Source organism: Notechis scutatus, chromosome 2 (assembly GCF_049901735.1).
Source record: "Notechis scutatus isolate UNSWTSFEM ecotype Mainland chromosome 2, rNotScu1.2, whole genome shotgun sequence".
Classification (NCBI taxonomy): domain Eukaryota; kingdom Metazoa; phylum Chordata; class Lepidosauria; order Squamata; family Elapidae; genus Notechis; species Notechis scutatus.
Window position 1 is genome coordinate 245,252,167 of NC_142010.1, and position 517,755 is coordinate 245,769,921.

Sequence of the window (517,755 nt, forward strand, 5' to 3'; positions counted from 1 at the left end):
CGGGGGATGATGTTCTAGAGCACAGGTGTCAAACTAGTGGTGCCATGTTGCCATCAGGTGATGTATCGTGACATTTTTTTTCCTTCATGGAGCTGGGGTGGGCATGGCCTGTGCGTGATATATCCGACCCACGGGCTGCCAGTTTCACACTCCTGTTCTAGAAGGTGACAGAGAAGGCAGGCTTCCTGGGCCCCATACAAAGGCAGTACTTAATAAACTGGAACTGAAGTGTCCTCTCTCTATCCAAATAAAGCAGGCAAGCAGAAACGAGTGGAGAAAGGCACTCAGATAACTAGGCCCTAAGCCATGTTGCACGCACACGCACTTTTGCAATTGATCACAGACGTGTGGTTGTTCTCATCTTTGAGCTATCATACATATGTGTTAAAAGATAGCCACTTAACTCTTTTTAAAAGTCCTCAATTCCTATCCACACATCTCCCCTTGCCACTGATTCCATGTTTCCATGACACTCTGTCCCAAATTAATCTTCTGCCACCACCATTAAAGGTACACAGGATGAAAAGAGCTTCCAAATAAAAATTGCTATCACGGTCTATTAATTCCTGGGAGATATTAAGACTGGGTAGGGATACAGTCCCAAAGGGCCAATTCTAAGGTGAGGAGAACTTTGTCTTCTATCTCTTCTTTGCTTCCCTCTTCTTCCCCAACTGCATTCACTCTGTAAGTCCTATGGCCATGGGGATGCCTCACTTCCCTGGTAGGAGGGAGAGCAGGTGAGCAAAGCAGAGAAATTCCTTGTTTTCAACACATGTTCACTTTATGTGCAAAGCATCTTGTCTCCCTCCCCTCCCCTTCCTCTGAGCAACTATACTGATTCCCATCCTCAGTGCTCCATTCCTGCTTTTCTCCTAGCACCTGCTTCGGTTTGTTGGATGCATCCCCCCAATTGTTCCCCTTAAGATCAAGAATAGAAGCGAGATCACCTATTGTCTGATTTTCCACCACTAATTTGCTTCTGTTATATAGTTATGTTGCCATAAAAGGGTTAAGGCTGAAGAAACCGAAGGTGACTCTCTTTGGAACACTCTGTGCTTATTGTTTCCAGAGGCTTTCGAAAGTTCTGTCTCCTTTTGATATAAATAATACGAATTGTTGCTTATTTTTCTGTCTATAGTTCCCTACTTTTGTCTGCCTTGTAAAGAATTTTACCAGGTCACTTCTATTTTAGGACTGAGAATGAGTAAACATAAGGCTGTATTTTTTGCTAGCCGTATTGAACGGTGTTTGCACTTGTTCTGATCTGTATATAGACTGGGAGTATGTTGGGTATAAACAACACTGGAAATTAGAGAGAGCTCAGAGCAATTATAGAATAAATTAGTCTATGCTGCTGCTTAAATAAAGGTTGCCAGGCTGTGCTGACTTTTTCAGTGGCAAATGGCAGAGATATTTAGGCCAAGAACAAAAAAATGTACTCTATTAAAAACAGAGCCAGTTTGGTCTAGTGGTTAAGTCACTCAGGCTAAAAAGGAGGAGAACATGAGTTCTAGTCTCACCTTAGCCATGAAAGCCACTGGCTAACCTTGGGCGAGTCACTCTCTCTCTCAGCCTAACCCACTTCACAGGCTTGTCATTGTAGGGAAAATAGGAAGAAGGTGTGTTGGGCATGCCAGCATGAGTTAGAACAATTAATTTTAAAAACTGATTGATTGATTGATAACAGTTAGAATAATTAACCAGTGGAATGACTTGCCTCTAGAAGTTGTGGGTGCCCAATTATTGCAGGTCTTCCAGAAGAGACTGGACAGCCATTTGTCTGAAATGGTGTAAGGTGGGATAACTAGAAGACCTCCAAGGTCCCTTGCAGCTCTATTCTGATTGATTAAGCTATTTGTAAAAATAATAAAGGAAGGATACAAATAAATAAATCTCAAACTGAATTCATATACCACAGCCTAAGATGACACCTTACACATAATTCATTCTAATGCAATTCATTAGTAAAAGGCTTGGAAAATATTCAGTGCCACTGAATATTCCATGTTTCCTTTATTCGCTGTATGTAACAAAAGTAAAACTGTAGCACACAAGCTAAACCAGTTGCATTTTACAAAAGCATTATAATGCAATGACCATCATAATCTTCCTCTTTAATCATATATCTCTTTCTCAACACAGGCTGAACAGCCTTTTGGAATTTCATAAGCCACGAGAAAAGTATTATTTTCCTCCTGAATCCAAGATTATCTCACCACCACTTCAGATCTATAATATTTTGCCATTATTATATTTGGGGTGTAGTTAGAGTTGATATGACCCAAGGTGGGTTTGAGCATCTGGGGAGATTGAGATTATACTCCCTCTCTCTGATCATTAGAGGGAGGAAGAGATCATCATCATCAGTTCCAGCACAGCCATTTCTCTTGCAGTATTTGACCCCTTCCATCTATGTTTTGTTTCCTGAATTCCTCTCCTATCAATCATCTCCTCCCCTGGCTATTTTTTTTTAAAAATTTCCACAGCCTTTTAAGGCAGATAAGGAGGGGAAAGCAGACTTTCACTGTTTTATTTGATGGGAGACGGTTTATTTTTTAAAGTCAGCATTTCTAAATTTCTAAAATGGTAACAATGGGAAAAAAATTCTTTTTGTTGAGGCTGGCAGATACCTTTTCCTCGCTGCAAGGGCCTAAAAAGAATGAGAGACTTAATACTTGGAGTTATTATCTGTCAATCACACCCTCTTCCTTACTCATGATTAGCTTCTGAATTTCCCCAGTGGCTAGAGCTTTAGTTTTTATCACTGTACAGCCAGCCCTAGCAGAGATATGATCATGATCAGGTCTGTCTCCTTTCTCTCTCGAGTCGATTCTGCCTTGATGTGTCTTTTTGTCTTTGTCCACATTACAATCTTTCAAATATTGCTTAATTATGAAAACAGTTTTGTAGAGGCATATTTATGCGATTGGAAACCATTTTCCCATATGTTTATTTTCCACCATTTTGAATTAGTGGGATGATTAGATGGGATGTGTGAAGTGACACAGGGGGAAAAATATTCTTGAGAAGTTCAAGAAAAGTTCAAAAACTGTACAATTATATAATAATACAAGTCCCATCCCATTCATACTGCAGGGACCCTCCTATTTAATGCATCTCCACTGATGTGTGTGACATGCTGGAAGAGGGACTGCTGCAAAGCCCACACAAAGAGCCAATCATCTTGCTTATAACGAGTTGCACCAGTAATTCCTGATGACTGTCTGGACAACTCCCTGCAATTTCCCTGGCAAACTAGAAGTGTTTTCCCGTTGCCTGCTTCCTAGGGCTGAAAGTTTGTGACTGGGCAAAGATCCCCAGCTGGTTTCATGCCTAAGGCAAGACTATTGCTAACAGTCTTCTTGTTTCTAGCCTGGTGCTTTAACCACTACATCATCTTAGGTCTAATTCAGGGGTTTCGATTTCATCGAAGACCTCAGTAGGGACAGGAGGGCATGGCCAGGGTGGGCGTGGCTAGCTTGATGTCCGTTTTCAGTTAAAATGGCCTCCTGCAGCCCTCTGCCATCAAAAAAAAGCTGGGGGGCCCACGCGTGGCCCTCCCAAGCTCTGTTTTCTCTGGCAGAGGCACCACGGGCCAGGCCTTTGCTGTTTGCAGGGCGGCCCTGCAGGCCAGATCTAAGCACTCTGCGGGCTGGATCTAGGCCATGGGCCTTAAGTTTGACAGCCTGCTCTAATTGGATATTGTGGAAATTCAAATCCAACAAATGAGGTTGGGGAATATTTATTTAGTCCAACTTTCTGACTTCAAAAGTAGCTAGGAATGTGTTTTGTGAATATCAGCTGAGCCAAGGAGTTCAAAGCTCTTTCAGAAAAAAAGGGCATAAGAGTGTCTGATTTGCAAAACTTAAAACAACATGTCAGAAATTCTACTGAAAAAGATTTGCCCCATGAAACAGCTTTCACTATGCTAAACTGCTGCAGTCAGGCCAAACAAACAAGCAGAAATAAAACAAACACTGAAATTTTAATCAAAGATATTTAGGAAATAAGTTTATTTCCTGGTAACTACACAGCTTGTCAATGAGCCTGTGTGATGCATGCAATCTGTTGAGATGTTACATTGGCTACCTCTGGGGCAGCTTTTCTTCTATAATAAGAGATTTAGTTTAAAAAATGGAGACAGATCACTATGTAGTTCTCTGAAGGAATTAGTGATGATCAAATGATAAGTTGAGAAGATGAGATAAATTTATTATCAAGGTTTACTTTATTTAGATTCAAAAATATAATGCAAAGATCCAGTACACCTCAAATCTAAGGCAAGATGCAAATACTGATTTAAGGTAGCAGATATAAAACTAAAATCTACATCTATACAAGTAAACTACTGTACACTCTTCCAGCAACTTCATGAAATTTGGCAACTTTATGAAAAACTGCAGAATTGCAATCAAACAAAGGAAAAGCTAAATAAAATTCAACTATTCTATCAAGCATTTGAAATATGATGTGCATTATATAAATGGTGGAGGAAATATTTACAATAGTGTAAGGGCAATGCAAATACATGTGCCACACAAACACACGCAGTTCTATTTCACCAATTTTATTTAGACAAAGGTGCTGCCGGAGGGGGGTGTTACAGAATCTTCCTTTCAACAAAGCTAAAACATATTGAAACTATTCGTTCATAGAAACTCACAGAGATAAGAAACAGAAACAGATCTTATCTCAAACATCCATCCCATCCTAAGGCATGGGTCGTTAAGGGACTGGAGCAATGATGGGATTGAAAAGTTTTTACTACCAGTCCTGAGGGCGTGGCTTGGTGGGCGTGGCAGGGGAAGGATACTGTAAAATCTCCTATCAGAAGTGGTATTTGCTGGTTCTCCAAACTACTCAAAACTTCCACTACTGGTTCTCCAGAACAGGTCAGAACCTGCTGAATACCACCTCTGGACTGGAGGCTAAAACATACGAAGAACGGTTACAGGAACTGGGCATGGCTAGTCTAGGGTTAGGGTTCTGTCAGAAATGGTGTAGGGTCTCATGTGGGGTTGGACTAGATGACCTACAAGGTCAATTCCAACCCTGTTATTCTAAGTAAGATTTCTAAGTAACTCTAGTTTACAGGAACTGGTTGTTAAACCGACTAGCTGAAACAAAGCTGACTGACTCCTCTGGAGAAACAGGGACTTGCCTGTCTGCTCACAGAGTGACTCTTGATGACAGTTTACCGCAGGTGGCATCAGCCTTTGTACCAAGCTCGCTCCTCTGGACCTTTCAGCACTGGCCTCTCTGGATCAGCCATATACTGGGTGAGAGAGAGAGAGCTCAGGTTGCTGTTCAGTTGGCTTGTGTCCTGAGCAGCTACAGACACAAATAGTACTTGGAAGTGGGAGCTGTGCTCCCAATGGCCTATGTGGCCTGCAGAGATGCAGTAGGCCACTCTGGGCCCAATGTTTTGTCCCAGAGATATCAAGAAGAGAATGAAAATTTGGTCAGCACGCTTTTCCGGGCAGAATAAAAGCTATTCTATACAATTATGGGTTCAAACCATAATAGGTGGATCCAGACTCTTTTTTTTTTGTTAGATACTACTTTTATCTACATCTGAGAAGATGGCCTGTAAGAACATCAACTGAACCATTTCAGCCAATCCATAATCTTTATAAATGAGTGTCTGAGTCCTGCAAATAGCTGAACCACTACTTGGTTTCATCAGTGGTGGTATTCAATTTTTTTAACTACTGGTTCTGTGGCCGTGGCTTGGTGGGTGTAGCAGGGGTAGGATACTTTAAAATCTTCATTCCCTCCCGACTCCAGGGAGAAAGATACTGCAAAATCCCATTCTCTCCCCACCCTGCTAACCTGCTTTCCAGCTCTGTTCTCCTGTGCAGGGCACCAAAAGAAGACCCAGCCGATCAGCTGGGACTTGGAAGGCAGAGAATAGATGGGGGGCAGGGCCAGAGGTGCTATTCGACCGGTTTGCACCTATTCGGGCGAACCGGTAGCGGTTATTTGGCATGGGTCGCCAAACCGGTGGCAATCCCTGGCTGGTCATGCCCTCAACCCGGTCGCCCGGTTGCTCACTTGGGATCGCACTCCTTGCTTTCCGTTCCCCACGTCCTCTTCTCCCCAGGGAAAAGGAAGAAAGGCATGGACGCGGCAAGTATCACTTTCCCCGTGTGAGTAAAGTGCCTGGAGTGAGAAAGAGTGCGGTCTGAAAGAGGGGGTGGGGGTGAATCGAGCATTGGAGCACTTTTGCAAGTAAAAGAATCCACTCAAGCCTTGGAGAAATTTAAAGGGGCTGCTTCCAAAATGCTTGTCTGTTAAATGCGCTGTGTGTGTGTGTGTGTGTGTGTGTGTGTGTGTGTGTGTATGAGAGAAAGAAAGAAAGAAAGAAAGAAAGAAAGAAAGAAAGAAAGAAAGAAAGAAAGAAAGAAAGAAAGAAAGAAAGAAAGAAAGAAAGAAAGAGGAAGGTAGAGAAAGAAAGAAAAAAAATAGGAAGAGGGAGAGAGATAAAACTCTGTGCTATTATTTTTAATTGTTCCATTATTTATCATGTGTTAATATTTTACAGTCCAATATTTTACACCTAGAGTGATTTTTCTGCCTTTCTTTTGCCCAGGGCTACCACATATTTTTCAGGGTCCAGAGCATAAAATACACATATGTTTAACAAGAGTTGAAAGGGATCTTGGAGGTCTTCTAGTCCAACCCCCAGCTCAGGCAAGAAAACTGAGGATGCCAAACTCTGAGTAGAAATCCTGGGAAAGGTGTCAGAATAATACTTAGAAGGGACCTTGGGGTGAACCCTATACCATTTCAGAGAAATGGCTGTCCAGTCTTTTCTTAAAAACTTCCAGTGATTGAGCACCCAGAACTTCTGGAGACAGGCAGTTCCACTGGTTAATTGTTCTCACTGTCAGGAAGTGTCTCCTTAGTTTTAGGTTGCTTCTCTCTGTTCAGTTTCCATCCATTGCTTCTTCTTTGCATTCTGCTTCTTTGGAAAATACATTGTCCCCCTTTTTTTGTGGCAGCCTCTTAAAAGCCTGTTGCCTATCACCCTCTTGGGCAAAGCATGTGAGCCATTTCCTCCTTTCAGTGGTCCATGAAAGTACATCTATAGTAAGCAGATAATAAAGTCAAAACAAAGGTGAACAACATTTTTACAGAACTATAGATAAGTTGAGGCTGGGTGACAAGGAATGGCTGGGAGGGGAGGGGCCAGGTGAGGCACGCCTATCCAGTCACATGACCACCAACCCATGCCCACCCAGTTACATGACCACCAAGCACGCCCACCCAGTCACATGACCACAAGCCACACCCACCAAATAAACCACATCCACAGAACCGGTAGTAAAAAAATTTGAATTCCACCACTGGGTGGGGCCTGTCAGAGGTGGTATTTGCCAGTTCTCCAAACTACTCAAAATTTCTGCTACCGGTTCTCCAGAACTGGTCAGAACCTGCTGAATACCACCCCTGGGTTTCATGTACCTTAACTGAAGATTGGATATAACTGTGAAACTGTAGGAATATCTAAACAAGAACTGCAAAACAGCTCTGGATTTCTCAGGCGGTTTAGGAAGGTGAAATCTGTGATAGATCAAGAATTTTCATACCCCCAATCTCTCTTTATTAAGATGACCTGTTCAAGCTGAGGATAGAAATATAAATGATTCAAATAACAAATATACATATGATAGTATATTGACATCACATAAAACAGTATTGTGTGCATCTATGTGACACACAAATGAGCATGCAATAATGAGATATATCTAATATCTCTCATTCACACAACAGAACAGCAATCTGGGGTGAGGCAAAACGGCAGGAACATTCCAGCATCTCACCAATATTGTCAGCAACCCACATCTATTTCATGCAAAAGACATGCAGCTTTGAGAATACAAAAAAGATTTTCACAGACATTTGTGTTATGTATAACACACATAGAGAGAGACACAGTAGGAAACAAGCACAGTACATGAAATAATTAAAACAGGCCATAATTTCTTAAGTACAGGAACCCTATCAAGTTTTGCCAGTCCACTCCATTGCTCATACAATACAGTCCTATTTTGAAGCACATAGTGCATCAGGCAGGTTGTATAGATTTCCCAATGCGTAATTAATTCTCAGTTGACTAATTATCATAACAAGATAGTCTCTTTAAATAAAGTAAAGGCACACAAAACATCTTCTGCAAAAAATAAAGTAGCTCTGTCTAAAACAAGTAATCCTGTACTGTAATCCACTTAACTGAGAGCAAGTGCTACCTCAGTGAACTTTCAGCTTGAGATGGGGAGGCAATTAAGGAGATCTTACTGCAAAGAGTACACAGTGACTAAAAGAAGAAAACAATAAAGATGTACAGTGCAATTTTATACATTTGCCTTTCTCATCCTGATCCCTCCAAATGTGATTGGATTAGAACTTTGATCTGGAATTAGTTGAGTTGCAATCTAGCCTGTTTGGAGACTACCATATTGAAGAGGAAATCTATACTTTTTTAAAAAAAGAAAGGGGAAATTAAAGTCTTCTTCAAATCAAATTTGACCCTTGGTGACTTTGTGGACTTGTCCAGATGTTGTTTGTGACAAGAGTATGGAAGTAGCTTGCCATTGTATTTTTTCAGCTTCCCAGACCAGCCCATGGGAAGACCGGAAATTTTCTCTGGTCTCCTACTCAAGTAGTAATCAAGTCCAACCCTGTAAGTTTTTGGAGATCAGCCAACCAGATTTACTGAGAAATACCTATTACACTATTCATAGTACTCACACCCAAATGAATGTGGGGTTGCAATCTTATCTGTCCCCATGCCAAGCTGTTGTTGTACTTGCAATGTTGCATCTCTCCTCTTAGTCACCCAGTATACATATGAAAAATCTTGTAAAAATATTTTACTTAAAATAAAATAAAATGGAAAATTCTAGCTCATTCTGGCCAGTCAGAATATCTCTACTGTAAATTCACTCCAGCTACTGAAAAATATGATGAGAAGACACTGTTCGTTGTTGACTTGTTTAGGAACATTCGACAGCCACCTATAATGGAGGAATGGTTGATGAAGATGATGGAACTTATTGCAATGGCTAAATTGACTTTTTTGATCAGATAAAAGATGTTCTATGTTTATTACTGCCTGGAGACCCCTGATGGACTTTTTGCATAAAACAGGAAAAAAATGATCCCATGAAGACGAGAGGTATGTTGTAACCATAAATGTATAGATTTATGGTAAATTTATAATTGCACTGTAACTAGTGTAAAGACATTTGGAAGCTTTGTATCTTTGTTATTTTCTATTTTTCTTCACTTTTCCCCCCTTTCTTGCACTTTCAGCTTGCACTTCAGCACATTATCTCTGATTTCTTTTCTTTTGTTTATATTAGATTCTGTTATCTTCATTTTAAAAATATTTAGTCAGAAATACACACAGAGTACATATCTACATATCTGTCTGTCTACCTCTCTCTCCCTCCTTCTCTTTCCTCCTCTTTCTTACCAGGGTTTTTACCAGTTGGTGAACTATAAAAGTAAATGGACAACCTGTGCCTTGCCTTCTCTCCTGCAAAGTTGGGAAGTTTTATTCTTACTAAAGGACAAATATTATTAAAAAGTTTGTGTAACTCACTGTTTTCAAGATTGCTTTTCTAGTCACCCCAAGAAAGTTCTCCTGGTCATTTTTAAAAAAAAAAACCAACCATAACTTAGTGAGAAAGCACAAAGCCAGTGTGATTTCTTGCTGATTTTCAAATGGGAACAAACAAAACTTGGTATGCTAAGTAGCAGTGAGCAAAGCCTGGAGAGACAGAAGCCACAACTTACATCGTATCATCCAAAGGTCATCTGGTGAATTGGCTATCTGGTGAATTGAAGGTATTATAGCCTCACTTACTATGGCCCTCAGCTATATACAGTACATATATTAGAAATGTGATTGATAGCTGCCAAAATATTGCCCACCCATCCTAAAACAGACAATAAAACATTAGTTCAACAATACACTGATAAACCAAATCAGAGGGCATTTGGTTACTGGTTCAACTCTTTAAAATAAATTAAGTTTATCCTGGAATCAGGGTATTTAGGATAAAAGCCAAAGTGTTCAACTTATAGTTATAATATATCTGGCTTCATTGTCTAAGAACTCTTTCCCTGTGGAATTGTAGATCAATTAGAATTGGATTTCATCATAGTATCTGCAAATAAATTGCATGCAACTTTTTGACGCAAGTACCATTTCCTAGAAAAAACAACTCTTCTGTAATGAATTGAGTCAACTTTGAGCAAGTCAGTTTATGTAAATATTTATCAAGGTTGTTTTTTTTTAAAAAAAAAGCCCTTATTTTCTTTTTCCCATTCTTGGCCATGCCAAATAGATTATATTCAGAGTTACTTTGTTAATCTTTTTGCCTTGCAAACCTTTTGGAATATCATGTCAGCCAAACGAGTAAATTGACATTTGCATCTCTGTCTACATAACAATATCATGCTAATGGGATTATGCCAGGTACTAAGTATTTATTATTAGGAACTCCTTGACTAAACTCTATGCTAACCAATAGAATTATAATTCCCAAGGAGTTATTCCTGGAAGAAGGAATAACTGTTTGTATTACTGATTTATAGTCTGTCTTTTCTCCAAGAGTTTAAGGTACCTTATCCAGGAAATTCACTTCATTGTATACACCCAATAAATCTGATGTAAATTGATCTTTAAAAAAAGAAACTAGCCCAAAGTTATCCAGGGAGTTTCTATGGCTAATCAGAGACTTGAATCTGGGTCTCCTAGTTCTAATCCAACCCCTTGACTGCTATATCTCAGACTCTTAAAATCTTTGAAGTCTATAGCATGTACTGTATATGCCAGCTGAACTTTATGGTACTGTATCTCAATCTCATCTAAAAAAAGGGGGGGGAGCTTCTGTTATGGTGAGTAGCTGAGGATGCTTTAATGAAATATTTAATGTGCTTTATGTGCAACTAAGTTCTTAACACTTTGCAATGTCTCTTATAAAGCTTTTATTATGCTTTTGACCTGTCTCATTTGCAGAATTTTACTGGAGGTCTACATATTATTGCCTTTATTTTCTTATCCTTTCATATGTGGGACCATTTGGAGTTAGATTTTAGGGGTGACATTGAAATATAATTTTATATTTTATTTATCCATATATTAAATTATTGTATTTTATTCCAATTTCATTTTAAATTGTATTTTATTCCAATTTCATTTTAAATTGTTTTTATTGGATTTTAATAATAATTTGTGTTTGGAACTCTGCACTTGGCTAATCAATAAAGTAAACTAACTACTAAATTTATATTTAGAAGTAATTATTTGTGTGCCTGCCTAAAACATGTATCATTTCAAATATTTATGTAAGCTTAAAAACAGGATATAAATGAAATAATAAAAGAATAAAATAAATTAAAATAATTGAATAATGCAAATTATTACTTTCCACAAAGCTAAGAAGCTGGACATTTAATATTTTCAAAACATCAAAACATATTCAAGCATATATTCTTGTCAACAAACTGCTTCCAAAAGCAGACAAACCTGCTGTGGATAAGTCTAACAAAGAGGACTGCAAGTCAATAGCCTTTTTATTGGAAGTAATTAAGATGCACTAAGAGTTTCCACATGGTCACAATAGCCTCATTCCATACAGCACCAATTGTCTTTTAAACTGAAGGTGTGAGGAAGTGAATCGAGAATCTTTTGAATCCAATGAGTTATTTTTAAAAGAAATTTCCCCAATGTGACATTATTTAGTCATTAATACCAACAGCATAATTTCCAATCAGTATGTTTGCTCCATCTTTCTGTCAGGTTTAACAGCTGCTACTAATGTCCAACTAAAGGAAGCTAACTTTTTAAAACAACAATCACCAGAACTTTTACTTATGCTCATACTGATTCCCCCTCCCAATGAAAGCTTCAATCTCCTTGGAGAAGCAACACGGTGCTTCTTGGGCTCAGATAAGAAGAGCGCCTTCCTCCCGTTGCTAAGCAACCGTCTCCTCTTTCTCACCAGAGGACCTACAGCCTCACAACCCTCACCCTGCAGTCAGCAGTGGACTCCTATTGGGCGCTGGGTTCTGACGTCGCGCACTCCTTTACCGGCCTGGGCCTCAGAGAAGCGCCCATTGGCCACACATTCTCTGGCCACGCGGCGTCACTTTCTCACACCACCCCCGCCCTTTTTTTTTTCATTTCGCTTCGCTCATTGGCGGCAAAAGATAAGAGGGCGAGGCTTCGAAGCACCGGCTTCTGACAGGGCAAAGGGAGCTGCCATTCACCGGTTTCGAGCAGCAGCCGAGGCGGCGGGGCTGGTTTAAAGGCGCATCTTCAGAACCGTTGCCTTCCAGAGCTACCGATTCGGCGATTGAGGTTGAAGGCGAGCTATTGCTGCACACAGGTGGGTTGGATCTGGAGGGAGAGGAGGCGTTATTAATATTTGTATTATTGTGGTTGTTGTTATTAAGTGTGCTAGTCGTATGGTCCAACAAAGCAAAGTAGTCTGCTCCACCACTCTGTAAATTCCCCAGTGGAATTCACTTTCAGAAAACCTTGAATGCACAGAATGAAAAGCAAGAAAAGAAAAGAAAGAGTTGGATAGGTAGGTAGGGGATTGCCCTTGGAGAGAGGGTTCTTCCGAGATCATTTATGGAGTTATAGAATTAGATGGGATCCTCTTCTAAACCTTTGATTTGTTTGCTTGGTTAAGATTAGGTGGGGTTTTTTGTTTGTTTTTGCTTTCTTTGGTTTTCTTGAAGGACAGTGTAAAAATGTGTGAGTAGGTGGATTTATTTTAAAAGATCATCAGAGATCCCAGACAGGATGAATCCCAGATACAGGAAGGGGATTTGCTATTCACCAGGCTAGTTTGAGATGAAGGGGAGGTGGGGTTGGTTTTTTTTTTGCAGTAGGTCTCTGGGGCATGCTCACCTTCCCTGCTTCCTCCTGGGAATCCTGTCACTATGATTGGGAATCTGCTGAAGAACCAAAAGATCACTGTCAGAGGGAATAGCAAGTGGTGGGTGTGAAGAGTCAGCCATAATCTAATAGTGCATAACTGAGGTTTTAATTCTGCTTTTAATAAAAGGTATTTGGCTGGAGATGGTGGAGCAGAACATGTTCCCAAAGTGTGATATTATTTGCTCAACCACTTGCCTTGCACCCTGGTTTTACTGCAAAGCTCAGTCATTCACCCCATTCAGGGGCGTGGGTTGTCTTGAGAGAGCTTCCTGCATCTCTTGCTTGATTTCTTTTTTCAGGCAGCATAGCAACAAGAAAATTGGCTTGTTTTGAGTGGGCAGAGGCAGCAATTGGAACTGCTTTTTTATGACAGTTGCATTAGGTCTATTCTTTCCTACTGAGACTGAGGAAAGGCAAGTAGGTCACAGGAGTGGGCATTCTTTTGTCACTGACTAGTCTGCCTTCCCTCTGGGTGCCCTGCCCAAAATAAAATCCAGAAGCGGTTGCTCCTTGAAAATATTAGGCACTTGCCTGTTTGGGCAATTAAATAAATTGTGCTTCCCCCTTTCTTCTCATGAAATTCTCTCAAGTAACCAATGAATAAGATAATGATTAGGACAGTTTTCAACCTTGGCATTTTTTAAGAGGTGTAGACCAGCTGCCAGAATTCCCCAGCCAGTAAAGGAATTGCACTCCCTCAAATTCAAAATCCATGGTTCCCTCCCCCACCCCCCAGCTTTTGACAATGTTAAAGGGGGGGGGGGAAAGAGGTGTTTTAGTTGAATGCATTAAAGTTGTTCAAGACACAACAATTAACATTTTAAAAATTACAAAATATTAACAAAAAATAATTCTTACAAATTGTACTAGATTGAAACAAATATAAGGATATTTGGCCAGTTTCAATATAATACTGGAGTCAGATCAGAGGTTGTCTAAAACAGCCAAAGCATTAAGAATTGGCAGTTTAAATAATAATTAAAACTGTTAATTTGAAACAATCCATCTGGATTCATAGTATGATGAAATTTAGGTATGATATATCCTTGCTTGACTCATTTTTACAATAATTATATCCAGAGTATTTTTAGTTTGGTGACCCAACTTTCACTGATTGGGTTCATATAATACATTAAACTTTGTATACTTGTATGGTTCTTAATACATTATGTGAACCCAGCACAAACCTGTATAATTGGATTGTCATTTGGAACAGCTGTCTTAGTTGAAGGGTAAAATTATGGACAGATGGTTAAATGAGGAGGATGAAGATTAGCTCCCCAGTATATCTGTGAAACTAGTGAATGTTCCGTATTTTTCACCCAATATATAATAGTCAAACTACCAAGCTTTAGGATGCCTCTGACTGAAATAGTCCCTCCAGTTCTACTTAGGGAATTTAGCCTTTCACCCTAATACAACTTGTAATTTTTCTTGGCAGCTTTAAAGAAACAGTCTGAGGTTGCCTTCTATCAGTAAATTTGTTTTTCTTCACAGCGTGTGATGGGGAAACAATTCAATATATTTTTCTCAGATGGATTAAGTGTTTCAGAAGGCTACTAGGCATCTGTGGTTTCTTTTATATAAAGTAGCAGGAAGGGGTGCTAGATGGCCAAGAATGTTATGGTTCCAAAGTGAATGTACAATTTTCCTAAATTTCAAAGAAGCTGAACAGAACATTATGTCGGGGATTGGAATGGTAATTAGCCATTAGATTAACCACACTTCCTCATTGCTTAATGAAATGTACCAAAATCAGGACTTAATCCCCATAGGATAAAATTGAAAGCCAGAAACTTTTATTATGATTATTTTAGTAGAAATCCCTGCTAGTTCTAAGGATATCCGTCCCCATCTACAGATCTGATATTTCGGGCATAACTTTGTTCATCTCTTTGTAAGGATTACACTAGCAAAAAAAAGAAGTATGTGAACCAGCAGTACTGAGATCAATGAGGCAAATTAACTGTACATCTGGTACTTTCTAAGAAATTCAGAACTGTATTATCTGTTGGGATTTACTTGTAAATAAATCTGCTACAAGTTGCACTATTGCAATTTATTTCCTTGACTTTGGCAGAGCTTAGTAACAATAATTCTGTGTCCAAAAATGTCCCAAGATCTCACTATACATTGTTAAATTTTTAGGGTAGTTGAATTTTAAGGTCTGTTCCTTTCTGGCTAATGTTTTGGAAAATTTTAAATTTAACCAAGCAGATTAACACAAGTTGTTCAGACTCAATTAAAAATTAACGGGTCTTTCTAGTTACACCTAAGTTCTTCTAAAATAAATAGTGTTGATGTCACTTTGAGATGTCTGCATATATTTAAGTCCTTCCAATTGAAAACAGACTTAGAAAAAAGTATCTTCAATGTGTGCTTTATTTTTTATAGTTCACTAATCCTTCCTTGTTAGTCAAATAGTTAAATAAGCAACAATGTAAAGGTTCTATGATGTTTTCATTTAGCAAATTTTCTATTCCCTTCCACTGCTCTAATTGTTCCCTATAATATGCATTTTATTTTTAGAAAAGCACAAAGGGAATAATTTTAAATATAGGAAAAGCTCCACAATCTACAACAAGGCAATAATTTGACTCAAGGTGATAAAAAAGTGTGCAGGCTTTTTGGCCAAAATTGTAAATATGTTCATTATAAAAGGCTGATGGGAGGGAGAAAATTTGCATTCATCGTTTAGTATTTTTAAAATTGTTTTGGTTTGAAAGAGAAACATTAGTTTGTCAATTATTTAGGAACTTTTCCAGAGGGGATAATTGTAAGAATGTGTGAAAAGAAGAAAAAATAGAATTTTGTGGGCTCCTAAATGATTAATAAATTGTGATACAAGACTTTGCTACCCCATATAGGGTGGGCAACTATGGCCCTTTATGAATTATGGACTTCAACTCCCAGAATTCCTGAGCAACCCATGCTAGCTCAGGAATTTTGGGAGTTGAAGTCGACAAGTCATAAAGGGGCCATAGTTGCCCACCTCTGCCATAGAGTATTGTATCAGGCCCCCACAAAACTGTATTTTTGTGAATGTCATCTTGAGTTTCTTACATAATGAATGTAGCCAAATGTCATACGTACTTGCATACCTGACAGTTTGGAGAAAAAGCTTTTCCCCCCTCAAAATTTAATCTTAATTTGACTGACTTGATTCATGCCTCATTCTATTATACAACTTCTTTAGTTGAGGTATGTCATGTTTTATAAAAATTTGAACTTAACTTTCACAAACCATGGTTAAACGAGCAAGGTCAAAAAGCAGAAGTTGAATTCTACTTTCCTTTTTCTGAAAAAGAAAGGAGATGCTACATAGGATTTAATTATCCAGTATATCTTAGAGAGAAATGTTAAAAATTAGGTCCTATTGGCAGACTTGAAACAGTGACACCTTGTGGTTTTCTATAGTGATAAAAATAGTTAAAATACTGGAGGGTTAATTCTTATTAATAGTATTAAGTATGGATTACTGGTAATTCAGAAGGAGAGTGCTATAATTATTGTCAAGCATGAATGAATGAAAGAAATATATATATACCTGGAGATCCCCAAATCTGCTTCTTTACAGTTTACTTCCTGTGCTTACCATATGAATAGACAGTCAACTATGTTGTGCATATCAGTTCCAAACTGAATACCTAATTTGTACTTTCAGACATGCACAAAATTAGATTTGGTTTCATAACCACAACCTTCTACAGTTTTAACTAATTATTTTATTGGCAGCTGACCCAATACCTACTGCATTGCTGCATTTGTGGGGCCTGCAAAAACAAACAAACAAAAAATCCAGAGCATGACTATAAGGGGACAAGATCAAATTTGTGTGGGCTTTCCCCTATGCCTAGTACATGCACAAAATGGACCTATCTCTTCACCCAGGCCTTTGGTGAGCATGACAGAAGCCCATTGCTCTTCTTTTTGTCCCAGGGCACTGTTATCTCTGCCATCTTTGTTCTTTTTGTTTATTTTGTGCTGTTTTCTTGTTTTAACATTTTTAACAATTTGTACACCGCCAAAAGTTGTAGGGAGTCAAAAGGCCTATACATTTCATAAATGTTTCTTATTCAAATAAGACTATTATAATTATCACTGCTGGGATAATGGATGTGCAAAATAGTGAAGAAGTAATTTTAAAGCAGAAGATTCATACTTTTAACAAGCAAAATGGGCTCCAAAAGCAGATTGGAAGTTTCTCATTCAAATGCAGACTTAAAGATGGGGCTATGCTTCATTTGAACTGGAAAGAAAAGACTGCCTTTCTGCTATTCCAAGACACTCCGTTCCACTCTATGTCTGACATTTTTTACAAGTTGTGGTGAGTTATGGTTTGCTGCCTTGTGACTTTATCAGCTACAGTGACTAATCATGAGAACTACCCTGTTTTGGTGAGGGGAGCAGGAGTTAGAAAATAGTATTTTCCCCTCATGGCTCCAACATTTTTGAACAGCCTTCCTCCAGAAGCTAGGTTTTCCTCTTCAGTGAATAAACACCAAAAGTATTGTGTTTCATTTACTGCTGTTTATTTTGATTGGCTGATATTACTTTATGCTGTTGTCCTAAGCTGCTCTGACGCTAATACAATTCAGCAGCATGTAAGTTCAATAAACAAATAAAGCAATGACAAATTAATACAGCATGCTAAGCCACAATTTGGTTTGTATGGTTTTGACTTAAGTTCAGAAGTTCCCGAATATTCTCAGTTCACAGGGTTCTTAGCATCTCCCAGACTGTATGCTTGGTGCCCCAGGGACAATTAGGACAGTTCTATTTATGAGGTAGTAAAATATCCTATACCATGGCAGGGCATTGTGGCTCACAGTTTTGGAATCACTTAGCTTGTTTAGTCAATTCAGACTGTGTAGAATTGCTTCATGCATATCTTTTATTTTTATATGGAGTTCAATGGTATCTAGCCATAGCAAGATTAAGACTTATAGACTTCAACTCCTAGAATTCTCCAGCCAGCATGGCTGGGGAATTCTTGGAATTAAAGTCCACAGGTTTTAAACTTGCCAAGGTTGGATATCCCTGATGGAGTTCTAAGTCGCTAGGAGATTAAATTCAGGTTGCATAGGGGAGCAGTACAATTATCTTGTAAAGTCAAATTCCACTCTCAAGTATTTTATGAACACATTCTTTTAGGGGTTTTGCAATAGTACAGAAGTGCTTTGCAATATTTTTTTCCAGGATTTTTTTCCCTTCCCTGTCATGTCAGAGAAATACACTGCCCTAGAAAACTACCTAGATGTGTCTTTGCTGATTTGAAGGTATCATTTGGTTAGCTATTGATGAGACTAGGGGCTAAATTAGAATTGTCTATAGCAGGGGTCCTTAACCCCCAGGCCACAGACCGGTAGCAGGCCATGGCCTGTTAGGAACTGGGTCGCACAACTGGAGGTGAGCAGCAGGCAAGCAAGCAAAACCAAAACCATTCCCCCCCCATCACCCCCACCTGTCCATGGAAAAATTGTCTTCCACAAAGCTGGTCCCTGGTGTCAAAAAGGTTGGAGACTGACTATAGTAGACAATAAATTATGACCTATTATGCTACATAAAACTGTCTACCTGTCCAACAAGAGTCAAGCATGAACTTATAATTTCTCATTGGTTATTTCTATATTAATTCACGCACATTTCCTTTTATATGTTGACAATGCTATTTTATCCCTTGTCAATCTAAATGTCAGTAACGTGTAGACTTTAGTTTTATGACAGAATTATGCAAAATATAAATTGTAGTCTTTCCCAAGAGACACAACAGATGTGATTAATTGAAAGATAATTGGTACCACTATTGTGCAATTAATGGATTTTTATTATATTTTAATGTTCTTTAATATACAAGAAACAAATAAAAGACATTAATGTATAGAATACTTCCAAAACAATAGTTTTATTTGCCAGCTGCAAAAGAAATAATTTATTTACAAATTTATAATTTATAGCATGTGAATATAGATTTCCAATATAATGTTATCTGCATAATAAGTGTAGTAGAAGAAATCCAGATTAAAGTTATCCGAGTGTAATTTCTCTAGCATTTAGAAATATCTGTTCTTTGTACAGAGTTATACCATATGTGATATCACGCTGGCCCAAAGTAAATTGTGTGGAAGACTCTACATACTTAATTATTATGAAGTTCACGTTCTCTCAGAAGAAAAACACAAATGCAAATTTAAATTACTGTGATGTTTGCTTTATTGAGGCTACAACAGAAAGTCATTGGAGATAAAACAGCATGCACAATTCCATTAAGGAATCAAAGATAATCTCTGCAAAAGACAATTTATACTAGACACTTACTTCACTAATATTTTGTTTCTTCCACTTCGAATAACTTTTTTACAGGGAAGAGTTAATGCTATATCAACTGAATCTGGAGGAAAAATACAAAGTATTTCTGCAAGATTATTTCTGCCTTATAGAAGCAGTTTTACAGAAACAGACTAGTTAGCAGGCCAGAGAAGGAAAATGTTAGCAAACTTTTAAGAATTATTTGCTTCCCAATTTCACCCCAAGAAATGATTGAAGTTGTACACTAGCTCAGTCATGTGGTGAATGAATAAGGAGCTTTCCTCCCTGATAGACATTTAAAAATGAATCTTAACATTTGTTAACCTTTGGCCTCAAATTCCTAGGATAGTAAAAGATAGTGAGATTCACAAATCATTAGCAGTATTTATAAATAATAAGTGAAAGCAGGGAAGTACTGTACAGTGTGTCATAGGCCTTCTGTATGCAACTCTCTAGTTCTCCTTGGAATATAAATTGTGCTAAAGGCTGGTTCTCAATCATTGGAGATTAAGCCACTGGGAAAAGGTTAATTCTATTTCTTCTAGCTAGAAGCTAGGGTTTTAAACCCTCTTTGTATTCCAGGGAACTGTCCCTCAGTATTATGCTCTATTTTTCAGGCAAAAGAGATTTTGACTCTACTCTCAAAATTTAAAAGCCAGTGGGAAGGCAAGCAGATCAGAGCCCTGATAAAAAGCAGGTGCCCAGAGGACCTTGTAAGCCCACCCCTACAGCTACTGCTCAATTTACAATCACAATTAGGACCAGAATGTCTGTTGACAAACTATATGGTTAAGTGAGTCACACCCAGTTTTATGACATTTTTTGCCATGGCTGTTAACTTAATTCCAGTTTCCCCTATTGAGTTTATTGATAGCTGCCTGGGAATCTTGTAAATGGCAATCACATGACCCCAGGATGCTGCAACCATAGTAGATACATGCTGGTTGCCAAGAGCCCAAATTTTGATCACGTGACCACTGCAACAGTCTTAAGTGTGAGGACCAGTTTTAAATTATTCCTTTTAGAACTGTCCTAATTTCAAATGATTGTTAAATGAATGGTCATTGGTCAAGAACATTTAGTTACTTTTTCACTTTTGAATCTGGATTGTTGCACAGCCATACCATTTTAAACTATTAGAATTTTTAAAGTTCTGATCTGTTTCTGGTACAAATTATTGAGAATGCATATTTGCCCCAGCTGGCAAATACATTGGCTTCAACAGCATCTTGTCCACTTAGCATGTCTGCTGGCTGTGGATGGAACTATAGGAAACAGGTTTTGAGATATCACCCACATATGACACATTCAGAACCCTATTTTATTAGACTTCCTTTCTTTCTTTATAAACTAAGAAGTTCTACTTACACCAGTATTTCTCAAACTTGGCAACTTTAAGACGTGTGGACTTCAACACCAAAAATTCCCCAGCCAACCAGCTTCAACTTGCCAAACACTGTACAGTACTACAATACTACACTCAACCAGACCTTAAGACCTAAATATTAGGGACGAGGGGCTTTGGGAGAGCACTTTTTCAAACTGAGGACAAAATATTGTTTTTCTGACACATGCTTTGTGGTCTGTTGTCTTCCTGTCTTAATCTGATCTCAGGGTGACCCTGTCCAGTAGACTCTGTTTGTATTAGAAATTCAAAATACAAAGCATGCCTAGAACATTTAGTACATGCCTCAAATTGCTTGTAATCAGAATATGCCCCCCATTTAATGATTTCCAGGAAACAGCATACAGTACAACTATATGAATATTTGTTTTGATTTCTCAAATGATGCAAAACTCTGAAATTGAGTAATAAGCATTGTTTGCACACAGCCCTCTGTTACTGCAATATCAGCACATTTAGCACTACCAAAGGTTGAGTAAAGGTGAACAAACGAGTATACAAATTCTAGTCTCTTTTGCAACCATTTTAATGAAGTCCAATCATTTTTTTAACATGGCTATTGAGGTATGCATTCAATCGCAACTTTAATTAATCATCTGCTGGTCTAGGAGAGCTAGAAGCTTGCACTCGATTTTGTAAACATCCCAGTGGCTTAATTTTTTTAAAAAAGAGTGGGAGTCCTTTTGTGGATCAAAGAAACATGCAGCGAGTTAATAAAGATAGACCTACTTTCAGAAAGCTCAGAGATAAAATCACAAGTCCTATACACACTGGAGGGCTCGGAATGGGGCAATTGCCGTTTGTAAAGTAGCCAGTTTGCCCTAGTGGTTAAGATGCTGGCCTAAGAGCCAGGAGATCATGAGTTCTATAGACATGAAAGCCAGCTGGGTGATTTTGGGACAGTCACTCTCAGCTCACCTCTTAAGAGTCGTTATGGGGAAAACAGAAGAATGAAAGAATATTAGGTATGCTCGCCGCCTTATTTATAAAAATAATGGCAGGATAAAATAAATAAAAAGTTTAAAAAATAATCCAGCACTAAGTAATGAAACTACCCTTCACCAATTATATATTTGTAGATGTATATTGGGGACATCCTAGAGTTGGATTACAACTCCTATCGGGCAGTAATGGAGCTTATATTGGCATATCTGGAGCGCACCAGGACTCCCCAAACTTGGCAACTTTAAGACTTGTGGACTTCAACTCCCAGAATTCCTCAGCCAGAAAAGCTGGCTGAGGAATTCTGGGAGTTGAAGTCCACAAATCTTAAAGTTGCTAAGTTTGGAAACCTCTTCGCTAACCTAATATAAAACGCAAGTATGCACGCCTAAAAAAAAAACCAATTATCAACATATCTTAATAATGATAGGGACGCTCTGTCGCTAATTATCCAAGACAAAACCGCGGAAGATGGAGAAATCCGAAACCCGCCCTGACTTATCGGGAGTCTTCGAGTTCGTTCGTCCCTCTTTTCAAGCGAAGACAATCCGTAGCTCCCAGCTAAGCCTTCGCTCGCTTCCTGCTTGGCTTCATGGCATCCCGAAAAAGGCGCGTGCGCGCTGCGGGAGGAGCTGCCCTTGGGGCGAAAGGGAGGGGCAACCGCGCGAGCCGTGAAACGGCGTCTGCCCGTGGGCAGCGTCCGAGGTCTCCCGATTTCTGTGGGGAGGGGGGGAAGGGGACGTGGCGTGTCGCACAGAAGCTGTGGGGGAGGGACGCGTCAGAATGAAGCGGGGCGTGGCTCGGAGGAGGGGGAGCGGAGGGTGGTGGCGGGGAAAGGAGGTGCGCTCGCGCTCGCTAGCTTTTAAGAGGACAGGGCCGGTCTTGACGGGAGGAAAAGGCATGACATGTACGCATGCGCGGTCAGGGGCTCGCGGTGTCTGCCGGAGCCGGCGACGGGATTCCCCTGCGGGTGAGTGGCCGGGCGGGGGGAGGCCTTCGCGGGCGGGATTCGAGGGCTTCCCCGGGAGGCTGTGAGGGAGCCGAGGGAGAGGCGGAAGGTTCACAGTCCTGCCTTGGCGGCTTTTCTGTTCTGGACGGGACGAAGGGAAGCAGGACTGGCATCTCCTTTCTCCCCTCCGGATCCCCTGAGCGCCTTCAAGGAGGCGGCTGCGGCCAAGGGCATCGGGTGGATAGTGGCGGAGAAGCGCCTTCTCTCCCTCCCTCGCCTTGCCCGACTGTCTTCGGGGGAATCGCGAGCGTTGCTTTAGGCGCACCCGTAAGCCGCCGGTCTCCCCTCGCCACCTCCGGACTCCAGCTCCCATGGGTCTCTACCTTGGAGTTTGGGATTATAGGAGCCGAAGCCCGGCACGTCTGGTCCGCCTGGGACCCTTTGGAAGAAGCGGGCAAGCCCCTTCCCGGAATGTGTGGGCTGCTTTCAAAGCAGTTAATCGAGAAGAATCCGTTTCTGTTTCTAAAATAGAAACAAACCTGTCACTGGATGTTGAACTCCAAATCCTAACTTCTAGTTTCATTTTGTGCGTGTGTATAGAGGTATAGAGTTATAGAAAATAGAGATATAAATATACATATATAGATATGTGTATGTGTGTATGTAGATAGAGAGATTATAGACATAGATACATACACAAACACACACACACTGTGTGTCTCTGTGTGTAACAGATGCCTGGCAATGTAAACAGTAATTTTATTCAGTGTTTCCTTTTGCATTGTCTTTTATGAGTGTTAGGCATAGTAGTTAAAGTATTTAAGACTTTAATGGTGAAAAAAAATCTTCATTTTAACCATCTGAAGATACTTTCTCCTTGCAAAACATGTGCCTTATTACCCAGTTTGCAGCTACCCAGCCAACCTCTGCCCCATCATTCCTCAATATCTACCAAGTAGGCATGCAGTATTTCCTTAGAAGCTGTTAAAGTTGAGCTAATTTCTAGACTTGTGTCCATGGTGGTCGCAGTCTGTCACTATTCGGCCTTTTTTATATGTGTATAATGTTTGTTGTTTGTAAATTTCTTCAGATGTGTAGAAAAATGCACCATACGTATTTTTCAGTCTTTCTGCTGAAGACAGGTGTTCAAGTAACATACTTGGTTGCTTTATTTTTATAACTTTCCAGTTTTATTTTTGTATTTTTAAAAATTGCTTTATACTGCGAGTCAAAAAAGTCAGCTGTCAATCTGATCCAGTTTCTCTTGAGGCAAAAAAACAAATGCTGTAAAAATGTTGGTGTGCAGAAAGTGTGTGTATGGTGAAGTATGTTTGTGTAAGAATACATGAGTCTATAAGAATGTGATTCCTTGACATAGGAATGTTTTATATAGAATTGTTTATTGCTGATTATATTGCTGTTTTAATCCTGCTTGCCTATAGTAGGATTATAAACTACTCTTTCCTGTAGTAGGATTATAAATACACTGAGTCAATTGGCAGATAAGCCTAGTAAAATAAATAAAAAATAGTAAATATGTCTTGAAAGGAAAAAAAATTCAATACTATATTTCCCTGGGGAAATCCCTAATATAAAAACCCATGAATACATATATAGATATATGTATATGTATAACTCAGACAGTTGTCTTTTGACACTGACAACCATACTATGTTAATTTCTGCTTTGGTAGCTGCCAATGTTGCGTCTTATTCCTAAGGGCCATAACTATTAAAATGTTGTTTGTTGTCATTCATTAATTAGTTAATCAGAATATAAATTTATTTTTTAAGAATAAGCAGGGCAAAGGCCAATGGTTGTCTGATTCTGTGGTTTGAAAGCAAAGCAGTGCAAAAAGGAATGGGAGTGGCAGGAAGAAAGAAATCAAGCTGATATAGGAAAAGTATTTAAAAAATTAATAAAACTAAATAGGTTACTATTGTGAATTTGAAATATTCTTCAAATTCACCACTCTTCAATCAAGAGTGGTGTTCAGGTAATGTAATGTTAGTAGCAAAGAGCCATTCAGTAGACCTGCCAGTAGGGCATGAGTATTGGAACAGAATTGAGGCTTCTGTACCATATTTTTTAAAAATTTATTTAAAGTTTCGTTCCAACTACAGTAAGTAGAAATAGAAACTAGGAGTTAACAGGCATATAGCTTCCATGTCTGGATACTGTATTACAGGGGTGGGATTCAACTGGTGTTACCACTGGTTCGGTGACTACGTTTTGCATGCACGTATAAAAACCTTAAGCTGTGCTGCCTGGACAGCTGAAAAGTGCTGCGCGCAGGTGCGCAGCATTTGAAAAGCTACTTTTTTTCCTGCTTTTTCAATCTCAGCTATGCCGCGCAGAGCAGCTGAGGTTGAAAAAGGAGGAAATAAAGGACAGATAAGAGCCCGGGCAGGCAGGTGGGCCAAACAGCAGCAAACACAGAACCGGTTCTGTGTCTGCTGCTTTTCAGAGCTACCGGTTCTATAGAGCCGGGCAGAACCGGTAGCATCCCACTCCTACTGTATTATATATTTCTGAATTTCTTTAACATTCTTGGCATTTCTTTCCTGCATGTTTGTTTCTTCCCATTCTGTTTCATAATTTTAAAAGAAAAATGATATTCCTGCAGATATAGTGATTTTTTTTAAAATGCTGTTCAATAGTATTTACAGTATATATACTGGATATTGTATTGTGTATTTCTGAATTCCAGTATGTATATGGTATCTTTATGAACAGGAACAGCATTAACATCATTTTGTTACTGTGGTTTTTGTTTTTGCTCTTTATTGTTTAGGGGAAGAATGCAAAATTATAGTTTCCATTCTGACAGAATATTTCTGCTTTTTTTTTCATATTGGGCATTATTAATAGGTGTGAAGCAAAACAAGTTAGATGTTCATCTATAGCAAGGGTGTCAAACTTGCATCACAGCGGCGTCATGTGGTGTAGCACAACTTTTTCCACCTTCGCTAAACTGGGCATAGGCATGGCCGGTGCTTGACAAATCCAAGCTTGCGGGCCGGGAGTTTGACAGCCCTAAATAGGGAGAACACATCCTTCTTCAGTGCAAGAAATTTGATGGTATATCCTTTTAAAAGATAAAGCAAAATGAGTATTTGTTTTTTTTAAAAATCAGATTATTATTAAAATAATGAAATTCCACACAATTGTATGGATGCATGACTGACTGGAGAATTCTGACAGTTGAAATCCACATGCCCTAAAATTGATAAGATTGAGAACACTGTAATAGACCAGAATTAGAAAGTGGCTAACATACATAGCATCAACTGAAGCAGAAGAGTACATTTCTATATGAAGTATTCTTTCTGTTTACTCATAGCTGTTTCTGGAATAGCTTAAAATTGTCTAACAGATAATATTTGTTCTTGACAATTACTGTGTCAAATATTGGATTATTGATATTTTTAAAAACTAAATTTCAGTATTGTACATTGGTATAAAACCATGACCTTTTTTTTTTTAGATACACCAATATGCCTGGATCCCTACCTGTGAATGCTGAAGCCTGTTGGCCAAAAGATGTGGGAATTGTAGCTTTGGAGATCTATTTTCCTTCCCAGTATGTTGACCAGGTAGAGTTAGAGAAATTTGATGGAGTGGATGCAGGCAAATACACCATTGGCTTAGGACAATCCAAGATGGGCTTCTGCTCTGACAGAGAGGATATCAATTCACTCTGCCTCACTGCAGTTCAGAAGCTGATGGAGCGGAGCAGTCTTTCCTATGATTGCATTGGAAGACTTGAAGTTGGGACGGAGACGATCATTGACAAATCCAAATCTGTAAAGACAGTCCTGATGCAGCTCTTTGAAGAATCTGGTAACACAGATGTGGAGGGCATTGACACAACAAATGCATGTTATGGAGGCACAGCTGCACTCTTCAATGCCATTAACTGGGTGGAATCTAGTTCCTGGGATGGTAAGTTTGATCATCTGGGGCAACCCAAATCCTTGAATAAATTGAAAAAGGAGTGAACAAAGGTACAGTTTTGAAAACCCTCCATAAAAGTACCTTGGTACTTAATACCTATTCAAATCAAGATTTTCTAGATATGTATTTCAATTAGCCACAACTTGTTAGAAATGTTATAGAAATCCAGAGAGGTAATGCATTGCCAAATCCTCTGTTGTTGTTTACATTGCAGAAGACTTTTAAAAAGATTTTAATTATTACAGTATCAGCGTGAATCTATGGGAGGAACTAATGATGAATGCTTTTCAGCTTCTAATAAGTATAAAGTATCTAGTTGAAATAGTTGCTGATTACAACACTATACGAAGTAGGATGGTGCAATGTTGATATGGGGAGATATCAGAAATTATCTGGGTGAGGATAGTGGTTTGCATCTTGATATGTGAGGCATGAAAAACACATAACAATGATGCTAGTCATTGTTCTATCTGTAAAATAGGATAAATTCTGATTGTCAAATCACACTTATTTGAGTAGGTTTTATAAGCAGTTCTTGCTGCACTAGAAATTTTTTCAAGACAAAACTCTTGATAAATGTCATTGAATGTAGCAACTAACAGGCTTATAATGGTATTGGTCAGCTAAAGTTGAAATATAAGAATATTCTGTGAGATAATATTTTTATAATTTATCAGGCTTTCATAAAAAATCCAGCATCATCTTAAGCTATTACCCTATGAACATTTTCTGCTTATCCTACAAGTTCTATGGCACCTAACCTAGACATACCTTCTTCTATGCTACTTCCTTGTTATTGACACAAATACCACTTAGAAATGCTCACACTTGTCCTCATATACAAAATGCAAATTTATATAATAGGATATGTGTCAACACAATATAATCAAAAATTTGTAATGGGATTTTAATGCTAAATGTAGACATGAATGGTTGCAGTTGATTAAAATAGTTGCAGGTTGAATAACTGGATGGGGTTGTTTCTTTTTGCATTAGGTTGTCTCAACTGACATTTCTCCTAATGTTGATGCAGTCCATTCATAGCTTGTATCTGTATTTTTTCAGGGCGTTACGCACTTGTTGTAGCTGGAGACATAGCTGTATATGCCAGTGGGAATGCCAGACCAACTGGAGGAGCTGGTGCTGTTGCTATGCTTGTGGGTCCAAATGCACCCCTCATTTTTGAACGAGGTTAGTGCTCTGTTACCACGTATTCTAAAAGAAATACTGTTTATAGAGCTAGTGTTCACATTAATGGCCAAGTTCACATGACATACTTAGCCAACTCAGTTACAGTTCTACACTCACATATCTGGTTAGTTTAACTTTCAACGTATGCAAATATGTATACCTCAGGGTTTAATTGTGAGTCCTTGGTGCTCTCCAAGTTTAATGGTTTGCTTGTAGACATTTCATTACTCAACTAGGTAATGTCATGCCAGTAATGAGGTCACTTAGTTGGGCAATAAACCAAGCTCAGAGTACCAAGGACTCCATGGTTTAACTTTGATCGGAGTTTTTTGGCTAGCTTAACCTGATGCGCAAGTCCAGGGCATTTGTTTGAGGTTCTTTCACATGGCTGAGATAAAGTTCTTAAAGTCCTTGAACCAGCATATCCTATGCTAGCGTTTACGGTAGCATATTCTAACTTTTGTTGACCCACTGGTAATCCTTATCTTGCCACATACAGGTCAGCAAATGGTATTACGTAGGGCATGCTAAGATGGAGATTACTAGATTCATCAAGATATATTTTTCTCCCCTCCCAACAAGTGTCAGCCTGCTCTTTCAGTGGGGTTCTACAGGAATGAAAGAATAGGGATTTTTTGAGATGGTTAGACTGGCTGGTTTAGCCGTCTGCCCAGACTTAGTACAAATCTTTTTGCCCAGGTGTGTCAAAGAAAACTCGACCATCAGCCAGTTGTTATTAACCTTTCGGAATGAGCTTATGGCTACTCTGAAATTTCCAATAAAAATCTGAAAGCACCTGCTCAAAGCACTTCTGCCAAATCAGAATTGATCAGCAGGTTATTCCAGAAAATCAGTAAATGTCTCTTTAAAAACAGCTCTTATCCACTAGCATCGCCATTCAGCCATTATAGGTAGTCCTAGACTTACAACCATCTGTTTAGTCACTGTTCTAAGTTACAACAGCACTGAAACAAGAGACTTATTAGCATTTGGCATGCTTACGACCATTGCAACATCCCCATGGTCACATGATCAAAATTCAGATGCTTGGCAGCAGTTTCCTATTTATGATGATTGCAGTGTCTCCGGGTCAAATATTTTTTCCAACCTTCTGACAAGCAAAATCAATGGGGAAGCCAGATTCACTTAACTGTTACTAGCATAGTATCTGTTGTGATTCATTAACAACTGTGGCAAAAGGGTTGTAAAATGGGGAAAAATTCACTTCAGAGTTGTCTCACTTAGAAACAGAAATTTTGGACTCACTTGTGGTTTTAAGTCTAGGATTACCTGTATTCAGGCTGATCCAAGCGTTCAAGACAGGATTTAACTGGGAAACTTAAATGTGGGTGGGAGAAAGATAAGATTGAAAGGTCTGGTCTTCCTCACTGCAGAGTGGCTTTAGAAAACAGTGTCCAGGGGACGAGAAGGGGTTTGACATCTGTGTTGCAGCTTAAAGTAGCTAAGTGATGCTTGCTGATCCTACCTCTAAGGTGAGATCAGCTGACTAATGGTTGCTGAAGAGTATCAGATTGTAGCTACAGTTTGTTTCTCACTAAAGGGGAACAACACTGGAACAACTAAGGCTAACTTTAAACAATCTCGGGTAGGTTAAGGATGAAATAAAGGCAATCACACATGAGAACAAGGCAGGAAAGGCAGAGGTTGCTGGAATATATTTGTGCCCTGATTAAGTACAAAGGCTCTTGCTTATGGCTCATTGTATTGTGCAACCCCAGAACAAAGGTTAAGTTAGTCACCACGTCAAATGAATTCTGTAAACAATATCCATTGACAGTTTACTTGCTTTGCTTACTTTGGACTTTTGCACTTTTAAAACATCAAGCTAACAAACCTGGAGTAATTGCCTCTTTTCTACCTGTTAAAGAGTATAGTCATAAACAATTTTCCAAGTATGGTAGCCAAGATTAAGTTAAACATATTCATTTTTTCCGTTGGGAATGCAATTGGATTATTTACATGAACATCTATACAAATGGATTGGCTCAAAGATCAAGAGAACTGAATACAATAATTCTACAAAAATCCTCTTTTTGGATGTTAAATACTGCAGTTTCCATTTTCTCAGAGAAATGAAAAATGGAAAGTACTGTCTCACTTCTTCAACACTTCCCATTAACTGTAGCTCTGCATAGTGCATCTCTGTATTGGAAAAAAAGCTTGTGAATATATAACGCTTTCATATGTGAATTTTTCCCTATAGGATTGCGTGGGACCCATATGCAGCATGCATATGACTTTTATAAACCTGATATGGTATCTGAATATCCTGTGGTAGATGGAAAGCTATCCATACAATGCTACCTCAATGCACTGGATCGCTGCTACAATGTCTATCGCAAGAAAATTTGTGCCCAGTGGCAGAAAGGTACATCTTGCTAGAAAATGTAATTGTAGACTCGGATTCCCCTTTTTTCTCTTTGGGGTGTTATTATTTTCTATAACATTTTGAAAGGTACTACAGACTTAAAATATTTCCCATCCACACTTGAAAATGGCACACAAATCTTTTACTGGTTTAGGAACACAGAAGATCTTGAAACTAAATGTTTACTGCAAGGACATTGTAGCACTTTATTAATATAGTTTTGGCTCAGGAAGAGCTTTGTTTGAAGTAATAATAGTTCTTGAGAGGTGTGTTTTATTGATGCACAGGACCTATACGTTTTTAAGAGAAAGCCTACTTGATAATTTTTAGGAAGTGTGGAAATACTGGACGGGGGGAAATAGGTATTTGAAAAGTGGGGATACTATTCCACTCATGAAATAATAAGAATGTGAGACGCAGGTACTGTAAATAAATGAATTGTGCTACATTGAAAGAACAGGTAAGGAAGGTAGAGGTATGTAAGAGTAAGGAACAGCTAGAGCACATCAATAAATAAATACTTAGCCCTATGTATATTGAGGCTTTAATCAAACCAGGATGGTTTGTGTTTGTTGCTACTCTGAATCTTTTGAGAGATGGTGTCAAATTTTATTAAATGACAGGTGTAAGATTTGTAAATTGTAAACACTCTTTTTCAAGAGCCTTAATCTTAGAATAACTAATATATTTACATTCCAGTACCATGTTTGCTTACATGGAAATAAGCTCTGTTTTTCAATGGCATACATGGGGTTTGCAATTTTAGACGTATCATTTCTAGAATGTAATTGTTTTTATTATTTTTCTTTTTAATTTTTTCAGAGGGAATTGACAAGGACTTCGCCTTGAATGATTTTGGCTTCATAATCTTCCATTCTCCATATTGCAAACTTGTTCAGAAATCTGTAGCCCGCCTGCTGCTGAATGACTTTCTTAATGAGCCAACACTCTCGAAAGAAAATGACATTTACAATGGCTTGGAAGCATTTAGGTAAACTATCCAAATACAAGAGTTACCTCAAAAGCAAGATTTGGAAAATATTTTTAACATGGTACTTAATGGCAATATATAATTGAGGCCTACAGTCATGTGTCATCCAAATATTTTATTCTTCATTGATAAATTGTACGAAGCCTACTCGCAGATAGCTGAAACAATGGGTTGTGCCCAACAATGTTTACCTACTAAAGGAAGAGCATGGGCTGAAAAGTTGATGTTTTATGGTCTTGCTTATGGGATATGGGATGAAGGGATCCCTGTTTAACTTTATAGAAGGCAAAGAGTGATTACGTTTGTTTACACTTGTTTTGTTAAAGGTTGGAAGTTACTTCCTTATCTGTTTCCTTTTTATTATATTTCTTCTTTCTCTTTTCATCCACTTTTTATTCTTTGCATTTTCTTTTCTTTACATTCAGCTTGTGTTAGTTTTTAATATTGTAAATAAAATGCTTAATAAAATTCTATATAAGAAAGGGAAGGGGGTATGCCAACAGAAAGGATTGTCCTTTCTTTATATGCCATCCTAACAGTGCCCGAGATCTGCTGTTGAGTGCCCAGTGATCAGCAATGACACACTAGGAGCATATAAAGAAAATGTAGAGAAGAAAAATGTGAGAGAAAGCTTCTTTGCACAAGTCAAGGTGATAGCTGAATTGTTGCATAAAAGTAAATAGTTTTTTTCAGAAATATTTTCTAAAGAATTCAGTGGAATTTATATCTTAGTGAATTTAGATTGTGAAGCTTTAGGATTCTTCCTCATATATCAGCGTAATCCAATATATGTAAATCCTTTGCCTGTAGATAAGATGTCTTCCAAATCATCACTAATCTCAAATTACCCAGCAGGTTGAAAAAAGGATTCTGTGTGTATTTATTCTACATATTTATCTTATTTTCAGAGATCTAAAACTGGAAGACACCTACTTTGACAGAGATGTGGAAAAAGCTTTTATGAAAGCTAGCTCTGAAATCTTCAGCCAAAAAACAAAGGCTTCTTTGCTTGTCTCCAATCAAAACGGAAATATGTATACACCATCTGTTTATGGCTGTCTTGCTTCTCTGTTAGCCCAGTATGTATGATGGTACTATGGGAATGTGTTTGAGATGGATTGAAATTATTTTACTGATTCAGATAGCGTATTCCTAAAGCCCAGGTTTCATTTGTCAAGAAACAAAGATAAATCCCCAAGATGTTAATGGTATTTTTATTGTAAGTTCCCCAAATATTTTTTTTTCTAGAAACAGTATAGGAATTTCTGAAATCGAAAATTTTGGTAATTTACACAGCATTAATGTACTGTTTCAAGAATCCATACATTTCTTTAAAAAGTGTTTTCTGATGCATTTTGTGGGTAGAAAACAATTGTGAATACTTGAGAAGTAGGAAAGAAGAAAAATGCATGTACCTTTAAAACAACAAGGCTGCCTGTTTTCTTTTTATCCAGATGTAATATTTGCTTTTACATTGACATCCAGTGACGCTCTTTTATAAATGTATGTAATATTGTACATGAAATAGAACAAAAGACAATAAGAAGGGACAAGAGGAATTAGGAAAATGAGAAAAAAGAGACAATGTTAAGTTTCCTAAATTTCATTTATTTAATAGGAAATATTGGCTGGAACAAGCCAATTAGATTTTCTAGATAAATAACCACGAGATGCTTTCCTTCGCCTTCTTTAAATTTTTTGCTAACTACTTGACTCCTATGACATGCAGGTATTCTCCACAGCAACTGGCAGGACAAAGGATTGGAGTTTTCTCATACGGTTCTGGTTTTGCTGCTACTCTCTACTCCATTAAGGTTAGCCAAGATGCAACCCCAGGTGAGGAAAGCTATCAGTTTTGTGTGTGTGTGTGTGTACCCAGGCACACACATTAAGATGTGACCAATTTTGAATTCCTATTGGGAGTAAATACTAGTAGTTGTTTATAGTTCTTTGACTCTGTGCAAGCATACCATTCAACATGTTTAGAATCTTGAGTTTAAATTTTTTAAAAGGGTATATAGCACATGTGATTGTTGAGATATGAATATGTATGTATGCTGTTGCTTCCTGAGGAATTTTTGAAAGCCAAAAGTTGCTGATCATAGAGAGGTGAATTCAAGTTAGGGAAATGCCAATCCTTAGCAGCTATTACTGGTTATATTAACTCCATATGTTGTGATTAGATCATATTCTTGTCCCTAAGTCCACTACAAATCTTCTCTACAACAGTCTTTCCCTCTACTTTGTGTTATTCAGGTATCTTCACCTCAAATCATTCTTAATATTATAGGAATTTAACAATTCTGGAGGGCAATAGATTGGGAAGAGACTCCCATGTATAATGAAAATATATTTTGTACAAATCATTAAAACTAAAAAAGCTACTTCTCTGGTCTACTATAACTTCCTCTGAAGCAAATTGTTCAGAAGGCCTGGGCAGTGTTTCAGGTTAGATTCCAAAGAGATACTTTGGCTTGTACCAGAGTATGAATGTAGTATTACTTGTGGCACTTTAAAACAACTATATTGATTCAGTTGCTTTAAGGAGTTGCTGACAGATCTTGCATTTCTGCCCTCAGATGCTCAAGTATTTTTTGGATACAGATCTGTAGCATTATCCAGCCCTATTGCATAGATTTAAAATTTATCAGAATGTAGCTGTGATGATAAGTCCTGTTATAATGTGGGATACAATTGTTTATGCTAGCATGAATGTTAAGAAAGTTTAAGATATGTGTTTCTGCATTACTAGTGTCTTTGAGTTAATGCCATTAAAAAGGGCCACAAGAATCCCCTTCTGGAGTATCTATAGGAAATCAAAGGGTTGTTTTACTAGCTTTATTCTTGTATGTCCAAGTCTGTAGCTGTTTGTGTATTATAATACTCTTTCCAACAAAGTTTAACTTACTCCTTTATACTGCAGGCTCTTCTCTGGATAAAATAATAGCAAGCCTGACTGATTTGAAAGCAAGGCTTGATTCAAGGAAATGTATCTCACCAGAAGTATTTGCAGAAAACATGATGCTGAGAGAAAAAACTCACCACTTAGGTGAGTGATAGAGAATCTATGATATATCTGATCTTGATTTAGTCATAGTTGGTGTATGCCCATGGAAATGAATAGGACCTGTATCAGAAAATTTGCCAAATTTGGTGAGTTTGTTGCTTTCTATCAAATCCATCTTTCCTAAGATGACATTAAGGATGATGTACTGTACATTAAAACTACAGATACCTAAAATATTAATGGTTATTTTTCTAAAAACAATAATGAAATGAATCTTTTCCAATTATTAGGAAACTTTCCATCCATGAATTAGAGATATGTGGATAGGTTAGGCCATATTTAGGATATAAAACCATCCCATTTGTGATTAATAAGGATTTGCACCTTACGCCCTGCTTCCATCCCCTGAATTATATAAGTAACATATTTTGTACTCAGATAATAAACGTTGATGCATAAAATATATTACAGTTCCCACTGAGGGAGATTTGCTAATCATTGGGAAAGTTATTAACAGATTAGGATCAATAGGTTTTTAAAAATTATATTAGTTGCACTAACATGCTATGTAGCCCTACTGCGTTCCTAGGCACCATAACGCTTGTAACAAGGCTTGTTACTACCAACTTATCTCTAAAAATATGCAAATTTGTAGGAAACAAAAATGTCTCATAACTTTGGGGTTTCTGTGTTCATGTGTAAGATTGCTTTAGGTTTTAGGTATTTTTATTTTTTTAAGAAATAGAATTTCAAGAAAAGAATATAGTTAAACTTTAAATCACTTTTTACTTTTATTTTGGGACCCTTAACTTTATTCAGAGTAATGAGTCATCTGAAAAGGTGCTGATCACTACAATATGCTAATACCTGGGATAAAATGCCTATTTAGACATTCTGCCTCCCCACCCTCCTCTATTTTTTTACAGCAAACTATATCCCCCAGTGTTCAGTGGACGACCTTTTTGAGGGAACATGGTACTTGGTACGAGTAGATGAAAAGCACAGAAGGACATATGCCCGTCGTCCCATGCTGAGTGACAGACCTCTGGAAGCAGGAGTGGAAGTTCATCTGAACCTGGCCGGCGAGGTAACTGGGCAGTCATATAACCTCTGTCCCCCCCCTCATATTTAAGGGCAAGTGCATATATTGACTGGGTTTAAGACTGCATAATTGCAAACCTTAATTACGGTTTAAAACTGCATAATTGCACAACAATGACTTTGCTGAAGTTAGAGTCTTGGCCGAATAGAAATTCTGTTTAAATGCAAAGCTGCGCGCCCTAAATACTATCAGTGTTGGTGCTAGTCGATCGGTGTGACTCAAAGGAAGAGTATTCTTTTGGACGAAGCACAGGAATCTGCTTGGTTTCTCTCAACCACATTTCCTTGCTATTTTGCATGTTGGTTGACTGTTAACTTTCTCTTTGGTATTTCTTTTTCTTGCAAAATAAATAGCTGTGCAACAAGCACATGTAGCAAATTACATCTGTACTTGCTATTCTGGCAAATCATTCTTAAATCCTATTAAATCATGTCTATTCTCACTTTCTTGACCTAACGTAAAAGAGAATCTTCTCTTACATATACAGTTTCTCCTATGTACCACATTTAGTTTTTGTGGCTTGTATATATTGTCCAAAAATTATAAATTGGGCTTTTGTTAAATTTGGAACATGATACTCAAAATTATTCGTTTTCATTCTCCAGATTTTAAAGCATGCTCAGTTATTTCATGCTACTGCTATTCAAACTTATCCAACTCTTACCTAATTATAATTTATTGTCACCAATGTCCTTTAAATCTGTGGCATGGTTTTCTTTGGGATTTTTGGCATTCATTGTTCAATTATTCAGATGAAAACAAATAGCCACCCCAATATGTGGTGGGCCCTGACGTATCTCTTGCCAAGCACTTCCGTCAGGAGAAGAGAAACTGCTGCTTGGTTATGCATTATAGAGAATTGTCTATACTAACATTTTTCAACTTTGGCAACTTGAAACTGCATGGACTTCAACTCCCAGCCTGAACAGTATTTAGTACTATATAGCTCAAGTATTTATTATGCTACTGTTCCCTTGAGTGTCATTAGATTTTCTCATTACATTTTGAAACACACATTTAAAATAGCTTTGTCAGATTTGTTTTTTGATGGGTTCTAATCTATGGCTTCTTTCCCCCTTTCTAGCATATTCCCAGCCCTGCCAAGAAAGTACCACGAATTCCTGCAAAAATGGACACTGAAGCAGTTGCTGTTACCCTTTCCAATGGGGAGCATTAAGATGCCTCTGTGAGGTGGAAGCCGATTAGATATGGGGAACACGGGGGCATACATGGGATTAACCTGTTATAACCCACATTCAGCTGTACAGTACTGCTTAACGGGGGCATGAGAAATGTTAAGCTTGACGCTCTGTTGTCTGATGCGGTTTGTTGATGTATGTAGTTTAATAACACTAAAGTTCTTGTGCTTCTTGGAACTAAAATTACCAAGGGCTCTTTGTGAAAACATAGTTTTTATTAAAAAAAATAGTCATGATTCAGGAATAGGTTATTTAACTTCAGTTGTCCTCCTCCTCCTTCCCTTTTTTGACTAAGATCTATATAACATTTTCTAAAACTAGTTTCCAGAGAAGAAGCCAGATTTGTTATAAGAGTCATTATTGCAATCAGTTATTGTGATTTAAAGCCTTTCATATCTCTATTTGATCTCAGTGTTAGGGTCCTATGTGCCTTAACAATAAAAATGCCCTAAATCATAAATATGACTCTGATTTCACTTTTCAGAATTCCCCACATTTTTGAGGTCAGTCCAACTCAAGCTCAACTTCAAGGTGCTAATAATTGGATATTTTTTTTCAGTTGTTCTTTCTACCCTATCCAGGCATGTAACTATTGATAACTTGGCTTCCAGCTGTATGTGTGTGTTTACACTTTCGTAAACACCATTGCTTCCCTTCTCCCAGATATAATGTTTCTGTTCTGAGCAGATTTTCTTCGTTGAAAGTACTGTCCGAATAATGGGCATTTAATTCAAAAATGGTTGGAAAATAAATTTCTTGGAAACTCTCCCTTGTAATCTTTTATAAAGGTTACTCAAGAATAGGGTTTATACCATTGGTTTCAGGTGATAAAGATCTAATCAGATGTTCAATCCAAGATTCAATGATCATTTTGTGCTGTTTTAGGGATGAGTTGAAAAGTTGTTCTGCAAGAATATCTGTGGCTTTGCACATGTGTAAGTTGTTTGATATTTCAAGCTTATTTAACATTGTGTCACCTCTGAAGGCATACACAAAAACTGTAGTCTCCAAGCACTTAACAGCAGATATGCCTCTTTCAAAGACAACTCACCAGATATGCATCTAGCTTGCTAGATATTGCTCCTATGTTGATTGCCAATCTTAAACAGCAAAAAACCTAGAGCATTAGTCAAGGGAAATGCATTGTTTGTAGGCTGCTTTTTGGCCTGTGAGTTCTCCTTAAGTCTAATCAAATGATTTCTGTAGATCTCCATCACACTAAGCGTTTGAACCTTTGCAAATATAGGCTTCACTGAGAGAATCCATTTGCCTTTTGGATGAACTAGAACTTAAGACATAAAAAGCTTCCTGGCTTGCAGAATATAATGCATTTACATTAAAGTTTCTGTTTTGGTTCCTTTTCCTTTAAAATAATTCCAAAAGATTGTCTAATAAAACTTGAAGAACTAATGCAGATTGTGCAAACATCACAAGAAGCATGGTTTTGGTGTTATAAAGCTTTTCTTTTTTTAAGTGACAAAAGGTTTGGCAATCTCTATATATGTATATCCTTTGACTTAACATTAACTGATTAAACTGGTAGCCTAAGAGCTGTGGGGTTCATTTTTATATCAGAAATGTATCCAGTCCATTGCAGGCAATGGATGGGCTGAGAACTGTAGCACAAATTTAACCTTGATAAACCTCACAAACCAATGAGGCAAATGCCTTGTAAAAATAAATGTTAAAACTCTTTGAATCTTCTGTGTCAATGAAGTTATGCTTTGTATCCTATGAACCTGTCAACAAGGAATTAGTAGCAGGCATTTCAAAAGACAGATCTACGTAATTAAGCAGATAAGTCATCCATGGTTGCACTGGGTGCTGTGGTGCTTTAAAGATTGACCTAGTTCTGTGTATATGTTTTCTTGGATCATGGTCCAGATGCATGTAACATAAGCCATGTAAAAATAAAATTATCTTTGAAGTGCTGCAAAATTATGGGTTTTGCTGCAAAAGACTTAACATGGCTATTGCCTTCAGGCTGTTGTGGTACATTCAGATTATACATGCGTTGGAATAAAAGCAAGTTTTGGCACGTCCTCTTTGCATCATCGTTTTAGATCTGATTCAACAAATGGATTTGGAAATTCAGTTGAGATGCTAAATCAGCTATCCTAAGTTTTTCTTAATTTTATGATGGCATATCAAGACAACTTGAAATTGGCTTTTGATCTTGATCTAAGGACAAGAAAGGAGACACAGATATGAATGGGCATCCTTCCTGACAAGCACCAAATAACTCTGTCTCAAGTAAACATGTGAAGGTGTAGAAAAAAAAATAGGGAGAAAATTAGAAGTGTCTTTTCATTCTATTTTGATTGGGGGGGGGGGATGTTCTGATTTTTTCAATTTGATATTTTTTAAAATTCTAGGCTTTCCTATTTCAACTGTATTATAATACAATTCCATATCTGAAGGAAAATGTTAACATGAGGAAATTGCCTTTCGGAGAACATGCTTCTGACCTTAAATCAGAAACATTTTGAATATTTATTGTCCATTCCCATTTGTAATGTCAAAGAGTGTCAGCACGTGGTAGTGTGGTGAGAATAAATGGATCAGAGTCAAGGATCACAAGGATCATCCACTTCAACCCCCTGCAACGTGTAACAATCCATGGGAAATGGCTGTACAGCTTCCTGAAAACTCCAAAAATTTGAACGTACAACCTTCATAAGATCATATATCTTACTAAGCCATAATGTAGTTTGTGTGCTTGTTTGTGGCTTTGCACTGAGGTATGCAATTTGTTTATGGTATAATGTGTTGTGTACATTCAGCTAACTGCCTTATTCAACAACAGTGAGTTACTATGAATTGTGAGCTCCCATCAGTGGACATGAGCAATCAGACAAATTTATAGGAAAGGCAACATCCATAGATGATCTAGATCATTGGTGTCAAACCCATGGTGTCACAATGCCATGTGACGTTTCATGTTTTCCCCATTCATGGAGGGTGTGGCCCCAGGCTGATCTAGATTTAACACAAAACATGGATGTTAAACATAACTACTTTGTGGATTCCACTCCCATTGGAGTTGGGATCACAAACTTGAAAACACCAAGTATGCAGAGCAATCTAAATAGTATCTACAGAGTTCCCAGATTACATGTTTTAAAATTTTATTTATACATTGATGGCTAATGTTTTATAAGAGCATCACATCCAGGCATTAATGAAAGTTAATTCTGGGTGAAGACCAGTTCTTCACTGGTCCATCTGTCTGGGCATGTTAGATGATCCAGTGAGGTGGGAGTGCCCGATTTAAAAATAATACTCTTGGCATCATTTGGTTTTCCTGCTGGGCTATCCCAGGAAGCCTCCTCTCAAAAGTGGCTTCAGCTAACCCTGGAAAAAACATCAGACAACTAGAGTTTCTGTAACTATAGCTTTCTTTTGACTTGCTAGATGTTCTTTACTTCTAGAGATCTAGCTACCTAAGTCAGTGGGTTTTAAAGACTTTTCCTACCATTGCTATTTGATGGTTGGATGACAAATTTACTTTTGAAAAATACTTTGTTTTCATGAGAATCAATGGTGCTTGAGTTTAAAAACCAAATGATGTGTTGTTTCAGAGTTGGTACCGAAGAGCATATATAGTAAACATAGTTAAATTTCTATGTAGATTCTCAGTCATCTAGATCATGGTTGTCCCAAAAGTGCTTTTTCAAGAGGCAATGGGAGGCAATCAAAAAGCTTCTTGGATGAGAAGCGAAACGTCTTCAAATAAAAAACAGAAAGTCCAGTTGCCTCTTGAAAAAGCACCTTTGGGAGTAAACATAGTTTCCCATCCAGAAAAACAAAACTGATTAAGAAAATACCAGATTGTGACCTGCTAGAAATTAAGACTGGCTGGGAAATTCTGGAAGTTGAGGTCTGGAGCTGCCATGGGTTTGAAATATGTGGCACTTAACAAGTTTTTTTGCTCTTCGTTCCATTAAACTCTAAGTCTTCCATATAACTGAAGCTCATTTTTCTGTTCTTTTATATGTGATAGTCTCATTGATTGCAGTTTTAGAGGGGGAAAAATTGCATGATGAAGTACTGACATACATACATACATACATACACACACATTATTAAATAAAACCATGATGTATTTTAAAAAAGACAATGCATTTAAAAATCGTGCAATTACCTAAACCAGTTCCTAAAGCAGCATTTTGCAACCACTAATTAATATGGTGACTCTCCTTTCGGAATCCAGAAAGCGCTCAAAAGAAAGCCAAAGCCAAAGCATTAGTCTCCAATTGCGTTAAGGGAGGGGTATCAAACTCTCATCGTCACATGACATATTGGGATTCCTCCCCTTTGCTAAACTGGGCAGGGTGGTGCCAGCACATGACGCATCTGGCCTGTGGGCCACGAGTTTGACACCCCTGCCTTCAGGCAAAGCAGCTTGAGCCTTTGCTGTAGTTGGAGTCTAGAGCAATCCTCAACAAGATTGGGCTTAGAAAGTCTTTCTGCAAAGACTTTGAGACAGTAAGCTTTGCCTCACTATTATAGGGTGTACAAGTAATCCTCAACATGTCAGTTGGGATCAAAATTTCCAATGATAAGCAAACTCATTTGAGTTACGCCTGGTTTTGTGACATTTTTTACCACAATTATTGCAGCTGTTAAAAGAATCATGATTGTCGAGCTAATCTGGCTTCCCCCACTGACTTTTTCAAAAGCAGCCTGGGAAAGTCACAAATGGAGATCACATAACCCAGGGATGCAGTCGTGTCATAAATACATACTGGCTGACAAATGCCCAAATTTTGATCATGTGACTTGTGAGGATGCTGCAACTATCATAAGGGCAAAGAGCAGTCATAAATCACTTTCATTGCCATTGTAATTTTGAATGGTCATTAAGCAAAAGGTTGTAAGTTGAGGACTACTTTTAATGTTATTGTTAGGATTTATGCAGAATAGTGCTTCAATTTCTGTTGTCATTAATTATCTGGATGTAGGAGCGAGTGTATGTTAAGACTTGTCCCACCATGGGAAATAAGATTAGAGCCCCCAACTAGCCCTTCGAGACCACAGTTTGGTTTAATAGTATAGTTGTATAATGTAGTGGTTAAAGTGCTGTCCTAGAAACCAGGAGCCGAGTTCTTGTCCTGCCTTAGGCATGAAAGCTGCTGGCTGGATGACTTTGGGGCAGTCTCTCTCAGTCCAATCCACCTCACAGGGTTGTTGTAGGAGAATGATACGTTTGCTGCCATGAATTACTTATAAAAGCAATAAAGTGGAGATAACAAAATTTATTTTACAGTTATAGCAGTTGATCAACAATGATATAATAATAAAAGAATACTTGTAAATAGACATCAGAAAAAGTGACTTTTAAAAATGACTGGTTTTTTTTTTTCATAAGACATGGAAAGTTGAGAATCACCATTCTAGATTAATAAATGTTGTGGGAGGAAAACAAATCTATTTATTTAGGACATTAACCAGTTGATGCCTGCATCTATCACAACAAACTCAATTCTACGCAGCAGTATTCCTCCAAAAACGGAGTTTTATCTTCTCCTCAGATAGATTTTGAAGTCTGAAAAAACAACCCACTACAAAAGGAATTAAATCACAGAATGCATAGGCTTTGGCATTAAGCTTTGGGAATGGGAACCATACATTAGAAGCTTTAAGGCATCCTTTTTATTTTTTCAAAATCACAAAAACACAGGGCAAGTTTCACTGCTACCAAACAAAAGGACCAAACAGTAATTCTCTCTCTGCCCAACCCACCTCAAAGGGTTGTTGTAGGGAAAAGAGAAGGACAAAGGAATATTGCACGTTTGTTGCTTTGAGTTACTTATAAAAGTCATAAAGGTGGGATTAAATCCTTTTTAAAAAAATCTTGTGTCAGACTAATCCAAGAAGGTGCTTTATAAAATCAAACAGAGTTTTGATGAATATTTGTGGTCCTGATAGGAACACAGATTTTTCTTTGACCTTTCTTTCTTGAGTTCTCTTTCTTTCTCAGGTTGGCTGACAGGAGGGACAATTTCCATAGCCCGTTTTTTCTGCACTCGGTGAAGAACAATTCTGTAAGTCCCTGTTACTGAGGTGTAGTAATCTCTCTCATGGTTATTCTGAATGTGCTCTTCTGTGATTCCCAAGTGGTTCAAAGTGATTTTTACCTCAGCCTCTTCCTTCTGGAGAGTTTTGTCCTCGGACAAAAATTTGGGATCCAGTTTAAAGGGTTCCAAGGGTTTGGGACATTGCACACCATTCATCCATTCGCTGTTCATAATGTTATCAATGGAGTAGCGTTCTGACGGAACTGGTTGCAGGATTGCCGAAATCAGTCTCTGGCAAGATTCAGACAGGAATGGTGGCACGCTATATATCCCACCAAGAATGTACTTCTTCAGCTTGGCCATTGTGTCTGCCTGGAATGGCATGAACCCTGTGGTCATGAAATACAGAAGGATTCCTAGGGCCCAGATATCCACATAAACCCCAATATAATTTTCATCTCTGAAAAGCTCTGGAGCGGCGTAAGGAGGAGAACCACAGAAGGTGTTCAACGATTCCTCTTTTTGACTTTCTGTGCTGAATCCAAAATCTCCCACCTTCACACACGTGTTAGTGGCGTAAAAGATGTTTTCGGCTTTCAGGTCCCGGTGAATTATGTTGTTCTCATGCTGCAGAGTAGAAATTAAAAGTATAGATATAAGCAAAAGGACAAGGCAGACAGTGTTCTATGGGAAACTCATTGAGTTTTTAGGGTATCAAACTCTTTATCTGGGCTAAAAATGTAAATTTAGATATTTTAATAAAAAGCATTAAGGCAGAGCAGTGAGCAGTAATAAAGTAAGTTAAGAATTCTTTGCAAAATTATTAGCAGCGCTGTTTACAAGCTTCCTTAAAGATATTTGCAATCTCTTCCTTGCATTTTCTCCTGGATGGAGTTTTTCAAGATTGAGTAACCATTTGTCTGGAATGATCTGAGAATTTCAGCTCTGAGTGGGGCTTGGAATAAAAGAGCTCCAAAGTCCTTTCCAACTGTACAAGTCTATGATTCTGTAAGCAATATAGGAAAATTGAAGACAGCTGGGAAACACTGAGGAATGCCATCAGTTCTGGCCATATAGTCTGGGTGAAGGCAGATTGAGATGGTTTAGGAATATATGAAGAGGCTAAGAAAATGGCCGCTGAAGAAACCCACAGCAGGTGGAACTGGCAGGCAGAGCAACAGGGGCTATGAAGAATTAGGAAGTATTGAGCACGCTGAGTACTGCAGGATTGGATGTAAGCGACTAGATGTTCAAAGGGATGTGGGGTTAAAGAAAGGACAAGATGAATCAGCTCAGAAACATGGAGAGAAGCAACATTCAAGAAGTAGGAAGAGATGGTTTGTTTGCTTTGAGGAATGTAACTGGCTATCTTAGACCACACCTAGCAGGCTTCTGTCAATTATATGGCTTAGTATTGAACACACTGCTGTCAGGTATCACTCATGCTCCTTGTCTTCTTTCTTGAATTTGGAAGCCACACCCTGTTTTGAAACTCCTTTAATTAGGACAAACTTGCAAGAGAAGCCAGTAGTATGAGCAGGAGGTAAAGAAAACGTGTTTGTCACAACTTAGGGCAGTAGGTAGTCTATATGGGTTTGTAACTTGCTCTGAGAACTCTCAAATTTTAAAAACAAGCTACAACTTGGAATTAACTAATACAGGGAAGATGTTAGTGTTCCAAAAAAAAGACTTATAAATTGCTGCTACTGTATAAAACAAAAGATTCAATCTAGCCATAATAATTAAATAGAAGAAGTTACAGGACTTTATCTTATGATATATACAGCAAAGAGCCCCCAGGGGGAAAATGCAATTCTGAAACATGATGGGACAAATATATATAAATTGTGGTGCCCTATCTGTACTTCTTTCTCATGCACACACTTTGACATGCAGAGATTTACTACAGACTCTCTTCTCCTCAAAGAGTAGACTGAAAGACAGAGAACTACAATATCCGGCTTTCAATTGCAATTCGTTTTTCTAACAGTTAATATAGCTTTGAGCATGAAAGAATTGTTGATCAACACATCACAGCAATAGGGAAAGCTTGTCTTGCATTCTCTGCTTTCAGTGTAAAACACAACCCAAGAATGGTGAAGGCATTGGAAACATCAAAATGTCCTGGAAGTCCTCCAGAGCTACTGAGCTACCACACTCATCAACCCCAGACAGAAAGGACTCACCATGTGTTTAATGGCAGACACAATCTGACCAAAAACGTGCTTGCTTTTTTCTTCCGATAACTTCCCATCTATTGCGATTTTAGCAAAAAGCTCTCCTCCGTTAGCATACTCCATGACCAGGTACAGTTTGGAGAAGGTCTCCATGACCTCATAAAGCCTGATAATGTTTGGATGATGCAGCTTCTCCATGCTAGAAATTTCAGAAGAGAGGAGCCTCTGGGTTTTGTAGTCTAATTTACTTTTATCCAGGATCTTGATGGCTACTTTTTCTGGAAAATACCATTTTGATGTTCACATCATTATAGGAAACATGACTAATCTCTCGCTTAGCAACGAAATTAGTACAAAACATTCAAGAATAACAAAATTGAGAAGAATTCTGTCTGCTGAGATCATAAATTATGCATCCAAAGCTCTTTATCACAATCCAAACTTAAATGGACTTCACATGAACCTGAACACATTTTGTTTAACAAAATTATCAGCTTCTAAAGAAAATCTTGAGACACTTGCCACTTAGAAAGAACAAAATAGAGATAAATTGAATTGAGGTAAACTGAGTAGATCTTGATCAATTTGTGCAAAATCCTCAGACTGCTTATGTTTTGCAACTAAGCTTGACATGTGACTGTATCTCCCTTGATCACTTGGATATACTTAGCTATCATGGGCTTATGATTACCATATCTAAAGATTAGTAGTGAGATTACAAAGACTTTCAAACCTAATTTAGTCCCTCCAGCATGAACATCCAAGCCTGCTTGTGTAAAAGGAAAATCCATCACTGGGTATATTTCTAGCAGGATTATCAGATTCTGTAACAATCTTTGTTCCCTGTCCCTGTGTCTGGTAAACTTGCAGGGTTGATTTTTCTCACCATGTACATGTATACATCTGAACTAGACTGTTGTTTCTCTTAATATATGTGGGTATATGCAGAATTTTGTATTTATTTATTTTGTCATGTTTACATAGTGTATATTGGAGGTGGTGACCCTTTGAGAGCTATATGCAATGAAATTTAATTTAATGTATGCCAATTAATGTACATTAAAATAATTATATTATTTTACTATTAATTTTAATGTATGCCAATTAGTGTACATCAAAGTTATTCTGTTGTTAAGTGACAATAAAGCTATTCTAAAGTCTTTTGAAAAAGTCTAAATATATATGCTTCACCCAATTTTTCTGCATTAGATACAGAAGAAGAAAAACACAGAATTTAGGCTTCCCTTACAAGTTATTTCCATGTTTCAGTTTAGTTCAGCTGGAATTATTGATTCTCTTGAAATGCTCCTGAAAATTGCAATGTAAGCTGCCAGGTAATAGAGACTTTGCAAATCTGTAAATTAAAGAACATTCACAATTTCTTTACCTTACTCCATGATCCAGCACAAGAGCTTCATAAAGTTCTTCCCAGGCTATTGTGCAAAAAATAACATTCATACTCCAAATACTCTTAAAAACTACCCACATTTTTGGCCCTCTTAATTAATTTCACTGATCAGACAAATAATATGCACTGGAAAACTGGAAGAGAGACTATATTAGCAGAGGTCTATTTCAAGAGTCTGCACAAAAAGACAGTCAATAAATATGTTAATCTTTCAGCTTTTGCATTAATTGGGATGATTCAGTCTGAATTACTGCTTTCAGGACGTATATTTTCAGTACACATATGGGAGAAACACAACATGGGGCTTTTTCACAGATCATGTTGTTTTCTCTTTAGCGCACATCATGGGTGTCAAACTGGTGGCCTGTGGGCTGGAGGCATCATGCACAGGCCACACCCATCACAGCTCCACGAATGGGGAAAACATCACAAAATATCATGTGACGCAGTGAGTTTGACACCTGTGGCCTACATGACCCCCCCACCCCATGACTCAAGTTCCACTCACTGAATTGTTCTTACCTTTTGTCAGAGTGTGTATTCCAAGTTTCACTTGGGAAAAATTCCCACTTCCAATTTTACCTCTGATGCTGTAAAACCCAACCCTCTTGCCCAGAGTTAATTCTTTTACTATTTTTTCACTCTGGGACATATCTAGAATGAGTTTCTCAAATGGCGTCAGTTGGTGCTGATTGCCTGGGTCATCTTCTGTGTTCATGTTAGCATGGTTCCCTCCGTTATCTTCATGATTCCACCTAGCATTACTGTGGCTCCCTGGCTCTCCATTGCAGTGAATCAGGGTCATGGTCCAGGGAAACACACATAACCATGGGATATAATTAATTGATTCCAGGGAAGTCTTTAAAAAAAATCTGCAACTGTGGAAGCAGCCATAAGTTCAAGATCAGTTCAATATTTATTGAGTTTGTATGAAATTTCTCTGGGAGCAAGATATTGCAAGTTTCTTCTAATTAAGGTTGATAGTTAAAGTAGATTCATTTCCTCCAATCTTCATTAGCCATTTTTAACTGCCAAGGAAGATAGTAGTGCTTGTGACATGGAGGTTTAGTGAAAGATTTGCAATCAAAGCTACAAACTCATTATCTCCTAAGCAGGAAAGGGTGGTGGTGCACCCAATTTAATACTTCTGAGGACTCAGGTTTCAAGAGTCCAATCATTCACACAAATCAAGGGTTGATTGTTCTGTATACATTCTAATCCCTTAGAATAGCTGATCACATCAAAGAAGAGTGATGAGTGGAGGTTCTTCTTCTCCTGATTCAGGTCTCAGCCCAAGAACTGGATGATGCAATATTCATTATTATACCCTTTGGTCAGCAATGTTTCTGCTCCAACCTGGAAATGCTTAGGCACTCTTGCAAAGCTCTGCTGTCAAAATGTCACTTGTGTTTCTTTCATTGCAGCTGCAGGGAAAAGGGGGTGACACCAGAGGATGCTAGGAAGACTCTAAGTGCACAAGAGGCTGAGGGAAAGAGAAAACAAAATGCATTTTACCAATGATGTCACATGAAAGGTCAGTGACATATCAAAGAAAGGGCTGTCATTTCAACCATCATCGGTTTAGAACAGGGGTGTCAAACTTGCGTCATCACATGACGTATCAGGACTTTTTCCCCCTTTGCTAAACTGAGTGGGGGTGGGGCCAGCACATGACTTATCCAGCCCATGAGCCGCAAGTTTGACACCCCTGATTTAGAAGATGGTTTGCTTTCATATTTCCACTTCTCCAAATATTGCCAGTTGCATGCCTTCCTAAAAGGAAAGAGATGCTGTTTATTCATTTGTTCATTTTACTTTGTTTCGTTTTATTTTTTATCATTTCCATAGACACCCATCTCAAACCATCTCTGGGTAGCAAACAATCATAAATAAATGCAATCCTAGCATGTCTTGCCTATTTGTCCTGCAGGGCTGTTTGTATTGTGTGTGGCATACACACCTTCAGGTCAGTTTCGACTCCTGGTGGTTGCCTGGACTAGTCCCAGTAGTTTCGTTGGCCAGATTTCAGAAGCACTTTGCAATTTCCTTTCTGGGGATGATAGAAAGCGACCGGCCTAAGATGACTCAGCTAGCTTTGTGCCTAGGGCAGGGCTAGAAGTCACAGTCTCCTGGTTTCTAGCCAGTGCCTTAACTACTAGATGCACTGGGCTCTCATGTAAGCCTTTAGAGCAGGAGGTTTCAAACTTGACAGCTTTAAGACTTGTAGACTTCAACTCCCAGAATTCATCCTCCAGTCATGTTAGCTCAGGAATTCTGGGAGTTGAAGTCCACAAGTCTTAAAGCTGTCAAGTTTGAAGACCCTTGCTTTAAGGCCATGATGGTGAACCTATGGCATGCATGCAGGAAGTGGCACGCCGAGCCATCTCCACCAGCATGCCAGCTGTCGCCCCAGAACAGGTCCACTGCGTAGGTTCGTGCATCGCCCATCAGCTGATCATCGGGTAGCTGCCACACATGTGCAGGTGGGCAGGGGGGGCGCATGCGCAGAAAGCCACAGCGCGCATGGGGGATGGCGCATGTATATGCAGGGGGCATGGGGGCCCCGCATGCATTGCCTCATGGGTGCTGGTACACTTTTGGCACATGAGGACGGAAAGGTTAGCCATCACTGCTTTAGGGCATCTATTCTTGCTCTTCTGATTACTGTTTGCTCAAGTGTTACCACTGAATGCTATTTACCAACACTGTGCAGAGTGTTGATAAGAAGGGAGATGGTGCACTCTGACCTGTTACTTGTAGGCTAGCTCTGATTCAATGCTCTCTCCCTTTCTGTCTAACATTCACTTGGAGCCATTGGCAGCAGTCACTTGCTGTTTAGCTTGGGTATCATCAAAAACTGATCAAAAACCGATGATACCAAGTTGTATGTTTCAACCCCAATCTAGCCAAATGATGCTATCTCCATCCTGTTCCTATGTCTGAAAGTTATGTGAGCCGGATGAGGAGGAATAGATTCAGGTTCGGTTTGATGAAGTGGCTATGGATATTAGGGATCCCTAGAGCTGGAGATTTCCCACTTTTAGATTTGGGTGGGGCTATAACTTGATCATTTGAAACTGGTATGCAATCTAGGAATTGCCTCGGACTCACAGCTCTTGCTTAAACAACAGATAGAAGCTGTAACCCAAAGGGACTTTGTAGACCTTACGAGGAAAGATACCAGACAATTGGGATCAATGAAATGGTTTTGCTACAGCTACCTGCATTTTTCCCAGAGGGTGACGGTGTGAAGCAGCCAGTACCATTCCATCCAGGATGAAGATGACAGGTCTAGCTCCCAATCATAAGATCTCATCCTGACACCATTTAGCCTGCCTGGTCAAATAGGGGTGCTGAATCTCTTCCCTGAAGTGGATCCAGTTTCCAACCCCTACTTTAAATAAATGCATTGCAGTACATAAAGTCTTGCCTCCTATACAAAACTACCAAAGTTTGAACCTTGGTGTATTATTTCATGTCAACTTAGTTGCATTGAATGAATCCAATGTTCATTATTACAGGATGAAAAACAAAAATAAATGTTTATAATTGTTATTTTCCTTTTTCTCAAGTTGTATTAAGAAATCCCAAGAGTTTTTGCATAGTTTAATTATGCTAAATTGAACTCTATTTCACTTTAATTTGCTGTGGATACCACTAGAAACAGGTGTATTTTGGAACAGATGCATTTTCCCCAGTTCAAACAAAGATAGTAGCTTTCTAGTTTAGGAACCCAAGCCATAGTGACTCATAATTCTCTCCTTGCATCCAAGGAGACCATTAACACCATATTGGTTCTTCTGTATCTTAAAATGCATCTTACTTTGTTAAAGCACCTCCAATTTCTGGAGAGGTTTTCTACCCATTACTATATAAAGTAAGCCCACAATGGCACCATCAAAATGCAGCTGAAGAAAAACAGCAATTTAAAGCAAATTCCTTGATGTAACTTGCATTGCAATTACTAACCTTCTACTTTAATGTTATTTCTTTGGCAAGCTTTTAATCTCTGGGTGAATTTGGCAAAGTTTTAAGCAGCCTGCTGCAGTTATATCAGTTTCATTGCTTTTAACTCAAAGGAGATGTAATTTACAGCAGGGTATATTTAACTTTGACTGTTAGCGGAATGATTTCTGTGCTCTTTTGAAGAAGCATGAATTTCAGAGCAGTCCATTTTTCCCAAGTGGAAAAATGAAGCGGCAATATCTTCCCCATAAGATACCTTCTAGGCATGATGGCCTTCAACTCCCATATTTCTTTGCCAGCAGAGAGGACAGTGATTATGGAACACTGCAGAAGAATTTTGCAAAACGTGGAATAATAATTGTGGGGTATGCACATACCTTCAAGTCAATTTTGACTCCTGGAGACTGCCTGGACTAGTCCTTGCAGCTTTCTTGGCCAGATTTCAGAAGTTCTTCCTAAGGATGACAGAGAGTGACTGGCCTCAAGTTCATTCAGTTGGCTTCGTGCTTAGGGCAGGACTAGAATTCACGTCTCCTGGTTTCTAGCCTGATGCTTTAACTATGTAATAATAATAATAATAATAATAATAATAATAATAATAATAATAATAATAATAATAATAATAATAATAATAATAATAATAATATAAACTAACAAGTTGGCTAGTTACATCCTTCATTGTTTTCAATGTTCTATTTTCTTTCCTGCTCCCTTCTAATGCATATATTCCACCTAGGGAGGTTTGCAAATTTTAAACTCAATATAATGTTTACAAATCAAATCCTGGGAAACAGAGTAGCATCTAACTCCAGTTGTACAGTTCAATCAATATCTGATTTTAATTTAGGTATCAAAAGAGCTATTGCTTTGTTTCAAGGTATACAAAAACATGAAAGAACACAGGCTCTATTGGTTTAAAATAGAGTTATTACATATTGTGCTCCTTTCTTAAAAGCTGCAGCAGCTTGACATAAAAAGTCACACAGCTGCAGCCTTCTCCTCATCTGATCCTCTCATGTTTGTATTTTTCGCTTTGGTCACACTAGGCAACCATTCTCCCACCTCTTTGAAATACAAAAATACACAGTCCCCTCAAGTGGGATTCTAATGAATAGGAAATATTTTAAATTAACCCTTTCCTTGGCCCACATTTTCACTTGTTTTTTGAAGTACCTATGCCACTACTCTACCAAAGGTGAAATGAAAGAGAGGGGATCTCTTATAATAGCCATTTTCACTCTTTTTCAATATTCCCTTACTGTCCTTTATCATAATAAACTACCTTTCTACCGGTATTTGCATATCTTAACATTTCCCCTTTTTTCTTATACATTCTACCAACCTGCATAATTTGCACACCAACTCCATTTTTGCCATTTGTATCTAACTTGCAACTGTTTACTACATTTCATTTTCAAACACAATTATCTTGCTCTTTAATATATTAATTTTCAGACCCATACATCCAGCTCCATCATAAATCTTTGGAATATTTTACTGCAAGTAATTTGGGTTTTCAGCCAACAGTACAATAATATTTGCATACCAAAGTACCTGAACTTTCGTATCCTCAAATATCACATCTCTATCACATCATAAGAACCATTAATACATTAAACAACCAAGCGACATCCAATATCTCACCTAACACTAAACCATTCATTCTATTTATTCTCACCCTAACTTACTTCAATCAAGTACAAGGCTTATCACACTCATCAACCAAGCTCCAATTTCTATTTTATAATATTTTAGCTCAAAGGAAAGAATAACTAAAAGATGTAACCAAAGAGAAAAGAAGTATGTTTTTAAAAAGTAAGATATGTTCGAATAGAATGAAGTGACAGCAAAAGGGTCATTGTTGTTACAAAAAACTACTACTGCAGCTGTGTGCCTACTACAACAGCCGAATATGAAAGCTAAGAATTGCACATGGTCTCTGGTTTAAACCTGGATATTTCTTTGAAAAAAAAGTTTGCTTTCTGATATCCATAAACTTAGTTCCCTAAAATGCAAGACTACAGTATTATGAAGAGAGAAATCTTGCTCTGCTAGAATTAGACAAAAGTTGTTTCAGCTTTTAATTGGATAGTCATGCAGGGAAAGAAGAAAATCTCTATTATTTTTGGTAGGTATATTTCCACTGAATATACTGACACATATTCATGCTCTTCTTAGCCCATGCCAGTTACAATTAGCACCAATCTACCTTGCCCATTTATATCAAGGCCCAACATTTGAGCAGTGCAGACCCCAGGATCCCACAGAAAAGCGATCTCCTCTACCTTCAGAATGCCAAGGAAATATATTGAGAATCCAGACTACAGTAGGAATTCTGAGGTTATTACCTGGTGTTTAAAGCGCAAGAGAATCTACAAGCTAATACTGTACTCTGGATCCCAAGATTCAAAAGAGCTAAAGCTATTTTTATATCCATGATCACACACTCTTCATGGCATTTCTTTCACTTACTAATCCATTCTGGATTTGCTGAACATTTCGCCTGATGCCAGCCTGCACAAATCACAGCAGTTCCTTTAAATGTATTTTGTTTACATTCATTTTGCAATTTAGAAGCTGACCAACTCCATGACACCCTGGTCTGCTTACAGTATTAGCAACTGTAAACAACAGCAAAAGAAACACAGGCTATGTACTTCTGGAAAAAATCACTTAATCTAATAAACTGGATGACAATTTGAGTTTGAGGCGCTGCCTTAAATCATGGGTACAAGTTTCCCCAAAGTTCTGAGGGACCAACAGATTTGGAGGGCATGGAATTTTTCAGTGCATACAGTCAATTGACTCCTTCGTCGTTTTGGCAGCTATATTTGAAAGAAAAAAGACCTACTTGATTTTCCCAGTTATGATAAAGACTAAGGTGGCAAGAGAACATTGCAAGGAAACTTATGGGAGCGAAAGACCATCCTGATGATACTGCAGATTTAATATTTTTCTTGGATTATGTACTGAGCCAGTTGGAATATCACACCAAATCTTAATTCACTATGATAAGACATCCTGTTCTCACAACTCATTTAGGTGGGACCAGGTAAAAATATGATAAAAGCCCTATCAGCTAACAAATACAGCTACACCAGAATAACACTAATTCCACACACTTGAGGGGTCTTAAGAATGCTTAAACCCAGTAACTTTGCTCAGTCCTTGAAGAAAAAGAGATGGAGATTCCAACTCTTCAAATAAATATTCCATCTTGTACACCTAAATATCTAAGGAGATTCTCAGTCATCCAGGTCATAGTTGTCCCAAAGGTACTTTTTCAAGATGCTACTGGACGTTCTGTTTTTTCTTTGAAGACGTTTCACTTCTCATCCAAGAAGCTTCTTCAGCTCTGACTGGATGGTTCTTCTTCCATTCCCTACCATCCAGTCAGAGCTGAAGAAGCTTCTTGGATGAGAAGTGAAACATCTTCAAACAGAAACCAGAAAGTCCAGTTGCCTCTTAGAAAAGCACCGTTGGGACATTGTACACCATTGCAGGTGATTAATCTCAAACGAGGAGTCTCTTTCAAGGCAAAATGCAAGGACCCATTTGGTCTGCAGCATCTTTTTTAAAAAAGAGACAGTTTTCTGACTTTGCTGCCATCTAATGGTCACCCAGATTTTTGCAACTGAGATTTGGTAACCCTGTTGGAGAAAAAACCAGAAACTTGAATTTTCCATACAATACTAACTCTTAATTTTTCTTGACAATGAACAACCATTTCCAGCATCTTCTATTAAGAACAATGTGGCTTCAGAATGCATCCAGCACCCCAATATTTTGGAAATGGGTTCCTTTTAGTGAATCCCAGGCCACTGATCCCAGATATAATTTTCTACTTCTTTCTACTGATGAGCTAATTCAGAAAGTGAATTTCTACTGATGAGCTAATTCTGAATTAATCAACGTCTCAGTGGAGTCATAGTTGTCAGGACAACGAACAGAAAAATGCATCCTCATTAAACCTCTTGGAACAAATCTATTTTCATATAGTATAGTCAATCATGTATCAGAGAAACCTCATAAATACTTTTTATATATTACTGTTTTTTTTTAATAATCTCAGGAAGCTGAACAACAAACCCATCTTCTTTAGGAGATGGGCTACCCATTACAACTTCTGTCTGCAAAGCCAGAGTTTCTCAATCCCATCATCTTTAAGACATGTGGATACAGGCTTCCAGAATCAGCCAGCTAGCAGGGGGAATTCTGGGATTTTTAAGTCCACAATTTTAAAGTTACTGAAGTTGAAAAACCCTCAGCCTCACTAAGCCAAATATGACAACTACTAGATAGTGCAGATGAATTCACGTTGTCTACACCTGATGTGAACTATGGCATCCAACAAAGACAAGGTGAATGATTGTGAATGCATTTGGGGCAAGGCTGAAGCAGCTTTTTTCATGAAGAACTAAGTTCAAAACCCTTCCTTTCATGCAGTATTCATGGTAAGGAGAGTCCTTTCCCTTATAAAACAGTCACAAATTCAAAAGGAGGCAAATGTACCCAATATCCAGGAGATGTTTTAACATGACACTCCTGAGGCAGTGATGAGATTTGATTATGAGAGCAACCAAGATACCACTGACAGATCTAAAAGGCCAACTTTGGATAGTTTTGGAGAGAATATGATTGCTAAGAATCTACGTTGACTTGATGGCTCTTAGTTGATCAGCCAGTCAATCAATAACCTAGGGTGATCTTCTCCTACTTGATATCCTCTGAATGGATAGCTCAAACCTGGCTAGAACTGAAGACTGATCTAGCTGATTCTAGCTGCTGAACAGAACTCCTGCTTTCATGCCCTATAGCAGGGGTCTCCAACCTTGGCAACTTTAAGCCTGGAGGACTTCAACTCCCAGAATTCCCCAGCCAGCTTTGCTGGCTGGGGATTCTGGGAGTTGAAGTCCTCCAGGCTTAAAGTTGCCAAGGTTGGAGACCCCTGCCCTATAGAATAGATACATCCTTAAGGGATGCAAGCAAAACCACAAAATGCACACACTAACTAAGCAACAGAACTGTGCTTCTCAGTCACAGGAGGAGGAGGAAGAAGAAGGAAACAGGGAAAACAACTTTCCTGAAAAGTTTGATAATGCCTCCACCAATGACATAGCTGGATTATTAGTAACATGAAATTGTGCTATGCCCATGGCATATAACAATACAGTAAAATAATTCCATTTAATCCCAATTAAGGGTACAATTTATCAATACCACATTCTACTGTGCCTAGATTTCTCGGCTTTACAGTTACTAATATTGACAGTGCAAACTATCTTTCCAGTAGTTTATACATAGTATAACATCATTGCAGATATTTCCTTTCCCCAACACTTTTCCCTCTCAAGGAAAAATTTCTTTCCATGCAATAGTCTTTTGCAATAATTATGGACCTATTTTAAAGCATCATCTGCGAAGTTCACAGAACTTTGTTTTCATACATGGATTCTTCTTGGATGCTTATAGGGAATTAATATATTGAATATTTAGAGGATTTTTACATTCACAAAGAAACTTTACAGCACAGCATCTAATCTAAAACTAACATTACAAATGAAAAATAACATTATTAGTTATATTAACCTGAGTTCAAAATGAATTGTAATAATAATAGAAAATCTTTACAATAACAGAATGTCAGACCTAGATAAAACAAACACACCCTTAAACACTTGATCAAGCACATTAAAATAAAATTCATGTATCCAAAAAATACATGCATCCACAGGCAGCTTCCTATATTTCCTGTAGGCATACCTGCACACTGTGAGGATGACACAGACATATTTACATATTAGGAAGATGCAGCTCTGTATTATCCTTAGTTGCCCAGTCAAGACGAAAAAGGGCAGTTGCCGCCGGAGCCTTAATTCCCAAAGAATAGTTTCCTGGTTATTGTTTTGATGCCAAATAAGAGGCATTATATAGCGCCTTTGGCTTAAGATATAAGGCGGAAGGCAAACCGCCTTGGGGAGGTTCACTTCCCCATCCTCCAGGGAGGGTTTTCACAATCCTTGGGTGATACGTAGGACTACATTAAAATAATTCTTATTCATATGGACGAATAATAGTAAACAAGGAATAAAAATAAGAGGTCATAATTTCTTATTCAGATGAAGAGAAGGCGGGGAAGGAACCCCAAGGCCATCCACGGACCCTCCACTCCTTCCAGGCGTTTGGGTGCTTCAGCGGCCGCCCGGCTTAACTCCAACTTACTTCCTCGCCTCCGAAGAGTCGCCCTGTCCCCGCTTGCCTCGCTGACCCGGGAACGAAGCTGTCTGGAGGAGAAGACGAAGAACGATCCCCACCCCGCCTCACCCGCCGCCAGCAGTTCAGGAGAGCCGCCTCAGAGCTGGACGGCCGGCCGACAGTCTCGCCCGAGAAAAGGAGAGCGCGCCAGGTCAGGAGGGCCGGGAGGCGTCCGGCCACGTGGGACCACCGCGGATTAGCGCCCGGCTGGTTGAAGAGAGGGACGGTTGCAGTTCTGCTTGCGTTATGACGCCGGAGGTTATGAACAGGCAGCCCACTCTTTTTAATTAAAATATATATCTTTTTTTTTTTTTAACTAAATAGAGCGGGCTGCCTGTTCATAGCCTCCCGCGTCCTAAAGCAAGTAGAACTGCAACCGTCCCTCTCTTCAACCAGCTAACTTTGGTTCCATAGGGAGCAGGAAGGGATCTAATGGCGACCTATTTTTCCAGCCGACGGTGTCCGGTGTTGGAACTGATAGCCTTCGTGGAGATTGTGTGGTCGAGGAAGGTGCCGCTTGTAATCAAGAGCATAAGAGGAGCTGTCCTGCATCATCATGGGCAGGGCTGGGGTGCCCCATTCGGCTGTTCCCACCCTAGCCGATTATTAAAATTCTGCAGAAAACAGTTGGCAGAGATGCGGTGCAAGTAGTAAAGCAAAGTAGTTGTTAAGTAAGTTCCACCTGATTTTATGACCTTTTGGCCACATTGAAGTGAATCACACTGCAGTTAAGTGAATCGAGTGGTTTTAAGCAAATTCAGGTTCCCCCGTGGATTTTGCTTGTAGGAAAGTTGGCTAGGAAATTTGTAAATGGCGATGGCATGACGCCAAGATGCCATCTAGTTTATTTAACAAACCTTGATTAACTAATAGTTTTCTTAGTTTTGTATGGATGGGAATCAATTTACATGAAATAGTTCTTTTGTGCCTCTTCTGTTCTCTGCAGACCTGACTCACCACCATTTAATTCTTTTAAGTTGCCCACTCCTGTGAGAATAACCTAGTATGATGAAAAGATTTTATCCTGTCCTTTTTATAAAGATGTAGACTTGATTAACCCAAGGTAGCTTACTTAATACTCATGCCTCCTATTCGTTGTCCTATCCACAACAACTTTGTAAGGTGGCTTAAGCCAAGAGTGACAAAAAATTTTTTTCATCCTTTTGAACTTTTCAGATTTAACCTATTCAAGTTTGTCCTTTATTTTTTCCAAGAAAATGTAGCCACTGTACTAATATTTCCATGTCAGAAACACCAGTGCTTCTGTAGTGAAAAGATTTGCCAATTACAGCACCGTAGCCCTCAGGGGCTTCTTTTGCATCCATGTGAAGTTACCCACCAAAGTGGTACTCATTTATCTACTTGCACTCACCTGCTTTTGAACAGTTGGGTCAGGGGTGTCAAATTCACGTCATCATGGTGACGTCATGTGACATATCGGGACTTTTTTGCCTTCGCTAAACAGGGCATGACACATCCAGCCTGTGGACTGGGAGTTTGATAGCCCTGCGCTGAGTCAGCAGGAGCTAGAGTGTGTGACGGGAACTCACCCCGCCCTGTAGCAACAACAAATCTTGAATGTGAGGCTGTCCATTGCCAGCCCAGCATTCTAACCTGGTGAGCCACCCAACTCCCAGAGGCCACTGTACTGGTAGTGTATATTTTTCCAAAGCAGGGACAGTCTTCCAAATGTTGAATTTCAAAGCACCATCAAATCTGAGGATTATGGAAGTTACAAGTGTTAATTTGCCTGGTAACTATGGGTCATCAATTTTTAACATATAAGCCTTAGTCAAAGATGGAAAGCATCACTTCAGATAGCAAAAAGTCTTTGATTGGCATTAATGAACTGAAGACAGATATAATAAGCCCATATGGTTGTCGAAGAACCATGACAGACTGCGATTTCTTTGATGGAAGTAGTCTCCAACCCAGGTAACATCAGAATGTATTGATTCCACTTTCCACAATTCTCAGGGCTGATCTAAGTGAAATGTATCTAACTGAAGGCTGGTCAGCTTCAAAAAAGTAGTTGTGGAATTTACAGTGATGAAAAATTCATCCCTCCCCCCTCAAAACTATATCCATCCCCAAAGAAAATAGTACTGCATTGACTGAAAGCTTATGATAGGTAGTTTTATTGTCCAATAATACTGATTAAAATATTTACACTCCTATGTCTGTAAATCCGCAGTTAAAACACTCATATTTATGGCTTTGGATTTTTTTCAAACCTTTTAAGCACAAGATCTTTCAATCATGGGTCATAAAGTTTAAATAATAAAACAGTAGCCTGATCCATTGCGTAGACACATTTACTTCGTATTTTTAATGTTTTTCCTTTAAATATAAAATGTACCTTTTTTTCTAAAAAATAAAAATCTGGTGATGCCAGTGCAACCTATTAGCCAACTCATATCTTGTTACAGATGCAGTTGCATTTTCCCAATATAATTGGCCCTTAAAAATTGCCAGTGTTCAATCCATTTTCCCCCATCCACGTTTATTTTAATGCAGAAAAAAACCCTGATAGCAAACAATTGTAAGCAAGATTACAAAGCACTATACAGTACTATGTACACTGCCTTTTGTATTAGCTTGTAAGAACTGTAAAAGCTTTGTGGAAGTTTAATTACTTTATTGTATGAAGGCACGAAGGTTGTTTTTTTTGTTGTTGTATTCACAAAACCTAAGCACACTCTACCTCCATCCCAATAATCTTCTAGAGTAGACCTTGAAAATAGTGCTTAAAGTTAGGAACATCAGCAAATAATGCAACTACTGCAAAATATTAAATGGGAAAGAAGGAAAAATATCTTTTTTCTTAAAGCAGATTACCCAAATGTATAGATAATCCATACTAACATTGCCATGTTAATACTAAACTCCATATTCTGAAAGGAAAATAAAACTTGCTTCAGAAATTTCTCACAATGACAAAACAGTATAATCTAGCAAAACTCTACAATTAAACTTCACACAAAGCTGTTCATCTCCAGAATAGCCTTTGCTCCGTGTTATTTTATTTTAAGAAAAACACACACACACAAAAGGGTTTTTTCCTTCCTAGAAATAAAGAAGGGGAGTTCAATCAAATATTCTAACTTTGGTCCACCTGTCCACTTCCCTAAGGGCACTGATACAAGAGAGCTGTCTCATGGGTAGGGCAAAAGTCAAACAAGAAATTTAACAAAAATAATTTGGTATTAACTTTCCCCCCCCAAATCACATATAATGCGGTCCAAATTGTTTAGCTCTCCACCTTTTCCTCTTGCATTGCCATTATTGGCTGAGTTTTTAAATCATGGGATTCTTCATGATCTGCTCCTTGTGCCTTGTGCATGATCTGCACCTTGCTGCTTGCTGTCAGTTCTTGATCCATGGGCACTGACTCTCCCTGTTCTAGATCATGTTCCTCCATAAGCTGAGCCTCAACTTCTTCCATTTGTAACTGGTTCACATGTCCCACATCCAGCTCTTCCATATGTACTTCAGTACCTTGTTCAGTCTGAATGTGTTCAACCTCTAAGTAGCTTATTTCAACCTGCTCTTGTAGCTCTGCTATTTGTTCATGTTTTTCTTGATTATTCTGTATCAAATCTGGATGTACTTGTTCTACAGTCACTTGGGCTGGATCCACCTGGACCTGAATTACGGGCAAGACATGAACTTGTTCCACCTGCTCTATAATTGTCATGGATGCCACTGGATCACTGTCCACTGGAAGAATATCGTCAGATACTATGTGCTCTGAAATGTTGTGGATCTCTTGCAGATGCCTCCTGAGTTCACTGCCTTGCATGAACCAAACATCACATAAGGTACAGTGGTTGGGTTTGTCACCTGTGTGTATTACCAAATGGTCCTTGAATTGATCCCAGCTGTTAAACACACTGTTGCAGACCTGAAAGAGCAAGGCAGAGTGATTTTAGGAAAGCTGTTTAAACATTTAATGTATGGCTGATGTTCAGGGATGTTTAAATTCATTTAATCCAAGAACATACTCTTCTTTGGCATTCTGCCGTTTTCTGTTTCCCTTGAATCAAGCCAAACCTCCTCCAGATCAAACCAATCCAACCAGCCAGTTAAGCAGTTTTCTATAGTAAATTCTGAGAACTGGATGAACTGGTTCAAGAATGAAACAGGCCTGATTTAGGACCACTTCCTGACACATGTCAAACCATTTCAAGTTTTAAGGATTTTTTTTAAGGTGCTAAACCCCAAAACTGCAAGGTCTACAGGAGATTGAAAGAACCCTGCAAATACACTGACCTGGCATCCATTTGCCCTCCCTTCCTCCCTCCCTCCCTTTCCCAAACAAGGCAGGGCTTTTTTATTTAATGTGCTAAGTCTTTATGTCTCTTGGCACTGGGGATCCTCCCATGAAAAAACAAGATCGTGGTTTAAATTCAGAGAGATCCTGTCTCGTGATGCGTTGTCAACAGAGAATATTGTTCTCCTGATACGACCACAGGCAATAAGTTTTTGTTCCCAGCAAGTGGCTGCATTTGGCTGGCCTCATCCAAGCTAAAAAGCGATGGGTCCTGCTAAATGGGAGATTTCCAGGAAATGTGAATTAGACTGGCAAACAGGCATTGGCAAACTTCCCATAGTATAATGTGAGCTGCCAGGAATCTACTGAATTAGATGGAATAAAATATAAGCAATGTAAGAAAAAAGCAAACCAACAAATATGCTGGGGGGGAGGAGGACATGACACCACCAAGAATCAAACTTGTCTAAAGGAGATATAATAAAGCTTCTGTTTACTGAATACGAAGTAACAGCAAGAAAGCTGAAGAATTTTTTTTTTTTTTGTAGATTTGCTATAAAAGAGTGGATGGGACAAAAACTGGGAGTTGTTTTTTCTCTTGTATACAGAGTTTGGGAAGTTTTAAGCCTTGCAAAATGTTTAAACATCCATTTTATTCTTTCAAAACCCCTCACTCCCCATAAAAAAGAGGCTCTGCCTTATCTAGTTTTGAAGCACAGCTCAGGCCACCCAACGTTCAGAATATTCCTGAAGGTGAAATGGTTGTATTACTCTAGAGTTGAGGGCAAAGCAGTATTAAAAAAAAAATCCTTCCACCCCTTGGAAGAAATGGATATCTTGGAAGAAGAACAGCATCAAGGAGATACCAAAAATAGCCATTCAGGTAGTTTATTTTTTAAAAAATTAATTAATTTATATTGCCCCTATTCGCCCATGGCGACTCAAGACGGCTTACACAATGTGAAACCATATTTAAAACAAAAAATAAAATAAAAAAACAAAAAAAACAATAAAAACTAACAAAAAGAATCAAATAAATTAATAAAGTACAATAGAACAAAATCTGAAAAAAATAAAAAAATTAAAATCACCCCGACAACAACAGATCATACTAGTCATTTGATGGGCTCCATCTCGCTCTGGGTTCCCCAAGCCTGCTGGCCGAACCAGGTCTTCAGTGCCTTCTGGAAGAGTGCTAGAGTGGGGGCCATTCTAATCTCTGGAGGAATGATATCCCAAAGAGGGAGCCACCACGGAGAAGGCCCTTCTTCTAGGTCCCACCAGGTGTATCTCTCTCAGGGATGGGACCCACAACATTCCCTGCCTCTCCACTCTAATGGATCAGACAGATGGGACCGGCAAGAGATGGTCCCTCAGATAACCCGGACCCAAGCCATGAAGGGCTTTAAAGGTGACAACCAGCACCCTGAACTGCACCCAGAAGCAAATTGGCAACCAATGCAGCTCCCACAGGAGAGGTGACACATGTGCACACCAGGGTCTGCACAAAAACATTTGGGCCGCTGAATTTTGCACCAACTGGAGCTTCCGGATGTTCTTCAAGGGCAGCCCCATGTAGAGCGTGTTGCAATAATCAAGACGGGAAGTGACTAGGGCATGAGTGACTGAGTAGGGACTGTTGATCCAGGAGGGTGTAACTAGTGCACAACCAGCAGTTGCGCAAAGGCCCTCCTGGCCACGACTGCCACCTGCTCTTTGAGCAGGAGTCGTGAGTCCAGGAAAACCCCTAGATTGAGCACAGGGTCTGTTTGGGGTAGTGCCACCCCATCCAAGACCAAAGGTGGCAATTCTTCCTCAGCCAACAAACCCCAAACCAAGAGCCACTTGGTCTTGCAAGGGTTTAGTTTCAACCTGTTGCTCCCCATCCAGCCCCTAACAGCCTCCAGGCTCTGCCAGAGGGAGGACACAGCAACACTTAACTCACCATGGGCTGAGACATACAGCTGAGTATCATCAGCATATTGGTGATACCTCAGTCCATGGTGACGGATGATCTCACCCGGTGGCTTCATATAAATGCTGAACAGGAGCAGAGAGAGTATCGAGCCCTGTGGAACCTCATAAAGCAGTGGATGAGGGCTGGATCTCTCCCCTCCTATCAACACTGACTGAGGGTTGCCGCAGAGGAAGAAAGTGAACCAAGACAGCACAAGGCCTCCTACTTCCATCCCCCGAAGCCGCCCCAGGAGAATCCCATGGTCAATGGTTTCAAAAGCTGCCGAGAGGTCTAATAGAGCAAGGATGAATGCACTACCCCCATCCCGCTCCCACCAGAGATCATCCAAAAGTGCGACCAATGCTGTTCCTATCCCAAATCCTGATTGGTAGTGGTCGGGATAATCCATTTCATCCAAAAAACTCTGGAGCTGCTGCGCGACCACGTTCTCAACAACCTTCCCCAAAAAGGGAAGATTGGAGACAGGTCAGAAATTATCCAACTGGGTGGAGTCCAGCAATGGTTTCTTAAGAAGAGGACGGACCACAGCCTGCTTAAAGTGCTGGGGCACCATCCCCTCCTGTAGAGAAGCATTAATCACCACTAGTGTCCACCCGCCTGTCACCTCCTGGGAAGCTTTCACAAGCCAGGAAGGATCACAGTTTCCTACTAGATGCTTAAGAAAGTATGAAAGAGTACTGTTATCCCTCACCTGTCTTCAGTTTGAACTGAAGAAACTTCTTAGATGAGAAATGAAACATTTTAAAAGAACACTCCCCACCCCCAAAGAAAGTCCAGATTGCCATTTGGAAGAAGCGTCTTTGGGACTCTCGCCTATCTTTTCTTTAATTTTCCTTGTACAAAATAGTTTTAAAATAAGGAATTAAGATAAGGAGAGGATTGTGTTGTTCCTCCATCAAATTCCTCCTTAATTTTGCTACTGTGACATTAGAAACCCAAACCCAATCATTTTCTCTTGTTACGAACCTGGCATTCATAAAGCTTCTTCCGTCCCTTTTTAGCACCTGCACCAGACTGGCATGCTGTCAAGTGACATTTGAGGGTACTGTTCCGAGCAAAACGTTCATGGCAATTTGGACATTCAAATGGTTTTTCACCTATAAACAGAAACAGAAATTCATTTAAAGACCAGCATACGGGATCAGTCACATATTGCATTCCATCTGTAAGATTAGCAATGTAGATGGCTGTATTCAAAATTAAGACACTGTTCCCAATTATAAATTCATTCCAGAAATTGAAAAGTTTCCAAAGGTAGTATTAGGCTACAATGGGCAAATCACTGACATAAGATATGAAAAGATAACTCTTTCTGTTAAGATAATGCCTCAGTTGTAACCATATTGACTAAAGTTGTTGGGAGTTCAAATCAAGGAAAGTTACAAGTGTAATACAAAATATCAGATGAAGAACTACTTTTACGTTCAATACAGTTCATGCATTTATATGTTAATGAAACCACATGAGAACACATATCAAATTATTGTGAAATTTACTTTCATTGTTAATATGGCTGAAACAGTAGTTCCTCAAAGATGTATCAGAAAAGCTTACTTCATCTTACCGTATTCCATTAAGTAAAGCCAAAACAAGCAGCTCTCTCATCAGGATAAAAGACTATTTCATCCAGTTATTACATTCAATCTAATTATTCAGATTTTTTCAAGCTCAAGAAAAAAAAGAACCCAGCAATATCCATCCAATTTGTTCAAGTCTTCAACCATGGGAATCTTTCTGGAATTTATATTTATATAATTCAACGCTCCGTGGAGTTTTGTTCCCAAAGTCAATACGTATCAACTCGCAGAAAAACATAGATTATGCCAGGGGTGTCAAACTCGATTTCATTGAGGGCCGCATCAGGGTTGTGTTTGAACTTGGGGGGCCAGGCTGGGCGTGGCCAGAATGATGTCACTCACAACAGAGGGGGGCGCCTGTGGTGGCCCAAGCACTCTGCCATTTTCACTGGCAGAAGCACCGTGGGCCAGTCCTTTGCTTTTTCCAGGGTGGCCCTGTGGGCCAGATCTAAGCACCCTGTGGCCCAGTTCTGCCCCCCAGGCCTTGAGTTTGACACGCCTGGATTATGCTTACCCAATTTGTTAATCACTCCAGGAGTAACAAATGTCCTGGTTTGTCTACATCAGTGAATATCACCACTCTGCCACTTCAAATAGGAAAATAAACTATACAAAAACAAATGTTTTCCTGTTTCTCTTGCAAACTTTGGACTTAAAACCTCACTGTTTGTGGCTTATTCTTGCCTTTTGCCTGAAACAAGTGGCTACAATGGGTGCACAATTGTGGGAAAAGATGTGCTTGGTTCAGAGTTATCTACATTCACATTGTCACACTTCTGAAGCACTTTTTTGCCTTTGAAACTAAAGCACTGCACAGCCTTAAGATACATCATATTGAATTAAGAGTTTAGCAACTCTGGGCAGAGTTACGGAAAGTATACAACTAAAATTGCAGATACCTGTGTGTTTCCGAAGATGTTCTTTAAAATGTCCAAAGTGATCAAATTGCTTATCACAGTATTGGCAAACATGTATTTTTTTGCCAGGTCTTTGTTTTTTGTTTGCTCCACCTTCATCAAGATGGTAACAAGTAAGGTGCTGCTTCAACGCACTCTCACGCAAGTATCTTTTGTTGCATAGGTCACACTTGTAGCTTTCAGTGGAATGTGTTTTCATATGCTCCTTAAAGTGATAAAGGAATTTAAATGTACGATTGCACTTTTCACAATGGAAAAGATTGTTGACATGCGACAGCTGAAGTTCCATGATCTCAATGCCTTCCACATGTTTGCCCATTGGATCAGATAAGTTGTCACATTCCTCCTGAATTTCATTTTTCCTTTCTCCATGGCGGAACTTGCTGGTGATGTCTGCCAGCAGAGCCAAAGCAGAGTCATCTGAAGTACCTGTAGTCTGTATGTACTTTATTGGCTGTTCAACAGAAGCCACTTCCTCAAGAGACTCAATGTTATTTTCCTCCACATCAAGAGCTCCTTCGGCAATCTCCACCTCAATTTCAACTGGTTCAGATTCTGCACAAGGCAGTGTTTCAGTAATAACATTAGAGGTCTCTGCTATCTTCCACTTTTTGGCTTTGCTTTTATCCTGAACTTGATTTGATTCAAGCAATGATGTATTTTCTTTGTTCCTAGAGAAGATCATGAAGGACACAGTAAGGCATGAAAAAAATGAAAAAGAATCAAAGTAAAGTTGGCTACTGATATTGGGCTGAACAAAAAAGCAGGATTAAAGTTAAGCACTGAAACACTGCTAAAGAAGCAATGGTTTGCTTTATCTAGACTTGTTGGCAGGAATGTATTCTCCTTAAAGGGAAGGACTGGGAAAATGAAAATTGCTCCTAAGCAATTCCTGACACTTAAACATGATTAAATCAGAAGGAAAAAGGATGTCCACAACATTGTCCATTACAATATGTGCAACTTCTACCGACATATCAAAGCTATGTAAGTTTATTCACGTTTTAGTGCTATGATGATTGATGATTTGTCAAATGTTAGTTTGTAAGGGAAAGAAATTTCAAAGCTTGTCTGAAAATTGGTACCGTGTTAGGAACAGACTCCCAGAATTTTGGGGTAAAACTTCTGATCAGACCATTCCTTCATTTGCACATTTGTGAAGAGTTAGCCAATCAGAATCACAAATACTCATACTGAATAGCACCTTAATACCTTTAGCAAGAAGACTGTGTAATAATATTGCTATATTCTGCATTTTATTAGTTAAGACGGGAGGATCTTTCTTCTATCGGCTGTTTTCTCCCATTCTCCACTTTTCTAAAATTCCAGCACTAATGGTTGAATATTCCATGTTTGTTTAAGCATAAGCTTTCTGTACTTATTTCTGAAACTCTGTGGTAATATTCCCCGATGTCCCATTATTATCTACCAGCCCTGAGTGGGCAGTTACAGAAACTTTATGGTTGTCTAGACCAGTGCTTCTTAACCTTGGCAACTTAAGTTGCATGGACCTCAACTCCCAGAATTCTTCAGCCAGCAAGGTGGCTGGGGGACTTTGTAAGTCTACACATGTTAAGTTCTCCAGGTTGACAGTTGATTAATACAAGTTATTCTTCTACTAGCCATGGTTTGGGATGGTCCAAGTATTTGGGAATTTCTCCACTCAGTCCTTGCTCAATTCTCCCCCACATTTCCCATGCTAGTAAGCTGATACTCCCTGTTCACTCTTCATAAATCAATCAAACTTTCTGTGGCTGTTTTCCCTGGTTGAGTCTTCTTAACAGGGAAGAGGATGATCTAGGGCAAGGTAGGAGTCCTCCCAGTAGTTGGTACTCACTTACAAGCCATTCCCTAAATGCCATGTAGCCTTAGGTGGCACTGGTAGAAATACTATATTTAACACTGGTGGTGTTCACACCAACATAATGGTTAACACAATCTCTATATTTCAATCTTTTATTTCTATCACTTTTACAACTATACTAGCCTTGCAAATTCTTTCAGAATCATCTAGTCTGTCTATCTGCTGACTAATCTCTCATTCTCAACTGTACCTAAATGCATCTGCCTTAGTCATGATTTTATGCTTATTTTCCATGGTGACTTCTCCATACAGAGAATGGTCTCCCTTTTTTCAATATTATCCACCGACTACACTTTTTTTCTGAAAGTTCCTTAAATCCCTAACCCTCTCTTCAATTTATTTAGTTCTGATTATGCTTTCCTCCCATCTCATCACTGGGTTGCCAGGGGTGCAAGTTCGAATTCAGATTCGATTCCCAGAATAACATACCCCAGCTATTTCTTTATAAGCCTGGTCCTCTATGATCAAATACGTTCTGCCCAGTTCACTTAGACTGCAAGCTCTTTGAAGGGAGACCATAACTCTTCTGCATTCTGCAAAACATTAAATCGTAGTGCTTGGCTTTCAACAAAATTTAATTCTACACACATTAAAACTGTACACAGAGGCTTATTCACTAACAGATGTGGCATCCTCTTGCCATCCAGATATTGTCAGGCTTCAGTTGTCCTTAGTCCCAGTCACCATGGCTAACTGTCAGAGACTATGGGAGATGAAGGCCAGCAATATCATGAGAACCCCTAGTTCCTCATCTCAGCTTATTGCATTAAAACACTAGATTCTAGAATCTATTGTTTGTTTCAACTTACATATGTTTCAGCCTCATCAAGTCTACTTTATTGTGCAGCCTAAATGCCTTCAAGAAAATCAAGAATCATGCTTGTCCCAACTATATGTTAATAGGTTTTTCAGGTTGCACTTATTTCAGATTGGGAACATGTGCTTAAAAAAGAATATGCAGAAAAATGAATAAACCTCACAGATTTTCCTGGGAGTAAGAATTGGGTGTGTTTCCCTGTCAAGTTTCATTTTCAGCTGCAAACACTGCAAGGTGTACATATAAAATCTCCCAGCACCACTGTCATATTTCAGAGACATGTCAAAAGTGAATGAAAAAGTCTTAATGTTCCTGAAAAGATAGCAAAAGGACAATGATCTTACTGTAATATGACCACAGTCACCTGATTTCAAGTGCTTTAATGGCTTCCAACATCTGAAGATACTCAGCTGCTTTCCAGACATCGTTTGCTTCCTCTTCTCCTTGGACCATCAGTTTTGCAGTATATGTAAACTCAATTAAATGACGAAATGCCATGTTACTTACACCTAATTGTGGGGAAAAGAAAAAATCTAGAACTCAATCATACATTTTTCAGATTTGTGGCTGTAAAATATCATTTGTTTTACAAGAGTGTTAACAGGGATGTCAAACTCACGTCATCACGGCAGCATCCCATGACATATTGGGATTTTCTCCCCCTTCACTAAACCGGGCGTGGCTAGTACGTGACGCATCCAGCACGCTGGCTGGAGTTTGACAGCCCTACCTTTCAGGAACGTAATATCTAGCACTTTGCTACAACTAACAGTCATTTCCTACATTTCAAAATTAAAAGCTATAACATCTCTAAATATGAAAAAAAAAATTATAGATGTGCAGTGTGAGAACAGGAGTAGAACAGTTATTTCCATACTTATATCTAAAGCAAAGATGAGCTGACTGTTCAGTATTTTGGGATCAGTATATTTAAATTCAGTATATAAATTGTCTGAGAGCCAGTGTCCTGTCATGGTTAAAGTGCTAGATCAGGGGTGTCCAACCTTGGTAACGTTAAGCTTGGAGGACTTCAACTCCCAGAATTCCCCAGCCAGCTTTGCTGGCTGGGGAATTCTGGGAGTTGAAGTCCTCCAGGCTTAACGTTACCAAGGTTGGACACCCCTGTGCTAGATGGTTAAAGAGCAGGAAGCAAAAGATCCTAGTTCCTCTAAGGCATGGAAGCCAACTGGGTGGCCTTGGGCCAGTTACTCTCTCTCAGCCTCAGAAGAATTCAAAGCAATCCATCAACTTGCACTGGATCTTTATAATTGATTATAATCCATAAACTTCATCCTTCAGTGCACTGTTTAGATTGATGATAATAAATAAAAGTTGGTTTAGTCTAATGGTTAAGGCCCTAGGAACTGGGAGTTCTAATCTTGACAGGCAAGGAAGCCGAAGATGAGTGACTTTGGACCAGCGACAGGAAACATATATATAGATATTTGTGAAAAGGCAAAATATATATGTAAGAATGTTACCATACGAATAGTATATAAAAGGAAAGAAAGAAAAATGTAAATATCAATATAAAATTACAAGATGCTGAAGCGCTGTAAAGATTGGAAATGTGGTGTAAATGTTGGAAAATGTATAATAAAAATTGATAATAAAAAAGATGACATCACCATGTAATTAATTTGTAGAATCAGTATTTTTAAATCTATTAAGAATTCTTAGGCAGGAACTAATAGTTGTATTAACATTAAATTTGATAAAATTGTGATTATATACTCTTGCTGAAGAATATGAAATATTTTTGCTGGATGAAATATTTACATTACATGGCATCTGCCAGAATTCCAATATTTAATTGATGTACTAAAAACTGGCTACTGTTTCAGCATTGGACCAGGCTTTCTGTCTCTTGAACTACAAATAGGATTTTTCAAAAAATATCTGGTGATCTAATAGTCCATAGTGAAATGAAAACAGAAATCTAAGCTTTGTAAGACTATAAATAAAGGTAACTTCACACATTTACAGATTAAAAAGGGCAATTTAGTCCCACTCCAGAATGCATGTCTAATGAAGAATATAACAATTTGAAGATTTAAAAAAAATCACAACAGTCAACTATCCAGCAGCTCCCTAAACACCTATTAGCTCTTTAATTGTGAAGTGCGCTGTTAAAAAAAATTTGCCCTAACAATCAATTGGAATCTGCCTCCTTGTAATATAAATACATTATTCCATATCCCAAATTTTGGAATTTAAAAAAATAAGCATTGGCTTTCTTCTGTGGGACATCCCTTCCAGCCTGGGAGGGGTGGGCTTGAAATATTCCTGCCAGGTGAAAATGATAATGGAGTAACCACGAAACAAAACATTTGGGATACAATGAAGGCAGTAATAAGAGGTATAAAAATCTCCTATAATGCCAAGAGGAATAAGGAAAAATATGCCCAGCAAAGTAAATTACAACAAAAAATTAAGGAACTAGAAACTCAATTACAGAGTACCCCAAAGGATTCAAAATTGCAAAACCAGATGATAGCTAAACATAAATTGAATTTAACTGAACAAGAGAAAATGATTATAAATTTGAATTTGACTAGACAAACTTATTTCAAGCATGCTAATAAGCAAGGAAGATGGCTATCTTATAAACTAAAAAAAAAGGAAAGAAAAGAGAATGATATATCAGCTAATAGATGGTAAGGGGGATATACAGCAGGAGATAGAACAGAAAAAAGAAATTGCTCATAAGTATTTTGAAGATTTATATAAAAAGGAAGATGTTAATGAGGATAGAATAAGAAACTATTTAGATGAAGTGAAGGATAAAGCAATTGGGGAAGAAATGGTAGAACTATTAAACAAAGACATTACTTGGTTGGAATTGAAATCAGCAATAGAGAACCAAAAAAACAACAAAACCCCGGGCCCAGATGGGATTCCAGGGGAGCTGTACAAGGCAATTGCAGAACAAATTGGACCTCTTATGGTAGAAGTCTTTAATGATGTTTTACCGGCAGCCAGGATGCAGGACTCATGGAGGGGGGCATTGATTTCGCTGATCCCAAAGGAGGATTCGGATCCCCGATATATAAACAATTATAGGCCGATTTCACGGTTAAACACCGACTACAAAATATTTACCTCTATTATAGCAAGCAGATTAAAAAGAATGCTAAACGCGCATATACATGAAGACTAAAATGGATTTCTCCCGACCAGACAAATCAGGAACAATTTAAGAACAGTATTAGATGTCTTAGAATTTTATGAAGCTCACCCCGAAAAACAAATTGCACTTATGTTTTTAGACGCAGAGAAGGCCTTCGACAATTTAAATTGGCAATTTTTAATCCAAAAAATTTATAATATGAATCTAGGCATTAAATTTGAAAATATTATAACAACTATTTATGATACACAACAAGCCAATATTTTAATAAACGGGGCATATACCCGCCCAATAAAAATAGAAAAAGGAGTCAGACAGGGCTGCCCACTCTCACCCCTGCTCTTCATATTATCATTAGAAACATTATTAATGCGAATTAGACAGAATCCAGATATAAAAGGATTAAAGGTTAAGAAAGAAGAATATAAGTTGCAAGCGTTTGCGGACGATATGAATTTTTTTATTGAGGAACCAATAGAAAGAGGACAAAAATTGATGAATGAATTAGAATAATATGGAGCAGTAGCAGGGCTCAAAATTAACAGGAAGAAAAATAAATTAATGACTAAAAATTTAACAGAAAAACAGAAAATAAAGTTAGAAGAAGTTATGGAAATACAAGTGACAAAGAAAGTTAAATACTTAGGAATATGGTTGACAGCACATTGTAAGACACTCAAGGAAAATAACTATGATAAATTAATGCAACAGGTAAAGAAGGATTTAGAATCATGGGGTAAGCTGCAACTTTCATTATTAGGCAGGATCGCTGCCATTAAAATGAATATTCTTCCAAAATTTCTATATCTATTTCAGACGATCCCAATTAAACTACACAATTTTTTTTTTTTTTGAAGAACTCAACAAAATAACTGTTAAATTTATTTGGCAAGGAAAAAAACCTAGAATAAATTTAAAGGCAATGCAGGATATGAAGAGCAGGGGAGGACCGGCACTACCAAATTGGGAGTTATATTATATTGCTGCCTCTTTAGTATGGTTGAAGGAATGGGTGAATTTAACTAACAAGAGAATATTATTTTTAGAAGGCCATGATTTACAGAGGGGGTGGCACGCTTTTTTATGGGATGTAGGGAAAACTAGTCAAAAATACTTCCACAGACATCTAATCAGAGACTCATTATTAACTAATTGGAAGAAAATATGGAAAAAACACTATATAAAAGTACCACTTTGAATTTCAACAATGGAGGCGATGATCTACCCAAATAATCTGGACATCACTAAAATGATTAAATATAAGGAGTTATTGGATACACAAGGGAATCTGAAATCGAGGCAAGAACTTCAAGAGCAAGGACAAAAAATTGATCAGTGGGCATACCTTAAAATTCAAAGTAATTTATCGGCGTATAACAAAGGCGTATAACACGCATCTTCATTTAGGGAATTTCAGGAAAATTTTTAAAAATTCTCCTGCCTGCCTTAGTTTCTGGTTGTTTGGGAGCAAGAGGATAACTATTCGCCTCTTTTACTCAGCGAAGCTGTTCGATTCAACCATTAACGAAGGCAGGCAGCAGGCAGCGAGCACTGCGGGCGGGCGGGCGGCGGACGGGGTGGGGGTGGGGGAGAGGCGACAGGAAAGCCCCCGCTTCTTTGAAGAAGCTTCTTAACATATATCGGATAACACATACATCATTTGCCCCCTATTTTCAGGGAAAAGTGCGTGTTATAGATATGTAGATACAAAGAGGACAAGAAAAATTTGGAATTAACAACAAACCCCAGCAATTAGACAAAATTTTATTAGGATCAGGCAAAAAAATATAACAAAATTTTACAATTATTTATTAGAAGTCGAACTAGAAAAAAAAAATTGTAAAAGGGAACATGGTTGCCTGGAGTAGGAATGTAGGACATAGCATCACCTTAAGAGAATGGGAAAAGGTCTGGGGTAGAAACAGTAAGATTACAAAATCGGTAGGATATAAAGAAAATGCCTATAAAATGTTTTATAGATGGCACCTTCCCCCTTCGAGGTTAGCGAAGATGCACCCCAATATGAGTCCGAATTGCTGGAAATGCAAAAAAAAAGAAGGAACTTTTTTCCATATGTGGTGGTCCTGTACAGAAGCTCAAAAATACTGGCAGAAAACTAAAATTTGGCTGGAAGAAATGACAAAAGAGCAGATCGAATACAAACCAGAGTCCTTTTTGTTAGGGATCTTTGACAAACAAATATCAAAAAAAGCGAAATATATAATAATACACATTCTGACAGTGGCCAGATTAGCCTTTGCCCAATGTTGGAAGCAGCCTCAGGTTCCATCAGAGGAAATGATCATTCAAAAAATCTCAAGTTGTGCAGAAATGGACAAACTAACTTTGGCACTAAAAAATAAAGACACCTCAATATACTATAATAGCTGGAACTGCTGGTACAAATGGATTGACCAAAGATAGATTTTACATTATAAGGCAAAAGAGGATAGGATAAACCCATAGCAGCGATATACAGAGATATGTAAAGATTAGGTGTGTGTAAATGGCATAAATTAAGGGTTATAAAAAAAAAGAGAGATCTTACAAACTGTTGAAGATGAGAATGTGTTTAATTGTTTTCTATTTTTTCTATTTTCTTCGCTTTCTTTCCTTTCCTTTTTTCTCATTTGTGTGTGTGTAGTTGGTTTGTTTTAATTGTATAATTAATAAAATGTATTTAAAAAAAAAAAAGAAATATTCCTGCCAGGTGAAGGGTAGCCAAGGATGCTCAACACGACCACATCATGGCTCAGGGAGAGTGTGAGGCTGTCCATTGACTTTGTTTGTATGAAGTCAACAAGTAAGATTGTAAATCACAGTCACACAATGGTATTGGAACAGCTGGGACTTAAGAGGACTGGTAAAACCACCACTCTTTCAGCACCATTGTGACTTCAAACAGTTGCTAAACAAATGTCGTTAACTGAGGATTACCTGATAATTTTTATTTTGCAGCCAAAAGAACGAAATAGTGTATACCGTGTTTCTCCAACAATATGGCCTCCACCAATAGGAAGACCCAGCATGTTTTCTAGGCATAAAATCAAATTAAGCCCCTCCCCCCAAATTTAGGCCTAGTTTAAAACATGCAAAATAGGGGGAAGGGTGGGGGGACTTGCCATTTGGAGTGCCGTTGGAGCTGCCACCGCCGTTTGGAGTGCTGTTGGAGCTGCTGTCGCCGTTTGGAGCTGCCTCTGCCGTTTGGAGCCGCCGCCGCCGTTTGGAGTGCCGTTGGAGCTGCTGCCACCGTTTGGAGCTGCCTCTGCCCTTTGGAGCTGCCTTTGCCGTTTGGAGCCACCGCCGCCGTTTGAAGCTGCCACTTCCGCGTTTGGAGCACTGCCGCTGTTTGGAGTACCACCGCCACTCCAACACGGAAGCAGCAGCACCAAACGTGACGGAGGCACTCCAACGGCGGCGGCGGCTCCAACGGCAGAGGCAGCTCCAAACACAGAAGCAGAGCCGCCGCTGCCGTTTGGAGTGCCGTTGGAGCTGCTGCCACCGTTTGGAGCTGCCTCTGCCCTTTGGAGCTGCCTTTGCCGTTTGGAGCCGCCGCCGCCGTTTGAAGCTGCCACTTCCGCGTTTGGAGCACTGCCGCTGTTTGGAGCACCACCGCCACTCCAAACACGGCGGCAGCTCCAAACACAGAAGCGGCAGCTCCAAACGTGACGGCGGCACCCAAACGGCGGCGGCGGCTCCAAACACGGAAGTGGAGCCGCCGCCGCCATTTGGAGCTGCCGCTGCCGTTTGGAGTGCCGCCGTCACATTTGGAGCTGCCGCTTCCGTGTTTGGAGCTGCCGCCATGTTTGGAGTGGCGGTGGTGCTCCAAACAGCGGCAGTGCTCCAAACGCGGAAGCGGCAGCTTCAAACGGCGGCGGCGGCTCCAAACGGCAGAGGCAGCTCCAAACGGCAGAGGTAGCTCCAAACGGCGGCAGCAGCTCCAACGGCACTCCAAACGGCGGCGGCGGCTCCAAACGGCAGAGGCAGCTCCAAACGGTGGCAGCAGCTCCAACGGCACTCCAAACGGTAGCGGAATGGGCAGAAGGGAAAGCAACAGCGGCAGGTGCCAAAGGTCTTGGGTCTGCAGCAAAGGTGTTTGGTGGGAGTAGGGAGCTCTCTGCGCTTCGCCATGATCGCCCGTTAGGAGCGGCTGGTGGCGAGGCTGCCCGTGGGGCGGTCTAGATGAGGATGAAAGGGGGGAAATTAAGTTACCCCCGAAAAGACGGCCTAGCCATTTTTTCAGGGCTCAAAAAAAAAATAAGGCCCGGCCTTATTATGTGAGAAACACGGTAGATATAAACTAAAACTTGGCATTAGTTAAAAAATCTTAACAAATAAACTGATAAATCTTACCCAAAACATTTAAAACTCAAAATATGAATGCGTTACTAAAGAATGGTCTCCTAGGATAATTACTACATTTGCAGAAAAGATAACTATCTTTTTTTCCAAATTAAAAACATTCTCCAAGCAGAAAGAATGTTTCACTTGACTGGGACAGAAGTATAACAGGGCAGATTCTAGTTCATGAGCCAGAATACTCCTTTGGATCACTCCTTTGATTTTATCTAGAAAACAGATTTGAATCACTGGGAATAGTTTATAGTAATTAATGGTGGTCTCACATAAAATATAAAGCAGCATCAGAATAGAAACAGCTTAATAAACAATGTTAGTGTCGACCAAGCAAGAGTTTTTTTTAAAAATGCAGCCAGTGAAGATACAAAAAAAGAATAAGGCATCAGAAAATGCAACACCATCAAAACTAGGGTGAATTACAAATCCTTCTATTCTTTTTCAGTTTACAGCTAGAAAAGGACCAGTATCTTCTGGTCTTTAGTGTTCTCTAAGTTTGTTGACAACCCAATGCAACAACTGAATTTATCACTATTCTCTCCCTTCTACTTCCAAAATGGAGAATATTGGGTTTGGAGCAGCAGGTAATGAGGGGTGGGGTGGGGGAGGCAAAAAGTCTTAACAGCCTTACATATTTGGTTGACTTCCAAGATTGATTAAAACTTACTACACAATTCAGGAGTAAGAACTAGTGTTGAAAGAAAAGTTGCCTACAGTTAAACCAGTCAGATTTTTTTTTCTTTTGTAATCCTGGTATGATGAGATGTCTACCAGAGTGGATGGCTTCCAAAGCAGCCATGAGCCCTTTTATATCCTCTAGTATTTCTGTACATGACTGAAACCGTAAATTACCTTCAATTTCTACTAGTGGCTCCTGAGTGAAGTCTTGGAAGAATTTGTAGAAAAACTGACTGCAAGCAGCAAGAACAGCTTTATGAGCTTTAAAATGATGACCTGGAAATGAAAAACAACATCACCATACTATATGAAACCCCATGTTGGATACTAATGGATGTAAGAAAAAATATGTAATATCAAATTTGTGTTAATTGATAATACAATGTCTATTGTTGACCAGTCATAATTGCCAAAAAAACTCTCCAACAACTCTCTTCCGTACACTTACAAGTACTTAACAAGTTTTGCTATTGTTTCAACTTTATAAAAGAAAGATAAAAATAAAAGCTTTCAAATGATCTGCTGAGGAATTTTAAATTTCAACTCTGAGTTTATATTTTGCTTCAGCCACTCCTACGGATATTTGAAATTTGTTTTAAGGAACTAATAGTCTGTAGGGTAGCACAATTTGTCTCTTACAAATTTGAGAACACTGATTCTACACAGTTATATATATATCTCCTAGATAAGTATATAATTAATTTTAAAACTTTAATCTTTAGGTTAAATGAGCCAGGCTCCACACACTTCATGTAACAGAGCAATCTTATAGCAATTTTGAGAGCAGTTTGATGGAAGATTTGGAACGGAACTACTGCCAATTTTTAAAGGCTTCATCTTAGCAGAGGAGATGAGAGAGCTCCCTGTTCTACTGCTTGCAGTATGAATAAGTACAAGTTTTAGCACAGTTAAGAGCAAGAAGAAAAACTAAGAAAACTGGCAAGGAAATCATGGTAAGAAAAAGGGTTCCTACCCTCCAAGGAGAACTTTAGAAGCCTCTCTCTCTCCCCCTCCCTCCCCACCCTCTCTCTTCCACCAAATCCAACAGCTCTTCAGCCAGCTTTACAGGTGATAGAGAATTGCTCCTTAAATAATTTCAATTTTAATTTATAACCAGTTACTTCAGATTAACTTTTCTGTGGAATAGACCTGGAATGAAGAGTGCCTAATTTTACTCTGTTTGCATCATTACATACCATCCACAATCAAAGTGATGTCTGTAAATTGATCCTGCTCCCGCTGTTCATTTAATCTGTCCAAAATTACTTTATAATGTTCTGGAAATTCCTGAATACAATCCATCGTCTCTTCTGCTTCCATGGTTAATAAATTTGTCTAGGAAAAAGATCAGGAAAAAGTAGACACGGATTTTTGCCAGAGATGAAAATTTCAAACAGGAAACACAACTTCTTAATAATAGTAAAAAATGGAAGGCATTATACCAAGATCTTGGTAAGTAAGTTTCCCTCTTCTGAAGCCATAGTCCAAACAAAAAAATGACCAGTTCAAAAATTCAACCCAGAAGCAGATGGAAACAACAGGAGTCTTATAACATGGATATATATATAAGGGGGAAGAGAAAGTCAGCTATTTTGAAATCAAGCTTAACATGTTTTTTGAATGTTGAACCTAGGGAAGACAGTCTTTCACATATAATGACTAAATGTAAGCTATTCTGAAATTTTGGACTTACAAAACAAAAATCTATGAAAATGCTTTAATGAAATAAAATCATTGGAAATATTTTAGGGTGGAGATAGCTTAGGCATTTGAAACACACCTCTCTCAGCCTCTCCATTTCAGCTATTCTGACATGTTGCAGAATGGGCTAGGTTGATGTCTCCTATCTTTAACTACCACTACTTAGATAAAATTAAAGCAAATCCATCTATTAAATGCATGAACTCTATTTAATATATTCTTGCTTTCAACAGGAACAACAAAACAAAGGAAAAGAAAGAAGGGCCAAATTGGCCATTTATGAGTAATGTCCCCAACATGGCTCAGAAAAAAAACTCAATAAATATTGGATTGCAAATTGTATAGATCAGGAGTGTCAAACTCACATCATCACGGTGTCATCATGTGTCATATCGTGACTTTCCCCTTCGTTAAACTGGGCATGGGCAAGTTTGACAGCCCTGGTATAGATGAACACTAATAAAAAATAAAGTTAGCCCCATTGCTAACACTCTCCTGAAGTGATGGTGCAAAAATTGTTGCTCAGTGATTATGCATGCAACTGCATGTCTTTATTTACTACATTTATATCATTATCTTTCTTTAAAAAGTGCTCAGGTAATTTCCCATCCAAACATTGATCAGACAGAGGTTGTTAACAATTCCTTTATGTGAAGAGTGAGTAACTGATAGCTCTGAAACTACAGGTAATATTCAAGACCCTTTTTTGCAGCTCTCAGAGCTTTCCTGGATTTGGTTGAATATATCATTGGCACATTTTCTGCACAGATGAAAATGACAGTAGGGACTGCAAAAAAAAATGCATGATGGCATAAATAAACCACTTCAAACTCTTCACCCAATAATGTGTTTGTGGTCCGCCACCTCAAATACCAAAATATTTTTATTTATGTCTGTATTTCAATTTCAATTTCAAAATTTAGAAGTGACTTGACCTTCTGACAACTCTGTGTGGCTTACAAGGCAAAAACAGCAGAAATATAAAAAGCCTAACCAACTGGAAAACAAAGCCATTCAGCACACACAACCCCCCCACCAAGGGAGAGGATTTTTCCAAAAGCCAGGAGAATCAAATCTTCAGGGTCTTATAGACCATCAAGAGGATGAAAGCCACATGGATTTCAGGGGCAAATCTCCTTCCAGAGGTGAAACACTGTGCTAGAAAATGCACACTTTCTGAGTCCCACAAGATGACTTTGTGTGGTTGATGGGACCTGGAGCACATCCACTCTGCTGCATCGCACTGGATGGGCAAAAACTGGCAGGCAGTTCCTCAAGCCCCATGTCAAAAGTATGGTCCAACTTTGCTTTACACTTCACAGCACCTAAATATTGCAATTAAAGGGAAGGGGCATACAATATTTTTCTTTTATTTTTTTCCATGTATGGTCCTAAAGCTGTCAGTTGCAACCATCTGGACAGTGCCAGAAGAGAGCCATGAGCAAGCCCTTCCTGCTTTCTCTCTTTCCCGTATTTTAGGGGTCTTGCATCTTTTCGTCTTCGTGTGGCAACTCTAACGGGCGTGAAGCTTTGCTCTGACACTGGTCGTTCAGGGATACCAGAGGAAGAGGACTTGGCTTCTGTCCTCCCCTCGTACGGATCACACAGAGACCCCAATGGCTGGCTGACCCCAGACACACACCTGGCCGTAACTACAGCACTGCACGTACGTTAACCGGCAGTTGCCGGCACCAGCCATCCTGCCTACGCCAGCTGGGGATGGCGCAAGCCTCGGCTCGGCGGGGAAGACTACCTTTGGGGACCCAAACTGGGGATGACCCTATTGGGGCTGCCTGTCAATCATCTCCACAACTACCAATCGGACCCCGGAACGGAAGAGAACGGAGCCAATGAGCGCTCAGAGCGGGCTAAACGGAAGGCCTAACCGCTGGGGGGCGCCGAGGAGTGAAAGGGTCTCTGAAAGAGAATAAAGGGCAGCGCGGGAGAGGCTAGAGCGGGCCGGGGCGAAGGGAAAGAGTCCACAGGAGCCGGCGCATGGACCAGCGCAACTCCAGCGGTGGCTCCGTCTCCAGAGCCGTTATTACGTCATCAAACCGCGCATTAAATCGATCCCTTTTCGACGCCCGCCTCGTCCGGGAGAGAGCGCCGACCCCGACAAAGTCGGACCGTTCCGTATAACACTCACCGGGAAAAATCTTTTGCCCCACCAAGCCGCCTCGGCCGCCGCTTTTCCTTCCTGCCCGCCTATCTCGGCGAAAAGCGGAGAAAGCACCGGCCAATAGCGCTACTCGCATTCCCGTCCTGCATTGCGCACCGGAAATGGCGAATCCAGTGACCTCCTTTACCTGTCAGGGCGCTCTCGGGAAACTGGTGGAGCCAAGTGCATGCTGGGAGAGACTGATTTGCCCCCCCCTCATCTGTGCAATGCATTCTGGGAGGAGTTGTGTTTTGCTGAGGTTCGGGTTATAGGCAGACATCGGTTTTTGTTTAGTAAAGAAAGCCGCTATATCGTATTTATCAGCCTACATAGTCATTCATGAAGTTAATATTAATGCACACACAACGTTCTTCAATCTTGGTTTACACAAACATGCAGTGAAATTAGTTTGGGTGGATGCCATTAAACATCAGGAAAGAAATCTGAAAATGAGTTTACATTCTGTATGTAAAATAGATCTCTCAATAGCAGCACTGTCTTGGTAGACCTCAACATTTTAAATTCTACACATCCTAATAACGACTAGGATTGCATATGCACAAGGTTGAAAAATCCCAGAAACCCCCACAGATGATATAATAAAAAAAATTCAGAGATGGATAGGTTAACCCGAAATATTAAAGGAAAAGAAGATTCAGACTATTTTATAACATGGGAACTATTCTATAAATGGTTAAATGACAGATATTGAGGTTAGAGAAGTGGAGTTAGGTGAAATATGGTTTATAGGAGAAAGAAAAACATTTCTGACGGTTATATAATCGATACTATAATGGAAGATAATATATGTTATGATTGATGTTATCATTTGTATGTTAACCCCTTGGACACCTAGAGACCACACTGCTCAACATAGAAAAGAAATGTATAAATGTATAAAATGTATAAAATAATAAAAAATTATAATAAAAATGTTTTTAATGATATCAGCCCGTGGAAAGGAGACCACTAGGAAATCTGGATTATAGGTTAAACTGGGAAATTAAAAAAAAATCTGTCAGAAAGTGACAAATTGTCCCCCCCCCCCTAAAAAATAGTGCACTCTTCTGAATCATCAGAGTCAATATCCTTTGGCTTGTATGAAATTATGTTAAACTGTTGTCTAATTTACTATGAAAATGTTTTGTTTCTGTACCAAAAAACAAATGTTCTGCTTTATGAATATAGTCAACACCTGTTTTAAAATTAAATTGTGATAATTGTTGCTACTTTTTTTAAAAAAAGAAAAGATTTCTTCTGAAGATAAACATCCTTAATCTAGCCTGAGATACTCGATCTAGTGACAAATATCTGAGACAGTTTTTATTAATTGTTATTAGCTAGAAAACATCCCCCAAAGAATGGCTAGTTAAGAACAAGCACTAGCAAATGAATTAGACTCTTTTTCTTCTTGCATAGTTTGAGGAGGGAAGCAGGTTGTAGGAGAGAGAGAAGAAAAATTTGGGATGACTGAAGGCAGAAGTGTCCAAATCCTCCATAAAACGCCACCAATGAAGCAGGCAAAGATTCAAGCATTATTTGAAAACACCAGGAGTCAATATACTTTTGATAGCACCAGGGGTAGGATTCAAATTTTTAACAACCGGTTCTGTGGGCGTGGCTTAGGTGGTGGGCATGGCTTGGTGGTCATGTGACTGGGTAGACATGGCTTGGTGGTCATGTTATTGAATGGGCGTGGCCAACTCAACATCACTCACATCGAGGCATGCATCTCGCCTGGCCTCTCATGACTGTGGGGATGCTGCAACAGTCGTAAGTGTGAAAAACAGTCATAAGTCACTTTTTTCAGTGCCATTGTAACTTTGAATGGTCACTCCACACAAGCAAAGTGCCAGCAAAGGAGGGGAAAAAACTCCAGAGAAGTTCCAGAGACAGGAAGTCTAGTCCTGCTAAGAATGTAATAAGGGTTAACGGAGAGGCAGTTTCTGTAAGCAACACCAGAATGTTTCCTTCCTGCCTTCCTTACAGGGTTAGACCAGTAATTTCTTCTAACAACCGGTTCTCTGAACTGCTTAGAATGTTAACAACCGGTTCTAGTGAATAGGTGAGAACTGGTAGAATCCCACCCTTGGATAGCACCACCAAGACCTAAAATGGTATTAATCATAGTTAATCCTGGATTAGAAGAGCAAAGATTGTATGAAGATTAAATTATCATACAGAAAAGAAAATAGAAACCAAACCAGTTGTTACATAATTACAAAGAAAAAATCCTCATTCTCACAAAATAACACAGCATATTTAACTAATTAATTTTCTCTCCACAAAGTGGGGTATAGGACTTCTTGAGCAACCAATTATTCCTTGGGAGAAAAAACAGTCATAGAGAGAAAGAACATCAGCATCCTTGAGTTCTAGTCAGTCATTCTGATGGCTCAGCCATACAGCTACTCAAGAAATTGATGGCACAAACCACATTGCTTCCTTAGCATGCTCTTAAACCACATCTAGAATAAACTATAGTGGGCTGTTCTCCATAGAGCTCCTCCACATGACACTGCAATGATGGTCACTGGCAGTTTCCCTTGGCTGAAATTCAAATGTCACAACTGTAGGAACAGCTGTCTCCCATGCCCCACTCCACCCCACTATAAAAATATGTGATGGGTTTGTCAACCATCCCGCCCAAAAAAGGACTATCCATTTATTGACCTTATAACCACTAGATGGCAGGAAAGTATTCATCACTGCAGTGCAGTTGACTGGATTTGGATAGTGTTGAAGAACCAACATTTGAGAAATGTTATTGTGTAAAATCTCAGGATACACAAAAAAAAAATGGTAGAAAAGGGAAGGAAAATGGCTATATATTGAGGCAATGGCAAACTACAGAACTTCCAGAGCAGAGACTTTTCAATCACACTTCCAATGACATGGGTTGAATGAAAATGCAAGAGAAGAGCAACTAAAAAGGCCTGGAGTTTAAAATATATGAAGAATGGTTGCAGGAACTAGGTATGACTAATCTAGAGAAAAGAAGGACTAGGGGGTGACATGATAGCAGTATTCCAGTATTTGAGGGGCTGCTACAAAGAGGCGGGGTCAACTTATTTTCCAAAGCACCAGGCAGGACAAGAAACAATGGATGGAAACTAATCAAAGAGAGAACCAACCTGGAATTAAGGAGAAACTTAATTCCAGTGAGAACCATTAATCAATGGAATAGCTTGCAGAAGTTGTGGGAGGTTTTTAAGGAGAGATTGGACAGCCATTTGTCTGAAATGGTACAGAATCTTCTGGTTGAACATGAGGTTGGACTTGAAGACTTTCAAGGTTCCTTCCAGCTCTATTCTGATTAAAGAATTAAAGAATTAAGCCTGAGTCAGGTTTTCAACTTCAGGGCCTGACATGTGAAAAAATGTAAGTGGTTCCAGTCTCTTTCACAGCCAAAATGCTACTGTAGAACAAGCTCCAGGCCCAGGAGCTGGACTGAATAGGAAAGTTTCCTGCCAGGCCAATGGTAGCTAATTCTTAAGCCTCCTCTTTTGTGCACTGTGGACTGGCTGGCTGGGATGTCTTCTGCTTTCCCAGGCAAAACATTATTTTCATCTGGAACATCTCAAACTGGTTTCAGCTTATCTCAGTAATGTCTGCCTACAAGATGCAGGTGCCCTTATGAAGATATTTTCTCAACAAATACTAAATGAGGGATCTTCATATCACAATAAGCATGTTGTATGGATGACCTTTAAGTATAAGAGGTCAGTGAAACTTGTTTCTTTCTTAATGTGTACCTTTTTGTGTGTTCAATTTTCCAGGAAATATGATGCACTGAAACAGGGAGTTCCAAACTATTATGCCAGTTCTCATAATGATTCTTTAGATATATGGCAGAGCAAGGTTAACATAAGGCCTACTAAACCCTATACTTATTATGTTTAATTGCAAGTTATCACACATTAGTAATTAAATATCCTGCAAATGTAATTAAAAGATACTCCAAAGTTTCCATTACAGATAATTCCTGATGCCCAGAATGTAGAATAGATAATTTATACAACAAATACTGTTGTTATAATACAGACTGTCCCAAGGACATGAAGTTTTCCCTCCACGTTGTAAATATAACTCTGACAGAACTCCAACCTGCTTTATCCAACCCAATTAACATTTCATTTTCTGAGAACTTGTATAGGAACTTGAAACTCCACCCTTTCCTGGCTCATGAGCTGGTCTACTCCAGGTAAATGTTTATATGAATGTTTTTCCTCCTCTAACTAGATTTTCACACACATCGGTTCCAGCCTGGTGGAATTGCTATCATATTTTGGGAGTAATAAGATAGGGTGATTTAAGAAGTAATTACAGCTCCTGCAATGGCTGCAAACCACTTGAATGAATGAATTCAGAGTTCATCAGTGTCCCTCGTCTTTCCTTTGGAAAGTTGCTAAGTCTGACCTCAGTTTTGCCAACGTGACATTTACAATAGCAAAGTCCATATAAATAGGAAACATTTCAGGTACCAACCACCAAAAACAGTGCTACTCATAGGATTTCTCTATAGAATAGACAGATGGGAAATAGTCTCTGAGAACAGCTTTTATACCAGAGTTCTTCATAGTTTGAAGCCAACTTCCAAAATGCCCAGTCCATGCATCTCAACCAGTGGTGGGGTTCAAATTTTTTTTACTACTGGTTCTGTGGGCACGGCAGGGGAAGGATACTGTAAAATCTCCAGAGGTGGTATTTGCTGGTTCTCCAAACTACTCAAAATTTCCGCTACCAGCTTTCCAGAACTGATCAGAACCTGCTGAATACCACCTCTGATCTCAACTATGACAACTGAAATCAACACACTGGAGCAGAGGTCCCCAAACTTGGCAACTTTAAGACTTGTGGACTTCAACTCCCAGAATTCTGGGAGTTGAAGTCCACAAGTCTTACAGTTGCCAAGTTTAGGACCCCTGAAGTATTATATTCCTAATACAGTGTTTTTCAACCTTGGCAACTTTAAAGTATGTGAATTTCAATTCCCAGAATCCCCCAGCCTGGGTATTGAAATCTTCACACTTTAAACTTGTCAAGATTGAGAAATACTGGCCTAAAATATGTAATCATGTGCTCAAAATGAAAAGGAAGCATTTTGCTTTCTGCTTGTGAATTCAGGAAAGAGGCCAAATGGTTATAAAAATGCTTACTACAGCAAGTCCCCCGCCCCAACTCCCAAGCAGGAAAATATTTTCTATCTCCCTCCTTGAAACATTTGCTGATAATTCACATATTTGTCATGTCCATTCATTTTAATCTTTTCCCAATCCTGGATGAGCTTCCTCTTTCTAAGTCAAAGTCCTTTAGTGCTTAGCAACATTCAGAGATAAAGTGTTTCTTAGCTTGTTTTTTGGTTTAAATTAAATTCCAAATTCAGCAAATTGAATGCCTGAAATATCCGCTTGACTTCCTTTTTTTGAAGAAAGTTGTTATTTATCAAAAAGCTTACTGGGGCAGAGGCAAGAAACTAAGGAAAAACAAAGTTGCAAATACCTTTAAAAAAAAGAAAAATAGTTGCAAATACTCAGAGAAACCCTATCCTTGACTTTTCTTTTCTTTTTTTGCTCCAACACTGGAGGTTTTTAAAAAGAGATTGGACACCATTTGTCTAAAATGGTATAGGACAGGGGTGTCAAACTTGCGGCCCATGGGCCGGATGCATCATGTGCTTGCCACGCCCACTCCATATTTTAGTGAAGGAGGAAAGTTGCGATATGTCATATGACGTGTCGTTGCGAGTTTGACACTCCTGATATAGGGTTTCCTGCTTGAGCAGGAAGTTGGACTAGAAAACCTCCAAGATCCCTTCCAATTCTGTTATTCTGTTTTATGTTAGGGTTTATTCCTCCTTAACTCTGGAGCCCAGGAAGGAATTGCTGACTTAATTTTTTCTAAGTGTGTTTCAGAAATACATAAATGTTTTTTTCTGGAATTTTCCTGGGTAACAGTAGATCCAAAAGTAAACAAATACTTGGTCTTGCCTTCTTGAGAAAAGTCAAAATTCCAGTCGACCTCCATTTCCTCTTGTGTGCTATTTTTCTTTCAGTAACATTAGGGGGCAGTATTGGTGATCCTTCTCTGGGCTTCAAAACTAAGCAGGCGCAGGCTGATTAGCATTTGGCTAAGAAGCTTTCAGGGAATAGGAAGCTGCAGACTGCAGCGGGAGTTGAAAAAAAAAACATCCTGGAAGAGGGTAGCAGCAAAACTCGTTATTGCAAAGCAGAAGGAGAAAAGAGAAAAGGGTTCTCTGCTCTTTCCCCCCCTCTTATCTGCAAATAATTATCTATAGGAGGAAAAGATATACCTAATGCAAAGAATATGAAAAAAAACAACCCATAATTATAATGTACAAAAAATACATTTAGGATTCTATCCTGAATGTTATGATTCCCAAAATGAATCTAGTTAGTCCTCAACTTACAACTACAATTGGGACCAGAATTTGCAAGGCAGTTGTTAAATGCCTGACCTTGCAACCTTTTTTATGCTGCCTCACTGCAGTTGTTAAATGAATCATGCATTTGTTAAGCAAATCCAGCCTCCCACATCAATTTGCTTGTTGGATGTCAGTTGGGAAGGTCAGAATGCTGCAACCGTTGTAAATATACGCCCATTGCCAAGCACCCAAATTTTGATCACGTGACTGTAAGTGTGCCGTGACAGTCATAAGTGTGAGGACTGGTTGTAAGTTGTTTTTTTCAGTGTTGTAACTTTGAACATTCAGTAAACTAATGGCTGTAAGTTGAGGGCTACCTAGTAAACATTTGGAGAATGGATCGAGCAAAAGTTATTCATTGGAAGCTCTGGACTTTTCAACCGAAAAGAATGAACTTCTGAAAGCTAGGTACTTCAAAAGGAATTCTTTATTGAAAGGAAGTGGTCCCGGTACTAGTCAAAGCAGAATCTAAGATGCTTCCAGGCATACAGTAATAGATAAAGGGAGTGAGAACCCCTCCCCTTATTCTGATGTGGATTTAGTCAAACAAAGAACCAACATGTTAATTTTCCCCCTCCCTTTTCTGGGAACGTATCTTAGGAAAGTTTCCCAGGGAGTATCTTTCAGAGCTGGAATTTTTATGGTCCCTTCTCCTCTTGCCATCTCTCCAAGAGGTGACAAGTTTCTAGACATCTGGCTCCAGTCCTCCAGTTGTAATCTGTGCAAGTTATACAGATTCAACATAAGATTTAAGATATTCAAGTTACATCAAAAAGGATTACTTGTACCAACTCCCCCCCTTCTTCTTCCATCGAAGACTGGCAGATACACGGATCTGACATTCATTTAAAACTCATGTCTCCAAACACCAGTTCTGGGAACCACAACAAGTGAGGGAATGTCTCTGAATTTTGTTTCTGGGCATCTTGTAAGTATCGTACTGGTCACTGTAAGAGAGTTCCACCCAGCTGTTCTTCTGTTTTAATTCTATACTGATAGTATGCAGCTGACCGCTGCAGTTTTTACTCTCTAGTGTAAGGGTCTTTGAACTTGGCAAGTTTAAGACTTGTGGACTTCAACTCCCAGAATTCCTGAGCTAACATGACTGGTGGAGGAATTCTAGAAATTGAAGTACACAAGTCTTAAAGCTGTCAAGTTTGAAGACCCCTGCTCTAGGGCCTGGAACCCCAATGCAAATTAGGATCACTAACAAAACTCTCCCCCACCCCCACTGCTGTATTTCTGAAACTTCACCCAATGTGTCAAGTTAGGAAAAGAAGACTGACCTCCTTTATTCATTTTTATCCACTTGTAGATAATGCCCTTTCTCTGTAAGGTTTAAATGTAGCTGTTTGACTGCTTTTGGAAGTACATCCTGCCAAGACTTCTGGCTCCAGCTGTTCCCTGTTTTTCCAAGAGTCAGATTTAACAGATACATTTTATTTCCTTCTGACATGTACTCATCTCAAGCTTGGCAAAAGTTCCAAGTTGCAGAGTCAGCAGAAACCACCTCCTGTTTTTCCCCTGTGTTTCTCTCATAAACCTTCAGTAAATTATAGCTGTCAGCAAAAATTCAAAAGCTTATGGGCTTGGGATGCCCCCGTTTTGAAAGCCAGAATCATTGTGCAACAAGACAACCACAACTATTGATTTCTCCTTTTCTGAAGAAGTGCAATTGGATTAATCTACGGAGTTTCATTCTGTTGATCCAGCAAGATCGCAAAGAAACGATGAAAAGCAATGGACTTAATCCCAGGGATCATTTTCTGTAGAGGCCCAAGACTGTTGCCCAGCAAAGATAGAAAGTGGTAATTCTGTTTTCTTCCCCACTCCTCCAAAAACTACCTGGGATGTCTGTTGAATCGGATATCAATATGGGTTACACATTAGCTTCTTCCAATAAGAGGAGAAGATCTTTTCAGGAGGGGGAAGACAGGAGACTTACACAGCTTAGCCTTCTCCTGTTGTTCTGGCAGTTCTGGGAGGGCCATTTTTTGCCTTCCCAAGGGTCCAGAGACTTCCCTCAGCCCTCTGGGAGGGCAAAAACGGCCTCCCCCAAGCTCTGGAGGTCCTCTGGAAGCCAGAACAGGCCTATTTCCGGACTTCCAGTAGTTAGTTCCAGAAGGCCCGTTTTCCCCCTCCCAAAACCTCTGTGCAGACCCTGCACTTACCTGCATCAAAAATGGACCGGGGGTGGAGACTCCTGGGAGGGGCCAGCCGGTTGGTTCAAATACCAGTTTGGTATTTGCAAATTTAACATCCGGTTCACCAGAACTGGTCTGAACCGGCAGAATCCCACCCATGGATCTTCCCATTGTTTCAGCCCGTTTTGTGAATTGGATTATCATATAAAAGGTCTTATTTATTTGGACAACGCGTGTTATGTCAACTAATATTTTGCCACACCGGCTTTGTGTCTTGTGCAAACTCAACTATGAAGCTGTTCCAAGTTAGCAGGTGTGTTGCCTCTCTTGAGTAAAGGAATGTCTTTATATATTACACCATGGCATGGCTACTCACTCAGGAGTTTTTCCCAATGGCACTTTTTATGTGGCATATGATAGGTACAGATCAGACAGCCAGTACCAAGAGAATGGTGTGATATTCTTAGCTGCTCCATCTGAAATAGACTTACGTTGTGTAGTGTTGAAGACAAATGTAAGTATTCACAACACACTACATGGGTATTATGAGCCACAACCTTGTCCATTCTGTCCTACTCATGATGAAATTTAAGAGGTTGCGTGGTTTTTGAAAGTGTACAGATTAGAGAAAGATAGACTTTGCTAATTAAGTACTACCATTAATCTAGAAGATCAATTTGGACTTCCATCTCCTATTGTGTTCAGTAGGATGAACTTTTACAATACAGTGAGCTGAATTTTTGGGTTGGCTCTGAAGCAACTGGAAATTGGAGAGGGTATTTACTTGGACCATCAGAATCTATTCTTCATAATGACTCCCACTACACATACATACTCAGTTTGTATATATGACTCTGTGTATCTTATAGGCAAGGTTTTAGCCATCAAGTATTGTTCCATTTAGTTATACTGCCTGATTAATACCTTGTTTACAACCAGGTAAGGAAAATATGTCTCTTTTTACATCACCCAGTTGGCTTATCTGTCTTAGTTTGTGCTGCTTTCCTTGGAAGTAGAGAGAGTGAACCTAGGAGCTTTGGGCACACAAATCCTGTGCTGCCACTACTTTGTGGCTCAGTGGCTAACTGGGAAGCCCTCTTTCCCTCCACCACTGGTGCCCTTTGTTCTCCTTTGCTAACTTCAATCTTGTGCAATCAGCTGAAAAGGGAAGAAGCAGAATGCAGGTCTGCTGACATAATTTGGCTGACAATCAGGGCCAGAGTCTCTACTTTGTAAACCAATCATTAATGAAAGCATGTTTATAGGGAATTGTTGGCAAATGCTTTGAAGGTTACCTGAAACAAACCAGATTTGCTCTACCTCTGAAATCTGAACGTGTTTGATGGTCATGTTCCTTGAAAAAGAGCAGAAGAGTTACCATTTAGTAGAGCAGATTAGTGGGCAGCACACCATGAGATTCTGGAGTGGCAGTGGATCTAAACCATGGGGTCCTCAGTGCTATTTGAGCTTGGTTGTTTGCTTACTATCAAGTTGGATAATGAAACGTCTCCAAGTAAAGAACCAAGTTTAGAAAGCATAAGGATTCCACAGTTCAACCTTGAAATATATTTTCTTTTACGGTATTGGATCTAAACCAGCCTAATTTTGTGGACCACAAGTCCCAAGATTAGACAAAGACAAGAGTGATGAATTAAATCAGTATTTCTCAACATTGGCAGCTTTAAGATGCATGGATTTCAACTCCCACAATTATCCAGCCAGCATCTTAAATTCCCGTTATACTGATACAATCATTGCAATTGTTTAGGGTTGACCTCTAGGTTGCTCACACTATCATCAAATTCAGATCTGATCACCAAGAGGCTATCTATGAAGACTAGAACCTTCAACTATGGACACTATTTATATCTACAACGTGTCTTTTGGGGAGCCATAGAATTCTTCCCTAAATATTCAAATATCTAAAGTGAACTTGTTTGTGCAACCAGGTCCAGTCAGATCAGCATGCATATGGAAGTCTTTGGATGGACAGATGGATGGGGATTCTGTGTGAGGATGGGAGCTTTAGTCCAGCACATCTAGAGGTTCTCAAAATGGGGAAACTAATAAATATTATAGTCGGTAGACATCCTTTTATTTTTGCAATATTTTGTGAAGAGAATGGAAATGGATTGACTGAGGCCTTTTTAACATATTTTTGTTAGATTCAGCTTGGTAGACCAGCTCCAAACCCCCATATTAGAGATCCATATATTCATTACAGAACCATCATAATGATTAAAAAATGAGATCTGTTCTTGACCTGATCTGTTTGAACATTGCTTCAAAACTGCACTTATCCAATTGCCATATCTGATAACCTGTTCTCATCTAGATCAGGGGTCCCCAACCGCCGGATAGCGGTCTTCCAATATCTCAAGGTCTGCCACAAAGAAGAGGGAGTCAAGCTGTTCTCTAAAGCAGGGGTCCCCAACCACCGGTCTGCGGACCGGTACCGGTCCGCGGAACAAGTCTTACCAGGCCGCTGGTTGCTGGGCGCCGCCATCTTTTTTGGTAAAAAATGCTTCCAGTGAGCTTTTCCGGGTAGAAAGCTCACCGGAAGCACTTTTTCATCAAAAAAGATGGCGGCGCCAGCGCCCCGGTCAGCTTTTCCAGGTAGAAAGCTCACCGGAAGCACTTTTTCATCAAAAAGATGGCGGCGCTAGCGCTTCGGTGAGCTTTTCCGGTAGAAAGCCATTTCTACCGAAAAGCTCACCGAGGTAGCGCCGCCATCTTTTCGTCAAAAAAAGATGGCGGCGCCCAGTTGATGCCGGTACCGGGCCGCGGTGCCCAGCTGATACCGGTACCGGGCCGCGGCGTCAAAAAGGTTGGGGATCCCTGATCTAGATCATTTGATTGAGTCATATCTTGGCAGATAGGATTGTTTGCAACCTTAATAAATGCCAGTTGCTCAATTTTACTTAGTTGACTTCAGGCCATTCACACACTCTCAGTCCAACTCTGGGCAAAATAGGACAAGGAAGGAGTATTAGGTGCCACATTGAGTTATTTATTTTAAAAAAATAAAGTGGCATTTGAAAATATCTAATCTGATAATTTCCTAATCTCAGAATTATTTTTAAAACTTTTGAAAATGCAGCATTAAAAAAATTACCCAGACTGCTCTTGTGCTATTTGGCACAGATGTACTGAGAACTAGAAGAGATGCCTGCAAGTGAGGCAAAAAAGGCAAAATAATGGCAGTGACTTTGCAATCAAATTCCTGCCCTTTTTTTCATGTCCCCGGAAGCCAGCTATATTCACAGACCTCAACCATTCCTTCCTCTTGACAACTGAGTGGGAAAAACTAGTCATTTGAGTCATTCTAGCTCCCTGAACACCTTTGGAGAATGTTAGGAATGTTATCAGTTTCCACTTGACTTAAGTGATAATTGCTTCAGGGTAGGCACAATACCCTTCTGGCAGTTGGAAGGGACCCAACAAGGTAATCTTAACCAACCCACAGCTGGCTGGGCATGTTTTGCTTAGCAGATACAAAGCTGGTAACACTGCAATGGCTTGGACTGTGTGACAATTGGCTTTATGGCTGATAGACTATTCCTGGATTACTGTGCTATGTTTCCATAACATACTGTGGCAGAAGATAGTCAATCAGCAATAGCTTAATATGCTATGCAAGGCCAGCTTTTGAAGTTAGTTAATGCTTCACTGTCCTATGAATTCTCCGAACTAGATTAACTGAATGAACCATACTTAGCTTAACCACAGTCAATGTCGATTGAACAATGCTCAATAAAAAGTTTTGTTGTGCAGATGGCAGCGGAATCGGAGAGAGGGGAAGAACGGGGTCCAGTCTGGAAGGCTGGAGAGGATTCGGACGAGGGTGCTGTGTCCAATGTAGAGATGGGGCCAGGACCATCTGGGAGTGGTGTACTGACTCCGGAGCCTCCAGAGTCTGGCAGCAGCAAGGCAGAGGACCCAAGGGAGCCTGTTCCCAGTGCGCGTGTGCACAGAGCTGTTAGAAGGCAAGAGCAGCTGAAACAAAAGGGGCAACTCGAGTAAGGCTGGGAGGTGATTTCCCCTCCCATAAGGTATAAAGCAGGGGTCTCCAACTTTGGCAACTTTAACACTTTAAGCTTTGCTGGTTGAGGAACTCTGGTAGTAGAAGTCCACAAGTCTTAAAATTGCCAGCATTGGAGACCCTTGGTATAAAGGACAGGCAAAGGTGAAGAAACCTTTGTAGGAAGCAAAGTCGTTCTTTCTGTTCGGATTAAACCTTGAAGCTCTGTGTGGACTTTGTACTTCGGTTGGTTTTTTATAGTTCATTTGGCACTCTAGTTGTTGGCAGCAATTCAAAGGAAAGAAAGGTGGGTGCTTATCTCGAAGGGACTCATTACCGGCTGGGAATGAACATAATTCCCAGGGTTAAAATAAAACAAGAGTTGTTTTAATGAAGCGTGTGCTTAATTACAGTCTCAGAAGCCTTGGTCAGAACAAGATTGGGGCTTATTTTCAATGCTGAGGAGATCTGTGTTATTACTTAGTTTGAAAGCTGGACATAACCTATTTAAACCTCATGCTGCCCACAGTGCTCTAAACACAGGTAAAATCCTAGAATATTCATGCATTCCAAGCTTGGTTATTGTAAACCTTATTCGTTGCTTAGTGTGTTGTACAAATCCAACTTGTTCAGTTAGTTTATTGTTGCTATTATTAAACAAACACAGAAAATAGGCTAATTCGGTCAGCGGGCTGTGTGGATGTGTTGTGAAGGAAGCAACCACTAAATCACAAAACTGCCAGCTATATTTATGGTCTTTTAGAGTTGCCACCAAGTATGTTGTGCAAACCCAAAAAAGTACACGGAGTATGTCATGGTGTAATGAACCAAGATGTGTACCTTGTGCAATCCCTGCCATTTTTCAGTGTGTGTTATATCTGTTACTAAGTGAGCTACCACCTGGGGAGCTTTCAGAGACCTGAACCGTTGATCCGCGTGTCAATATTTGATTATGCCAATTGAGTTGTTCTTACAAAAAGTACATTCGCTGCAATTACATTTATGAAAGCACTTAAGGGGAAGATTCTTTTAAAACAGAATGGTATATATTTACCTTTAAAAAAAAAAGTATAGTTAGGAACTGCCAGCGGTCATTCTGCTTGGAAAGTTAATATTAAACTATCATGTCAGAACTTTCAACTGTACCTTGATTTCACTCTAAAAACAGCCCTGTCTCTACCTCAAAGCAGTGTTTTTTGAAAGTGCACTACATTTTGAAACATGTTTTGGAAAGTAGGTTTTGTTGTCCCCTCCCTCCCCGCCCAAACCCCACAACAGACAAGCCTTTAGAGCAGTGTTTCTCAACTTGGGCGATTTTAATATGCGTGGCCTTCAATTCCAAGAATTGCCCTGCTGGTTGGGGAATTATGGGAGTTGATGTCCACACAACTTAAAGTTGCCCTCGTTGACAAACACTGGAGCATATTTAAGTTAAAGTCAGAACAGTCAAAGTAGAAATTTTGAAAACAAGAAGCAGAAAAGCACTAAGCAGCTGAAACATGTTAACTGTAGTTAAACATTTTACTGATTGAACTAAATTAATTAAACTTTTCCAGCCTAATCAAGAGAGGAACTGCAAGTTATAGCCAATTTTATCAACATTCCAGCTTGCAAGTTTTCTCGAGGCTGTCAAATTTTCATACAAAGCATAAACAATCACAAAATTATACAACTGAAAAGTACCATTTGGAGCACTGACAAAGATACAATTATGTCTCTTTCCATCTTCCCAAGGCTAAGTATTTGCAGATCTTTCAACTTGTCTTCATGGGATATGGTGTCTTGTTCTTCTTGGAACGTATCTAGTGGAGATGACTAGATCCCACAGCAAGATCCATTTCTCAAGAACGGACCTGGACAATGCAGCATATAGTGGCTTCATTCCTTCCTGAGATCCAGAAATGATACATTTGTTGACACACCTTAAAACTACATTGCAATACAAGGTTCCTCACCTGTTGCCCTCCAGCGATTCTGGATTATAGTATTATTCCCATAGGAAAATTGCAAAACCTCTCCCTACCAGAAAAACAATAACACAATATTAACATCAGGAACTCATGCCTAGAAGCAGATTTAACAGATTTAACAAATAATCAGAGTTGGAAGGGACCTTGTAGATCATCTAGTCCAACCCCTAGCCCAAGCGGGAGACCGTGGACCATTTCTGACAAATGGCAATCCAATCTCTTCTTGAAAGTCTCAAGTGATGGCGCTCCCACAACTTCCAAGGGCAACTTCTGTTCCATTGGTTGATTGTTCTCACTGTCAGAAAGTTTCTCCTTGTTTCCAGGGTAGTTTCCATCCATTTTTCCTTGTCTGGCCTACAGGTGCTTTAGAAAATAGATTGACCCCTTCCTCCCTGTGGCAGCCCCTCAAATATTGGAAGACTGCTATCATGTCTCCTCTGGTCCTTCTCTTCCCTAGACTAGCCAAGCCCAGTTTCTGCAACTGCTCGTTGTATGTTTTAGCCTCCAGTCCCCTAATCATCCTGGTTGCTCTTCTCTGTACTTTTTCTAGAGTCAACTCTAGAAGCAACTGTTTACTCCTAGATCTTTGGCCATTGCTAGTCATTATAATGCGTAGATGATATATACAGCTGAACATGCTAATAACATCTGATTCACACATCATGCTATCACATTACTAATTTAAACATTAATCCAAAGTGGTTTTTATGGTTACCTGGAGTTTATACAACACCAAACCAGCTCCTTTATGGCCTAGCATAAGGTAAGAGCCCAGCCCCTCTTTTTGATTGGGGGGGGGAAATACATCTGCAATTTTAGAACATAGTATGAACATTAACGCAAAAGGTTTGGTGTCTTTTTGATTGGGGGTGCGGTATTCCTCCCGTTTATGAAAGGGCTGCCAGGACAAGGCATCCATTTCCAAAAGAACTGCCATATTTATTCAATTTATTTGCTGCCTTTCTCACTTGAGGGGCTACTGTAGGCAGCTTATGGAGCCGAGAGGCATTCTTGGAAATAATGACAGTGGCTGAGCTGGATTGCTTCACACGTTTAAAACAAACCATGTTTGAAATCTAAACCAAGAGAGGCAGGGAACTTTCTGGATAGCAAAATGATGTCTTCAGGGGCTATGGTGTTCCTGGGTGCTATGTTGGGGGCTAGGGAGAGGATTACAGCTGCTGCCAGTCCTGGAACCCCATTTCTCCAATGGCACTGAGCGTTGGGGTTTACTCAGTGCCTTCAGCGCAGGCAGTGATGTATTAACCACTAAGCAGACTAAGCACATGCTTAGGGCAGCAGGCCCAAAGGGGGCACCACAAAGTTGAGAAAGAAAGAGAAAAAAAAAACCAATGGAAGATTCGTAAAAAAAATCTTGTATGTACAAAGGAGGGGGGACACCAAGATTTGTCAGTGCTCAGGGCACCAGTCAGCCTTCGTCCGCCACTAAGCGCAGACTGCTGTATTGTAAGAGAAAATCTATTTTTGGGTACCAAAATGAGCAATGGAATCCCCCTCGAGGGGAAACATACAGCAAGAGAAAAGAGAAGAACAAAAGATATTTCCCCTTTCTCCCTCCGGCCAAGACTATCCCGAGTTGAAGCCTCCTCATCTCTGACTTGGGACCCTGCGCGCAGCAGGGAAGATGCTTCGCTTTGAGCACCCAAAGATAACAGATAATCAGAGTTGGAAGGGACCTTGGGGGTCATCTAGTCCAACCCCCTCCGCCCAAGCGGGAGACCCTAATCATTTCTGACAAATGGCAGTCCAAGCTCTTCTTGAAAGTCTCAAGTGATGCTGCTCCCACAACTTCCGAGGGGAACTTCTGTCCCATTGGTTGATTGTTCTCACTGTCAGAAAGTTTCTCCTTATTCCCAGGTTAAATCTCTCCTTATTTTTTCCAAGAGGCAATTGGACTTTGTGTGTGTGTTTTTCCCCCCACCTCTTGAAGACGTTTCCTTTCTCATCCAAGAAGCTTCTTCAGCTCCGAAGTGTTTGAAAAAAAAAATAAATATAATTTTTTTCAGAAAAAAAAAAACCCCACAAAAAAAAAAACACAAAAACCAAACCCCCCCCCCCCCCCCCCCCCCCCCCCCCCCCCCCCAACCCCCCCCCCCCGCCCCCCCCCCCCCCCCCCCCCCCCCCCCCCCCCCCCCCCGGCGGCCCCCCCCCCCCCCCCCCCCCCCCCCCCCCCCCCCCCCCCCCCCCCCCCCCCCCCCCCTTTTTTTCCCCATTCATGTATATATGTTCCTTTTCTTTTATCTTGGATGAATTGCCAAAAAAGAAGAAGGGAAACGTCTTCAAGGAAAAAATAACCAGAAGGTCCAGTCGCCTCTCGGAGGAAAAAAGAAATAAAAGCACCTTTGGGACAAATCCTGACTGAGAAGCTCCATAGACCTTCGGTTTGGGGAGTTGCTGCTCTTCCTCGCCCCAGACTTTGGGTATGTTGGAGACGTCGCGCGAGAGTTGCCGAACTTTGAACCGTATCCAAACTCGGGAGACAAACAACTCGAGGGGTATAAATACCAGTCAGCAGAGGAGGGTGAACGAGAGGCTTGCGAGTGGGGAAGTTTGTCCCGAGCTGCGCGGTGAGTTTTATTGTGCGCTCTTGGAAATGTTCGTGGAAGTTGCAGAAGGGGATTTTGAAGGTCCATTAGGAGCCGGGAAGGGGAAAAGGGGGCTTTGAATGCATTAAAAAAAAAAAAAAAAACACCCCACTATTTTCCTCCTCTTAAGACGCAGAGATCCACACGCGCGCGTGCAAAAATACGGTTTGGATTGAACGCACGTCCGTGAAAACGCGCGGCTGTGTACCGACATAGCCTAGGAAGCTTGGTTGGTGCAAGCGATGAAAGCGGGGACTGGGGATCGTGGGAGTGGCGGTGGGGGGTCGTTTGAAACATAGAATCCAAGTCTTCCCCCCAAAAAAATTCTCTAGCGAGGTTGCACGTAACACAAAGTTAGTACTTTGGGATGCGAGGCTGCTCATTTTAATTTCACGGGGCAATAAACCTGCTGAGCTCTGCGTGGCTGGCTCCCTCGTTCATATATAGAAAGGGCTGCAGCCTTTTCTTTTTTTTTACACGAAGTACGATTCCGATTGTGCACTTGTACAAGCTCCGATGACACATTTCTGTAATACTGCCCTGTTCCTCTGTCAGATGCCTATTCCCAGCTTAGATGTACGACCTGTAAGAGAATACTTGCTTTGTACCGTATATGCAAGTGCAACTTTTCATGAAGTCATGTTCTGATGAGAACTGCCAGACGCATACACGGAAACGGAGAATGGCAATTCATTAAATACTGTGTAGATGGGCAAGATTGCATTGTCACTCATAGTACAATGTTAGTCTGTGGAAGCCTTTTATATTTATAGTCTTATAAGTACCTTTTCAGACAAAAGTTGTTAGACTAAGCTGATGCTACTAGACACTTCTTGATTTCTGGGTAGCTTTGTAGTAGAAGACCAGAATTTAGAGTAATCAAACCCTTTGCATTCTTTGCATTGCATTCTGCAATGCAAAGTGCAACTCTGCAGTGATTTCTGAGTAAACAGATTCAAAGATCTTATTTTCATAGTGAAGCTTTCTGTCTCTTATGTTTTCAGTTTTCATTTGCCCCAAACAACATGTCACTTTGCATAATTTCTAGTAACCAAGAAATGTGAAATATTTCAAGTTATGTATGAATAGATTGAAGAAAAAAAATACTTTTCATAGGTTTCAAACATATTCTTCCAATGGTAGACATCGTTGAGTAGAAAAATTATTTTAAAATCAGAAATGCTTGGACTCTTTGAGTAGATTTTTTTATCCTGCGTTTATTACTTTATAAGTAACTCAAGGCAGCAAACATATATAATACTCCTTCCTCCTCCTGTTTTCCCCACAACAACCCTGTTGAGGTAGGATTGGGCTGACCTGGCTTCCATGCCTCAGATGAGACTAGGAAGCAGAATCTCCTGGTTTTCTAGACCAGCATTTTAATCACTACACCAAGTTGGCTTGGCAAATTAATTCTTTTATGTGGTGTAGCTTTAATTTGTACCAAACAATTTTAGAGAAGAGATGCCCCATGTTTTCAGAATCTGTTGGCATTGCTATTCTGAAAGAGTCAGGGCAGGCTGTGTGATACCTTATACAGGTGATCCTCAATGTATGGCCACAATTGAGCCCAAAATTTCTGTTGTTAAATGAGACATTTGTTAAGTAAGTTTTGCCCCATTTTACATCTTTTTTTTTTGCCACAGTTGTTAAGTGAATCACTGCAGTTGATAAGTTAGTAACCCAGTTGTTAAGTGAATCTGGCTTCCGCATTGATTTTGTTTGCCAAAAGGCTGCAAAAGGGGATCATATGATCCTGGGACACAGCAACGGTCATAAGTATGAACCAGTTGACAAGCCTCTGGATTTTGTCCATATGATTTGCTACAAAGGTCATAACTGAAAAACGACCATAACGATCATATTTTTCAGTGCCGTTGTAAATTTGAACTGTTGTAAGTCAAGGACTACCTGTGTAGTCTTTAGTTTTCTTCCTTAACCTGTTTCTCTGCTTTGCAGGCCACGTCCAGCCATGTGGGCTGGGCTAGGACTAGCCCTGGTCCTCTGTCTCCTCCCAGGAGGAGGAACAGAGCATCAGGGTCGTTGTAAAGAACCTCCAGAATGGAACATCGGGGTAGAATATCCCATGATAAAGTCAAGAGGGACAGTGACAGTGGTTGCTCTGCTCCAGGCTAGCTGATACCTGTGCCTTTTGCAGGCTTCCAGGTAAGAACCACCGAAATATGCAGTTGCACATGAATGTATATCCCGTTGGGGTCTGTTTCTTAAAGCAAGAGAAGTTTTTATTCAGCTTTGGGTGGGGAGAGGAAAAAAAGTTAAGATTTCTGGCACAATAGCTTTTGCTTGATTGCCAAAATTACTGCTTTATAGTTATTTTTGGCCTGAAACTGGCATTCTGGCTTTGTTAAACAACCCCATGGGACAATTTGTAAGAACAAAACACCTTGATGGCATAGTGGTTGGAATGCAGTATTGCAGGCTAATTCTGCTGACTGTCGACAGCCAGTAGATTGGCAGTTCAATTCTCACCGGCTCAAAGTTGACTCAGCCTTCCATCCTTCCGAGATTGGTAAAATGAGGACCCAGATTGTTTGGGGGCAATAGGGTGACTCTGTAAACTGCTTAAGAGAGGCCTGGAAAATACTGTGAAGTGCTAAATAAATTTAAATGCTATGGCTATTGCTATTGCCTTCTTCAGTAACATTGTCTCTTCATTTTTGAATTTAATCCCAAAATCGATTTTTTGAAAAATTAGTGACTGTCCACCCAATTGCATATGACATGTTTCTTAGGAATTGTTCCCAGGCTAACAGATTGGTTTAGTTTATTTTTGGTCCAGGTGTATTAAAGCTGCTGTGACTTTTCAAATCTATTTGTAATGTTTGATTGTATAGTAGGACTCCTAATTCTGTAGTATCAACTTAGATAATTGTAGATAACATGCCCCACCCCCAGTGGTGGGATTCAAAAGTTTTTAATACCGGTTCTGTGGGCATGGCTTGGTGGGCGTGGCAGGGGAAGGTAAAATGGTAAGAGGTGGTATTTGACGCTTTTCCGAACTATTCAAAATTTCCACTACCGGTTCTCCAGAACTGGTCAAAACCTGCTGAATACCACCTCTGTCCACCCCCAAGCAAATTCTGCTTTTCTAAAGGGAAAAAAATGAATGCATAAAATGTTATTTACTTATTAGACTTGAAGACCTGCAACTGAAGCTGGGAAGTAGTGGACTGGTCAATATCACCTTCATTGTGGTCAATCACCAAGGACACCAATCCCAGCTGAAGCACCAACTTCTAAGAGAAAAGGTTTCAGAAGACATTCCTGTATACCAACAAAATGCAACGCAACCTGATGTCTGGGCTACTTTAAAAGGCAAAAAAGATGATTTCCTGATTTACGACAGGTACTTCACATTTTGAAAGCACATGAGGCTTATTTGGATCAGATGGCATCCTAGAGTTTTGCATAAGAGGCTCTGCGCCACTATCTGCACAATACATTCAGAGTACATAAAAGTGGTTTTCTCCATTCATTTGGCTGAGTAGGTTCACAGAAAATGTGAGTGGTTGGCTACTTCAATGTGATATGTGTTTGGTTTAGTGATTAAAGCATCGGGCTGGAAACTGGAAGATCATGCGTTCTAATCCTATCTTGGGCATTAATAATTTGGGTGACCTTAGGCCAGTCACTTTCTCTTAGCCTTAGGTGAGAGGCAATGGCAAACTGCCCTTCCAAAAACTTGCTAAAAAAAACCTGCAAGAACTTGTCCAGGCAGTTCCCAGAGTCAACATTGTCTCGAAGGCACCAAAACCCCCAAACCATTACAAATAGTTTATTTTTCCCCAAAGTGGTTTCTCTGTATCAGTTTATGCTATTTAAATGAATGAACTTCCTCACAAGTATTTGTGGCCCTTGCATACAAGTTTTCACTTTACATTTTCCCTCCCCTGGTTTTGCTGCTTTTCCAACTAATGGGATTTTTTTGCAGGGAGAATACATACTTTCATATGAGCCCTTCCTGTTAATGGGTTTTATCAGGTCCGTCTTAATGGGGTTTATCACTGTTTTGCTTTCAGAAGGGTAGGAAAGTTCAGGAGGAGACAATTCGTTCAAAACAGATAGTAGAAGACAAAGGATTAAGAATTACCGTAATCATGCTATCACAACAGTCCTAGTGTGACCCTAATCCACAATTTCCCTATAATATGCGTACTATAGATTTTGGGAATCGCAGCAGAAGACAAGGAACTTAAGATGCAAAAAAGTTTTTTGTTTTTTTTTAGTTTTGTAAAACTTTTCTTCATAAATATGGTGATGCATTGATATTAAGAACTGGGTTACTTTCTTCCTAGGTGTGGTCGTCTTGTTTATCACCTTGGCTTACCTTATACTTTCCTGAGTTTTCCATATGTAGAGAAAGCTATTCAGATCGCCTATTGTGAAGACACCTGCGGAAATTGCTCATACACAGTATGTATTCATTTTTTTCCTTTCCTTATTGTATAGAAGTATCTAGGAAAAAGAAATTAAATTAAAATTTAATTTTTGATTAAATTTTAATCTGATTAAATTAAAATTTAAAAATGTACAGAACCTATGACCACTGATTTCATTTTTGTAATTTCTAAGAATTGTATTACTTCTTAGCAAATAATGACAAACTTTTCAAGTGTTTTTTTATTCCAAAACGAAATAGATTGCTAGCTTTCTTCAAGAAAAAATAGAGAAAGATATCTAACCAATGATATATTTAATTATGATTTATTAAGTCACAGTGGCTGAGTCAACGAAAGGAAGACTGAGGGGAGACATGATAGCAGTCTTCCAATACTTGAAGGGCTGTCACAGGAAAGAGGGTGTCAATTTATTCCTGATAGTAATCTGGTGGTAGGACAAGAAGCAACGGATAGACGTTCATCAGAGGGAGATCCAACTGGAAATTAGGAAGAAATTCCTGATGGTCAGAACTATTAAGCAGTGGGACAGTTTGTCTCCTGGAATTATGGGTGCTCCATTGCTGGAAATTTTCAAGAAAAGAATGGGCAACCATTTATCTGAGATGGTATGAAGACTCCTACCTTGGGCAGAGGGTTCAACTAGAAAACCTCCAAGATCCTTTACAACCTTATGATTCCATGAGTTCACATAACATGCTAAGCTCAAATTCAGTTAGTATAAGATATGAAGCCAGGTAAGGTACTGTATATCTGTATAGATCTCATTCTATATCTGCATAGATCTATCTGTATAGATATCATGTTTCACCCTGGAGGCATTTACTCTCCAGTTGCTTAATTTAGAAAAAAAAATACATTCCTATAAATGCAGACCCATGAGCATTTCCCCAACTGCAAAATGATTGGATTGCCACTCCACATCCAAACTGCCATTAAACTCAGTGCTGTTCATGCATAACAGTGATGGCTAACCTTTTTGGCATCAAGTGCCCAAACTGCGTGTGCGCGCATCCCCAAAATGCAATGCATGCGTGCGCCCCGCACATGCACCTTGCCCCCCATGCAAGCACGCATGGCCTTCCCCCCCACGCATGGGCATGCAACCCCCCACAACCCCACACGTGTGTGCACAACCCCGTGACCCCCACACATGCATGGATGACCCCTGCATGTGCACTCATGCCATAGGTTCGCCATCACGGATGTGTAAAATTCAGATCTTTGTCATTAAGTAGCATTCTATACATTGTTTTTAATTCCTTGAGAAGGAAGCAAAGTAACCAAGTAAATAACCAACATCAAATGGAACTAGGACTCTCCAGCTTTTGTATGGTCAGAAAATTATAACAAACTGGGTATTTTCTAAAGTCAGTCTCATGCTGATCTAAGCATAAGGCACTTTAGAAATGACTTGGAAAAGAATAGTCATGAGAGAAGCTGAACACATTGATTGTCATTTTAGGCTGAAATCCTCAGCTTAGTTACATTATTTTCTGTAAACTGATTTCCGCTTATATTTTGTGTTGACATACTACTGTATGAGAACAGTTGAAATTCTGACCATGTTGCCTGAACTTTTTCAGACACCTGAAATTGAAGAAATATGTAAAAGAATCTCAGAGAATTCAGAAGAAAAGCAAACCGTGGCAGCTTCTGCCTCACGGTTGCCTCCCACTGAGCATCCCCACCCTCATCATCACCCTCATCATCATCAACATCGTCATCCCCATCATCATCATCATCATGGACATCATCCCAAAGGGGATCGGCCAGAAGTAAACAATCAGCATAACAGCAGTGTCTTGGGCCTGGATCCTGCCAAAGCTGCCCGTCTACCGGCAGCTATAGCTTTGCAAGGGGACAGGCTCTGAGAAAGGGGGAGTGGCATCTGCAAGCGCCATTTAAGCTGAAACTGGCAGCTCTCGACAGGTCCCATCTCCAGTAGCTGATGCTGACACTGACGACACCTGTTGTTTGAAGATCAGCAAAGCACAAGTTCCTGACATTGTCGTGGAGAGCTCCCATCTTCCTGAAGGTGACAAGGGCAGCTGTTGGCAGACAACGTGGCTGAGTCTTGACAGTGACGTCTGCCAACAGCTGCTTGATTGTCACCAGCAGCAAGAAGGGGTGAAACCTGACAATGAGCAGGGCTGGACAACTGAGCTTGAGGAACAATCTAAACACCTATGGAAGACTTTGGAATGCATTCCATAATCGTTTGAAATTGGTCCTACTATCTCTGCCAAAGTGGTTGGAAACCCTTGCCATAGGTGACTGAAGGGCATTAAATCAGAGGAATGCATCCCAGCAGTAATCTTCCTGACACACATACCATTATGTAAATTATTGGGAAAGAAAGAAAAACAACCTTTACACCTGCCAGTTAAGCAAGAGTTCTTGGATTTTGGCTGTATTTGTTCAGGTGTAGTCATGTGCTGTGGTTTCACTGATACAGAATACAGTCCTTGTCATCCGACTTTGCCTTGAACAGTTAGAACAAAACTTTCCCATAATGGTATGGAGTTGTTTCTCAATGCCAGTTCCAAGTGTCTGTGGTGTTTGTTAGCTTTTCTTTTTGGTTTCCTCTTCTACCATTCTGTTTGCATTCATGAAAACAGGAGCAAAAACTATGACCTAGGGGCTTCTGCTTGATACGGAGCAAATAAGAACAGGAGAGGATAAAAAAAGATTTGCTAACTATGTTTTACAATTATAAGTTAAGACCAAGTGAAAGTGTTCTTCTATGAAACTCTAAAGCCATTTAAGATAATTGTATAGAATTCTGTGCGTAGTATTCCAACCAGATATTTTCACCAAGAAGTCTACAAAATTCACTACTTTAACATCAGATTTTATGTTATAAAGTGTGAGTCCTATAACAAGACCTATTAAAATCAATTTATGTGTTTCTGAGACTGTTCACTATCATAGTTCATTTGGAATTTGGGATAACAGTCTTTAAAAACATGAAGTGAGACTGATGAGATAGGATGAAACAGTAAGTTCATTGAAGGATAAGCATACGTATCTCGTAATAAAATGTGAGACCTACACTTAATCATTATTTCTGCTAACCAGTGATTTGGACAATCTTTTGTAAGTGATGAAGCATGTTTATATAACATCTATCTTTATGTAGCAAAATAGTATAGTTTCTGAAATTTCTGAAATTAACTGAAATTTTGCAAGTTCTAGAGAGGAAGAAAATGTTGAACAGAGGATTCTTTAGATTGTGTTTGCCATAGTTCATGATGGTTTGGTAGGGAAATCGTACCCCTATAAAACCTGAATTATTTTATGGTGAATGCTTACAAGAGGGAAAGTAGTTAAGTACACACAACTGAAGATCTTGCAGGTGGACAAACTATGTTTTAATAAATGAAAATATCTTTGAATTCAATGTGTGTCTCCCATTCAGTTCTTTCTCCAAAGTAAAACTTGTGGTTTCATGTTCTCAAAATTGCTGCAGTTTAAAATAGCAATTTTTACGTTTGTCGAGCTTTTCTTCTAAGCCTTTGATAGTATTTCGAAGAAATTCAATTTCTTTATTCTTTTCTTCTTGAAGATGCTGGAGCTTCTACAAAAACAAATAAATAAAAAAATTATACCCTCTTATACCTATATATGAAAAAGTGTGTATGTGTATTTATATGTCCAGAAATGTATACACATACACAAATTTAGATGCTTCAGAGATATTGATGTGTTTCATGACTTAGTTTCTAGGAATCAGAAATATTTATGCTGTCATAGACCAACAAATAAAACAAGAAAAACATTATTCTAAAATATTTAAGGACTAGACCAGACAATACAACATACTGTATTGTATTATAGAACAATATTTAGTTATGGTCAAAGAAGTCAAATCAAATTGATCTGATAATAACTAAAATAAAACAAGTCAAAACAACCAGGCTGTTTAGTAAAGCATGGGAATCATGATTCCTGGTGAGTATCTACATAGAGGGAATAATGCAAAATATCATGTTATATCATTTCAATTATTCAATATTTTTCCAACTCAATAAACTTCTCTAAATACTTAAAGACAACTCAAATCAGTGGCACTACCAGATAAAAACAATAAAGGGCGTTTCTCCATAGCCCTGGCATTTAAAACATTCTATAGTTATTACATGAGGGACAACTGCTAAATCCACTCATCACTAAACCTGCTCCCTTCAGGTGGCCAATGAGTAAGCACAAAAAGGTCCATCCCAGTCAGTGGCTCTGTTTCCATTTTGCTTTATTTTATTTTTTATTTATTTCTTTGATTTGTCAATCGCTTACAAGATAATAGGTATAAATATAAACATAGTTATGAATACATGAAATGGATACATATGAGAAAAATAAAAAGAAACAATAGGACAGGGACGCCCCCTGCAGGCCTCTTAGGAAAGGGGTGAGGTCAATAAAACTAAACTGACTAAATAAATAAAAACACTTTACCGGGTTTGCTTTCTGTGGCAGGAGAAGATGAGAACTGTAACACCCAGCTAGTTGCTGTGCCTCTCAAGTCAACTGGGAATGAGAAGGAGATGGTGACAAAGCACCTTGAAGCCTTGCTGTAAGTAAGTAATAGGGAGGAAAAGGAGGCAAGCCGTTTAAGGCTGGAGTTCACATCAATGGGAAGTGTGTACTTGTATTGCTGCATAAATGCTTAATGGCATCCTAACAGCCACACTTTTGCTCTGTGCAAAGGGCCTAAAGCTGTAGGGCAGAATCGTACTGAAGAAATTCAAGACCCTTAATGGCAGTAACTACTACAGGTTTTCAATAATTTTGGATATTTTCCTTCCAAAGACTAATCTCTATTTGCTCCCTAGTTAATGGTAACAATAGTGGACTTGAAATTTGAGAGGAATTGTATTTCCCAGTTTTTTACTTTAGGAAAAAGTTTATGTTTAAGTGAAGAACTATCAATACTAAAAATGTGAAACTACGGAGGAGCCTCGTACATTTTTTCAGGACTATGAAATAAATGGATGACTTGGAGGCAACCTCCCACTGCAAATGGATCTCAAATGAGAAAAGCATTTATAGAACTTTGCTTTCTTTTGAAGTAGCTCTTTGGGATGTTTTCCCCTCATCCCAGCATAAGACACTGTTAAAACAGGATTTTTTAAATTTTATTTTATCTGGTTAATTGTATAGCTGCCCATCTCACATATATGACTATAAACAGACAGAGTAGGGCAAAATATCTGCAGTCAAATCACCTTAACCCTTAAACTAACTTACATTCTGGAAAACAATAAAACACTTACCTTTCTATATATATTTTGAGGGAGTCCTGTGGGGTTAGCCTGTACTTTCAGTGTTTTGGTCTGCAGCCTTTCCAGTTTAGTATTACACTGATTAAAAAAAGAATTAGTGTGTTGATAAAAATGTAAACGAGAGAAAAAGCTTCTCTGTAATGAATGCTATTTTAATAATGTACAAGCAACTCTTGGATATTTACATAACACAGGGAAAGAGGCTCCCATTTGACCATGAAGCCCAAATGGGTAAAATTGGCTCATTATCATCACCTGGCATTATCAATTTTAGAGAGCTGTTACAAAGATAATGTAAAAATAGAATTTTCCCAGAGTTTAATGCAGAAAAGCAAGTGTAATACATACAAAACCAATGTGATTAAGGGTAGCTTAATTGACTGGGTCATGTATTTGTTTACTGCTAAGAACTGAAGACTTTGTAGAAATGGTGAGCGAAAAGTGCAACTATAAGAACAAAGAAAGATATTAAGGCTGTAATTCTAATAAACTATCAACAATTATGGTATCAGCACAAACTCTTAAAGGCATGAATACATTTCTTTTAGTATAGAGCATAAAATACTCTACAATAACTTTTTGTTTACTACTTTCTGGGGGTGGGGAAGAAAATGAATCAAAACATGAAACAAAAACATACTTTTGCCATCTTAATGTTAAACTTATTTACTACCATTAACTGGATATCATCTGTACCCCAATGATATTTCATTCCAAACAGTAGATGACCATAACTCCTCCCTCAACAGGCCTTCATGGCAATTGTTTGGATCCATATCCCTGCTCCCCCACCATTGCTTCAGCCAGCCAGAAAGGGCAGAGGTCAGGTATGCAAGTAAACAAAATAAAGTTATAGGGAACTCTGTCAACTTCTTCAGAAGTCACTGGCTTAAAAACCTCCCAAGCAGCATTGCAGGATACTGTTTTGGTCATCTCACTGACTCTTGTCCACTCAGCTTCTAGTTAATCCTGAATCATGTTAATTTACAATCTGAGACCCAATAATCTATGGTGCAGGATTCAAGATATTGCACATGCAAATAAAGGAGGTTATGGACTAATAATTCTAAATATGCAAAATACTTTTTACAAACATAGAAACTGTATGTAATAATGAAAAAAGACTTTAACTGTCAGTCTCAATCTTAAATAAGCACAAATCTCAATAGACTGGGAAGACACCATTCCTGAGGTATTTTCACCGATGTTCTGATCCCAAGTCAGTAAGAGAAAATATTCTTTGTGACAGCTCTGGCAAAAATGAATTTGAACTGAAAATGATGAAATATGAAAAATGTAACATGAATGCATACTGAAATCATATCAATTTCTTCCTTAAAATGATTCCTTGTTAGGTAGTTCTTTTAATTTTGTAAAATGCAATGTTTTGGTTTTGATCCACAATTTATAATAAATTATCAATGTAGCATATATCTGACTGGTGTAAGAGATGGCATACCTCTATTTGTAATTTGATTATCTCATTCTGCTTTTCCTTTTCTTGAGCTTTCAGTTGTTTAGTTAGTTCTAAAATCTCTAGATCTTTCTTCTCCATTAGTTTCTTATGCTCTTCCATCTTGCTTTCAACTAAAACAATTGTTCATATATACAAAATTAAAAATAATGAAGCAAAATAATTGCATTAATCAAATAGAATGATATATTTTATTATTTTAATGTCATCATAATTAAGAAAAATTGTGCACCATAACAAATTTCAGAAGTTTCAGTCTTCATTAATTCTTAAGTGGCCTTCATCAAGAGAGGCTTTGCAGAAGATGTTTCATAGCATTGGTACCATGCTATGAAACACATAGCATGGTATACATTCTGGCCTCAACCCCTTTCACTTCATAAAATTAGTTTCTTCTGGGAAAATTTCATACATTTTGGACAAATCAAGTCTATTAATAATAGTTGGTCCTCCAAGTATATGGGTAGTAAGCCATATAGGATTTTGAAAGTGGAAATTAGCACTTGGAATTGCATCTGGGAAATTATTGGGAACCAATGCAAAATAAGTGTAATAGTGATTAACAGTAGTCAATAAGTAGGCCACTGCCCCTGTCTACAACACATTGCAGAAGTCTACCTTCATGGTGGTGAGGTTCTCTCACTCAAAAACGTGCTGCAGCTGATACATCCCAGGAGAAGCCGAGCAAAGCTTCTCCTATATATTATTTCCACTGGTCATTTAGCAGTAATCAGAAGTCCAGAAGGACCTACAAACTGTGACCTATTTCCTCAAGGGTGATGCTACCCCTTAGGAAACAAGAATGGAATGAACAGAAAACTACACAGCGCAATCAGTAACTCCATTTTGCTAGGCTTCAACCTTAGCATCTTTCATACCATCCAGATTGCAGCAACATCCTGACATTGGAATAAGTGCCATCCATAGCTATGTTGCAGGTGACAATATCAAGCTGAGTATATTAAATAAAGGGGGGCTAGGAGGAGCATGAATAATTCCTTCAAATGGCAAGGGTCATATTTACTTCTCTGGAGTCAACAGACCAAATTAATCTCAAATAACAGAACTAAATGTTGCCACAATCATCAAATCAGACTCTGCACAGGAGAAGTCAAGGTTGATAAATTTGGGTGACTTAGTCAACAAAATGTTGAGTAAAATGATCAACAGTGGTCACTGGGGATTCTTCCATTCATCCTTCTTTAACAGGGAATTTATTATGTTAAACAAGGCTGATGATCAACAGCCTATTGATGCAATAAGGGAGAAGTGAAACACTTTCCCATTCTTTTCAGCATACTATAAACCAGGGGTGTCAAATTCGCATCGTCACAGCGTTGTCACATGACATATCGGGATTTTTTTCTTCTTCCTAAACTGGGAGGGGGCGGGGCCAGCATGTGACGCATCTGGTCCATGGCCTGCAAGTTTGATACCCCTGCTATAAATTGACACTTGATCTTGTAATCTTGGTCAATCAAATTTACTTTTGACCTTTCTCTGTTTTACGTGTCATTTCTAATGCTTCGTTTTCATTTTCAATGCAGTCAAGCATACTTCTATAACAAAATTAGATTAAATATTTTGTAACAAAATTAGATTTTTGTAACAAAATTAGATTTTTGTAACAAAATTAGATTAAATGTTTTGAAAACAATATGTATTCACTCTGCAAAAAAAGTCCTTCTGAAGGCATTGGACAAGCCCCAATACTTCAGTATTCTTCATATCTTGTTCATGTCTCCATATCATATAGAACATGTCACCACAACTAGCAGCTGTCCAGGAACTGGAGAACTAAGTGATAGCAGCACATTCTATCCTCATACATCTGCCAAGGGGGCCAAGGGCTACTGGGGAGATTGTATACCTTGCTTCCCAGAAAGAACATACTACTAAGAAGAAGGCAATCTGGCTCCCTACATTAGCTAAAGCAAAAGCTGTTGTTCCATGTTGCTTGTCTCCTCCCTGCCAAACAGAAATATCAGCTCCTATTTTTACAGCTGCTTTTGGGTCAAGAGTAGAAAATCACTTAATTCTTGCTCTCTTCATCAGCTATCCATGAAGGACCACCAGCTGATGCCCAGAGACTAATTTGGTCTGAATTGAGGGTAAATGGTAGCAATAAACTTTGTTGCAAACTTGAAGAAATCCTTCCTTCCTCCTCCCTTTCACTTGTATATTTTCTTTACTGTTTTTAAGCAGAAGCAAAGTTAGTTCATTTTTTAGCTGATGTAAGGTTTTTTAATAACACAATTTGTATCTGAAAGGCAGAACGAACAAATTGTGTTACTCATTTGAAACTGCTTAATTTGCTAGAATGGAAAATAAGTTATTAAAGATGTGCAGAGCATACATGTAGAGCTTTAAACTTACTCTCTTTTTCAGTTGGAAAGAGACATTTTCAAAACACTTGAAACATATAATTCTCAGTCTTTTATTAGTGAAAAATAATTTAATAGTGCACTCAATGAAAACTATGCCTTACACTCTGTGTCTCTCAAACACTGTGTAAACATTATCTATTATGCTTACGTTGCTTGTTCATGTTGCTGTGAAGTTTGTTCTGTTCGTGGTTGTGTTCCTTCTCCTTGCTTTTTATTTCTATAATGAGTTTATCAACCATATTTTCATGTTCCTAGGAATTTATTGAAACATTTAAGTCTTTGCAATTGATTTATCTCCATATAGTTTTCACTCAATGTACTCCTGCAGATTGCATTTTTTAACCAAAAGTTTAAATTGGGTTCCTTGGGGATTCCTTTGGTGTTGGGATCATTCTGGCATCTATTGGTCACTTTAGGTGGTGTGGGCATACCTGAACCCTCTGGTTCCTGGGCATGGTTTTCCAGAGCCATGGGCAGATGGAAAGTGCAATTCTTTTAAACTGGGCTCTCCTCCTATACCTACCAGGAAAACAGTCCCTATTTTGGAAAACTGAACCAACCAAAACCTGACTAAAAGTGATGGGGAACAGGCAGTGTGTATGAGAAAGTGATGGTGGATGAAGGGATGGATGAAGACAAGGAGCTAATTTTCTCTGTTGGTTCACAGTCCAATCCTCCTATCAGCTGTGATTTGGGCTTCTTTTGAACATATGGTATAGAGGTCTAGCTGTCTATCAAAATTTGCCTCCCCCCTCCCCATCCAATGTTGATGCCATGTTGAGAATGACAAACTAATTCTTTCCTGTTAGCTGGTGAGGCCTGGTGGAGAAGAAGAACTAAGCCAAGAGAATTTACCAATCCTTGTCCTTAACATGCCCTCCAGATTATAAAGAGAATAGCCCTATTTGGCAGTATCATGCATGTAGCAAATCTTATGCCAATATCTTTGGATAAGCATTTTAACTTGGCTAGAAGGAAATACTCGATGCCTTCTTCAAATTCCACTCTCCTCAAGAGAGACCAAGCCAGTCTTAAAGCAACAAAAATCCTCTCCCTCCACACAAAAAGAAAACAATTTGCAAACCCTTCCCTTCCATGAGGACATTGCTCAAAGTAAGACAAGTAGCAGGGTGCCACTTTGCAATTCACTGACTCCCTGCTGAAGAGGAAGTAATGACTCAAGTCTTGTCAATTTATGTTTCTTTGATCTGGATTACTAGGCTTCAAGGTTCTACAGCCAAAAGAGCTAGAATAAATCTTTTTATAGTGGAATGTATGCATGTGTTTGATTGTATTAAAAACAAATCTAAATTGTGGTAGAGAAGCAAGTCTTGTTTCCCCTTTATCAATTATGAACAGTTTACAACCTCAGTCTAAAAGCCGAGGAAAGGTGAAGCTTCCTGACAATAGGAAAACAAGCTGTCCACAAACTCTGCAGAGTTCTATCATTGCAAATGAAACCATGATGTCTGTATGCATGTGTGTGATTTCAGAAATACTTGCAGCTCATGCAGAAATAAATCCACTCAGCCCCTTCAATATTCTAATAAAATAATTTTCCAAGGTTTTTCAAACTGGAAATTGGACATAGATTTGCATTCAAACATTATGCTTTAGTGGCAAAAGGCAAATCTTCCCTTCCAAACAGTAAATGCAACAGTAATGTTTGTATCTATGCAATTCATAATTGCCTTAAATGCAGAAAATGTTACATGCAAATTTTACCAATTTAAAATATAGTATAATATATTGTTGCTGTTATGCACTTGCAAATAATTGTTTCACTCCAGTTACAGGTCCTGGAGATGTCAGGAGCAAGTATAAAATTACCAGGAGAAAAGGTTGCCATTATTATTATTATTATTATTATTATTATTATTATTATTATTATTATTATTATTATTATTATTATTATTATTATTATTATTATTATTATTATTATTAGCCACAAATAAGACATTAAATATTAATCCAACAATCTAATATGCTTGTATTTAAGTCATTAATGAACAGTAAGGAACATAGTAATAATTGCTATAAAAATCAGAAAATCATCTTCCTAGAAATCAGAAACAAGAGGTTCTGAAAACAGAGTGGTCCTACCTTTTCATGAGTCTTCAATTTCTCTTCTAAAATCTGGATTGTGTTTTTGAGATGCTCATTTTCGTCTATATAAAGATATTAATATTACAAAATAAAGGTGATAAATAAATTGCCAATTATTCTGAACTCTAAAAAAAATAGTAACAATCCTTGACTTGAATGTCACTGATTTAAAACTGCAGGGCCATCAAAATTCAGGGGTTCTTGCATAAGAAAACAAGAGAAGAAAATAACTTTTAAAATCCTGAATCTTTTCATTCTCATATTCTCCCTCAACTGGATATGCTGGCAAAATTCCTCAATGGGCTTTTTTGCTGGAAACAGGTAAAAAGGCTCAAAAGTTATATCATGTGACCATGAGCACACAAATTGCCATCATGTGACTCTGGGTGTGTGTGTGTGCTATGATGGTTTTAAAGGTGACCACAGTTTGTAAAGCATTTTTTCCAAAGCCATTGTAACTTTGAACTGTCATTAAATAAATGGTTCTAAAGTCAAAGACTACCTGCATAGGATCTCCCTCTCAACCAAGAAAAATAACGTTCTACGAAATAACATTGCACTTCTTTACCTCTCAAGTTATATTGGTCCTCTATAGTTTGTTGAAGACCTTTAATCACATTCTGGAATGTAGCACAGTCTTTTAAAAAGAAAAGAAGTAAAGAAATTAATATATTTATTTTTAAGTTATTGTTATTTTGATAATTATACTAACCTTTTAAAATTATTGCACTGAGGCATACATCCTTCCAAGATGGATATAATGAAAGAAAACCCAACTTTGATATTTGAAGTATAATTTTTTCTATTTTAAGTTTGTTTATTGAAGTATCAGCAATTGTACTTAGCAGTTGTACTCATATTCCAACTATCTGCAATTGCAAATAGTGGCCACAAGATGGGCCTCTGGTATCCTTAATTTTCAGACCATTTATTCATAACATTAATTTTAAAATTAAAATGTGAAATGTTGCTTCTAAAGAGTTCAGATAATATACATGTGGAGAATTTAAAGCTACATTATGTTTTCCCATTCTGGAGAGATCTAAAAATGCCTAACAATTTCTGTTAAGGAAAAAGTATCACATGGTTGAAATAACATGTTTGAACCTTCAATTAAATATTTTAGGATTTCTGCTCCTTCTTCAGCCTTGGGCTTGCCTCACATTTATAGTTGCCAAAGTGGAGTTCAAGTAAAGCAGTAACTGCTACATCTTGGAACAATCCATTCATTCTCTCAGCTTTCTTTATATACCTAATTATTTCAGCATTTTAAAAAAGTTTTAAATATTTCTAATGAAAACTGAATCCTAACATTCAGGTATGTTGCACAATTTATATTGTTACCAGTTATCATTATATCACTTCGTTTATCTAGCACTTATATATTATTTCAAGATAGATCAATTATAAAGTAACTAATTAAAAAGCATTTCTGAGTAATTGTTCCTTCAATACACACATTTATGGAAAGTTGACAGAAGCAGGTATTGTCTTTAAAAAGCATTATCTTTCACAGAGAAGAGAATGCTTCTTCCAAGATGAAACTTGCTTATAAAATAATAATGCATGATTCTTTTTAAAAAGTCTGTCTCAAACCTAAGCTGATCTGAAAACGTTGGGCCTGCTTAGTGATTCAACAGAGTTGGGCCTGCTTAGTGGTGGGATGAAACATCACCAGGAAAAAGTTAGCAATTATTGCTGATTGTGTATTACTGATTAATAATGGTTAATAAATTTTATTTAAATGATATTTTAATTTGTTAAATTGTTGGCTTAACACATAATGCAATTCTCAACCTGTCTTCAAATGCATAAGGACCTAAAATTAAACACACTGAATGAACAAAGAAGTAATGAGCAAAGGAATAATCTATGTTCAGATGATTATATATTAAAAAGGTTCAAATCCATTAAAGACCTGGCTATCCCATAAGGCCATTTGATACATATACTATGGTTGGAGTCTGTTCTACAATGGAGTTATTCATTATGTTAGTTTTTTTTCATTGTTGCTCCTTATGATAGAATAAGAGAACATGATTGTTATGTTGGTTATGTTTAATGCTTTTGTGCCAGGTTTTGACCTTCCTCGCCAGCATGGTCAACTCTGAACAGGATCTGTACCCAACATGGTGTCTGCCAGGATTCATTGTTTAAGTGGGGTCCTATCTCTACCCCTCAGTGTGACTGTTAGTGCTCCTCGACAAAATATCCATCTGTCCAAATGTCCATCAAGAGCTTACACCAGCCAAATGTCTGATTTTTTTCAACATAGACTATCCTGTCCTTGAATGGCTGGGTGGACTGGACCAGAGGTGGTATTCAGCAGGTTCTGACCAGTTCTGGAGAACCGGTAGTGGAAATTTTGAGTAGTTCGGACAACCGGCAAATACCACCTCTGACTGGCCCTGCCCCCATCTATTCTCTGCCTCCTGAGTTCCAGCTGATTGGCTGGGTCTCCTTTGATTGCCCTGCACAGGAGAACAGGGCTGGAAAGCAGGTTAGTGGGATGGGGAGGGAATAGGGATTTTGCAGTAATCTTCCCCCAGGAGTGGGGAGGGAATTGGGATTTTACAGTATCCTTCCCCTGCAATGCCCACCAAGCCACATCCACAGAACTGGTAGTAAAAAAAAATTGAATCCCACCACTGGACTGGACATTAACATTTGAACCACTATAAGTCCATGTGGCATATGGCAAATGGCCCAGCATGTCAACAGTTCAGAAAATGTCAGCTTGATTCTGCTGCCATGTCACATGCACACCTGAACAAAAGGGAAGCAATCTGTGGACAGACCCCTGAGACCTACCTAAGACAGTTCTGGGCCACATTCTTGAGTTAGCTTTGGAAAATCCTCTTCTGCAGCCTCTGCAAACCACTTATGTCTCACAATTTTCAGAGGCTTTGAAGATCACATGACTTCTGGAGGATCCAAGGGCCATGCCAAGAGCACATTCCGTTCTTGTGCGATCTCCACAGTTCTGAAAATTGCACAAGATTGTGCAATTTTCAAATATAGTGTACTTTTAATAATAGTTGCTGTCAAGTGAATGCTGGTGTGTCACCCAAATATCAATCCTGTCACCTTTGATACCTTTGACACTTGTATCATAGGTTTACCTCCACTGTCCTACAGTGATTAGCAAACGCACAACAATTTTCTAGCACGGTATATCTATTATGAGAGTATGCAGGGTGCTTGCATTGCAGAGGCCAAGGTAGAGAGAAGGGAACTGCTTCAGATGGAGTAACATTAGCCTGCATCACAGCAATACATCTGAGCATGAAGAAATAGCAAGATAGTATGTATGATTGACTATAGACAGCCAATTTGGTATAGTATTGATCAGATTACAGACTGGGAGATCATGATTTCTAGTCCTTCCTTAGCTCTTCTCTCTCAGCCCTGGGAAACAAGCAATGGAAAACCACTTTTGAAAAACATAGCCAAGAAAACTGCAGGGCTTTGTCCAGGCAATCTCTGAGAATTGAATATGACCGAATGGAAGAAAAAGAAATGTATGATTATGACAGCTGTTCCATGTCTAAAGATTTAAGGCTTAGTTACTGTGACTCTTTTCATTTACCTGCTAGTAATATCCAGAGCCATTTTAAAGTGGCAGTGAACTTCATTCCCCAAAAGATTCAACTGCTTTCCAATTTTAAATAGTGAAAAATGTATAGGGAAGTGCTCTTCCCACTACAAAACCCCTATGCTTTGAATGCCAGCTTCTTTGGCGCTGGTGCAATAACGAAGTTCATTGCCACTAGCCAGAATATTGGGGTTGCTCTGCACTTGGACTACCTTTAATTACACAAAAATAGAATACATATACACATTTTATGGGTTCCAACGTGTCTGGTGGTAAACACTGCTAAGGAAATGAATGCTTACCTTGTTTAGCCATTTCTTCCCTTGACTGGCTCATTGTCAGCAATTTATTTGTTTTGTCCAACTCAAGATTCAGAAAATGATTTTTTCCATGAAGTTCTGATATTTTCTGTAGGAAAATAATTTGAATTCCAAATGAAACCTCTTGTTTGAAGTATCCTTCCAAGCTCCTCAATTATTCTGACAGAAAAATCTTTTTAAAAAAATACATGCTGAATGTTTGCTGATATTTGATCAAGCATTAGATATCTGAAAGCATGATCCTTAAAATAAAAACCAGAATGATCTTGGATGTGCTTCATAGAGAATGGTGAATTTAAAGGGACTGATTTCATAGCCATTCTGAAACTAAATACTTTCTGAACAAAACACTAATAGAATTTGTTATCTGACTGTTGGGATTCAGGAAAGAGATTTTATTACTCTTTTCCAGAGATTATTTTTTTGGAAAAAATGGATTCCATGAGTCCCTTAGGAAGGCAAATTTCTTTCTATTTACTTATGGGTCTTCTCCCTGAAGCTTAACTCGTTATATTAAAAAGGTGAGTGAAAAATAGCCCCATAATGCTGAGAGAAAACAATTAGGTTCGGTCTATGACAGACATCGGGGAAAACACTACCTGTCTCTACTTCAAAGTTAAAAAGCATTTTCAGTTGAAAACTTAATTGCCTTGAAGAGCTGAAACTCCTAAATGAGATCAGAGCTTACACAATGCCTTACTACATGTTTCACATGTTTAATTATTAGGAGTTCTATTCCACTGCAAAATCAGACCCATAAACAGAGGAACTTCAAAGGCTTAGTGAAAGAAAATATATAGTTATTTAATTTATATAGCAGCCTTCTCACTATTCAAAGTGACTTTAGTGAATTGCTAACTTTCTAGGCAAACATATAAAAATTTGGGTATATTATTGTTTTTCTATTTGATCTTTTACCATTTCTATATGTGAGAAGTCCTCTAAAAGTTTGTCAAGATTCACCGCACTGCTTTTCTTCATGTTGCAAGATTGCTTCGCAATTTGCTGTGTATGAAAGAGAAATATGTAATATGTATAAATTAAGCTATTTTAAGCATAATGGTCTACTCCTTTGCCATGTGAGAAGCAATTTCCATGGTAAGAAGTGCCATAATTAATAATAAAGAATATTGCAATGCCCGCATTCTGTGATCTGCATTCAGAAATGTTACAGCCATTTTTGTAGACAAGGCCATGAACTGTATACAGCAACGCTTAATGTAAATTCTTAAATATGCTAACAATCTTGCTATTTTTAAGTATGTTTAAGATTCCTGTTTTAAACTCAAGTATCAACATCAAGAATTTTGATATTTCAAAATTATTAAAATTTAATGTTTGAGTTAAATAGCTCTGTTTGCATAATTTCAGTTTGCTTACATACTGTTGATATTTTAAACTCTTCCCAATTATAGATTCATCAGTGTATTTTTATTTATTAAATTTATATGCAGGACATCTCACTGTTGAAGCAACTCTACTTATGTTATTTGTCAAGTCTGTCTTGTATCGTGCTAAAAAAAAGCGTTGTTCCTCAGAGTTTGTTGAAATATGTAGTTTAAACACTATATGTACTAGTTCCATGATGATCTGTATACATAGTCAAGATAATTTCTTATGCAGAAGAGCTTGTCCAAAGAGAAAAAAATAAAATGCAATGCTGCTTTGAGCATTGATATTTTCTCTGATTTGGCTATGTCTGTTTTTTTTAAAGTAACTGAAATTTCTACATTTGTAAACAACATTTTCAGTCAGTACTAATTTTGCCTTTAAGGAACCCCAAAAATTGGCAGTTTTTTTGTAAACTTATCTGTTATTTTTGTGTGTGTATAACATTACAGATTGCAATGTATTGTGCCATTCTTATCTTTCAACTGCAGGCTAGGCTGTTTAGAGAAGTTCCCAAATCCCCATCTAGTCAACATTGGTAAATTGTTACATTTCTTGAATAATATCTTATATAACATATGCATTGCTTTTTTTCTCTGTGAGTTGCTTTCTAAGTGTCTAGGCCTTGAAAGCAGGATATAAACCTACAGTATTGATAACTGTTTAAAAATTGAAACAGTAAAAGAGCAACAAAAATGTTCAGCAGGATTATATTTCTATTTATCACGGAAAAATGCTGTATCACTTATGTTTTATCACTTATGTTTTAAAATTAAGTTGCACTTAAGCTGAGGAAAAAATGGTGGGTGCGAGTGATAATTCTATGATATCTCACAGAATCTGCAATTAAGTTTAATTTCATTTGTAAATAAAGAAGCTATTTCTTGTCCCTGCTGGTTTTTATCATTAAAATATCCCTTGAAGGCAGAAGAGGAGGCCCAATCTATGTTTTATCCATTAGCTGGCAACCCCATCTATGAAGGAAAGTATCTGAATATATTTTTTGAAGTGAACGGAAAATAAGTTGGTAAAATGAGCCATAGGACTTCAAGTGAGGAATTGTGTACATTAAGAGAGAAGGCAAGAAGCTCTGAAGGCCGATGGGCTTAATCTTTATGTGGCATCATAAAGTGACACACAAACCAGAGATAGAAGAAACCACCCTGAAACTAAACTCTCAGGCAGGGAAAGACCCAGTCTAGATAGAAGACCAATTTATGGAATGTACCACTCATCATCCAAAATGGGGGACACACACACACACACTTTGTTCTCCCTATGCTGTCCCAAATGTTTGAATGACCCACGTAGTGAAATGCCCCAGGACTTGGGGAATTCCTTCTGCAGTTTTCTTAGGAGTCCTCTCTGGAAGTCACCTTGTGCTCATGCAGAGAAGGGTCAAGTAAAAAGCAAAACAAATATTACAAAAAAATTTCACCACTGCTCTTTTTGGAAGAAAAAGATACAGTGATTGTATAACAAGGGAAAGTTCTGGCCATTGTTGATATATAAAGAAACCTATATTTATTTAAATGATCAATTTATAAAATTGGTTTTCCTTTCCTTTCCTTTCCTTTCCTTTCCTTATTAAGCAGAAGAATTGTAATATTTGCAGATGGTAGAAACTCTATCTGTTAGAGGCCTACCAACTGTGCAGCTATTAAAAACCCAGGAGCACTGCTAGATAAAGAAAATGTAATTAATATAGTAATAACAAATACATTATGTTGTGGCTTTAAGATAATCTATTTCACAAAATATTCTAAAAAAAAAAAATTACAAACTACCAAACCTACTTTAGCTTAGAATAATAAAAATAATGCTGGAAGTGATATTGGAGGTCTTCTAGTCCAACCCCTTGACCAAGGCACAGATAATAGAATAACAGAGTTGGAAGGGACCTTGGAGGTCATCTAGTCCAACCCCCTACTTGAGCAGGAGAGCCTATTCCAAATATTAGCCTCTACCTAGGATCAAACTCACAGCCTCCTGATTGTGAGGTAAGAGCTCCACCTCTAGGCCAACCTTCAGTGAAGGACCACTCACCATTCTGGGAGCTTAGTTTAATGCCTTTTGGGAACCCAACTAGCATATCCAGACAAGGTGGTAGCAGGGCAAAAAATTCAAGATGGTGGTTGCAACTGCTAGGTCAAGGCCCTATCCCTTTAGATATGTTGCATATGCATAAAAAAGGCTGGTGTTGTTCACACAATCATGGCTTCCATCTTGATTCTTTGACTCCACTCCCGACAGGCAATCCTCTTCATCATGAGAAGGTTCAGGCAGTATTTTGTCAAATATTTTATTTTTTTCATTCTTTTACAATTGCACCTCCATCCACGCACAAAGGGGCACCTGCAGGGAAAGGTTTTAAATAATCAAGATGCAACCACAACCGGCCAATTGAAACTCCATAGATTTTGATATGTATTGCATGCTCAATCTGCTTTAAAAAGGGACAGGGTATCAATTACTCAGCCACAGCGGCCGTTTGACTTTTTTGACCTCTCCTGCAGACACCCTTGCCATTGCCAATGTCTAACATTGCCCATTGGCATCATATGCACATGCATTTTTCCCCCTTTAGGCACAGTCAGATATTGAGTGGATTCAGAATGAAAACTTCACAGCACTTAATTTGTTAAAGAATCTCCATCTTTCCTGTTCTTTAGAGTTCGGTCATTGACTCTTGGTCTGTGAGACTGCTGGGATTTGCTGCTTCAAATGCAATCTATTCATCAATGAGGAAACTATAATACAGGGAAGAAGATTGCATGATGTACGGATGCCTCCTGAAATAAGTACCAGTGGAAAACATGACAAGCAGAGAATAGAAGCCGGGGAAAATAAATAACTCTTGTATTTATGAGAGAAGGAATTGTAAAATATAGAAACCATGTTTTTAATACAGTGTAATGGTTTGTTGACTTCAAGTTTTCTGTGTTTGTGTATTGTCTTGGGGCCTTTAATAGGTAATCAGCTTCGAATTATGCAGAGGTCTTCTACACTGTCAGTTACCATCACAGTTGCTAACTCTACTTTCAATGATCTGAGTGCCACATTTGTACTCAAAACTACTCCTTGAGTTATCTGGCTCATGGGTTGGTTTTTGGGGGGCATTCTTAGCACAAGAAGAGGGAATAGAGATATAGTGTGGTCTAGTAGTTAAGGCACCAAGCTAAAAACCAGGAGACTGTGAATTCTAATCCTGCCTTAGGCATGAAACCTGGCTAGATGACTTTGTGCCAGGCACTCTCAACCGAACTCAACTCACAGGGTTGTTAGTGTGGGGAAAATAGGAGGAAGAATATTAGGTATGTTTGTCACCTTGAGATTTATATAAGTGATAAAGGTGGGATAAAAGAGGAAATATGCTTGAATTTTCTACAAATTTGAAAGATGAAAGAAGAATGAGCTGTTTTGTTGTAAGAGAAAGAGTTTACTTCCTAAAGTATGCCATTTAATGGTTCGATCATTGATTATTTACAGCAAAAAAAGGTCCCCCCAATCCCTATAGTTTGCTTTTTTAAAAACAAACCATTAACTGTGCTCATTACATCTTTGAAAGCCTAAAAATTAATGCTATTTTTTAATTCTTGGAAATATTAAACGATATCAGAAGCAACTTCGCTAGTTCAGGTTCAGGGTTGATTAATTTAATGAATTCTAGCGAACAAATTTAATGAGTGCTAACCAGAGATTTTAATGACAAAAAGCACAGAGATTAGATATTCCAAATGGCTGTTTACTTGCTGTTTTAACTCTTGATATTGATAGAAACTGTTCCTTGATTTTTACAGAAACAATTATTTTAGCAAAAATAATGAAGATTTTTTTTTTCATTTTTAGCAGAAATCTGAGGGTTGTATCAATTTATTTAGATTCAAGATTATTGTCAAAAAGGAAGACATCCATACACCTGGAATTCAAGACTAAGCTGTTTCTAAGTCACAAAACAGAAATAAATTACTAATTCAAGCACCAAACCTCTGGTCGTGCTTCTATTACATGTAAGCATTAATAATATATTGTATTACATGGATCAATATTTTCCCAAATTCTAATTAAAAATATCACAGACTAATTTTTAAATTGTACTTTTGCTATTCAGTACATGGTAATTTGCTCTGCATATTTGAGTTTTATTGCAGATCGTCTGAAATGTTGTACTATTAGCTTAGTAAGTTATTATTATACAGCTTCCATGTGTACACTTCAATTTCAGTCTGTCCCATCGCCTTTTTCTTTTTGAAGTACAACCATTTTCCTTTCTACCTTTTCTGATGGAGGGAAGAAGAAAATCCTGTTTGGTGTTTCATAATTTATTAATGGATGAGGACCCAGTTTTAAATCAGGAATAATCTCTTGGCATATATCATAATGCCGATCAGATAAGAACCTTGAAACGAATAAATTTACTCACAACTGAAATAACGACTTGAGAAGGAAAGTTTTTTTGCCTACTGAAAGTCTAATTTGCATTAAATCTTGTTCAGCTTTCTTTTTCTAGGCTGTGATCTCATGTGATCTAGTGTTTTGCCCCCAATCACCTATTAAAACTGTTCAGGAATCGTTGGACTTCCGGTTTGGGTCTCTTCAGCGACAGACCGAAATCCGCGATCGTGTGCGGTTTCGATCTGTGCTTGCTGCTGGAGTGCCCAGATCCTTTGGATTCAGGGCTGAAGCCACCCCGTAGAGGTGGTGAAGAGGGGGGAAATTGCTAGCCGAGTGGATCTTATTAAAATCTTATTAAAAGATACAGTAACCCACGGAAAGGAAAAGTAAAGGAAAGAAACAAGAAGGAACAGTCTGGGATCATTTGGTGATTTAAAAAAAAAGTTTTTGGCATTGGTTTTTTCTTTCCTTTTCTGTTTTTACTTAAAGTCAATCAGGTGGTTGTTCAAAGAGTTTAAAATGCCATCACTCCTGGAGGAATTGAAGATGAGTCTTAAAAAACAGAAAGAAGATGCAGAAAGGGGAGGAAGATCCTTTGGCTTCGTATTTGAATTTTTTGAAATGGAGATCCTGAACTATGAAAAGCAAAAGGAAAAGCTTCAAGAGCAAGAAGAAGGGCGGGACAAAGAAGAAGCCATTTTCAATGATCAAATAATGCAAAGTGTGGTAATAAGGGGGGAAAGGGGGAAAGGAGTTAAAAGTTTGAGATCAAAGGGAACAGCCAAAAAGAAAAATAGTCTGAAAAAGAAGTATAACAGCAAGGAGAAGCAGAAAACTACAGAAGGGAAAATTAGAGAGAGAAGGGTATTAAAAAAGGGATGGGAAAAGGGGGGGAAAGATAGAAAGGGAAAGAACTTATGAGGGACAAAAACAGGAAATAAAGAAAAAGGGGAAGCGTACTAGGATTAAAGGTATTTGCTCAGCTAGAAAACACAGAGACAATGGTTAAATTTAGTTAAAAGTGAGGATTCTGCAAAGGTACAAAAGATAGTGTTGTGACAGTAGAATACTATAATGAGTTAGAAATGAAATAAGTAAATAATCTATGAGATAAAACTGTATTGTTATGTAATGGTATGTTATTTATAATTAATGCAATATTAAAGAAGAGAGGGAAACATTGCAATTGTTTCTAAAGATTGATAAAATATTGAAAAGAAATGTGAAAGATTTACAAGGAAATTTATACCAGTTATTAGAATGAATTTGAATAATTATTTTGCTAATTAATAGTAAATAATTTATAAGATAAAACTGTATGACTATCCAATGGTATGCTTATTAACAGTTAGGTAATAATGAAGAAGGGAGGGAAACATTTCAATTGTTCTCAAAGATTGAGATATTAAAAAGAAACATGAAAGATTTACAAGGTTCATACCAGTACTAGAATGATTTTGAATAACTATTTTGTTTACTAATGTTTATATATATATATATATATATATTGTTTTTGCTGTGTTTTTAGAATTTTTCTTTTTACATTTTCAAGGGGAAGTACCAAGCAGAGTCTGAATGATGAGATCTACATGATATAAAATAGATATTAGAAATTTGAATGTTATAATTTTAGAATGCACAAATTCAATGTTTAATGAGATTTCATATGATAATAACAATAAGATTTAAAGGCGTTGCACTTCAATTGGCAATCATAGGGGGACTTTTGCTTCTTAAGAATGTTGGAAGAGAACATATGAAATTGTAAACAAGATAGATGAAAGTATAAGTACAATGAATAAAAAGATATAGGGGGCCCTGAACTAGATGAGTGGGACTATAATTCTTAGAACCCAATCTGGCATATCTATGAGTAGAATTGGACTGCCTGATTCTCAGCAACAAAAATTATATGTGGAAATTACAGCTGCCAATCATGCTTTATGTATGCCCCAGGGTTTCATTTATATTGCACAGAAACAACATGTAAAAATGGCCTCCATTGACAATACAGTAAACTAAGTCTTCTGAAATTGTTTTTTCCCCCTTCATTGTAGGGGTTTGGCAATAAAGTATGCAACAACATCATGATGAATTAAAGAAAATAAATTTATTTAAACTTTTGAGGATGGAATCAGAACACTGACATAAGGCAAGTTAAATACATAAAACAGAAATACACAAATCTTCATACTATGGTATATTGTTTTACGTAACCAGCAAAGTACCAAATGACATTCTGAGATTGAGGTATTTAACTAGTTTTTGGTGATGGAAAAAAACATCCAACAAGAGAAATGTATCATTAATTTCCCTTACATAGCTTTAATTGCAATAGTGCCTAAAAATTAAAGGTTCCAGCTGTTAGAGAAAATACATCTTAAATACAAAAGCCAAATACAAGCCTAAGAATGAATATCAGAAAAGTTTATTTCTGAAGTATTGATTTGTTTCTTAGCAACTTTCTTCCTTTTAAGATGCTTATACATGATGCAATCTCCAGCTAAAATGTGCATTTCTACTCAAGGCCTACTTATATTACACAGGATTAACATCGTGGCTGAAAACCAGGTGCTTGGTCATTTTTAAATTTCTGCATCATTTCATATGTTTACTAGAGCTTGCTGTGATCTGCTCACTTGGTATTCTTTTCATTCTAGCTGTTCTTTGTTGACAGGGTCTCTTACAACCTGCTAATATGTCCCACCATCCTCTTTCCCACTCCCAATTTTTCTAGTGCCAATTAGCTGAGTGAGATGAGTACCTATATGGAAAAAAGAGCCAATCTTTCAAAAATGTAAATAAATGAAGCTTACATTCTTTTTCTGTGGTGATGTCATTCCAAGCAACTTAATTTAGATGTCCTATGTGAGCCTTTTGCAAACTTCACCCTTATTTGGTTGGCCAACATAAAAAAACTACCTCATGGAAATTGGCCTGAAAGCACATACTTTGGTTTATTTCTAAATAAACCAGAAACAATTGCACTATATTTGTCTTTAAGACTGAAGACTATGGCAAATACACGTAACATGACCTTCACCTTACTTCTTTAAAACAAATCAAAACAATACTAACAAAACCGCCACCCAGGTATAATATCAACATATTTCCACGTAGGCAGTTGTAATCTACATACTATATTCATCACAGCTTATCAAATGGCCATTAACTGTAATGGCCCACGAAGGGAACAGCAATGGAAAGGAAGGATTTTTCTTCTAGATTTAAATCCTTTTAAGACCAGTTCAGAGGCAAATCCTATGCATTCCTCCCCCTTTCCCAAAGTCGTTTTTTGTGGATTCCCATTATTGTGATTCAGTGCAAAATATCTGCACCCTTTCCATAAGGGGACAACTATAATAATCTCGGAGTACCTCTGAATTCACTGCAATGTTTCCCCAGTCACATTTTTGTTCCAGTCAGGGATTAGTGGCTCGGTGATATAATGCATATTTTATGTGCAGAAGGGTCCATAGATTGACCCCTGGCATCTTTAAAAAAATAGACTCAGGCAATAGGTAATGTAAAAGACCTGTGCTAAAGATCTCGGGGAAGCTAAGTTCAATAAGGCAGCTAAGGGGAGAAGCTTTCTGAATCAGAACAAGGAACCTTTATATGGCACAAAACTCCCTACCTCTAGGTCATAAATTCCCAGTTAAAATCAGTAATTCTGGGAAGTTTGTGTGACATTTGTGTGATGTTTAGGAATCATCACCTGCAGGCAGGCTAAGGCTGAGAGTAATATTAGCAGTCTGGAAAACAATAAGGAAAAAAACCAAGCAGACTGCATATAGGTCTTGGAATTTAAACCTTGTTCATGTAAACAAAATATAAAATTAAACTATGTTAGGGCGTACCTTGAGAAAGGAACAGATACCTGTAAGGCTTTAAGCACGCTAATTCTTTAAAACTTTCCTACATCTGTATTAATTAGCAGATTATCCTAAATAAAAAAGTGATACTGTTTATAATACTGTTCCACTGAATTTTCATTTGATTCAAAATCTAAAATGCTGATAATTTTGACTCTATATTAATATTAGGTTTGGTGTTTAAAATTTAAGGGATGTAAACGCTTTCTTGTAAAGAACACTATTAAATTGCCTATTTAGTCATAAAAAAATTAATTGTATTCCTAAAAAGCCCTGAAAATCCAAATTCATCTTAGGCTTTAAAATTGTAATGACAGATTGGTTTTACCAGTAAAAAAATATTCAATGTTGTACATGTTCTTGGTTTGCTACAAAAGGTAAAATATGAATAGTGCTTTTAAGAAATGATCACTCCATCCCCACCCCAGCAGTGCTGCAACTTAACATTCTTTGGTGGAGATATAAACATATTTTTTCTTATTCTTTTGGTAATTGCTATACTGATTGCAGCAGACACATTCCATACATTGACCATAATAATTAAACTTCATTATGCAGTCCAAGTATAAAATATTAATGCTTGCTTACCTGAAGTATTAAAGTAGATTTATATTTATATTAATCATAATAATGCTTTATTTAACAAAACTTTTTGCTTCTTTATCTAATCTTTCATTCTCCAATTCCCAGTATAAACATTTCAAAATCTTCAAACAAGCGAGCAAACAAACAAAATTCCACACTTGCTATTAGCTTTTTGAAGAAAAAAATGATTTACAATGCATGACACAGATACCCAATGTGTTTGGGAGAAGCCCAAAGCAACACTTACAACAAAAGACAGTCATGCTATCGAATCAGCACCAGCAACATTTGGTTAGACAATATTGACAAGACACAAAAGCAATACTGTGATTGAGTCAACAGCACAGGTAGAAGTAGAAAGGACTGCATCATCACCAATCATCTGAAACTGTTGGACACCTTGGCTCTAGCTAAAGCATAGGAACACGGAATTCCTTTTGGGAATTGGCCTTCCCATTCACATCATCATTAATAAATGTTCTGCAAACTTCAGGCGTTTTCTGTAACACTGTACTGAATTGGAAAGCTCCAACTACATATGTGTTTTGAGCGTCATAGAGCTAGGGATGATACAGTTTCCTATATACTAAAAAAAGAAAAGAAACCTATGACAAGATTTTGTTAAGGTGCTCTGTGCTCACATAGCCAGATGACATGATGAATTCTTTGTCTGGCACATGGAGAGCTGTTGCATTGAGAACAAGACCTTGTGGAGACTGTACCATATGAATGGAGGTATAGTCTGCCACAGGTATCTCAGAAGTTTCCGGATCTTTTTCTTCTGCAGCTGTTGCTACCATAGCAGGGATCACGGGATGAATAACAAGGCTATCAGTGGTCAAGTAAGCATCCTCAGAAAAGCTCTGGACTTGAACTTCTGGCTCCTCTTCTTTGGGGGGTGACACAGTGACACATTTTTTCACATCCAACTCACAGAAATAGGCATTGTCCATGGCCAAGGTTGGTTGACACTGTGCAACTGGTTCTCTCTGAGCGTCACTTTGAGTTTTCCCTGACTTCATTTTTTGTCCTGGGGATAGCACAACACTTCCTCTTGGTGTAATGTTGCTGACTTGTGTGTAAAAGTCAATGTTCCCTAGTGAACTGTGATTGCTTAACTGGGTCTGGACAAGTGGATTGGTTATCTCGGTGGCAGGAACATGGGATTTTAGATCCTGTTCTTTGGTTGGATTATCCGATGGCAAGCAGGCAGATGGAACATCAAGACCTGGGATTGATTTCTCGTTATCTTTTTGATCAAGGCACAAGAGATCCTCTTCTTTATCGCTTATCTTTTTGGACTGATCAATGTCAGAAGTTCCATCGCATGTATCACTTGCACTAAAATCAGTCTCTGGGATATCAGGCTCACAGCAGCTGGCCCGTCCAGAATCATCATCCCTCACTGCAAGGCAGCCATGAGACTTCGTGTGAACATCACCAAGGAGCCTCTCAGTATCTGATCCTTCAGTTCTATCTTCAGCGTCATCTATATCCAGCTCAATAAATTCCACCCAAGAGTCATCTCCGTAAAGCTGAGGCATGTAGCTACCATGACTTGCTAAAATGGAATTAACTTCATCCAGTTTTCCTTTCTGAAAACAAATGTTTGAAAATAAAACAAAAGAGTAGCAATCATTGTTGAAATTTAATCATTCATGTGTGAATTCTATATGCATGGCAGCAGTATTTACTCTATTCAGAAAGAATTTTCAATCAGTTTCCTAATTAAAAGATCATGCAAATTATGGCTCCAGACTTGGAACATGGTCACCTAGAGGACGGAAGAAACCAGAAGTTTTACTGAGATATCCAAGAATACTAGCTTTCCTGGAAACTCCCATGAGAAGGAGACTTGGGAATTAATAGCATTTGTTCCTGCTTCCTGTTTCATTCTCTTTTGAGTCTTTTACTATTACTAGCTTTATTATTACTCTGGCTTGGGATTATTAAAGTTGGTTGTACAGTATTGGTAGACAATACTAGGTCCATAATGAAATCTGCATGAATATAGTAGTATTGAATAAAAAAGGATCTTAAAATGCTCCATTTTGGAATCATTTTAGTTCCAGTGCATGCAACATTTATTTCTGGAGAAGTCTATCATACTGGGAAAGGTGGAAGGAAAGAGAATATGAGAACAACTAGCTACAAGGTAGATGGATACAATTACAGAAGGGATGGGTGCATCCTTGGAAGTCCTGAAAAATCAGTTTGGGGATAGACTGTCCTTTACAATTTTTTAAATGTATATAGTTACCAAATGTTGACACCAATTTGATTGCACATAATCAATCAATCAACCAATCAATGTCCATACCTAACTATCCTGTTTCCTGAAAATATGACCTACCCTGAAAATAAGTCCTAGCTTGATTTTTACATGTGCACCCAATATAAGCCCTACTCCCCCAAATAAAACCTAATTAAGATCCCACCCACTCAAGTGCACAGGTAAAAATTAAGCTAGGGTGGGGATCGGGGGGTGGAGCTGCCCTGCTATTTACCTTTGAACAGTTGTAGCCAGGCCTTGCACACCCCAACATCTACTTTGCCGGCCTATTTCTTCTGCAGCCGGCAAGGCTGGCAAGGCTTTCCTGAAGGCCTCTGTAGCTGATAACAAAGCTCCAGATCGATCCGCAGATCTATTATCGGCTGCAGAGTCCTTCAGGAAAGCCTTGCCGGTCGCAGAAAAAGTAGTTCCTGAAAACCTTGGACAGCGAAAAGGAGGCTGGGGGTGACGCGCACAAGTGAGATTAGTCAGTGGATGACATCCCCCCCCCAAATAAGATCTGGTGCCTTTTTTGGTGCCAAAAATAAATGACAGGGTCTTATTTTCAGGGAAACACAGTTGAAAGAATGTTTTTAATAAAGGTGTAAGCATTTATTACATAAACTTGGGCAACAAATTGGGCATCACTTTTCCTTAGACAGTAGAGCATGTTAGACTATTTAATCCATCCCTGCTATGCAGACAAACCTTCAAGTATATTGATTTTGTACAACAGCAATCTATTTCACATTACCTTTAGGAGGTCTGGATCAATTCCTTTAATTTTGGGCACAGGAACAGGAGGAAATATCAGTATTTTTAGCCTGAAAAAGAAAAGAGTAACATTTAAGTTTTAGGACTTCTAAACTGCATCAAGAAAATACAATAAAATTGCTTATTTTAGCAGGTGGCTATATCTTGGCAAATCCCAAATTATGGTGGGATATTTTTACTTTTTGAACCTCAAATATGTACCATTGTGCTATTTCAGATTGTCAATGAGACATCCTATTCAACCTCCATTAAAAAGCCTTTGGTTTACAGAAAATGAAGTAGTCTGAAAAATATTTAGTTTAGATCTATTGCTAATATGTTGCACTCAAAACATAGAATGGGTCTATTCTCACTGCCCTCCGGGAAAGCCCTGTGATACTACCTTCCACATTTTCCACACAAGCTACACAAATGACACTACCTGTAGCTTGAGTCTTGCTAAATTGGCTTTGGTTCAGTTGGAGAATATATTTAACATCTTCAGAGCAAAGATTCTTAAAAGCAAAGGGAAGGAATATACATATACGTATGTGTGTTTCAGTGGTGGGATTCAAATTTTGTACTACCGGTTCTGTGGGTGTGGCTTGGTGGGTGTGGCAGGGGAAGGATACTGTAAAATCTCTAGTCAGAGGTGGTATTTGCCGGTTCTCCGAACTACTCAAAATTTCCATTACTGGTTCCTCAGAACTGGTCAGAACCTGCTGAATACTGTGCGTATTCTTAACTGTTCAATTTTTTTCTTTTCAGTTTTTCTTTTTTATATTTTTCTTAGGTTGTATTAATTGTTTGTCTTTATATTCATAAATATTAACAAAAGTTGGAAATATGTGGAAGCTTTAGTTGGTTCAAAATATGGCTGCTTACATGGTTTGGTGCAGGCCTAGAGATGCACTTATGTCATTCTCATGTGGCTGTTGATTTGTTTCCAGTTCCAAATCAAGATGCTCTTTGTTATTTTCAAAACCCTATATGAGGCAGGAAATGCTATGTTTCCCCTCTCCTAAAAAGGTCCATCTAGCGAGACCAAGGAGAGGGACTTTATCCACGGAGGGTCTCTCCCTATGGAATATCAGCCCAGCTAAGATAAGATTGATCTCACTTTGATGTTCATTTGCAATGCCCTGAAAACCTGGTTTTGCCAATGGACCTGGGAACTCAAGTGGGATGGAGTCCATCAAATGGCTGATTTTATTGTTGTTGCTAGGGAGTGGGTGGGATGGTATGGCTTTTTATTTTTATATTGGGTTTTTATCCTTATAAGTCACCTGGAATAGTTGGGTGGTCATATAAACATTAATTCATTCATAAATAAGTAGTAAATATTTTTTGGACCTCAGGGACCACCAAACTCATAATTTTAAGTCCCATGGACCAGAGACCCTGGAAAATCCCCAAAAAAGTCTGCAGGAAAATTCCTGACCCTGTTCTCCTACCGATCGATCATTCTTTATTTGAGACCACAGGATACCATCTCCAGCTCCGTTCTCGGGGGAGAGACAGAGAGAGAGAGACTTTTGGCTTCATGCAAGGAAAGCAGCAGAAACAGCAGAAGTCTTTCTTTCTCTGCCCCAAACTCCGCCAGAAATGAGTCTTTGTGAGACTTGTTGCGCCAGCCAAAAGCAGAAGAAGAAAGAAGCAGAAAGAAGCAGCCCAGTGGCCAGGCCAGTCACGTGGGGCAAGTTCCCTCCCTCCACCCTTTCCCTCTCCCCTCACTACCTCGTGTTGTTCACAATGCAAGCGACGCAAGCCTTGTGTTCCCGCGGGCCATGTGTGCAACGCAGCCTTGTGTTCCTGTGCAGACTGGATTAATTGCTTTGGGGGTGACATTTCTCTGCGGACCACCAAAAATTTTCTCCCAGACAACCAGTGGTCCCCAGCCCACTGGTTGGCAACCACTGATCTAAACCATACCAAATCATTGTTATGTGAAAAACCTTTTCACAGATGTTTATCTGTTGGTGAATTGCATCTTTTAATAGCTCCTTTATCATATACTACAGTTTATGAATAACAAATTCTGCTTTAATAGGTTTTCAATTTAAGCTTGGAATTCCAGATTTTCTTGGATAGATTCATCCAGTTGTATTCTACTTCTCATGGTTTAGAATTTCAGTTCTGGGTAATAAAGAAATGTTCGTTTCTCACATAGGATTGTTCAGCAGTATTATTTTTTCCAATTTGTTCAACAATTTAGCTAATTGGTCTTCTGCAACTCTGCACTTGTCCTTTGACTCCTAAGCATAGTTTCTGAGAAAAGTGAAAATATTTTAACCTTTCTTTTTGGCTTCTTTACAAAGCAGCATTCTCTAAGCAATTAAAGAGCAATATGCTACCTTGTGGCAATTTTTAAATACCCTTTCTTTCTCATAGGAATGAATCCAGTACAATTATTATTTTAATTAAAAAGTCACTTCCTATTTCCCTTCAGTGGGAGGGAATCTTTTATCCTGCCTGTAAGCACGATCTAATTCATAATCCTTTCCCACATTGCTGCCAGTAGCCGGGTGGTTACCCTAATTGCTGTACTCAGTATGTAAATCTGAGTGAAGCTTAGTCAACTCAGCACATACTGTCTACAAGGGAAACTCTAGCACAGCAGCTTGGCAACCGTTCAGAAGCCCACCATGTAACAACCACAGATGTCTTTTTGAATTTGTTCTGGCTCACTCCAAGATACACTGCCAAGGAGACATAAATTGGAGATTATCTAGGATAATGACCTCAGCCATACTGAAAAATGGGCTGTTAGAGATTAAATAGTTCCTCATCATCAAAGAAATGAGAGTAAAAACAATTTGAACTGAGAAACTTAAGTTCCTTCTCATTTCTGCCATTTCCTGAGAGGAAAATAATGTTTTTATCAGCTTCTCCCAAACCAAGTAGAAATGAGGTAATACAAGTATATAAGTAAATTTCAAATACATATCATAGTGATACATTAAATTGTTTACAGATTTCTTAGTAAAAGTCCAAAAATTAGGAAATATGCCATATATACACGCTTCAAGATGTTTTAAAGTCATTTTTGACTGCTAGAAACTATCCCTGCAGTTTTCAATAGTTTCCCATTCCAATATCTCCAATAGATTATTTTGGTCCCTGCATGACCACAATCTACCATCAGTCATAAAAGTAATTGTCTGGAAAGCGTGTCTGAACATCCTTTTGTCCTGATGAAAAAACACATGTACCTGGGAGAACCAAAATAAATTGTCCCTGTCAAAAATTTCTTAGAGAAAAGCCACAGAAAATGGATGAGTAGAGGCGAAAATCTATCAAAAGCTTACTTTTGTTGTTTAGAAAAGAAGACTAGAGACAGCATCACCATTAGGCCAAGTATTCCAAAGGCCATCACCAAAGGCCAAGGAATTTGGAATTCTGGAACAAAAAAACAAACAATTAAAATGTGACATTTGTATCACTTTCCAGTTTTGTTTGTGTTTCTTTGATCAACATCTTGCTGTTTCATGCTTGTTTAGAAAGTATCTGCATGTGATGAGTAGATCTCCCACACATGGTATCTCCCTAGTAACTCAATTAGGTCTTCCTTATTTAGTTCTCTAAACTTGGTCCAGATAATTTGGATTTCAATGCCTATAATTTTCCAATGACTATCCTATCTGGATATTGAAGTCTAAAACCATTGGAACACAAGCATGAAGTTTGCACACATGCCCTCAAGCATCCCATGCACAGGATGAACCAAATACAGAATAATAGAGTTGGAAGGGACCTTGGAGGTCTTCTAGTCCAACCCCCTGCTTAGGCAGGAAACTCTCAGGCAAATGGTTGTCCAATCTCTTCTCAAAAACGTCCAGTGGTGGAGCATTCACAACTTCTGGAGGCAAGTTGTTCCACTGATTAATTGTTTTAACTGTAAGGAAATTTCTCCTTAGTTCTATGCTGCTTCTCTCCTTGATTAGTTTCCATCCATTTGGGCATACAACAGTTTGTAGTGAGTTCTGATGTAAGATGTTAAGAGAATATTTCAAAGGCAACATCATAGAAGAAGTTTTTCTCACCTTCCTCACATGGCACCAGTCCTTTTGAATCAAATGATACATATAGCACATCACTGAATTCGCCATAAACTTCAGGTGTTCCTTTTGCTCGAACCCGTATCTCATAATCTTGGCATGTTTTTAAAGAATATACTGGAACTTCGGTGGCACGTTTTGGATCCAGCTGTAATAATACATTGAATCTCCTCAATTGATTGTTGACACTGATAAAAAAGTACTCTTTATAAACATAAAATGTATGCAAGGAGGCAGAATTAGGATCTGAGTGTTTTGAAATTCTAGAATAATCTTTGTTAAATTTAATCTGGTGCTTTCCAGATGTGATAGACTTTAATACCCAGAATCCTCAGTCACATGTAAAAAAAAATAATAACCTGGGAAACGCTTCTTCTACAATAATATTTATCAAGTATTAAGGTGAATACTACCTGAATATGTATTATGCATTAGAACTAATGTATCAGCAAGTGGTTCTAATATTTTCCAACTTTTTAATCAATTAATTGAATGAGAGTTGAGTGGACACTTAAAATTTTTGTAGGTGATAATAAACTGGAAAGTTTGATTTTACATGAAAAAAAAAAGAGATTGGCTTGAATGATTGATTGAAATGGAGGGAATTTTATAGGGATAAATATAAAATTCTGCATCTAGGGAAAAAATGTAAGGCACAAATATGGGAGGGGACAGACATGGCCTGTAGAAGTAAATGGAAAAGAGTTTTGGGATGCCCTTGTTGACATGAGTCAGAGGTTGAGAAGTTAATTGCTAAAAAGGCAAATGCAATCTTGAGTTGCATTAACAGAAGCACAGAAATTATTTCATGGAAAATAATTGTGCCACTTGACTCTACTCTGATAAGACCCCATTTGGAATACTATGTCTGTTTTTGGACATTCAAAAAGGGCAGTGACAAATTGGAGTTAGTTTGGAAGACGGCTACTGAAAATGTGAAAGTCATGGAAACAACCCACTTGAAGAATGATGAAAGATTCTGGGTATGTCTAGACTACAGAAGAGGCTGAGGGGAGATATGATAGCTGTCTTCAAATATCTGAAGTATTGTTATGTGGAAAAGGAAGTTGACTTATTCTTTGTCACCCCAAAGAGCAAGACACAAACCAGTAAGTTTAAAACTAGAGGAGGCAGATTCAAGTTAAACATCAGGATGATTGTGGAACAGGCTACCATATGAAGTGGTGGCATCTCCTTCGCTATAGGTCTTCAAAGAAACTATGGCATCAACTGTCCAAAGATGTTTTACTGAATCTTCTGAACAATTAAGATGGTTCCTAAGATCTCTCCCACTTCTTTGGTTCTGTATAAGTTGCAGATACCCACAGTAATTCTTAAATATTTTTTTTCTTTTACAGTAGGCTGTGAACTTGATTGTGCAAGTTTATTTTTTATCTACATGACTGAAGTGTACATTGTTGATGTAATACAACACTTATTTTTAAGTTCAAGCGGTTCTATTGGTCTTATCCATATGAAAGAGGGATGTAGAGAAGCAGAAGAGAAAATGTCAGAGGTCTATTCAATAGTGGGATCTCCATCTATTAAATATTAACTACTGAATACATGAGGCAAGGGAGGAAAACACAGTATGAGAAATAGAAAGAGATGGCTGGAATTGTGGAAGCACTAAAGTTTGTTGCTAGTCCCACTTGCACTATACATTACATAGGAAAACTGAGTGTGTTTATAGAGTCTATGAATATATAACTCATTGACTTGCAAATGTGCAGATGTATTGTTTTCAAAGTATTTCCCAAAATGTAAATTACAAGGTTTTAAGCTTTTGCAGGTCCTTGATGTTTGTCTCTCATTCCCAATACCTCTGGATGGCCTCTGCTTGGGTAAGGTCTCTAAGTTTTGCTCTTGCAATACATACCTCATGCCATTTTGTTGCATTGACGTCTTTATACTGAAGCTGATAGAAAGGTATGATCCATCCATTTTGAACATCTGCAGAGGGTGGAGGCTTCCACGTAACCTGAACATCAGTATAGACACCACTTGGGCTGGTGTTTAGCACTGTCCAGTTCAGCCCAACTGGAGGATCTGGAATTACTGTGATTTAAACACATTTTTTCACAGAGTTAATCAAAATGTAATAGAAAAAGTCATTTAACAATATACTCTGTCCCTCCCTCCCTCATCACATATTATAAATAATACAAACAGTATTATTTTGAAAAGACCAATTGTATACTTTAAAATACTTAAAATACTTGATGCACAAATTGGACTGGTACTGTGAAATTGTACTGAAGAGGGATAGTAAAGTTCCTATGCATAAAAAGCAGCTTGGGATTTTGACCAGCAATGATGTTGTAGGGCAGGATGAGGAATAGCATCTGAGAAGTTATAGTCCATTAATCTTTCCTTAATGTTCCCCAGGATATGACTGTCACATTTTGGCAGCAGAGTTATTGAAAACTGGCCCCAATGCATTGTTTTCCAATTTGAGACAGGACATACATGAACACTGTACCCTAAAATAATTTTCAAACAGTTGAATAAGGTTCTATCTTTGTACTGGGACAGTCGCCCCTCTTCATTACTGCTACCTCTACATTATGCGAAGCATTGTCCCCATCTGCTTCAAAGTCTCACATTTAGCTATTTTAATTTTGAATAGGATTTTGCACTGAGCCACTGTAATGCTGAGCAGTGATTTCAGATCTTGTTCTCAGCCCAACTCACCCCGCAGAGTTGTTGTTATGGGAAGACCTACCTAGAACTTACTAGAATCAAACTGAACCTGAACTAAACCTGTTAGACAAGAGTAGTAAAGTCATGCTTCTCTAAGTTGTAAAGAACAAAGGTAGGCAGGAACTGGGAAGCATAAGTGATACCTTCATCCAGAACTAAATTCAGGAAGAGATACAGATTGGAGCACAATTTCAATTGCAGGAAGCTTAGAGAAAAGCACAAATTGTAATAACAGCTGATGAATTTATTTTATGAAAATCCTTGTGTGTGAAACTTTTACTCTAGTCTAAGAAGCAAAGCAAAGGGGATTCATATCAAAAAAGTACCTATATCCTCCACCCGGAATTCTTTTTCATCGCATAATTGATCTGCAATGTAAAGCCGAACAGAGTAAGGGACCCAAATGGAGGTGAAGGATGCATTGAAGTAACAGCTGTTTTCACCAGAAGTTGTATAATCAGGACAGTCTTTCCATTCTTCCACCTCGCTCGACCTAGAAATGATAAACCAAATAATTAAGATGGAATCAAAGGACTGGAAAGAGGCAGGTAGAATCTTTCTGATTACCAAGTTACAAATTTATTGACAGACTACTGGTATGTCATCTGTTATCCTCATTGCTGATCCCTGACCAGATTTTACTGCATCTATACTAGACCACTGCCAGAGGGAGTGGCCTTGAATTTGCTTGTGCAGGTTGTGATAGGCAAAGTGATTGGTTAATCTAGCAGCTTTCCTGCCCTCCCTCTTCAACCCATCATTAATGACATTAATGCAAGAACTGAATAGGGTGTCCTGTCACCAGGCCTCTGTCAAGTATCACTATGTCGTTTTGTTTGCCCTTCCTCTTAGATCCCATTCTGTCAAATTAAGTCCCATTAGACCAGTGGTGTCAAACTTGATTTCATTGAGGCCGCATCAGGGTTGTGTTTGACCTCAGGGAGTCTGGCATGGCCAGCTTGAGGTCACTCATATTGGGGGTGCCTGTGGTGGTCTGAGCACTCTACCAGTGAAAACGGGCTCCCAAGCTCTGTTTTCGGCTGTGACACCCTCCTGTAACTCTCTGCCAGTGAAAACGGAGCTTGGGAGGGCCACTCTGTTTTCGCTGGCAGAGGCACCACAGGCCAGTCCTTTGCTGTTTCCAGGGCAGCCCCGCGGGCCAGATCTAAGCACTCCATGGGCCTGATCTGGTCTGTGGGCCTTGAGTTTGACACCGCTTTATTAGACCATTATCTATTTCAGCCTGGTCAAGCTATCATTATCATTACTGCTCTTGTGCAAATCCAATGAGTTTCCAATGTTGCACTGATACCACGGCAGAATGATGGCTAACCAGGGGGAAGAAGGAATGGGATATACCTTTACCAACCTGGAAAAAATGTTGCATCTTTATTTCTCCTGGTGCTCAGCACACTTTAATAGAAGTATACATGATTTTACATATCTTACAACAGTCCTTGAACAGTGTTGGAATAAGGGGGAAAACAAACAAGCAAGGAAGTGTTACTTCAGCATCATGACATTATTAGGGACACTGACCACCTCAGCAGATATTATTAACTGTTTGTTTAATAAGAGGAAGGGGAAACCAATGGCCAGCTCAGAGGATCACAAGTATGGCTGAGGAGAAAACTTCCAATTTTCAATTGTTGTCTTTTTGTGGGTTTCCAATTTCTTTTGACTGTAACCTTGTTGCTTGTATGCTAACGATTTTTATTGACTGTTTCCTAGTATGATTTGATTGCTTGTTGTACCCTATGACTATTATTAAGTGTTGTATCTTATGATTCTTGACTGTTGACAAATGTACCTTTTCTCTTTTATGTACACTGAGAGCATATGCACCAACACAAATTCCTTGTGTGTCCAATCACAATTGGCCAAGAAAGATTCTGTTCTGTTCTCTTCTGTTCTATTCTATTCTATTCTCTCAAAATTTCTTCTGAAAATATGTGTTATATTAGAAAAGAAAAGTCAGGGTTGAACCAGCATATATGAATATGTTCTTCATCCTGAGAAAATGTCTCATCAACCTCTTTGCTTACTTATTTTTAAACGTGGCAGCATTTTGAATAAAAAAGAGAGGATATTCTTGTTTTTTAAGGCTTCACAATAGGAAAGGATACTGTATGTAAAATGTGTGATAATGACATGGCCGAGCCTATTAGATGTTGTCCAAGTTGTGTGTAAACATGAAATGCACTCAAATCATGTTCCAAAGCAACCTGCATATTCAACTGGCATGCTCTAAGAACATGCTGTTACCTCCATCCTTTAGAATATCTTACTCTAAGAAGTGAGGTGGGCCTCCACTCTTCTGCCTTCTGGAGTAGAGTTAAGTCCTGGCTCTGCCAATTGACATGGCAGGGTCAGAGTTTGATGCAACCTTGTGGGTGGCTGATGGCTTGAAGACACTTCCTCCATCTTGTTTAACCTCTTAGCTGTGTCAATTTCTTAACTTAGATTTTTTTTACTTTTAATTTGTAATTTTTAATCTTGATTTTTAACTTAAAATTTTAACTGTGCTTTTAGTAATGTTTAACATTGTTTTATAATGCTGTTTGCAAACCACCAAGAATCACTTAGGTGAGATAGGCAGTATAGAAATCAATAAACAAACAAAATGGCAGGCATGGAGTTTGTGTACTCAAGCCATTGTCTCTGTTTTACTTCACCATGCTGTATACTCTGGGTTCCTATGATGAAATTGTCACAATTTGTTGGCTATATAAAGGGGAAAACAGTGCTTGAGTGCCAGAAAAGCTAAAAACAACTGCCTCAGGCATGAGTTGGCTTCAAGACTGGATGAAGGCAATAAAAATGTGGTAACTTTGCATGTGAACCCAACTAAATATCTGAGTAGAAAAACCCTGGAAGATATGAGTACTACAATATACATGGATCAGCCCATTTATGGAGAAGCCAACCCTCATTTTTAATCAAAATTCCATGAAAAATGAGCCATTGTATATAAAGTGACACTTGAATATTTTGTATGTGTTTCAATCTATTCTGAAGGATTTTGTTTTCATATTTTGTATGAATAAATTTTGTTTTCCATAACAGATTTCATTCTGACAATTGGCTTATCTGTAGATGGATAAGGAATTTGGTGGAACTGAATGATTTAATGGTCACTAGATGGTTCTAAAAGAGCATTACAGAAATTCATTAAAATTACAAATTAGACGCAACACCTCAGTAGAGAAGCAATGTGTCATTGGGATTCCGAAGCGAGGGATTATAAGTACCACTATTTTAAACTTTATTTAAGAATTTCCTGGAGGCATCTGGTTGCCCAAAGTTGGAGGCGGAAAATATATGTTTGATTTTCTTCATTAGGATCTTATGTTCTTACGAAGCTATTTTACATGTTGCCCACCATAACATAACTAAAAACATATTTCCATGTGTCTGAACAAGCAAGATCAGTCTGGAAGAAACCTACACTCTTCTGTTATCTAACCATGGCATTAAGCTTGGTTGTCATTTAATGTGTCAAATTGATCTTCTGATCCTCCAGGCAATGCAGTAATGCATAGCTTAATAAGTATTAAAAGAAAGTTGTTCTCGTAATTGAACGTAGGTCTTTATTTCTGCAGTTCCAACAAAACATGGAAATCATTTTAGATAACATTTTTCCAAGGGCATGATTCATTTCTCAGTACCTTATGGAATACAGCAGTTGAATTTTCCCTGATTCCAATTCACGAGGAAAATCATCTGTATACCAATAACATGAAAATGTCTCCATTTCAGGTGATCGACACTGAATTATATGTGGTTCCCCTGAAGCTGCTGTAGGGAAAGGAAAGGGAAAAAAGGGGAGGGGGCGAATAAAAGAAAGGAACATATGTTAAGAGACAAATAAAATTCAGAAAGTTGAGACTGAAACATTACAGCCTCAAAGTTATCGATACATGGAGTCCTCAACTTACAACAGTTCATTTAGTGACTGTTCGAATGGTCACTGAAAAATGTGACTTATGACCGTTTTTCAGTTATGACCTTTGCAACATCCTGATGATCATGTAATCAGAATTCAGATGCTTGACAACTGGTTCATACTTATGACTGTTGCAGCATCCCAGGGTCATGTGATAATCTTTTGCAACCTTCTGACAAGCAAAGTCAATGGGGAAGCCAGATTCACTTAACAACCGGGTTGCTAACTTATCAACTGTAGTGATTCACTTAACAATTGGGACAAACAAGGTGGTAACATGGGGCAAAACTCACTTAACAAATATCTCACTTAACAACAGAAATTTTGGGCTCAAATGTGGTCATATTCTCAACCAACAAATCAAAACTTGACCAACAAATGCTCTGTCCTACACATTGATAAAAAAAATCAGTACACCAAATACAAGCTAGGCGGATATGACCTCGTTGATGATCCTCACTCTGTCAAGGACCTTGGAGTTCTTATATCAAATGACCTAAGTGCCAGAGCTCACTGTAACAGCATTGCCAAAAAGGCATTAAGAGTTGTAAACCTCCGGAAATACTGAATTGCTAACTAGAGCATACAAAACTTTTGCCAGACCAATACTCGAATACAACTCATCAGTCTGGAATCTGCACAGTATATCGGATATTAATACAACTGAGTGAGTCCAGAAGTATTTCACTAGAAGAGTACTACACTCCTCTGCTCGCAACAGAATACCCTATATCACCAGGCTTGAGATTTTGGGCTTGGACCACCTTGAACTACGCAGCCTATGGTTAGACTTAAGCGTAGCACACAAAATTATCTGCTACAATGTCCTACCAATCAATGACTACTTCAGCTTCAACCGCAACAATACAAGAGCACACAACAGATACAAACTCAGTGTAAACCGCTTCAAACTCAATTGCAGAAAGTACGACATCAGCAACAGGTCAATGCCTAGAATGCACTACCTGACTCTGTTGTTACATCCTCTAACCCCCACTCCTTTAACCTCAAACTATCTACTATTGACCTCACCCCATTCCTAAGAGGTCTGTAAGGGGCCTGCATGTGCACCATGCCGTCCCTGTCCTATTGTCCCCATTTATTCGTACCTATTTTCTGTATTCTTACTCTATGTTTATACTTATACCTATTATCTTGTACGTGATTGACAAATAAATAAATAAAATAAAATAAAGTCAAACTGTTTGTCTATGGCTTTTTGTCTACGCCTGGCCTGTCTATCCTCAGCCCCAGAGGATCTCTTAGGGGCTAGAGCCCTGGCTTTAATCCTAGCTGCTGCCTCCAGACCAACAGACCTGGGCTTAGGAGATCCCTTTACAGCCTTCTCTCTACCCTGCTGAGGACCTGACAATTCTTGATCAGCTCCCTTGGTGGCCATCTTTGAGCCCGCCAAAAATAACTGTCACTTGACAGGGGTAGAGAAAGGGAGAAAGAAGTTAAAATAAAATAAAAAATATTTAGCCTAAGCTGTCAGCTACAGCCACAGTAGCTGTCCACCACTTCAGGAGGCTAGTGTGACCCAAAGTGGTGAGCTCAGCCCAGCTCCGCAATTCAAAAGCTGTGTCACGGAAAAAAAAGTTGAAAAAAACGGCTGACTCTTTGAATTGCAGCAAGCCCTGACAGGTCAGAGGCTTGCGAGCCTGGCGCTGGCTGCACCGCTATTATCAGGCAGACTCAAGCATCTCGCAGCTGCCATGGTGCTCTGGGGACTGGATGGGGGGGGGGTCAGGATTTAATCCTGATGGCCAGAACCCCCCAAGGGACAATCCTGGAGATGAACTGCAAGATTGTCCCCAAATTAAATAAATGGCCGCTGCCGCCGAAAAGGGATAGAAGCACTTAGCGGCAGCTGCGGCTTGTCCCAGGCAAGGGAAAGTGGATTGGGAGGAGGCGAGTTAAGTAAGACGCCGACTCCCATCCTAGCCCAGGCCATACAGGCTCTCAGGGTCACCTCCACTCAAGTTTTGGCAGAAAACAAAACAAAAACCAGTCCACCAGCAAGGAAAGTCAAAAAATTAAAATAACAAAGCAAAAAAACGTGAGCCGGAAAAAAGGCGCGAAAAAATGAAAGTGCTAAACCGGCAAGCCGGCTAGCTGTCAAACCTGATCTAAGCCTCTCTGTGAAAAAAAGCTTAATCCAGGGGGTGAAAATTCTTCTACAATCTTAACTATTCAGAGCCCTCAAAGGGTGGTCTGAACATGCTGAGACTTGAGTGAAGAACTGGGGACCGTTACCAGGGGGTGTGTCCTCAGTTTTTCAACTCGGTCTGCAGAGCTAGGAGACTAGAGACTACCCATCCTGGATTCTCCCTTCGGCTCAATGGAGAACAGGAAAACAGAATATTGCATAAAATAGATTAGAATATTGACACGAAACGCACTGTATACGTAATATACTGTTGCTATTATCACATTTTGAATGGTGCTATTAATCCCAGGAGGTTACAAAATAAATATTTTCATTACAATTGTCATCCGGAAGGTCACAATAGGGCATCTGTTTTTATTCTTCATCCCCACAATACATACATACTTGCTATATTACATATAACTGAAATATACAATGTTTGCTTCTCTTTTAAGAAGTGAATTTGGATATGGAAAAAATGTGAAATTCAATAAAATCTTAAAATGGCTTGAAAGCTATTATTCACAACTGAAAGAGAGAGAGAGAGAGAGAGAGAGAGAGAGAGAGAGAGAGAGAGAGAGAGAGAGAGAGAGACCAGATACCATTATTGAGTTTATGTTATGAAAGAAGTCATATTATCGATCTTAAAATCGCAGCTTAAACATCAGCAACATATGTTTCATGATGTAAGAAGAGTAAAGCTAAACTTGTGTAATATAAAAACTTTTAAAAGTTCTTTGCAGTAAAACCTTTTGATATTTTTAAAACGAAAAGCAGCATTTGAGTATTTTCAATTAAAATGAATGAATGACCAGTTATCTAATTTTAACGGAGTGCTTGAGAAACCGTTTTTTAGCCAAACATTCCACAAGGCAGGCATAATCACAGAAGAAATATTTAGACCAGTGGTTCTCAGCCTTATGTAGTCAGTAGAAAGGAATTCACACTAAATTCCAATGCTACTGGCACTGTTGGTAGAAAGATTATAGTCCCACAACATCTGGGAACTTAAAATTGAGAACCACTGCATCAGAGGTGGTATTCAGCAGGTTCTGACCAGTAACGGAAATTTTGAATAGTTCAGAGAACCAGCAAATCCCACCTCTGACTGGAGATTTTACAGTATCCTTCCCCTGCCACGCCCACCATGCCACACCCACAGAACCGGGAGTAAAAAAATTTGAATCCCACCACTGCACTGCATGAATTTTGGTGATTACATATCTATAAGGATAGGCCTCAAGAGATGACTAAAGCATGCAGAAAATTGATCAGAAAAAGGCCACTAACATAACTTTTTCTTGAGCCATTAAAAGTAAACACCAGCAGCTTAAAGAAAATTCAGAAATAAAGGGATGTATGAGTGCAACCTTATTAAAGTAAGGCAATATCGTTAAAATGCAACCAGCAATGAAGCTATCACATTTTGTACCATTTGCAACTTCTGGACATTTTTCTATGGGGAATGCATTCCAAGAATGTAATTTGGAGGTAACTAGGTCATGAAAAAGAAGATGCTAAGAAAGATAGCTTGGCCACCAGCCAAAGCAGGTAAAAGATTTCATAACCAGTTCTGTTCCTATCCTAATGTTCTTCATATGAGATGATTTGCAATTATCTGGAAATTTAGATTGTCTAAATCTAAATTTCCAGCTAGTATGGCCAACAGCCATGCTTCTTGCGAAACTCATTATCCAACACATCTGATTCTAAATTAGAGCAGGCATACCTAGTATAATTCTACTATGACTGAATTAAAAGCATAGAAGTTAAACTTATCTGGATTACTTTTGCTCCCTAGCAATAAAGATCAGAGAAATCTGTGGTGATTTACAAGATGAATTCCTTAAGACTATGCTCAAGCATACAAGCAAGCAGCTCAGTTATATGTTTCCATATGGAAAAGTGATTTTATATATTAATTATCACTTAATGACTATTGCATTTATTGGCATAATACTCAATCTATACATCTTCAGGTTTAATGATTTGTTGTTTTAGTAGCATCCCTACAGATGGGAGGGATGAAAAAACATTGATTAAAAATATATTTCCAAATACATGTCCAAAATACAGTAGTCCTCAACTTATAACAGATCATTTAGTGACTGTTCAAAGTTAAAACAGTGTTAGTGTTTGGGACACCCCAATTCCCCCCCCCACCTAACTCCTTCCTCCTTTTTTTTTTTTTCCTTCTTCTTTCTTTTTTTTTTCTCTTCCCCTTCCCCCCCCCCCCCCCCCCCCCCCCCCCCCCCCCCCCCCCCCCCCCCCCCCAAACCCCCCCCCCCCCCCCCACCCCCCCCCCCCCCCCCCCCCCCCCCTAACTGGAAAAAGTGGACTTATGACCATTTTTCACAGTTATGACCATTGCAGCATCCCCATAATCATGTGATCAAAATTCGGATACTTGGCAATTGGTTCATATTTATGACCTTTGCTGTGTCCCTAAGATTCAGTGATCACATTTTGTGACCTTCTGACAAGCAAGGTCAATGGGGAAACCAACTTCACTTAACAATTGGGTTACTAACATCAACTGCAGTGATTCACTTAACAACTGTGGCAAGAAAGGTCATAAAATGGGACAAAACTCACTTAACAAATATCTCACTTAACAACAGAAATTTTGGGCTACGTTGTAAGTCATATGTTGAAGACTACCTGTAGACTGATATGCTGCTCTTCAAAATTAAGGCAATAGAAAATATCCTCAGAAATTTGCAGCCTATACACTGTTACAATTATAAGAACAGAATTGGTGCTTTCACTTTATTTTGACCACGGATTTTTGCTACTCTCTAAATTCTGAACAAGCAGCAAAGCAGTTAATGCCCAGTTAGTAGCATTGAAACACTGCACAAGTAGTAGGCATAATTCAGGAAGCAAACATGCCATTCTTCCCCTGAGGTTATCTTAGGATCACCACGTTTGGCTCCCACTCTCTTGCAGTTAGGGCCCTAATCATATAAAATCATGGCACTGAAACCAATGTATAAATCAAGTCTTCACAGGAAATGCAACTCCCCTAGTTTTTATTTGTTTAGGGCTTACAGACCACAATACTTGATGATATAGCTAATAAGTGTTGGTTAAAGAGGGTCACAGATTCCATGTACTATTAAATACAGGGATCCCCTTTCCCCCATTTTAACCTTTTCGACGCCTTACTGCCCGGTTCCGACATCGCTTGGCGAGTTGTATTTTTTTTTATATTTTTTGTCTTTTCTCCTCAGGTTGGGGGTGCCCCCCCCCCCCCCCCCATTCATCTCACATCAGATTTCCTAACGGTTTCATGCTCTTTGGCGTCAACTGGTCGCCGCCATCTTTTATGATTCCCCCCTCTTCTTTTTTTTTTCCCCCTCCCCTCCCTCCCCCCCCCCCCCCCCCCCCCCCCCCCCCCCCCCCCCCCTTCTTTCTTTTCTACCCCTTTCTCTTTTTAGCCTGCCTGTTATGTCGGTTACGGTGGCCTCAACGTACTAGTCAGCTGTTCATCCAAAAGATAAGACCCTTTGCGGCGCTCCCAGTCCGCTTCCTGAGGTTCAGCTTTTTCGGCAGAATATGGCTGATTCATCCCGGATAAAGCGCTCACTCGTTTAAGCGCTTCAAGCGCCGCCATCTTTTGACAGAAACAGGTTCATGGACAGTTGGGACAGCGCTTAAAAACAGCGTTTTTTCGGTGAGCTTTCTACCGGAAAAGCTCACCAGAAAGCGCTTTTACCAAAAAGATGGCGGCGCCACGTTAGCAATAGCGTTTTACCAGGTAAGGTTGTTCATGTCGCTGAGGACCCGGTACCGGTCAGCGGACCTTCGAACGATTGAGGGACCCCTGCTATAAATGGAATTTTCAATCCCTGTTTGAGGGAGATGAGCGGTTTACAAAACATGAAATAAATAATACATACAAATAGCAATTAACAAAAATTCTGAAGGAAAGGAATAAGCAACATAAAGTCTCCCCTTATAAAAGCGCTGGTTGAAAAGGAAATCTCAAAGTGCAGTAAATAGTAAGTCATGTTGAAACTCAGGGATTTTGAGAATATTTAAACACATCTTTCATGACAAAATGCACTAGTTTGCCAATGATTTTGCCAAATGTTTGACAGGTTAGATTTTGCAGCGGAGCAATTGATTATATGAATGTAACATTATCATCCAATGAGAAAAATGCATCTTATAAGAACATAAGACGCTCGAACAACCCATCTTAGCCTAGAACTGTTTCTTGGATCAGCAACACATTAGCAAACTACAAAACATTCCAGCTCAAAAATTTATCCACACCTACAAACTGAATCATACATTTATCAGTGAATAATGCTATTTTGTCATTTTGACTTTTTTGAGTTTGCATAAATGGAAAGAAGCTTATCTTCCTGATGATAATTTATTTTTACCAGATCATCTTTTTTTAAAATTCCCAAAATGAGTTGGAACAGTGTATTTCTATATGATCTACATGTAATGGTAACTGTAAGCCTGAATTAACCTATTATTTATATAAAATTGTTACTGTATGGAGCTCTTCTTTTTATATTAGTTTTTTTACTGTTGATTTTAAACACTGTAGTGTATATTAATTGGTAATATATTTTGTTATAACAGCACTTTGTTACATCCCACATCAGTAGAAAATGATGTGATTGATATTAAAATGAGAGAGCTTAAAATGAGATTAAAATGAGATAGATATTGAAATGAGATGCTTTATCTGTCTGGATAAAATGTATTTCATTAGTAACCTGATATGAAAGCAACTGCATTGCTTTACAGTCAATAGCAAACAGTAACTAATTTGCATACCACATGTTTCTACCTGAGCTACTTTTTAAAAAGTGAGGGCAACAAATCTTATAGAGAAAGCTGGTGACAAGTAGGAAACATGTGGCAATATTTGGCAACTTGGTGCCAACGGCAATTTATGTTATGGCTGTAGAAATACAACCAGGAGGTGGCACTACACAAGTACAATATAGGTATGAAAAAGGGACAATCAACTTACTTTCATCTTTGATTTTAACATGATGTCTGGATAGGTTATACACAACAACAACAGGTTATACGCAATTGTACAGCTTTCCATAACTACAGTTTTAATGGTTATATGGGCTGGAGATTATGAGAACTGTAGCTTAAATACATTCAGAAATTACAAACAAAAGCTTTAAAAATCAGTAGTTAACAGGAAAAAAAATTAAACCTGATAGTTAAGGATATATAGCACCTTCCTTTATTCTACATTATGTTTTCCTTTCTTATTGTTAATTTGCTCTGGAAGAGAAATGTAGTAAATAAATACATTGCTGGGGGAATTCAATGATGATGCCCCAGTACACTAGTTAGTACAGTCACTGAGTGTCTTAGAGTAAAATGGGCGTTGGAAGAAGTTACCGTGAACGCCCTTTCTATCTATGCTGTGAGAGCCCAGGATGGGTTGACTCCTTCCTATGACATCATTTAGCTGAGTCTGTACTAAGATATAAAAGCCAGCCCCGGGAAGTTACCCCAGCTTTGGCGAAGATACTTGACAGACTGAAAGGTGTCTCTGAAAGCCCAAAATAAATACAGAAGTATGTCTTACCCTCTCCGGACAAATCAAGGGAGGGGCTGGGCTCTCTTACAGCACAGATAGAAAGGGCGTTCACGGTAACTTCTACCAACGCCCATTCTCCTCCATGCTGCATCGAGAGCCCAGGATGGGACATACCAAAGCTTGCATGTCCACGGGCAGGTCCTCGTCCAGCTCATCACACCAACTGTGGAACCACTCGTTGAAGCACCCGTCTACTGAAGGCTGCAGTCGCCGAGGCAAAAGCATTCAGACGGTAGTGTCTGATGAAAGGAGACAGGATGTCCACGTGGCCGCACGACAAATCTCCTTCAAGGATGCTTGGGTCGCCCAGGCAGCAGAAGTGGCCGCGTTTCTGGTAGAGTGTGCCGTCAGACCTCGGGGAACCAGAAGGGCCGCAGCTTTGTAGGCCTGCTCAATGCAAGACCTGACCCACCTGCTAATAGTAGGAGAAGAGGCCTTGTGCCCCAAGTGAAAAGGGGAAAAGGAAACAAACATGGCTTCCGACTTCCTGAAGGAGGAAGTGGGCTTAATGTATATTCTAAGAGCCCTACCTACGTCTAGCATGTGCCACTGCTGCTCTAAGTCATGGCGCGGGAGAGGACAGAAGTCAGGCAAAACAATGTCCTGGGACCTGTGAAACCAGGTGTTAACCTTTGGAATAAATGAGGGGTCCAGACGAAGAACAACCCTATCATCATGAAAGGAACAAAGGTCCTGTCTGATGGAAAGAGCAGCAAGCTCGGAAACCCTCCTGGCAGAAGTGATGGCAACAAGGAACACTACCTTCAGAGTCAGGAAACGGAGAGACACTGTTCTAAGGGGTTCAAAGGGGGCCTTTGTAAGGGCATTAAGGACCATATGAAGGTCCCAGGAAGGATACCTGTGAACCACCGGAGGGTGCAGGTTGGAAGCCCCTTTCAAAAACCTCCTGACTGAAGTGTGATGGGATAAGGAAGGAAGGGAACCCCATGAAAGGACCGAGGAGAGGGCCGCAACCTGCCTGCATAAGGTGTTGGGGGCCAAACCTTTCTCCAGATCATGCTGAAGGAAGCTAAGAACTTCTGTCAACTGGGCTGAAGCAGGAGAAAGACCCTCCCTGAGGCACCATCGGGAAAAAGCCTTTCAGGTGGCATCATAGATGTGCCTTGTAGAAGGTTTGCGAGAAGCCAGGATAGTGAGGATGACCCTTTCTGGAAGATCAGTCTCCTCTAGCCGCTGTCGCTCAAGTGCCACACGGTCAACTTAAACCACTAGGGCTCTGGGTGGAGCAGGGCCCCCTGGTGAAGGGAGATTAGATGGGCTGGGATCCTCCAAGGAGAAGCCACCGATAGGTTGACCAGGTCCACAAACCAGGGCCTCCTTGGCCAATAGGGTGCCAGGAGGAGGAGCTCCGCACGTTCCTCCAACATCTTCCGAATTACTGCCGGAATGATGGGAAGCGGGGGAAAGGTGTAGAGGAGACCCTTGGGTCATCTGCACTGAAGAGCATTGGTCCCCTCCGCTCCCTGGCAAGGAAACCTGGTGAAGAATCTGGTGACTTGGGCGTTTTGAGGAGTGGAGAAGAGATCCACCTCCGGTGTTCCGAATCTGAGGGAAAGGTCCCTGAATAGAGATGGAGGAATGGACCATTCTGCCTGGTCAACTAGGCTCCTGCTGAGCCAGTCGGCCTGGGAGCTGTCGACCCCAGAGATGTGGTCTGCTGAGATCGACAACAGGTGTTTCTCTGCCCATAACCCCAACCATAGAGCCTCTCTCATGAGGGCTTTGGACCTCGCCCCCCCCTTGCCAGTTGACATGAGCCTTTGTGGCCATGTTGTCCGTAAGGACTAGAACATGAGAGCCGGTCACTGATTGCCTGAAATGCTTGAGAGACAGAAAAATGGCTCTGAGCTCTAGCCAATTTATGGGAAGGGTCTGCTCTGATCTGGATCAAACGCCTTGAGCTATCTGGCCCTGCATATGGGAACCCCAACCCAGGAGGCTGGCATTGGTGGTTATCACTAGCCTGTCTGGGTCCCTGAACAGGAGTCCCCTCCAGATTGACGGGGAATACCATCAATTGAGAGATCTCCGGATTTATAGCGGGAGTGGGACCTTGATGGATGAGTGGCTGGTTCCTGCTCGTTGGTAGGGAAGCAGGAACCATTGGAGGGATCGGGAGTGGAGCCGAGTCCACGGGACGATGCCAATACAGGAGATCATCTTCCCCAGAAGTTTGGACAGCAGCGACAGGGGGACAATTTGATGTTGCTGGATCTGACTGATGATCTCTGCAAGGCTCTTTCCACGAGCTGGGGACAGGAAAACCTGGCACGACATGGTATCGATGACTGCTCCCAAGTGTTGCAATTTGGTTGTGGAAGAGAGCTGGCTCTTTTTGGTGTTGATGGAAAATCTGTGGCTCTGGAGATATGACAAGGTAATTTGCAGATCCTGATGGGCCTCATGGATGGAAGAGGATAGAATCAAAATGTCGTCCAAGTAGCATTGGATCTGGTTTCGATGAGATAAGGTTCCAGAGCATCGCCAAAAAGCTTATCGCCTGCGAATGGAACTGAAGCCAGCTTCCAGTTTCGGCGTGACTCCGCCTGCCAATTTCGGAGCCATAAAAGTCTTCTTGCTGCTACAGAAGATGCCATGGCCTTGGATGCAAATTTGGTGGAATTGAGAGTGGCATCCGCAGTGAATCCCGCCACTGCAATAATCTTATTACTGTCTTGGTGAGACCGAAGGTCAGAAACAGGCAATCTGTTCTGGAGTTGGCGCAGCCACCGTATGGATGCCCTCAATAAAAAGGATGCTGCTGTTGAAGCCCGAACAGCCCAAGCAGCGGCCTGGTGATTGCGCTTGAGGGTCTGTTCAGAGCGTTTATCATCCGGTTTCAGGATATCTTCTGGCTCCGTGGGAGTACCAGAAGATGAGAACAAGGCCAGAACCGGAATGTCAACAGAAGGCACTGCCAGGGCATTGTCCAGAGCTGTGCTGACATTGTAGAAACACTTATCCAGAGAAGATGGGCGAGGACCTGCTGAAGGAGAAGCGCACTGTTCCTAGACCATGTCCAGGAACAAAATGGGAGAAGGCAAAATCTCTGCATGCACTACAGGCTTGGACAAGAGCGAATCCCCTTGGCTAGAGGGATTTCCTTGTGGCTCGGGAGCCACTTCCTCTGGCGACAGCTTGGCAGTGACCAAGGCCTTGCTGAGTAATGGCCTGAAGAGAGTAGGTTTGAAGACCAATGCAGAGGATGTCTGCTCTGGGCGAGAATCCTCTTTCTCTGAAAGATTTTGGTCAAAAATCTCACCCTCTTCACACTCTAAATGAGAAGAGTAACTGTGTTCAGATGGTGAAGGCCTTCCTTCCTCATCAACCTCCTCCCATTCTGGTAGAGAAGAATGGACCCTGAGGTCCTGGGGCCTGTGTAAATCAGGATGATGAGGCAAGGAACTTATAGATTGAGAAGGGAGAAGGGCCTGAACCCTTTCCAGAGGTTGAAGAATTTGCTTGAAGCCTTCAGCCAATCCCTGCCTAATGGCCAATGAGACAACATCTTGGATATCCCTTGGTCTATGCTCAAAGGTAGAGGCAGAAGGCCGAAGGCCCGCTGCTGTGGGAGTGAAGGTGGCTCCAGGCCTAGATTGAGGAGAGGTTCGAGGCCTGTGGGGGGAGGAGCATAGGGTCCAGAAGCCTGTTTGAAATAAGGCCCAGATCTGCTTAGATCCTGAGGATCTGATTGTACTGTAAGAGCCTCAGGAGACCAGGATGGAGAATGGAAAGGCTCATAGGTAACTTCTCCTCCTCTGGGAGGGCTTGGTTGGGGCCCACGAGTATCACCTGAAACATGCTGTAGTTGCACTCCCTTCTATGGAATAGTTCTGTTGAACTGCCTCTCTAGAGCTGCATGTCTGCGCTTCTCTGCCCTCAATTCAGCCTGAGTTGCCTTCTTAGGGGCTAGAGCCTTAGGTTTGATTTTAGCAGCCACCTCCCTCTTGTCTGATTGGGTGCGTTGCCTAAGGAGTCAACCCATCCTGGGCTTTCGATGCAGCATGGAGGAGAATAATCATTAGCCTTAAGAGACTGTTCCACTGGAGGGGGGGGGGGCTCTGCCTGAGCCTTATCTTGCTCCATTTGTAGAATAAAGGCTCTTGCGTTGGAAAGAAGCTGTTTAGAATTTTTTCTATTAAGCCCCTTAGGGTATAAATGGCCCCCGGGCTTACAAAATGGCCATTCACCTCGGGGTGGAAGGCTTGAATCCAAGACGGCCACTGACTAGAGGAAACAGGCTCCAAGATCGAAGAATCGCTCCTTAGGCTATACAGAGGCCTAAGTGAAGTCAGCAAGGGGAAAACGCAGCAACCAGCCACACGATCAGATGGCTTGTGCTCTTATCAGTTTGCCGATCATTTTTACGATCGCTCCAAACCGCAGGCGTGGGGGAGGTCTACAGACGCTGCCCAGCTTGCCTGCACAGAGCTCTGTAATGCTGCTCCCAATGTTGCAGGAGAGAGAGCCCTGCTCTCCTGGAAGAGCAGCTGCCCAGATTCCTGGGAACTGCTTGAAGCGAGGAAAAAAAGTACTGAAGATCGCTGGTGAGTGCGAGCTCCCTTTTCGTTGGCAGAGATACTGTGGGCCAGTCTTTCTAATGCAGCCCCGTGGGACAGATATAAGCACCCCACAGGCTGGATCCAGCCCCCAGGCCTTGAGTTGGACACTCCTGATCTAGATCCTATGAAAAGGGACAAAAACCTCAAAAATATTGAGTGGCGGTTTTACAACTAATTTTTCTGTTTCACCTTTTCATCAAAGGCATTAAAGGGAGTGCAATAATGAATTCTATTAGAAGTATACATATGGAGGATTCATATAAACAACATGGAGCATTCATTGTTACTTACATAAATAGCAGGCCTGGGCATGATTTTTATTACATGACACAATAAAAACAAGGTTGAAATGCAATTATTCCTTAATTGGTTGTTCACATAGTTCTTCCATTGAAACATTTTCTTTTAAAATAAAGTCACTAGTGGTATATTTATTTATAGTTAAAATTTAGAAACAATGGCACTGGAGCAGAAAAAAAAAATTCTTCTGAATAAAGCTACAAAGGCACATTAGGAATAAAAACCTTGTGACAATGAATGCTATTAAGGCAAGAATAGTCAATCTTTATTGAAACAAGGTCATGCTTGGCTTTTAATTTTCCCAGTGGAAACTTGTTCTAATAAATCAGGGTAATGAAGTATGTAGAGCAAAACTTGAATTCAACATGATTTAATTACAATTTAATGAAACACTCCTGCTATTACTATACCTCATGTATTTAACAATTCTCCTCTGATGCATTAAATATTATGATTTTGCAGCAGTATTGGTTTTTTTTTAAAAAAAAACAGCATCCCTGAATCAAACTTTAACCCTATCTGGTTAGCATTTGAGATGGGGTCCATATCAAAATTCCCCAGGCTACGAATTAGTCTGAGAGGCTGAAAAAAATTCTGCCAATGGAAACTAATTCTGTATTCTGTCAAAACCAGATGTATTCATGTAGACCAATGATTGAGATCTAAGAGAGTTTTTCTCTTTTGTAACTGTTGTGGTGGTTCCTCTGGGTACCATATTTATTTATTTGTATCTTTATTATTCTTCAAAGCACCTGAGGACAGGACAAGTAACTGATGGAAACTTATCAAAGAAAGATACAACCTAGAATTAAGAAGAAATGTCCTGTCAGTGAGAACAATTAATCAGTGGAATGGCTTCCCTCAAGAAGTCATAGGTGGAGAACCTTACCACTGGAGGATCTTATCAGGACCTTCTCTAATGTCTAACCTAAGACCCTTTCTGAAATTCTGCCTTTACCCCACATCCATTAAGAAAGTAGAAGCCTTATAATACATTCATACGTACTCCTAGGCTCCAAAAACAGAATGAGAAAAGGGTTCACATCATTGAGTAAGTCACAACAACAGTCCTAACTACTATTAGTTAAATATTCATTACACCTTTCATCATTCTCTCTGAAGAATAAATTATTATATTACTGCTATAAATCTCATATCTTATTTTGTCTGACAAAACGGGACAATGAAATATTCATTCTTAAATTACCTTAGGGATGAATACGAATGCAGTTTTACCATGCTACAAGCAATTTCCTGGAATTAGCAGCTTGGCTCATACCAGGATTTGGGGCTGAAGATTAACTGTCCAACATGCTAATGACGTTAAGCTGTCTATTAAGATTCTGTGTTATTATCTAATGTCCTCCCCCATTGGAGAGAGAATTACAGGACTTGTGTTATGATTGAAATACATGTAATACCTAATATTTAGCAATACAGTTCCAATTACAACGCTGGAAAACCTTCCTTGGAGTCAGATGGCTGCACTGGTCATGGGTAAGATTTCATGGGTATTGATTTATCAAATGCCTGAAAATATTACATTTTGGAAAGAAGTCAAGATATGCCTTGCCTACTTATAACTTTAAAATATAATCTAGAATATTATATTCCTTCTACATCCATGAATCCACATAAAATAACCAACTACATGTTAGGTTAGTGAATAATATTATTAATGTATGATTGTGTTGCATATAACCTTAGAACTGGACAAATGAATCATGATTACATGACCATGGTTTACCATGAGTAAATGTGTGCTATGAAGAATAGTTTACATGAATTCACCTATGGAACAAAACAGAGTGGAGCTAGCCTTGCTGGAAGATATAATCTAGGTTGAAAAGAACATAAATAACTAAGCAAACAATATAGAATGAGCATACATACATAGTGTTAGTACTAACTGGCATTAAATATATGTAGAAATTGCCATAGGTGGGACAGTATGCCTTCTTTTGAAGAATATGAAAAATTAAAGAAACAGACAAAACAAAAATCTTATTTTATATAGATACTGCACATTTATCAAACAATAGGCCTATCTTTGATGAAATTGTAGCCTCTTTTGGGTAAGAGTACATAGATTTGTGGGATTCATCACAATATCAAATCTCTACCACAAAGTTTCTTTTCTTTTACCCTGTTTTCTTTTACCCTAATGGACACCTAACATCAAAAACGTCATCAAAAAAGCACAACAAAGAACGTTCTTTCGCGCCAACTCAGAAAGCTCAAACTGCCCAAGGAGCTGCTGATCCAGTTCTACAGAGGAATTATTGAGTCTATCATCTGTACCTCTATAACTGTCTGGTTTGGTTCTGCAACCCAACAGGACAGACACAGACTTCAGAGGATAATTAGGACTGCAGAAAAAACAATTACTACCAACTTGTCTTCAATCAAGGACCTGTATACTGCACAAGTAAAAAAAAAAAGGGCTGTGAAAATATTTACAGATCCCTCACATCCTGGACAGAAACTGTTTCAACTCCTTCCCTCAAAACGACACTATAGAGCACCGCACACTAGAACAACTAGACACAAGCACAGTTTGTTCCCAAAAGCCATCACTCTGCTAAACAAATAATTCCCTCAACACTGTTCAACTATTTACAAAGTGTGCACTACTATTACTGTTAATCTTCTCATCACTCCTTATCACACATCTCCTCCCACTTGTGATTGTATGACTGTAACTTTGTTGCTTGTATCCTTACGATTTATATTGACTGTTTCCTAGTATGATTTGATTGTTGATTGTATCCCTATGACTATCATTAAGTGTTATACCTGATGATTCTTGACGAATGTATCTTTTCTTTTATATACACTGAGAGCATTTGCACCAAGACAAATTCTTTGTGTGTCCAAACACACTTGGCCAATAAAGAATTCTATTCTATTCTAGTTTCAAAAAAAAAAAAAAAAAAAAGAATTCTATAGCCAGAAAATTCTACCAGGAACATTCAAAAATACATGGAACTCTGCCATCTACTGTATAACATCAGTTTTTATGATCCTTGTCAACTATTTGTTCTTATCTGTTTCTAGTGTTTTTGCCATGAAAGTTTCAGCTTTGTCAACAAAAAGGATCTGCCTTCTGCCCCTTGTTTCTCTATGGCTAAAAAAAGCTTTGATTTAAATCAAGTGTTTATTCATGCAACTGACTTTTTGATAATGATTATCTAGAAATATGAACTGCCAGCAGAAACCAAGTAGAAATAATAAATACAAAGAGATAATGAAAGGTGAATTCTGAAGCGCAAGCAATGGAAAATTGTAAATGAAATGGAAACGAAATGCAGTTGGAGAGATCAAAACAGAAACTCAACAGAAGAAAAATATGAGCAGTTGCAAATGGAAAAAGAGTCTTAACTTGGATATTATCCTAGCATGGAAGATAAAAGTTTTGATTTATTAGATGTAATGCATTTAGGGTAGTTGAGTGCTGTGATTAATTCAGTTTGGAATCAATTCCAGAAAAAATTGAATGGATCATCAGAGTGTCGGCGTCATATATACTTTTAGGATTATAGCTTAAGAAATTCTGAATTGTACCTCATGTTGCTGTGTTATGAACTTATTCTTTTTTTAAAAAGCAATTTTTATTTTTTGGCAGCAAATCACAGTTTGAAACTAATGAGCAACTTTCCTATTTGTTAATTCCCCAATTCAGACTGAGCGAAGTGCTGGAGAAAAGGCTGTTGATAACATCTCTATTCAGACAGATGCATACAGGAAGATATAGTCCTTCGATTATAGAGATCTTATACAGCTTCAAAAATACAAATTAGCCCTTTGAATTCAATATGAAATAGGTTGAGAGTACAACAATGACAGGACTCTCAACTTTAACCTAATGGGAAAATTGATTCTCTATGTAGAAGTTCCCAGCTCAACACATGCCACATTCAATTAAAAGAACTGCAAATATCCAGTAATGCTGCAGGTTTTTATCCAGCATTTGGGAGTAAGCAGTATAGCAAAAAGGAATCAATGGCCTAACTAATTAAGGAACCATTTCCTTTGACCCATGCCATTAGTGTGTAAACTAGGCCAGAGACGGGTTGGGGGAGATTGTGGGAAGTCTCCCGCATAGAATCTTGACCACAGCAATTCTCTGAATTAAATTTCTCAGGATGTTCCCAATTCATTAAGAGAACAAAGCACTTTGGCCTAAATTATCTTGACCCTGGTTATGTGAAAGGGAAGACTAACAACTAAAGATAACTGTTAAATGCAGGAAGACGTGGGCTTAAAATCTGCTATTAGAGTCCCTTTAAAAACCCTCCATACATGCAATTAACTGTTCACCTCTTACTTTATGATCCTGTTTATTTGAACAATCAAAGGGACGCTCAACAATTTCAGGCCATGGGGCTTTCACATAACAATGCCAAAGTTAAGCATGGATGCCTACAGCCAAACCAATATGTGATATTCAGCCCTTTCTCCATTAGGGCCATAATGTAATAGCAATAGCACTTATATACTGCTTTACAGTGCTTTACAGCCCTCTCTAAGTGGTTTACATAGTCAGCATATCGTCGCCAACAATCTGGGTCCTCATTTTACCACCTCAGAAGGATGTACGGCTGAGTCAACCTTGAGCCTGGTGAGATTCGAACTGCCAAATTGCTGGCAGCCAGCAGTCAGCAGAAGTAGTCTGCAATACTGCATTCTAACTACTGTGCCATGCAGCTCATTAGCAGTAATGCCATACAAAAGTAATTGCAGGATCAAAGTCTATCAGACAATTAAAAAAAATTAATTAATTAGTCACAGTAGTTCCTGTAGCATGAAATTGCAAAGTTGTTGAATCTTCTATCCTCTTGAAAGAGATGCGAGAACATTTAAAGCCCAGTAGCTGAAGTTGGACATAGAATTCCTACAAAAGGAAAACAGTCTGTCCACATATTTCATAAGCAGGGAACCTTTCAAAAGAAATAACCCACTTACTGTAATTTGGAATACAATATATTAACTCAGCATGAGTTTAGGTAAGGAGCTCTGTTTGGAGTGATATAAATATTGCTATATTCTGAAACTCACAATAACTTCATGAATTTGGAGTGTTCAGATTAATCAAAGCATCCAATTAACTAATGATTTAACGTGCAAGAACGAGCAGTATATACAATAGGGAATAAGGGATACTTCTGAGTTTTAAGCCTTTGTCTTAATGTGTGAACCAGTCAAAAGACAAGCAATTTCCTATTACTGTTGTTTTTTCTCTTTCCTTATGATTTGTTTAGCACCAAGAAAACAATGATTTATAACTAATGAAGTTAACTTACAAGCCTTTCTGACTTAGTGGCTCACATAACTGTCCTCTTGACAGAAAGCAAATAAAGAACAACAATAATGAAAGTAGAAGAAAAATATAGGCAAATAAAGCAACATTAAAGTAAAAGCATTTATGCATATTATTATATGAAATCAAGATGTGTTTGGGGTGACTTCAAACTTCAGATACTGTCTGAATTCAGCTCTTGAGTTATTGACAACTGACACATAATTCATGAGACAGGAGAATGTAAGATTGGATCACAAGTTTGTCTCGTTTTCAGTATGATATATATGGCAGATGAGATCCTGCCAAAACGTTGCTACAACTTTAAAAGCACAACTACAATGACGTGGGAAAATACCCGAACAAAGCTGAATACCATACATGTATGTATGTATGTATGTATGTATGTATGTATGTATGTATGTATGTATGGTATTCAGCTTTGTTCGGGTATTTTCCCACGTCATTGTAGTTGTGCTTTAAAGTTGTAGCAACGTTTCAGCAGAATCTCATCTGCCATCATCAGGCTTCTGTATAGTGTTCATCTGTGAGTCAGACTTTTACAGTTGTTTCAGTTTTAAATTTGGGGCTAGCCTACTGCTGTGCCAGAATGGTTTTTTCTTCATCCTGATTGGTTGGGAGTCTTAGTCTGTGTTTATTGGTCTTGGAGTTTGCTGTGTTCTGCTTGATTGGTGTTTCTAATATCTTCGGTCTGTTTTTTGGCTCTTTTGGTATCTTGATTGGCTGGCAACATTGTGTTACTTTATTGGAGGCCTTTAGTGCAGCTTGGCTCCGGGTAAATGGACGGCTATCATTAGTTAGGAAGCTAGGTTTCATCTGGGTGCCTGGTTGGGGTGTATTTGAGCTGGAGGTATCAGGGGGGATCTGTTTGTGCCCAGGTGTTTGCCTGGCTTGTGGTGTGGAGATTTTTTTGTTTGTGAGTGCAGGCTTCCAAATGATTGACAGTCTGGTGCACTAAAGCTGCACTAAAGGCCTCCAATAAAGTAACACAATGTTGCCAGCCAATCAAGATACAAAAAGAGCCAAAAAACAGACAGAAGATATTAGAAACACCAATCAAGCAGAACACAGCAAACTCCAAGACCAATAAACACAGACTAAGACTCCCAACCAATCAGGATGAAGAAAAAACCATTCTGGCACAGCAATAGGCCCCAAATTTAAATCTGAAACCACTGTAAAAGTCTGACTCACAGATGAGCACTATACAGAAGCCTGAGGATGGCAGATGAGATTTTGCCGAAACGTTGCTACAACTTTAAAAGCACAACTACAATGACGTGGGAAAATACCCGAACAAAGCTGAATGCCATACATGTAAGTACCCGCGAAAACTTAAGAAAACAAATATACACACACACACACACACACATATATACGTATATACGTATATATATACATACATATGTACATTTAAACACAAACACACACACACACATTACTTTCACTTAGCCTGGATGAGTTTAAATCAGTGGTTCCCAAACTTTTTTCAGTCCACCGCCCCCTTGGTGCTACAAACTCATCCTCGGTGCCCCCACCCAGGATGGGATTCAAATTTCTGTGGGTGTGGCCTAATTTGAGGTGTGGCATAGCAGTGAAGATGAAATTATAAACTTCTACTGGATGGGTTTCATCTTCTCTAAGTGGTTCAATGGATGCTGTCATAGAGTAGTCTATCTACGCAAAAGATTTAATAGTTCTAGTTATGTTTTGTGCTTATTTGTGATACAGTATATGATCATGTATGCTGCTTATTCCATCTATTTTAAATATTCTTCTTTTGCAGTCAAATTGGTCCTCGAATCAGCTTTCAACAATTAATACTTTGTCTTTATTGTCTTGGTATCTCTCTCCCTTCTCAATTCTAACATTTGCACTTTTATCAATCAGTATTTATGTAATTTGTGAAGATATATGAAACAAAACAATACATCTAAAGCAAAATGTCCTGATATTTGTTAGTTATGTACACAACTGACACTGGTAGCATTTAATTTTAGATGTGAATGTTTTTATAAGAACATTTATCATATGTTTATACTGCAATAGATCCTAAAAGTCTGCATTTTGGCTGGCTTTAGCTCTTTGTAAAATCTAGAGTCGAAACTCAGAAAAGACATTAGTAGCTTTCTTTAAATTTTTACTAATCAGAATTACAATCTCATATCATCAGCTAGGAATTAACAGAGTTGCAGGCAAATACATCTTGGCAGCATCAGACTAGAAAGATCTGGCATTGTAGATGCAGTTTACTGTTTCTGTCATACATGTGGCATCCCAGCATTAACTTTCAGCTGCAACGCAATTTCAGAAGAATCAGCCCGTTTTTCCCCCATTCATAATTAAGAAAGCATTCATAAGCATTGCTAAAAATGTGTTTGTATGAAAATAACATGCAATTGCATTAAAAAAACTACCTTTCACAACAAATGTGCTCTGTGACATCTTAAAGTAACTTCAGGGTTGTGCAGCAGGGGTGTCAAACTTCGCAGTGTCACATTGTCATGTGATATATCATGACTTTTTCCCTTCGCTAAACTGGGGGTGAGCGTGGCCAGTGCATGACGCATATGGCCCTTGGCCTACAAGTTTGACACCCCTGTTGTACAGGGTTTTGGATGGCATCTCAAAGGCACTAAACTCAAAATGGCATATACCAAATTCTAGTCTTGCTGTAGGCATGAAACCAATTGGATGACCTTGGCTGATTCGTTCTCTCTCAATCCTATGAAGGAGCTTATGGAAACCACTTCTGAAACTGCAGAAAACTGCAGAGACTAACCCAGGCAATTGCCAAGATTCAACACTGATTTGAAAGAGAAGAAAAAGAAAAAGAAGGAGGAGGAGGAGAAGGAGAAGAAAGAAATGCCAAATCTTTCTCCTCTCCATCTTGTTTTTCTGCCAGTATTTGGATATTTGAAACCTGGTACCCTTCAAACTATAATTCATCTGGAAGAAGTTCCAAATATTGAGCCCCTGACTTCTTGTAGAATTATTTTCTTTTCTTAATGGGATTTTTTGTGGGGGAGAGGTGGGGGAGGTAAGAAAACAAAGGAGTGAGAGTTAAAAACGAAATCAGGTAACACCCAAACTACTGTGATTCCCAGAGAGTGACAAAAAATCATTTGGAAGCAGAGTTAAGAAACAATGCGACAAAATCCTTTTCCATCACCGAGTTTACTTCACAGAGCTTCTTCTGGACAGTACAGTTAAATCCAGTAAAAGTTCAAACAGGGCAAACAGTTTTAATCTCTGTTTAGAATCATGCACTTTCTTTTAACGCCTGAACATGTAAGCTGTCTCCATGTTGATTTGACTTGGCGTGCAAAAGGCAATTAGAGTTGGGAATCTCAAATAGACCAATTTTCACAATCATCTACTTTTCAATTTGCGGTTTCTAAATCACTGCATAAAGTTGATGCCACAATGGCTAGTTTTTAAAATGTTAGAAGCTCTTCATTGGTTTCACTCAGTAGTGGTATTCAGCGGTTCGCACCGGATCCGGCGAACGGTAGCAAGGATTTGGCATGGGCCGCCGAACAGGTAGTAATTTCTGGCTGGCCACAACCCCAACCCGATTGCCCGGTCGCCACTGGCTCGCTTGCCCCACCAGCCCGATGCTCGCTCACCCCGCCCGCCTGCGCTGGCCCCTTAAGGCATTTCTTTCTTTTTTTCCCCTCCTGACAATCAGCTATTCATACGATCAGCTGTGCCAGGATTTATCTTGGTGAGGCCCAGAAGGCAAAAAATGGAGGGGGCTCAGCCCCTCCATTTTTCCCTTCCTGAGCCTCAGAGGAGTCTTCTGGGAGCAAAAACATCCCCACAGAGGCTCTTCTGAGGCCCAGAAGGCCCAAATGATTGGGGTGGTAACTGCAGAAAAGAAAAAGCCACGCCCACCCAGTCCTTGGCCACGCCCACCAACCCACGCCAATCGAACTGGTAGTAAAATTGTTGAATCCCACCACTGGTTTGTGCAATCACACAAACACAACTGTGCCTCTGGAAACTGGAGGAGGTGCCAACCATAGCCATGCTGGTGTAGAAATCTATCAGTCTCACAAAAATATACTGAAAAGGTTATGTTGTATAGTACCAATTAATCAAAACAGTTAAAGTACCCCAATTCTGGATTTTTGCTGCAACAGACTAACACAACTATCTCTCTGGATGCCATTTTTAAAAGTGCCTGAGTCATAATAAATACATACTGATTTTGTTTTTAATGTCAAATATAAATATATGGAATTGGATATCTTTAAAAAAACTGTTTATTTTTTTTAAAAGTGAGATTACATAACTCCAGAGAAGATCCAAAGGATTTTAAAAATTCCTAGACTATAATATTGAGAAGCAGTTCTTAAAGGCATTAAATTCTGAATAATATAATGCCATAAATAACAGATATACGGTACCTTTTGGAATTAAAATGCTAAAGATTTATAAAATAAATTCTTTCCAGATCACCAGGGTTATCCCTCTTTAGACTTTCTTTCAGCAAACCTAAGCCAATTAAAAAATGTTTATGTTTCAGTTTGCTTTTCATTAAATAGCAAAACCCATATCTAGAATAATGGTCCATAATGCTCAGTATATATCTAGCACCCCCATACTGGTTTCTTTGGACCTATGATGTCTGCAAATTACTCTAAAGGTTCTTTGTTTTGAAACCATTTAGCCTATTTGCAGGCAATACTTTGCTCTTATCTTCACAGCAAACATTACAACGCAAATATTTATCACAAGGTTTTAACCTTATTCCTTCAGATAACTCAACTGTACGTTTTAGCATTTTAAAATTTACATGCCCCAAACGCCTATGCAATAAATGGATACATTCTTCATGAGGCTTTATATTATTAAATACAGTTTGAGCCTCCCTTTCTTAGTATTATCTAAGACATATAATGTTCCATTTAAAGCTGCAGTTACCCTTTTGTTATCTTTTTCAATTATGCAATTATTATCTTTAAAAGTAATTACATAACCTAATTTATCTAATACCCTTACTGAAAGCAAATTAAACTTTAGTTGCGGTACATACAACATTTTTATATCCTGGTTTATGTACGGACAACGTGCAAAACCTTGACCTTTCGCTTTCAGGTTCCAGCCGTTTGCAAGTGATATATGTTGAGAACTTGTAGACATTTTTATAAATTTTGTCTTATCTCTTGTGATGCAGTGGGATGCGCCACTGTCAACCACCCATAAATTATTCTTCACATCAGAGTTGCTTAACGTGGCTAGTTCAAATGCTTTCTTTGGCTTTTTTACATTCTGGCTTTTTCTCTTTTTGCAGAATTTTGCCAAATGTCCTCTGCCTCCACAATTAAAACACTTTTAATTGTGTATGCTGTTGAAGATAAATTCTCTTCTTCCAGGTGCTTTACTTTGCTTTGCTGGTTTCTTTCAAGCTTTGAAGATAATTTCTCTTCTTTCTTATCTTCTCTCAGCTCGTCACGCTCACGCCTTCTTCTGGCTTCTTCTAGTAGCCTGCCTGTAATCTCGGTTAATGAGAGGCTTTCTTTTGGCAATACTTCTAACGAAGTCACATAGTCATCATAGCTTTGATCTAATGAAGATAATATTATGTAGACTTGTTGCAGTTCATTAAATATAAGCTCTTTTTCTTGCAATTCTTGAAAAATGCTCTTCATACAGTTTAAATGAACTAACATATCTCCATTCCTCTGAAGATGCGTTCGAAAAGCTTCCGTGTAAGATTTATATGTGCTCCTACACTGTCCCGAACATAAATCTTCCTGAGGTTCTCCCAGCAGTTTGCAGCATTTTCTTCTCCACGAATATGGACAAGCTGCTGATCACAGAGAGTCAGTCCTATGATGCATAAAGCCTGCTCATTCTTCAGTTTAAAGTCTTGTAACTTTTCTTTATCATCATCATCAGCAGGATCCCATCTACTCACATCTGGTGGGTTTGCTATAATGTCCCACAAACCTTCTCTGCGTGAGAAGTAAACTACATTTCATTGACCATGAAACATAGTTTGTTCCATCCAGCCTGGATATCATGGACAGTTGTGACAAATTTACTTGTGCCATTACTCTTCAGATATTTTGACTATTTTAAACTAATTAAAACAGTTTGTTTTTACAGTAATGTGCAACTCACACCAACTCTCTCTGCTATATCCTGGTTAGTTAGACTATGCTGCTGGGCCCATAACCAATGTTAGGGTTGGGAATTAACCCCTAGAAGAGTATTGCAGCAGTAGTCAAGCCAGGCAACCAAAGGAGAGCGGAAGGGCCCCAGAGTATACACACACTGAACACAAACACTGTTTGTAGTTTAAATAGTTTTTAATCCAGTTAGAGTTTAAGCATTGTCATTCAGTCCATTAAGTCATTCACAGTATTTCCATCCAGTAAGACTCACTAGTATAGTCCAAGTTAAGAGTCCTTGCAATATCTTTATCAGCCGATAAAGATATCTTCTCCTCCTCCGGTTTCACTCTCCAGAGAAACAAACGCTGGATATTCAGTAGAATTACGCAGTAAATCAGCAAACAGTAGCAAACAATAACAGTTCAGTCACAGGCACTCACAGTCAGTAATCACAGTTAGTCGCAGCAGCACACAGTAACAGTAGCACACAGTTACAGCCAGCAGTAAGCTTTCCAGCTTCTAATGCTTCCTTATATTGTAACTTCTAACCGCACCCTTAATCGGCTAATTGTCTGCTGCATTGTGCTTAAAGTGATAAGCACTTAAACCATGATATCTAAGTTTTATATATTTATTCACCCAAACCATATTTGGTATCAATGTTATACCTAACAATACGTATATATATACATACATATGTACATTTAAACACAAACACACACACACACACACACACACACACACTTTACTTTCACTTAGCCTGGATGAGTTTAAATCAGTGGTTCCCAAACTTTTTCAGTCCACCGCCCCCTTGGTGCTACAAACTCATCCTCGGTGCCCCCCACCCAGGATGGGATTCAAATTTCTGTGGGTGTGGCCTAATTTGAGGGTGTGGCATAGCAGTGAAGATGAAATTATAAACTTCTACTGGATGGGATTTCATCTTCTCTAAGTGGTTCAATGGATGCTGTCATAGAGTAGTCTATCTACGCAAAAGATTTAATAGTTCTAGTTATGTTTTGTGCTTATTTGTGATACAGTATATGATCTTGTATGCTGCTTATTCCATCTATTTTAAATATTCTTCTTTTGCAGTCAAATTGGTCCTCCGAATCAGCTTTCAACAATTAATACTTTGTCTTTATTGTCTTGGTATCTCTCTCCCTTCTCAATTCTAACATTTGCACTTTTATCAATCAGTATTTATGTAATTTGTGAAAGATATATGAAACAAAACAATACATCTAAAGCAAAATGTCCTGATATTTGTTAGTTATGTACACAACTGACACTGGTAGCATTTAATTTTAGATGTGAATGTTTTTATAAGAACATTTATCATATGTTTATACTGCAATAGATCCTAAAAGTCTGCATTTTGGCTGGCTTTAGCTCTTTGTAAAATCTAGAGTACGAAACTCAGAAAAGACATTAGTAGCTTTCTTTAAATTTTTACTAATCAGAATTACAATCTCATATCATCAGCTAGGAATTAACAGAGTTGCAGGCAAATACATCTTGGCAGCATCAGACTAGAAAGATCTGGCATTGTAGAAGCAGTTTACTGTTTCTGTCATACATGTGGCATCCCAGCATTAACTTTCAGCTGCAAACGCAATTTCAGAAGAATCAGCCCGTTTTTTCCCCCATTCATAATTAAGAAAGCATTCATAAGCATTGCTAAAAATGTGTTTGTATGAAAATAACATGCAATTGCATTAAAAAAACAACTACCTTTCACAACAAATGTGCTCTGTGACATCTTAAAGTAACTTCAGGGTTGTGCAGCAGGGGTGTCAAACTCGCAGTGTCACATTGTCATGTGATATATCATGACTTTTTCCCCCTTCGCTAAACTGGGGGTGAGCGTGGCCAGTGCATGACGCATATGGCCCTTGGCCTACAAGTTTGACACCCCTGTTGTACAGGGTTTTGGATGGCATCTCAAAGGCACTAAACTCAAAATGGCATATACCAAATTCTAGTCTTGCTGTAGGCATGAAACCAATTGGATGACCTTGGCTGATTCGTTCTCTCTCAATCCTATGAAGGAGCTTATGGGAAACCACTTCTGAAACTGCAGAAAACTGCAGAGACTAACCCAGGCAATTGCCAAGATTCAACACTGATTTGAAAGAGAAGAAAAAGAAAAAGAAGGAGGAGGAGGAGAAGGAGAAGAAAGAAATGCCAAATCTTTCTCCTCTCCATCTTGTTTTTCTGCCAGTATTTGGATATTTGAAACCTGGTACCCTTCAAACTATAATTCATCTAGAAGAAGTTCCAAATATTGAGCCCCTGACTTCTTGTAGAATTATTTTCTTTTCTTAATGGGATTTTTTGTGGGGGAGAGGTGGGGGAGGTAAGAAAACAAAGGAGTGAGAGTTAAAAACGAAATCAGGTAACACCCAAACTACTGTGATTCCCAGAGAGTGATTGAGTGACAAAAAATCATTTGGAAGCAGAGTTAAGAAACAATGCGACAAAATCCTTTTCCATCACCGAGTTTACTTCACAGAGCTTCTTCTGGACAGTACAGTTAAATCCAGTAAAAGTTCAAACAGGGGCAAACAGTTTTAATCTCTGTTTAGAATCATGCACTTTCTTTTAACGCCTGAACATGTAAGCTGTCTCCATGTTGATTTGACTTGACGTGCAAAAGGCAATTAGAGTTGGGAATCTCAAATAGACCAATTTTCACAATCATCTACTTTTCAATTTGCGGTTTCTAAATCACTGCATAAAGTTGATGCCACAATGGCTAGTTTTTAAAATGTTAGAAGCTCTTCATCGGTTTCACTCAGTAGTGGTATTCAGCCGGTTCGCACCGGATCCGGCGAACCGGTAGCAAGGATTTGGCATGGGCCGCCGAACAGGTAGTAATTTCTGGCTGGCCACAACCCCAACCCGATTGCCCGGTCGCCACTGGCTCGCTTGTCCCACCAGCCTGATGCTCGCTCACCCCGCCCGCCTGACGCTGGCCCCTTAAGGCATTTCTTTCTTTTTTTCCCCTCCTGACAATCAGCTATTCATACGATCAGCTGTGCCAGGATTTATCTTGGTGAGGCCCAAGAAGGCAAAAAATGGAGGGGGGGGGGCTCAGCCCCCTCCATTTTTTCCCTTCCTGAGCCTCAGAGGAGTCTTCTGGGAGCAAAAACATCCCCACAGAGGCTCTTCTGAGGCCCAGAAGGCCCCCCAAATGATTGGGGTGGTAACTGCAGAAAAGAAAAAAGCCACGCCCACCCAGTCACTTGGCCACGCCCACCAACCCACGCCAATCGAACTGGTAGTAAAAATTGTTGAATCCCACCACTGGTTTTGTGCAATCACACAAACACAACTGTGCCTCTGGAAACTGGAGGAGGTGCCAACCATAGCCATGCTGGTGTAGAAATCTATCAGTCTCACAAAAATATACTGAAAAGGTTATGTTGTATAGTACCAATTAATCAAAACAGTTAAAGTACCCCAATTCTGGATTTTTGCTGCAACAGACTAACACAACTATCTCTCTGGATGCCATTTTTAAAAGTGCCTGAGTCATAATAAATACATACTGATTTTGTTTTTAATGTCAAATATAAATATATGGAATTGGATATCTTTAAAAAAACTGTTTATTTTTTTTAAAAGTGAGATTACATAACTCCAGAGAAGATCCAAAGGATTTTAAAAATTCCTAGACTATAATATTGAGAAGCAGTTCTTAAAGGCATTAAATTCCTGAATAATATAATGCCATAAATAACAGATATACGGTACCTTTTGGAATCAAAATGCTAAAGATTTATAAAATAAATTCTTTCCAGATGGCCTCTGTTTTTCCTCTGTCCTGCTTTGCTTTTAGTTTCCAATGACTTGCTTCCAGCTAATAAAAGTATAATTGGTAAAGGCTTACTCAGGAGAGAGTTGGTGAGGTTGTTACTTTACTTGCTGCAAAGTCTGTCTCTGAACAATGGAATTATAAAAGCAATTACTACAGAGATCTATGGGTGGGAACAAGTACGGATGTCATCAGAGGTGGAGAACCGGTAGCGGAAATTTTGAGTAGTTCGGAGAACTGGCAAATACCACCTCTGATTACCCATCTATTCTCTGCCTCCCGAGTCCCAGCTGATCGGCTGGGTCTTCTTTTTTTGCCCTGCACAGGAGAACGGAGCTGGAAAGCAGGTTAGTGGGGTGGGAAGGGAATGGGGATTTTGCAGTAATCTTTCCCTGCCATGCCCACCAAGCCACGGCCACAGAACCGGAAGTAAAAAAAAAAATTAAATCCTATCACTGGATGTCATGTAAAAACAGGGCAGGGCTTTGAGGTCACAACTGCATTGATCACCCGGGCTTCTTGTAGAAGTCTATGGTGGTAAGTGCACTGCAACAAACTTTACATGTTTGCATCCAACACTGTAATGCAAGTGTCAGAGAGCAGTTTTCTGCTATGCCATTATATGATACACATTTCATCATTTTTGTATCCTTGTACTTAAAAAAAAGATAGCTTTTAAGGAGTAAATACATGTGTGTGTCACTGATATTGAGCAATGTTTTTACTCCTTAAAAGGTCCTAAATATTGTAAATTAATTCTGGAGAGAGTAAAAGTCAAACACTACATTAAGTGTTCTTGCAAAAAAGAAATCTAAATTTATCATCTTGTTCTTGAGTTATGGCAATGCACGCTTAAAAGGGAAAAAAATGTCTTACACAACTTCTGAAAATGCCAGCCTGATATAAAAACTTTCTGCTAGGTCAGTAAAAATTCAAGCAAGAGGAAAGTATTTTGAACTGTCTTCAATATTCTAACTTTATGTTTTGCATTGGCTGAAAAAGGGATGAATGAAAAAAAGAGTCATGGTTTTGTTGTTCGTTTTTACTTATTTTTGTATATGTGGCACTCAATAATAAAATTTGCTTTAGTAGTTAAGGTATCAGGCTAGAAAGCTGGAAGCCATGAGTTCAAGTTCTGCCTTAGACACAAAAGCCAGCTGGGTGACTTTGGGCCAGTCACCCTCTCCCAGCTTAACCCACCTCACAGGGTTGTTGCTGTGGAAAAAACAGGAGAAAGAGGAAGGTGTGTTGGATGTGTTCACCATCTTGAGCTATTTGTAGAAATAATAAAGGCAGGATACAAATAAATAACATGCAATATAACATAAACAACATAACAACATAACACACAGTGTCAAACTTGGTCGCATCACATGACATATTGTGATGTATCACGATGTTTTTTTTGCCTTTATGGAGCTGGGATGGGTGTGGCCTGCATCTGGTCCGCAGGCCACCAGTTTGACACCCCTGACATAATATAATGCTGACTGATAATCCTTCCCTTCAAAATATGCCAGATTTTTCTCATTATATCTTTTAGGCACCAGTTTAACTCCTTTTTAATCACTACGATCTTTCTTGTACTTCAGTGTTTGTCCTTTATGACTTCTATGTTGTCTTTCATATATTGTTTTCATTGTGTCATTGATATTTTGTAAGCTATTTGGGATGCTTCTATATAGAAACAATTCAAAAATGTGACTGCACAATTTCACTCCTGCTAACATACAAGAGCAATCAGAAGAGTTACAAAACATGAATTATTAAACCAAGATAGCCAAAAGAAAATTCCCTAAGCTGAAAATGTTATTTTAATATATTCCATTTCAATAAAAACAAAGTGATGTTTATTTTATGACATTCAATTTGACTAAAACAGATATTTTGCTAACTGCTTTAAATAAGTATCAATTTAATTTGTTCAAATTTTCAGAGGGGAAAAATAGGGATTGTTTCTTCTTGTATCTATCTGTTCATAGATGGAAGGCTCCGTTTTTTCCCCCTTAATGGATCTCACCAATCTGTTCCAAATTGGTTTGGGAACATTGAAACAAATTTCAGGATACAAAAGGGGAAAAAGGCAGCTGGTTATTCCCACAGTATGAGTGTTTATCTACTTACAAAACATTGCACACAGCTCTAAGTAACATGAAAGAAAGCAGTCCTAGAAATTAGCTTGGAAAGCTAAAATTGATGGGTAAAAAAAAACAGTCTTCTATTGTTTTCCTGGCCAATTTTCAGGTACATTTATTGAAGTTAACTTTCTCATGGTTATTTATTTATTTATTTAATTCATTGCCTGCCCATCTCACTGTCACACTGTCAGTTATTACTTTAAGAAATGCTAGAATGTCGTTTTCTTCAACCAACCCCACCCCACCACAGTAATACCCTTGAACCCACAGCTGGAGAAAAGGATCCAATCATAGTTATCCAGTAGAAATTAGATGTCTGGTAGAACCTGAATGGTAAAATAAGTAGTCCTCATTTTTGTGACCATAATTGGAAGAGCAACTTGGTCTCTAAGTGATGTGATCACTAGTGGGGAAAAAAACCACGTCTGCAACTATGCTTATGATTTTATTTCTACGTCCCTACCTTCCCTCCCTCCTCTGCTCTTTCGAATGCTCAGCCCGGCAGTAATTATTAAGAAGAGAATTAATGTTTGTATTTACATTCATTGCAGAGGAAGTGATTACAAAAGACTAATCAGACACACGCTGCATTCCTTTTTATGTGCATTCTCCATTGTGTGTCTGCTGACTCTCTTGTAATCACTTCCTCTCTGTGAGGAGGGGGAGAAAGAAAAAAATGGGTCAGGCATAGGACAATGTGTACTAACTGACTGTAAGGGCAAACATATCCCTGAGAGATATTCTAAAGGTCATAAATGCACACCTTGGTCACATTTTTTTAAAAAAACAACAACACTGCAGTTGAAAAACAAGGTCTATATTTAGACTTTACTTTTAAATCTACCTTATTCAAGTCATGTTGCATAAATCAGGGGTCATCAACCTTTTGGACCTCAGGGACCACCAAACTCATAATTTTAAATCCCAGGGACCACTAACCGGTTCTGTGGGCAGGGCCTAATTTGTAGGTGTGGCTTGGTGGTCATGTGACTGGCTGGGCATGGCTTGTATATAAATATTATATTTATATAAATATTGAATTTTTTTATTTAAAAAAGAGCAACTTTTACCCAAAATCAGGCAAAGCAAGCAGAAAGATTGAGTTGCTCACAGAATCATTCAGTGATCTATCTATCTGCCATCGGCTAGCTCAGTCTGTCACATAAAATTTGCTTACCGTGAGTCTGCACTGAATAGAACCTTCAGTCCTAAGGGAGGTTCGGCTGTGCTTAACAGCAGAGCCGAAGATCTAAAGATTAGCTAGAAAGCAAGAAATCCAACCATTTCCTGCTTCCTAGCTAATCTAAACCTCCCACAGCTGATGGTCGGAAAAAGGAAAAATAGTAATTTAGCAGGCCAGTTTGCCGGGTAAGGAGTGAGTGGTCAGGGAGGGTTCCCGCGGGCCATGTGGGCGGCACAGACTTGTGTTTCTGTGCAGCCTGGATTAATTGCTTTGAGGGGCGGGTGCTCTGGGGGTGAGATTTCTCTGTGGTCCACCAAAATTTTCTCGTGGCCCACCAGTGGGCCATGGCCCACTGGTTGGCAACCATTGGCATAAATGACATCAATTTTGTAATTTGCAACACTGTCATCAAAACATTATTTTCATCTTTTGAATGATCATCTCATGTTGTTCATGACAACATTCATCCTCTGAGGACCTTCAATGAGCCGATTTATTATGGTTTACTAAGGTTGCCATAATCTTATATCAATAGCTATATCCTTCATTGAATTGGTATAGGAGATATTTAATGTTAAATGGACTTACTTCTGTGTAGACTATTAGTTTATTTTACTTTATTGTCATTGCATCTCATACAACGAAATTAAATATTATAGGAATGCATTAAAAATCTTATGGAAAAAGAAGATGACATGAATTATGAAAAATTATTTTTGGACAACATGATAATATATTTCATCAATTGCTATTTAAGCTCTTCCACAATCATATTTTTGACAGAAAATTTGGAAGATCCAAACTAAAGCAAACACAATTTGTAACAACCTAATTGGCAGATAAAAAGCAAATAAAATAATCCATTTTTAATTAAGCAGAGGAATAAGAGAGTAAAGCACGGGGTGCTAAAGTTCATTAGCCTAGTGGGCGGCAGAACAAAACCTCTTGTACTTCATAATCAAATAAAAAATGTAAATACTAAAGTGTCAAAAAAGAAAACAGGATATGGGGAGAGACAATCCAGAACACAGGTTGCAGTAAAACAGATTTTGTCTCTATGTTTGGAAAAATCTGTATTAGGATGAAGAAAATTGTATTAGTTCTCTGACTTGTTCTGACATGATGAACAGATACCCCTGGAAAATGGGAACCAGGACACACATTTATCTGCAAAATCTAAAGTAGCTTTTGAAATCTTTTGTGGCATCTATTATTATAGAAGGCAACCAGTATAACATTTGATATTTAATTATAGATTTCTACTTTTTTCAATACATTTTGAGGCTTGTTTCTCTTCAGCCCTCTTGTATAATTAAAACTGCAAAGATAACCAATTCTACTTGGTCCTTTAATCCCTGCTCGGTTCCAAAAGATGGCCCCAGTTCAAAATTATTTGGAAAGCCTTGTTAAGTTTTAGGTTACAGTTATTTTAAGCATGAACCCTGTATCACTGCTTCATAGCCATGCTTTAAATACTGCATAATTTACAGACGTTACAAGGAACTCTACTTTCCATACAGCAGGAGAAAAAAAAGTTATTGTAACTAACAATACTACATGATTTGAGAACTGGGATTAATTTAAAAAGGGGAGACCTGATGTAGATTTAAATAATGTTTCAAAATCATTTGCTGTACAACCTTTGTGGCTTTGGGTCTGCTTTGATTTGTTTAAAGCAACTAAATTGTCCTCATAATCACACTCTGAGATAAGTGACTAGTTTCACACTCTAAAATAAATTAATTTGCCTAAATATGCCATATTCAATATGCCACAATGACTTGGATTCACAAGATACAACAGAATATAAAACCTGGCTCATGATTCATAAAAACATTTTCACAAAACATGCTGAACTACAAATAATCAAATTATATTATAGCTGATTCATAATTTAATAAGAATGAATAGGGATATGAACTCAGAATTTAGCTCTCCCTATTCTTAATTCCAGCTCTAAAAACTATACCATACAGGGTATTCCATCCTCATTTAAAATTGATGTACAAGTTGTAGTGGTATCACACTTTCTGAGGGAGAAAGAATACCTTTTCTTTCTTCTTTGTACCATGAAGTCTGTCAAAAGTGACCAATGCAATGTTAGTATCGCCTTAGACACACTGCAACTTTGTATGCCAAGGAACCTCCATTGATAGGATCTGTATTAGAGGCAAATGCCAACAGATTTATCACTTTGCAATGCTGCCACATTTTAAATGTTATGCCCTAATTGTACCAAGAAAAGCACCGTATTCTCCTCCAGAACTGTTCTAAAATGCATCCACAGTTTTTCCTACAACTTCTCCTACAATGCAATGCTTGCCATTTTGTTACCTAAAATTCTCAGTATTGCTAAAAATTAATCTCCATTTGCAAGGCACCTGGCACAACGTAATGTGCAATTAATTTAATTGTTCACGCAAAAGAACATGTTAAATTCTAGAAAATATATAGTAGTTGAAATATGACTCCCCTCCGGACATGAAATCCAGTTAATTAAAATTCTTAACCAATTTTACTTCTTATCAAAGGTAACATTTTGTATCGACTGAAATAAAGAATGGTTTGATGCCGAAGTCTTTATTCACGCACACTGAATGTAAAACAACCACTATCATGTGCCAGGTGGGAACTCATTATCATAGTGAATATACTCCAGTGTAAAATACAAATATGCACAACTGGATATATCGCTGAGAGTTACAGTGCTTAATATTCTACACTCCATTTTCTTATTTACTTTTTACAGATTTAGGAATTTTTCCATTATGAGAGCTCCTGCCTATGATAAATTCATAAATATATTCCCTTTATTATTCCTGAAATTCATATCCCATGGTTCTGCCATATTGTTTTGATCACACTCATCAAATTTAGCATTTTTGCACAAATGTACCAAGGAACCAATCAAATTGTATGTTTCTAAGACGACATCCAGGATGGTCAAAATCTACAAAATGGCCAATGTGGTACCATCCCTACAAAGTAGACTAGATGAAGAAACCAATGACAAATAAATTATGTCTACTTTTATTTTAGAAGCCATAGTAACAGCCAGTCCGAATGTGCTTTCCCCTCCTTCCCTTTATATTTCTGTGAACTAGGGAGTGGCTTGTTTGTCACGTTTTTTCAGGTTACTTTATTGGCCTGAGCTCAAGCCCCTCTTATCTAATCATTGCCTTTGCAATGGCTTTTTATCTGTCCTTCAAGAAAATTTTCTCTGCCTTCAATAGGTTGAAGCATTGCAATCAATGCCCCACTCCTTTTGGAGAATACAATGATAGATCTTACAGATTTTGACACTCCATATCCCCCAAGGGCTGTACACTTCCATGTACGCATGCCATTTCTCCTCCTAATAGGACGATCAAAGGAAAATATCACCCTGTCCTCCCCACTGCTTATTTTGTATCCTCATGTCTCCTTTGGAGGATTGTCCAGTTCTCCTCAGAAGATCTGAAGGTGCACAAAAGATTACTAGGAGGAAAATAGGATAAGACATTTAGGTATTCCAGGTTATTGGTATGACATTGTATTGCCTTGTTAGAAATGGGAGTTTAAATGTCAACATTTGCAGAAGACAATTTTGAAAACATTTTTAAGGATAAAACTTGCCCTTAGTTGATCCTTCATTTACAATATTCTACAGACAGTTCAAACTACTAATAGCATTTATTGGCTGTTAGGAAAATGCAGAAGAAAACAAGAAAATTTTACTGGCATGGGAATAATATTTAACCCACCTCAATTGTTCAGAGGGACATCTTTATTACTAAGAAAATTATTTGGTCCTAAGAAAACAATCTTTGTTTTTGTTATTCAATAGGATAAACATCCCCCTCTCCCCAAGATGCAAATCTTTGTCACTTCATTTTTTTTGTAAGTATCTTTATTCTTATTGACCTGGCTAATAGACCAGAAATTTTAGTCATTTTAATCAACAGAGAAATCACATTGAACAGCTTGTAATTAAACTAAACATAAACTAAACAGGTTGGCACTGTCAAGAGCAAGAGGGGATTAATATGCTGTTACCAGAGCAACAATTTTCCTTCAAGCTCAGAGTACTTTGGTTATGAATGAAAACAATTCTAGGTACCAATGCAAAAAAAAAAAAAAAAAAAAAGGAGAGAAAATTTACAAACTCTTACAAAAAGTAAAGAACAGCTTCAAACCCCAATTGAGAAGAAACTATCTGTACAATGAGAAAGCACTGAGAAGTGGAATTCAACTGGGAAAATACATAACCTCATATTTTTATGATCTTTGCATCTGTGTGGCATATAAAAATGAGAATCCTTTGGAGTCTGCGCTTAAACTGATAGAAAAGATAGAAGAGTATGGCAAAGTAGCAGGTTTGAAAATAAATAAAGATAAAACAAAGATTTTAGCAAAGAACATGTTAGTAAGACAAAAGAAAGAATTGGAGGAAGTTTTGGGGATCCAGGTCACAAACAAGGTTAAGTATTTAAGGATACATATAACACCAAGATGTAGCACACTTAAGGAGGACAATTATCTCAAACTTAAATAACAGATTGCGACAGATTTGATAAAATGGAAAATTTACAATTATCACTGATTGGGAGAATATCTACAATTAAGATGAATGTATTGCCCAGAATCTTATACTTATTCCAGACAATTCCAATCAGATTAGGGAAATTTTTTTGAAGATTAAAACAAAATAGTGCTAAAATACATTTGGCAGGGGAAGAAAGTGAGAATAAAACTTAAATTGTTACAAGATGCAAGAATAAGAGGAGGATTTGCTTTGCCCAATTGGGAATTATACTACCAAGCGACAAGTCTGATGTGGGTAAAGGAGTGGATAACATTAAAGAATACTAGACTTTTGAATTTAGAAGGACATGACCTGCTGTTAGGGTGGCATGCCTTCCTCTGGTATAAGGGAACTAAAACGCAGGGGTATTTTAGAAGACATTATATTTGAGAAGCATTGTTTCTAAACTGGGAGAAGATAAAAAAGCAATATTATTTAAAAATTCTGCTATGGTTATCTACTATTGAAGCTTTTTCCTATCCAATAATATATAAAAAGGAACAAACAGTTAGATATAATCAGATATTGAACAAAAAGGGTGAACTTAAATCTATGCAAACGCTGGATGAACAAGGTGTAAAAATGAATTGGTTTTCATATTTGCAAATACAATCTAGATTTGGTAAAGATGTTAAAACAGAAGGTATCTATGATAAGTTGACTGATTTAGATAAAATTTTGACAGGTACTGATGAAAAAGTAATAAAAAACTTTATGGACATTTGCTAGAGTTTAAATTAGAGGAAGAACAAGTAAAAGAAACAATGATTGCGTGGGGGAAAATTTTTGGATATGGGATTGATTTAGATAAATGGCAAAAATTGTGGTCTCAAAATTATAAAATGATAATGTCAACTGCATAAAAAGAAAATTTGTATAAGATGTTTTACAGGTGGCACTTACCCCTGGCGAGAATCGGATAAAAGTTGGAAATGTCATCAGATACCTGGTTCATATTACCACATGTGGTGGACATGCTCGGATGCAAAAACATATTGGACTATAATCCACACATGGTTGGAAAAAATGACAAAACAACACATAGACTTTAAACCTGAGATATTTTTATTGGGAATTATACCAGAAATATATTGTAAAGAATTGAAATATTTGATTGTAAATGTTTTAACAGCGGCTAGAATTGTATTTGCTAAGAATTGGAAAAATGAAAAAATACCTATGCAGGAGGAAATTATTAAGAAAATCATGGACTGTGCCGAAATGAGTAAATTGACATTTGAAATTAGAGAACAAGAGGATAAACAATTTTATATGACATGGGATTTATTTTATCAATGGTTAGATAAAAAGACATGGTAAAGAAATAGATTAGTAATCCTTACAATAAAAGTTAATAGACCGATAAAGAATACAATATAAAACATATAACCATTGGATGAATGTATAAGATTAAATCATAATGAAAATTAGAATATCTCATATAAAATGATGGAAAAATAGTCAAATGAATGTTTAATAATTGATATTATATAAGCACAAGCTAGACTGATAAGGTGAGAATTTATATAACTTGTGAGTAATGGTAAAAAAAGGATAGCACAAAAGATTGTAACCAACTGACACACTGTATGTATATAATTGAAAGAGGGTTTTATGTTTTTATGTTTTGTTCGTATGTTTGTTGTAAAAAATAAAAACTTTGGAAAAAAAATGAGATCAATGTCTTCTAACCTATATTTGGTATAGTGGGTGAAGCACCAGTAGGAGACCACGAGTTCTAGTCCTCTTTGCTATGAAATCAGCTGGGTTGTCTTTAACCTGTCCCCGTTTTAGCTCTAAGAAGAAGGCAAGGGCCAACCGTTTCTGAAATCTTGCCAAGAAAACTACAGGCACTTGTCCAGTCAATCGCTAGAAGTAGACACTGACTTAAAGATAATAGCAATAGCACTTAGACTTATATACTGCTTCACAGTGTTTTACAGCCCAGTCTAAGCACTTTACAGAGTCAACATATTGCCCCCAACAATATGGGTCCTCATTTCATTGACTTGGAAGGATGGAAGGCTGAGTCAGTCTTGAGCCTGTGGGCAAGGGGGATTCAAATTTCTTAACAACCAGTTCTGTGGGTGTGGCCTAATTTGTGGTTTTGGCTTGGTGGTCATGTGACTGGGTGGGTGTACCTTGCTTACTGGGCGTGGCTTGGTCATGTGGCTGGGTGGGCATGGCTTGTATGTAAATATTATAAATATTTATGTAAATATTGAATTTTTTATTTAAAAAGAGCAACTTTTACCCAAAATCAGGCAAAGCAAGCAGAAAGATTGAGTTGCTCACAGAATCACAGATTCACTCAGAGATCTATCCTTCTACAATCTGCTACTGAGACGGCACTGAAAAAATAGAAGATTCTGTCCTAAAGAAGGTTCAGCTCTGCTTCTAGATTAGCTAGAAAGCAAGAAATCCAACTATTTCCTGCTTTCTAGCTAATCTAAATCTCCCAGCACAGCAGAACAGCTGATGGTCGGGGGTGGGTGGGAAAGGAAAAATAGCAACTTACCAAATGCAGGCAAGTTTAATGGTGCGCATGCCAGGTAAGGAGTGAGTGGGAGGGGAGGGGCCAGCCAGTGGCGTGATTTGCCGGTTCTCTGAACTATGCAGAATCATAACAACCAGTTCTATAGAACTGGTCCGACCAGGTAGAATCCCACCCCTGCCTGTGGGACTCGAACTGTTGAACTGCTTGCAGCTGGCAATCAGCAGAAGTAGCCTGCAGTACTGTAATCTAACAGTAAAAATTTATTTTTCATTTCATTATCAAATGATTGATCTCACATACAGATAGTCCTCGACTTAGTACTCTAATTGAGCCCAAAATTTCTATTGCTAAGCGAGTGAGTTTCTTTCTTGCCACAGGTGTTAAGGGAATCACTGCAGTTGTTAAGCTACTAACATGCAACTGTCATAAACACCAGTCAGTTGCCAAGCATCTGAATTTTGATCATGTGACCATGGGGATGCTGCAATGGTCGTCAGAAAACTGGTCATAAGGCCACTTTTTTCAGTACCATTGCAACTTCGGTCACTAAATGAACTGTTGTAAGTTCAGGACTATCTGTATTACAGAAAAAAGAAATCAGTTCTGAGAACGGAATAAGAAATGTGGAATCCTTGGTGGTCTCTGAGCTTAGTGGTTTTCTTGCAGCTTTTCATTACTTAACTATGCTATCTATTTGAATAACAAATCTTTCTTTGAGTCTGTTATTTTTTTATGACAGAAAATACATCAAATAGCCATGTTGTTAATAACTTTTTACTCCACTCAAGCAGAAAATTACTACCTATGTTATTCCTACCTATATTAGCTTTCTTATAAAGTATATTTATGTCTTTCAGTAACAACTTGAAATATTTCAATATTTTAGACAACACAGGAGAAACCAGCTCTTTGAAATGAATACTGAATTCCTTTAAACTGGATGTCAAATGAATACTGATATAGATAGGCACTAAACTTGCTAAAAGTGCAAATTAGTAAAAAGTGCCTATGAAGTAGGTGGTGTAAATATACACCATAATGTATTTATCCACTTTCAAGGTGCCAATACTTCGTTGATTTTGAATTGTCTTTAAATCTAAATGTTTTGCTGTATTGATTGTCCTTCCTCCATCCTTCATCTTCTGAAATTCATTTAGTCTGCAAGAAAACAACCAAGCTCAGAGAGCACCAATGACCGCACATTTCAACCCTGATGTACAAATATTCTCCTCTATCAGTCTTCTAAAATTAATCTATTAGTTGTAGTAATCAATATTCAACTAGCGGGGATAATATGTGTATAATATTTTGGGGTTTTTTGATGCACCCTTTTTAATGTTCTGATTGTTTTGTGGGTTTTTTTCTTTTATGTCTTTCTTCTTGGATTTTTATTGAGTTTTTTATTTTTTATTTTCACTTTGTTCTGAATAACATTAAAAAAAAATTTTAAAACATAATCTACAGCTCTTTATTACTGACTTATCAAATCTTCATATTTGCTGACAACTTGATAAGTATTGTTTGGGTTGCAGACAAAGTAAAATCATTTTCTATATTAGGGATCATGGGGTTGTTTCTTCAGCCGTCCTGACTGTGTTTTCTTTGACAAAAAGCAGTTTCAAAAGAACACATGTGTAAAACATTTTCTGCCAGGGACATGTTTTGGCAGTGTTTCACGTAAACAGGCCAAAATTTCCTTCTTTAGCTGGAGGATCTCTTTAATAGCCAGGCAACTGCCAGCATTCATTACTCCCAAATTTTGTCCAAATTTCCTCCCTGTACTAATTATAAGCTAACTTCTCAAACTATAAGCAAATTAGTCCTAAATGCTTAAACATTGAAAATGCACTATTAATCACAAAGTTGCTTGGTTCTTTCATAAATCCCACTTGCTTCAATATGATTTATAAGCCTTACACTGAGATCATGGCTTGCTTGCAAAATAATTTGGAAAACATTATTTCCTCTTTTGAACTTCTTTGCAGAAATTCTTCACTATATAAAACTGAACCATTGTTTAAAAAATTTGTTAAAATAAGTAAAAATAACACTTCAACATGAGTAGATTGTGGTTCCAAATAATCTATCGTTTGAACAGCTGAGGTTTCATTTTTATTCCCATCACATAATGTTTCTGAAATTCCTTCTCTATGATACAAAGCATTTATTTTTCTTTCCTCAATCTAGGATATAGGACTACATCTCCTTTAAGCTCTAGTCAACACTGTTCTCTTCTGGTTTTTAGAAGTCTTTCATGAATCTGTTGATTTTCTTGGTTTACAAAATAAATGACTAGTATCCATTCAAAACATGAGAATCCAAACACATTCTGAATTCAAGGCCTTAAAGAATCCTGTTGTGTCTCCGGCTTGCTTTGACCAAATATGAGAATTGTCTTGAGATTTGCGAGATAAGAGCAGTAAACGGACCTTCAATCACAATAATTGCAGATGATACTGTCTTATGTGAAAGTTTCTGCTTTTCACATGCTTGTTTGCTCCTTTAAACTAAGAAATGACTAGTTGCTGATAGTTATAGAACAGCCTACTGCTCTTCAACTCTATTGAGACTGTAATTTTCAGCCAGATGTACTCCTAGGCAGCTGGGCTTCTAGATACCCAGTGGTACTTCTGCCTACAAACTCAGCCTGCAGTATCAACCTAGCCTCCATATTCACCAATATCCCTTTGTCAAAAGAGCCTCTCTTTTTTTTCAAAGTAACTGCTGCATTTGGTTCTTGACCCATATCTAGTTTTGGCAATACATCTGGCACAAGTTCTAAAAGTCTGAACCTTATTGATGTGCTGGAAACAAATTCAATCTGATGTATCAGCAAATTAATTCTATATTCTTTGTTAACATTCTGCCTGACATGTATGAAATCAAAGTAAGCCTGCTATTATAAGGGAGAGCTATTACACTAAGAATTCACCATGGAATTCAGTCTTCCCCCTGGCTAGAATGAGAAACAAAATCCGTTGACGGAGGAACAGTCCTACAAAATAATATATGACTCATGAATGCAATTTTCCTCCTCATCTAATTCTGCTTAATACAGAGTCAGATGTCCTAATCTAAAAAAGCCCAACACATTAAGTTATAGAATATTGTCTATTTCCAGTTGTTAGCTTGCCATAGTTTGTCATGCCAAGCACACCATTTGGCTTAATTCAGAAATCCATTTATTTTAAATGAAACCTTCTGCAATGTAATTTTTTTTCCAAATTACTTAGACTTATATGCCATTTCATAGTGTTTTACAGCAGTGGTTGCCACGAGAAAATTTTGATGGGCCGCAGCGCGCTGAAGACCAGATGGCTGGCGGGGAGGTGGGGAAATCCTGCAGTCTCTCTAGCAAACCCGTGTCGTGGCTGCTGCCTCCTGCCTCAGCGCATCGAGGAGGCTGAGCAGCAGTGGAAAGAGCGCGGACCTCCTCAGCCACAGGAAACAGCAGCCAGCGATGCCTTCAGGTGAAGATGTTGCGAGGGGGAGGCTCGACCCCCTCTTCCTCCTCGCCAGAAGCGCTCACATGCCCAGTGGGAAGGAGGCAGCTTGTTGGGTGCCAGAGAGGCAGTGAGCACTTCTGGAGAGGAAAAAGAGAAGCTCCTGAGGGGAGGGAGTTGAGCCTCCCCCTTGCAACATCTTCCTGAGGGCATCGCTGGCAGCTGCTCAACTTCCTCGATGCGTGGAGGTAGGAGATAACACCAGTTCAGAGGTTCCTTTCCCCCCACCCCCTCGCAGGCCAGGGAACACCAGCGATCTCCTGTGCATATGAGTCCATCCGCCACTGGTATCACCCGTTGCCCCACCTCCCTGCCAGCCATCTGGTCTTCAGCACGTGGCTCACTGGCTTCCATACATCAGATTCTCATCACCCAGCACCAGTTCAGAGGTTCTTTTCTCCCGACCCCTGGGGACAGAGAGAGTGGGGAAAGAGAGAGAGAGAGAGAGAGAGAGAGAGAGAGAGAGAGAGAGAGGGAGGGAGAGGAGGGAGAGGAGGGAGGGAGGGAGGGAGAGAGAGAGAGATGAGAGAGAAAGAGAGAAAGAGAGATGAGAGATCCTGGTGTTTTGTTTTCTGTGGGAAACAGGTCCAAATGACTCTGAGTATTTAAGGTTGCAGAAACAGGCAGCCAAGCTAAGTGCCTGAAGGACCCCATCCCACCAGTGGGAGTCCAGATGCTTCAGTGAGCAGCATGCTGGATTCATTTTAGTGGTCCGTGGGATTTAAAGTTATAAATTTGGTGGTCCCTGAGGTTCAAAAGGTTGGTGACCCCTGTTTTACAGCAGTCTCTAATTAGTTTACAGAGCCAGAAATCTGGGTCTTCATTTTACTGACCTCGGAAAGATGGAGGGCTGAGCCAACCTTGAGACAGACAGGATTGAATTCCAGGCCATGGGCAGAGTTAGCTTGCAATGCTGCATTCTAACCACTGCATCTGCAGCGCTCATATGCACTTTTGGCTATGGTCACCTTAAAGTGGTCCACTTTATTTGCACTGAATGACCAGGCAATAATCTCCAGTCAACATGGATAATTTTTATGGTTGATATTGACATGGCAAGTAGCCATGTTATTGCTAAGGATATTTATTGGTTTGAAGTGACCGATTTCTTTAGCAAGAATCTAATGATTTGAAAACTGCTTATATTCAACTTCTGGTATTGTACAATAAATAAATATAGAAATATAGAGGGCTGCATTATAAACCATTGCAGACTTAGCTCCACTACTATGCTAAAGACTGGATTCCGTATCAAGGGAAGTTTCTCATCTAGATTGCAGTTAAGGAGCGTACCATTGAGGTAAATGAGATTTACCCAAAAACAAATTTCCAGCAGCTATAATTACAAATGTTAATCCAATCAGGCATTTTAATTTTTTTAAAAAAAAACTGAATATAAGTTAAAGGCTTCATGGATAGAATTTTTTTCCTAATGTATATCATCTGAACAGGTAACATGGAGAAAAGAAAAGTGGACTGTGACATTAGGTCTTTCAAAGCTATTTATCTGATCAAAAATGAGCATTGTGAGCAGACATTACTCAAAGCAATCTTAAAGCTAGGGTTCAATATTCTGGCTTCAAGAAAAATGTCACCATGCTCTCTATTTCCATAGCAACCTCACATATTGCTTCAGTTCTTGGCTATACTTAAGGAAACTTTTCGGCATCTTAAAAGGCCCTAACAGACGTAGACTCTCCATCATTTTACAAACACCTGTTATTCAACTTCCTTGTCTTGCCCTACCTAACAGATAATCGGAGTTGAAAGGGACCTTATAGGTCATCTTGTCCAACCCGCCGTCCAAGCGGGAGACCCTACACCATTTCTGACAAATGGCAGTCCAATCTCTTCTTGAAGGTCTCAAGTGATGGCGCTCCCACAACTTCCGAGGGCAAGCTGTTCCATTGGTTGATTGTTCTCACTGTCATAAATATGACAATATAAATACCTAAATATCTCCTAGCAAAGTTATGTGTTCTCCTTCCTTCCCTCTCCTCCCTCTCTTTCTTTTGAGATTATTAATAGTCAATTCAAATACTGAAAAGAGTAACAAAAATTTCAATCTGAAGGCAGAGAAGAATTTGTCTTGTTACAATAACTCTAACTTTAGTCAAAAATTTTAAAAAATGTATTCAGTCATGGGATGACTACTATTTAGAGTTAATAAGAGTTAGCATTTATATGGAATTTTTGATATGTATATATTCCAAATGGGTAAAGTATTCTTCTTCCCTGTGATTCAGAAGTAGAAACTACAGAACATGTTCTTCATTTCTCCTTTTATGGAGACATCCGAACCAGATTAATACTACCTCTGAATAATAGATATCCTAGTAACCCAGATTCGGCCTATGCCCGGATGCCGCTCATAGGTGAAGTATCCCTTGTTACAGTGCATGTTGCTAGGGTTTATACAGTAACATAAAAGATCTATTGAATACTCTTGTGCCAATATACTGCAATATGTACTTTGCAATTATAATTCATTTTAGACATTATTGCTTTATTGATATTAATAGTTTGATGCCTTTACATCTTGTTGTAATTTTAGATATTATTGTATTTAATAAAATTTTAGTGTTTACATTATAATTTAATATATATTATTTCCTGGATCTCACTTACAGTTGTTAGCTAAGTTGTTTTATAAATATCATTTTAACTCTGTCTTAAATTTTATTTTGTTTATTATCTGTATTGCTCTTTGACTGCAATAAATTGAAATAAGTGGAAGATTTCTCCAAATTATTCAAGGGAATAACTCAATAACAGAATTGGAAGATACCTTGAAAATCTTCTAGCCCTGCTCAAGCAGGAAACCGTATACCATTTCAGACAAATGGTTGTCCAATCTCTTCTTAAAAACTTCCAAAGTTGGAGCATCCATAACTCTGGAGGCAAGTTGTTCCACTGATTGGATTGTTTTAATTGTCAGGAAATTTCTGCTTAATTCTAGGTTGGTTGTCTCTTTGATTAGTTTCCATCCATATGGGTATACAACAGTTTGTAGTGAGTTCTGATCAGAGGTGGTATTCAGCAGGTTCTGACCAGTTCTGGAGAACTGGTAGTGGAAATTTTGAGTAGTTCAGAGAACCAGCAAATACCACCTCTGACTGCAGATGTTACAGCATCCTTCCCCTGCCACGCCCACCAAGCCACGCCCACAGAAACAGTAGTAAAAATGTTTGAATCCCACCACTGGTTCTGATGTAAGGTGTTAAAAATTATTTCAAAGGCAACATGATAGAAGTTTTTCTCACTTTTTTCCACATGGCACCAGTCCTTTTGAACCAAATGATACATACAGCACATCACTGAATTTACCATAAAGCCTAACCTAATGGCCCTAAACTAGTGATGCCTTCAGTAGCATAAGGCAAAACACTGGGGCCAGCCATGCATCTAACTAGGTGTAAATACTGCAAGGGATTACTGTTTTAATTGTCAGGAAATTTCTCCTTAATTCTAGGCTGGTTCTCTCTTTGATTATTTTCCATCCATTGCTTCTTGTCCTGCCTTTGGGGAATAGAAGGGAAAAAGAAAGAATAAAGACTCCTCTGAAGGAGGATTCAGGGACAGTTAAATCCAATAGAAGGAACTTCTTCAATGGTTTCTTTTAAGTTTCATGCCCATTTTCCTCTTCTAGAAATATATATACTACTATACCTGCCCTATGGCCCTAAACTATCTGATGCCTTCAGAAGGATAAGGCAAAACACTGGAGCCAGAATGCCCCTAACTAGATGTAAACACTGCAAGGGATTACTGCTAGAATGACCACCCTAAATATTTATATGAAAAGTGCTTTTATTGGATGGTATAGCCCACAAAATACCTCGATATTTAAGGGTGCCTCCCTGCTATGTCTTTTTATTTAATTTGATAAACAATATAGAAAGAACAATCAAAGTTTGCATTTAAAAATGCCTCTTAAAACACAAACATTAAAACTTGAGTCTGAAGAGGAAAACAGCCATTTCTGAAGAGTGCTCAATTATGAATCCCATGAAGAATTAAAAAATAGCATTTTACTGATTCAAAAAGCAGAAGAATCATGGACCCATGCTGGTTTTTGTATTGTTTTGCATCTCAAAACTTTTGTTTTTAAAAAAGATTGCTTTGTAAACATTTTTCTGAAATATTTACTATAAAAAGATATATTTTAAAAAGTTGAAAGTGTTTTCTTTAGTAAAATTTTGAGTTATACTTCAAAAATTAAGCTTCTGTCATCCATTTTCACTCCCAATTTCTAGAACTGATTGTTCTCTTAAATCTCAACAATGTTACAGATAATAAAATAATAACAGAAGCAAATGAGATAACTTGGTCTGCTCAGAAGGTCATTCTGGGCCCTACAGTGCTTAAAGCCAAGTTATACAGGTAGTCCTTGACTTATTACCATAATTGAGCTTGGAATTATATTTGTAAATTGTGGTCTTTAAGCTGGTCACCATGAGGTCAGACCTAACTTTATGACAAATTTGTGGTTGATGTTAAGTGAACCAAAGGTAATACCATTGTCATTCAATGAATCCATTATTCCCAATGAATGTTTTTCTTTTGCCAGAAACATAAAATAAACACTGGAAACTGGCAGAAAACATTGAAAATCGTGGTCACATGACCATGGGATCCTGCAAAGGAGATCCAATTGCCAAGTGCAAAAAGTGTCAACACATGGCTGTAATTTCAAAATAAGTCATAATGAGTCCTAAGTACTTTTGGGGGGGAATCTGTCATAATTTTGAATGATCTCGAATTAACCAGTCATAAATTGAGTACTCCCTGTATTTGTTCATCTATAACTTCATTTTTTTAATTTGGTAAGTTATTGGGCCAGCTTCAGTTTACATCACACCAGTTACTGAATCCCATTTTACTGTATATTACCTGGGTAGGCAGATAGAATATCCAATTGGGAAATGAGAAATCTTTTGTCAGCAATGAGAAACATGATCTTAGATCGCCATATCCTCAGACTCTCGCTAAATATAAGCCTGCTGTCAGGGAGCATCTGTTCATTTGGAGACACCTTTGATATCCTAGGAGCAAGTATGCATAAGAAGCCTACTCTAAGCCAAACTGAAAGAATGGAAAAGTAATAAGTGTGCCAAAGAATGAGCAGCAGATGAGAGTGATGGTTGGATTTGGAAAGCATGAAAACAAAAGAAAAACACATCAAACAAAGCAAGATAAGTAGGAAGTGGTTACAGTGGCATTTCATCTCACCTTTGCCCCTCGTGAAAGAGAATTACTTCATTTTTTGTGCCACAATTTAGAGTAACTAAATAGACTTAGGTGCCATTGTCAAGTTCCATTCTTATTGTCTTCTCAGACTGCCAACATAGCTGTTTCAAAATAGTGCCTGACCATTACTGGTATGTGTCACAATAAATAGTACAGATTAAATGTAAAATGCCTTCATTTGTCCCTCTAGCAATTAGCATTAAAGAGGTATACTGCCTTGGACTGTGGGAGTGTCATAAAGGCAGTGATAAATTAACCATCATTGTTTAAAGCAAATTACAACCAATATTGAGATAATTTCCTTTTTATGTTTTAAAATGCAGGCTTTGTATTTAAAACAGTTGTTAAAAGTTGATTTTGACTTTGGGGTTTGAGGATTAGATTTGATGTGATTGAACTAATATTGTGGATGTTAGCTATATGGTTATGGTTTATTTGTAGGTTTTTATATGTTAAACTACTGTAAGAATATAGTTAAACTAAGAACTTTTGAATATTAGTTATTAACATTTTAAAAATGTTTAGGTATGGATATTATTTACTTAATTCTAGAGAGAAGATATTGTATTTCATAATTGTCTCTGTTGAAAAAAGTCAGAGGTCCCAATTTATGTATTGTTTTTGTTACTTTAAAATTTTTACCTTTTATCCCCTCCTCTTTTTCTCCATTACGTTAGTTTGTATTTTATTGCTTTTATGAAAGTTGATAGTTGAATTGCTTTAAAGGAGAAAAACAACAAGAGGCTACTTCAGTAACTAGAAAACATTTCAGCATCCAAGGCTCTTTACAATGGTTTGTTTGTTTCAGACACAGTGAATAATTTCAGCTGCAACATTACACAATGTTTGCATTCCTTCATTGAGTTACAGAAGTTTAAAACGCAGTGAGGGACAAAGAAAATATAGAACTCACATATCATTTGCTACTTTTACTGCATTACAGCTCAATAAATATTTCATTGTTATATGTGTTATGAGATTTTCGGAAAAGAAAATGATCCTCTTAAATTGCCCAAGGCAAGAGGCACCCTTGCTAGAGATTATGGTCATGAACACCATCCAACACAGGTAGTCCTCGACTTACGACCACAATTGAGGCCAGATTTTATGTTGCTAAGTGATAAATTTGTTAAGTGAGTTTTGTCCCATTTTACAACTTTTCTTGTCACATTTGTTAAGTGGATCACAACATTTATTAAGTTAGGCACACGTTTGTTAAGTGAGAATCTGGCTTCCTCCTTGACTTTGCTTGTCAGAAGATCACAAAAGATTATCACATGACTCCGGGACACTGCAACTGTCATAAATATGAATCAGTTGTCAAGCATCCAAATGTAAATCATGTGACCATGGAGATGTTGTAACAGTCATAGGTTTGCATCTGAATTTTGATCATATGAGCATGGGGATGCTACAAAGGTCATAAGTGTGAAAAATAGTCATAAATCACTTTTTCAGTGCCATTATAAATTTGAAGGGTCACTAAATGAATTGTTGTAAGTCAATGACTTCCTGTACATCAGGAAAACAAACCAGCTCTTGGCAGCCAGAGGATAATACAGCTGTTGGCAGACATTTTTCCTTTTTTCTGTGTTTTTAGCTCAAACTGGCCCAATTTATATGTTAGATTGTGTTGGATGAATGGTTTGAAATTTACATTGAATTTTAAGCTGAAAGAAAACTTTTAAATGGTGCACTGTGGATATCTAGCACCCGAGAAATTGTCGAAGATGTATAAAGCTGTTTCTAATGGTTGTTGGGAATGTGATTGTAAAGAAGGTACTTTCTATCATCTTTGGTGAGTTTACAATAAAAGAAAAATGGGGCTAGATTTATGCTTTAATTCAGAAGATGCTTAAAACAAATAGAAAATTGAAAACAGAAGTTTTTCTTTTATGACTATTGGACAATGAGCTTTTAAAAAATGAAACTCTGGTATTATATATGGTATATTAGCTGCAGTGAGAATTCTATATGCACAAAAATATAGATATGTCAATCCCCACAATGTAAAGAATGGATAAAATACTGATGGAGCTAGTAGAGATGGCAAAATTAACTGCTTTAATTAAAGAAAACATGTATCCCATTTTGTTGTATTTGGAAACCACGTTTGGACTTTACACTTGGGAAAAAATATTTGATTTTGGATTAAATTAGTCTGTTAAATTAGTTATAGAAATGGGTAGTATTTACTGAATATGTAAAATAGAAAGTTGGGGTTGTAATTGTATTTTGTATTTTATTGCACTTAAAAAGTTAGAAGTCACTGGTTTTTTTCTTTCCTCTTTACTTGGCATTCCCTTCCCTTTTCTTTCCCCCCCAACACTCCTCTTTTATCTTTTTTTTTTGGTATTTTATATTATAATAATTTTCAATTAAAAAAGACAATACAGAAGGTATTGCATTTTTTTAGGATGTTGTTTCAACTTCTCAGTTTAGCTAAAGATCTGCTGCATACTGAAGGGTAAGGATTAGAACCACTGAGGTGGAAGGCATCTGAGAAGACATCTTGTCCAATCTCCCTAATCAGTCCTGGATCAACTGAAGTATCTATGACAGAAGATCATCCAGCCCTGCCTAAAGACCTCTAGTGAATGAAAAGTCATTATTGGTTGACACCTCATATAATCAAGAAGTTCCCCTTGATATCTAGCTTGAAGTCCATTACTTGCAACTAAATTTAATCAATAAGATGCTCCCCTGTGGAATAATAAATAATAAGATCTTTCTTTCTGGATTACAATGAGGATTTTTTATAAAATTTTCCTCTGGCAAATGCAGCATGTTGGAGAGGACATCCTATGGCTTGTTAACCTTTGATCTTTTTTTTTTTTTAATAAAAATTTTATTTGGGTTTTCACAAAACATATTACAAGTAAAATTTCTTTTTTTGAGAATAGCATGGTCCCGGGTTATCACTTCTCCATACAGACACAAATTCAATTTCATATTCATCTTTGTGTTCTATTCCATATCTTATTACTATTTTAACATTTTCTCAATAATTTTTCCCTTCCCTTAGTTTTCTCAATATTACTTTTAATTATCTCATTCCTTTCTAAATTCAATTATATATATCTTTTTCTAAGTTTCAATACCTTTCTAGTCATCATATTTATACTTTTGTCTGTCCTGTTTCAATTTCATATTTTCTTTTCTCATTAAACAAAATTTTTCCCTGTAGTTACTAATTGGAGTATGACACCTTTGTATCTTTTAATTTTTATCCATTCAACTCTTATTTAAACTTCAATTTATGCCTTTACAATTATAACATTCAATATAACACATAACTTCCAGTCGAATTCTGCTTGGTACATTCTTAAAATACGCACTAAGTTCTTAAAGAGAAAATATATATATAATACAATAATAAATAAAATACTTATTCTATTCCAATTCAGCTCTAGCATTAATGTTAGTTATAATCTTTGATATCTTTAACATTTCTTTTCAATAGGGTATCATACTTCTAGGAACACTTATAATATTTCCATAATTTTTTTCATGTTTCTTTCATATTCCTCTTCACTTAAATTTTTATAGCACATTTATAACAATTAAAATGTACCCCTCCTTTCCTAATTTCATTCTCTCATTCTCTTTATTTCATTTATTTATTAAACATTCCATTACATTACAATGAGTATTTTATCTATCATTTTAATCACACTTGTTTCATATTTTCAAAGTTCATTTCTATTTCTAATATAACAATACTATCTTATGTACTCTTGCAGAATCCCCCTTTCAATTAAGTTTTCACCCATTATCTCTGTGTCTTGTACGTTTTCCCTGTTTCTCTATGTCCTGGTTCTGTCCTTTATCATTTCTTTTCCTTTCCCTCTTCTTCTCCCTTCCCTTTTTGACCCCTTCTCTCTTTTGTAATCCTCTCTTCTGTTTCTTCCTAATGTTATAATTACTTTTCAAACTATTATTTTTGGGGGTTGTTTTTTCGGATCTTAAATGTTTCACTCTCTTTCCCCCCTTTCCTTTCTTTTCCCCACATAGAAATACTTGGTCATTGAAGATGGCTTCTTCTTTGTCCCGCCCTTCTTGTTCTACAGACATTTCTTGTTGTTTCTTATAGTTCAGGATCTCCATTTCTAAAAATTGAAATACGAAGCCAAAAGAACCTCTTCCTTCTTGTGCATCTTCTTTCTGTTTTTTAAGTTCCATTCTCAATTCTTCCAAGAGTGATACCATTTTAAAAACTTTTAAACAATCACCCGATTAATTTTAGTCCTTTAGATCCAATAGCCAAAAATACAAAAATCACCTAGTAATCCAAATAATCCAAAGCTGTTTCTTCTTGATTCTTTTTTCTACTTTCTCTTCCTGGGGTTCTCTTATCTTATTACAAAGTTTCAGTTAAATTGTATCTTTTAGGAATCTTGTTAAAGTTTCATTGTTAATTCCTTTCACTTCCAAGTGGTCTCCTCCCTTTTTCCAGATCCCACTCTTTTGTTTTTTCCTTCTTTTTGAGAATCCAGAAATCTTTATTGTCCCTTTGACATTTTATTTTCAGCTTAAATATCTGTTACTGTCAAAGTGGAATTTTGCCGATTTCTTGCTTAAATCTCTTAGTTGTCAACAAAGGGAAAGAAAAGAAAAGAAAAAAACAAATCCTTTCCCTTCCCTCTCTCATTCCCAGCTTCAAAGAACCTTTTATCTTAATTGGAGCTCTGTACTGAAAATACCTTGTTGTTGCTTTTTGTATCTAGTGTCTGAGGAGACCACCTTAACCATGCAAAACAAGATGAAGGACATACAGTTTAGAAACTTTTAATTCATCAACTTTATGTTGCAATAACATTGATTTTAGCACAAGGAATCCTATAAACTTTAATTCTGCCAAGTAGTTAAGAGCACAGAAGGAACTCTGACACACCGGAGAACAATATTTCCCGAAGTCCCTGTAGTCCATATCTTACAATAGCTATATTTCTGCCTGATGCTTTTGAGGAAAGTAAAGTAGATGAAAGGACAAGATTTTTGACCAGAGACTGGCCATGTGATAATCAACTCAACCCTCCAAAAATGAATAAAAGTTACTTTAAAAACTGACTGAAAATCCACAAGATGAACAAACATTGCAGCAAATTAATGTTCCCATGTTATGCTCCAGATTTCAAGCAAGAATTTTGCAATCTTGATGGACTTTGGCTCTCATAGAAGATTGCCATGTACTCACAATCTGTGAGATGATACTTTTTGATCTGAGCTTTTAATATGTAATCTCAGCCAAATAACAATAGCACTTAGACTTATATACCGCTTTATAGTGCTTTACAGCCCTCTCTAAGCTGTTTTGCCCCGCCCTCTCACCATAAATTCAAAGTAAACATCATTATAATTTTAAGAATCCTTTAACTGTTTGTTTTTTTCCTTTGTTTTTACCTGACAAATAGAATAGTACTACATAATAACTGGCTCGTTGTTTTGGTCTTCATCTGCAAATCAGATTTAATTACTTCATAAGATTTCAGCCTTTCAGGCTTCTCCAACTATAAGATCCCAATGTCTGAATGCCTGAAAAGATTGTTGGTTCCTGACTTAAGGCTTCAAGGAATACAGAGGCCATGTTCCACTTCCAAAGATATTATAAGTGCAACATTATATTAGATCTACATCTGATTTAGCTCAGGAATGGTTCCTAATTTCACTATTTCAATCCAAAATTTCAGATTTACAGTTAAAAATAGTAAATAAAGACATTGAAATAAGTCTCTGTTGAGTTATATGGACCCAAGTTGATTCTTGGAAACAATATGGATGTAGTTACATTTATTTTTTGAGGAATGTTTTTTAATCTCCCCCTCTAGTCTACAATCCTGAGATTTATTCACATTCTCCCAATCAAGCATTAACCAAACCCGACCTTGCTTTTCAAGATCAGCTAAATTTGCTTAGATACTGCCACTGATTTCAGTCAAATACATAAAACTGTGTTTTTCAACCTTGGAAATCTTAAGATCCCATGCTGGCTGGGGAAGTTTTACGGGACTCAAAATTGCCAAGGTTGAGAAACACTGACGGAGCAACTGATTCAATATAGTAAATATGTTCTAACCTTAAATGTGGTCAGAATCATCCAACCATGATTTTGCATTGTACAGGTTTCCTTTCTTTTGGATACATGAAATCACCATCATTCCATCAGGAATACCAGTAGCACCATTAATAAGTTGAATAATGTTCTGTGGGTTGCTAGAGGTGGCAAAGTACTGAGCTCTCATTGCAAACAGCAGCTGTGCTGATCACAGCACAACACTGACAGGTTATATCTGCAAATAATGGTTCCACATCTTTGCAAAATGTATTAGCAATAGCTTACATGTGACTCAGCTGCCTTTTAACTTTATTATCCTAGCCACTTTCGGTCAATGTCAAGAACATCATAGAACAATTTCTTCTTACTAACAATAATTCATTTTTAACAATTTGAACATTTTTAACATATGATGCTAGAGAAAAATGGCAATAGCACATTTATTTTGGAAAAAAAATACTAGATCTAACTAAGCTCTACAAAAAAACTGTAACACCCTTGAGAACTGTAGATTACATTGGATGCCTGGAGATTTAGGGACTTGTTTGTCAAATCTGAGCTTGACATTTTGAGGCATTTTTTGCATTTTTGGCAGCCTCTAGCAATTTAGGATAGTGAATGTGGTAAAAGCAATAAAAGAAATTGTTACCAAGCAAAGCTATCAAGCTCGTACAGTTTTATGGGATGCATTGTTTGCATATATTTCTGCATATTTACTATATTTAAGAGTGAGGCTATAGTGTAGTTAGTAGCAGCTCTGAAGTTTGAATTCTTTATATGTCCAATTCAAAAGGTTGCCTAGGGGTAAGGGATAAGGACTAACATGATACATTTGTGTTGGGAAACAGTTTTGATTTTAACAACTGGATTTGTTATTTCAAACAAATAACCAATATTTATTTTTCTTTCCTGCAAATACCAATTTAATCTAAAATCTATGCATTTGATTAACCTAAAAAAGCAATATACTACAGACATATCGACATACTATAGGCATGTCTTAAATGTCAGTCACTTTCCCCTTCCCATGAAATTCCTGGATTTTAGTTATTTCGTCTGAAGGACAATCTTTGGAAAGCTGAAAGCCTGAACTAAGCTCTGAACTCTTTTCCGAAGTTTTAGATTTTAATTTCTTAAGTGTCAAAATATATTAAATCCAGAAGGGGTAAATAGTAACTCTAGAATTTAGTTATATAAGGTGATTCTTGGTAATGACAACAAGGAAAGCTCTTATTTTAAACCTTACAATCCCACCTGCTGGATTCTAAAGGCTTTCCTTAAAATATGTGCATGTATTCAACAACAGAAGACAAAGAAGATAGCAAAATAGGGTGCCCCATCTTTACTCTGCAAGACCAGCATATAAAATAATGTGTCATTAAACCAGTTTCTTAACCTTAGCCACTTTCAAAGAGGTGGACTTCAACTCCCAGAATTCCCCATCTAGAGTTGCAGTCCATCTTTCTTAAAGAAGCAAAGACTGTAACTATACTATTGGTCTTTCTATCTGCTAATAATTTTCTGTCTGGTTCTTTATATTTGTTATGTTCTTTCCCTGAGCATTCAATGCATCTAAACATTTCATTATAAAACTTACTAAACTCATTAAGTTATGGCAGGAGATTCAAGTTCCTTCTGCATCTACTTTCTACAATAGTAGATCAGGAAAGAATAAAACAACATCTGTTTTAATCAAGATGTCCAAAGGCAGCTTTGTTTTTCTTGATGATGTGCTCTTGAAAAATCCATTCCCTGTCCCATAAATGAATTATTACTATAACAAGGACATGATGGCAGTTTTATAATTGGATCCAACTTTACTCCAGAAAACAAAACAATATGTGTCCAGCTAAGATTTTTTTTAAAAAAACTTGCTAATATATTATTCCATGGCCTGTTCCCAAGCTTATATTCTCCAGTTTCCTCTACAAAGTGCATTAAATAATCCACTTTACAGAGGAAATTGGCTGGAGCAATCTGTATGACTTATTCTATAGAATGGTTTTAATGAAATCTTCAAGTATTCTCATACAAGAAAAAGCATTTCATTTTATATCAAGGGCATATTTTTTTCAGGGAATTTTGTTCTTTGAGCAATATGCTAAGTATCTCTCTTCCACAAACAGTGATTTGATTTGATTTAATATTAATTGAAAATGCAATTAAAAGCAATAGATCACTGCCTACGCATTTGGGTTTCAGTGATCTACTGAATATCAGAAATGTCTTGATATGATATTATGTGGCATGGAAGGAGGAAATTACATTCTCATTCAAAACACAGGATGACCAGTTCACATACACATTTGATGTTCTAATTGACAAGTGACCAAATGTGGGAGAAGCTTTTGCCTGAATTAATGATTGCCAAGACATCCTTCAAAATGTTAATTCATTTTAGATTATTTCATAGCACTGACTATTCAGAGCTATGTGGCTTTTAGAGCTTATAAACATGTTTTAATTAAACCACATCATGAAAATATGAAAAGTAACAAAATCAATACTTGTATAGCTTAAAATTAAATATACCTAAGATAATACTACCACTTCATTAGGTTTATTTGAGTTTCCACATCGGGGGAAAAAAGAAAGATGTGTGCTTATTTGCTTTTAAGTCTCAAATGCATGAACCAGTCAGTTGTCACGGAATAGTCTCATAACAGCAAAAGAGCAGCCAGCAGAAAGTTAGAGAATACACAGACACAGACACGATCCCCTGGACAAAAGAAAGTCTCCTACAACAGATATTACCTTTATAATCTCATACGGATCTGAATCAGAGGTGGTATTCAGCAGGTTCTGACCAGTTCTGGAGAACCGGTAATAGAAATTTTGAGTAGAACCGGCAAATACTGGAGATTTTACATTATCCTTCCCCTGCCACACCCACCAAGCCATGTCCACAGAACCGGTAGTAAAAAAAATTTTGAATCCCACTACTGATCTGAATTACTACTGTAAAGAGGCCTTACAAAAATAAAAGGGCTTACAGTGGGGGTCTTAATGCAGTCCTGGGGTTGGGGGGAGGATAGTAAAATATAGCTGTAAAGACTCAATTGATTGCTTTTCCTTTCTGGCATAACTGCACTAATTGTATATGGATTTGTACATCAGTTCATAGACCAGTGTTTTTCATCCTTAGCAATCGTAAGTTGTGTGGATTTCAACTTTCTGAATTCTGAGAGTTGAAGTCCCCCAATGAGCTAGCTCTGCCTTCTAGCCTCAACAAATAACCCACTCTGATCTTGCATGATTCAACCAACCTCTTTCTTAAATCTTTAAGTCTCAATTTCTCACCCACCAACAGCAAAATTTAAGAACAAGCTGCTTCTCACTCTTAACTGGAATTTGCCTGAGCCAAGGAACTGATGGGAAACTTTGCTACTGTTAGCACGGTGGTTTTCTTTAATGGGCACTGGGGGGAAAAACACCCAGCTTTCTGCAGCTGCAAAAAATGGATTTAGTCCTTTGTTACAAATAGTTATAATAGAATTTTATCTATAACAAATTTTGGTCTGGTAGTTAAGGTATGAGAATGGAAACTATGAGCTCTAATCCTGCCTTAGGCATGTTAGATGACTTTGGGCCAGTCACTTTCAGCCCAACTCACCTCACAGAATAGATAGAATACTTTATTAGCCAAGTGTGGTTAGAAACACAGAATTTGTCTCTGATGCATAAGTTCTTAGTGTGCATGCAAAACAACAAAGCAGTAATCATCATCATCATCATCATCATCATCATCATCATCATCATCATACCACCAATAGAGAAAGTAGTGGAACAGATGAGAAGGATAAAAGTAATATGATCACACTACATGAATAATAGACATAAGACAGAACTGTGGAAATGTAGTGTTCAGCAGAGGAGAAAAAACCCCGTCTCTGCATCTATAGGAGAAGGAAGGAGTATTAGGTATATTTGCTGTCTTGGGTTATTTATAAAAACAATAAAGGTGGGATAAAAAAAATCTAAAATAAAAAATAAACATTCTTCTTCTTCAAAAGAAGAGTAAAGATTGCTGCAATGAATTTATGCTCATTTAATAGTGTTCTTACATAGCTTCTCTTGTTGGAGGTTGGGTTGTACCTTTGTCAATTCATCAGCGATGTCACTGAATGTGACAATCAAAGTCACTGAAATGGCATTGTCTTTCGGTAGGCAAATGTTGTATTCTGTACAAGTCTATAAAACCAGTTGCTTTCTGCCATTAGCTTTTAGGTGGGCCATAATCCCACCTTCTTAGATTTTGGCTTAGATCGAACCATTATGATATTTTCCTGCAGGTGCTGATGCTTAATTCACAGACTACCGTGTTTCTCCAACAATACGGCCTCCACCAATAGGAAGGCCCAGCATGTGTTTTGGGCATAAATCATTAGAGGTGAGTATTCCAAGGTCCTTTAGAGCTTGGGTCATCAACAAGTTCCCCAAATTTATGTAAGCCATTTATTTTAAAATATGCATTCAGAAATAAGGGGAAGATCTTTTTGTAGGGTAGCAGTATTGTCTGTGGTATTGAACAGCTTTACATCATCTTTAATGGGCACTGGGGGAAAAAACACCCAGCTTTCTGCAGCTGCAAAATGGATTTAGTCCTTTGTTACAAATAGTTATAATAGAATTTTATCTATAACAAATTTTGGTCTGGTAGTTAAGGTATTAGAATGGAAACTATGAGCTCTAATCCTGCTTTAGGCATGTTAGATGACTTTGGGCCAGTCACTTTCAGCCCAACTCACCTCACAGAATAGATAGAATACTTTATTAGCCAAGTGTGGTTAGAAACACAGAATTTGTCTCTGATGCATAAGTTCTTGGCAGAGTGCATGCAAAACAACAAAGCAGTAATCATCATCATCATCAACCAGAAAGTAGTGGAACAGATGAGAAGGCCAAAGGTGATCACACTCATGAATAATAGACATAAGCAACAGAACTGTGGGTAGTCAGCAGAGGGAAAAAAGTATATTTGCTGTCTGTTATTTATAAAAACAATAAAGGTGGGATAAAAAAAATCTAAAATAAAAATAAACATTCTTCTTCATGATGCTGCAATGAATTTATGCTCATTTAATAGTGTTCTTACATAGCTTCTCTTGTTGGAGGTTGGGTTGTTCCTTTAGTAGTGTAGCACCTTTGTCAATTCATCAGCGATGTCACTGAATGTGACAATCAAAGTCACTGAAATGGCATTGTCTTTCGGTAGGCAAATGTTGTATTCTGTACAAGTCTATAAAACCAGTTGCTTTCATAGAGCGGCTGGTGGCGAGGATGCAAGGGGGAATTAGTCACCCTCTAAAAGACGGCCTAGCCGTTTTTTCGGGCTCAAAAAAATAAGGCCTGGCCTTATTATGTGAGAAACACGGTATCTAGTTCAAAGTAATGTGAAGTAAAAATAAAAATAGAACTTGGTATAGCAACAGCTCGTGCTGAGAATAATTATAGCATAGACTTAATGTTGAAATTTCTTTTGCTAAGTACCGCAAACATTGTTAATACCTCTTTCTCAAAAGCATTCAAACTCACGTTTCATTGTGGAAAAAGAACTGTTCGCAGATGCCAGAGCCAACGTAAACAGCAACAACCAAAGATCCATTCCTCTGGATTCTGCAATTGCAGAAAAAGATAATGGTATAAATCTCATTATATTTACAAAACGGAAACACTATTTCAGTTCTCTGCAGCTTTAGTGGTGAACTGGATGGAATAATGCCAACAATCTATGAAGGGACTAGATTACAATAAATATTATGGCTTTATAAATTTTTATTACATATTGAAACTCTAAGCGACAATAAATTATGAGGTTGCTGACCTGTAAATGGAAGACAATCCAGGACATGCTTTCATTTTCTACCAATAACATTATCATCAAAGAAACTTGGGCATTCCTGTTGAGGGTCTTCAAATGTTTTGTTACCAAGTCCCTTTATCTCTCCATACAGTAGAAATATACTATTATACCAGTGCCATGCAGAAAAAAAGTCCTTTTTCTATCAATTCTCATAGGCAAGAGATTTTGTGTTACCGTTTTTTAAACAGAAAATTTGGATTGCATTCTTTTGCTGTTATTATACTTATTGAATGAAAAGACAGACTATTCTGTCTTCCACTGGATAAGCATATCTCTGGGGGTGGAGGGTGGGGGGGGGTTTACCCATACTTTCAAGAAATCCCAAAGGAAGGCACTCTGAAGAATTTTCTCCCACTGGATTTTTTCAAAAGGGGAAGAATAGGAAACCAGATAAGTTATAGTGTAATGGAAGGATATGTAGCTTCTCCATGAAGAGAAAGTATGTGCTATGATTCAATTGCTGGATGACACAAGCAGAGTGTTTTGACCTTGTGTTGGGGAAAGAAATGTATGCCCACAATCAAAGCTTTCATACCTTTTGGTATGTTCAGAAAGTGATGGACAGATACCCTATCGCTGGAGCTTTAGATTCAGTAGAAAGGAACAAAAAATTAAGAAGAAAAGAAGCAGAAACAGCAAAGCACCATCATCTTCTATCTTGCATAGCCGAACCTGAATTAGGAGAACTTTGACCCATATAGTAGCTAAGCTGCAAGCACAGCCCTACCTATATAGTATACAGACAAAAGCTCAAAATTATTTGGTCAAAAGCTCAAACTTCTCCTATAACAACCACCAAACAGCTGGAAATCTAGAATTAATCTTGACATATCTGGAGAGTTCCAGGTTCTGGAAACTTGAATTGATCTTTTCCAAATAGGAATATAAACAATTATGATCTTGGAAAGCTGCTTGATTCCAGCAGCTTAAATCTCTCCTTCTGAATTCAATATGTCTTGGGTGTTTCAACTTGACTCTAAGCAGGGGATTCCCCTGGCACAAGGCTTCAAAAAGGCAGGCAACTACTAGACTAGCCAAGAAAATCATGCCTCAAGATATTATATATTATGGAGAATGTTTGTGGGTTCCATGTTTAATATTATACAAGACTGTCAAGAGAAGCTTGAGAATTATTCCATTTTTTATGATTCCCTAGGAAAGCCTATTGTTCTGTCCTGGCAATGCATTTATGCATTCTTTTCAGACTACCTCATGGTAAGCCTGACAATACCGAGAAGAGAAAAAAACAGTGTGATATTTCTTTCTATGCAAAAGGGATCACGGGGAGATTTCGACACCACAGTGCTGGCTTTGAAGGACTCCCCCCAGAGCTACGTGCCAGTTGGAAAGAATTAAAACTCTCCACAACTCTCTGCTGTTACAAATGGACTCACAGGTTTTTCCCTTTAAGTTGGGCTAAAAACCAACTTGCTGAACCAATGGCAAGTGTGAGCAACAATGAATTATCTTCATTAGCCCACATTATGCTGTATTTATACATGTATACAACTGAATAACTGGATAGAATATATATACAACTGAATAACTGGATAGAAGCATTCCTGTCAAACAGACAACAAATGGTCAAAATCGGGAGCGTCCTATCAAATCCAGTACCTATCAATAGTGGTGTTCCCCAAGGCAGTGTTCTAGGACCAACTCTCTTCATACTCTACATAAACGACCTCTGTGATCATATTAAGAGCAATTGCGCTTCTCTTCGCTGATGATGTAAAGCTGTTCAATACCACAGACAATACTGCTACCCTACAAAAAGATCTTGACTATGTATCAGAATGGTCAAACAAATGGCAACTTCAAATCTCAACAAATAAATGCTGTCTTACATATTGGCAAAAAAATCAGAAAATAAAATACAAGCTGAATAGTCAAGATCTTGTTGACCCATGCTCTGTAAAGGACCTTGGAATACTCACCTCTAATGATCTAAGTGCTAGAGCCCACTGCAACTACATAGCCAAAAAGGCATTAAGAGTTGTTAACCTAATCCTACGTAGCTTTTTCTCTGGTAATATCACACTACTAACCAGAGCATACAAAACATTTGCTAGACCAATACTCGAATACAGTTCATCAGTCTGGAACCCACATTACGTATCTGATATTAGCACAATTGAGAAAGTCCAGAAATATTTCACAAGAACAGTTCTCCACTCCTCTACTCGTTGTAGAATACCTTATGCCACCAGACTTGAAATTCTAGAACTAGAAAACCTTGAATTACGCTGTCTTCGGTCTGACTTAAGCATGGTATATAAAATCATACATTGCAATGTCCTACCTGTCAATGAATACTTCAGCTTCAACCATAACAACACAAGAGCACACAATAGATACAAACTCAAAGTAAACCGCACCAAACTTGATTGCAGGAAATACGACTTCAGCAATAGAGTGGTCAATGTCTGGAATACTCTACCCGACTCTGTAGTTTCTTCCCAAACCCCAAAAACTTTAACCTTAGACTGTCTACTATTGACCTCACCCCTTTCCTAAGAGGCCTGTAGGGGGCGTGCATAAGCGCACCAACGTGCCTACCGTCCCTGTCCTATTGTTTCTCTTATTCTTTTATTTTTCTTATATGTACCCATTTCATGTATTCACAACTATGTATACATTTATACTTATTATCTTGTAAACAATTGGCAAATCAAATAAATAAATAAAATAAAATAAATGTAGATAACTCTTGGCTTTCCTTTAAATATTGTTATAATTCCATTTTGCACAATTTTGTATTGTATTGTAATAAGTGTTCTTCATCACACGTACTTAAACACAAACTTGTTTTAAAAGCAAAACCTATTTTATTACAACGGCAGGAATTACTTTAATTCCCAGCCAGAACTAATTATAAACAATTCCCCAAGATAAGCACATGCCTTTCAGTGCTGTGGAATGCTACCAAAAACAGAAGTCTCCAATTATCACAGAAACCAACCAAAGTACCAGAAAAAACCAACCAGAGCTTCAAAAAGGACTCAGAATCTACTTTGCTTCCTGCAAAGCTCTTTGTCATTGAGGTCTGACTTTTATCCCTTATGGGAGAGGCAATCACCTCCCAGCCTTACTCCCAAGTCGCCCCTTCTGCTTCAGCTGCTCTCGCCTTCTGGCAGCTCTGCGTATACGTACACTGCGAACAGGCTCCCCTGGGTCCTCTGCCTCACTGCTGCCAGGCTCCAAAGGCAGCACCCACTCTCAGATGGTCCTGGCCCCATCCCTGCATCCAACGCAGGACCCTCATCCAAGTTTTCTCCAGACTCCCTAGCTGGTCCCCTTTCATCCTCACTATCTGACTCTGCTGCCGTCTGCACCGTCTGCCGGAGAACCACAACAATAAGTATCAGAGCTTGAAAACTTAATAACAACCAAACCATGGGTTCCTCTGTCTCTCCTTCTTAATCATGACCCAGATTGCCACTTTGTCTTCCTTTGAAAAAGTAAATGTTGTTTTGCAAGTCTATTTTCCCATATCAAATTTCTGTGTGATTATATCTTGGGAGCAAAAAATATCATCCCAGAAAAAAAGGCAAGAAAACAGAATCCTGTGGAATATCTTCAATGGTTTAAGGATGGAAGCAGCAGATGAGTGATCAAAGAGGAATTCATCAAATTTGATAACATCAAGCTGAGAGGAATAACCAACACCATAGGTTCAAGATCCAGAAGAATCTTACAGACTAGAATACTGGGCTCTATCCTACGAAATGCAATTCACAGGTAACAAACATAAGATATTACACTTAGGGAAGAAAACCCAAATGCACAAGTATGGAGCAGGTGGTATCTAGCTCAACAGCAGGAACTGTAAGAGGGATCTAGTGGACAACCACTTAAGTATTAGCCAACAGTGTGCTGCAGCTACGAAAAAAAGCCAATGCAGTCCTGACTGCATCAACAGAGAAACAAACAGTATCAAGGACTTGTAAAGTACTAGTACAGCACTGGTTAAGACAACATTTGGAATACCGCATCCAGTTTTTATCACCACGATACAATTTTTTTTGAGACTCTAGAAAAAGAGAAAGAGAAGACCAATAAAGGATGATAAGTAATCTGGAGAGAACTGGGTATGTCTTGTTTAACAGAGAGAAGGACAAGGGGTGATATAATAGTAGTCTTCTGTTTTTGAGGGGTTGTCACAGAGAAAGAGCATTGGTGCTCACCTGATACGCCCGTTCTCTTTGAGCTGTGAAGGGCATCCAGCAGTGGGAGGTGCTTCAGTCTCTGCATGTCTAGGCTGGGCTTAATTTGTGGAACGCTCCTCCTCCTCCACAGGACTCGTCCCCAGCGTTCCCCAGTTTTGGCGAAGACGAGAGAAATAAACACCCTCAATGCCCTAACAATTCGTTGGCTGAAACAGGACCCCACCAGACGGAAAAAGGGTGGGGCTGGATGCTCTTCACAGCTCAAAGAGAATGGGCGTGTCAGGTGAGTACCAACGCCCTTTCTCCCATGAGCTGTTCAGAGCAACCAGTAGTGGGACATACCAAAGCTTGGCCTGTCCTACGGGAGGGACTCCGTCTGGCCTGGAATCCCCTCCTGGTCCCTGTGGACCCGTTGCAGAACTCTTCTGTCAAAGGAGGCCTCAGCGGATGCAAACACATCTATTTTATAATGCCTAATGAATGGTGATGGAGAGGCCCAGGTTGTGGCTCGACAAATTTCAGTTATTGGTGCCTGTGTGGCCCATGTTGCCGATGTTGTGGCACTCCTTGTTGAATGAGCTGTTATGCCCCTGGGCACCCATAGTGATTGAGTCTGATACGTTTTCCCTATCGCGGCCCATAGCCAACGGCCTATTGTAGAAGATGAGACCATGTATCCCTGAGTGTTGTGCTGAAACGACACAAATAAGGCTTCCGCTTTTCTGAAAGTCGCTGTGCGGTTAATATATATTTGCAATGTTCACCTCACATCAAGCCGATGCCATTGTAGTTCCAACCCTTGGGATGGTCTGGGACAAAAATTAGGAAGTATCAGCTCTTGTGTCCTGTGAAAAGCCGAGTTAATTTTGGGTATAAACGTAGGATCAGGACGAAGGACCACCCGGTCAGAATGGAAGACACAAAGATCTTGTCTGATAGACAAAGCTGCAAGTTCCGAAATACGATGAGCGGAAGTGATCGCTACAAGGAAAACTACTTTATATGTCAGAAATTGGAGACTTGACGATTTCAAGAGTTCGAAAGGGCCCTTAGTGAGTGCAACAAGGACCTTTTAAGGTCCCAGGTGGGATAACAGTGTACCGCTGGTTGGCGTAAATTTGTGGCTCCTCTAAGGAAACTCCGTATGCATGGGTGATGGGAAAGAGATAGTAGACCTTCACAAGTGAGAACTGACGCCAAGGCCACCACCTGTCTTTTCAACGTATTAGGTGATAATCCCTTGTCAAGCCCCTCTTGCAAGAACTCTAGGATTTGAGCCACAGATGGAGAGATAGGATCAATTCAAGACTTGGTACATCATTTGCAGAAACTGGACCATGTGGCATTGTAAATGCGAGTTGTTGAGGAGTGTCTGGCGGCTTGGATGGTGGCAATAACTCTGTTGGAAAACTTTTCGCTCTTCAGACGACTCCGCTCAACCTTCAGATGGTCAGGTGCAACCATTGAGGGTCCGGATGTTGAAGGGGTCCCTGGGTTAGCAAGACCCTGTCTGGCGGAATTCTCCACAGTGTTGATACGGATAGACTGCGGAGGTCTGCAAACCACGGCCGTCTGGGCCAGTAAGGAGCTACTAGAAGCAGCTCCGCCCTCTCATCTAGCAGCTTCTAGATGACCTTGGGAAGCAGTGGAAGTGGCAGGAATGTGTACAGAAGTCCTGGGGGCCAACAATAGCGGAGCGCATTGAAGTTCTCTGCTCCTTGCGAGGGGTACCTGGAAAAAAATCTCGGGAGCTGAGCGTTGAGGGGGAAAGTGAACAGGTCCACCACCGGCTGTCCAAATGTCCTGACCGCCTCTTGAAACAGGGTCGGATGGAGGCGCCACTCCAATTGATCGATCATGGCCCTGCTTAGCCAGTCTGCCTGTGTATTCGACAGTCCCGAAATGTGCTCTCCCTCATACCTTTGATCAGTTTGAGGTTCTCCGATAGCTTCATTTAAAAGATGCATGGCTTGAGTCAGTAAAAAATTCTTTCTTTCCTTCTGCCATGACTCCTCTCTTCCACGCCGACGGGTAGTGGTCACTCCTGGAGGAGGCTTTTCCTCAGGATCCTTCCAGCCGACTCCCAGGGACCATTTGGGTTTTACAGCTGGATTTTCCCCAAGATTTAGTTCTGCAAACAAGTCGGCTTCCCCTGCTTCCTCTAGCAGCAGAGAATCTTGTCCTCCAGTTGCTCCCAGGTCTTCTTGGTCGCTGGCTGGATTTGACATAGTGTTCAGACCCCCTCGGAAGAAAATTTACTATTTCTCCGGGTGGGCTGGAAATGGCAGATTCAGAATAATGTCAGCTGGTGCTCCATTCAAAATCCAAGAAAGAAATACTTAAACTCTTTTAATTAGAGAAAAGATATCTTTTACTGGAAATCAAGTGGTAGCAACAAAAGAATTCTGAATCTGAGAAAATAGGTGCGTAAATCACATATACAAAGTAATGGCAACGTTCCCACCCCCAATAGTTCAATTGGTTCCTCCAATTAAAAGTTGTGTATCCCATCATGTGGGCATCTCCAGGTGGTGATGAAGCTTCTGTCCGTTGACCTTGACATAGTTTGATAAAGAGTTGCAGCTGCGCATAGCATAGAATAGAAACCTAAGGATAGAATAGAAACCTAAGCAAGAATGTACTCCCCCAGTTAATACAGTTCTGGTTTGTAAAAGCTCTAGCTCACTTCCCATAATCATTCTCCCCCTCCTCCCCCCGTTACTTATGACAGCCGAAAGATGCAAAGCAAAGAGATAAAATCTTGAAGGCTGACAGTTGGAGTGGTAGAAGGGGCCGACTTGTTCAGGCGTGCAATGTTTTTTGCCTTAAACAAAAGCGATCTGAATAGTTGTGGGCGGAATAAGTCTGAAAATACAGGTTGATCAGGAACAAGGCCCTCATCCTCAGACATCCCCCTTTCTAGGGGGCCAGCTTCTGACAGGGCTGGGTCACTGTCATGTATTGATCCTGATTCAATCTGTTCCATTTGATCAATTTGATCCACTTCTTCCGCCTCCTCCTCCTCCTGCGGCCCCTGGAGGGGCATGTCCCCATGAAACTGTACCTGGGTATAGTGTTACAGCCCTTTCTAATCTGTGTATGGGACTGGCAAGGAGAATTGTTATGCTTGGCTCAGGATGCTGTTCAACTCACATAAGCAACAGCACATGAAATGGTCTCATGAATCTTGTCATTTGAAAACTAATTCCTCCCAGGTCATAGAGAGCACGTTATCTTACTAATTGTTAACAAGCCTATTTTATTTATAAGCAGGTAATACTTTTTTGAGGAACAAATGGTATCAACAAAGATGCAATAGAGATTATCTGTTGCTACTGTCCTTACGCAAGTCCAAAGTATGCTTTCCTTTGCTCATCATCCAATTTCCTGACCTGTTCACACAGGCATACGGGTTATAAAATATTGGTTTTGTTCCTCCGCTCTCACCCGCCCATTATTATGACTATCAAAACTTTTCTGTAAAAGTTCAACTATCCAGCTGTTTAGTACAGCAGAACTTATTTCTAACAAAGAATTTCATGGTAAATTAAATTGTTTTAGAGTAGGTGAAATTTGTTTTTACGATACTTGCTTACACTGAATGTTTTAGACCTGGGTTTCTTCAGTGTTTTAATTGATGTAATAGACTCTTTTGGCAATAAAAACACAAGCACCTATGTTTGGTTGTAAACTTTCTGATGTTATTATCCACAAGACTGATAGCAACTAATGGAATACAGTCCATGATTGAGAGTTTTAGTTGTAGTAACATGTCACCCCAGGGACTCTACAAAGACTTGAAGAAAAGTTATGATTTAAATCTTGAGTTAAGTCTTGGGGGTCCGTGGCCATGTGCATGACCACAAAAGGTATTTAAAGGGGATCTGTGGTGAAGAAAACTTTGAGAACCACTCATATAGTATTTTTCTGTTTATTCCTTTTCAGAAAGAATAATTTTCCTCTAGAAAAAACGCACTGATTTTTTTAGCTTAGGGATAAAAAGGAAAGTAGGATCTACAGAGATGAACCAAAAAAAAATCGCCCATGCGATTGTCCATAGGATTGCATTCAAGGAGAATTCTAAATCGAAGTTCTTTTGGTTGGAGACTACCATGGAACAAAAGAAAATCCCTCTGTGCCAGTATAATTCAACAGCTGCAGGCATCAGTTCTGAACTTGAGAAATGCCATGCATATATGGCCTAGGTTGCTTTCTACCAGTTTATAATATTGCCTTTATAATATTGTACCCACCTCCATACTTAGAGTACGAGCTGGTGGTGCTAAAATGTAGGAAGTGACCCAGCATAATTTTTCCCAAGTTAAGACTATCATACGAAAGGGGCAAAACAAGAATAAATAGGAAAATAACTCTTTCCACAGATTAGATTCTAGCTCATAAAACTGAATTCTGATCGATTTGTGTTAAGTTGCTTCTGGCATCCTACCTTTTGTCTGGGGTTGATAAGATTTTGTGGCTTCATCTTATGTGGTGCTTTTCTTCTGGCTGACTGTATTTTTAATCAGCAACTATTCTGTGTGAGTAGTCTTAGTAACAAATGAACATCACTAGATTTGGATCCTTCAGTCCCATTTCTTTATTCATCAACAATAACTTACAGAAAGCAGTAATGGCTTTACAAGAGGATTTTGACAAACTTGTAAAATATAAGAGTAATGATGAGTAAATTAACTGTTCAGAAGCCTATTTCTTTATAAACCAAAATATGTTTGTGTGCGTGTGTATGTGTGTGCATGCACTGGTATAGCTACTTATGAGCTTTTTTATTCCCTGCCACAACACTGTATTAAATTGATTTTAACATCCAGTCCAGCCAAATATCTATATAAGTTGGTTCACATATTTCCCTAATCACTAGTTATAAATCACATTGGCTGAATTATCAGAGCACACAAATCTACAAACAACCGAACCAATAAGTTATAACATGCAGGAATAAGAGCATAAGAATGGTCCTTTGAGTTCAGACCAAGGCCACTAAGTCTAGTGTTTTGCTCCCCACAAAACCAACCAGATGTTTTCATCCAGTTTACAGAAGAGGGAAGGAGACATATTGCTCTCCAGCTGTTGTTCCACTGCAACTGGCATTTGGACAGCTGCTGGATCCCACCTGAAAATCATCTCGATGCTCATGAATATCAGCCCATGATAGACCTATCATCCATGAGTTTATCTATTCTTTACTCATTAGTAGTTATCACCACTTATTGTGGAATAATAAATTCCATAAGCTAAATTATATCCTGTGTGTTGTTTTTCATGTAATCTACTTCTTCCAGTCAGATTCACTGGTTGACCTGTGGTCATTGGGTTTGGAGGGACCGAAAAAACCTTCTCTTGATTCTCCATGGCATGCATAATTTCATATCCCTCAATCTTATTCAGGGGTGGGTTTCTACTGGTTCGGTCCACCTCTGTAGAACCGGTAGCTCTGAAAAGCAGCAGACATAGAATGGTTCTATGTCTACTAATGTTTTTGCCCACCCGCCCGCCCGGGTTCTTACCTGACCTTATTTCCTGCAGTTAAACAAGTAGGAAAAGAGGGCTGTTTCAAAGGCTGCTTCTCTGCATGCAGCATGCTGATGATGATTTACAGGTGCGCGTGCGTGCAGCATACAGGGAAGCACATCATAAATCACCTAACCTCATAAATCACCGAACCAATAGTTAACCCTGTCGGATCCCACCCCTGATCTTATTTCTTCCTCAGTTCAGTGGTGGTATTCGACTGGTTCAGCCCGGTTCTGGCAAGCCAGTAGCAGCAATGAGCAGCGGAGACCAAACCGGTTCTCTCCACCGCTCTGCTGTTGGGCCCACCCACCTGCCCAGGCTCCCATACTATTGTTTGCTTTTTATTCATATCCATTTCATGTATTCATAACCATGCTTATACTCATACCTGTTATCTAATACTTGCTTGACAAATAAAATAAATACTCACTTTTATTTGCTGAATTTGAAGCGCAGCTGCTTTGCGCGGCACAGAATAGTCCCGTGCAGCAGCTGCTGAAGCGACCGGATCATGCAGGCTTGCAGGAGGCGAGTTAGAACACCTCTGCACCTGGGCAAACGTCTCTGTGCCTGCGCAAAATGTGTATTTGGTGCATGCGTGCACGCAAAGTGTGTGCATGCGCGCAAAGCGCGCCCACCAAGCCACACCCACCGAACCGGTGGCAACAATATTTGAATCCCAGCACTGCCTCAGTTCCATTGGTCGAAACTGAAGAAGGTTTAAGATTGTTTTGTTTTGGGGTAAGGAAGGTGTTTAGTTCCTTTGATAATTTTGTTTGCATTCTTCCACCTTTCCTTGCATTGCTATTGTATCCTTTTTCATACATACTGTCTATAACATTTCAGATGCAGACAAACCAAAAATTGATATAAGAACATTTGAAATTAGGAGGTTGGTAGTTTCACTTTCTCTACTAAATATTTTGGCAAAACTCTCTGGTTTGCTATCTGCTCACTTGTTCCCTGCTGCAGTCACAAAGTCCCAGCTACCCTTCCTCTGAGGCTCTGTTGCCAGCCAAATCATAAGCAACAACTGTCTTAAGATCTAAAACAACAGTCATCAAAATGACGTCTGTTAGAGCAAATAGTTTCAGCAAATTAAGAAATTCCTGTTGTTCCCCTGAGTGACCTTTCATGCAAGTAGTTTTGTTGAACACAACCTGAAATTAGAGTCGTTCTTTCCAGGAAGATCCAAGCACTGTAGAAGCCACTGTTTCAACATGTTGCCGCTGAATTTCACATGATCTGTTAACATACTGCCACTATTAGAAGCTATCCCCTGAACTTTTGCTAAACTGATAAGGAAACTTGCTAGTCAAGCTATAAAGAGGACACAATTTTAGGATCAATTATGAGACCATTTCTCTGTTCAGTTAAGCAGAAAATTATGGCCCTGGGTGAGCTTTCACATTTCACTTTGTGTACTGATTCCTTTTCAAAGCCTTTTAGCAAAATATAATTTCTACATCTTTAAGAGCCTTACCTTGCCAGATAATTAACCCAGAGCATCTCGGTTACTTTAATCTGCATCTCAGTTGATAATGCCAATTGGTGATGTGAGCTCAGAGAGAAGGGTGCTAAACAGGTTAGAATATCTTTGGAAAGTGTTAGAACACAAAATCCAATTTAATGGTGGCATCCTAAAATTTTGTTTAGAACCAAACAATGTGAGTTTAGCAGTCAGGTGGCTGGAACAGCTTGTGCTAACCTGTTCCACTCGAAGGATTTCACATGTGTAAATGCTGCACTTCATTACAATGTCCTGCACATTTAAAAAGAAAACAAAGTGCATAGGAAAATGACTTGATTTCTATCTATTGAGTTTTTACAAGGCACACCATTCAGATGTGTGATTTGATGTATGAAAGGAAACAGTCTAACTCAGGGACCCCACCTTTTCGACCCCGCGCGCGGTCCGACACGCTGGGCGCGCGCCCGGTCGCGCACTGGGCGCCGCCATCTTTAAGCTCGGCGACGGGCGCGGAAAAAATGGCGGCCCGCTGGTGACTTTTGGTGAAAGGCTTTACGGAAAGCTGCGGCAGCGCGATTTTCGGTACGCTTTAAAAGGCGGCCGCAAGGGTTGTTCCATACCCGTCCTCCGCGACGTGGGCCCGACTAGAATTCAATATGTGATTTTTTTTCTGCTAATGATGTCCAAACAAAATTCCTTTCTGCAGTTACTAGAACTATGTATATAATTAAGTTTCAAGAATGCCCCAATTTTACTTGGCTATATTGTTTGCTAATATTTTACATTTTCCTCTGAGAACTCAATATTGTAAGATTTCCCAGAAATACTAAATTAAACCTAGCTACTTGTTTGTCGGAAAGGGGTGGCTTGTTCAGTCCAGAACAGGATGCGTTTTATGGTACAATTAACTGCAGCATAAAGAATGTGTTGATTAGCCCCAGGCCACCTATACCGGAAATCCATAAAACTGAAGATCCAGCACAGTTTGGTGAACAGATTGTACTGGACAAATCCTGGCTCAGCTGCAGGTCACAGAAAAACATGGGGAATATGGCCTTCTGATGCATAATTACCCAGACAGAGCTTTACACAACTGATTCCTATTTGCCATGGGTCAGTGTTTCTCAATTTTGGCAGCTTCAAGAAGCATGCTGACTGGAGAATTCTGGGAGTTGAAGTCCACATCTCTTAAAGCTGCCATGGTTGAGAAATAGTGCCATCAGTTGTCAGAAAATTCCACTCAGTTCTAAGGATAAAAAAGGAAGAATAGAAAAAGTTACTGCTGAAACAGCTGGGCATGTTTAGCCGAAGTAAATTAAATAATGAAGACAGCTAATAGTATGGTATCATTCACAGGACCTATGGCTATATCTACCCATGTATTATTTCCTTTTGGTGAATACACATACCTATAACAAAGCAGGATTCCTGACTGGCAGAGTATGAATGAAAAAAGTCTCTTGTGCAGACAAAGCTAAAATGCCCAATGGAGAGTGATTTCAGCCCCAGGCTATTCTCCAAAGAATCCTAGTTTTGTTCACATGATAAGTTGTGTGTTGGAAAAAGGGGAAAAATAAAACTTTTAGGTTGGAACAAATAAAGACTACTCCAGTCTGTCTTGACATCAGGCTAGTGATGAGATGGATGTGATGTCTTGAGGATACATCCCTCAAAAATGGTTAATAAAATGCTTCCACACTGCCACAAGCAAAATGTGAGGATGAACCTTGAGCTGTCAGAAAGAGTTCTGTTTCTGAATTGGAACAGGAGAATATATGTCTTCTCTACAAGTAGTCCTCACTTAATGAACAGTCGCTTAATGACTATTTGAAGTTACAACAGTCTCAGAAAGGGTGCTTTATGACCTGTAAAACACTTCTGGCCATCACAAAATGTCACACATGACTGCAATCTGGATGCTTGGTAACTCGCTCGCACTTATAACCAATTGCCAAGCACCCCGCAATCATGTGATCATCTTCTCTATCAGCCACTTGAGAAAGTCAATGGAGAAGCCAGCAAGGAAGTTGCAAGCTGTGGCTACCAGCTGAGAGGACTCCCTCTTGCCTCTGAGGCCTGGCTGAAAGAGCTCCCTCCCAATCTGTGTCAGCTTGGATCTCCACAGTTGAAATCCAAGCAGGCGTAGAGCTTAAAATCCTTCTTTCTTTGCTTCCCTGAAGCTCTCCATTAGAAGACAGGGAGTGGGAGATGCCATGTTCTGTGCTTGCCTAGACCCACAGTTGCTGAACTTCAAGCAGGAACCAGCTTGAAACAGTTGCATTGATTATATTTTTTAATGAAGCTTGTTACTTTGATTTATTGAGTAGATGATGAATTTGCCCGTGAAAGAGAATTCAAAAAAAGTTTAAAGGCATTTTAAAAAAGAAATTGAAACCAATTATGGCACAGAATGTACACTGCTCAAAAAAAAATAAAGGGAACACAAAAATAAGACATCCTAGATCTGAATGAATGAAATATTCTTATTAAATACTTTGTTCATTACATAGTTGAATGTGCTGACAACAAAATCACACAAAAATTATCAATGGAAATCAAATTTAGCAACTCATGGAGGTCTGGATTTGGAGTTACACTCAAAATTAAAGTGGAAAAAAACACTACAGGCTGATCCAACTTTGATGTAATATCCTTAAAACAAGTCAAAATGAGGCTCAGTAGTGTGTGTTGCCTCCACGTGCCTGTATGACCTCCCTGCAATGCCTGGGCATACTCCTGATGTGATGGCGGATGGTCTCCCGAGGGATCTCCTCCCACACCTGGACTAAAGCATCCCCCAACTCCTGGACAGTCTGTGGTGCAATGTGGCGTTGGTGGATGGAGCGAGACATGTCCCAGATGTGGTCAATTGGATTCAGGTCTGGGGAACGGGTGGGCCAGTCCATAGCATCAATGCCTTCGTCTTGCAGGAACTGCTGACACACTCCAGCCACATGAGGTCTAGCATTGTCTTGCATTAGGAGGAACCCAGGGCCAACCGCACTAGCATATGGTCTCACAAGGGGCCTGAGGATCTCATCTCGGTACCTAATGGCAGTCAGGCTACCCCTGACGAGCACATGGAGGGCTGTGCGGCCCCCTAAAGAAATCCCACCCCACACCATTACTGACCCACTGCCCAAACGGTCATGATGGAGGATGTTGCAGGCAGCAGAATGTTCTCCACGGCGTCTCCAGACCCTGTCACGTCTGTCACATGTGCTCAGTGTGAACCTGCTTTCATCTGTGAAGAGCACAGGGCACCAGTGGCAAATTTGCCAATCTTGGTGTTCTCTGGCAAATGCCAAACATCCTGCATGATGTTGGGCTGTAAGCACAACCCCCACCTGTGGACGTCGGGCCCTCATACCACCCTCATGGAGTCTGTTTCTGACCATTTGAGCAGACACATGCACATTTGTGGCCCGCTGGAGGTCATTTTGCAGGGCTTTGGCAATGTTCCTCCTCTCCCTCCTTGCACAAAGGTGGAGGCAGAGGTCCTGATGCTGGGTTGTTGCCCTCCTACGGCCTCCTCCACGTCTCCTGATGTACTGGCCTGTCTCCTGGTTGCACCTCCATGCTCTGGACACTACGCTGACAGACATAGCAAACCTTCTTGCCAAAACTCACATTGATGTGCCATCCTGGATGAGCTGCACTACCTGAGCCACTTGTGTGGGTTGTAGACTCCGTCTCATGCTACCACTAGAGTGAAAGCATCGCCAGCATTCAAAAGTGACCAAACCATCAGCCAGAAAGCATAGGAACTGAGAAGTACTCTGTGGTCACCACCTGCATAACCACTTCTTTATTGGGGATGTCTTGTTAACTGCCTATGCTTTCCACCTGTTGTCTATTCCATTTGCACAACAGCATGTGAAATGGATTGTCAGCCAGTGTTGCTACCTAAGTGGACAGTTTGATTTCACAGAAGTGTGATTGACTTGGAGTTACATTGTGTTGTTTAAGTGTTCCCTTTATTTTTTTGAGCAGTGTCTATTTCTTCAGCCAAACCTCTTTCTCTTGTGTTCGTTCTGTAAACAGAAGTTTCCATCCTATCAAGTCTTGGAGGGTAACATGTGGGATGGGGGTTCTTATAAGAAATGGTGGAAGAAGACCATGACAATTCGCCACAGCCAACTTGGTGTGGCCAATTCACTACGGAAGAACTTACCATAGCCAACTCACTGCAGGACAACTCTCTGCGGGACAAGAGTTATATTAATACAGGGCTGTCAAACTCCTGGCCTACAGACTGGATGTGTCACGTGCTGGCCATGCCAAAGAGAAAAAAAGTCCTGATACATCACGTGATGCTGCTGTGACGTGAGTTTGACACCCCTGCACTAATATAAAAAAAATAGTGGAATAGAATCATTAAAGAAAGAATGAAAAGGGAGGGACAGAATGAAATGGGAATTGTAAAACTTATTTTTAAAATTTATTTTAAATATTTAAATAGAATTATTAAATTATCTTGCATCAAGTTGTCCCATAGCGAGTTGTTCATGGCGAGTTGGCCTGTAGATAGATAGAATTCTTTATTGGCCAAGTGTGATTGGACACACAAGGAATTTGTCTTGGTGCATATGCTCTCAGTGTACATAAAAGAAAAGATACATTCGTCAAGAGTCAAGAATCAGAAGGTACAACACTTAATAAGTCATAGGATACAATAAGCGATCAAATCATATTAGGAAACAGTTAATATAAATCATAAGGATACAAGAGACAAAGTTACAGTCATACAGTCACAAGTGGGAGGGAATGGGTGATAAGGAGTGATGAGAAGATGAACAGTAATAGTAGTGCAGATTTTGTAAATAGTTGGACAGTGTTGTGGGAATTTGTTGTTTAGCAGAATGATGGCTTTCGGGGGGAAAACTATCCTTGTGTCTAGTTGTTCTGGTGTGCAGTGCTCTACAGCGTCGTTTTGAGGGTAGGAGTTGAAACAGTTTATGTCCAGGATGTGAGGGGTCTGTAAATATTATTTATTTATTTGTTTAATTTATTACAGTAGCGAGTTGGCCATGGTGAGTTGGCCACAGCAAGTCAGCCATGGTGAGTTTTCCCATTGTGGGTGGGAGGCACCCATCCAGTTCTGATCAAAGGGAGGGTCGGTCACACCATCACAGTGAGACAGACTCGCAAATAACCAGTTCTGCTTCCTTCAGTAGCCTGTGAATGTGACTGGAAAATCATGCCTGGAGGTGATGATACTTCAATGGAGAAGAAATATAACCCCAGCTGCCTCAAACTGCACTTGCTGGTAAGGAAAATATAGCTGATTCTTTGTCCGTAAGGAAAAAATCTACTTTATTCCTCCAGGTAATGGTTTTATAGTGTCCCAGGAAAACCTTATTTATAGGTTGAATGCTTTGAATGGTCACAATATGTTTACAGTACACTGCAAGTTTAGAGCCATTCATACCACAGAGAAGAAAATTGCATTTGGCAAAGGCAGCTGTCTTTGTTATGGCTGGTGGTGTGGATAGACAAATAGGCTTCCTGCAGTAGAAGGATTTATTAAACTAGCTTTGGGCTTTTGTTGTTTCTTTTAGTTACACTGAAAAACAAATCCACACACAAGACTTAAAACCAATACATTACAAAAAAGTCTAAAGCCTCTAATGGGCTCCTAGGCTGTAAAAGAAGAAATATATAATGGAGACTCTCCTTCCATATGATTAATCTTCAGCTTCTCATGTTCTTTTAAAGGCAGACATGTGTTGCAAGGGAGAAAAGGTGGCTAACAATTAGAGTAGATAGTTTACAAGATAGTTATTTTCAACAGTCCATGTGGCCTCTCATTATTAATGATTTATAAACTGCTTCAGACTCAAAAGATTCTAAGACAAATACAACATTAACGGTTATATGAGCCAATATAAAACAATAGAATACAATACAGGCAGTGCTTGCTTAATACAACCAGTTGCTTAGTGACTATTCAAAGTTATGATGGAACCCCCCTTCCCCGAAAAAGCTACTTATGATGTGGATTTGAAGTTCTGATGGCTCCCGCTTCCAGTCACATGACAAAATTTTAGTTTGCATGCACAGTTGATTGCAGTGTCCCAGGATCAGGTGAACATAATTTATATTTTTTCCTCCCCATGGAAACCAGCATTTACTTCTGGTTTCAGAGAAAAACGCCCATTGCAAAAAAAAAAAAAAAAGTTCACTAAACAACCACATTGACTTAATAATTGCAGCATTTGCAGAATGACCACTGCAAAAATGTTGTAAAATCAAGTCAGTCACGTGATGGTCCACATTAACAACCAGCATTGTTGTTGCTGGTTATATGACTATAATTCTAGCCTCAATTATGCTTGTAAATTGAGGATTAACTATAAAGCCTAATGCATAATAGCAATAGCACTTAGACTTATATACCGCTTCATACTGCTTTACAGCCCTCTCTAAGCGGTTTACAGAGTCAGCCTATTGCCCCCAGCAATCTGGGTCCTCATTTTGCTGACCTCGGAAGGATGGAAGGCTGAGTCAACTTTGAACCTGGTGGGATTTAAACTGCTGAATTGCAGGCAGTCAGCAGAAATAGTCTGCAGTACTGCATTCTAACCGCTGCACCACCACAGCTCTTACTGCAATATTACTGCAACCATGTCAGCTCCACTGGGTAGATAGACCAAGCCAAGACACCAGCTCCATAGCATGGCCAAAACTATTTTTGTTTTATTAGTTTTGGGATTGGCTATTATAAAAGAATCTTACAAGTCTGCCTGTGTTATATAGTACTCCATGTAGTTTGTTGAGCTTTCTGGCTAAGCTACTCCCAAACTTCTGGACATTCTAGATGTACTCAATGTTTTCCCCTTGCCATCCTAGAGTTGGCATATCTCAATCAAGGCCAACTTTCTTACTCTCTATTAAGTATCACATATTTAGCACCACCAGGCATTAATCAAGTGCCAAATCAGGTGCCAAGTTTTACAAGTTACAAAAGGCCATGAATGTGGGAACCACTTTTATCTCAGAGGGAGAACTATTCCAAGACAGACATGTCTGCTTTAGAGCCTCCTCCCATTATAACACCTGTTGGTTGGTTGATTGATATGTCATCAAGCTCTCATGATGTCACAAATTTTCTACAAGATAGAGAATCCAACCCCTGGATTTATCCCCATCTTTGCATTTTCCAAGTGTTGCTTTTATAAATGAGTCCATCCCTTTTGCTGCTGATCATTCTTTTGTCCTCTCTCTTCCTCACCTTTAGCGTGTTCTCCATAGAACTTGATCTTTGCATAATATGCCCAAAATATATAACACAATCCCAGAACCAGAAAGCTTCTGTACAAAAAGTCACTCAGTCTGACTCTGAGCCTATTTTCAAGCCACTGTTGGTCAGTGCAGCATCCAGTTTAAAGAACCCTCTAAAAGTGCCTATCCAGTTTCGACTTGAATTAAATACTTGAGTCAAATAACGTCCTGATGAATTCCAGCAGGGTTAGCACTTGCGTCAACTATCATATTGTTCCTGAAGACCACACGATCAAATCCATGCAGTTTGGGCAATCCTTTTGAAAACTAATTTCAGAAGTGGCTTGCCTTTTTTTCCTAGGGCAGAGAGAGATGGACTGGCCCAAAGTCCACCAGCTGACTTCCGTGCCAAACAAAGGACTAGAACTCATAGTCTTCTTGTTTCTAGTCTAGGGTCTTTAATGCTGCATCAAACTGGTCTTCCATGTTGTTCTTACCTCTAAATCAACTCATTCCACCCTTAGGGCTCTTTAAGCCCTAGAAAATGACCTGATTTCAATTTTTCAAAAGGTTTGTATCTCCCCCACAATGGGGATTGTTAATGTAGGATAATACTATTTACTTTGGAGCCTCCCTGGCTGCCCCTACTTTTCAATCCAAAATATGCAATGGAAAGAATTCCTTGTGATGCCAATGGGAACTTAATATGGAGGTGGGTAGTTGGTAGAGCAGCTGGAGGAGCTGCTGTCTCCTGGAGAAAAGGGCTGACTGTAACTTTGTTGCTTGTATACTTACAATTTATATTGACTGTTTCCTAGTATGATTGATTGCTTATTGCACCCTATGACTATCATTAAGTGTCATACCTTATGATTCTGACTCCTGACGAATGTATCTTTTCTTTTATGTATACTGAGGGTATTTACACCAAGACAAATTCCTTGTGTGTCCAATCACACTTGGCCAATAAAGTATTCTATCCTATCCTATCCTATCCTATCCTATCCTATCCTATTCTGAATGAAAAAGGACTTTTTCAAACACCTCACAACAAAGCAAGCAAGATTACTATTCTCTATCCATATGAAGTTCACCAACATTATCCTTTCTTTTTTCCTCACAGAAATATTAGGAAGATTTTTCCAGGTTTTCTAACAAGAACATCTCTAATGGTGCATGTCTCTGTTCTTATAGATTAGGGGTGTCAAAATCAATTTCATTGTGGTTCATGAGCGAACTCTCCCGGGGCTGCCAGCGGGCCATATCAGGGCTATGGTTGACCTCAGGGGGGTGGCCATCTGGATGGGCGTGGCCAGCTTGATGCCACTCACTGGGCATGCCCAACTGGGTGGGTATGGCCAATTTGACACCACTCCCCAAACGGATGGCATTTTTCTTTTTTGCACTGGGTAGACCAGGATGAAGCCATGCTGGCCTGATGTTTCCTCTTCGCATTGGATAAACTGGGACGAAGTGACACGGGCCTTGTGTCTGACACCCCTCTTATAGATCGACTTTTAAAAAATCATCTGGATAAGATTGTGGTGGTGCTGCTTTTTGTCTCGCTCTCTTGTGGGAGTCCTTAGGAGTCTTCCCTGTGCAATGGTTGTGAGCATGAAGAAAATTTTGGCACAAAACTCCAAAGTTTTATACTGGAGCTGATCCTCAGCCCACAGAAATCACACCATGGCCTCATTAACCTCAGGAAGGTAATCCTACTAAACCTCAGAAAGCGGTTGCAGGATTCAGCACAAAGTATTCTTTTTCCTGCACATTTCTTCCAAAGCTTATGTCAATTACCCTAAACATCTCCATCTGTTTTATGCCAATGTGGTTGGCCACCATAAGTGTAGTTTTTCTTTACACTGGCACAGAAGACAGATCATACTTTCAAGAGAATTCTTTCCCTACTCCTTTCTTTCTTGTACAGTATTTCTTGAAATATACACATTTTCTTCAGCTTACAAAAAGTTAATCACAAAAGATACCATTCATTTAAAAGCTGTGCAGATCCAACTCTAGTTTAGGAATTGTCTGCAAATTTAGACATATTTACTCTTTCACTTTTACTAGAGTTATAACATCAAAAGAACACTGTTAAAAATGAATTCAAGGACACACTCTAGCAGAGTGGATAAAATGTGAATTGGAAAAATAAACATCAAATTAAAAAATGTGTATGAAGAGCCAGGCCTATTATTAAATTTATTTTATATTTAAATTATCACTTTTAGTGTCACAATAATGTATCATGCACACTGGGAAAAATGATTTTTCTATAAGAAAAAAATCCTCTGCGATGATATTTTTCAACTCATGTTGCTAATTTGAGGTGTAATTCTGAAAAGCGTAGTAGCTGCTGAAGATCTAAAATTTTGAATAGATCAGAGAAATGCTTTTTGCAAATATAGAAGAGCCACTTGATATGTATGTTTTCTTTCAATCAAAATGTCAAACTCTTGATTTGCATTAATTGTAGGGCTTGTATAAAAGATGAAAACAGAGTGAAGCACTTAAGATGCAATCTTATATTGTCTTTAAAAAGAAAAAAATAATGGCAAGGTAAGAGGAAAGCATTATTCGTATTGACAAAAGCAAATCAGAAGCAAAGGAAAAATTGACACTTAATAGCATTTACCATGCAACAATTCTAAGTGGTGACATAATAGTCTTGAAAAAACAGACATAATTTTTTATTCAGGGAATTTAATCCCAAGCAACAACATATATCATAAAATTAATAGCATCAAATCAAAAGTTTGGAGCTACAGACTCTGGGTTCTCAAAATAAATTAAACCTAAATACAGCAGACTATATTATGGTTCACAATAATGAATTGACCTGGGTATTATGGATACCTAAAATATGAGCTCTAAGACTCACTTCATAAACTTGACTGCAACACTGTTCTTTGCTCCTTCCCTCAGAAGAGTCAGAAGATATAAAAGGATTTATATCTGGGAACTGGCTGCATCTAATACAGATAGTCCTTGACTTACAACAGTTCATTTAGTGACCGTTTAAAGTTACAAGCGCACTGAAAAAGTGACTTATGACCCCTTTTCACACTTATGACCTTTGCAGCATCCCCATGGTCACATGATTTACATTCAGATGTTTGACAACTGACTCATATTTATGACGGTTGCAGGCTTCTGGGATCATGTGATCTCTTTTGCAATCTTATTACAAGCAAACTCAATGGGGAAGCCAGATTCACTTAACAACCATGTTACTAATTTAACATCTGCAGTTGTTCATTTAAAAAATGTTGACAAAAATACTTGTAAAATGGGACAAAACTCTCTTAACTATTTTTTCACTTAGCAACATAAATTCTGGGCTCAATTGTGGTTGTAAGTCAAGGACTACCTGTACTATATGGAGAAAAGACAGAAAGATTCTTTCTACTGAAGTCAAACATTATTTAGACTCTTCTTTTCTATCTGTCCATTAACATGTTTGCAATTATTGCTTATTCTCTTTCCTACAATTCTTTTTTAAATAGCATTCTCTCTTTTACAGAAAGCCTGAACATATGAATTTCATTCTCATTCATTTTCTTATTCTAACTCATTCATTTATCAGTAATAGATATTATACTGTACTTACGTATTTCAATTTCTTACTCTTCTATCTAGCCATTCATAAAATAAATTCCACATTTTATAATAATCTCTTTCCTCTTGTTCTCTAATTGCCATTGTCAATCTACTCATTTCTGCACATTCCATTATTTTCTTAATTATTTTCTCGTCCATCGGATTTTTCTCATTTTTCCAATTATGTGCAAATGAATGTGAAATATATTATTGAAAGTCAATAAATATAATGTTAAGGCTAATATAATAAATGATATATGTGATATAAAATACTGATTATAATGATTATAAACATATATAAGTAAATATGTATGATAATATTATGTGCACAAATAAATGTGTACCCAACTGATACACTGAACAGAAAGAAGGTTTTGTTTGTTTTTATATTTATGTTGTTATAAAAATACAAATTTTACTAAAACAAAAAAGAATTTCATTCTCTTTTGTCCAATGTTCCCATAATATGTTAGTTAAGCCATTTAATCCAAGTTTCTGTTCTCATAGTAGCCAATTAGATGGTCTCTGGAAATCCTCCTAATAGGACATATTTGCAATAACATCACCTGCTTTGCAAATCTTGGCAATTATTAATACCCAATTATAGCTTTGTTTTTCATTAATATCCTTTTGAATCCCCCAGATTAATTGTGTGTTGTGAGAAAAAAAAAGACTGTTATCTGTCTATTCAACTTCACTAGAAGTACTGAGAGAAAAGAATATTTGTAGCTGAGGTTGAACTGTGGGGCCCCTGGTGCTCTCTGACCTTGTTTGTTTTCTTGTAGACATTTTATTAGCAAACTAGGTAACATCATTAGTGCACTGATGATATTACTTAGTTTGGTAATGAAACAGATCCCACATTTTATTGGAAGTGCTGGCACCAGGATAAAACAGAGACACTGGGGTATGCCCAGTTATTTGCAATCTTATGGCTGGATAATACAAACTGACACAAAACTGGACTCTTTGAACAGTACTTAAGAATCACAAGTTCTAATATTAGGGTGGGTTAAACAAATTTCCCACAACTTTCTGTTCATTGCATATTTTATACTTCTTTATTGTGTTCTTTTGAAATTATATATATTTTTCCTTTGGGGGTAGTTATTAAAGTGTCAGTGTAGTATAATCTCCCACTAACCATTATGTATAATTAATAGTTGCTTACATGCTTTATTGTTACCACACTATCAACATCTTCTGTGAAAATTCACTTCCAAGTTTAACGATTTAGCTATAAGACAAACCAATGTCAAGTGAGATCTACAAACATAGTGTGACAGCCTCTTTAAGCATCCTACTTTTGCTGCTTGGGCAGGTTTACAAAGACACAGGATATCATTTGCTGGATATATATGACATTCATGTGAGTAATTTATTTTGGTTTAACAGGTGGTAAGGAGCACAAACAATATAATCATGAATTCTAGGCCTCATATACCAAGTCATCTACAGACGTTTACTTCACCGTTTAGGCTCAAGAGAGTGAGCTCAGTGCAGGCTGGCTAGCTTAGCTATTTAAATAAAACATTTTTATCTTTAAGAAAAGTGATCTGCTATTGCTTTCCCCAGGTGAGATGCAATAATAAATATAAATTTTAAACACAGTAAAGGCTAAAAGCAAGAGAAATGTCAAAACCAACCTATTAAAGATAATTGACAAAAGAAAGGGACTTTAAAGACAATTAAAAATCCATTCAAACTTGGCAGAACATGAATGTCTTGGCTGCCTGCCTAAAAAGGTCAAAAAGAGGGCTATTTAAACTTCTAAATGAATCTGTAACCAGATACAGACACTGGGAGGAAACAAAAACGCCAATCTACCTCCTGTCACCACCAAGGATGCCTCTTATGACATTATTAACACTTATATCAGTCCTATTCTATAGTAACTATAGCAGACATAATTCAGATTTTATTAGACTAGTGGAAACAAGTGATAGAAATAAATTCAAATCTCCATTCTGAGCTTTTATCTCCTCCACTGATATCATGGTTTATTATTCAGTTGTGGGGTTCACCCATGCAAAAACATGATTTTTCTTGTTTCAGCATGCTGTGAAATGTTACTGTAGTTTATTACATAAGCAATGAATAAAGAAAACTGGTTTAACATGAACCAGGAAATTCCAGAATAATCCCCAAATATATCATCCTAAAATGCTTTTTAATCTGTAGATTTACTGTTGTCAAGTTGTTGTGTAACTTTTTCAAGAGCAATATTCACCCAGTGAATTAACAAAGTACTCTGAGCATAATCCAGAAAAAAATCTGAAACATTTCTGAGATTACAGGGGCAGCTGGCATTCAGGAAAAATAATGAAGTAACTGATCCTAAAACTGATAATCTAATCTCAACTGGTTTAGGTGTAATATGAATGCTAATCTTTGGTTTATCGTTAATTTGCAGTCATGTTTAAAATCAAAACAAAACTTTGAATTTTCCAAGCAACTTGTCAGATTGTTGAAACAGAACCAATTTTTTTAAATAAAGTTTTATTTGGGTTTCACACATACAAAATACAAGTAAAACATCTTTTTTGAAAATAGCATGGTCCCGGGTTGAACTTCTTTATACAGACACAAAACTCAATTTCATGCTCCTTTTTGTGTTCTATTCCATATCTTATACTATTCTACATTTTCTATATAGTTTTTCCCCTCTCTTAATTTTCTCAATTTTATTTTGATTATCTCATCTCAATTCAAATCATTATATTTATACTTTTGTCTGTTCTGTTTCAATTTCATATTATCTTTCCTCATTAAACAAATTTTCTCCTGTAGTTACTAATTGGAGTATGACACCTTTATATCTTTTAATTACATCCATTCAACTCTTATTTAAACTTCAATATATACCTTAAGTTTATGACCTTCAATATAATACATAATACATAACTTCCAATCGAATTCTGCTTGGTACATTCTTATAATACACACTATATTCTTTAAAAAAAGAAAGAAAGATTGTAAATATATATAATTATAAACCCTCATTCCATTCCAGTTCAGTTCTATCATTAATAATCATTAAAATCTTAACATCTTTAACACTTCTTTTCAATTAAATATCATACTTCCTTAAAAACAAATATAATCTCCATAATTAATTTTTCCCTTATTTCTCTTCACATATGTTTTATAAATCATTAAATATACCTTTTGTTACATTTATTTATTGACAAGCATTCCACTGAATTACGATAACTATTTTATCAGACATTTTAATCATACATTCTTTCATATTTTCTAAAATTATTTCTGCTTCTAATATAACCATACTATCTTATGTACCTTTGCAGAATCCCTTTTTCCATTAAGTTTTCACCCATTATCTCTAAATAGGCCCTGTTTCTCTATATTTTGCTTCTGTCCTTTATAACTTCTTTTCCTTTCTTTCTTCCCTCTCATCTTCTCTCTTCCCTTTTTACCCCCTTGTCTCTCTACTTCTAATTCTCTCTTCTGCATTTCCCTCTTCTGTTGCTTTCTGATTTTATACTTATTTTTCACTCTATTTTTTTTTTTTTGGAGTTGTTTTTCCCAATCTTAAACTTTCCATTCTCTTTCCCCCCTTTCCTTTGTTTCCCATCTAAGATTACTTGTTCATTAAAGATGGCTTCTTCTTTGTCGCAATCTTCTTGTTCTGCAGGCATTTCTTGTTGTTTCTCATAATTCCAAATCTCCATTTCTAAAAACTGAAATATGAAGCCAAAAGAACCTCTCCCTTCTTGTGCATCTTCTTTGTACTTTTTAAGTTCCATTTTCAGTTCTTCTAAAAGTGGAGCCATTTTAAACAGTTTTAAACAGCCACCCGATTGACTTTAGTCATTCAAAACAATAACCAAGAATCCAGGAATCATCAAGTAATCCAGATAGTCCCGAGTTATATCTTCTTATTTCTTTTTCGACTTTCTCTTCCCGGGGTTTTTTGTTGTGATATTTCAGTTAGAATGTATCTTTTGGAAGTCTTGTTGAGATTTTGCTGCAAGTTCTTTTTTAATTCCAGGCAGTCTCCTCGCTTCCAGATCCTACCCTTTTATTCTTTTTCTCTCCTTTCCTGTTTTCAAAAGCTTTTAATTATCCAGAAATCTTTATTATCCCTTTGACTTTTTATTTTCAGCATTAAATGCCTATTGATGTCAAAGTGGATTTTTTTCCAATTTCTTGCTTAAGTCTCTTAGCTGTCAGTATAGGAAAAGGAGAAAACCAAATCTTTTCCCCTTTCTCTCTCCTTCGCAGCTTAAAAATCTTCTTAGGGAACAATGTTATTGTTTTTTAACAGTTTCAATTCCAGGGTACCTTATTTGTTGCTTTTGCTGTTTGACCCGGTCAACCAAAACTTTCTCTTCTTATCTTCCTCCTGCACATTCTTTTCTGGTCGAGTTCTTCTTTGTGGTGGCCATTTCTGACCACCGCTGCAACCGCCTTCGGGAAAGGGAGTAATGGCCAGCTGGGGAGGAGAGATGTGGCTCTCCTCAACCCTGCTGGCAGTCTCCCTCCTCTTCACCACCTCTATGGGGTGGCTTAACCCCGAAACCAGCCGGCTCGGGGCGCTCCAGCGGCGAGCACGGATCGAAGCCTCGCAGAGATGAGGTTTCGGTCTGTTGCTGAAGAAGCTCAAACCGGAAGTCGAAACAGAAACAAATTTTGTGGATAAAGTAAGAAAGGCAGTGCCAAGAAAAACAAAGTTCAGGAAAATAAATTTGGTGAAGGCACAGCGAAGTTGGATTTCTAAATGTGAAAACATTTTTAGGGCTATCAAACAAAGGCCAAAAACAACATCAAGATCATGAAGAATGAAGAGAAGGCAGATTTCACATCCTATGATTCTCATACTTGAGACCAGTGTTTCTCAACCTTGGCAATTTGAAGATGTGTAAACTTCAACTTCCAGAATTGAAGATGAAGTCCACACATCTTCAAACTGCCAAAGTTGAGAAACACTTCTTTAGGGAATTATGGACCACTAAATAAATATTTGGGATAAGGGGAAGCAGGCCATTATGCAACATCTTAATTTTCCATCTTCAAGATTATCTTTCATGAAACAAGATGACCGTCATTGCATAAATGCATGCATACATTCACCCCCTCTCTATTCTTTAAGACCATTTTAAATTTAATTTTATATCAAACATATCCCAAATTAAATATTTACCTCTTGCATTATTTTATTATTCTGTGCACAACATCAAGACCTCTTAGCACTATCTACTGGTCAATAATGGTTTTTTATTTACCGTGTTTCTCCAACAATACGGCCTCCACCAATAGGAAGGCCCAGCATGATTTCTAAGCATGAGGTGAAATTAAGCCCCGCCCCCAAAATTTAGGCCTATTTAAACCATGCATTTCCCCACCATCTCTCACATCATTCGTTAGAACTACACGAGGTGAAGAGAAATGGGAAGGGAAGGGGGGGAGAAAACTTGCCTTTAGGAGCGCCATGCAGGTAGCCTAGGCTAGAATACCCTGATCTACTACCGATAGAACATCAGCCGATAGAAGCTCCCCAAAGGCAGAGTGACCAGCTGCTTCTATTGGTCAGTAGAAGCGGCTGCCGACTCTGCCTTTGGGCAGCTTCCATCGGCCGATAGAAATGGCCTTGTGAGGGGAGCTCGCATTAGTTGTCTTTGAATCTACCAGCGGGGCAGGAGAGAAAGCACATGCGTATCTGTGTCTGGATGAAAATTGTGAGATTGCGACAGAAGGAATGGGAGAAAACGCCTTAGCCCAAATGTATTCTTGTTTTGCTTTCTTGCCCATTCTCTGATCAATCTCTCCAGGGCAGCTTTTAGCCTAAAATTGCCCAGGTCTCCCTCAGCTAAAAGAGAGGGGAGGTCTCCAAAGACCATCCCGAACCTCCGCCATTTGAGAGGACCAAACTCATTGCTTCTCAAAGTTAGACCCACAAGTTTTTCAAAAGTTCTTCTGAACGCCTCTGACGTCCAATGAAATCAAGAAATGTCTCATGATTGAACTCAATCAAAATAAAAAAGAAAAAGAACCTGCACCTCATCGCCAAGTCCCTGGTTTTACGGCTCCTCTCTCATCCTGAATTATGCCGAAATAAGGGATTCCGAGGCTGGCGTTGGTTAATTGGTTAATGACGGGCGCTCTTTCAGGCGCTCAGAGAGAGAGAGAGAAAAGGAGGAGTCGCTGAAGTTATCAGACTCCCCGCAACTGTTAGCAACGCCACCCGTGTGGCAGGATTACCTTGGATCATGTGCAGAGTGCCTTCGCCGTTCAGCTCCCCCCACCACGACTCAAGTTTCATACTAAAATTAGGCCTTTCCAACCAGCCCCTGCAAATATTCGGCCCTCACCAGAGCAATAGAAAGGACGGTTTAGCTTCTCTCATGCCCTTCTTTGCTCCAGGTCCCTCCTGCCCTCCTGTGCCACGGTGGCGACCCTTTCACACTCACCCCGCTTCCCCGCTGCATTCCTACAAGGACCACTACTGTGTCTCCTTTCAGGAGCCCGCCCGATCTCCCTTCTAAGGGTAGCCGAGCTCTGCTGCCTCCTCTTCCCTCCCTGGCGCCCCCCCGCTCCCCAAACCAGCGGCGGCAGCAGGTAAAGGGAGGTCGGCTGCCCTGGGACTTTGGCAGGGTGCCCGGAAAAGGTCTGGCCTGGGGAGGGGAGGGCGGCAGTGGGAACCCCGCAGATGCTGAGACCTTTCCTCGCCAGAAGGGCTTGGCTGACCCGGTGCAGGGATGAGGGCTAGTAGGGGTGGTGTGTGTGTGTGTATGTGTGTGTGTGTGTGAGAGAGAGAGAGAGAAACTCAACTTGCTTCCCTTCTGCTAAGAAAAGTTTGCAGCCGCTCTCCATGCGCACTCCCCTCGCCATGAAGCCGTTTCTATTGGCCGATGGAAGCGGCTGGTGACTCTGCCTTTTGGGAGCTTCCATTGGCTAATAGAAATGGCCTCGAGGAGAGTGTGTGTGGGGCGCTCCTCTCAGGAGCGCCCTGTGGGCAGCCATGGCTCACCCCAAAGCGGCTGGTGACTCTGCATTTGGGGAGCTTCCATCGGCTGATAGAAACAGCTTCGTGGCGAGGTGAGTGCGCATGGGTGCTTGCCCTGAGGCCACTTCTACCGGCCGATAGAAGCGGCTGGTGACTCTACCTTTGGGGAACTTCCAGTGGCAGCCTCATGCAGAGGTGAGTGCGCATGGGGCACTCTAGGTGGAGGTGTGCGTGGGGGAAGAAATTAAGTCACCCCCGAAAAGATGTCCTAGCCGTTTTTTCACCCCCCCAAAAAAGACCCAGCCTTATTTTATGAGAAACATGGTATTTATTTATTTATTTATTTATTTTTCAAAAGCTTACAATACAACAGAAACAAGAATAAACATAAGTTTAAATAAAAGAAATAGGAACTAATAATTGGGGATAATAGGACAGGGATGGTAAGCATGATTGTGCGCTTATGCACGCCCCTTACAGACCTCTTAGGAATGGGGTGAGGTCAATAGAGGTTAGTTTGAGGGTAAAGGAGCGGAGGTTTGAGCAGGTGACAACAGAATCAGGTAGTGAGTTCCAGACATTGACCACTCTGTTGCTGAAATCGTACTTCCTGCAATCGAGTTTGGAGTGGTTTACGTTTAGTTTATATCTGTTGTGTGCTCTTGTGTTGTTGTTGTTAAAGCTGAATTATTCATTAACTGGTAAGATGTTGTAACATATGATTTTATGTACTATGCTTAAGTCCAATCTTAGTTGGTATAGTTCATGGTTGTCTAAGCCTAGAATCTCAAGTCTGGTGCTGTAGGGTATTCTGTTGCGAACAGAGGAATGTAGTACTCTTCTGTTAAAATATTTCTGGACTCGCTCAATTGTATTTATGTCTGATATACAGTGCAGATTCCAGACAGCAGAGCTGAATTCAAGTATCGGTCTAGCAAAGGTTTTGAATGACTTAGTTTGCAAATCAGTATTACCAGAGGAGGAGTTAAATTTACAACTCTTAAAACCTTTTTGGCAATACTGTTGCAGTGAGCTTTGGCGCTTAGGTCATTCGATAAGAGAACTCCAAGGACTCCAAGGTCCTTGATAAAGTGAGGATTTTCTATAGAAATCTCAGTAGAATGGGCTTGGGTGAATGGATCTCTAGCCCAATGAAATCCCTATATAACCATTCCTTGTTATATTTCCTATTCACATTTTTCATTTGTGGTTGCTTGGGTGGGTTCACAGTCCCACTTAGTGCAGCATGTGTAGACTCACATTAATTATGGCTGGTCCTGCTCATTATTGTCTGCTTTGCATAGACATGCTGCTGCTGATATTATTCCTTGAACACAAACAAGTTGACTAGCTTTAAACATACAGAAGCAGTAATAGGCCATTTCAGATCTCCACAGACTTTAATTCGAGAATCATTCTACTAAATATCTGAATTATTCAAGGGTACTAGTTACAATTATGCAGATCATGTCCCATCGAGTTCTGCAACTTCATGAATACATACTATACAGGTAGTCGTCAACTTACAATCACAATTGGCACCTGACCTTTCATCATTAAGTGGGGTGGTTTGTTAAGTGAGTCGCATGCAATTTCACAACCTTTTTTGTTACAGTTGTTAAAAAGAATCACTCTGGTTGTTAAATGAATCATATAGTTAAGCAAATCTGGCTTCCTCCATTGACTTTGCTTGTTGGAAGCTGGCTGGGAAAGTTGCAAGTGGCAATAATGTGACTCCAAGAATCTGCAACTATCATAAATACATACTGGTTGCCAAGTTCCTGAATTTTGATCATGTGACTGTGCATGCAACTGTTATAAGTGCAAGGACCAGTTGTAAGTCAATTTTTAGAGTGCTATTGTAACTTCAGCTGATCACTAATTTGTTTATAAAATGTATTGACCGCCTACATTATCACAGAGTAACCACTAGGTCACAGGCGTGAAACTTGTGGCTGACATTGCCATCACGTGACGTTTTGTGACGTTTTTCCCCTTTGCGGAATGGGCGTGGCCTGTGCCCGTGCATCTGGCCTGTGGGCCACCAATTTGACACCCCTGGATTAGGTAGTTTACAATCATAAAATGGCCATACATAGAGATCTATATTTGTAAGTAAACAATTATGTAATATTTTATGCATTATTTCCAATTACAAAACTTGTAGCAGCAGTATGTACCATGTATATTATGTGTTGAAATAATCACTATAGTAGGCACACTTTATCAATCTTATCCAATTAAGTAATTGCTTATTGTTTTGCTCATTTAATACTATCTTGATATGTACTTGGTTCCTGCAGGATAACCTCCTTTTTGAAAAGGGATGCACATCATATTACACATTTATTAGTGACTTTATGGATGTCTAAAGCTATAATTTATTCCTGAAAATGATTGAAGGAGGCTGTATTGGAAGAAGATGACTGTGGTGTTACAGTTAGTGGAAGAACCATCAAAAACTTCTGCTGTGCTGATGTCACTACTCTGTACTTGAAAATCCAAGGGAACTGCAGGATCTTGTAATGAAAGTCAAAGCACACCGTGAAAAAAAAATGAGATTACAATTAAATATAAAGAAGACTAAAATTAATGATAAGAGACATAGCAATCAGCCTTAAAATTGACAATGAAGACAATACTGAGATAGTAGATAGCTTCAGTCTTTTAGCACTATCAATGGTAAAGGAACAGGAAATCCAGAAATAAACTTCAGTCTAGTACTTGGTGAGATAGCTTCGGAACAGATAATCAGATGCCACAACATGCCTATACCTGCAAAACTTAGACTCATGAAGACAGTGGTTTTATCTGGGACATTGCAGGTAGTCCTCATCTTACGACCACAATTGAACCCAAACTTTCTGTTGTTAAGTGAGATATTTGTTAAGTGAATTTTGCCCCGTTTTACGATATTTCTTGCCACAGCTGTTAAGTGAATCACTGCAGTTGCTAAGTTACTAACACGATTGTTAAGTGAACCTGACTTCCCCGTTGACTTTGCTTGTCAGACAGTTGCAAGAGGTGATCCCATGATTGTGGGACACAGCAACGATCATATATATGAACCAGTTGGCAAGCATCTGAATTTTGATCACATGATCATGGGATGCTGCGAAGGTTGCAACTGTGAAAAATGGTGCTAACTTTTGAACAGTCACTAAACAAGCTGTTTAAAAGTTGAGGACTACCTGTATATGGATGAGAAAGTTGGACTTTGAAGAAACACCATAGAAAGAATACTGATGCATTTGAACTTTGGTGTTGGTGAAGATTCTTAGGAATACATAAGTAGCCAGGATAACAAATCAACCCAGAATTCTCACTTGAAATACAAATAACGAGGCCCAAATTACTGTGTTCTGGACACATTATGTGAAGGACCAGCTCCCTTGAGAGGTCCATGATTCTGGGAAAAGTGGAAGGAAAGAGAAGCAGAAGATGACCAGCAGCTAGATGCATGGACTCAATTACAATAGCAAAGAGTGTCCAAAGAGAGACTAAGATCATACTCAACAACATCTATTTCAGAGGTGGTATTCAGCAGGTTCTGACCAGTTCTGGAGAACAGGTAGCGGAAATTTTGAGTAGTTCTGAGAACCGCAAATACCACCTCTGACTGGAGATTTTACAGTATCCTTCCCCTGCTACGCCCAAGCCACACCCACAGAACCAGTAGTAAAAAAAAAATTGAATCCCACCACTAATCCATTTATGTAGCTACTTAATCTATGTTGACTTGATAGCACCTAATCAGTCAATCAATTGCATCCCTTTTTCTTAAAATCTTTTAAAAATCTCCCATAAAAGTTAAATTAGCTTGGTGGAAAATCAAACCACTTCAATGCCTAAGGGTGATTTTGAACTTGCCATCCCAGTCTTATTTCAACATTTTACTATATCATTGTTTTAATGGCCCTGTCAAGCACAGGAAATCAGGAAACAAGCAGTTCAAATTAATATAGGTTTATTATAAGCTAATGCTCTCTACAAGAATCTGAATTACTAATGGTCAAAGCAAATTGGCAGCAGAGTCAAGAGAATTCAAGGTGGGCTAGACTTAAATCACTTGTGGGCACAAAGGAAGTCGAGACTGATGATGTACTTGAGCCCTCCCACGGGCTCAGCCTGATTCATCTCTTTCTCTTGTAACTCATGAGAAAACTACAATCCAGTACCCTATTATTGGGGTCCAATAGGTTACATTTTCTTCAAGCAGATAAAAGATGTTTTGTGCCATGCAGAACTAATTCACAGGACAAGTGCTTGGCATCTAGCTGTGTGGATCTTACCTAATGTATCTCCTCCTTTTCTTTTCTTTTAAAGCTAAAGCAAAAAAACAAATTTATTCTGCTAAAAGCAAACATATTTATACTAGATCTTATGACAATAATGTTAAGAGAAAAGTTATACAAACAGCCTTTTTGTACACTCTGAGGTTAAATAAATCATTCAGTGGGCATGACTGAAGCATGCAACAGTGGCTTCCAAAGACTATTCCTGGTTCTTTGAGAACTACAGATGTTTCTGAAAAGAGAACAGTAGCATTGGACAGAATTCACAGAGGGAAATGTTGTCTAGTAGAGCCAGAAACCCATGAAATAAGCAGGCCCAGAGTTGAACTGATTATGCTCTAGGGCACCTTGTCATTCCATGCTGGAATTGCCTGACAAGCTACAGTAACTACAAACATGCATAGTTAAGGCTATCATGTTGTGCAAACTCAGCTAACATACTGACTTTATAGTTCCACGTGTTATGTGAAACCAGTAATTGAGACAACTGGGCTTCTGACAGAGGAAGACTGGTATAAATATAAAATCTGTCAACCAGTGCCAAAGAACCCATGGGTTAATAAGTCATGAACACCCAAACACAGGGGCATGACATGCAATTCCAAAACTCCATGTCCATTCATATGCATGTGGTTTTGAATATGCACACAAATCATCAAACAAAGCTATTAGAATTCTGCATAAGACAAATCCATGTGAAAAGCAATTTTGTAAAAGCTCATGGCTCCTGCACTCAAGCTAATAGATGTTTCTTTGGCCACATTGTAGGATTCTACTGGCCAAATAAGATCAGCTGTAACAAATTATCAAGAAAGGCTTCTTACTAGAAAGTTAACAGTGCATGTAAACTAGACCACGGGCTGGACCACAACTTACCAAATCACAAGTTTTCCCATTACAATTTCATCTAATGTATTGTGCAAACCCATAGTGTGGAACAATTGGGTTCAGTAAATGACAGTTCAGTTTTCAATGCTTAAACATGCCTTGCGAATACAGTCTTTATGTTCAGCCTTTCCTCACATGAAAATTACCTGAACATAAATGGGACACAGTATATATAGGATAGTGCTGTAAGCTATTGAGAATTCAGAATGGATTCAATCCCATGCCCTCAGAAATCACAGTGTGATGAACTGGTATTTAATTTAGATTCTACACCTTTGAAAATATTAAAAATGTAAAAGCTACATTTGATTTTGTAGCAAAATGAAGAAATTTCAGAATCTCTCTCTTATTTTCCTTCTATACTGCTATTAATGCAGCTAAGAGCAAGCCACAATGGCTTGAAAATATAATGCTTGTAGACCAAAATAAAAGTATTGATTCAGGAAAAACACAACAGCTGGTGAATGAAAAATATAATTGATACTCCAGATCAATATTTGCAACTTCAGACAGAAGGAATAATAGACTGTGTCACAAAGATTTATAATGGGAACACTTGTGCCCTGATGGATAAACCAGCTACAGGCCCACTTGACACAGAACTGTGCATTCTGAAAAGACAATGGGACTCTTTAATTTTTCAGCTAAGTTATTATTTTCAGCCAAGTCTAAGTTCTGTTTTTTATCTGCATTCTTAGCATTCGGTTTAACAAACTATAACAGTGGGATATTCAAAACAAGGTGCTGAATAAATTCTCCAAAAGTGGAACTCTCAAAATCTTCTCCAAAGATTATAAAAAATATACATCATGTTGCAGAGGAGTATTATAGATATTCCAAATTGTGTTTGGCTTTTTTTCCAGAAAAAATTATGATTGGGGAGGGGGTCAAATGGAGATTCTGGATTTTCTAAAATAGACAAAGTAGCCTAAGTACTTTCGTTTCAGTAGTTTCTGAATCAACACGGCATTTGTTTTCATCCCTTGTTACATATCCACCAAATAGGTTAAAGCCTATGAAACCCTTCTAAGGATAATAAGCAGGTCTGATCCTAGAAGATTCCTTTATAGGTTTACCTGGGAAGCATTAACTGCTCCAAACTCCTTAGAGAAAGACCAGGAATGTACGCCAAATCAATGAATAACAACTTCTCAGTATTTTAATTACTGAGAAACAGTTTGGTATAGTGATTTAAGTATTGTTTCTCAACCTTGAAACTTTAAGATGTGTAGACACATCTTAAAGTTGTCAAGGTTGAGAAATACTGGCTTAAGGGGTTGGTCTAGAAACCAGGAGCTTGTGAGTTCTAAACCCACCTTAGGCATGAAAACTGGCTGAGAGATTTTCAACTCTCTTTCAGGCAAGGGTGGTTGTTGTAGGAAAAATAGGAGTATTAGGTATATTCTCCACCTTGATTTATATATGAAAAAAGGTAAAGATTTCTCCTGTACAGTCATGTTTGACTCTAGGAGCCAGTGTTGTCCAAAGAAGCTTCCGTGGTCATGTGACTGGCATGACTAAACACCAAGGCACACAGAACGCTGTTACCTTCCCACTGAAGTTATCTTCTTGCATTTGCGTGCTTTTGAACTGCTAGGTTGGCAGCAGATGGGGCAAGAATGGGAGTTCACCCAGTGGTGTTGTGCTTGGGTCTCAAACTGCCAAACTTTCAGTCAACAAAGGGGGAGGTGATAAAAATCTAAACAAAAGGAAACTACATATACAAACTCTAGCAGCTGATAAGGCTTATCGCCACACTGTGAAAAGTGTCACCTGCTCATTTATTTAAGTTTGTATGGTCTTTATTTAAGCTACTTATGTGCTGTTAAAGAAATAAAAGCCAGTTAGCTGGACTTCATCTGGTTCACAGGCAACTCTAACTCCAAGATTAAGAGGGAGGGGGCATAGCTGTCTTTGATTCTATGACATCGACGCCTTGAAAAGTCAGCTTCATTTCCTTGCGGCTTTAATTACATTTCACTGGGGCTGATTTTCCCATTAATTTAAATTGCTTTGGCTTCAGCAAATTTTTCCACATGTAGATAACAGCTGTATCCCAACATATAGTTGGTCCAGAACAGTGGTCGCTAACCGGTGGGCCGAGGCCCACTGGTGGGCCATGAGAAAATTTTGATAGGCCACAGAGAAATCTCCCCCAGAGCACCCCCCCCCAAGCAATTAATCCAGGCTGCGCAGAAACACAAGGCTGTGCTGTCCACATGGCCCATGGGAACGCTCCTGCCCACTCACTCCTTACCCGCCAAACTTGCCTGCTAAATTACTATTTTTCCTTTTTCCGACCATCATCTGTTCTGTTGTGCTGGGAGATTTAGATCAGCTAGGAAGCAGGAAATTGTTGGATTTCTTGCTTTCTAGCTAGTCTTTAGATCTTCGGCTCTGCTTTTAAGCACAGCCAAACCTCTGTTAGGATTGAAGGTTCTGTTATTCAGTGCAGACTCACGGCAAGCAAATTTGAGAGACTGAGCTAGCCGATGGAAGATAGATAGATCACTGAATGATTCTGTGAGCAACTCAATCTGCCTGCCTGCTTTGCCTGATTTTGGGTAAAAGTTGCTTTTTTATATAAAAAATTCAATATTTACATACATGGTGTGTTGTGAGTTAATTTTGTGAGTTTGCTTACTAGCAAATTTTATTAGTTTGCTTGCAAGCAAATTTTATGTGACAGACTGAGCCAGCCGATGGCAGATAGATAGATCACTGAATGATTCTGTGAGCAACTCAATCTGCCTGCCTGTTTTGCCTGATTTTGGGTAAAAGTTGCTTTTTATAAAATAATTCAATATTTATATAAATATTTATAATATTTACATACAAGCCATGCCCGGCCAGTCACATGACCACCAAACTATACCCACAAATTAGGCAACTCCCATATAACTGGTTATTGGTCCCTGGGATTTAAAATTATGAGTTTGGTGGTCCCTGAGGTCCAAAAGGTTGGTGACCCCTGGTCCAGACAGTTGGTGGTTGAAGAATCAAATTTCCACATGCTCATATGCATTTACACAGTAATAAAAAAGTACTGTGTTTAGAGCAAGGTGGGGAACTATGGCCTTTTTATGATCTGTGGCCTTCAACTTCCAGAATTCCTGAGACATCTGGGAGTTGAAGTCCATAGGTCATAAAGGGGCTATAGTTCTCCACCTCTGGTTTAGAAAGTACAAAGATACCAAACAAAACCACAGAATTATCTAGATACAAAAATGATTTGCAGGAACACTGCAAATATAACAAAGAATATGGAGGTTTTTTTAAAAAATGGCATCATAGCTGAAAAGCAGAAAAGATTAAATAATAGATAAAATAGGGAGAGACTAAAATTATAGAAGTGGGGAAAAGCGAAGGCAAAAAAAGCAATATTCTGTCCCAGAGAGAAAAGACAAAAACACAAAAAATAAATAATGGTACAGCTCATTGTATTTTACGTGATTCATCTGTGATCTCTTCATGCTGATTTTATTCTGCCCCTGCATTACAGCTTAATCACGGCAGCATCCTCACAAATTCTCACAAAGAGATTCAGAACAAGATAATAAGAAGTACCATTACTTGAAGGGAAAAAAACAGCAGCTGGGATTTTATGACTTCCTAAATTTGGCCTAGTCTAAAAAGACTGAAGCAAAAAGGGATTGAGAAGGTAAAGGAAAACAGGACCTCTGAGAAAGCAGATCCTCAAATATTTATCCTTTTGTATTTTGTTAAGGAATATAATGCCAAAGATTTGCTCAGGGAGATGACACCCCTCCCTCTCCAAAATGGCTAATCCTGCGGCTTTTCCTCACAAGATCTTCTCTGAAAATTGCAGGAGGCTGGTGATGCCATTCTTTGAGGCAGGGGGAAATGTCAACATCTGTCAGCTCAAGGACGACACCCAGCTTTGAACAGCATGTTCAGAGCTGCAGTCCAAAAGAGGGTGGTGGAGCAACATTTACATTTAGTCACAAGTTGTTTGGCTGTTTGCTTGGCATGCTCAGTGGCAGATCTCCAACCTTGCGGTCCCCAAAAGCTAAGCAGCATCGGAGTCGGTTAATATCTGGATGGAGGCCACTAGTAAATTCCAGGATAGAAAGCTAGACTGGAGGATAAAAAAAAAAAAAGATCCCAGAAGCAAGCATGGTTAGTTCTCTCTGAACAGGGGAAGGTGTAAATCTACATCAACCAGACCACCCACAACATGTATTTTGGCAGTTTTAAAATTTCCAAATAACCAAAGTGGGTTGCAGTGGCATGATTTATATTGTTAACCTTTCTTCTATCTCTCATTTCCCCTTCATTTTTTTTGATCAAGTGACGCATCCAGCACTGGCCATGAAAACCACAATGAGGGGTGAGTGGCTTGAAAATGGCTAAAGATGTATTGATGGGTAAGGTGATGGAGCACCATCCTTCTTGCACATAATTTAGACATATATTGTGAGTAGTTAAGGGGGACAACATGTAACTCCTCCTCTATTATATTTATAGCATGGACAGATTATTGCTTGCAAAGTACCAGTGACTTTGCTATTTCTGAATGGAATGTTCTTTCCTCCCGCCAACTCAGCCCACCCTCCCACTTGCATCCTGTGGTTAGGTTCCCATCTTCTGTACAGTACTGAATAATCCCCTTTAAGCTCTAGAAAGACATAAACAAAGTGAACACAAATACTGGCAAGAAAGAGTCCATTCAGATTTACTTTCACTAAAGCAAAAAACCATACCAACGATGTTTAGGAATGGATAGTGTTTAGAGGCATTAGCAAACATAAGGGATGATCGTCCATGCCAAAAGTTGTCTTGATGATAGACTCACATCTGAAGAGAATGAAAGGTGGAATTAGAGAGCGGGATGAAAAATTCAGAATATGGAAGACTCTAATCTACAGGGTCCCTAAAAACAAAGTGAATTGTCTCTACAAGAAAATAATAATAATAAATCCAAAAGCCACTACTGTAATACAAGTAGTCCTTGCTCTGCGGCCACAACTGGGATCAGCAACGTGGTCATGAAGTGGTCACTAAGGTGAAAAATAATCTTTTTTTTTTGAACAAATTTTTATTAATTTTTAAAGACATACAAAGCATACAAAAATTCAAGACATAAAAACATAAAAAATCTCTTTTCTGAAAGTTGCTTAATCCCGGGTCAAAACTCTTGGTACAGACACACATTCAAATTCATATTCATTTTACATACCATTCCATATCTTATTACATTTTCATTTTTCTATATAGCTTCTCCTTTCTTTTAAATTTTCTCAATTTTATTTTATTTATCTCCTCTCAATTCAAATCATAATATTTATTCTTTGTCTGTTCTATTTCCAACTATCCGTTTATCTTTCTTCTTAAAAGAAAAAAAAAGAAAAACCTTCTCCTGTACACTGATTGGAGTATGATGCCTATGTCTCTTTCCCCTATATTTATAATACTTGATTTAAAATACATAACTTACATTGGGATTCTGTCTGGTACATTCTGACATTATACAATATCATCAAAACCAATACAAATCTATTCATTAATATTAATATTTATTCATATCTTAAACATCTAGCACATTTCTTATCAATTAGGTCACATATTTCTATGGGAGCACCTATTTGCCATATTAATTCCATCCCCCCACATCACATATTATAGATCATTATTACATTACATGTTCCCCTCTCCTTCTTCAAACCTCTCATTTCACGAATAGTTTCACTATTATAACATAGCCTAATCATTTGTGTTAACAATCATTTATATCTTTAGACATTTTACACATTTCAATTAATTATCATACCATTATGGGAACACTTCTTATACTTTCCAAAATTATTCCCCACCCCATCACCGATCTTAAATCATTATTTCATTAAAGTACTCCCTCTCTTAACAAAAATTTCACTAAATTATACTAAATATTTATCACATTTTAAATTACATATTAATTCCAATCTTCTATAATTATTTCTAAATACAAATATAAAAATGCAATCTTATGTACCTTTCTAGAATCCCTTTTCCAATAAAATCTATCCATTATCTCTAAAAAACTTTTTTTTTTGCATTTTGCTCCCACCATTAAAGCTTCTCATCCCTTCCTTTCTCCCTTGCTTCTTCTTCTCCTTATTCTCTTTACCCCCTTGTCTCTCCACCTCCCTTTTATCCTGTTTTCCCTCTCTCTGTTGTTTCCTAACACGATATCCTCTTTTCACCTTATTCTTCTCTTTTTGGATTGTTTTCCCAGGTCTTAAAGTCTTCTTCTCCTTTTTCTCCTCCTTCTTTTCTTCCCCAACCAAAGTCACATGCTCTTCAAAAATGGCTTCTTCTTTATCCTGCTCATACGATTTTACATAAGCACAGACCGCCATTTCTATAAACTGAAAAAGAGTGCCAAAGACATCTTTCCCTTCTTGCTTTTCTCTTTCATATTTTTGATGTATAAGTTCTAGTTCATCCACAACTGATGCCATTGTACAGAGAAATTTTTTTTTCAAAACAACCACCCAAGTGCTTTTAGTCTGAGATAATTCTCATAAAATCCAAAGTCATCAAACAGTCCAATCAGCTGATTCTTTTTAATACTTTCTCTTTTTCCACTTTCTCTTTTTGGGATAAGGTTTGATCACAAAGTTCTCTTTAAAATATATCTTTAGGAAGTCTTATTGCTGTTTAATAGCTCTTTAAAATTAACTCTTTAAAGTTTTAGGCAGTCTTCTCCTTATTTTCAGGTTGCTCCAATTTTTTTTTTCCTCTCCCCTCCCACTCACAGCCAAAAAGAAATTCTTCTTCTTTTTTTTTTTCCCTTTGAATATTCAGAAATCCTTGCTCCTTCAATATTCATTTACCTCCAGAACAGATTCCCGGATTTCTCTTATAGTTCCACTGCTGTCACGTTAGGGAGGAGAGTGAAAGGCAAGAAAAAAAAAAACTTACTCCTTTAAAATGTTCGCCGCTTGTATTTCTTTCTAGAAACAAAGTATCCTTAGCAGCCTTCGAGGTTACAGGAACTCTCTCTCTTAACTTTATCCCAGTCAGAAGCAACTTCCACAGCTCTTCCCTCTTCCTCCAGCACAAATCTTACCCGGCTGCTGGCTTCTTTGAGGCGGCCATTACTGACCGCCGCTCCACCACCTCAGGAAAAAGGGGTTATTCCGGCTGGAAAGGGGGTCTGCGTTACCCCCAAACCTCTGTCCGGATCCCCTCTCTCTTCGGCTGCCTCTACAAGGCAGCCATAGCCCCCAGACCTATTTAGATCGGGGGCACCTTGCTTAAGCACGCGGCAGGGATCGCAGAGGCACGAATTCCTGCCGCTACCGAAGCCGCGCAAAACCGGAAGCCTAAGGTGAAAAATAATCTTACTTCAGTTTTCTTTGCTTTAGACATGGAAAGGTCGTAAACACCAAGATTTGTCCTAAAGTTACTGTTTCATCACCATCAAAACTATGAATAGTCATCAAAAAAGCAGTCACTAAACAAGGACTACCTGTACTTTCACAGGGAATAATTGAAATACAAATTTTTGGATTCTGATCGTCATTTGGGGTGAAATAGAAGAGATGGCAGTAAAGCAGAAAATTCCAAAAATAAGATAAATGGAGGAGATTATTTTTTGGGAAATCACAATCAGTCTCAAAATGGAAATTGAAAATTGACACAGATATGCACTATTCATTTGTAGATGTAGTTAAAAATTATGGGACACAGGAATGATGGCTGCTACCTCATACTCATAACACATATACATACAAAAATCATGGGAGGTGAGGTGGGAGAGAAGGTTATCTATACCTCAGATCTGTTCCAGATCTTGTGGAAAGCTTATAGTTTCTTGCTAAGTCCCATTTCCAACTACTCCTAAACTAAATTGATCAAATTAATAATAATTGCCACTTTAGGATGGTTCTCCAGCATCATTTCTACTTATTAAAGAAAAAAATATTGTTGCTTTGATTATTAATTGTTACCCTTGCTCTCAGATTTTATCTTGATAAGCAGCCATCTATCATTCAGAATATTTTTGAATATACATTTGATGTTCTTTTTTACTATTTTATGAAAATCATTTGAGACATTTTAAAAAATCAGGCATATCAGCGACAGTGGTTCAAACGACTACTTTCAAAACATGTTCCTATTTCTCTGTATCAAGTTGGGCTCCCTATGGTTCAAAAGCAACAGACAGGTCCTAAACTCTTAAGTAATTCCCAGAAGATTCTATACCTGGGATTACTAAAAAGTGTGAGACAGAAAATAGTTGAAAACTAATTTAAACCCAAAAATAATCCTAGCAGAGAGTATGAAAAAAATGAAGAACAGGAGGATGAGAAGGTAATCAGAAGCATCATTGACCCTGGCCCTGACCTTGTGCATAATTAGGATAAACAGTCTTACGTTTTTTCTTTTATCTTTTCTTTTCCCTTTTGTTCCTCTTTTGAAACTTAAAAACAGTCCAACAAGAAAACCAACAATTTTATAGAGAGACGAGTGGGTAAAAAGGGGAGGGAGAAGAAGAGGGGGAAGAAGGCAAGGAAAAGAAGTTGTAAAAGACAGAAACAAGAAATGGAGAAACAGGGAAAAGATATAAGGATTGTAACCATAAGCTTGTTTAGAGATAATGGGTGAAAATTTAATTGCAAAAGGGATTCTGCAAAGGTACATAAGATAGCATTGTTATATTACAAACAGAAATAATTTTAGAAAATATGATTAAAATGATGGATAAAATATTTACTCTAATGTAGTGGAATATTTGTTAATAAATAAATGAATTAAAGTGATTGAGAGAATTAAATGGAAACATTTTAATTATTAGTAATGATTTATAAAAATATAAGTGAGAAATATGGGAAAAAAAGAATTAACTATGGAAAGTTTATAAGTGTTCAAAAAAGATGTTTTATTTGTATTTTGTTTTTGTGAAAACCCAAATAAAATTTTTTTTTTTAGAAAAAAGAAAACCTACAATTTTACAATCCAAAATGCCACTGAAGTACCTTTCCCCTTTATGTGAATGGAAATACAAAGCAACACTATGAAGTGCTTTTGAAAAGATACAAGGACACACATAATTTACTGATCCATATTCAAAAGACCCACTTCTAATAGGCGACCTGTTCAGGTTCCAAGGACAGAGTGGGAAATACAATTAGTTCGTGGAGTTTTAGTCATGACAAATTCCAGCTTCTTCATCAGCGTGCAAATTTTTAAAAATCCAAGGAGACAGGAGATAATGTGATATCTTATTCTCTGTTATTCATTCTAAGCGGCAATTTTTGTACCGTTTTTATAATTGCAACAAAATATTTAAAACACAAGCCATTAAAACAAAACCAGGAACCTGCTAATGCAGGGGTGTCACATCATGGTTGTGTTCACCTCGGGAGACCAGGGTGGGCATGGCCAGCTTGACATCATTTGTGTTGGGGGCATTTGTGGCAGAGTTTTCGGCTGCGACAGCCTCCTGAAACCCTCTGCCAATGAAAACAGAGCTCGAGGGCCCCCGCATGAGGCCCTCCCAAGCTCCATTTTTGCTGGCAGAAGCACCGCGGGCCAGTCCTTCGCTGTTTCCAGGGCGGCCAGATCTAAGTACCCCGCAGGCTGGATCCGGCCCCCAGGCCTTGATTTTGAGACCCCTATGCTGGTGTTTTAAATACCAGTAACAAAAAAGACAAAGTCTGGGAAGTTAGTCCTCAACTTACAACCATTGATTTAGTGATTGTTCGATGTTACAATGACACTGAAAAAAATGACTTATTACTGGTTTACACATTTATGACTGTTGCAGCATCCCTACAGTTATGTGATCAAAATCTGGGCGTTTGGCAGCTGGCATTTAATTGTGTCTGTTGCATTGTCTTGGGGTCATATGATCACCATTTGTAATCTTCCCAACCAGTTTCTGACAAGCAAAGTCAATGGAGGAAGCCAGATTCACTTAATGATTGGATGATTCACTTAACAACCGTGGCAAAAAGGTTGTAAATGGAACAAAACTCACTTAACAACTGCCCTGCTTAACAACAGAAATGTTTGGCTCAATTGTGGTCACCAGTCGAGAATTATGGCCATTCTTCCAAGCTGAATTTTTTTATTGTTTCACACCAACAGAACAAACTCTTTCCAGACTGACCAACCTGCTATTTGTATACACAACATATTCTGTGAACTATTAGGGAGGGGTTGTCTTCATTCTCTTTCTTTCACACATAGTATCTGAGCTGAGCTGCCTCTTACTCCTCTGGAATGAATCTTTACATTCCTCCAACACATCCATAGATCTTGACCCAGTGATGGTATTCTACCGGTTCTGCCCTGTTCGGGAGAACCTGTAGTAAAAAATGTTACAGTTCGGCTGAACCGGTAGTAAAAAACAGCTACTGGTTTGGCTGAACCAATATTTTTTTCTCCTCCTGACGATCAGCTGTTCTGACGATCAGCTGTGCTGGGACTGTGCCCTCACTGTCTTACTGCTTCGCCCAGGAGGCTTCCCTGAGGCCCAGAAGGCAAAAAATGGAGTGCAGGGGGGTGCTGCATGGCCGCTCCGCACTCTGTTTTTGGCCTTCTGGGCCTCAGGGAAGTCTCCTGCGAGGCCATTTTTCCTCCCAGGAGGCTTCCCTGAGGCCCAGGAGGCAAAAAAAGGGACATGGGTGGGGGTGGGGGTGGAGATGCTGCAAAAAAAAAAAGAACCCACGCCCACCCAGTCACATGGCCACGCCCACCTAGCCACGCCCACAGAATCAATAGTAAAAATATTTGCATCCCACCCGTGTTGGCCACTTGAAGGAGGCAAAGTCCTTCCTCTTTAACCATGCCCTTTTTTATTGAAACTTATTTTTTTTATAACCACCTTAATACTGTACTTATGCTTTTGTTTTTATTGTTGTTGGCTGTCTAGAACTTCATCCATGAAGAAAGAATGGATATAAATTAAAATAGTAACAATAATAGATGAATCTTCTGGAACATCTATCTCTGCTTGGCCTGTACCTTACACCCTATCTCCAAGTGGTCATAATCAGAGATGGGTATGTAAAGAAGAAATATGCTTTTTTATTTTTTAAACACCCTACGAATCCAAGATTAAAGTCTTAATTGCAGCCTAGTCACTTTATAGAGTTGATAATCCAAGACTGTAGAGGGAGGATCTCTTTATTTACAGTATCTGTATACTGTTAAATCCCAGTGGATGCCTTATGAACGTTAGATGGCCAACATGCTAACTGGAGACTTCTGGGACTTGAAGTCCACACATCTTACAGTCCCTAAAGTTGAGAAAGACTGGTTTATATCAACAAACACACTAATCTTTAGCATCATGATAACAGCAGTGTAGATTGCATATCAATTGCTACATAAATATACACCAGCAGCCAGGCTGCCTGAATCATGCACAGCCTCTGCCTCATGCTTAAAGCTCACTAACTGCTTCAAAGCAAAGGTCAGACAAATGTATCCCTCCAGATGTTGCTGAATTACAACTCCCAGTGGCTCCAGCCAGTATGCCTAATGGTTGTTGTGGGTTGCAGTTCAACCACAAATTAGGATAATTGCAAATTCTCCATTTCTTCTCCAAAACAAGGCATAATAGAAATATGCTATGCCCATTCAGTATTTTCAAGCCATAAGAGACACTTATGGTTAAAAAGGGGGGAAAGTTGAAAAGCTGTGCCATGTGATAATTCATGATGATGTAAGAGTATTATTTGTCTGCCACCACACTATGCTAAACATCTCATTTCCAAGGCTCCAATTAACAAAAGTATTAAAAATGTACTCCCACATTGCTTTATTTAGTTATAAATTATGCTACTGAGTTCCCTCTTTTTGTTGATTAAGTAGTCTATAAGTGTTTTCAATGCTTGACAGAATGCTACAAATTAAGCACAGCTTTCTTTTCTTCATCCCTGGTTCTATAATATAAAAGTCCAAGGCCATGAATATATATCGGCAGTTTTAAAAAGATATATTCATACTTAAAAGCACTTGAATCTTTATTATTTTGAAAACATATTCTCAAAGACCAAGATGGAGAATACTTTTGATTCCCCCATCCAAACACATAGATGTTGCAAGCCAGGAAACAGAAGGGAAAAATGTTGTGGAATCTGTAGGAAATGGGAAGAGAAGCCAAAGGCAAAAAAACACAGAGGAGGGAAAAAGCTGTAATTTCAGAATACAACCTTTGTTTGGGGAATATCCCAGGTGCAATAAGAAACCCAAGAAAGATTGCAAATGCAATCCTGGAGGACAGCTACAAATCACTCTACACAATACTGAATGCAACAAACCGACATTGTCACTTGGGGCCAAGATATCACAGACAGTAGCCACATATTTTTAAAAGGATCCTAACCTGCCCATCCATCTGGTTGCTACAAAATATATCCTTCCACCTTAATGATCAGCGGTGATGAATTGGAAGCAAAGAGCCCTTCTGTTCCAGACACCCTGAATAACAGAAATGACTAGGTAATAATTCACCAGTGATTAATTCTCTGATGTTTGCACAAGGCCGGGGAGATAATGAGCCGAGTGTTGCAATGCCAGTTAGGAAATGTGTCTCCTTTAGAAGCACCGCTGTAAGTTAGGCTAGGAGAGCAGAATCAAAGTCCCATTTTTAATATCGCCTTTCCTAACTATCATTATGGGAGTTGTAATCAAACATATGTGGAGGGCTCTAGGTTGGAGAAGATTATCAATGCTATTTTAAAACAAAGAGCTAAGTAAGCAAGAGTTATCTCTCAAGGCCCAGTTGCCTAAGAGCCATATATTTTACTTGTATCAGATAGCCCAAGTTAACCTCAGAGAGTAAATTCTGCAGTGTGAGTGCAGGGGAAAAGATAAGGGTTAAAGGAACAGGTGAAAATAGTAGGTAAAATTGAAATAAAATGCTTTTATACTAAAACAAAAACATCACCCCAAGCACCTGATTTTTACAGGCTTAAAATATTTCTACTACATTTCTTTTACAAAGGATTTAAAACTGCTAACAAAAATAATGAAAACTATATTTAAAGATGCAGTTATTCATTCTATGCAAAATTTAAACATAATGGTAATCTAGAAGGATGATAATGATTATTTTAAAAATGAAACTACTGGAGTTTAATTATTTGCTCCATAAAAAATTCTAAGATAAGCTAGCTGTTGTAGTTGCCGAAGAGAGAAACTGAAAACTTCTTGATATTCTCCCTTTCAGTCTAACCTACATCTCTAAGTTATTTCACACAGGAAAAAAAAGAAAGAAAGACACAGGATATACCTCCTTGAACTCTTGGAGAGAGAGAAAAGCACAACCATTGGGAGAAAAAAGTCAAAGCCACTTTGCAGAATGAGATGAGTGGCATATAAATTTAATAAATAAATAAGAAAATAGCTACCGACCCTTCCTTTTGCATTGCAGAATAAAAAGTGTCATGCAATGTGCTATACCATCAATGATGCAATTGTCTGCTTTCTTTTCCTAGTAAATTCCCCCTGTATGTGTGTATCAAAATCCGCAAGATGACAAGCACAGATTCATGATTGTTATAGCCCCTTTTTTACAAGTATGGCAACTGACACAAGCAAAACATGCAACTTTGATCGCGATGCACCATCTCCCATAAAGACCCATGACCTCCTCTATCTTCAACCACTTTCCTAGGTATTCTTCATCCCACCTATCATAATTGATAGGATATAGCTATTTAGAAACTATGATTTAAACGTGATTTGTTTCCATCTGACATAGCTGTGATTGGGCAGACATTGTCCAACTGGTATGATCTCAGAAGCTGTGAAATCGTGGTCAGCTTCAGTGTTTTGATGTTGTTCCCCATTTCTTAATCCTACGAAAATGGTACCTTTGATCAAGAGGTCTATCCATATTGAAGGAATGGGCATGATGGAGTGATGAATTGGGTTAAGATTTTACTCAAGATGCTTCAAACTGTAAAGTAGATTTTTTGCAACAAGGGATTAACCGGCATGCTGTGAGAAACATGGATTAAATAACTTGGTACCCCATTTCAGAGGGGATTGTGATCCTTGTCAGTAGTGGCCCTAATTGGACAAATTCTGCAGGAACTCACTTCAAGTGATTTTATCACTTCTCCCTAGAATAATACAATTGTCCATTTCAGTGGATTTTCAATGGGTTAACTAATTTTCTGTTGGCAATGGATTAGTCTTCCTGCTTTTGACTGTCCAGAGAGGTCAGTCAATGTTTGCTCAGAGGTTTTAAACAATTCTCATCATTCCTGACCACTGGCTCTGGTGGTATGGACTGGTGGGAACTGTAATCAAAACCAACTGAAATTGACCCTGTTTGCTTATTTAAAAAATAAAACCCTTTCCTGTAAAAAGGAATCAGCTGTTATAAGAACTTTCGGGGGGAGGATGGGGGGTGGTGGAAGGTCAAGGTATATCCATCTTAGTCTACAATTTTGCTTTGGAAAGTGGCCAACTAGATGTCTTTGGAGTTCTTAAAACGAGAAGGTGGAGATACAGATAGTCCTCAACTTATCACCACAATCGGGACTGTAATTTCTGTCATAACTTGTTGAGCCTTAAGTTTCAATTTTTATGACAATTTTATGGAATTCTTTAAGTGAATCACTGTGGTCATTAGGCAAATCACATTTTTTCTAGAAATCAGCAAACAAACAAAAAAGCGCTCACAAATCACAAAGTTGCTATCTCTTGATCTGTTGAGAAAAGAAAATCTAGATAATGATACTAGAGCTCCGTTACTATTCTCCATAACAAATGGGCCATAGCAACTGTTCAGCCTTTGGAACCAGTTATAACTGGGCTCTTGATACGGCATATATTTTACCACACTGTAATCATATGGTGAATATGGGAAAAAAAGAGGCACGGAATAAAAATTGTTATGGTTCAAAAACTTACCTTCCAATTAAACTTCAAGTGAGACAGAATAGATAATCAGCTCCAGCAGCTTTCCCCAGCCTGGGGACCTTCCAGATATGTGGACCTCAACTCGCAGAAGTGTGGTGATTGCTGAGATTTTGGAGAGTTGACATCTATCCATCTGGAGGGTGCCAAGGATTGGGAAATCTGGGACAGAGCAAACAAACAGAACTTTAATGAAAAGATGAAAACAAGACACTGTCATTTGCTTAATCTTAATAACACAGAGTTAAACCAAAGCCTTCATCAAATTTTTTTATAAGTAGCTAAGAACACCAGGTTGTGCTAGGCTCAACAAAAAAGAGAAGGCAGAACTTTGTGGAAATCAAATTGGTCCTCCAAAATTTCCTTCAGGCTACATACTGTCTATGATGAGAATAGACTCAAAGGAACAATTGGTTAGCTGCATTCAGTATGTTTGTCATCAAGATGCTGTTCTTAAAATATATTGAAATTTGACTTCTGTAATCCCAGATAGCATGGCTAGTCATGCCTAAAGACGATGGAGTCACAATACATCTCAAGGGTATCTATTAACCTAGGAAAATTCCCAAAACCGAGCCAGAACAATGTTATATCTGATCTAGTACTATGGCAGGGAAATATCATGAAGTTAGCAATTTCTTTTGGCATAAGAATTCTCAGTAAATGGATGGACATGCCATCTTTCAAGGTATGATAAACCAACCTTCTACAAGTTGGGACCTTTCATTCTAATTATACTGAGTGGGTCTTGAAACTTCCTTGCCTTGAAGAGGCAACAGTGAGACTAAATAGGCTAACCTTAGAAATCTCCCATGCTTCCCAGAAAATGGACAGGTGAAAGACATATATCCCAGCAGAAGTACTGTTAATGGTGAAATCATCAATGTGCAAACAACTGAGCAAATTGGCCTGAAACAGTGTGCTGCAAAAATGCAGAGTAAATAGGCTGCTTCCTTTAGTGAGAATGAATGGTTGTATCTTCCTTTAATCGCTAGATACTAATATGAAGCAGACTGACTCTTGAACTATCTTCTAAAAATACTCTCCTTGCTGAAGTGCTTCAAGAATACTGACATCCTACATTAGATATACTAACTCTCAGAAATTTCCTTCAGGCATAAAGACCCGACTTCTATAATGGGCCCTGCAATCATCAGGTAATAAGAATGTGAAATGTTCCAGTCAGACTTGAAGATGCCTTCAGTAGCTCCAGTTCTGCCACTTGACTGGAAAGCCATTCTAGGCTGAATTGGACATTCTGAGAGCAGGCCACATCTGAGTGATAGGACCATGTTTTTGAATACAGAGGCTCGAGATTAGCACTTGGTTTTATCAGCTAAGAAAATTATCAGGAAGACTCAGAAAGATGAATCTCGGAAAGCTACTTTATTAGCAAAATACAGGTTGTCCTGCACTTACATGACTGTTCAAAGTTACAACAGCACTGAAAAAAGTGACTTACAACCAGTCTTCACACTTGTGACTATCATAGCCATCCCACAATCATGTCATCAAAATTCAGGCACTTGAAAATCTGCATGCATTTACAACCATTGTAGTGTCCCAAGGTCACATCCTCACCATTTGTCACTTTCTCAGCTGCTTTCCAATAAGAAAAGTTAATGTGGGAAGCTGGATTCACTTAACAATCCCATGATTCACTTAACAATGAATGTGATTCACTTAAAAACTGTAGCAAAAAAGTCTGTAAAATTCTTTTAACAAGTAGCTTGCTTTTGCAATGGAAATTCTGACTCCAACTGTGATTTTCAAGTTGAGAATTACTTGTAGATAACACTGCGCTGTGTGGACTAAGGATCTCTTTTAAGATAGTTTATTATATTCTAGTGGGTTCATGAACAACTTTATGGAGGCATAGATATATTCCAAAATAATTATCTTCTTTTTGTAAATTTTGGAATGCATTGTGTCTATCAGAATACAAGAATAGCATGAAGTTCGCAAAGTTTCCAGGAGCTTATGATTTCTTTTAAGCTTTCAGAAGATCTAATAAATGGCACTGTTTTAATGTGGATTAGGTTTCTCCCCTTCGCCATGGGCAATCTTGGCTGATTATGAGCACAGTCTCCAGCCAGAAAGTAAAAATGATCATACTTTGTGGTTTTTAAAGTCCAAACTTTTCTGGTTTTGTTCACGCCTTTTCGTTCTTTCCATCCAAAGCCATGCTCCCTCTTTACAACTGATATTTGGTTGCCATTGGTTTTCCAAGAAGAAACATAATACTCCACATTTGCACAAACAGTAAATGTGAGATAAAAAGGGGACAGTGTTGTGGTATTATGGCTCGGCTGCACAAAATGAGAATAATGACCCCATGTACTTGAAAATCAATGTCTTTTTCCAAGTATTTTAGAAACTGTACTCATTATTGCTCACACTGGCCACATTTGCTGATCCAACTATGCCAGAAAACTAAGTGAAAAAGGAACATTTTAGTTTTGCAACAGACCTTGGAGAGCATCCCCAAAGTTACCCAATCAGAACTCTGAACAGGCTGGAATTCATCTTTGCAAACTCTTATAAACAACAGGGCTGCAGAAGAAATCTACATTGCATCTCTGAGCTCGAACTACAGCTTTATTACTCTAAGCCTCAAGTAAATCCTACACAGATCATTCTTTGACCTAGAGCCAAGAGCAGCTTCAGTTTGAACTTTCAATTGCATGAAGCTGCAGGCAATCCTGCAATCCTGTTCTAATCTTGTGGCTGGAATCTGCCCAGACATTTGCAGCCACTGATTAAAAATAAAATCAGATTTCTGTGTCTTTTGCTGTAATCAATCTGCTAAAACAAATGTTTGCTTTCAGGGATTATGAAGAATCCAGAAAAAAAAAGAAAGATTGCTCAAAGGGCAGGCTCAGATTATTAAGTGAAGCTACACTTTTAAACAACCCATTCATGCCATCCATGTATCACAAATTCCAAAATTTAACACAGGTGCAGGAACATGTGTGCACCAAATGAGCTTGACATTGTGGCAGTGATGCAGCTCTTAGAAAAGCATCTTTAGATGCACACAACAAAAGTGTTTATCTCTGATACTGAAACCCAAAGCAGCACTTGCTTAGGGTATTATTGTATACCATGTTACATTTACATTAATATTTAGTTCTTCGGCAGCCAAGTGTGCAAATGTGGCCTTTATCCCTGGCTATGTGAACTGCAGTGCCCAATTATGAGTGCACAAGAAAACACCAGGCTGTTTCAAAACAAAATAATCATATTTCTGAGTGTCTGAAACCCTTGCCACCTGAATTTTCCTCCTGCTCCCCCATTCATTGCACAACACAATCATCACAAATGCTCAGGTTTAAAAACACAGCCTAGTGGGTAACAGAACAGATTATTACAGGTGGCCCTTGACTTACGACCACAATTGAGCCCAGTTCTGTTATTAAGTGAAACATCTCTTAAGTGAGTTTTGTCCCATTTTACGACCTTTCTTGCCATCGTTATGTGAATCACTGCAGTTAATAAGTTAGTAACCCGGTTGTTCAGTGAATCTGGCTGCCTCACTGACTTTGCTTGTCAGAAAGTCGCAAAAGGGAATCACATGAATCGGGGACAATGCATCCGTCATAAATATGAGTCAGCATCTGAATTTTGATTACAGGATCATGGGGATGCTGCAAAAAGGTCGTAGCTGTGAAAAACGGTCATAAGTCACATTTTTCAGTGCCGTTGTAACTTTGAACCGGTCACTAAATGAACTGATGTAAGTTGAGGGCTACCTGTACTTAAAACCATAAGCTCAACCTTGAGACAGATGACAGTGAAACCAAACAGAAAAGGAAAAGCAGATGGGAAAGTTTTTAAGACATCTGCCTGGTGCTTGATAGACTCAGACTCGGAACAGGAACCACCTGTCTTGCAGCAAGCTATTGTAGTTTGGTGCAATACAAGACACTGAAGCTAATCTCCCAATGTAGTTGGAACGGGAAAATGATTTTCCTTACATATGTTAAAATCTTGATTAACCATGACAGCATTAGAATTTGTGACTCTTTCAGCCATTCATTCCTAAGTAGATATTTCTAAATATTATAGACTAGCTCTATACCCGTGCTTTGCTATGAAGCTTAGTTTTTGGGGAGGAAAATAAGGGGAAAAATTGTGCCTCTGCCTACTAGTATTGATTGGTATTCATTTCGCTAACATCCTGTCAGTGTGTGAGAGAGTTGAGGGCTGTTTGGAAACTGAAACTGAAACAGTATTTGCTGTGTGAGCAAGAAGACAGTAAGGAGCCTGGGCGTGGCTTAGCTCAACTGTTCTATATTAAAGCTGGTTGCTGCTGTGAAACTGAAACTCCTCTCCTCTGCTTGTGTTTTGCATTTGAAACAGATTTCTTTGCAGGTGGGGAGGGGGAGTAGGACTCCTTAGCATCAGAGCATGTTAATAACAATATACGAAATACTAATGCTCTGATGGTCATTTTGAGAAATCCTTTCTTAGTGAGCATCTAGAAGCCAAGAGGAACATATATGACAAATTTCAAGTTTGTAGGCTTTACGGTTCTGGAGATTTTGTGATGATGCGTGAGTGGTATTTCGCTTTTATATATATAGATGACATGTTCTCTCTGAGGTTGATCTTCATCAATAAGGCTTTTAAGTTATACAAGAAAAACAGCTTTCTTTCTTTCCTTAGGTGAATTTTCTGGGAGGGAGGATGAGCTAGCATGGATGTCCTGAGAGAGAATTTTTACTGCTGTTAATTGTTCTCCCTTCTTTGGACCACCTGATTGCCATCTATGGGGGGAAAGGACAAACCTGAATATTGGGGGGTGTTTCCAGTTCTCAATTGACCATTCTCATTTAAGAACCTGGAAGCATCCTGCAATTTATTTCCAGGTTTTTTTTCCCACTTTTGAATCTTCTGCTGTAGGCATTTTCATACAGGCCCTTTGTAATGCACCAGAGACTTGAATTCTAAGATTTGAGATTGGAGAGTCATAAACTGTTGTTTCCGATAGCAGCAAGAGGCAAACTGGGCCCAATTTGCTGGCTCTTAAATCCTGACCATAACAGTTTCTCTTGTCTGTTAATCCCTGGCTTTGACTCTTAGCTTTTTCCCAATCTATTATAATAACTATGCCACAAGAAAGCTGCGGAAGGATAGCCAGCAAGGCCACTGAGAAAATGGATGCCAAAGGCTGTTTTAATCTCTGGCCACAAAGAATGTACCCTGGCTTTGACTTTCATAACCATAATGATCTTTCAATTGGGAATTAAGGTGAGCCAAGAGCCAGGGGCTCTCAGATTTAAATCTAATTTAAATTCTCAGTACATGGATTCAAGTCATGCAAGCTTTAAAAAGGCAACCTTCATATCTTCTCTTGTGATTCAGGGGATAATAAATGGAGCCACAACATTTGGTCAGTTAATGAATTAATGAATTACAGTTTACAAGGCTTTTGAGCTATTAAAGAGCAGTACTGCTTCATCAAAAACTAAGATGTTTTTCCCCTTATAAAAGCAAGCTTGGAATGATTTTCCACGTTCTTTAATTTTACATTCTTCTCTTCCAGGATTCTGCTGTTCCAACCTCCCCCATCAAAATAAACTGTTGCATTTCCATGTATATTTATAGTCTTAAAACTTTATTAGCTAATCAATCAAAATGATTTTCATCAACTGACAGCCCTTTCCTATGGGGTTTAAAATGCCTTTTTTGTAGATCTATCCTCCCAAACCAAGCAAGCTCCAGACATCAGTGCAGGTCAGAGAGAAGCTGAAAACCAACTTCAATATTTTGATTAGATTCAGTCTCTGATCAGAAGTTCTCTAACTAGTACCTCTTTCACAAAAGGAATGCTAGCTGGGGAAATAATGAGAATTGAAGCTAATAGTGTGGAGTGTGAAATGTTGGCTGAAAACTATTATATAAGTACCATGTAGTTCTAAAATAAGTATACCCTCCTCAACCATCTGTAATGTCCCAGATTCATTTTATTTGTTCTCTTTACCATCCAATTTCGACCATGTCTCTATCTGGCTTCACCATCGTGGTACGATTACCCAATGCCAAAGAGAACAAGCAAACTGCTTGTCCTTGTGGCGGGTTTTTTGTTATAAATTTTATGATTTGCTTCTGATGATAACTGCAGACATTCATGTAACATGTCAACATGTTAAAACCATAACAAAAATTCTTATGTCTCCAGTAAAGGAGAATATTTTGTAGCTCAGGGTTGAAATGAGGGGTCCTTGGTATTCTCCAAGCTTGCTTGTTTGCTTGCAGACATTTCATGACTCAGACTAACGCTAGCACTGATGATGTTACCTAATTTGGTTCATGAAATGTCTGCAAGAAAACAGCCAAACTCAGAGAGCACCAAGGATATTTAATCTTATGCCCATAACAATTTGGCTTGCAGGAGTAAGCTCATTTCATTTTCTGAGTCTGAAAATAATTGTTATGTTGAAAAAATATTTACACTGAATTCCAATGATCTTATCCATTTTTAATAATATTACCTGCAATGGGTGTTCCCACCCCACCCATTACCTTCTATTGTTAAAGGCACAATTACCGTATATACTCGAGTATAAGTCGACCCGAATATAAGCCGAGGCACCTAATTTTACACAAAAAACTGGGAAAACTTATTGACTCGAGTATAAGCTGAGGGTGGGAAATGCAGCAGCTACTGGTAAATTTCAAAAATAAAAATAATTAATTTGGGAAACGATCTCACTATCATGAAAGGTTTAATTGATTCACTAACCCAAAAGAAGATGATGATGACAGCGGGAGGCAGGAGTCACTCTCTTCCCCTCCCTCGGAGGCCCCCTGAGTCAGGAGTCGCTACCGCCGGCGTGGCCCCAGTCCCGTGTCGCCTCGGGAAGGGAAAGGCAAAAAGGAAGAGCCGTGGCAGCGCTTTGCAACAGCAGCAGCGGCACCGGAGGCTCAGGTTCAGCGGCTCCTGGTTTTGCCCCACCCTTCCCAAGGCAACGCGGGACCGGAGCCGCACTGGCGGCAGCAACTCCCGACAGCCCCAGCCGGACACCTGAGCGGAGATGTAGGGAGAAGGCAAAAGCGACGGAAGATCCTTCAGGGGAAACTGAGGGGGAGACTCACCCTTGGTCCAGATGAGCCCCCTTCCCCACCCCTAAGGAAGCAGAGGCAGCCAGCAAGGGCAGGCAAGCCCCGCTTCACGGACTCCGTCCATCCTCACTCCCACCCACCCACCCATCTAAAGCCACGAAGTCCCCCAATCACGCAGCCCAGAATCGCCTTCCCCTCAGGGGGCAGCAACGACGCCCGGTTTTTCCCGAGACAAGAAGCTCCGCCGTGCAATGAAAACGCCCTGGCTCTAGGCTCGCGGGCTCAGAAAACAACGCGAGCCGAGGTCGCTTCGGCTCCGCCGGCTTCTCCAACATCTGGCACTGCCCTGTTCTATGTGCTGGGCCCGGCAAGTCCGAGCAGCCAGCGCGTGGAGCAGGGCGGCGCCGGAGATTATTGGCTGCCTCTTTCGCAGCACGGGAGGCCTCCCCCGGCTGGCCAGCTGCTCTCCTCCTTCTCTGCCTGTTTGTTCTGTGTGGCCGAGGAGGAGGAGACCGGCCCCGGCTGGTTGGGGGAGGCTTTTCGCAGAGAGAGGCGGCTGCTGGTGTCGGCGCGGCCCTGTTCTTTACTTGGGCAGCCGGGCGCCCGCACGGCGCCACGGCAGCAACAGGCAGTTCCGCCCGGGCTCCGCTCAGGTGTCCGGCTGGGGCTGTCGGGAGTTGCTGCCGCCGGTGCGGCCCCAGTCCGCGTCGCCTCGGGAAGGAAAGGCAAAAAGCGCTTTGCCTTTCCCTTCCTGAGGCGACGCGGACTGGGGCCGCACCGGCGGCAGCAACTCCCGACAGCCCCAGCCGGACACCTGAGCGGAGCCCGGGCGGAACTGCCTGTTGGTGCCGTGGGCGCTGCAGGGCGCCCGGCTGCCCAAGTAAAGAACAGGGCCGCGCCGACCATCGGAGAAGCAGAGCAAAGCCGGACACCAGCAGCCGCCTCCCTTGGCGCAGAAAGCCTCCCCCAACCAGCCGGCCGGTCTCCTCCTCCTCGGCCACACAGAACAAACAGGCAGAGAAGGAGGAGAGCAGCTGGCCAGCCGGGGGAGGCCTCCCGTGCTGCGAAAGAGGCAGCCAACGATGTCCGGCGCCGCCCTGCTCCACGCGCTGGCTGCTCGGACTTGCCGGGCCCGGCACATAGAACAGGGCGGTGCCAGATGTTATCAAGGAATTATCTTAAGATCCAAAATGGTTCCTGAATCTACACAGAAAAGCACTAGGGTAATTATATGATGAGAGAGACCAGTTTGGCTGGGGATTTGCACAACTTCAAAAATTAACTGTGGGTTGGACAGGATTTATACCCTCTGTGATTTGGAAGATGGTAGGGAAGAAGGCACATAAGGAATCTAAAGGTTTGGCTAGGCATTATAATGCTAGATTTAAAAGTCATAAGAATATAGAAAAAGCCATCTAACTAACTACACTTCCTGTCCAGCATTGGAATAGGAGCCATGAGAACCTGAAAGCAGCACAGAAATGCAATAGCTCTCCCTGGTTTTGGAGCACTGTGTTTATCACAGCAGAGTTTCTGTAAAGAGCAGCACGCTTTCCAGGAAAATCCTCATTTTGTTATACTTAAATCAGTATATATAGTAAGTTACAATTCTATACACAGTGATTTGCAAGAAAGTATGTGAAAATTAAGGCTTAACTAAGATGATCAACCCCTTTCAAATCATGATCTCAAACCAGAATGACAATCTATCAAGCTTTATTAATAGTCATTTGGACATATAAAACATCCCATGTTATTTTTTAACATGCAGCCAACCTTTTCAACATTCAGTGTAAATAGATTTTGGAAACTGACCTTAAAAGGTAAGTTTCCCAAGGTTTGCACCAGGCACTTTCAAAATTCCCCAAAATTTTAGCTGAATGATAACTGTTTAAAATTTAAATATCTCATTAATTAAGCATATAATTTTGTTCCTCATCTTAAGTGGGACCTGAAGATGCTTTAAACTTTGGCTGGATATTGCAGGAATTGCGGGCCTGACAATCTAAAGATGAAAGTCAAACATGAACTTTGGTTTCTGATAAACTGGGGTAATTGAGCATCATCACACTATAGTTTGTCATCCATGAGTCAATGTACACATTTCTTCAACAAAAAAACAAGGTTTCTTGCCATATTTATAAGAAATGTATAAATGTTGATCAATTTTATATATTGATGGAATTCTGGGAAATCCCACATTTTGAAAAGCCCATATTTATTTGGAATCTATATGAGCGTAGCAATCAATGCTTTGCTTAAAATGTGACGTGAGAACAATTTTTAAAAACATGAATTGATCACTTGTTTTTATTCATTAATACTTTAAAAATGGGTTGGAACATAGGTAAATCTGGAAAATTCCATTGATTTTGGGTGATTTGCAATAGATTTCCAGCTGATTATAATAGCAAGTATACAATCCCTTGCCACCCTTGTAAACAGGGTAACAAGGAGCAACAATTAACATTGCATATATCATGATCTATTTTGCATCATTTGCATAACAATGTCACGACACTCGTGACATTATAGGAGCATCTGTCAAATGAGTTTGTTTCATCAAATAGCCTTCACTGTTTAAATAGGGAGAGTTTAAAGGTTCCAGGACTGGATATTTCTGAGGCAATCTTCTGTTCAGTTCTGTTTCTCAGAGCATAATTTCCTGATGAGAATTCCATAATTCTAAATTTTCTAAGTATGTGCAGAATTTTTGCACATACCTCAATTGATAAGAGGTATATTGATAGATAAATGCCAGGTGGATGAATCACAAGCTGGAATTAAGTTCGACAGGAAAAATATCAACAACCGCAGACAATATCACTCTAATGGCAGAAAGTGAAGAGGAACTAAAGGGTCTCTTGATAAGGGTGAAAGAGGAGAATGCCAAAGTTGGCTTGAAACTCAATATTAAAAAAAAAACTGAGATAGTGGCATCTGGTCTAATCATTTCCTGACCAATAGAAGGGAGAAGAAATGGAAGTAGTGACAGATTTTTGGGGGTTCCAAAAACACTGCAAGATGGTGATTGCAGTCATGAAATTAAAGGATACTTTCTTCTTGGGAGGAAAGCTATGGCAAAACTAGGCAGTGTAACAAAACACAGAGACATCATTACATACATTTCTACTGGGAAAACCTTAGCTTTGACTGGATGGATCTTGTTGACAAAAGCCCATACAGTCAAAGCTATTGTTTTCCCAGCACTAAAGTATGGCTGTGAGAATTACACCATAAAGAAGTTTGAGCGCTGAATGATTGATGCTTTTGAACTGTGGTATTCAACAAGACTGTGGAGAGTACTTTGGACTGCAAGAAAATCAAATCAGCCCATCCCCAAAAGAAAACCCTGGTTACTTTTTGGAAGGACAGATACTGAAGTTGAAGCTCAAGTACTTTGGCCACCAAATAAGTCAGGGGTGTCAAACTCTTTGTCATGTGATGTAGCACAACTTTCCCCCCCTTTGCTAAAATGGGGGTGGGCGTGGCAAGCATGTGACGAATCCAGCTTCGAGTTTGACACCCCTGAAATAAGAAAAGAAGACTCATTGGAAAAGACCCTGATGTTGAGAAAGATTGAAAGCAAAACAAGGAGATGGCAGAGGATGAGATGGTTAGATAGTGTGATCGACGCAATGAACACAGGTTTGGGCAGATTCCGGGAAACAGGAGAGGACAGGTATGCTAATGGTCCATGGAGTTACAAAGAGTTAGGCATAATAAGAACAACAAAAATTGATAGAACTCTGGATCATAACCAAATAGATTCTTCCTGTATTTATAGGCAAAGCATAATAAGAAAGGTGTAAAGGACTATTTTCTTTTCTTTTTAAGTAATTAAAATATACAGTATATTAGAGTATGTGAATAGATACATTATTTTAATAAAATTCTCCCCATCCTTTCAGGATTTCTATTTCAATATTGCATTAATATGAAAGACTAGATCTTTGCGCAAATAGTTAAATTGTTGTGATGAAGTAAATGTATCTGTCAAACATCTCTCGCTTCCATTTGAGTCATCCTAGGTAGACAAACAATTTAAGTGATAAATAGTACTGTAGCATTGAATCACCGTGTTCCAAATAGCTTATTTCTGTTCAAGTATCTTACTTGTAAGACAGGTGTCTTAAAAGCACAGAGAAAATAGAACCCTACTCTTTTATGTATTGTACTAAGCATGGTTTAACTAGTTTATCGGCTAAGCCATAACTGTCTGGTTTTGCACAACAGATAAAACGCCTAAACATGATTAACAAACCATAATGGATGTCTTCCTATATCTTGTTAAACCATTAACCAACCTTACCATGGTTTACCCGAGGAGCTGCTGAACTCTTTGGACTGGAGGTACATTAGGAAAATTGTCACCCTCTCAACCAAGCTTCACAATCACAACCCATTGCTTTACTGTCTCCTATCTTTACAAAAGTCAGAGAAACAACTAGAAAACACTTATCTCATCAGTGTTCCCAACAAAAGAAGAATGGACAGAATCAAGAAAAGTAAGTGTGCCTAGATTTTCTAGGAAACTTCTTTTTATCAGATAAAACACTATAATCCAAGCTTGTCTCCACAAAAGCTTGCCCTGCTACCAAGGGAAGTAAAAATGCCATCTCAGAACAGCAAAAAAAGTACTTAAGAAATTTGTTTTGGACAATCTTATAAAATAATAAGAATAATATTACACCTATGTTTCACATAGCAGAAGAGGCAGAACTTTGGCACTGAGTAAAAAGAAAAGAGCAGGCAAATACACGTAGAATCCATCAGCTTTGCAATCAATCTTAAGATTCCAAAGATGGAGTTCTAAGCAACATTCATTGCATATAATTCCATAATATTGAGCATCAAAAATTATTCCTAGTATACTGTGTGTGCGTGTGCGCATGTGTGTGTGTGTGTGTGTGTGTGTGTGTGTGTGTGTGTGTTATTCAGCTTTGTTCGGGTATTTTCCCACGTCATTGTAGTTGTGCTTTTAAAGTTGTAGCAACGTTTCGGCAGAATCTCATCTGCCATCATCAGGCTTCTGTATTGTGTTCGTCTGTGTGTGTGTGTATCTATATCTATATCATATATTTCTATCTCTGTCTATCTGTCTATCTACTCTCCTCAGTTCAAATTATGCCTATGAGATAAAGCTAGCATCATCCATGTATAACAAAATAAAACAATAGTTTACCAACCAGACTAGATGGCAGACAATATTCAGTGTACAAAAAAAAACCCTAATTAATGAGTGTATGTGGTAAATTACCATAGGGCTAACAAACAACCTTGTTTGATACTTTTTCAGTTAGGGATAGCTGGCCTTTCTTAAATGGATGTCACCACAGAAAATATGCACCTCTGAGTCTACTACAGCTTCCCTCAAAGTTGTCTTTTAAGATCAAATGCTGAGTTGAGATCAACAGTAGTTTACACAGAGTAATAATTTTCTGGAGTCTTCCCATTCTGTCTACATATCTGTGGAAATCAATTCATTGCCAGTGGTTTGATAATTGCTTGATCAATCAATCTCATGATAATTTTGGCCCATCCTTTAACACCTTCTAAGTCACGGGTGTCAAACTCGCCATGTCATGTTGCCATCACGTGACGTATTGCAATGTTTTTCCCTTCGCGGGACCAATTTGACACCCCTGTTCTAAGTGAAATGTAAGGATGGTGAGAGAAGGCTTTCCATGGAAAGTAATTTTTTCAAGCGTCTTCCAAAATGTAACTGTATGATAAAGGTTCTCTTTTCTTAAAGCTACCCCAAGTTACTACTCCTTGGCTTACAACCATTTGTTTAGTGACTTTTCAAAATTACAATGGCACAGAAATAAATGACTTATGACTGTTTTTCACATTTACGATCCCATGGGCACGTGACCAAAATTCAGATGCTTGGTAACTGGTTCATATTAATGATGATTGCAGTGTCCATTTTTTGCAACTTTTTGCAACCACTGCAAATGCAATGATCATTTTTTGCAACCTTCTGCCAAGCAAAGTCAATGGGGAAGCCAGATTCACATAATAACCATATTACTAACTTAACTACTGCACTAATTCAGTTAACAAGTATGCTGGAAAGGTCACAGGGGCAAAACTCATTTAACAACTGTCTTGCTTAGCAACAGTAATTGTGGGCTCTATTTTGGTCGTAAGTTGAGGACTACCTGTATTACTGCAAAAAAACAAACTGAAGGAGTCAGAATGATGAAGATTGTCACCATTATAATTTAAAAGTGCCTTATAAATGGATAAATTCCTTTAAAAAGCCATGCGCTTTTAAGTTTTGGGAGCTTATTTATGAAGCAGATTTAAAATGTTATTTATGAACCAAACAAGGTGTTTCTGGAGCAAAATGAAGCTTTTAGAGGTGCGATAACAAGGGATGTGTTGTTTCCCTTCTGATATCAAGGATTTAAAAGAGACAAGAAAGCTCACAGCTCAGTATGGATTTACATCTTGACTGCATGACAGATTTGCAATTTCAGTAGAAAAGGCCTTTTTTGGGGGGACGGCCTAATTTATTTGACCACTGTAAATAGAAACTAGAATTCCAAAACACAATGTACGTCCTGTAAAATCTAAATGTTATAGTCTCCTTTACAGGCATCAATCTTAAGGTTGAAAATACCATGAAAATCAACATGTCTTAGGGATGGCACTGGATTTTTTTTCTTGCTAAGACTCTTAAGGATTGGCCAGCTAATCTACATATTGGCCATCCATATAGAATGGAGGCTTTGTACTACTCAGATGATATTTATTTTATAACCCTGTCAAAGATTGTCAAATGGTTGAGGATGGGGGGAGTGATTAGGCTAAGTCTGAGTATATTTTCTCGGGTCAAATGGGATCAGCAAAGATCTTCTAGACTGCCAGATTTATTCTGTTTCAAGCAGAAGATCAGATCTCCATCAGGTTGAGAAAAGCTGGAAGTCATATAAAGTAGGGAATGCTGGAGGTGCAAACCCTTAAACTGGAGGGAGGGTGTCTTGTTAGTTAAGCTTCAAATTTTTATTTAGCAAAAAAAGGATCTTGTAATGGCCTTCAATCTGATTTATGAACGGCATCTTGGAAAGTTTCCTCACTAGGTAAGTTTCTCCACCAATCTTGAGTCTGCAAAAACTACACTGGAATTAAATTTGTTGCCAATGCCAATCCTATTGTTCCTTCTGTTCTAAATAGCTGAAGTCAGCTGACTTCTAATCAACTGTTAAGTGATAACCCCTACTTGAGTTTGCTCACTTTTAGGCTGCTCTTGGACAGAGTCAGAATAAGGAGGAACATCAGTAAAGTTCCATGAAGATGTGGAGGGCAAATCTTAGATTCCCACCTCAATTTCATTTCCCATCTCAATTTCATACAGACCTACTTTTATGCTGTCTACAAGTAGGAGGGGCACAGAAAGAAATATGAGGCAACAGAGATAGAAAGCACCAAAATTCTGAACAGCTGCATATCACTGATTTATAGCTGGGTATTTGAAAGTTGTATTCTATATGCCTCACTATTCATTCAGGATTCGTTCCAAGTTACAATGGTGCTGAAAAAAAAAATTTAAAGCGTCCCTCCTTTTCTTTAAAGTAATGAATTCCTTAGGCTGGCTGGAAATTCAGACTTGGAATCTTTGGACATGTGGGAGGCACCAAACTGGAAAAGGCAAAGCTCAAAGATTCCAAAGAAAGATCATCTTTCCATGTGTTTAAATCTAATTTCTGCGTAGTATTAAGGAAAAACAGCCAGTGGAGGAAATGCTTGTGATATTTCACTTGAAATGCAAAAGAAAGTTCAGGTTGAAGGCTGTAACCGTAATAGGATGAAACAACCTGTGTTTGAGGATGATCCAAAAAAGAAGGGTGATTGCAGGTTAAGGCTATAAAGAAATTTAAGATGCTAAATCAAGGGCAACATGTCAAATTATTCTGGGAAATGTTAGATGTAGAAGACAGACATGAATATGATATTGGAACTTGCTAGTGCAACAGGAGGCAGTTTTCCCAATAAAATTTAGCCATCTGTTTGACCATCAAACATAAGAGCTTAAAATGCCAAGACAGAGCAAGCAGCAAGGATAAACTTTTGGCACATCGATGCAATTGTCTTAAGCGTTCTGCTTGCATTTGGGACTCATCAGTCATATTATACCACCCAAGCTGGAAGAAGACAAAAAATAAAATGCATGAAAAAGTTAGCAGTCTTAAAATGAAAAGGAGATACCTTTTTTAAAAAACATCAGGTTTGTCAACCAGCAATGCAATGACTATCTAATTCAGGGGTGTTAAACTTGCAGCTGCAGGCCGGATGCATCATGTGCTGGCCACCCCCAGTTTAGCCAAGAGGGAAAAGTCACAATAAGTCACGTGACAAAAACGTGATGCCACGAGTTTGACACTCCTGATCTAATTACACAAATCTGCTTGCACCTTTTTCTCCTGCAATTGATAGCATTCAGCATCAAACCAAATGCAAATTGGATCTAACTATAATTTCCAGTATTATTATTGTCTGCCAAGTCTGGGTCTGTTGAGAATTACTGTATAGGAACCCCTAGAAGCCTAGAAGTTCTTCAAGCTAAGCTTAGATGTTCTTAGATGTTCTTCATATGGAGGTTTTTTCCCCCTTTCTCTTCTAATCATCCCAAGCCAGACACTGCCTGGATGAAGTTGAGGGGACTTGGAATTTAATACATGGGAGAGCATTAAGTTAGAAAAGGCTATTATAAAGGGTTTGAATTAGAATAGCGCAGAACATTAAATTGGAATCTCTCAGTTCTGAAAATGTCTTCTACTGAAAACTCTTGAGGTAGACTGGAATCACACATTGAACTAAACCTCTATACTTCATTGTATAAGTCACAATGGTTGGATTCATGTATAACATTAAATTATAAAACATGTAATATAAATCAAAATAAAGGAGATGCTTGCATCATACTATACCAAACCAACTGAGTCTTGTCTGGATTTAGCACAAAATGTGAACCCCATCCAATTATCAGATCTTGATGGCCAAGCCCAGGATGAGAGAGGGCATGGTGGAATCTGTCCATCATTACTTCCACCCAGCATATTTAACCACGTCAATCAAAAACCAATGAAAGCATCTGAACAACACTGGGATCTTGGTTAATTTTAACTCATTTGGTTAATTTATAGCTAGGTGTTATACACCTCCCTCCCAAATAAGTTAGTAATATGGTTAACTCTACTGTGCAAACACAATCATGTCTTTTTATTACTATACAAATGAAATTATAAAAAATCTCTTCCCTCCCTCTCTCTCAAGATATCAGGCTGGAAACAAGGAAACTGACTTGTACATGAAAGCCAACTAGATGACTTTGGGCCAGTTACTTTCTCTTGGTCTAACACACCTCACAGGATTGTTGTGGGGAAAACAAGAGAAGGAAGCAGTATTAGGTATGTTTGCCACCTTGAGTTATTTATAAAAACAATACAGGCAAGATATAAACAAACAAACCTTGAACTTGGGAACAGTTATAATAAAATAACACAAATACTAATTGATTGACAATATCTGAAGTATTGATATACCCCAATTTTCCATCTAAGAAAGGCATACTACATCAAACATTCTTTTCGTAACTCAGAAAAGGGAAAGAAGCACAGTTGAGCTTAATAACACTTACTGCCAGTTAACACTCGTACATATATAATGGTAAATTAAGGCTATGAACAGACTTCACAAAAACCACAAATTACAATTGCATGTCTATGAATCAGAGCAGTCCTGGCCATTCTGTATCTCTGCAGCACCCAAAGCACAAGAACACTTAGCTTAAAAGTAGATAAGTGTAAAGCCTACAGCTGGTAACAGGATCCCAGGTCTGCCTCCCATTAATAGAAGCAGGGTGGAATAATTTAAAACTGCTGCCTTAATCCATCTTCAATCTATGCGTGCTTAGCCAGGAGTAAGTAAGATGCATAGCACAACTGAGTTGATAGAAATATGTTCCATTTAGTCTGATAAGCTCAATAATACAAATTTAGAGACTGCAGAGTCTTATTTTGAAATAAAGATCCATCATAGTAATTAACTGAATCGTCCTTACATTTACTGATATAAATTACAGGCAGGTATATACAGTAATTGAAACTAAGTGTGAAGAATTCATCAATTGTATTTATATTTATTTGCTAGCTTTAGCATCATTATGTAAAGCTGGACAATAGGCAAGCAATCCCATGTATATCTACTGAAAGACAGGTTAACACTGAAGGTTTCTCCCCAAAACTTAAATATGGGATTGTAGCCATCATGGCAGCACCTCAAAGATGCTGGATAAAGAGTAGTTTAATATACAATGATGTAATTCTTGCTACAGCTAAAATACGCAGTATAGAATCTTTTACTCCAGGTGTGGACAATATCCAAATCATCCTGACATTATGAGAAAAATTATTAAGATGTTATGAATAACCTATGTTAAGTTTGCAGTACTATACTGGGAAAAAATCCCATTGAAAATTCAGCAGTTTAAGCACCCATAAAAATTGTGCAACTTTTAGGAAATGTTGTTTCCCAACAAGATTATGAGACTGCCTGCAATCTTAACCCATCTTTGAAAAATTTAAAGGTTCTTTTGTCTGACTAAATCTTTCAAACCTTTCAGAGGGGAAAACTAAAATAACTGTTGATTGTAGTTCAGTATGTGGGAGAAAAATGAACAGGGTGAAACATGAAGTTGCTGACAGGCCATCTTCAATGTTAAGGGCAAAAACTTCACCTGTAGCACAAGGACTAGCAGGTGGTTTGTCAAAGACTGTCAGAAAGTTTTGTGGGGATCTTTCCAAAGGCTATTGACTTTAGCAACCCTGCCAAACGCAACTGCCTTTTAAAAAATATATCTCGTCAAATACTACTTTGCGTTTATGCGTTCACGTTTTACTTCAGCTGCAGCCGTCCTGCTCGCTTGCCTCTCTGGATCTTGCCTCAGCTCTCTGGCTTCCAGTCTCCCCAATGCTTGCCAAAGGAAATGCCTCCACTAGAAAAGGCCACAGAGAATTCGGCGGCCACTTAAACACGCCTCTAATCTGAACGACTAAACCCAGCTGCACCTCCATTCACACGAACCCTTGCTTCGGTCTTTCCTCTCTCTTCTTTTGAAGTGTCACAAGGTTCTCCTTTTAGCTCCAACGGATTGAAAACAGCTGGGCTACCGCTCAGGAAATCCTCCAGAAACATTCATTCCCCTGCGTGAACAGAACCAGCCTTTTCGTCCATAAAAGCCAGAAACCAGACGCTGCTTTTTTTTTCTTTTTCTTTTCTTTTGCTACCGATTCCCGCACCGGGACATTTTTCCCCCCTCCAACCCTTCCTTTCCCCGCACCCGCTTCGCCTCTCCAACTTCCCATTGCCCGAGGAAGCGAATCCTACCCTGGATTTTCAAGGCTCGGGGAAACTTCCTAGAAGTTGGCGCGCAACAGGCGGCTGCTGTTCCTTCTTCTACCTGAGCGAAGAGTTCGGCCGATGTTACCTTAAAAAAAAAAAAAAAAAAAGGCGCCCGCTTCTCCGGCTCCTTCGGAGGGGAAAAAACTCGCCCGGAGCTCGGGTCCTGGGGCGGCGGACTCCAACCCACAGTCGCCGCAACTTGGTCGAAAAGGAAACGCGGGCGCGCCTCGTCCTCAGCCCCAAACGCTCCAGCATCGGTCGGGCTTCCACCACGCGGGTCGCAAAAACCAACAGAAATACCTCCCGTTATTCCACCCTTGCACCCCCTCCTCGACCCCACCTCAAAAAAAAAAAAACAGTGCGCCCCTACCTCCGTTTGCAGCCAGGCGCGGGGTGACGGGCTGGGTTTGTAACCCTGCCTTCTTGGCGCCGCGTCTCCGCCACGGTGCATGGAGCTCTGGAACAAAACAGCTACGCCCCCGGCTGCGCCCCCCAGACTGTTTGGCCGTTGCGGGCGCTTTACTTGTCACAGCCACGGCGCCCGTTACCGCCGCCGCCGCCGCCTCTCTTCCTTGCCATGGCTGCCTGCCCCGGGGCTAGAGTTGGGGAGCTCAATCGTCGGGCTGGGGCCGGGGAGGTGTGGTTGGAGTGGGAGGGGGTGAAGAAGCAGCTGCTTAGTTGTGGGGGAGACAAAGGGAAAAGGGTTAAAACCCTTTTAGGACGGCCTTGTTCTCTCACTTTCTGATCCCGGGTTGTTGTTGGGGGCGGGGGGGGGCGGGCGGCGCTGGCTGGTCGGTCGCGGCCCGAGGCGGGCAGATGGTTGAGGGGAGGTTCCTGCCTTCGTGGGAGCTCTGATTGCTGGCCGGGCCGCCGAAAGAGGAGTTGCGAATTGGTGCGTGTCACTTTTTGCCCAGATATTAATATCGCCCTTTTTTCTTTCTTTTTTTCTGTAAGGGGAGGGGGCGGTTCCCTGCCTAGTGCGAGAACTTTAATGCTGCAAACGAAGCGATTCAAGAATCTCAGCAATAGCTACCCAATGTTTTTTTTTGGGGGGGGGGGAGATTCAAAAGGAGGGGGCAGCAAAACTTTCCCACCCAGTTCTGACTTTTTTTTTCTAATATTTTACCTTTTGCCCACTTGTGAGCAAATTTTTGGCTTCCCATACTTGGGCTGTCAATATACTTGTACCCTGGCCGACAGTATACTTGTGGTGTCAATATATTGAATTACAAATGTGGGACTGCTGCCAAGATACCTTTTCCTGGGCTGAAGGCTTCACTAGGCATTTGAAACAATGCCTGGAGTCATTTCCCCCCACCAAAAGACAGAAAACAGCTTTTATTTTATTTACAATCAAGAGTTATCTCAGCTAAAGATAGTTGCAACAGTTGCCTCTTGTTCTACATTTAATGCAATCACTATGCATTTTCCTGCATAGACATTTATTTAATTCAATGTGGATGGATGAATGCTTTAGGAAACATATGGAAGAAAGAATTGGTTCAGGACTAGTGAGAAAGCAATATAAATAAAAGTACAAACCCAGATAGAATAGTCTGTGGGTAAAAATAATGGATTGAATTTAGTATTTAATGGTATGGTATGAAGGTGATAGGTATGGATGAAGTGGGCTTCGTTGTCTAGACATCAAGGGTGGGCTTGCAACACCTGGCTATCTTTTCTGGGAAAAAGATGAAAATGGCAAACACCTCTGGGAAAATTGATAGTCCATCTTGGCCGCAATGACCATACCCATAAATATTTGGGAAACTGGTGATTGGGAGAACACCTGGTAATCAAAATTATGGTTCTTGGATGAGAGACCTTCAGAAAATTTCAGGGCTGTAGGCTAGACTGCACAAAGGCAGATAACATAACAGATAATCAGAGTTGGAAGGGGCCTTGTAAGTCATCTAGTCCAACCCCCCGCTTAGCCTAAGCGGGAGACCCTACACCATTTCTGACAAATGGCAGTTCAAGCTCTTCTTGAAAGTCTCAAGTGATGGCGCTCCCACAACTTCCGAGGGCAAGCTGTTCCATTGGTTGATTGTTCTCACTGTCAGAAAGTTTCTCCTTATTTCCAGGTTAAATCTCTCCTTGTTCAGTTTCCATCCGTTATTCCTTGTCTAGCCTACAGGCACTTTAGAAAATAGCTTGACCCCTTCCTCTCTGTGGCAGCCCCTCAAATATTGGAAGACTGCTATTATGTCTCCTCTGGTCCTTCTCAATGCAATGCAATGATAAATTATTTCCATACTGTTGCTAAGGTTATATAACTGATGTGGATGCTCAAGGTTAGGGTTGAGTTTCATTTAAATGAGATTTTATTTCTTTATCCTCATGTCATCATTGACTTTTGCTCCACCAATTACAAAAGCTTAGTTTTGTAACTTCAGTATTGCAATAGTGGAAAAAAGCATCAGCATTCCAGAAATCTCACTGCTTTGGTGCCCTGAGGGTCCCGGTGGAGCTATTATTATTCATTACAGCACCATCGACTTGCTTATTGTCCAAGAGGAGAGAGGCATTGATCGCACAAGCTTGGGCTGAATTACAAGCTCAGGACACCTCCATGGAGTCTCTTGGCACTGCTTCAAGATTGAGGTGACGCTCCTTGTTATTGTTCAGCAGCTAAGTTAGTTAATTTCTGTCTCAGCTTTGGCACAGAAGGAGTAAATACAGGTAGTCCTTGGCTTACAACTGGTCCCTTAATGACCAAAGTTCTGATGGATTTGAAAATGTTACTTACAACCTATTCCTTGGTATTATGACTGCCAAACCAACCCTGTGGTCATGTGATTGCATTTTGGCTGCTTTGCAACCAACTTGCATTTACAATGGTTGCATTGTTCTGTGGTCATGTGTTCTCATTTTGTGACCTGTTTTTCCATTTTCCAGCCAAAAATGGCCATTGGCTAAGTTGAATTTGGATTTATGACCATGTGATTCACTTGACAATTCATTACTTGAATTGACTTGAATTGCTTTAGTCACTTGACTCCAATGCATCTTAATGAGCATGGCCAAATCACATGTTTATTTGATTTATGACCTCAATGAATTACAAGTAAAATTCCAACTTCAATTATGGTCATAAGTTGAGGTCCACTGGTACATTTTTCCAGCACTAATGGAAAAAAGGGAATTTGGAGAGTTTCCAATTGGCAAAAAAATATCCTTTTGTTCTACCACCTTTCCCTACCTCCCATTTTCACTGACAGGATCTCTTCCTCCACAACTGATGCTTATGTATTATGGCCCTAGAACCCCCATTAAAACAGGCTTTTACAATATTTTAATTTTAATACAAATATTTTTAGAGTTTTCAGGACGGTAAATAAAGGAATGAATAAAGGAAAAGAGCAGTAGCAATAGCACTTAAGACTTATATACCGCTTCATAGTACTTTATGAAGCGGTATATAGCCCTTTCTAAGTGGTTTACAGAGTCAGCCTATTGGCCCCAACAATCTGGGTCCTCATTTTACCAACCTCAGAAGGATGGAAGGCTGAGTCAACCTTGAGCTGTTCAGAATCGAACTCCTGGAACGAGTAGTGTAGTGTAGCCTGGAGTACTACATTCTAATCACTACACCACCACGGCTCAAAAACCAGTTACAAAAATTGTTTGCATAGTATTAGATATCAAGCATTTTTTCTCTCTCAAAACAATGCATCATATGAAATGTTTGGAGGAGGAGATCTCAAACTGATTAATTATCATTACCTTCACAAAAAAACCCACTGTTGTTTTATACAAATGTCTCTAAATTGGTATTCCCAAACTGAATCATTGACCCACAAAGAAGCAATTAAAAATTGCTGTACTACCCCTAAATTACTCTCAGTTTAAGAGTGCACAGAAGAACAACAAAAATGATAAGGGATCTGAAAGCTAAACTGTACAATGAACAATTGAGGGAACTAGGTATGTAGTCTAATGAAGAGAAGAACTAGGGATGGTATGAGAGCAGTACTGAACAGTACTTGAGGGGCTGTCACACAGAAGAGAGGGGTCTTCAAAGCACCTGAAGCACAAGAAAATAACAGGTAGAAGATAATTAAAGAGCGATCCAGTCTAGAACTAAGGAGAAATTTCCTGACAGAATAATCAATGGAATGGCTTGCCTGCAGAAACTAGGTGTTCCATCACTAGAGATTTTCAAGAAGAGACTGGATAGCCATCTATCCAGAACAGTATAGGGTCTTCTAGTTGAGCAAGGTTGGAATAAGGTAAAGGTAAAGGTTCCCCTCGCACATACATGCTAATCGTTTCTGGCTCTAGGCGGCGGTGCTCATTACAAAGCCGAAGAGACAGCACTGTCCGAAGGCATCTCTGTGGTCATGTGGCCGGCATGACTAAACGCCGAAGGCGCACAGAATGCTGTTACCTTCTCATCAAAGTGGTCCCTATTTTTCTGCTTGCATTTTTACATGCTTTCGAATTGCTAGGTTGGCAGAAGCTGGGATAAGTAATGGGAGCTTACTCCGTTATGCGGCGCTAGGGATTCGAATCGCTGAACTGCAGACTAGAAGACCCGTTACAACACTAGTTAGAAGACTAGAAGACTTCTAAGGTCCCTTCTAACCTATTATTATTTGTTCTGTGGATATAAAATTCAAGAAAAGGGTGGTTCTGCTACTACCTCTCCTGCAGGGTTTTTTGTTGTTCTTATTAAGAGTGTCTTATTGATCACTCGGAGAAGTACTGATACTTCATCCAGAGATCTCAATGGTTTTAGTATGGGGATGGCATCCATAGCGCAACGTAAACTGGTTCCTGTGGACATGAAATCATGGAAAAGTGACAGGTATAGGTTTTGATAAAATACTAAAGGATTTCAGTGAAGAACTTTCCATACAGGTGTACGAAAGGCTCAGATCTTTCTTTTTTAAAGGAGAGGAAGAAAAGTATTTACATCATTGAACGGTGTTTATAGCAGTATTCCAGTTACTTGGAGGCTGAGAAAGACAACCCATGGATAAACGCATTTAAGCTATACAATGGTCATTTACCTCTTTATTTTAGTTACAAATGTATCTAAGAAAAACCTGAAAAATCTCACTGGGAAGTCGCTTTACCTTTCTGTTAAATCAGAAACAAACGTCCTCATAGGAAACTATAAAAGACAGTCTGTGCACATATGGGTGAATGAAAAGAGCCAGTGCAGAAGTGAGAGTAGAGAGACTCCTGCTGTTTGATCTGTTTCCTGTCTGACTAGAGACAGCAGAAGAAGCAGAAAGCAAAGGATCTGAGCTGGCAGCCAGAACTCGTGCAAAGGGTAGAAAAAAGAGTTGGAAGGGGCTATTTAGACCATGAAGCTCCACTATCTGGCCAGTGGGGGATCTAAATTAAGTGTTCATAACAGATGGCTATCCAAGCGTGCTTGAACATATCTACTTCTTTAATTGGTTCCACTGCCAAAGAATTCTTGTTAAGATGCTTTTCCTATCATCTAGTGTCTAGTCAATATCTGCCTTCCTGGAACTTAAGACCCCACCTAACCTGAACTCTGAAATTATGATGCCTTCTCTATGCATTCCCTTTAAATTCCTGAAGAGTACTATCATATTCCCTCTTGGCCGTCTTTCCTCAGAGTTAGGCGTATGCAGTTCCCTTGAATTCTAACAACTTGTCTAGAAGGTGCTACAATGGAACTACTATTTCCACCTTACTTAGGAGCATTGGCAGCACTTACACTGGAGCTTAATACAGTGCTGGAGCTTAATACAGTGAGATCCTTAGCCATGGGCAGTTAGCCACAATGTGGTAAAAATGATGGAATACGCATCATGGCATCATGATGCAAGCTCTACCCTTCGGGATTGTGTCATGGCATCAGAGGCAGGCAGGCAAGAAATGGGGCTTTGCATCGTGTTGCAGTCCCCGTTTCTGCAATTGCTCTCTGCCAGTCTCAGGGGTGTGTTGAAGAACTGTTTTATTCAGTAAATCAGAGTCATGCCATGTTTTGATGTCATTTGTGAATGCAGTCCCTGAATATTAAACAGGAAAGTATTGTAATGATACGGGAAAGCTCTTGGCACAATGCCCTTCCAAGGATTGAATTGCATTGTGGCCCCTTGGTGCAGTTTTCTTTGCATAATTCTTGTTTAATTCAGTGGGAATACATGGCCATAGATTGGAGATTCAAAGAGGTAGCTAGCACTTAAAAAGTTTCTGCAGGAGGAAAATGGTGCTCAGGAAACTATAAATTACGGTAGGCACCTGTATGCAGAAGGCCAACCCCCAGTTGAATTCCATAGGGTTGAGAAAACTTGTATACTAGTGGGCTACAAATCCTCCCATTTGGAGCACAACAGATTAGGGTGTGGTCTTATTTTTCAATAAGAATAAAACACAGGGATGAAATGTAGGGCTTTTTGCAGTTAAAAAGTCTGCAGATCTGGAATTATTCAATAAGAGCAATATAAGCAGATTTATATAGTAAGGCAGATATTTTCTATTTCGCTGTTGTACTTTTTTAATAATAGATTTAAATTGCAAATTGCTTCATTTTATTTTTCTCTTGTATCAAGGTCTTGTTTATTCTGGCCAAATAAATGCTAGAATTCAGAGCAAAGATCAAAACTTGCGGCATTATTGCAGGACAATTCTGATCCAGTATCAAATTCCAGAATAAATTCTACTAAGTCTGGGCTGCTTCCAGAGAACATGCATTGTGAAATCATTAGATTCAAATATGCTCTTCTGTGTTTTCCTAGAAGCTCCATTTCTCCCCTCCATACCAGGAGGAATCTGACTTCCATGGAGGACAGAAAGATTATAAACTTAATTTGTTAACTTATAATTAAAATTTAAAAAATCTGATAATCACCACTGCAGGTAGTCCTCAATTTATGACCACAATTGAAGCCAGAATTTCTATTGCCAAGCAAGATGAGTGAGTCATGCCCAATTTTATGACCATTTTTTTACCACAGTTGTTAAGTGAATCATGTAGTCATTAATCAAATCCAGCTTCCCCCATTGGCTTTACTTCCAGAGTAAGATTTACATCTTAATAAAGATTTTCAAACTGAATATAAAGATAAAACCAGAAAATTTTCTTCTGGGTTTAATGGAAAAATATTTGGAAAATTTTTGGGGAGAACTTTGATGTTATATATGTTGACAGCAGCAACATTATGCACAAAAATGGAAGAACACTTTGATTCCTACAATGGCTGAATGGTTGCAAAAATTGATGGAGTTAGCAGAGAGGGCCAAAGTGACTATTAAAGAAAAAAATACAATTACTTCTGGACCACTTCTGGACTTTGTGTTTGAGATGGAAAAAATGAAACTTTGATTTTGGGTTTTACCAATTAATAGGTTTGTTGTTATAAAAATGGCTAGTTTTTATTTTATCTTATGTGAAATTAAAAGGTTGAGATTTGATCTTACTATCTTATTTTACTGCAGCAAAGGGAGTTGGAGGTCGACTCAACACCTTTTTTCCCCCCTTGCCCTGTACTTTTCCCTTCCCTTTTCTTTCACCTATTTTCCTACCATTTTCTTTTGTACTTTTGTATTAGATATTTAATAATAATAATAATAATAATAATAATAATAATAATAATAATAATAATAATAATAATAGCAGCAAAAACAACAACAACAATAATAATGACTTTGCTTGTCAGAAGCCAGCTGGGATGATTGCAAATGGCAAAAAACAGGACCCTAGGACATTGCAATTGTTAATACATTCTGATTGCCAACTTTGATCATGTGGCCATGAAGATGCTGCTATGGTTGGAAGTATGAGGACTGGTTGTAAGTCATTTTTTCTATGCTGTTATAACTTCGAAACAAATGGTTACTGGCTAAACAAATGCTTGTAAGTCGAAGACTACCTATAGAACTTTCTGAAACGGGTGTCAAACTTGATTTCATTGAAGGCCACATCAGGGTTGTGTTTGACCTCAGAGGGCCATGGTGGGGAGCTGGGGGGCATGGTGAGTGTTTGACTCAGGCTCAATATGCATTCCCCCCCCCCTTCTTTCTTTCCACAGTTCTTTACTATAATCATTTTCCTATTTCTTCTACCAGATATTACTGGCAAACATTTATTAGTTATTCTTCATACTCCACAAAACCTTTTATTTCTAAATTTATACCCCATTGTTTCATAGTAAATTGCTTTTCCAGGCAGAAAAGCTATACTATTATATTTTTATTATTCAACTAATAATAAAAATACAATAGCATAAATAACATGATAATACAAGATCTAATACCAGAGGTAAATTTCCAGGATAGTAAATAGAAATGGCTATCAATTATAGATGGTTGATTGTAGATTAAATGGACCTACAGTATGTAAAATCTGGCATTAAACTATAGTATTAACATAGGATGTTCTTGTTTTCTATCCAAATCAGGCACTTACTTGAAGTCTCATAATTGTAATGCAGTTCAATCCAATCCTCCTGCAGCACTTTGCTGGCTGAAAACAGGTTGCAGGGAAGCTCTGGGAGGCCCATTTTTGGCTTGCAGAGTGCTGCTGGAGGCTGGGGAGGCCAAAAAGGGGCTGGTCTTTTGATATTTCTAGGCCAGCCCCGTGGACCACATTTAAGCACCCCATGGGCCAGTTGCGGGCCTCGGGCCTTGAGTTTGACACCCCTGTTCTAAAATGATTGTGATGAAAACTCTTTCCTCATCATAGTTTCTTGTATATGTCTGTGTGTCTGTACAGGGAAATAACTATAACACTTTTTCCTTTCGTTTGGAAATTCTTGATCATCCAGGTCATATTTGTCCCAAAAGGCAACTGGACTTTTTTTTTTTTTTTTTTTTTTTTGGGGGGGGGGGGGTCCTTCAGAAACTGAAGAAGCTTTTTGGCTGAGAAGTGAGAATTTTCAAAGAAAAAAACCAATAAAGTTTAGTTGCTTTTTGGAAAAGCACCTTTGAGATACCTTTTTTTTCCATTTCATAAACATAGTTTTTAAAATATGTCCATAAAACATTATTAGCATTATTTCAACACTTGAAATGGCAGATAATTATCTCTACCCACCCCACCAGATCTGAGAGGAGGAACATGCTCTATATGGTAACAGTGATGTCAAACTTAAGGCCCTTGCGCCAGATCCAGCCTGTGGGGGTGCTTAGATCTGGCCCATGGGATCGCCCTGGAAACAGTAAAGGACTGGCCTGCGGTGCCTCTGCCAGTGAAAACGGAGCTCACTGAGCTCTGTTTTCGCTGGCAGAGAATTGCAGGAGGCCGTTGCAGCCGAAAATGAAGCTTGGGAGCCTGTTTTTGCTGGCAGAGCACTCAGGCCACCACAGGCGCCCCCAACATGGGTGATGTTGAGCTGGCCACACTTACCCTGGTCATGCCTACCCCAGCCCCCCCAAAGTCAAACACAACCTGATGTGGCCTCCTGCAGCACTCTGCTGGCCAAAGCAGGGCATGGGGGCCCATTTTCAGCCTTTATGGCCTTCTGCAGCACTCTGCGGGCCAAAAATGGGCCCCAGGGAAGCTGTGCAAGATCTCCTTGTGGCCCGTTTTTGGCCTCCATGGCCTTCTGCAGCACTCTCCTGGCCAAAACCAAGCCCATTTTCGGCCGGCAGAGTGCTGGAAGTTGTAGAGGCCAAAAACAGGCCCCAGAGTCTCATGCATGTCCCCACACCCTGTTTTGGCCAGCAGAGGCTCCAGGGGCTGGTCCTTTGATATTCCAGGCGGGCCAGATTTAAGCAGCTTGCAGACCTTGAGTTTGACATCCCTGCTCAACACAACCTCAACTTTTAAAATGTCTCTTCCAAATAGTGTCTTATAGATAGTTAAATGAGAATTCCCAGATGCCATGGGAATCGTAGTCTAGCATAACTGACTAGCAGTAGGAAGGAAAGGTTATTTTAAACTACCCCTCTGGACAATCCCTTCTTTTCTACACCTTAATTGTTGAAAGGCTGGAAAATGCCTTTCTTCTGAGGGTTCGGTTTTCCTGCTGGGAGCACTCCAGTGCAAGGATTCAGACAACTACTTGGAAGCCGGTTCTTTTTATTTTTTCAGGAAGGCGAGAGATAGCAAGAAGTCTGCGTTCCTGGAGCTAGCTCTCTTTGTATAATAAAAACCCTGATTTTTATACCTTTTTTTCCTTTTGTGTGTGAGTGCTTGTGTTTGTATTTCTTAATGTTTTAAATCCTGTCAGGGGTTGTCTTCATTTCCGCCGGAGGGTAAACTGGTAAACTCCGTGGGGTGCAGAAGGCAAACTTTGCAGGGTGGTTTGATTGGATTATCAGTTTCCTAATGTTTTCTTGTGGCAATCTCCTGTCTGTCTCCTTTGCAATATATTTTGTGTCTTTTGTCTGTTTGTTTAGCTGATTTGGCATGTCTTGTGTTTGTAAGGGTTTTCTTTTCTTGTTTCCTTAGTTTTCTTAATTATTTGGGCTTTTGTCTAAGGGGCTTCTTTAATACCTTTTATTAAATCTCTTTTCCTATGCAAGTTTGTTTTATGGCTGGCCTGATGTTCCCTTTGGGCTTTTCCTGCTTGGGTGTCACCACTGTCCTCATGAAGTTCCCTTTCCACAAATAAAATATTCCACTTAGTATCTTCCAACTTAGTATCTTTAGGGGATGAAGAAGCTCAATGGTACAAATCCAGTGAAGCTGGATCAGGCTCAACACTAAGTTAGTCTACTATTTTATTTCTAGCAGTAGATAACCAAATGTTTGCAAAAAATCAGGACTGCTGTTCTATGCTGACCTGCCTGTCCTCAATTCCTTAGTTTATGGGAAAAAATAATCTGGTGCCCACCATATTATTTGACTATAATTCCAGGGCCCTCTTAAATAGCTGACTATGGTGGGAGTTGTAATTCATCATTCTAGAAGATTGCTTGTGCATGATTTATAACTATCCTGTGAATTACAGTTTTTAAACAGTATATTGGAGAAGCAGTAGGAGAAACAATAGGTTGTGTTCAAATAGGTTCATTCCCCTGTCCCTTTGCAGTTGAAATGTCTTATCTATTACCAGGTGAAAATACAAAACAGTAACTTTTCTTCACCTCCATTCTGCTTTGTATTGATTAGCGAATAAAATGCCTTTGAAATTATCTTGTTATGACACATTTGTATATAAAACACACATCCTGACCACATTTTGACAGGAATACGTGCAGGATGGTGTACCATCATGTGCATGAAAAGAGGTTGTTTTTCTTAAGGGAAAGAAGAAAACATGAAGGCTAGGGAATATACTGAAACTGTGATAAAGTTTTTGAATTGCTTCCTGCAGAAGTTGAATGCTGCAGATAAAAGAAAAACAATAAAACAGAAGTCAACTATATGCAATAAAGAAGCAAATTAATGAAAGCAATCCAAACTATACATTTTTTTTCAGAATTAGGAATTGGGATGTGTTTCTTAGAATTAATTTTTTAATTAAAATTAATTAAAATAATATTTACCTCATTGAGTTGTTGCTATGAGGGGAAATAGGAAGGAGTATTATGTATGTTCCTGGAGTGCCTATACTGAAAGGCAGGATATAAATCTAATAAATCAACTAACATGACTTTAAGAAAGTCTGTTTACATTTTTATTTTAAAGTGGTAAGGTGTTATTTGCTTCATGGAAGCACTTGTTGTTTTTTGTATATTTACAGTAATTCAAAGCCCCTCTTATTTTGGGTGCAGAGAAATTTCCAAGTGTTCGCACTGGCTTACTTCTTACTTTGCAGACCTAATTTTGAAAAATATTGGCGAACATTAATTAATGCCCAGATTATGGAACTGCAAGCAGCTTTTGTCTCTATCTTCTGTCCTGCTACAATCATACAATTCTTGGTGACATACTAAGAAAGAATACAATAAAATACCCATGTTCTAATTGAAACCCCAGACAAAAAATAAAGAAATGATTGACAATTGTAAAAAAGCAGGGAATATCAATCAATAAAAGATTGCACTATATACAGGCTAAGAGTTTGGTCTTCAGCGTTTTCTTAAGCACTGGCAAGGCATCAGACACAAACAACCAGGCCCCAATTTGAAGAGTTCAGTTACCTGTTTTACTTCTTAAGCCTATATACAAGAATGTTCTTAGATAAATGGTCTGCACCTCAATGAGACTAGATAAGCTTCAATGGCATTCAGGAGGAAGGATTGGACTTTGCCTTCTTATGCCCATGTGGGGAGTCTAGACTAAATTCCAGTTTGACTCCTCCCTCCTGGCTTGGCCAGTCTGTCTCCTACATAGGAGGCTAGCTTGATATCCATCAAGAGGTTGTTTCAGAATATCAGTTCTGTTCCAGAAAAGCTACTCTAGCTGGCTTCAGCCCCCTTGAGCTTCAAAATTGTGGCATTATAAGTAACATTTCCCTAGGTGATCTAATAGGCCAGGCCAATGCTGGTTGGAGTGGGTAGGGTAATGAAATGAAATGTTGGGAAAGTGTGCATTTCTTAGTCTTATTCCTAAATCAGCCTCCTCCTACACTTTCTTTTGCCTTCTCTTGTGAAAAGAAGGAGGTGTGCCCATAGAGGTGGTATTCAGCAGGTTCTGGCCAGTTCTGGAGAACCAGTAGTGAAAATTTTGAGAGTTCGGAGAACCAGCAAATAAAATCACTGACTGGAGGTTTTACAATATCCTTTCCCTACCACGCCCACCAAGCCACGCCCATAGAACCGGTAGTAAAAAAAACTGAACCCCACCACTGGCCCATAGACCAAATTCAATAGTCTGCCCCTAATCTCCTGTCAGCTTTTGGGGGGGGGAGCAGGAATCTCACTTGGCTTTTAAATGTGAATATCTATGTTCTGAAAAGAATGTGAGGCTGGATAAAGTAATGATTAGGACCAGGATTAAAGTTGGTTTTCATTTGTTAATGTGAGTACCCCTTCTATCATATTTAAAATGATAATATATGGACATTTTTCCAGAGGGGCTTTGATGAATGATCACAACTCTCAGGCATCATATGTACCTAGGTCCTCTGGTTGGGCATCCAACCAGCTTTAAGACTTGTGGACTTCAACTCCCAGAATTCCTCTTCCTGTTAGCTCAGGAATTCTGGGAGTTGAAGTCCACAAGTCTTAACCTTGCCAAGTTTGAAGACCTTTGCTCTAGATCAGTGGTGGCTAACCTTTTTTGGTTGCTGTGCCGATAATTGCACTCGCGCTTGTGTGCCAGCACCCAGAAGGCAATGCATGCTGGGCCCCCCATGCCCCCTGCACATGAGCACATATGTGCATCTGCGCATGCATATGCGATCCCCCACATGCACGCCATGCATCTGCGCATGCACGCGATTCCCCCCGCATGTGCACCATGTGTCTCTGTGCATACACGTGCATCTCCCACGCACCCCTGCCCCCGCACATGCGTGCCAGATACCCGACAATCAGCTGTCAGGTGGTGGTGGTGCATGCGCATGTGCAGTGGGGCTCTTCTGGGCGAGCTATCACGTGCTGGCAGAAGTGGCTCTGTGTGCTGCTTCCAGCATGCGTACCATAGGTATGGCTTTAGGTGTTGGAGGGACTTGAATAAAAACTCCCTTCTTGTAGGAGTTCATAGAGCTCATAAATTAGTATCAGCCATTCATAGTAAACCAGGTCAGAAAACATACACTGCAGGGATTCTAGAAATGCTATTTTATTATTATAGGGAAACTTGAAAGGCTGTGAGAGTTTCTTTGAACCTCATTTTATACCAGTCAAAATCAAAATGGGGGTGTTTTGAGAGATTTTTCTTATGCTTCCCATTCTGAGGACTGAGTTACTATTCTTTGTCTCTTAACAGTTCATCTAATCCAAGGTCAGCTTTCCATTCCTTTGGAATCACCCGCCTCCACATATTTTTCATGACCTCCTCTACTTGGGTTGTTGGGACTTGATTGCACCTCCCTTTGCTTCCTAGTTTAGGTCTCTGAGTTGGATGGCATTGTTTAGAATCCTTAGATAACCAAGATGTCCTTTACTGTGTAGGCACAGCTGACAGCTGGGAACTGGATTTGTTGATGGATTTGCATACATCAAGATACAAGTAAGATATAATCAGTGTATAATCAAATTTCTGGCTGAATATAAAGACAGACAGGCAACTCTACAAAGGCTTCCACACAAAGTTTCTTTATTGGCTCACAAGGCATTCTCAAAGTATAACTCACAGTTATGTTGAGATTCATCTAATGTCCAACTCTTTGCACAAATGACTTCATAGTGTAAAAGCATAGTGATCTTTCATCCCATAACGAAGGAGCAAGGGGGTGAGGCACCAGCACGCTGCTGGGGTCCAGGCAAGAGTGAAGAAAACTCCCCCAACCCAACCAAGGGTCAATTCAGTGACCAATCAAGATTACAGATGTGACCACATGACATGAACTACATTTCCCATGATGCATTAGCTACATTTACCATGAGGCATTCCCTTAAGGGACAGCTCCCAATTCTAACTTAATTATCTCAATTCCCAATTACCTATATACTGTCTTGACAGCACAATCGGGATTGTGCCACGGGGATGATGGAAAGTGCTGTACTTTACTAATAAAGGAACATAATGTCAGAGAACATTTTCCGCTTTACATCCTATTTTCTAAATGAAATTTAGAATGCAGATAGACTTTGTTTAGCAAATCACATTGGGACCAGCAACTCAGGCGTTAAATGAAGTGGTCACCAAGGGAAACTGCAAATCTGATTCAGATCTTACTTCAGCTTTACTTGCAAAGGTTATAAATGTGAGGATTGGTCAGAAAATTACTTTTTCATCACTACCATAACTTCAAATGGTTACTAAACAAAGTAGTTGCTAAATGAGAACTACTTGTAAGAAGAAAGGATTCCTTAGGTTGTATCTAATTTCTAATTACATTATTATACTGATGTTTTATTGCCAACAGATTGAAAATGGTTTGACTTCTTGGACCATCCATCATTTTTCAGTGTGACCAATTCATGGTTAATTAAATGCCATCTTCTGTAGCAAATCATCATTATCGTTGTTGCATTCAGTCGTAGATTTAATTTTGAACTGGCATAAATTTTGAACATGGTAAATCATCATTTACCAACCTTGCTTGTTGCCTGCAATATTAGTTTCTGGAAACTGGAATCAATCAAGAAATTGGTTCAAGGGAAAATGCAATATTCTCAGTCTTTTGTAATCCACCCACATCAGTTTGCTTTTTTCTACATGGAACTGTGACATTTAGAGACAATATTTGCAATCTGATCAAGTTCTTGTACAAAAGAATACTGCTACTGGTTATTTTTTGCGAGATAACAGAGTATAGAACCACATTGATGAAAGTACCTTGTGAAGTCAGTTTACCAGCGGTGACTCACCATCTCTGCCTTTTGAAAAATAAAAGCAGAATTAATGGGAAGAGAGAGCTGGTGAAGCTGCTTGAGCCATTCAATTTGTAAAATTAATTTGAAAAATGGAAAGATTATACTTTTAGTACCAAAGAGAATTAAACATCCAACATTAGCAACAACATTCAGGGAACATTCAATGTTCTCTTGCAAAATGATGCTGAAAGGAAATTTGCATATAATGGCTAACATCCTGATTGGATATATAGAAGAACTTTACTTAGCCCCTTACCACACCACTTCCAGCTCCTAGTCTCTCACAAAGTAGTTTGAAGCCAACCAGTAATCACATTCACATTTGTGGACCACAAATTTCTGAGAATAACATGGGGCCAATCTTTGCTTACTTTAAGTTTAACTGTCAGTATCCTTTCCACACTTGTAGCAAATGCAACAAGTATCTCTTCACCCTATATCTATACAATAAGAAGATAAAATAGATGATTTGCCAGCCTGTACCCCAATCCATTCATTAAGCTTCCCAATCTAATCCAATCTATTTCACATCCATGCACTAAACGGCCTGTCCCATATAGCTTTCAAATTTAGAGGAAGTTAGCCAGGTTTTCTTTCTTTCTTTATTTTTGTTGAGCATGTATTATTAGATAACAGATATAAGTACTGTATAATCATGATGCATGAAATGGATACAAGTAAAAGGGAAAATTAGGACAGGGATGGTAAGCACATTGATGCACTTATGCATGCCCCTTACAATCCTCTTAGAATAGGGTGAGGTAGACAGTCTAATGTTAAAGATTTTTGGGAAGAAACCACAGTCAGGTAGTGAATTCCAGACATTGACTACTTTGTTGCTGAAGTCGTATTTCCTGCAATCAAGTTTAATGCGGTTTACCTTGAGTTTGTATTTATTGTGTTCTTGTGTACTGTTGTGGTTGAAGCTAAAGTAGTCATTGACAGGGAGGATATTGCAATAGATAATTTTATGTACTATGCTTAGGTCGGACTGAAGGTGGCATAGTTCTAAGTTGTCTAAGCCTAAAATTTCAAGTCTGGTGACATAAGGTATTCTGTTACCAGTAGAGGAGTGAAAAACTCTTCTCATGAAATACCTCTGGACTCTTTTGATTGTGTTAATGTCTGATATGCAACGCAGGTTCCAGACAGACGAGCTGTATTCGAGAATTGGTCTAGCAAATGTTTTGTATGCTCTAGTTAGTATTACAATATTACTGGAGAAAAAGCTATGCAGGATTAGGTTGACAACTCTTAATGCCTTTTTGGCTATGTTGTTACAGAGGCTCTAGCATTTAGATCATTAGAGATGAGGACTCCAAGGTCCTTGACAGAGTGTGGATTGTCTAAAAGGTCATGTCCTTCAGCTTGTATTTTATTTTCTGATTATTATTATTTTTGCCAATATTTAAGGCTGGTGCTTAGATTCTTTCTATTTTGGCACATGTTCCATATATCTAATGTTTTTTATTTATCTGCTGCATCTGCATGTTTTTTTAAAGTAATATGTTCCCATCTTTAAATGATTTTGCTTTGAATTTTTGCTTTGCTCTGAATCCTCTGCCAAGATTAGACAATTGGTAAGTTTGGTTTTAGAGAATTCCTATCCATAATGTATGTCTTGGCTAGCAAGCAGTTCTAAAACACACTTTAAAAGGGAAAGCCAATGAGATTTACTTCTGAGTTGAGCACTGTTTTGTACAGAGCTGCATTTAGCAATTGCTTCAATTACTAATATGTATGCCCACTTTTGGGGAATCTCTTTTGGTAATATTCTTTTTCCCCTATGACTTAAGTATTTATTTTTTCTGTAGACATCATTCAGACTTGGCTGGAACATCAGCATCAGTACCTAAGTCATTTATAATACCTAGGTTAGATCAGGCAAAAGTATGATAACAAAAACAAACCAGCTGATGGCATAAAACTAAAGGAGGTTGCAAGTTCTTTGGAAGAAAGAATGTTGATTGAAAATCTAATAAACCTTATTCTGTAATTGGTTTCATTTATATTGGCAAGTAATTGCCCAAGAAAATACACATAGGGAAACAGACATAATAAATATGCATAGAAAAGATAAGTGCCCTATGATAAACCTGTAACTAATGTCTTTCACATGTTAAATTTCATACAAATAATAAGATAATCTGGAGTAAATAAGGAGATATCCTGAATTAACATTCCTCCCTCCCTCCCTCCCTCTCCCTTTCTCTCCCCTTCTCCCTCTCCCTCTCTCTCCCCCTCCTTCCTCTCTCTCTCTCCCTCCCTCCTCTGTCTCCCTCTCTCTCTCACACACACACACACACTGATACAATAGTTAATACATCATTAAAAGGGTACCCTTCCTCTTTGCTCTTGTTTATTTACTGAAATTTCAGTACAAGAAGAATGTTAGCTTTGTTTTGGGGGTATATGACCAGTTTAAATGGAAATCTTGGAAATAAGCGGCTGTTCAACAATTAATCCTTGGGAGAGTTTGTTTTACCATGTTGGACTTCTGGCCTTGATGTTAACATTAGAAGTGAAGGTTCCATTCATCTCCATTCCAGTATATGGATGGTTCCACTTTTCATTGATTCAGTAGCAGTGTTCCTCTTTATCATGACTCGTAGTGAGTATGCCTCACCCATTAAACTATAGGAAATGGTGGAATACATGCTATAGATAAATGGTCCATGGCAGGGGTGGGATTCAAGAATCCCAACAACCGGTTCTCTGCCCGGTTGCTGGATGGGTGTGGCCATGGTGGGTGTGGCTTACCAGAACTTCTGGGAGGGCTGTTTTTCACCTTCCCCAGAGTCGAAAGGCTTCCTTTGGACCTCTGGAAGGGTGAAAATGGCCTCCCCTGGACTCCAGAGGCCCTCTGGAATCCAGAAACAGGCTTGTTTCCAGACTTCTGAAACTTCCGGGAGGGCCATTTTTCACCCTCCCAGAGCCTCTGCATGGATCCTGCACTTACCTGCATCCAAAACAAGCCATGTGGAGACTTCTGGGAGTGGCAGGACAGGGCGGGCAGGGCCAGCCGGTTGGTTCAACTACCGGTTCGGCGAACCAGATGTAAATTTAACATCTGGTTCACTTGAACCAGTCCAAACCGGCTGAATCCCACCCCTGGGTCCATCCTGAGACCTTTGAAAAGCCCAAATATATGGCATATCTTTCTCCAAAGGACACCATCTTGCCCTTATAATATTTCTTTTGTGATTATAAAAGTGAAACTAACTTCATTGGCTTTCCAAAACTAGGTGCAGAAGCTGGGGAGATCCCTTTCAGATCCTTGCTTCTGAAGCTTCCAAAAGAAAAAAAAAATATCCTCTCTACCAATAATCTCATTTCTTCAGGGTTAGTCTGTCAAGGACTCTAGACCAGGATAAAGGCTGTGACCTCAGCCTATATACAGACACATTCTTCTGTTTTTGTTTTTGTTTTCTCTTTAAAATCTCACTTCTGCACTCCTTCCCTTTCTAGTAGCTGACAGATTGGTCTGGATAGAAATTTGTGTGCTGGTTAATATGTTCTCTCTTCACATTTCAGTTGCAATTAATAAAGAACATGTGTTTTTATTTACTGCATTGCATTGAACTGCATGGGTGGATGGTGGTGGGGGTTTAATGCCACCCTTTTCCTGACAATTTAGAGTTCCACACATGGAATCCTCTTCTTTCTTAATTTTATCTCCAAAGCAATTCTGTGAGGTGAGATGAGGTGGCCTGAGTAAGCATAACTGCATCAGAATCTCCTATTTTAATATTTTAAAAGAAGAAAAACATTATCAATAGTGGATAGATTAGATAGATAGATAGATAGATAGATGACAGATAGATAGATAGACAGACAGACAGACAGACAGACAGACAGACAGACAGACAGACAGATAGATAGATAGAGGGAGGGGTGGGATTCTACCGGTTCTGTCCTGTTCTATAGAACCCCTTGTAACTTTCTAAGCAGTTCGAAGAACCGGTAGTTAGAAGCGATCTCCTTTTGTTTTTTTCCACCCTTATTACATTCTTGCCAGAATGCCTAGACTTTCTGTCTCCGGAGTTTCGGAGGCTTGACTTTCTTAGAGGGGAAGGGTTGTTTTAAGATTTTTACACTGCTGTTGGGAGGAAATACTTCCTTGGACAATCAGCACTTTGAAGAAATCATTGAATAATGAAGCAAAGCTTTTAGTGACAAGGAATCAACATTCATCAAGGCTTCTTGACTAGTTAGAAAGATTGACATTCAAATGTGAGTTTACATACCCTTTCTGAGTTTTGGTCTAAAACTGGTTTTTGGTGAAGGTTAATTCTGTGCTTGGTGACATTTAATCCTGTGTTTATTGATGGGATAATTTTCCCTATTCAGCTTCAACAAGCAACAGCTGCTGTGTGATTTCATTATTTGTATTGTGTTTGAATTTTTCCCTGCCTCATGGTTTCTTTTTCTATCTGGGGAGGGGGTCTTCCTTCATTGCTTTAGTACTATCTGGCACTGTCCTTTTGGGGTATACTTCCAAGAGGCAGGATGCAAGCTTGACACTGATTTTGGAAATCTGGATGATTTCCTTAGGATATCTTGTGAGGTGAGTGAGACCAGATGGTATCTTTAAGTGATGCAAATGGATCTAAGGATTGCTTTTCCTGGGTGTGCTTTTTCTGTAGAGCTTAAATGACCTCTCTGCTAAAGGGTTTCACTTTATGAGCAAGAGATGGCTGCTTGATAGTTATCACTGCATTTTAACTATTTTCATTCCTCAAGGTGCTCTGGCACCCTGCCTGATTTGTAACTCTGGTTTACAGGATATTTTTAATCTAATGATTGGTTTTTAGAGCAGCTTTTTGCAAGCAAAGAAGCTTTTTATATTTTTGTACAGGTAATCCTTGACTTATAACAGTTCATTTAGTGACCATTCAAAGTTACAATGGCACTGAAAAAGTGACCTATGACCATTTTTCACACTTATGACCATTGCAGCATCCCCACTGTCATGAGAGGCCAGGGAGGAGAAGCACCCCTTGACATGAGTGATGTCGAGTTGGCCACACCCACCCAGTCACATAACCACCAAACCACACCCACCAACTAAGTCATGCCCACAGAACCAGTTGTTAAAAAAACTGAATCCCACCCCTGGATAGATAGATGATGTAGATGTAGATAGATATGGAATACATTAACAACACAAATGCCAATCTTTGTGAATGCCCTTGAGAGTTTTGTACCACATGTGTAATGTCCAACAGTCTAAGCTAAAGGTAGCTTGCAAATGGCATGAATGAAGTATTGGCATATTCTGTCCTACCTTAATGTCCCCATTAAAGGCAGTGAGGGGAGGGTACAGCACCTCTAGACTAGGAAGAATCGGATGCTGTGGAAATATCATAGTGTAAAATCTTATATTTTTGTACTGGCTTTTGACTTCTGACTTTGGTTAGCACCATGACTAACTGTTTCAATAAATGCTGCTCAGCATTCTGCCAGAGAGAAAAAAATCTGTCCACTTGTAAAAAATAATGGGAGGAAGGGAGAGAACACAGAGAGAAACACCTATATCATATGCTAGCTGAGATAGGTAAAGGCAGCAGCATTATTGCTAGTTTCTTTTCTTTTCTTTTTTCTTTTTTGTGAAGCAGAAAGTGTAAAGGAGACAGAACAGTAATTCTAGAGGTTAAAAGTCCACACATCTTAAAATTGCCAAGTTTGAAAAAGATTGTCTCAAATCTTCCTTTTACTCCCTTTTTAAGTACAGCCTCCTTTTGACTAGAAGATATTTTTACAATATAGGTTTATCCAATATAGTTTTACAATATAGTGTTTAACAATGCAGTTTTACATTATAGTTTAGCTCTTTAGCTTTTTTATACATAAAACCCCCTGCTTTTTGCTTTTCATTGAACCATTCTAATCTCAATAAGGCATGCCCTTTATCTGTTGAATGTAATGAGGTTTAAATTTTTGATAATAGTTTTACATCATATGCCAATCGGAAAATGTTTCGTTAAGTTACAGGCTGAAAGTAAATCATTTCATCCTTTGTCTTGTACTGCTGAATCTTTGGTAGATGACTCTCCCCTTCTGTAGAATAGCAATCAATAATCATTAATACAAGCTTTTGGATTCTCTATCAATCAGACACACGTTTTTAATACCGTATGCTTGCTTCCTGGGCTCTGACTTTCCATTTGTCACAATAAGGAATGCATTGTATTGCTCTCAATGTATAGTGTTTTTTTCTTCTTTTAAAATTATTCCCGAATATTAATAAAGAAAAACTATTAGATCGAACACCAGCCTCAGCTAAGAGAGGCTAAATTATTTAGTTGGCTTTTGAGCTGCTGTTGGCTTTTCAGCCTGACAGTTGTTGCTAGGCTACACCAATAACAGTAGGCCCATTTTATTACCAGCATTTATTTCAATCCCTCACCCTTCATTTTTGCATTGGGAAAGGGTAATTTCATTCTTATCTCCTATTTCATTTCAAATGACTGCACTCAGATTTAAAAAGTTTTGACGCTGGCAGTCATCCATTTCAATCATTCTCGATGAGCTGGTCACAGAGAGAATCAAAATGATTGTGCCTTATTTTATATCTATTCAGCCTCATCCCTGCATGTGGTTTGTACCCATTCCTTCTTCTGAAAGCACCTGAAGAATTTTATGTGAAAAATAGGCTTCCTTTTTAAACCCAGCACGCTCTTTTTCTTTACAAATGCTCACATCTCATTATGATATTAAATGCATATATTACTAATAATACAGAGTGATAATGTATTATTATGACAAATATAAGGACAGAACACTCTCATTTCAAGGTCTCTATTTTCCAGCAGTTGCCTTTGGCACTTCTCAAGCAGGATATGATAGGGGTGGCCTTTATTTCTTACTTGAAAAATCCTTGGGCAGGTCTTATTTATATCTTCTTGTCTCTTTGCTGTCCTTGCTCAGCCGAGCACAGAGACCTCAGATTCTGTCTTCTCTTCTGTTAGCAACTGTTTTATTTGGCACTTTTCTTCCTCTTCTAATGTAAAATGTGCCAAACATCTTACTTCCAAACCTATTAACACAGAAACATTTCTCTAACGAATAAACTTCTTTAGAATGTCCACTTATTACTTTAGGCAACATCAGCTGATAACATCATCAACTTCTCAGCCTTTTGGCCAAATGTCATGTGTAGTATCTGTTCTTATTAATTTAATATCGGATTCGTCCTTTGGGATAAGATTGGATAATTGCACATTAGAAGGTTGACTTGATGCCAAGTCTTTGTTGTTTTTAATGTTTTAATCTTTCTTAGTTTTATAATTTTAGTACGATTTTATATATTGTTTTAACTTTTGACTGGGAGCCTTCCAGAGTTTGGTTAGATGATATAAACCTTTTAAATAAATTAATAAACACCAATTATGTGGCAATAGGGTCAGTCACAAAATATAAGTATTGTGTTATGCCCCTGTTAGAATCTGACTCCGAGGGAGAGGAGGAACAGTCGACAGGAAGTGGGAGTGTGGCTCCGGTGGTTGTGGAGGAAACTGGGGAAGGGCACAGGCCATCTGGGCATTCAGAGGAAGACCCAGGCGATGCCATCCCCTCTTCATCCTAGGGCACGCAGGGAGGAGCGGATAAGGGAGAAATGTGAATAGTGTGGTCTACGTGGGAGGAAAGGGCCTTGATCCCCTTCATGGGCTGCAGCTGTGAGGACTGTTTAAAAGGACATACTGCGCATGGGTCAGTGCTGGAAGCAAAGTGTGAAAATATTTCTAGTTTGTCAGTTCTTATCTGAGTTTTGGCATCCTTCCCAGTGTGTGTATTTCGGTATCTGTGGATATCTTCAAGCCCTTATCCTGCCTTGTCTCATTAATTGCTTCAGTGTGGTTTGTGTTATTTTTTCCTATTTACAATTTATGTATATTTTGAGTTTGAATGGAAGTTCTTCCTTTTCGCAACTGCTTGTGGGGAGTTTTTTCTCCAGTCAATGATAATTGGACCTTTGAAGCCAAGTTGAAGGAATTAAAGGGACATCATCTGTTTTTGTGACTTGGTTGCTTTTGTATCCCACCCTGGGTCAACACATAGTACTTGACTTATGGCCACAATGGCGATGAGAATTTCCATTGCTAAGCAAGGTGGTTGTTAAGTAAGTCGCACCCAATTTAACCACTTTTTATGTCGGGGTTCTTAAATGAATTACTGCAGATGTTAAATGAATTGTGCACTCACTAAGTGAATGCAGCTTCCCTCAATGACTGCTTTTCAGAAGCTGGCTGGGAATATCACAAATGGTGATCACATGATCTCGGGACATTTCAATCATCCTAAATACAAATCAGTTGTCAAGAACCCAAATGTTGATAACATGACCATGGAGAGGCTACAACATTTGTAAATGTGAGGACCAGCTGCATGTCACTTTTTTCAATGCTGTTGTAACTTCGAATGGTTGCTAAACAAATAGTTGTAGGTCAAATTGTATTCCAGTGCAAAAATTTCACAGTTCTCCCCACCTTTCAGAATGGTTAATTCCACTGCCTCTCTGCCCCAGTTAAGTAACGTACTCTAATGATGACCATTCATTTCACATTAATTGTTATATTTGCAGTTGGCATATATTTGTACTAGTTTCATGTAATGTCATTTATTAATGTAAAAGGCCTGTTTCCAGTGCAAGTCTGGGTAATGCACTGTATTAAAACAACTTAGAGATACAGGTGAAAAAGCAATATAAAACCTATTATTATTATTATTATTATTATTATTATTATTATTATTATTATTATTATTATTATTAAAAACCTTTTGCTTTTTCATCTGTATGAATTTAAAAACAGTCACATCACAGACCAAAGGCCCATCACCCACCCATTCTGGGGAATGACCAGCTTTTAAGAGCTCTTTTGACTAAGATGAGGGTTAATCAAATCTCTGGAGAGATATTATTTCAAATGTCAGAAATTAGTCAAGTTGGCAATTTATTTTATAATGTGAAAATTTCTTACTGATAGCCAACTTCTCTGAGAACTCAACAGACGCAGTCCCATACTTCTCAAATATTTCCTCAGAGGAATTAACTGTGGAACAGACTTGCATGTTTTTCCAACCATCTCATCTCAGAATGTGTCCTAGGTACCATTTATGTCTTTTTACATTTTTTTTAGTCCAACAAAGTGCTAGGGGACTCCTTATTTTTTTAGCTACAAATATTACTGTCATCTAAAGGAGGTATTAGATTATAATGACAGAAATAAAAAATGACAATTTGCATGTTGCCCTAAAAGCCATGGCTTTTTAAACTTAGGTTTTTGCACAGTTTCAAAGCAGTAAAGCACAGAGACTGCATTTGCACAATGAGCCAAAATGAGACAAGCCACATTATGAATAAGTGTGCTGTGTTAATTTCAGCTAATGGGCTTTTCTTCACTGCTTATTTGATGTGTTATCTATCTTTCTGGGAATCATTGAAAATATATATCAGCATGGTTTATTTATTTTTGCTCCCAGTGTCAATCTCAATCTTGTTTTATTCTTCCATTGTTCCCAGTCACTACAGTCACCTGACTTTCCCCAAGTTAATGGGTGATAAATATAATAGGCTTTATATATCTTGAGGGTGCTTTTGGGTAAGGTTGGACATGGCAGAACCAAGAACAGTTGCCAGGGCATACTGTATTTGTGCAAATGAAGAATGTTTAAAATTCATGCTTACTGTTATAATCATTTTTGTTTTATACTCAGAAAAGTACAAGGGGAAAAAAATGAAATTCTGGCAGATGTATCATTTTTAGCAAATCCAGAATGGAAATTCATGGATCTAAGTAAAGACCTTCTAAGTTCCATGTGAACTTAGGAGAAAAAAAGCGCTAGAGCGGCATTTCAAGGCACTAAAACAAAACTTTTTAAAGAAAGATTATTTTTTTACAAATAAGTGTGTTTCTCATTTCAAGTAGGAATTTCATCTTGCAAATTCCAGTATGAGGGGAGCTGATCTATCAGATGTCAAGACTTGTTGGAATGAAAATCTCCTACATTCTTACAGGGAGTTCTATTTCAGAATGATTGAAGATAATGTCCTTTAGACATCCTTTTCAGCAATGGACAGAAGTTTGGAGAAATACTCATGGGTGACTCATCATAGTGAGTTTTCCTGCATTTTTTAAATTATAACTTGGAGTATGCATTAAAGACTTTTATCCAACCATCTCTTGAGTGTTCTGCAGCTTCTCTGACTACCTGTTCCTATTCAGTCTCCAAGGACGTTAATGGATGATTCTGCTTGTATGTTCTTTTTTTTTGTTTTTCTCACACTAGTGCTTTGCCTTAAAGTAAAGTCCTGTCCTTGAGAAATTGTTGGATAGTTTCTTCTTCTACCCATTTTTTCAGCCCACAGATCTGATGAAGAATTTGAAAAGATCATTTGTATGCCATGGGTTGGGAAGGCAACATATTTAAATATCTGTTAATAGGATTCCTTTTCTCAAAAACCCAGATGAACAGTAATAAAGAATGTGAAATTAATACACATGGGCAAATAAATACATCAAAATAAATAATTGAGTGCAATAAGATTTGGGAAGAGGAGGAGGAGGAGGAGGAGGAGAAAGAGGAGAAATATCCCTTTACCAAGCATGCATAAATTTAATAGAAAGGAGAAAAGACAGCAGAAAAGGGGGAAAATGAAAGTTGGTAGGGCTTGTTGGTGGACAACGTCCTTTGCATGCCAAAAATCCAAGTGATATCTTCAGAAAAAGGATGAAGTGGTTTATCACAAGAAGGAATTCTGTGTAAGAACTGTTATGGGAGACTGAACATTACTTCTCTGCTTCCCCCCGCCCAATGGATACAGTGGATATGGTCATAACATAAAGATGTAAGAGTATTGTGCTGAAGTCCACATATGGTCCAATGCTGTCAGCCCTTTGAGGTAGGCAAGGCCACAAAAGGGAGCAACAGGATTCTGTTTGTTGTTGCAGAACACAATGTCAGAATCTTGAAGAGCCGTCAGAATTTCTCTCTACACCAGGGGTTGCCAAACTTTGGGACCTCAGGGACCACCAAACTCAACTTTTAAATCCTGAGGACCACTAATACGATTAAAAAAAAAAAAAGCTAATATATTTAATATTAAAAAAAATTATACACACACACACACTTAATTATAACAAAAATATAAATGCTTAATGATAACAAAATAAAACATTCCAGGCTGGAAGCATCCCCCCACCTGGCACCTTCCAAAGAGACAGAAGAGCGGAGCTGAGGGGCCTCAGGGCAACTGCCGCTGGGAGAAGCAGAGGCAGAAAGGGGGCTTTGCTCTCCTTGGGGGGCAGCGCCCCTTGGCTGCCACTCCAGGGGCTTCTCAGCAGGCATCTGCCTACAGAAGGACTCTCAGTGATTAATTGGGGGAGGGGAGGAGGAGGTGGGAGCTCCTTTCAGATCCCAGGTGGAGAATCGAGAGAGCTCAGATCTGCAGCCGAGGAAAAGCTGTGGGGGGGCTCTTCCAGGAAAAGTGTCCCTGGGGGCACTTTGCTCGCTTTAGCACTTCGCTGCCAAACCCAGCCACAGCCAGTAATTATTTGGGGGAAGGGGAGAGGGGGAGAGAGAGAGAGAGAGAGAGAGAGAAAATCTCGCATTACCAGGGGAGGAAAGGAGGCGAAACAAAGCTCACTCTTTCACTGAGACCTACAAAACATCAATCTACCGTGTTCCAGGAGTTCTTTGAAATCACCAAATGCTCCCACTTGCAGTTTTCGCACCTCCCAGCTCTTCGAGGGACCCTGGAGTCAAGTCCCTGAGTTGCACGTGCCAACCAGCTCCCACACACGGCGGCAGTAACAGTCCAGCACCCGCTGTCAGCTCTTCCCCATTAGTTCTCTAGTTTTGAATTGCTCCCGCCTCTCTTTCCTTCCCCCTCCCCCCCATGCCCACGTGCAGGCAGCCAAGGTAAGGGAGATGGAGCCATGCGCAGCTCTCAGCTCCTGCAGCCCTCACTGCCTCTACCAACACTGAAGCCTCAGAGATGCAGGCAAAGCCACCACAGCGGTAGCGCCCTGAGTTGCTTACTTCTCCACTACTGCCTCCTCCTCCTCCAGCACCACCTCCTTCTCTGGGTAGGGCGATTCTTAACTAACTGAGCATGCTAAGGCAACTCTGGCGCCACCACTGCGGTGGCTTTGCCTGCATCTCCGAAGCTTCAATGTTGGGAAAGGCAGTGAGGTCTAAGGTGCCAAGAGCTGCGCACGGCTCTGTCTCCCTTTCCTTGGCTGCCTGCATGTGGGCGTGGGGGGGGGGGAGGGGGAAGGAAAGAGAGAGAGGTGGTAGCAATTCAAAACTAGAGAATTAATGGGGAGAGCTGACAGTGGGCACTGGGGAGGGGACTGTTGTTGCCACCGCCCGCCGTGTGTGGGAGCTGGTTGGTGCGTGCATCTCAGGGACCTGACTCCGGGGTCCCTCAAAGAGCCGGGAGGCGTGAGAATTGCATGGCCCAGATTAATTGCTTTCAGAGGCCATTTCTGCGGCCCACCAAAAATTTTCCACGGCCCACCGGTTGGTGACCGCTGATCTACACCATCTTATACCAATCAAAATTAAGGGAGAGAAAAGGTATTCTGATTTCTTTCTCATGCATTCTTTGTTCCCAAGGCTAAGTAATTTTTATGAAACTCTTTTCATCATGGTTTATTTATCCTTTCCTCATTCCCTGGGCCAGATTTACATTCCATCACAATCAAACTTTGCTTCTATAATTCTATCTTCTGTCTTGCAGTTCTGAATCAGAAACCCCAACTATTTTTTTGTTCATAATAAAAATACCTGGCTTAAGATTAATACAATGTAACAAATCATTTAGTCATATAGATGCACAGATCTTGTTGGGAAGGTCTGTAGGGTAAACGCTATTCATGCATCGTACCATGAATTCCTTCATCTGGCATCCCTAAAATTCTCCAGAGCTGTTTTCAATGAAAATCCCGAGAGAACCCTGGAGCAAAGATCTGATCAAGGTAGGGAAGTTTCTGTGTTCTTCAATGCTTGGGACAACAGCAGGTTCATTGAATATCATAGTCAATCAAATAACTGATGACATTTCAGTCATATACAGTGTTAATGGAATGGTGCATTTGACCATGTAATTAGTCAACAGATGTATCCGAACATGCTCTGTTGTGTATTTGAAATACCTGAAGTTTTCCCACTACAATGTGGAAAGAATAAACTACAAAGAATGATTGGCAAGATTACGGTATAGTAATTGTATTTTCCCTTTTGATTATGGTTGTACTTCAAGTAGCTTTTTTTACTTCCTAAAAAAAATATTGATCACTTTGTAGGAATGTGAATTATAATTTCAACAAAAGCAGTAATATTAATAGTATATTTATAATAGCAAATGTTGAAATAGAGATAATCTTAACTGACTGGAGAAAATCTTAACCGAATTTTGTACTAGCTCTGATGGATTGATCCAATTCTCTGTTCCTTTCCCTAAGTTAATTCATTGCTTTTTGTACAGAGAAGCATAGGCTGCCAAGTTGTCAATTGTGTCAAAGGATCCTCTTGCAGAAAAAGAATGTAGAAAGAACAAATGTGATCAAAATAATTGGTTCTGGTTTTGGATATTATGGCATTCTCTGTATCAAATGGCTTTCCATTTTGGGTTATCTGAAACACCCCCAACTTCCAATTTCAGCTCAGTAGAATTCTGTACTAAATCATTAAAATAAACCAAACAAACATCAAACTTGTCATTATAATTTAAAAAGCTAAACAAAACACAGTCGACAAGCATATTGGATGGTTATTACTTGAAGAGAAACCTGGGTGCTGTAAAAATAGCAGATAAATTTAAAGGCATAAGAAACCCAGGGTGGTGAAGAAAGCAATTGATGTGACAAATAAAAACAATGTTGTCCCTTAGAATATAATTCCTGCTGTCGCTGGAAATACAGTTGATATTGCTGCCATTAATAGTGGGAGTAAACAAGTATTATTGCTCAACATCCCATGCGTCTTGAAACAAGATATTTTCCAGGCAAATAGATTGCCTTCTAATAATAGGTCTGGTTGTTGTGGGCTGCAATCTGGAAAATATGTGTATATGCAAAATCCTTAATGGGACTGATGTTTCAGTAGCTGTGGCTTCATTTCTGAGACTTTCCTAGGCTCCTTGTTTTCACTAGTCTTCTACCACTCAAAATCTTAGCCAAGGCACTGAATTAGAAGAGGAAGACACAAATAGAAGTGGATGTTGTTGCTGCTTGAAGAAAAAAAGAAAACACTACATGAATTCCTCTGAGTTCATAAAATCACATGAGAGTTTCTGTTTCTGTTGGGAGAGGCTTAGTTCATTAATTCTGCCATTCTACCCACTTACCACATCTGACCATTAAGCATGTACCACTGTTTCTGGCTTGAGTGGCAGCCCCATATAGAGCGAATTATAGTAATTTAGAGTTGGCAGGAGCATGAGTGGATGTCTTAAGTGCATTCTATTTAAGCTAAAGCTGCAATTGGCTCACCGACTAAAGCTGTGCAAAAGCACTCCTGGTCACAGTTTCCTCTCAAGTGCCCAATATCAGAGGTCAACAAGGCACCCAGTAGGATTGCCATGCAGTTGACAAGAAGTCTGCTGGATCCATCTGTAGCTTTTCTATGCTTCCATCTGTAGCTTTTCTATGCTTCCATCTGTAGCTTTTCTATGCTGTTGGGCAAATGGGAGTCTGGAGAGATGTAAAAAGAACAGGGCGAATAAAGTTAGGGGGAGAACTGACTTACTCTGCAGAAAATCTTATGTCCTCATGACCCTGAATTTAAGATCCTCCACTACACAGGAAGAAAAGATAGAATTATAAACAAGGAAAAGTGTCCTGTACCACAGTGGTCCCCAACCACCGGGCCCTGGACCGGTACCGGTCCGTGGATCATTTTCTACTGGGCCGCCAGTTTGCTGGGCGCCGCCATCTTGTTTCGACGAGAAAGTGCTTCTGGGTGAGCTTTTCCGGTTGGAAAGCGGCGTTTGGGTTTTGAAGGAATCCTCGCGCCTTAGTTTCATCGAAGGGGGGGCCAGCTTTGAACAAAGAGCCGTCCCGATGGTGGAGGAGATTAAGAAAGCACAAAAAAGGTACAAAGGAGGAGTTGAAGGTGGCGGGGAGAAGCGGGGGACGGCTGGCTGGCCGGTCGCTCGGCTCGCCTTGCCTTGGTCATGCGTGCTGATGCCAGTACCAGGCCGTGGATCATTTTGTGATGCCGGTACCGGGCCGTGGCACAAAAAAGGTTGGGGGCCACTGCTGTACCATTTCCCAATCTTACCAACTTAAGGTAATCAGCTGTGGAAAATTGTATTCTTCAACATGCCATTTTATCACTTGAAATATTTGATTTAGAAACACATATAGTATGGTCAGTGTGGTCAAATTCATTTAAATGCATAGTAATACACTATAGATACACTGGAAATATATACTGTATATTCATTTCACATAACTATCTTACATTAAGATATAAGATTAACTTCCCAATAATAGGGAAGTTAAGGTTTTTCTCATATGGTGTAGAAGAGACAATCCCATTTGTTGCATTTGTTCCCCACCCAGCCCCAAAGTGTTTATTGTGTAGGATTAAATTCCTATTCCTTCCTTCTAAGCTGAATGCTAACTCTATGCTTCTGTTTTCTTAATTGTTTTATTCTAGTGGCCTCCTGATACTATAAGCTTGAAACTATTTTTATTACTTGATCTATGGGTTTCTATTGCCATGTGTTTGTAGCACAATGTTTTCTGATTTCAACTATTTCTCAGCTTTTAACTCTTTCTATTTTTCCTTCAACTCTTGTAGCCATTCCCAGTCCGCGTGCATGCATGCAAAAACCCTCTATCGCTCCTCTATAGATTTGCAAATGGCCTTTTGTCAGCGTTCACAGCTCCAGCTGTTTCTGGAGTTGATTTGTGGAGCTCTGCCTTGAGGCTGCTTGCAGGCGGTAGGCTTCGGGTTTTTTTTATTTATTTGCAGGCTTACTTGGGCTTGCAAACTCTGATCGGTCTCTTTTCCTCCAGCATCTCTCAGCTCTGCTTCTCAGTCATTCTCACACTTCCACATAATGCAGTTGTCTCTTGCGCTCCTCTGAGGATGCAACTGAGGTGCTTCTCTTTAGATTGAAGGTTTCTTTTTCACACATCGCTGCTGGTTTTATTTTTCCTGTGCCATTTTTCTTAATGCACCGCACCCAGGCTTGCTTTCAGTTCCTTTTTCTAAAACAAACTCTTGGGTGGGACTGTTTTAATCCTCCTTCCCAAGCAATACAAAAACTCTGGAACCCAGAAAGGAAAAAATGCTTGCCCACTCTGATAGTTGGTTCACTCTTCCAGGATCTTAATTATTTTGTAATAAATCACATAACTGGGTATTATTTAACATGTTCAGTGCCTCATTCCTTGATCTGTGAGAAAGGCGTGCTTCCTAGGTGTTCAGATACCTTCAGGACAATATATATAGTCCTCAACTTATGATCACTCATTTGGCAATCGTTTGAAGTTATGATGGCACTGAAAAAAAGTGACTTATGACTACTCCTCATACTTATGACCATTGCAGCACCCCTACAATTATGTGATTAAGATTTGGCAACATTTGGTGTTTCGTTATGGTTGCAGTTTCCCTGGGTCACATTGCCATTTGTAGCCATAAAATGTTTTATGTCATTTCTATAATTATGTCCATATATAAATGATGCAAATCTCATGATATATGTTAGTTTACTTCATTTATGTAAGTATCAAAATGATATAATTGCTCCAAGTCATAATTTATGATCATATATATGATTCATGCTTTGTTATTTCACAGATCAACAATAAAGCACACATTTATGTGTACCATAGACCAGGGGGTGTCACTCGATTTCATTGAGGGCTGCATCAGGGTTGTGTTTGACCTTGGGGGCTGGGTGGCCATGGCCAGGGTAGGCGTGGCCAGCTTGACATCACTCGTGTCTGGGGCACCTGTGGCCCAAATGCTCTGCCAGAGAAAACGAGCTCCCAAACTCCGTTTTCAGCTGGAACGGCCTCCTGCAATCCTCTGCCAGCAAAAACAGAGCTTGGGAGGACCGCATTTTCGCTGGCAGAGACACCGCAGGCCAGTCCTTCACTATTTCCAGGGCTCCCCTGAAGGCCAGATATAAGTACCTTGTGGGCCAGATTTGGCCCCTGTGCCTTGAGTTTGACACCCCTGCCGCAGACATATTTGTCAGAAGCTATAAACCAAGAAAAAGGCTGCATTGGGACATATGCAAATAACTGCAAGTTAACATGTGTCCTAAATGCAAAGACCAGTCACACAGTTATTTTTCATCATTGTTGTAACAAAGGATATTGTATGAGACAGTCACTAAACAAGGACTGCCTATATTTATCTGCATTGGGCATGGGCGTTGCATATATATTAGAAGGGTGAGATACGTATTTTTAGGTAAATAAAAATCTCTGACCATATTGCATACTAGAGCAATTGTATGTCCCTAGAAACCTAGAAATTGTATGTCCTGTTTTTGCAGGATGTAATAATGTATAGAAAGAAAAATGGGTGTTACTTTGTAAAAACTACAGATATAATACCGTCTGGTGTTTTCCAATTTATTACCAAACAATGGCTTGCATTTAGGTTACAGTAATCCTCAAAATGAAAAAAAAAGTCTTCTGCAGTCACAACATAAGCCTAAGATTGAAAATCAGGCTTGTCAGATGCTACATCTTTTCCATCCTGCTCTACGGAGTAGAGAGTTGGTCTCTGACAGAAAGCCACTTGAAGAGACTAGAAGCATTTGAAATGTGGATTTACAGACAGCTGTTACCTATAAGCTGAGTTGACAAAATCAGAAATGAGGAGGGGATAAGCTGACTGGGAAAGCCAAGGGAAATAATCAAAATAATCAAGGGAAATAAAAAAGCAAAAGTTAGAATATTTTGGACATGTGATGCAATACCCAGAAAAATATGGCATACTTCACTTCATCCTCCAGGGAAAGATTGAAGGCAAATGAGGTCCAGGCAAAAGAAGAACATCGTGGCTTCAAAATCTAAGGGACTAGTTTGGACAAAATTCAGCAGCACTTTTTCGTGCGGCTGTTGATAAAAATAGGATCGCCAACATGATTGCTGACATCCAATGACGGATATGGCACAAGAAGAAGAATCCTTTATTGGATCCACATAATAACCTAGAAAAATTAATTTATTTCTAATGCTGAGCAACTTTATTTAACTGGCATTAAGATGCTCACAGAATCTAAAACTCTGTTTTTAATCTCCCAAAATTAGAACTTGTTTCTCATGTTTACACCTAGACAGCTTTTCCCAAATAGTTCTCTTATTCCAAAAAAGACATACCTGATGTCAGACAATTAGTCCCTGGAGCAACATGTATCTTGGACATGGATATTTAGTTCCTCCAGCAACAGATTGTTTATACACTTTGGCTAGCAAAGGAATCTATCCCCAGGATCTGTCAACAGCAATGTAATTCAAGTAGGATCCTACTTTAACACCTTGTTCACAACAACCTCATCCATAGATATAAATACTTCATGAAATCTTCTGTTTGTATGTCTAAGACATTTTAACACTTGATTGTGATTCCTACAAACCACAAAAAAATTCCATTTGCTCTATATAGTATAGTTGTTACACAAGACATTTTAATTCATATTTTATAAAAAATACAGCAATGTGTTATGTTTTATGACAGACTTATTCTTCACATTTCTGTGTACATATAAATCATTTGCAATTTCTTCAATTATTTCTACACAAAGTATGTTATCCATTATACTAAAGGCCAATTTTGCTACAATGAAAAGAGTGGAGATGCAGAAATAAACTCTGCCACATGAAATATGGATAGTTTCCATAATGAAATATGGATAGTTTCCATAATGTTCCATAACTCGATGCCTAGTCATTGTTATGGAGCATGCATGCAACCTTGCCAAAATGCTTCATTCCTCAAATGTTAAAAAATGTTGACCTCATCATTCCAGAAGGAGTCTGGAGGGAGCCACAGAGGTCTTGAGAGGCCAAATGCAATCCACATGGATTATCTATCCCTGGATTAAGTGAGAAGCAAAGAAGTATTTTGAAAACATTTTATAGCCTGTACAATCATTTGCTTAATTGTGTGACGGCTTAAAATGAGTAGAGGATGAAGCATTTCACTTATGTCCCTGTAGTCTAACTGTCCTATCTTGTCCTATTATGTCCTGAGTAGGACAAATGAAGGTGAGTTGTTCTTACATAGCTTCAGTGGGCGGGGGGGAGGGGGGGAGGGGAGAGAACCCTGTAACCTGGTACCAAATTTAGTTGGAACTTAGATTGATTGAGGACTGTTCTTATATTCACATGACCATGAGGACAGCTCCACTTCAGATCTTGTGAACTAAGGAAGACCAAAGAGCAAGGTAATTGAGGGCCAGGATATTTTGAGAGGATTAGTGTATGTCTTCCCCCATTTTTCCATCTATTTATGGGCATTCACAGGCTTAGGTGAATGCTTGAACAAACCTTAGCCTTAGTTTATGCCTAAAACAGTGGACAAGAGTTTTCTATTTCTTACAGATTAAAATAGAATTTATTGGCCAAGTGTGATTGGACACCCAAAGAATTTGTCTTTGGTGCATAAGCTCTCAGTTTATATAAAAGATATAAGTGACGAATCATGATCATAGTCATCATAAATTCATTCATCATAAATCATAAGTTACAACACTTAGTGATCATCATAGGATACTAAATAAGCAATCAAAATCATTCTAGGAAACTGAATAAAACAATATAAATCATAAGATACAAGCAACAAGATTATAATCATAAGTAGAAAAGGAGATAGGTAATAGGAAGGATGAGAAGAATAATAGTAATACAGTCTTAGTTTTATTTTTTATTTATTTTATTTTGTCAAGCGATTATAAGATAACAGGTATAAGTATAAACATAGTTATGAATACATGTAATGGATACGAATAAGAAAAAAAGAAACAATAGGACAGGGACGGTAGGCACGTTGGTGCGCTTATGCACGCTCCCTATGAAACTAAGTACCTTGTGAGGCACTTAGTCACAAGGTACTAAACTAGTAAATAGTTTGACAGTGTTGTGGGAATTAGTTGTTTAGCAGAGTGATGGCATGTGGGGGAAAAACTGTCCTTGTGTCTAGTTGTCCTGGTGTGCAATGCCCTGTAACGTTTTGAGGGTAGAAATTGAAACAATTTATGCCCAGGATGTGAGGGTATGGTTATACATGGTAAGGCTCCAGGAGTTCCACAAATAATTGATTTAGGCCATAAATTGGCAAATTGAACAGCCCCCAAATTTAAATTTAAGATTAGCACATGAAAACCATGGGGCCTTAAAATATTATTTATGTTTCATGCATTCACTATTTTTAGAATTAATAGTTTTCATTTAGGCACCTGAAAGTCCAATAAGCAATGAAGTGAAAATGTATTACTTTAGTAATTGGATACAAGTGCTTCCTGTGGAATAGATAACTTGCAAATTCTAGAGAAAACTAATCTGGAATATTAGGCACTAGAACATGGGTTTGCAAACTAAAATTCAGGTGTCGCTGAATTATAACTCCCAACATCCCTCACTGCTATCTATGCTTCCTAGGAATGTTGAGAATTATAGTTTGGCAACTTCTTAAGTGTAATTGGTTACATACCAGTATTATTATATTATTATCTATGACTCAAATGACCAGGCTTAAGTAGTTTCTCTAATTCCTCCACACAGTAAGCAGAATGAATTCTGTACATTTATTCCTATTTAAGTTGCAGCTAACCACAGTTCCCATACATCAATCTTATGAAGCCTTAACCTACTCTTCTGAGTTACTAATATCACTATTTTAAATTGTAGCCAGTCTTTGGATCCATAGAGCACTATAGCAAAACTAACAAAGCAAACAAAAGTATGGATCCATGGACCGATATGCAGAATAACATAAAAAAATATAAAATGCATGCAACAAAATATAAAAATAGTTAAATCCCAGTAAAAGAAAATCCAAAGCAACCACAATCAGCAACCCAAATAAAATGTTGAACTTTACCAAACTTTACCAATAATTAAACTACATTTCTAAATAGTTCAGATCTACTTTTCAAATAGCAAATATTGCTCCATTTGCTGTTCTTCCCGTACCTTTGAAATTGATCCCCAGCAGGTTTTCATTATAACCTTTCTTCTTTCTTCTTTTAATATTTACATTTCATAAAAAGTCTCTGTTGCCTTTTGAAAAAGGTCAGATTAACATATTTGAAACAAGAAATTAGTGGCAATTTATATACTTCTCTTGCCAAAGGCGTCTGCTGAATTATACAGAAATCCTCATTTCCTCAGACTCTGGGTTTTTTTCCCTGCTAATGTCACCATTCTTAATTTCAATGGTCAACAATATTACAGAGAATAAATATGCAATTCTGCTATAATTTTACCCTTTCATTTTTATAAATAGACTGAAGTTCTTTATTTGAACAACAATAATACCGTATATACTCGAGTATAAGCCGAGTTTTTCAGCCCATTTTTTGTGCTGAAAAATCCCCCTCGGCTTATACTCGAGTCAGATTTCCCTCTGAAAAAAAAATGGTGTGGAGCAGCCGCTGCTACGGGAACAGTTTACTGCCATCACCCTCAAAAGGGGGGCAACCGGACAGGGAATCCGAGGGCAGCGCTCGTTGCATGCCGGAGGCGACAAGCCCCACTCGGGTGGACGTGTTTGCCCAGAGACCCCGGACGAAGCAGCGGCAAAGCTCCGCTGACATCCGCGGGCAGACAGGCGAACGCGGGAACTTCTCCTCCAAGGGCGCCCGGCGCCTTTCTACCCACCCCCGGCCCGTCTCTTTCAAGCAGCGGCGACTGCAGGGTGGGGGTCGTCCTGCGGGGACACGGAAAGAGGGGCGGGCGGGAGAAGCTCCTCTCCCTGCCCCGCCCCGGGGGGGGTGTCTTCCCCTTCTCCCGGTACAGGGAGCTCCGCGGCGCTGGGCGGGCGCCAAAGACGACGCTCGGGGCTCAGTCGGAACCATCCGGCATGCCCAATCCGATGCTAGTGCAGCGGCTGCGCGCAGCTTCGCTCCAGCGGCGGCCTTCCAAGCCGTGGCCTTTCCCTTCCCGAGGCGACCTGGGACTGGGGCCGCGCCGGCGGCAGCGACTCCCAACAGCCCAGCCGGGAAGGGAAAGGCAAAAGCGCTTTGCCTTTCCCTTCCCGAGGCGGCGGGACTGGGGCCGCGCCGGCGGCAGCGACTCCCAACAGCCCCAGCCGGGAAGGGAAAGGCAAAAAGCGCTTTGCCTTTCCCTTCCCGAGGCGACGTGAGATAGTGAGATCATTTCCCAAATTAATTATTTTTATTTTTGAAATTTACCAGTAGCTGCTGCATTTCCCACCCTCGGCTTATACTTGAGTCAATAAGTTTTCCCAGTTTTTTGTGTAAAATTAGGTGCCTCGGCTTATATTCGGGTCGACTTATACTCGAGTATATACGGTAATAATTAGCATTAATATATTCTTGCAAACATTCTCACTTATTTCCAAGATAGGCCAGCATTATTCATATAATGTTGCAGATAGAGACAGGAGATCATTGAGATTCATTCTTTCTTTTTAATTAGGATATAAATCTCTACATCACATTTTATTTTAAAATTTTAGGACAGTTCATAACTGATAAAAAAACACAATCAGAACCTAATTAAAAATGTGTATTTATTTTTGATAACTGTCCAACTACATATCAAGCCATAAAAACAGTGAAAAAATTAAACATCAGAAAAGTTAAATAATGGTGCATATAGTGATGCCATACGAATGCCACAATTATATATGGCATTCCAACATCTGATGTATGTGTTAAATCGTGGCATTTGAATTATAATATTGTCACACCTCTTTTCCCATCCCCTCCATCCTAGTTTGGAGTAGCACCTAAAAAACTGGCACTAGCCAGCTTTCTTGGGAAATGAATCACAAAAATGTAATTGTATGCCCACAAGACCTTGGGAGACAGGGGGAAGAGGTGTAGGTTAGACAGCCATCAGGTATCTCAGCCACAGAAGGAAAAAGGTGTGGGAAGTGTTTACTTAGTTTTTTGGAGAGTAAAAGCAAAAAATGGGAGAAGTGCTTTCAGAGAAGTGCAAGATTATGTTACTGAAACTTTACCATAAATGTAATGTTAGTACTCATGGATTGTACTTCTTGTCTGGAGTACCTCAAAGGGCTGAAAAAATGAGATACCACAAATGAAAAGGCCTTTTTCCTCCATAGCCTATCACAGGGCTGTCAATCAGGCCAAATGCGTCAGGTGCTGGCCACAGCCACACCCAGTTTAGCGAAGGCGAAAAAAGTCCTGATACATCACGTGATACCACCTTGACAACGTGAGTTTGACACCCCTGGCCTATCAGCTTCCTCTAGATGGCCAGTGATTCTGGAGAAAAGGAATAAGTGCACTTCCTCACCACCTCTATTATCATTCCTCAAAACGTCAGAAAAAAATCTAAACATGAGTCAAGTCTGTTTTCACCTCAAGATGTCGACCAACTGAAGAGCACCCCCCCCCCATGTTCCAATAGTGTCTTGCTCCCTCCCAAAATGTGTATGTATATTTGGTAATCATAAAAAATCACTGTGGGTTCAAAAGCTAAGAATCAGGATCACATGTAAATTCCAGTTCAGAAGATCTGTTGCTCAAGTCTATACCCAAGTATCTGGTCAACAAATGGTCAGCACTAAATTGGTGCTAGATAAGAGTTAATGAGATTCAAAGAAGGCCAGACCTGGAGTGTTTGCAGACACATAAGGATTCTAGATTGAGTCCTCTTTTGATTCTGCCCCTACGCTCTGCCTGCTCTTCTCACAGTACCAGTGTGGGGTGAAAGGAGAGCCCAGAAGGCAGAAACTATGAAGTTCTTACCAATGGAAAAATAATCCATGCTGAATGTTGACAGAGACCAAGCATTTCATATAGAAAACCTAGCAATTTCTAAAGTACTCCGAGCAATGAAAATAAAGAGAGACATCCTCCCCAAGAGATAATGGTATGAGATCATAAAAGTACAGAGCTAATCAATGCAAATGTGATACATGGAAGGAACTTAAGGGAAATTTTGGTATACATCTGAGGGACAACTCATTTGGGGGATTCTGTGGAATTCTCTGAAGGGAAATATTCTTACTCTGTGGCTAATTACTGAGTAACTATAGTATAATTTTCTTGGCTAGATGTCAAGTCCTTTAGCACAGCATGTGGCAACATGTAGCTTACATTGATTGGTCTTGAAAAAGCTAAGTTAAGATCAGGTTAGTAACCAGATGGGAGACCAGCAAAAATCCTCAAATCTGTAAATTAGATTACATACATACACACAAAAAAGCAGAAAAAACCATGGCAAAGTACTGCTGCTGCCAAGGAAAGTACATGGCCATCTCTCTCTCCCCCTCCCCCTTCCCCCTCTCTCCCTCCCTTTCTTTCTTTCTTTCTTTCTTTCTTTCTTTCTTTCTTTCTTTCTTTCTTTCTTTCTTTCTTTCTTTCTTTCTTTCTTTCTTTCTTTCTTTTTCTTTCTTTCTTTCTTTCTTTCTTTCTTTCTTTCTTTCTTTCTTTCTTTCTTTCTTTCTTTCTTTCTTCCTTCCTTCCTTCCTTCCTTCCTTCCTTCCTTTCTTTCTTTCTTTCTTTCTTTCTTTCTTATCGGACATGATAGTAGTATTCCAGTATTTGAGGTGCCACAAAGAAGAAAGGGTCGAAACACCAGAAGGCAAGACAAGAAACAATGAATGGAAACCAAGCAAGGAGAGAAACAACCTGGAATTAAGGAGATACTTCCGAACTATGAGGACAATTATCCAGTGGAACAGCTTGCCTTCAGAAGTTGGGGTGCTCCATCACTGAAGGCTTTTAAGAAGACAGCCACTTGTCTGAAATGGTATAGGGTCTCCTGCTTGAACAAGGGGTTGGACTAGAAAACCTCTAAGGTCCAATCCAGCTCTATTTGTATTGTCTGTCTGTCTGTCTGATCTGTCTGTCTGTCTGTCTATCTGTCTATCATCTGTCTATCATCTAATCTTCCATTAAGTTCCAGGAGACAATGATTAAAGCTGGCTAAACAATCCATCGTCCCTCTGGAATCGCATTGTGTTATACTTTTGTTCCTGGCTTTATTTTTCTGAAGGGACACCCATCCTCACAATCTTTATAGGTATTTCACCTGACGGGAAATACATAGCAGTGATAATATCTGAATTGTAGATATCCTGCTTTACAACTCCATATTTTAGTAAAATTATGAAATTATTCATAATGAATAACCAAGATGATATCTATAAAACAAGATGACACCTCAGTATAATAAAGAAAACCTTCATATTTCTATGGCCTAGTTTTCCAGTCATCCACCAGTAATCGAATATAAGTATTCTATGGATAGAATATATATTGGTGTTTTATGAGTGTTTCAGGACAGCAACAGCAACATGACAATTCAGATTCCACATTAGTTGCTACAGCAACCAATGTATTGAAAGTCACAAACAACTTGTGCGAACTGTTACTATCATCTTCCTTTTCAAAGAAGGTAGAAGTGCTCTTTTATTTTAATCTTCAGCAAGACCTTTTTGTAACCTTTCACTTTCTTTGATTTCATCCATTTTTGGTTAAAGACAAACAATTTATCTTTCTCAGATAAAAATACAGGTATTGAAGGAAACAGAAGTGTGGATGCTGTGGTAGCCATTTTCTGATACCATTGGGTGCTGTATGTACTGGTTTGTTTTGGCTTTCTTTTACTTAGAAAATATCTGATGGAGCTCTTTTGGTTTCTTTGAATTCCTTGACTTCTTGAGTATATTTTGACAGGCCTTTGCTCGTTCCACACTATTTATTCTTTTTTGAGGACATATCTTTTCCAACATCTTCTAGATGTTCTTTTATGATTTCTGAAGAACTTAAGAAGCTTCTTAGTTGAGAAGCTAAATGTCTTCAAAGAAGAAAGAAAAAACCAAGGAAATCCAGTTATCTTTGAAAAGCACCCTTGGGACAAGAGCTCTAAAAGTTGTGCCAATTTAATGTTAGTCTAACAGTTTAGTTTCTGTCACATCCTATTTAGTCTCCAAAGATAAAGATTAGCTTGTCAGAAACCAGGCATCTGTTCAATAATAGTCATGTGGACCGTCATGCCAACCTATGATCATTCATCAGAGGAAATGATTATGTTTCCTAGTGTATAAATTGTTCACTTTAAGAAACAAAATGTATTTTTGCCCTTGCAGCAAGACTATTATGCCAAATGAGAAATGAATGGCTTGACATATCTGGGTATTATTATTTAGTCACCAGGGATTTTATTTAATATATATAATCTATTGACGTATTATGATCTAGAAAATGTAATATTGCTGATTCATCTCAGCAAGAAGGCAAATGCAAATAATACTTTATGGAGAATGATTTCCAGTTGGGCGTTCAGTTCTTGATGTTTGGGGGAGAGGGCGATGAAATAAATGGGTGCCATTAAGGAGAATTAGCAATGAGCATTTTCCTGTATTAGTTTGTATTTCTTTGTGACTGACTTGTCGCAATGAATTTTAAAAAAATAACATAGTCATACAATAAATCTTGTGCTGTTATGCAGAAGAAAGTCCTAACATTAATAGAAGATGTGCATTTGCATATTGCTGGAATATATTTTGAGTTGCCTGAGTTTCATATGTGTGTGTGTGCATAAATAAAATTAAAATGAAGGAATAGTTTATTATTTGGGGGATGGACCTCAGATTACTGATAGTGAATTTGTCTTGAATGCAGAAAGTACCAGATTTAGTCTCTGGCATATCCAGACTAGGATCAAATGTATCTATCTGACATATTATAACCTGATGTATTCCTTCAGGACTTTAAGTGGGTTATAAATTTAATACATATATTAAAAGCTAAACCTTTTTCTCGAAGCTTTATTTGGAGGCACTGCCAATTTATCCTAGAGGAAGAAATTATGACTCAATATCAGTGGTTATAAACCAGTAGAATCAGGGGTTGTAGAACCGGATGCTACCAGTTCTGCTTGGTTCTATAGAACCGGTAGCTCTGAAGAGCAGCAGACACCAAACCATTTTGGTGTTTGCTGCTATTTGGCCACCCGCCCTCCCGGGCTCTTACTTGTCTTTTATTTCCTGCTTTTTCAGCCTCAGCTGCTTTGCGTGGCACAGCTGAGGCTGAAAAAGCAGGAAAAAAGAGGTTTTTCAAATGCTGCGCACCTGCGCGCAGCGCTTTTCAGCAGTCCGGGAGGCACAGCTTCAGGATTTTTTACACCTGCACGCAAAATGTAGTCACTGAACCAGTAGTAATACCAGTTGAATCCCAACCCTGCTCAATATAATGTAACATCATATGTGCATTAAAACCCTATTAAATATTTCCACCTAGTTCTGTATTTTCTTCATTTTGGCTGGGGTATTTTTGCTTGACATGTTTTTTTTAAAAAATATATCATGGGCATCATTTCTTTTGGAAAGAAACTTGAAAACCAAGCTGAGGATGCAAACTCTTAGGCTACTAATTGAATTGTTGTATTGCTGAGCCATGAAAATGTAAATGTCTACCCGGGGATTTTCAGTTGCTGTTAATAGCCTTGTGTCTGAGGTAAAAGTAAAGCTATTAAAACAGTCTTCATCCAAACAGTGGGAAGGTGCTGAGGATTTCTTTTTTTTTAAATAACAAAGGGAAACATTTTTCAGCTGGAAGCAGTAAATATATTTTGAAACTTTTAATCTGTATTATAATGGTTTGACATTTGTATTTTATTAATAATTTAAGGTAATGTTTGTTAAAATCAATTGTGGGGAGTGCAGTACAGAACTGCACTTCATTTGAATTTTTTAATTAGGGTGCAACAGAAGGAAAGGTGAAAAGATGGTGAGAGGACTTGGTGTGGAACAACTGCCATTCACAGCTCAGTGGTCAGTGATTAAAACAGCCCATTTTTCGGAAAACAATTTCTCAAAGAAATGAACTCCCACTGCATTACTTTTTCTCAAAGATGTTCTAGTCTTTTGATAACAATTAGATAATTACCCAGAGACTGAGAAACACACAGTGACTGAGGTTGGTTCTAGACTCGAGGTTAGGTTTAAACTGTCTTTTTGAAGAAGATGACCTGTTTCAGATTATGGGCTATCCTGTATTGATTAGGGTTACCAGATGAAAATGAATATAGCCAGTTCACACTGGTTCAGGTGATCCGGTTGTTAAATTACTCACCCCCACTATCAAAGTGGATTCTGGGAGCTGCACTGTGCTGCAATGGAGAAATGGGCAATGGCGCAAGGGAAGGAGAACACTGCTTTCCTCTTTCTTCTCCCTGCTCCTCCTCCTTCTCTCGTACCATTTGCTCCATTGCCCATTTCTCCGTTGCAGTGTAGTGCCCTGAATCTACTTTGATAGCAGGGTGGCTGGGTAATTTAACAACCAGTTCACCCACAGTCAGGATGTCCCGTATGTGCAGTGGGGCTGGAGGATGAGGATGGGCCACGCCTCCATGACAGCCAACCTGACCCTGGGCAAACTGGTTGTTAAATTATTTGAATCCCACCATTGATCAGATCCCTTCCTACTGAAGCAGTGATGAGCCTTCAGGCTGAATGGCGGTGATCTAGTTCTCTGTTTACCAGCAGCTGTGCTTGGTATCTTCAGAGATAGACTGAGCTGCTTTGTGATGTATCTCTCAGTTGCTCACATTGTCCGCTTTGTTCCAGAATTTCTTAAATTATACATCATATTTTCAGCAGTTCCTGAAACAAATATCTTCCCTCTTTCTCTCTCCCTTCAAAATATTCTAGGTCCTCAAAGAATTTCTGTTCGAATATGTGAGAAATTGACAATATAATTCCATAAATTACAGTCACGGTTGTCATTTCAAAGAGGACTTATCCACCTCCATCTCTTTTATTATTTAGCATTAGTTCAAGCTTTTCTTATTCTTATGAAATGAATAAATTTTAGTTAGTATCTATAAATGATTTACAGTAGTGTTTTGTAAGACGTGTGTGTTCTGACCCGGTCTTAGCAGAAACAAGAAACAGATTCCTTGTCTCTAAAAACCCCTCTTTATTTATCTCCTGTGAATTAATGGCATTTACACACTGAAAAGTCCAGACAATAGTCTTTCAAATAGTTAAATGAAATAACAGTCCTCATCAGTTCCTTGAGATAATTGCCAGACCATGAGCTCCCAGTGTCTGAGGCACAAAATCTGATGAGCCAAATCTTCAGAAATCTGAACTGATGTGTCCTACAACCACCACTCCCTTTTTCCTTCTATTTATTCCCCAGCCAGGGAGGGGCCATTCAGTGTCCACATGTGCTTTGTTTCCCAAATTGACTCCTTGACCTCCATTGTTCTCCACTCCTAACAGCTTTGCGCATACATGCATCTGGAACAGGCCCCAACTGTTCTTCCTCCTCACTCATATCAGCTTCCAAAGGCAGCTGCCTCTCTGGTGGCTGGGAAATGTTGGATGGGTATGTAAAATAATTGTGTAAAAAAAGACATCAAGACCAGAGGGCTGCCATCTCAAATATCTGACTTTGTTGGGTTACCCTTCATTTAGAGATGCATATCTTAAGGAAATAGCAGGTGTGTCATAGCTTGAATCTGTTTCAGCATTCTCTTTCCAAGTATAAGCTAGAAGTAGGCCTTTTAACCAGCGCTCCAGATTAGTTGAAATTTATTTATTTATTTTATTTGTCAATCGCTTACAAGATAATAGGTATAAGTATAAACATGAGTAAGAATACAGGAAATAGGTATGAATAAATGGGGACAATAGGACAGGGATGGGAGACACAATGGTGCACTTATGCACGCCCCTTTCAGACCTCTTAGGAATGGGGTGAGGTCAATAGTGGATAGTTTGAGTTTAAAGGAGTGGGGATTTGAGGATGTAACAACAGAGTCAGGTTTTGCATTCCAGGCATTGACCACTCTGTTGCTGAAGTCGTACTTTCTGCAATCAAGTTTGGAGCGGTTAACATTGAATTTGTACCTGTTGTGTGCTCTTGTATAGTTGCAGTTGAAGCTGAAATTTCTTCAGTAGAGGCTCATTTCTCTTGTGAGCTCTTGGAAAGATGCCAGGATATCTAGCACTGGATGTAAATGGAACATTTCTTGAGGAATATTTTCTGGTTTGTTGAGTAACCAGACTTTTCTTGGTCCAAACAGAAGAATTGGCAGTAGGCTCTTTCTTTTTCAAATGCTTTGCATGAATAAGTGTCATTTGATTAACCAGAACAGGGCTGTCAAACTCACGACCCACAGGCCAGATGTATCATGTGTGTTTGCCACGCCCACGCTTGGTTTAGCAAAGGGAGAAAAAGTCATGATACATCATGTGATGATGCTGTGACCATGCGAGTTTGACACTCCTGAACCAGAAGATGAAACTACTCAGGTTAGCTCCAATTCCCTGTATCTTTGCAATTTATCTCTGCTATTCCCCAACTTTTATGCATTGACTGGAGAGAAATCATACCTTCATCAAGGATACTTGAACATGTCTAGTGTATCTCATACGACAGTCTGTGTAACACTGGAGTAATAACGGTTGCACTTGTCCTGCAGATTGTATGATGGGACCAAATATAGAAGAACAAACAAGAGAGCAGCCTTGTTTGAATATAAGAATATTAAAATTAAGTTGATCCAACTTGCCTGGCCCTGTCCTTTGCTGAGTTTAACCTTTATGCTTCAATTAATGTGTAATATTTCTGACTCATTTATTTAGCTCCATAGCTGTGTTTCACCGTATTGCCTAGAACATCTATTTGAAGAAAATGAAGTGTTTGCCTGCTTAATGATTCAGCTCTTTCTTTTAAGAGTCACAGATTAGTGTACCACAATATATGATGAAAAAAGGCAGTTTTCCTATGTTGGCCAGACATAAGCACCTGCTGTTTGTTTTCTTCTTCATCGCTATGTCAGGAAATAACCATCAACATTAGAAAAAGAACATTTTTTTTCCTTCTGTGGGATAAGGCATAATGCAGGATAAACAAATAGAAAATAAATCACTCTCGGTAAAACAAATGTTTCTGAAAGATTTAATCCTGATTATAGTGTTTATCAACTGACATTTTAATGGAAGGCAGAGAGAAGCAACCGAAGCTTTAGCACAGTTAAGATACCACAATAGTTCATTCACTGTGCATGATACAAACCCATATGTTTGTTTAGCTGGGAATCAGACAAAAGAGGCATGGGTTTCGTGGGAATTAGACAATTCTACTATGGAAAAAAATTAAGTTTAGGTCTTAAGAAGAAGGCTTAAAATGCGTTAATCATAGCAACTTGTTTTAAATGATGTTTGTGGGATGAGCATGTTTCTATGTATTGCAGTTATGAGGTTGTACCTTTATATTAGAAACTTTTGCTGGATTAGAATAGCCTTTCATTTGCTTTTAGATTAGATTAACAGAGTTGGAAAGGACCTTGTAGGTCATCTAGTCCAACCCCCCACCCACCCAAGCAGGAGACCCCACACCATTTCTGACAAATGGCAGTCCAGTCTCTTCTTGAAAGCCTCCAGTGATAAAGCTCTCATAACTTCTGAAGGCAAGCTATTCCATTGGTTGATTGTTCTCACTATCAGAAAATTTCCCCTTATTTCTAGGTTGAACTTCTCCTTGATCAATTTCCATCCATTATTCCTTGTCTGGCCTTCAGGTGCCTTGGAAAATAGCTTGATCCCCTCCTCTCTGTGGCAGCCCCTCAAATATTGGAAGACTGCTATCATGTCTCCCCATTCCTTCTTTTCACTAGATTAGCCATGCCCAGTTCCTCTATATTTCAGTCTCCAGTCCCCTCATCATCCTGGTTGCTCTTCTCTGTACTATTTCTAGAGTCTCAACATCTTTTTTATTATGTGGTGACCAAAACTGGATGCAGTACTCTAGGTGTGGTCTTACTAAGGCTTTATAGAGTGGTATTAGTACCGCACTTGATCTTGACTGTATCCCTCTGTTAATTCAATTTAGGATTGTGTTGGCTGTTTTGGCTGCCGCTGCACACTGCTGGCTCATATTTAACTGGTTGTCCACTAAGACTCCGAGATCCCTCTCATAGTTACTGCTATTAAGCCTGTCTATATGTGTACTTTTAGTTTTTCTTGCCTAAGTGTAAGATTTTACTTTTCTCTACATTGAATTTCATTTTGTTAGATAGGGCCCAGGGTTTAAGTCTATCAAGATCCATCTGGATCTTGAGTCTATCTTCTAGGGTGTTAGCTGTTTGCTGTATAGTCTTTGTTTGCATATCCATAGGATTTTTTTTTATGGTTATAAGATAATGTTGGATGAAGAATTCTGTATAAATGTTATATCAAATAAACCAGGTTGGTCCTCCTGCCCTCCTTTTCTTACAGCGTGAAGTCTAGACTTTATGAAATTTATTATGACATAGTGTTAACATTCCTGGTTTGCCATAAATTTGGCCCACTTATCTCAAATCACTTCCCAGTCCTGAGCAACAATTGAAGAAATGGAAGTGCTAGCAGAAAGCTACAAACTCTGCTTAGCAACCTACAAATCAGTGACAAGTCTACTTGGGTTTAACAATAAACAAATTTAAATAAACATTTATACAGAACCCTTCATCCAGCATAATCTTATAACCATAAAAATATCTGATGGATATGACTTCAGATCTTTCTGTTCCTTGACTATTGTACAAGTCACTTGGGCAAGACAAATTAACTTGTTTGTTATCTCCTGATATAGACAATTCTGCCAAAGGCTGGGCTAGATAACCTTACTAGTTCTGCATTCTTTGCTAGCCCTGGCTTTTATTTCATCCCATTTTGTTTCTATGTTTCATTCCCATTAGGAACATTTCTGTAATTTTGTCAACAGCTGCATGAATTTTGCAGCAAATGAGCCCTGGTAGGGTCTTTGCTTATATCAGTTTTAAAGGAAATTGAAGAGACGAACAGTTTCAAAAGCTTTTTGGGGATAGTATCCTTGAACACAAAATAAGACAACTCAGTGCATGTATATATTGCAGAATTTAAAGATTTTATATTTTTCTATATGACAGGAAAAAATTTTAAAAAGTGGGGACCTCACTTTTTTTTTTTTGCAGTGATGCAGAAACTACCAACAATTTGAACAAGGATGGCCAAAGGTCTTCTTTGTATTTCTTTTAAGTGAGTGATATATTAAACCATTTGGACCAGGCAAGCTGTCTGGGACTTGAGGAATGATACATCCTAAGATAAATGTGACCTTATATGAATTCACCATTTACAGCAGACAATTAAGAAAAGTGAATATAAAGACCCAAAGAAACAAATGAATGAAAAACTAACTGTTCTCTAATAAGCTTTGGGAATTTGTTTAAAGGAAGATTTTCATTTAGCGCCTCACAATCCAATAGACAAAACACAGAGGAGCAGATGATGGGCGCATGGGCCCTATCTTCTTCTTCATTTTATAATTAATAGTCAGGGATTGGCTGGACATTTATGTCCTTGATTATAGACTTTTGTTTGCTTTTTGTCAACTGCTATTTAGACCAGCCTAGGAAATCAACTCCACTGTAAAATTATTTTTTATTAGGACTGGATATAAGAATCTTATAAATCTGATTGTGCCACCCATGCTCTCCACTCCAGGGAATTAGAGATGCATTTGTCTGAATCACTTCTGAATGTTATCTCTTTGTGCTAAACTTTAAAAAAATGATTCACCTTTTTTTACTAAGTAACACTTCCTGTATATCTTCATTGAGAATTCCCTCCCTCCCTTCCTTTTTTCCTTCCTTCCTTCCTTCCTTCTTTCCTCCCTCCCTTCTTTCCTTCCTTCACCTTCAAACAGGAGAATGTAGTAGTAATGGTATTCATTTTAAATGAGAGAATATTAGTAGCTTACATAAACAATGTATTGTATATTAGGTTATTGTCTATCTGACTGTCTGTGCATCCATTATCTATCTATCTATCTATCGATCTATCTATCTATCTATCTATCTATCTATCTATCATCTATCTATAAATCAATCTATCTATCTATCCATCCTTTTAGTGGACCTCTGACTTGAAGATTTCCTTCTACTTTGCACAGCAAGCAGGCAAGTAATATACTGAAAGCTTTTGCTGACTGTGACACTCCACTGATGCCAAATCTTACTCCATTTTTAACTAAACAAAATTAGTATTTCAGTTAGCACACAGCAAGTTATGGCAGACTCCCAGACTGGGTAATCATTTATCATCCTAATTAATCTCTATAAAAATATTAATGAGACTAAGTACAGTTCTGTCTGAACAGCTGCAAAGCAGGAACATCTAGTTCCCGTTTATGGTCTTGAGCAACAACACAACTACCCTAATAAGGTGGCATAGAAGTAAGTATAAGAAATGTCAATTGAAGCAGAGCTTGATGTATTTGTCACATTTAGAATTCATACTGAATAGTTTTAAGCAGATTTGATAGTCTACACCATGCAGCAGAAAGTGCAACTGTTAGTAATAGTACTAATAGACAGCCAGTCTAAACTGAGACACTGTGTTCTAATCTCACTTTAGGCATGAAGTTAGATGATGACTTTGGGTCAGTCATTCTCTCGCAGCCTTAGGAAACAGTCAATGGTAAATCACTTGTGAAAAACATAGCCAAGAAAAATGCAGAGACTTGTTCAGGAAGTCAATTGTTCTGTGTCAAGATGCAAAAATATCAATTGTTCTGTGTCAAAATGCAAAAAAGCTTCAAGGGGCTTTCTTCTAGTACAGGTAATCCTCAACTTAAGACCAGAATTGAGCCCAAAATTTATGTTACTAAGTGAGACATTAGTTAAGTAAACTTTGCTCCACTTTACACCTTTCTTGTCATAGTTGTTGGATATATAATTGACTCAGATGCGGGTTTAGAAAATACAATTATCCAGGGCTAGAGAGGAGAGCAAATACGTTAGAAGGCAGCCTCCAGATGCAAAAGGATTTTGACAAGCTGGAAATCCATAAGATGAATTTTAACTGGAACAAATGCAAAATTTTACATTTGGGTCAGAAGAAACAATAATGAGTATTGGAATGAAGTGGTATATTATGCAACAGTACCTAAAATATCTGGGTGTATTTTTGGACTGTAAGATGAACATATACAAGCAATATGACACAGCTATGAGAGAAAGATGCAGTCATGGACTGTACTAACAGAAGTACAGTATTGTGTCAGGTTCAAGAGAAGTCATCTGTATTCTGCTCTGGTCAGGCACTATCTAGAACAAGGGTCTTCAAACTTGGCAGGTTTAAGACTTGTGGACTTCAATTCCCAGAATTCCTGAGCTAACATGATTGGAGAAGGAATTCTGGGAGTTGAAGTCCACAAGTCTTAAAGCTGTCAAGTTTGAAGACCCCTGATCTAGAATATTACTTCTAGTTTTGAATACTGCAAGAGAACAGCCAAGAAGATAAGAGCAGGGGTGGGGTAGGGTGGAGGAGGAGAAATTTAAGCCTAGTTAGTGCTTGGATGAAATTCCAGATCTGTGGAATAAACTAAGAAGTTGGATAATGTGTAGAAAAAAGCAAAAGTATTTATACTGTGTCGAGAAAATTGCACGGATATAATTATGTAGCCACTTGGAGTTGAGCTAAGCTGGTTGGTATCTTTACCTCTTAATTATACTGCAACTGGAATAGGCAATCTAAATTATCATTAAGGTCAATCCAAGTATTATGTTAAAGTATTATTTCTCCATGGGTACAGAATGAAAAAAGCATCATGATACTAACATGGCTATCCTTGCTTGGTATGAAAGCACATGTCTTTATGAGTGATTGTATTAGAATTAGCATTGGTTAGAAAATGTTTAATTATTACCATTGTATTTGCAAATTTGTTAAATGAGATACAGTAGCTGCTAAATTAAGCTTTGGCTATATACCAAAGACAGGAAACTTAACAGTATGCAAACTATCATATAAACTATTGAAATAATAGTTTAACTATTTACATTTACTCTGAAGCTGGGTAGTTCTAATATTTAATAAACTCTACCCGCTCTATCCTGCTTGTTCAAATTAAGAGGGGGTATGGATTATTGAGGCCATCCAACTCCAGAGTTAAATGTGCTTCATGTCATCAAAATAACATATTTGCATCAGACATTGGAAGGCAAATATGTACATCAGGATTTGTGTAATTACTCCACCCTGCATAGATTGTCAATTTGAGGAAACCTTATATTGCTCCAAAGTATTGTGGCTTTGACCTCACCAATTTCATGCCATTCTTCCATTGCATGTTTCCTTAGCAATGAAACATGCAATATGCCTGATCATAATCCACTGTTCCTAGTAGATGATAGTGGATGATGAAAACTAGCATAGTTTTTCTAAAATTTCATGGACAGACAAAATTCTTGACATCCCCAATTCCATCTTCCTACTTCTCATATGAAAAGAAGGCTGTGAATTGATTGGGGATGGGTTGAGAGGTACCTAGCTTACCTTTAAGCATTTAAGAATAGCTTCTAAACAACTGCAGGTGGAACCTAGATTGAGGAAGTGAAGATTGTTATTAGCACTTGCTCAATTTGCTAAATAAGCTAAATTTGTAGCTTAAAAGAAACAGATTAAATGCAAATGCATATATTCATGGATTAGGATTATCATACCTGGATGGCCAAAATCTGAGGAAAGAGTTAAAATTTCCTGTCCCCATTTGCTGCAATTTAATGGCAATGCATATTTGGGCTAACCAGCTATATGGGACTCGTAGTTTACATGTTACTATAAATAAAGAAAGGTCTGCGCTTTTAGCAATTCTCACAGCAGGAGAAAGGAACAGTGGTAATTTTATGCTCCATTTTCCACTGTCTGTGCTCAGAAAAGTCAAACTGACATGACATGAAATAATGACAGCACTCTTTGGCTCCATCTACGTCATAGCAGAACATTCTTCATTCAATTCTTTAAACACCAAATTAGGAGATGAAATTACCTGTGAATAGAAACAATTAGAGGACATGTTCCTTCTCTTTTGTGCAGTAGTATGAATTGGCTGAGCATTTCCAAAAAGTGCATTCAATAACCAGGAAATTGATGGTTAATAGTATGACTAGTTTCTTCTTTCTTTTCCAGAAAAGAACATGTACCCAAGGTGGAGATTTGGGGTAATTTGCAATGGTAATGAGGTTCTTTGTTTTTTGACAGGCGCAGGGCACATTGTGGTTTGCTTATGTCTAAAAAACATATTGCTTGACGTCACAAATGTAGTTTTTTTGTGAGAGTTCTAGCTCACATTTATGACAAATTGAAGTATTCTGCAATAACAATGTGTGCAACTTTTGCCATTTTCCAGCAGAAAATGGCAAAAATACTTATTGGATATGTTGGATCTACTTAAGGACCATGTTTTGCTTAACAATTGCAGTGACTTACTTTATGTCCATTGTAAAAACCAGTGTGAGTTTTATGGATCCTTACTGCTTACTTCTGCATTGTCCCTCAGACTTCTATGCTACTCTGCCTCACATTTTCTCTCTCTATCTCCATCTCTTCCATGAAATTATGCCAAAGGCTATGTTAAGTTCTTTGTCCTATTTCAAGCACACAGCCAGAAAAAAGTTTTTCCTTCATGCAAATGCATGCTACTGGCATGATTAGTGAAACCATGAGGATAGGCTTATTTGCATTAGACTTTCCCAAATTACAGTGTGTAAAAGACCAACATAATCATTTCCATCATCTGAATTCACACACATTTCCCTGAATTCCTTATTTATTTAAAAGATTTTAAGCCACACTTTGCCTGGGGAAAAAGAGCAGCAAAAGTGCAATAGTCTGTTGACACATGAAATTACTTAATAATGAACCAAAGTATACCATTTTGTACCTTACCAAATTAGAGGGATTAGTGACATGATGAGAAGGTGCCTGATTTCTGATTTAGAGGCATGTTCACTAAGAGGCAGAAGTTTGAAATAACAGAACAGAACAAAAAACCTTTGTAAAAAAGCCACTGTATTCATTGAAATTGTTGTTCAAGTCCTTAAGAAGCATAATTAGATGACTAAGGTAATGCATGTGGCTATGTAACCATCCAGTCATAAGAAAGCGATGATTAGCTCTGCGGATTATTTGGTTTCCGTAATTAGACACTTCGATGTTTACTCATTTCAGCAGGTGTTGATTTCTTCTGAAAACCCTACGGTATGTAATAGACTGCAGAAACTAGCATAGAACCTGTATAGGAACTAGAATTAAGACAATTTGCAGCTAAGAACCGCAGGAGTGCAAATGACTACTCACAATTATATTTTTATACAGTTAGGCTTCTTTTTATCATCTTGTGACCTGCAATCCATATACCAAAAGTAAAAGCAAGAGCTGGGCCACCACAAAACCAGATGCTAGACCTTCCTGTTCTATGTAAAAAGACTTGAAAGCTTGAATGGCATCCTCTATTGTGCCAAAGATGATATTCTAGATTTTGGGTTGACTGGGTTCACCTAAGAAGACAAAAATATGGTTTGCTTGCTTGTGGCTTGGTGGGTTGGGTACATCTAGGCCAGGGGTCTTCAAACTTGACAGCTTGAAGACTTGTGGACTTCAACTCCCAGAATTCCTCCTCCAATCATGTTAGCTCAGGAATTCTGGGAGTTGAAGTCCAGAAGTCTTAAACTTGCCAAGTTTGAAGACCCTTGATCTAGGCCAGGGGTTTCCAACCTTGGCAACTTTAAGACTTGTGGACTTCAACTCCCAGAATTCTGGGAGTTGAAGTCCACAAGTCTTAAAGTTGCCAAGGTTGGACACCCCTGATCTAGGCAATGGAGTTAATTAACTATGATTGGTTATTTATCAGATTTCTATTCTACTGTTCATTTAGGCCACCAAGGGAAATTCTCCCCTCCCCCCCTCACTCCCTCACTCCCTCTTCCCTTCTTTTTACACATAACAATGCTATGAAATAAGATGAGCTATGAGGAAGTGATGGAGTGGTGGTATGCTACTGGTTCGGACAGGTTCTACCGAACCAGTAGTAAAAAAAAAAAAAAAGCCTACAATCAGCTGAGAGGAGGAAAAAAAAAAATCATTCCACGATCAGCTGAGAGGAAAAAGAAGAGAAAAGCGCAAGATCAGCCCTCCCACCTGTCCCTGCGCTTTTCTTTTCTTTATCCTCTCAGTTGATTGGCGCTGCAGGTCTCAGCTGGTGTGGGGAAAGCTGCATGCCGGCATTAGGCAAAGCACCCCAATCAAGCCACGCCCACCAAGCTGTGGTAAAACAATTTGAATCCCACCACTGAAGCGATGGGTCCGAAATCACCTAGAGATTCTGTGGCAGAGGGTGGACTTCAACATGGACGTGTCCCCACTGTTAGTCTAAAACTACTTATATTAACATTGGTTTTCATTTAGTAAGTTGTATAAATGAAGTGCTAGAGTAGCATAAAAAGTATTTTCACCAACACTGCCATATGAAGTCCCACATTGGCAGAGGTAGCAGTAATGCTCTCATGAATGAATGAGACCCACCAGGCAGCATATCCAGGTTTTTCACTCAGTTAAAACGAACTTTTTATGCAACACAAGGCTAGACAGTTTTTTCTAGAGTGCATCCAGCTTGTGAATATAAGGAGCCTTCACAGGACCTAAGAATCTTTGGAAATGGCCACTCACATATTATGCAGACAGATACCTCCACAGAAACCAGCTTTTTAGCCAGATCTTTTTAGCCGGATTTTTCTGCAGCCCATGTCAAAATGGCCATGCCAGGCAATTTCCAGCCAGTAGGCTGATCCATCTTTTAACTCCACCCACAGGTTCTACCACTCCTTCTACAGTGGCTAAAGCCAGCCTCTAGCTGCAATATCAACCACATCATCAATTCAATATCTTAGATTGCATCAATGCAAGAACTACATCAATAGAAAAGGGAAAGGACCCATTTAAAACTAGGTAAATATCACTTTGATCTGTCTCAGCTGTGAGCTGGGGATGAGATTAAAGCGATGATATGAAGGCATATGTATAAAACTATCTACCAGAACAAAAAAGGTTAAGTTATTTAAAGGATCACCTATTTCCCATGTCTTTTATGTCTGCTAAAAACTGGCAAAGTTGGTGTGCTCTGTGTCTGTTCAACTACTAGACAATGTCAACTATTGGGACCCCAGAAGTTCCTGCTTTCTGGAATGATTTTACTTCCCAAGATTTGTTGGGCTCCTATTTGCTGAGATCACAAATCACCGGGGCCTGATGGATTACATCCCAGAGTTTAAAGGAGCTGGCAGAGGTCATCTCAGAACCACTGCACCATATCTTTCAAAAATCCTGGAGCAGTGGGGAACTACCAGAGGACTGGAAAAGAGCTGATGTGGTTCCCATCTTCAAAAAAGGAAAAAACCAGACCCAGGAAATTATAGACCAATCAGCCTAACATCAATACCCAGGAAGATACTGGAAAAGATAATAAAAAAACAGATCTGCCAACATCTAGAAACAAGTAAAGTAATAACTAGCAGTCAGCATGGGTTTGTTAAAAACAGATCATGCCAAACCAATCTTATTTCATTCTTCAACACAGTGACTAAATTAGTAGACCAGCAAAATACTGTGGACATAATATATTTAGATTTCAGCAAGGCATTCAATAAAGTAGACCACAACCTACTTCTTAGTAAGCTAGAAAAAAGTGGAATAGATAGCACCATCACTAGATGGATTCGCAACTGGCTGGCAAACCGTACTCAACGAGTAGCCCTTAATGGGTCTAAGTCTACATGGAGGGAAGTAAGCAGTGGGGTGCCACAAGGTTCCGTCTTAGGCCCAGTACTCTTCAATATCTTCATTAACGACTTAGATGAGGGAATAGAAGGGGAACTTACCAAATTTGCAGATGATACTAAGCTGGCAGGAATAGCTAACACCCAAGAAGATAGGCTCAAGATCCAGATGGATCTTGACAGACTAGAATACTGGGCCATATCTAATAAAATGAAATTCAGTATAGAGAAAAGTAAAGTCCTACATTTAGGCAAGAAAAACCAAAAGTACACGTGAAACCAGGCTCAATAGCAGTAACTGTGAGAGGGATCTTGGAGTCTTTGTGGACAACCAGCTAAATATGAGCCAGCAGTGTGCAGCAGCAGCCAAAAAAGCTAATGCAATCCTAAGTTGTATTAACAGAGGGATACAGTCAAGATCAAGGGAAGTACTAATACCACTCTATAAAGCCTTAGTAAGACCACACCTAGAGTACTGCATCCAGTTTTGGTCACCACATTATAAAAAAGATGTTGAGACTCTAGAAATAGTACAGAGAAAAGCAACCAGGATGATTAGGGGACTGGAGGCTAAAACATACAACGAACGGTTGCAGGAACTGGGCTTGGCTAGTCTAGTAAACAGAAGGACCAGGGGAAACATGATAGCGGTCTTCCAATATTTGAGGGGCGGCCACAGGGAGGAAGGGGTCAAGCTATTTTCTAAAGCACCCGAAGGCCAGACAAGGAATAATGGATGGAAACTGAACAAGGAGAGATTTAACCTGGAAATAAGGAGGAACTTTCTGACAGTAAGAACAATCAACCAATGGGACAGCTTGCCCTCGGAAGTTGTGGGAGCGCCATCACTTGAGCCTTTCAAGAAGAGATTGGACTGCCATTTGTCAGAAATGGTGTAGGGTCTCCCGTTTGGGCGGGGGATTGGACTAGATGACCTACAAGGTCCCTTTCAACTCTGATTATCTGTAATCTGTAGATTCCAGGTTTTGACATATGTTGAATTCTTATCTATTTTATCATGTATACTGTATTTATTGCATCATTGATTTGTCCCCAAAGTTGTTTTAGAGTTGAGCAGCATTAAAATTTAAAAGATTTCTGCTAAAGAAATATTTATTCACTTAAATAAGGGTAAATAAATATTTCTGCTACAGCTGGGGAACATGAAAATGAGCTCTTTGACTAGGAAATAAAAACCAAAATATCAAATCTCATTTGCTTTATTCCATTCGGGTTACATTCAGTGGTGGAATTCAAATTTTTTTACTACTGGTTCTGTGGGTGTGGCCTGGTGGGCGTGGCAGGGGAAGGATACCGTAAAATCTCCAGTCAGAGGTGGGATTTGCCGGTTCTCCAAACTACTCAAAATTTCCGCTACCGGTTCTCCAGAACTGGTCAGAACCTGCTGAATACCACCTCTGGTTACAGTACTCAGTTATTTTTCCAAGACACTTTTCACCTTGTACACTAACATGCCCAGATTAATATTGGGATTCTCTGCAATTTATCATCTACATTTTATTTTATTATTGCCTTCCTGTTTATAGAAAACATTTGTGCTGTAATTAGATTGTCATCAATCCCCTAGTCATTGAGAACATATCTTAAGTGGAAATAAAAATGCATTTTTCTATTATAAGCATCCAGAATTGGTGAAATTCAAAGATGGTACATTCTGTAGAGAGAAGTGCTCTTGTGAAGCTTATATGCATTTTTTTTTTGTAGGGAAAGGAATCCCATTTAAATGGAATTACTTAAGCCTACAGATTGGAATTTGGTAGATTGTCAGGACTGTGTGTTTAGGCCTTGAGAATGTACAAGTTGTGCAGGTTTTCAACAAAGAACAACGTTTTAAATATATATTTTTAGCGAAGATTTTTACATGAATGAAAGACAAAAATGAAAACATATACAAAGGAAAGGAAACAAAAGAAGAAATTTAAAAGACAATACACATAAAGGGGGGGGGGATTAAAGTGGCTCCCAATTTCCACTGCAGCAATTAGAAAAAGAAATACCAATATTATCCCTCCTCCATCTCTAAGATTACATTTCATATTTTCCCTCTGTCCCATATTCGAGCCTTTTTGGTCTACAAATATCACCAACTCATTTCTCCCTCCCCCCATTTTCAGCAAAAAGGGTAATATCATCATCAGTGCCAGTGAGTATGGGATTTGGTCCCTGTTTATATTCAGCAACTTGGCCTACCAGTATTGTTGGTGCTGTGATTTTCTTCTTAACTATCATTTTCTGCTTGATTGCTTGGTGTTAATCCTGCTTATCTGGGTGGACCCTGCTGGAGAGGATGTACTAGACTTTTCCTTCTTAGCTTCTTCATTGTTTCTTTAAAGATACAACACAGGACTGAGCACGTAGGTCAGACAGACAGCCAAAAACAAGCCAGCAGGAGACTTAGATTCTAAACAGTAATGTGCCTCAGTGTGCATTTGAGTGATGGCTTGTTTCCTGATAGAAAATGCTGAGAACAACTTTTCTAAACTCAGTTCTGCTGTGTTTACCTTGCTGTACCATGCTTAGAACCCTGGATATCACCTCACTGTGTCTAGCGGATTCCTAGTCTCAACCTGTGCCAGTTTTTGCCATGTCAGTAAAAAGGACTCTTTTCTTTTAGAAGTTCTGCCTGAGCTTTGCCTATCATTGGATTATGTCAGGCCTCCGGCTTGTTATCTTGTTGGCTGGCAGACAACTGTGTTGGCACAATAAAGTTGTCTTGTTTCCTTGTATTTCAGGGCTACAAAAGACTTTTCCATGATGAAGGAAATTTGTGAGATTATTCAGTCTCATTCATCACCCGCATTGCAAACTAAATTTGTCTTCGTCTTTGCTTCCTCATCTATGGACCTTGAGGCTATACAACACTTTTTGGTTCAAACAGGTACAGACTAATACTTACCTACATTAAACTCATCATTTTGAACCGAATCTAGATATTTTGGTGTTTTGTGGGAAACAAAAGCTTTCCAGATCTTAATGAAAGTTTTTGAAGCCATCCATTTCATGTTTTTTAAAATTCAGAGTACACAGAATAATATTTTTATTAGACCTTCTGCCGCCACCCCCACCCCAGTGTCTGGAAAGAATCAGCAACCAGCCTGAGTGGATGGTCCTTCCCCAAGAAGCTACCTCCATTTTGGTTCTTTTCTGATTGCAGTGTTCAGCTCTGTGACTCACCACATAAAGCATCTGTCTTCAAATCCTTTATCCTTTGTGACATGCTGATGCACAATTGTGCATTAAAAAGTTTGAAGTCCAGCAAATTAAACTTAAGTTACTGTGATACCATAGATACATACAGTAGATTCCATGTTCTTGGCAACAATGCAGAAATGATTTCCCTACTTTTGGTTGTCTTTTTCACTCACTAGTCCAATGTGTTTCTCAATTTTGGAAACTTTAAGATGTGTGGACTAATTCCCAGAATTCCCCAGCCAGCAGCAAAATTGAGAAACACTATCCTGCTTTAATCTAGAGCCCTGGAATTTTCTGCTTCCATGCAAGTATTAACCAGCCCTGTCCCTGCCTAGCTTCCAAGCCCAGACAAAATTAAATGTGAAAAATGAGAGCCTCTTCAACAAAAAGTACATATCTTAAAATTGTAAATATTGGGTACAACTTTCTCTTCTTTTAAAGAGATCTCTTTCCTCACATATGAACCTGTACATATTCATAAACAGTTGTTTATTTTCCTAAAGGAATGAACAGCTTTGCTTGAAAGCTTTCCAACTGGGAACAGTTTTGCAATTTTAAAAAAAAAGTATTATTCAGTTTCCTTTTAATAAAATATTTAGTGCAAAATAAACAGAGGGTTTTAAAATATTTCTTGCAGATTTTCTGTCTTTAGAAATGACTTATGCTATTCAGAAGAAATCTGAAGAAAGCAGCTCTGGTTTCTAAAATCTGGAAGGATTCATATTTCTATGTTACAAAGATGACACCTGGTGGTTACTAAAGAATGATACGGCGATGACATGGTGATGAAATGCATATTTCTTGGAACTACATTCACCAAGTTCCACATAACCTATTTCTGAATTATAGTCTACATATCCAGTTTTTAAATGTACAGCATACTGTAAATATTTTCAATATTTGAAAAGAAAAATGAGGTCACCCATTATTATTTCCAAGTATATTAAAGCATGTCTTCTTGTGAGTACAGCCTTCAACTTTAGACCACAAATGGGACCAAAATTACTATTTCTAAGAACTTGATTATTAAGTGAATTGCACCTGATTTTTTTGCCACGGTTGCTAAGAGAATCACTATAGTTGTTAAACTGAATCATATAGCTGCTAAGCAAATCCAGATTTCCCCACTGCTTTGCCTGTCAGAAGCTGATTGGGAAATATAAGAGATAGCTGAGCTGAGCCTGAGGGAGGGATCAAACACGGCATCAGTCTCGAGACCCCTTACACCCACAAGAGATCTAAGTCTGGCCCACCTTGAATTCTACTGACGCTTATCTATTTCCAGTTTGCTTTGACCGTTAGTAGTTCAGATTCTTGAAGATCTGGCAATAAACCTTTGTATTCATGTGAACTGCCTGGACTTCTGATTTTTCCGTGCTTGATTGCAGATGGCAATCACATGACCCCAGGATTCTGCATCTGTCAGAAATACATTCTGATTGCCAAGCACCTGAATTTTGATCACATGACCATGAGGATGCTGCAATGATCGTGAGGACCAATTGTAAGTCATTTTTTTCAGAGCCATTGTAACTTTGAATGGTCACCAAATGAGTCATCGTAAGTCAAGGACAACCTGTGTATTAAATCACAAATCAACTCCTATTATTTTTAAATTTCATTATCGAAGTGTCCCTAGGAATGCATGTATGCTTTTTTAAAAAAACATTTCTTTAAACTTTCCTTATGAAAAAAAGAGGAGTTTACAATATGCAAAATCAAAATCAAAACAATTCAGCATGCATTGATGTTGGCTGTTGGTTCAAATTGTTGGGGAGCTTTTGCCACCATTTTATACTAGCAACAGATAATATAAACACGAGTCTCTGGAGTTGGCTTGCTAGCACATTCTTATCAGGGTCTTGATCATAATTTTAGACCGCAGAATCTTTGCCAGGAATATTTTTAGGGAAGAAACAGTCTCTGGTGAACAGCACCTATGGATGATGTGGTGACATATTTGGGAAATAACTTGGGAACCCAGAGAAGTTCCTATTTATGAGAACATTGCTCTTACATCATTATGATTCCTTCTCACTTTGGCAGATCTTAGTTTAGGAATCTGTTTTTGTCCTCTTTATCTTAATGGGTACAAGTTAGTATGTTGTCATGCATGAAAGACCAGGTCTAGATGTGAAGGTTCAATCAAGCTGATTGATTGCTATAGCCCAATTTCCTTGAGGGACACATCAGGGTTGTGTTTGACCTCGGGGGCCTGGGGTGGGTGTGTCCAGGATGGGGAAGGCCAGCTTGATGTTACTCATGTTGCAGGCGCCAATGTTGGTCTGAGCGCTCTGTCAGCAAAAACGGGTTCCCAAGCACAGTTTTCGGCCATGACGACCTCCTGCAGCCCTCTGCCAGCGAAAATGGAGCTCAGGGGGAGCCTCCGTTTTCATTGGCAGAGGGCTGAAGGAGGCCATCACAACCGAAAATGTGTTCCATTTTTGCTGGCAGAGACACCACGGGCCGGTCCTTTGCTGTTTCTAGGGTGGTCCTGGGGGGCAGATCTAAGCATTCTGTGGGCCAGATCCGGTCTGCAGGCTTTGAGTTTAACACCGCTGCTATAGCCTATGCCTAAGAATCATCTCAACTAAGGTTAGCACCTGCTTAGAATTATATTAGGGTCAATGGCACTCAAGGAAGTTTGGACTTAGTTCCCTTGTGACTACATAGGGACTCTAGGTTGATCCCTCTTTCCACCCCACCATCCAGGTACTGCCACTCCTTTCTCCACATATAGGAAGCAAAAAATGATCAACAATACAATAGTGTAATCTGCAAGAGTTGCTAAGTGACGATTTCTAAATGCATGCTTAAAAAACAATTTGCAATACAGATAGATGTCAATTTATGATGTTGCCAAGTGACCATTCAAAGTTACCATGAATCTCCCCAGGGCTACATATGACGTGAATTGTAACTAAACGTAACAATTTCACTGACAGTTTATTTTTTAAAAAATCAAATAAAAACTGATGGGGAAAAAAAGCAGGAGAATGTATTTTCAAGAGCTGTTTTATTTGTTTTGCTTCGCACCATGGAAGATTGAAGAGGAATTACTGGTATGGGCTTCCTTATCTCTTGCACATAAAGAAATACTTGTGCAGAAAGGGTTAATTAGCCAGCAGTAATTCCGGGCTCAATTACAGTCATAAGTTGAAGAGTACCTGTAAAGGAATGACATCTGTTATTGCATAATCTTCTTTCCTTATTTCCATGTCTCCATTAAATCTTGAGGAAGATTTCCCAGCTCTTACTAATTGGGATAAATGACACCTTCATCATATTTGGCCATGTGAGATATTTTTTTATTAGAACTGACTTGAGTATTATGGATCTTAATGCTTGACATGTTCTAGAAGCCACTGAATTCCATCCAACAGTCCCATCAGTGTGGCAGCTTCAATGTCCTGAACCTGTAAAACCCAAGAAAAAGACAGTTCCAAACTGAAACAAGTATTGTGGAGTTGACAGTTGCCCTCAAAGAATTTAAAAAACGATTTAATGATCCTAATGACCCTCAAATTCTGTGACCATTGCCACCACATCTTGTAGCAGTCACAAAACTCAATTGTGTAATGCAAAGTTGCAGTGCAGGATACTTAAAATATACTTTAAAACTGACAAATGAAGTAGCAGCAGCCATTCCATCTGGTTGAATAAGAGAGGAAGAAGAAAGCAAAACCAAGCAAAGCTCTTGGCTCTTTTCATTAGTCACGTAAGAGCAGCCGCTTCAGATCATTTGAACATGTTCAACACTAGTTGTTCATTATATTCAGTATCAATTTAATTTGGTATTAATTTAAAATGGTATTTGATGGATTTTTCCTCCTCCTCTTTCTCCATCCATCTTCCTTCCTTCTTTATCTGTTATGTCTTTAGATTATAGGCTTGAGTGCAGGCCTATATTTCTACCTTGAGCTATATAAACCACTCTGGCAATGTGTATGTATATGTAGTTAGATAACTGAGTATATAGCTTTAAAAAAAATATGGTACCATCCACACTCGGTCCAACAGGTTTAGTTGTAGCTGATGTGCCAGGTAAACACAAGGAATCCTTTCCTTTGAAGCACATGAAATGCAAGACAAAACCAATAGAGGTCTGCCCAAAGGCTCAAGTGTGGGATCAAGCATTGCTGACATCCGAGCAAATTCAATTTGGCGATTGTGTCCTGCAAAGACGGATGGTTGTTACATTCAACACTGCCTGATGCACCTTAAACATCATCCTTTGAAAAAAATGCCAGCATCGTTCAAAAATTCTTACTTTTATGGTCCTCAGCATCTGCAACATAGATGAATCCATCAGCTAGCCTGCACACATTCTGAACATGTTCAATTAGCTTATATTGTGTTGTCCCATCCACGTTGCTCACTTCGTAGAACATTTTATTGATGGAATTTGTATCTGCTTTGTCTCTTTGCCTTTCTTTTCTGGGAAAAAAAGACACTAATTATTTTGAAGATTCTGGGAAAAAGTAAAGCAGGATTTCTTTGGGATTTGTGGCTAGATGTCGGTCTTATGAAATGTATCAGGGGTCTCTATAGCTGGGGGAGGAGAGAGATGAGCATGATCAACATGAAAGATAAACATATCCAGCATTAAAAATGCATTTTCAAGTCAATCTCCTGATTTCCTCTCAATTCTCTTATACCTTAGTTAGTTACAAGGACCTGACCTTGGATGCTCACATTGCAGCACCAGTCAAAAGGGCCCAGCAGAGATTATACTACCTGAGGCTTCTCAGAAAATGACTGAATAAAAAGCTGCTGGTGACTTTCTACTGCTGCACCATAGAGAGTATCTTAACTTATTGCACCTGTGTATGGTTTGCCAATTGCACGGTGGCAGATAGGATAGCATTCCAGAGGGTTAATATCATTGCCCAGAAGATCATTGGTTGCCCTCTAACCTCTTTGGAAGAGCTTTATAGCTCCCGCTGCCTTAAGAAAGTTCAAAACATTCTCAAAGATCCACCTCATCCTGGGCACCCTTTTTTTGAACTATTACCATCTGGCAGATGGTACAGAATAATAAAAACAAGGACAAATAGGCTGAAAAACAGCTCCTATCCCAGGGCAGTAGCTCTTTTGAATTTTGCTGTATAGTGCAGTGTTGGTGCGGTGTCGGGGGGTTCCAATTCAATGTGTGGAGTGTGAAGGATGTGTGTTTGTGTTTATTTTCATGGTCATGATGTGCACTGAAGATGGTGTTTGATTTTGTTGTACGAGGTGCAATGACAATAAAGTAAACTAAACAAAAAACTCTGCATGTGTGTCTTAGAGTCAGTGTTGATTCATGGTGGCTGTTTGGGTTAATCCCTGCAATTTTCTTGGTAAATTTTCATAAGTGGTTTGCCATTTCTTTCTTCTTAGATCTGAGAGAGAATGACTGGTCCAAGGTCACTCAGATATTTCCTAAGACTTTGTAGTCTCCCAGTTTCTAGCCTACTGCTAACCACTACACCAATCTGGCCCTCAGTCATAAAGCTCATCAATTTTAATTTATTACAAATTGATCACAGCTGTGGAGGGGAGCAAGAGTCACCAAGTAACCCTTGAATGAGTATCATATCCCTGTCCTATCCCACCTTTACACCTTGACTTAAATGATCTGATGACAAACGGTTTTGAACAGTGATGGCAAACCTATGACACATGTGTCACAGATAACATGCAATATCATTTTCGGTGACATGCCAGGACTCTGGTCTCTCTGGAAATTATGAGACAGGGCCTCCTCTGGAGCTTCCAAAAAACATGTGAGAATGGGGGGTTCTTTCTTGCTGTTTTCGGCGGTAGCAAGACCACACAAGAACATATTCAAAGCATTCAGTCTTCAAATGACCTGGAGCTGCCTTGAATGGGCATTTTGAAAAATATTTATGAGTATGTAAGTTTTTATTTATTCAATAAGAAATTTAAATAAATTAATATTACTCTTTGTTATGATTTGATTCTCTGTTTTCTCTCTCCCTCTCTGTGCCAGGGTGTCTGAGACACCCCACCCCCCAGTAGAATAAAGATAAGCGTTTTCTGAATTTTTAACATGCCCAGCCCAAAAAGTTCACCATCACTGACTCTGAAAGAATTATGTGGTCTCTTCAAGGCTAGCTGATGTTTGTGGTCTTTTCAAGGCAGCTTGTTGTTTGAAAAACAACCCCTAATTGACCCCTAATTCCAGCAAAGCATCATATCTAGGAATGTTTTTTTTAAAAAAAACTCTCCCAGGCAAATATTTTTTTTTAAAAAAAGAAATTATCTACGGCTCAGGATTGAACTGCAGAGTTCACAGTGCTCTCTCAGCTTGGTTGCTGAAAGGTTGTTCAAAGCTTACAGAGCATCAAGAACTCAAAACAATTTTTTGAAATTAACTTTTCCTCAGAAGAAGCTCAACAAATCTTACCTAGTTTTTGAATACAGTGTCTGAATGTTAAAGTTCTGGCCATTCAAATTAAATGTGACTCCAGAGCCTATTCCTATTCGAGGAAAAATAAAAATAAACACAGTGTATAAATTAGAACATCTGTTTTAATGAAGAATGTATTCTGGTTTATACAAATGTCTATAATCACTTATTTCTGGATGCCTGAAAATGTTTTCCTGCTGTGGATCATAATTAATATAATTGATTAGATAAGATGATTAAGAATGTTTAATCATTAAATGTTTAAAAATCTACAGAGAAATGCCCACACCTTGGTTGAGGAAGATTTGCTGCATCTCCTCTTACTATTTATTATATTGATCTGAAAATTTTAAGTAAGATTAATTGTAAGATTAAATGACTTTAATCTCCTTTCTCATACTAAACTGACACTAGATACATGGTCTTAAATGGATAAAAATGTTTTCATGGAAGATTTGGATAACTGCTGGGATCTAATGGATAAAATCAAAGAGTTTGTAGCATTTTCTGTACAAGATGACTTGACTGAATTTGAGGATGGGGTCAAACACATCATCAGTTTGAAGTTGCTACACTCCTCTAAGAGACCTAAGTCCAGCCCCCCTTGAAGTTTGTTGACTCTTATTTGGCACCAATTTGCCTTAACCATTAGTAGATCAGATTCTTGTGTATAGGTTGCATGGAATAAATTCATACTGTTCTATCCTGACTCTTGATTTCCTGTGCCTAACATTTTCTAAGTTAATATATAAATACAATTTGTTACCTGACACCCATTCACAATATTTAAAATTACACTTATTTACTCCTTCTTTTGGACAAGCAGCATTTTTAGCCTCAGAGATGTCTATGTTATTAAATCCTATGAGACTAAAATAGCAGTAACACTTAGACTTATATACCGCTTCACAGTGCTTTATAGCCCTCTCTAAGCAGTTTACAGAGTCAGTATATTGCCCCCAACTCTCTGGGTCCTCAATTTTACCAAACTCCAAAGGCTGAGTCAACTTTGAGCATGGTGACATTCGAACTGCCAAAGTGCAGACAGCTGGCAATACTGCATTTTAACCACTACGCCACCATGGCTCTTATGACATTATTAAATGTCATTAAATAAAGCCTGGATTGTAGAAAAAATGTAAACCATACTCTAACAATAAAGCAAGAGATAGGGCATAGGGCCAGGCTATCCGAAGAACCATATCACTCCAATAAGATTGGCCTGCCCCACCTGCACCAGAAGAATGGGCATATTTCTCAGCTACTCAGCTACTCCGTCAGCTACTCTTGATCAGCGTGAAAAGAAACCAATACAGACTGGGAACTTGGTCCACCGCTTTCTTTATTCTTTTCTTCTTTACCAGCAAGTCCCAGGAAGTACTGAGCAAGGGAACCAAAGGGAACCCACATAAAGTCAGCACTGGGAGTGTCTGCCTCCCAGCACCCCTAAATACCATTCTCCCACCCCACATGTTTTCAGTATCCGCTCCACTCTCATAGCTACCATCTGGTTGCCGATATTGCAGAGCAAGTGGCCAAGATCCAGAAAGCACCGTCCCAGCATCCCTGCCTCAGCCGCTCGATTGCCGATCAGCTGGAGTTCTCCGTTGCCCTGACAGGCCACCGTATCGTCGCCGCTCACATGGTAAAATGGAGATCTGCATCACCCTCACAGGCCACCGTGGTATGTCTTGGGCTCCGTCAGCTGGCAGGAGATCGGAATGTAGGTGGGTGTGGTCTGGGCTTCTTGGCGAGCTCCAAGCTGGAGCTCGACAATATTGTGGATAGCAATAGCAATGGCACTTAGACTTATATGCAGCTTCATAGTGCTTTACAGCCCTCTCTAAGTGGTTCACAGAGTCAGCATAGTGCCCCCAACAATCTGGGTCCTCATTTTACTGACCTCAGAAGGATGGAAAGCTGAGTCAACTGTGAGTTAGTGAGAATCAAACTGCTGGCAGTCGGCAGAGTTAGCCTGCAATACTGCATTCTAACAATGCGCCACCACAGATCCCATTGGTCAAGGAATCCCAGCTGGCAGGATCCAGAAGATCCTTTTCTGCCATGGTCCTGCCCTTTGGAACACTGTGTCCCTCTAGAATCCACACCCATCTTTTTGGCCTTCTAAAAGAGCCTAAAGAGCCTAAATTTGGCTCTACCAATTGGCCCAGGTCTCCTGTTATCCTGGAGGTCATTAGCAGGTTGAGATAGGATCCCATCTCCTTCCTGGGTGTATCATGTTCTCTTCCTTCCCATCTCGCTAATTTTAAACCAATTTTAACATGATTATTTATTATGTTAATGTTTTAGCTTATTTTTCTGATTATAAGATGCCTAGAATCACCTCTAAGCAAGGCGGCATATACTATACATTTACCAAATAAATAAACAATAAAAAATAATACTGTATGCTTACTAACTAAATAAACATTAAAAATAAATTTATATTATACTTATAATGGGAAGTCATTTCTTCACACACACATCCCACTTTTCTTTAGTTTCTGCTGTTTTGTCTTTCTTATTTTCTTCTTTCATTCTTAATATTAGTTCTTGTTGGGTTTATTCATTTTATATTCTCACAAAGTTTATACAATGAAAAAGAAAAACTACATTACCTTGTATTTGTCTAGAAGGCATGCCAGCTAGCGGCAGAATGTCTGGGCTTGCCATCATTGTGTATACCAAAGATTGATCCAGATCTTCTAAACCAGGCCCAAACATAGCAAAGCATGGCTCTGTCTGCGTAATCAGGGACTGTAGAAAAGAAGACATGACGCTATATGTAGTCCTATTGGGTTTCAAAAATCTTTTATGGAAGGAACAGCATTTTTTATACCTGCATTTAAAAAAAACAATAGCAATCAGCGTTAGTTGACAATGCTGAATAAGCAAGGTATGTTACTGTATTATAATTTCTTTCCTTAGCAGCTTCTACCATAAGAATCTATAAAGTCACTGAGGTGAGGTGAGCAGTGTAGAAATGTAACAAACAAACAAACAACTAAATTGATGTCTCCAGGGGTTTAGTGGGGTGGGCGGGAGGAATTGTCTAGAAAAAAAAAAAAGCAAAATACGGTAAAATGTAACTTTCTATCACACCACTGGAAATTGACAAAGTACAATATAGTATAGTTGCCATAATATAATATTTAGAATAGAATGAATGATCTGGAAGGGACCTTGGAGGTCAACTAGTCCAGCCCTCTGCTCAATCGGAAGCTATACCAATGATGGTGAACCTTTTTGTTGTGGTGTGCTGAAAGCGCCCCCCTTGTGCATGCACATGCAACACCCCCGCCCCACCCCCTTACCTGTACTGCGCATGCGCCCAGCTGATTTTCGGCCTGTTTGAGGCCATTTTCGCCCACCCAGAGGCTCGAGGGAAGCCTCTGCAGCCTCAGGAGGCTGAAAAACAGGCCTTCCGGAAATACTGGAAATGCCCGTTTTTAGCCTCTGGAGGGCCTCTGAACCTGGGAGAGGCCCTTTTCACCCTCACAGAGGCTTGAGGGGACCCTTGGGAGCCTGAAAATAGGCCCGTTTCAGCACTTCTGGTATTTCCGGAAGGCCCACTTTCTAGTCTCCCTGGCTGCAGAGGTGTCCTTTGAACCTCCGGGAGGGCGAAAACGGCCTCAAACGGGCCAAAAATCAGCTGGGAGGCGTGCGCATGCGCAGTGCAGGTAGGTTGGCTGGGATTCGCGTGCCCGCACAAATAGCTCTGTGTGCCACCTGTGGCATGTGTGCCATAGATTCACCTATACTATTTCAGATAAGTGACTGTCTAGTCACTTCTTGAAAACATGCAGTGATGGAGCGCTCACGATTTTTGGAGGCAAGCTACAGTTGGATAAAGACAAATTATACCAAATATGTGCCATGTTAAATACAGGCAGTCCTCAACTTCTGCCCGTCACTGGAACCAGGAATTCCATTGCTACGCAAGGTAGTTAGTGAGCTGTGCCTAATCTTAATGACCATGGTTGTTAAGTGAATCACTGCAATTGTTAAGTTAATCATGATTTTTAGGAAAATCCAGTTTTCCCCTTTGTTTGCCAGAAGCCTGCTGGAAAGGTTGCAAATGGCCAGCATATGATCCCAGGATGCAGCAACTATTGTAAGGACATGCTGGTTACCAAGCACCTCGATTTTGATCATGTGATCATGGGTATGCTGCCATGGTCATAACAGAATAGAATTCTTTATTGGCCAAATGTGATTGGACACACAAGGAATTTGTCTTGGTGCAAATGCTCTCAGTATACATAAAAGAAAAAAATACATTTGTCAAGAGTCAAGAATCATCAGGTACAATAATAGTCATAGGGTACAATAAGCAATCAAATCATACTAGGAAACAGTCAGTATAAATTGTAAGGATACAAGCCACAAAGTTACAGTCATACAGTCACATGTGGATGGATGATAAAGAGTGATGAGAAGATTAATAGTAATAGTAGTGCAGACTTGCTTGTGTGAGGACTGGTTGAAAGTCACTTTTTCCAGTGCTGTTGTAATTTGGAATGCTAAATGAATGGTTGTAAGTCAAGGACTTCCCATACCGTATAGCTAATGAGTTTTTTTTAAAAAAAAAATTACTTGAAAATGAGAGCCTGCAAAGCAATTCATATTCAGTGAAGTTTTGCTTCATTAAACCAAATGGATTTTATTTTGGAGTACATGTGCATGGAATTAATCTGTTACTTTACTTTTCATCATTATATGATCCAATACTTACGCTGCCATGAAATTGCATGGGCTAATATCATCTAATTCCACAAAAGGCTGATTAAATATCTTTGCATCTGGGAGGGATTCACAATCTATGGAATTCCAAGAAGGAAGATCCCGAATGAGGAAATATCTCCAAAGCAAGGGATCCTGGACTGTTATTCTCCAATAGTGGTTGGTGCTCCCCAAATAAATCAGTTCTTTTGGTGTGAGAAAGAACATAATGTATAATTTCACACATATCTGTAAACGAGACAATAAAAATGCAGTTCAGCTGAGCCAACAAAAAAAATAGCTGATTTTTTAATATAAAAAATAAGAACCTGTGACTTCATGAAAACCCCCGAAAGCTCTATTTACAAGGCAAAAGCAGTGCCCGTTAACATTTGCAGGATTTGAGGACTGTGTGAGAGAAATTGTGGATCTCAAGATTTTTCATCAAGAGCTACAACAGGTTTATTGGGTTTTCTCTAGCCTTTTTTCTCCAGCATGAATGGAGTGGACCTCACTCCATTCCTAAGAGGTATGTTTTATTTATATATATATATACACACACATATACACACACACACACACACACACACACATATATATGTATGTATGTATGTATATATGTATATATATATATATATGCTGCCTACAATTTGACAGTTCAAATCCCACCAGGTTCAAGGTTGACTCAGCCTTCCATTGTTCTGAGGTTGGTAAAATGAGGACCTGATTGTTGGGGACAATATGCTGACTCTGTAAACAGCTTAGAGAGGGCTGGAAAGCACTATAAAGGTATATAAGTCTAAGTGCTATTGCTATGTATTATATATATACTTAGGCCTGTTTATACTTATATGTTTATATGTTACTTATACTTGTTTTCTCGTACATGCTTGACAAAATAAATAAATAAATAAATAATCCTAGGAAGTCGTCAACTTCTTCATTTTGGGGGCATGAAGCTCTGAGATGCTAAGCGGGGTGCCTTATTTGACTTCATCTGGAGAGCGAGTAGCTGCTGGAGAACAAGCTCTTCGTTCACTCCCTGCGTTGCCTCCGAAAGATACGCCGCCGGTGGGGCGGGGACGCACCCCTCCGCTTGTGCTCAGCGTCTCTTTTGTGAATGGAGCTTATACTCGCCCACGGACTCTGCAAGAGTGCGATTAGCGGAACCAGGACCCCACCTCCCCTAAGCGTTGTGACCAATGAAAAGAAGAACGTCGCCATCCCCTCCCCAGCATAACGGGAAGCGGCCGCGTTGGAGCTTGTGCGCTGGCTCGGCCGAGTTCTTACCGGCAGGGTTTCCAGGGCGCTCGACGGGCTCGCGTCCATCCCTGCTTCCTCCTCCTGCTCCCCCGGGGCGCAGTCGGGGTTTCCCCACAGCCTCGCCCGTTGCGCCCACTTGTCGCGGAGGTGTTGGAGGCTGTTGCGCAGCGCGCATTCCAAGGCGCGCCAGTCCCCGCCGGAATTCGCGGACATGACAACGCCGCCGGCTGTAAAGCTAAGCCTGGTTCGCCTGGCGAAAAGAAGCGGGTGGCCTTCGGCTCGCCTACGTTGCGGGGCGGCTTGGGCTGAGGCGAGTGGATTTAGCTGGTCTGGACCGACGGCGCGCTCTCCTAGCCGGTTGCTTATCCCAAGGTGGCAATGTTGGGGTTGATCCGTCAACTCGCTTCCCTTTCCGGGCGTCCCGCCTTCTGCCGCGATTTGCCCCGCCTAAAGATGCTCAGCCTGAGGCGTGTGCAGTTTTATTGGTCGATAGTGGTTTCCAAAGTGACCTGTAAGAAATACGCCCCAAGTATTTCTGTGTCTTCAATATTGCTCAGGGAGGGTTTATTTTTATTTTTAGAACAGCGAAATACTGTATTCATTCAATCCTTTTACCAGTTCTCAGCACATTGCCACTTTCACAGAATATTTCTTTATATGTATTTTACTGAAATCATCTAATCCACTAAACAGCATGTGGGGAAAAAAAACACCCAATACTGAAATATGTATTTATTTCCATTTTAGACATTTCGTTCTGTATAATAGATGACTTTTTGCCTTGAATGGAGAGAAGTCTTGGGTGATTTAATACTTCATGCAGGGCCATCTCTAGCCTTAAAAAAATCTTAAAAAGCTATCTTAATTTAGATTGATGCATCCTTTTCACACCATGGCAAAGAAGTCTGAAAAGAATAGGACAAAACAATGCAAGTGGAGTTTGTCTACCTAGAAGCATCAAAGGATACTGGGACCCTGCAGGTAATGTACCCCTGGACTATGACATTTCATCCTGCCATAGGAAGTGAAGACCAAGCTTATGAGGAATCTCTTGGTAGCTTAATAGAAGAGCTGGGAGGGCAGGGCAGAGCCCATTAGTCCAAGCAAAGCAACTCCTTGAAATGTTCAGCGGTCAGTGTTTTTGGGAAGGTTGGCATGGGTGCTTTTGAAAGTCAGCCTTCAAGCTTTGTGGTGGGGCCATCAGTAAAGCTGTTGCTGTGCACTTATTCAGATGGCCGGGGCTAGTTTTTGAAACAGCCCAATAAGCTTCTGAAGGAAACGGCCACTTTTAGCACTGAACCTTGTGCTAGCATCCACTGCAAGGTATGTCTTTTGGGTGCTTTGCATAACCCCAATAAAGGCTCCTGCTTTTATCTTATGAAGACAAATCTTAGCAGCCTGCTCCCTAAAAAAAAATCCATCAAGGTTTCAAGCACCCCTGAACACTGACCGCTTTATTACCACTCCACAACTACAGGTAATCCTTGATTTACAACTGGTTACTTAATGATGATTCAAAGTTATGATGGCTACACATACCTGTCATTTGGGCACTTGGCAACCAGCTCACCTTTATAGTTGTTTGCAGCATGATCACATGACCGTGGTTGCAATATTTTTGCCAGTTTCTGACATTTACTTCTAATTTCTAGCAAAAAACATCAGTTGGGGACAACTGATTTGCTTAATGAGACCAAGTTTGCTTAACGACTGTATTTTCAGCTCTCCCCATTTTCTGACATTTATTTCCTCAAAAAAGTGACACTGCTTTAAGCAAACCTTTTACTCCCCAAAGTAGGCAGAAAATTGCAGCACAAGTATTTGGCAGTTTTCCCCATCCCTCATAAAAATTTCAGGAACTTCTGGAAATGCAACTTCTGGAAATGTACAATTCATAGGTGCCTCCTACTTAAAATTGATCTCTACCCTCTAACCCTTCTGAAATTATTCCAGAGTAATTTGTATTATAGTTCCAACAATTTAGGTAAAATTGAAATCAAGAAATCCACACTGTTAGCTCATTTTAAAAGACATGCACCCACGATTCAACCATAAAACACATATATTTTCTCCACTTTAATACTTGTTTTCAGTACATGCACCATCTGCTTATGTCAGTTAGGATGACAATTGTTTAAAATAATCCAATATGCGCTTTGCATTCTTTGTATCCCAACCATGTGATCTTAAAGGTCCTTCACACACTGCAATGTATTTTGTTAACATTTTCTCTCCAATTTCCTGAAAGTCCATGATGATGTTTTCTGAACTGCCCGGCAATTCTCTATGTAGTTCTGTGCCTTGATCTCCACAGTATTTCAGCCCCCAGTAACACATTTCTCCACAGTACATCATTGCCAACAGGTGGGTATCACTAAAAATACCTGCCAGAGGGGAAAAAAAACACTTGGAAGGTGTCATTTGCATCAAACAAACCCAAAGTATGGTTAGTTACTTGCCCTCCCTTTCCAGTATCTAAAAAAATAAAGCCTCCATTATGTTATCATAATAAATGTAAGGGTAACATGTAAGAGACTGAAAGATGTATTTATTCTACAGGTAGTCCTTGAGTTATGACAGCAATTGGGAACAGGATCTCCATCACTACATGCGGTCATAAATCACAATGGCATAGCAGTGAGCTGCAGATGAGAAGACTGCAGCATAGAAATCAACCAGCCTAATTAAATCATTTAAATTATATTTCTCCATATCTCTCTCTCTCTCTCTCCCCCCACCCTCAGCTTTTATTGTATATCAATGTGGTTGGCAAAAAAAAAAATCCATTTTTGCACAAAATTGAAAACTTTCATCCAAAACCATGAAGAAAACTTTAAGCTAAAGAAAGCTATGAAAAGATAATGAAGGGGTTTGGAGTGGGATAATTAAAAAGGTAGAATGAGGGTGGATCCTGAATAAGAAAGGGCATGCATGAAGTAGTAATTATATTAAGTAATAATTATTACAAAATTTCCTAGTTTATTTTACATGGATGATATGAATGAGATAAAATGAGACCTAAAGCATCTGAAAATAATGTGCAAATAAATGCTTCCAACTTGCAAGATTTAGCAGCTTCCTCTAAAATATGCCTTTATTTCAATGTGCAGCGGAGAATCCTTTCTGCTAAGAAGCGTTAATATGGAACACTTACCTTCATTGACCAATATAGCTGTGCTTGTATCTTGAACTACAAATTCTTCATTTGGGTTGTCAGTACATCTAAAATCAAGCATCTTTAGCAAGTAATGGATTCCTTCCTTAAGGAACTGAAGTGAAAAATAAATGGCATTTAAGGTAGCCTTTTCAATACATAGTCTTCATAACAGAACAATCTTCATGAAAAACCCGAACAAATTTCCATGCTATAAAAGTTATATTATTTACTGTATATTTATCAGCAGACTATAAAATAAAACTTCACGTAAATAAGAGCAATGTACTGATGGAAGCTATCAATACATAACTAAGCAAAGGGCAAGTATTTGTGTCTTACAAGATACTATTTTTTTTTTTGATACAGGTGACCTGCACATGAAATGTTCTCTGTGCTATTTACAGCTGATGCCAAATCTTGCTAGGTTTTAGCAATAAGGACTTATTTGATCATGCTTGAGGTGGAAGTTAAGCCACTAATATGTTTGCCATCTTGAATTACTTGTAATAGATGGGATAAAAATCTAATAAATAAAATATGATTTTAACTTTTGCAATTTTATGACTTCATTTGACATTTTCTGGTACTCTACTTTTACTAAAAGTCAGGCTGAATTCTTCTATAAAGAATTTAAAAGTTCACACCAAAACACATCTTTGTTTACTCTAGAACAAAGTAAATACAGGAAGCAGTTTCTACTGAGGGAGATCACTTGTCTTCAAAAACTATGGCACTTTCCTTGACCTGAGCATCCTTCAGATGTGTGAACTTTCAATTTCCAGAATTCTCTGCAATGAGAGAATGGTAGCTAGAGAAGTCTGTGAGTTAAAATCCATATATCTGAAGAACACACAGTATTCCTTCTTCAGTCATGATCAGGTCCATACTACAAACCAGCATTCTCAGTCTTGGGTATTTAAAGATAGGTGGACTTCAACTCCCCAAATTCCCCATTCTGCATACTGAATTCTAGGAGTTTTGAGCCCACCCATCTTAAAGTGGCCAAGGTTGAGAAACACTGGTTTAAGGGAACAAGGGGGGAAATTCAGTCTATGCTAAATCATACATTTTGATCCACTGCCTTTTATTTGTACTGGAAAAATATTTAAAGAATTGTCAATTTCTCATAGTCCAAATTTCAATTGTTATCTTGTCTATGTAATTGGACCTGGAACTTATTTTGAAAAATAGGCATTATTCTTGCAGGAGTGGGCAATATTTTTCATTGTGATGGAATGGGAAAATTTACCTTTTTAAGTAAGTCAGTCTCCTTCCTCAGCCATTCCTTTCTTCCTTTAACTGTGTGGCAAAACATGTAGATCAAAGCTCCTCTTCTCCAATAAAGGCATTCCAGCAACTCAATTCCAAGTATTTCAAGGGGCTAGAAAAAGATGCCCATCAGTGAAAAAACTTGAGCTTCATATAAAAGGGAGGAACACAGACGCTTCAAAATGTAGGTAGAGGAAATTCCTACAAAATAGGGACCAGCATCCTTCCCAAATACCTGGCATTATCATGCAATTTCACCTACTGGTAGCATTATATGGTCAAAATCTTAAAACATAAATTAAAAAGTTAGTATTAGAAATCTAAATATTTAAAAGTTCAATAAGGCCAGCCTCGTGATATCGTGAAAAAGCTATTCTCATTTTTGTCATCTTTCACTTTAAAAATTCTATTATTATTTGTAAACCAATAGGGCATAAAATAAGGTGTTATGTGGCACATGGTGCTCTTAGGTATTACAACACTAATTCCAACTATTAAAAATGTGTTTTCTACTTGATAAAATTTAAAAAGAAGTGGCACAAAAAAGCCAATCAGACATTAAGCTAGCTTATACTGATCTGACAGAGAAACCCATTGCTGGGTATGATTGCTGCAAAATATACAATAAAAAGTGCAAGAATGAAAGATTGGCAAGTTTTTTGATAATGGAAGGGCTTTATTCAATGTTGACCATATTCTTGAACAAAAAGTCTATTTGAGTGATTATGGCTGGCTTAATACTTACTTCTTGGAAAATACCACTTTCATTGACCAGGTTTTCTGGCTCGGAAAGTGCACCAATTAGTTCCTCAACTTTCTGCAGAGAGGATTCTTCTGGAAACTCTTCATCAACAAGTTGGTTTTCTTCAAAATATGTGATATCTAATAGTGCCTTTAAAGAGATGGAAGAGTTTAGGTTTTGTTAGATGCAGCCTTAGACCTTCCTAACTTGGCCAAGAAATACGGCTACATTTGGTAAAAGGTGGATTTAAAGTTAATTTTTCTTTGCATTTCAATGGCGGCACTTTCCCTTATTAGTAAGGCAGCTATTTTAAAAACTCTGCAAAACTGGGTTATCAGTTTGAACTGAATTCAATTTACTGAAGGGTTCACAGCTTTGCAACTAGAAATTATTATTTTTTGCAGATCAGAAGAAGAAACCACTGCTTTCCAAGCAGAAAAGCCCATTGGCCATAATCCTGTGCTCCATTATCAAATCATACCACTGAGATCACTCTTGGGGAAGGCACCTTAGCAAATCTAAGAACAGAAAAAGAACTAACGGTAGATTGTACAATATTTTGGGCTGGCGTGGTATTTGGCTTCTTGAGAGTTGTGCTAGGCAATGCATGCCAACAAATGGAGAAAAACAGAATGGCTTTTTATTAACCATGTCTAATATGATAATTTCCTAATTATGGATCTACTAACTCTTCCCCATAATCTTTAACTTAAAACTTTTGAGAACCTTTGGGAGCAGTAAGGTCCACATGTGGCCTTGAGCAGACATATGACCCATATTGTTGTGGCCTGTCAGCCGCCGGTCCCTCCTGTAACCTGAGAGCTCAGAGGGGAAAGAGGGAATGGATGGCTGATGAGAAAGAGGAGGAACAGCTGGGTCCAGTGCCTGATGCGCAGAAGGCAGAGGAGAGTAGGGTAATGGAAATCTATGGGCTGATCCTTGGGACAGAAGAGCCACAGCTGATAGTGAAACCCCACCCTAGCTCTGGGGATAAAGGCAGGGGGTGGTGATGAATAGGTGTGGCAGACAATTATTCATCTCCCTGCTGGACAGACTTGTTAGCCTGCTGTGAGAGAGGGACTTTTTGCCAGGGCTGCTGGCACTCCTAATAAAGACAACATTTATTTAACTACAGAGGGTTTGTCATCTATGGGACCAAGGTCAGAGCACATATGTGGCCTTGAGCAGACATGTGGATTTCAACTGTCAGAAATCCCCAGCCAGCATGCTGGCTGGGGAATTCTGGGAGTTGAAGTCTACATATCTGAAAAGTTGCCAAGTTGGGGATTTAGGTACACAAAGATGCACAACACTTATGCACCTTTTAAAACTTCGAGCATTTACCAGTTTTAATAACTTATTTAGAACAATATGTTATTTGAAAAATGTGTCATCTACATAGCCACAAGTGAAAAAATGCACTGAAAACAGCTTTAATCAATGAAGATCTCAGAATGCATATACAATCCTAAATCATCCAGTTCACTTTCAGTGTTTTAATAACTAGTTCAATGGTTAGACAAAGGTTAGACAGGTTGGTCTGGTTTAATCATATTTAAACATACAATCCTGATCTTTATTCCCAGTGCCATTAATTTTAGCTCTATTCTAATTCAAAAACAACCAGGAAGATAATCCAATCAACTGGTTCAATATTCCTTTTGTTTTGAATGTCTCCCTAAATTCCATTATTAAGTAAACATGTTTTGATTTCAATGAATCACATTCACAAGTGTGATGAAAATTCTTTAATTCATAATACCTGTGTATAATGTTGTATAAGTCTAGAGTATGTGTTGTTGTCCCTGGATTCTTCCGAAAGTTCTGCTAGGTTTTCCAGGGTAGTAGAGGCCTGAATTAAGAAAGCATCTATCGAAAGAAGACATTTTATATTTCAATAAAACAGAGCAAAATTATCTATGCAATCAAAACTCAGCTATACTATTTTTCAAGAGCAAAGCATGATAGCAAAACATTCATATTATCTGAGTCTATATTGAAGACCAGAAAATACAAGCTCAATGTATACCTACTTACAAAAAAAGCTCTACTTAAAATACTGAGGCTTACAAAGTTAGCTGTAGCTTACAGTCAGTAAGCTACAAGTCACAATGGCTCTATATTAACTGAAAGAATCTAGAATATACAAATCCCTGGGTATTATTACTGGGGAAGTATAACTGAGAAAAACTACTACTTTCATATCCTGCTTGTGGGGGTTTCCAGAGGTAAACAATAATGAGACCTAAGTCACTTTTCCAGTGTTATGAACCAGGCAAGGTCAAATCAGTGACCATAACTGGAGTTGTAATGAATTCCAGAAATGAGGCATTCCAGCAATCTGGAACCAATGCCACTATGGGATGAAGTGAAGTCTGGCTTTCCACAGACTCTAGGAGAGAATTACAGTGCCATAAAAGTAACCAAGTTCCAAGGTGTTATGGAATAATTTAACTAAATATTAATAAATGTTTTAAGGAGTGTTCCCCATGGAGGTCACTATCTACTCTCAAGGGTCAATGGGATTATCCATTGTTATGATTATTGTTCAAAGTATTATTAGTTAAAAAGCAGAAATTTTCATTTAGTAAAGTATTTTCATATTATAAATTTTAGGGGTTGATAAACAATCTGAAATTTCATGTGGATAATTTGAAGAGTTTGGGGATACTGGTTTTAAGCAAATATTTACCAAGCACAAGATGCAAGCAGAGGGTTTTTTGGGGGTAATGACCACTTACTAGTTACTGTGGTTATATGATCATGATTTGAAACTTCCTTGCCAGCTTCTTACAAGCAAAGTGGGAAGCTGGAGAAAGTCAAGTCGTGGTCAATTGAGATCCTTGTTTAATATTCACAGTCACTTTATGACCACGTGCTTAGCCACAGAAATTCTAGTCCCAATTGCCATAGTTAAGCAAGGATTATCTGTAGGTACATAAGAATACTTTCAGTGTTGCACCTGTGGTTAGGCTGCTAAAGAAGTTGGAGTAGCTAGAAGTAGTTGAAGTTATGATTTGGCATTTAGGCAGTAGATTTAGTTGGTGAAGTGTAGCAACTGGGTCCTTTTAAATGTTGTCATTTTATAATTCAGAATTATAATTTTATGATCCTATATTTTCACTTGATTATAAATACATTCTGTTTTCTGGATATAACAGTTTTGCCCACATATTCCAATACATGTTTGACCTTCTTTTACAAACCCATCATAAAGTGTTTGAGGCTGAAGTACTCAAGGGCCTGCTTGGATAGACTAAGCAAACCTCATCTTAAAAAGGGAGAAAAAAATTGTAAGTCACAAATGGAATAGAACAGATGGGAAGAGTTCCTTCTTACAGAGTTTTCTCTCCTAGTGGCTGTTCAGCCAAACTGCAGGGCTGTCAAATCAAGAGTTGCTGAGACCACACAATAGTGTATACTGAAGTACACACCGCTTTACAATATTTGTTGTTTTGTCACTCAAATGTATCCAGTTTCTGTGGTTTGCAAAACAGGATCTATAGCTAAATATGTTATACAAGATCAGGTCATTCCAAATCATTCAGTAAGCTACAGGTAGTCCTTGACTTACAACTGCAATTGAGCTCAAACTTTATGTTGTTAAGCGCCATTTTATGACTTTTCTTACCACAGTTAAGTGAATCATTGTAGCTGTTAAGTTAGTAACACAGTTAAGTGAATCTGGATCTCCCATTGACTTTGCTTGTGAGAAGGATGCAAAAGATGATCACCTGACCCCAGGACACTGCAACCATCATAAATACGAACCAGTTGCCAAGCATCCAAATTTTGATCAAGTGGCCATGGGAATGCAGCAATGGTCATAAGTGTGAAAAACAGTCGTAAATCACTGTTTTCAGCGCCATTGTAACTTTGAACAGTCACTAAATGAGCTTTTGTAAGTTGAGGATTACCTGTACAGATAAGCATATGAGCCAACAGTGTGAGCAACAGCCAAAAATGCTAATACAATCCTGGGTTGTATAAACAGAAGCATAGAATCAAGATCACATGAAATATTAGTGCCACTTTATAAAACCCTAGTAAACCCCCACTTGGAATATTACAACCAATTTTAGTCACCATACCATAAAAAAGATGTTGAGACTTTGGACAAAGTTCAAAGAAGAGAAACGAAGATGATCAAAAGCCTGGAGACTAAACCATATGAAGAACGGCTGCAGGTTTTGGGTTTGGCTAGTCTAAAGAAAAGCTTTAGAGGGTGACATGATAGCAGCATTCCAGTATCTGAGGGGCTGCCACAAAGAAGAGCGGGTCAAATTATTTTCCAAAGCACCAGAAGGCAAGACAAGAAACAATGGTTGGAAACTAATCAAAGGGAGAAGCAACCTGGAATTAAGAAACTTCCTAACAGGGAGGACAATTAACCAGTGGAACAGCTTGCCTACAGAAATCGTGGGCGCTTCATCCCTGGAGGCGTTTACGAAGAGACTAGAATAGTCACTTGTCTCAAAGGGTACATAAATATAAAGGGTAAATAAATATATTTATTTATTTATTTGATTTGTCAATTGCTTACAAGGTAATAGATATAAGTACAAACATGAGTATGAATACAGGAAATAGGTACTAATAAACGGGGACAATAGGACAGGGATGGGAGGCACAATGGTGCATTTATGCATGCCTTATGCCTGCTTGAGCAGGGGGCTGGACTAGAAGACCTCCAAGTCCCTTCCAGCTTTATTTCTTATTCGTATTCTTTCCTAAGCATATGAACCAGGCTTTTGAAGGGAGAAAACCATTCTTCCAAGACGGCAGATGGGCATATCCTGGTTGTGGGGTTTCCAGAGGTACACAATAACAATAAAGAGAACACTGGAAAAGTGACTTTGGTGTGAGCCAGGCAAGAGACAGTTCTCTCTAATCACGCCCCGGCAATTAAGCTGCTCCAGAAGCGAAGGGAGTCCCAATCCAACTAATTCCTCGCGAAGAAAACACAGCTCTTTCCACCCTGCGCACCCAGCCTGCTCTATTCCAGGGGGAAAAGAAGACACCAAAGGGGATGCGAAGGTCTGGCGTGCCGTGGAAGCGGCCAGCCAGACTTTGCGGCCACAAAGAGAACGGCATCGGGGCAGATCCGGGAGCCGCGCCGTCCCTTCTTACCGCCAAACTCTCCTCCTTCTCGCCAACGGTTCAGCCTCTCCGTTAACTCGGCGAGCCGCCGCTGCAGAAGACCGGCAAAGGCAGCTTCGGCCATAAGGAAAAACCCGGGCCGGGCTTAGCTTCAGTTACACACATCACGTGACTCATCTTCTTAGCCGCAGGCACGTGACCCGCTACCCTCTGTCACGTGGGAGGCCCGCGCCCAAGGTTTCTCTTGTTAAAGTTTGGCGACGCGGCAGAGTTTTTTTTTTTTTTTTTTAAGAGGAGGCGTTGGTTGCTACCGTAGAGATGGAGACGTTAGTTGCTAGAGATAGGAAACTTCTAGAGGTGCCATTCGTTTTGTGTTGCTCCTTGCTTTCGTAAAGCCAAAACAAGTCGCGTGGTGAGTTCAAAGGCATCCATAAAGAGGTCAGTGGGGGCAAAACCAGTTTTATATTTTGTCCAGAAATTTCAAGCGCAGGGATCGAATTCTAAACACAGAGATACGTTGCCTCTCCTTTATGGAAGAAAGAAGGGAAAACTTGCCTTTGAAATTATTTCTATTTCTCATTTTAAAAATCAGAATGGCACAATAATGAGATTGTGTAAGAACCCCCCCCCCACCAAATACAACATGCTTTTATAGTTCTTAATGTGGGTCCTTTTTTCCCAAATAAAACTTCCACAGTGGTCAATCAAATAACATTTGATGCACGTGCAGGTGCACTCACACAGTGGGAATTGCAAAAAAAGTGCTTCAAGGCTATGTTTCAGTGAGTTTATTTTTCTTCTAGGAAAAAAATGTGCAAAATTGTAGTCTCGGTGGAAGTGGGGAAAGTGGGGGTTGCTGGGGGTCATTTTGAATAGAGAATTTGATGGTGAGGTTTCAAATAAGTCTCAGGATTCCCAGGAACCATTTAATACAGAATTACAATAAAGTATAATTATGTCAGTATAACAGTAAAAGAGGGCTTTGTTACTGGCTTAGCATATGCTGTATTTCAGCATTTTTTATTAAAAAAACGACAGTTTTGAATTCTTCGGCAGTTATTTGGTCTCTGTGTTATTTAACCTCAGCAGAGAATAACACTGAAGTACATTGTAGGATTATTGTAAACCATTATCTCAGCCTCTGCTTGCTCTTAGCTTAACTCACAGTGGTTTGCACAGGCAAAGAGGAGAGCAAATTCTGAGGCGACAGCAAACTGACCTATTTGGAAGTCAAAAACAATCAAAAGGTGGCTTGAATCTGTTTGATGGTGACTTTTAACATGGTATGTAGTAGTAGATCCATTAATGTCCAGACTTTCAAAAACTGGCAAATGGTTTTACTGGATAGTACAGGTACTTCTTGACTTATGTCCACAATTGGGATCAGATTTCTGGTGATAAGTCATTGCAATTGTTAAGTTGAGGCACCCACATGACCGGACTGATTTTATGACATTTTTTTGCAGCAGTTAAGAAATGCTGGGGTCGTAAGTGTGAAGCCATTCTTTTAAATGGATGGTTTCTGCTGGAAGCCAGCAAAAACATTGCAAATTATGGTGATAGAATAAAATTTGTTATTGGCCAAGTGTGATTGGAAACACAAGGAATTTGTCTTAATGCATATGCTCTCAGTGATATTACTGCAGGATGCTGCAACTGATCACAAAGGCGAGCCAGTTGCCATGCACCTGAAATGTAGTCACATCAGTGTGTGTGTGTGCGCATATGCAGTGTGTGTGCATTGTGTTTACTATGGTCAAAAATGCCTTATTACTGTAATAACACTGGTGTAAAGCACCCCTTCTGGCCCCATTGCAATTTTGAATGGTCATTAAGCAACCAGATATAAGTTGAAGACTAACAGCAAAATTATAAATGATCTATTGGTAATACTAATAAAAGTTTGCTTAAGCCAGAATACCTCTGATAAAAGTTATTTGTTAGATTACAAAAAATTCTTGCTGAATTGTAATGTTTTCATCAGGGAGGTTCACAGAAATACACATCATTTTAGAGTCCAGTACTGCCAGAGTTGAAAGCATCTTCCTTAACTCTATAGTGGAACTGGAAAGGTGTGGAATAAGCCCAGTGTCTTTTTAAACTAGGGCCGTGCCCATTTAAAAAATACCTCAGATTTTCTCTGAACACAATTATGTCATCACTGCTATTCATTAAAGCTGCCCAAGCCTGAAAAAATGCCACTGCTTTAAAAATCACACTAGATTTAATAAGCATCCTATTTTTTCAGTTGTATGTGGACGTTTCTAAAAAGTTGGGCTTGTGTGTGTTTTTAGTAACTCTGGGAAGCTTCCAGTATTAAAATGCTCAAACTCAGCAAAAATATCCAAGAGTGCCCAAGGATAAATAAATAATAACTCTACTTACCAATATCAAAATGAAATAAAACAGTTCTTTTACCCAGCTGACCCAAACACCAAGGTAAACAGTCAGGTGTGGAGTTTGACAAAAAGAATGGATACAAAATATCTCATAATGAGTTGCTAATGCCATATTTGAATACTATATATTAATTCTAGGATGCTTCACATTTGTTGTTTTTCCATTTTTGCCTGATTTCATTATTTCTTATATTCTTTTAAAATGTAGCAAAGAATTAGTTTTTTAATTGGGCTGCTTTAATTAATAACAAAAGTGCTATAGATAGAGAGTACCAAGCACCCAAAGTGCTACGTTTGTTGTTATAATGTGTAAAAGGTTTTTTTGTAATGCACACAGACTTCTTAGGGAAGAAAAATTCAGAAAAATAAGGAACAGACAGCAGATTCAATAATGTAATAAAGTATATTTTAACAATTTTCTTCATTTTCCTACAGTATATTGTAGGAAAGCATAAGTATAGTGTATTGTAATCAATACAATATATTGATTGTAAAACTTAATGGAAATTGTGAACTGACAATAATATAAATTGTTAATGTCTGGAGTTAAGAGTTGTTATAAATATATATTTGATATTTGATAGTAATTATGGCAATTGCTGAAAACATATTTTCCAAACATGCAATATGTTAAAGGAGAAGGTAATAGGAGCTTCTATTTTAACTTAAAAGCTTATGTTCTCTGACTGTTACTATATCCCAAAGACTTCCACTAATTATTTTTAATTAATTCAATATGTTCTTCATTCATGGACGGAGGGATGTCCATTTATATACTACTAAAACACTCATCGTCATGACATGGGTGAAATGCTGCATCACAGAACAATTTTCAACTGAGGTACCTCAAAACATGCAGAATGTGTCCAAAATCTGGGACAATTCTTAAGGGATATAAATTTGGGAAAAATTTAGAAAGCTGTGGCTGCTTCAGTGCTAGTGGCTGCAAGGGTCAAGTGATCTTCATTTTCAATGTTCTGTGACAATTTCCCAGCCAGTCTTGTACTCCCTTCCTCCTCCCTGCCAGCTGGGAAGGAGGATGATAACTTTCCTGGCTCATGCCACCCCCTCCACACTCTCATCCGATTTATGCTGTTCTCACACACTCTCTTCTGACCCACACGCCACATCCCTACATGCCTTTCTTGACCCATGTGGCACCTCTTGCATATTTTCATGCAACCTCCCCAACTCATGCCACTCCTATGCAATGTTCCTGATCTGCACAGCAACTTTCATATACTACCAAGCACCAAGGTACCTTTCCTACCTGTACCTGATATACACCTGTACCTTCCTACCTGTACCTGATGTACAGGTACTTCTTATACCCTTCCCTATCCAGACCTCTAAAGTGCCCTTCCCAACTCATGTGGCACTTCTCACACAGCACCACCACACCCACCCTTCTTGATACACAGTTCCCCTCCCCCACACCCTATCCAACAAATACACATCCAGGAATACTTGCTAACCCACACAGCACCTCTCATGCATGTCCATGTACAATTCCTAACCTGTACCACTTACTTGTTTTCTGCCCTTGAATGTGAAACTTCTTGCTCATTCTCCACTTATGATATTTAGGGAATAACATTTTTTGATTCACTAACTTGGGGAGAATGAGTTTATCTGACATTCAAAAATATTCAACGGATGGTGAATATTTTATCAAGGTGACAAATAATTAGACTGCAATCTAATTATTTCACTTTGTTAAAATTCAAACAAATCAATGCATTTATTTGCAGAAGAAAACATGATGGAGAATGTTTATTTTTGTAGAGAAGAAAATATCAAGCAGAGGTAATAATAACAGAGAAGGGCTACATCTGGGCTGCAAAAATCTAGATGACCATTAGATGGCAGCAAAAATTCAGAAACAAGCTTTTGCTGCCATCTAATGGCTGCTTGGATTTTCAATGCCCTTATGTGACAGCTCTAATAAAGAGCCAGTAGGATTAAATCCTCTGTAATATAGACTTGAATTTAAAACTCTGGTTTCAAGCAGTGATTTTAAGAATTCTATTGGATGATCTCTTGCTGTCTTTCCAGGTTCTTGGGCTACAGTCCTGCTTTCTCCCCCCTCCCCCATTCCTGATGTTACCGCTTCCTTCTCAGACATGCTGCTAAAAGCCATTCACAGCCTACAGCAAGGGTCCTCAAACTTGGCAAGTGTAAGACTTGTGGACTTCAACTCCCAGAATTCCTGAGCTAACATGACTGGAGGAGGAATTCTGGGAGTTGAAGTCCACAAGTCTTAAACTTGCCAAGTTTGAAGACCCCTGGCCTACAGCTTGCCTTCCCACCATTCTAGTAGTACCGTGCCTAGCTCTTTAAGGAGGCAAGGACAGAATGATGGCAAGGGTGACCAGGGATCAGATCAGAGGAAGTATGCTTAAAATGCCAATAAGTGCCCCTCTGATTCCACCTACCTCTGGCCACCAAATTCCACTGCCACTGTAACTAGTAGCAAAATGCAACAGATTTTACACATGTTGCAGTTATTCTTGGATGCTCTCAGATTAAGTGAAAACTGGTCTTAACATCAGTACAGCTACATATGACTTAAAAAGGGCTGGAGATGAGATGAAGACAATAAGGGAATTTTACAGGAAAAAAAGTTAAGTCGAGGTAATGATTGCACCATAGTTAGTTCCAAATAAGGAAAACCTTAAGAAGAAAACCCAAGTTGATAAAACTATGTATGGAGGGACTTCCGGTTTGAGCTTCTTTGGCAACAGACTGAAGCCTCATCTCTGCGAGGTTTCGATCCGTGCTTGCCGCTGGAGCGCCCTGAGCCGGCTGGTTTCGGGGCTAAGCCACCCGGTACAGGTGGTGAAGGAGGGGTAGAGTGCCTGCAGGGTTGAGGAGAGCCGCATCTCTCCTCCCCAGCTGGCCATTACTCCCTTTCCCGAAGGCGGTTGTAGCGGTGGTCAGAAATGGCCACCACAAAGAAGAACTCGACCGGAAAAGAATGTGCAGGAGGAAGATAAGAAGAGAAAGTTTTGGTTGACTGGGTCAATCAGCAAAAGCAACAAATAAGGTACCCTGGAATTGAAACTATTAAAAAAAAACCAATAACATTGTTCCCTAAGAAGATTTTTAAGCTGCGAAGGAGAGAGAAAAGGGAAAATATTTGGTTTTTTTCCCTCCTTTTCCTATACTGACAGCGAAGAGACTTAAGCAAGAAATTGGAAAAAAATCCACTTTGACATTAATAGGCATTTAATGCTGAAAGTAAAAAGTCAAAGGGATAATAAAGATTTCTGGATAATCAAAAGCTTTTGAAAACAGGAAAGGAGAGAAAAAGAATAAAAGGGCAGGATCTAGAAGGGAGGAGACTGCCTGGAATTAAAAAGAACTTACAGCAAAATCTCAACAAGACTTCCAAACGATACATTTTAACTGAAACATCACAACAAAAACCCCAGGAAAAGAAAGTGGAAAAAGAAATAAGAAGAAACAGCTTGGGACTATTTGGATTACTTGATGATCTCTGGATTTTTGGTTATTGTATTTGAATGACTAAAATCAATCGGGTGGTTGTTTAAAACTATTTAAAATGGCTCCACTTTTAGAAGAATTGAAAATGGAACTTAAAAAGTACAAAGAAGATGCACAAGAAGGGAGAGGTTCTTTTGGCTTCGTATTTCAGTTCTTAGAAATGGAGATTTGGAATTATGAGAAACAACAAGAAATGCCTGAAGAACAAGAAGATTGCGACAAAGAAGAAGCCATCTTTAATGAACAAGTAATCTTAGGTGGGGGAAAAAAGGAAAGGGGGGAAAGAGAATGGAAAGTTTAAGATTGGGAAAAACAACCCCCCCCAAAAAAATAGAGTAAAAAATAAGTATAAAATCAGAAAGCAACAGAAGAGGGAAATGCAGAAGAGAGAATTAGAACTAGAGAGACAAGGGGGTAAAAAGGGGAGGGAGAAGATGAGAGGGAAGAAAGAAAGGAAAAGAAGTTATAAAGGACAGAAACAAAATATAGAGAAACAGAGCCTATTTAGAGATAATGGGTGAAAATTTAATGGAAAAAGGGATTCTGTAAAGGTACATAAGATAGTATTGTTATATTAGAAATAGAAATAATTTTAGAAAATATGCAACAATGTATGATTAAAATGTTTGATAAAATAGCTATTGTAATTCAGTGGAATGCTTGTCAATAAATAAATGTAACAAAATGAATATTTAATGATTTACAAAACATATGTGAAGAGAAATAAGGAAAAATTAATTATGGAGATTATACGTGTCTTTAAGGAAGTATGATATTTAATTGAAAAGAAATGTTAAAGATGTTAAGATTTTAATGATTATTAATGATAGAACTGAATTGGAATGGAATGAGGGTTTATAATTACATATATTTATAATCTTTTTTTTTTTAAAGAATATAGTGTGTATTATAAGAATGTACCAAGCAGAATTCGATTGGAAGTTATGTATTATGTATTATATTGAAGGTCATAAGCTTAAGGTATATATTGAAGTTTAAATAAGAGTTGAATGGATGTAATTAAAAGATATAAAGGTGTCATACTCCAATTAGTAACTACAGGAGAAAATTTGTTTAATGAGAAGATAATATGAAATTGAAACAGAACAGACAAAAGTATAAATATAATGATTCGAATTGAGATGAGATAATCAAAATAAAATTGAGAAAATTAAAAGAGGAGAAAAACTATATAGAAAATGTAGAATAGTATAAGATATGGAATAGAACACAAAAAGGAGCATGAAATTGAGTTTTTGTATAAAGAAGTTCAACCCGGGACCATGCTATTTTCAAAAAAGATGTTTTACTTGTATTTTGTATGTGTGAAAACCCAAATAAAACTTTATTTAAAAAAAATCATGTATGGAAAAGTCTAGGGCAGGGCTGTCAAATTTGTGGCCCGTGGGCCAGATGCATCATGCGCTGGCCATGCCCATGCCCATACCCAGTTTAGTGAAGGGGAAAAAAGCTATGATGATGCCACTGTGATGACACGAGTTTGACACCCCTGGTCTAGAGGGTTTTTTTTTAACAAACCAAATGAGTTGATAAGGGGATAGGACTAATGCTATGCAGATCTGCAGCCTTTCCTGGATCATAATTCCCTGCACTCAGCCCCTAGCCATCTCACAGGTGGACTATTGTTATTTACTCTACATGTGAATGCTCAGAGCAGATTGTGGGCAGGCAGGTTGATAACATATGCTTTGCTGGGAATCTGTTCTTTTCTGTTGAGACTGCTATATGGAACAGGTGCATAGGTCAGTACATCAGTGATGACTGGAGAAGGGAAAAGATTGGGTTGAGGATGTAATAAAGGCAGTGAGATGTGTTGGGCTGGGAGATGCAGAAAGGGAAGGCAGTAATGGGAAATGCACGAGGAATTGCTGAGAGGCAAAGAACATTAATGTTTATTTCACGCACAACGTCACACATTACTGTGTTTCACTTGCCACATAAACCCTTCTGGATTTCGTCCCTCTATGAGGGGGATGGATGATTTCTAAATACATAAAATAAAAATTTGCACCACCTGAAATCCAAAGCAAAGTAGAACATTTCCCTGTATCTACCAAATTGCAGGCAATTCAAGATGTCTGGGCTTAGTTCTTGAATGTAATGATTTATTATAGATTCTAAACAACTATTTTCTCTGATAAAGGAGGATATTTGTAGCTCAGCCCTGAGATCCTTGGTGCTCTCTGAGCTTGGTTGTTTTTTTGCAGGCATTTTATTACCCCAACTAGGTAACATCATAATAGGTGACCAAAGGCCCCTCAACTATTTTCTCTTTTGTGTAGAAACATAGCAACAGCAAATTGCAACAAGACTGAAAATAAAACATGAAGCCAGTTTAGCCTGTTTCTCTGCCTTTAACAGGGGTTTAAGTTGTAAAAAAGGGAGAGCTTCACAGGGTGTGAAACTAAAATGGCAGTTTTTAAATAGCAAACTTACTACCGTATTTGAAATGAAGAAACTACTAGGCTTAATGGGAAAGTGGACAAGTTTTAAAGTTCAAGATTCACTTTTTTTAGTTTTAGGTGGTAATTCTTCTAACCCCAACTCCATTTCAGTGGCTTTAAGTCTCAGTCACTGCTCTGCACTCTTAAGTGTGTATTTGTTTATTCTCACTGCAAAAATGTAAACATGTTTACTTCCAAGTGTGCCCCATTTTTATCTTACACTCCAAGTCTATCCAAGATAGCTAAGTAACAAACTTTCTGGGCTGTCTGTAGTAGTTTCCAATGTATTCTTTCCTTGGAGTAAGCTCCATTCAGCGCAATTGGGTTTATTGCTTACTTTACTGTAAATCCATCTCTGGCCTGGAGACTTTTTTCTCTAATGATTCGCTCAACTCCCTATAAACCACCGGCCCTTCTCGCGCAGTTTTGGAAAGGGTTAAAGGAAAACGCCAGAGCCGAGCCCCTAACCCTCCCACGGCCTCTACGGAGATCGGCAGCGCAGCCTTTGCAGCTGGGCGCGGTTTCTTTCCAGCAGCATCGCACTAAGGGGGTTGGGCATCCGCCGCCTTGTGCTCTTCAAGGCCGCCGCCGCTAGCCCAGCTCCTTCCTCCTCGCCCTGCACGCCGCAAAAGCCCGAAGATGGCGGCTCACCATCTCCTCGCCCGCTTGCACCGCTGCCTCTTGCCCGCCGCTTCCCGATGGGGGTCAGGGCACAGGACGGCGCCGCTGGCTCTCGGGGCGCAAGCGAAGGTAAAGCGGCCACGTCGAAAGGTTTGGGTCCCCCGCGGTGGTGGTGGGGGGAAGCTTACGGGCTTGCAGCGACGTTTTGCTTTTGGCCGAACCTCTGACCCGCTGTTGGTAGATTCGGGCATCCTTCGCCAGGTTCAGGGCAAGTGGGGCCGAGGGCGCGGGCGGAGAAGCGCAGCCATCCATTTGGAGATCCTTTTCTCTAATCGGTCTCTTTAAGAGCGACTTGATCCGCAGCAATTGGCGGGGGGTCAAGTTCAGCTGCGCGCCTGGAAGAACCTGAGCCTGTCCTGGCAGTGTCAAGCCGTTCTCGCAGGCAGAAGGAAGAGCCGGTCAAACCGCTTTGCAATCGCGTCTCGTCCTTCTCGCGTTTCTTTGCGCCCTTCTTGGCTGTGGCGCGGACTCCCCCGACAATTAGTTGGGCCTGTTTCGTTGGCTCCCACCAGGATCGGGTTTAGCCCCAGGGCTCTTTCAGTTCCTCCATGCAAGGAAAATATTTCACCCCAGCCAGGGCAGGAAAGGTGACCTCGATCTGCTGCAGAACGAATGACGTGCCTGCATCCTTACTTCTGCCGGCTGGTTGGAGAGGTCAGCGCATTACAAGGCGACGCGTCCTTGGACGTGGTTGCAGAAAAAGGGGACTGTGCGCCGACCTGACCTTGAGGAAGAGAAAAGGAGCTTCTCAGCTCTGCTTCTGCAGCTGGATGCTTCATTTACTTAAAACGGAGGAAGGGAGATCCTATGGGGGCTTCGATTGAGAGGCGGCTTTAAGGGATCATTTTGAAGTCATAGATCCTGTGGCTTCTTACACCTCGATTCTGCGCATGGGTTACTCGGAAATAAAGCTTGCTTCTTTTAAAAAGCCGTTCCCACTTTGAGGCCTTTTCTGTCTGGAAAATGAACGTTTTTTAAAAAAACACCTGCATCTCTCCTCACAGGAATATTTGTTGGATCAGTTTTTATTAAAACTGTGTTTTGTGACAGCTTGCTCGGGCTTTGGCAATGTTTTCCAAACATGACAACTTTTAAGAGGGGGGGGATTTCAAGTCCCAGAATGCTGTCTGGGGAATTCTGGTAATTGAAATCCTCATCTTAATTGTGCCAGGTTTGTAAAACACTGCGTTGCCATATCTGAGCTGCAACAATCTAGGTGATCACAACATAAAACTAAATTGTTGCAGGACAGTGAATCCCATCAATGAAGTTAGCCTCTAAATCAGTGTGTTAAGAATTGCAGCTACTACTGATTCCTGGCACCTACTGATCTGAAAAGGGCTATTAATAAATGTTCCAGTTCAGGTGGAGATTCCAGAAATATAGGTGGTCCTTGACTTATGACCAGATGCTTAGCAACCATTCAAAGTTACAACATACACCCTACCCCACCCCCCAAAATACTTATGATCCAATTTTGAAGTTCTGATCCTCTCCCTGCAGTCACATGACTACATTTTGGGCACTTGGCAACTGGCCCACATTTATGGCTATTTGCAGTACTCCCTTGGTCAGGTGGCCATAATTTACAATGTTTTTGCCAGAAACAGGAAGTAACTGATCACCACAAAAGTTATAAAATGCCTCCAGTGATATAATCTGTTTTATTACCATCATGACTTTTGATTGTAATTGTCAGGCTCAATGATAGTTGTAAGTCAGGAGTGTCAAACTCTCAGCCCACAGGCCAGATGTGTCACATGCTGGCCCTGCTCCTGCCAGTTTTAGCTAAAGGGAAAGAAGTTCCGTCACATTGCTGTGATGACGTGAGTTTGACACCCCTGTTATAAGTTGAGGACTATCTGTAATTATCTTAGTTGGTTGGGATAATGTAGTTTACAGCAGAGTTCCCTGATGGTGAAGATAAAAATGATGAAAGCATACAACTATTAAAAAAAACTGGAAAGAGTCAAGAGTTGGAGCTACTGTTAGTCATCTGTCTGTCCAAGATAGGGTTGGAAATATTTCTTCCACAATCTTAATGATTTCCTGTTTCAGATTTAAATAATTAAAAGCCTAGATATCTGTCTTAAGCATGCTGTTTTCCAAATTTATTGGGACCATAATTCTCCTGGACCATCCTAACAGGGATTTCTCAGAACTTATTCCTTACATCTTGAAGGCCATTTGTAAAGTAAAGCTTTTTTCAGGAAGTGACTGTCTTCTCAATATTTGAGGAGAAGCACAGGATAACAGTATTCTATAATTGGGTTTTGTATTGTCAGGTTTATATCCCTGCCTTTCATCCAGAAACATAAGGTGGCATATATAGTAGTGTGTGCATTTTTCCTACAGCAACAAGCAGTTGGGAATTTGGGGCTGAGAGCCCCAAGATTCAATGGGATTTATTTCCTTCTCACAACCTTAATAAGAAAGTCACAAAAGTTATATCAGATTATTTGTTTTGCTATCTCCTAGAACAGGGATGTCCAACCTTGGGCAACTTTAAGACTTGTGGATTTCAACTCCCAGAATTCCCCAGCTAGCCATGAATTCTGGGATTTGAAGCCCACAAATTTAAAGTTGCCAAGATTGGACACACTGTCCTAGAATGATGGTTCTCAACCTGTGATCCATTTTGGACACATTCTGTAAGTGAGGCTATTTGAGGTACCCTGGTTGAAAAATTGTTGTCCCTTGATGTATTGTTTTGCCCAGTTAAAGGTTAGGGGAACAAGAGTTCTATGGAGAGATAATGTAGTGGTGGGTTAATCATAAAAGGCTCTTTGAGTTAGCTGGCACCATCTGATTAGTTGAAAACTGCTCTTGTCAGTAAAAGGTGATGAATTGGTTTCTCGGCTATTTTGTTACGCCCATATTAGTGAAACATAGCATGTGCCATGTGATTTTCCATGCCAGGGAGAACAAACTGTGAACTGCTTCTTTTGGTTTCAAAAGCTTTGTTGTCTGTGTCATGGTGCCAGGCATACCTTATTAAGTACTTTATTTTTTTATTTATAGACTTTATATGGCTGCCTCCTTTACACATGATAATCCTATGTAACTCACAACAGGCGAAACTGAGTGACTGACATGCCTTGTTTACATACGTAAATGAGATTAAAAACTATAGAATCTAAAATACCAATTACAATGTACAATGCCAGCGATAATAAATACACCGCATTCATTCATGAAAATTCACATTTTTCATGCCTCCTTTTAGTGACAATTATGTTGGTATTGCCAGCATATTGGAGGTTGTCAATATAATTCTTTCTGATTGCAAAATAGTAATAGTTTGATAGGAAGATTCATTTCTTCAGTGCCTAATTTTGACAACTTGTGCCCTCAGTTTATAATTTCTGGACAGAATGATTGTGAGAATACTGTATGATTGTAAAACAGGCCATACAGTTTAATCCTAATTTGGAATTAAAATTCATTTATTTTGCTTGGAATTATTTTTTGCTGCTTGGTACTTAATGTTATTGGGAGAAACTGATTCTCAATCAGGACCTGTTGAACTGGAGCATTAGATTAAATTAGTTGTTTCGGTTTGTCAGTTGCAAGCATTGTAAATAGATTCACCCTTGCTCTTGTTATGTCTAGGAATTACTTAAGATAATAACCACTGTTTATATATGAAGTTGTGTTTTATTAAGAATAGGGGCATGCATATATAAAAATGTTGCAGTTATGTTTTTGAGCTTGTAAGAAAACCCTCCTTTTGGACCTTTTGTTTGGTTGTATTATCATTTGTAATACTTCTATTTTTCTAGCCTTTTTTCTGGATAATTAAAACATAGTTGTGCAGTAATCCCAAAGTTGTTACTACTTGTCTTAAATATTCAAGTCATTTTAACAGCTAGCCATTATACACTATATTTTTGTATGTCTTTTTCATATTCTGATAAAGCATTTCAGCAGATTTTTGTGTGCAGGACAACAGCATTTCAAGCAATTCCTAAGAAATATCAATATATTTTTAGTTAACTTTTCTTTTTTTTTGGGGGGGGGGGTACTTTTTTTGCTGTTGTTTAGTGCTAAATCATATGCTGTCCAAGAAAGATGAGAAGACAGCTCCAAATATATAACACCATTAAGGAACAGGTATAATAAGGATGGGCAATGAGGAGGAAGTATTAGTAATCTTAGCAGGGATGATGAAAGCTGTTGGAAGGACACTAGATAGGGTAAAAGTACTAGAAGCAATTCTATATTAAACTACAGCTCCTTATTGCAACCTTCTCCAAGGGAGAACCCCTCTAGGAATGTGACTGTTGTGCTTCTAATGTGATGATTCTGTTTCCATGTGAAAGTCAGTTCAAGCAGGTTCACAATGGTTTTATACAGAACTAATGTACAGCCAAGCTCTTAATATCCTTATAACAGACAGCTCCATGTCTGCTACTTTTGCCCTAGAGACTAAGCCTCTCCTTCTATAACTGTTTTGCAAATTTGGCAAGTTTAAGATGGATTGACCTCAATTCCCATGGTGGCTGGGGAACTCTTGAGAGTGGAAGTCCACCCATCTTAAAGTTGCCAAGTTTGAAAAACACTGTTCTTTCTAGACTCTGGCTGGCTCAGGAATTCTGAGAGTTGAAGTCTACAGATCTTAAAGGGGCCGTTCCCCACCCCTTCTCTAGAGCCTTCCAGATGCATCTTACAGAATTCTTGGCTCTCCTAGGATCCCAACATAGGGAGGGTTCTAGATTGCAGAAAGCTTCCCTCAAGAATTTGCCAAGAGTAGCATGTAGTGCTCATGTCTGAGTGTGGAGTTTTTTTCTACTGGGTTCTATAGGTTATTTGATTGAGTAGATTTACGTCCCTCCTTTTATTTGGGAACTCTGAGTGGTCTATATAGCACTTCCCTCTTGCTTTTCCTCACAAGAAGGAAAATATCAGTTGGATTGAAAGAGAGTAACTGGTCCAGAGTCACCCGGAACACTAAAATGTGGGTTTTCCTGCTCCTAGTCCAACACACGGGATCTCAGCTGTTGTTATAAGGAATTGGGTCTTTTCCTCAGCAATGTACAATGTCTGGATCATTTTTTTCTCAATATATATGTTTCGGGTCTTTTATCAGAGGATGGCTAAGAATTTTCCTTTTCTGCCCAGCAACGTTATAAAAAATAAATATGCACCACCAGAAAAAATGAATGAAGCTTTATGCATAGATATGTGTACATGAATTTACATGTATAGATATGATGTTATGTGTAATGAAAACAGTGATGGGATTCATTTTTTTTTTACTACTGGTTCTGTGGCCATGGCTTGGTGGGCGTGGCAGGGGAAGGATGCTGTAAAATCTCCAGTCAGAGGTGGTATTTGCCGGTTCTCCAAACTACTCAAAATTTCAGCTACGGGTTCTCCAGAACTGGTCAGAACCTGCTGAATACCACTTCTGCATGCAAAGTCCTGATTCATATGATGTCCTAAGTCATAAATCATGGTTTACAAATCACTAGGACTGTACATGCTAAGTGAGAATTAAAGAAACCAATTCCAATGTAATGCAATGTGAGAACCTTACTTGCTTGTCTTGTCAAATGTTCAGATACTTGTTGCTGATCAGCAACTTCTCATGTTTCAGTTAAATTGGATGGGAGACCTTCTATCTGACTGAGCTTAGTAAAATAGGATAGATGGCAATTCAACTTTCAGCGTTTGACACTTGCTTTCTGATAATCTGATTTCATATATTTGGTATGATTTTTTTTAATACACATACAATTGATACTTACATACAGTATAACAGTATAATGTGACTATTTCTCTCTCTCTCTCTCTCTCCCTCCCCCCCCCCCCCCCCCTCTCTCTCTCTCTCACACACACACACACACACACACACACACACGTGTTATATTGTTGGGGTGTTTTGTTACTCAGGAACACCTGCTATTGTAGCTCATCAAAAGAAAACACATAAGATGTATAGAAACTGAAATTTTGTCTCTAACTGAGATCCCTTTAAACTCTTTCACATATATCCTGATGAAATATGATCTCCTATAGGTTTTGTGTTTGCATAAGAAATGTAAGGGCTCTTTGTCCCATATGATAGTTACGTTCTTTAGGATCCCTTAATACAACTTTGCAAAAACATAGTTAAAGGCGTGAATATGATGCTGAACTTATACTTCAGAAATACGGAATTTACTTTTTCTGAAGACTTGGACTTTACTGAGTCTAAATGAAAACCATTCTTTCCTAGCAAAAGGACAACTACCACTAAATATTAAAGACTGAATTCAAGAGATGTGTGCTTTGTAAATTTGTGAGATTCTTTTATAAGATAAACATGCAAAGGAGGCACAATAAGTTTCTATATGATTGATATTCAACGAGCGAAGACAGAAGTATTTGGAATTTTTTGTGAAGTTTTATTTTATTTTCCATATATATATAGTTTTAATTTTTTTGGTGTTAAATTCATTAGTACAATAACAAGAATATTGCATTCTATTTTTTTTTGGTATGTGTGTGTATATAGTTTTATTGTGATGTAAAGCTCTATTATGCATTTTGTGGATACTTTGCAATTCTAGATCAGTGTAAATTGCTTTATGTATATCTGTATGTATTATATAGAATACACAGTCAATAAATCTGTTATTTGGATTAACTGTATAATGTTGGATCCATGACATTCTCATCTCTCCTCCTCCTTTCCCCCTCTTCACTTTTAGACTTGCGGCTGCTATTTTTCAACCAGTTCCTGTCACAATACCCAATTTTATACTGATCCGGTAGAAGCAGTAAAAGACATACCAAGTGGGTCCACTCTCCTTGTTGGTGGTAAGTAGTGAAATTCCACTATTTTTCCCATATAAACTACAGGTAGTTCCCACTGATCTTTTAGTGACTGTTCACAGTTACAGTGGTGCTCAAAAAAGAAATTTACAATTTATTGATCACCTTTGCAGTGTCCCTCAGTCACATGATTTCCATTACAGTCAATATATGGTGTTCTATGCCTCAGCTGTGGCTTTTCTTTTTTCCTTTCTTTTCTTTGCAAATCTGAGAGATTGGAGAGAAAGATTTCAAGAGAGTAAGCTGTTCACTTGAAAGCAATGCAATCATGCTGGGAAGCGTGGATATGCTATGCAAACAGCTTATAGTATTTTCTTGAAATCACTTCACCAATCTTTTGGCTCTGCCATGGATAGAAAAAAAAAAAAGCAAACAATTTTTTGGGGCAATTTCTTCTTTGCCAGATCCCTTCCCCCTCCTTTGCCAGAGTGGAGAGATTGGAGAGGAAGTGATTTCAAGAGAGTAGGCTGTGTAGCTTACCTATATGAGTATATATTTGTGTTTATAGTTTATGATTGTAAGCTGCCCAGAATTACCCTGTGGTAAGATGGGCAGACAATAAAATTTATAAAAAAATAAAAAAATAATGAATAAATGTGATCACTTTGCTTCCAATTTGTAGAAGAGCAAAATAACCTTGCTATGTACAGATCTCTTTGTTTCTAATCTTTTTGCTCTGCAAGTGGGGAGTAAAAAGAAGCAAGCAATTTCTGCAAACAGTCTCTCCTTTGCCTGATCCTTGCCCCACACCTCCCCGGATAGAGTATGGTTGCAGAGGAAGAACAAGATATTTCAAGAGAGTAAGCTGTTTATGTAGCACGCCTGTGGCTCCCAGCTCTGAGCTATGGTGCAATCTCATTGCTTTCAATGGGTACAAGATAGTAAGCAGGCACTTGAGCATTTGAAAGGGCAGGGAAGTGGTTAGGTGAATAGAATCTGAAGGTGTGAAAGTCAGTACAATCATGTCATTTCCTACTTAATGACTGCCTCACTTACTGATGGATTTGCCAGACCAGTTAGGATTGTTAAGCAAGGACTAACCTATATGTATTTAAATCTATAATTGTCAATGTTTCATGCATGCCTCTATAAGAGATACATGTAGATTATGTACACCTGAGTTGTATGCATGGATATATGGGGAGAGTTTATAGTATTTTGGCTGGTTAAAAAATTATTTTAATGATTTATGACATTAAAATATTGATTGAAATTAAATTGTGATTTATGTTTTGTCCTAACTCTAACTTTATCCTGATCCTACTTATTATTGGGCAGTGACTTCTGGTATCACATTCAAAGGTTACATATGATTGTTCCCTCAAATAAGATTGTTCAACATTACCCATTCTTCTTGTAAACAGCTTTGATTTTTTCTACAAATTTATGAACAAGAAAATTGCTTCAGCCTGGAAAAAGGAAGATAATAATTTAGTAGATTGTTTTAGTGTGAAAACTGAGATATTACAAGACTCATTCTCAGAACGATTAAAGCAGTATAAAATTCAATATATAAGAAAAGCATGATTGGTGTTAGCAGTGAGCAAATTTGCATTCTGAATGCAAATAGCTTTTACTTAGCAACCATTCAGTTATGATGGTCATGAAAAGGAAAACTGAAGTAATATCATAAGCAGACATGTGACCATATGATTTTTCACTTTGCAACTGCTTCATTTAATGACTAAGTTCCAGTACCAATTACGGTCACTAAATGAAGATTACTTGTAATGTTAATAAATCTGTTATAATATTTTGGTAACTTCCTTTACTGTAAACATTTTGGTTATGAAAACTACCACATTTATTATAATAGAAGCTTTTGTCACTCATGTGATGTATATTTCAGTCCTACCTGTGCAGAAATAGACTGAGATCCAACGTGTTAAACATCTTTTAATACTTTTCGGTGTATAACATTCTTATATATTACCAAGAAAAATATTTTCTGTTTTCATTTATGATTCAAGTCTTCCTCTTTCCCATGGATCATTATGGGAGAACTATATTTTCAAAATAGAATTATTCACTGCTGAACAATTTGTGTCACATAGGTTTTGGGCTCTGTGGAATTCCAGAGAACCTCATAGGAGCTTTGTTGAAGACTGGTGTAAAAGGAATAACCGCTGTCAGTAACAATGCAGGGTAGGTATTTTTCCCCCAATACCAGTTATTAGGATTATTTTAAACACCCCTAGTAATATTGCAGGGGGAAATAAATTCCTTATCTTTGCTTTGTGAAGAACCTATTTTGCAACTGATGAGGCTACTTTTTTTTTTGCAAGTTCAATTAAGTCTGAACTTTGGCTATATTCTTCTCTCTCTACTTATTTTGCTGCGCCTGTTAATGGCATGACTACCCAGCAGTGGCACATAATCATATCATAAACAGGGCTGCTGTCATTGCTATTGCAGAGGGTAAGTTATTCATTCATTTAAATATCGGCTGTAAACTTCGGTTGGTCACCCATAAAAGACATGGTTGAAATAACAAGACATTGGACGACAGAATGCTGGAACATGAAATGCACAAATACGAAAACATTTCAGAGGTTTTTAAAACGGGAGTTTAAAACTGGAGTTTGTACATTGCCTGAAAAAAGGTTGGTTTTTGTAATATAAAATCATCACATTATTGTACTTGATTCTTCAAGTATTTATATGTAAAGCAAAGGTTCTCCAACTGCAATTCAGCAATATAGTGACTTCATAAAATGATAAAATGAACGAATACAGCATTCACCACTATGCATAATGATCTTATTGAGCTTAAGGTATGGAAGGAAACAAATGCACAATTTTCTTTAATAATTAATTTTTGATCTTTATATGCAATATAAAGCAATAATATAACATTGTAATATAAAATAGTTTAATATAGCTATGTAATATAAAATAGTTTAATTTTAAACTACCTCAATAAAACTTTAAACAACATTTTAAATGGGAAGGATGAATTTGCTTTCACAGTGTAAACCTGGCTGTTGTGGCTTATTCAACAAGCCATGAAAAACATGATGGTTTAACATTGCAAAATGGTTAGTTTTATGAATCAGGGCTTTATTCTTTTCTTAATTCAATGTTTATTTTATTTAAAACATTAAAATACAAACTTCAAAAAAGAAAAGAAATACAAAAACAAAACAAGTGCATAAACAAATCAAAACAGATATATATAAATTGCCCCCCAGTTGATATTTCAAAGATAATAACTCCTCCCCCCCCCACGAAGCAGACATACAATTTATAAATGTCTACAATGCTAATATTTACCCAACCCACTTAGCGTGGCATCTATTTAATATATGGCAACATAGTTAACAGGTATAACCAACAGCTAAATTATGAATCAGGCTTTATTTATTTATATAAGTGTATAATATATATCCATATATTGAAAATACTGATTCTTGGTCAGGGACCTCTAACTTGAATGTTCAAATAGTACTAGGAAGACTCTCACAATAGGAATTAGTTTTTAAGGTACTTTCTGTATTAACCTCTTGGTAATCCTTGGAGGAATAACCAAAATCTTTGTGTGTCTTGTCCAAATAATTAAAGCACCTGTGTCTTTTTTATTCATTTGTTTAACTAGGGGAGCATCGCCTTGGAAATAATCATTCTTAATGATTATTAAGCATTCTTAATTCTGATAGTGGATCACTGCTTGTACAATCTTTGTACTATACTAGATAAACTGCTGTCCAATCTTTTCTTGGATCCTCTGAAATTAAAACATTTAAAATATTTTATGAAAGGGAAACCCCCTAAATTGATAACTGTTTCATTATACATTATATATAAAACACTGAATCCTACATTTTTCTTATAAGTAAATGCTCCCCTGTTTTTATTGATATAGGTAGGCATTTCATCGGGTGGGATTCAAATTTTTTAACAACCGGTTCTGTAGGCATGGCTTAATTGGCGGGCGTGGCTTGGTGGTCATGTGACCGGGTGGACGTGGCTTGGTGGTCATGTTATTGGCTGGGCATGGCCAACTCAATATCACTCACATCGAGGCACGCATCTCCTCGCCTGGCCTCTCATGACTGTGGGGATGCTGCAACAGTCGTAAGTGTGAAAAATGGTCATAAGTCACTTTTTTCAGTGCCATTGTAACTTTGAATGGTCACTCCACACAAGCAAAGTACCAGCAAAGGAGGGGAAAAAAAACTCCAGGGAAGTTCCTGAGACAGGAAGTCTAATCCTGCCAAGAATGTAATAAGGGTTAACGGAGAGGCAGTTCCTGTAAGCAACACCAGAATGTTTCCTTCCTGCCTTCCTTACAGAATTAGGCCAATAATTTCTTCTAACAACCAGTTCTCTGAACTGCTTAGCAACAAGTTCTAGCGAATAGGTGCGAACTGGTAGAATCCCACCCCTGCATTTCATGCCAAATATTGTAAGGATGTGAATAACTGTTCTATAGAATAGAAAACCTGATTTAGACTGATTTTGAATGTAATACTAAGGTTAAACATTGAAATATTTTCTCCCTTAGTTATCAGTGCTACTGTTGACAGTGCAACTAAATGATTAGATAAGTCCACTTTTTCGATCATTCAAACATTTTTAGCAATTTTTCATTGCCAAGTTAGAATACTGTTTTCAGAAACATGACACTGTGCACCAGAACTATGTGAAACTTTCCCATGATGTTTATGAAATACCAAATTTTTTCACTAATCCTCTTTTTTGCGAGCTGAGAAAGATTTAGACACTGCTGTAAAATTGAGAAATTTGGCACTATATTTTGTACTTTTGCCTTTTCAGTGTTGAAATCCTTAAATTTATGGTAGTAATTTCCCTAAATTATTATTGGGAACCATTTTTAATGGGCTTTCCCTTTTTTGTTGTATGCTAATCCCAGATCTTAAGTGTGTAGGAGAAGGAGTGGCAGAACCTGGGGCGGAATTAAGAAAGAGAACAGCCTACAGGTGAAACTCGAAAAATTAGAATATCGTGCAAAAGTTCATTTATTTCAGTAATGCAACTTAAAAGGTGAAACTAATATATGAGATAGACTCATTACATGCGAAGCAAGATAGTTCAAGCCGTGATTTGTCATAATTGTGATGATTATGGCTTACAGCTCATGAAAACCCCAAATCCACAATCTCAGAAAATTAGAATATTACATGCAATCAATAAAACAAGGATTGTACATAGAACAATATTGGACCTCTGAAAAATATACGCATGCATATGTACCCAGTACTTGGTTTGGGCCCCTTTTGTAGCAATTACTGCCTCAATGCGGCGTGGCATGGAAGCTATCAGCCTGTGGCACTGCTGAGGTGTTATGGAAGACCAGGATGCTTCAATAGCGGCCTTCAGCTCTTCTGCATTGTTCGGTCTCATGTCTCTCATCTTTCTCTTGGCAATGCCCCATAGATTCTCTATGGGGTTCAGGTCAGGCAAGTTTGCTGGCCAATCAAGCAGAGTAATCCCACAGTGATTGAACCAGGTTTTGGTGCTTTTGGCAGTGTGGGCAGGTGCCAAGTCCTGCTGGAAAATGAAGTCAGCATCCCCATAAAGCTCGTCTGTGGAAGGAAGCATGAAGTGCTCCAAAATCTCCTGGTAGGTGGCTGCATTGACCCTGGACTTAATGAAGCACAGTGGCCCAACACCAGCAGATGACCTGGCTCCCCAAATCAACACAGACTGTGGAAACTTCACACTGGACTTCAACCATCTTGCAGTGTGTGCCTCTCCATTCTTCCTCCAGACTCTGGGTCCTTGGTTTCCAAATGAGATGCAAAAGTTGCTCTCATCAGAAAAGAGGACTTTGAACCACTGAGCAACAGATCAGTTCTGTTTTTCTTTAGCCCAGGTAAGATGCTTCTGACGTTTGTTGTTCAGGAGTGGCTTGACAAGAGGAATACGACATTTGAAGCCCATGTCCAGGATCTGTCTGTGTGTGGTGGCTCTTGATGCACTGACTCCAGCCTCAGTCCACTCCTTGTGAAAGTCCCCAACACTTTTGAATGGCCTTTTCCTGACAATCCTCTCCAGACTGCGGTCATCCCTGCTGCTTGTGCACCTTTTTCTTCCACACTTCTCCACTGAGCCGAAGGGAGAATCCAGGATGGGTAGTCTCTAGTCTCCTAGCTCTGCAGACCGAGTTGAAAAACTGAGGACACACCCCCTGGTAACAGTCCCCAGTTCTTCATTCGGTCTCAGCGTGTTCAGACCACCATTTAAGGGCTCTGAATAGTTAAGATTGTAGAAGAATTTTCACCCCCTGGATTAAGCTTTTTGTCTTAGAGAGGCTTAGATCAGGTTTGACAGCTAGCTGGTTTGCCGGTTTAGCACTTTCAATTTTTCGTGTCTTTTTTCTGGTTCGCATTTTTTTTGCTTTTTATTTTATTTTTTTAAACTTTCCTTGCCGGTGGACTGGTTTTTTTTCTTTTTCTGGTTAGAATTTGGGTGGAGGTGACCCTGAGAGCCCTTGTGGCCCGGGCTGGGGGCGGGAGTCGGCGTCTTATTCAACTCGCCTTCTGATCCACTTTCCCTTGATTTGGGCTAGCCGCAACTGCCGCTAAGCGCTTCTGTCCCTTTTCGGCGTCAGCGGCCATTTCTCGCGTTTTGGGACAATCTTGCAGTTCGACTCCAGGATTGTCCCTTGAGGGGGGTTCTGGCCATTGGGATTAAATCCTGACCCCCTATCCAGTCCCCACAGCATTGTGGAAGCTGCGAGACGCTTGAGTCCGCCAGATAATTGCGGTGCAGCCAGCGCCAGGCTCTCAAGCCTCTGACCTGTCAGGGCCTGCTGCAATTCAGAGTCAGCCGTTTTTCACCTTTTTTTCTCTGACTCGGCTTTTGAATTGCGGAGCTGGGCTGAGCTCACCATTTTGGGTTGCACTAGCCTGCTGAGGTGGTGGACAGCTACTGTGGCTGTAGCAGACAGCGTTAGGCTAATTTTTTTTTCTTTACTACTTTTTCCCCTTCTCTCCCCTTGTCACTGACAATTAATTTTGGCGGGCTCAAAATGGCCACCAGGGGAGATGATCAAGAATTGTCAGTTCCTCAGCAGGGTAGAGAGAAGGCTGTAAAGGGATCACCTAAGCCCAGGTCTGCTGGACTGGAGGCAGCAGCTAGGATTAGAGCTAGGGCTCTAGCCCCTAAAAGACCCTCTAGGGCTGAGGATAGGCAGGCCAGGTGTAGACAAAAAGCCATAGATAAACAGTTTGACAAGGCAGTGAGGGACTCCAGGATGGCTGAAAACAGGGCTACCTCTCCTCTGCCTCCACAAGATGACAGGCAGCAAGACCAACTGGCAAATAGGCAGTATTTGACTGCCTGGTCTCCTGGTGGTTCAAGTAGCACAACTGTCAGGTCAGCAGTCTTTCCCATGATTGTGAATCCTACTGAAGCAGACTGAGAGACCATTTAAAGGCTCAGGAACCCTTTGCAGGTGTTATGGCTTAATTAGCTGATTAGAGTCGGACACTTTGAGCCTAGAATATATTGAACCTTTTCACAATATTCTAATTTTCTGAGATTGTGGATTTGGGGTTTTCATGAGCTGTAAGCCATGATCATCTCAACTGTGACACATCACGGCTTGAACTATCTTGCTTTGCATGTAATGAGTCTATCTCATATATATCAGGTTCACCTTTTAAGTTGCGTTACTGAACTAAATGAACTTTTGCACGATATTCTAATTTTTCGAGTTTCACCTGTAGAGTCCCTATGTATTCTATTCTGACAACAGCTGTGTGCTGGGGCAGGGGAGATGGCAGCTTTCACTCAGGAAGCTTTGACAGCTTTCAGAGGCTTTGTGCTATAGAAAAATGGATGTGAGATCTTGTAGTTGAAATTAGATTTCAATTGGACTTGTTGCTGCTGAATCAGCTTCCTGTTGAGCAGCAATACACTTGTCTAAGCTGCTTGATTTCATTGCTGTGCTGGCAATGGAATCCCCAAGGCTGATAATCTGTGGGGATTTTAACCTGCCCCCAAATGGCATTGAATTGGGAATGGTTCAGAAGTTCATGATAACCATGAACTTGACCCAGATAATCAAGAGCCACGAGTTACCAGAGGTCGCACACTAAATCTAGTTTTATCTTGGAGCTGTTGCAACCTGACCTGAGAGCTGGAGGATATTGGGTCTTGTTATCATGGTCAGGTCGTTCTCTGATTGCTTTTTGCTTGCTTGCGGTCCTTCTCCCATCAAAGAGATGTGCCTATTCTAGAAACTGGATGGATTTCAAAATGAGCAAGAGTTTTCCCTGAGATATGCTGGTCCGTTTCTCTGAGGGTTTCTCTCTGGAATGGGGAGGTGATGAGGGCCTTAATCAGGTACTCCTCGCTTAATCACCATTTATTCAGTGGCTGTTCAAAATTACAGCAATTCTGAACAAACAGTATTATGGCTGTTTTTCAAAGTTATGTCTGTTGTAATGCCCTTGTGGTCATGTGACCAAATTCTGGCACTTGGCAGCTTGCTTGCACTTATGATTGCAGTGCACTTCAACTCTCCTTTATCCACCTATATCCCCCCCCCCCATCTCTACCCTTTTGGCCATCCTAACCTCCAGCGTCATTCCTCACCTCTGCTGCCCCCAGCTGACTACCATCTTCCTGCTGCTAATGAGGCATTGCCTGTTGAGCAGCAATTGGCCTTTTTCAAGGCTGCATAAGGCCTCCCTCTCCTCACAATGCCGTCAATGGATCCTCCTATCTTAGTCAATTCTCATGATGTCTCCACCTTCTCCCTTCTGAGGAATATTGTTGAGAAGATAGTCAGGTTGCAACTGGAGAGATCTCTGAGGGAAACATATTATCTGCAGTAATATCAGAATTCAGGCCAGTCCATAGTATTGAGATGGCAAGTGTTGGAGCTGGGACAGTGGGTGTTACAACCATCCTGCTCTCCAGCTGTGGGGAAGTAGGGACAAGAAATACAGTGTTATGGTGGTTTTCCTCCTTTCTCTGTGACTGATTCCGGTTGGTATTGATGTGGGAAAAAATCAAGTCCATGATACCTGATTTGTGAGGTGTTACCAAGCTCCATACCCTTTCAGCCTTCTTGTTTAATAGCTAAATAGAAATGTTAGGAGAAGTCATCCATCAGTTTGGAGGTGTCATCAGTATGCCAAGCAAGATCTTGTCCTGGGCCTTGAAGTCTGAATGGAGAGGAATAGGCTGAAGCTCAACCCTAGCAAGACTGAGTAGTTGTGGATTCTTGGACCACTTTGATCAGGGTTTTCTATGTCTGATCTTCAATGGGGTTGCATTGCACCATTTGGGTCTGGTCTGCAATCTGGGGATCCTTCCAGAATCTCAGATCCTACTCAAGGAGCAACTGGCAGCTATCTGCCAATTGGGCTCCTTTCTGGACATTTTCCCTGTGCTTTGGTCACCATGGCTACAGCTGGTCCAGAGTGCAGTGACCTAACAGTTATAGGCAAGCTTGACATCTCTATTCCATGGGCTATAATAGTTATGAGTAAGTTTCTGGGTGCAACTCAAGGTCCCATTTACTACTACTTACATGACTCATGGCATAATCCTGGTCATCTGAAGGATGATCTGTAGTCCATCCCATATACCCCAACAGATTTGGTTTGTTTTAGGTCCCATTGATTAAGCAATTATATTTGATAGACCCTATTTGTTGTGGTGCTTACTGCCTGAAACAGCATTTCTCCAGAGCTTTGTATGGTTTCGCATTCTGTCTACACTTAAATAAGCTTCTAAATTCTGGCTCTTCACCATGGAATCTTCCTCCAGATGCCTGCTGTTCATTTTCTGGGCTACCATTTTAACCATTTTATGCTTCGTAAAGCTTCCTAGAGTTGCAGATTGGCAACCTGGAATTTGACGAATGAATGAATGAATGAATGAATGAATGAATGAATGAATGAATGAATGAAGCAAAGGGAGGTTTAGTGACCTTCCCTCTTTCTTCTGAAATTCCTCCTCAGAGTCTGCTCAAAAAACTGCCCTATATTTATGAAAGATTTGGAGAGTATAAAATTGAAACCAACTGTTGACATCTGCCTTCTGTTGACAGAGGAGACCAACTGAATATCACCCTTTAGTTTTATTTTCTTTAGCAACATATGTTGGTGGGAAAAATACATTCTGCTCATAGTATAACTATCAATCCTGCAAAGAAAAATGAACCATAAATATGTAACAGTGGCAAAGAAAGCAAAAGCTGTTTAATTTACTCAAAGTGAGCACTATCCTCATTGACCCATCCTACATGGAAGCTCTTTGTGACCTATTGCAATAGCATCCAGGTGAGTTAGGAAGATGGGCAAAGTGAATGACTTGTAGAATGATCCTCTATGATTAATTCAGGAGGTAGCCAGTAGAATCCCAGAATTTTTAAAAAAAATATTAATAAAATAGAGTATTTAAAAATGATAATCACATCTGTGAAAAGCAAGGTGTATGCTAATCCTGTGGCTGGAACAGTTTCTTATGGAAGCTATAGACTGCCTTTGCTGTGGACTTAGTAAGAATACAGGTCATCTTGATGAATTACATCTTGAGTTGGCAGACAGAAAATTGCAACAGGTCATCTTTAACTTCTGACCAGGTGCTTAATGACTTTTGAAATTAACTGACTCCAAAAATCCTACTTATGACCGTTCCTTGAGGTTACTACTGCTGCACCTCACCCTCCATAATTGCATTTTGTATGCTTGGCAATTGGCTTACTACTGGTTGCAAGTTCCCATGGTCATATGACTGAAATTTGCAACATTTTTTTGCCATTTTTCCAGCAAAAATGTCCACTAGATATGCTGGATTCACTTATTGAGCATGTGGTTTATCTAACAGTCACATGATTTGTTTAACAACCATGGTGACCCGCTTTATGACCATCATAAAAATGGTTATGAAATCTAGTCTGATCATATGGTCACTCCCACCTATGACTGCAATGTCTTATGATCGAATTTCCTGATTCTACTGTGGTTGTAAGTCAAGGACTACCTGTACTACTACATCCAGGAAAGATAATTGCATATTCTGTCATTGTCTACAGTATATGAGAAAGGAGAAGTTGGGGAAATCCCCACAAAAAGTAAGATTTCTTCTTTTGGTTACTTGATCCCTTCATTTTTGTTGCTAATTTGTCTTGGTTCTTCAAAATTCTTCTGTTCTGATCAACATGTTTGTTCCAGTATTGTCTGTCATCAATTGCTTCTTCGATTTCTGTAATGCTCTTGCTAGCTCAGTGGTAGTATCTGGTCACCTTGTCTCCTCTTAGCCTCTTTTCCAATTGCCTTTGATTTTTTTCCCCAAGCAACAGGGCCTTCTCCAAGGAGTCTTGCCTTTCTAGTACACATTCAAAAAATGTAAACTTCAAGGTCATTATTAGGACTTCCTGTGAGCAATCTGATTTTAATTCATCTAAGATAAATTTGTTCTTACAATTCAAGGTATTCTCAATAACTTTGTCCTGATTCACAATTCAAATTTATAATTTCTCTTTATTTAGCCTTTTTGATGACCCAGCTGTCATAATCATATATTACATCAGGGTCTCATGGCCTTGATCATATGTACCTTTTTTGACTTTGGAATTTGACTAGATATACAGTATGTGCTAGACTGATTCTTAGAGATTAAAAGAAGCAAATAGTTTCTCCCCCCTCTGTAGATGTAATATTGATTCATATATGTATTCATATTGAAATTAGTATCATTGATCACATAAATGATGGAAATATTTGTCTTTATATAAACTTATCTTTAAATAAGACCAAGTTGATTTAAGAAGCTGCCCCATCTTTCAGAGTAGCAAACATAAACACTGTATTTTTTGCAATTTCATTTTCGAAAGCTCAGTTCATAATATTATGTAAATTATGAATGTACAATGGAATGTCCTTCTGGTTGGGTGCCCAATACATTTTTATTTTGTAACTTTATCTTGGCATACAAGCCACTGTGGGCATATGTAGTATTGGGCAAGTTTCAGTGTGAACTATTCTTAATTCTCCATCGGTTGATGTGCTGGCACAAGTTTAAGGATTCCTGTCTCGTTTTTGCTCTGTTGCCTACAATATACCCATGAAAACATTTGCCAAGGCTTGATTTCTGCATTCATAAGAGGACTAGCAAGTACAGAAGAGGATTGTTGGATATTTATAAAATCAAGAATGTGCCCAATAATTGAACAGAAAAATGCTAGAACTAATTCCAGTGAATCTGAAAGGAGATACTTTCAAGGCTGCCAAAATGAGGTACTGCTTAGTGCAGGAAACAGTTCATTTACTATACTTTATTCTGCTTTTTTCCATCAAGAAAGTCCAAGCAGAATAGTTAGCATTGGCCAAGAAGTTTTCATATAGTCTAGATTTCAGAAAATTGGCATCGTCTATCCTCAAAAATATGAGTTTCTCCCCATCTTCTTGAAGTGATATAATCTCTCTTATATCTCCTATCTTATTCGCTTTCTCTAAGATGGTAAAAAAAACCCATCCTTTTCCAAAAGGCCTTCAAAATCCTTGGATGATTCGATAATGCTATCATAAATTGGGAAGGGCTTTGCTATTCTTATTTTTAATTGAATTAAGTCAACATAGAAATGCTTGTAAAATAAATAATTGTGTTGAAATTCAACAAAATATATTGGCCGTGGAGTAGACGTTTAGACTTCTGTTCTCAAAATTCAACAAAATATATTGGCCGTGGAGTAGATGTTTAGACTTCTGTTCTCAAAATTCCCTGGATTCATGGCCATTGCTGAGAATTCTGGCAGCTGAAATCCACACATCTTGTGGATGCCCAGATTATTTTACTAATTGTGAATGTATATTTTTTTAAAGAAAAAACATGGAATAGTTTTTAAAGAATCTCCAGACTAGTTCATTATCTTAATTTTCAAATGCTTTGAGTTGATAATATTACACCTGCATTTAGGATTAGTTGGTCCTAATTTTAGCTGGGAGATTATTTTTCAATATGCCAGATCAAGTTGCTCTGGAATATTCCTAAAATACAAGCCATGTTCTGTTGGCAAGCCTGTGTGCAGTTTGGGCTACAAGTGAGGAATGGAAAACTGGGAGATTTTCCAACATGAAGTCAGCCTCTGTGCTGGGACAGCATATCTCACCAAAGTGACAATGAAGTTTAGCATTGGCTGCTAGATCATATTAGATTTCACTTGTTAGTCATGGGAATGGCACATGGTGTGCATAATTTATATATATATATATGTGTGTGTGTGTGTGTGTGTGTATGTGTATGTGTATGTGTATACACACACACGCACACGTGTGTACAGCTAACAACTGATACCTTTGTTTCCTCTCCTCCTTTGGTTACCATAATAGCAATAGCAATAGTACTTAGACTTATATACAGCTTCATAGTGCTTTAACAGCCCCTCTAAGCAGTTTACAGAGTCAGCATATTGCTCCCAACAACCTGGGCTCTCATTATGCCAACCTCAGTAGAATGGAAGGCTGAGTCAACCTTGAGCCAGTCAGGATCTAACTCCGGACAGTGGGCAGAGTTAGACTGCAACACTGCATTCTAACCACTGTGCCACCAAGGCTCTTATAATTCAGAGGGTCTAAGAAACAGTGAAGAGATAGTTAGACATAAGACATAAGAATTTATTTGTCATTACACTCGCTAACGGGTGCAACGAAATGAGGTGCTCTTCCACAAGTAAAACTGGACAAACACCACTAAAAAAGAAAAAAAAAAATTAAACTAAACACAACCAACCATACAATAATCTCTATGCAATTTAAAAATGTAAATACCCCATTACTCTCAGCCATTTAAATTCCACAAAAATCTTATGACCCTGCATTCAAACTCAAAACTGCACTTGGATAAAAACTGTTCTTAAATCTGGTCGTCCTTGTTCTTAATACCCTAAATCTCCTTCTCGATGGTAATAGTTCAAAGAGCTGATGTCCCGGATGAGAGGAGTCATTCAATATATTAAGTATCTTCCTCTTACATCTATTCCTATACAGTTCTTCCAAAGAGGGGAGTGAGCAGCCAATGATGTTTTGGGCCGTCTTGATCACCCTCTGAATTGCCCTTTTCTCTGCCACTGTGCAGCTCGAAAACCATACACAGAGACAGTAGTATAATATACTCTCAATTGAACTCCGATAGAAGGTAGTCAGTAGACTCTCAGCCAGTTGTTGTTTCCTAAGAATCCTTAGTAAATACAACCGTTGTTGTGCCTTCTTAATTAAAGCAGCGGTGTTTGCGCTCCAAGTCAGGTCATTTGTAATGATGGTCCCGAGAAACTTACATTCAACCACCTGTTCCACACGAATATACAGTGGCTGATAGTTAGATAGGTGCTTAGCCCTGTCTTACTTCTGATGATATACAGGTAGTCCTTGACTTACAACAATTCATGTAGTGATTGTTCAAAGTTACAACAGCACTGAAAAAAACAATTTATGACCATTTCTCATGATGGTTGCAGCATCCCCATGGTCAAGTGATCAAAATCCAGATGCTTGGTAACTGACTTATATTTATGACAGTTTTGGTATCCCGGGGGCATGTGACCAGCTTTTGCAACCTTCTGACAAGCAAAGTCAATGGGAAAGCCAGATGTCAACTCAAAAATATTTCTCTGGTCTTTTAGAGTTGTCAGCAGAAAGGGAATGGGGGAAGTAATGCATACCTTAAATATTTTCATAGATAATTGCTAGGGGGCCAAAGCTTCTGGCGCACAAGATTATTACTAGAGAGCGTGATTGATGACTCTTGGCTATGGATGTGTCCCATTGGAGAATATACATCCAGGGGGTGGGGGAAGACTAGAGTCAAGGGTGAGATGAATGATGTGTTTCAGTATCAGCTGTATCCAGGTAACACCGACATGTTCACTCCTAATAAATGATTTTTTTAAACTCTGAGGGATGCAGCTAGAGTTTTATGATTTGAATGGGGATGGATTGTCAGAGCCCTGACACCAGATTCACTTAGCAACTGTGTTACTAACTTAAAAACTTCACTTAACAAATGTGGCAAGAAAGATTATAAAATGAGGCAAAACTCACTCAATAAATACCTTGGGCTCAGTTTTGGTTATAAGCTGAGGGCTGTCTGTAATTACAGGTTCATGACATCTGGAAGGCATTACAATGCAGAAGGCCGGCTTCAACAATCTACATGGAAATCATGTGGCAAGAAAATAAGCTTCACTACCACCCCACTGCATCTTCCCCATTTTAATCCTTAAAATCCCATCTTTAGTGTTAAGTAATCAAGTCAGAAATAGATAATGGTACATTCACTGTATTCCAGGGTAAAATCAGACTTCCTTATCCATATCACTCTTTCAAGGCATTATTTCTAAGATATACACAAACTTAGAACAAACCCATTAATAGCAGAAGGTTAACGAAAGTGATAACTTATTAACTGAGTAAATCTAATTAACAAGCAAGCGTTTCCCATGTACAAGCACAGATAGCCCTTGACTTATAGCTATTCATTTAGCAACCATTCAAACTTACAACACATTTTAAAAAACCCACTTATAATTGGTCTTTGCCCTTGCAAATGTTGCAGCAATTAAACCAGGGGTCGCCAACCTTTTGGACCTCAGGGACCACCAAACTCATAATTTTAAATCCCACGGACCAGAGACCCTGGGAAAATCCCCCAAAAAGTCTACAGGAAAACTCCCCACCCCATTTTCCTACCGATTGAACATTCTTTATTTGGGATCGCAGGATACTGTCTCCAGCTCCGTTTTCAGGGGAGAGAGAGAGAGAAAGAGAAACTTTTGACTTCATGCAAGGAATGCAGCAGAAGTCTTTCTTTCTCTCCCACAAACTCAGCCAGAAATGAGTCTTTGTGAGACTAGTCACACTGGCGCAGCCTCTTGGAGCAGGATGCCTTGCAGGGTCCCAAAGACTCATTTCTGGTGGAGTTTGGGAGAGACAAAGAAAGACTTTTGCTGCTTTCCTTGCGTGCAGCCAAAAGCAGAAGAAGAAAGAAGCTGCCCGGTGGCCAGGCCAAGTGCGTTGGACAAGTGGGGCAAGTTCCCTACCTCTGCCCTTTCCCCCCTCCCCTCACTACCTCATATTGTTCGCAATGCAAGTGACGCAAGCCTTGTGTGGCTCAGCCTTGTGTTCCCGTGCAGCCTGGATTAATTGCTTTTGGGGGTGTTTTGGGGGTGACATTTCTCTGCGGACCACCAAAATTTTCTCACAGACCACCAGTGGTCCCTGCTCACTGGTTGGCAACCATTGATCTAAACAGTCATATGATCAAAATTTGGGCACTTGGCAACCAGAATGTACTGTATTTATCATGTTTGCAGTGTCCTGGGATATGTGATCACCATTTGTGACTTCCCCAACTGGCCTCTGTCAAGCAAAGTCAATGCAGGAGGGCAGACTTGCTTAATGATGCATTTTAGCTAACAATTACAGCAATTCACTTAACCATGGGGAAAAAGGGTGATAAAAATCAGGCCCAATACAGTTGACAACTGCCTTGCCAAGCAATGTAAATTCTGGTCCCAACTATCATCCTAGGTTGAGGAACATCTGTAGGCTAATGCCATTTGGCTGTTTTGTGGCCAAAGGATCCTTCAAAATGGCAGCAGGAGCTTAGAGGGACCACTTGGTTTCCTTATTTATACAACATACCAGTTGCCGTTATTTAGAGTTCTTAGGAGAAAGTGTATTGCAGTAAATAAGATTAAACATTTAAAAACAATGAACACATAAATAGCAGCAATTGTTATCTTTACTAGAAAGAGGGATGAACCCCTTTTTTTGAAGGTAATCGTCCATTAAGAAGGAATGATTCCACAGAGAAAAATGATCTGTTTCCATTGCTATGTTTTCAACAAATCTAAGTTGACAGCTTCCTTTTAAATATTCAGGAGAGTGGATTGAACGAGTCTTCGGGGAAAATGCTTACTTTCAGATACTTTATTTTTGTTCCTAGCATTTTTCTCACAAGTGCAGAGTCTTCTTTCCCCCCCAATCAACCAAGTATTGGTCCATTGGTCGATTAACTGGCTTGTTGCTTGAGGACGAGATTGTGAGCTGAGAGAGAACAACTGGCCCAAAGTTATCCAGCCAGCTTTCATGCTTAAGGCTGAAATAGAATGCCGAGATTTTTGAATTCTAACTTGATGCTAAATTTTGAATTCTAACTTGATGCTAAACCAATTGAATCTCTTTCGCTTGCAGATACTGTGGTCCCAAAACAGTGTTGTTATAGCTTTTGTTTTTATTCTGGAAACAAATCAGAAGCTTATGAAAACGGTTTATCATACCTCAGAGTACCCAGAGTACCCACTTGAATTTAGTTTTGTTTTTGAAATATAGAAATTGTGAATTACCCAGTATTTCTACATTTCAAGTTATAAGCTATGCTAAAAAAACACATGATCGAGAAAGGTTAAAATTTCTGAACATTCATCCCATCCCCTTTAATATTATAGAAGTATGTACAGAGTCTGAGGTGAAACAAGCTTTTATGTGTTGGAGACAGGTTAAACCAATGTACAGTATATAATAAACTCTGAATAGTGGAATATTCTGGAAAATTATAAAATCAATAGAAGAGAAGGTATGTGGCTCAGGGTTCATCTGTAGAATCCTTGGTGATCTCTGTGCTTGTTTATTTGCAGATGTTTCATTACTCAACTAGATAACATCAGTGTGAGTGTGTGGTTTGTTCTTTATTTTTTAGAAAAGTAGCTTGCTCTGCTAGTGTTGATGGAGGTGTACTTTTCTCCTTGATTACGATATTACTTTCTGCTTGATTGTTTGTCTGGTGTTAATCCCTGCTTATGTGGAATGTTGGTTGCTGGAGAAGATGTGTTCTGCTCTTTTTGTTTCCTTCTTAGCTTTTTTATTGTCTCTTGAATGGTGCGCAAATATGATTTGTTCCTATGTGTCCATAGAATGCATGCCCATTATAATCCATATCACAAACCATGTTTTATAAACTAAGATTGAAGATACATTCTTGCAGACCTCAGAGCTTCTTCTGACTATAGTTGCTGAAAAGTGATGGCATATTTCCCCATATTTTGAGATAGGAAAGGAATTCAACGCAGCAAATTTGAATTCAGCGCAGATTACACTGACCAAATGTAATCTGCATTTTTCTTCTTGGTGTGGCTTCTGGTCTTTTCCCTTTGTGAAAAGACAGGTGCAAAATAGGAGCTAAGCATGTCAGGCTTCTCCCTGCTGCCTCTCTTTCTTCTCCAACCAACAGACTCAAACTTCCTTGATCTTCTTCATGTTCCACTCATATATAAATAATTGTTTGTTATTTGCAGCATTTATTGTAAGGCTCACCTCATTCTGAATGTTAGCTTTCAAAACTTCATCCTTACAGATTTAGATAATTTCCTGGTAAAATACTTTTGTAATGTGCCCCTCTTTCTGATTTTGAGGAAAATGCTCTTTCCATTCCTCAGTTTATCAGAACAATTTATGCAATAATGCTGTTGTCTCTTGTTCCTGGCTACTGAGGTTTACTTTCCGTGTTCTCTAGTCTTCCTCCAAAATATTACTTTTTTTTTTTTTTTGCTACACCCTGAAAAGGCTGTACTATACAAGCCACCCAGTTGTAGTTTATTTGACAGATTGCAATTAAACTAAATTGTGGCTCAGTGTGACTCTTTTTTTTTTTTAATTTGTATATTGGTCACAATATTCTAGGCATAATCTAAATTTTCCGTCACTTAATTCTCAACCTTAACCCTGTTTTTTCTGCAGAGTAGACAACTTTGGGCTTGGACTTCTGCTTCAGACCAAACAGATCAAGCGTATGGTGTCATCCTATGTTGGAGAAAATGCAGAATTTGAGCGACAATATTTATGTGGTGAACTGGAAGTTGAGCTTACCCCACAGGTAAAATGTTTTAATTGCCTCTTCTTTGGAGGAAGGCTCCTTAAAATTATTGGTATCAATCTTTGGTTTCCGTTCCAGTTGCAGGATTTCCACACTAGAACCTGAAATGTTGGTTGCGTAACTACTGTATTGCACTGCCCTTTTTTGTCTGTTGCAAGCTGTAAGATCAGACAGCTTTCCTCATTTCTGGCAATGTGCATCTTGGGAGTGTATTCAATTGCACCATAAGAATCAGGAAACTGGACTACATCCTTCTTTGGCCAGATTGAGAACCAACCCTAAAACCTGATTTATGTTGGAGCCCCAGGCTACAGACACACTACAATAATTATAACACAGTATTAACATACTAGTAAGAAAACATAGATAGTCACGTACCACTAGTTAAGAGTAGGAGAGGTAGGAGGTGTTTTTAATTGCATTTTGCATTGGCAGTCACTTTTTAAAAATGCATTAAGTATTTGCAATGTTGTGCTTGACTGAACTGCACTCCATTCTTCATGCACGTTTAAACTAGTTTTTTTTGAAAAAGATGACTGCTTGCCTGCCAGCCATACTTTCCCTTTCCATGTTAAGAATACAAGTAGCTCATTTTATACTTCGTAAGTTAATCTTTTCTTAGCTCAACCACACTGAGTAAATAAATTAACCACAGCCTGACAAGCTCTGGCTGCCTTCTCCTCCAAATGTTCAGATTCTGGGAATATTCCTATAAGATGAAGTAGCACAGTTGAAATGTGCTGTAATTAGCATGGCAAAGAAGCCATATTTACCTGAAAAAAAAATCTGTAATAAATACAGTTGGGGAAATAGATTTTTCTAAATATTTTTGAGGAACTGTAAAATATGAAGAAAAGTTTGGAAAGTACATGCCAGATGATTAAGAAATGAAATATTGATAACATTAAGATGCCCTGCTGATCATTGACCTTATTTTATTATTGCGTCGTGAGCTCCTGTTGCTTTGTCCCAGGTTCTGCCAACCTAGCAATTCAAAAGCATGTACAAATGCAAGTAAAAAAATAGGGACCACTTTTGTGGGAAGGTAACAACGTTCCATGCGCCTTCAGCGTTTTGTCATGCCAGCCACATGACCACAGAGATGTCTTCGGACAGCGCTGGCTCTTCGGCTTTGTAACAGAGATGAGCACCGCCCCCTAGAGCTGGAAACGACCAGCACGTATGTGTGAGGGGAATCTTTACCTTTACCTAATAAACTAATATTAAAAGTTAGAAAGCTTGAATACCTCTGTTCCACATTCCTTAGGAATGAGTATTCTATGGAAATCCTCTTGCAGTATTCTGGAGTCATCTCAGTGGACTTAGAAAAGAAGAAAAGGTCCCTTAACAACTTTTGTCAAAGAATTGATGTACTATTATGAGTTACAAGCCTCCTTTACATTTGTCTTGTCTTGCCAGCCATTAAGCCTTTTGTTCTTTCTAGGGTACCCTTGCTGAGCGGATCCGAGCAGGAGGAGCTGGCATCCCAGCTTTCTTCACCAGTACGGGGTATGGGACATTGGTGCAAGAAGGAGGGTCTCCAATCAAATACAACAAAGACGGCACTGTTGCCCTGGCTAGTGAGCCAAGAGAGGTAAAATACTTGTGGATTTGAATGAGGTTGTGAATGAGGGGGGAGGGCACAAGCCTTTCTGAAACTTTTGAAAGTTAGGGCAGATTCAGGACATAATACACTTTGCCTGTAATATGATAGTGTGATTTTGAGGCCTGTGCAGGAAAACAAAGCGGAATAAGTCCCAACTTAGAACAATATATTAAGCAGACTGTATAAATCCATTCTTCAGATCATATTGTGCTCCTGATTTTATTCAGTGTGCACATTTGATTTCCAATTTTCATTGCCGCCAATGGTATTTTCACTCCATTTCATTTCTGCGCAAAGTGATCGTGTTAAATTGTAGGGTTAGCTCATAATTTAAATAGAACAAAACTTTTCAACATTTCTTAAAAATCCCCCCCCCCCACCTTTTTTTTTTAAAGGTGAGGGAATTTGACGGTCGGCATTACATTATGGAGAAATCAATTACCGGAGATTTTGCGTTAGTAAAGGCCTGGAAGTCTGATCGTGCTGGAAATATTATCTTCAGGTATGGCATGTTCACAGAGCAAGCATGTTTTAACCTTGCTTTCAGAGAGTTTTCGGGGGGAATATGAACATTCTACAGCTTAGAGGAATTATTATTATTTGTTTCTGTTAGGATGCATCTTTTAATTATATGCAGCAACAGGGGAGTTGTTCAGCTCAAATAATTTATTTTGAGTTCCAGTTTGATGTTTAAAAGATTTCTAGTCCCCTACTAGGACAATGTGACCATAAAAGACCATAAAAATGAAACAAAAAAGAACCTCACCATAACATAACAACAAAACAAAAGAAAAAAACAGCAGCAGTACATTTTAGTATTGAATGCAGAGTTTATAGCCCTAGAACTGGAAGCAGCTCTCCAAAATTGTCAAGACCTTTCAAAAACCCCAGCAGCTTTCCAAAAGCTGATATCAAATGGAAATATTGTTCATTTAATAAAAGAAAATTACAGTCTTTGACTTATGACTATAATGGTAAAGGTAAAGGTTCCTCTCGCACATACATGCCAGTCTTTCTGGTTCTAGGGGGCGATGCTCATCTGTTTCTAAGCCAAAGAGCCAGTGCTGTCCGAAGACGTCTCTGTGGTCATGTGGCCGGCATGACTAAACACTTGAAGGTGCATGGAACACTGTTACCTTCCCACCAAAATGGTCCCTATTTTTCTACTTGCATTTTTACATGCTTTCTAATTGCTAGGATGGCAGAATCTGGGACAAGTAACGGGAGCTCTCTTCATTACGTGGTGCTAGGGATTCAAACCACCGAACTTTCCGATCGACAACCTCAGCATCTTAGACATTGAGCCACCGTGTCCCTATGACTGTAATGGAGGCTGCCCATTATGGCTGTAAATTATAATGTTCATAAAGTGGATCATCATATGATCAACTCAATTATATGACTTTTATTTTTTTACAGTAATTAAGTGAGTGTGGTGGTGATTAAGCAAACCAGAGACCCAATTTGGTTTAGTGGTTAAAGAGCACTGGGCTGGAAAGCAGGAGACAGTGAGTTCAGGTCCCTCCTTAGCCATGACCAGTCCTTCTTTCTCAGCACACCTCACCTCACCGGTTTGTTGTTATGGGGAAAATAAGAGGAAGTGTGCTGGATATGTTTACTGCCTTGAGTTATTTCTAAAAATAATAAAGCTGAGATACAAATAAATAAATTGTTTGCTATGTGTAGGATGTTACTGAAAACTGGAAATCAACGCCAGTTTTTGAAAAAAAATAATGTAAATTGCGGTCATGGGGAAAGGAGGTCTCTGTACTTTGGAACCAAGTTGTAAGAACCTTTTGTGGGATTGCCAGGTTTGACAACCACTGTTTTAGCCTGCTCATTTCTGCATCCGAGTCTCATTCATTTTTAGAATGTATTCACTGGCCTGCCATTGAGAATCCAAGTATGGTTACAACCTGAAGAAGGTTGTGCATTCCTGTCCTAAGTTATGTCCCAGAATCCTTTGAAGCAATGCAAGAGCTTCTGGTCTCTGTATCACTATACAGAAGAAAGTATCACTATAGGAAGAAAGCTGATATAGCAAAGCTAGACTCTTCCCACTCATCATGACTAATGAAGGCAGGAGGTTGAAATAACTTACCCATTTATGATAATGGTTGTCTTACTCCAGTAGTTTGCTCCTTCTGTCTCTGTGTTGGCAATGCTGCCTATCTACGGTTGTTCTTCAGCAGCAAAGACTTTTCTCCGCGTTTTGCTCCTTGCTCTGTTCTACCGTATTGAACAAACCCAGGAAACAAAAAATAAAACCACATGAGGGCAGTAGAAGGCTGTAGCTTTCAGCTTTGCATGAGCTGGAGCTGGAGACACTATTAAAAAAAGTAACACTCTTGGCTTAATGTTAAGCCTTTTCTTAATATTAAAGAGACGTATGCCATCATTCTGAGACATGCTGTCAAAAACACCGACATCCATATGAATTCAGTGCTAGCATTTTGATAAAAAGCAATTATTATAAGGCTGTGTATCCAGGAACAGATAACGTTAGCAAAACAGAAGGAGAGAGCCAGGTTTTTTTTTTGCTGATGATGTTATAAAAGCATTATTATTATTTTTCAAATAATGTCAAGATGGTAAATAGACGGAGAGCAGCATTAAGAATTAAAATTAAAAACTGTGATCTTTTCTTCCAGGTTGAAATATGATTATTCTTTCTAAAACCCAGGAATAATATAACTAGTTTCAGGACTGTTCCCAAGTGGTATAATTCATATCAGAGATAGTCTATGAGGTACCTCTATCAATGCTCAGAAAATTGTAAATTAGAGGGATGTTACATGTATAGTAGGCCCTCTAAACCAGTGTTCCTCAACTCAGTAACTTTAAGAGCCGTGGTGGTGCAGTGCTTAGAATGCAGTATTGTAGGCTAATTCTGCCGACTGCCAGCAGTTCAATTCTCACCGACTCAAACCTTCTGAAGTCGGTAAAATGAGGGTCCAGATTGTTGGGGGGTAATATGTTGATTCTGTAAACTGGTTAGAGTGGGCTGTAAAGCACTGTGAAGCAGTATATAAGTCTTAAGTGCTATTGCTATTAAGATGTGTGGACTGTAACTCCCAGAATTCCTCAGCCAGCCCTATTCTAAACAAATCCATGTTTAATGTAAACCAACCATAATTGGAACATTTCCAGCTAACTCTCTCCAGCCTCTCTATCTGAGAATCAACAGTGAGGGAGAGGCCAGGATGTTTCTAGTCAAATTCCTGCTATTGACAAGATTGCTGTAATATTGATTGAAAATCTTGCATTGTTATAATCTTAAGAAACCATTAGAGGTGGTCCTGGCATGGCTGGCAGAGAACATGCTTCTATCTGCTATTTATTTGTTAGATTCATGTTTCATCTTTTCTCCAGAAGCTTTATGGCTTACATGAAGATCTGATTTCATTCTATCCCAACTATAACTTGGCTCAGAGAGAATGACTTATCCATTTTCATGCTTGAATCTCAATAGCGTCACTCATCTAATATTTTAACCACTACAGTACACCAGAGGTGGTATTCAGCAGGTTCTGACCAGTTCTGGAGAACTGGTAGCGGAAATTTTGAGTAGTTCAGAGATCCAGCAAATACTACCTCTGACTGGAGATTTTACAGTATCCTTCCCCTGCCACGCCCACCAAGCCATGCCCACAGAACAGGTAGTAAAAAAATTTGAATCCCACCACTGCAGTACACCCATCCTCTGTGCTACAACTACAGGATACGAACATTTCTTATGCGTTTGTTCATAAATATACAGCCAAAGGGATATCACACGTCCTTGTCTTACTCTCTTTTCTATGTTGAATCTATTCACTAAGCACTCACCATGGGAGAATGGGACAGTCCCAAGGGAAACTTTTTGAGTTTTTCGGCTGGTTTTCAATGAAACACAGTCAGAGGGATACATTGATTTGCTTAAGGACTGCAATGTTTGCTTAATGATCTCAGCAAAAGTCATATAATTGGTTCCAGTCACATGGATGCCTCAAAGTATGACCATTATGATTTATGATGGATAATCTGGGTTCCATTACAGTAGTATGTTGAGGACTATCTGGAAATGTGATTAATTGAGAACCTTGAAGATAAGAGTGAAAACAAGGATAACACTTTACCATTAAAACCTACTCTGTTGTTCTTGATGGGGGCACACCTTTTCAGCTTATATGTAAGCAATCAATGCCTGAAGGACAGAGGGAAGTCCCTTTACTGTCTATGTTCAAACAGAAGCTTTGGTTGGGATTTCTGGACCTGAAGGCCAATCCCCTTTAAACTCTGAATTGATTATGCTTTGAATTTTGTTCTGCTAATGTTTCTTGACATTATAGAAAATGATAACTGCAGCTCTATTAAGCATACATCACCCTCTTTCTTCTCAAACAGAAAAACTGCGAGAAATTTCAATCAGCCTATGTGTAAAGCTGCCAGAACAACAGTGGTAGAGGTAAGGCAAAAAAAGTTATTCCCAGCCCCAGCAGTGGTTCCTGGGATAAAGATGTTTCATCCTTCCGATTCTGCAGCTTTCTGAGAGAATGAGATTGTTGTGTTTGCAGCATCTTCTTCCGTACCAAATATCCTCAGACTTGGTTGGCTCCTCTTCCCTTGTTTTTGTTTTTACATCAAAATCAAAATCCTCTTTTACAAGCACAGCCTTAAGCCAAATTGGGAAGAGATGAAGATGTGAGAGTGCAGTATCCCCTGCTTTCGTGTGACAAATGTATAGAAAGACCTACAGGCCTTGGTGAATTGATGCATGACATATCTGTATATTTATAGATATATTTAAATATATTTAAAGCTGAGCAGTTCAGGAGAATGGGGAATTGCTGATACTCTATCTGTGTGCAGCAGAAAGGGAATTAGCAGAGGCATTTATATAATCCTAAAAAGCTGAATCCGTGTTTCCAAGAAAAGGATTGCTCCTTTTTTTGAAGCCTAAGCTTTTACCCTTTGCATGTAGGAACATAGATCCTGTTTCTATTAACTCTTTCTTTATAAATATATTTAATAATTGTCTCTCTAGAAACAGTTCTAACTGGTGTATAGTACAATATAGCTAAAATAATCTTGTAAGTAAAGGAAAGATTTCCTCAAGTTGAACTGGACACTTGATGGCAATAGGACACATCTGGGCGGTTGTCTGTTGTTTTCTCCTGAGATTCTCTGGGGATCTCTCATACAAATGCTTACCAGGCCCAAACTTCCTCAGCTTCTGGACCTAATCAAAATTGACTACGTGCTTCCATCAAAAAGGCTTATCATATTGTAAAGCTAGTCTTAAGGAAAAACTCGATGGGGGAGGAAAACTTGTCATCTATTAAAAAACTTGTCATCTATTAAATTTAGCATCAGAGAATCACTTAGAAAGTAAGGCTGTTGAATGTAGACCGCCTGGTCTTTTTGCTTGGTCTTTTGATGTCTCAACCAGTCCCAGAGTGGGAAGGACTTCCTGCCTTTGATCATGGAAAGATGTATCATTTAATAAAAACAATACTAAGAACAGCCTTCACCAAGCTGTTAGATGTGTTGATCTTACAGGATTTGTAGCCCAATGCACCTGGAACAGATTGAAGAAGTCTTAAAGCAGGAATCTTCTTGTACTTTGTATTGCAGTCCCCATATCTGTCTCTACTCCCTCCATCCATTTCACTCTTCACTCTGTTTTCCTTCCCCATGTCTTCTCTTTTTTCATGTTCTTTGCAAATTGTGTTTTTTCCTTGACAGTGGAAGAGGCTAGAAAAACAAAGGTCTGTATTTTGTTTAATTTTTGACAGATTCAAGATGAATTTTAAGGATGCGGGTTCTACACAGTGTAGAATTCTTTCACCCATAACTAATTAAATAAATGTAATTAAAAATCCTGCAATGTATCCCAGGTTGCTTAGCAACAGCTGTCCTGTTCCATTATTATTCTGCTCCCAAGTACAATGGATCTCATTACAGTGTGTGGCAGCATTAAATGAGTTCCACTTCTCACCTAAATATTGGTATTTACATAACTTTTAATGAATGTTTGAAGATTCTAAAAAAGGGTCAATTTTTATACAAATTAGTTTATTTAATCTTAGTTTTCCTTAGTTTCAGGCTTCCCTTATTTTCCAGAATTATAAGAATTTATTTCCCAAACAAACATATAGGAAACACATTTTTCAGATCCCTGAAACAACTTAAAAAGAAGTCCACAAATTCATCTAATTCATATAATAATAGCCAGCACATCCCATTCAATCATCCCATTCAATTTAGATGTATTTTCTGTGCATCTCTTTGCTATGTGTGCCCTATTGATTGCAGCCTATTGTCAATTATTTTTTCTAAACATTTGTAGAAACCATGCATTAAATGTACTATAACAAAAATGATAAAACAGCAATGAATCTAGAAATTGCCAATTGAAGATTGATCAGATAAACCGCTGTCAAATCCTTCCTAAGTTAGTGAGAATCTAGCTATTACAATTCCATAAACTTAAGGCGTATTAGCCTTTGAAAGTTTCTTGAGGTGTTTGAAATTTTGAAAACGCATTGCAGGCACTTATGAAAGCTGCTGCAGAGGAGAGGGAAAATTTCTCCATATAAAAATTACAAGACACATTTTCTGCTTCCTGACACCTTTCTAGATCCCTGTCCTCCTTAGCAGGGGTCTCCAACCTTAGTGACTTAGGTCCATAGGTTGCTCTGGCTATCTTACATTTCTTCTTTCGGAGGCACTTTAGTATCCATTCAAAGCACTAGGTTCTACCTGCTCATTTTTTTAAAAAAAATTTCTGAGAAAGCGTATAGGTCCATTTACATGATGATATGGTGGAGGCAGGCACTTTGTCGAAGTCCTTTTAAAGTAATAGTAGAAGGAGAAAGGGAAAGAGTCCTTTGAACCCCCAGGACAGGAAGTCCTCAGCTAACTACTGATCATTTAATAACTGTTCAAAGTTACAACAGCCTTGGAAAAAGTGACTTAGAACCTGTACTTGCACAACTTCCAGGGTTGCATGATAGCAATTTGCGTGCTTGGCAACTGGCTTGCATTTACGACTACTGTAGTTGCAGCATCCTGAAGTCATATGATAATGATTTGTGACCTGTTTTGCTGAATTCTGACACTTGCACTTATGACTGCAAGACTTATTGATGGAAATTCTGGTCCCAACTGCAGTCTTAAGTCAAGGACTACCAGTACATGGAAGTAAGAAGATGGTACAGGTGGAATATTTGGAAAGACACAATAAAGAAGCCACTTTCATTCATTGAAATTATTCATTGGAAGTTATCTCGTAATCTATATATATAAAAGTGATATACCACTCACACATCATCACAAAATCTCCAGAACCGTAAAGCCTACAAACTTGAAATTTGGCAGGTATGTTCCTCTTGGATTCTAGGTGCTCACTAAGAAAGGATTTTCGAAATGACCATCAGAGCATTAGTATTTCATATATTATTAACACGCTATGATGCTAAGGAGTTCTACTCCCCCCCCCACCTGAAAACAAATCTGTTCCAAATGCAAAACACAAGCAGAGGAGAGGAGTTTCAGTTTTAGTTTCACAGCACCAAGCAGCTTCAGTACAGAACAATTGAGCTAAGCCACGCCCAGGCTCCTTGCTGTCTCCTTCTTGCTCATACAGCAAATACTGCTTCAGCTTCCAAACAGCCCTCAACTCTCTCACACACTGACAGGACGCTACCCAGATGAATACCGTTGAATGCTGGTAGGCAGAGGCAGAATTCCCCCCCCCCCCTATTTTCCTCCCCAAAAACTAAGCCGACAACATAGTTTCATAGCAAAGCACATGTATCGAGCTAGTCATAACATAATGCAAACAATTGGTAGAATCGCAATATTGAAAAAGTGGTTGACAATAAAGAGGTTAAGAACCCCCAGATACAAACTGATAAACATTTAACTCATAATAAGCCAGACATGATTGTAATTATGAAGAAGCAAACATGTATAATTGATGCTGTAGTCATTGGAAATAGAAGGGAAATAGTTGGGAAGGAACCTGAAAAGAGATCAGGTTGGATCTAATGGTGATGCAACTGACCTATGAAACCAGGAGACTGTGAGATTTAGTCTTGCCTTGGCATGAGTGCCAGCTGGGAAACTTTGGGCCAGTCACACACTCTCAGCCCAACTTACCTCAGAGGGTTGTCGTTGTGAGGAAAATAGGAAGAGAAAAACATACTAGATATGTTTGCAACTTTGAGTTATTTATGAAATATAAAGATCTTTAAGTAGAATGAATGGGGAAAAAGAAAATAGTATTGGTGCCAAGTGTGGTTGGTGCATTTGGTGCCTACCAAAAACAGCTGAACACAATACAAATGGATAGAATGTCAACTCAACAATGATATAATTGAATGGTGCCACATTGCTATAATATAGTTAGCTATCCTAGATCTCTGACAAGTCTCTACTAATCAAAAGTACCACATCCAGTCAGTCAGATCTAATAATAGTAAAAAAAATATAAAAAGTAAGAGAGGGTAGGTTAAATAATTGCAGAATGTGTAAATCTGGAGAAAATCTACAATCTTTTTCATAATGTTTTCATATGATTTAGTACAGACTTCACCAACTTGTTTGCATATGTGTTAGGAGTAAAAAAGTCTGTTCTGGGACTTGTATGCTCTATAGAATTGAGACCACTTGGTTAGGAAAGGGTGATTTATTATTAAGCCTGTGTCTTCTTATCCAGCTCTATATGGAAATATTTTGGGATGGTGGCATATTAGGCCTGTCAAGAGTATTTTATGGGGGGGAGGGGGGCAAAGGTGCTTTTTTTCATGAGGCAACTCTAATCTAAGAAGCTTCTTCAGCTCTGACTGGATGGTGAGGAATGGAAGGATTTATATTCCTCGCAAACAGCTGGTTATTTGCATTGTTTTAGGGAGTTGTGAGGAGCTCTCTGCAAGAAATGTAAATCCTTTCATTCCCCACTATAGTCTTAGAGCTGAAGAAGCTTCTTGGAGGAGAAGTGAAATGTCTTCAAAGAAAAACCAGAAAGTCCAGTTGCCTCCTGAAAAAAAGCACCTTTGGGACAACCAAGACCTGGATGACTGAGAATCTCCATAGACATTTTATGGGGGCACTCACAGAATGAATGACATGAATTATGACTTGATGATACTAAGTTATCAAATTAAACAGATATTTACTAGAAACAGGTGCTCACTGGGTTTACTGGGAACAGGTGCTTCCTGGGAACAATGCAATTCTCTGGCCAGAAACACAGATTTTAATCCAGGAATTCCAGGTCATAGAGTGGATTGCAGTAGTTAATGCTGTACACTTATTAGATACGTTCGGTGGTTAAAAATTATCTGGTTTTTGTCCTGTTTTGTTCAATTATCTTTCCTTTTTCAGACCTTTGGCTTGAGGGAATGAGGAATTGATGATTTTTGAGAATAATAACATTCATTGACTTCCTTTTCTGCTTTGGTTTTCTGTTGTGTAGTGGTCATTAGTAGCTAAAGGCAGAATGGAAAAAAATATTATTTGGGGGGGGCTTTGTGTCTGTCAAATTGATAACTGCACATTTGTTTTTTCACTGACCTTCATTCTGGTTTGTTGTCTCTACCTCTGCTCATCTGAGACCATATGTAACCATTTGCATCCGTATGTTTATTAGGAATAAATGGTAGAGATCTCAGCAGTAAATGGGCCATAACAAGTAATTAGTATTGGGGAAGACTGCATTTAGGCAGTAATTCATTGACATGTGCTTAAGTGATGTTTTGAAAATATTTTCTACTTTCATGAGTTCGGTTTATCTGAAGAAATTGTCTTCAAATTACTGTCTTTTGTTGTATTGGGATGACAACTCCCATAATTCACAGCAAGCACAGCTTTGGACTATGTGTGCTAATATTTCTGGACATAGTACTAGCACATCTGGAAAAGGGGGCTGTATAAGGGAAAACTGCAGTCTCCTTATTCTTGTTGAAATTATGTGGTATGCTGCACTAAATTCTGTCTTTATCTGTCCTATTTTCCTATCATTCCAGGTAGAAGAAATTGTTGATGTAGGGTCCTTTGCCCCCGAAGATATCCATGTCCCCAAAATCTACGTCCATCGTCTCATCCAAGGGGACAAGTATGAAAAAAGAATTGAGGTAACTCCTAGGTGGGTTTGGAACTGGTCTGTGGATATGGGTGTGCTTGCAAAATGTTTCCACTGGCAATGTTAGTGATAATGTGGTGATTATAGCGAGAACCGAGAGACAGGTAATCTACCCCTCTCACCTCCAGACATTCAGCACAGGCAAATCTGATCTATGCTTTACACAAAATCATGTGTGAGACAGCAGATAACTTAAAAAAGGCATTTCCTTATAGAACAATGGTAATCTTTGATTCCCTTATGGGGGCCATCACTCCTAATGAATAACTTTGGTCCAAGAGTATATCTTAGGGTATGTGATACATCAAATTTGCTGATATTAAGGGGGCCTCACTTTGAGATTGCTCTGAATTCTATGTATACTATCTTGAGCTCTGTGAAGGAAAATAGACCATAAATAGAGGCATCATCTGTTATTGTAGCCTTACTTGTTGCACTTGCAGTCAAATGATTGGTTTATAGCAGATATGTCCCTGGCACTGTTTGTTTTTTTTCCTTAAGAGAAGCGTGCAAAAGGAAGAGATCCATGGGATGACAGCACAAACAGTTTTGCTCTCTCTTTTTATATTTGGTAATATCAAAAATGAGAGCCGGTTTGGTGTAATGGTTGGGATACTAAGTTAGAAATAGAGAGACTGGGAGTTCTAGTCCTGCCTTAGGCATGAAGCTAGCTGGGTAATCTTGAGCTAGTCATTCTCTAGGAAAGAGATAATAGCAACCCACTTCTAAAAAACCTTACCAAGTAAACGGCAGGGACTTGCCAAAGGAATCACCAGGAGTCAATACTGGCTCAAAGTCACATGTCCACAAAAATGTCAAAAACATTTTAATTCTGCTTAAAACAGCTCTTCACAGTCCCAGTTTGAACCTAGTTTTCTAATATTGCTTTTCTTTCTTTCTTTCTTTCTTTCTTTCTTTCTTTCTTTCTTTCTTTCTTTCTTTCTTTCTTTCTTTCTCTCTTCTTTCTCTCTCTCTCTCTCTCTCTTTCTTTCTTTCTTTCTTTCTTTCTTTCTTTCTTTCTTTCCTTTCCTTCCTTCCTTCCTTCCTTCCTTCCTTCCTTCCTTCCTTCCTTCCTTCCTTCCTTCCTTCCTTCCTTCCTTCCCTCCCTCCCTCCCCCTCCTCCTCTCCTCTCCCTCTTTTATTTTACTTTATTTATTTAGCCTTCACCTTTGGGTCAATGTTGACTCCTGGTAACTGTCTCAGAAAGTCCCTGCAGTTTCTTTATTTCTTCACATTCAGTCAAAAGGTCTTTGTGTCAATTTGCCATCTTATTATTCAGCCATATCTTCAACTGCGCTTCACCCTTTCCTCCCCCCAGGTCTGTTTTCCTTCACTCTTGTGATTCCTCCTTCTTTTAGTCCTCTTGTTTTGAAATGTTTCATATAGCCTGGATCACAGTTGCAGCTGGGATTGAATTGGTTTTGCTTATTTTTTTAATCCTCCTTGGGATCTTTCTTGGTAAACAGACAATGAAGCTTCAAGCTTGCCTGTTTACCGAGTTGTGGGGTGTTGAGGGGAGCAGGAACTGTGGAAAGAGTCTATAAAAATAGCATCCATCTATAAGGTGCTGATTGCATTTTCAGATAGAAATTATATTGGATATAATACAGTTTTCCACTGCCTGCTGGGTGAGGATTCTGGTATAAAGCAGATTTAACTAGGGAGTCTGGCAAAGAAAGATAGCCTTTATCTTATTAAAGGAGGAATAATTGCAGTCATATATCTGGCCCAACTGCAGTTGTGTGAGTAAAATAGCCAAAGAGATACCTAAATTCTATTTATCCCACTTCCCCCTCCCAGTAACTGTGTTAAGATATTTATGCTCTTGACGTTCAAATTTCAAATAAGAAGCAGAGGCCAAGATAACAAGCTGCAGATTTAGACCAGAAGCCTTGTCCCTGGACCTCACAGTAGCAGCCTGACCATTGATCCACAGCTCTGCATAATACATACAGGAATATTCAGGGCTCTCTCATACACTGTTCTTGCCACTGTGGAGATGATAAAACCTCATTGCCCCCTTTGCAACCCCTGTTAAAAATCCATCCTGCCAAATAAAACCATCTGTCTTGAATTAGACCACACACTGATTTATTCCACCAGGACGGCATAAATATATGTTTTTTTAATATATAAAAAAACAATCTTTGGCTTGTATTCAGGTTGAGGTCTGTAAGTCCTTGCAATAATCAATGTGGATTATTTTGCTTACTGGCTCTAGGTTACCTTGTCAATATAAATTACTTTAAATTGAGAATTGCTCAACTTAAGTTTGTAACATTCTTATTGAGGATCTCATATAGATAAACATCTATGCAGGTGGTGTTTGTTGCAAAGTACACATTGCACAATTCTCCTGTTTGGTTCTCCTAGCACTTTTGGTAATAGTCTTAATAATAATAATGATTAGTGGTATCAAACATCCATCTAATATTTGATTCATTCCTGAGTTGATTTCGGCACGGAGGCTAGAAGATTTCTTACCCTTTGTAAAGAGTTTAATGGATGGCCTTGATAGAGAGAGGGATATCTATTACCAAAGCAAATAAGATAAACATGGCTTAAGTCTAAATATAGATATAGATTTCTGAAAATGCTTATGGCAGACACAAGAACATAAAAGAAGGAAGAGGGAAATACATTTTGTGTGAATCCTAAATACAAACATGAGATTTTCTTCTAATAAGAGTAGTTTTAGGCATATGTAGTGGCTGTTTCTTCATCTGATCTACTTTGTAGGGCTGACATCTATTCTGATTTAATGTAGTTCATTGCTGCGCCATAAATATTATTTAGCATTCATTTTGGAGAATGAGGGTGAGAGTTGTGTTGCTCATGTGTGTATGCATGTGTACGTGTATTTCCTTTCTGAGCTGCCATTGCAAATATTACTCTTTAAGTCTAGCACAACTCTAGAACATTATTCAAGGCAGATGAGGCCCTGTACCAGCCTTGTCTTGATGCAGACATTGGAAAAGTTTTTTATGTTCGCTACATTGGCTGAGTGAATAGGCTTGGATTGCCTAGAAAAAGCTTATTGAGGGGAGGAGAGAAGTAGAGTCTACATTCGAATAATTTTTAGGAATTATTCATTTTGCGTACCCCTTGCAAATAACATACTTACTTCAAACACTAGCATTTCATCTTGAAAAAAATATATGGAACAGTTGATGAGAAAGGAATGATATTGTGGAGCATTGTTGGTTTATTGTTATTTGATAAACTTGCATGTCACCCAACTCCCAATGATTTGGGGCAGCTTGCAACAATCAAATAAAGAAATTACAGTAAAAACAATAAAAGCTGGCAAGTGCGACAGTCCAGATGGAATGAAGTGAGGAGCCTTATTCTCCCTTGCCAAAGGCCTGTATGAAGGACTAAGTCTTCACTGCTCATCTGAACAACAGCAGAGACCCTATCCAGAACTTCAGGGGAACCTCATGTAGTAGTGCTGTTATAGAGAAGGCACCCTTCTGGGATCCCAATAGGTGGCATGGTTTAATAAAAGGAATTGGAACATCCAATCCTATCAGATCAGATCAGTCAAGCAGATGCTATGGGGGACAGGCGGTCTTCAAATAATCAGGCTCTTCACTATGTAGGACTTTATTCAAGCACTTTGAATTGCACAAACTGATAACCAGTGAAATTCATGAAGTAGGGGTGTTACATCACTGCTTCTGCGTTCTGGACCAATTGAAGTTTCCTGGTGGTTTTCAAGGGCAGCCCCATATAGAGTGCATAGCAGTAGTCAAGCCATGAGTTGACATAGGAATGGGTGAAGATTTCCCCTCCTCCCATTTTATTTACTTAAATTGATTTATAATATTCTCCAGATGTTCTAAATTAAATTACACAAAGTAGCTTTACTGCACGCAGATTTTTTTTTATATGTACCCCCACCTCTCTTTCAACATGTGCACCCCCCCCCCTCGCCCCTACACCCTGTAGGAAATCTTAGTTCATGGATTTGTCAGTTCTTGGAACAGGGTGTTAATAACCCACAGTGTTGAGTCTTAGTTGTCCCAAATTGATACTAAATCCATAACACAGCAGTGACTGTGGAAAGCAGAAAAGAATACCCACTAACAGATAATATTGAGCTTTTGAGCTTTTATTATTAGTGTCAGCTTCTGTTTTTATTACTTGATGTTCACCACTCGGACTCTAGGGAGGAGAGTGGAAAACAAATGTGAGTACTGTAAATATTGTTGAGCTCAGCAGTTATATTAAACTTGCCTGCCCTGTTCTTTGATCTCAGAATAGGGAAAGCAACAGCACTAGCATTTAGACTTATATACCGCTTCACAGAACTTTACAGCGCTCTCTAAGCAGTTTTACAGAGTCAGCATATTGTCCCCAACAATCTGGGTCTTCATTTTACCAACCTAGGAAGGATAGAAGTCTGAGTCAACCTTGAGCCTGGTGAGATTTGCACTACCAAATTGCAGGCAGCCAGCAGTCAGGAGAAGTAGCCTGCAGTACTGCACTCTAACCACTGCGCCACCATAGCTCAATGTTTGCAGATTTTGTGCTTATATACAAAATGCTGCTCTTGATCCATTCCAATTAGAAAATTCTTATATACTCTTCTTCTATACAGAAGAAGAGCAGCCTAGGTACCTATTCCTTGACAAAATCTGAATTTCTGTGTACTACAATGGTGTAGTCAGGATAGGACCCTCTGGAAATATCCTTAGTCTACAGCTGACTGCATTACTGATACAGGTCTTAGCATAAACTAGAGACTTACAATCTGAAGCCCCAGGGGTGCATGCAGCTCCCGTACAATCTCCTGGGGATCTCGAAAATTAATTTACAAATTCTGCAGCGGTTGGAAGAGCACCCGATCACTTCCAATAAAGTCAGAATGAAGTATGAAACCAGTTGAGTGACCATGGGCTAGTCATTCTCTGAGCTCTAAGAAGGCAAATCACATCTGAGAAAATGTTACAAAGAGAGACCTGCAGGGGACATGTCCAGGCAATTCCTGGGAATCAAATTGACTTACAGTCAGGTACTCACAGCCAGAAATTATATCAGGAGGAGAAATAAAATTCAGAGATTTTCCTTTCATGCTTGAACTGTGTAGCAAAAAATTGAAACCTGAGAAAAATTATGAACTTAACCACATGTGGACTTTAAATGTGTGTGTGTTTCCTTATTTTTTATGTTTTCTTTTTTTCCTTTTTAAATATAGCATATATGAAAGGATAGAGGTTTAAGGTTATAGAGGTATAAACAATGCAATGTAATATATACTGTATAGAAAGAACATATTATATACTCTATAAGATAAAAAGCAAAAGGTCTTTTCTCCTAAGAGTTGTGTAATTAATTAAAGTCTACCATTATGCCTCTGCTGTTAAGAATGCATGATATGCACCATTTCCTTGGTTGCATGATGATAATAGATATGAATAATAGCATTGTCTGCATTTGCTCCTCCACTTAGTTTATTCCAGATCCTCTCTACTACATTCAACATTCAGCGCAACTTTTCTTCTATTCTGTCCCTTTTTGTGAAAATATATTGCCTATTATTAATTTTAATTAAATGCACATTAAAAAAAAGTAAGCATTTTAAATAACTTATTAGATTTCAAAAAAGATACACAGTTAAAAGATAAATCAAAAATTAGAAAAATAAAATGGTTCAGAAAGCAATAAAAGTAAAAATGCAGAAATAAAAATAATAAGGAAAATAGGAAAATAATTATTTCTGACTTTCTTTGATACAGGTATAAATATAAAAATTCATCAAAGTCTTACTCTAAGGTTAACATTTCTCAATATTATTTTCATAATCCCGTGTAATACTAATCATCAAATCCCCAAGTCATCTTTTCATTTCTTTCAGTTTCACTCAAAAAGAGCAATAATGGTTTCCAAGTAAAACTAAAATTTGCCAAAATCTTGCATCAAAGCTATCGATTTCACCATCTCTGCTAATTCCACCAAGTCTCCATTCTACTATTGTAGATATTTATAAGTCCTTCCACCTTTGTGCATATAAAAATCAAAATAAGCTTTTGACCCTTTTTCACTTGATATTTTTGGCATGTAGATCCCAAGACTTTATTAAAAAACCAAGTACAACTCTCAAGTCAGAGAAAATTTCTATAAATAATCCAGGCCCACCTAATACTATTTCTTACTATTTTAAAGTACCGGAGTATAAAGCAGCATCTGTTTATTTAAGGTGTCCCCTGAGGTGTCATTTGCTTGTTCCAGATATCACATGGAAGAAACACCAACTTCTTGCTCTCCTTGTTTTCTTAGAGATTATCACTTCGCAAAGCTGAAGACTCTCAGGGCAAACAGAAGAAAAGTGGTGATAATGTAAGAGAAAGGATTATCAGACGGGCAGCTCTTGAATTTGAAGATGGCATGTATGGTATCCTTTAAATATGGTGAAAGTTCTTTGTTTCCTTGTTTCTGAAGGCACAACTGAACAAACAATGTAGATAAAAAGTTGAATGGAACCTTAACTTAATTAATTAAAGCTAACTTGGGTATCGGCATTCCCCTGCTTGCCAGCAACTATATCAGCCCAGCTATAACTGTGCATCTACAGAGTGAAAATGGCGTCCTTGGTTTGGTAAGGATAGAACAGAGATAATACAGAAACCTATCCACTAGCCTAGTACAGCCAAGCCTTCCAAATAAATAGGACTACAGTTCCTATCACGCCCTTGTATGAAATGGGACCTGTAGTTCAGCTGAGGGCAACAGTTTGTTGAAGACTGCTGTAAATATGGCTGGGGAGGTTAATACTTATGCATGAGTTCATCAAATATATGGTTAGAACAAAGATTCAATATTTGTTATTGTTGTTGTTGAATTAGGGACCCTATCCATCTGAAAATGAAGTTGACCCTGACCTCATCAATGCAGGTAATTTTTCCCTTTTACTTACATTTCTATTTTGCTTTTTCATTCAGAGAGATTACTGCAACCTATTGTCTTACTCCAGATAGAATACATGGGGAGGACCAGAAAGCAAATGTTCCAGATGTAGAAATGTAGAAGAAGTAGTTTTAGCATATGGGCACACTATTTTTTCTCAGCCAAAGATCTACTTGGTTGTTTAGTAATGTGCCCTACATAACAAAGCAAATCTTTGCGGAGTAGCAGCCATGGCAAAGATTAAACTTAATGTCTTTGCCACTTAAATACAGATAGTAAGATTAAATTCCAACTATTTAAAAAAAACTTGCTCTTCTGTCATATCAAAATAATAACTTTTGCATGTTTGGGAACCAAGACATTCAGGATTCACACAAAGCTAAGAGGATGTACACTAAATGTACCTGACATTTTTTTTGTTGCCAGTCATTTTAGTTACTCAACTCAGAGTAACTCTAGTAATTCTTAGCTTTAGCTGCCAAGTTACAAAGTAAAAACATCACAAATACCAATCTTCCTCCTCTCCTAATTTAGTACTGCACATTTCCATCCTGATAAAATACTATAATTATTACTCAGTACCTCAGTATTTTTCTCTCTAAGCTTCTCCTTGTGAGATGATTCTGCCCTTTCAGACGTAAATAAAGCACCTCATGGGAGTTATTTGGTTCTAATGGAACTGGCTGAACTGGGCAGCGCCATTTCCTGGAGATTTTTCATCAGGGTCCCTGAATGATTCACAAGGGTCTATTCTGAAACTATTCTCACTCCAAGCTTTTCCTTTTCTTAGTATTCTTGGATCGTTCTCTCAGTTGTAGTTTTTTCCTCCCTGTTCGTCACCCTAACAATCTATTGAAATAACTGCCTCGTGGGTTTTGTCCAAGCCTAATTTTTGAAAAAAAACCTAACTTCCCGACTTCATTATTTAGTACATTCAACTACAGCCCTTCAGCTCTTTTCAGCTTCAGTTTCTGTACAGTATTTGTGCTAAAATATCTGTGTTTAAAGATGAAGCATGTAACTATCATTTTCTGATTCAGTGGCTTCATTTCTGCATTTCATAAAGGTAGTGGTCAGCAGCAGAGGATCTATGGATGCCTGGACATTTGCAAGAGTCTCAAAGGGAACCAAATTTAAAACAATTAATTTAAAAAATGCAAGGTATCAAGCAAATTTAGCACTCTCTTTGGGGCAGATGTGGAGTACTTGAAAGTATACATGGTTTCTCATTTTGTATTCATTTTTTTCTAACACTAGAATTGGTACCATGAAGATAGTGCACTTTTGCTGTACATTTTTCTGCCTTACTGAATTCAGTCTGAAGATATTCTCAATCATCCAGGTCATGGTTGTACCAAAAGTGCTTTTGTCAGGAGGCAACTGGACTTACTTGTTTTTTCTTTTGAAGATGTTTTGCTTCACATCCAAGAAGCTTCTTCAACTCTGACAGGATAGTGGGGAATGGAAGGATTTATATTCCTTGCAAATTACCAGCTGTCTGCAAAGAATGTAAATCCTTCCATTCCTTCCACTATTCTGTCAGAGCTGAAGAAGCTTCTTGGATGAGAAGCGAAATGTCTTCAAAAGAAAAAACAAAGTCCAGTTTGGGACTTACTGAATACAGTAACCTTTTTTTTTAAACAGTGAGGTACTTCAATAAAATTTCTATTTAATGCAGAGGGAATGTTTTTTCTTTCGGTACTAATTAAGAATCATAATATATGAAGTTGATATGAGATGAGTTAACAGAATAAATTTCCAGTATATCCTGATAAGTTCTCTGGGTTTATGCCCTATTTCTTTTTCAGGTAAAGAAACAGTCACTGTATTGCCAGGTGCTTCATACTTCTCTAGTGATGAATCTTTTGCAATGATTCGAGGGTATGTAATGATCACTAACTGTCCAAGGCACTGCCCCAGCTGGTAGTTGAATTTATTATTTAACCACCCCAAAAGGACTTCATACTTACCCATCCAAAAAGTCGTGCAGTTGATAGATATTTGAGATATATTAGCAACTCCAGCAGTTTTAAGAATTGTCAAACTAACTCCTCTTTATATAAATCCTTCTATTTTATGAACTGAGTTTTGTAGCATGGATGTTTTCATAACTAAATATGCAATGCACGAAAGTTACTTTCTTCTTTATTAAATGTTAACATTTGCTTGTTTATAACATCTGCTGATAAACGTCTCTGGTACCAAGTCACCAGTGGTACTGGTAGGTTGGTTTTGGGCTTAGCAATTTGCATGAACCCAGTCATTATGGTTTATGAATCATGGTTTAGAGTCCCAGCCAATTGTGATGTATTCAATTAATTAATGCCACATTTTAATCTATTACTGAGTTCTGACAGACATAGTGTTCTATAAATGTCTTTGGAACTTCAGTCTTATGTTTATTCAAATACATTTAAACAAGCAATTCTTTAATCTCACTGCTATTTAATTTTTCAACATCTTGAGAATTACAGTAACTAATGTGACAGAATTCTGTGTGGTGTTGTCCCTCCAGTTGTGCACTGATGTTGTGCTTTGCTGTTTTAACAGGGGACATGTTGATCTAACTATGCTTGGGGCAATGCAAGTATCTAAACATGGTGATTTAGCCAACTGGATGATCCCTGTAAGTAATTTAATTTTATATTATTGCTGAGAGTAATTTGAAGTGCTGATATATATCTTTACTAAAGATGCTTTCTTAACATCTGTATTTCAAAAAAAGTGCCAGAAAAAGGAGAATATAACTTTTGTATGCATGCTCAAATAAACGTTATACAGATGAAACTCGAAAAATTAGAATATTGTGCAAAAGTTCATTTATTTCAGTAATGCAACTTAAAAGGTGAAACTAATATATGAGATAGACTCATTACATGCAAAGCAAGATAGTTCAAGCTGTGATTTGTCATAATTGTGATGATTATGGTTTCACCTGTAGTCATCTCCTGATTTGCTCAGAAGGGATCACAATATTATATTTGTCTTTTGTAACTGAATATTTCCATTAAAAATATAATGAAATCTAATCTAATAAGTCTAATGGAAAAGAAAAGGAAAATCTTGGTTCAACCTGTTTTGTATCATTGTCCTTCCCATTGGGGGCTCCTTAGTGTTGTTCCTAATTACAATATCAATTGATCACTCAGCTATATCATACAGTATAAACATAAAATGAAATTTTGAAAACTGTTATTTAGTTTCAGGCTGAGGAACCAATGATTCCAGATTCTGTGGGATGAGAATTCTGTCATGGTCATGATGGAAGTTGTAATCCAAGACATCTGAATCACAGAGTAGAATCAAGGATTTCATAATGAGAAGGGGCTAGTTAGATCCCTGCTGAACTGATCTTGTGGTTAGAAAGTTTTTTATAACATTCAGTCAAAATTTGATTGATTAATTTAAATCCATTTTTCCATGGAGAAAAGAACAGCTCTTGACCTTCTTTGTAATATCCATTCGGGTTTTTTAACAGTCCTATTTTATTATACCTCAATCATCATTTCTCAAGGCTTAATATACCCAGTTTCTTCAATCCATCTTCATAGAACTTAATATCTAATCCCTTAGTCTTCCTTCTTGCTCTTCTTTAAATTTGTTCCAGTTTCTCTAAATTCATTTTCAAAGATGTTACCCTGAATAGTACTTGATGTAGTGGGGTCTGACTAAGGAGACTAAGAATAAAGAGGAATAATAATTAATTTTTTGTGATTTGAAAGTTATATTTCTGTTGATGCGGCCTAAACAAACGTTATTATTTGCTTCCACGTTACGGAATACAGAACAGAATAATAGAGAATTACACAGAATTACATGTATTTGGTTTGTAACTGACTACTATTCTAAGATCTTTTTCATAGGTTCTGTTACCAAATGAACTGAAGACCTTCACGCTTCTCTCTTGTTAAACTTCATTCTGTTACTGAGGATACTTTTCAAGATAATTGTAAATGTTATTTCTGTCTTCCGGGATTTTAAACTACCTGTAATGGAGAGGAATTTTGGGGGCTCTGAAGATCAAACTGATAAAACAACAGCACACAATAACCCATCGAGTGAACCCGTTCAAATATTTTCATAATGTGATGCATTGACAGAAAGGATTGGTTTCTGTTACAGCCTTGCAGAGCCAATCATGTAAATGTTAACTAAATGACAAGCTAAGCAGAGATATAAATAGATATCCCCTTTCCTTATTCACTTGCCTGCAAAAGATTTTTGATGAAAGGTTGGAATGCAACAACTTGTATTATAGTTTTATTGCAATAGTATTCAGAGTTCAACTATTTCACTGCCTCCAATAATAAAACTTCTATGTGTGCAACTATAGTTAATCTTCTTAGGGTTAATTAAGGGCTTCAGAGAAAATGTAGCTGGCAATGTCTTGTGGCTATCAGCACATGGATATTTTTCTCTTCAGATGCTCTATTTCCCCTGAGAATTCGGCACAGGATAGACTAATTCTAAAAATTTGGTCCTCTACCTTTGATGATCTTCCTTAACCCAGAGACTCTTCAATAGCTTTTTGGTCTTCCCTGGAATCCAAGGATCTTACAGTAGCCTCCCAACTAACATAGTTTACTTCTAATCCTCAGATACTTTCCCTATTAGCTCCTTATCCCAATTCAGCTTCTTCTCTCCACTTTTCCTGAGAGGCTCTTTCTTTGGGCATGGGTCTGTAAGCTGGTTTCTTGCAATTATTTTTTTCAGATTGAGTTTACAACCTCCAGGAACAGCTTGTCTATCTGGGAAATCATATGGTAGGATGCCGAAAGTGTTTTGCTTCTACATCTGTCACATATCCATTTTTGTTTTATTTGCAATCAACATTCCCACCTTTTCTACATGCAAATCATTAATGAAAAATATTACAGATTAAAGGACCCCAGGATTAATTCTTGCATTATCTCGTTTGATAATGCAAGAATTTGATCAGGAACCATTGATGAACACTCCTTTAGGTATGCTTTTCAAGCTAGCTGTCAGGGTTCCAAGTAATAAATCCATTGCAAGCAAGACTCTGAGGCAATTGAATTCCTCAAAGATTACCTTTTGGGAAATATCATATTGACACATATCTTGTGAAAACTGACTCTGAAAACTCCCGTGATTTTCACCATATTAAAAGTAAAAGATTTTCTGTTTTCTCAAAACAAACCATCACATGATCCAATCACTGTGCAGTCCAACATCACTCTGCCTTCTTCTGATCAGGGGTGAGAATGTCCTTGGTTCCCAAGAGAAAGTATTTTGTTTGGGCTACAAAAATCCCTCTATCTCAAATCCCCACTCCCTGACCCTTAGCTCCAGTGTGGCAACACTGAAGCGGACAAAATGGCTTTGGTCAGGCCAGCTTCAGTGTTGATACCAGCTATGAAGTCATTTAATTGTCATGCAATCTAGCCCACAATTAAGTAGTTTCCTAATCAATATGTAATGAAATATTTACTCAAATAGTCTGCTGAAATCAAGATAAATTATGTCTACTACATTGCTATAATCTGTTACAATAAAAAAAATGAAATGATTCTGTATTCCTTCATTAAGCTGACTAATATATAACCAGGAAATATAATTGTTTCAGCAGAATGTCTTGTTACCCTTTTATAATTTTATTATACAGTAGTCCTAAGTATGAAGCTTCTCCCATATTTGAGGGCTTCTTAGGACAAAGCTCTGATATATTTTCTCATTTTAAAAAAACAAAGGAAAAGGTGCATTGATTTGAATGCTTTGTTTATCAATTAAACCACATTTTATTCCTTGTTCTGCATTTTACCTATTTCCATACCTCATTGATTTCTTCCAGGCTGGCACTCAGCTATTCAGATTTAAATTTTAAGTGACAGGAGAAATTTAATCAATTTTCAGAGCTAAACAGATTCATTATAAAGAGAGGTGGGGAGAAATAAAGTTTAAAAATCCACTTGGGAGTTTTCTTCCTGCAAGAATTCTTTCTTATTACTGTGGAAGGCTGGAGTTAAGATTCAATAAATTTCTTGCTGTGAGCCAGCAATGTGTGATATTTCACTATTGGCAGTGAAGCCTTTTCACGCATCCTCATCTGACATCAGCTTAGCAATTCAGAGAAAAAGTGGGCTGTCTCACTCTCAAGGCTTGCCAAGGGAAGAATAAAGCTGCCTGATGATTTAGGCCCTCTGTGGTTTCCTTGATATTTACCAGTAACAGTAACAGAACTGCAAGGGACCTTGGAGGTCATCTAGTCCAACCTCTGTTCACGCAAGAAATCTATACTATTTCTGACAGATGGCTGTCCAGTCTCTTCTTAAAGGCCTAAACTGATGGGCACCCACAACTTCCGAAGGCAATTTGTTCCACTGGTTGATTGTTCTGTCAGAAAATTTCTTCTTAGTTCTAGGTTGCTTCTCTCCTTGATTATTTTCAATTCATTGCTTCTTATTTTGCCTTCAGGTGCTTTGATGAATAAGTTGTGGCAGCCCTTCAAGTATTGGAAGACTGCTATCATGTCACCCCCCTGGTTCTTCTTTTCACTAGACTAGGTATACCTAGTTCCTGCAATTGGTCTTCATTGGTCTTCCTTAACGGAACCTCGATGAGTGATCTCAAGCTGGCCATGCCCCCCTGGAGATCAAACACAAACCTGATGTGGCCCTTAATGAAATTGAGTTTGACACCCCTGATATAAAGAAACAGCCTGAAGCTATGCAAATTTTTTATGCCTGACTGTTTTTTTTAAAGCCTAATCTCTCTTGTTTAGCCATTGTCCCCAAATATTTTTCACTACAATTTGTGTCAACCTCAGCCATTTTAGGAAGAACAGGAGTGGTAATCCAAACTATTTGGGAAGGAATTTGACCAGGTAAGTCTGGTCTTATTCTTGCTTGAAAAGTTTTAGGATCCAGTCAGGTGCTCAAATACCTTTAAAAAGCCCAATTGCATATGGTGATATTTGCTTCTTTAAAAAAAAAACAACCATTAATTTTTTTTAAAAAAGTATAAAATGCAAAAATGCAAAACAAAAAAGTCAAATGAAAAAGGAAAAGGGTAGGAAAAAAGCAAAATTGGGAAATATAAATGAAAGCAGAGCTATAGAAAAAAAGGTAACTTCTGACTTTCTTCAGTATAGATAAAAACCTAAAAATCAATGACTTTTTGAACTAGAATAAACCATAACAAACAGTAATTCTATCATCACAAAGAAATTTAATAACCATAAGCCAATTTTAACCCAAGGTTAAAATTTCATTTCTTTCAAACAGTTTTTTAAAAAATTGAAGTAGAAATGAAGCTAAATCTTTAATAACAGAATAAGAGAGTTGGAAGTGATCTTGGAGGCCTTTTCGTCCAATCCTCTGCTGAAGTAGGAAACCCTATACCATATAATTAAAGCAGTCAATTTCTCCATCTCTGCCAATTCTATTAATTTCACCAGCTATTCTTCCATTTGGGGTAAATGTGAGTTCTTCCATCTCTCTGCATATAGAGGCTTTGTCAGTGATATTTGCTTCTTCTTTGGCATATCTAATGCCATTGTAATTTTTTTTTTCATTTTAAGTTGTGTTCCATGTGCATAATAGTGTGATTAGGGCTTATTAATATTTATTACTTCCCTTCAACAGAAGTCTCCCACCATGCTTAAGGCACAACTGAGTTGCAACTACCACTGGGAGCATCTGCTTGAAAGATATTAATCTAAATGTTACATTAAAAGTGAATTAAAGAAAGATTTGAGACTGTGCATTTATGTTTGCCATCTTTTCATGTGATCTTTATTGATAAACTTGTAAAATCAAGCCAGAAGCATAAGTGAAGCAGGTGGTATAGAATAAGCTTCTTGTTTAACCAAAATAATGATAAATATGATTTTCTTACTGACTCATTCATCCTCCTTACACAATCACATATTTGAATAGCCTGCAAGCAAAAGCAGGTTGGAGAAAAGAAGGTTGAACACAAATTAGATGTTGCAGATGGAAGGTTCATATATTCCACAGGTTACATCTTTCATGAGCCCCTGGCTTGTCATCATTGTGATGGAAAGAAGACTGGGTAACTCTGGATTTTAGGGCCCCTGGATCTGGAGAACTTCCATCATTACTTCTGGATAAGGTATAGCTCCCCCAGACAAAATTGTTCCAAGTTCTGGGCATCTTCTTGGATTCACAGCTGAATAAACAAGTGGCAGCTGTGGCCAAGGAGATCTTTGCAACAAATCCAAATTTTGTGAGCCAGTTGTACCCTTTCCTGGATTGGGAGGCTCTGGTCATAGTCACTCATGGCATAACCTATTGCAGTGCAAGTCTACATTGGGTGGTCTCAAAGAGCATTTGGAAACTGCGGCTTCTCCAGAATGTGTTGGTGTGGAACGTTTCGAGTGAACCCACATTATAACACCACTATAACACTATAACCCTATAACACCACTGTTATGTGACTGATTTCTAGTAAGGTTCTATGAGCTATTCAAGGTGCTTGAATTGTACAGCACACAGGGCCAAGATACTCGTGGGACAAAGTGCCTTTGGTGATTTGCAATCACCATCAGAGCGAGCAGGTGAACAAATGTTGGTCCCTTCTGTTGTCATCTCTTGGGACCAAGGGGACAGGCCTTCCTTTCACAGCACCTGCCCTGTGGAATGGCTTCCTTCCTGAGGTTCAGATGGTCCCAACACTGAGGGCCTTAAACACCCTGACTCTTCCCTCAGTCCCAAGGGCAAGGAAGTGAGGTCTGCTATCTGCCTTGTGATGATTGAGAGTTTCTTTTTTTGCCTGATGTGTCTCATTGTTCTTTCTATTATTTTGTGGTGTGTATTTCTGTTTTCATTCTTGCCAGTCACCTAGGATTATTTGATTAAGGTGGGTGCCCATACACATAGCCAATTTTTGAGGCATGGATAATTGGGCTCTGTCCATTCAGATGCGCTGACTTCTTTTTAAACACCTTACTTGACTAGGAGCTGTTTATATCATATTCTGAGACCAGCCTTGCTGATTCTAGGAGTCAATCCAACCCTGGAAATTACTACCTCTTCTGGAATGCATGTTGCTTCTGTAGGCTTCACACAGCTACTGCAGCTGTCTTTTTCTGGTACCTGTTGTTATTCTCAGCTCTTTCTCTAGTAGATTGTTCATTTCATCAATTTATTAACCACCTTGATCACTGGGATAGCTATAGGAAGCATACACAAATTAATGATGTATAAAGCAGCAGAAGTGTCACACCAACAATACCATAAAAATGGTCACTGAGCAGGATTCCAGATCTTTCTGTTCCAGGCCTGCTGGGAAAGTTATGTCTTTGTGGTTCTTCTGAAAACCAACAGAGAAGGGGCCATATGGGCTTTGGGGAAGAATGCCCTTCTCCACACAGAGCTGCCACTGAGAACTTACAGATAAAATTCTTTAACATATTGGTTCCAGGGCATGCTGACTCTTCTAGGTCTTACTGGATGTCAGAAACTTTAGAAAAGTCTCATAGAGCACTTTCCCCCCTGAATTTTGCAGGTTACTGAACTTTCTTTGCCTTAAAGAGTCATTCAGTGTCTTTAATCTCTTTTAATATTATACCTTTACACATGGATTTCCTTTCCATAATGCTTATGTAAACATTTCCTTAGCTAGGTAACATTAGGTGAAGTATTGCTTAAGCTGTTACGAATACAAGTAGTCCTCAACCAAAGACCATAATGGGGCTGCCCATTACTGTTGTATGTCATGATGATCATAAAGCAGATCATCCATGTGACCAACCCAATTTTACGACCATTTTTCCAGCAAGTTGTTAAGCACATGCTGTGGTCATTAAGCAAATTCATTGTTCACTATGGAGTGTTTTTGCCCCAAACCAGAAGTAAATGCTGGTTTTAGGCAAAAACATTAATCAGGTTCATGTGATCATGGGATGCTGCAAACAGCCATAAATGCAGGCCAGTTGCCCAGTGCTCAAGATGCAGAATTTCAAAACCAGGTTGTAAGTACATTTTGGGATGGTCGTGGTAACTGTGAACAAGTGGCAAGTTGAGGGCTATCTACAGTATGATGCTTAATTGATAGGAAGTGGGTCTATCATATTGAAGTCCAGTCCATCTAACTAAAAGTTTGGGGCTGTTGAACAGATTCAGAATTTTGAGTTCATGCTGTGGAACTTCCAAGATGGCTGCTGGAATGGTATCTCCAACAACACATGCCTGATTGACCAGAAAGCAAATTGGAGAGGTTGCTTCTTTCCAGCTTCCCAGGGTGATGGGAATTAACATTTGGTAATGTTAGACAAGCCCCATGCTATTAAACATCCTACTTTAAGAGCAAAATATTAAGAGGTGGAAGATAGACAAAGTGATAGACAACATCTTCCTATGGACTTATCAATATTAATAACATAAAGAGTAATGTTGCTGATAAATGCGGCAATGTAAGTAAATTACCAAACCAACGACTGATACTCTGAGGCTATTAGTCAGTGAATCCAAAATAATAAATCTGGCAAACATTCTTTAGGGAATATGTGAATATATGGAAATGTCACTTCTTACTTTTATTTGCTCTTCTGGTTCGGAAGATGACTTACGAAATACTTGCTTCTGAGAACTGCTTTTCTTTAGCAAAAAACTTTATTATCACTCTTGCCTTACATGGTTTTGAACCTTTTCATCTCTTTGCCTTTTAAAGCCGCCCTCAAAGATTATTCTAATCTCTCAGTATTCGACTTCGGAATGCTTTGAAAGAACCCTAACATTAACAAAGTTGCTATTTCCAACTCCTTTTTTTAGCTCAAGCAACAGCATTTGCCCATTGGTTATCTACATTCTTTAAATTTTACAGAGAATTTTCTGTTTGGAAAATACTTGCTTTCAGCCTCCTTAGAAGAGGGCTAGTGCTTGATTACTGGTTTCTAAGCTTGCAAAAATAACATATTGCCAAGGCCTTTTTTGTTTTTTTTTGGATAGAGTTATTTTGATTTTCTTCCTGGGAAGGAAAATATAAATAAATCTTGCTTAACAACTTTTAAGTACTGGTACGCACTGAAAAGTGTTCTTTTCACTCTTCCTGTCTCTTTTAATCAGCAAATCCACCCTCCCCTCATATTCCCTTTCCTACCCTTTACATTTGAACACCCAGAATTGATTTTAAGCATCCACAGGATAGAACTCAGGAATAAAGGAGAAAATTGATTATACATATAATATGTTGGGATGATACTAGCATCATAATATGAAAACCTGGAATCCATCAATAAAATGTAAGCACAACAAAAAAGCAATAGAATGAAATCAGTTTAAAGTGAAATGTCTATGTTCCTCAAATCAACAACTAACAAGATTAATATAAACTTGTCTGTTTTTATTTAAAATCAATGACATTTTGAGCTGACATCTTGACTGTACTGCTGGTATAAATTGGCAGATACACCGAGCCTTCTAGCAAACAAGCAAATCTTGGATTGTGTATCTGAAATGTGAAATTATATCTGCTTTAAAACAATCAAAAGTTTGTCATTTGCATATTGACCTTGCTTCCTTACATTGAAATGTGTCTTATTAGTGACCCATTTTTCTTGATAATGAAAGATGGATTGAGTCAAAGGGAACACTCTTATATTTGCAGGAATTAACCTTGAAAAACAAAAACTTTTGATATATTTGTATTTTAATTCCTTCCTCTTTCTTTCTTTCTTTCTTTCTTTCTTTCTTTCTTTCTTTCTTTCTTTCTTTCTTTCTTTCTTTCTTTCTTTCTTTCTTTCTTTCTTTCTTTCTTTCTTTCTTTCTTTCTTTCTTTTTCCAGGGAAAGATGGTGAAAGGAATGGGTGGTGCCATGGATTTGGTGTCCAGCTCAAGAACTAAAGTAGTAGTGACTATGGAACACTCAGCAAAGGTAAAAACAATATATAGGGAGAGTGAAATTGTGTGTCACTTCTATATATGTTTATATCTTGATAGCTATTCCTTATGTATTCTATTCTTTATGTAGAATAGAATAGAATAGAATAGAATAGAATAGAATAGAATAGAATAGAATAGAATAGAATAGAATAGAATAGAATAGAATAGAATAGAATAGAATTCTTTATTGGCCAAGTGTGATTGGACACACAAGGGATTGGTCTTGGTGCATATACTCTCAGTGTACATAAAAGAAAAGATACATTCGTCAAGAGTCAAGAATCATCAGGTACAATAATAGTCATAGGGTACAATAAGCAATCAAATCATGCTAGGAGACAGTCAATATAAATTGTAAGGATACAAGCGAGAAAGTTACAGTCATACAGTCACAAGTGGGAGGGGATGGGTGATAAGGAATGATGAGAAGATTCAGTCTGTCCTGTTGGGTTGCAGAACCAAACCAGATAGTTATAGAGGTGCAGATAACAGTACAATAATTCCTCTGTAGAACTGTATCAGCAGCTCCTTGGGCAGTTTGAGCTTTCTTAGTTGGTGCAGAAAGAACATTCTTTGTTGTGCTTTTTTGATGACGTTTTTGATGTTAGGTGTCCATTTTAGGTCTTGTGATATAGAGGAGAGAGGCGTGTTAGCTTGTTGTAGTCAAAAAATCAGGAGGAGTCTAGAAATCATTTTTCCAATTAACAAATATTAAACATTTCTTTTAATTACTATGAGAAGTATAGCAAAAATACTTCATGACTATTATGATAGGTTGGTGAAGTATAACATAGATAAATCATTACTATATGAGGAAAAGTAGTTTTATGACTTCCAATGTTGAGGCTTCAAAGTCAAAATTCTTATTTGCAATCATGCAGGTGAAACTTGTGTCAATGTATACACAAGGACTGTGATTGCATGGTCATGACCATCATCTTTAATTTGATCTTTGCTTTTTATTTATTTATTAGATTTACAGTATATGGCATTCATCTTGTTGTTCAAAGCAACTCTGGATGCCTTTTCACATGGTTATACTATGGTGGATATCTTCTTGACTATTTTAACTACGCTCTGTGGACATCCCTTTATACATTGGAATGAATTAGAATGAAGTAATCATTTTCGATAGTAAAAAGAAAAGGACAGAACTAAGAATGTTTCAAAGAGTTTAAATTAAAAAAAGAGGTGATATATAGCAGCTATAAAGAAGAGTTAACAGTACTGCAAAATTCCACACAATGATCACTGATTAAAGCTTGCAAAGTACTTTCAGGTTGCTTTTTAGAATACTTAATCCAAATGAGCAATAAGATTGGAAAATAGAAGTGGAGAACTATTAACAAAGCTCACCTGTAACTGAGCAGTTACTAGTAAAAGTATGAAACTTTTTCAGGCAGCCAGCAAACAGATTAAAGTGTTCATAATTAGAAGGCATCATTTCTTTTTCTCATTTTAAATGTAATATGGTATCAATCACTATTAACATATGACTAGTTACATGATATAATCACATTCATGGTATAAACTATTATTTCTGGGATCAGTCTAAATAAAATGAAATAATAATAGCGATTGAAAAGCAGAACTGAAGGAAAGAAACATGCTGAAAAGGAAATAAACAATTCAAGCTGGAAGAAGCTACAGGAAAATATTTGATCCCTGGACTACTGCTATCCTTTTGTAGGCAAAGATGTTTCAATATGACCTTAATGTAAGATAAATAAAGTTGGCTCTGTAATGATAGTATAATATAAATACTATTTATAGATACATATAGTATACTATAAGTACATAATATAAATACTGTATATACCATAAGTACATATAATACTTGAGAATATTCCACCTATTAATGCAGTCATATGTAATGTAATAATTATTTTGTTCTGCTGGTATGAAAACAAATTACAGCTTTGAAGTACTTCTAGATCAGGGGTGTCAAACTCAAGGCCTGTGGGCCAGATCCAGACCATGGAGTGCTTAGATCTGGCCTGCAGGGCTGCCCTGGAAACAGCGAAGGACTGTGCCTCTGCCAGTGAAAATGGAGCTCGTGAGGGTCATGCGCAACCCTCTTGAGCTCCGTTTTCGCTGGCAGAGGGTTGCAGGATGCCATTGCAGGGAAAAATGGAGCTCGGGCACCTGTTTTTGCTGGCAGAATACTCAGGCCACCACAGAAGCCGGAGACTAACTGAAGAGTTGTACTGTATTTGTAGCATTTGAAAAGTAATGTGCTTCTGATTTTGAAGCAAGTAGGACTCTTGAAATATGATGATTTATTGGAGTGAAATATGTATTCTGTTGCAGGGCAATGCCCACAAAATACTGGAAAAGTGCACTTTGCCGATTACCGGGAAACAATGTGTGGATTGCATCATAACAGAAAAGGTAAAGTAGTTGGTTTGGTTACTTTTAGCTTATTTCCTTTCTCACAAAACCTAAAGAATTTAGGAGAGGGGAGTCTTATTATCTTCATAACAAACCTGCAAGACAAAGCAGGCAATAAATTGCCTAAAATAAGCCCTTGAATAATATTCAAATATTGTTTTGTTCAAATGAGCATTTTTATCTTGGTCTCAGAAGACAAGGCCCAATGCCTGCATTTGTGCTCTGTGTTATTTTTGGTTCAACTAATAAGAGGAAACAGCCTGAAGATTAGAATTAATATATAGAAATGTATATCTAAAAGTCTCTTCATTTTTTTCTTTCCAACTCATGTCTGCCTCCACCGTGTAAGCTTACTGAGAAGGAGAATTAAAGTCTTTTCAACTGGAGCTGTCATTCAGGCTAGCAGGCTATTGCTCCAGGGTGCCTAATTATTTATGGCTTGGCAGATTTTGGCTCTGCTGGCTCAGAAGTATAATCCCAGACCACCTGTGGGCTCTTGGCTGGAGAATACAGATTTCTGACTGGTTCAATGGTGGGACAGCTAAAGGATTTGAGATCTATTTATTTTTGTGTGATTTCCCATTTTTCTACAGAGCTTCTTTTCCCCACCTGGCTCCAGTTTTCTGGGAAAATATTAGACTGTTCTGCTGAATTAAACTTTTCATTAATGCTCTGTAGTGTTTATCAACAGGTTTAAAGGACTATAATGCTCCTTTTTCATACCATATGATAGCAATCTGTTATCATCTCACTGTTGCCAGGCTATACCATCTACAAATTGTTGGTGGGGAACAGGGAAGGATATCTTGATAGTTGTGCAAAAAAGCTCTTGACAGTTTAAAAACCAGCCTGTCAATGAAATAACTGGGTTTAGCACTTCCTTCCATTTTTCTGGTTTTTTACATACTATGAACTTAAATATAATGTAATTACTTTCAGATACTTAACTCTGTTTCGTCTGGTTGGCCGCCCATGCTTACTCTCCCCACCAAGCAATTAATAGTGACATCATCTGACAACAAGTACAATATGTCCTATGAGTTTGGGAATTGTAGTATCAACACCAGTTCTTGAGTGAGTGAATTGCTCATGCTGCTTTTAAAGTGGGTGGAAGGAAAAATCATAAGTGTAGGAAAACAGAGGAACAGGCAACCATACATCAGGACTCGAGAGCAGGGATTGGTTTTCAGAATTTGAATCAGCTTTCTAGGTCAGCAGAGTTTTACATTCTAACTAAACCTCTTTACAACTTACTTCAATCCTTTAGGCGGTTTTTAATGTCGATAAGAAAAAAGGACTGACGCTGATTGAGATCTGGGAAGGCGAGTCTGTAGATGAGATTAAAAAATGCACCGGTGCTGACTTTACTGTAAGTCTCTAACTAGTTAAATATAGAGGAGAAATAAATTGCTAACGAAGACAGGATTCTCTTAGTCCCTTACTCTTGGCCTAGTGCGGGGGTGTCAAGTTCTATTTCATTGAGGGACGTATGAGGGTTGTGTTTGACCTCGGGGTGTGTGTGTGTGTGGCCAGCTCGACATCACTCATGTCAGGGGCGCCTGTGGTGGCCCGCACACTCTGCCAGAGAAAATAGGCTCCCAATCTCCATTTTCGGCTGCGACAGCCTCCTACAACCCTCTGCCAGGAAAAATGGAGCTCCGTTTTCGCCGGCAGAGGCACTGTGGCCAGTCCTTCACTGTTTCCAGGTCAGTCCCACAGGCCACATCTAAGCACCGCCTTGAGTTTGATATCCCTGGCCTTGTGCAATGCAGGCTGTTACCTTTCAAACATGAATGACAAAGGTTAACAGTTGATAATAGTACTGGGTTTTTTAAAAAGTCCAGTGGTGATAATAACTTTTCCAGACTAAGGGGAGGAAAGTAATTTATCTATTTCAGTTTTTTAGAAAAGATGGTTAATTGGCTTGACTTAGAGTGAGTCAATCTTCTGGCAATATTATAATGTTTCTGTACAGTGTTGTCTTATGATTGCATGTTTTTATTACATTCATATGATACTGTGAAACAAGATTCTAGTAACTGATGATTATAGGAATATAAACATATTTAAAACACATAAAAGTAGCAGATTGAGCTGGGTAGCAACATGGATCAACATCCCCACTTTCTGGCACTATTTTATAAACTGAGGGTACAGCAACTAAAGTCCCAAGCCTCAGATCTGGCCCACCAAGACACAAAAGCTTCTTGGCCTGCAGCTACAAACTTACAGGCAAAAACAGGAGGGGTCTTGGCCTTAATGAGTTGCTGAAAGTTTACCAGTTTTGATCCTGTGTGTTTACCTACAAATCATATTCCTTTAAAAATTGATTCTACCCAAGGCTGTAGGCCTTTAAATGTCAATAATATGTTCCATCAAGCCATTAATTAAAAAAACCCCATAGTTTTAGAACCATCCTTATTTTTAAGATTTTATGTAACAATGTATTAGTTGTATGCTTTTGTGGAGAGCAATATCTTAGTGATAGCCATGAGATCTTGCCATGCATTCTTACAAACGAGACCAGAAGGAATCATTTCCTAAATTGCACTAATATGCTGAAATATCTAAAATTCTTCAGGGAAACGCAGAGCATGGTAAAAATCATAACACACAATTATGCTCTAGAAAATTAAATGGAAACAGTGGAATAAATGGTCTTAAACTGGATTAGTTTAAACATAAACATTAAACCCAAACCCATTAATCCGGTCGTGTTCAGTCCTTTATTTGCTTATACCTAATGGACAGAATCTTGCCAAACTAAAACCATAACTTTCTCACCTATTAAATATATAGTATCTTGAGATTCTAGGGTGTTACCTTGAATCTCTGGAAAAAAAATTGATGGCTTGATAGAACACATTATTGACATTTAAAGGCTTATAGCCTTAGCATAAATTTTTAAAGGAATATGACTTGTAGGAAGAAAACATAGGATGAAAATTCTCCCTCATTTCTGCAGGTACACATTCCATCACAGCTAGAAAGATCTGGAAAGGGTAGACAAAGCTGCCTGTGACTTTGGCCTAATTTCAATCTTTCTACCTACCCATCCATTGGAAGAGATCAATCAAACCTCTCTGTTAAAAGCTCTTTGTCTCAATTCGATGCCTACTGTTTATGGGTAGGAGTGGGGAGACAACATGTCAGAAAGAAAAAAAAGGGTGTGACAAATAATGACACCAGTGTTGGCTGAAGGCCTATTGACTGCTTGTTTCAGACCATGTGGTCTTTGCCAGATTACTGCTGAGAGAAGACAAGAGAAGTTTGCCCACACATTTGCTATTTAAGCTTATGTATTTTAAGTCCAACTGAACTCAGTGGGATTTTAATGGAAGAGAACAGAAACCAATCTACACATGGATTAACTTCCTCAATCTAGTATCCTCCAGATGTGTTGGACCAACTCCCAGAACTTTTGTTCTAAACATTTGGAGGGCAAATTCCAGACCCTTAGATATAGAAGGTAGAATTAGATGTAAGCATTCACAATATGCTCATTGTTTTCCATAACGCGTGTTTGTTCTGCCAGTTCATATACCTGAAAAAGCAAGATTTTTCCCTCCTATTTATATGAGGGTTCTAAATTATTTTTTAGTACTCCAATCCAGCATAATATTTCTAAGTTGTTTTGGTCCCATCAGTATTCTTAGATCAGGGACCTTCAAACTTGGCAACTTTAAGACATGTGAACTTCAACTCCCAGAATTCCTCCTCCAGTCATGTTAGCTCAGGAATTCTGGGAGTTGAAGTCCACAAGTCTTACACTTGCCAAGTTTGAAAAACCTTGTCTTAGATAATAAAAAAGCAAGTGACTGCAGTGTAAGGCTTTGTTCAAAAGTGTAAGAGTTGAGAGCTTCCTGCTTCATGATACCATAATCTATTCTTGTTTCTCCTCTCCTTCTCTTTTCTGGAAAGTTGAAGTTGAGACTCAGATTTTTATTGGCGGCAAAAACATTGTGTTTTCTTTGTCATCTTATCACCACTATAAGCACTGAAGAGTGATAGTCACTGGCTGCAATCAATAACTATTTCAGAGAGCTGCAGCAATGCTGGTAATTATCTGTCAATTCATTTTTCTCTCTCCTTTCTTAACAGGTTTCACCAAACCTCATGCCAATGAAGCAGATTTGAACCTGAAATTTAGAGTGGTCCTTTCTTCCATACTTCCAGGGAAGGAGAATCAAATGTCTGTTTTTGCATTTATGCATTATTCAGAGGTCTTTGTAAAGCAGTTTTTATTTAAGTAGTTATCATCAAGTTGACTTGTAAACATTTGCTTGTATGCAACAATACAGTACAGTTTCCAAATTTAAAATTTCATTTGGTACTTAGATATTTTTAAATAGAGTATTGCAGGTTTGACTGTTAATAAACAGTAGTAGAGGAAATGACTCAGTTAAGATTATCATTCTCTTGTCTTCTAATGCTGAAATATGCACAAACTTTTCCAAACAGATAAAACTGCAGTTAAGTTATCAACTTCAGAATAATCCAGCCATTTTCAGTGCCTCTGAATGTGTCCAGGGCCATATATGACTCCTTTTATGCTAACGTTACTTTTACATGCAGAAAAGCAATTTGAGGGTGCCTGTATACTAGCTACTATGGTACTACCACTATTACACAGACACGAACACAGATCTGAATACAAATAGACACATATTGTTTGCTTAAAATTTGTGAATCATCAGAACTTTGGATATTTAGACATTGTATTTTCAGGGTTGCATTGCTAAAAGACTACACAGGGCTGTTTATATCTCTGATAAAAAGAAAGCATTTTTAAACCTTCCAGTTACTCATCCTGTGAGTTTATGAGTTTAGATGACTGGAGCATATATTTGCTTGTTGAGATCTCAGAACCCCCAAAGTCTAGAATTCTTGTTTTCAAAATTTGCAGTAATATATGGATTTTGTTCTGTGTAACATATAAGCACTTTCTAATGGGTTATCCAGTAGCACTTACTTGCTGAAAGCATGAATATATACATTAGAAAATAAATTTCTGGCAGGATAAAAGATGCAAGATAAATTGGGGAAAAAATTGCTTATATTTGTAGGGATAATACTGGCTACAACATCTGTCAGTCCCTTAGTTGGATTGGTTTGGCACAGAAATGTGTTTATTTAACTGCCAATGTACAGCCCTGAATTGTATAAAAATATACAATGAATTGTTCATCTTGCACATACCAGAAGCTTTGTTGCAATGGAACTTTGTCATGATGCAGTTACAATAACTTTCTTTTTACTAATCTTATTTATTCAGCTGCACCTATTCATACATTAATGTGTGGATTCCATATTTTACTAATACCAAAAATTAATTGTTCACATAGATTTTTAATTACATAAATCTAGGTGCTATTTGGAATTTGACTTTATCCTTTAGGTTTTCATATAATAGCAGATAGCATCTGCTTTTCTCTCTTGATCTGAAAGATTAAAAAAAAAATCTCAGGTCAAAGCTTCTTTCCTCATTTCTTTCTTTCCTACCTAAGCACTGATTGCAGAAGCATTACAGCTTGGCCAGATCATTAGCATTCCAGTGAGATACATCCCTGCCTTTTTATGTGGTTGGTTTTCAGTGACCAGTACCTATTTGGGAGCGCAATTGGATGTAGATCTTTTTTTCTTCTTCTTCCCAAGAAGTCCTTCTGATCTGAAATGCAGAAATTAGAGAGCAACATCTAAGCAAAGATTTTGGGTGATGAGAGCTGAACTTAATTTATGTGTGATATGGGAACCTTTGAATGCCTGCTTATGGACTAATGAGCAGCTAGTGATACTTTTTTCCCTTGGGGCAGTGCTTCTAAACTCGGCAACCTGAAGATAGATGGACTTCAACTCCCAGAATTCCCTAACCAGCATGGTGCTGGGAAATTCTGGGAGTTGAAGTCCACAAATCTTCAAGTTGCTGAGGTTGAGAAACACTGTTCTCAGGAGCAACAGGCATTTTGCAGCAGGAGAAGACTGTTTAGGGGAAAAACACAAGAAATGCTGAAAGTTATTAAGAATATGTAGCACTTCTGGCCTCTTTTTTTTCTCTTAGGTATTAGTTTATATTAGTTTTTCTATTCTATTTTTCACATTTAATAAAGTTGTGCAAAAAAAGTTTCAACTGAACCCAGAGATTATTATGAAACCAATTTTGAAGGCAAGTTCAAAGGAAACAATCTGTATACCAGGTATTATTAGCAGGACGCAGTGGTGGCTTTTTACCATAGTTTGATAGTAGTACCAAATCCTAGAGGCACCAATAGGAATGAATAATTTGCAGAAAAGTTTGAATTTATTATTGTCCAAGTCATCTGGAGATTTGGGAAAGGTGCATATGTGAGTTCATCCCCTAGTCTGGTCCACCAGTTTATCCAGGGACCCTTCCTGATTGTACACCTAATATAATAGTATTTCTGCCCTTCAGTAGAAAGTTTCTTTTTTGGCCCTTCTCTTTCATTCCTTGTATTTGTCAAACGTTTCACTCTGCCCACTGATAAGGAATAAAAGTGAACTGACTAACGAATGTGCTGTATACTGTATGCAAAATCTTTTAGATGTAACTTTCAAAATAATAAAAAACAAAACACAGAATGGCTGTGTAGTGCTCTGTTAAGTATGAACTTGCATGGTGGAAATGCTTATGCCTTGCATCCAATCCAGCTCCTCTGATTCAGGTTTAATAGCAATAGCACTTAGACTTATATAGTGCTTTACAGCCCTCTCTAAGTGGTTTAAAGAATCAGCATATTTTCTTCAACAATCTGGGTATTCATTTTACCAACCTTGGAAGGATGGGAGGCTGAGTCAACCTTGAACCGGTCAGGATCGAACTCTTAGCATTAGTAGAATTAGCCTGCAATACTGCATTCTAACCACTGCGTCACCATGGCTCTTAATAAACATATTTGATTTGATTTGATTTATTTGATTTGTCAATCGCTTACAAGATATGGGTACATATAAGAAATGGGTACATATAAGAAAAATAAAAGAAACAATAGGACAGGGACGGTAGGCACGTTGGTGTGCTTATGCATGCTCCCTACAGACCACTTAGGAAAGGAGTAAGGTCAATAGTAGACAGTCTAAGGTTAAAGTTTTTGGGGTTTGGGGAAGAAACCACAGAGTCAGGTGGAGTATTCCAGACATTGACCACTCTGTTGCTGAAGTCGTATTTCCTGCAATCAAGTCTGTGGGAATTGCTATCTGCTCTCACGCGCGTGCAAGGACAACGGGCCTTCTGGTAGTTGTTTGTAACACGAGGCGAGGACAAGGTCGAAATGTTGCCACTTCTTACCCAGAATTGTAGCAAACTTAAACTTTACAGCTTTGTATTCTCATATGGTATTTTGTGTGATGTAATGAGTTTGTAACAACACACTAACAAAAAATTGCAAACGTTAACAAAGATTGCTTCTAATAAAAGAGGGTGTCAGAGCCTGCCCTGGGCTCTCATCCCGATTTGGCTTCAAGACGACTGCCTCAGTGTCTTCATTCATGAGAGACCACCATAACTGGTGACCCCGACGTGATCATCTGCGAGGTGGTACGTCTTTGGACCATCCATACTCATCGGCTGGCATAGCCTTGGTATACCTCATCCCTGATTCGATCGCAGGCGATCGCCGTGGATCCCTCGTGAGTATGGGTGGAGGATTCTCTCGGGACCAGAAATTGCACATTGAGGAACTAAGAGAATCAACCAAACGAAATTTTTCCTTTTTAAAAGAGGGGGCTCTCTTAAAAAACCCTCAGTAAATCCTCTTTAGACACTTCCGAAATGATGGCTGCAGCTATCACCAGAGGTAATAAACCATCTGGTAATTGTTACAATTGTGGGAAGCCTGGTCATTTTAAATCACAATGTCGAGCCTCGGCGGGGGGCAGCAAAGCCCTCCGCCAGCAGAGATGCTCGACAGTAGAGGGGCCGGCAGCTAGCCCTCTCCCAAGGCTGCCCATATACCATCCACTGTGTATGAATTATCAATGGCAGAAGATGTGTTCATATCCTTTCCCCATCTCTGTCAGCACACAGCTTCCTCCTTCTGCCTCCTTCTTCTCCGATAAAACTGCTCTTACAATCTCACCCTCATGCCCTTCTCAAAGGAATCTCTGTGGTTCCCGATCTGCTCTATCCTTCCTCAAAACTCTCAGCCTCTCTCTCTCTCTTTTTTAACAAACTTTGTTAATTTTTAAAGACATGCAGAACATGGATACACAGAAACACAAAACATAAAAGCATTAAAAATCTCTTTTCTGAAAGTTGCTTAGTCCCAGGTCAAAACTCTTGGTACAGACACAGATTCAGATTCGTGTTCATTTTGCATACCATTGGCATTTTGCATACCATTGGCATCTTATTGGCATTTTCAATTTTCTACATAGCTTCTCCTCTCTTTTGAATTTTCTCGGTTTTATTTTGTTTATCTCCTCTCAATTCGAATCATAGTTTGTTATTCTTTGTTCTATTTCCAGCTATCCATTTGTCTTTCTTCTTTGAAGAAAAACTTCTCCTGTGCACTGAATGGAGTGTGATGCCTTTAACTCTTTCCCCTATATTTGTAATATTTAATATAGAACACATAATTTGCACTGGGATTCTATCTGGTGCATTCTGAAATTGTGCAGTATTGTTATTCATTAGTGTTGATGTTCATTTGTGTCTTGAACATTTGGTGCATTGCTTTTCAGTTAGACCACATCACATATTATTGATCATTATTTCATTGCAGTGTTCCACCTTCTCCTACTTCAGATCTCTCATTTCACAAAAGGTTTCGCTGGGATAACATAGTCTAATCATTGATGTTGACAATCATTTATGTCTTGAACATTTTACCCCTTTCGGTTAGATATCATGCCTTTGTGGAAACACTTATGCTTTCCGGGATTGTTCCCCCACACATCCCATGTCTTAAATCATTGTTTCATTACAGTACTCCTTTTCTTGGCAAAGGTTTCACTAGATTATACTGAGTGTTTTGTCACATTTTGAATTGCATGTTGTTTCCAGTTTTCTATGGTTATTTCTGGATGTAGGTGTAGAAGTGCGGTCTTGTGTGCCTTTCTGAAATCCCTTTTTCAGTGGAATTTGTCTATTGTCTCTGGAGAACTTTTGCTTAAGGCCTCTCATCTCTTCCTTTCTCCCTTGCTTCTTCTTCTCCTTGTAAAATATTGGAAAAAGAGTGCCTAGGACACCTTTCCCTTCTTGCTTTTCTTTTTTTTTTAGTTTCAGTCCATCCACACGTGATGCCATTGTGTAGACATCCTCGCACAATTACAACAATATTTAGGGGCTATTAATTGGACCCGTCCTATTTTGGCATTACTACACACATGCTCAACCCCTGTTTGAGGTGTTAAAGGGAGGAACCACTCCAGGGGATAAAATTACCATTACAGATCATCAATTAAAAATCACCCAGGACATATAGCACATTATGCAGAAAAGGTGGGTCAACCGATGTCACAACAATGCTCCTATTTCCTTAATCTTGCTCAATACACCCCCTCCTTACCTATTGCTGTATTAACCCAAAAGTCTCAGCACACTAGCAACCTCCTTATCTTAGAATGGATACATCTTCCTCAACACTCCTAAAAATCTCTTAGTCTGTTAAAACTGGTTGTTGAAAATGCAAATGAGGATTGCAAGAGGATTCTGCAGTTTCTATCTGCCCGAGGGGGCCCTCTCGGACTATCTAAAGGCTTGCAGAATCGTGGGAACTGAGGACCATGATTGTTTGTTGCAAGTAGGTGGATGGGTCAAGCAGGGTTGAGGAAGGAAAGAGAAATCAGGATTTGCAGTCATGATAGGAACAGGGGAGGTCATAAAAGGGCTCCCTCCTTCCTTCATGGTCTGCGCAGAAATGTGAGTTGTTAGGATTGGAAACCTGAGGAAAAGGAGAAAGATGAGTTGGGAAACTGAGAAGGGGTGGGAAGATGCAAAGTATGTTTGAAAGTAAACAAGAAAGTAGCAAGGAAAAAGAAATGGGAGGGGCGACCCTGATGGGCTGGCCTTTCCAGAGAACACAGATTGATTTCATCAAGTACTAACTCCATACGCATAAAATGCTTTCAACTACTGCCTATCCTTCACTTCAGTCTCTGTCTCTAAAAATCTTCTCTCTCTTTTTGTTACATTGCAACACCTTGTTGCACAGCACCAGCACCCGCTCTTTGTAGCACACATTCGCAGCCACCAACCCTTCCCAGGAATTCTCCAGGAAGGCAATGATATGGCTGATGCGGCATCTGCAGCTGCAACCGCAGACAGCGCCATCTCTTGCATGATTCTTTCACAACAAACACCCTGGGACAGTCATAGTTATTTTCATCAAAATAAAAAGCCTTGGCCAGACAGTTTAAATTCAAATTTAAAAATGTCACAGGGTTGCCAGGACTCCAGAATGCATTGAATGTTTGCTTGTTTACTCTTAACTTCCTCAATGAGTCCGGATCCCCCCCATGCACAGCAGCATCACGTCATTTCGCTTCCTCACCTCATCCTGAACCCAGACCAACGGTATCAGCTTCCAGATCCTCAGTGGAAAGGTCCTGCTGAACTTATAACCTGGGGACGCAGGGTACGCTGACAACAACAACACCATCTGGGTCCCTGGACAACAAGTAAGGCCTTTTCTACCCAAACCAGCCTTGCCTACATCAACATCATGAAGCTGCCCACTGCATTCATCATTTGCTTCCTGGGTTTCCACATCGCTCCTGCCAATACAACAGCCACCCCATCCTCCTGCGATGCCTGCATCAAAACTACTCGCAGCGGAACAAAGACCCAGTCCACCCTGATCTATCATACTTTGAAACCTGAGTGCAACTCACGACGGTCTCCCCTGTCTGCATAACAACACTCAATATGCACGATGCTACACCAAACAAGGTATCCAATGCTACGAACCAAAGGCTGTGGGGCCCATCATCGCCTCGCTATATGTCTATGCCTACAAAGGAGGATCCAGCTCTGACCTTGCCTCAATGTTCTCAACCAGTCAAGCAAAAATGGGTACATTACCCATAATGTCACTCGGGGGTTACCAACACTTTTGTGTGTTTTGATGCTTGTTTTGCCATCAGCAAAGGCCAAGGTCCTAACGACGCTGCAGGAGTCACCTGCGGCTCACACAGCTGGCAAAGATCTTATCTACAGGAAAAGAAATATCTCTTCCAAAAGGTGTCCGGGACTAATGTGGGGGCCACCACTGTTTACAACTACTGATACACCCCACCTATTGACTCTGCTCAAGTAAGAGGCCCTCAAAATATTAATATCACTGTTAAATCAAGCTCTACTTCATGTACCACTGACAAATGTAATCCTATTTGCTTGTACACTCACTTACCTGAAACAAGGGGGTACCATACCCCACATATATATGCTCAATAGAATTATAAGGTTGCAAGCTGTATTAGAAATTATAACCAATGAAACTGCTCTTGCTTTGAAAACACTAGCTAAAGAAAGTGCATTGTCTAGAACATATATCATGCAAAATCGTTTGCGTTAGATTATCTTCTTGCCAAAGAAGGAAGAGTGTGTGGAAAATTTAACCTTAGTAATTGTTGTATTGAAATAGATGATAGTGGAAAAGTTATTCAACAAATCACTGATAGAATGATCAAGATTGCACATGTACCTGTACAAACATGGAATGGTCTTGATTTTAGAGACATGTTTGGATCCTGGTTCCCAAAATTACCTGGTTTGCAAGCTATTGTAGCGCTTATTGGTATGATTGCTGCAGGATGTATTATATTGCCTTGTTTATTACCTATCTTTGTACGCACTATTTCTAACAGTTTATCCCTTTTGGCTGAGAAAAAGCCACTGCTCAGGTAATGGCTCTCTGGAATCAACAAATAACTAACACATATGAACCACTGCCATCCGAAGACGAAATGGGAGAGCCAACCTGTGATGACCCAGACGAGGACAAGATGTTTGTGATGGTCGGAAGAAGTCACGAACGCCATGGATAACATCAGCATGCACAGCACTCTTGCCTACGCGCCTAACAAAGGCTGCTGTTGGAACTAAACACACCCTGTCTTTTTAAAAAAAAGAAAACAGAGGAGATGTGGGAATTGCTATCTGTTTCTGCACGTGCAAGGACAACGGCCTTCTGGTAGTTGTTTGTAACACGAGGCGAGGGACAAGGTCGAAATGTTGCCACTTCTTACCCAGAATTGTAGCAAACTTAAACTTTACAGCTTTGTATTCTCATATGGTATTTTGTGTGATGTAATGAGTTTGTAACAACACACTAACAAAAAATTGCAAACGTTAACAAAGATTGCTTCTAATAAAAGAGGGTGTCAGAGCCTGCCCTGGGCTCTCATCCCGATTTGGCTTCAAGACGACTGCCTCAGTGTCTTCATTCATGAGAGACCACCATAAAGTCTGGTGCGGTTAACCTTGAGTTTGTATCTATTGTGTGCTCTTGTGCTGTTATGGTTGAAGCTGAAGTATTCATTGACAGGTAAGTCATTGCAATGTATGATTTTATATACCATACTTAGATCAGACCGAAGATGGCGTAATTCAAGGTTTTCTAGGTCTAGAATTTCAAGTCTGGTGGCATAAGGTATTCTACAACGAGTAGAGGAGTGGAGAACTCTTGTGAAATATTTCTGGACTTTCTCAACTGTGCTAATATCAGATACGTAATGTGGGTTCCAGACTGATGAGCTGTATTCGAGTATTGGTCTAGCAAATGTTTTGTATTCCCTAGTTAGTAGTGTGATATTACCAGAGAAAAAGCTACGTAGGATTAGGTTAACAACTCTTAATGCCTCTTTGGCTATGTAGTTACAGTGGGCTCTAGCACTTAGATAATTAGAGATGAGTATTCCAAGCTCCTTTACAGAGCTTGGATCATCAACAAGATCTTGACTATTCAGCTTGTATTTTATTTTCTGATTTTTTTGGCCAATATGTAAGACATAAAATGAAGTGGTGCACTACTTTGGAAACCAATGGCTGTTTCGGGCATTTGAGAGATGTGCCTGGACTCGCATCTTGAACAATTGGATGGGGCCAGGACAAAGTGCTAGCCAGGGCTAGGCAAAAAATTAAACATGCTTTAATTTACTGTATATATTTGAACACAAGGAATATTATTACTTGCCATAGTAATAATGGCCACCAATTAAGTTTGAGGGATAGTAGATTACGTATCTCTGATTAAACATCTAAAACAATTTTGGTCTTTGTGATTACCATCCAAAATGGTAACTCTTAATTCTAAATGACCCCCAGGAAGTTCCAGAGCAATTGCATGCCTTGATTTCAGTAGGGCTTACTTGGAAGTAAATTTGCTGAGTATGCTTGGGATATGCTTGGTTGTGTGAAACACTGTTTAAGGTCATCAGGTGAACAAAAACTATTGGGTTGCTTAGCCTAGCAATGCGATATTGTGAATTAATTTTTAATTTCCTGTAGCTGTGTGGCTTGTGGAACATTTGTACTACCCAGCCTAAATATTATGCGCACCATATGGTTATCCTGCTTTTTGTTTAGAAATAGCTACTCGGGGGTGTATTTCAAGCAAGGCTATTTTGGCTTTGTTCACATGATACAGTTATCCATGGTTTAGTCAACCACATTTTCTTGGTTTGCCACACCCTGAGTCATTAGCCGCCCATATGGCCTACGTTTGCACAACATGCTAAGCTAAAATCCGTTGAGTAGTTTACTGTGTATTGTGCCAACAGAAATAGAAAACATCTGAGATTCTTTCAGCTTGCAGAATTGGAGTTTTCAGCTTCTTTACTTTCCAACCTGCCTAAAGGATTTTTTAAAAAAAAGAAATGCCATTTAGTAGAATGTAACTTGTGAGGGGATCATTTGTCCACAGTTATTGCTGACTGGAAACGCCTGACAGATTTTTTACATAAAACAGGGGAAAAAATGAATTTAGGATTTGTTTTTGGTGATTAAACAGACAGGAATTGAAGTTCGCACAACTATGTGGGGGAATTCTGGGACTTCAATTCCCAGAATTCCCCAGCTGGAAGAGAGTTATATTGTAACCATAGAGTAAGAAGTCAGTTTATAATTGTACTTACTGTATAACTTATATAGTAAATAAGATTGGAAACTACTATTTTGTATCCTTTTTCTTTTCTATTTTTCTTCTCTTTTCTTCCCTTTTTTGCACTTTCAGCTTTCTCTTTGATTTCTTTCATTGCAATTTCTCCCTTTATATGAGTTTTTATCTTCTTTTAAAAATATCTAATAAAATTATGCAAAAAAAATGAAGGGATCATTTGAACTGAGCCACTGAATGGAAAAATAATATAGAGACACATAAAAACCAATGAAATTAGGAAGACTGAAAGGAGCAACCCGCTCCTTCAGGCATAAAAGATAACAATTTAGATTAAATAGCTTCCTGGTTTGAAGTGACTGCATGCAGGATTACTCACATGGCACAACCATTCCAGCTATAAAACACTGAGTAGTAAAAAAAATCACTGAAATACAGTTGTTCTTGGAGTAAGTTTATATTATTTGTCAGGTATTATTTGCTCTACCAGAGGGAAAGCATTCCCAAATGCTTAACAACATAATAGAAGTAGAAAGTGTATTGTTGCTACGCGTGCTAATGGATGTTGACAATGGTCAACTGTCCTATCCCATCAGATTGATGGAAGGAAGAAAAGGTGCTTCAACTGAGTTTCTAAAAATCCTACAATAAGACAGTGAATGATCACAGACTAAGGAAATGAAAAAAATCACATTCAGAGACCCGATCACACTGAAATTTTGGCCAGAAAGAATCTCCCTGCCATGGCAACTTTATCCACTATCCAATCTGGGTTCCTAAATGTATCAGCCCACCATTCCCATTTAGCTGTTTCGAGGCTTGTGATATGATTCTTCCCCAAACCCAAAAACTTTAACCTTAGACTGTCCACTGTTGACCTCACCCCATTCCTAACAGGTCTGTAAGGGGCGTGCATAAGCGCATCAAGATGCCTACCATCCCTGTCCTAATGTTCCTTTTTATTTGTATCCATTTCATGTATTCATAATCATGTTTATATTGTTATTTAATACATACTTGACTAAATAAATAAAATAAATGATTATCTTAAGCATTGCTGACACTGCATCCCAATTCATAGCAAAGAAAATGGGGAAGGTTTGAAATGATGTAGTCAAACCTGCAAACTGTTCCTGAGTACTGAGCACATGGAATCTTCTCTCCTAGGGCCTTATTTGCAAGGCCAATAAGAGGTCAGTGGTGTTGATAACTATAGCAAGCTTATTTCCTAAAGAAGCAAATAATATGGCTGTACAGTTTGGGGGCAATGGGGTGGAACAAAGCGTAAACCTTTCTCTGACTGTAGCTAGGGCCCAAATCTCCTTAACTCTATTTATTGCAACAACCACAGTATTATTGCTTCAGTGAATATCCTAAGTGTTAACTCATTTTTCACTATAGAGTATGCTAACTCTATCAGTCTCATGAGTCTGCATGAATTTAATGTTACAGTACATCACTCTGAGTCTTCAGGCATTGTAGATGAATTAATTCATGGGTATCAAACGACATCACGTCACGTGACGTATTGTGACTTCCCCCTTCACTAAACAGATAGGCGTGGTCAGCGTGTGACGCATCCAGCCCATCAGCCGCAAGTTTAATACCCCGAGTTGGTTCATTCTCACCCTTTATTTAATGGAGTGTGCAACCAGATAACCAACTTATACATCCATTTTTGTGTTGGATTCATTTCTTATCATTTTATAATAATTTCATTCATTTTTGTGCTGTTAGATAGAATAGAATTCTTTATTGGCCAAGTGTGATAGGACACACAAGGAATTTGTCTTGGTGCAAATGCTCTCAGTATACATAAAAGAAAAGATACATTCGTCAAGACTCATAAGGTACAACACTTAATAATAGTCATAGGATACAATAAGCCAGGCATGTCCAAAGTCCAGCCCAGGGGCCAATTGAGGCCCATTTTCAAATTTCGAGCAGCCCGCAGCCTCTTCTCCTCACCGGCTCAGCCTGTCATTCTCGCCGGCCAGCGTTTTTCCCATTTAATGTTAATGGTTCAAAGAATGTCAGGCTGAATGGTCGACCCACACACATTTTCAGATCAATAAATCTGGCCCTCCTTGCAAAAAGTTTGAACACCCTGCAATAAACAATCAAATCATACTAGGAAACAGTCAATACAAATCGTTAGGATACAAGCAACAAGGTTGCAATCATGCAGTCACAAGTGGGAGGAGATGGGTGAAAGGAAGGATGAGAAGATTAACAGGATTAATAATGCAGACTTAGTAAATAGTTTGACAGTGTTGAGGGAATTATTTGTTTAGCAGAATGATGGCGTTTGGAAAAAAACTGTCCTTGTGTCTAGATGTTCTGGTGTGCAGTGCTCGATAGCGTCGTTTTGAGGGAAGGAGTTGGAACAGTTTATGTCCAGGATGTGAGGGGGTCTAAATATTTTCACAGCCCTCTTTTTGTCTCGTGCAGTATATAGCGGTCGTCCACCGGTGGGCCTCAGCCCACCGATGGGCTGCGAGAAAATTTTAGTGGGCCACAGAGAAATCTCACCCCCAGAACACCCCCCAAAAGCAATTAATCCAAGCTGCGCAGAAACACGAGGCTGCACCGCCCATATGGCTCGCAGGAACCCTCCCTGCCCACTCCTTACCTGGCAAACTTGCCTGCTAAATTGCTATTTTTCCTTTTTCCAACCATCAGCTGTTCTGCTGTGCCGGGAGATTTAGATTAGCTAGGAAGCAGGAAACGGTTGGATTTCTTGCTTTCTAGCTAGTCTTTAGATCTTCGGCTCTGCTTTTAAGCACAGACGAACCTCCCTTAGGACTGAAGTTTCAACTATTCAGTGCAGACTCACAGCAAGTAAATTTTATGTGACAGACTGAGCTAGCCAATGGCAGATAGATAGATCTCTGAATGAATCTGTGATTCTATGAGAAATCTGAGAAAACTCAATCTGCCTGCCTGCTTTGCCTGATTTTGGGTAAAAGTTGCTCTTTTTTTAAATAAAAAATCCAATATTTATATAAATATTTATAATATTTACATACAAGCCATGCCCAGCCAGTCACATGACCACCAAGCCACACCCACAAATTAGGCCACACCCACAGAACTGGTTAGTGGTCCCTAGGATTTAAAATTATGAGTTTGGTGGTCCAAAAGGTTGGCGATTTCTGGTATACAGGTTCTCAATGGAAGGCAGGTTGGTAGTAATTTTTTTTCCTACAGTCCTAATTACTCTCTGCAGTCTGTGTCTGTCCTGTTGGGTTGCAGAATCAAACCAGACAGTTACAGAGGTGCAGATGACAGACTCAATAATTTCTCTGTAGAACTGCATCAGCAGCTGTTATGTCATTATTTTATTTCAAAGATTTATTAGATGTTAAAGTGAATGCCGTGTGCTCCTTTGTCATTGATGGGCCACCCAAAGGGAGAGTGTTGAGTTGATCACAGGCAAAGCAAAATGGCAGCTCAAGGCTTCTTCTAATAGCAAGAAAAGAGATCTCAGGATTAAAAACCTTCCTTAAAAACAAGTGTCATAGATGACAGAAAATGGAGAGCCAAGTGAAGGTGCTGTAGGCTTCATCAATGTAACTTCTTAAAGTGCAGCTGTCCCTTTAAACAGGGACATATTTCATTTGCAAGCAAATCAAATCAAAAATGATTTTTCACCAGCAATCATTACGAGCTGACAAAACTGTTTATTGGTACTGCTGTCGGGGTTCAATATTTCAAAATCACATAATCCTGGATATTTTTTCAAGGGGACAGCACGTATGAGCAGTCCTCCTCAACCTGTACATTCTCCAGATATTGAGCATTAATCTTTCATTTTAGTTTGCTAGACTGGCCATTGCTGAGAACTCCCAATAATTGAAAAAACACACAATAGAGTGAAGTTGGGCTGTCTAGTAGGAATTCATTTGGACATTTTAAAATAATTGGTTAGGAAATCAAGTTGCAGGTACAGGTAGCCCTCCTCAATTTATGGCCATAATTGGGACCAGATATTATTTTGCCAAGCAAAGTGATTATTAAGTGAGTTGCGCCTGATTTTACAACCTTGTTTTGTCGTGGTTGTTAAGTGAATCATTGCATTTGTTAAGTGAGTCAGAACTTACTTGTTAAGTGCACATCAGAACAACAAGACACAAGGACGGTTTTTATCCCGAATGCCATCATTCTGCTAAACATCTAATTCCCATAACACTGTTAAATTAACTACTAAGACTGTATTACTATTCTTCTTCTCATCCTTACTTGTACCTATCTCTTCCCACTTAACGGCTATATCCATGTTGCTTGTATCTTTACAACTTATATTGTTTTTATTGTTTCCTAGTATGATTTTATTGCTTATTAGTATCCTATGACTATCACTAAGTGTTGTATCTTATGATTCTTGACAAATATATTTTTTCTTTATGTACACTGAGAGCATATGCACCAAAGACAAATTCCTTGTGTGTCCAATCATACTTGGCCAATAAAGAATCCTATATCTATTCTATAATTGCTAAGTGAATACAGTTTTTCCCATTTATTTTGCTGAAAAGTCAGAAGTCAGCTGGGAAGATTACATATTGTATAACAATCACATGATCCTGGCATATTGCAACTATCATAAATATATGCCTATTGCCAAAAATACAAACTTTGAGCATGTGTGCTAAGGATGCTATGACAGTCGTAAGTGTGAGGACCAGTCATAAGTCATTTTTAGTGTTGTCAATAACTTTGAATGGTTGCTAAACAAATGGCTGCAAGCCAAGGTTTACCTGTAATTATTAAATCTCCTCTTTTTCATTTTTCCATGGTGTAGTGTGCTGTCTTTGGATTCACACTCCTGGAGTATGAAGCACGAGCTTTGTGGAGCATAGTTTTAATCTAACCCAGTTTTGAAAAGTACAGGTCGTCCTCAATTTACGATCACAATTGAAATCAACATTTCTGTTGTTAAGTGAGACATTTGTTAAGTGAGTTTTGCCCCATTTTAGGACCTTTCTTGCCCTAGTTGTTAAATGAGTCACTGCAGTTGATAGGTTAGTAACTGGTTATTAAGTGAACTTGTCTTTTCCATTAACTTTGCTTGTCAGAAGGTTGCAAAAGGGGATCACATGACCCTGGGACATAGAAAAGGTCATAAGTAGAAAACAGTTGCCAAACACCTGAACAGGATAGGATAGGATAGGATAGGATAGAATAGAATAGAATAGAATAGAATAGAATAGAATAGAATTCTTTATTGGCCAATTGTGGCTGGACACACAAGGAATTTGTCTTGGTGCAAATAGTCTCAGTATGCATAAAAGAAAAGATACATTCGTCAAGAATCATAAGGTAAAACACTTAATAATAGTCATAGGGTACAATAAGCAATCAAATCATGCTAGGAGACAGTCAATATAATTCGTAAGGATACAAGCAACAAAGTTACAGTCATACAGTCACAAGTGGGAGGGGATGTGTGATAAGAAGTGATGAGAGGATTAACAGTAATAGTAGTGCAGACTTTGTAAATAGTTGGACAGTGTTGAAGGAATTATTTGTTTAGCAGAGTGATGGCTTTCGGGGGAAAACTGCCCTTGTGTCTAGTTGTTCTGGTGTGCAGTGCTCTATAGCGTCATTTTGAAGGAAGGAGTTGAAACAGTTTATGTCCAGGAAGTGAGGGGTCTGTAAATATTTTCACAGCCCACTTTTTGACTCGTGCAGTATACAGGTCCTTGATTGAAGGCAGGTCACATGATCATGGGAAATGCTGCAAAGATCGTAACTCTGAAAAACGGTCATGTCACTTTTTTCACTGCCATTGTAACTTTGAACAGTCACTAAATAAACTGTTATAAATCGAGGACTACCTGTAGAGATCACGTTTTTTTTAAAATAATATCTTTCCAAGTAATTGTCTACCTTTTTTTCTCCCTTACCTTTGGCAGCAAAGGTATTTCTAAAATAGATTAAATTGTTAATAGCTGTTCTTATGCTTTTTTCTTTTTTTTTTTAAAGCGATGGTTAGATTCTTAAATTCATTTGCATTCCGATAAAGAGTTGCTGAACATGATTATCCTCATGATAAAATGTCGTGAAAAGACTTCAAGTGTTATTTCAACACTCTTGCAGTTTATTAAGCTAATCTTCGATTATTATATATTCAGTAAGCCTGGATTGTACTTTTAGAGGGCATTTTCTGTCTATTGATGATGCTGGAAAAAGATTTTTACTTACATGTCTTATCAAATAGCGCCATTTGTTTGACTTGACAGAGTCTTGTTGTCTCCTTCAGCTCTACATCAGGGAAAATGAAAGATGCTTGCACAAACCAGATTATCTGTAGTACCCTGTCACAAAATTTCATGTTATTTGTTAGATTTATATTCTACAGCAGAGGTCTCCAAACTTGGCAACTTTAAGACTTGTGGACTTCAACTCCCAGCTTTGCTGGCTGAGGAATTCTGGGAGTTGAAGTCCACAGGTCTTAAAGTTACCAAGTTTGGGGGCCCCTGTTCTACAGTCTATGGGGATATAGATATCACTCCTTTCTCACAAGTTTCCTTTCACTAACAATCCTTCAATAAATTGAGAGAGGATCTGTCCTAAATCAGCTTCTGTGTCTGAGGTGGGACTTGAATCTCCCTCAAAGTTATGGTCTGCAAGAATGTCCTTGAGAGGCAGGAGAAATAGCCACAGATTATGCAATGGTCAGGTAAGAGGCAGTTTAGGTGGCAGGCAAGAAACCAAGAATTAAATATAAAATTCTCCATGGTTGAAAAGATAAGAGAAAGCCGAGACTGCTAGATTTCAAATTGTATTTTTCAGTGTGCTGTTTGGTATGGGATAAAAGAATGAGTGTTGCTAAGAAATAAGAGACTGTTACAATTAGAAGAGCACAACCCGAGTTTTGGGTGGCATAGTTTTTTATGATATGATAATGGTAATGTTTATGTTTAAAAAAATCATTATGTTAGGCATGACTTATTGAAAATAGAGAGAGAAAATATAGTATGCCAGCAATGGCTTTTATTGAGAGCTATCCAAGGGCATCTCCAAGAAATGATTCAAGGAAAATTCACTGATTTCATAGAACCACAAATTGGGAGGGATCATTCAGTGTACTGAATCCAATCTCAAGTTTAGTGCAAGGGCTCAAATGAAAGCATCCCAATTCCTGATTTCCTCTCAAAGACATTCAGAAGAGAACCTGCTGCATTTTAATGCTGTTACTCTATTTTAACTGTTTTTAATTTTTTTCTAACATTTAGTTTGACTATCTGGTTTTGTATAATCCTGTCCCTGCTGGTTCTTTTTCCAAATCTGTCTTCTATGGAACATTGAATTTACTTCTCTTTTTTGCACACCTGAGAACACATATCTGAATATGTTTCCTTAGTTGATGCTCAGACCATCTTTATATTTTGGTATATGCTCTTTCAGTCATGCTTCAGTTGAGCCATTTTTCAAAAAGTGTATTATTTATTTCAAATTAACATTTCATGTGACCTTTGGTGAATGCATACTGCAAGAAATGTAGACTTCCACATTTGAGACACAGCTTGTCAACAGTCTTCTATCAGATTTCTCGAATACAAGAATACAATTAGAGCAGTTCTACTTCAGAGAGCATGATCTTGCCAGGAATAATAGCTGCAATGCTTTTCCATCGACAAGCATCTTGTTTATGAATTATTTCATCTTTGTTATATTTCCTTTGGAATATATTAACCACACTGTTATTCATAATTGCCATGTCCTTCTAATTCAATCCAGATGTGGTGTTGTAAATTGTATCATGAACATCTGCTTCTTTTGTCATTGAAGCTTGAAGTTCTTCATCATTTTTGTTCATAAACATATGATAATAAAACAGATCCCCTTTTAAACTGGTAAATATATAAGTGTAAATACTTGTGTTCACACACACATTCAAAAATGTGCAAAAGTGTGGCAACAAATACAAAATAAAAATTAGCTCTATTGTGATATTAGTTTTATTTTCTTTATTTTCTGCAGTCTATCCCTAAATCTGTGACAATAGCACTACACATATCCCCTAAAACAGTCTTTGTAACCCCTAAACATCAGTAAACTATTTTTTTTTTAAATGGAAGAGGGGGAAGATTCTAAAATTCATGGGAAAGAATCATATTAGCTGATCTGGTTTTTAAATTTAATATTAAAGAAAGATAAACAACTTCCCTTGTTCTTCACCCAATTTTCCTTCATCCAAAAATGGTTATGTCTGCTTGAAATAAAAGAGGGACCCAGAATTAATGAAAGGAGACAACGATCTTAGAGCACAGAAGGGAACATATTTCATTAGGCCATCCATTTTTCACTTCTGTGAAAAAGTACCAGAGCTTTGTCACTTTAAATTCATATCCTCTTATCTTTCCTGAACAAATGCTGTTATGGAAAATCAGAAAGCATCCAGGAAGAAGTCGATGGCAAATCACTTCCATACAGTCATCAAAGAAGGAAAAAGGGAAGTTATAGAGTTGCATAAAAATGAGTGCCTTGGTTGAAGAGAAGGAATAAGAAGCTGCTCAAATAGTTCATTTGATACTTGTAGAAATATAAGATGATTATCCTGAATAATATGAGAGTGGAAAATATTTTGATGTCTGTAGAGCCACCATAAATTTTCTACAAATAGGGTTACAGAATTGGTTGGTATGATACTGTAAGCAGCTTGTCAGTTGAATAGCAATTATTGCAGTTGGAAATTATCTTTTGCCCATTTTGGTTATGGACACTAACTTTGTGCTGTATTTTGAAAGGAAAACAAATCCATGGTTGATATTCAATGTGACTTTGATAAGTCAATAATTTGTCAAAATAACAAATTGACTTCATAAATAACAAGGGGTTTCTATAAAGAAGAGGGAGTCAAATTATTCTCCAAAGCACCTGAGGGCAGGATAAAAGCAATGGATGAAAACTAATCAAGGAGAGAAGCAACCTAGAACTAAGAAAAAAATTCCTGACAGAACAATTAATCAGTGGAACAACTTGCCTCCAGAAGTTGTGAATACTCCAACACTGGAAGTTTTAAAGAAGAGATTGGATAACCATCTATCTGAAATGGTATAGGGTTTCCTGCCTAACCAAGGGGTTGGACTAGAAGATTTCCAAGTTCCCTTCCAATTCTATTCTATTCTATTCTATTCTATTCTATTCTATTCTATTCTATTCTATTCTATTCTATTCTATTCTATTCTATTCCTATTCAATACTTATATAAAAATCATAAAGTGGGATAAAAATAAATAAATTGGTGTTTGGTAGTCATATGATTAGAAGGCTACTGTATCACACTTACTAAGCTCCTGTTCCTGGTATACATATTAGCCCTGAATCCAGGGGAGGGATTCAAATTTCTTAACAACCGGTTCTGTAAGCATGGCCTAATTTGTGGGTGTGGCTTGGTGGTCATGTGACTGGATGGGTGTGGCTTGCTGACTGGGCATGGCTTGGTGGTCATGTAACTGGCTGGGCATGGCTTGTATGTAAATATTGTAAATATTTATGTAAATATTGATTTTTTTTATTAAAAAGGGCAACTTTTACCCAAAATGAGGCAAAGCAGGCAGGCAGATTGAGTTTCTCACAGAATCACAGATTCACTCAGAGATCTACCTTTCTGCAATCTGCTGCCTGAGTCTGCACTGAAAAATAGAAGCTTCAGTCCTAAGGAAGGTTCAGCTCTGCTTTTAGATTAGCTAGAAAGCAAGAAATCCAATAATTTCCTGCTTTCTAGCTAATATAAATCTCCCTGCACAGAAGAACAGCTGATGGTTGTGGGGGAAAAAAAGTAAAAATAGCAACTTAGTAGGCAAGTATGATGGTGCGCATGCCAGGTAAGGAGTGAGTGGGTAGGGAGGGGAGGGGCCAACCAGTAGCATGATTTGCCGAACTGGGTAGAATCATAACAACCAGTTCTATAGAACTGGCCCGACCAGATAGAATCCCACCCCTGCCTGAATCCACTCAGATTGCAGCTCAGTGTATGTGAAAATGGTAAAAAAAGAAACAGGAATGTGATTGCAGTTGAGAAAAAGTAATATGGGAGATTGGAAAGAAAACAAAAAATAGGTTTTAGACATTAGCATATTCTTATATATTCTCATTTGGTCTTCCAAGAAATAGCAGGTAGCTTCTCTGACGTCAGTACTAGATTGAATTTTTGAACTAACCTCCACAGAGAATCTTCCCAAGTCTATTCTGTGTTCAAGGCTAGAATCAGCCCTTTTATTCTCTCAGACCTTTTCATTTCTTGTTACCATGTGAGTTTTTATTTGTCCTGTCCACCACTGTTTACTGCCTGCTGTTTGTTGCTATTTTAAAACGGGCCTATTCTCTTGTGCATTCACTTTCCAGCTATTTTTGTTTGTAGGTGTGTAGGTAAATAGATGATTTATTTATTTAAGCTGCCCATTTGTCATGTGACTTTGGGTGGTTAGCAGAGGGTTTAAAAAGAAGCTCCTTGGTGGCCTTGGAGCTTGGTTGTTTTCTTGCAGGCGGTTCATTACCCAAACTGCGTTATATCATTAGTGCCAATGCTAAATCAAGCTCAGAGAGCATCGAGGACTCCTTATTTCAACCCTGAGCTACAAATATTCTTTAGAGCAGGGGTCTCCAACCTTGGCAACTTTAAGCCTGTTGGACTTCAACTTTGCTTTGCTGGCTGGGGAATTCTGGGAGTTGAAGTCTGCCAGGCTTAAAGTTGCCAAGGTTGGAGACACTTGGTTTAGAGAGTTAAAAAAAAAATCAAACGGAAAAACCACCAAAATCCTTAAGCCACATTATGCTGCTGTTTTCAAATTTGGATTCGCCCACAATATTAATTTCTCATGTGATTTAGGATCAAAATGTACCTGCTTGCCAATTAATAACCAAATGTCTGACAGCTTACAAGGTTCAAATAAAAATGCCCTTTTAATATACTTAGATCTTCAACCTGCCAAGAATACAGAGGAATATATGCTTGCTCTAGTAGGGCAAAGAGAGGGAGGGAGGATTTCATAAACATTTCATTTTCAAAATATTAAAATGAAGGCCCAAAAATATTGTTAAAAATCTGATAGATCAAAGCTAACTTCAGGATAAAGGCAACCTCCATTTTAGTCAGAGATATTCAAGGGGTTTAGCTTGCTATAAAAATATTTTTATTAAAGTATTTATTTGTGTAAAGAATCTAAGAGGGATTATCATAGGAATCATGAAAATATACACCAATCTTCATGTAATCTTCATTTTAATTGCATCATCCTTGCTCCAAAGACTTACAGTAATGGAAGTTTTAGTCATTAAATTGTATCTAATGAAATTGCATCTAGGCTATTAAACACTTTTAATTCTAAGTATTATTGTATATTTCATTTAAACTATAAACCCAAGGTTTTTTTTAACAGAGTCAGTACAAAATGGATACTGTGAATTCCAAAGACAGAAAATTAAACTTTTTTCCAATTAAAAGTATAACCGGAGGGTATAAACAGAGTATAAACTATATTGCTATAAAATTTTAAATGGTTTTGCTAATGACAGTAGATTATTATCCAAAATAAAGTAGCTATGATATCATCAGCATATAAAAATGTATATTCAGTATTAAGGGCCTACATGCCCCTAAATATCTGAAAATTCACTATAGGAAATCCACAACTGTAATTGTAAGTGACACACTTGTAAATCAAAAACATCATGTCACCGTGCCAACTTATGATGGCACGTCCAGCCGTTCCAGTTGTGATCATTAAGTGAATCACACAGCATTATATATGACTTGGGATCACCCAGAGTGGTCCATTATATATGACTGTGACTTGGGATCACCCAGAGTGGTCTTTGCTTGTCAGAAGTCAGCAGCCAAGGTTGCAAATGCCAATCATGCGGCTGTGGGATGCTGTGAACATTGCAATTGTGTAGGGGTTGCCCAGCATCTGACTCATGATCACATGACTGCAGAGCTGCTGCCAAAGCTGCAAGACTCCTCATTTGGTGGTGTTATAACTTCAAATGGTCACTGAATGAGTGGTTGCTGAGTGTTTTGGTTCACCGGCAGCCGGTGTAGACGGCAATGGAATTGGACAGTGGGGAAGAATGGGGACCAGTCAGGGAGTCTGGAGAGGACTCGGATGAGGTTCCTGCATCCAATGCAGGGATGGGGTCAGGACCATCTGGGAGTGGGGTGCTGACTCCGGATCTTTCGAAATCTGGCAGCAGCGAGGCAGAGGACTCAGGGGAGCCTGTTCCCAGTGTGCGTGTGCACAGAGCTGCTAGAAGGCGAGAGCAGCTGAAACAAAAGGGGCAACTCAGGAGTAAGGCTGGTAGATGATTGCCCCTCCCATAAGGTATAAAAGTCCAGTCAAGATGATGAAACCTTTGCAGGAAGCAAGGTAGTTCTATTGGTTCAGGGATCGAACTACCTTGAAGCTTTTTGTACTTCGGTTGGTTTTTTTTTTTTTTTTTGGTACTTCGCTTTTTGGCAGCATTTCACAGAACTGAAAGGTGTGTGCTTATCTTGGGGGACTGTTTGAGATTAATTCCAGCTGAGAATGAAAACAATTCTCAACGTTGCAATAAAATAAGTCTTGTTTTTAAAATAAGTTTGTGTGTGATTACAGTTTAGGAAGCCTGGGTCAGAACACTGAGTGAGGACTAACCTGTAAAAGAAGAATTCAAAGCAGTGGTAGGATTCAATTTTTTTTACTACCGGTTCTGTGGGTGTGACTTGGTGGGCGTGGCTTGGTGGTCATGACTTGGTGGGGGTGGCAGGGGAAGGATACTGCAAAATCTCCATTCCCTCCCCACCCCACTAACCTGCTTTCCAGCTCTGTTCTCCTGTGCAGGGCAACAAAAGAAGACCCAGCCGATCAGCTGGGACTCAGGAGGCAGAAAATAGATGGGGGCAGGGCCAGTCAGAGGTGATATTTGCCGGTTCTCCAAACTACTCAAAATTTCCTCTACCGGTTCTCCAGAACTGCTCAGAACCTGCTGAATACCACCTCTGACTCAAAGGGTTAAGAAGCTAATCAACATTTTTAAGGAGACAAGGGCATTATTAATGGGCATCACAATAGCAATAGCACTTAGATTTATATATCACTTCATAATGCTTTACAGCCCTCTCTAAGTCCCCAGCAATCTGGGTCCTCATTTTACTTACCTCAGAAGGCTGGTGTCATGGTTCCAAGTAATTACTCCCAACAAATTCAAGGCTTTGGCTTCCTCAAAAATCCTGTTTATTGGTTACATCATATCAGTATTGTCAGAGGTAAAACTAATACGGAATAATTCCCGCTTTTTTGGTATAATTAAAGAATAGATATTGTTCACACCCTTATGCCACAATAGAATAGAATAGAATAGAATAGAATAGAATAGAATAGAATAGAATAGAATAGAATAGAATAGAATAGAATAGAATAGAATAGCAGAGTTGGAAGGGACCTTGGAGGTCTTCTAGTCCAACCCCTTGCTTAGGCAGGAAACCTTGCACCACTTCAATCAAATGGTTATCCAATCTTTTAAAAACTTCCAGTGTTGGAGCATTCTCAACCTCTGGTTAGCCAACCAAGCAGGCAATTAACTTCTTAGCATTCCCTCCTGCCATTGCTAGGGCACACTGAATTGGCCTTGGTTCTCAGGAGCCTAAGCGTTGTTGTGTCTGGCACATTTGACGAAAACATTCTACATGCCACAAGTCCTCCTCCTTCCCATAAGTATAGCAACTAAGAAACGAAGCAAGAAAATATGGCTTTAGTCGTTTCAAGAGTTGACAGCTGGAAGGCTGAGTCAACCTTGAGCCAGTCATGATCGAACTCCTAGCAATGAGCAGAGTTAGCCTGCAATACTGCATTCTAACCACTTGGGCCACCACGACCCTGTGATGGATGGCGTAACAAATTCTTTTGTAATCATTCCAGCCATAAGGGGAAAATATGAAATAGTAATCTTGTAAAGGAAAAATGATGGAAACCCTTATTTTTTTTAGGATAGATTTGATAAATTTAAACTGAACTGTATCAATGGCCTTCCCAGCATTCAACACTATTCAACCAATTTCACAGTATCAGTGGTAATATTCAAAATAGCAGTTGCTATTGTCAGAGGATTGTCTACTTTTTATACATTTGGTCCTGGATAGACTTGGATAGATCAATGATGCTATTATTTTCTGTAATTCTCTGGCTAGTGTTGCAATTAATATTTGAGCATTCACATTAAGCAAAGGTAATTTCCACAGAATCTTTTTCTCTAATGTAGTACTACTACTGTCGTAATGGTATTATATTACAGAACTATTATTACTGTAATATAAGCCTCGTAAAACGGGGAAATATAGTGATATTAAATGTTTGATCATGTACCTTTGACAATATAGGTTCCAATAGGCCTATGAAACTTCTATACTATTCAAATGGAAATCTGTCTGGTCCAGAGCCTTTCTCCATTTCATAGTTTGAAATGTTTCTGCAATTTCTCATGTTGGTGGCTGAAACAGCTGATTTTTAAGTTCCTGAAAGATCATTTACATTTCAATACTTCTCAAGAAATTAATAATTTGATGTTCAGTTAGAGATATACATAATTTATATAACTCTATATAAAAATATAAAACTGATCATTAATAAATTCTGTTTTAGTTTGTAAGTGACCAATACTGCCAGAATTCTAGGTATAAAATGTTGTTTTTGTTTCAACCCATAAGCTTATAAAATTTCCAGTTTTCTTTCCTTATTCCCAAGAGTTCAGATTAATGCATCTCAAGGAATATTCAAATGGTAATGAATTTGGTAGACTCAATTTAACCTTAGCTGCTATAAATACTTGATATGATTCATCTGTGGGGTTTCTGGTATATAACAAAATGAATCTATTTTTTTTCCAGATGAATAAAATTAGCAGCTCTGAGCCTCTTTTTTTTTTCTGAGACAAAAGTGATAATAGATCCGTAAGTGGATGCTTTAATTATGTCCTGGGCGATTAACATATTGGTAGCATCTCAATTTATTTTTAAGAAAGAGCAAATTTCCTTCTTAATATTTGCTACCACAGAAGACAGCAGAGCCAATGACCATGGCAAAGAGCAAAGAGGTGATGAGTAGACCAGCTATTTGAACCTCTCCAGATAAAGAGAGGAAATTACCTACTTTTTCTTCTTCTTGTGCCATATCCGTCATCGGATGTTGGCAATCATGTTGGCTATCCTATTTTTATCAACAGCTGCATGAAAAAGTGCTGCTGACTTTTGTCCAAACCTGTCCCTTAGATTTTGAAGCCATGGTGTTCTTCTTCTGCCTGGATCTCCCCTTAAGAGAAATTATCTACAAGTCCTCTAAACAGTAGAGGAACTACAAGTCCTCTAAACAGAGACTGCAAGACAGTGTGTCAACCCTGAAGCTGACCTGACAGAGGCCATTTTGAGGCTTCAGTGTTGCCACACTGGAGCTAGGGTTAGAGAGGGGGGAATAGAGATAGTGGGGGTTTGTAGTTAAAAAAAACAACTTTCTCCTGGGAACCAAGGACAGGTGGCCAGAGAGAGGAAGAGCAATATTGCCTGACAACCGGATGGGTCCTTGACTGGACCATGTGATTGATTGTCTGGGAAAAGGGAGAAACTTACTTTTAATTAGGTGAAACCGGTGGGAATATTCAGAATCTGTTTTCACCAGCTTATACCAATATGATATGTCCAATAAACCAATTCTTTGAAAAACCTACTTGCCTTGGAGTTCAGTTTGTTATGGATGTATTATTTGGAACTCTGACCTAGTGGTTTTCAGTGGGTTTTGTGGACAGGGATCGATGAGAGAATAACTATCTTGCTCAAATCACAGTTGGGGTCTTTAAAAGAACATTAAGTGGAAATTGTTTATTAACTAATTTTTAGCGGTTGGAAACCTTTGGATAATAAGTCTTACAAACACTGGGAGAGTCTACCTTCAAGCTTTAATGAAAGAACATAAACCAGCTCTTTGGCAGCAACAGAGCATCAGCAATTCTGGAGCTGTTGGGGTTGATGAGGCCTGGAGGTGTTGGAAGCATTTGACAGTGTGTCTTTCTGGCAATGGCAACAGCAGATCCTGCCTGGTAGCAACAACATTTGACAGCAGTCAATTTATTGAGGGTTGTATATATTTTTTTTGGAGAAACACCAGTGTACAAGGTTGCTTGATGGACCATATGTGGCCCATGGGCCATAAATTGTCTAGGCCTGGTTTACAGAATTGCTAATAGGTTGCTATGGATTGTCAGAAGAATGTTCCAACTCGAGCAGGGATTGTGCAAGAATAAATAAAAATGAGATCCAGACAGCTGTGAGGAAAGAAGAAATATTTATTGCCTTTAGGAGAAGCTGCAGAGAAAAGGGGTACAGCAACTGATTTTTATAGGGGAGGGGTTGTCCAGGGTGTAGAAATGTCTTTGTGCTGATTCTAGGGTGACACTTGAGGTGTGTGTGTGTGTGTGTGTGTGTGTGTGTTAGGTATGTCTGTGATTTTTATTCTTGTGAACATGTAATTCTGCTGGGAGACCTAATTTACTTAACTCTATTTCTGTTTGCAGATCTTATCCTTTGATATGTGGATTAGGTTTGGGTAACTTATTTGGAGGTTTGAGGAAATTTGAGTAAAGGATTTTCTTCTCCCATTTGCTATTTTTACTTGATTAATTTAGTTTCAGCTTGACTGTCAATTATCTAATAGAGACAAAGTTTCTCAGACCATTGTGAATTTTGTTAATGTTTTGAGGAAAGATGGAAACATTACAAAGTATAAAATATGTTTTGATATAAAATTTCTCACAAGGTTTTGCTCTGTTTATATTCTATATATTGCTATAGGTTGCTAGTACCTAATAATTTTTAGTGTCTAATCATATGCTGAGGATGGTCCCACGCCTTTGGATTTATGTAGATGTTAAGTAAGAGTAAGGAGATTTGAATCCTGACGACTTCCACAAAGCAATGGTCGAAAGGTAGATCTTTCCTTCATTGAATGGAGAAGGAATCAAGGCAACCACTGCAACTCCATGGCCTCTACTCCTAACCGCTCCCCCCCAGCCAGTCCAGAAGGATATGAAGATTGATGGAGAGAAATGTCTGAGAGTTTAGGGACAACCAGGGTTATACCCATCCCTTCTAAAGCCATCCTTAAGCAAGATCAATGTTGCCTCAATGCCTGAAATCACTCATGCCTGAAATTCAACTGGAAGAAATCTGGATAATTTACTTCCTCCACAGTTCAATAATTTTCTCAATGGTGTTCCCCAAAAGGTTGGAGACTAGTAGAGATCTAGCTAACATTTTTAGATTCAGTGATGATTCCTTGAATAAAGACAGATCATTGCAGGAAGAGCTACCCCTTTACTTAAGAAAAAAATGATCACCATTACATGTTGTCTACTGAGAAACTTTAACCAACATGGATCCAATAAAGTGATGGCTGTGCTCATAGCCTGATGAGACCATGTCCATTTGCTTGAGGCTAACATGCTCAAATTCCTACCAGATAATCAAGATAGGCCAGTTCAACTCAGCAGGACCTACACAACCAGAGACCAGCTTAGAGCAGATCAAAGCAATTTTATCTGTCAGATGCCTCAAACCATCCTCCCAATAACGTTTATTCTTTCACTCCTTCCCTCATATTAGAAGGAATGGTCAACTCAAGCATGGCCAATGAACAGAAATCTGTAGATGCAACAATAGAAAAAGTAAAGTCATGGAATCAATTATTAACCAATCCATCATCCTCCACTTAGAGACAAACAACCTACTCTCCAATAAACAATTTGGTTTCAGAAAAAAACTATCCTGTAATCTGCAACTCTTACACTGCAAAAACATATGGACGACACAACTCGACCAGGGCAAAGCAATAGACGCAATCTACATAGACTTCTGTAAAGCCTTTGATTCAGTGGTACACGACAAACTACTCCTAAAAATAAAATCCTATGGTATCTCTGGACAACTGAATAACTGGATAGAAGCATTCCTGGCAAACAGACAACAAATGGTCAAAATTGGGAGCGTCCTATCAAATTCTGTACCTGTCAATAGTGGTGTCCCCCAAGGCAGTGTTCTAGGACCAACTCTCTTCATACTCTACATAAATGACTTCTGTGATCATATTAAGAGCAATTGCGTTCTTTTCGCTGATGATGTAAAGCTGTTCAATACCACAGACAATACTGCTACCCTACAAAAAGATCTTGACTATGTATCAGAATGGTCAAACAAATGGCAACTTCAAATTTCAACAAATAAATGCTCTGTCTTACATATTGGCAAAAAAAATCAGAAAATAAAATACAAGCTGAATAGTCAAGATCTTGTTGATGACCCAAGCTCTGTAAACAATTTTATGTTCAGCTCAAGATGAAATTCATCCCCTAAATTCAAAACAGGCAGTGGCCCCTCACCTGCAGAAGAGAAAATTGCTGTCCCTGAAGAGACCCTCACCATTCTTTAGATGGCAACCAGTCTGGAGAAGGTGGAATGTCCTCTGGAGCAGATAAAGACACAAGAATAATCTTTGAGTCCTTTTACATGCTTTGGCATTTCTTGCTTGCTCTCTTACAAGGCTCAGATTCCTAGCCTGCACTTGATTGTCCTTACCTACTTATTATCTTGTAAACAATTGGCAAATCAAATAAATAAATAAATAAATAAATAAAAATAAATACGTAGTGAATGTGCTGTCTATGTTTGTTAGGACTCCCTCTTGTTGTGGGGAAAACAGGAGGAAGGAACATTTTGTACACAGTCTTAAATTGTATGAAATAAAGGCAGTGTATCCATCCATCAAGCAAGTGAAAACATCTGAAAGTAAATTGACTGAAACAATTTTGTGTTCGGCTCAAGATGAAATCCACAACTAAAACAGGCAGTGGCCCCTCACCTGCAGAAGAGAAAATTGCTGTCCTGAAGAGACCCTCACCATTCTTTAGATGGCAACCAGTCTGGAGAAGGTGGAATGTCCTCTGGAGCAGATAAAGACACAAGAATAATCTTTGAGTCCTTTTACATGCTTTGGCATTTCTTGCTTGCTCTCTTACAAGGCTCAGATTCCTAGCCTGCACTTGATTGATCTGTTTACATTTCAAACTAAGGCAAGAAAAAAGTTTGGAATCAGGCAGTTCCTGAATAGACAAGACTAGCCTAGCCTAGCATAAAATACAGCGAGTATGTCATCGAACACCTACCCTGTTTCCCCAAAATAAGACCCTGTCTTATAATCTTTTTGCCACCAAAAAGGCACCAGGTCTTATTTTGGGGGAGAGATGTAGTCCACTGACTCATTTCACTTGTGTGCATGGCCCCCGACCTTCTTTTCACTGTCAGAGGCCTTGAGGAACTTCTTTGGCTTTGGATGCAGGCCTCACACACCTCAGCCCGTTTCTTCTGCAGCCAGCAAGGCTTTCCTGAAAGCCTCTGTAGCCTATAACAGAACTCCATATATTGTGTGGGTGTTTTGTGTGATTCTACTCAAAATTCCCAGGGCTGCAGATTACACTGAGAAGTTTGAAAACATCCCATGGAAGGCAATGATACATATCACATTGTTGTGAAGAAAACTCCAAAGATGTGTCTATGGAGGTTCCAGAAATTGAGTTTAACCCAGAAATATTTCCTTTTAAAAGTCCCAACAGTTCTTTATCATGATTGTAAAGTTTGGTATAGCTGGTACAGATTTGGGAATAGACAACTTAACCCAGCTTGATTTCTTTCATGTTAAAATAATTATACCACCGTGCCTTCCATCGAGGACCTGTATACTGCACGAGTCAAAAAGAGGGCTGTGAAAATACTGTATTTACAGGCCCCTCACATCCTGAACATAAAGTGTTTCAACTCCTACCCTCAAAACGACACTATAGAACAACTAGACACAAGGACAGTTTTTCCCCGAACGCCATCACTCTGCTAAACAAATAATTCCCTCAACACTCTCCAACTAAGTCTGTACTACTATTAATCTTCTCATCACTCCTTATCACCCATCCCCTCCCACTTGTGACTGTATGATTGTAACTTTGTTGCTTGTATCCTTACGATTTATATTGACTGTTTCCTAGTATGATTTGATTGCTTATTGTACCCCATGACTATCATCAAGTGTTGTACCTTATGATTCTTGACTCTTGATGAATGTATCTTTTCTTTTATGTACACTAAGAGCATATGCACCAAGACAAATTCCTTGTGTGTCCAATCACACTTGGCCAGTAAAGAATGCTAGTAGGTAGATGAGAAAATGATTGAAATAAGAGATGATTACAATATTATTCCTTCCTCCATGGTAGGCATGGTTATTCCAAAGTAGACATGGAGTATGGGCTTGTACTGGTTTGGTGACATTGGATACTGCAGCCTTCCACAAGCTTCAATTGTTGGGATTGGAAATTCCAAATGCAGCCCCAAATGACTAGATAAATACAGGCAGTCCTCAAATTATGACTGTTAATGCTGCCTGGAATTTCTATTACAAGTCACAATGATCCTATGTTGAGGCACCCATGTGACCAACCCGCGTTTTTGACCTTTTTTTTTAACCTAAAGCAAACATGGCAGTTGTAAAACAAACATGCAGTTAAGCAAATATCATGGTCATTAAGTGAGAAAATGCATTCCTATGGGTGTGTTTTGCTGTAAACTGTAGTTTGGATGGTTACACACACACACAGACACACAGACACACACACACACACGGTCACAGGACTCTTTTTCAGAGACTTGGCAACTGAGTTGTAAAGGTGAGCCAGTTGCCAAGTACTTGTGGCCATGGCTCTCTCTCTCTCTCTGTATATGTGTGCATGTGTGTGCAGCGCGCGCGCCACCATCAGAACTCCAGAACCAGGTTATAAGTACCTTTTGGGAGGGGATCAATTGTAACTTTGAACAGTCAAGAAGACATCTATCATTAAGCTAGGACTGTCTGTAATTGGATGGCTGTGTTACTTTCCAAGTATTGGCCATTGTTCTGTAACTCATCTAGTACAGTGTCACATAGCGAACAGGCTTTAGTTTTTGATAAACGACATCAAATTATCTCAGATGAAAACTTAAGCACAGAGGGGGAAAAACAGATTTCCCCCGCCCCATTTCTTTTTTAAATAGAATGGTTGCAAATATAGCCAGTGGAGTTTGTCATTATGTGTCAGTGCAAAATAAATTTAGTAATAACGTGTCAAATAATCTTCCTGCTTCACAGCACGTTTGCTGACAATCATGCACACAGTAAATGCACACAGCACCTGTTTGTTTGTTTTAATGGCAATAAGTTCGTGCAGTTTTTAGAAAAGAGAATCACTACTAAGAGGACATTTATAAAGATACTTTAAGTTAAGCAATTACTGAGATCAGAAAGCAGTAGTGGAAACTGCCTTAACAGATAACTGCTCTGTAATTAGATGTCCTTTACTATGTTAGACTAGCAATTTCCAGGATTAAAATTTGGGGAGTTCTAACTTTCAGCATTTCTATTGGGTACCAGACTGGAAAACCTGGGTGGGATTAAAATGATTAAAATAGTCTAATTAGATTAAAATAGAAATCAATTCCATATCTGTTTCAGAACTACAGTTGTGATGTGTTATCACTTTCATTTTTAAGATTACTTACTGTACTACCTTGTGCAGAATTCAAGAGAATTGCATTCTTTGAAGTCTGTAGAGATTCTCAGACATCCAGGTCTTCTTTCTCCCAAAGGTCCTTTTTCAGGAGGCAACTGGACTTTCTTGTTGTTTCTTTGAAGATGTTTCGCTTCTCATCCAAGAAGCTTCTGCAGCTCTGACAGGATAGTGGGGGCATGGAAGGATTTATATTTATATTCCTTGCAGAACATTGATCATTTGCATCCTTTCATTGAAGCACTTGGAGGTTTACCTCTGTCTACAAATGATTCCTGAATTTTTTTTGGAAATCTATTCACATTCCCACACCATTCAAAGGGTGTTCATCCTAAAAGTCTGTAGAGATTTTTGGACAACCATTCAGGTCATGGCTGCCCCAAAGGTGCTCTTTCAGGAGACAACTGGACTTCCTTCTTTTTTCTTTGAAGACGTTTCGCTTCTCATCCAAGAAGCGTCTTGAATTCTTTGAAGTTCAATGTACATAGATTTTTAAAAATCTTTTGCTGTTTAACTTTGAGTGTTGGGATCAAGATGTTGTCTCTTCAGGTCATTGTCAGTCAGGTGACATAATAATTATTTCCTTAATTTACAGTCAGAGTCCTCTGCAGGAGGGGATCAAGGTGTGTGGCTGTCAAATTATGGCCAACAACACTGCGCTGACAAAATGTAAGTTCTACCCCTTTTTCATGCATGTTCAGATGTCACATAGATTTTAAAAAGTGGCAGGTCTTGAGCCCCAGTGTCACATTACTTTTGTCATTTTGATTAAAGTAATGGGTTCTACAGATGCCCCTATTTATAGCGCCTCTTCTACCAAGAGCAATTTTACAACAGCCAACATAAAGAATAAAATTGAAACACAACTATAACAAAGAAATCATTAAAAACACAGAGGAGTTTGCAGCTGGTTGCTTATTAAAAAGTCTCCTCAGTGTTTACCAGTCTGGAACCAACTGTTACAGCATCCCTGTTGAGTAAAATAACAGTGGACCACTTAAAAAGACAGAAAAGGCCTGTGGCTTTGTAATGCCACCAGACTTGAAATTCTAGAACTAGAAAACCTTGAATTACGCCATCTTCGGTCTGATTTAAGCATGGTATATAAAATCATACATTGCAATGTCCTACCTGTCAATGAATACTTCAGCTTCAACCATAACAATACAAGAGCACACAATAGATACAAACTCAAAGTTAACTGCACCAAACTTGATTGCAGGAAATACGACTTCAGAAACAGAGTGGTCAATGTCTGGAATACTCTACCTGGCTCTGTGGTTTCTTCCCCAAACCCCAAAAACTTTAACCTTAGACTGCCTACTATTGACCTCACTCCTTTCCTAAGAGGTCTGTAGGGGGCATGCATAAGCGCACCAAAGTGCCTACCATCCCTGTCCTATTGTTTCTTTTTTTTTTTTTTTTTAATTTTTCTTATATGTATCCATGTATTCATAATTATGTTTTTACTTATACCTGTTATCTTGTAAGCAATTGACAAACCAAATAAATAAATAAAATAAAGCAAAAACTAAAGTTAAACTGCAGTGGCACAGTGGTTAGATTGCAGTACTGCAGACTACTCCTGCTGACTGCTGGCTGCCAGAAGTTTGGCAGTTTGAGTCTCACCGGCTCAAGGTTATCTCAGCCTGCCATCCCTCTGAGATAAGTAAAATGAGGACCCAGATTGTTGGGGTAAGGGCTGTAAAGCATTGTGAAGCAGTATATAAGTTTAAGTGCTACTGCTATTAATATATCAGGGCTTTCTTTTAAAAAAGTTCCTCTTGAGAGAAGGTTGTTTAAATTCAATGCGCTGCACAGCATAATGGAGCATGCCAAATGTGTCTATTTATGCCTCTCTTTCTTCCACCTTGCATTTGGTCCTTAAACTCCCAGTCCAGCTATCAAGGACACTAATAACTAGGGCTGAAAACAATTCATATAATGAGAAATTGCTGTCCATTCCTCAGCTGCATTCTCACAAAACATTAAAACTTGAAGCAAAGTTTTCTAATAATCATTTCTGGTGTCGACCATTCTACAGCATGAAGCCCACAAAGGCCTTTTAGAACAGTCACCATTTTACAAGGTTCCAGAAGGCCCTGGAAGTGGCAGCCATCTTTGCTCCGGGGACAAGCTGTTTCAAACCAGAGGAGACACACACACACCCCTGACAGAAAGATTGCCTCCTTTTGACCCCACACCCATCATAACTGTGAAGGATGAGAACCCCCAGGAGACATTTCTTCTTTACTTGGACTATGTGGACAGAATTTTGGTGGGATAAGTGGTCTCATAGACACATGGCCTGGAGCCATATAGGTGATTATAGTATAAGTGGGACCAGAATTTCCATTGCTAAGCAGGGCAATTGTTAATTGAGTCACACCCATATCTTTCTTGCCACAATTGTTAAGCGAATCACTGCAGTTGTTAAGTGAATCATGAGGTTAAGCAAATCCAGTTCCCCGACTGACTTTGCTTCAGAGGTGGTATTCAGCAGGTTCTGACCAGTTCAGGAGAATTGGTAGTGGAAATTTTGAGTAGTTTGGAGAACGGCAAATGCCACCTCTGACTGGCCCACCCCCATCTATTCTCTGCCTCCCAACTCCCAGCTGATTGGCTGGGTCTTCTTTTATTGCCCTGCACAGGAGAACGGAGCTGGAAAGCAGGTTAGTGGGGTGGGCAGGGAATGGGATTTTGCAATAACCTTCCCCCAGGAGTGGGGAGGGAATGGGGATTTTGCAGTATCCTTCCTCTGCCACGCCCACCAAGCCACACCCACCAAGCCACACCCACAGAACTGGTAGTAAAAAAAATTTTGAATCCCACCACTGCTTTGCTTGTCAGAAATGACTGGGAAGGTTACAAAAAGTGATCACATGATCAGAGGATGCTGCAACCATCATAAGTACAGGCCAGTTGCCAAGTCCCCGAATTTTGATCACGTGTCCATAGGAATAAGTGGCAATAAGTTGTTAAGTGTGAAGATTGGTCATCAGTCACTTTTTCCAGTGCTGTTGTAATCTTGAACAGTTGCTAAATGAATGGTTGTAAGTCAAGGACTACCTGTACCAGTATCTCAATCTGTTTTCAGAAGCATGCAGCTTCTACAGCAGGGGTTTTACATGTCAGTAAGGAGGCTGCCCATTAAACAAATGCACTCACTGAATTCTGTATCAGCTCCAGACTCAGGGTGATCTTCAAGGCCAGCCCCATGTCTCTTACTCCCAACCCTACCAGCACCCTGAACTGCCAACTAACCAACACAACACCAGCTTCGTCTGTCATGTTCTGAAATCCCAACCTTCCTGTAACAGTTGAACAGATGAAAGCTATTAAATGACATTTCATAAGCAGTGCCTTGAAATTGTATCATTTGATGGATAAACCAAAACATCAGCAAAGTGTATTATAAAGAACAGACTAGACCAGGGGTTGCCAACAAGTGGGCTGGGGACCACTGGTGGTCCACGAGAAAATTTTGGTGATCCGCAGAGAAATGTCCCCCCAAAGCAATTCAGGTTGCGTGGAACACAAGGCTATGCCGCCCACCCATTGGCCCCCACCTTTCAGCCGAGCACAAACCTTACCTTGAGTAGAGCCCCGCGAGCTGGAACTAGAAGGTAAAACCAACAGTGGGGAGGGAAATCCACTCCGGGGTGGCTTGCTTATGTTGGTGGGAAAGTAGGTCCCATATTCCAGAGCTGCAGTAGTCACAGGACTGGCCCTTTGGTCATCCCGGAGCAGCTCTTCCAGTCCATGGCAGGCCAGTGCACCCGGATGGAGGAGCAGCTGCTCTGGATGACCAAAGGGCCAGTCTTGTGACTACTGCAGCTCTGGAATATGGGACCTACTTTCCCACCAATGTCAGCAAGCCACTGTCAGTCAAAATACATATTAGGGACTTAAAATTATGAGTTTGGTGGTCACCGAGGTCCAAAAGTTTGGCGACCCCAGAGTAGACATGATTACTAAATTATGTAATGAATGGAAACCATTCCTCTTAATATGTTTAAAATATGGGAGAAGAATATAGAAGAAAAGTAGTTAATACTTAGGGCATTATCTAAATAGGGTTTTCTAAAATATATCCTAGGTAGTTCTAGAGCAGACTGTGTACTCCTTTGAGAACATGTATCAGGGTTTTGTTTTTTTGCTTTAATTTTTATCGCTTTAATTATTCTGGAGTTTTCCCCCCAAGAATTTGGGTTTCAGCAGGTTATGCAGAATTCCTACAAAAATACTAATAATGTCATCCTGTTACTACTCCTGCTTAATAAGCTCAGTTCTCGGGGACTACATGGAGATTGTCATGTAATTTTCTTGGCAACAATATATTGCTTAGTTCCAAGAGAAAATGAGAGAATTTGCCAACTGTATTATGGCCTGGTATTCCCTAGTGTGTCCTGCTGAATTTTTTGAGATATGCTAAAGACTACTAGGAGCTGCTATGGGTAAGATGTCTTAGTAAAGAGAGACTAAGCAAATTGTATTATAATCATCATGTGACTTGCCATATCCCAGTCTTTCCCTGTTTCTACAAAGGCTGGAGGGTGTCAGGAACATGTGTAATTCACAAACAGGCAAAGAAAAACAGCAACCCTGTAGCAATTCCATCCTTGGTCACCTTGAAAGTATCCCTTAACTTCCAAACACTACAAAAACAAATTCAAATGAAACTCTAAAGCAGGCGTCTCCAATCTTGGTAACTTTACAACTTGTGGACTTCAACTCCCAGAATTCTTCAGCCAGCATGTGCTGGGAGTTGAAGTACACAAGTCATAAAGTTGCCAAGGTTGGAGACCCCTGCTCTAAAGCAGGGGTCGCCAACCTTTTGGACCTCAGGGACCACCAAACTCATAATTTTAAACCTTGGGGACCACAAATATGAATTTTGACTGACAGTGGCTTGCTGACATTGGTGGGAGAGGGAGAGAGAGAGATCTGAGCTAACCTCTCTCTCTCCCTCTCTCCCTCCCTCTCTCTCCCCCCCCCCTCTCTCTCTCTCACACACACACAAAGGCAGGGTGGGATTCAAAATTCTTAACATCCGGTTCTGTGGGCGTGGCCTAATTTGTGGGTGTGGCTTGGTGGTCATGTGACTGGCTGGGCATGGCTTGTATGTAAATATTATAAATATTTATATAAATATTGAATTTTTTTATAAAAAAGAGCAACTTTTACCCAAAACCAGGCAAAGCAGGCAGGCAGATTGAGTTGCTCACAGAATCACAGATTCATTCAGAGATCTATCTATCTGCCATTGGCTAGCTGAGTCTGTCACATAAAATTTGCTAGCAAGCAAACTCACAAAATTAACTCACAACATACCATATATGTAAATACCATATATGTAAATATTGATTTTTTTATGAAAAAAGAGCAACTTTTACCCAAAATCAGGCAAAGCAGGCAGGCAGATTGAGTTGCTCACAGATTTACAGATGTACTTAGAGATCTGTGTTTCTGCCATCGGCTAGCTGAGTCTGCACTGCTTCAGTCCTAAGGAAGGTTCAGCTCTGCTTAAAAGCAGAGCCGAAGATTTAAAGATTAGCTAGAAAGCAAGAAATCCAACTCACAGGGGGAAAGAAAAAGGAAAAATAGCAACTTAGCAGGCAAGTTTGCCAGGTAAGGAGTGAGTGGGCAGGGAGGGTTCCTGCGGGCCATGTGGGCGGCGCAGCCTTGTGTTCCTGCGTAGCCTGGATTAATTGCTTTGGGGAGTGCTCTGGGTGTGACATTTCTCTGCGAACCACCAATATTTTCTTGCAGACCACCAGTTGGTGACTGCTGCTCTAAAGCACCCAGAGACTGAAGTACAAAACCAGAAGCTACATTTGAGGGAGAAGAAAATTTGAGGGAAGTTGAAGGAGAGTGTTTGGCACAGGACTCAAAGAATTGCTTAAGGAATACTTTTTTCAACTTTTATTTTGGAAAGGTATCAGAGTGGAATTCTTTTGGAAAAAAACTGACTTGGTTCTCAGTCTGCTCAATTAAAGACAAACAGACAGAAAGAAAGACTTAAGAGGAAATATGCCAAAGTAGCATCAACATCAGGATGAGGTGGGGTGGAGAGAGAATAGCTAAGACCAGGAGTACTGCTTTCAGTATTCTGGTCCATTAATATTCTGGTTCTTTCTTCATTGACAACTGGGATACTGAGGTCATTATTTGGCTCCTTTTCATAGTGTTAAATCAAAATCGTTAAGCTCAACTAATTTGCAACAGCAATTTGAAACCAAGACTGCTTGGTTGCTTGAGAAACCTTTTTGAAATGCCAGTTCCATCAGACATTAAGGAGTAGGTTCCTGGCTGACAGCCACAAAGTGAACCCAAGAAGAGCAGAATTTGGGATGTGTCATCATTTGATACTTGTCAGCATATTGCTCCTGTCTCGGAACAGTTCAGGAGAGCTGCTCAGCATTCCCCTTATTAAAATCTGAAAAGATTGCCTTTTTTTTCTGTAAAGTAAAGCTTCCAACATGCCAAGAAAAATAAATGATTAATTTTAGCTTAATTATAATTATGATCAGAGTTGGATGCAAAGGAACTTTTGAAATTCTGCATCAAATTCATGAGAAATTTCTTCAGGGAAGAAAAAATTCTTCAACATTTTTTTTTTTAAAGGGAAGAACTGTCTTTCCCCCATAGATTCTGCTGTGCTGCCTCATTGTGGTTGGGGAGGGGGGTGTTCCAGGGAGGGATGAGTAAAGAATACCAGGAGTGCACACCAAGAGTATTTGTTCCCATCATGATCAGTCAAAGTGTTAAAGCCATTTCAGATGCCCAGCTAAAGCAGCCAGTTACCTGTGCTGGGGAACAGCCATGCAGGAAGATGCTGGAGGCAAATTATCAGTTTAAACACAATGGCAATGGCATCAATACATACTACACAGGAGACGGTAATGCTAAATCATCCTGCTTACCAAGAAAACCACATGGAAGAAAAATATCAAATAGCTGACTACAGTCAGGGTGGGATTCAAAAATCCCAGCAACCGGTTCATTGCCCGGTTGCTGGGGGGCTGTGGCCATGATGGGCATGGCCTACTGGAACTTCCTTTGCCTTTCCAAGGGTCCGGAGGCTTCCCCCGGTCCTCTGGTAGGGCAAAAATGGCCTCCCCTGGGCTCTGAAGGCCCTCTGGAAGGTGGAAAGAGGCCTGATTCCAGACTTCCGGTACTTCCAGGAGGGCCATTTTTTCCTTCCAAACGGCCTCCCCAGGGCTCTGAAGGCCCTCCGGAAGCCAGAAACAGGCCCATTTCCGGACTTCCGGAAGACCTGTTTTCCCCCCTCCCAGAGCCTCCGCGTGGACCCTGCACTTACCTGCATCGCATGGAGACTCCTGGGAGGGGAGGGGCAGGGTGGGCCAGCTGGTCGGTTGAAATACCGATTCAGCAAACCAGATGAAAACTTAACATCTGGTTCACCCAAACCCACCCGAACCAGTAGAATCCCACCCCTGAGTACAGTGCTGGATGATGGATCTCTCAGGTCGGATAGCACACAGCTGAGCTAAATGCTGAGAATCGTTTGGAGTGCTAATGCTGTTTATATTATGGCTATATTGAAGCCTTCATGTTGTATGCTTGCTGTTGTTGCCATCAAGAAAAAGAAAATCTGAAGCTGCAAAAATAGAATTATAATGGGAACATGAATTGTAAGAAGCAGTAACGTAGGAAAGCCTGGCCCAGTGAAAGATGAAATGGAACCACTACAAATTGATTTCTTAGTCATTGGTGAATTGAGATGGGCTGGGATTGAACATTTGCAGTCTGAAGATCATCTTTTTTATTACTCAAGGCATAAAATGCAAAGCAAGAAAGCATTGATTTTATAGTTAGAAATGAGTATTGTAAGAACAGTATTTGACTATAATGCTTTCAGTGACCAAATAATATAAATTAGACCTCATGGACAATTCTTTAATATGATGATCATCCAAGTCAATACTCCAACCACTGATGCAGAATAAGAAAAGGTTACTAAGTTGTATAATCAAGTTTAATTTGCAATTGATTGAATTTGCTGGATAGATGAAATTGGAGACTGGAATGCCAAAGCTGAAAATGTTCAGGAGGAAATCATAGTTAGATTATATGGCATAAAAATTGAAATTAAGTTGGGGAGGGAGACTTACCAATTTATATCACTCCAATTATTTGTTCATAGCTAACAGTAATAGCATAAAAGACATAGTTTCTGACTGAAGAACAGATAATAACTGCTGATATGTGTTCAAGTTAAATCAAAGAAGAAAACCTCCCTATGTCCACAGTATATTATTGAACGTATAGCCACTATTTTGAAGAAAAACACTAGGAATTGCTTTGAAGTACTGAACCTCATTGATTGAGAACCAGAGGAATTATAGAATGAACTTAAAGAAGATATTATATGAAATGAGACTTCCATAAGGAAGAGACGAGAAGAAAGTAAACTAGATATCAGAACATATTATAGAAATTGCCAAGGAAAAAAGTGAAGCCAAGAAAGAAAAAAAAAATCTCAGAAAGGAACTTAAAGAGATCCAAAGAGAACAAAAATTATCTTTCAACAGTAACTGTAAAGACATAGAAACTGAAAACAGACATAGAAAAACAAGGGAAGTATTTTTTAAAAATCTCTGAACTCAGAAGGAGATTCCACTCTCAAATTGATATACTAAATGATGACAATGAATAGATAGTAACCAATTAAAGGAGATCAAAAGAGGATGGAAGGAATATTCATAATTTCAAATTCTAGAAAAAGAATGCTTAGGTTCATCCAACACAGATTGGAACCCTACATGGAAAAAGAGATAGCAGATGTTCTAGCTGGCTTTGGCTGAGGAATATGAGACATTGCTCCCAATACATGCTGGATAATTCAGAAAGCCAAAGAATACTAAAAAAGAAGTCACTATGTGCTTCATTGATTATAGAAAGCCTTTTAATTATGTTGATCATGTCAAGCTGGGGAATGTTCTCAGAAAAACAGGAATCCTAAAGCATTTCATTGTCCTCATGAAAAACTACAGGTCAGAAAGACAAGACTGTATACTCTCCCCTTATTTATTCAGCCTACATGCTGAATATACAGTATATTAAAAGAACCTGGATTGGAAGAATATGAGCATCATTTTAAAACTGGAAGAAGAAACTTGCACTATGCTGATGACACTACTGTGATAGCTGAAAATGCTAAAAATCTGCATGCTCTAGTCCAAGAGCACAATGAAGGAATGGAAGTAAAATATAAAGAAGATCAAACTAATGAGTACAGATACAACAGCTGCCCCAAGAATTGACAATAAAGACATTCAAGTGGTAGAGTAGCTTCTGCTTTTTAGGATCAACTACCAACCAAAAGGAACATGTTCTCAAATAATATACTACAGACTAGCATTTGAAAGCATTGATAACCATGAATGCATTGGAAAAGATATTCAGATACTATGTTGGGTCTATACCTACAAAGATCAGAATGATATAAATCATAGTATTTGATGGAAGCAACAGTTGGACCTTAAAAGATGGGAAGAGTATTAATGCTTTTGAATGTTGGTGTTGGAAATGACACTTGAGAATATTGTGGACAGCCAAGAAAACAAATACATGGATCATCGAACAAATCAACCCAGAATTCTCATTTATGGATGTCACAAATGACTAGGCTCAAATTATTCTACTTTTGACACAGAACTGTCTAGAACAGGTGTCCCCAACCCTCAGTACATGACCTGCTGCTGTTGGGTTGCAGCCTGTTTGAAACCAGGCCATGGACATGTCCATGTGCACAAAGCTGCATTTGTGAAAGTGATGCACACATGAAAACATCCCCTCCTCCTTTTGATACTTCTCCTGGTCCACTGAGTCAGAAAGGTTGGAGGTCACTGGTTTAGAAGATGCTCTAATTCTGGGAAAGATGGAAGGAAAGAGGAAGAAGACAATTGGTTGAAAGGTAGATGAACTCAGTTACAGCGGCGATGGAGACCTGAAGACCAGGTTAGGGACAGATTATCATAGAGAAAATGTATGTCATCAAGTCAGTGACCACATACATAATCAACTGATCAATCAATCAATTAATTAATCAGGACTCTCCTTAGTGGTAACAGTAACACTGCTTCCTCCATAATGCCTTTGAATGATAGGACAAGCAGCCTCTAGATAAATGCAAGAACTTCATGCTCCACCTTGAAGAATTATTCTAAATAAATTTTCCTTGTATTGTTGTTACCAAATGGAATGAGAAGTAGTGGGAAAATATAGCAATACTTTATGCTAAGATTATGTTCTCCCAAAAACTCACATAAAGCAAGTCCTCATAAAACAAGACATTGAGCCAGTGGGGAAAAAAGTGAGTTGCAGGGTGTGGTATCAAATTCTGTAACCCAAAAGCACTAACAAATATGCACATAAATTTTTAAAATCTTATTCATAAGCACTACATTACTTAAATATGTGTTCTTCCTTGCCTCATTTCGATGTACAGTGAAAATATTTTCCATATCTTCTACAACTGGATTTCTAATGTAGATGGTGAACAAAAAGCAGAATGCTTCACAGAGGTATTGATTTTTTCAGCATTATTTATTATATGATGCACAGTAGATTCACTAGGTTAAAAGTTGAACATAGAGCTGAAGATCCATCACCAGCCTGAATTAATAGGTCTACTTTGCTTCCAGTGTTGGAGTAGATCTTCTTTGGGGTAAAGGATTTGGACAAGATGTTGGTGGATGTTTTGACCTTATAATAAAAGGATTAGGCATTACACCTGTGGAAATAAGTGGGCAACACACTATTAGAACAATTACATAAAACAATTTTTGTATGTCTTTTAATGTTTGATTGGGAGCCTCCCAGAATTGGTTGACAGATGGGCAGCTATATAAAAGTTAAACAAAGAAACAAACAAATAATAAGTGGTAAATAATAAATGGTACATGTGTGAATGAGGGCAGAAAAGGGTCTTGGTAGGAAAATGTTCATGTGGTTTGGGTTGGAAGACATCTTGGCATGTGTCAGACTTTGGGCACAAACTGACTATGCTGGCACAAATTGCATAACAGTGGGTTGTGTTTGTTTGTTTGAGTTGCATGAAGCAAATTCTTGGACAAAAAAGAATAGTTAATTAGCATGAACTGAACTCTCATGAAGTGAGAGAAATCTGCCTTTGCCTCTGACAGGTTTGAATGTCCTTCACATATCAATAATAGGCAGGAGGCACTCTCTCCCTCCCCCAACATTTTCCACTTCCATCAACAGTTTTATAAGAGTTCTTGAAAGGAAAAAATGCCTCAAACTCTCATGATTTTGAGAAATTCAGTATCCGGCAAGGATTCTTGTCTAATAGCTCATGAGGTTTTTTTTCATGAATTTCTATGACTTTGCTTGGTGCTCTTGCAGAGACTTTCCACGAGACATGGAGGGAGGGACCCTAAACCATTACACAAAATTATACAGTGATGCATGAGAACATAAAGAAGTTGCCAACCAAAATAGGTTTCAACCAAAATGTAGTCACTAACTGGCAGAGTAAGATGGGTGTTTCTTGACATTATAAAGGGATAGACAAACATACATTTTCATGTATTGATATTTCATGTATTATTTCAAAGGAGGAAACCAAGGGGATTTTTTAGCACATAACATGCTAAAATAATCTGGACAATTGTGGGTAAAGTGCAGTTTGAATTGAGCATGGCAGGGGAATAAGGAGGATTTATCATTTTGCCTTAAGCAATTAAGACCTTTTCAACATATCAGACTATTTAAGCTTGAGTATATGAACTTTTCTGAACTTTTCTCCTCTTTGAAATAACAATAATTTGATTAAGCTACTGCGACATTTTGTTTGCAAACAATGCATTATGTACCAAACCACAGAGAGAGAGGTTTTAATCGCACTTCTTTGAAAGGAAAATGCATTTCTGAAAATCACACCAATCCGCCATCACTGCTTAATAGAACTGTGCTTCAGCCTCAAACCCTTTCCCTACAAGAGAGAGGAGGGATAGAGAGGCCTTTAGTCAGTTTCAGTCTCTTGTCAGTAGACATCCATCTAGGATGTCTACTGACAAGCCTAAAAATAAGCTTGGCATGATCTTGGTTCTTAATGGACTGAAATTCAGCTGCCTTAGGGAATACTCAGATTGTTCAGCAAAATGAAGGCACTTTGGATTATTTAACTTTGGTATAGATTTTGGGAGGGGGAGGAGGGGTTAAATATGCCAGGTTTCTCATTGCGCAACCTCTGCAATAGATCTATTGGCTTAAAAGGGTCCTATTATCATTAATGGATTCCCTCCATGGAATAAGAGAACGGAACAGTATTAGATCAGCATTTAAAATCTTCAAGGGGCAAATTGCCCGTGATGTGGAGGATGATCAGGATTCTGAATTTAGTTGTTGGCTTTCATCCTGCTTTGTAATTTTTCCTCTAAGTTGCTGCTTCTACTCTCTCTCTCTTTTACCTCTTTGCAGCTAGATCTTATTTTATTTATTAAAAACATAACCATTTCATACACTCAGAGAACCATAGGATTTAAAATGGCCATTCACTCCACTGAGTTCAATCATCCTATTCAGTGCAGGAAGCTAGATTTAATAAACTCTGGCTGATGGCTGTTTTAATTTCTATTTTAACACATTTGGTGAAGGGGAGCTTATGTCTTTGGGAAATTGGCTCCACCGTTGAAGCATTCTTACTGTTGGGAAGTCTCTTCTAACATTCACTCAACTTCTACCTCCCTGTAAGGTGTTATCTTTCAACTTCTCTCTTTCAGACATGGGAATCATCCTACCTATCAATTCTTCATTAATTATATTTGCCATTCTGTAACAGGCTCATATGAGATGAAGCTCACCTGAACTTTATTTCCCACACTCCCATGATCATAGAAAACGAAGCTATTAACTTTATGAGCTAATATGCCTCTTGGTTTTCAAACATGGTTTAAGAGGGCTTATTTCAGCACACAGTCACTTTCCACAGCACACAGCTCTGGATCCAAAGTGCTTAGTATGTGTGTGTGTGGGGGGGCTTCATTCCCACTCCCACCCTGACAGAGTTTATGTTAAAGCCCTCCCAGTCATCTTCTCTATGCTTTGATGAAAGAAAAATTTAATAATACATGCTAGGGGCCATTTCAAGCCAACTGTTGACCTAGGATCAACAGATCAAGGTCACCAAACCAAATCTTTCCTGTTAACAGTATGTATGTATGTGTATGTATGTATGTATGTATGTATGTATGTATGTATGTATGTATGTATGTATCTATCTATCTATCTATCTATCTATCTATCTATCTATCTATGCAGGTATTTATTTATTTTTATTTATTTATCTATTTATAACCATGGTGGCGCAATGGTTATATAGCACTGCAGGCTACTTCTGCTGACTGCCGGCTGCCTGCAATTCGGCAGTTCGAATCTCACCAGGCTCAAGGTTGACTCAGACTTCTATCTTTCCGAGGTGGGTAAAATGAGGAGCCAGATTGTTGGGGGCAATATGCTGACTCTGTAAACTGCTTAGAGAGGGCTGTAAAGCACTGTGAAGCGGTATATAAATCTAAGTGCTATTGCCATTCATTCATTCATGAAAATTTATATTGCTGTCTACTAGCTCACAGTGACTTAAGGTGACTTACAGGAAATAAAAGCTCAATATAAAAGAAAATAAAAATAATAAAACAATGTAATAACCCCGCATCCCTTCACCCTGATGACAACACGCACTCACATCCAGCCATTTAATGGGCTCCATCCCACTCTGGATTCCTCAGGCCTGCTGGCAGAACCACATCTTCAGGGCCTTCTGAAAGAGTGTCAGAGTGGGGCCTAATCTAATTTTCGAAGGGAAGGAGATTGCTTTTATTGAGTGTAAGATGGGATATAGAGAAACTTGGATGGGCTTTTAAGATTATAATTTTACTTTATACAATAAACAGTATTCATGAAATTCGTGCCATGTCTGTTTATTACTTGCCCTACTTCAAGGAGATTGTTAGGTATAACATTGATACCAAATATGGTTTGGGTGAATAAATATATAAAACTTAGATATCATGGTTTAAGTGCTTATCACTTTAAGCACAATGCAGCAGGCAATTAGCCGATTAAGGGTGCGGTTAGAAGTTACTATATAAGGAAGCATTAGAAGCTGGAAAGCTTACTGTGAGATGCTGTAAATGTGTGCTACTACGGCTGTCTGTCTGTAACTGTGTGCTGCTGCGACTAACTGAGATTACTGACTGTGAGTGCCTGTGACTGAACTGTTATTGTTTGCTACTGTTTGCTGAATATCCAGCGTTTGTTTCTCTGGAGAGTGAAACCGGAGGAGGAGGAGATATCTTTATCGGCTGATAAAGATATTGCAAGGACTCTTAAACTTGGACTATACTAGTAAGTCTTACTGGATGGAAAATACTGTGAATGACTTAATGGACTGAATGACAATGCTTAAACTCTAACTGGATTAAAAACTATTTAAACTACAAACAGTGTTTGTGTTCAGTGTGTGTATACTCTGGGGCCCTTCCACTCTCGTTTTGGCTTCCTGGCTTGACTACTGCTGCAATACTCTGCTAGGGGTTAATTCCCAAACCCTAACATTGGTTATGGGCCCAGCAGCATAGTCTAACAAACCAGGATATAGCAGAGAGAGTTGGTGTGAGTTGCACATTACTGTAAAAACAAACTGTTTTAATTAGTTTAAAATAGTCAAAATATCTGAAGAGCAGTGGCACAAGTAAATTTGTCACAACTGTCCATGATATCCAGGCTGGATGGAACAAACTATGTTTCATGGTCAATGAAATGTAGTTTACTTCTACGCAGAGAAGGTTTGTGGGACATTATAGCAAACCCACCAGATGTGAGTAGCTGGGATCCTGCTAATGATGATGATAACGAAAAGTTACAAGACTTTAAACTGAAGAATGAGCAGGCTTTATGCATCATAGGACTGACTCTCTGTGATCAGCAGCTTGTCCATATTCGTGGAGAAGAAAATGCTGCAAACTGCTGGGAGAACCTCAGGAAGATTTATGTTCGGGACAGTGTAGGAGCACATATAAATCTTACACGGAAGCTTTTTCGAACGCATCTTCAGAGGAATGGAGATATGTTAGTTCATTTAAACTGTATGAAGAGCATTTTTCAAGATTTGCAAGAAAAAGAGCTTATATTTAATGAACTGCAACAAGTCTACATAATATTATCTTCATTAGATCAAAGCTATGATGACTATGTGACTTCGTTAGAGGTATTGCCAAAAGAAAGCCTCTCATTAACCGAGATTACAGGCAGGCTACTAGAAGAAGCCAGAAGAAGGCGTGGCGTGACGAGCTGAGAGAAGATAAGAAAGAAGAGAAATTATCTTCAAAGTTTGAAAGAAACCAGCAAAGCAAAGTACAGCACCTGGAAGAAGAGAATTTATCTTCAACGGCATACACAATTAAAAAGTGTTTTAATTGTGGAGGCAGAGGACATTTGGCAAGATTCTGCAAAAGAGAAAAAGCCAAAATGTAAAAAAGCCAAAGAAAGCATTTGAACTAGCCACGTTAAGCAACTCTGATGTGAAGAATAATTTATGGGTGGTTGACAGTGGCGCATCCCACTGCATCACAAGAGATAAGACAAAATTTATAAAAATGTCTACAAGTTCTCAACATATATCACTTGCTAATGGCTGGAACCTGAAAGCGAAAGGTCAAGGTTTTGCACGTTGTCCGTACATAAACCAGGATATAAAAATGTTGTATGTACCACAACTAAAGTTTAATTTGCTTTCAGTAAGGGTATTAGATAAATTAGGTTATGTAATTACTTTTAAGGATAATAATTGCATAATTGAAAAAGATAACAAAAGGGTAACTGCAGCTTTAAATGGAACATTATATGTCTTAGATAATAGTAAGAAAGGGGAGGCTCAAACTGTATTTAATAATATAAAGCCTCATGATGAATGTATCCATTTATTGCATAGGCGTTTGGGGCATGTAAATTTTAAAATGCTAAAACGTACAGTTGAGTTATCTGAAGGAATAAGGTTAAAACCTTGTGATAAATATTTACGTTGTAATGTTTGCTGTGAAGATAAGAGCAAAGTATTGCCTGCAAATAGGTTAAATGGTTTCAAAACAAAAGAACCTTTAGAAGTAGTATTTGCAGACATAATAGGTCCAAAGAAACCCAGTATGGGGGTGCTAGATATATACTGAGCATTATGGATCATTATTCTAGATATGGGTTTTGCTATTTAATGAAAAGCAAAACTGAAACATATCAACATTTTTCAATTGGCTTAGGTTTGCTGAAAGAAAGTCTAAACGGCAACTGATAACCCTGGTGACAGATAATGGCACGGAATTTGTTAATAACAAATTCCAGAACAGACTTAAGGTAGCTAGAATAGAGCATAAGAAGTCTGCTCCATACAGGCCAGAACATAACGCTTTTATTGAAAGAAGAGGCCAAACACTACAGGCAATGGTTAGAACAATGTTAAATGATTCTGGGTTACCTGATTCTTTGTGGGGAGGCTACAATGTGTGCTAATAACATATTGAACAACGTTGTTAATACAACAACAGGTGAAATTCCATTCACCAGGTGGCATGGCAGGAAACCTGATCTAAGTTATCTGCACACATTTGGTGCACTAGCATGGGTGCATATTCCTGCACAACTCAGAAAAAAGGGCAACATAGAGCTAAAAGATTTTTCTTCGTTGGTTATCAGGCAAACCATAGGGCATATAGATTTTGGGAGAAAGGCACATCTAAAGTGTTATGTAGTGCTAGTGCCCAATTTCTAGAACATGAAGGATGGGAGAAATTAGAACAGGATGCCAATAAAGATGTAATTATTGAATCCTATAGAAATCCCATTAGTTATCCCTGTAACTTTAAAAATAAAGTAAAGAGACAAATACAGGATGAAATAGTGCCCATAAAGGAAGAAACAGATTCAATAGCTGAACAGGATGAGGAAGATGAACAGGTAGTAGTTCAACAAAGTCCTCCTGTAAGCCCTGTAATTCCCAGAAGAACTACACGTGTATCTAGACCGCCTGATAGGTACCAGGCTAACACAGTGTGCCAGATTAATCAAGTTCCTAATTCTGTAGAAGAAATTAAAAGTATCCTACTAAGGAAAAAGAAAGATGGTATGCAGCAATGAATAAGGAACTGAATTCATTAAGTGATATGAAGGTGTATGAAAATGCCAAATTACCTGTAGGAAAGAAATCCATTGGCTGCAAATGGATATTTAAGGTAAAAACAGATAAGGATGGTAATTTAATCCATAAGGCAAGGTTAGTAGCCCAAGGTTTTAGGCAGAATGCTAATGACTACGATGAGGTGTTTGCACCTAGTCTTAAGGCAGCAACCTTGAGGGCAGCTTTAGTGTGGGCAGCTAGTAAAAACTATATAGTTAACCATCTAGATGTGGAAACTGCTTACTTGCACGCCCCATTAAAACATATTATTTATATGAAAAACCTGTTGGTATTAAAAGTGAAAATAAGGATAATAATGATTGTTGGTTGTTAAAGAAAAGTCTCTATGGTCTAAAACAATCAGGCTATGAATGGAACCAGTATATTGTAAAGGAACTAGACAATATAGGATTTAAAGCTGGTTTAGCCGATCCATGTTTGTTTAAGAGGGAGACAAATGGGAAAGTATCATTATTATTACTATTCACAGATGACATTGCATTGATAACTGAAACTAATGATGAAGCAAATAAAATAATAGCATCATTAGGAAAGAGAATAAAGATCAAGCAATTAGGGAGATAAAGAAGTATCTCGGTTTGAATATAAAGAAAACACGGAAAGGTTTTAAGATATCTCAGGAAGATAAGATAAGCAAATTGCTAAAAGATTACAAGATGGAGCTTTGTAAGCCAGCTAAGACTCCAATGAGTCAGGAGTTTAGCAACACTGATGAACAAAGCCCTGAGTTTGATAAGGTGATTTATCAATCTTTAATTGGTAGTTTGAGTTATATTAGTAATTGGTCTAGACCAGATATTTCGTACTGCGTGAATCAGTTGGCTAGATTCAATTCTGCACCATGTGAAAGACACTGGATTGCAGCTAAGAGGATATTAAGATATCTTAAAAGACAATGAATTATTCATTGTATTTAGAACCAAAGGGTGATTTAATTTTGAGTGCTTATGCAGATGCTAGCTTTGCATCAGAAAGAGACACTAGAAAGTCGACTTCAGGAACAGCCATAATGCTGGGTAAGACATTAATAGGCTGGAAGTCAATAAGACAACAGCATATAAGTTTGTCTACTATGGAGGCAGAATTCTCCTGTTTATCATTGTTATGTACAGAATTAATAATGTATAAACAAATGTTAATTGATATAGGTATAACAGTAGATTATCCTATAATTATACATGAAGATAATCAGGCAGCAATTCAAATGGCCACAAATATTGGAGTAAAAACAAGGAGCAAGCATACAGATCTAAGATATCTAAACGTGAGACAATCTGTAAGAAGTAAGATGATTCAGCTAGAGTACTGTATGTCGGAGGACAATTTAGCTGATAATTTTACTAAAGCCCAAGGTGCCAGTAAGCACCAGGAGAGTTGTGAAAAATATGGGATTAGATTGTAAAAGTATTATATATTTATTTCACCCAAAAGGGGAGTATGTTAGGTATAACATTGATACCAAATATGGTTTGGGTGAATAAATATATAAAACTTAGATATCATGGTTTAAGTGCTTATCACTTTAAGCACAATGCAGCAGGCAATTAGCCGATTAAGGGTGCGGTTAGAAGTTACTATATAAGGAAGCATTAGAAGCTGGAAAGCTTACTGTGAGATGCTGTAAATGTGTGCTACTACGGCTGTCTGTCTGTAACTGTGTGCTGCTGCGACTAACTGAGATTACTGACTGTGAGTGCCTGTGACTGAACTGTTATTGTTTGCTACTGTTTGCTGAATATCCAGCGTTTGTTTCTCTGGAGAGTGAAACCGGAGGAGGAGAAGATATCTTTATCGGCTGATAAAGATATTGCAAGGACTCTTAAACTTGGACTATACTAGTAAGTCTTACTGGATGGAAAATACTGTGAATGACTTAATGGACTGAATGACAATGCTTAAACTCTAACTGGATTAAAAACTATTTAAACTACAAACAGTGTTTGTGTTCAGTGTGTGTATACTCTGGGGCCCTTCCACTCTCGTTTTGGCTTCCTGGCTTGACTACTGCTGCAATACTCTGCTAGGGGTTAATTCCCAAACCCTAACAGAGATGACTGCTAAAGGTTGCTCTTATAACAAAATTAAAATCCTCTTGGTACAAAGGAAAATATTAATCATTTGGTTTACTGGATGTGTTATCCCATCTCCAAGATGAGAAAAGTGCTTATTTTGTTACCACTTCACTCCTTCCCCCTATTTTCTCAATTTGCAGAAATAACAAGATTTTTATTTATAATCCAAGTTTTATTCTCTCCTCTTCACACTTAAGAGTGCAAGTAAAGAGTAAGGAGAGTTTAGGAGCGAGAAAAAGGAACAGGTAGAGACTGGAAAATTGGAAAATACCTCTGAGGTTGAGAAATGGGAAAGGATGTGTGCATTAGATAACCTTTAATTCTTGGAAAAAAATGTAAGATGCAAATATACACTGCCTAGAGCCCCTCTCTCAGGGAGATGGGCTGTTAAGAAATATGAAATATAAATAAATAAAATATGCAATACAAATGACTTCTCTTTCAGCATATATTCTAGATTTTGGGAGTTTATATTCTTTCCCTGAGAATCACCCATTCCTCAGAAGACAACATTGACTTCTTAGTCTATGGACTAACATCATCAGTGCTAGAGATGACAATGCACATTTTACACCCACCAGTACTTCTGATGTTCCCTAGTTGGATAATGAAATGCCTGCAGGCAAACAATCAGGCTCAAAGAACACCAAGAACTTTACAGCTCAACCCTGAAATAGATGGGTAGATGGGTGGGGAGGGGGGGGAGGGAGGGGAGGGAGGGAGGGGAGAGAGAGAGAGAGAGAGAGAGAGAGAGAGAGAGAGAGAGAGAGAGAGAGAGAGAGAGAGATCTACTGGAATCATGTAAACTTGTTAAGCATGCTATAGTTAAGACTTAATAAGATTATGTTCCAGTCTTTCTTTTCAATTCGACAGGGACAAAAGCGGTCATATGTGGACAGAGTGGGAGAATTGTGAGGTTTTGGCTTACATCTAAAGCTACTGAAAACATGGGATTTAGGTGTCTTTTTAAAACCTTAACTTTGCCTATTCCTTTTATATGGGATTAGGGACAGCTAGGAACTCTACCAAGTACACCCAGAAGTGAGCAGTGGGAGGTCCTGAAGGTTGTGAGGATGATTGAGGATAGAGGAAGTAAGGACATGAATGTAAGATGAATGATGCCTACTATAGGTAGGAACAGAGGTGTTCTGAGATGCAGAAAAGATGCAGAACAAGGTGGTAATGAAAATACGGAGAGAAACAAGAGGAGGGTCACTCTTGGGAAAAGGGAATTGGTTATTTGAGATTAATTCCCACTTCTGCTGTCACCCCAGGAACTAGGTCATCAGGTGTATGACATCCTTTTGTTTCTGTCTTATGTTGATGAATGCCAAGTCTGCCTACAATACATCTGACTCACTCTTGGATAAATAATTCATCCAAAATGATTCAACCAAGATGATTCAAGGTTGGATGAGGGAGCAAACTTGTTTTATGTTGTTTGTGCATGCTGGCTGGGTGAAGAAGGAGAGGTTTCCCTCTTAGAAATGTGCCTCTCTGGATTTGGATTTGGCAAGTATAAAAGTGCCACCTTAAAGAAACACAGCACTGTTCCTCTTATAAAGGGAGCCGTGTTACTTCCCAATTTAGCAGGAGAGTCTTCAGCTGTTATAGGTAATCCCTGATCTATGACCACAGTTGAGTCCAGAATTTATGTTGCTAAGTGAAACATTTGTTATGTGAGCTTTTCCCATTTTACAACTTTTTAACACTATCCTTAAGTGAATTATTGCTATAACACGTTTGTTAAGTGAATCTGTCTTTCCCTGTCCGAAGGTTGAAAAAGCTGATCGCATGGCCCCATTACACTGCAACCATCATAAATATGAGCCAGTTGCCAAATATCTGAAATTTGATCTTATGACCATGAGGATGCTGCAATGGTCATAAGTGTGAAAAATGGTTATGAGTCACTTTTTTCAATGCTGTTGTAACTTTGAATGGTCACTAAATGAACTGTTGTAAGTTGTGGACTACCTGTGCTGCTAATGTGTACTTGGCTGTTTATTGGAGACCTGCCCATATGACACTATGGCACATGGAAACCAGAGGTGGTATTCAGCAGGTTCTGACCAATTCTGGAGAACCAGTAGCAGAAATTTTGAGTAGTTCAGAGAACCAGCAAATACCACCTCTGACTGTCCCCACCCCCATCTATTCTCTGCCTCCCAAGTCCCAGATGATTGGCTGGGTCTTTTTTTGTTGCCTTGCACAGGAAAATGAAGCTGAAAAGCAGGTTGGTGGGTGTGGGGAGGGAATGGGATTTTGCAGTAACCTTCCCCCTGGAGTGGGGAGGGAATGGAGATTTTACAGTATCCTTCCCCGGCCATGCCCACCAAGCCACGCCCACCAAGCCACATCATGCCCACAGAACCAGTAGTAAAAATTTTTGAATCCTAACACTGATGGAGATAAGTAGCAATTCCCTGCACTATGACCTTACAATCCACTGGTGCTCTTCACAGCCGGGTATTTTGCATTTGAAACAAGTTTCTGATTGTGTTTTATTAGGCAATTGTGTTTTAACAATGGATTGTTGTTGATTGTATTATGAAAACTACTTTGATTAGCTTCTTTTTGGAAGAGAAAAGACATGGAGCACATTTTTTAAAAAATAAATAAGCAACACCCCCCCCAAAAAGAATGGCATGATCTAAAAAGAAAAAAAGAGGTACTTTTTCCACTTTTGAACTTCCAGAATGAAATTTTCCTATTCCAGAGCTGGACCTGCTCCTTGATTATCAATAGGCTTAATTTTGGGAAAGGTCAAACGATGGACTAGTGAACTGAAGATTTTTTTTTAAAAAAAGCAAGCACGTAAATTATCTTTTTTAGCATAAGTCATGAAACAGTTTTTGAATTTATTCTAAATTTGAATGCTTTTAATACTATTCAAGAAGAAATAGTATTAAAAGCATTCAAATTTAAGTCATTTAACATAAAATGTGCTTATATGTATTTTGGTGCATATTTTGCAATCTTCCTGTGCTGCTATTTCATATAAACAAACAAAGAACACACAGTACAGACTTGCATGGTTTGTGTGTTTGTGTATGATGTTTAGATTGCTGGTGAATTAACTTATTTTTCTTCCCAGTGGGAATAGGAGAAAATCTGACGTGGGGTTCTTTGGCATTCATTTATTGTAAGGTAATATAAATAGGGAAAGAATAGCATGTATAAATAATTTAATGAGAAGGAAATGGTGTTACTGTGCAACAGCTGAATAGAAGCCAAATAAACCAAATGCTTAAATCCACAGATTGGATTAAATTGGGAATTTCATTGGCTGAGTCTTGCAAAAAGTTTACTGACTCACAAATAGAAACATTGCAAGCAACAGCATATGTTGATATACATTTGTTAGAATTATGTCCCAGACTTCCTTTAAGAGCTCAGTGTGTTCCCTAGAAGGTTAGATTATGAAGTAGTCTAGATTGAAAGAGTGGCTCACGGTCACTCAGGTAAACTTGTATTGAAGCCTTCCTGATCTTAGTCCACTGCTCTCATTTCTAAAACCTAAAAGGTTTGCGGAGAAATATTGGTCTTTAATGGATTATGTTAGCCCTTTGAGGTAATCCAGACAAGAAGCACAACAATGAATATTAGCTCTATCCTTATTGTAAGGTTACATCAGCAGAATTTTGCCAGTCTGAAAATATTCCTCCCCTCCTTTCCTTTTACTCTCCTGAAAAGCATGGAGGTGCTTTCTGAAATGCTTTCCATGCCCTCTGCTTCCACAGACGTCTGTATCATGATAGTCTAGTCTGCAACTCTTCCTCCTGTCTCCCAAGGTCATTCTCATATATACCATTATAGATTAACGTAATACCAGATTCTGTAACTTGAAGTCCACCAGATGTGTTGGAATTGTTGATAGGGAATTTGCAAGTTACCAAAGTTGCTGTCTCAACAGATTCCCTCAATAGATAGCTTGGGGAAGGATAGATTAATCATCTGTTAAAGTAATTACTCTATTTGTCAGATAAGTGAAATCAAGACTGAGCTGAGTATGCCAGAGGGACCTACATTTTCCGATTCATCACAGTAATTTACACAACTGAGTAAAATGTTGTAAATCTAGCAATGAAATTGCAACACAGTAGAAAATTATTACCGTATTTGCCGGCGTATAAGACGACTGGGCGTATAAGCGAGCCCCAACATTTCCACTCAAAATATAGAGTTTGTTATATACTCGCCGTATAAGACGACCCCCCACTTGGAGGCATGTTTTTAGGGCAAAAGTCATCTCATACGCCGGCAAATACGGTAAGTTGTAACACTTGGGGTATTCTGGGTATAATTCTTGATTGACACCCCCGCCCCTTTTCCCCAAACTTACAAAGCCACCAAAATGCTTTAGAGAGGCAGCTTCGCCTTTCTCAGGCTGGCACTCAATTCCTCTCCCTTTCTTTGTGACAGCCCCGCGTGCGTGCCATCGGGACTCAAGGGTGGGGGATGGACAGCTGCCAACTCTGTGTGTGTGTGTGTGTGTGTGTGTGTGTGTGTGTGTGTGGTGTGGAGGGTAATTCGGCTATCTCTGGCCTCCGCTCGGTTTTAAAGTCGCTTGGCCGGTTCCCAAGTCGCAAGCACGCGCTGGCCGGGAGACGCGGCGCTGGGTGGCAGCTCGGTGCCGGGAGGCAGATCTTTCTCTCTTAAGCGGGGAGGAGGAGGGGACAAGAGGAGGGACGGGACGGGACAGGGGCGGGAGGAGGTCCTCGCCTTCTTCCACCGCCCACCGGACCCTTTTCTTCCCAAGGGGACCCTGGAAAGCAGCTCGGGAGCCGGGTGGCCCTGCCCAGCGGGGTCCCATCAGGAACTTCCGAGGACACCCCCGCCCCAAGCACAGCCCTCCCGGACTTTCAAAGAGGGAGGGAGAAGCGGGGGAGCAAATTGCCACCCCCCGCCCCGCTGCCCAGAAGGAGGGGCGCCACAGTCCACCCCACCACCTTCTCCCCCCACTCCCGGGCCATTACACGGTTCAGGGCTGGCTGGGCGAAGCGGCCCCGCCAGAGACCCTCCCGCTCCACCCCCCACCCCACCTCCAGATTGGCCTCCGCAAGCGCCCGAGCCGGGCGGAGGTGGGTGGGTGGGTGGGAGGAGGAGGAAGAGAGACTCCGGCTGGGCTTGAAGGGGCTTCGTCGGAGCTCCGCCCCGTCGCTCTTGCCTGAGTGACAACAACGTTTACCGGTATAAGACGCCCCCACTTGGGGCTGTTTTTCAGGGCAAGTTCTTCTGTACTTGACTTCTGGCATTAGCAAGCCTAGAAGCACACAAGTGAATCAAATGAACCAACAAAGTCTAAGACACTTATATGCAAATGAAATAAAAGCCAAAGGTTGCTTAAAAAGTTGTTTCTTTTAAAAAAAACCACTTTGGGTAAAGGTGGAATTCTTTAATATTATTTCTAGCTTAGTTATAAGATGTTTTGCTCATTAATTCGCTACTACCATTCATCTTTTGACATGCAAAATTTGAAAGTTGAGAAAGAAACCAGAGAATAGAAAGAAGACAAATATGAGTCCTGGAAATTATGACAATACAGAAATGATTGTGTGAATTTCAAAAGCATCCCTAGTCAAACTATCAACAGCCCTATGACAATGCAACAGACAGGGTTATTGACTAGAAAGTGACAAAGCCAGATTCCTTGAGTGTAAATGAAAACTATCCAAGTGCTAATTAGGACTAACTGTATCCAGAAGGGCTTTGAACACCCAGTGCACAAAAGGACCCAGACCGTGTTAAAGATAATTGGAAACTATATTCACAATCTTATTGAACATAGAAATTATGATTGTGGTTCAAACATTCAGTCTTCCAAGTTCTTGTCTGCATACTTTTTGCCTTACCCTCCCAATATAGTACTTCACCTCTGAATTTGAATCCTCGACTAGATTTGGGCCAGTCACATTTACAACTTTAAATTGTCTGATATCTTTTTTCCTTTCCCTCTTCTCTCCACCATTCTGCAGGTTTCTTGAGCCAACTGGGTGATGTTTCTCTCCTACCACATTATTAGAAATATAAAAGATCATGTCTTTTATGGCACTGTCTGAAAAGAGCCCTCTATTCCTTTCTTAATGCAAAATGCTCTATGAAACATTTGACTAAAATGCATAGCCTCCAGTTATTTATCAATGGCATCAGGATACAGATAATATTTTGGAGAGAAATTCTAAAATGACTTAAAAAAGGCAAATATCTGATCTCTCCCCCCACACACCCCACCCTCTTTCAAACAGCAAAGGACAAGCTTACTATGATTATTTCATTTTAAACCCTAAGCTTGAGAGAATGGCAAGAGGTAAACAAGCTACAGTAATAATTTCAAAGGATTCCTTTGTTATAAGTCACCCAGAGTCATCTTATAAGGCAGATGGGTGTAAGCTAACACCTTTATCTGTAGAAGATCTCACTTCTGCTTATTCATTCATTCACTCACTCATTCCTACATTCATGATTAAATTACAAACAGAATCCAGGACTGCATGTATGTGGATAGGGTACTAGTTCCCTCTACCAAACAGTCAAGCCTTTTTTTAAAGATCTCTGTATAAGAAATATTAATTATGCATTTTAGTAGTGATTCAGAAGAGGAATTTTGGAACCTGTGGCAGTCCAAATCCAGCACCTCTTCAAAGCATTTATGTACATTTTTTTTCAAGATTCTGTATGAGTCTGAAAATACGGATATGGCTGCTTTTAAGAAGTGTACTTTTGTAAGCACCTAGTTTGAATCATATTTTAAGCCTGTGCAGCTATATTAATAGTATGAGGTTCAACCTCATACTTTATTTCTTTAGAATAGCATTAATGTTCAGCTATCAGTGTCCCCTTAGGCCAGGATTTCTCAACCTTGGCAACTTTTAGATGTGTGGCTTTCAAACTACCAGAATTCCCCAGCCAATATGCTTTCTATAGACTTCTGGGAGGTAAAGTCCACACATCTTAAAGGTGGAGAAACCTTTGTTTATCTTTTCCAAACCACATCCTGTACATACTTTGAAAGAAGCCACCAAAACACACGGGAACAGAAAGCCAGCACATTTGTGATTTTCCACAAGAAGTTCTTAATGCTCCAATTCTGCAAGTAGATTGTGCTGCTTTCTTTCAAGATAAGGCCAACAGAAAATAATTTGCTTATAGTGACTCACTGGTTTTTGTTTTTTTTAAAGAGTGAAAATAATGTGTGTTTCAATTCCAGCAAATTAAGCATAGATCCATGCTGCCATTCAGAAACCAACAAGCAAGAAACACACAAAAAACCCTTATGGATATAGATCCAACAGCATCTGAGAACAAATTGAACTGGCTTTCAGTTTTATCCTTAATAAAACAAGATGTTATCATGCAGTTGGTTGTCATTAAAACATCTCAAAGGGAAAGATTCCAAAAACAGCAATGACATTAATCAGTTACAAACATCTACTGATTCGATTGGCTAAATATGGATGCATCAAGGCATAATATCAGCTTGGTAAAGGTCAGTTTTATTGACTCTAAGGCGAAAGAGAAGCAGCTGCACACAACTCTCTACCTTTTAATATAAGAAACAGCATTGATGGGTTGCCCAATTTATTGCATTAATGATGCCTGTTCATTGCAAAAATAGAGTTATAGGACAAAGGGAGATTCATAATGTTTTAGTACCAGCCAGGGAAATGATAAGTGGAAACTCTCTGACCTTTCATAGGCTAATACTTTATTTTGAAACCTTTTCTCCTAAAACAATTACTACAGCTGTGTAACAATGAACAAACAAGATCAATAAGCAGAGTTTCTGCTGTAAAAGGCTGGGACTGTTTGCCCATCAGTCAAATGAAGCCTTTCTCCTTCCTCAATCCATGCTTCTGGAGTATTTTGCAGAACAGTGTCATTTCTTTCTGATGATGTACCTTCTTTGGACTTAATCTAGATTTTTATTTATTTATTTATTGAATTTATATTGCCACGACTCAAGGCGGCTTACAGAATATAAAACCACATTTAAAACAATCAAAACTAACAAAAAATAAAATCAATTAATATAGTACAATATAATAAAATCATCCCCCCAACACCCATCTCCCACCCCGGCGACAGCAGATCTCATGAGCCATTTAATGGACTCCATCCTGTTCTGGGTTCCCCAGGCCCACTGGCGGAACCAGGTCTTCAACGCCTTCTGGAAGAGTGCTAGAGTGGGGGCCATTCTAATCTCTGGAGGAATGATATTCCCCCAGAGAGAAGGAGCCACCACAGAGAAGGCCCTTCTCCTGGGTACCACCAGGTGTATCTCCCTCGGGGATGGGACCCACAACATTCCCTGCCTCCCCGCTCTAATGGGTCAGATAGATGGGACCAGCAAGAGAATGTCCCTCAGATAACCCGGACCCAAGCCATGAAGGGCTTTAAAGGTGACAACCAGCACCTTGAATTGCACCCGGAAGCAAATTGGCAACCAATGCAGCTCCGAAGGAGAACATGTGCACACCGGGGTCTGCACAAAAACATGTGGGCTGCTGCATTTTGCACCAACTGGAGCTTCCAGATGCTCTTCAAGGGCAGCCCCATGTAGAGCATGTTGCAATAGTCAAGACTGGAAGTGACTGCTATGGCATGAGTGACTGTGAGTAGGGACCATTGGTCCAGGAATAGGTGTAACTGGTGCACAACCCGCATGTGCGCAAAGGCCCTCCTGGCCACGACCACCACCTGGTCTTTGAGCAGGAGTCGTGAGTCCAGGAAAACCCCTAGATTACACACAGGGTTTGTTTGGGGGTAGTGCCACTCCATCCAAGGCCAAAGGTGGCAATTCTTCCTGAGTCAACATGCATTATTAACATGCATTTGATTGCCCTGTCCAGCCACTAGGAAGTTGATGGAGAAAAATCTGTTCAGATCAGAGAAGATGCCACTATCATTGATTTATTCTATTACAGTTACCATATTTGGGTGCAGAAATCCAGCTGAACACAATATGATAGCCAACAAATGCAACTCAAATATATAGTGAATACATGGAAAAAGTCCAATCCTTAATTCTGCTCGGTTTTAATTCTGGGTCATCCACTTTGGATTCAAATTACATCGCTGACAGGTTTCAATTAAGATAATATTGAATTTTGACAGAAAAGTGGCTCCTTAACTCTGTTGTAAAATAAGCAATTCCTTCTTATAATAGAAAGAAGCTAGATGAGAAACCAACTCACTGGCTGGATTTTCACTATTTGCAAAATCATGATTTGCAGTTTATTGAACATATAGTTTTGAAATCACAATGTCTGGGTTTACATGAAAATAAACATTTTGGCTTAGTGTAATGTGAAAAAACCAGTTATAATAACCAGTTAATATAAGGCCAAAAACAAAATTTATGATTTGGTGAAATATACAGCACACAACAATTTTTCTGTTTTGTTTTTATTTTTCCCATTTATTAGGAAGCACAGTAAAACAATTACTATTGGCTAATTGCATTTCAAGGCTTGCCCACCTCATTCTTCCTGTTGCTTGATAAAAAAAAAAAAAAGGCCAGCTGGCTTTTGAAACTGCCTTGCAGAGATATTTTCTCTCTCTCTGCACTCAAGATTACAGCTTAGGTGACTGTAATTTTGGTGAATGCATGTGTTTGCAAAGTATGATGTTAATTTAACCTGTATGCATACATGGTTAGTTTTCATTACCCTAATTTCATTCTTCTTTAGGGGCAAAAAAAGGACTACTGGTAGGCATCCTGGCACAGGTGTTCAGTCTCTATTCTTGTTCTGACCCAAACTCTTTTCTAATAAGACAAACAAAAACTAAAGGGAACAGAAACCTTTTAATGAGTCTTACGAATTCCTGGTTAAAAAGCTGCTGCAAATTAATTAACTTTGATAAGCACAAACCTTGCCAAAACTGTATGAGACTGCCAAGAATCACAGATAAGAAATATTTCACAACACAAGAGTCTTCAAATACCAACTGCAATGTCCATGAGGCTGAGTTTCAAAATGTCTTTGCTTTCTGCTTCATAGCTGGCTTTTATCTTCTTGAAGGAGGGGCCATTACCTTGCAGCCTTACTCCCGAGTTGCCTGCGCTGTTGAAGCTGCTTTTTCCTCTGAGCAATCCTGTGCGCATGTGCACTTGGCACAGGCTCCTTGGGTACCTCCTCATCACTGCTGCCAGCCCCCACAATCTCTGAAGGCAGCTGTCCACTCCCTAATGGTCCTGACCCCTCATCTTAGTCCTCGCTTTCCTCAGCCATCCGCACCTGCTGCCGGCTAACCACAACAATTCTTGGCTGTCTTCAGTCATCATCAATCCCTTAGGGAAAAGGCATTTACAGAAATGGATTCAAGCTTCAAGTGGTGGGGTGGGTTCAATTGGGCCAATGTGAGCTCTGCCCCTTTGCATCATGAAAGGGAAAAGGGATTCAATCCTGCCTAATTTTACGTATCTGGGTTAAAGAGAAAAACTCTCATGACCTATCCTGCTCTTTGTCTTCAGCACACACTTCTGACTGTGCCTTCATATGTCTTCCAGGAACAAAGCAAAACTTCAGCAGTGTAACTTCATCTAGATCAATTTTTGCAGCTAGTCATTTTACTTTCTCCATCCCAGTCTTCCTTTCCAGTTTTTCTGATAAGCAAGAACCTTCTTTGAATGCAGGTGTGTGTGTGTGTGTGTGTGTGTGTGTGTGTGTGTGTGTGTGTGATAAAGGTTAGAAGGCAGCCACAACCATGCCACTGACCATCCATTTAATTGATTAATTCAATTCATACTTGCAGTGAGTTCAAAATATATTTTGTTTACCTATAAACAATATATTTTCCAGCAATGGAAATTAATTTCAATGTGGCCATAATCTCTGCTTTCACTTATAGTATACAAACTCTTCCAGCATGCTCTCCCACCCAAAAAACTGATGCCAGATTTCCTTTCTTCATTTATTTATTCCTACATTCCTTTCTTGGTTTAAGGTTAGAGATGAAAGGCTTTAAAGTAGCAACAGCAATAGCACTTAGACTTATATACCGCTTTATGGTGCTTTACAGCGCTCTCTAAGCAGTTTACAGAGTCAGCATATTGCCCCCAACAATCTGGGTCCTCATTTTACCCACCTCGGAAGGATAGAAGGCTGAGTCAACCTTGAGCCTGGTGAGATTCGAACTGCCTAATTGCAGGCAGCCAGCAGTCAGCAGAAGTAGCCTGCAGTACTGCACTCTAACCACTGCGCGACCACAGCTCAATGTCTGCAGATTTTGTGCTTATATACAAAATGCTGCTCTTGATCCATTCCAATTAGAAAATTCTTATATACGCTCCTTCTATACATTTAATGAAATATTCGTAAGAATATTTCATAGGCATAGTTTATTAGCATACACACTCGGTAATTCTGAAGTCTAGTTATCCTAAGTTTGTCAAGGTCGAGAAACACCAGATACACCAGAAGGTTTAAATATAAACCCTCTAGAGTGTCAGGATTCCAGCAATTACCCCCATTTAAATCATGAGTGTTGAGCCAAACTTCCAGAACTTTAAAAGGATTTATTGGGAGTTAAAATGTCCAGCACTGCCTGGGTATAGCCAACTCTGAGACACATAATTCATTGTCACCCTTGACCCTGGTTTTCCCCCACCCCCTGGGTGTATCATAATTCATATTCTCCGATGGGATACATCTATAGCCAAGAGTCATCAATCATGCTATCCAGTTAGAATTTTGCACGGCAGAAACTTCAGTCACCTAGTTACTATCTTTGAAAACATTTATGGAGTGCAGTTTTGGTTTGCAAGCTGCTGCACTGCTCTCCCCTCCCTTTCTGTTGGCAATTCTAAAAAGACCATAGAAATATTTTATGAGTTGACATAGAGGGGTTAGGCTTGCATCATGACATTTGGCAGCTTTCGATAAACAAAAACACGTGGCACTTAAACTTATATACTACTTCACAGTGTTTTACAGCCCTCTCTAAGTGGTTTACAGAGTCAGCAGATTGCCCCCAATAATCTGGGTCCACATTTTACCAAACTCGGAAAGGTGCAGTCAACTTTGAGCCTTTGAGAATCAAACTGCTGGCAATCGGCAGAATTAGCCTGCAATACTGCATTCTAACTACTGCACCACCACAGCTCTTAACGACAGGCACACACACCTGCAGATGCCACTAGATATGCAAACTGGTAACCAAAGCCCTGTGCTTATGGTGGAAGTCATATTAAGCAAATTCTATAGATCAGCTGCAGAAAGTATAGTGGAAATGTAAGGCATCTTGCAGAGTTATAACTTACTAAGATTATCAAGGAACTTAGCAAAGGCTAAATATTCACCAAGACATAATCCTCAATTTACAACCATTCATTTAGCAACTGTTCAAAGTTACAACAGCACTGGAAAAAGTGACTTATGATCAGCTCTCATACCATTGCAGAATTCCCACAGTCACATTCAGGTGCTTTGCAACTGACATATATTTAAAATGGCTGCAGTCTCCCAGGATAACATGATTTTTATTTGCAACCTTGCCAGCTGGTTTCCAACAAGCAAAGTCAATAGGGGAGGCCGGATTTGCTTAATGACTGCATGATTCACTTAACAAATGGCAAAAAAGTTTGTAAAATGCAACATGGCGGCGCCCAATTAGGAAGGTGAGGCTCTCGCTCCTGGAGTACTATCTCCCTATATAGCCACCACCTGCACCAGAAATCACTTTTAAAGCTGCCGCCTGCACCAGTAACCGTGAGTAAACCAGAGCCCAAAAAACAAGTCCCAAAACGCTGGATTCTGAAGCCGTGGAGCCCTAATAATTCTGGCGGAGCTCCTGCTAGCTGATCCGGATCCCTCCTCTCCTTCCCCAGAGAAGTGAAGCTCTTTCCATCGAGCCCTATTAACCACACTGGTGGAGCTCTTGAACTGGATCACTTGGAGCCAGCGGAGTGCAAACAACGTACCTATAAATAGCTGCGATTAATGATCTGGAGTGACTGTCAGATTTAGTTTTTTAAAAAAAGATATTGCAACTAGAAGTAACTTTAAAAATAATTGATTAGCAATTAGTGTAATTAATTGATTTGGCTGATTGTTGCTTAAGAAAATTATTTGACTAGAGAGATTACTGCAATTGATTGATTGGTGTGATATTGGCTATATTGATTACCCCAAATTTTTTCCATTAATTAATTTAATCAATGTACCATCTTAACAAATCTACCATGCTAAGAAAAAAAATCCAATGCCAAACCACAACCTAAAGAGAAAGTAATCCCCACCAATGAACCACAGACTCCTGCACATGCCTTAAATGCAACAAAACTCTAAAGGATAATGAAAACTCCATCAAATGTTCTCTATGTAACAAATACGCTCATCATGACTGCTTGGGATTACCCGAGCAAATGATTCAATACCTAGAATCATCCAATGAGTTTCCATATCTCTGCAAATCATGCAGACCCAAACTGGGTCTGTTTGAAAGAGTTGATACCATAGAAACACGAATAACATCCCTTGACACCATAGTAGCATCCCTGGACGCCTTAAAGAAAGATTATCCAACCTTGAAAAAAAGACACAACGCAAAAACCTGAACATCCAATAGCTACAAACTACATCTCTACCCAACAACCACAACCCAATCCACAACCCAATCCACAAAAAAACGTAAGCCAGACAAGTAATGATATCCCAATCCTCATCAGAGAAGCTGTTGAGCATAAATGGAAACGTCCAAATGCCATCTTATTTGGTCTAGAGGACATCAATGACAATGATGACATCACAACTGTTCGAAACATCATCAGTGATTATCAAGCATCAACCATCTCCCCTGATGAAATACTTGACATTTCCCGCATTGGCCGAGAGCTCAAAAACAGAGACGGCTCTGTGGCCCCACACTTCTGCAGGGTCATTTGCAAAAATGAATCAAGCAAACATAAATTCATTTACACTATAAATTCACTCACCAAAACCCACATGAACCATAAGAACCTCCGTTGTCACCCTGACCTAACTATACAGCAACGTGCCCGCTCCCGTGTACTCCGCACTGAACTCAAAAAACATCTATAATATGGAGCGAAGGACATGCACATTGACTACCTTGCTGACTGTATCAAAAGTAAGTCATACAACCCGCAACTCAGCTTTAACCTTCAACCACAACCCTACCTCAACCAATCCACCATCAGCCAAGACTAGGCACGCATGCCCCTAACTACCTCAATTCCAACTACTGCTGGCCTTAAATGCAAGCTACTCAGTGCAAGAAGCCTTGTGAATAAAATACCTGAATTCCTCCTCTTACTAAATATGGCTATATTTGACATCATATTTGTCTGTGAAACATAGCTCAATGCATCTCTCCCTGACTCCATTACCATAGTAAGAGACTATCATGTTTACCCATCAGATCGTGAAATTCGTCGTAGAGGAGGTGGTGTTGCTATCTTCTAAAAAAAGTCCTTACATCTAAAAAACATCCAAATTACCCAGGAGCTTGCTCTTCCTGAGACCATCATCTGTGAACTATCCTTAAATATCACATTTCGATTCTTACTATGTTACAGAGCACCTGATTATGACATCAAACATATAAACAAGCTAAATACACTACTAACATGGGCAGCATCCTGCCCACACACTTTTATCTTTCTTGGTGACTTCAATCTACCTCATATTGACTGGACCCTAAATGAATGTACAACTGAACCCATACACGCAACCTTCTACAATGCTGTTACAAATCTGGGACTGGAACAACTAGTAACCAACAACACTAGACTAAACAACTGCCTCGATCTCATCTTCTGCAATAGTTTGAATTTAATTTATGGAATACAAACTAAAGAACCCTTTTCCAGCAGTGACCACAATATGATTGACTTTTGTCTCAACATACGCCCACACAAAAATCATCACAATGACGTAATCCCCAATTATAACTTCAGAAAAGGCAACTATGATCTTATAGACAACGATCTCTCATCCCTTGATTGGCAATCTCTATTCACTGGATGCAATACTGTTGAAGACCATTACAACATATTTTTACTTGAAGTCAAAAGAGTCATCAAACTATATGTACCAATAACAACTCCCCCCCAAAAAACAAAAAAACAGATTACCCGTAACAAAAAGGAAACTTCAATCCAAAAAGAGATCACTCTGACGGAAAAACAAATCTGGTCACATTGCCAATTTCAAAAGCCGATACAAAAATTTATGCCACCAGATAAAGACTGAATGCACCAATTATCACATTAAACAAGAGGAAAACCTTCTATTCACCAATTCCACCCGCGCTTTTTACAATTTTGTAAACAACAAACTAAAAGACTCAAGGTCCATCCCACCCCTGAAAGGACCTAATGGTAAAGACTGCAGCGACGACACCATTAAAGCCAACATCTTTAACACATTCTTCGGCTCAGTATTTGTAAACAGCAATGGATCATGCCCAGTATTTCCTAGCCAAACCACAGACAACTACAGTGATCTAATACATACCGATTTTACAGAAGACAATGTTGAAAAAGCACTACACAATCTAAAACCATCTCTATCTATTGGACCGGATGGAATATGTGCCTATTTCTTAAGAAAGCTATCCACTACCATAGCCAAACCTCTAAGCATAATCTTTGAAAAATCTTTCAGGACCAGCTCCTTGCCTAACCTATGGTCACAAGCCACGGTCATCCCCATCTTCAAAAAGGGAAACCCCAGCCTAGTTGAAAATTACAGACCAATCTCCTTATGCTGTGTCACCTGTAAAGTCATGGAATCAATTATTAACCAATCCATTATCCTCCACTTAGAGACAAACAACCTACTCTCCAATAAACAATTTGGTTTCAGGAAAAAACTATCCTGTAATCTGCAACTCTTACACTGCAAAAACATATGGACTATACAACTCAATCAGGGCAAAGCAATAGACGCAATCTACATAGACTTCTGTAAAGCTTTTGGTTCAGTGGTACACGACAAACTACCCCTAAAACTAAAATCTTATGGTATCTCTGGACAACTGCATAACTGGATAGAAGCATTCCTGTCAAACAGACAACAAATGGTCAAAATTGGGAGTGTCCTATCAAATTCTGTACCTGTCAATAATGGTGTCCCCCAAGGCAGTGTTCTAGGACCAACTCTCTTCATACTCTACATAAATGACCTCTGTGATCATATTAAGAGCAACTGCGTTCTTTTCACTGATGATGTAAAGCTGTTCAATACCACAGACAATACTGCTACCCTTCAAAAATATCTTGACTATGTATCAGAATGGTCAAACAAATGGCAACTTCAAATCTCAACAAATAAATGCTCTGTCTTACATATTGGCAAAAAAAATCAGAAAATAAAATACAAGCTGAATAGTCAAGATCTTGTTGATGATCCAAGCTCTGCAAAGGACCTTGGAATACTCATCTCTAATGATATAAGTGCTAGAGCTCACTGTAACTACATAGCCAAAAAGGCATTAAGAGTTGTTAACCTAATCCTACGTAGCTTTTTCTCTGGTAGTATCACACTACTGACTAGAGCATACAAACATTTGCTAGACCAATACTCGAATACAGCTCATCAGTCTGGAACCCACATTACGTATCTGATATTAGCACAGTTGAGAAAGTCCAGAAATATTTCACAAGAAGAGTTCTCCACTCCTCTGCTCATTGTAGAATACCTTATGCCACCAGACTTGAAATTCTAGACCTAGAAAACCTTGAATTACACCGTCTTCGGTCTGATCTAAGTATGGTATATAAAATCATACATTGCAATGTCCTACCTGTCAATGAATACTTCAGCTTCAACCATAACAACACAAGAGCACACAATAGATACAAACTCAAGGTTAACTGCACCAAACTTGATTGCAGGAAATACGACTTCAGCAACAGAGTGGTCAATGTCTGGAATACTCTACCTGACTCTGTGGTTTCTTCCCCAAACCCCAAAAACTTTAACCTTAGACTGTCTACTATTGACCTCACCCCTTTCCTAAGAGGTCTGTAGGGGGCGTGCATAAGCGCACCAATGTGCCTACCGTCCCTGTCTTATTGTTTCTTTAATTTTTCTTATATGTACCCATTTCATGTATTCATAACTATGTATATACTTATACCTATTATCTTGTAAGCAATTGACAAATCAAATAAATAAATATAAATAAAATAAATAAATAAATAAAATTAGGCTTGGCTGCCTTGCTTAGCAGGGGAAATTCTGGTCCTGTTTAAGTTGAGGGCAAAGCAGTGTAAAGCTGGCTGAGGAATTCTGGGAGTTGAAGTCCACAAGTCTTAAAGTGGCCAAGGTTGGAGACCCCTGGGCTAGAATGCTCTGCTGGATTGTGTTTTCTGGTTTTTTTAATCCTTGGTTGCTCTTTCTAGAATCAAAATTTTATCAGAAATGTCAGCTGAAGATTGGCCAAGGGATAATCCAGGCTCCATGAACTGTCCTTATTATATAGCTATCAAATATTGTTATAAAGATACTGGATTTGAACTAGGCAAACACATTACCTTTAACTAAGGAAATTCGTTTGGAAACATGTACCATCCCTATCTCTCTACAGACGATGGAAAACATGCATTAGAGCTGTGTAGCATTTTGTTTTTGAAGACAAACAGGTGCTTCAAAGCATATAGAAATAAGTAGGCAACCTGTCTGCAACTTCTTAAATTTCATTTAAAACTTTTTTAAAAATAAAATCTTTGAAAAAGAGATTTAGAAGTGGCAGCTTGGAGAGCAGATGCCTGATCTTGGAAAAGCCCCAGCTGATTTGAGGAGTTCAACATGCACTAGATGCTCTGTTTGGATTTTTGCATGCTTTAAACCTGCTTCCTTTCAAATCTGAAGATCTGTGCAGACGTTCTAAGTATGTTGCTTTGAGATTGTGATGGAAAAGTTGCTCTTGGTCCCATCTGCTAGAGATTTCCATCTGGTGGGACCCAAGAAAAGAATTGTCCTTCTGTGGTTCCTGCCCTCTGGAATATCATTTCCTTTAACGTTAGACTTGTCCTATCCCTGATGGTCTTTTATAAGACATTAAAACTGTGGTTTTGGCATTGACCCTAGGGCCCTGGAAGTATGGCTGAGCCTGTTTTTTTAGTCAATTTCAATGTGAGATGTTGAATGTTCTTTGCAATTATTCTATGTTATAGGTATTGTCTGTTTAAAATGTGGGTAGCTTTATTGTGTTTTTAATAGTTAGCCATCCATATATATGAAATGGGTGGCCATATAAATATGCTATATAAATAAATATACATCTTCTTGATTATGGAATATAATTCTATTGAATAACTCCAGTGAGCAATAATCATAAGAGAAAGAAATGCTAACCAGTACTGAATCCATCTTCTAGATTGTGATATAACTATGAAACAACTAGTGTCAGCCTTCAAGATTTCTTTCCTTTGCTTTGCATCTTTCAGCTGTCATAAGTAACGGGGGCAGGGGGAAGGAGGGGTGAAATAGTTATGGGAAGTGAGCTGAGGTTTGAGAGAAAAAAAACCTACAAGTTGGGGAGGGGAAAGTTTCCTATTTATGCTTCTTTCCTATGCTATGCGCAAGCGCACTTCTTTATCAAAATAGGCCAAGGTCAACGGACAAATGCCTCATCACCACCTGAAGATGCCCACATGACATTACATGCAACTTTTAATTGGATAAACAGTTTGAATTATTGTGGGTGGGAATGTTGCCATCACTTTGTATATGTGATTTACCCACTCAATTTCTCAGATTCAGAATTCCTTTGATGCTACCACTTGATTTCCAGTAAAAGATATATTTTCTCTAATTAATGGAGTCTAAGTGTTTCTTTCTTGGGTTTTTGAATGGAGCAGACTGATAACTAGGCAAAAACTTCCACCCTCTTTCCACTAGAGAGCTGGATGCAGCTGGCATGAAGATCGGTCCTTCTCATAAAAAGTTCTCCACCAAACAAATGCTCCGTGAGCAACTGGATTTTTCTAGCCATGTTCCTTCCAAAGTGGTTATAATTTCCCAAGTCGTTGCGGCTGGAGTCGGGGCAACCCCCCCCCCCTCTCACAGACTTATATATCCGGAAACCTCCCCCTTATTTCCCCCCAAAAAAACCCCCCCGAGGGACTAGCTAAACTCAAGGTCTCCTGCTTTCTAGCCTTAATTATTATCATTTTAATTGTATTTTGTTTTCTTTTACATTGCTTTGTAAAAAGTTCTCTGCGTAGTATTTCCTAGCCACCCAAAGTTGTTTATTTAAGGTGGGCAACATATGTTTTTTTTTTTCTTTTTGTTGATTTGGGGTGGAGTCGGGCAATTCAATAGAGCTGAGGGTTTACTGGCCAGATGCTCTCCCTGACACCTACGTTGAGTTTGCAGCAGCCATTTTCTCTTTGTGCCCTGAGAGAGAAATATCTGTCGCTACCTAGGAGTGAACTCTCAACCTTCCAAATGGGAGGCGAGTGTCTTCACTTCTGGGCCACCATGCCGCTCATGGGAAGCACATAACATTTTCTAAATAAATAAATGTACAGGAAGAACACAGTAAAAACCTGGGAATGTGCAGAAAATAATACTCACGTGGAAATAACTCAATTAGGCCTTTGTGACTGCAGACTATTTATGAAGAAAGCATCAAAATCTTCCCAAGTCTTTGGACCAAATCCAGCATAATGATTGTGTGATATTTACAGAATGTCATTAGTTTCTTCCATGGCTCCTCACACCTTTGGAAACTGCTATATTGCTATTTAAAAGAGCATGACTCCTTTCAAAATTCAAAAAACAGGAGCTCATTGGCTATGAGCAAAGCCTTAGAGAGCTCGAGGAAGTTTTATTGTGCTACCTTGTAAATCTCAATATTACTTTTTAACATTTGTACAGTGTTACCCTTTGAATTCCCCAAACTCCTTAAAAAGCTTGTTTGTGGTTTGATGGTCCTCAGAATATGCAGATGTATAAAGCTACATATCTGTGGGTAAGAATGTCCAAAGAAGAGTTTGAGGGAATGCTAAAGATGGATGTCTGTTTATAATATTCTTTCCTTTATTGAAATAGATGTTAAATGGAGAATTTAAAAAAAAGGAAAATAACAGGTAGTATGAACTCAAATCAGCAGTAACGTTCTTCACATATTTAAGGCTCTCAGAAGACATACATAAAATACCAACAAACTAGACCAAGTAAAATTATAGGACATTTGGGTTCATAATTGGTTACCTCTTATGAACTTGTTGGGTTTCCAAAAGTTGCTGTTCAGTCTCACAAGGGTTGTGGAAAATGCTGAGAGTTTTTCTGACAGCAATATTTGAAAGGTTTCCTTTTTCTGCTTTATGGTAATATATCAACATCACAGCAGGCTGTGGTATAGTTAATTATATTAGCAGAGCAAGCCATAGGCGGCCAGCTTCATGTAATATACAAATAAACTATGTTTAATAGACCAACATTTGCAATTTGCAAGTTGGTAGGTCATATACATTGATTAAATGAATGTATTTACCTAAGTCATACTAAGTCAAAACCAATTACAACCATACTTTATTGGAATATATGCATCCCAGTTTATAGATTAACACAATCCTGATCCCATTTGCTTATGTTTTATGTAGCAAACCATGTTTAAAAAATTGTAGTTCAAGATGATGGAGGAATCCAATCTTCTGACCACAGTGATTCCCTGGAAGTACTTAGAACTTAGAATAGGTTTATTGTCACTTTAAATGCACACTAACTTGCATACATTTAAATGAAATTTCATTACATACCGCTCTCAAAGAGTCACCACCTCTAATGTACACTACATAAACATGATAAATACTCACATATATTATATGACACAGAGAAACAGTCTAGTTTGGATGTATACATGTACTTGGTGAGAAAAATGAAACTTGTGAGTTTACCAAACAGATAGCATAGGGAACAAAGACTGCTACAGAATCTGGTAGTCCTGCTAGAAATATTTTGAAACCTCCTCCCTTGGGGGAGCAACAGAAACAGATCATAAAGTGGAAGTGTGGGGTCTCTAAGAATGTTTTGAGCTCTAAGCACATAGTGCTTATAAGCAGCACCCTGAATAATGGGAAGCGAGCTTCCTATAATCTTCTCGACTGTCCTTACCACTCTTTGTAAGGACTTTCTATCTGAGGTCCTGCTGCCACCAAACAGTGATGCGCGAAAGGGCCCCCCCCCCCCCCCCCCCCCCCCCCCCCCCCCCCCCCCCCCCCCCCCCCCCCCCCCCCCCCCCCCCCCCCCCCCCCCCCCCCCCCCCCCCCCCCCCCCCCCCCCCCCCCCCCCCCCCCCCCCCCCCCCCCCCCCCCCCCCCCCCCCCCCCCCCCCCCCCCCCCCCCCCCCCCCCCCCCCCCCCCCCCCCCCCCCCCCCCCCCCCCCCCCCCACCCCCCCCCCCCCCCCCCCCCCCCCCCCCCCCCCCCCCCCCCCCCCCCCCCCCCCCCCCCCCCCCCCCCCCCCCCCCCCCCCCCCCCCCCCCCCCCCCCCCCCCCCCCCCCCCCCCCCCCCCCCCCCCCCCCCCCCCCCCCCCCCCCCCCCCCCCCCCCCCCCCCCCCCCCCCCCCCCCCCCCCCCCCCCCCCCCCCCCCCCCCCCCCCCCCCCCCCCCCCCCCCCCCCCCCCCCCCCCCCCCCCCCCCCCCCCCCCCCCCCCCCCCCCCCCCCCCCCCCCCCCCCCCCCCCCCCCCCCCCCCCCCCCCCCCCCCCCCCCCCCCCCCCCCCCCCCCCCCCCCCCCCCCCCCCCCCCCCCCCCAGTTTGTTAAAATGCTCTCAATCGTGCCTCTGTAAAAAAAGGCCAGGACAGAAGGAGAAAGATGTGCTCTCCTCATCCGATGATGCAGGAAATGCAGACACTGGCTTGCACGATGATGTGCAGAGAGACCAATTCTGATTGTTAGGTATCTGCACCCCAACATGCTTAATACTGTTGACCACCTCTACAGTGGCATCCTTGATACTGAGTGGAGTATGACTATGTTGGTTCTTTCTAAAATTGACTAGGTAGCAACTGAAGGAGTTCTTCCTAGCACCAGAAATTCATCCTATAAAACTGGTTGGTATGTTTTGATTTATTTTCAGCTATAAGTATTGTAAAGCATATTCCCACTCAGCTTCTCTAGTTCAATTGCTAATGGCATCTAAACCTTACCAGTTATAATTCAGGATGCATGGCAGCTGCCTCTATAGGTTCAATACATAGAATTTATTTTTAGCAAGTGTTGGTGCTATAAAGAGAGTTCTGCAGTAGCCTTTTAATATATGGACTTTGAATCTTTCCTCCAAAGTCTTTCCTCCAAAGACCAAATACAAGCAATAATCCATTTTGTTTTTAATTAAGTAGCTTTAAGCCTGCTTAATTTAGTATGTAGATGTAGATGTGAATCCCATGTCAGGAGTCCTTTATTAGCAGAATTAAAACAGAATTAAATTCCATCTTGTTAAACCGCCCATCCAATTTCACAGGATAATAAAAGAAGGATCTCTTTGGAGGTTTGGGATCACGATTTTAATGATCCCACAGTTCAGAAATCAGAAATGCATAGATAATTGCAGCCTAAATGGTATTCAATTGTAATTAAGGTTAATTACAAAGAATGGCAGTGCATATCTTCTAGGAAAGTCCACTAATATTTTAATATATGAAATGAACTTGTTCTATAAAAAGTGAAGGATGTATTATTTTGTAGTGTAACTTAGATTTTGCCAGAAGGGGAAAAAAGTATGAAATGTATCTGTTAATAAAGAAGTCTTTCCCCCAAAGATTTGTTTAATCATGCATTCATTCAAGTGATGCCATGTCTTCCATCTGTTGTATACTCAAAGCAGCTTACACAAAATAAAAAGCACCCAGAACATATAGGATACATAAAGTTAAAATATAGTAAAGTGATTTTAATATAAATTAGCTAAAGTTAATGCTAAAGGCAATTAGCAATTAAAAGCCTGGTAAAAGAAAACCCTTTTTCTTTTTTTACAAGTTTTCTAAATGCTGAGTGAATGGTGGGTCAACTGAACTCTCAAAGGGATAGAATGTGCCAGAAAGATAGGCCTCTGATACTAAAAGCACATTTAGAAGAAATTATTCTGGAAAGTTTAATTGTTGTTGTTGTTGTTGTTGTTGTTGTTGTTGAGTCACCAAGTCATGTCTGACTCTTCAAGACCCCATGGACCATGGCATGGCAAGTCCCTGCCTTCCACCATCTCCCAGAGTTTACTCAAATGCCTATTTCACTATGTGGAAATCTTAATACATAATAGCAGAGGTTGTTTTAAGACTCTGATTGAAGAGTATAAGTGGGGTCTTTGGTGCTCTCTGCGCTGAGTTGTTTTCTTGCAAACATCTAATTGCCAAACTAGATAACGTCATCAGTGTACATACTCTCTTTTGAAAGGTATGGTCTGCATTTATACTTGGATTACAACTTTCACATCCTTCACCATAGGTCATAGACCATTCTGCAAGGGTGGGCTGCTGGGGGTTCACAGGGGTTCAGGAGAGCCCCTAGCTAAGATTCTGTGCAGTTCAGACAACCCCCAAATCCTAATGCTGGCTGGCCCTGCCCAGCCCACACCTCCCCTCCTAGGAGTCCCCACGCAGCTAAGTGCAGGGCGCTAAGTGGATGCAGCAAAGTGCAGGGCGCACACAGAGGCTTGGGGAGGCTTAAAAACGGGCCTCCCGGAAGTTCAGAAAGGCCAGTAATGGGCCCGTTTCCAGCTTCTAGAGAGCTTCCAGAGCCCAGGGAGGGCAAAAATGCGCCCCCCCACAGCCATGGTGCGGGAGGCCGACTAGGCCAATCTCACCATGGCCACACCCACCAAGCAACTGGCAGAGAACCCATTGCTAAAATTTTTGAAGCCCACCCCTGCCATTCTGGCTAAATTTGGTAGAAGTCGGAACCAATAACAACAGTTGAGTAGCCATCTCTTGGCCTCATTGAACGTCATTCAATGAAATGACAGCTATATCCCTACATGGAGCCTCACTAACCATGCAGATGATCCACAGAGGCTATTCTGCAGTATGAGATGACGTGACCCATCTTCAACATCTGTTTCAACAGTTTAAAATAACATCTGTAGTTCAAGATGTGACATTCGCAATTTGAATGTAGAAATGATTTGATCAAAGATGAAAATCCTGCACGCACAACAAGATTCTGAGAAGAATCTCTCTGAATTTAGCATCCTTTACATCAGAGGTGGCATTCAGCAGGTTTTGACAAGTTTTGGAGAACCGGTAGTGGAAATTTTGAGTAGTTCGGAGAACCAGCAAATACCACCTCTGACTGGAGATTTTACAGTATCCTTCCCCTGCCACGCCCACCAAGCCACGCCCACAGAATCCGTAGTAAAAAATTTTGAATCCCACTGCTGCTTTACATGGGACAAAGAAGAACATCAGTCTTTTGAGTGGCATGCCAGAAAAACCCTACATTACAAAAACTAAAGAAGAATTAAACGGGATTGTTGCATTTACATTTAACACGATTAGTCCAATTATCAATCATTCTCCTCTGCATTAAAAATTACAACTTAGATTATTTTCAAAGGCCCCCCAGAACCCTGTAAAAGGCATTCAGAGATTATGAACTTTGGCTATAAAGGGAATAAGTGACTCTGGAGGCCCATAGCTTCCCCATTGATGTTCTGTGGCATTACATTCACATCAAACATCTTTCCTTTTCCCTCCAGCCTTTTAAGCCATTTTCAATTGTCTTTTATCTGTTGTCTATTATATTTCATCTTGCTAATTTTATAGGTGTCTCTTCTAATCAAGCCAAAAACAATACCCCAATCAAGGAACTATCAAGCAGAAAAAACATATTCTGGCCTAAACTGGCAGGACAAGTTACCTGTATGTAAACAGGGAGCAAACTCCAAATTCATTAGCATTGGTGATATTACTCAGTCAGGTAATGAAGTGCTTACAAGCAAACAAACAGGCCCCAGAGAACACTAAGTACTCCAGAGGTAAATCCTGTATAGACACTCTGATCAATCGATCTGGATCAAATCTTTTTGCCTTTGAATCTTACAGTCTGCTGAAAACCTGTCATGTTTGCCTATAAACTGAAATACGATCTAGATTAAATCCCACCACTCCAGTCTCCAGGTACATTTTATACTTTATGCTAAGCAATGGGAATCTCTTGCAGCATGTAATGTAGGTAGTCTTCAACTTAAAATGGCATCTGGGACCGGAATTTCTGTTGCTAAGCAATGTAATAATAAATCATGACCACATTACTTAGTGACAGCAATACCTGCAATCCTGATTGCTATTTTTAACTGAATCCCTTGGTCATTAGGCAAGGCAAATTCCTGCCAACTTCCCACAACCACAGTCAATGGGGAAAAAAAAAAACCAGAATGAAGTTGCAAGTCTTAAGCTGCTCGGTGGGAGATGGAGCATGGGGGTATGTGAGAGGCACCACACCAATTGGGGAGAATGTGAATGCGTAGGAAAGATTTACCAGCAACTTGCAATCTTCCCTGTAGGCTTTCCCATTGATTTTATGGGGAAGCTGGCAGACAAGGATGCAAATGGTGATCATCTGTTCACAGGGTGCTGGGCAAGCAGCATAGGGCAGTGGTGGCTAAACTTTTTGGGCTCCCGTGCCAATAATTGCGCACGTGCTTGCCTTCCTAAGCCAGAAAGCAATGAACGCGGGCATCCCATGCTTCCTGTGCATGCACGTGCAACTGCACAACTCATGCTTCTGCGCATGCACACATGACTCGCATGACCCACACTGCGTGCTTCTGTGCATGCGCACGTGACCCCCACATGCGCCGCATGCTTCTGCACATGCACAAATGTCTCTTGCATGCCACCGTGCCCCGCACATGCGCGCCAGATACCCGACAATCAGCTGGTGGGCGGGCAGTACGCGCGCATGTTCAGTACCCCTATTCTGGGCGAGTGCTCACGTGCTGGCAGTAATGGCTCTGCATGCCAATTTCGGCACGCATGCCATAGGTTCGCCACCATGGTTATAGGGGGTACTGAGACAGCTGGAATTTTGAGGACCAAGTACAATTTCTCTCATTGTATCTTCAAATGGTCATAAGCTGAGGACTAGGTGTAGGCTTGTACAGACTGCAATGAAGCCATTCTGGTGTGATGCTTTGGGTGGCCGAGACATTTATTTATTTATTTATTTATTTATTTATTTGATTTGATTTGTCAATTGTTTACAAGATAATAAGTATAAGTGTATACATAGTTGTGAATACATGAGATGGGTACATATAAGAAAAATAAAAGAATAGAGAAACAATAGGACAGGGACGGTAGGCACGTTGGTGCACTTATAAACGCCCCCTACAGACCTCTTAGGAAAGGGGTGAGGTCAATGGTAGACAGTCTAAGGTTAAAGTTTTTGGGGTTTGGGGAAGAGACTACAGAGTCGGGTAGAGTATTCCAGACATTGACTACTCTATTGCTGAAGTCGTATTTCCTGCAATCAAGTTTGGTGCAGTTTACTTTGAGTTTGTATCTATTGTGTGCTCTTGTGTTGTTATGGTTGAAGCTGAAGTATTCATTGACAGGTAGGACATTGCAATGTATGATTTTATATACCATGCTTAAGTCAGACCCAAGACGGCGTAATTCAAGGTTTTCTAGTTCTAGAATTTCAAGTCTGGTGGCATAAGGTATTCTACAACGAGTAGAAGAGTGGAGAACTCTTCTTGTGAAATATTTCTGGACTTTCTCAATTGTGCTAATATCAGATACGTAATGAGGGTTCCAGACTGATGGAACCCTCGAGTATTCGAGTATTGGTCTAGCAAATGTTTTGTATGCTCTGGTTAGTAGTGTGATATTGCCAGAGAAAAAGCTACGTAGGATTAGGTTAACAACTCTTAATGCCTTTTTGGCTATGTAGTTGCAGTGGGCTCTAGCACTCAGATCATTAGAGGTGAGTATTCCAAGGTCCTTTACAGAGCTTGGGTCATCAACAAGGTCTTGACTATTCAGCTTGTATTTTATTTTCTGATTTTTTTGCCAATATGTAAGACAGAGCATTTATTTGTTGAGATTTGAAGTTGCCATTTGTTTGACCATTCGGATACATAGTCAAGATCTTTTTGTAGGGTAGCAGTATTGTCTGTAGTATTGAACAGCTTTACATCATCAGCGAAGAGAACGCAATTGCTCTTAATATGATCACAGAGGTCGTTTATGTAGAGTATGAAGAGAGTTGGTCCTAGAACACTGCCTTGGGGGACACCATTATTGACAGGTACAGAATTTGATAGGACACTCCCAATTTTGACCATTTGTTGTCTGTTTGACAGGAATGCTTCTATCCAGTTATGCAGTTGTCCAGATATACCATAGGATTTTATTTTTAGGAGTAGTTTGTCGTGTACCACTGAATCAAAGGCTTTACAGAAGTCTATGTAGATTGCGTCTATTGCTTTGCCCTGGTCGAGTTGTGTCGTCCATATGTTTTTGCAGTGTAAGAGTTGCAGATTACAGGATAGTTTTTTCCTGAAACCAAATTGTTTATTGGAGAGTAGGTTGTTTGTCTCTAAGTGGAGGATGATGGATTGGTTAATAATTGATTCCATGACTTTGCAGGTGACACAGCATAAGGAGATTGGTCTGTAATTTTCAACTAGGCTTGGGTCTCCCTTTTTGAAGATGGGGATGACTGTGGCTTGTGACCATAGGTTAGGCAAGGAGCTGGTCGTGAAAGATTTTTCAAAGATTATGCTTAGAGGTTTGGCTATGGCAGTGGATAGCTTTCTTAAGAAGTAGGCACATATTCCATCCGGTCCAATAGATAGGGATGGTTTTAGATTGCGTAGTGATTTTTCAACATTGTCTTCTGTGAAATCGATATGTATTAGGTCATTGTTGTTATCTGTGGTACGGTTAGGAAATACTGGGCAAGATCCATTGCTGTTTACAAATACTGAGCCGAAGAATGTGTTAAAGATGTTGGCTTTAATGGTGTCGTCATTGCAGTCTTTACCATCCGGTCCTATCAAGGGAGGGATGGACCTTGAGTCTTTTAGTTTGTTGTTTACAAAATTGTAAAAAGCACGGGTGGAATTGGTGCTTAGAAGGTTTTCTTCTTGTTTAATGTGATAATTGGTGCATTCGGTCTTTATCTGGTGGCATAAGTTTTTGTATTGGTTTTTGAAATTGGCAACGTGACCAGATTTGTTTTTCCGCCAGAGTGATCTCTTTTGGATTGAAGTTTCCTTATTGATATGGGTAATCTTCTTTTTTGTTTTGTTTTGGGAGTTGTTGTTGGAACATATAGTATGATGACTCTTTTGATTTCAAGTAAGAATATGTTGTAATGGTCTTCAACGGTATTGCATCCAGAGAATAGAGATTGCCAATCAAGGGATGAGAGGTCGTTGTCTATAAGATCATAGTTGCCTTTTTTGAAGTTATAATTGGGGATTACATCATTGAGGTGATTTTTGTGTGGACGTATGTTGAGACAAAAGTCAATCATATTGTGGTCACTGCTGGAAAAGGGTTCTTTAGTTTGTATTCCATAAATTAAATTCAAACTATTGCAGAAGATGAGATCGAGGCAGTTGTTTAGTCTAGTGTTGTTGGTTACTAGTTGTTCCAGTCCCAGATTTGTAATAGCATTGTAGAAGGTTGTGTGTATGATTTCAGTTGTACAATTATTTAGGGTCCAGTCGATATGAGGTAGATTGAAATCTCCAAGAAAGATAAAAGGGTATGGGCAGGATGTAGCCCATGTTAGTAATGTATTTAGCTTGTTTACATGTTCGATGTCATAATCAGGTGCTATGTAACATAGTAAGAATCGAATTGTGATATTTAAGGATAGTTCACAGATGATGGTTTCAGGAAGGGCAAGCTCCTGGGTAACTTGGATATTTTTTAGATGTAAGGATTTTTTATAGAATATAGCAACACCACCTCCTCGATGATTTTCACGATCTGATCGGTAAACATGATAGTCTCTTACTGTGGTAATGGAGTCAGGGAGAGATGCATTGAGCCATGTTTCACAGACAAATATAATGTCGAAGTTAGCCGTATTAAGGAGGATGAGAAATTCAGGTATTTTATTCACAAGGCTTCTTGTATTGAGTAATTTGCATTTAAGTCCGGCAGTAGTTAGAATTGAGGTAGTTGGGGGCGCGCGTGCCTAGTCTTGGGTGATGGTGGATGGGTTGAGGTAGGGTTGTGGTTGAGGGTAAAAGTTGAGAATTGGGTTGCGTGGCTTACTTTTGATACAGTCAGCATGGTAGTCAATGTACAGGTCCTTGTTGCGTTGAGCGACCGGTCTGTTGTTTAGATCTTCAGGTTGATTGCTGAATTCCTCTTAGAAAGGGACCCTCGCAAGGGTGAGATTCAGAGAAGCCCTCGCAAGGGCGAAGTTTGGCAAAAGCAGGACCCTATCCAGGGTGAGTTTAAGCAGCGTAACCCTAGCCAGGGTGTTTGAGGGACTCTCAAGAGTGATTGCAAAGCTAAAAGAAAAAAGAACACAAGACGAAGATTTCTTTAGGTGAGACAGCGCATTGCTTTGGGCAGATGGGATTGCCTCATTTGAGCCTAAGACAGATGGAATGTTTAGGCTGGCTAGCTTGCTCTACGCTGTGCTCTTTTATTATGCTGAAAAGAGGGGGTGAGGGGGTTTACAGAAAGACAAAGAAGTTACAAAGTTTATCTTTAGACCAGGCTACAAGTGATACAAATAACGAACTTCTTGGCTGTTATTGATTAATAGTTTTCCGGTAAACATGTCTTTACAGAATACACATCTTATCTGACACAGACCTCTGTGTTAATCTTATCAATTTAGCTTCTTCCTGTCAGTTATTTTCCTGTCAGTTTAGTGAACTTTGCCCTGAGAGGTATACGTGCTAAGCAGGATTTCTCTTATGGAAAAATACAGAATATCCACAATTCCTCCTTTTCTTTATTTTTTGTGCTCATGATTCTAGGTAGAGTCCTTTCTCCTCCCGAGTAGTCCCACAAGGTGACAACAAACCCTTCAGTTTGTTGGTGCCTTGCAGATTCAACTCATACGAGGAAAAGTCCTCATCCCCCAAATCATGACTTGGCAGAGTTAACAAAACTTCTTTTGGAGAAAGGAGTTATTAGTGTCCATTTCTTCTTCTGACTCTTGGTCAGAGTACCATTCCTGCAAAGGTTTTTTGACAAGGTCTTTTGATTCAATTACAGATGTGAGAAAGCTAACTTTATTGTCAAGTGTTTTCAAACTATCAGTTTTAGATGAATCATTAAGTGTAATTGCTAGCAATGTGTAAGAAGAATTGACCTGAATATTGTGTTTTTGTAGAAAGGTTGATTTCAAATTAGGATTGGGACCAACATCATAATGAGACATAGATATAGAAAGACGAATTGTAAAAATATTCCCTTCATCTCCTTGACCATCCCACTGACGTCCTCCCCAAGTGAACCCAACCATCCATTGTTTTCTTGCAAGTGTCTTTCCTTGTGCAGTAAAGGTGATTCTGAGTGGATTTATTCTCTGTCCACAACAAGGCCATTGAGAGCAGGGAAGATGTGCTTGAGCACGAGTAATATGAATATAGTTAGTGGTGGTGTTTAAAATTTTTCCTTGAAAATCAAGGATAGTCCAGGTGTAAGTTTGAGGTTGATGTTCATTTGTAGAAGATGATTGTATACTTGAGGAATGCGATGATAGCCAAATCTTGGAACAGCATGAGATGCAGACTGCTTAGAGATGGAGTTGTCAGCGATGAAGGCAGGATACCCAAGATAGCGAGCTCGAATGGGAGCTGTAGTTTTGCGATGGATGTCATCAGGGATGAGGTATCGTCTTCGCACTACAGGTGGTTTGTAGTGATCTGGAACCCAGGAAGATGAATGATGCAATATGCATTTGGTGACATCACAGGGTGGAAAGCAGCAACGAAGATGCCAGCGTAGTTTATCTCCAGGAAAAGTTTTCTCAGAATTAGCTTGAGATGGCAATGTAAGTAAAGCTGAAGATAGTGGAGTAGATGCCACTGAAGAAGTTGAAAGCAATAGAACAGTGTGATTGAAATAAGTGTGATTGTGAAAAAATCCTAAGCAAGAATAAGAACCTATAGTAAGTTGAGTAACATGTATAGTTAAAAATATTAAACAAGGAGAATAGTAATAGTAAATAATTATGTCAGAAGTAGGAGAAAGAAAACTACCATTGTGTTGGAAAACATAATTACATGCAGAAAGAAGATTATCTTTAAAAATAAAAGTAACAGTATCAGTAAGGAAAGCAAAAATAGCATCAGGAGATGCCTTAAATTGAGAAAAGACAGGAAGTATTGATATCAGAAGAAAGATTAGGGTTAGAGTCAGGTTTGCCATGGTAAGGTCTGACACAGCGAGCAGGAACCCAAAGCACTCGATCAGGAAGTTGGACAGCTGCGTAACCTTTTCCCCAGGTGATGAGCTGTGCAGGACCTTTCCACGCAGGATCTGGAAGCTGTCTGAAATAAACAAGAGGATGGGAAGAGGGAACTACTGGCTTAGTGAAGTGGCGAGAAGCCGCTGTGGAGGGAGGAGAGCCAGTAAAATTGAGAAAGTTAAGAGTGTACAGACAAACATTTAAGATATTTTGCAACGTTGGGAGGTTTTAAGAGTAAGAGATAAAGGAGAAATAGACATTTTAATAGAAAAACTATGGTATCTGAATAAAAGCCTGAAATTGAGAAAGTAAATCACGTCCCCATAGATTGCAATGTAGAGGAAGGATATAGGGTTTAAGATAAGCAGTTAAAGTTGAATGCTCAGTAGAAGCAGAGAGCCAATGAGAGCTGACCTTAGCAGCTTGAGCTCCACCTACACCCTGCACTGAAGAAGCTTCTGTGAGAGACCAAGAAGAGGGCCATTCAGAAGAACGAATAACAGAAACATCTGCACCGGTGTCAATCAGACCTTCAAAAATTCGACCATTGAGTGTAACAGAAAGAGTTGGTTTTGAAGCTTGAACAGGCTGCTGTAATGCAAACAAAGAAAGTGGTTCAAAAAGAGGCAAAATTATAAGTGTTGCCACTACTGTTCCCTTTTTTAAAGTAAAACAACGATCTCCTATTGCAGCCAATGCAAGATTATTAAGAGCAGAAGAATCATATAAGTAAGGAGCTGCAACCACACCTTCTATTGTAAGAGAAGAATTGGGAATAAGCAAGACAGGTGTGGAAGGAGGTAAAGGTTTGAGAAATGTTGTAGTTAAAGGAAGAGTAAAAACTGCACCAGGATCATCATACACAAGATCCTCTAACAGTACCACAGGAAATGTTGTGACAGGTAATTCAGCCTTTGTAGCTGGGCTAGCTGAAGACCCCTCAATTAGTTTCCCGAAGGCTGAGAAGGAGAAGGATTAGAATGACATTGTGAAGCCCAATGATAGCCTTTCCTGCAGCGAGGACAGATAGTTTTTGGCTTAGATGAGGAAGGTGGACCTCTGGTTTGGCCACGAAGAGCAGCTCCACCTCCTGGCATACAACATTGATTTTTAAAATGTCCTGGCTTTCCACAGTTAAAACAATTGCCATTGCGTGTTACAGCAAAAGCATCAGGAGAAAAAGTGGAAGCAGAATTAGAATTTGGTAATGAAGAAGTGATTGCAGTAGCAAGCATATCCATTTTATGAGTGGTTGTTCCTACAATTCTACAGAGTTGTAAAAACTCAGCCAAAGTCACTCCTGGCTTATTAGCAACTGGCTGTAGAATTTTTTGACAATCTTGATTTGCATTAGAAAAAGCCAATTTTATAAGTAATTCTTGTTTACTTTCAAACAAACATCCAGAATTCCCTCATTGCATTCACAGACATACACATACACACATCTTTCCTCTTCTTCAATCCCTTCAGCCAACTCCAGAGACCTCTTCAAAGCCTCTTTCCTTCCTCCAAACAACACTTCCACAAACCATCTCTCTCCTTCCTACTTCCATTTCCTTCCTTCATCTTTATCATCAAATCTACTTGCAATAAACAATCTTAGCTTCCCACTCTTGTCTTCTCAAGTACATCAGAAATTGTGAAAAAGCAAAACAATAGAGTAGCAAGACATTATTTACATAGTATTGACACATGGTAGAGTTTTTGCAAAAGATTCCATTAATCAATAATGAGTTTTGTGTTAAGTTGAGACATAAGATCACGGCCCCACATGTTGAACAGACACAACAGAGAAGTTATAAAAGACAGTTAAATGATTTGTTCTAAGATGGAACACACTGAGAATAAGAATGAAAAATCTGTGGGGTCCTTGAAGAATTTTGTTAAAAGACAAAGAAGGTTGAGAAGGACCTTTCTCATGATGGGATAACCCCTTTCCCCATCTGAATCTCATCCTGTGGAGTACGGGATGGCTCCCTGACAAAGAAGATGGTCTAGGGTAACAGCTTGAGAAAAGCCAGCTGTTGCAACAAATTGAACTGCTAAGCGATAGTCATTGTGCCAAGCAGCAAGTTGAGAAGATGTCAGAAAAAAGAATCCTTTAATCAGTGCCTTCTGAAAGGTATTACAAACAGGCAAGGAGGCAGGAGAATCAGTGAAGTTGATAGGGTTAACATCAGGAATGTGAGGTGAGTTGTAGAAAGGAGGGGGAGGAGGGGAAGAAATGTCTGGATAAGGAGATAAGGAAGAATTTGTATCAAAATGAGCTGCAAGAGGCTTGGAAGTTTTTAAATTAGAAGAAGGGGAATCAGAGGAAACAAGAGAAAAGATTTTTCAGGAAGACTAGAAGATGGATAAACAATTGTTATAGCAGCCATTATTGCTCTCCAAGAGATAAGTATATCCATGGGAGCTCTGGGAATTTCATGTAAATATTTTCCTAATTTTTCCCATTGAGAATGGCTAAGAGTTCCAGCAGATGGATAGGCTGGACAGTGTGCCTCAATATAAATTATAAATTTATTTAAAGATTTCTTGAAATTGGGTACACAGTTGTACCATTAATTTTCTGAAAGGAATTAGCCTTCTTCACTAGACTATAAAGTTCGTCCCTGTGCCCTGACGAAACTTGAGAAAGTGAGGAGCCCATTACTTACGATTCGTACGAAACCTATGCCAGGTGCGTAGCAATGGGAGTGAAGGAGATGCACCTCTAGACAGAAGTCACACCTTGGAACCTGAAGATCGAAGAGATCCCAGACAAATCAAGGCATCCCGGACAAATCAAGGAATCCCGGACAAATCAAGGCATCCCGGACGAGCCCCCATTTGTTGCGTTGAGCGACCGGTCTGTTGTTTAGATCTTCAGGTTGATTGCTGAATTCCTCTTAGAAAGGGACCCTCGCAAGGGTGAGATTCAGAGAAGCCCGCAAGGGCGAAGTTTGGCAAAAGCAGGACCCTATCCAGGGTGAGTTTAAGCAGCGTAACCCTAGCCAGGGTGTTTGAGGACTCTCGCAAGAGTGATTGCAAAGCTAAAAGAAAAAGAACACAAGACGAAGATTTCTTTAGGTGAGACAGCGCATTGCTTTGGGCAGATGGGATTGCCTCATTTGAGCCTAAGACAGATGGAATGTTTAGGCTGGCTAGCTTGCTCTACGCTGTGCTCTTTTATTATGCTGAAAAGAGGGGGTGAGGGGGTTTACAGAAAGACAAAGAAGTTACAAAGTTTATCTTTTAGACCAGGCTACAAGTGATACAAATAACGAACTTCTTGGCTGTTATTGATTAATAGTTTTCCGTAAACATGTCTTTACAGAATACACATCTTATCTGACACAGACCTCTGTGTTAATCTTATCAATTTAGCTTCTTCCTGTCAGTTATTTTCCTGTCAGTTTAGTGAACTTTGCTCTGAGAGGTATACGTGCTAAGCAGGATTTTTCTTATGGAAAAATACAGAATATCCACAGGTCCTTCTCTCCATTGTCTAGACGGTTTTTGAGTTCGATGCGGAGTACACGGGAGCGGGCACGTTGCTGTATGGTTAGGTCAGGGCGGCAACGGAGGTTCTTGTGGTTGGTGTTGGTTTTGGCGAGTGAGTTTATAGTATAAATGAATTTACGTTTGCTTGATTCGTTTTTGCAAATGACCCTGCACAAGCGTGGGGCCACAGAGCCGTCTCTATTTTTGAGCTCTCGGTCGATGCGGGAAATGTCAAGTATTTCATCAGCGGAGATGGTTGATGCTTGATAATCTCTGATGATGTTTCGGACAGTTGTGATGTCATCATTGACATTGATGTCTTCTAGTCCAAATAAGATGGCGTTTGGACGTTTCCGTTCACGCTCAACAGCTTCTCTGATGAGGATTGGGATATCAATATTTGTCTGGGTTGTGTTTATTTGTGGATTGGGTTTTGGATTGGATTGTGGTTGATGGGTGGAGATGTGGTTTGTAGCTATTTGATGTTCAGGTTTTTGCGTTGTGTCTTTTTTTCAAGGTTGGTTATTCTTTCTTTTACTGCGTCCAGGGATGCTACTATGGTGTTGAGGGATGTTTTAATGGTTTCGATGATTGGGGATGTTTCAATGGTTTCGATGGTATCATCTCTTTCAGACAGATCCAGTTTGGGTATGCATGATTTGCAGAAATATGGATACTCATTGGATGATTCTAGATATTTAATCATTTGCTCAGGTAATCCCAAGCAGTCATGATGAGTGTATTTTTTACACAGAGAACATATGATGGAGTATTTATTATCCTTTAGATTTTTGTAGCATTTAAGGCATGTGCAGGAGTCTTGTGGTTCATTGGTGGGGATTATCTTCTCTTTAGGTTGTGGTTTGACGTAGGATTTACTTTTTGGCATGGTAGGATTGGTAAAATAGTACGTTGATTGAATTAATTAAAGGAACAATTTTGGGTAATCTATATAGCCAATATTACATCAAACAATATCAAACAATCAATTGTAGTAATCTCTCAAGTCAGATAATATTCCTGAGCAACAATCAGCCTGATCAATTAATTACTCTAATCACTAATCAATTAATTACACTAATTATTAATCACACTGTTCATTTAAATTCACTAAATCAATGATTTTGCTATTCAATTAAATTACATGAATTTTGATATTTTAATCTAGTCAGTAATCACACTGTTTGCACTAAACACTCTAATCACACTAATCAATTAAAAACAATAAATTAATAAAACCATTAATAAAATATTTTATAGAAATTGATTATCTAATCGTTGATATAGGTGATGAGGTAGAAAAGTTGTAAGTTTTGAGGTAATGAGGTAGTATTAGGAGTCTGCAAGGAACGGGTTGATTGTTTTACTAGCAGCTGATGAGAGGAATTTATCGCTTTTTGAATAGCAGATCGCTATTACTCTGTAAACAGGAAGTTGTAACACAGTGTTCTCTCTCAGCAGTTGAAGGGAAAACTCTCAAAGTTGGGGAAAAAGCCACTTTTGGAGCGTTCTTGCTCAGGGAGCGATTCACCCGGCCGGCGCTCCTCGGGCTTTCCTCCTTCTGGCGCTCCTCAGGCTTTCCTCCTTCTCTCTCCGGAGCGAAGCGGTAGCAGTGGTAGCGGCAGCGGTGTCTCCTCCGAATTTTTCCCTCCCTCACTGCCCGTCGTCTCCCCAACCAACTTCGGGACAGAAAATTCTAACTTGGATTTACAGCGGATCTCTTGCAAGAACGAGCCTTGCTTTTACGCGGATCCACCGCTTGGATTCTTCTTTGTCTGCGAGGCTCAGGGGTGGGATTCTACCAGTTCGTACCTTTTCACTAGAACCGCTTGTTCACATTCTAAGCAGTTCGGAGAACCGGTTGTTAGAAGAAATTACTGGCCTAATCCTGTAAGGAAGGCAGGAAGGAGACATTCTGGTGTTGCTTACAGAAACTGCCTCTCCGTTAACCCTTATTACATTGTTGGCAGGACTAGACTTCCTGTCTACGGAGCTACTCTGGAATTTTTTTCCTCTCCTTTGCTGGTACTTTGCTTGTGTGGAGTGACCATTCAGTTACAATGGCACTGAAAAAAGTGACTTATGACCATTTTTCACACTTACAACTGTTGCAGCATCCCCACAGTCATGAGAGGCCAGGTGAGGAGATTCGTGCCTCGATGTGAGTGATATTGAGTTGGCCATGCCCAGCCAATAACATGACCACCAAGCCATGTCCACCCAGTCACATGACCACCAAGCCACGCCCACCAACTAAGCCATGCCCACAGAACCAGTTGTTAAAAAATTTGAATCCCACCCCTGAGAGTCATGTATTTCTGCCTAGATGGGATGAAGCATGAGCTGTCTACCTTGAGGAAACAGCTTCTAGAACTGTGCTAATTCCTTTTAAATTCAGGTTTCCCCACATGTGCTGAACAAAAATCACATGAGCTTAATCAGAATAACAGAATTGGAAGGGATTTAGAAGCCTTCTAGTTCCTGCTCAGGCAGGAAACCCTATACCATTTCAGTCAAATGGCTGTCCAATCTCTTCTTAAAAACCTGCAGTGTTAGATCACTTACAATTTTGGGAGGCAAATTGTTCCACTGATTAATTGCTCTAACTGTCAGCTAAGTAAAGGAAGGGGTGTAGCCACTCTGCTGGCAGGAAACTGGGTCCAATGGTGCTTCAACACATGGCTTCAAAGGGGGGCTTTCCTTGAACCTTTGGTGAAACAAATCCAACATATGTGTGGGCTCTGCTATATAATGCAAAGTATTGATATATTTCAGCCAAGGAGCAATATTTTGAAAGAAAAATGGATCATGTATTAGCTACAGTGGAAATAATTTGTATAATATAATTTTTGAAAGTTTTTATTAAAATATATTTTAGAACTGTAACAGTGTAATACAGAGAAAAGTTGGAAGCCTGTATTGGCTTTATAAAAGTGGTGTCCAACTGTGGGAAGCCTACCCTCCCCCAGAAGAATGAAATATTTTGGAAAATATTAAAAAAGGCAGGATAAAATAGTTCCCCTAAAGGAGAAATGAAAAAAATCTTAAGGGAGGCAGAAACCACCCCCAGTTTCCCTGCCCCCCAAGCAGAAACCGAGGAGGCCATCTTTTAGAACTGCAGATTTGGTAATCCATTCAGAAAAACTGGTTCAAGACAGAAACTCAGATAAGCAACGAACAAAAGGCTGGCAAAATTAGCTCAGACAAACATCTAGGATTTGCATTTTCCCTTTTGCCTATAGAGTCAGCCATGACCCCTACATGACCCCCTAGGAATACAGAAGGTATAAAAACTCACCCACTCGAAACTCCATTTTGTCAGCTGCCCTGAACAACAAACCCTGGTGATTCTGTTCACCAAAAAAAGGGCCTTCTTTCCAATTAACTGCTAGGCTCCATTTTGTTTCCAGTGTCTTTCTCCCTGCTTGAAACTGAACCAGATGGATTTTTCTTCCAACACAACTCTGACAATTCATGAACCAAATGGAAGGATATAGATGTCTATCTCATTGAAACTAACTGGGTAGGCTCTAATCAGCTTCCAATGAATATGTAGTTTCATTTGATGATAATCTTAGTGGGACCATCTCTTTGTTGTGTGGCACATTTAAATAATAAAATGTTTATTACAGTAAGAAGGGCAAAAGAAAGCACTAGTTGGGAAATGGGAGTATTAATTCATTCTTAGAGGTAGCTTTTTTCCTCCCCTTCACGTGCTTCTATTTTCCCTCTTCTCTCTAAATATATCCTCTCTTTTCCAAGTGACCAGCTGCCCAGAAGGATCATGAACTGTCAACAGACGTCTGAATTGATGTTTTATGCACAGCTTTGACATTGGTTCAAGGGCTTCAGATGACTCTAGAAAATTATAGTTACAAGTACAGTGAATTTTTACTCTCTGTATAACATTTCCAATGAGAAGCCTCAGGAAATGGTAACATCTGGCTGCTCTCAGAAGCTAAGCAGGTGTGACCTTGGTTAATATTCAGGTGGGGGACTTCAAGGGAATTTCAGGGATATTCAATAGACCAGGGGTGTCAAACTCACGTCATCATGGCAGCATCACATGACGTATCGGGACTTTCCTCCCCCCTTGCTAAACCGGGTATGGGCGTGGCCAGCACATGACACATCCAGCCTGTGGGCCGGAAGTTTAACAGCCCTGCAATAGATTGAGAAATTGAAAAAAATATCCAGGAAGAAGGCATTTGCAAATCATGTGTGCAATATTGCCAAGAAAATTTCATGTATGCAATCACAGAGGAATGTTGTATACTACATATTATTGAAGTTTACTACTAGCAAATGGGTTGTATTTATATATATAAAAAAGCATGCTTAAGATCACAGTAAAAATTAATGTAAAGAAACTGTGTAATCGTGCTGCCATAATTTAATTTAATATTTTTTTTTTTAAAAAAATAGAATATATTCATTATTGCCAGTTCTGGATACTTTGCTGCTTTTTAAGAAACTGCCAGATTTTTTTTTCATTCAAGACAGCTTGAAAAGAGAACATTTTTCATTGATGAGAAAAGGTGAACCTGACTTCCATATGGGCTGTGATCTCAATCTTCTCTGCCTTTTTTGTTTCACCAAAATGATGCCATGTCTTGTTTTGTCTAATTCTTCATATTTGCACGAAGCTTGAACTTTACTCCAAGCAAGTGAATTACTTAAAAAATTGCTTTGATTGCCACCCACTTTTTTCTTTACAGCTTTATTGGTATCACAATTAAATTCGAAACAGAGGGGGGGAAACCCAATGTGTTCCATCCCACACCCTTACACCCAGTGTTTGTGTATACAACACCTTCTTGTCCTAGAGGACAATTCAGAGTTAAAAATATATAATTAGCAGGGCTAAAATAGTGGTGCTGAGAGAAAGAATCCAGCCCATTCCTTATTAATCTCAAAGCAAGAATTTACTTGCCCACATCACAAGGAGAAACAGTAACTTTTCCAGATTAAATTGGAGTAGTAGTATTTAAGCCCTGTTTATACAATTGCCCAAACTAGACATTTCAACCGCCCAGTACTCTAGTTAGAGCTAAAGCCTGTTGGTATCTTGGACAGAGAAAGTCACATGCAATATTGTTATATGCACAAAGTCTGTGGTAGAATCCATTAGAACAGGAGTGTCAAACTGGTGGCCCGTGGGCTGGATATATCACATGCAGCCCACGCCCACCTCAGCTTCAAAAATGGGAAAGATCACGTGATGGCAATGTGACACCATAAATTTGACATTGTGCATTAGAACATTGTTGATGGGTATTCTACCTGGAACTTTCACCTGCTGGCTCATTAACACCTGAATGGCATTAGATCTTTTTCACTGATGGACAACGCTGAACACGGACATTTAGAGATGACAGTCTCTCAGTATAGTAAACAAACAAACAAACAAATAATGGCCTTTAATATGAAGAACTGCTCATTATGACTCCCACTCAATTCAACAGGCATGGTTGATGGTAACAGATGCCTACAATGTAATTAGTAGTATGTGGTATGTGGTGAACTACAATTTTTCTGTTGCTGATTTATAGATATTATAGAAGTAAAAAAGAGTGGGAGGGAAAAAAAACCAATAATGGGAAGATATCTTGTCTCAAAACATTGTATATTTGTTCTTATTGGGTGAAAAGTTCTGTGTTTTTCAGATAATTCCTTTCATTTTCTAAGAAATTCAAGAAAGTATAAAAAGTCTAAACAATTTACATCCATTATATATTTTTAACAATTTTCCTTTTCTTCATAAAGGGGTTTTCTGAATTGAGGCTTTTCATAATATTTTTTAATTAATTCTATCATTAATATCTTTGAAAATATAGCAATTTAGACATTTTTTCTCTCTCACAAGGGTGGAATTTCTACTGAAATACTCAGTTACAGGCAAAGGCATTGTAAGGAAGAAAGTCATGAGGGTTATCATACAGTTGTAGCCCTGTCTTCTTTATGTGTGGAACATGACATAAGGAGGGGCAGTGTGGTGGCTCAGCAGTTAAGATGCTGGGCTTGTCAGCTGGAAAGCTGGCAGCCCAAGTTCAAGACCAGAGGTGGTATTCAGCCAGTTTGGACCGGCTCTAGCAAACTGGTTGTTCTGGTGAATGGTTGGCCCTGCCCCCCCCCCACATCCTATCTTTCCCTGTTTTTTAGCTCAGCTGATTCGTGTGGCACAGTGGATTGCCACACCTCAGCTGTTTTACTCACCAGCGCTGATATAGAAGGTACCTTTTTAAGCTTAAAATGGGTGGTTTTTTAACTCTGTGCAAGTGCGCAAACATGCGTTAGGCGTGCATGTTCACTGAACTTGTTAAACCGGTTGCAACCACCACTGTTCAAGACCTGAGTGCCATGCAATGGGATGAGCTCCCATCATCGCTTTAGCTCCTGCCAACCTAACAGTTCGAAAGCATGCAAATGCAAGCAGATAAATAGGTACCACTTTGGCAGGAAGGTAATAGTGCTCCACAATGTCATGCTGGCCACATGACCATGGAAATGTTTTGGACAGCCTTGGCTCAATGGCTTTGAAATCAAGATGAGCACCGCCCTCTATAGTTGGCAACAACTAGCGGAGTTAAATCTGCAGGGACTCCTTTACATGACACAAGCACAGTAGCATCACATGCAAATGAACTGCAGGGCCAGTGTGAAAAGTGAGTGTGCACACTGTGTCCTGTTTTAAAATTTCTATACTCTTTTCTTCTCGCATACCAGATTATAGTGGCATCTTTGAGGGGTGTATGTGTGTGTGTGTGTTTCAAAATTGGCAAGGTGGCAGGCAGAACATTGTGAAACAAATACTGCTCCATTTCTCTGTGCATCAAAGTTGCATTTATGTTCTGAGGGCTTGCATTCTAATGCTCCATTTGCTTCTGATTTGAGCCATTACCCCTCTTTGGCACTGCTCATTGTAGACTGCTAGGAAGGAGCACAACAGATGGATTTTGCTAAAGGCCTAAATACATGACTTGCAAAGATACCTTAAATGACTTTCTCATCTTCCCGTACCTTTCCCAATAGGCGCTCTCTTTCCTAAAACTTTTAGCAAACACCAAATACAAGTTGAGTTTCGGCTCCCCCAAATATTCTATTGCATCAACATTTTTTCCCCAAAATATTACTAAGAGTAATCATACTTTCCTGAAAGATGTGTAACTCATAATTATGGGGAGGCAACTAATTTGCACCTATCCTTGTAAGTGTCTTGCCAAAACATCCAACAATACAAAAAGGTTGCCTTCTTTTGTGACCACCCCCCCCCTCTGGTTTCAAAGTCCAGTTTATAACCCTGGTGTTCTCAAATGGTTTCCCATTCACACAGTAATTAGGCCTAACCTTGTTGTTTGTTTAGATTCTGGGCTGCTAAATGTTAAGAACTTAGCTTAGGTAACTTTCAACTCATGTTTCTGAGTTTGCTCCCTCCCCCGATTATTCCCCAATTAACTTTACTCCCCCAATTAACGATGCTATAGAGCAGTGATCCCCAACCTTTTTGACGCGCTGCCCGGTACCGGCATCAGCTGGCGCCGCCATTTTTTGATGAAACGTGCTTCCGGTGAGCTTTCTACCCGGAAAAGCTCACCGGAAGCACTTTTTCATGAAAAAGATGGTGGCGCCCAGCAAGCCGCGCCCGGTAGGGAGTTGTTCCGCGGACCGGTACCAGTCCGCGGACCGGTGGTTGGGGACCCCTGCTATAGAGCACTGCACACCAGAACAACCAAACACAAGGACAGTTTACCCCCAAATGCCATCATTCTGCTAAACGACTAAGTCCCACAACACTGTCAAACTATTTACTAAGTCTATATTACTATTATTCTTCTCATCCTTCCTATTACCTATCTCCTTCCACTTATGACTATAACCTTGTTGCTTGTATCTTTGTGATTTATATTGTTTTATTTGTTTCCTAGTATGATTTGATTGCTCATTTAGTAACCTATGACTATCACTAAGTGTTGTATCTTATAATTCTTGATGAATGTATTTTTTTTCTTTTTATGTACACTGAGAGCATATGCAACAAAGACAAATTCCTTATGTGTCCAACCATACTTGGCCAATAAAGAATTCTATTCTATTCTATTCTATTCTATTCTATTCTATTCTATTCTATTCTATTCTATTCTATTCCATCAACATTTTTTTTCAAAGCATCACTAAGCTTTCACCTCTTACTCATAATTATGGGGATGCAGGATACCTGCCAGGAGCTGGTTCTTTCTGGTATAAGAGGCCTAGTTTGGTCTCAGAGGAAGGCCAATGTGAGCAAAACAGGGTGGATATATGTTGCCCTCTGTTGATGAAATGCAAAAGTGTTGGCCATGGACTAAATCACAGTCTAAATGAAGAGGATACAAAATGGATTGGGGAAAAGTGCATATGTAATGACTTTCATGCGTAGGTTAAAACTTCTTTGAATGTTTTCCTTCTTTTCTGATTTTGTGCTATTCAAACATAGAGATATACAGGAAACCAAATGGAGACCTTGTGATTTGCAAATTTTGCCAAAATGATTCAGAAAAGCTGTGATTCGGCAAAAGAAAAATCCAAAATGGTTTTAGGTATTTCAACTAGAAGAAACAGTGGGGTTCAGAAGAAACTGCTTGGATGATAAGAACATGGACAGTCATTAGGTGGTGTTAAAGAGATATAGAAAACTCTTGTCTCTTTGTGCAAACTGGGGTTTGTTAGGGCTTTGGTAGCTCAGATCTGATCTATGTTCTAAGTATGGTGTCTTTGAAGCAGTGGTGGGATTCAATTTTTTTTACTACCGGTTCTGTGGGCATGGCTTGGTGGGCGTGGCAGAGAAAGGATACTGTAAAATCTCAAGCCAGAGGTAGAATTTGCCAGTTCTCCGAACTACTCAAAATTTCCACTACCAGTTCTCCAGAACTGGTCAGAACCTGCTGAATACCCACCTCTGCTTTGAAGTACAAAGTGGCATATGAGAGTGAAGATGGCACATTAACTGGATATACATCAACAGGAACCAACTGTATGTTCATACTTTATACACAGAGAGAGAGACACACACACACACAGAGAGAGACACACAGAGAGAGACACACACAAAGAGAGAGAGACAGAGACAGAGAGACAGAGACAGAGAGACAGAGAGAGAGGGAGGGAGAGAGAGAGAGACAGAGAGGGAGACAGAGAGACAGAGACAGACAGAGAGAGGGGGAGGGAAAGAGAGAGAGAGAGAGACAGAGAGACAGAGAGAGAGGGAGGAGAGAGAGAGAGACAGAGACAGAGAGACAGAGAGAGAGAGAGGGAGGGAGAGAGAGAGGGAGGGAGGGAGACAGAGACAGAGACAGAGACAGACAGAGACAGAGACAGAGAGAGAACTAGTATTGATTTTTTAAAAATACAATTGAAATATATTTTGAAATTTCCATTAATCAAAAAGCACAAGTAAACGCATTGATGATAGTTTGCTAAGTTTAAATGTAACATGCATTTACAGCATGTTTTTTTGACCTATTGAAGATGGTTCCTCTGAAGATGAAAATACTTGCTGCCTATATAAAAGAATCCTCAATTTCAACATCAATAGGGACCATGAAGATGTACGATATGCACACAAACAATGCATACACTGATCCTAAACCAACAAAACCAATATATTCCAGTACTTTGCTCGTACATCACTGATGTCTGAACTTGAGACCGTATTACTGGATGCCCATGGACAAACACAGCTAATCTACGTGATGTCTAGCTGGGAATTTTACATAAAGATTATCTTCTAAACAATCAGGCAGTGTCATGATGCTTGGGGAAGTACAGAACACCATGTCCATGCTGCACATGTGGGTGCTATGTCTGCATGTTATCTCAGAGGCACTGTATCCTTTTTATGACCCAGATTGATCAGAGTTTGTGCCCAGCATAAATATCACATTCATGCCTGAACATAGTAAGGACATAGTGGTGATGGAGAAAAGCCATGGGAAGAATGGTATTCTGTTCTAATTCAAATGATGTAAGAATTAGATAAATCTATATGGAGTCTCTGCCACTGTGAGCCTCAGTCCATGGCTCAGGGAACTAAAAAAAATGCCAGAAGTTGAGTGACATGAATTCTCCTCTAATATAAGCCTCATGCTGTGGTTGTTCAGGGACTGAAAGGTATGCCAACGTAGAGTCTCCCTCTTTTAGATGTGAGCCATGTTCGTGTTCCAGAATGCCTTGCTTCCCTAAGCAAGTTCAGAGTATGAGCCAAGAGAATTCATATCCTAAGAAAAATAGTCACTCCTTTTCAATGGCCATATCTGGTCAGTGGAGATTAGGTAGGCAGTCTTTTACCAATGGTCTCTGCGAGCTAAACTTCTGTCTTTCCTCCTTAAATCAACACATTTGGGAAATTTAGTCCTCATCTCACCAACACCTTGTGACCAAAACATAGTTGAGATTTTTTTTTTTTTTTTTGGCAAGCTATAATGTGCAATGGCATCCCTTGTACAAGCATTTTGTCTGTGCTGCATAGGAGGAATTGAATTTGTTGGGCACATTTTTTCCACAGCCCTTTTTATTTTCCTTTCAAAACAATTCAGTTATGCCACATTTATTTAAATATTTAAATAAATACTGCAGAAACTTAAACATTCAGAGAAAAGTCAACAAGGACTTCTAGGATTGTTGTAAAATATCGAACAATTGCAATTGTTTCCACCAGCATGGCGCATCGTTGTGTCTATATTCTATGCTTATTTTATGCAATAGCCAGTAGCAAATATACCAATATGCTATTGTTTATTAACTCTGAAGTGCAATGTATACTGCTGGGTTTTATAGCTTTCTGATTGAACTGTTGCAGCGAGAGAGCTTATCTATGTAATGTGAATAACAGAGAACAAAATTTGTGTCCTTCATTTTCTATATGATAAGAGGAAAAATAACTCATAATTTTATGTCACACTGTGGCAAGTTTGCTTTTGACTTAGTAATAAGTAAAATTGCTCATTATAAACGAATGTGAAACAGCCAATATGGCTTCACATACTATGGGTAAAAAAAACCCTGACCTGGTAGTATGTTTGAATTCAGACAGAATTTCTTAGCCTATGTCACTATTGCATGTTGCTGTATGGATACAGTTGGAGGAGAGTATTATGCTGTCATAAGCTCCTGAAAAAAAGATATGAATCCAATGAATAAATGAAAGCCTTTGTATTATTATTATCAGAAAATAACATTCATGGAGCCTGGCTTTCATGCATTTCCCAGTTCCTGTCCTCTTTCTGAATGATTGGAAGAAGCAAAAGCCAGCATTCAGCCCCATTTGAGACGATTCCTTGCTTATTGATATCAAAAAACTAGGTATTGTTTTTAAAATAATATCTAATCAACCACTAAACAAACCAACAGGGAACCTTGAGTTGCGTTGTTGGCACACTTGATAG

At 39.1% G+C, this 517,755-nt stretch overlaps 9 protein-coding genes and 2 long non-coding RNA genes across 36 annotated transcripts; 4 read left to right on the top strand and 7 right to left on the bottom strand.

Annotated features, from left to right (window-relative positions):
- Nucleotides 1–12,352: 12,352 nt before the first annotated feature.
- On the top strand, nucleotides 12,353–38,104 carry HMGCS1 (3-hydroxy-3-methylglutaryl-CoA synthase 1). 5 transcript variants are annotated; one of them, XM_087958475.1, is made up of 11 exons: nucleotides 22,510–23,171; nucleotides 23,237–25,650; nucleotides 26,057–26,514; nucleotides 27,592–27,717; nucleotides 29,942–30,106; nucleotides 30,929–31,097; nucleotides 32,006–32,176; nucleotides 32,827–32,933; nucleotides 34,021–34,146; nucleotides 35,031–35,191; nucleotides 36,291–38,104. In XM_087958475.1, the coding sequence occupies exons 3-11, from the start codon at nucleotides 26,067–26,069 to the stop codon at nucleotides 36,381–36,383; spliced, it is 1,566 nt and encodes a 521-aa protein (XP_087814601.1). In that variant the 5' UTR covers nucleotides 22,510–23,171; nucleotides 23,237–25,650; nucleotides 26,057–26,066; the 3' UTR covers nucleotides 36,384–38,104. The 5 variants fall into 5 exon arrangements, with proteins under 5 accessions (XP_026522248.1, XP_087814601.1, XP_087814602.1 ...); XM_087958476.1 differs by having other exon boundaries at nucleotides 22,510–23,044; nucleotides 25,441–25,650; XM_026666463.2 differs by lacking the exons at nucleotides 22,510–23,171; nucleotides 23,237–25,650 and adding an exon at nucleotides 12,353–12,404.
- A 3,548-nt stretch (nucleotides 38,105–41,652) lies between these two features.
- NIM1K (NIM1 serine/threonine protein kinase) lies at nucleotides 41,653–56,400 on the bottom strand. 5 transcript variants are annotated; one of them, XM_026666464.2, is made up of 5 exons: nucleotides 56,199–56,400; nucleotides 50,354–50,431; nucleotides 46,533–47,493; nucleotides 44,612–44,880; nucleotides 41,653–43,052 (listed from the first exon to the last, which is right to left on the bottom strand). In XM_026666464.2, the coding sequence occupies exons 3-5, from the start codon at nucleotides 46,813–46,815 to the stop codon at nucleotides 42,291–42,293; spliced, it is 1,314 nt and encodes a 437-aa protein (XP_026522249.1). In that variant the 5' UTR covers nucleotides 46,816–47,493; nucleotides 50,354–50,431; nucleotides 56,199–56,400; the 3' UTR covers nucleotides 41,653–42,290. The 5 variants fall into 5 exon arrangements, with proteins under 5 accessions (XP_026522249.1, XP_087814604.1, XP_087814603.1 ...); XM_087958478.1 differs by lacking the exon at nucleotides 56,199–56,400 and adding an exon at nucleotides 55,740–56,192; XM_087958477.1 differs by lacking the exon at nucleotides 56,199–56,400 and adding an exon at nucleotides 55,740–56,192 and having other exon boundaries at nucleotides 50,354–50,534.
- Nucleotides 56,401–58,353: 1,953 nt separating this feature from the next.
- On the bottom strand, nucleotides 58,354–87,959 carry ZBTB35 (zinc finger and BTB domain containing 35). Of its 3 annotated transcripts, XM_026666460.2 has the most exons (7): nucleotides 79,669–79,858; nucleotides 77,018–77,156; nucleotides 75,996–76,097; nucleotides 68,022–68,166; nucleotides 64,959–65,647; nucleotides 63,449–63,579; nucleotides 58,354–60,135 (listed from the first exon to the last, which is right to left on the bottom strand). In XM_026666460.2, the coding sequence occupies exons 2-7, from the start codon at nucleotides 77,139–77,141 to the stop codon at nucleotides 59,482–59,484; spliced, it is 1,845 nt and encodes a 614-aa protein (XP_026522245.1). In that variant the 5' UTR covers nucleotides 77,142–77,156; nucleotides 79,669–79,858; the 3' UTR covers nucleotides 58,354–59,481. The 3 variants fall into 3 exon arrangements, with proteins under 3 accessions (XP_026522245.1, XP_087814598.1, XP_087814599.1); XM_087958472.1 differs by lacking the exon at nucleotides 75,996–76,097 and having other exon boundaries at nucleotides 79,669–79,810; XM_087958473.1 differs by lacking the exons at nucleotides 75,996–76,097; nucleotides 77,018–77,156; nucleotides 79,669–79,858 and adding an exon at nucleotides 87,412–87,959.
- Nucleotides 87,960–93,797: 5,838 nt separating this feature from the next.
- On the bottom strand, nucleotides 93,798–96,725 carry LOC148132583 (uncharacterized). The gene is made up of 2 exons (XR_015748255.1): nucleotides 96,622–96,725; nucleotides 93,798–94,178 (listed from the first exon to the last, which is right to left on the bottom strand). It is a non-coding gene; the product is annotated as an uncharacterized LOC148132583 (long non-coding RNA).
- An 83-nt stretch (nucleotides 96,726–96,808) lies between these two features.
- Nucleotides 96,809–104,687, top strand: SELENOP (selenoprotein P). The gene is made up of 5 exons (XM_026666459.2): nucleotides 96,809–96,848; nucleotides 98,826–99,032; nucleotides 100,021–100,233; nucleotides 101,183–101,300; nucleotides 102,871–104,687. Exons 2-5 carry the CDS (start codon nucleotides 98,839–98,841, stop codon nucleotides 103,156–103,158), a joined length of 813 nt encoding a protein of 270 aa, XP_026522244.2. The 5' UTR covers nucleotides 96,809–96,848; nucleotides 98,826–98,838; the 3' UTR covers nucleotides 103,159–104,687.
- On the bottom strand, nucleotides 104,637–117,452 carry CCDC152 (coiled-coil domain containing 152). Of its 2 annotated transcripts, XM_087958481.1 has the most exons (8): nucleotides 117,370–117,452; nucleotides 116,434–116,539; nucleotides 113,105–113,173; nucleotides 112,534–112,598; nucleotides 110,579–110,681; nucleotides 108,029–108,156; nucleotides 106,561–106,647; nucleotides 104,637–104,864 (listed from the first exon to the last, which is right to left on the bottom strand). In XM_087958481.1, exons 1-8 carry the CDS (start codon nucleotides 117,430–117,432, stop codon nucleotides 104,742–104,744), a joined length of 744 nt encoding a protein of 247 aa, XP_087814607.1. In that variant the 5' UTR covers nucleotides 117,433–117,452; the 3' UTR covers nucleotides 104,637–104,741. The 2 variants fall into 2 exon arrangements, with proteins under 2 accessions (XP_087814607.1, XP_087814608.1); XM_087958482.1 differs by lacking the exons at nucleotides 116,434–116,539; nucleotides 117,370–117,452 and adding an exon at nucleotides 115,348–115,385.
- A 6,874-nt stretch (nucleotides 117,453–124,326) lies between these two features.
- GHR (growth hormone receptor) lies at nucleotides 124,327–278,979 on the bottom strand. 13 transcript variants are annotated; one of them, XM_087958466.1, is made up of 10 exons: nucleotides 278,904–278,979; nucleotides 248,403–248,570; nucleotides 199,040–199,120; nucleotides 140,150–140,279; nucleotides 136,808–136,974; nucleotides 135,658–135,836; nucleotides 133,764–133,926; nucleotides 133,029–133,119; nucleotides 129,722–129,791; nucleotides 124,327–128,290 (listed from the first exon to the last, which is right to left on the bottom strand). In XM_087958466.1, the coding sequence occupies exons 3-10, from the start codon at nucleotides 199,107–199,109 to the stop codon at nucleotides 127,301–127,303; spliced, it is 1,860 nt and encodes a 619-aa protein (XP_087814592.1). In that variant the 5' UTR covers nucleotides 199,110–199,120; nucleotides 248,403–248,570; nucleotides 278,904–278,979; the 3' UTR covers nucleotides 124,327–127,300. The 13 variants fall into 13 exon arrangements, with proteins under 13 accessions (XP_087814592.1, XP_087814595.1, XP_087814593.1 ...); XM_087958469.1 differs by having other exon boundaries at nucleotides 140,150–140,276; nucleotides 278,904–278,966; XM_087958467.1 differs by lacking the exon at nucleotides 278,904–278,979 and adding an exon at nucleotides 267,259–267,915 and having other exon boundaries at nucleotides 140,150–140,276.
- LOC148132585 (uncharacterized) lies at nucleotides 267,672–329,861 on the top strand. 3 transcript variants are annotated; one of them, XR_015748253.1, is made up of 8 exons: nucleotides 267,690–267,780; nucleotides 290,431–290,561; nucleotides 292,118–292,304; nucleotides 315,338–315,401; nucleotides 316,782–316,844; nucleotides 319,338–319,382; nucleotides 325,735–325,880; nucleotides 326,832–329,861. It is a non-coding gene; the product is annotated as an uncharacterized LOC148132585 (long non-coding RNA). The 3 variants fall into 3 exon arrangements; XR_015748251.1 differs by lacking the exon at nucleotides 290,431–290,561 and having other exon boundaries at nucleotides 267,672–267,780; XR_015748252.1 differs by lacking the exons at nucleotides 290,431–290,561; nucleotides 315,338–315,401 and having other exon boundaries at nucleotides 267,672–267,780.
- Nucleotides 329,193–339,021, bottom strand: FBXO4 (F-box protein 4). Its single transcript, XM_026666456.2, has 7 exons — nucleotides 338,619–339,021; nucleotides 337,342–337,577; nucleotides 335,225–335,445; nucleotides 332,604–332,676; nucleotides 330,465–330,631; nucleotides 330,194–330,369; nucleotides 329,193–329,610 (listed from the first exon to the last, which is right to left on the bottom strand). The coding sequence occupies exons 1-7, from the start codon at nucleotides 338,802–338,804 to the stop codon at nucleotides 329,533–329,535; spliced, it is 1,137 nt and encodes a 378-aa protein (XP_026522241.2). The 5' UTR covers nucleotides 338,805–339,021; the 3' UTR covers nucleotides 329,193–329,532.
- Nucleotides 339,022–340,652: 1,631 nt separating this feature from the next.
- Nucleotides 340,653–349,049, bottom strand: RIMOC1 (RAB7A interacting MON1-CCZ1 complex subunit 1). The gene is made up of 6 exons (XM_026666457.2): nucleotides 348,890–349,049; nucleotides 345,522–345,628; nucleotides 343,763–343,909; nucleotides 342,998–343,129; nucleotides 341,746–341,860; nucleotides 340,653–340,975 (listed from the first exon to the last, which is right to left on the bottom strand). Exons 1-6 carry the CDS (start codon nucleotides 348,981–348,983, stop codon nucleotides 340,710–340,712), a joined length of 861 nt encoding a protein of 286 aa, XP_026522242.1. The 5' UTR covers nucleotides 348,984–349,049; the 3' UTR covers nucleotides 340,653–340,709.
- An 8,750-nt stretch (nucleotides 349,050–357,799) lies between these two features.
- OXCT1 (3-oxoacid CoA-transferase 1) lies at nucleotides 357,800–423,078 on the top strand. Its single transcript, XM_026666455.2, has 17 exons — nucleotides 357,800–357,980; nucleotides 364,607–364,715; nucleotides 366,785–366,875; nucleotides 383,447–383,582; nucleotides 385,027–385,176; nucleotides 385,584–385,690; nucleotides 389,575–389,635; nucleotides 395,202–395,309; nucleotides 401,600–401,714; nucleotides 401,824–401,918; nucleotides 402,166–402,214; nucleotides 404,035–404,107; nucleotides 404,777–404,852; nucleotides 413,993–414,082; nucleotides 416,401–416,481; nucleotides 417,749–417,850; nucleotides 420,583–423,078. Exons 1-17 carry the CDS (start codon nucleotides 357,870–357,872, stop codon nucleotides 420,616–420,618), a joined length of 1,590 nt encoding a protein of 529 aa, XP_026522240.1. The 5' UTR covers nucleotides 357,800–357,869; the 3' UTR covers nucleotides 420,619–423,078.
- Nucleotides 423,079–517,755: the final 94,677 nt, after the last annotated feature.

Bases quoted from the DNA above. Each gene is read 5' to 3' on its own strand.
- NIM1K (XM_026666464.2), bottom strand. From the start codon at position 46,815: ATGACCCTGATTCACTGCAATGGAGAGCCAGGGAGCCACAGTAATGCT. The intron at 44,881-46,532 runs GTAAGAACAATT...GGTATTTTCCAG, and splicing joins AATACACACTCTGACAAAAG to AAAAAGTAGCCATCAAGATC. The intron at 43,053-44,611 runs GTGAGTCCTTTC...TCTACTCTGCAG, and splicing joins TGTCTGCCATTAAACACATG to CATGAGAACAACATAATTCA.
- FBXO4 (XM_026666456.2), bottom strand. From the start codon at position 338,804: ATGTCCGCGAATTCCGGCGGGGACTGGCGCGCCTTGGAATGCGCGCTG. The intron at 335,446-337,341 runs GTAAGTATTGGA...TTTTAAATGCAG, and splicing joins CCATGCAATTTCATGGCAGC to GTATAAAAAATGCTGTTCCT. The intron at 330,632-332,603 runs GTAAGATTTGTT...TTTTTTTCCCAG, and splicing joins ACACTGTATTCAAAAACTAG to AAAAGAAAGGCAAAGAGACA.
- OXCT1 (XM_026666455.2), top strand. From the start codon at position 357,870: ATGGCGGCTCACCATCTCCTCGCCCGCTTGCACCGCTGCCTCTTGCCC. The intron at 357,981-364,606 runs GTAAAGCGGCCA...CTTCACTTTTAG, and splicing joins CTCTCGGGGCGCAAGCGAAG to ACTTGCGGCTGCTATTTTTC. The intron at 395,310-401,599 runs GTAACTCCTAGG...TTGTTTTCTTAG, and splicing joins AGTATGAAAAAAGAATTGAG to AGATTATCACTTCGCAAAGC.
- ZBTB35 (XM_026666460.2), bottom strand. From the start codon at position 77,141: ATGGAAGCAGAAGAGACGATGGATTGTATTCAGGAATTTCCAGAACAT. The intron at 76,098-77,017 runs GTATGTAATGAT...TTTCATTTCCAG, and splicing joins CATCACTTTGATTGTGGATG to GTCATCATTTTAAAGCTCAT. The intron at 65,648-68,021 runs GTGACTGTGGTC...GATCTTCTCTAG, and splicing joins ATTAAAGCACTTGAAATCAG to GAACAAAGAAAATACATCAT.
- HMGCS1 (XM_026666462.2), top strand. From the start codon at position 22,526: ATGTACGCATGCGCGGTCAGGGGCTCGCGGTGTCTGCCGGAGCCGGCG. The intron at 22,591-26,056 runs GTGAGTGGCCGG...TTTTTTTTTTAG, and splicing joins GCGACGGGATTCCCCTGCGG to ATACACCAATATGCCTGGAT. The intron at 32,177-32,826 runs GTATGTATGATG...TATGACATGCAG, and splicing joins CTTGCTTCTCTGTTAGCCCA to GTATTCTCCACAGCAACTGG.
- CCDC152 (XM_087958481.1), bottom strand. From the start codon at position 117,432: ATGAAGAAAAGCAGTGCGGTGAATCTTGACAAACTTTTAGAGGACTTC. The intron at 116,540-117,369 runs GTAAAAGATCAA...ATTTTCCTACAG, and splicing joins ACTTCTCACATATAGAAATG to AAAATATCAGAACTTCATGG. The intron at 112,599-113,104 runs GTAAAGAAGTGC...ATCTTTATATAG, and splicing joins GGACCAATATAACTTGAGAG to ACGAAAATGAGCATCTCAAA.
- RIMOC1 (XM_026666457.2), bottom strand. From the start codon at position 348,983: ATGGCCGAAGCTGCCTTTGCCGGTCTTCTGCAGCGGCGGCTCGCCGAG. The intron at 345,629-348,889 runs GTAAGAAGGGAC...TTCTTTCGATAG, and splicing joins AGAAGGAGGAGAGTTTGGCG to ATGCTTTCTTAATTCAGGCC. The intron at 341,861-342,997 runs GTAAATTTTCCC...TTTTCACTTCAG, and splicing joins AGACTGACTTACTTAAAAAG to TTCCTTAAGGAAGGAATCCA.
- GHR (XM_087958466.1), bottom strand. From the start codon at position 199,109: ATGGATCTTTGGTTGTTGCTGTTTACGTTGGCTCTGGCATCTGCGAAC. The intron at 140,280-199,039 runs GTGAGTTTGAAT...CTTTCCCTACAG, and splicing joins TTCTTTTTCCACAATGAAAC to CAGCTTCAGGGGAACCACAT. The intron at 135,837-136,807 runs GTACTTTTTTGA...TTTAAATCACAG, and splicing joins ATTCCGGGTGGAGGATATAG to TAATTCCAGATCCTCCAGTT.